This window comes from Nilaparvata lugens, chromosome 3 (assembly GCF_014356525.2).
Source record: "Nilaparvata lugens isolate BPH chromosome 3, ASM1435652v1, whole genome shotgun sequence".
In the NCBI taxonomy this organism is placed as follows: domain Eukaryota; kingdom Metazoa; phylum Arthropoda; class Insecta; order Hemiptera; family Delphacidae; genus Nilaparvata; species Nilaparvata lugens.
The window spans coordinates 80593679-81058678 of NC_052506.1; the positions used below are offsets into that span (position 1 = coordinate 80593679).

General features: G+C 34.4%; 9 protein-coding genes across 11 annotated transcripts in view; 8 read left to right on the plus strand and 1 right to left on the minus strand.

Annotated features, from left to right (window-relative positions):
• Positions 1-36015, plus strand: part of LOC111057079 (kinesin-related protein 8) — a 148310-nt gene extending 112295 nt beyond the window's left edge. Inside the window, 7 exon segments of the mRNA XM_039424754.1 lie at positions 18794-18911; positions 20347-20498; positions 21906-22070; positions 22072-22161; positions 28542-28653; positions 34550-34649; positions 35762-36015. Of these exon segments, the coding sequence (XP_039280688.1) occupies positions 18794-18911; positions 20347-20498; positions 21906-22070; positions 22072-22161; positions 28542-28653; positions 34550-34649; positions 35762-35864 (840 nt within the window). The 3' untranslated portion in view covers positions 35865-36015.
• An 8938-nt stretch (positions 36016-44953) lies between these two features.
• Positions 44954-131842, plus strand: LOC111054239 (C3 and PZP-like alpha-2-macroglobulin domain-containing protein 8). Of its 2 annotated transcripts, XM_039424755.1 has the most exons (24): positions 44954-45059; positions 61466-61664; positions 63861-64023; positions 71439-71509; positions 71842-71893; positions 72939-73069; positions 89611-89793; positions 91578-91802; positions 95836-96294; positions 100702-100896; positions 105225-105412; positions 107567-107727; positions 108910-109020; positions 109854-109912; positions 111137-111310; positions 112472-112702; positions 114330-114461; positions 117072-117240; positions 119650-119914; positions 123099-123282; positions 125386-125641; positions 127074-127309; positions 129842-130000; positions 131666-131842. In XM_039424755.1, the coding sequence occupies exons 1-24, from the start codon at positions 44983-44985 to the stop codon at positions 131807-131809; spliced, it is 4224 nt and encodes a 1407-aa protein (XP_039280689.1). In that variant the 5' UTR covers positions 44954-44982; the 3' UTR covers positions 131810-131842. The 2 variants fall into 2 exon arrangements, with proteins under 2 accessions (XP_039280689.1, XP_039280690.1); XM_039424756.1 differs by lacking the exons at positions 127074-127309; positions 129842-130000; positions 131666-131842 and having other exon boundaries at positions 123099-123307; positions 125386-125523.
• Positions 131843-133726: 1884 nt separating this feature from the next.
• Positions 133727-140098, plus strand: LOC120348824. Its single transcript, XM_039422912.1, has 4 exons — positions 133727-133809; positions 134309-134480; positions 137616-137721; positions 139896-140098. The coding sequence occupies exons 1-4, from the start codon at positions 133727-133729 to the stop codon at positions 140096-140098; spliced, it is 564 nt and encodes a 187-aa protein (XP_039278846.1).
• A 941-nt stretch (positions 140099-141039) lies between these two features.
• LOC111054236 (venom dipeptidyl peptidase 4) lies at positions 141040-173799 on the plus strand. The gene is made up of 15 exons (XM_039424757.1): positions 141040-141361; positions 142422-142513; positions 146403-146483; positions 148056-148108; positions 149725-149921; positions 152837-153009; positions 154617-154720; positions 157381-157504; positions 158199-158413; positions 159482-159680; positions 162349-162533; positions 165102-165299; positions 169978-170138; positions 171362-171567; positions 173340-173799. The coding sequence occupies exons 1-15, from the start codon at positions 141172-141174 to the stop codon at positions 173463-173465; spliced, it is 2304 nt and encodes a 767-aa protein (XP_039280691.1). The 5' UTR covers positions 141040-141171; the 3' UTR covers positions 173466-173799.
• Positions 173800-177000: 3201 nt separating this feature from the next.
• Positions 177001-316977, plus strand: LOC111054238 (venom dipeptidyl peptidase 4-like). Its single transcript, XM_039424759.1, has 15 exons — positions 177001-177291; positions 188206-188297; positions 195888-195965; positions 203208-203260; positions 204038-204234; positions 210925-211097; positions 213394-213497; positions 250524-250647; positions 255878-256092; positions 262773-262971; positions 267014-267198; positions 298903-299100; positions 302184-302344; positions 307636-307841; positions 316524-316977. The coding sequence occupies exons 1-15, from the start codon at positions 177150-177152 to the stop codon at positions 316647-316649; spliced, it is 2253 nt and encodes a 750-aa protein (XP_039280693.1). The 5' UTR covers positions 177001-177149; the 3' UTR covers positions 316650-316977.
• LOC120350593 lies at positions 220886-227788 on the minus strand. The gene is made up of 2 exons (XM_039424763.1): positions 227662-227788; positions 220886-226472 (listed from the first exon to the last, which is right to left on the minus strand). Exons 1-2 carry the CDS (start codon positions 227713-227715, stop codon positions 225588-225590), a joined length of 939 nt encoding a protein of 312 aa, XP_039280697.1. The 5' UTR covers positions 227716-227788; the 3' UTR covers positions 220886-225587.
• LOC120350594 lies at positions 228160-229283 on the plus strand. The gene is made up of 2 exons (XM_039424764.1): positions 228160-228230; positions 228838-229283. The coding sequence occupies exons 1-2, from the start codon at positions 228160-228162 to the stop codon at positions 229247-229249; spliced, it is 483 nt and encodes a 160-aa protein (XP_039280698.1). The 3' UTR covers positions 229250-229283.
• A 15660-nt stretch (positions 316978-332637) lies between the features above and the next one.
• LOC120350592 lies at positions 332638-337878 on the plus strand. Its single transcript, XM_039424762.1, has 2 exons — positions 332638-333010; positions 333688-337878. Exon 2 carries the CDS (start codon positions 335230-335232, stop codon positions 336979-336981), a length of 1752 nt encoding a protein of 583 aa, XP_039280696.1. The 5' UTR covers positions 332638-333010; positions 333688-335229; the 3' UTR covers positions 336982-337878.
• Positions 337879-354946: 17068 nt separating this feature from the next.
• Positions 354947-432072, plus strand: LOC111064044 (venom dipeptidyl peptidase 4). Of its 2 annotated transcripts, XM_039424760.1 has the most exons (13): positions 354949-355326; positions 356489-356541; positions 357310-357506; positions 360682-360854; positions 365303-365406; positions 368603-368726; positions 369404-369618; positions 374680-374878; positions 378018-378202; positions 379921-380118; positions 417265-417425; positions 418665-418870; positions 431620-432072. In XM_039424760.1, exons 1-13 carry the CDS (start codon positions 355183-355185, stop codon positions 431743-431745), a joined length of 2085 nt encoding a protein of 694 aa, XP_039280694.1. In that variant the 5' UTR covers positions 354949-355182; the 3' UTR covers positions 431746-432072. The 2 variants fall into 2 exon arrangements, with proteins under 2 accessions (XP_039280695.1, XP_039280694.1); XM_039424761.1 differs by lacking the exons at positions 369404-369618; positions 374680-374878 and having other exon boundaries at positions 354947-355326.
• The last annotated feature ends 32928 nt before the right edge of the window (positions 432073-465000 follow it).

Consider the following 465000-nt stretch of genomic DNA (forward strand, 5'->3'; position numbering starts at 1 on the left):
TAAAAAGTGTTTCTGAATGTGAGAAAGCTGAATCAATTTAATAACTGGAATAAAATGGAAGCTCTGACGAGTCAATTTGCTGGAAGCTTTGAGAAGTAAAAAATTACGGTCTTTGCTATCAACTGTAACTTTGATATGTATAGTTGGAAGATTTGAGAAAACATCAAATCATGAATTTCTGAAAATCATCTACTCGGCTCAATCAAAGCTGTCTATCAGTAATATTGACAATAATATAATTATTTATAAATTGGTGACAGTAATCGTGAGAATCCTACTTTTATTAGAATTACAACGAATAAGACTAGTTTTCTATAAAGTGAGAAGTTTTTAGCTCAAAAATTTCTAGTTTCATTCAAAATTTAGACTTTTTGAATAATTATTTAGTTTACTGTTCTAGATTTTTTTAATTTCAGATTCTAATAGTATCTATTAGATTCAAAATTTGCTCGTTTATCTGAGTATTGAAGAGTGTAAATTGTATTTTGAAAAGTGAAAGTGACATAACCAACATTTTGATTTGGACAGTATACAGTAGTATAAATTGGAAATGGGACAGTTTTGGGCATGAGCCTGTTGTGCCTTTCCTCATGTTAAGTATTTGTACACAATGTAAATAAATAACTAAATAAATAACTAAATTATTTCCAGGCTTTATTGAAACATATTCAAAAGTTCAATCATTAAACTGAGTTTTTTCATCTCTCTCACAAGAAATTTGTCCATAATAAATCATAAAGGAGTTGTAAAACTTAAAAGTCACAATAACTTGACACATATCTGCAGTGGAATATTAAATGAAAAAAACTAAGAAATTGTCAAAAAACCACAGATCTTTTGATACTTGGAAAGTCCGGTTTCGGTTATTACAATTTCTGATAATCAGTTTATCTAACAATTTCTTAGTCTTTTTCACTTAATATGAATAATTACCACAATATCAACTTCTCAACGGAGAAGTTTCACTGGAGCAGTGAAATAGTTGAGGAATAGAGAAAATTATCGAAACATTTATTGGTCATACTTGAGTTTCGAATCTGAACTAATCGAAAACTATTTGAATTTTGAATATAGAGTGCGAACTGAGATCCTGATATTTAATTGATTGACAGAAATTATAACAATGAATGGCAGAAATTATATAACTGACGAAATAACCAACTATTACAGAAATACCGGTCCACAGAATACCTCACACAGGAATTACAAAATTTCGTTACTCATTTTATATCACTTGTCTCATAATGAATGGTAGGTTGACGTTGAATAAGAAAGTAATCCAGTTAAGCGAGTTCTGCACCGTTGAAGAGCTCTGAAACTTTTTCGCTCTGATTAATAACCGCGTCCACTGGAGATCAATAAATTACGTACCGAGGAGACCGCAACACATCGTGAACTTGGCCAGATTTACACTACTCTATTCGGATAATTCACTTAGAAAGTACAAGGGAAATTACTTAATTACTGCTTGTTATAAAAACGCCCATCAATCCTGAAACTAAAATTCAACTTATTAACTTTAAGTGAAAATAGATTGGTCTTCAACCGTTTAATAAATTGTAATAATATCACTTTCAAATACAAGAATGCAAGATCTTCATTTGCCTTAGAATAAAAAAATCTGGTGTGGCGCACTCACACAACTTTCTTTGCCGTTATGAAAATTGATCACCTGACGCTAGTGTTCACGCGCATCTCAAGTCAAGTATTCAAAGATCCAAGCCAGCTGGTGACAGGATAACACTGGAGACACACGAAGTTTGCTATCTCTTCATAGTGAATGATCTAATAGAATCAACAGTTGCCAACAGTTTGCAATTGAAATAATAACATTTTCTCGAATTTCGAGCTTATTTTGAATCTTAGGTAAAATTTCTCTAAACATAAATTGTAGAGATCATGCTTAATCTTTTCCACTTGAAATTTTTTGTTTTAATTGCATCATCTGAAGCCTGATAATTGGAAATCTAAAATCGAACTTTGCATAGATGGGGCGGAGCTTCTGAAATCTTTACAGATATGGGACTTGTGGCAATTGATAGAGCTTATCAATGACTTTTTTAGGTATCAATTTGATCAAAATCGTTGAAGCCGTTTTCGAGAAAATCGCGAAAAACCCTGTTTTTGACAACATTTTCGCCATTTTAGCCGCCATCTTGAATCTCATTTGATCGAATTAGTTCGTGTCGGATCCTTATACTGTAAGGACCTTAAGTTCCAAATTTCAAGTTATTCCGTTAATTGGGAGATGAGATATCGTGTACACAGACGCACATACAGTCATATACACACACACACACACACACACACACACACACACACACACACACACACACCACACACACACACACACACACACACACATACAGACCAATACCCAAAAACCACTTTTTTGGACTCAGGGGACCTTGAAACGTATAGAAATTTGGAAATTGGGGTACCTTAATTTTTTTCGGAAAGTAATACTTTCCTTACCTATAGTAATAGGGCAAGGAAAGTAATAAATTGAGTCAATTTGTCACATTTATAAAATCATTACAATTTAGATACTCATCTGTTGATTGAAATCCTTTAACCTTAAGCCATTCTTTTGAAAATGGTCAGCTGCAACAATCTAATAGATAAAGGTAGCTTGTTAGACTTGAAGCTATTAGCACAGAATTAATATAGCATAATATAAAATATTAATATCGAAATAATATAATAATATTATAATAATAAAATATAATATAATATAATATTATATTATATTATATTATTATAGAAGATTTCTCTGCTATTAGCTTCTACTCACGTTTGTGGAGCGCTTTCGGACGCTGGGCCCTTCTTCAACACTTAGTACCAGTGTTAAAAAAAAGGAAAATGTGAGTAGAAGCTAACAGCTTCTAATCATGAAAATGAGACTGCTATGTCGTAATTTAAGTATTTAAAAGTGATTATTAAGAAGCAGCACGTGATGGAAAGAAACATTGAAGAATGAAATAATATATCATTGAATAAAGTACTTTCGCTATAAAATGAGAATGAAAATTAGAAAAAATAATACTCTTTATTAGGCGCTAGCCTTATCTACCAGTACCGTCAACCTTGAATAGGCCTACTACTCATGTCATACTTATTGCCTTGCCATACTATCTTACTATCAATAGTGTGATAATTATGTCTTTCTGTGTAGTGGAGAAGTTGATATTGTGGTAATTATTCATATTGAATGAAAACTCATAATTATCATTGAATGAAAAAGACTAAGAAATTGTCAAAAAACCACAGATTTATTGATACTTAGAAAAGACTTTTAAACAATTTCTTAGTCTTTTTCATTCAATGATAATTATGAGTTTTCTTGAGCTTCAGTAATAATATTACTGTATCAACCGCATTATTCTCTCAGAAAATGTAAAATTTTCCATCGTAACATTTTACATTTTAGAAAGTGACATTCCAGATCATCCACTATTTTCCCTAACTTCCATTATTCTATGATTCTGTTTCCTTTCCACTATTAAGCTGAATCATTTCACCGATATTGATTAGGATGGTGGTTGGTTAAGCAATCGTGCTAATCAATTGATTTAGATAATAATTGTAGAGTGCTTGTTCAGCATGACCGGTTGTCGTGAAGCAACTTTCAATTAGAATTCAATTCAATTGGAAATTATTTGCTTCCCCAATTTTAATTGAATAATTTCGAAATTAATTCCTGGTGGTTCGGAACCATCTCACAACTTAACTCGTTCTCTATTCATCGATACAATAAGTACATAATAAATGATAGGGAGATGAAAAATAAGGTAACCTTGTGCTATTCCTCTCCCAAATTTAGATAAGACATAGTCCGAAATAGGTTAAGTCTTGTACTAGTAGTTGTACTCTACTAGTACAACTAGTACTCTACTTGTAGAGTACTCTACTTGTAGTACTCTACTTGTAAAGTACAACTTGTACTCTACTAGTACTCAACTTTTTTTAGTAGTTCTCCAATTCACAAAATTTTCAGTCCTCAAGTATTTTCACAAAATAGATTTTCAAATTTAGATGCTTCAAAACTGAACATAGAAGAAATATTTCATATTATTATAACTAAAATAGGAAATATTAACATATTAAAAATATAGTTTTGAAGAATTACCGAAAAAAAACTAAATTGATCATTTTCCACTATCCTAGAGGGTATCTACAATTCTTTCCATTCATGTCTCAAAAAGTCAACATCATCTTTCCTATCAACCACGCACAAACCTTGGGTTGATTATGTGCATCATACTCCACAAAATGTAACTTATGACGTTACTAGCAATATTTAATCCATTAAATATGATATCGACATAAATATTAGCGAAAAGAAACTCTCAGCCTTCCAGCTGCACCTGTGAATCGAGATTAAATATTTACTTTCCTTTTCCTATTACCATAGGTAAGGAAAGTATTGCTTTCCGAAACAAATTAAGGTACCCCAATTTCTATACGTTTCAAGGTCCCCTGAGTTCAAAAAACTGGTTTTTGGGTATTGGTCTGTATGTGTGTGTGTGTGTGTGTGTGTGTGTGTGTGTATGAGTGTATGTGCGTCTGTGTACACGATATCTCATCTCCCAATTAACGGAATGACTTGAAATTTGAAACGTAAGGTCCTTACAATATAAGGATCCGACACGAACAATTTCGATCAAATTCAAGATGGTGGCTAAAATGGCGAAAATGTTGTCAAAAACAGGGTTTTTCGTGATTTTCTCGGAAACGGCTCCAACGATTTTGATCAAATTCATACCTAAAATAGTCATTGATAAGCTCTATCAACTGCCACAAGTCCCATATCTGTAAAAATTTCAGGAGCTCCACCCCCATCAATGCAGATAGATTCCCAATTATCAGGCTTCAGATATAATTGAAACAAAGAAAATCAAGTGAAGTAGATTGAGCATGAAAATCTCTACAATTAATGTTCAGTAACATTTTCACCTAAAATTGAAAATAAGCTTTAAATTCGAGAAAATGTGATTATTCAATTGCAAATTATTGTTGATTCTATTAAATCATTCACTATGAAGAGAAAGCAGACCTCATCTGTGTCTCCAGCGTTATTGCCCTGTCACCAGCTGGCTCAAATATTTGAATAGTAGACTTGAGATGCGCGGGAACACTAGCGTCAGTGATCAATTTTCATAACGGCAAGGAAAGTTGTGTGAGTGCGCCACACCAGATTTTTTCTAGTTAATTCGTTCTTGGGATGAATGAAAAACCCTTTCATCGCATTTTCAATGCTTCTTGCTCTTTCATAGTCAAGTATAGAAAAGTGAAAATAACGAATTAAACACGCAAATTACAATATTGGTTTCACGGATATTAAATTGATTCGATTGAACTGAATAGTAGAGACCCATTGAATAGAATTGGGCGCACTTCTTGATTACAGTAACCTCTCTCTTAACCGGACACCTTTTAACCGGACATCAGTTTAACCGGACTACACTCCACGGAAGTGACATCTCTTTAACCGGAAAATAATTATCAGCACATCGGTTCAACCGGACTGGATTGGCAGGAAATGGAAACTGCTGTTACAACTTTTCTCGTGGGAAAGATTGAGCTGAGATTCCTGACTTAAAAAAGAGGGGGCGGAAGGGGCATTTCCCAATGCAATGTACACTGTACAGTACAGTACTTCTGCATCTGCCACGAATCATAATGGCTGTTTGGTTTTAAATATTTCAAATGTAAAAAGGCTTAGCAACTAACTATTTTCTTGTGTTTTGTGTTCACAGATATAATAAAGCGTCTAGTTTTATTATTTTTACGTAAAAGTCATTATTGGCTTATAAACTACAAAATATGCGTACCAATTTAACGACTTTTAGGGAACGTCGGTTTAACCGGAAAAAACGTTATCCGGACTGGCCTCAGTCCCGATGAGTCCGGATAAGAGAGAGGCTACTGTAGTAATATTGCCAGCCTTGAAGATTTCGATTTCCAATCAGTAGCTTACAGTAGCTGTAGTAGTTTACTAAAACCCACTTCACACTGTCAGTATCACCTCAATTTGTATCTTCATTCTTTCCCAATCAGCCAATGCTGTCAAAATAGATCTCAGTTGATGTTGATAACGAGCCTACTCGTTATTGTAATTCAAGCTTGACTAATTCTAAATGTCTAAATAGGATTACCTCTCATTGTTTCGAGCAAGTGAACGCTTTGGATCCATTTCCTCGGTTACAATAACCTATTATCGCAAACGATCAGTCTTTACAGACTACTCTTTCAGTTGGGACATATTGATTGATCTAGTGGTTGTCCTTGCAAAAATGGAGTGTTCTAATTTTATATCATTGTTTTATTGTAGTATTTTATTATTTTCATCATGATTGTTGAACCTTTCCTCTTCCTTTTCCGTTCACATAGTACGTTTGTGATCATCTCACTCTCACACTTTTGCTTTACTTGAATCTCATAGTTTTTATTATAAGCTCATCATATACTTTCATTCTCCACTCTCCATTTTTTAAAATGATTTTTTTAATAGATGTTTTATTGTAGTAGCAAAAGAGAACATCAGAATGCATTACAACGTCAAATGGTAACAAAAGTAGACAAATAACAGATAAATAGAACTATTGGGTACTATAACTCACAATCGTACATAGATAGATCATTATTACTAATATTCTACACCCAGAAATTGTCCTCTGATCTCAATATAATAATCAAGTAATAAGGCTATTCCATTTCAAGATTTATTTCGAAAAATTCATCTATTGTATAAATAGTATAAATTTTAAATTGTATAAATTTTGCAACGGAATAAGAGTAGACCTATTTCCGCTTCTCTTGTGCCTCCGAACTCTACGCGGATAACTTGTGTAACATTTATGCGGCAAGTGACACCGTTATTTGCAAATTCATACATAGACCACGCGTGTGTGAAGCAGGATTCACTTCAAACTGTCAGTATTTGGTGGGTGGGTCTCACTACATTTACATGCCCAAACTTGACTGCAGCAACGGTGGTTGATCTGTTTAGAATTCGTGCGACGTCGCGTCGGTGTGACGCTCCATGATTGTAAACTATGGTTGGGAGTTGTGGGTGGAGGGGGTGTAGGGTGATTTTGGGGAGAGGGGTGTGTCAAATTGGGGTAACCCCTCTGCTTCACCTATTATTTATCCTCCTTCTTTGGTAGAGAGTTAATGGGAACGATATTTTCAATATTCTTTCCAAAGAATGGACATTGATATGTCCAAAGCTCCGCCAATTTATGTAGATGCATAACAATATTATCTATTTTATCTATAGTTATTCAAATTGCTTTTTTTCATATCATATACAGCTCAATAATTATTTTCTTGATTTGTATTTTGTAAATTCATCTATAATTTTGCTGTATTGTAAGCTAAATATATATATATATATATATATATATTTGCTGTATTGTAAGCTATTGTATATAAGTGTATAAGCCAGTATATATATATATATTATATATATATATATATATATATATATATATATATATATATTGTAATCTGCATGAATAAAGTACTCAATCAATCAATCATTATTTATCCTCCTTTGGTAGAGAATTAATGAGAAGGATATTTATTCTTTCCAAAGAATGGACATTGATAATTATGTCCAAAGCTCCGCCAATTTATGTAGATGCATTACAATATTATTATCTTATATTCCAAATTGCATTTTTTTCATATCATTGAACAGTTCAATAATTATTATCTCAGTTTATGTTTTGTAAATGAATTCATTCAAAACTTTGCTGTATTGTAAGCTATTGTATAAGTGTATAAGCCAGTATATATTGTAATCTACATGAATAAAGTACTCAATCAATCAATCAATCTTATCTCATCAACAATTGGGAGATATAGTAATATCAATCTCTTGTGTATGATAACACAAGATGAAGAAGAAGAGGATGGAGGAGGATTATGAGGAGGAGTGGGAGGAGGGGGTGAGGAGGATGAAAAGTAGAAGAAATTGGAAGTGAGAGGAGAGAAGATGCCAGAAGTGGAAGCTAGGAAAAGGAAGATTGAAATCAAGAATGATAAGAGAGAAATAAGACAGGAGAAAGGATGGAAGAGATAGAAATAGAACAGGACAGATAATAGAGAAGAAAAAATAGAACAGAACATAATTATAAAATCTGGTGTGGCGCACTCACACAACTTTCCTTGCTGTTATGAAAATTGATCACTGACGCTAGTGTTCCCGCGCATCTCAAGTCTACTATTCAAATATTTGAGCCAGCTGGTGACAGGGCAATAACGCTGGAGACACACAAGAGGTCTGCTATCTCTTCATAGTGAATGATTTAATAGAATCAACAATAATTTGCAATTGATTAATCACATTTTCTCGAATTTAAAGCTTATTTTCAATTTTAGGTGAAAATGTTACTGAACATTAATTGTAGAGATTCCCATGCTCAATCTACTCCACTTGATTTTTTTTGTTTCAATTGTATCTGAAGCCTGATAATTGGGAATCTATCCGCATTGATGGGGCGGAGCTCCTGAAATTTTTACAGACTTGTGGCAGTTGATAGAGCTTATCGATGACTATTTTAGGTATGAATTTGATCAAAATCGTTGGAGCCGTTTCCGAGAAAATCACGAAAAACCCTGTTTTTGACAACATTTTCGCCATTTTAGCCGCCATCTTGAATTGCATTTGATCGAAATTGTTCGTGTCGGATCCTTATAGTGAAAGGACCTTAAGTTCCAAATTTCAAGTCATTCCGTTAATTGGGAGATGAGATATCGTGTACACAGACGCACATACACTCATACACACACACACACACACACACACACACACACACACACACACACACAGACCAATACCCAAAAACCAGTTTTTTGGACTCAGGGGACCTTTAAACGTATAGAAATTTAGAAATTTGGGAACCTTAATTTTTTTCGGAAAGCAATACTTTCCTTAACTATGGTAATAGGGCAAAGAAAGTAAAAAGAGAAGAGAGGAAGAAAGAAGAGAAAAAGATGACTGGAGAAGAAGAAGAACAATAGAAGAAAGAGAGGAGGAGTAGAAGAATGAGAAGAAGAAGAAGAGAAGAAGAAGAAGAAGAAGAACATCAACAACAACAATAACAAGTAGAAGTGGAACTATATCAGTTGGTGATTAGTAACAATAAGTAATGAATGAGTTTAATTAATGAGGTTTGAAGTGAATCTCACTATTACTATAATAGTAAAATATTATCTTGATTCGTGAATGAATATTCTAAAATATAATGCAGCTCTTGAAGCATATTGATATGGATGGTAGCGTTTTGGTAGCAGGCTTTTATTCATGCAGTGAAACGGTTGCGTTGGCCTGTACTGTGCCTACTTCCCTTGGGATCACGTTATGTGGTTTCCGGCAAAACATATTCAGCTAATGCCAGTCAAACCTAGCTTGAACTGGAATGAGAAAATTGTTATTATGAGATTACAGAAGACTAGCTGTCGGGCTCGCTTCGCTCGCCATATCCGTCTAGCCAGGGGGCTCCGCCCCCTGGACCCCCGACTGGATCGTCCAAAATTGAGATAAGCAGGCTCGCTTCGCTCGCCTGCATTTTTCATTTGAGCATTTTTATCATATGTTAGGACAATCCAGTCGGGGGTCCAGACTAAACGTCTGGCTAAACGGATATGACGAGCGAAGCGAGCCTGACGGCTAGTAATATAATATTCGCAGGATTCAAGTAGCAGTGCCCAATCAATTTTTCCGCGATAAATGCATTTAAATCTTCAACTTGGTGCCAACCTAACAAAGTCAACTCAACTTAATGCCAACCTGACAAAATTATTAATTTAGTTGCCAGTTAACAACTGTTTCGAAGAGGTACTCTATCTAGATTATAGTTCTATAGTAACAAATGATATGGAAATTTCAATTATAATTAAGAGATTGGGAGAAGAAGAATATACATGCTAAAAGATGATCTTTAAACCCTTAAAAACAACCCTTAGAGTTAAAATATTGCCAAAAAATTTCTTAGTGCGCCTCAAAGGGCCAACTGAACATACCTACCAAATTTGAACGTTTTTGGTCCGGTAGATTTTTAGTTATGCGAGTGAGTGAGTGTGTCAGTCAGTCAGTCAGTCAGTCAGTCAGTCAGTGAGTGAGTGAGTGACATTTGTCTTTTATATATATAGAAGACTATAGTGAGGTCCACGTTATAATGACAGTATTTGATCAACTTTGGTTTTGTTATCCTTGTCTATCATTTGACAAAGCCGTTGGTACTATCCTTTTCTAGGTTCACAACGATGCCAATTATGTTTTCACAGTGTAGAAATATAATTAAGTAATGCAGAGAATCGGCATTGCTATTCTTCTATCTTTATCCACTGTAATTATAACGTGGACCTCACTACAGCCGTCAGGCTCGCCTCGCTTGCTATATCCGTCTAGCCCCCGACTGGATCGTACAAAAATGAGATCAGCGGGCTCGCTTCGCTCGCCTGCATTTTCCATGTGGGCATGATTCATGTGTACTGAAGTTTTTTAAATATATTCCCATCAATTATTGAAAAAGGTGAGAAAACGCAGAAAAAGCTGAGAAAAACGTTGATTTCTGGTGTATCTTTGATGAAGTATTAAAGTCATCACATCACAAAACTTTTAGACCCTCTGTACCAAATTTGACCCTTTAGACCTCTGTACCAAATTTGAACATTTTCTGTCTTTTACTTGATGGAAGAATTTAGGGCGTATCTTTGGCGTTATTTCATATTCCTTCTAACACAACATTGTTACACCCCAGCTGAGCTTCTGTAGTGGATTTGAACATTTCCTATTCATTCGTTCTCGATAAATCTGAGAAAGCACAAAAAAACGCTGAAAAATAGCACATTTTGGGCGTATCTTTGGCGTTATTTCAAATTCCTTCTAACACAACATTGATACACCCTAGCTTATAGCTTCTGTACTGAATTTGAACAATTTCTGTTCATGATAAATCTGAGAAAAAGCAAAAAACCGCTGGAAAAACGCAGGTTTTTGACGTATCTTTGGCGTTTTTTCATATTCCTTCTAACACAACATTATTACACCCCAGCTGAGCTTCTGTAGTAGATTTGAACATTTTCTGTTCATTATTTTGTTCTCGATAAAGCTGAGAAAACGCTGGAATAACAAACATTTTGGGCGTATCTTTGGCGTTATTCCACATTCCTTCCAACACAACATTATTAAACCCTAGCTTAGCTTCTGTACTAAATTTGAACATTTTCTATTTGTTTGTTCTCGATAGAGCTGAGAAAACGCTAAAAAAACGCTGGAAAACGCAGATTTTGGGCGTATCTTTGGAATTTTTGCCAAATCCGTTCTTAGAGCGCCTCTAAAGGGCCAACTGGACATACCTACCAAATTTGAACGTTTTTGGTCCGGTAGATTTTTAGTTCTGCGACTGAGTGAGTCAGTGAGTAAGTGAGTGAGTCAGTCAGTGAGTGAGTGCCATTTCACTTTTATATACTGTATAATATAGATAAAAATATCATTCTTACTAGTAGACTGTGTTAATTAATGAGTGATGTAATTAGTTGTGACTCCGTCATTTCTCTTTATGTTTCTTCAACATGCTTCTCATCCAGCTTCTTCTCCTTCTTCTTCTTCTTCTTCTTCTTCTTCTTCTTCTTCTTCTTCTTCTTCTTCTTCTTCTTCTTCTTTTTTGAAGATCATGCTGTGTCCGATAATAACTCTCCGGTAGTATTTATTAGTACATTAATAGAATATATATCTGAATATCAGAGTGTAGTAGAGTAGGCTATCAGTTCCCGCTGTAGATTGCAGTTTTTCAGCCGAGAAAAGTGTTCGCCTTGTGGACGATTATGGGCGCTTTTCATCGGGAAATACCGTCACAGTCACACAGACTCAGTCCTTGAGCCGATTCGCTTGCGAAATGTCAGCGGCTCCAGTTTATAGAGAGTGAGTCGACGATTGGCAAATGAGATAAACAAAGACGGTGAATCGATTCTCAAATGAAATAAACAAAGTGAGTGAGTCGATTGTCGAAAGAGATAATCAGAGAGAGATAGTCGATTTTGTGATAACCAAAGATCGATTGTCAAATGTAATAAACAAAGATAGCGAATCGATTGTCAAATGGAATAAACAAAGAGAGTCGATTCAAGAAATATCGATTGTCCTGGAATGTAATACTGCACTAAATTTGTTTCCATTTTGCATCCATCTGGCATGACTAATCTATAAATTGGGTTTTCATTTTCACGCTATATAACACTGTGTACGCAGATACAGTGTCTGAAAAATCATGAAACAGACAAATAGGCTCCATGAGATTCATTTTAATCTGAATAAAGCAAGTTGAGAGTTGGATAAAAACCACAAAATATCCGTGTTGCTAAATAGTGCGAAATTTAATTTTTTTAATGCAAGTTCCCATGTCTGGATATATTCGATAATTATGACAACACAGTTGGTGCAGAATTGTCTATTTGAATATTATGTTCAGTCATAAAGTCTTGCAAGCGAAAAAATTTGAATTTCAACAATTTGGCAACACGGATATTTTGTCCAGGGCTCAACTTGTTTCATTCTGTGTATCCAATGTATTTAATATATTATGTATCAATGTTATTCAATGCATTAGCCCAATAAATCGTGAAGTTTTAATTTAGTGTAGTAAATACGAAGCAGTGTGTGATTACATTACCTTATCTTTTGGACAACATTAACTTCTTATCAAAATTTTTGGATGGAAATAGTACAGGCTCAGCCTAGTTTTTCCTCCAATGTCCTAATATTGTATTATGATTATAGTATTTTATACAATGAATGAATAAATAACTAAATAAATAAATATAGTTACAAAGGTCTTACTTCCAGTTACACGTTCATCTATCAATAAATAAATCCAATGACGGTCAAGTGACGTCATCCAACGGAACCAATGCCACATTAAGTATCAATAAATTATTCGCACAAAGTCATTAATCTATGATCAATCATGGTTGAATTCAACTATGCTGTGAAAATTGCGTTTTACAGATACTTTATTGTGCTTGGAATGTAACATAATATTAACGTGATCCCACTAACGTTTCAGATAAGCTCTGAATTTGGATTTTGAATACAGTTCAAAGTTCACAACGATAGAGATTATCATAACCTTCACATAACAGATAGCAAGTCACATAACTCAGTTACTGCAGTATACAACATAACAGTACAAGTAGGCCTGAATATCACAGAAGAACATAATTGTATAGAATAATTGAATATTTTGTAGCAAAATAGGCTTTGAGAATTCGATTTCAAATATGAAAAGTCTGTCGAGGAAAATCTGAAAGAACAAATAATTGGTATGAAAAGATAGGTTGATTACCAGCTTACTAAAATTAGAACCAACCTTCTCAACACTAAACTTATCGAATCTAAAGGATTACAAGCTGAAGAAAAACATCATTTTCCAACTAGTTGTACTCTACATTATTATCATGTATATTAACTGTAATTTATTGCTCCTGATGTTGAAAAAAAAATTAGGATTCGAGATTCATGATGTGAATTGAAGAGGATTGTTAGATATGCGCCCAAAAAACAAATAATTGATATGGAAAGATAGGTTGATTACCAGCTTACTAAAATTAGAACCAACCTTCTCAACACTAAACTTATCGAATCTAAAGGATTACAAGCTGAAGAAAAGCATCATTCCACAACTAGTTGTACTCTACATAATTGGAAATAGTTGGAGATGTTTTACAGTGGTTTTAGAGGCCGTTTAATTTATGTTTAGCGCGTGTGTGTGGTACGTTCAATTCCATCTCGTGAAAATTATTCGGAAGCCTCAGAGCAGAGCAGAGCAGCTACCCGCTATAAAGACAGCATAATTGAGTTGTGTGGGCAACATTTTATTTCAGACTTTCATAGATCTTGAAGGAGAAGGTTAGAGAGAAAAAGAGAGAGGTAATAGGGGCGAAAGGAAAAAGTATGACTACCACAAAGTTGAAAAGGGTTTTTGATCCAATTACGAAAGTGTGTTATGTGGAAAACAGAGTGAGAGTGAGCGATAGGGAGTATGGGAGGAAGAAAGAGAGAGACCGAAGTCTACGAAGCAGTATATAAAGAGTTGTAGGAGGAGGAGTAGACGGTTGTGGGGAGGAGGAGTTGGAGAACGAGGGATAGAAAATCGAAGAACAAGGAGAAGGAGAAGAAGTGGGAGAATAGGAAAAAGAAGAAGAGGAAGAACAAGAAGTGGGAGAAGAAGAAAAGCAGGAGGAAAAAAGTGACGAAGGATTAGGAGGAGGAGATTGATTGATTGATTGATTGATTAGCTGCCTTTATTAAAAACCTAGGGAGGATTTATTGATTGATTGATTGAGTACTTTATTTATGTAGATTACAATTGGTTTGTTTTTCAGATTGATTTCTACACTGTTGCAGGTTGATGCCTAGTGCGATCGGACTCCCCATATATATATATATATAATATATATATATATATATTATATATATATATATATATATATATATATATATACTGGCTTATACACTTATATACAATAGCTTACAATACAGCAAAATTATAGATGAATTTACATAATATAGACTAAGAAAATGATTATTGAACTGTATATGATATGAAAAAAGCAATCTGTAATAACTGTAGATAATTATGTTGTTATGCATCTACATAAATTGGCGGAGCTTTGGACATATCAATGTCCATTCTTTGGAAACAATATTAAAAATATTCTCCCCACTAACTCTCTACCAAAAAAGAGAAGAGAGACAAGGAGGAGGAGGAGGAGTGAAAGCAGGAGATAGAACGATGACACTCTTGAAGAAAAATGGAGTACGGTATGATAGAAAAGGAATAAGAGAAAGAGGATGTAGAAGAGTGGTTGGAGGAGATGGAGGAGGAGGAGGAGGAGGAGGAGGAGGAGGAGGAGGAGGAGGAGGAGGAGGAAGAGGAGGAGGAGGAGGAGGAGGTGGATGATCTAGTGGAAAATGGTAATGAGAGTGTGTGGGACGAAGAAGATAGTTAGAAAGTGGATGATGAGAAAATAGGAGAATGTGAATGAAAAATATGAGAAGAGACAAGATAAGGAAGAAGAATTCAGTGAATAAATAAAAGTTAAAATAGTAGACAATAACTAAATAATCCATGGAGGAAATTGATGACGATAAGGCAAAAAAGGATGAATTGATAAAAAAGTGAATTGTGAGAAATAGATAATTCATTGTAGTTGATGATTTTATTCAGTAGAAGAGTTCAAGGATGTCTTTTCAAGAACAATATTCGGAAGAAGAACACATATTTACGATAGTAGAACATCCCTGTTCACGAATTAAGGAAGTAGAAGAAGAGAAGAATAGAGATGTGAATCTAATCACGATAACAACCTGGAGGTGAGGTGTGAGCCGACTACTACTACTCTCTTACAAATTTATTGCTGTTTCAGCCCCGCTCCGCTCGCCCAACCCCACTAATATCTTGGTGGTGAAATAGCAATTGCCTGAAATGCGTTGCGATTAAGTGTGTAGCTCCATCCCAAGTCTGCTGGGACTTCTGGCTGCCTCCACTCTAATTAATTATTGTGCACTGTTCAGCTTTTCATAGTTATCACTTTGGTTCATTCACCTGTTATCTTTACAGCTTGTGTTCAAATAGGAAGAATAGAGAGGTTGAATAATGGAATACTATGTTGTGATGAATTTGAGTAATGGAAAGTAAAATATTCCATTGTTGAGGTAATACTTTTCTATGTGTTTTTAGTAGTTTATAAACTTAAGAAGCAACATCTCGAAGCGCCGCGTGCTTTTTGTTTAAATTTAGCTTATGTAAAACCACGGAATGAAAAAGTACTCTTGTCTCTTCGGGATAAAGAAGTTATTCTTTAATTTGTGGTGCAATTCTTTTGCTGTTTATGATTCCCAGATGAGTTTTTGGTTTCAAAATGATGATACTATTGTTTGAGGTTTGTTGCAATCCTCCCAAATCTTCTGCTCTAGAACTCAACTCACTATAGGAATTTTCCATATCCTTTGTTCTCCTGTAACAAAGATTCCAAATTTTCAAGTTTGTAGCATTTCAAAGTAACAATATCTACATGAGGTGATTTTGAAGATAATAACTGGCTAATCAATAATAAGAGTTGGTTTGAAAAAATACATTTGAAAGAGAGTGTGTGTACTGTTAACTTGATCATTTTAGCAATGTACAGGTTTTTAGAGATTTATCTCTATCTAGTATAAGTTACAACGAAAATTAAAGGATTGAAGCAAAGTAATTCATCACGAAAATGATTTATAATCTGTGGTCGCATGGGTAAAGAGTGTACGAGAAAGATAAACTACATACCGGTACTACATTACCACCTAAAGAAAATTGTGTATTCAGTACACAATTTTGGATTGCATTGCATTTGAAAAGTGGAAAGCATAATATTCAATTTATAATATAGTGGAATTAATTACTTATCGGCCAGTTAATGAATTCTTATTTGGTAGAGTTGAACTGGAAAAAATCTTATACATTTTTGAGCGTGCATTTGATTTAAAAAATTTTCCCGCGTAATCCTAATTTGAATTTAAAACACGAATTGATTTGGATTTTTAATCAAAAGTTTCACGTAAACATTTCAAATTAAAGTCGACAATATTCAATGTTAGAACATTATTAAGTAAAAGTTTATTCAGAGGAAAGAGCATTCGATTGTTATTTTCAAGGATTGTTGGAGAGAATTTCTTTAATAAGGTTGGCACCCTGCAGCTGCTTTGGTGCTCTAGTTCTGTTAAGTTGGTAGCGATTCTCCTGGAAAGAGACCGACTGTGTTTTTGACAAGCAGAAAGCAATAATTATTTTGGTGTTGTGATTAGTTAGTGTTATTGAATAGTTTTTTGTTATTATTTAAAGTAATCGACAATCAAATTCAGATTTTGTCTAATTCAAAGCAATACCACCAAATAGATTTGTTGTTCATAGTGTTTCATGTAGTACTTGGAGTGTATTGATTACCATTTGGCCTCATCGTTGTATTAGGTTATGTGTGCAAGCTTTGTTCAACATTCTGCTCTGACCGGGATGAATTATAGAGTATTTAGCTCATTTATTTGAATGAATCGAATGGTCTTGAACCGTGCAATGAAAATACAAGTGTTCAACAACCATAACCTAACCTCCCTTTACCAGTCCCTGTTGTATCCATGCCGTCCTTTACCCAAAATTAACCTTTTACCTCACGATTTGAGTAATGTTTGACTTTGTATCAAGTTTCAAATTTCAAGAGAGAAAGTCCAATCCTTCAAGTTTGCCTCTTGAGACGGAGAAACAAAAACCCAAACGTTGGTCAGATACTTTTAGCAATATAAAAAGCTCCATAATTCACAAAACTAACAGTTTGTCTTCATATCTTGCACCAAGCTCAAATAATATAAGTAGCCCCAATACAACGAAGACCTCTCCTGATATTGATGGAGATTGTTTCTGCTATTATAATGAGGCAAACAGTGATTACGACATTGGCTATTGTACGATGCTGAATCTAAAATCGGACGGAACACCGAGCGATAGACAATATATCAACAATGGTGAAGTGGAAAGCGATATTATTGATAAATTTATACGAGTTGTAAACGTTGATGATGATTGTCCGGCTACTCCAAGATTCAATGTAAGTCAATACAATAGTAGGCTAATCTACACATGGTATAAGTTGTCATTGATACACAACTGTCATTCTCAATAAAGAATCAACTATAACTAGGTAGGCCCATTATAGGATCATATTTATAAATGAAATAACCTTCTCTCACTAGTCATTGAGAATTTCATGTGAAATAGTGTAAAAATAATCGAAAGAATACATCTATAGTGAGTTAATGGATTCAATCTATTTTCTTATGCTCCATCCATATGTTCATCATGTACTGACTATTATAGCCAGTTGAAAATGTTACTTATTATTATTAGCCGGCAGGCTCGCTTTGCTCAACTTATATGTCCAGCCAGAGGCCTCCACCCCCTGGATCCAGGGTTGAATCATACTGCAATAAAACCAGCAAACTCGCCTGCATTTTTTATTTGAAAAAAATGAGAGTACGCAGATGTCTTACGTATGCGCTATTTCAAAGCCCTCCCAAAATAACATTTGTACATCTGAAATGTACTTTTACCAAATTTTGAACATTTTATCTCATTTAGATATGTATTGAGAAAGCTCAAAAAACGCAGCAGAACGCTCAAATCTCTAGAAAACAGCTGATATTGGGCAGATCTTTGTCGTTATCCCAAAACTCCTCCAAAACAACATTTTTAGAACTCAGTCGAGCCTGTTTACCAATTCAAACATTTTTTGTCAATCAGTTCTCAAAAAAGCTAAGAAAACGCAGATTTTGCACGTGTCTAGGAAAATTTTCAAATCAGTTCTTAGTGCGTCTCTAGAAAGCCAAATGAATGTACCTGCTAAATAATACCAACGTATTTGATCTGGTAGATTTTGAGTTCTGTTGATTATTAATCACTAAAAGAGTGAGTGAATCAATCAGTGACATTTCGCTTTTATACGGTAACTAAAATTGTAAATGCCGTATTCGTGATTTTCGATTGTATTTGAATAAAATAAATGAAATCATCCATTTATTTCTCTCAATATTTTGATAATATCCTGAACTATGTATGTATTGCTCTCACAATTTGTAAGTTAAATGGATAAAAATCTTATCTCATTCTAATTGAACTGTATCGCTCTCATGATTTGTAAGTTAAATGGATAAAAATCTCATCTCAATCTAATAAACTAATTTTTTTTGTTTCAGCGCCGGAATGATCGTGAGGAAATCAGAAGGAGGCTGGCAACGGGTTGTGACACAGACGAATACTACGGCGGAGATAGACCCGGCAAAAAGCCCAGCTTGCAAGCTCGTCTCCAAAGTGGTCAGTACAAATATATATCCAATTATTCATGAGGATGATGCCAGCCTGAGCCCTTGCCTTGTGCTTGGTTTATAGCCTAGAAGTGATGCGTACGAACAATGCCATTCAACGGATCAGTTGTCATAGGAATCCGGTTGTCACTGGATGCCAGTACTGGAACGCCGACTGGCAGCGTGTAAATCAGTTATAGTCCTATTCGGCATTCAAAAAAATTGAAATTTATTAAACATAAGTTTTTAATTATTCAATTGCTACTGAATCCGTATTAAACAAAATTATAAGTAATATGCCATGAATTACGCTGAATAATTGTGTCTCGGATAGACTGATGCCTTTGGGAGGAGACGATAAGCCGTCGGTCCCTCTACCTAGAAAGTAGTCGTCATCTCTCATCATTATCCCTCTTACCCATTACCCACGCACAAGCCTAAAAGCTTATGTGGGCATCACCCTCAGTATTATTATTATTAATATTAGACATGTTAAATCGTCGGTCCCGGCTGCCTATAGTAAGGTCCACGTTATAATGACAGTGGATACAGATAGAAAAATAGCGATGCCGATTCTCTGAATTAATTAATTATATTTCTACACTGTCAAAAACATAATTGGCATCGTTGTGGACCTAGAAATGGATAGTACCACCGGCTTTGTCGAATGATAGACAAGGATATCAAAACCAAAGTTGATCAAATACTGTCATTATAACGTAGACCTCACTCACTATAGAAACAGTCTTGAGCTCATGTCAGAGGTCCTGAAATTGATCAGATGCGATCTGAAAACTCTGACACCAGACCTGAACTAGACAGATAGCATAACACGATATTATTCCAATATTTTTCAAATAAGCTTACGCTGAAGACTTTTGTCTCACCCACTCCCAAACTTTGTTGATTCAACTATGGATATTAATATAGATAGCGATTAGCTTCTACCATAGAGAAAAGATGGCATAAGAAGATATCCCATGAAATAGGTTTTTCATGTTCCAATTTTCTAGCCAATTCTGTGTTAACTCAAGCCGATTACTGTCTATCATTAGTGTTTTGTTGGGGTGGGAGTGTGAGAACGGTAATGTATGAGAGACAACCATCGTCACATAGCTTAAGAAAAATAACTACTAGGACTATCGGCTTGAGTTAACATTGAAAATTGGAACATAAACGCCCTATACCGTGGGATATCTTCTTGATCTATATTTTCTCTATGCATCTACCCACATTGTGGACGTCATGTCACTGAGTGTTGAAGATGGACATGGCATCCGAAAGCAACCCACAATGTGAGTAGGATTGAATAGCTATTTCTAATTCAAATCCAACAGCTATGTCGTAACTTGATTATTGAAAAAGTGATCATTATGATCATGAACAATCAGTTCTTAAAGAAAAATGAAATTGAAGAATATCATTGTGATTTCTTTGATTTCCAGGCATGAATCTGCAGATCTGCTTCATGAACGACACAATGTCGGACACTGAGTCGCCCGGCACCGAGACGCCTGAGTCTGCAAGCGTCACTCCGTCGCCCATCAAAGCCAAAACTAATCCTGAGCCACCGAGACCTACCAATCTGCCCAACAAGGTACCAACTTCAATCAGCTGGTTACCTAAACTTCTATCAAATCCAATCGTGATCAATTTTTTAAAACAAAAGTTCTTGGATGGCTTAGAGGTATTATGCCTGACTATCTAGAGACCTTATTCAATGTGATTTCTTAGTTAAAATACTCTGAAAATGGTGGCTATGCATTGGCTGAATGAGCTGGAATTGGAAAGTGAGCAAGGTTAGTGTGAATGTGTGAGTGATTGGTTGCTAATTTTTCTTTCTTTCTTCTTTTTATATTTTTCTACTTCTCTATAAATTCATAAATTATCAGATATTCATTCCTGCTCGCAGACGTAGAGTTTTGTACTCTCAGCAAGCAGTATTTTTCTATCCAAATTCACAAATTAGTCCTGGTTTAGCATGTTCGAATTCTTGTCTGATGTTATTGTTTAATAAATTAGACTTTTATGTACTTTATAAATTATTAACTTATTACTCTAATATTGTTAAGCTGTATTATTTTTTCTCATAATTTGTAAATATTGTGAATTGGATTGAATAAAATTTGAATTTGATGTCTTTTTAGGCTCGGGATATACCAAAAGAGCGAATTCTGAACAAAGATAAAAAATCTGGATGAAGCCAGTTTAAAAGCTCTTAAGACATGAGAACTAACACTTGCATTTTTACACTGTTGGAGACATATTTCCGTTGTCTGATTATTTCCTATTCTGGATTGTTAAATTCTATTTCTTCAATATTTGCATGCACGAAACGAAGCATTTTTTGGCAATGTTCTACACACTTTGAGAAGAGATTGATTGAATGCCTTTATTAAGGACTGAGTTAGGACTCCAGGTCCTCTCTGCCACTCAATCCTTAAGAAGAGATTAAGATACAATAATATTTGAATAGTTTAATACTGTCATGTCTGTATCTGCAGCTGAAAGTTTCATCAAAGTCCAAATAGCTAAGTGTGTAACAGGCTTAAGCGCCACAAACACACGCGTATTTCACTTTTCATCAGCTGATGCTACGCTTATTATATCTGAATTCTATTGTTTCTGTACAAATTCTGATATCATAAAATGATGAAAAGCGAAATGCACGTGTTCATGGTGCATAAGTATGTACGCACCTTTTGACGTGAGAGAAAACTGCTAGATCTGCCATCTCTAGATCTGAACCGTTATATTAGGTCTGTATACGACGAACGTCTAGATATCTTACACTATATTATGTCATGGTGTTGAATGAATATTATTATTATTGGAGATACTCTTATTATACTTGGTACTAATAGGATTTTTCTGAGCCACAAATACTTTGTAAAAAAGCAAGTTAAAAGTCAATTTTTAATATTCACCTTTCTTTTCATGTATTCTGCATGTAGAGCTGCTGTGTGTTGATTTTGAAAAACTGATAGAATTGTTGCTTTTCCAGTGTGTGAAGAGCAGTGTCGGCGCCAACCTGAGCCTGCCGCTGAGCAACGGGGGCGGCGGTGTTGGAGGTGGTGGCTTTCCGGCGGGGGCGGCGATGACGGCAGTCGACCTGTTGGCGTACCAGACGCGACTGCAGACGGAGGCGCGCGTCGCCCTGGCGCAGGCCCAAGGACATGGCGCGCATGCAGATGGAGGTCGAGCGACAACAGCGACTAGCCAGTCCCATCACCGAGATGATCCGGGTCAGCTTGAAGAAGGTGAGACGTTCATGTCATGTTAGATGGAAACCAACTCTCAATGTTAGCTTTAGAGTAACCCTTAACTGGAACCGTATTCAACCGATCCGTTTGACTGTTGGATCGGAAGAATCTGCCGACCTTTAATTCGGCCAAATATGGTCGTCCATTGGAACCGTTTATGTCAGTCTAGTTCAGTAGTTGACTGAACTATTGAATATTGAATTAACTACTATCATAGCCACCAAAATTTTTCATAAACGATGATTATACCGGGTGTCTATAAATGAATATAGGGGTTTTAACGCTTTATAAGATTTATTACATTATACTTACAGTTATTAATGATATGTCAAATGAAAGAGCAACTCAAACAGTTTTTGTTCGTTGGCACCAGTGCGCATGTGCGTGAAATGTTTCCACGGCGATCCGCTAGAATGCGGTATAGCAAAGATGGTTGAACGTAACTGTACCCCGACCGCTGGATTGGCCGCAAGGGGCCCAATGACAGAGCTTGCTATGCGTGGCCTCCACGGTCACCCGACCTAACGCCATGCGATTTTCACCTTTGGGGTTTCATCATGGATCGTGTGTATGTGTTTCCGTTACCAGCTGACCTCCTTGAATTACGAAAGAGGATTGAAGCAGCTGTTGCAACAATTACAGAAGACACACTACTCAACGTTTGGGAAGAACTCGGCTATAGACTTGATGTGTGCCGTGTGTCAAATGGTGCTCACATAGAACACTTGTAAGCTTGTATATAAAACTGTTTGAGTTGCTCTTTCATTTGACATATCATTAATAACTGTAAGTGTAATGTAATAAATCTTATGAAGAGTTAAAACCCCGATATTCATTTATAGACACCCAGTATTAAGATTTTGAAAATTGAATACACAAATATCCACTAAAATACTCACTTTTTTCTATAAAGTGAGAAGTTTTTAGCTCAAAAATTTCTAGTTTCATTCAAAATTTAGACTTTTTGAATAATTATTTAGTTACTGTTCTAGATTTTTTAATTTCAGATTCTAATAGTATCTATTAGATTCAAAATTTGCTCGTTTATCTTAGTATTGAAGAGTGTAAATTGTATTTTGAAAAGTGAAAGTGACATAGGTCTAACCAACATTTTGATTTGGACAGTATAGTATAAATTGGAAATGGGACAGTTTTGGGCATGAGCCTGTTGTGCCTTTCCTCATGTTAGGTATTTGTACACAATGTAAATAAATAAATAAATTAGTTATTCATTATAATAATCTTAGCTTCAGATCCTATTTGTTCAGTAATATTTGTCTACAGATTCCTTTGAACATCACGACGATGATATCTTTTGCCTCGCATATGGCATATCCCACAATGGAACATGCTCTCGAACCAAACTTATCAACTTTTCATTGTCCATAGTTACAACTTAACAGAACAAGTTCAAACAACAAAAACAGACAAGACTGTTAAAAAATTTTGAGGTTAGGATGATGTTATCTCAGCTCGACTTCGGCCAGATAGAGCCGGAAAATCCCATTAAATTCGGATCGAAATCTTGATCGGCCGGAAACGGCCGAACCTGTTGCAATGGACGAGCATCTATTTGTTGGGGGATCGTTCGGACGAATTCGATAGTTTTCAGCCGATGCTAGTTCGGACGAAATCGGTTCCAGTGGTCGGCTCACCTTCATCATGTCGGATTAGATGGAAATCAATTTCGAGGGCTAGCTTGAAAAGGTGACACGTAAATGTCTGATTAGATTATAAAGGTTGTTCAAGTGTTATCGAGATTCTGAGGGTTAGCTTGAAGAAGGTTAGACTTTCACGTCATGTTGGATGGAAATCAACTCTCAATGTTAGCTTTAATCACGTCGGGTTGAATGGGAATCAATTCTCAAGGTTAGCTTAAAAAGGTGAGACGTTAACGTCAGATTAGATGGAAAAGAAGGTTGTCGAAGTGTCATCGAGATGCTGAGGGTTAGCTTGAAGAAGGTGAGACTTTCATGTCATGTTAGATGGAAATCAACTCTCAATGTTAGCTTCAATCACATCGGATTAGATGGAAATAAATTCTCAGGGTTGGAAAGGTGAGACGTTCATGTCATGTTAGATGGGAATCAACTCTTAATATTGAATAGTGTCCGGTTTCCCATTAGGGAACTTTGGACTATATACGGCGACTTGGAACTACCCTTGGGTCTCCCCACCATTCAAAGCCATACGCTAATAATAATAATAATAATTAGTTTCAATCACGTCTGGTTGGATGGAAATCAATTCTCAGGGTTAGCTTGAAAAGGTGAGACGTTCATATCAAGGTGCGTACAGATATACGCGCCGCGAACATGAGCAATTCACTTTTAATCAGCTGATTAGGCCAATCTGACAGTGTAAGATATCTTGGTGTATTGTTAGATGAGAGGCTCACATGGACCCACCATATGCGTAATTTAAAAACATATCTTTTGATACTTTTAAGAAAATTCTACTTTCTTAGAAAACGTTTACCTCAACCGGTTTTAAGACAATTGTATTCTGCTCTTGTAGATTCTAAGTTGAACTACGGAATAACCTGTTGGGGCTCCACTTATAAAACACATATAAAGCCGTTAGTCACTATGCAAAAATCAATAGTCAGTGTTATGAAGGGTGTAAGGAGAACCGAGCACTCATTCCCAATTTTCCAAATGTACAATTGTTTACCTTTGCGCTACATCTATGTTTTTAAAGTATTATCATCTTTCTTTATGCAATCCGGGGATCGTAGTAGGCAAATGTATGAGGGTTATCATTTATATGCAACAAGAAGTGTAACAAACAATTTTTTAAGACCACCTAAAGCTTATAAAACTTTTTTTCAAAAATCTTTTGTCTTTCTGAGTCCAACATTTTTTAATAATGTACCTGATAACATAAAACAAATCAATAACATTCGTTCATTTAAGAAACAAATTATCAAATGGCTTATTTCTTCTCCACCTGAAAATATTGAGGGGTTGTTCACTGTCATTGGTTAACTTTATGGACTTCATCATGGTTGAAGTTGGATTGTACACACATGAATTATTATATTAGTGCGTGAATGGTGTGTGAATCTGTGTGTGAATGTAGCATCAAGAAAAACAATTTTTTTTTGTTATTGATACTCCTACTTGCGAGCGAATTTGTTTTAATTCAGCAAGTAGTATTTTTTATTTTGACTTTCTATTAGGCCTATTATTTTCGAGATTATCTCAAACAAATTGCAGTATTCATTCATTATTGTTAATTCAAACGTGTCTCATTTTATTTATTGTATGTATTATGCTATACTGTCAAAATAAAAATTATTTGATTTGATTTGATTATATCTGTATTTTTACAGAAACGGTAAGATACTGGTATAAAAAGCTTGTCATCAGCTGATTAAAAGTGAATTGCTCATGTTCGCGGCGCGTATATCTGTACGCAGCTTAAGATTAGATGGAAATAAAGGTTATCGAAGTGTTATCGAGATTCTGAGGGTTAGCTTGAAGAAGGTGAGATATTCTTGTCAGGTTGGATGGAAATCAACTCAAATTCTAATTCAAATTTTATTAAATCCAATTTACAATATTTACAAATTATGAGAAAAAAATCATACAGCTTAACAATATTAGAGTAATAAGTTAATAATTATAAAGTACATAAAAGTGTAATTATTAAACAATAACTTTAGACACTCAATAACTCCAAGACTTCAGACATAACTCTCAGGGGTTAGCTTGTAGAAGGTGAGACATTCTTGTCAGATCAGATGGAAATCAATTGTAACGCCTAGTCCACATTTTGGTCCAGTAAGCTGGCCCAGCCTGGTGACTCAACGTAGGCCAATGAAGGCCAGGCCAGTGCTGGCAAACCACCCATCCATACACTGGCGCTGGTCGTCATTGGCCTCCATTAGGCCAACATGTGGATGCGGCATCAGAGTTAGCTTGAGAAAAGAGAGAAATTCACGAAGGAATTAGATGGAATAGAATAGAATAGAATAGAAAAAACGTTTATTGAATAAATAAGCTACCTTAAGCGAACCTCAAAGAGGCTGCTTGACAAGGTACTATTATACAAAACATGTAAATTCAAATATAATTATACATACATCAGTGAACTTTATTTTTACTTAACAGTTAAATTCACTTATCAGTTTATTACACTGTCAAATTTACTTACAGAATTCACTTAACAGTTAAAATTATCATGATATCAATTAATTGTTGGCTCAGCTCTCAAAAATCTAAAGAGTGTTATAATATATAGTCAACCTGAACTTACATACAAAAAATAGAACAGAATGAATTACAACAATACAATACATTAATAATGAGTTACATTATGTTACATCTAAAGTGTAATTATTCAACCAAATCTTAAAATTTCTTTTCATAGGCGCATATTAACAAACTCAGCACAATTATCGGGTAAATCATTGAAAGTTCTTGGTACAATGTAGATGAAGGTGTTTCTGGCTAAATTATTCGAAGTAAATGGTACAACATACCTCTCATTCCTTAAATCATATCGATTAACTTTCATAACTAAATATTTTTTGCAGAAGTAGTTTTCTAAAATCAAAGTAAACAGAAATATACCTTTTATGTTCAAAACCTTGCATCTATTCAAAAGGTTCTCATATGAAATATCTCCCTGAGAATTGCTGACCAAACGTAAAATCTTCATCAGTACCGAAGATATTCTCCTAAGATAAACATTGCTAGCAAATCCCCACCCTTGCAATCCATATCTCATAACAGACTCTCCCAAGGCACTAAGAGAATGTCGGAAAACAACTCTCAGATAAGATGGAAGTCAAGGGTGTCGAGGTGTTGTTGAGATGCTCAGGTTTATTTATTTATTCATTCTTACAAAAATCTAGGAGTGCAACAGGCATTACAGCCCAAACGCACTCATGAATACAGGAAATACATCACTAAAAATTATTACAGAAAATAAATAAATACTATAGGCCTATTCTAATTACTATTTAGCTTGAAGAAGGTGAGAAATTCACTGCAGAAAAGATAGAAATCAACTCTTTGTGTTAGCTTGAAAAAGGTGAGACTGGCAGTCAGACTGGCAGCATTTGTTGAGAATTAGGGTAAAGCCACGTGAAGCGTTTTTGCACTGATTTGTCAAGAATTAGGGCCAAACCACATGACGCGTTTTGGCACTGGTGGCGGACGAGTCGTCAGGGCAGGAGATTGGGTTGGCGTTCGAGAGACAGCTGATAAACAGCCAATGGGAGAGCTTTCTGCCTTGCCAGAACCTCGTCCGACGCCAGTCCATATACGCTTCATGTGGCTTGGTCCAGAGGCAGTAGCAGTCGGTGGCCATATTGAATTGATCTCCCAAAAAACAATGATGTAGCAGTCAACCTCTACCTGCCTAGGAAATCATAATTTGTCAGTTACTTTTCTCTCTTTCTCCAGCACACTACATATTCACCAAATTGTATCTTCTATTATCTTTCTCTTATTGTAACTTCTAGTTTTTTCAAAGTTTGAATTTTCTAATTGATTGTGTTTGATTTAATTTGGTTTAGAAGTATTTTTTTAATTTAAAAATGATTTTTTTTGTGTGTTTTGAATTGTAAATTGAGTGTGTAATTGATAAATGTTAAGTGACACAACTAGCTACATTTGGACTGTTGTATAAATTATAATTGGAACCGTTTTGGGCTTATAAGCATGTGGTACTTTTCTATAAGTTGTGTCATTCTGAATGATTAAATAAATAATAATAAAAGACGACTGAATGCATTTACGCACAGATGTGGTCCTTGCAAGCTAAGATCATAATGTGTGGGAATCTCTTTTCCTGAGTTGTCAGAGAGCCCAGTCATGTAGTAAGCGTTCGAAATTGTTGTGCGTCCCCGGCATAGACACTCTCTCAACACTGGATGCATACCCACTAAACTACATAGTGCTCCTCAAAAGTAAATTGGCATCCTCACAGAGTAATAAATCTATTATTGTAACTGTTTTACTGGACTTGTTTTGTTTGCATACCCACTGAACTGTCTAGTGTTCCCCAAATGTAAACTGACATCCTCACAGAGAGATTTATATTTCATACTGTAACTGTTTTATTGTAATGTGCTTGTATTTTTGTTTAAATTGAGTTATTGGCATCAAAAATCCGACACACAATATTCATTGGGTTTAAAAAATATCAATTCATTAATAAAAACAATATAAAACTTGTAGTACCCTTTTTATTCAAAACATTTTAAAACTTCTCAACGAATAGTTTCGACCTACTTTTTTCAATAAAAGGGTACTACAAGCTTTATATTGTTTTTATTAATTTGAAATAAAGTAGTCCATATAAGTGAAGTGATTTTATCAATTCATTAGTATTTAAAAAACTAAATCGGTTGAATTTTGTTTCAGGTTGGTGTGAATTTCCCCGAGGAAAGGCGGAGACTGTCGCGTCAGATATTGACGGATATGAATGTGGCCCAGTTGCAGGTCATTGTCAACGACTTGCACACGCAGATCGAATGTAAGTCCCATCAAGTCTGTATCACTGAAATCATAAAACTTATCTTCTTCTATATATATAAAAGCGAAATGGCACTCACTCACTTTAAGATATTGAAAACCAAAACGCCTAAGTATCTGGCAGTGGAGTACCGTTACTTGGGTGATTTTGGCCGTGGAGGAACGCGGCATGGATCCCATCTGCTGGCTGTCCCAACACATAGGACTGTTATGTTCAATGAGTCGTTCCTTGTGACAGCCTGTAGTTTATGGAATTCTTTGCCTGCTGAGCTGAAGCTAGTTGAGGGACGTCGCCGGTTCGGCGCGGCTGTCTTGCGGTGGATTAGAGGTGTTGGACTCGGCTGGAATGCTCCCTAACCCGTAATTCAAGTCTGTATGTGTGTGTGTGTATGTGTGGTTCCTCTCTATCTTCCTTCTTTCTCTCTTCCTTTTTATTTTCTTTCTTTTCCCTTCTTCCCTTTCTTCTACCGGAATAATCTATGGATTTGAACTGAAAATTCTCAACTGTATTCACTTTTCTCTTCTTCCTTATGCATAACCCCCTTTACGTACTTAAATTCGAAAGGAGTTCAAGTTTTCTCTTTTTTTATTTTTATTATATTTATGTATAATTATAAAAATAATTATAATATAATAAAAAATCAAATATAATTATTATATTTATATATATTTTTTCTTGTTAATTTGTTTTCTAAGTTATTGTTTTCTTTTACTTTAGTTAATTGTTTATGATGTTGTTTTAGTTGTAAATTAGAATTGTATGGAGGGTTAAGTGTAAGAGAGGGCCGGCTGCGCCCTAACTTCGCCCTCCTAGGTTTTTAATAAAGGCAGCAATTCAATTCACTGACTGACTGACTGACTCACTCACTCACTCACTCACTCGCAGAACTAAAAATCTACCGGACCAAAAACGTTCAAATTTGGTAGGCATGTTCAGTTGGCCCTGAAGAGGCGTACTAAGAACGGATTTGGAAAAATTTTCAAAGATACGCCCAAAATCTGCGTTTTTCCAGCGTTTTCTCAGCTTTATCGAGAACAAATGAACTGAAAATGTTCAAATTTAGTACAGAAGCTAAGCTAGGGTGTAATAATGTTGTGTTTAGAAGGAATTTGAAATTATGCCAAAGATACGCCCAAAATCTGCATTTTTCCAACGTTTTTTAGAGTTTTCTCAGCTTTATCGAGAACAAATAAACAGAAATTTTACAAATTTAGTACAGAAGCTAAGCAAGCGTGTAATAATGTTATGTTAGGAGGAATTTGTAATAATGTCAAAGATACGCCCAAACTCTGCGTTATCCCAGCGTTTTTTACGCTTTCTCAGCTTTATCAAGAACAAATGAACAGAAAATATTCAAATTTACTACAGAAGCTCAGCTGGGGTGTTATAATGTTGTATTTGAAGGAATTTGAAATAACGCCAAAGATACGCCAAAAATTAGTGTTTTTCTCAGCATATCTGCGTTTTCTCACCTTTTTTAATAATATTGATGGAAATATATTTGAAAAAATCAGTAGGCTACACAGGTTTAGCTGAGGTGAAAGAATTTTGTTCGACAAAGATATGCCGATACAGTAACAGGTGCTTTCACCAGCGTTTTTCTACGTTTTCTCAAATTTTCAAGATCTTATTGACATAAAACGTTCAAATTCGGTACAGAGGTTCCGCTGAGGTCTACGAGCGAAGCGAGCCCGCTGATCTCATTTTTGGGGCGGAGCCCCCTGGCTAGACGGATATGGCGAGCGAAGCGAGCCTGACGGCTAGTAGGTTATATTAGGTACTCGAAACTAATGAGTACCGGCTTGAAGGTGGATTCCTACATATCAGTATCATTGAACGTGTCTGGTGGTGTGAGAATATGATTCCCATGCGTTCTAATGGGACTCTTTATACTCGTTCGTCTTGGCTGAGTGTGTATAGTCCCATTAGTTCTTATGGGAATCATATTTTTACTGCACCGGTAACTAACACAGATTCTGAAATGTGGGAATCCGCCCCTTAAATTGAAGATATCGTTTTATAGAATACTGTCCAGTTGATATACATTGAGATAAATTTGTGAAATTTGAAAAAGTAGCCTATAATTTGTGGATTTGAGTGAAATTTTTAATATTTTTCTGTGATTGTGAAGGAAGATTTTTGTTTGGATTTGTATTTTGAAATTAATTAATCGTATAGATTCAAAATTGTAGTAGATACATTTTGTGGACTCAAAATAGTGTGTGAATTGAGTTATCATTTACATAGCCTTTAAACTCTGTATTCAAAATTAAGGTTTAGAGCAGTTTTGGGCGAATGCCTGTTGTTTTTACCGTAATTGTATTTGTATATGAATAAATAAATAAATAATCCATCATATCACACTATCAATCGTATCATATCATATTATACAATCAGATACAAATAATTGGCAAATAATATTCCGACAAATAATTAGATATCTTTACTCTATGATACAATCTTTCGATCATACTATCACGATCGATGGATCGATACAATATAGTCTTTTAGACCTGTATCAACCTTTTATTTATCATGGAAGACAATAATGCAGTAGGTTTATGTTTCTCAAGACCATCTTCGTTTTACGTTTTCCATGCCTACTATGCATTACGTTGATTATGCATATCACAAAACAAATTCACAAGAATCCAATAATAGATTATTATTTTTTTAATACTTCAAAAGTCACTTGCTTCGAAATGTTCAATCTAATTCTAATATTAATTAAATCTAAACCATCTTCAAGTAATGAATAATAATAGATCAAGTTCATTTCCATAGAAATGCAAACAAGCAATCAAATTGAAAAATGTGCATAACATTTAAAATCTCTAACATTTAAAATCTCTATCTATAAAAGGCTAAGCCCCGACAGACTGAAATCACACCACATCTCTTTCTCTTCTTCTCTATATCTATAAAAGGCTAAGCCCCGACAGACTGAAATCACACCACAGCCCAAACTACTGAGCCTACAAACTTGAAATTTTGCACAATTGTTTATGATAGCCTCAAAAGATCCACTAAGAAAGGATTTTCAGAAATTTGCCCCCCTGAGGGAGCTGGGGTCACCCAAAAATTTTGTACTTTTTAACCGCTCATCGCACAGCAAAGTCATGAGGAACTTTTTTGTTCAGCTACGAAAAAAATTAGATCTATGCAGAAAAATTCCGATCAGGAGCACAGGGGGGTTCAGGAGAGGGCATTTTTCGAAAATTTTTATGTAAAATCACACTACAGCTCAAACTAATTGGCCTGCAGACTTAAAACTTTGCACAAATATTCTTTAAACATGCTAGACGCGCACTAAGAACGGATTTTGAGATATTTTGTCTCTAAGGATTTCAAAGGATGAAAAAGAATCCTATTAAGTAAGGTTATGAACATGGTAAGGTGAACGCCATATGGAACTGAGATAATTGACACATGATATTCTAACATATGTTGTAATCATTGGAAAGCTTAAAATAATTCTATCAATCAGCTGATCGAATTTAATTTTCCGTAAATCGAAAGCGCGAGCTTTCCACGTGTTTGTTCCATTGTTGTATGCTTTGCCAGTTCGGTTTGTGCCTTCTATCAGCTGTATATGGAGTCTCATACATTCCGATTAGAACAGAGCACAGAGATTTTCTTTGGTTAGGAGTTTGTTGATAATTCTTTTTTCAAATTCAAATTTTATTGCAAACAAAAATCACATTGAAAAATTTCTTAATAGACAAGATTACAAAAACAAGGTGTCAAACATAAACCTACATATTTATTTATAGCATGGCCAGAAAAAGACAAACTTGAGTACTAGCCATGAGTTCATTCAATATAACTTTTTTTATTTTTTGTTAATATTTTTTGATCAAAAAGTACGAGTTGATGAGAGATGTGAGTAATTTCTTGATCTTAATGGCTATTCATATTATAGTAGTCGGGGTCACTTCAATGAAAGTTTTTTCTTTTGTAGCTAATTTGTAGAAATTTTTTGTAGAAATTTTTCAGCGTTGACTATTAATAATAAAGCTTTATTTACAACTAGCTTACCCCGCGAACTTCGTACCGCCAAAAAGTCAACGTATCTCATGTCACACTTTACTTTATTTGGTGAATCATGAAATTTATCTGACAATCAATATTTTCATTTACATCTGAGAACGGACTTCCTATGTGCAGCATTCTTTATTCCCAGAACATATTCTTCTCAAACAATTGGTAGTAATATCTAACAGAAAAGTGTTGAATTGAAAAAATAGATAGGATAAATCAGTGTTTCAATGATGAATTCAATGTTTTCATAGTTGTTGATTGTCAATAGATGGACCAGGAAATATGCGATGTACGAATCACACAGAATTACATATTTAACTAAGCTAAATTAAAAAAAAGTACATTATTCTGCCATTAATGAATGCAATATGAACAACTCTCTTCCATGAGGTGAATAATTTTTTTCAAACATTTTCCGGTTACTCAATGATAGAGGAGTGATAATTATTTGTATAGGTCTTCTAAGGAACCATTATCTATCTACAGCTGGTACCAATCAACTATATTTCAACTCCAAACTGCCGTTGTAATACCAGTAGCCTACGCAATTTATCATAGGGTGACGTGTTTATTACAGCTGGTAACTTTAGTTGCTAAATCATATTATCTCAATATGATCTTGAATCATGATGATCTTTCCGTTCTTCGGTAGCCGCTAGGCTGACAATTTCGAAAACATAGGTCTGTAAAATAATAAATAATCATTATTAGCCACCCTATTAAAATTTCTGGCAGAAACCATCCCCAATATTCACACAACATATTATTCCCAAAGTTTCATGCCGTTATGTCAAATATTTTTCAAGTCATAGGGAACAAACACACAAACACATTTTTATATATCTATATAGAAGATTTCATTCGGCTCAAACAAAAGCCTCTCTAAATGGAGGTAGAATGATAAGGTTAACAACTTTCAGTTCTGTCTTTTTAACATTTTTTTCAAATCACTTTCAAAAAGTTCATTTAGTACCTACTATTGTGTTTGAGACACTTCTGGCGCTATGGTTCTAACAGTTTCACATCTATTCCGTTCCACACTCCTATCTCTTGCAGTCGTTAATCATATCTATAATAAAATAAAGAGTTGGCTTATACACGTACGGGATAGGAAAATTATGTTTGACACATCATCACGTCTGAACTACTGGACTAATTAACTTGATATTTTGCATATAGGCTAGATTCTTAATTAACCAAGGATTGTTATAGGCCTATTTTCAATTCTTCAAAATTTCATTACGTCAAGTTTTCAGATTATCATGTTTGAAAATAGATCCTTGCGAAGCACAGGTTCCTGCTAGTACAATATAAAATGATAAGACAATTTATTTTTTTGGAAATTAACCTACACATTTAACTATGGGGAACCCATGTACGGTACTAGAACAGTTGTTAGTAGCAGTAATGTATTTTGAGTGGAGGTGCGAATACATTGGATTAGTGAGCTCACATATTGTTCGAAACTATTTTTTCTGTATAATAACTTACAGTTGAGTCTAACGTGATCTCTAAACTCCAGGGTCAATTTGAGTCCCCGACCTCGTTAACGCTCTGACTCCAGAGTTTAAATTCAGTTAAAGTCTAGAACTTGGCTAAATCCCGCGCTCGGGAACCGGCCCTTACAGTTGTTATAATCCAGTTTTTAACAACGCTTTTGAATTTTCTCGAGTTTTCTGTTATCTTGATGTGAACAGGAAGTAAATTGTGGAGTTTCGGTGCGGTGCTAGGTGGGTGGAGTGTCGTTGGTCTTGGCAGGTGCATGTTTGCCTTTAACATGACACTGTCAAATTTTCTGTAAATATTTTGTAATTTTTTTCTATTTTGAGGTTTGAAAAGTCAATTTTTGTTCCAGATTTGAATGAAGGGTTGGTGAAGTTCCTGATGGAGAGAGATGACCTACATATGAGTCAAGATTCCATGTTGGTTGACATTGAAGACTTGACACGATACCTGTAAGTTGATAATTTTTTTATATAGGAAATTATCATTCATAGCTATAAAACATAGTCTAGATAATTCGATATAAAAGTTAAATTGAATTAATTAATTGATATTAAAAAATTAAATTATTCATTGAATTAATATAATTCAAATATAAATTACTCTCATTCAGTATAGTAAGTGCATAAAAATCACAAAATTGACTTGAAATAATTTGAACCATTTTAATTTTTCAAATTGATGGCTAATAACCTTGAGCCTTTTGTTTAATTCTTAGACTACCTTTTTATATATCACCCTATAGAATTAATCTAAGTTATATTGTAGATCCAAATATAACTATTACCAAATCAGCTCGGATAATATCAGCTTCGATTACAATCTCATAACAACCTCAATTACTTATTTGTCAATATAATCTACAATATCGGGGCACCGAGCTTCGCTCGTTATTTTTATTTATTGATTAACAGAACACAATTCTCTAAAATAATCGTGTTCATATTTCACAGCTGGCTATACGTAATGTTATGAATTTCGGGGATGCGATATTTTGATTTTTCACATACTCACTTTTTTACTATCCACAGCTGTTTCAGCCAAGGATGAATTATCCGTTTAATGTCGTTCAGCGAATTTTCTCAAGGATGAGACCTAGTGCAATCGAATCTTTATATCATAAACCTACTATGTTCCAAATTTCGTGAAAATCGTTAGAGCCGTTTTTGAGATCCGTTAAACATAAATAGTTAAACATAAAAAGATGAATTATCCTTTTAATGTCGTTCAGCGAGTTTTCTCAAGGATGAGACCTAGTGCAATCGAATCTTTATATCATAAACCTACTATGTTCCAAATTTTGTGAAAATCGTTAAAGCCGTTTTCGAGATCCGTTAGACATAAATAAACAGATATAAAAATAGCCATTTATAAAAATAACCAGATATATAAATACAGAAATTGCTCGCTTAATATAATAGGATACTACATATTAGTAACTTAGTTTGAAGTATGATGATCTGACATTTGAATCTTTTCTAAATCCCAATTTAGAAATTGGAATTTCTCTAACATTGTGACAATTTCTAAAAAATCTAATCCGAATTTTCTGTTTTTATTTCAGAGGAGCTAAAGAAAACACATTGAAGGAAGACATCAGCCAAAACAACAACGTTATAGCCCCCAATCCTAAAATCAACAGGATAGCCAACGGTGTGAAAAAGTGAAGTCTGAACTTCAGTTTGAATCAAAAGACAATATTCGTTTCAAAAGAGTGAGAAAGTGTAAATTTAGTGTAATTGGAAAGTGTGTGGCTGCTCCGCTTGGGTATCAAGCTTGTGCATTTATCCCTTGTGATTTTGACACTTTTCTCAGTCTGCCTAAAAAAACTGAAAACCATAAAGTACTGCTTGAAAATTACTACATGAAACTGCAACAAAATACGCTGTCGTTATTTGAAATTGATGTTTAAGGTAGCTGCGAGTTGGAACATTGGTTTCAAGGTACCCAATTATGAAAATGAAGTATTTAGAATGAGAATTTTGGACAAATCATGTTGAAATGACAATTCATTACTGAATATTCGGCTTTTAAAGTCATATTTCACCTGCCTTTATACTATTAACAGCTAATCAAGAACAATTATTGCTGCAACATAAGATAAACCAATTATAGAAATAAAAATAAAAATCTCAGTACCCTTTTTGAAATATTTAATCACAACATGTTTCGGACATTGATGCCATTTTCAAGTGATATCACTAATATCAAGTGATACCACTTACAAGTGATATCACTTGAAAATGGCATCAATGTCCGAAACATGTTGTGATTAAATATTTCAAAAAGGGTACTAAGATTTTTATTTTTCTTTCTATTTCTATAAAAGTAGCCCTATACAGAAAAGAGATAAACAAATTATGTTTTGTAAAAAAGATTTAATTATTGTGAAAATGTATTTTGTTATTGCAAAATAATCTGAATTACTTCTTGCCTTCTAGTAGAATTTTTAAATTCTATGAAATCATTTTAAATTATTTTCCTTGATTATCAAATTTATTCTGTTTAATCATTGATTTGTTCTATGTTTCATTATATTGGAATGATGATCTCGAAATTTTAACTGATATTTATTCATGGTTCAAGACCGTAATGATTGTATAATTTGGCAAGTTTCATTTATCTTCAATTTATTTATTTTTTATTGCAATACGATTTTTTTGTTTTATATAGCTACATGGATATGATGGTAGGCAATAAAAGTTTAGCTAAAATATTGTAGTTCAAACCATAACGCTATTTTCACATTAAGTGTGACTCCGAGTATTCGAACTCCCAGACTTCATTTGAAAGTTTTCTTTGAATTAAACTATTTTGTGAACATTTTTCTTAAATGTTGAGTCCATTAGCAAATATTCAATCTTCAAATTGGGAATGCTAGGAATTCAAAGCAGTTATATGTACTATATAGCTTTTATAGAGAGATAATTTTGCTAATAAAGGATCTCAAGCTTCATTGTATATATAGTTGGATTCACTTGAAACAGTCAGCATTTCTTGTAAATATAATTAATGCTTCCCATTTGAATGAGTTTGAAGTGAATTATATTATTCCAGATGCTATGTGCCTATCTTGTAAAAATAATCTGCTAGTAAACCGATCATTTACATTATAAGGAAAAGTATGAATAAAATAATAAAATTGCAACTATTAGAAGCATTCGTGTACATAGAAAACCATCTCATGCTTAACTTGCTTTAAAAAATACTGAAATAAAATTAAAAATATTTTTAATAATATATTTTCAATTATTCAGGCGTGAAATTATTATCAGAAATATATGAATAATGTGAACTAAATCACCATTCCTAGTGAACCACAAATAGGTAGACATATTGATAAACTAATGAGATTTAAGAACGTTCATTTATTACTTAAATTCCAGTAATTATTGTAAATATTTTTATTCAACGATCGTATTATTTTTGGTCTTCAGTTCTTCCCTTCCTCTCCTTCTCCCCCTCCCACTCCTCATCACTGATCTGTTACTTCAAATATGTTCATATTAGATTAATTTTATTTATTCTCCCAACTATACTTATTAATATATCATTATAGAATGTACAGAAGTTTTAGGACCGGTCGCACAAAGACCGGTCAAATTCTAATCGTGATTAATTTTACGAGAACCAATCAGAGAATGCTTTTCTGATTGGTTCTCGTGAAATTGATCACGATTGAAATTTAACCGGTGTTTGTGCAACCGGCACTTAGTGTTATTTTTAATTTGCCCCAACCAATTGAGACTGAATTAAAATCTGAAAATGCTTGTCCAGTTGTTGATAGATGTATAGGAGTTTATTTAAGAAGATAATGTGTGTGGAATGAGTGTCGTAAAGGCCTGAAATTATTTATTAATGGTGACATTATCAAACATTGTTAATTTATGAGGTGATTGTTTTGTATTATAGTTACGAAGGATTGGAAATTAACGTTCAGCTGTCTGAAAATTATTTGTTCCAAACAAACAATGAAGTGATTATGATTTTCAACAAACGTAAGCATAAACCATTATAAATAGTTGCTGTACCTTATATTTTAATAAAGTGAGAATATAAATAGGATTCAATTTTTACAAATCTAAGTTAATGATAAATTGCATACATTCATATGCTAATATTAATGTATAATTATTATTAAACGATAATCCAAATTAAATGCTGTAAGTCACCTCAAAGACTTCGGGGTGATTTACCGCATTTAATTTGGATTTCCGTTTAATATTAATTATTTAATTTTTCTATCAAGCGTGTTTGTTATCACATTATTTGTCATAAATTCTATTCTTATAGAATAACGTTCATTTCAAAATCTACTTGGTTGGATCAAATTAATGTATAATTAGACAAATAGAGTTCTCAGTTTCAATGTATCAGAGGAAGTTTTTTGAGAAGCGACTTGTGAAATTGAATGTTGATTTTATATATAAATTGATAGAGAATGTATTTTATTGTTAGTGAGTGAGTTGTAGTTTTTTATTTACAAATGCCATTTATTAGAAAAATATACAGAGTCACAGAATATGTTGATCTAGAAGTATTATGACTCAAAACCGCTATATCAATGTTTAGAATGTAATGTTGTCCTGAATTATTTGATAGTAAAAAGATCCAATGATACCAACGTTTTAAAAAATACAATTTCGAATGGTTGTGAAAGAATATCAATTTATTTATTCGTAGAGAAAGTGAATATGAAAATTGCAAAATTATGTAAAATAAATAACTATTAGTCTACTAGTGTTAGAAGTAGTGGACCCATGCATTTTATGAGCTTTTAACAATGACCAGGACAACAAAAATAATTAATCATGTGTACTTTTCAATGTCTGCATCCTATGTTCATAAATAAAACTGCACTCAGCACATTTTAATATTTGTTGTAATTTACCCAAATTCTCCTGCTTATTTTTCCCGAAAACAGATTGCAAAGCTACTGTTCCTAAGTAAAGTATTTGTTAAACGTTGCTTAAAAAATACTCGTCAATACTGTTTCAAATTCCTCTATGATCTTAGTCTGGTTTAGCAATTTGGGGTTCCTCCACGTTACAATGACTGTGGAGAAAGATACGTTGGCAACGTTGCGGATATAGAAAAGGATAGCGCTATCTGCTTTGTCGAATAATAGACAAGGATAGCAACATCATGTTAATCAAATACTATCATTGTAACGTGGACCTCACTATATAGTAATAATAATAATATCGTGTGACCTGGCTGGCTCAGGTCTGGTGTCTGGACAGGTCTGGAGTTTTCAGGTCGCGCAACTGATCAATTTCAGGACCTCTGACATGACCTAACGACTTTTTTAGGCAGCCGGGACCGACGGCCTAACGTGTCCATCCGAAACACGGATACTATATAGTGTTAGAGTGGACAATACTGTCCAAAATTCGTCACGTCAACAAATAAAAAATCATTCTATACTATAGAATAGAACTATATTCTATACTGAATTCTATTTCATAGTGCCGTATGCAAAATTATCACTATTCCAACACCTATCACTTTGTAGGTTACAGTACACTAAGCGAAAAAAATTATAGTGAAATTCACTTCTTATAGTCAGCATCTGATTAGCATTGGTTTGTTATCCTTGTCTGGCATAAGACAAAGCAGATAACTCCATCCTTTTCCACCTCCTCACCGTTGTCAAATTACCAGGAATTTTTGTAGGCTAAGTAGGAATAATATAATGAATAAAAGACTAGATATTGTGTCCAACCACAGATTAATTTATAATCGAGATACCGGTTCGGTTGTTACAATAGTATCATTCTGTGGTAAACTATAGATATTCGGTTTCGATGTTATATCATTATCAATCTGTGGTGAACTAGAGAGTGTAACAACCGAAATCGGCATCTCAATTTTAATAAATCTGGTTGAATAATACCTAGTATTTTTCAAAGGGATAAAAAGACTAGATATTGTGTCCAACCACAGATTAATTTATAATCGAGATACCGGTTCGGTTGTTACAACATGCAGTATCAATCTGTGGTAAACTATAGATATTCGGTTTCAATGTTATATCATTATCAATCTGTGGTAGACTACAGAGTGTAACAACTGGAACCGGTATCTCGATTTTAATAAATCTGTGGTTGAACAATACGGTACTTACCTAGTATTTTATTCATTATGGATACCATAACTACCAAAATAGGTATCACCACAACTTCTCATAAAAACCGTTATCTCGATTTTAATAAATCTGTGGTTGAACAATTAGGTACTTACCTAGTATTTTTATTAATAATATTGAGATTAAGGAGGTTAAAATTATAATTCTGGTGAGAATTATAAGGGTTTTAATTAATAAAACTTAACTAAAAGAGGGGGGAGACCTCTTAGGGATAACATATTTATGGTTATTTTGGTTTTTAAGGGTACAACATTTAATTGATTTAAATAATTTAAATAACTACCAAAATAGGTATCACCACAACTTCTCATAAAACTAACAGATTATTTGATCTCAATTTATCATCAATTCATGTTGTGATAAATAAAACTATTGACTAGACCGAGTAGGTACTTCAAGGGAATATCTTTTAGAAATTTCTAGGATAAAGCGAAAAGATCTACAAAGACGCTTGGAGATGCTTTACAATTTCACCTTTCATGAATAAAATCTATTTGAGATTTATTGATAATAATTAATTGATCATTGCAAGCAAAAATCAACAATTGGCTTACTGTAAACAATTTACTTCACAGCTCTCGCTACTATAAAAGATGATGGAGAAAGATACGTTGGCAACGTTGCGGATATAGAAAAGGATAGCGCTATCTGCTTTGTCGAATAATAGACAAGGATAGCAACATCATGTTAATCAAATACTATCATTGTAACGTGGACCTCACTATATAGTAATAATAATAATATCGTGTGACCTGGCTGGCTCAGGTCTGGTGTCTGGTCAGGTCTGGAGTTTTCAGGTCGCGCAACTGATCAATTTCAGGACCTCTGACATGACCTAACGACTTTTTTAGGCAGCCGGGACCGACGGCCTAACGTGTCCATCCGAAACACGGATACTATATAGTGTTAGAGTGGACAATACTGTCCAAAATTCGTCACGTCAACAAATAAAAAATCATTCTATACTATAGAATAGAACTATATTCTATACTGAATTCTATTTCATAGTGCCGTATGCAAAATTATCACTATTCCAACACCTATCACTTTGTAGGTTACAGTACACTAAGCGAAAAAAATTATAGTGAAATTCACTTCTTATAGTCAGCATCTGATTAGCATTGGTTTGTTATCCTTGTCTGGCATAAGACAAAGCAGATAACTCCATCCTTTTCCACCTCCTCACCGTTGTCAAATTACCAGGAATTTTTGTAGGCTAAGTAGGAATAATATAATGAATAAAAGACTAGATATTGTGTCCAACCACAGATTAATTTATAATCGAGATACCGGTTCGGTTGTTACAATAGTATCATTCTGTGGTAAACTATAGATATTCGGTTTCGATGTTATATCATTATCAATCTGTGGTGAACTAGAGAGTGTAACAACCGAAATCGGCATCTCAATTTTAATAAATCTGGTTGAATAATACCTAGTATTTTTCAAAGGGATAAAAAGACTAGATATTGTCCAATAACAGATTTATTAAAAATTGAGATACCGGTTTCGGTTGTTACAACATGCAGTATCAATCTGTGGTAAACTATAGATATTCGGTTTCAATGTTATATCATTATCAATCTGTGGTAGACTACAGAGTGTAACAACTGGAACCGGTATCTCGATTTTAATAAATCTGTGGTTGAACAATACGGTACTTACCTAGTATTTTATTCATTATGGATACCATAACTACCAAAATAGGTATCACCACAACTTCTCATAAAAACCGTTATCTCGATTTTAATAAATCTGTGGTTGAACAATTAGGTACTTACCTAGTATTTTTATTAATAATATTGAGATTAAGGAGGTTAAAATTATAATTCTGGTGAGAATTATAAGGGTTTTAATTAATAAAACTTAACTAAAAGAGGGGGGAGACCTCTTAGGGATAACATATTTATGGTTATTTTGGTTTTTAAGGGTACAACATTTAATTGATTTAAATAATTTAAATAACTAGGTACCAAAATAGGTATCACCACAACTTCTCATAAAACTAACAGATTATTTGATCTCAATTTATCATCAATTCATGTTGTGATAAATAAAACTATTGACTAGACCGAGTAGGTACTTCAAGGGAATATCTTTTAGAAATTTCTAGGATAAAGCGAAAAGATCTACAAAGACGCTTGGAGATGCTTTACAATTTCACCTTTCATGAATAAAATCTATTTGAGATTTATTGATAATAATTAATTGATCATTGCAAGCAAAAATCAACAATTGGCTTACTGTAAACAATTTACTTCACAGCTCTCGCTACTATAAAAGATGATGGAGAAGGAAACGTGACAAATATGAGGTCCTATATAATCCGAAAGTAAATCGTCGGCAAAAACGTCACACTTTTACAAGTGAGGCGCTTCATTGCAGGTATTTTACTACATATAATATTGATGGCAGGTATTTTACTGCATATATTGATGACATGTACTTTACTGATGCACATAATGAGCTGCAAATTATCTGCGCGTGTGAAACCATCAGAGACAGTTCTTAGTAAAGCTCATGCCAAACAAAAGATTTTTTCCTCCACCTACTGTCAAAAGTACTTACTTTACTCCCTGAAACATGATACTAAAGTGTCACTTTTTCGCTCTCGGTACTAAAAAACAGAAAAACTCCATAGGGAGTAAAAGTGACTTCATTTAAATAACATGGGAAGCATCTCTATTTTAAAAACGTACATTTGGAATAGGTCAGAAGGTCTAAGCTCAGATGAGGAAGCATAATAATAGAGTAGTCATTAAACCAACTAAATTCAATACCTCAACCAGACATTTGATCGATATATAAAATTTATGTTTGTATGCTGAAATTATTATTACAAACTTCATATCACTATACTAGAAAAAATTTATATTTTTTTTTCTTTTAATCCATGTTATTCAAAATACCATCCAACGAATATTACTTATTAACTAATCAGATTTGAAACGGGAACTTCATCATAGCTGTAGTTGTGGCTGTCATTTTTGTTACAACTTTAGCCGACAGATAGTGCTGTCGGAGGAGAACTGTGATTACAAGCCAGCTGTTTCTGTTTACTTTTCAGATTATGTTGTAACACATTGTTTGGTCACATACGTTTTTAAAAATTATTTTATTTGCAGTTTTTATAAAAATGTAGGTGGAGGAAAAATGTTGTGTAGCCTATATCACGAGTGAAAAATGTTTTTTCTCCCTCAGGAAAATTGTTGCCCTCGGCTTTGCCTCGGGCTTCAAACTTTTCCCTCAGGGAGAAAAACAGCACTTTTCACTCTAGATATACAAATAACTATTATCTTTATCCAACACAGCCCATTAATTAGGTACGGTACTGGTACATCACAATAGTTGAATATTGTCGAAAAACACATTGGTAAAAAATATTACTCAGGCCCGGTTGTACAAAAGCCTGTTAAATTTTAACCGTGATCAATAGGCTATGGCACCACTTGGACCAATCAGAAAAGGCCTTCTTGAGTATAATTTTTCCAAGAAAAGAAGTATTTTTGAAAGGAAGGAGAACCGTTAGGTTAAGAATAAAGGCTAAAAATAAACTTTCTACTCATGATATTTTTCAAAGTTTTTCGATTTGTATATCATCAAGCAATCAAAATTAAAATAGTTTTCTCAGGAAAACATTATTTTTTCTGATCATTACTTTTTGAATTAAGAGCGCCTAAAGTTTACATTTTTGGGACAGAACATTTGAAATTCGGTAAGAGATAAATCCATGAGATTTAGAGGATAGATTCTTCATGGTATTGTTGATCTAGTAAAACAAAATTTTTTTGAATAAATCAATTTTTGAGATAGTTATTCAATTTACTAAAAATAAACAAAAATAACTTTTAGTTGAGTTATTTTTGGTAAATTGAATAACTTTTTCAAAAATTTATATTTCTCATATCTTTTATATATTAATATCAATTCTCATATCTTATATCAATTTCTCAAAAATTGATATAAAATCTCATATCTTACCAAATTTGAAATGTTCTGTCCCAAAAATTCCAACTTCAGGCGCTCATATCTCAAAAAGTAATGATCGGAAAAAATGTTCTCCTGAGAAAACTTTTTCATTTTGATAGCTTGATGATACAAATCGAAAAACTTAGAAAAATATCACGAGTAGAAAGTTTATTTTTAGCCTTTGCACAGCCTTAAATACCACAAGAACCAATCAAAAAAGCCTTCTCTGATTTGTTATTGTTGCTTTTAATTATGATTAAAATTCAAAAGTTTTTTTTGTAACCGGGCCTATACGACGTATTTGGATCTCAAAGGAGCGCTTCAAGAATTTATCCAAGACAAGAAGTTTTTTAAAAGAAGGTCTTTTTGGCAGTGATTGTAATCATTCTTCAGTAAAGTAACGACGAATGTGTGAGATATAATGATAGATCATATATGATTATTGATTTTGCAACGAGAAACAATGAGAGAAGCCTTCTTCAAAATAAAAACTTTTTCTTTTTGGTTCTGCTGGCATTCAATCATGATTTAAATTTAACAGGCTTTTTTGCAACCGGGTATATAAGCAATAGGTGGGTGCGATAAGGAGGGCGGGAGGGGGTTGGAAGGAGTGCTTTGACCATCGATAACTTGGGAAGCGTCAGTCGTAGCTGAGACTCGAAGCCGGCATGAGCTCTCCCAATATTTTCCTCCTCGCCATTCTCATTTCTGTTTTCTCGTCAGTCGCTTCTACTCTATCAACACCGTGAGTATTCCATTATTTGATTTTGGTCATCTATAAAATGTTAGCTCCGTTGAATGGATTAGAATTATTCAGTAGGTCCACAGATGGAAATTACGTACTTGGATATATTGCAATTATTCAAATGCTACACAGTATAGAATTAATAATTATTATTAAACAAAAATCCAAACTGAATTTCCACCTATCTGTTTACCCTGTTGTCAATATTTGCAGTAGCAGAAGTCGGGGTGAATTACAGCATTTATAGTTTGGATTTTCGTCTAATTATAATTATTTATTCAGTAGGTGTTTTGTAAGTTTCTCAACCTATATGAGAGACAGTCACCGTGAGTTTTCATTTGATTTTGGTTATGAATTCTTAATTATTTCTTGAAACGGTAACTTCTTGAGATGGATTGGAATTCAGTTACAGTTTTCAATATTTATTGGTCAACCACCGTGAGATTTCAATTTGAATTGGTGATCTGTGAAATGCAAATTCATGATTTTAGCTAATTTTTTTTCTTTAGATAATAATAATAATATCGAGTGACCTGGCTGGCTCAGGTCTGGTGTCAGAGTTTTCAGGTCGCAACTGATCAATCTCAGGGCCTCTAACGACTGCTTTTTAGGCAGCCGGCACCGACGGTTTACCGTGTCCATCCGAAACACGGGAGTGGCCCGAGATAAATATCTTTCTTTAGATGGATTGAATTGGAACCTAATTAGTACCTATTTAATGAGCTATTTCAGTAGAATGAAACAGCATCTGAATAATATTAATCTTACAAAATATTATAACAATTTATTCATACTCAGACCTATTAAATATTATAAGTATATTGAACCAATTTTAGAATAATAGGACTGAAAGTCGATTTTATTTTATCGTAATTAATGAGATAGTAACAATGTTGAGTACAATATAAATCAAGCTTTTTGTGTACAGTAGTTGAGAAGTTAATACTGTGGTAATCATTCATATTAGATAAAAAGACTAAGAAATTGTCAAAATCCACAGATTTTATTGTATAACGATAGAATTCACAGAGAAACCACAATAAAATCTGTGGTTTTTGACAATTTCTTAGTCTTTTTATTGAATGTATCAAGATTATTAATGTGAAGTTAATAATTTATAGTCTTTCATAGTGAAGTAATAGAGTTAGTGACACAAGTTATCTCTCAATCAAATATTTGTTTAAAATGTGTATTTCTATCATTTATGCCACTCATACTATTCAAGTGTATAGTTTTGGAACACATTTGAATAATTGGGGTAGTTGAACATTCTTAAACAGATTAAGCTTTACATATGAATGATTGATATGAAAATTTTTATAACATTTCAACAGAAACGTTATTCATCGAGATAGTTAGGGGTGTATCCATGTCTCCAAAAACACATCTTGCTCACATTTCAACTGTCCCACATCGAATTCATTTTCCAAATTCAAATTTATTTCGTCAATCAAAACAATTTCAAATAAAATATAGTATACATCACAGAAAATATAATCAGAAAACTCCTTAATAAACAAAAAATTAAATAGAATTAATCATAAAAATAACATGAGCTTAGTTTATCAAGAATGTATACATAGGAATATATATATATGAATGTATACAATAATACTTATAATTTGAAAAATGATTTGACAAATTTTACTGAGCACAAAAAAAATTCGTTCGCTCTCAAGAGTTAAGATAAGTCTGATGAATGTATACAATAATACTTATAATTTAAAAAATGATTTGACAAATTTTACTGAGCACAAAAAAAAATTCGTTCGCTCTCAGGAGTTAAGATAAGTATGATGAATGTATACAATAATACTTATAATTTTAAAAATGATTTGACAAATTTTACTGAGCACAAAAAAAAAATCGTTCGCTCTCAGGAGTTAAGATAATTCTTTATGCAGTGTTATAAAGAGTGCCCATGCAGTGTTAAAATAAAATTCATTTTTCAAATTCAAATTTATTTTGTCAATCAAAATATATATATAAATGTATACAATAATACTTATAGTTTAAAAAATGATTTGAAAAAATTTACTGAGCGCAAAAAAGTCTTGAACATCACTACAGTATAATTTATGCTTCAAGAAAGTCTACCAAGTATAATCAGGTCATGCATTGTAATGACAGTTGTGATACATTGTACGGTATGTATTGAGTTGATATTACGTATGCGTTATAATTTAGGAACATTGAAAGTAATCATCTAGACTTTGAGAGATGTGTGGTCCATGAATTAGCATTATGAGAGTACGAAAATAGCATCGATCTGAATTACTTCCAGGAAAGAATCTTGTCCAAGGTATAATTTTGTACAGAACGATTCCACGCTCTAATTGATATCTCCTCCATTGAAATTATATGCCTTGAGTTAAAGAGATGAAAACCAAATTGATTATTATTCTGATTTCAGTAATACTGTCATGAAAATATACTTCTATTCTTTTCAAAACAACATATTGGCCTATATAATAAATAAATTAGGACAAAATTAATTATTTAAAAAGTATTTTCAGCAAGAAAGCGGTTATACAAAATGATTGATGAGTTATAAAGTGTACATTCATATAAAATTGATAATGATACACTCCTATAATTACTACGGTAGTAGTTCTGTTAACAGTAGACCTGGCGCTCAGTAAGTTACATTGACCTGTTGTTATGTTTTCTCGAAAATTAATAAATAATTTATCAATTTTAAATGTCTAGAAAAAATCCTGAATAAACATAGAGCTTTCTGTACTATCGTACCGTGACGTGTCGTCCCGGAATGTGAGTGTGAGCGCTGTTATCACGTCTGGCTGCAACGGTCTACAACGTTGATAGAAAGATACATTTTCAAGATGTTCTATGTTTTTGAACGGGTAGTATTATAGTCAACTGTCTACTAACGTTGATGGAGAGATACATTTTTTTAAGATGTTCGATGTTTTTGAACGGGTATTATATAGTCCACTTGACAGCTGATTTATGATGAATAATTTATTCTAAAATCTTATTTTTACGGTAATATTGGCGTTCAAAGAAGACTCCTTGTCCTTTTGTATTATCCTTAAAATGCAAAATTTCAAAAAACCGTATGTATACGTCGATGCGAAATTCAAAAAGGAACATATACTTGTCAAATTTCATGAAAATCTATTGCTGCGTTTCGCTGTAAATGCGTAACATAAATATACATAAACAAAAATATACTTAAACATTTTAACATATAAACATAAAGAGAAATGCAAAACCGTCGACTTGAATCTTAGACCTCACTTCGCTCGGTCAATAACTCTATAAATTATAACTATATAACTCTAATAAGTTATCGATATATTATTAAAATCCATATAGAGACACATTAAAGCATCAGATATGTAACGGACAAACTCTTGAATAACATGGAAGTTTAGATCTTGGAAGTTTTTATTTCCAATCCGACAATTTCAGCATGTCACATTTTATTTTACTATCCAAATGAATTAATCTTATATTGCAAGTGGAGAAGTCATTTTTATTCATTCATTACTCTACCTTCATTGTATTATCATTCATCTCATCATCATCACCTATAGGCTTGAAATACTTCTAGAAAGTCGCCTTTGTAAAATAATAAATAATAAATATATTATTTTCTTATCCCTACTTAATCAACTAGAATAGTACGTGAGCTTTCATGGAAAGTATTCTATTAATGGAACCTACTTAACTTTCATCAGAGATCACAGAAATAATATTTAGCCGACTTACTTTATGCTTCCATTAAAGTTGATAGAAGTATTCTATAAATGGCGGCATATCAAGGACATAAATGACAGGCTCAAGGATGAGACTGAAAGTTCCAGGAAAAAGTTAAGGACTGCAAACTGATCGATTGTCCTTCGCCTTGATAAAAAAAGATGAAAACTTGACCTACTGCTGGATATTTATTCACTTTCTAGGGGTACCGCGGTATATTCCATTCAATATATTTCCACTGAACGATTATATCTCATTCAATTTCAACATTTTTGATAAACAGCTTGTCACAAAATTTCCCGGAGTAAGACTCTCTTCAAATTGTCAGCATTTCTTATAAATAACACCAATGCGCACGATCCAATCAATACTGACAGTTCTATTGTGATTTCTGTAGTGATATTCCTTTCATATTTCGTCGGCATTCATTGCCGGTATAGACTAGCAGGTAACCCGTGCTCCGCAAGGATCCAATTGAAAACTTGAAAAACTGAAAAAGTGATGTAATGAAATCTTGAAGAATTGAAAAAATAGGTTTGTAACCATCCTTGGTAAATTAAGAATCTATATGCAAAATTTCAAGTTAATCAGTCCAGTAGTTCAGACGTGATGATGCGTCATTCGTGAATTTCCTATCCTATACGTGAATAAACCAGTTCTTTCCTTTATTATATTATATAGATAACAACAAAGATGCCCATTCTACCAATGCTTGAAATTTTGATAGGTAGTGTATAATGTGGAGAACCATTTTTTTGTGAAAAACATTTTACTCTTGTTTTATTCTCAGCTTTATGTTTATTTTAAATCTAATTTTTTGAATGAAGAATGTTGTAATGTTTCAAGGAAACATATAAGGGTTTAACCTGTTGTCTCCATGTATGTATTTATGTAAATAAATAAAATAAATAAATTTTCTAAATTTTTGAAGTTTTCGAAACTTTTGAAACGTTTGACGATAACTATAGTGAGGTCCACGTTATAATGGCAGTGTTTGATTACGGTAGCAATGGTATTACCATCCTTGTCTTCCATTCAACAAAGCGGATAGCGATATCTCTTTCTCACTTTGCTCGGTTGCCAGATCGTCTTTTAACAATGTAGAATTAATAATTAATTAACAAAATATTTTATTTCAATTATCTAAATTCATTATGAATTTATTGAAAAATATAATTGACCGAGCGAAGTGGGGTCTAAGATTCAAGTCGACGGTTTGGCATTTCTCTTAATGTTTAAATGTTTATAATGTTCATATGTTGCGCATTTACGGCGAAACGCGGTAATAGATTTTCATGAAATTTGACAGGTATGTTCCTTTTTTAACTGCGCGTCAACGTATATACAAAGTTTTTGGAAATTTTGCATTTCAAGGATAATATGAAAGGAAAAAGGAGCCTCCTTTATACGCCAATATTGGAGTAAAAATCAGACTATAGAATTATACATCATAAATCAGCTGACAAGTGATTACACAGATGTGTGGAGAAGCCAGTCTATTGCTGTATTTCCATTAGGTCTATAGTTTCAATCAGGTACTTGTGGATGAGAATACTGCGTGAGGTCTACTGTTCACAGAACTACTAGTTTATTGCTTGATGAAATATACCGTATTTGATTATTTTAAACAAGAATCAACAGTTAATTTTGAGGTACATCAATAAATCTGTATCAGCTACCGTCTATAGAAGGCATTGACAAGACAGAGGTTCGGCAACGTTGTTCTTTATCTTTCTCCACTGCCATTATAACGTGGACCTCACTATAGGATAGGCCTACTACAGATACTACAGACAGTCTACAGATAGGCCTAAAAGGGATAGAATCACTCTTTTCTTACAAATTCATTGGTCTCTCCATTACATACGTTTCTGACTGATAGTGGCCAAAGTCAAACTTGAACAGATGCAGGCCTCCTTTCAAATCAACATTAACTGACTCAGTGAATCCTCGGTTTATTCATGTTTTTTTGCAACAATATTAACTTGCATTCGAAATTGAAAAGTTTAAGAACTTACGGTTACTAATGCCTAGTTTTGGGTGTAGCTTAGTCTATAGCCTACAAGTGTTCTCCACTTTAATTGCTTGCTATCGTCGCTACAATATTATTCATTGGTCCTGGGCTATCAGTAATTTTCGGCATTGCATGCAGCTCAAAAAACGGTAAAACATTATTGATAGCTCGGTTTGTAAGCTGTGTCAATCAAATGCAAAGTAAAGATAGTCAAACTAGGAAAATGAAATATGTTGGCCGTTCATTTTGTAGTTTCACGCTTGAAAGGTTGAAAGTAATATTCCATTTTCAGATAGCATTATGACACCTATATACTGAGACTCAACACACACACTCTCAGCTTTCCCAATATAATAATACTCTCCAAATTATAAAACATTAATACCCTCCATTCAACCAATGTTAACAGTCTAAAGTAGTAGTGAATCTCAATATTGTTATATATATATATAAAACAGGCACATCCTGTTAAAAATTATTTGTCATCAAATGATTTTCGATATCAGTTAATTTTTGCTTAATTCAAAATCAATCTGTGATAGGAGCTTCTAATAAATTGAGGAAAGAAGGTTGATAGTACAGTACGGTACCTTTAAATAAAGTATCCTTACTCTGAACAATAATTCTATTCTAAAATAATTGTTTATCCTACCGTGATATTCTCTTTAAACTGTCAGTATTCCTTATAAATAGCATGAATGCTTCTCATTCAACTACGGTACTGCCAACAGCTTTAAGTGAATCTCATTATTATTTGAGAAATTATTGATTCAAGAATTCTATCATCATAAAATAAGAATATGATGGGATACTTTAAAGATGAATTGGTGCTTCAAATGAATATAATTATATCATGACTTGATAAAATATTTCTTGTAGTTGGATCTATATTGTTTTTCATCATTTTCATTTTCAATACCATATATAGGCTAACTATACAGACATAGTCTTACTTCAAATTAAACTATTGCATTTCAAAATTAGGCTAACAATGTGTGATTGAATGAACAATGTGATTGATAAGAATGCATTCAAAACAATATTGTTTCATACAATCATCAATCATCCAGGATTTTCTTGTATTTTGGATTTTCTATGCAATTGAGCATTATTATGGCAGAATACCATATCTTCTGAACTCATTGCCTCTGGAATTGCGAAATTTACAAAGAAGGGGTGAAGTTCGGACAAAATTGTAATTATTTTTCATTGCAATAATTTATATTGATGATTGACATAATTATGACATATGGTTGGATTTACAATAAAAAAGCAAGCTCACAATAGTTTCTCAGACTAGCGATCATTTAATAGTTATACGGGAAGGTTTTACATTTTATTATAAGTAATTATTTATGAATTTCTAATTTGCTTTGTTAATAAAATTCATTCAATATATTATATATTTATATTTGTTTATTATGTAAGTTATTGCAACATAGTAAATGTTTTTAGTATTTTTTTAATATTCCTCAAATAGCTTAAAGCTAGAGGGATTAAAAATATATATATATATATGAATTTTGTATTTAATGAGATGTGTATTGAAATTGAAATTGAAATTATTAATGGGCACAAATGGGTATTAAAAGTATTGTAATATATGTATATACGGTATGCTAATTGATCATCATATTATTAAAAAAAATTGTATTCAAAAATTATAATAAAGGATGCTAAATTATCATGATATTATTGTGATAGTGCTTTATTATTTTTTTAAAAGACGGCTTTGAAAATTCATCCATATTCTTGTGCATCCATTTCATGCTTTCTGCATAAATCTTTATCGCTATTCCACTCCTAAGGCCAATTCTTCGTTGATACAATCAACATCACAGTTGCATTTGCAATTTTTCATCACTCTAGCACTCTGTTGATTGAATCAACGCCTACACTTTTTTGCAACTGCTTACTTAATTCTTAAGTAACAATTGAACAATAATTGGCCAATTCACACCCTTTGCCACAATAACATGCTTTAGGACTAGAATTAGGACATTGAGTGCATCTACACCACAATGTGGTAGATTTACTAATACATTCTAGATATCTAAATTATTCTAAATGTCTAATTAATGATTGTAATCTAGATGTTCTATGAAATTGAGCATTATTATTAAAAAATACAATTGGGTACCATTGAAGATATTCAAATTTTATGTAAGGTGGAAGCCCAATCAAATAACTTTTCTATTGTAAATTATTACAGTTATCAATACTTTTAATATCAGCATAGATCAAAAAAACTAAATCCAATGTGCTTCTAACAGACCCTTGCAGACCACGGGTAACACCTGCCTCTATCTATATATATAAAAGCGAAATGGCACTGACTGACTGACTCACTCACTCACTCACTCGCATAACTAAAAATCTACCGAACCAAAAACTTTCAAATTTGGTACGTTCAGTTGGCCCTTTAGAGGCGCACTAAGAAATCTTTTGGCAATATTTTAACTCTAAGGGTTGTTTTTAAGGGTTTAAAGTTCGTCTTTTAGCATGTATATTCTTCTTCTCCCAATCTCTTAATCATAATTGAAATTTCCATATCATATGTTACCATAGAACTATAATCTAGAGTACCTCTTCGAAACAGTTGTTAACTGGCAACTAAATTAATAATTTAGTCAGGTTGGCATTAAGTTGAGTTGAATTTGTTAGGTTGGCACCAAGTTGAAGATTTAAATGCATTTATCGCGGAAAAATTTATTGGGCACTACTACTTCAATCCTGGGAATATTATATTACTAGCCGTCAGGCTCGATTCGCTCGCCTTATCCGTTTAGTCTGGACCCCCGACTGGATTGTCCCAACATGATAAAAATGCAGGCGAGCGAAGCGAGCCTGCTAATCTCATTCTTGAACGATCTAGTCGGGGGTCCAGGGGGCGGAGCCCCCTGGCTAGACGGATATGGCGAGCGAAGCGAGCTTGTACGGCTAGTTAAATAATAAATTCAAAAGAAAAGTGAATAGTAGGTACTGAACGAAAAACCCTTGGCTATTCTTTTAAATCTTTCACAGACAGTCATGTTACATTTTTTATTCATCGAGAGCTGTAAATGCGTTTAGCGTTCACCATTGATTCAAATTTTTGAAATTTTTGATTTTCTCAATCAATCTCTGAGAACCATAAATTCAACATTACAAATCCAGTTACGCCACAAGATTGATTGAGAAATCTGTGTTCTCCCTGCGATTTGATCAACTAACAAGGAAAGCTGGTCCTTGAGACAACAAATTGAGGAAGTTTTCTCATTATCTCCATCATTGTCTGGCCTTCTTATCACTATGGGAGTATCGCAGTTGAATTGAAGCTCAAATAATGTAGATTTCAACGGATAATCATCACACGTACCAGGTGAATTTTTTTGAAAAATAAATAGGTATATTTCTGACTGAATTCCATCAATTATACCACGTCTACAATCTTGCTATATCTATAGTGGAATTATCCTTCTAAAGTGCTGTCATCAATCCTTTATAAAGCATCATTATGCTTGCCATACAATCAATGCTGACAATTTGAAGTGAAAGTCTAGTACATTGCACAGCTCTTGCGATTCTTTATAACTGCTATATCATTACATGGAAACAAATAATGCAATTCCGATCTGTACAATATGACACTGTAGTATTATACTTATTTCAATTTTTACAGTATAGTGAGATTCACCTTAATTTGTCAGCATAATTATGATGAATGGGAAGCGGTGATGTAATTTATAAGGATAATGCTGACGGTTCAAAGTGAATATCACTACGGTATATAGAATTACAGCTGTATTTGAAGGCTGATAGTCATTTTTTTCCTCTGTACTTTCATAAGATACAACATTGTAAGTTAGTACTTTTTGTATTTTTTGTGCAATAAACAATTTGATTTGATGTTGCAATTTTTTGTGGAGATTCGATATGGTCATATACTCAGTACCTAATTTTGTTTTTCCCCATTTCAATTTTGATCCGCAATTTTTTCCTTGCAGTTATGCGAGACCTGTACTACAATTTTGCGATATGAGATCTGTACAATAAGAGATTGCAATAGATTTTTTATAGATTCCAGTTCCTACTTGCTGGCAAAGATTGGCCGCAATTTTATTCTCTCAGATGGGAATTTCTGTTCTATGAATTTTTACAGTGAATTACTGGTTTGTCAGTGTCAAAATTCATCATTATATTTGTTCATCAACATAAAACACCAGTCGGCTAGTAATTGACCAGACTGTCGGTGTATTATCTAATCACACTGATCAGAGATGTGCACTCGATATTTATTTATTTATTTATTTATCACATTGTATACAAATACTCAACTTGAGGAAAGGCACAACAGGCTCATGCCCAAAAATGTCCCATTTCCAATTTATAATATACTGTCCAAATCAAAATGTTGGTTATGTCACTTCCACTTTTCAAAATACAATTTACACTCTTCAATACTCAGATAAACAAGTAAATTTTGAATCAAATAGGTACTATTAAAGTCCAAAATCAAAAAATCTAGATCAGTAACTTATTAATTACCGTATTCAAAAAGTCTAATTTTTGAATGAAACTAGAAATTTTTGAACTAAAAACGTCACACTTTACAGATATAATGTGGTAAAAGAATGGAGAAATTCAACTTCTTTCAATTTAAAATATGAATGAGCATTTTCTACCCAACAGGCATATTTTTTTCAATAGGCCTACATGAAATGAAACTCCAGTCAGCACTACCTGTGTACCATGGCTGTAGGCCTACACATAGAAGGAACTGTGAGTATTTCACATATTGCACTACAAACAACACTTGTCTCTGAACAGTACATTGGAAAGCTACCTGATTATCATAAACTGAACAATTAGACTGGACAACATCGTAGGTTCAAACATCAGCTTATATATATAAGTAGTTTAGTTTTATCAGTATTCTGAAGCTTGTGTGTATAGTTAACAGTGAACCACTATGCCAAAATGCTAAATAGTAATAAACACGTTCCTGCTCTATAGCTACATAAAACTGAGTGATGTTTGTTTGTTGAATGAGATTGTAATACAAAATACAAGAATCTTAACATCCTGCCAGGAAAACTCTATCGTGTTTTCATGTTTGTAGCCTACCTATTGCGATAAGTCCAGTGGGTATATTTGGCAAGGTGGTTGACCTTTTCAGCATTAGATAAAATCATAGACTAAGTTCGGTAAACATCTACTAAATAACCTTAGTAGACTCAGGTTAGATCTGATTTGTTGGTCAGCAATTAAATTATGAGATGTATCAATATTTGAGAGATTATTGATTGAGGAAAATGAACAAGATAGCATATATAACTTATTATATTTATATTCTGGCAATAGTTTGATAAATGAACTGATTATTGAACACTTCACTTATTTCACATTCAGTTCATGATGTCCTGTCGTGTGTTTTGTATGTCGTGAGACTCGTGTGAATGTGTGTGAGGGTGAGTACGGTATATTTAATGAACGACTTTCTTCTCAGTATCCAGTGTATTCCAAGTCCAAACCTCTTAGAAGAGGTAAATTCTCTCTATTATCATCGGGTTTTAAATACAGTACAAAAATAGAAAAATATCCATGAATAGATCTAAACAAAAATAACTATGATCAGCCTTGCATTTGTTTGCATAGATTGTCATTTATTCTTTTTCAAATTACTTATTTAGAGAGCACCGTAATTGAAGTTACCTAATTATTCTTTTTTTCATCAAATATTGAATTAGAGGGAACTATACTTTCAAAAATTGGTATGGATCGACGGTACTAGAAAAATTTAACAGATTTTGAGTAGGCTAGGCTTTTTTCATTTTATATTTATCAGCATTTACCTTCCCAGAGGCAGAAATCAAATACGAAAATAGGCACTCACCACACTGCTCTCCAACATACAGAACTCACGGAGTGAGTACAGAGGGTGATCCGTCAGCAGGCTCCTCAGAGCCCCTCGAAACCGCACAGCAGGCAGATCCCTGGCCAACAGAGGCAGCCTATTATAGAGGCTGATAGACATATGAGCCAGACCAGTCCGAGTTCTGCTCAGCCTCTGGTAGGGTAAATCCAGCCTGAGTCTACCCCTAGTCTCATATGGATGGAAGCTCTGTCGGGTCATGAGCAACCCCACGTTCGCATGTGTTCTGCAAAGGGTATGGAGAACATAGAGGGAGAAGACGGTGAGGATCCTCTCTTTGATAAAGAGTGGGCGACAGTGGGCTAATCTACCAGCCCCACAAATAATCCTCAGGGCCTTCTTCTGGAGACGAAGGACTCGGGCGACATCTGTGGCTATACCCCAGAGGGGGAGGCCATATAAAATCACGCTCTGAAAAAAGCCAAAATAGCACATTTTAAGATAATGAGGTGGCACACTGTATTTGAGACCCCTCAGCAGGAAAACCACTCTGCTCAACCTGGCGCAAACTGTCTCAATGTGCTCGCCCCATGAGAGCTTCCTGTCAAGGGTAAACCCTAACAGTTTGACAGGCGCAAAATTGTATTCATTCCCATTCCTGAGACTGAACACAATAGACTGAGTTTTGTCTTCATTGAGGTGGAAGCGATTGGCAGAGAACCAGTCCGATGCAAATGCTCCAGTCTCCACCATAGCTGCCCTCAGTCCTCCCATCTCACGACCAGCATTGAAGAAGGTGGTGTCGTCCACATAACAGACAACACACCTGCCATCCACCTGAGCTATATCGTTAACTGAAATAAGAAACAACAGAGGCCCCAGGACAGAGCCCTGAGGCACTCCACAGTCAACACAATCCCTGATCTCAGAGAGAACTCCATTAGCCAGCACCGCCTGTCTGCGACCCCCCAGGTAGGCCTGAATCAGTTTGAGAGGAGACAGTCCCACACCATAATGCCTGTCCACGAGAATAGCATGATCCATTGTATCAAAGGCCTTGCTGAGATCACACAAGGTGAGCCCAGCAAGTCCACGTGCCTCAAAGCAATCAAATATCTTGGAAAGCAGGAAATCTACTGCATCAGTGGTGGATCTATTTTTCCTGAAACCAAACTGGGTGGTCGCAAACAGGCCGCACTGGTCACAATAAGCAAGGAGTTGCTCAGCAATAAGAATTTCAAAAATCTTCGATATAATAGGCAGGATGGAGATAGGCCTATAGTTAGTAGGATCATGCCTATCACCCTTCTTAAAGACAGGCACTGTCTTAGAAATTTTAAGTTGAGAAGGAAATACAGACTGCTAGAAACAGAGATTAATACAAACAGTCAGGGGAGAAGCAATAAGAGCTAATACATCCTTAATAGTAGCACTGGTCATACCATAAATGTCTTTACTAACCGAGTTGCTCAAACAGTTCACAACTCGAGTGACATCATCACAAGTAATACGGCGCCAGGTCAACAGCCGAAGAGCGGGGGGCCAAACCAAAGCCGAGAGCAGATCCGCCACCACCACAGGGGAAGCTCGGATCCCCTCGCAGATACCGCGAATGGAGCTGGTCCACGCGTTGTGAAGATCATCCACAGATACCAGAACAGCACCAGGAGCTGGTACACCCGCAGCGGCCCTGATGATACCCCAGGCAGCTTTGCACCTATTGGGTGCCTGGTCAATCAGCTCAGAGCTGTAGCGCATCCTGGCCGCACGAGCAGCCCGCTGGTATGATCTGTCCCATGTAGGTCCGTTTAGAGGACAGAAGTCGATCAGCCTGAAACCGCTCATACGCCATAAGAACCAGGTCTCTCAGGTCAAGAAGGTCGTCCGTAATCCACAGTGCACCACGTTTACCAGGCCTTCCAGAGAGGAAACGTTTTAGTGGAAAGCAGTTGTTGAAGCCAGTCAGGAGTCTATCAAAAAACGCCGTGAAATTAGGCTGTGCATCAGGATGATCCTTCAGAAAGCTCCAGTCAATCAGAGTCAGATAATGCAGAAAACGCTCTCGTCCACCCTGTGTGATGGGTCGTACCCAAGTGAATCGATCATGCCCTGCAGGTATAGAGGCAGGGTAGGTGGAAGTTGGCAATTCCACATTGCAGCCGAGTGCCAGGTGGTCACTGAGGAGAGGATTTACAATTGAACAACTAATGTTATTGCCAATGTTCAGATTTGTAATCACATTATCGAGGCAAGCATCCAATCTAGTGGGCTGCCAGTTAGCCACATAGAGGTCCAGAGATCTCAGCAGGTTAACAAACTCCCTTGTCCTGTGGTCAGCCTTCAACACGTCAATGTTGAAGTCACCGCCAACAATTATGTTAAAACCTGGATTTAAGTTACCTAGCTGAACAACAAGTCCCTCAAGTGAGTTGAAAAAATTTTGAAGGCAACCAGCTGGTGACCGATAGACTGTAATAATGTATAACTTCGCATGCAACAGGGATATACATGCGAATTCATGCTCTTTTTCAACACAGTGCATAGAAATGTCAATGCATGCAAAGTGAGCAATCACAGATGTGTCTATATAAATAGCAATTCCACCACACTGGAACTCACTTCGACAGAAGTAGGCTACCAACTTATATCCAGCAATTTTAAAAAGTTTCAGATCATCAAAGCACATCCAATGCTCAGACAGACACAGCAATTTAAATCTCATGTTTGTGCTAAGAAACAATTCAAGTTCATTCACTTTATTTTTAATGCATTGCACATTATAAAAAAGCATGTCAAAGAGCAGTTTATCACAAGGAAAATCATGCATGGAAACACAATCGTCAGAATTGATTAGTCTTTCAGTTGAGGAGCCAGTTTTGGACTGCCTAAAAAAACATTAGATTAGATTGCTTATTTTTCCTGTTTGCAGGGATGTATTTTTTAACTAAAGTCCCCTCCGTCCAAAATTCAGCAGACAGCACACGATCAAAGAACTTATCGGCTACAGCCAACTTAAAAGAGGAATAGGAGTCATACCTGGAATTCAATTTTTGGCAGTCAAAATCCGTGTGGCTATGCCAGACTGATTCAGATATGTGGTAACTTCAGACACCGTCACCCCGTCACTTCAGGACAAAGATACAAAGATTGATCTACGCTCATCAACCGTTTTCAGAGGCATAACACCACTCTCAACAGTCACAGTAGAAGAACTTTTTACTGAGCCAATAATATGTTTTGACTTTTTACCTACAGCAGCACTATAGTTCATACGCGACACTCGCGAAGTATCAGATTTCTTCTGATTGGAAACAGAAGCACTTTGTTTGTCACTAGAAGAAGATTTTGTTTCAAACGTTTTGACAAGTTCGTTAACACTAACAGCAGGAAGTTTATCGATTGTTTTAACCTGCAACTGCTTGTTAGGTTGTTGCGTCACAACAGGCAGCCCATTGCAATAATTGGGATTTGTCACGTTTTGAAATTTTTTGATGATACCGTAATAACGCAACTAACTTATCATAAAAGTATCAACTGAAAAATTTAAACTAAAGTTAATAAGCTGCGGTATTTACTAACGACATTATATAGGCCTACAGAAAAATTTCCATCATCCAAGGAATTTCCAATACTATAACAATGAAATTAATATTGTAGCTACAAATTACTTGTAATTTTATTGAATACATTTTCAAGGCTCTAATTGTGAATTTGGTGGATTTTTGGCCTACGTCTGAGCTTATTGCTAGTCCAAATCTAAAGTACCGTATTAGGGCCTATATCATGATGATAACAATGATTACGAGTGTTTACGAGTTTGTTTTGCTTGATTGGTTCCAAATTTTCTTAAATAACTCAATATTATTCGCTACAAGTGGTAATTGAGTGTAATATTTCTAATTAATTTATGAATTCAAGCCATCTAAATTCAAAATTTATAGTTATTATTTTTGTTTTGAACTGAAATTTTATCAAAATTGTACACGTGAAATTCTAACCTTATTTCGGACTTTTTCACCTATAAATTTGGAAGAAAAATAGCACAAGGAACATCTTATTATTTTATCTTTCAATGTTATTACATTAGTGTCATTTGCATTGTAAATAAATAAATGTAAATAAAAAAAAAATTGCATGGTTGCCTGTAAAGTCGGTATACGGGCAAAAGTTTTACGTTCCAACGACTTTCAGTGGTAAAATAATTTTAATGTGAGTATTCATTCTTATAGTAGGAAGAAGGATGAAATAATAGTAACAATTTAAAACATTTATTTATACAAAGAATTATATTTAAAACATTAATTTATACAAAGAATCTCGCACTGAATTTCATATTAACAAAATTTTATTTTTACCTTCACACATCCTCAACAAAATCACTCTGTCTCTCTCGCTCTTAGGCGGGCTAACTGTGCACGATTCAATTTTTTACATAGCAGCCTGGAAAGTAGTGGCGCAGTCGCAGATTGCTTGCGGCGCCTGCGCAGGTTGACTGCTCCGTTTCACTCTCTCTCCAGGTCTTCGGGCTGCTGCTGCGTTGCTCGCCACTGCTCCTATTCGTGCTCTTTCCAGACGACCGTGAACCGAAACGAACGCTCTCACTCGCTCTCATTGTGAGCTCATAACGTGGGAACGTAACGCAGTTTCTTGAAGTGTCACCCGGCAAACCAATTTATAAGACGTTGTCACGTCAAAATTTTATCATTTTATTTACTGTATTCTTCATATTCAAGGAAATGTTTGATAAGATAACCGTATATTTTATATTCATGGAACAATTTCAACCTCGCCTTAATTTTGGCTACTTTTTCACAGGCATTACCTTGTCCTGGCGCCTAGAACGATCTCTCCAAACTGCCTGTACAAGGCGGCAGTGGTCCTCTACGATTTGGAGTCGAATTCAGTCGGCGAAGTGTCGAAGCAGATTCGTGCTACAATCACCAGAAACAACCATCAAATCAGCGCCTCCAAGGTGGACATCACACCTCAACTTATTCAGCTGGTTCCTTTAAAGGTTAGAATTTTTTTAAAAATCACTACCTCCACTGTAGTGAGATCCACGTTATAATTGCGGTGGAAAAATATATTAGAAGAACAGCGCGTTGCCGTTTCCCTGCCTTGCACTGCCTTCTATGGAATATAGCTGATACCAGTATATCTGATGTGATACATAAAATCACTTCACATGCGTATGGCCTACTTTATTAACAATATAAAAACATGAAGTACCCTTCTATTTAAAACACTTCAAACAACTAATTTATAGTTAAACTATAGTTTATAAATAAAAGGGTACGTGTTATCGGATGCAGGCACGTTAAACTGTCGGTTCCGGCTGAAGTATGACAGTCGTAAGGCCCTTTGACGGCTTAAATTATATATTCAGGCGGTGGGACCTTCCCGCAAAAGGGACTCCCCACCAACAAAAGCCATACGAATTTACTTTTAATAAAAGGGTAATTCATGTTTGTATATTGTATTTAATAATTCTGATGTAACATATCAACTGTTTCATTCTTGTTAAAAATTTATTCATTTATCCAATGATACCCAAAACACAATAATTCAATTGTATTACACAAAATGATCATTTGTATTTTATTTCTCAAGAAAATATATTTTTCAATGATAAATAATGAATGTTCATAGGGTTGATATTAAATATTTCATTAATTAATATTTTTGGAATGTTCAAAAACGATCTGGCAACGATGCAGAGGTAGATAGATAGATAGACTTTATTCTACAATTGTTACTATAGGCTTGTCGCCTATGGTAACATAGTTACAATAATAATTACAGTTTTTCAAATCTTCTTAAATGATAACACGGCTAAATTACATCCAAGATATTTAACTCGGGCCACTCCCGTGTTTCGGATGGACACGTTAAGTCGTCGGTCCCGGCTGCCTAAAAAGCAGTCGTTAGATCATGTCAGAGGCCCTGAAATTGATCAGTTGCGACCTGAAAACTCTTACACCAGACCTGAGCCAGCCAGGTCACTCGATATTATTATTATTATTACATGATTTTATTACATTCTCATAATAATAATACTACATAATCATATATTATTCATAATAATATAGTAAAATGAAAAGGTAAAATAAAGAGGTAGAGGAGGATAGCGTTATCTGCTTTGTCGGATAAATAGACAAGGATAGCAATACCGATGTTAATCAAGTATTGCCACTATGACGTGGACCTCACTATAGACACATAAATCTACCCTGAATATATATTATTATACTGTAATGGATTTTTTCTTTAATGCTACTCTTGCATATAAAATAAAAATGTGTACCCTTTTTAAAATTGTTTAGTCTTGACTCGATAATGGCATCATATAGCCAAAACATGTTGTGAATAAACAATTTTAAAAGAGATAGTTAAGTTTTTATTTTTATATCTACTGCAACTGTTAAATTCAATGCAATATAATTGCAATATTGCAATACCATACATTGTATTTTACAATAAATATTGTACGAAATGTTATTAGATGTAGGTAACCTGATATTTTGCATTTCTCTCTTCTAGATTTTCTAAATCTATACAACTCGACATAATTTGGTCAGATGGAATATGAAATAGGTACTAAGCTAATTCAACTATGATACTACTAGTGAGTAGGCCTACCAATATTGGTGTAGTAGGTACCTACTGTATATTTTATTCGGTTTACATAAGAATTGAAAATCAATGAACCATTTTCTAACTTCATTTCAGGTATTAAATTATTTATTTATTTATTTGTGAACAGAATCACAAATCATATAAATGTGATTAGGAAGGAACAACAGGCTTGGCCCAAATCTATTCCATTCACAAATTTTGATAAATTAATAAAATGTCAAAAAAATAGGTTATGTTTCTACTGTAAAACGTTCAAGTTCAATTTTCGCCCAAAAATATATATAAGCTAAAAATTTTGATTAAGACAACTTTATTTAAGTAGAGTATAGGTACTATGATTTCCAATTTGTATTTAAATATAAGAGAAGCCCTTAACAAGAAAGCTAATATTTTTTATTCTGTTTTATATAATTGAAGGCAGATCACCCTATCAATTTTGCTCTTTGTATCAATTCCTGATATTTTATCGGCTACTGATTTATTCGATCTGTTCCTTTAAAACACGGTATTCTAGGAACAATTAAATTACATTATTTCATTACAAACATTACATTATTATTTATCTGTTATGTAGATCCCAGTGTCAATCCAAGCAGGTGATTACATGCTGACAGTAGAAGGCGTATCACAGAACGGATTTGTGCTGTTCAAAAATCAGACTGAGCTTCAGTTTGATCCAAAATTTCTCTCCATAACTGTACAGACCAGTAGACCAATTTACCGTGACGGACAAAAAGGTGAGCTACAAATTTATTTTAAGATTTATTACTGTATCTTACAATAGATTTTAACACAAAGTTTGTAAAAATTTTAATATAAATTTTAACAGAAGCTTATTCTATCAGAACAGTATTCACATAAAAGAAAAGAAGTGTACTTTAATTACAACTCCCTAGTAAGCTACTATAATCACAGAGAAAAGATAGTATAGGCCTAATGCTATATTTAGTCTATGATCTAATTCACTATAGGTGTACTAGTTTGTAGAAGTTTGTGTAAGAATTTGAATATAAATTTTAAACAGAAACTTATTTGATCAGAAATGTTCGCAAAAAAGAAAAGAAGTTTACTTCAAATTTCAAATTTTTATTTGTCCCAAAAACATAATTACAATGACAAAAATGGTTATAAATGGAAAAAGTAAAATACAATATAAAAAGAAAAAGAAAAATACCATTAATTGGATTATACATAACTATATTAAAAACGGGAAGTCCCTGCAAGGTTCGAGGAACCTGAGCGCAGAGGCCGAGTGTTCAATGCTTAACAGTACAAGAAAATAATAATGTAACTTTAATTACAACTGCAGAGTAAATTACTATAATCAGAGAGCAAAGATAGCACTCTAGGCCTATAAATTGGAAATGGGACAGTTTTGGGCATGAGCCTGTTATATGCCTTTCCTCATATGTTAAGTATTTGTACACATAATGTGATAAATAAATAAATAATATGCTATATTTTCTCTATGTTATAATTTACCAGGCACTATATAGTTAGATCATAGTAATTTCCAATAATTACTATCGCTGTGGAAAATGTCGATAAACATGTCGTCTGGATGACGAAAAACCATCGATATAGATTATCGATTCAACCGATATTGTTGATGTTCCACACACATTGAAAATCACACATTGAAATCTGTTGAAAATAAATTTCTATAACCTTCAATATGAATCATTTGTTCTCCTCAGTCAATAAACGGCGAAACTATAGAAATAATAAATTGATAATTCCTACCTGTCGTTTAAGTTACAAGATTTGAATGATTCTCGGAGTGATTCCAGGTTAGATCATTCAAACCGTTTTGGAGTTCTAGTAAGGAAGGTGGGTAGGCCTAAATTGGAAATGGGACAGTTCTGGACAACGGCCTGTTGTGCCTTTCCTCATATTAAGTATTTGTACACAATGTGATAAATAAATAAATAAATAATATGCTATATTTTCTCTACGTTATGATTTACCAGGTAGTTTATAGTTAGATCAATGAAACCCTTTTAGAGTTCCAGTAAGGTAGGGAGGTAGACCTACTAGCCTACAGCTAGCACATTTTTGTGCTAGCAAATATTTGTGATGCTCCTCGTGAGGGTGCCACAATTTTATGTGAGGAAATTGTTTGGAGTGATAGCCCCGCGTTGGTGAGTGAAATATTTGTGTGAGGGAATTTTGCCCTCAATTGATATAAAAAATATTATAACGAGTCCTTTGTATTGAGATCTAATATTTGAGAATTGATTCTTTTTATTGATTCCTACAATAAGTACATCATCAAAAATGATAGGGAGAGAAAAAATAAGGTAACCTTGTGCTATTCCTCTCCCAAATTTAGATAAGGTTACACATAGTCCGAATAAGGTTAAATCGTGTAGAATAAATATACAAAAAGATTGAAAACAAATTCAATATATAGCACATTTATGCGGGTATTAAAAATAAAATATACCAGTGGGGTAAACAAAAGTACACTTATTAATAAAGAAAATCCTGATGATCAAATGCTGTAAATCACCCTGAAGACTTCTGCTACTGCAAATACTGACAACAGGGTTAACAGCTAGATGAAAATTTGATGAGCGCAAATATCCAAAAATTATTTGCCTGCCCGGGAATCGAACCCGGTACCTCTCAAGTATGCTGGCATCTTATTGTAGTGTTATTCACTTAAAACTGTCAGCATCTATTATGACGAGTTAACGAAGCTTTCCATTGAAACAAAACTGACTGTTTGAAATGAGACTTGATATCCTATACCTTTATAGTAAAAGCATAGAGAAACAATAGCGTAAGTAGATATCCCATGGTATAGGGCGTTTATGCTGCAATTTTTACTGTTATCTCAAGCCGATTACTGTCGATTATTGTCGATTTTTACTTTTTTGTTTGGGGTGAGAGTGTATGAACGGCACAGTATGAGAGACTACGAGCGTCACACAGCTTCACAGGAAAGAACTACAGACTATAATTCAAGCCTAACAGTAAAAGGCTTGAATTAAGGCTTGAACTAACAGTAAAGGCTTGAGATAACAGTAAAAGTTGCGATATACGGTAAACGTCCTATACCATGGGATATCTACTCACGCTATTGTTTCTCTATGGTAAAAGGTATCAAAATCGTACCACTATTATATTTTATCCTAAGGTCCATTCAACCTGATGCCTGGTTACTGTACTATCATATTATTCAAATTAGACTTGCATAAATTACTGAAGTTATTGTTTCAAGCCAAGCCTACGATGGACCGCTCTATAAGTTGGATGATAGCATATATTATTGAGTTTTAAGAATAACAGACACACAGTTAGTTATTAGTCACTCTTTACTTCCATCATCATCCATTGTTATGGAAAACTTGGCATATGACTCAATTAAGGTTTCATTGAGTATCGTTGTTATGTAATACCAAATCAAATGATGGAATAAAAGAATGAATTAATGTTGAATGTAGGCTATAGTTTTGTTAATGCAATTTTGTTTTGATTAGGTATTCTACACTCTCCACTAAGAAATATTTTAGGCCCTCTTGAAAATACATACCTAAACTTACACATCTCACTCTGTACCTTTCATAAATTTAGCGCATTTTCTAATAAAATTCTTTCAAGAAGTTACGTTCTTTGTGGGTCTATTTATGTAGGCTATCATAAATTAATAATTTTCTTGAGTTTTTCTGTTTCAAAAAGACCCATCTTATAGTTAAAAACTCTTTGCTACATTCTTGAAATTGATTTTTTTTTTATCTTATAATTTCAAACTTCTTGTTTCATTCTCGAAATTGATATGTTGTTCAAAGTAATTGTAATAAGGAAGCTGTACATTGATAACAATTTTCATTCTCCACCACTTTAATTACTGATAATAATATTCTGATACTATTTAATAATATCATATTATATTTCAGAGGTAATAAATAAATTAATAATAGAACTACTGATATATTCATCAAACCCTAAGTTGAAGCAGTTTTCAGAGCCATATTTTCCAAATAAACGTTTGCATGATTCAATCATCAGTAGGCTGATTACATAATATACATAATATACTTATGTATCGTATAAAACGATTGACCATGACTTCAGTTGATTGATAAATAGTTGATATTACCGGTATACCCTCGGCGAAGACGAATTATTAAGGGCCGTTTACACCAAAGTTATTAACAAAATGTTTATTCTCCGTCCTTATAGATTCTATTGGAGATTGAACATAACTTATCATACACATGATGAACATATGTGTTTGTCAAGTTCCGTTCAATCAAATAGAATCTATTGACCTGATAGAAACGGAACTTGACAAACACATATATGTACATCATGTGTATGATAAGTTATATTCAATCTCTAATAGAATCTGTAAGGACGAAAAAATAAACATTTTGTTAATAACTGTGGTGTAAACGCAGCTCTACTGTCAACTTCTTGTCAAACAAATGAACAGGAGCTATTGAATATAGGCCTATTATGATAGTGAATATTTACTACAGAAGCTAGTATTCAATAATTGAATACTTATTATTAGAATTATTCCTTCAACTCTTTTCCTTCTTCAATGTTGTTTTCCATCACGAACTGCTTATTATTAAATCACTTTTTGCTATTAGAAAAAAGATTAATTCATGATTTATTGTAAAATATCTGACTGCTAGGTCTTCTCCTTCCTTCTATTTATAGCTTAATGCGCTATAATGGCAAAATCAATTTAGGCTTGAATATAGTAGCCTATATAGGTCCTAATTTACCTTCAGACGTAGATATGAGGTAGTATAATTTTTTCAAGAAATTGGGCCTTACACAACTCATATTAGGTCTTTATTGTCTTGGGATTTAATTAGGATTTTCGTTACTTTGTATATTTACTTATATATTTACTATATTTTTTACTTTGTTTATTCGGATTTTCGTGTACTTTTGTATACCCTACTGGTATATTTTATTTCAAGTACCCAGGTACTATAATTATATTTAATTTACCGTATTTCAATCTTTTTGAATATTCTACAAGACTTAACTTAATTCGGACTATGTGTAACCTCATCTAAATTTGGAAGAGGAATAGCACAAGGTCCTTATTGTATTGGTTTCCTAGGTTGTATTTCAAAGTAGAAAACCATCACTCTTATATGTAGAGCAGCATTGATGCGTCCCATGATAATGCGCCCTAACTCAACTTTTTTAAACATTCAGAGAACTTTTTACTCATGCAAGTGTTGCAGAAGTCAGTTCTTTGATGATACACAGCTTGAAGCTCTTCCACTTTGAGATCGGAAATCGCGTGATAAGAAAGTAGAAAAGTTATCATCATCTTTTTGCCTTTTATAAAGGCACGCCCTTTTTTCCTTCAGTAGATCATCAGCCAACTCACTGATTAGAGTGGAAATGTGTTGTGAGATTCAATTTATACTGTCAGTGAGCAATCTCCAGGTTTCTATCATGGAAATATAAGATAACATCAATGTTTCTTATTCAACTAATGCTGACAGTTTAAAAGTGGAACTCACTATACAGTCTGTTATAACTTGAATTAGTTCGTTATACATGTTGGGGTTGGGGTATCAAATTTTAAATCACCTTTTATCATTCACCTAGACATGTGCTAATCTAATGTTGATACAGAAATAAAGCTTGGAAAAATCTCATCTAAAAACCTTTACAGATCCTAAAAAATCTGGTGTGGCGCACTCACACAACTTTCCTTGCCGTTATGAAAATTTATCACCTGACGCTAGTGTACACGCGCATCTCAAGTCTACTATTCGAAGATCTGCCAGCTGGTGACAGGACAATAACGCTGGAGACACACGAAGTCTTCTATCTCTTCATAGTGAATGATTTAATAGAATCAACAGTTGCCAACAGTTTGCATTATTGAATAAACACATTTTCTCGAATTTCGAGCTTATTTCCAATTTTAGGTGAAAATGTCACTGAACATTAATTGTAGAGATTTTTATGCTCAATCTTTTCCACTTAAAAGTTTTTGTTTAAATTGTATCTGAAGCCTGATAATTGGGAATCTAAAATCACGCTTTGCATTGATGGGGCGGAGCTCCTGAAATTTTTAAGATATGGGACTTGTGTCAGTTGATATAGCTTATCAATGACTATTTCAGGTATAAATTTGATCAAAATCGTTGGAGCCGTTTTCGAGAAAATCGCGAAAACCCCTGTTTTTGACAACATTTTTGCCATTTTAGCCGCCATCTTTAATTGGATTTGTTCGAAATTGTTCGTGTCGGATCCTTATAGGGGAAGGACCTCAAGTTCCAAATTTCAAGTCATTCCGTTAATTGGGAGATGAGATATCGTGTACACAGACGCACATACACTCATACACACACACACACACACACACACCACACACACACACACACAACACACACACACACACACACACACCACACACACACACACACAACACACACACACACACACACACAACACACACACACACACACAACACACACACACACACACACACACACACACCACACACACACACACACACACACACACACCACACACACACACACACCACACACACACACACACACACACACACAACACACACACACACACACACACACACAACACACACACACACACACACACACACACACACACATACACATACAGACCAATACCCAAAAACCACTTTTTTGGACTCAGGGGACCTTGAAACGTATAGAAATTTAGAAATTGGGGTACCTTAATTTTTTTCGGAAAGCAATACTTTCCTTACCTATGGTAATAGGGCAAGGAAAGTAAAAAACTAGCCTACAGCCTATTATGAGATCCACTTTCAACTGTCAGCATATTCTTTGAAAGTACGGTTCCCGGTAACACAAATATTGCGTCCAATTCAATATTTGATAAATTTGAAGTTGATTTCACTAGTGTTAACTGCTCCTCTCCTTAATAAATTTAAAATTGAATTGATTTTTATTAAATTAAATTAATTAATTTGAAATTAATTACACTATAGTGTTAACTATTCCTCTCCTTAGTAGTACGGTAGCCTTTTATTCTTTCTCCAGTTATATATACACTGTTCTAAGTGAAATGGAGTTAGAATATTCACGACTTGACTTTTTCACAAGATAAATAAACGAAAACGGGATTTTTAGTGGAGGACCGGCGTAGCCTCTAGTGGTTTGCAGCGTCGCAACTTCGGTTTGCCAGCACTGCACCGTTCATGGGTTTGATCCCAATGTTCTGTCTGGCATTCCTCACCTCATTTCCCACGTACAATCGTTCTTAACTTATTTGAGAATTATCAGCAAAAATATTATTATGTAGCCTTTACTTATAAATAGAAATATCGGGGCACCGAGCTTCGCCACTACCTCCATAAACAAAGCCGTAGTGCATTCGTGTGACGTCAGCACAGTTAGGGATCCTACACCAATAAAAACACTAGCTGATATAGATCAGCTGAAATCAACGAATTTTTATTGGTGTAGGAGCCCTACCTGTGCTGACGTCACACGAATGCAATACGGCTTTATTCACGGAGGTAGTGGCTTCGCTCGTTATTTTTATTATTTATTGATAAACAGAACACAATTCTTCAAAATGATCGTGTTTATATTTTGGCTATACGTCAGCTTATGAATTTCGGGGATGAGATATTTTGATTTTCCACAGACCGAGTGCGCCTCACTCACTTTTTTTATCATCCACAGACGACGAAAGTCTCAGCTGTTTTTCTAAGGATGAATTAACTTTTTAATGTCGTTCAGCGAGTTTTCCCAGGGATGAGACCTCTAGTGCAATCGATTTTTTATATCATTAACCTTCTATGTTACAAATTTCGTGGAAATCGTTAGAGCCGTTTTCGAGATCCGTTGGACATAGATAACCATAAATTAATAAAAAACGAAAAATATGAAAAAATATACGGAAATTGCTCGTTTAATATCATAGGATTATAGTACCCTTTTTATAAATTACTGTAATAAAATAATAGAATGAAAATACAAATTATAAGTAGTCCTGAATTCATACATTTTAAGAATATATATGTAGCCTATATAAAAACTTGTAGGCTATATATTATGAATCCACTACTGACTAATAAAAATAATTATTATTGTGTTACATGTCAATACTCTTAAAATTTTATCGTTGCTAATTCTATTATACCTTTCAGTTCGATTTCGGATTTTGATTCTTCATAAAGACCTCACCCCATTCGATGATGCTATAGAAGTTCATATAACGGTAAGCCAATGCTTATTTTCCAAAATTTTATTTTTTATTATTATTGTCTAGTAGTTACTGTATAGGCTACTGTAGCCTATAGACTCTACTTACTTCTAACACATAAATTTCACGTTATATTTTTATATTTACTATCGGCCTCTTATTTGTATGAACAGTTTGAGCTTGATGTTATCTTGTCAAGTTGTTTCTTATTTAGCCTCTCTATTATTTCAAAATAATAAAGTATGTTGTTCCAGGCGAACAAAATAATTTAAACTGCGAACTGTTTGACATATTTTCTTCTAGGAATGTGTACACTTTTCCATTCAAATTGTCATATTTTCCAACAGGATTCCAGTGGATTGATAATGAAGAGATGGCTCTCAGTCTATACTAACAATGGTGAGCGATATAATTCATTTTTAAAATGAATGTATTTATTATTAAACTCAATAACATCAAAATTATTGAATATGAAAATATAATTAAACTCATGAGACCCAGAGTTGCACAAAGGTCCATCAACTTTTAATCCTAATTGGTCTATTTTAATCAATATAAGTGCTAATGGATGAATTTTGGTTGCAAGAAATTATCACATAATTTTGTTGAATAGCCCACTTCAATTAATCAACTGAATTATTATTATAATCATCATTATTTGGTGAGTTGGGATATCCTCCTATTGTTATTAATTTGATGAGATAATGCTTTTTTCCATCATCCACCATATAATAATTGAATATTCTTATTGATGTAAATCAATTTTCAATCGATATGATCATCAATGTAATTATTTTGTATTTGTTACATTATGGCCTCAATGAAATTGGATATTGTTGGCCAATCGAGATATTTGTATTTGTTTATTAATTTGAATATTTACAATTCCTATGAGGATCTATTCATTTATTGGTTCAATAATCTTTTATTGAAATCAATTGGACGGCTTTGTGCATAAAGGAACCAAGCGCCAGGTAACCCAAACTGAGAGTAAATTGACCTCAAAGTTTATGATGGGTCCTCAATTCTAATTATTATACATAAAAAGTTTGAAATGGATGCTACACGATGAATAAGATCATTTCACGTCTATTGATATAGTTTTTATTGACCACAGAATAAATTTAATAGTATTTTTAGCCAAGAATGGTGCATGGTTCCTTTAAGCTTAATAGTCAATGCTACCATAATTTTTCTTTTTCATCAAACCATAGTACGTGTACTAACTATAATTTACACATTTCAATCGTTCCATATATTTGTTTACAGTAGTAAACTAACTAGTAATAACAGTTAAAATAATGACTACATGTCACTATAGTGAATAAGAGTGGAAAATCAAAATACGGTATATTTATTATTCTTGTTATTTTTAGTACCAAAATGTGAAACTTTTGTTCGAATCACTTGCCATCTTTGAATCTTGAACTATTTTCATTCCTAGGTGTTGCTAGTCTTCAGTTCAGATTACCGAAATTGGTTAAAAATGGCGTCTGGAAAATTTGCATAAGAGCTTGGGAGCAGAAAGCTGAACATCCTATTATGGTTGAGAACTACTTTACTCCAGTATTTGAGGTGAATTTGAACAATTTATTTTATTTATATTTTTCACTAAGAAACACTGATTGGGAGAGAAAAACTAAGGATACTCCTTGTACTATTTCTCTCCCAAATTTAGATAACATTTTAAAAGTCCAAAATACGGTTATGATTTCACTTTACTAAAATTTAGTCCATTTTCACTCAAAAACAACGAAAACAAAGATTTTTAAATTTCGACGGTTGAAAACAGAATAAGAAACAAAAATATCATACTCAAATCACCATTAATTGGAAAATTTTTGAATAATTTTACAAAATTTAGAGCCAGAATAAACACAACTAACTATTCAGCACTAACTAATTATTCTCCTTATAAATCAAATCCGTATTGGAAGAACGATCTGAATGAAAAAGAAGTCTTCGCTTATATTCTATGTTAGGTCAGACCAATCTTACAAGAATTGAGTTCCACTTTAAACTGTCAGGATTGATTGAATGAAATAAGCGTTGGTGTTATTTATGAGGAAACTAACAGTTCGACGTGAATTTCATATGGATTTAATTCACCATAATGCACCTATGTAAAAAAATCTGGTGTGGTACACTCACACAACTTTCCTTGCTCATATTTGAAACTATGATCAGACTTCTGTATATGTGTATATATAATTATTTATTGTTTTCAGAGTCCTTTTTCTTTGTGTAAATTGTGTGAAACTCGATGATTTTTTTAGTCCTAATTTTTTTAAAGTCGTCAAAACAGCTGTTCTACAGATGAATTATCTTGACTATGACTGTGTACTTTTTATAAACTGCTCTACCTACCTACCTACCTCATGCACGAGATGGAGGTTACAAAGTCCATTTCTCAAGGATAGGGTGGACCCCCCATTAGTTTTCCAGGAAAAAGACTCATGCCAGTTGATAGATCTGATAAATAACTATACAGGGTATGAATTTGAAAAAAATCGTTAGAGCCGTTTTTGAGAAAATCGTGAAAAACATGGTTTTTAGTCATTATCCGCCATTTTTTTCAATAATATTACGGAGCTCCTGAAATTTTCTCGGAAATGAGACTCATGCCAGTTGATAGGGCTTATAGATAGCTATCTATGATATGAATTTGAAGAAAATCGTTAGAGCCGTTTTCGAGAAAACCGTGAAAAACATGGTTTTTTCGTCATTATCCGCCATTTTTCTCAAGAATATTACAGAGCTCCTGAAATTATCCCAGAAATGAGACTCATGCCAGTTGATAGGGCTTATAAATAGCTATCCATGGTATAAATTTGAAGAAAATCGTTAGAGCCGTTTTCGAGAAAACCGTGAAAAACATGGTTTTTTCGTCATTATCCGCCATTTTTCTCAAGAATATTACAGAGCTCCTGAAATTTTCCCAGTAATGAGACTCATGCCAGTTGATAGGGCTTATAAATAGCTATCCATGGTATGAATTTGAAGAAAATCGTTAAAGCCGTTTTCGAGAAAAACGTGAAAAACATGGTTTTTTAGTAATTATCCGCCATTTTTTCCGCCATCTTGAATTGAATTTTATTGAATTTCTTATTGTCGGATCCTCATGGTATAAGGACCTTAAGTGTAAAATTTCAAGTCAATCGGTTGATTAGGAATGGAGTTATCGTGTTCACAGACATACACACATACACACACACACACATACACACACACACACATACACACACACACACATACACACACACAGACCAACACCCAAAAATCATGTTTTTGGACTCAGGGGGACTTGAAACGTATAGAAAACTTGAAATCAGGGTACCTTAATTTTTTTTGGAAAGCAATACTTTCCTTATCTATGGTAATAGGGCAAGGAAAGTAAAAATATATCGACGTAAAAGTTATATTTAAAAGGAGAGTAATTGACCCAGTGGCGTATTCTCAAGATTTGGATTTTCTTTTGTCTATCTGTATTATTGTATGTAACGCAATTGCGGCCAAAGGCGTTGATAGAATTCTATGAGATTTGGCAGAAATATTCCTTTTTCAACTGCGCGTCTATGTATACTCAAGGTTTTTTGAAATTTTGCATTTTAAGGATATGAAAAGAAAAGGTATTCCTCCATACTCCGATATCACTTTCTAATATCATCTACTCTGAAGATAGAATTAATCAGACTATAGAATTATTCATAATCAATCAGCTGAGAAGTGATCACACAGATGTCTGGAGAAGGAGCCAGTCTATTTTTGTATCTCTATAAGATCTATCTATATAGTTTCAATCAAGTAGTATAAATTTGGCGGTTCTGGTGCACGAGTGCACCAGAACCGCCAAATTCTCAAGGTCATCCAGGTCAACCACCCCCAACCTCAAGGTCATCCAGGTCAACCACCCCCAACCTCAAGGTCATCCAGGTCAACCACCCTAACCTCAAGGTCATCCAGGTCAACCACCCTAACCTCAAGGTCATCCAGGTCAACCACCCTAACCTCAAGGTCATCTAGGTCAACCACACCCACCTCAAGGTCATCTAGGTCAACCACACCTACCTCAAGGTCATCCAGGTCAACCACACCCACCTCAAGGTCATCTAGGTCAACCAGACCTACCTCAAGGTCATCCAGGTCAACCACTCTAACCTCCAAAAAAAAAAAAAAAAAAAAATATATAAAAAATTAAAAAAAAAAAAAAATTAAAAAAAAAAATTGAAAAAAAAAAAAAATTAAAAAAAAAAATAAAAAAAAAAATTAAAAAAAAAAATTAAAAAAAAAAATAAAAAAAATAAAAAATAATAATAATTAAAAAAAAAAATTAAAAAAAAACAAAAAAAAAAAACACATGAAATCGGGAATAAATAAAAAAAAAAATGAACTCGGGGCTATGAACTCTGAACTTGGGGCTATGAACTCTGAACTTGGGGCACTGAACTCTCTGAACTTGGGGCTCTGAACTCTGAACTCTGGGCTCTGAACTCTCTGAACTTGGGGCTCTGAACTCGGGGCTCTGAACTCAGGACAAGTGGTGGTGGTGGTGGTGGGTGGTGATAACCTTCCTTGTCAAAAGGTGACAATGCCACCCCATCATGACTCACTTCTCAATTCTTTGTTAACATTAGTATGAAGAAGTATCATATTTCGTATAATTTAAGTCTTTAAACATAAATCCTCTATGGTGTAGTGGTTAGCAAGTCAGCTCCCCAAGTTGGAGGTTCTAGGCTCGAATCCAAGGTGGTAAAGGTGAGTATTAAATAAATAAATAAATAAATAATTTTATTCATGGAGGCAACAGGTAAAAACCCATTTTGCCTCCTTCACACATTACAATCATACACTATACAATCCAAAAATGTATTTTAAGAATTAAGTATGAAGAAATGTTAAAAAACAAGAAATGTAATGTAAGTGAAATAATAAGAAATGGAAATTGAATGAATCAAAAATACTAACAAAAGTATGTCAAATGAATGAGAATGAAATTAAATATAAGATTTTAACAATTTTAGAAAACTTGAAATCAATAATATTACTGTATTCAATTAATCAATTATCAATAAACTACAATAAATTAATCAATAGGCCTGAAAAATAATTATGCAATTGATCAATAATTATCAATAAATCACAACAAATAAATCAATATTCATAATGAGAAAATTGCAAAGGTAATTAATTAAACCCTGAACTTTTAAAACTTAATAAAGTCTGTTGATTCAAGTTTAGCCTACAATGAAAAGAAAAATAGAATGTCTGTGAATCACTACCACATAAAATTTATGAAAGAAAGAAATGCAAATCATGAAATGACAAATCACATAATATTATCGACTAGATCGATTAAAGGTCAGTATCAACAGAACCAGAGGATATATTTTTTGTATGTAGTGGGTAGACTGGCCCACCACTGCCAGTCACCCCGCCACCCGCCCGCCCGGCCGCCACCGGTCGCCCCGCCACTGGTCATCCGGCCGCCACCGATCGCCTGGCCGCTGGTTGCCTCTGCCACCGGTCGCCCAGCCGCCACCGGTCGCCCGGCCGCTGCCGGTCGCCCGCAGGTCGCCCCACCACTGGTCCCCCGGCCGCCACCAGTCACCCCACTGGTCGTCTGGCCGCCGCCAGTCGCCCCACGGTCGCCCCACCACCGGTTGTCCGGCCGCCGCCGCCGGTCGTCCGGCCGCCGCCGCCGGTCGTCTGGCTGCCGCCGCCGGTCGTCCAGCCGCCGCCGCCGGTCGCCCGGCCGCCACCGGTCGCCCGGCCACCGGTCGCCCTGCCGCTGGCAATTGTCCCGTCGGCTGGGCGACCGGTGGCGGCCGGGCGACCAGTGGCAGAGGCAACCGGCGGCCAGGCGATCGGTGGCGGCCGGATGACCAGTGGCGGGGCGACCGGTGGCGGCCAGGCGGGCGGGTGGCGGGGTGACTGGCAGTGGTGGGCCAGTCTACCCACTACATACAAAAAATATATCCTCTGGTTCTGTTGATACTGACCTTTAATACTTACCTTTACCGCCTTGGATTCGAGCCTAGAACCTCCAACTTGGGGAGCTGACTTGCTAACCACTACACCATAGAGGATTTATGTTTAAAGACTTTAATTATACGAAATATGATACTTCTTCATACTAATGTTAACAAAGAATTGAGAAGTGAGTCATGATGGGGTGGCATTGTCACCTTTTGACAAGGAAGGTTATCACCACCACCACCACCACCACCACTTGTCCTGAGTTCAGAGCCCCGAGTTCAGAGCCCCAAGTTCAGAGAGTTCAGAGCCCAGAGTTCAGAGTTCAGAGCCCCAAGTTCAGAGAGTTCAGTGCCCCAAGTTCAGAGTTCATAGCCCCAAGTTCAGAGTTCATAGCCCCGAGTTCATTTTTTTTTTATTTATTCCCGATTTCATGTGTTTTTTTTTTTAATTTTGTTTTTTTTTTAATTTTTTTTTTTCAATTTTTTTATTTAATTTTTTTTTTTTAATTTTTTTTTTTTTTATTTTTTTTTTTAATTTTTTTTTTTAATTTTTTTTTTTTTTAATTTTTTTTTTTTTTAATTTTTATTTTTTTTTTTAATTTTTATTTTTTTCTTTTTTTTTAATTTTTTTTTCTTTTTTTTTAATTTTTTTTTTTTTTTTTTTTTTTTTTTTTATTTTATTTTTTTTTTTTATTTTATTTTTTTTTTTTTGGAGGTTAGAGTGGTTGACCTGGATGACCTTGAGGTAGGTCTGGTTGACCTAGATGACCTTGAGGTGGGTGTGGTTGACCTGGATGACCTTGAGGTAGGTGTGGTTGACCTAGATGACCTTGAGGTGGGTGTGGTTGACCTAGATGACCTTGAGGTTAGGGTGGTTGACCTGGATGACCTTGAGGTTAGGGTGGTTGACCTGGATGACCTTGAGGTTAGGGTGGTTGACCTGGATGACCTTGAGGTTGGGGGTGGTTGACCTGGATGACCTTGAGGTTGGGGGTGGTTGACCTGGATGACCTTGAGAATTTGGCGGTTCTGGTGCACGAGTGCACCAGAACCGCCAAATTTATACTACTCAATCAAAGACCTCAAAGAGGTATGCATCTTTAAGGACTTTGTTTTCAATATTTTGTTTTGCAGTCATATGGAATTATTATGCGTGCCCATCAGTATCAAAATATTCTTACATTTGGAAAAACAAATTTAATAGGTGATTAAAAATAATCAAAACCAATTAGATAACAAACTAAACTCAGTAAACAACTTATTATTTCATGAAACAGTTATCATGTGATTAAGTAACATCACATGATATACAAACATCTTCCCCTTTTACTTTCTCAAACATTTCCTTTTTCAACCTTTCCTTTGATTTCATCGTCTTCTTAAAAACCTGTCATTTCTTCTTAATATTCTTCCACTATTGGACTTCACCACATAGGACCGTGGGGCATCAGCTTCATTAATAACTACTCCAGGCTCCCATAATTTTGTTCTCCAATCTTGGATATAAATGGGCTGATTTTCTTTGAAATAAGATACATGTTTCCGTGACTGCTTATCGTATGTTTCTTTCTGTTGAAATTTATGGTTCTTCATTTGCACTGCTATTTCTTCCCGAGGAAGTTGATGAAGTTTCAAACTATCTTGAGGATAAGGGAACTTTGTTCTTATCATTCGACCAAACATTAACTGAGCAGGAGAATAATTGAGACCCGCAACACAACTATTCCGATAGTTAAGCAAACTCAAGTTTAAATCGGTTTTGCTTTCAGCACACTTTCTTATCATAGTCTTTGCTATGTCCACCCCCTTTTCAGCTAAGCCGTTAGACTGAGTGACAGAATCCAAGGGCAGGGCAGTGGACTGTGAATGATAGTTGGTATAAATACCTACAAATAAATCTTTGAATTCTGTGCATAAAAATACTGATAGCTTGAAGTGTGGTAAGTACGCCAATAAAAGACTAAATGAATCAACAACATAAGATTTAATAATAATAAGATAATAATAGGCAGATGGCCACATACAAAAAACATTGAGTCAAATATCTTGGGATCAATAAAATAATAATAGGCAGATGGCCACATACAAAAACAATTGTAAGTAGATTAAGTCAAATATCTTGGGTAAATTACAACATGTGGAAAAACGTTAGAGAAATACAAAATTTAAATGAGATTAGGTCAATGATATTAATGACCATTGAAGTCTGACAATAAACGAAAAGGTAATATTAATGATACCTGAAATGAATATAAATTGAGTGCTATAATGAAAGTTATTGCTGTAAGGTTCAATATTAATGATTAATAAATGACAATAAGCTGTAAATAGTGCTCAACAAGTAGAATACATAAAAATAAATACGGCATAGGCCTTCAGTGATTTGAATGTCAAGATAGACATCAATAGTACAAAGGAATAATGAGCTGTAAATAGTGCTCAATAACAAATGACAATGAGCTGTAAATAGTGCTCAACAAGTAGAATACATAAAAATAAATGCGGCATAGGCCTTCAGTGATTTGAATGTCAAGATAGACATCAATAGTACAAAGGAATAATGAGCTGTAAATAGTGCTCAATAACAAATGACAATGAGCTGTAAATAGTGCTCAACAAGTAGAATACATAAAAATATATGCGGCATAGGCCTTCAGTGATTTGAATGTCAAGATAGACATCAATAGTACAAAGGAATAATGAGCTGTAAATAGTGCTCAATAAGTAAAATTCATAAAAATATATGCGGCATAGGCCTTCAGTGATTTGAATGTCAAGATAGACATCAATCGAACGATAATTAGGCGTCAGTGGCCTTATTGAATCACTTGTAGAGCCAAGGGTAGCTGTCAAATCCAATAAATTAATAGGCGTCAGTGGCCTCAGAAAATCACTTGTGAAGCCAAGGGTAGCTGTCAAATCCAATGAATTGATAGGCGTCGGTGGCCTTAGTGAATTGAATGTCAAGATAGACATTAATAAAACAATAAGTAGGCGTCAGTGGCTTCAGTGAATTGAATGTCAAGATAGACATTAATAAAACAATAAGTAGGCGTCAGTGGCCTCAGTGAAATGAATGTCAAGATAGACATTAATAAAACAATAAGTAGGCGTCAGTGGCCTCAGTGAATTGAATGTCAAGATAGACATCAATAAATCAGTTATGATACATACGTGAATGAAAATTGAATAGAACGATTTACATAACCTGAATGAAATTTTGAAGAGGAGATGCAGCCAGGCAGACAGGCAATGACTCCGCAATACCCACAGAAACAGGACATCAGCAAGCGATGATGTGATCTGGCCATGCGATGACAAGCATGGAAACGTCCACCACAGCAGGCGAATCCCCCAGTGGAAATGTAGGCTGGAGCATGTAGAATCCCAAATGAATAATCCGAGTTTCAAGTTGTGGAATTTTTAGAATGATTTCCAAATGGTAGAGATGATGAATTTGAAAGTTTGAGTTTCACGAGGTGAAGCCAATTGTAGAAGAATGGCAATTGAAGCCCACACGAAGTTGTAATTTGACAAAGTTTATCAGAGTAATATGCGAAGCAATCGATGAATAATTGAAGAATAGAATAAATGAATTAATTTGTAGAATAATTCACACTTTAAAAACGTTCTGTAGATCAAATAAATAGCGATGAACGCCCACATGAGGTCGTGAACTTAGCAAAGTTTATCAGAGCAAATATGCGAAGCAATCGATGGATAATTGAATCACAATTGAAGAATAGAATAAATGAATTAATTTGTAGAATAATTCACACTTTAAAAACGTTCTGTAGATCAAATAAATAGCGATGAACGCCCACACGAGGTCGTGAACTTAGCAAAGTTTATCAAAGCAAATATGCGAAGCAATCGATGAATAATTGAATCACAATTGAAGAATAGAACAAACGAATTAATTCGAAGAATAATTCACCTTTAAAAACGTTTCGTAGGTCCGATGAAAATGGATAAAAGGTTTAGACCAAAAGCGTAAATGCGCTCTTGACTAAGAACCATTGCAAAAGACAAAAAGACGCTACAATGTTCGATGAAAGAAGCAAGATGCCGGATGTGTTTGAAACGTAGGTAAAGCGTTTGCAACCGCATGGTGAAAAAGTAACAAATATCTAGAAAGTAAGATGCCTAAAGACAAGATTAAATTCCAAAAAAATTGAATAGCACAAATATTAAAATTGCAACGGCAAATAATCCGACGAAAAAATACGAATAGTAGTATGGAAAACCAACTTGACTAGAGCAGTGGCAAAGAACCACGACTGTGACGTCACTGGTCAGCGGGACAGACAAAATGACAACATGATGTCTACGTAGTAGCGGAACGAGTAACAATTGGAACCGTTCCAATAAACGCTTTGTCAGATTTTACATAAACTGGGCCCCTTGTGTCATACGGGGGTATGGCACAATAAGAAAAAGTAAGGAATATGTAAAATCTGGCAAGGCAATTGGAAATTGAAAACTGGGCCCCATGTGAGAACCAGGGGAAAAAACAATGAAACCTGAAAATACAACATGAACCATAAGAGCAAGGGGATTAACTAGAATCCTCATCAATGGGAAGAGGTGCTAAACTCGAAATAGCTCTCTTAAAAGTGCCAGAGGGAGTGAGAACAGTAACAACTCGAACCTTGTCGTCCTTACCGGGATGAACTTCAGTAATGTGCGCCAGCTTCCAAGTGGACTGCGCGGAACCAGGATCCTTCAAGATGACAACCATACCAACCTTCAAATTTTCATAATTGTTTAGCCATTTGCCTTTTTTCTGAAGAGTGGTGGAGAAATGGGTCTTTTTTCTGAAGAGTGGTGGAGAAAAAGTCCGAGATTTGGGGCTGCCTACACGAATGGAGATAGGACCGGCGTAATCCAAACCACAATTGTAAAAGGGAACATTAGCCTGAACGCGGGCCGCTGGTAAACTACCCATGATTTGCTCAGAACGAGGAGCCAAAAGGCGAAAACACATTATGCAATGTCGCAATACACTTTTGATGGTGCGACAGGTGGAGGGAAACCAAAATCATTGTCTCTTACTGGCCATGGTGGCCTGCACCCCAGCATGACTTAGACGATGATGGTGAGCAACAATCAATGCACGAGTGAATTTGTGATTGCTAGGCAACAATATTTGATGTTTGTAATCAAAGGAAGCATTTGCATTTTGCAAACGTCCACCAACTCTGAGCAGAGAATCTGAATGAATGAATGGTGACAAGGCTTTAATAGAACTATTAGGCAATAGCTCCTGATTTTGACGCAATGCTTTAAGTTCGGCAGAGAAAGCTTCTTCTTGAATAGATTTGAAGATACAATTTTCAGCTTCTGAAATTTCAGAGATAGTTAATTGACCAAAGCGCGGAGTGACTGAATTTTGTTTTCTACAATTATGAATGAACCGTAGAACATACGCTGTTGTACAAACAATTTTGTGATAAGTGGAGCAACTATTGATTATGCCTGAGATAACATCATTATGAGAAGAAGTGGTGGATAATACCTGAACTGATTGAGAACTGATTTCCTGAACTGATACCTGAACTGATTTCTCTAACTGATGAGAGACATAATTTGAAGTTAGAAAATTTGACATGACCCTACGGGGAGCGGCCACAGGTGAAGCGGGGAGGCACGAACGAGGTGCTGCAATAGGACGAATAGCTTTACAAGAACCAAATATGACCCAACCTAGACTGGTTTTCTGAAGGATGGGAGCGTTTTGAGCTAGATACAATTTACCAGGCTGAAGTATAGATGCAAATATACCAGCACCAAGTAACAAATCTACAGGCTTAGGCTGATCAAACAATGGATCCGCTAATTTGAGTTCAACAGGAATTGAAATTTTGGAAAGATCGATGTTCACACTAGGAACATTAGATGATATGCTATCAACTACAATACAATTTTCTTCAACCGACCACGAACGATCAGATGAAGACAAGCAAACTGAATGAGAAACAGATGATTTGGTCTTATTCTCACCTACACTATGAATCAAAGTGTCAGAATACAAAGTAACAAGTGACAATTTTTCAGCCAACCTAGTTGACATCAAATTACAATCAGAGCAAGAATCTAAAAGCGCGGTTGCTTTAATAAATTCCCCACTAGAAGATTGAACCAAAACTTCGGCAGTAGGTAACAAGGCGACAGTTGATTGCTGTTGCAAACACAGAGACGAAGTGGAGCTCATTGTGACATGAGAGTTCTTCTGAGGCTGTTCTGCATGAGAAACAGCTTGCTTAGTTGCTTCCGCATTCTGAACCATGACAGAATTCAAAACAGCATTCTTACCCTTGGAGGGAGCAAAGGATTGAGAATGAATAACATTTGAAGTTACCTTATCCTTAGAAGTAGGCTGAGTGTCTCGTGATTGAGGATACGCCCTATGAAGAACAGTGTGGTGACTCTTGCCAGAAAGTGTACACGATTTGTCCGAACAAACATGATTGGGTGCGAAAGGCTTGAGGCAATTATAACATAACCTTTTGTCATGGACAGCATTCCAACGATTAGTAACCTGCAACTCCAATAATTCATTACAACGATTTGGAAAATGACCAACAGAATTACAAAAACTACAAGGTGACATAGAAGAGGTAGTAACCTGCATCCTAGCTTGAACATTCGATTGATTTTGATTGATCTTCGGCTTGCTATGAGCACCAACCGAGTTGGATGTACTTTGCTGTACATTTCCTTGATGATGGTTAGCTGAGCTTGAAGCAACAGCTTCCATGATTTTGCATTGTGATTCCAAAAAATTCCAAAATTTATCAATGGTGGGAATGTCGTGTATACCAACACTTTTTTCCCATTCTCGAACAGTAGCAGTATCCAACTGCAACAACATTTTGTGCATGTACAATAAGTCCTTGATTTGGACTCCAAGTTGATGCGCTTCGAGCGCGGTAATGTGGGACTTGCAAAAGTCAATGAATGCCCGTAATGATTGCGGACAGTTACGCTTTATGGTAGGCGGAGATTCAATTGCCGTGACGTGCCTGGCAGCAATTAATCTCTTATTGTCATACCTCTCCCTTAAGAGGTTCCAAGCAAGCTGAAAACCATTTTCGTCAGCTTCAATGTGTTCCACTCTAGCAAGAGCTTCACCACTGAGTGATTGACGAAGATAGAAAAATTTCAATGAGTCATTAATATTATCTTGATTACCAATAATATTGGTAAAAGCACTTGAGAATGCTTGCCATTTTGAAAGCTCCCCATTGAAGCGTGGAAGCGGAATCTGAGGCAACTGAAAATTTGCCAAATGTGAGTTTTGAGATGTTGGCCGCTGGGAAGCACCAGCAGTGGCCTCATTGTTGCGTCGTCTGCTTTCAAAAGCAGTTAATGCAGCGTTTGCCTTAGAGGTAATGGAGATAAACTTATTAAGTATTTCAAAATGAGTTGAAATATCTTGTGTTTGCAACTCTGCATTCCATAACTGTTCATGAATCTTATCATACTTAATTCTAAGTGAACCTAGTTCGTTTTTGACAGTCAACAATTGATAATAAGTGGCTTCAGTGTCCACAACATAATCATTATAGCTGGTTATGAACCAATCTATTTCCTGGTGTAAATTGTCTCTTGCATTGAAAAGATCAGAAGGCTCAGGAAGTGAATCTTCCTCATGATCAGACATGCTTAAAAACTAACAGAAAAACCTGAGTGAACGAAACGATGCTGCACTGTAGCAATGCGATTGCTGCGCCAATAAGCAACTTTGGGCGCTGGTCCAGTACGCAGAGAGGCACACCTGTGCGTTTGAGGCAAGTTGTATCAAGCTTGCTGTGCGGCGAGTCAAGTAGCGAGCTCGCAAGGCGGTGTAGTTTGCCGTGTGTTGTTTTCTCAATGCGCAATAGCCGTCTGTGACCAGTTCAGTGCGGTTCAGTCTCTTAGGGTACAAGATAGTTGATAGCTGGTGCATACACGTCGCAGCGTGCTTTGAGTTGCAGCCAGTACTGAAAATTTGAAACAAGTGTGTGAATGCTTAATATTAAACAATATAAACATACAAAGGTACAATGGAATAAAATATACTCTAGAGTGGGACCTAAACATTGGCGTCAAGCTAGACTGTTAGGCACACGGTCACTGAAACCCTAAGGTTCAATGGACCAAGAAATGGGTAATAAAAATTAACAATTATCCTAGGTAAACTGGGTCAAAGATGACGGGCAGGAGGACCAATTTTTATCCAATTGGTCCCCAATTAACAATTATCCTAGGTAAACACTGGATCAAGGAATGAACGGGCCGGAGGACAAATTTTTACAATTGGTCCAATTAACAATCATCCCAGGTAAACACTGGATCAAGAAATCTGGCCCGGATGAACCAATTTTTATGACAGAATCCAAGGGCAGGGCAGTGGACTGTGAATGATAGTTGGTATAAATACCTACAAATAAATCTTTGAATTCTGTGCATAAAAATACTGATAGCTTGAAGTGTGGTAAGTACGCCAATAAAAGACTAAATGAATCAACAACATAAGATTTAATAATAATAAGATAATAATAGGCAGATGGCCACATACAAAAAACATTGAGTCAAATATTTTGGGATCAATAAAATAATAATAGGCAGATGGCCACATACAAAAACAATTGTAAGTAGATTAAGTCAAATATCTTGGGTAAATTACAACATGTGAAAAAACGTTAGAGAAATACAAAATTTAAATGAGATTAGGTCAATGATATTAATGACCATTGAAGTCTGACAATAAACGAAAAGGTAATATTAATGATACCTGAAATGAATATAAATTGAGTGCTATAATGAAAGTTATTGCTGTAAGGTTCAATATCAATGATTAATAAATGACAATAAGCTGTGAATAGTGCTCAACAAGTAGAATACATAAAAATAAATATGGCATAGGCCTTCAGTGATTTGAATGTCAAGATAGACATCAATAGTACAAAGGAATAATGAGCTGTAAATAGTGCTCAATAACAAATGACAATGAGCTGTAAATAGTGCTCAACAAGTAGAATACAAGAAAATATATGCGGCATAGGCCTTCAGTGATTTGAATGTCAAGATAGACATCAATAGTACAAAGGAATAATGAGCTGTAAATAGTGCTCAATAACAAATGACAATGAGCTGTAAATAGTGCTCAACAAGTAGAATACATAAAGATATATGCGGCATAGGCCTTCAGTGATTTGAATGTCAAGATAGACATCAATAGTACAAAGGAATAATGAGCTGTAAATAGTGCTCAATAAGTAAAATACATAAAAATATATGCGGCATGGGCCATCAGTGATTTGAATGTCAAGATAGACATCAATTGAACGATAATTAGGCGTCAGTGGCCTTATTGAATCACTTGTAAAGCCAAGGGTAGCTGTCAAATCCAATAAATTAATAGGCGTCAGTGGCCTCAGAAAATCACTTGTGAAGCCAAGGGTAGATGTCAAATCCAATGAATTAATAGGCATCGGTGGCCTTAGTGAATTGAATGTCAAGATAGACATTAATAAAACAATAAGTAGGCGTCAGTGGCCTCAGTGAATTGAATGTCAAGATAGACATTAATAAAACAATAAGTAGGCGTCAGTGGCCTCAGTGAAATGAATGTCAAGATAGACATTAATAAAACAATAAGTAGGCGTCAGTGGCCTCAGTGAATTGAATGTCAAGATAGACATTAATAAATCAATTATGATACATACGTAAATGAAAATTGAATAGAACGATTCACATAACCTGAATAAAATTTTGAAGAGGAGATGCAGCCAGGCAGACAGGCAATGACTCCGCAATACCCACAGAAACAGGACATCAGCAAGCGATGATGTGATCTGGCCATGTGATGACAAGCATGGAAACGTCCACCACAGCAGGCGAATCCCCCAGTGGAAATGTAGGCTGGAGCATGTAGAATCCCAAATGAATAATCTGAGTTTCAAGTTGTGGAATTTTTAGAATGATTTCCAAATGGTAGAGATGATGAATTTGAAAGTTTGAGTTTCACGAGGTGAAGCCAATTGTAGAAGAATGGCAATTGAAGCCCACACAAAGTTGTAATTTGACAAAGTTTATCAGAGTAATATGCGAAGCAATCGATGAATAATTGAAGAATAGAATAAATGAATTAATTTGTAGAATAATTCACACTTTAAAAACGTTCTGTAGATCAAATAAATAGCGATGAACGCCCACATGAGGTCGTGAACTTAGCAGAGTTTATCAGAGCAAATATGCAAAGCAATCGATGAATAATTGAATCACAATTGAAGAATAGAATAAGTGAATTAATTTGTAGAATAATTCACACTTTAAAAACGTTCTGTAGATCAAATAAATAGCGATGAACGCCCACACGAGGTCGTGAACTTAGCAAAGTTTATCAAAGCAAATATGCGAAGCAATCGATGAATAATTGAATCACAATTGAAGAATAGAACAAACGAATTAATTCGAAGAATAATTCACCTTTAAAAACGTTTTGTAGGTCCGATGAAAATGGATAAAAGGTTTAGACCAAAAGCGTAAATGCGCTCTTGACTAAGAACCATTGCAAAAGACAAAAAGACGCTACAATGTTCGATGAAAGAAGCAAGATGCCGGATGTGTTTGAAACGTAGGTAAAGCGTTTGCAACCGCATGGTGAAAAAGTAACAAATATCCAGAAAGTAAGATGCCTAAAGACAAGATTAAATTCCAAAAAAATCGAATAGCACAAATATTAAAATTGCAACGGCAAATAATCAGACGAAAAAATACGAATAGTGGTATAGAAAACCAACTTGACTAGAGCAGTGGCAAAGAACCGCGACTGTGACGTCACTGGTCAGCGGGACGGACAAAATGACGACATGATGTCTACGTAGTAGCGGAATGAGTAACAAGTGGAACCGTTCCAATAAATGCTTTGTCAGATTTTACACTGAGAATAACGAGGACTTATTGTAATAATTTTAAAATCCCACTCCTTTGCGAACTGTATCATTTCTTGGGAGCCTGGAGTAGTTATTAATGAAGCTGATGCCCCACGGTCCTATGTGGTGAAGTCCAATAGTGGAAGAATATTAAGAAGAAATGAGAGGTTTTTAAGAAGACGATGAAATCAAAGGAAAGGTTGAAAAAGGAAATGTTTGAGAAAGTAAAAGGGGAAGATGTTTGTATATCATGTGATGTTACTTAATCACATGATAACTGTTTGATAAAATAATAAGTTGTTTACTGAGTTTAGTTTGTTATCTACGTAAATAAAGATGGTTGCTTCAAATGGCTAAGAATTTATTAAGATATTTAAACACCCATTAGTATCAAAATATTCATACATTTGGAAAAACTAATTTAATAGGTGATTAAAAATAATCAAAATGAACTAGATAATGCTGAAGAAATTATAGGCCAATATTTTAGATTGTAAAAAAAATAATTCCCATCAGATGGAAAGATTATCACGGAACTGGATGAATTATATCATATGGAATAGAAATTCAAACGTGAACTGAGTTTGTCAAAGACCTTAAAGAGATATAGACCCACAATGCCTATGCCTTCCCAATGATAGCTCTTACTTGAAATTGAAGGCCGCCATTGGGTATTTCAGCACGAGATATTATATATTATATATTTTGTAATACTATAGATCACAAAGGCATTGGTGGCATTGGTATGTAATAATCTTATGGGTTGCCCCCTCAATGGCGGATTTCAATTCCAAGTACGACACTAGCGCTGCATGTGAGTCTATGCATCTTTAAGGTCTTTGGAGTTTTGTTAACATTTAAAACAGGTGACATCAGGTACTTGTGGATGAGAATACTGCGTGAGGTCTACTGTTCACATAACTACTAGTAAATACGCGGTGATATAATTGTGAAGAATTATCCTAAAAGAAACATAAATATCGACATAAAAATAAGATAGGGAACTTTTCAGAAATGTAGGCTTCAATCAACTAGAACTGAACTTGAATGAGGCCTCATTCAGATTGAAAAGGATTAAATAACAAACTGAATAAATAACGGTTGCATCACCACAATATGTCACTACTTACTTTTTTCATCCTCCGACTGTTTTCTCTATATGCACTCATCCTAAGGATAGAATGGATCAGCAATATATTGATTTCTTTGTTTCAAATAGGTTATCATCGGAACTCCCGCCTACAGACTTGCTAGCGAAGAAGATTTGACAGTGAGAATATCTGGCATGTTCCCATCTGAACAGTTTGTCAGAGGGAATGCAACTCTGAATTTATTTGGGAGGAGATTGGATGATGGTGACAAGTCTTCATTCGTTTTGATGAAAACTGATCACATTTTCATTGTAAGTATACTAACTTCATGAATATTGTAATTGATGTGACATAACAATAATTTGAAGGAAATTCAATACTTTGTATATATCTATATAATTATATAAAAGCGGAATGGCACTCACTCACTGACTTGACTGACTGACTCACTCACTCACTCGCAGAACTGAAAATCTACCGGACCAAAAACGTTCAAATTTGGTAGGTATGTTCAGTTGGCCCTTTAGAGGCGCACTAAGAAATCTTTTGGCAATATTTAAACTCTAAGGGTGGTTTTTAAGGGTTTGAAGTTCGTCTTTTAGAAAGTATATTCTTCTTATTTTCTCAATTATAATTGAAAAATGTCCATACCATATGTTAATATAGAACTATAATCTAGAGAGAGTACCTCTTCGAAACAGTTGTTAACTGGTAACTTAATTAATAATTTTGTCAGGTTGGCATTAAGTTGAGTTGACTTTGTTAGATTGGGACCAAGTTGAATATTGAAATGCATTTATCGCGGAAAAATTGATTGGGCACTGCTACTTCAATCAGAGCTATCCCTGGGAATATTATATATTACTAGCCGTCCGGCTCGCTTCGCTCGCCGTATCCGTTTAGTCTGGATCCCCGACTGGGGATGATATGATCCTAACATATGATAAAAATGCAGGCGAGCGAAGTGAGCCTGCTTATCTCATTCTTGGGCGATCCAGTCGGGGGTCCAGGGGGCGGAGCCCCCTGGCTAGACAGATATGGCGAGCGAAGCGAGCCTGACGGATAGTAATAATTATATATGCGCATGGGGAAGAAAACAAACATAAATAACATTATTTATACTGTATGAAGTGCTGTCATAAAAATAATATAATCAAACAATATTATGAGAATGAACACTTTGTCATGAACTACTAGATGATAATTATTAGTTCATATAGTTTTATTATAAATTATATACTCCAAGAATAAAATATGTTCAATTTTGTCAAGACATAATAATAATCTATCAATGATTTATTTGTTATGTCTCAATAATTGTTACATTCATTTATTCACAACGAGGCAACTCTCTATAAGTATTTTAAACCTATAGTAAGGTCCACGTTGTAATATGGCAGTGAAGAAATATATGGGAACAACGTTGCCGATACTCTGTCAATGCCTTCTATAACAGCTAGGTTTATTGATGTAATATTGACTCTGTTCATTCTCGTTTAAAATACCAATCAATTATATTTTGTTAAGCAAGAAATTATATTTTTCAATAATAATGAATTTTCATAATTGAGATGAAATATTTTATTAATCAATTATTAATTATACATTGTTAAAAGACGATCTGGCAACAGAGCAAAGCGAGAAAGAGATAGCGCTATCCGCTTTGGTGAATGATAGACAAGGATAGCAATACCATTGCTAAACAAACACTGTAATTATAACGTTGGATCTCGATATAGGTGATGATAAAGGGATAAATGATGCAAGCGTACAAACAAATTTAATTTATTATGATTCCATGAACAGAGAGAGATGAGAAGAAGGTTATGTGTAGCATTTGTCACATTGTTTGTTTATGTTACTATGCGCCACATTTTCAAAGATTTACAGTCTGAAGCAAAACAAGAAAAAAAATTTAATTTGAAAAATGAACACTGAATAATGTCTAAAATTGAAATATTCAGGCTAAAATCTTACTGTCAATTATTTTGCTATTTAATTATGCTCTTTGTTTGATCGTTAATTGTTTCATCTATTCATATTTCTACTCTATATGTTGGATTGTACATGAATGTATTGGTTCTCCTATTCACAGAAGTCCAAAGTTCACGTATACCAATTCCCTCTGGATTTGGCTAAAGAAACTCTTGGCCAAAAAGACAACTTGGAAGTAAAGATTGAGGTGTCTATGGAGGATTTCCTGTTGGGTGAAACTGTTTCTGGAGTTGGCTTGACCAGAGTTGTATCTGCTTCACTGAAAGTTCGCTTTTTGAGTTCTAGTCCAGCCATATTCAGACCTGGAATGCCTTTCTTCACTCAGGTATATTCTTGCTCACTCAAATGTTTTGTAGAATATTAGGGTACAATAGAAAAAGTTGAAGATGTCGATTTCCAATGTTATTTCCAAAGGGAATTTCATTCATCAGTTAACAGTCTTAAGATCTCGATTTCCAATGTTATTTTCAAAGGGTTTCATACATCAGGTAAAAAAAAAAAAAAATTCTTCAATGTTGTTTTTAAACACAAACTGCTTATTATCAAATCACTTTTTCTAATTTTCAAATAATTTATTGCTTTATTGTAAAAAAATTTGACTGCTAGTAATTTTTCTAATACCAAAAAGTGATAAATATATAAGAATATGAATCTGGGTACCCCTTTTAAATTATTTTGTCACAACATTTTATTTATTTATTTATTCATATACAAATACAATATTTAGGTAAAAACAACAGGTATTTTTCGGCTACTAATGCCATTATGAAGTCAAGGGTACTCAGATTCATATTTTTATTTATATTAGGTAACATATTATATCATCAGGTAGCCTACTATTTGATGAGATTAATTGTTTCACAGATTATATCTACGATGATAGTGATCTTAAATTAGCTGGAAGAATTCAAAATTTCTTTTGTTTCTTCATACAGATTGTTTTGGCATTTTTCTCATTTGATTCACATAATATAGGAATAATGGCCTATCTTCTTAAAATGTAAGAAGTAAGGTACCGTACCTAATTATCATTATCATTAGTAAAACGATAATTTGAAATTTTATTTTATAACCTGAAGATAGTGTGAACACTGAAAATAGTAGTTATAATTAAACTTTGTTGTAGTTCTGACACTGTGTTACTTGTAGATATTTGAAAAAAACACTTACCGTACTTTTGTTGGAGTATTGAGGAATGCATTTCACTCCTGAAGAGGAGCTTCATCAGCCTGATACCAGAGGCGCTTGCTCTTATGGGTTGGACTGTGTGGCCAAAATTTGGGAAAATATTACATTTGATTTGAAGTTTATTTGATCATTTACAGTATTAAATTGGATTTGTCATTTTTTAGGTGTTTAAAATTTCGTATTGTTCTAGTGTGTTGCGTCTGTGGCTTTTTTGAAGAATGTGTAGGATTTCAATATCTGTTTATATGCTTTCCTGAGTGTGTCCTGCATAATACCTCAAAAATTACAAATCCAATTTAATAAATTATCAAATAAACTTCGAATCGAATGTAATATCTTCCTACATTTTGATCACACAGTCCAAACCATGAGAGCAAGCGCCCCTGGTGTCAGGCTGATGAAGCTCCTCTTCAGGAGTAAAATGCATTCCTCAATACTCCAAGAAAAGTAAGTGTTTTTCAAATATTTACTAGTAACACAGTTTCAGAACTACAACAAAGTTATTATATAGTGTTTTGTCATGGAAAGCAACATAAAAGTTATGATTTGTATTCTCAACCTATTATTTTATTCATTTCAAAAAAGGGTACTATAATTCTATTCTATAAATAAAAGTGATATACAGTAGGTGGCTTAATTATTACAATGAGGGATTTGACAATCATTCATCTATTTCATATTATTTATTTTATGAGAGCTCGAGCTTGCTATTTTGGAAAAGTATCTAATGTAATGTACCTCTAGTTTCTAGTGTTTTATTTTGTATAATATAATTTAATCTCGTACTGCATTTTTATTGTCTACTTTATTGCTTTCTATTTTAACCTATGAGGAATAAAAGTAACATAATATTATCATATCATATAATATAGGCCTACCCTAGGACCTATTTTGGGTACCGTATGATAACTAGACAAAGTCTCTTGTAGAAGTCACATAATAATTTCGATAAAGGGAGTAAAATATTCAAAATAGCCTATTCGATGACATGCATTAACGCAAACTCCGTTGGCAAGGATATAAAAATGATTATCATGAAATGGAGCATTCTATTTTTCAATTCATTCAAGTGCATCATGTCTCAACTAAAATTTTGATCCTCTCTCGATTGTTTTTTTGGATCTCTATATACTTGATAATAGCTTGAACTGAAAAATGTTATTCAAAAAATGAGACGATTTGTGTATTTTATAGTAGCCCAAGGAATAAGAGTCCTACAGATGATAATTATGTGAATATTCTTACTAAGTCACAGTCAATCGTTTCACTCAAGTGCATCATGTCTCCACTATAAAATACAAAAATCTGGTGTGGCGCACTCACACAACTTTCCTTGCCGTTATGAAAATTCATCACCTGACGCTAGTGTTCCCGCGCATCTCAAGTCTACTATTCAAAGATTTGAGCCAGCTGGTGACAGGGCAATAACGCTGGAGACACACATGAGGTCTGCTATCTCTTCATAGTGAATGATTTAATAGAATCAACCATAATTTGCATTTGAATAATCACATTTTCTCGAATTTAAAGCTTATTTCCAATTTTAGGTGAAAATGTTACTGAACATTAATTGTAGAGATTTTCATGCTCAATCTACTCCACTTGATTTTTTTTGTTTCAATTGTATCGGAAGCCTGAAAATTGGGAATCTATCTGCATTGATGGGGCGGAGCTCCTGAGATTTTTACAGATATGGGACTTGTGGCAGTTGATAGAGCTTATCGATGACTATTTTAGGTATGAATTTGATCAAAATCGTTGGAGCCGTTTCCGAGAAAATCACGAAAAACCCTGTTTTTGACAACATTTTCGCCATTTTAGCCGCCATCTTGAATTGCATTTGATCGAAATTGTTCGTGTCGGATCCTTATAGTGGAAGGGCCTCAAGTTCCAAATTTCAAGTTATTCCGTTAATTGGGAGATGAGATATCGTGTACACAGACGCACATACACTCATACACATACACACACATACAGACCAATACCCAAAAACCACTTTTTTGGACTCAGGGGACCTTGAAACGTATAGAAATTTAGAAATTGGGGTACCTTAATTTTTTTCGGAAAGCAATACTTTCCTTACCTATGGTAATAGGGCAAGGAAAGTAAAAATCGTCTTATTTTTTCAATAATATTTTCCAGTTCACGCTATTACTACAATTATTGTTCCTCTCTCGATTGTTTTTTTCTTGTATCTCGATATACTTGAGAATAGCGTGAACTGGAAAATATTATTGAAAAAATAAGACAATTTTTGTATTTTATAGTAGCCCAAGGAATAAGAGTTCTACAGATGATAATTATGTGAATATTCTTACTAAGTCACATCAGTCAATCATTTCACTCAAGTGCATCATGTCTCCACTAAAATTTTGTTCCTCTCTCGATTGTTTTTTTCTTGTATCTCGATATACTTGATAATAGCGTGAGCTGAAAAATGTAATTCAAAAAATAAGACAAATTGTGTATTCTATAGTAGCTTAAGGAATAAGAGTCTTACACAGATGATAATTATGTGAATATTCTTACCAAGTCACAGTCAATCATTTCACTCAAGTGCATCATGTCTCCACTATAATTGTTCCTCTCACGATTTTTTTTCTTGTATCTCGATATACTTGATAATAGCTTGAACTGGAAAATATTATTGAAAAAATAAGACAATTTGTGTATTTTATAGTAGCCCAAGGAATAAGAGTTCTACAGATGATATTTATTCATTTATTTATTTATAAGGTTAGCAAAAAATACAAGAATCGGAAAAGAAAAAACAGGCTATTGCCTAAAACTTCTTCAATTTCCTAATTTAGTTTTAAATTGTCCAAATATTATAGGTTATGTCCATTCAAACTTCTACACCAAATCACAATCTAAAATATAAATTAGAATAAAACAAACAATTTTAAATTTGGATGGATTAATAATAAAAGTTTCTTAAAAACATGAAACAAACTATAGATTCACAAAATAAAGAATAAAAACACTTAAATTTTGAGCTCGAAATTATCACATTCACCATAGCTATATAACAGCTATATTATGTGAATATTCTTACTAAGTCACAGTCAATCGTTTCACTCAAGTGTATCATATTTCCACTCATGAATTGCTTATCTTTTATTATTACATAAATATTTTTTGTATCTTGATCAGAGCTCAACATTTTTCAGGTTGCTGTGTCCTATGAGGACAATGAACCCGTCCCCTCTGAAACTCTCCTCTCGTCAACACTATCTATCAGCGTAACTCTGTACTCACAAACCGGAGCCCAACTGAACATACCTATCATCTCTGCTGGAGCCGACTTTGACAACACATTTGAGTCCACCGATATTTCACCAAACAATGTGACAGTTTTCTTCAACAACCTGGATCATGATCTGTATTTGGAGCAGGGAGTTCTGTCGTTTGGATTCGACACGCTGACAGACACTGAACGAATTGCTGTGTCAGCTGAATTTGTTGACGAAAGAGGGGAGGTTTCGAGTGATACACTGGATGTTTTGAAACATTTTGGCGCGGAGGAGAAGTATGTGAGCGTTTGGACGGCTGAGTCGAATGCGGCGCCCAATCAGTTTGCTGTATTCCATGTGCGCGCGAATTTCGAAATGGGAGGTTATCAGTACTTAGTGAGTGAGTTTTTTTTAGCATCTGTCATTATTTATTGATACAGGATGATCATTTCAATTACAATCTTACAATTTTCATTACAATCTTAAAATGTATGGGGTTAAAGAAATGAGACGGGGCCGCCGAAAACAATGGATGGACAGGTAGAAGTTCTAGAGACCCTTCAATGGTAAGCTATTGTTATTGAATTTCGAGATTTTTGTAGTCTATTGTTAAGGTTTCCCCTCCGAGCAATATATTGATGGACCAGTGTGGTTACTTAAAGGCACTTTCAGCTGTAAACCAGTGGTAGCATACAGTGATTGGATGAACACACACATTACTATCGATGACAAGTACAAATTTAGTCAAACGTACGTAGTGTGTAAAGCCCACATCGATTTTTGGACGTACACTTGTTAGCCGACCTTATAAATTCTACGAGATTGAATCGGACTTGACAAACACATGATACACATCATATATGTTTGCGAAGTTTCGTTCAATCTAGAACAGGGGTCTCCAACCTTTTTCATCCAAGGGCCACATTGTTAGTTCTTGGGAGGCTTATAGAGGCCCAATAACAAGGATGTACGTGGATTTTGACTTGTGGTGACACACACGACAGGGGATTTGTATGGTGTAAAATTTTTATATTTCTATTTAAATAATATGAGGAGTTTCAAGTAGGTTTAATTAAAACACAGGAAAAAACAAACCAATTCATTTCATTTCAATGCAAAGTCCAATTTTTTGAGTGTAGAAAGGTCATAAGTTAATTGACAATGCATAAGATTAGCAAGTTAAACAAAATGATTATAATTTTTTTAATAGTAATAAGACAAATTGACAATACACGAATTTACAGAAAGTTAACTAGCTAAAAGAGAATACTTATTTCTAGTGAGAAGGTTGCATTTCTTTTCCACTTAGAATGTCCGCCCATTTAGGATCAAACTTTGTGGTTCCGCGATCATTAAAATTGTTTTCAAATGTTCATCTGACAAGGAAGATCTGGATTTGGATTTAACAAACTTCATTTTTTAAAATGTCTGCTCACACTACTTGTAGGTAGATCCAAAAAAGAGAAAACATAGCTCGAGCATGGTTTTTTATGTTTTTAGAGTCTTTTACTGGGAGAGACATGTACAGTCAGTGCAGACCATTTGCTAATATCTCACAATGGTTGATCGCTGCTTGTTTACAGCTAATATTTTACACTTATTAAGAAATGGAGTGGCTAGAAGAGTACTGAACTCACAGTTGTTGTCAAAAATGTGTATGGATATATATTTTTAAAAATCTGCAGCAATAACTCTCGGCGGGCCGGACAAAATCTATCAACGGGTCGGATGTGGCCCGCGGGCCGTAGGTTGGAGAGCCCTGATCTAGAAGATCTTGAAAGGATGCCAACAAATTGTAAGTTCAATAAGTATCGAATAAATTGTATGTAGCTGAAGTTAGTCTGTACCTATACAGCTTGTGAGCAAGTTGAGTGTCATCAAGTGAGCCATTGGGAAGAATACAATAATTACAAGTACTTGATCACTGATTATTTTCATTCAATAATTGCAAAAAATAAAAGGAACAGAAAATGTAGAAAAGAAGATAAGTTGGTTCTACCAGCTACAATTGCCTTGAAGAAAGCACACGGGGCCACTAATTGGGGTAATGGAGCGGAATTAGAGGACAACAAAGTATGCTAGTCGAGAGTTAGAGGATGCACCTTTTTGGAACAATAGCCCGGTGCACAGGTAGCGCAGCCCCGTCTCCTTTCTTTTACCCAATATAATATGAATTCAGGGCTACTCTATTTTAATTATAAAATAAAATTATGGTACCTTTTGAAAAAGGTACTTTTTGAAAACCTGACGATGGTGTGAACACTCAAACTAGCTGTTATAATCTATTATTTTATTAATTTCAAATGGTACTATTATTCTATTTGATGAATTATAATCAATAGAGGATAGAGCTCCATTATTATTGCACTCATAGGGATAAAATCATATCGGAACGGCAAGGGTATAGTGAGTATCACAGAAGGTACTTAAACCAGAGATAGTGTAGCTGAGAGTGTTGAAATAATGCAAATCTAAAAATCCATGTCTAAATGTAATATCTTGATGTCTACGCTCCCTTCTACCTTCATTAACTATATAACCACTGTACTTCTATCTACAGTAACCTACCTACATATATAATTATTACAGAACCATATTATAATCCTCTTATATTAAGCGAGCAATTTCTTTATTTTTATATCTGGTTATTTATGTTCAACGGATCTCAAAAACGGCTCTAAAGATTTTCACGAAATTAAGCGAGCAATTTCTCTATTTATATATCTGGTTATTTTTATATCTGGTTATTTTTATATCTGGTTATTTTTGTATCTGGTTATTTTTATATCTGGTTATTTATGTTTAACGGATCTCAAAAATGGCTCTAAAGATTTTCACGAAATTTGGAACATAGTAGGTTTATTATATAGAGATTCGATTGCACTAGGTCTCATCCTTGAGAAAACTCGCTGAACGACATTAAAGGGATAATTCATCCTTGGCTGAAACAGCTGTGGTTAGTAAAAAAGTGAGTATGTGAAAAATCAAATTATCGCATCCCCGAAATTCATAAGATGACGTATAGCCAGCTGTGAAATATAAACACGATCATTTTAGAGAATTGTGTTATGTTTTCAATAAATAAAAATAACGAGCGAAGCTCGGTGCCCCGATATTAATATATTATTATTATTATAACCATGGTTATATGGTTACTATATTCTTCTACCCTACCTTCACCACTCCCATTTAGGATCAAACTTTGTGGTTCCGCGATCATTAAAATTGTTTTCAAATGTTCATCTGACAAGGAAGATCTGGATTTGGATTTAACAAACTTCATTTTTTAAAATGTCTGCTCACACTACTTGTAGGTAGATCCAAAAAAGAGAAAACATAGCTCGAGCATGGTTTTTTATGTTTTTAGAGTCTTTTACTGGGAGAGACATGTACAGTCAGTGCAGACCATTTGCTAATATCTCACAATGGTTGATCGCTGCTTGTTTACAGCTAATATTTTACACTTATTAAGAAATGGAGTGGCTAGAAGAGTACTGAACTCACAGTTGTTGTCAAAAATGTGTATGGATATATATTTTTAAAAATCTGCAGCAATAACTCTCGGCGGGCCGGACAAAATCTATCCGCGGGTCGGATGTGGCCCGCGGGCCGTAGGTTGGAGAGCCCTGATCTAGAAGATCTTGAAAGGACGCCAACAAATCGTAAGTTCAATAAGTATCGAATAAATTGTATGTAACTGAAGTTAGTCTGTACCTATACAGCTTGTGAGCAAGTTGAGTGTCATCAAGTGAGCCATTGGGAAGAATACAATAATTACAAGTACTTGATCACAGATTATTTTCATTCAATGATTGCAAAATATAAGAGGAACAGAAAATGTGAGGAGCAAAGTAGATAAGTTGGTGCTACCAGCTACAATTGCCTTCAAGAAAGCACACGGGGTCACTAATTAGGGTAATGTAGCGGAATTAGAGGACAACAAAGTATGCTAGTCGAGAGTTAGAGGATGCACCTTTTTGGAACGATAGCCCAGTGCACAGGTAGCGCGGCCCCGTCTCTTTTCTTCTACCCAATATATGGATTCAGGGCTACTCTATTTTAATAATAAAATAGAAGTACAGTACCCTTTGAAAAAAGGTACGTTTTGAAAACCTGACGATTGTGTGAACACTCAAACTAGCTGTTATAATCTATTATTTTATTAATTTCAAAGGGTGCTATTATTCTATTTGATGAATTATAATCAATAGAGGATAGAGCTTCATCATTATTGCACTCATAGGGATAAAATCATATCGGAACGGCAAGGGTATAGTGAGTATCACAGAAGGTACTTAAAACAGAGATAGTGTAGCTGAGAGTGTTCAAATAATGCAAATCTAAAAATCCATGTCTAAAAAATGTAATATCTTGATGTCTACGCTCCCTTCTACCTTCATTAACTATATAAACACTGTACTTCAATCTACAGTAACCTATTGTAGGTATACAATAACCTACCTTCACCACTCCCCACTATGTTATGTGAAGTGAAGGAGTGTATTAGGAGTGAAGGCACATTTGGCAGTAATAATATATTATTATAATGAAGAAGAAGAAGAAGAAGAAGAAGAAGAAGAAGAAGAAGAAGAAGAAGAAGAAGAAGAAGAAGAAGAAGAAGAAGAAGAAGAAGAAGAAGAAGAAGAAGAAGAAGAAGAAGAAGAAGAAGAAGAAGAAGAAGAAGAAGAAGATGAAAAAGAAGAAGAAGAGAAAGAAGTAGAGTAAGTAGAAAATTATTCAGAATGACTTCAGAATGCTGAATTACAAGTTTTTCAATATTATTTTGATTTGAAAATATTGCAGATAATTGGCAAAGGTGAAGTGTTGTATGCGGGCGATGGGCCGGCTTTGCAATTGTCGTCTGTGGCCACTCTGGCCTTGCCGATCGCCAGAGACATGGCCCCCGGATTCCATCTGCTAGTCTTCACCAGAACAAGGCTGGGCGAAATTGTTCTCGGATCGTGTTTTACTCCGGTGGATGGATTCTCTGAATATGAGGTACGAAATGTTTCATGCGCATCAAACTCTAAACAAAACTGAAATAATAACTTTAACTATTCAGGTGAAATCAATACAAATTTGTCAGTTCCACATGATGTGATTGCATGTAGAAATATTTGAAAATATTTGTGTCTATAGTGTAATATGTAGTGTAGTGTATAGTGTAACTTATTATTATTCTTTAATTTCACTCTTCATTAAAAACTGAATAATGATCACTCTTTCATTGTTACGCTACTACTACAGGCTGATTATATTTATACTAGTAGTTCTGTGAACAGTAGACCTAGCGCTTAGTAAGTTTAATTGACCTGTTGTTATGTTTTTTAAAAAATTAATAAATAATTTATCAATTTAAATTGTCTAGAAAAAATCCTAAATAAACATAGAGCTTTCTGTCCTATCGTACCGTGACGTGTCATCCCGGAATGTGAGTGTGAGCGCTGTTATCAGGTCTGGCTGCAACTGTCTACAACGTTGATGGGAAGATACAATTTTCAAGATGTTCGATGTTTTTGAACGGGTAGTATAATATTCAACTGTCTACTAACGTTGATGGAAAGATAAATTTCTCAAGATGTTTGATGTTTTTGAACGGGTAGTATTATAGTCCACTAGACAGCTGATTTATGATGAATAATTAAATAGTCAGATTTTTACTCTAATATTGGCGTATGAAGGAGGCTCCTTCTTCCTTTTATAATTATTATCCTTGAAATGCAAAATTTCCAAAAACCTTGTATATACGTCGACGGGCAATTTAAAAGGGAGCATATACCTGTCAAATTTCATGAAAATCTATTACCGCGTTTCGCAGTAAATGCGCAACATATAAACATGTAAACATTTAAACATGAAGAGAAATGCCAAACCGTCGACTTGAATCTTAGACCTCACTTCACTCGGTCAATTTTATTTCAATGATTAACAGCTATCAGCTTTCACTCACATTATCAGCTTCACATTATTTTGTGAATCGCTTTGGGACGCCATGTCTATCTAATAGCTTTTATTGGAATCAAACTGCTTTGAAGTAATTTAATTATTGAAAAGTGACTTGAGATGTTCTTATCAAGTTTGTAGTCTTCTAAATGGAGAAAGGATTTAGAACATATTCTATGCTATCAATATTTATATTGTCTAGTAGGTAACTCGTGCTATGCATTGGGAGCATAGAAAACATTTTTTGTATTTTTTATGAAGGGCAACTGTTGAATATAAATCTGAGTATCCTTTTAAAAGGATCTGAGTATCCTTTATCCTTTATAGTTTGTTTCTTGTTGTTAAGAAACTTTTATTATCAATCTATCCAAATTTAAAATTGTTTGTTTTATTCTAATTTTATATTTTAGATTGTGATTTGGTGTAGAAATTTGAATGGACATAACCTATAATATTTGGACAATTTAAAACTAAATTAGGAAATTGAAGAAGTTTTAGGCAATAGCCTGTTTTTTCTTTTCCGATTCTTGTATTTTTTTTGCTAACCTTATAAATAAATAAATAAAATTGTTCAGTCACAACATGTTTGAGCTATATAATATGGGGTGCCATTATGAAGTCTTGATAATAATCTTGATAATGGCATTAAATAGCCGAAACATGTCGTGACTAAAAAATTTTAAAAGGGTACGGTACTCAGACTTATATTTTTTATTCATATAAAAAACATTGTTATCAATTATTATTGGCAAAATTACTTACATAATCTTCATTTAGAGTTGAAAATTTGCAGCAAGAGAAAAGAGTTTGATTGATGGTCTGGAACCCGCAACCTTTCATTTCATAAGCTGCGCATTCTACCAATTACTAATGAATGAATAAATAAAAAATACATAAATTACGCCAAGAAGTCACTTCGTGAAAGCTCTGTTTTTTGAGCGTTTATCAATAGTTGCGTGAACTTCAGAACATAAATTTAATTAATTTGTTTTAATTATTAAACTGGAACTGATTGATTATCAGCAATGAAGGAGAGGCAATATTCATCCTCGGTAAATAAAGAATCTTCATGTTGAATTGCAAGTTGATCAGCAGTTCATTAGTTTCATGAGTGATAATGCGCCAGTCAATCGTGTATTTCCAATCCCTAAAAGACAATTCCTTTTTTCATTAATATAGGGTTGGGCAGGAAGGTATGGATGATTTGAAATAACGATAGTCACACACTCATTTTCAAACGAAACTCAAAATTTATTTCCTAGTGTGTACCTTGGATGTTGCCAATATAGAAAATGAAGAGAAACAAATTAAAACATTGATTATGTACGAAAAATAACATCATTAATAAAATTAGTAGAATTTATGGTGATGTTGTGAAATCTCTCCATAATAAGAAAACAGATATATTGTCAAATTTCACTAAAAATTTTAGTGAAATTTGACAATATTTTTGTTTTCTTATTAAAAATGACATCTGTTGAATGCTGTCCGTTTTTGTCCATATTATACACTCTTCTGTAGACGATGCGAGAAGTTCTACATACACCTCTGAAGAATTGCACGCTTGTACCGCTCGAATTTCTTGTGTTATTGTTTCACTTAGGACTTCGAGGGTTCGTGGTTTGTTAATGGTAGCCATATAAAAAAATAGTAACAAAGTGGCAGGTCTGGTGACCGAGGAGGCCACTCCACATCTCCACGCAACGAGATGATGCGTCCAGGGAAAGTCTGCCTTACAAATTTCATAGCTGCTCTCGATGTAGGCCTATGGCATGTCGTTCCATCTTGTTGAGACCATACAGTATTGATGTTAATACGTGATTTTCTCAATTGTGGCAGAAAAAAATCACGCAGCATTGTTAGGTAACGATCCGTATTGACAGTAACGGTCAATAATTAGTTTTTTGAGGCTTCCTTTTAATGCACGTGTATTGTCATACATGACATCAAAACCTATTCAATTTTTGAAATATTATTTTGTGAATTGGAAATCTGGTCGCGGATTTAATTCTTAAATGTAATTGATAAAGCTAGAAGATCTCCAATGTACAAAGATGAAACGTGTGTTTTATCACGTTTCATGAAGGCAATATTATGGTTTTTAGCTCCATATGCTATACAAACAAGATTGAGTTGACATTTGGTCTGTGAATCAAGGTCAAAATCAATATTTGGTGGTGGCGCCGGGTAGATTACATATAGGAATATCACAGAAGCAAAGTATGTAAGGGTGGGAAAAAAGAAATGTTCGTTCAGGGCTTTAAAAATAACGAATCAATAAATTATTCATTACGAATTTGAATTAGAATTAGAATTTATTACGGAATAATAATCAGATGATAATTTAAAGGGCTACTCGCTTAGCTGATCTGTGGTCGTTCAGTTTTTGATAATAAAGAAAAATTACCATTTAGAATTATAGATCTGAAAAATTAAAAAATGTACAATTAACTATCATCTCACTTTACCTTAACAAGAGTCCCTTGGCCTGCTCCTCAAGGTCCAGTTAAAGCACTCCCGATTTTAATTAAAAAAATGTATGTAAGAAAACTCTGTCAGTTGATTGAATCAAATACACCAGCTTTCCCTACAAGATTCAAATTCTGAAAATAAAATAAATTATGTAGGTTTAAACTGCCCGGACTGCGACAGTCTATAATTGAATTCTCAAGACAGAATCCTTCAGTTAACCAATGTCTTAACTCAACAACTAAATTCACAAACGGTGAAAGGAATACGGGCCTCGAAAGAAATAAATTCATAATCTATTTATGTGAAAAACACATGCAGCCTTGATTCACAGACCAAAAGTCAACTCACTCTTGTTCATATAGCATGGAGCTAAAAACCATAATATTGCCTTCATGAAACGTGATAAAACACACGTTTCATCTTTGTACATTGGAGATCTTCTCGCTTTATCAATTACATTCAATAATTGAATTCGCGACCAGATTTACAATTCACAAAATAATATTTCAAAAATTTAACAGGTTTTGATGTAATGTATGACAGTATACATGAACAAACCACGAAACCCTGAAGACCTGAGTGGATCAATAACACAAGAAATTCGAGCGGTACCACGTGCAATATTCTTCAGGAGAGTATAGTTGCCCATACTCTCACAACGTCTGCAGGAGTGTATGGACAAAAACGAACAGTTTTTAACAGATGTTATTTTTCGTACATAATCAATGTTTTAATATGTTCCTCTTCAATTCTTATAATGGCAACACACTAGAAAAATAAATTTTGAGTTTATTGTAATAATGAGTGTGTACGGTAACTGTTATTTCAAATCATGCATACCTCCCTGCCCAACCCTGTATGATGATTATATTGCAGCCCCATTATATGATATATATGCTATTTCTTTACAGATGGAAGTAGAGATAAATATGGGCAAAGACTTGAAAGGTGAAAGGGTGGAAGTGAGGATGAGTGGGGATGAGGCGGCCTTCATTGGCGTCCATTCTGTGAGGGCGGTCGCCTATGAGATGCAAGCCGGCAACGAAATGACAAAATCCAGGGTGGTTGATAATCTGCTACAGTTTGAGACTTCCAGAAGGTAATCAAGTTGATTTGTACCTTAATATCAGCAATATTTTATTATGTATATACTGTATAATCTCATAATCTATTTGCATTAATTAGAGTTGAACAAATATAGTTGAAGCGACAAACAAATAGAATGAAGAAGAGTCAAACAAAACTTACGCTTATCCTTTCTCTATGGTTGAAGTGATCAATTCCACATCATGGTATTTGATAGTCTGCTATAATAATTTGAGTCTGTGAATTTGTAAAAAATGTTGGTGGATAAGGGTAATGAGAAAGTAAATTTATCTCAATAAAAGTAAATTTATGTGTCAATATTAACTACCTATTATATTTCATTGCTGCAACAAGTGTCAACTCAGCGGTTCCACGCCTTTAACAGAGGGGATAAAGATGGGCACTTTTGCTATGTTCACGTACCAACTAGTCCAAATTAAGCTGCAAAGTCAAAAATTGTGTCACAGACACAAATGTCGTTGTCAAACGATCAATGGTTGCAGCTATTAAAATTTCACCCCCTACAACAATGAATGGAACAAACTTGGAATGGTGAAATAATACCATCATTTCAAAGAGAATTCAATGCTCTACAAACCTACGACTTGAATTGGTTTTTATGATGCATTATTGGAGAGTTATAAGCCCTGAAAGAGCAAAACAGGTTTAATAAAAACCTGTTATTTTAACAATTACACAATTTCAAGAGCGAAGATCTCGGGAACTGTCGGGAATATCACAAAATTCCACTGAACAGAAAGTGTATAGAATTTATCAAGCTCTATTTTTAAATAGTTAGTTATGTCGGTTGAACGTATGATCATGATTTATGAGCGTCGAAGCAAAACGCCGAAAAATGCAACCTTTAAACCACCCTCATCCCCTTAGCACATGAGTTGGGAATGGGGACTTTTGATATATTCTCCTCCTATAACTAGTCTCAACAAAGCTGCAAAGTAAAAAATGTTGTTTAAAACATTCCCTCCAAAATTTTTTGTCAATTAGTCTATTGTTGCAAAAATGGAGATTTCACACTCAACACTAAAGCTGCTGAAAAAGGTGTAGGTAAATTCGTAAATGTGTGAAATTATACATAAAATTGAAGAGAATCCAATGCTCTATAAGCTCATAATCAGCAGCATGGATTCTTTCCGTCGATTTTTGGAAAGATATAAGAGCAAAAATAGAAAAAAATTGGTGGCAATCGTGTTTTTTTTTCAAAAATGTCACACCTTCAAGAGCGGATATCTGGAAACTAGAGGAGATATAAAAAAAGCTGTGGAATAGATATTGTAGGAAATTACGTAAGCTTTAATTTGTAAGTCCTTAGGATACATAGTTTTTGAGTTTTATGCGAGAAACCAAGACATGGTACCTTTAAACCACCCCCACCCCCTTAGCACATTGGGTAGGGGTTGGCACTTTTGATATGTTCACCTCCTTACTACCCTTAACAGAACTGCGGGGTCAAAAATTGTCTTCCAAACATTTCCCTCAATACCCTTTCTTGAGCATTCATTGCGTGGACTATAATGCGAGTTTATAATTTATTTGTGAGTTGAACGGGAATATTCAGTCAATCCTATACTATATTCTGGAGACTTCTGTTTTATAAGACTACACTATTATTTTATTTTAGCTGACAGAATTCTCCTTGTTCAAGGTAGAACAAAGCCCTTCGAGTTGGTGTAGTGCTAGTGAAGTGAAAAAAGTATGAATTAAATAAATGTGTAGCAAAAGAATTTAAAGTAGAGGAATTATAGATTAGAACTGTAGGCTTCACTGGAAGACTTTAACAATGAAAATTTATATTTTAGGATAAGAAATAAGAGAACAAAATTGGTGGTTAGTCCTAGTGACTAGTTTTAATAGAAAAAAAATTGTTCAAGGTATAAATATTTTCATACTCTGTTATAAAATATACATATAATACTTCAAAATAATAGACATGATCCATTATGAACTTAGGAATGAGCTATTCATCTCCAATGATTCAAAATTATTATCTTTTATCAATCTTTAGAGATTCAATTATTAATTTATTTGTTTCAAGTAACAGGTTACTTTGTTATAAAATATAATGAAATTTGCAATTAACTTCACTATGTTTGTTCAGCTTTTATAAAAATTTTTATCATCAATTTCAAATCTAGATTTTATTTTTCAGGTCACTACACACATTATTGAGACAATCCAGAGATGGGAAAATGGCTGATGAAAGTGTGTACTTTCCTTCCATGGATTATGGCATGGATGCAAGAAACACCATTGAGTTGAATGGATTGTTTGTAATGACCTCAGAGCTGATACCTCTGAAACCTACAGCAGGTATGTAGGCTAGTGTACATCTATTCGAATTCTATAGAATGAATTGAGAAAATTACATTCATAAAAGAGAAAAAAAAAACATGAATCATTTTACACTTTTTTCCAGAATAATTTTCGAATTAATTCCTTGTTAGGCTAGTGTACATCTCTTCAATTTTCATGTAATCAATTAAAAAAAATGGTATTCATTGGAGAGAAAAAAACATAAATCATTTTACATTTTTTCCAGAACTATGTTTGAATTCCTCGTTAGGCTAGTGTACATCTCATCAATTTTCATGAAATCAATTAAGAAAATGGCATTCATTGAAGAGAAAAACATGAATCATTTTACATTTTTTTTTAGAATTATTTTTGAATTAATTCCTTGTAAGGCTAGTGTATACATCTCTTCAATTTTCATGAAATCAATTAAAAAAAATGGTATTCATTGGAGAGAAAAAACATGAATCATTTTACATTTTTTCCAGAACTATGTTTGGATTCCTCGTTAGGCTAGTGTACATCTCATCAATTTTCATGAAATCAATTAAGAAAATGGCATTCATTGAAGAGAAAAACATGAATCATTTTACATTTTTTTATAATTATTTTTGAATTAATTCCTTGTAAGGCTAGTGTACATCTCATCAATTTTCATGAAATCAATTAAGAAAATGGCATTCATTGAAGAGAAAAACATGAATCATTTTACATTTTTTTCAGAACTATGTTTGAATTCCTCGTTAGGCTAGTGTACATCTCATCAATTTTCATGAAATCAATTAAAAAAATGGTATTCATTGGAGAGAAAAAACATGAATCATTTTACATTTTTTTTCAGAATTATTTTTGAATTAATTCCTTGTAAGGCTAGTGTACATCTCTTCAATTTTCATGAAATCAATTAAAAAAAATGGTATTCATTGGAGAGAAAAAACATGAATCATTTTACATTTTTTCCAGAACTATGTTTGAATTCCTCGTTAGGCTAGTGTACATCTCATCAATTTTCATGAAATCAATTAAGAAAATGGCATTCATTGAAGAGAAAAACATGAATCATTTTACATTTTTTTTAGAATTATTTTTGAATTAATTCCTCGTTAGGCTAGTGTACATCTCTTCAATTTTCATGAAATTAATGAAAAAAAATGGTATCCATTGAAAAGAAAAAACATTAATTATTTTACATTATTCCAGAATTATGTTTGAGTTCCTCTTTACTGCCTTGTGTGACTACTGGCTGTTTTTCTACTGAACAGAAGTGTGATGGAAAATTCGACTGTGCCGATAATTCTGATGAAATTGATTGTAAGTCAATGATAAATCATTATTTTTTCACATAAAATACAATAATATTGTCATCAATTTTTATTATTGTCATTAATTTCTTGCATTGTTCTCTTCAATTGAGATTTGTAAAATTCTATTTTTATTATGATTGATTATAGTTTTTAAATGGTATAATACTGTAATTATATACTCAAAAGGAATATAGTTTCAGTAATAGTATAGTTTTATAGTAAAACATAACCATTCCATTGAATTAGGTATTTGAAAACACAAAATGTTAACAACAGCAAAGTTGGAGTGTGTTTGGCAGAGCTCACAGTCGTCCATTATATAAGCTCACAGTCACACATAATAATGATGATAATGATAATAATGATAATAATGATAATAATAATAATAATAATAATAATAATAAAATAATAATAATAATAATAATAATAATAATAATAATAATAATAATGATAATAATAATCGTATAGCTTTTATTGGTGAGGAGCTCCTGTCGGAAGTTCCACCTCACCTAAATAGATCATTTGAGCCATCATAATTATAAAACCAGGCTATTGCAACAAAAGAAGAATCAAGATTTTCATTTGGAGTGAGTGTAGATTTATGGTTTAAGATTTAAGTGTAGGAAGGTTTTTTCTTTCAAGGAACTCTCAATCATGCGATTCCATGCTGCAAACACCGATTTTTATTGCTGAGAATAAATTAGCTTACTAATTATCCAAAAATAGGCTTTAATTTTTCATTTCGTATTCAATTTGAATTAACCGTTTGGTCTTTAAATATGTTCGAAATTGTTCCATTGATCAGTTATTTTTCAAAATGGTATTCTTATGATGTTGCAGGTCTGATTGATTCCAGTGCTGATAATATTTACAAGATTTCAAGAGTCAGTCGATATAGTGTAAGTAGTCACGTGTTTCTATCCATTATTTCAACTAAAATTTTGCATTCTTTCCATCTTTCTAGGCGGGAGCTTCAGAGTTTGATCATTCTTACCTAATCGCTCTCAAAAGTCTATATTTGTTTCTATTTATCTTTTTAATCATTTTGTGATTATGTTTTTGAGACAAATAATGATTTTATTTGATTTGTCACTCTGCTATATAATTATACTAGCCGTCAGGCTCGCCATATCCGTCTAGCCAAGGGGATCCGCCCCCTGGACCCCCGACTGGATCGTCCAAAAATGAAATCAGCAGGCGAGCGAATCATATGTTAGGACGATCCAGTCGGGGGTCCAGACTAAACGTCTGGCTAAACGGATATGGCGAGCGAAGCGAGCCTGACGGCTAGTAATATAATATTCCCAGGAATAGCTCTGATTAAAGTAGCAGTGCCCAATCAATTTTCCCGCGATAAATGCGATATATTTCAATCTTCAACTTGGTGCCAACCTAACAAAGTCAACTCAACTTAATGCCAACCTGACAAAATTATTAATTTAGTTACCAGTTAACAACTGTTTCGAAGAGGTACTCTCTCTAGATTATAGTTTTATATTAACATATGGTATGGACATTTTTCAATTATAATTAAGAGAATAAGAAGAATAAGAATACATGCTAAAAGACGAATTAAACCCTTAAGCTGCGTACACATAAACGCGCCTCCAACCCGCACCGAGCACGCTCCGCCCTCGTACCGCCCTCCTTCCTCCATTGAACCACATTGAATCTCCATTGTACCGCCCCCCACCCGTCATGAACGTTATTGAAGATGTTAGATCTTCTAGCGTTCCCCGGTCGAACCACTCCTGCTCCCCGGTCGATCATCAATCGCTCTACTGGAGTGACGTTCGGTTGCGGAGCAGAGCGAAAGTCTGTACGCACCTTTAAAAACCACCCTTAGAGTTGAAATATTGCCAAAAGATTTCTTAGTGCGCCTCTAAAGGGCCAACTGAACATACCTACCAAATTTGAACGTTTTTGGTCCGGTAGATTTTTAGTTCTGCGAGTGAGTGAGTGAGTGAGTCAGTCAGTCAGTGAGTGAGTGCTATTTCGCTTCTATTTATATAGATGCGAGTGAGTGAGTGCCATTTCGCTTTTATATATATATTTTTTTTGACGAAAAGTTCGGTGAAAAATATTCCAGCTTTGATTACTCACTAGATAACATGTGTTGTTAGTTTCTGTACGACGCGGATGATGGCGATTGGGCGTGGAGAGAGATAAAGAAGAACGACCACGTGGGCATTGAGTTCGAGCCGCTGTGGCCTCCCCGGATGGCTGACCTGTGGTACATCAATGGATTCACTGTCGGAGGCAGGACAGGGTTCAGTGTGCTCTCACAACCTGTCCAGGTAACATCATAACACCTATTCTGTCTATACTTATTCTATTCTATTCTGTCTATGAATAATTATACAATTATTTATTGCATTCTCCTTCTTCTATTTTTTCTCCTCCTTTTTCACCTTCTCCACCTACTCCTCCTTCTTCTCCGTCTCATCCTACTCTTCCCCGTCCTTTTCTTCTTCCTCCGTCTTCTTCTTTTCCTCCTACTTCTCCTTCTTATCCTCCTCTTTCTTGTCATCCATTTTCTTCTTCTTCTTATTCTTCTTCCTTCTCTATTTTTCCATCTACTTCTCCTTATCCTACTTCTACTTTTTATCCTCCTCTTCTATTTCTCCTACTTCTCCTTCTTCCCCTTCTACTTCTTCTCCACTACCTCCTTCACCGCCCTTCGTCCTTCATCCTCTCTTCGTTCATCTCCCCGTCATATTCCTTTTTCTTCTTCTTCTTTTTTTCTAGAAACCCTTTCAACAATCAATAAATAAATATATCAATATCAATAATGTCATTCAAATCAACAAAAGATACACAAAATAAATCAATAAACAAAACAACACAAACAAAATACAAATTAAAAAAAAAAACAAAATCAGGCTTCATGGTGGGGTGCGCTGAAAATTAAGAAAGGAGGAAAAATACCTAGCCAACTAAGGTTTCATTTGTAATAGGCTAGTAGAGAGTATTGAAGAAAGGAATGAAGAGTGAAGAGGAGCGAAAAGGGAAGAATGAGAGAAGAAGATAGGGAAAAATAGAGAATAAATATATGATCAGAATTTGTAAGAGAGTCCACTCATGAAAGCAAAGGAAACAAACCACTCACTTCGTGACAGTTCTTCAGTCTTGAATTTCTTCATCGATTACAAACTGCTATAATTAAGGTGCGTACAGATTCACGCGCCGCGAACATGATCAATTCACTTTTAATCAGCTGATTCCAAGCTTTTTATATCCATATCTTATACCGTTTCTGTAAAAATACAGATAAACTCAGCTGATTAAAAGTGAATTGCTCATGTTCGCGGCGCGTATATCTGTACACACCTTTATGTTTCATCAAGTTTTGACACTAGAATGACGACTTGCAGTTTCTTCTACTCTGGTTTATGGAGGTCTCTGCCATAAAATGAAACAAATTTTTTGAAATTTTTTTTTACTTTGATGTGTTGCAGTTCTCGACGAAGAAGCCGCTGACAATGCAGGTGTCAGGCCCCACCACGTGTCACCGTGGCGAGCAACTGGGGCTCGCCGTTCTGCTGCAGAACCACATGCTCGTCGAGGCACTCGTGCTGGTTACTCTGCTCGCCTCGCCTCGCCACAAGTTCGTGCACGTCGAGCCCAACGGAGTCGTCTCCAGCTACAATGCTCGCCTGTCCTCCGGCGATCATCAGGTGCTCGTTTACGTGAGTATGGCTTTCCCACCCATATTCAAATTTCTTTTTCAAATGTCATCAGTGGTCTAGTGGGTAGAGTGCTTGCGTAGCAGCCTAGAGATCCCAGGTTCAAACCCCGCTTATCACCAAAAGTTTTTGAACAGGTCATGCACTCCCTTGTTTTCGATCGGATGATAACGGGGAGTAGAGCTGGCAAAGACAGCGGAGCAATTTGAAAAAAGGGCCTTGTTTGTATGGGAGACACAAAATTATGAGGGTTCTAAATTCGAAGACCTCTCGAGCCAGATGGAATAAACAAGTGTTCTAATATCAAGCGAGCAATTTCTGTTTATATTTATATATTATTTGGTTATTTATATGGCTATCTATGTCCAACGGATATCGAAAACGGCTTTAACGATTTTCACGAAATTTGGAACATATTAGGTTTATGATATAAAAATTCGATTGCACCAGGTTTCATCCCTGGGAGAACTCGCTGAAGGACATAAAAAGGATAATAATTATTCATCCTTCGAAAAACACATGATAATTTCGTCGTCTGTTGATAACGAAAGATGCATGGGAGTGCATGTGTGAGAGAGACAGAATTATGTTCAGCTGTTAAACTATTTGCAATCAATCAGCTTATCCATTATAGCCATCTCTAATACAAGGCCCCAGCCTACGATATTGCAACGTCACAGTGTAGGCCTAGAATCTAATACATGATTGGTGACAAAGATTTTTAAAAATACCAGCTGATCTTTTACACCAATCAAAATAATCTGATTTGTTGACATGACATGGTAAATCATTCAAAATTGGAGTATAAATCATAATTTGATAATTAATTTACAGGTTTAAGTGATTAGTAAAGTGTTATTTTGTTATTCAATTTGGTTTGTAAACAATCTAAATTAGAACTTTTCTGTTTTCAAATGTTTGTACTGAAAATTGTACCTGATTTCAAGTGTATGGAACATAACCTACTTTTTAGACTATTTATAGTGTATAAATCGAAATTAATTAGGGGCGGAAGAAAGAGTCTTGAGATGTGTCTGTTAGTCCTTCCCCAATCATTCTGAAGAATTAATTGTGTTTTTTTTATCAATAAATAAATAATCAGCGAAGCTCAATGCCCCGATATTACTATAATGATATGGGAGTATAACAGATAAAAATATTGTAGATAGAAAGACGAGAAATGGATGAATTAACCGAGAGAGATGAAAGATGGGATATTAATATGCTAGAAACGGCTGAGAAATAAGCGGCTAGAGCTAGAATAAGGGAGAACTTTTCTCTCAATATAATCGTTGGGATAATTCTTGTGGATTCGAATGCAATTAATCAAATGCAATGCAAGTCATATCTTCAAAGTTTTAACAAGCTTTATGAAGAGCCTTCATGGATTGCGGTAGAAATATTGGAATTTAAGTGCAATTTGAAAAGTGTTATAAATTGTAAATCAATTTGAAATAGTGTAAATTTGAAATGTGTAGTGTGTTTTTTGTAGTGTAAATTTGAAAATGCATTGAAAAATGTGTAATTTCATGTACCGTACTTTAAATTTCATTTAGATTATTTGAAAATCATTCACAGCAATATTCATGGTTTGAAGAGTGCTTATCAGGCGATTTATGTTTTTTGGTAGCTAGCTCCAGAATGTCAGAAGCACATAGACATGCCAGTTGTTGCTAGCATTGAGCAAGGGGAGATCGAGATCCATGTCACGGCTTCAGGACAGGCTGGCCACGCCCACGCTATACACAAACTCAATGTTATCGTGAGTTAATTATATAATTAATCTGTTTATTCAATTATTTATCAAAAATAGTCATCTCTTTGAATAGTGAATTCTTTCATGAGTTCACTCATATTATTCATCTGTTTATTCAATTATTGAAAATAGTCATGTCTGTAAATTATTCCGTGAGTTCACTCATATTTTATCTGTTTATTCAATTATTTATTAAAAATAACTATCACTGTAAATTATTTTGTGAGTTCATTCATATGATTTATCTATTTATTCAATAATTTATCAAAATTACTCATTTCTGTAAATTCTTTTGTGAGCTCACTCATATTATTTATCTGTTTATTCAATTATTGAAAATAGTCATGTCTGTAAATTATTCCGTGAGTTCACTCATATTTTATCTGTTTATTCAATATTATTTATTGAAAATAACCATCTCTGTAAATTATTTTGTGAGTTCATTCATATGATTCATCTGTTTATTCAATCATTTATCAAAATTAGTCATCTCTGTAAATTCTTTCGTGAGTTCACTCATATTATTCATCTGTTATACTATCACTTATACTATCTATTTATTCTATTATTTATCCACTAGCAATATGTGTTAATTGTTTGTATATCATTGTAATAATTTTGAAAAACGAATGTAAGTTCACCTGGCCTTGGAATAAGCTTAATCTTGACGCGGACTTTGTGTCTAGACAAATCATATTTTTCCTAATCCTATGTGTGTGAAGGTGTTATTAGATATTTTGAAAACTCAATTAGGTTGTGGATAAAAGATTGGGAAAACTGCATTGGCTTTCTATATTAAATTTAAATTATCAGATTATATATTTGATTATTATGTTACATCTATCCAATTATTTACTGGTATTTGTGTGAGCAGGGGTGGGTGGAGGGGCGGTTTCGACGCAGACTTAGTCCTTAAAATTCCTAGGTGAGGGACACAAAATCGAATCTTGGGAAATCCCAAAAAGTCAGCAGTTTCAGTAGTGTAGTGTTTATAACGATTACTGACAATTTTTTTGTACTGGAGGAGTAGAGGCTGAATCTTTTATAAATTCTCAATCCTTGTTTTCATCTGATAGGCTACCGTAGAAAAATAGTATGTATTATCTAAAATGTTTATTTTTTATAATAATTATCATGGTAAATCTATTTATAGAGCGGAGCGGCCCTACTCCTCTCAGTATTTTCATTAGTTTTATTAGGAGTAGTACAGTATTTTAGTTCAATTACTGCATTATTATTTCAATATCCCAGAGAGGTCGCGCAAGTGAAAATCAAATGAGGGGTCGCGCTGGGTGGATTAGACCAGGTGCAGTAATATGTGACAGAGTACGATAAAATTTGAGATTTTATTGTTGGATTTTCTAGTCCTTCTTGTTCACTTACGTCTTTCCTCTTTTTTACACTTTCTAAAAGTCTCAAAACTAGTTCCTCTACCATTTCATTCATGTTTGAGAAGTAAATGTAGCACACACAAGGAGTCACGCTGGGTGGATTCGACCCATATGCGGAAAACGCGACAGGTTGCACTGGGTGGACTCGACCCATATGCGGAAAACGCGACAGGTTGCACTGGGTGGATTCGACCCATATGCGGAAAACGCGACAGGTTGCACTGGTGGATTCGACCCATATGCGGAAAACGCGACAGGTTGCACTGGGTGGATTCGACCCATATGCGGAAAACGCGACAGGTTGCACTGGGTGGATTCGACCCATATGCGGAAAACGCGACAGGTTGCACTGGGTGGATTCGACCCATATGCGGAAAACGCGACAGGTTGCACTGGGTGGATTCGACCCATATGCGGAAAACGCGACAGGTTGCACTGGGTGGATTCGACCCATATGCGGAAAACGCGACAGTTGCACTGGGTGGATTCGACCCATATGCGGAAAACGTGACAAGTCGCGCTGGGTGTATTCGACCAGTACTTGTTGAAAAGCGTGTGTGACAGTGACTGGGACAACGGAAATAAGGCGCCAACTGCATCACTGTATAGTGGGAGAGTCCATTTGAAGGTACTTAGGAGAGGGGATGCATACTTTTCATGAGTGCAAAGAAATGACCTTAATCAGTTATGACTGGGTGCAAAAGACCAGGCGTGACCCCTCCCGGGATATTATAGTTGATTTATACAATTATGCATGAGAATAATTTTTGACATTATTACGAACTAAATTCAGGAGGCAATTGTGGGTTTCGACCTGTTGTCTCCAAAGAGATATTGTAAATAAATAGATGGATAAATAAATAGATAAATTCACCCCACTCGGGCTTATACACTTCGGTTGTCCACTTTCATATCACATTTCTATATTTTACTTCGTTATTACGAGTATAAAATATAATGCTCGTTTATGAAATGCTTTATTGAATTCAGTTAAGGAGTTGAGTTCATGGACTTGAGGAGTGGTTACCCCTATGTGAGGGTAATTTGCGTAATTCAGGTGGATTAATTGCTTGCTTGATTGAATTCAGTAGGATGTGGTGTTGAGTTCATGTGCTTGAGGAGTGGTGGCCCCTATGTGAGAGTAACTTGCGTAATTCAGGTTTAATTTGCTTAACAAGGTAGGGTAGTATTAATTTATGTTTAACCAGGTTCTTTACTGTCACAGGGAGAAGGTGCCTTGATAAAACGACACACGTCAGCGTTTCTGGACTTGAAGAATCGAGCTTTGGCTCTGGACTACCTGGATATAATAGTAGAGGAGTCGCCCATCGTTCCCTATGAGGAATGGAGGAGATATGTGTTTGGCAGTCCATCAGCAAGCATAACGCTAACAAGTTGGTCAACATTCTATCTTTCAACTTCGGTTTCAGTCATTTCAAACTACAGTAGAACTCCAATTATCCGAACTCCAACTATCCGAATCTCCGATTATCCGAATTACTTTTAGAAAAAAATTTGTCCAAAAAAAGTCTAAGTGCCGGTTGCACAACAGCCGGATAAATTTTAACCGTGATTAATTCCACGAGAACCAATCAGAGAAGCCGTCTTTTCAAAAACGCCTTTTCTGATTGGTTCTCATAAAATTAATCACGGTTGAAATTTAACCGGCTGTTGTGCAACCGGGCCTAAGTGCGCTATCATTCTTCCCCCCGCGATGCCAGTGTTTGCGCGTTCGCTCACTATTGTCCTTCCATTGTAGACTACATATAAGTACATTTTATTTATATTTAAACCATGTGAAAATATCATGTTTCTTTCATTTAATTCAATAAAAAATAGTGCAATATCAAAACGTAGCTTTTTTTCTCTCCGATGACAATTAAAAAAAAAAAACTCCGAATATTTGATTATCCGAATGGGTCCCGATTCCCATTAACTCGGATAACTGGAGTTCTACTGTAATATAATTACGACAGTATCATTTATTATCAACCCCAGTTGCATAACAGAGTTAAAACTCCTGTAGTGAGGTCCTTGACGTTATAATAGCAGTGGAGAGAGATACGAGGACATCGTTGCCGATTCTCTGTCTCGCCATTACCCTCTATAGAGGATAGTAATTGTTTCCAGTGTAACTGATTTAATATTGACAGTTCATTCTTCTTTAGAATGATAAATTATATTTCGGCCCGGTTGCACTACAGCCGGTTAAATTTTAACCGTGATTAATTTCACGAGAACCAATCAGAGAAGGCGTTTTTGAAAAGACGGCTTCTCTGATTAGTCTTCGTGGAATTAATCACGGTTAAAATTTAACCGGCTGTTGTGCAACCGGCACTTCATTCGTCAAGAAATATATTAAATAAATAAATATAAAAACAATATAACAATAAATATATTTTTCAATGGTAAATTCATAATTTTCCAAACTAAGATAAATATCTATCTATACTCCGTACAAAATTACTTTTGACTTGGAGGTATATGCGGCGCAGGGAAAAGGAGGGAGATCAGCCAATTACAGTGATGGATAGAGACATAGGTAGAAGCACAGTTGCCAATTTGACGATTAGACTCAGTCGAGTCTGAATCCTTTCAGAGAGGAGACTTTGTAAGTTTAACATGAGCGCTTGAATACTCACTAGAAATTAGAGAACGCTGGCCGGTTCAGAACGGCGACATCGCTGCCACTGTATCCCTACCGCTGTATGCCTTTCTCTGCTGAGCATGTCCTTCTCAAGTCAAAAGTAACAAACATTGTACGGAGTATAATTAATTATATCTCTACCATCCTATATTTTTAAAAAACGATGTGGCCAAATTGCGGAACTGATAAAGTATAGCGCTATCTGCTTTGTCGAAAGATAGACAATATACCAGTGATATACATTGGTACTTAGCAATACCAATGCTAATCGAATACTGCCATTAAAACGTGAACCTTAGGCTACTATATACATTACTCTGCAGCTGATCAATATTGAACAATTTAATCTTCGAAAGAATAAGACTTTGATATTGTCAATATCACTTTTATTTATTCGAAAATTAATTTATAATTCAGAACCAGGTTTCATGGTAAAACCTACCACATCTTCAGCTGAGTATTCGAAAATTAATTTATAATTCAGAACCAGGTTTTGGTATTAAATAAATTAATTTTCGAATAAATAAAAGTGATATTGACAATATCAAAGTCTTATTCTTTCAATTATGGAAAAATATCACAACATCTCATACCATACAATCAAATCATTAATTTAATCTTCCATGTATCCAATGTAGACCTATCTTCAAATCAAATTTTATCTTCCATGATTTCAACTAGATATTATCTTGTATACTGTTACTTATCCAGAATATCAAATTTGTCCAAGCATCCAAGCTTCATTGATTTTCACACTTTTGCAAGTTTGCCATCGGTTTTTCAAAATATGCTATTTCAAATATTCATGATTTGAACATTCTTCAAATTGCAAAGAGTTAGTACCGGTAAAAAAAGTGAATAAGTAGTGTATAAATAAGTATACCGTAATCCGTGGTCTAGTGGATAGAGTTCTACTGGCGTAGCTGCCTACATATCCCGGGTTCATACCCACTTATCACCAAAAGTTTTCTAACCAGGACACTCCCGTGTTATCGGATGAGCACGTTAAATTGTCAGTCCTGGCTGAAGTATGACAATCGTAAGGCCCATTGAAGTTTTAAATTATTAAATTCAGGTGATGTGGGACTCCTCAGAAACAAAAGTCATACAAATTTACTTTATTTCAACTTGATTTATCAGTATTTCAATTTCTCAGGTGACCTAATCGGCCCCACATTTCCAACAATACCGTTAACAATTGAAAGTGTTCTGGAAAGGCATGGAAAAGGAGCTGAATCGTCATTGTTCGAATTCGGCGTGAATATTTGGGTGCTGCACTACATCCGTCTCACCAATCAATTGAATCCGCATACGTTCCATGAAATACTCAACGAAATCAATTCTTTGTATGGCCTTGTAATGCGTTATTACAATCCCGGTGGATGGTTCTCGGATTGGGATGGATCTGAGCCGAGTGTATGGTGAGTCTCGAGTGATCATAACTTGAAAATTCAATATCAATTTGAAATAATCACTCTTTTCTCACGTATATTTTCGAACTTCTGAATCGAGGTTTTTTAACTAAACTCCTTTAAAATTATCTTCTTCTATATATAGATAAAAGCGGAATGGCACTCACTCACTGACTGACTGACTGACTAACTGACTCACTCACTCGCAGATCTAAAAATCTACCGGACCAAAAACGTTCAAATATGGTAGGTATAATTATGTTCAGTTGGCCCTTTAGAGGCGCACTAAGAAATCTTTTGGCAATATTTTAACTCTAAGGGTGGTTTTTAAGGGTTTCAAGTTCGTCTTTTGTATATTCTTCTTATTCTCTTAATTATAATTTAAAAATGTCCATACCATATTTCAATATAGAACTATAATCTAGAGAGAGAGAGTACCTCTTCGAAACAGTTGTTAACTGGTTAATAATTTTGTCAGGTTGGCATTAAGTTGAGTTGACTTTGTTAGGTTGGCACCAAGTTGAAGATTGAAATGCATTTATCGCGGAAATATTGATTGGGCACTGCTACTTCAATCAGGGCTATTCCTGGGAATATTATATTACTAGCCGTCAGGCTCGCTTCGCTCGCCATAATTATCCGTTTAGCCAGATGTTTAGTCATAATTATGATAAAAATGCTCAAATGAAAAATGCAGGCGAGCGAAGCGAGCCTGCTGATCTCATTCTTGGATGATCCAGTCGGACGGATATGGCGAGTAGAAACATAAAATCATCAGATCGAAAGTATTACTCTCACCTAATAGGTGTGTTGCGCTGCAAACAAACTTCATGCGAACAGTTCGCAAGATGATCGCAGGTCGCGCGAGAACAGATCGCGAGCAGAGTGCGAGCTTGGATACACTACGCTCCGTTGTGTTTCAATATTGTCAACTACAATATTACAACTCCAATCAGTCTTAACAAGAAACATGAATGGGCAGAATATACCATTCCAAAGACTTTCAAAGTCAATAAATAGCTACAATATTATAGGACTGAAACTGTACAATAAGTTACCTCTGAGCTTTATAAATAAGTCCACAGATAGATTTAAAATGAAACTTTTCAACTGGTTAGTGAAAACACCAATGTATTCTATACAGGAGTTCTTCGATTCCGATATGATTATTGATATTTGATTCCTTGATTTTTTTTTGAACTTTTCTTCCTTATTTCAACCATGTTGACTTGCCCTTCTTTAGTACTGTGTTTGTATAGTGATGAATATTTGAGTTCTTCTAGGTTCACTTTAGTTTGTGTTATATATGTATATATATGTGTTATATATGTTCAGTTATGTTTGTGTTCATATATGTATACCATACATACTTTCAATTATTAAATTAACTCATATCCTTCTGACTTATATATGATGCCCAGTATTAGTTTTGACTTTGTCTATTGCCTATATTCCTCATCCGAAATCCTCAATCTTTATTCCTACCTTTCTTTGTCGATAATTGGTTTGATTTATTTTCCTTCAATTCAGGCCAGTCTTTTTCATTTTTCTCTCGATATTGACTTTCATAACGGTAACAGCTATTTTCACTATCTGAGGAGTGAGTAAACTCTCTCCATCAGAACTACCTTCCAAATTTTTTTGCGATTTTTCCTTCCTCCTCAAAGCATTGACTTCTCTTCTTCCAAAATTCTTTTTTGGGGTAACTTCCTTTCTATAATGTAAGGACATTCTCTGGCAAAATGCCCTTCTTCCTACACTCCCAACACTCGTTTCGTGCTAATTTCCCTTTCTATTTCCTTTCCCTTAGTAACCAATCCCTTTACATCAGTTCTCCATTCTGGTTCGATCTGTTACCATAAACAGGAGAGGTTCTACTATTAAGTGAATATCTTCTCTTATTCTCAACCACTCTCCAATTTGGTGTCTATGACTAGCTTCTTTCCAATAACTCCTCATCTTTGACAATTTGAATAGTCCTCTTCTAAAGACTGAGGTTTTGCAATTTTCACACTCGTACATACTCGCTCCGAAGCTGCTCTCAACAAAACTTCCATTGATAACTCTTCATAGATTTTATTTCTCCATACCCCTTCCTCTTTAGTATTACACGAATCTAAAACTTTCGATTTCAATTCTTTAACCAATTGCGATAACCGATTGCAAAACTACCAATTGACTCGCCAAATCACGATTCAATTCCAACACTCTCATTGCCATTGCAGAGAATGATTTCCTTGCACCTGCATAACGTTCTTTAAGGGCTTTTTTAACATCCTCCCAAGATGAACTGAACGATACTCCCAAATCAACCATTATTTTGATGTACTTATTCTAGACAAGAAAAACGAATGCAGCTTTGTAGTTGTTAATTCATCAAAATTGCTGTCAATAATTTGAGAATGGATGGCATCCATTCTCTCCAAGAATAGACTAAGTTCTTTTACCTCTCCTTGGAACTCCTGAATTGATCCGATCAAATTCATGAGACATTTCACGTCCATAAGTGGTGGTTCTTTCCCGGTAATTTCAATATTTGATGCAATTTCCTTCTTCCTCCTTGGCATTTTCAAAATCTATCCGAAAATTCCTATTAACTTCAACTAAAATACTAGATAATATTTGGTTCGGCACCAGTTAAGTAGATAGGAATAAAACGTCTCATTCAAACTCAGACAAAGAATGATGTTTATTTAATCAACATCATAATCTTAGCTGTCTCCATAGAGATAGTGAAAGACGTCAGCTGAGGCTTCCGTAACTTATATGTATATATATGTGTTATATATGTTCAGTTATGTTTGTGTTCATATATGTATACCATACATACTTTCAATTATTAAATTAACTCATATCCTTCTGACTTATATATGATGCCCAGTATTAGTTTTGACTTTGTCTATTGCCAATGTTGCTTAATGACAATAACAATTTATTTATTTATTCTATTTAGTCTGAAAAGAGTAGGCCTATTGGTTACGTAGGTTAGTAGGTAGGCAAGTTATCGTCGAATATACAAACAAGCTTACTAACTGACAACGACTTATCTCAAAAACAAGAACTCACTAACGCTCGTTCAGAAAAAAATGAACAAGACTCTTTATAAATGACTGACTTTGATGAGTGACTTTACTTTGACATGAGTGACTTTGATCTCATTCAAGTATATAATGTAAAACATTGTATTTTTCAGGTTGACAACTTGGGCAGTAAGAATATTCGGACACGCCTCATTCCCTGACTGGGAGAACTTCCTGTTTATCGACCCGGAAGTGTTCAGCCGAAGTGTGACTTGGATTTTGCAGTCTCAATCAAGTGACGGCAGCTTCTTCGAATCCACTTCGTCCAATTTCATTGATTCTAAATTAGTTGGCAATGTTAGTTGATCAGCGTACATAAAATGTAATTTAAGTTTCAATGTTCCTATAATATAATAATAGTAATAATATCGGCTGGCTCAGGTCAATTTTTTTTAAATATATCTATTTTGATGCTTGCCAGTGATTGTTTACTATTGTAAAACTGAGTCCCGTATTCAAGCAGCCGAAATGAGGTTCCTTCGAGCAGTCAGAGGTAACACTAGATCACATAAGAAACGACGTAATAAGAACCGAACTGAATGTAGAGTCTTTATTGCAAATATTGGAGAAAAGTAGAGAAGACTGGTCTAACCATCTACTTCGTATGCCAGCAAATAGACTTCCAATTCAAGGTTGGCACTACAAACCCGATTGGAGAAGAGGCGTCGGACGACAGATGAAGAAATGGATGCCGGAACAGGCCAACAGAGCCTAATCCTTGAATTATTATGATGATGATATATTTATTTACTCACTTTTATTTTGGGGCTCCTGTATTTATTTATAGATTTTCTTTCCATAAAGAAAAGGTAGCATAAGAAGTTTCCCATGGTATAGATCGTTTTTGTTCCAAATTTCAAGCCGATTTTTTGTCAACTCGACCCGTTTACTGCCGACTATTGTCTATTATTGGGTACTGTTTTGACCGGGTGAGAGTGTAAAAATGAAAAAAAAATGAATATAATTTTATTGCCGCTCAATATTACAATAGTTATGGACAACGTCAGAAATTATTGTTTAGCAAATATAGTCAACCCATATTATAACATGGATGTTTAATTTAAGAAACACCAGAACTGCTGTAGAACGGCTCAGTATGAGAGACTACCAGCGTCACAAGAACTATCGGTTAAAGTTAACAGTGAAATTTGGAACAGAAACGTCCTATACTATTGGATATCTTATTATGCTATCCTTTGTCTCTGTTAGTACTATGCACAGTTTTTATTCGATTTTTCTGATGGTTTTCTATTTTTTTTCAGGCCTCAGAAGTAGCAGTAAAAGTAGGCTTGATCAGTGCTATATTTGGAGTCTTAGGGCCGGGGCCCGTTACCGAGCTCGGGATTTAGCTGGAGTCAGAAAATCGACTTTAAGAGACGAGGCGAAGTCGTTGTCCTTGTTTAAATTAAAATTCGAAAAACTGGAAAATTGAAAATAAAATAAACAGAAAATAGTGTAACGTTTCAGCGATTATGAATTATTCAGTAATGTTTCATTTCGTCAATGAAAAATTTTTCCAATAATTATAGAAGAGAGAAAAAGAAGATTATCATAAAAACTGCGACTACACTCCGTTTTGGAAAGCCAATTTTCTGACTCCAGCTGTTTGAAGTCTAGAACTTGGTTAAATCCCGAACTCGGAAACCGGCCCTTAGAGGCTTAGTGTGGTACTAGTACCATGGAGAAAGATAATATAAGTACTATCTTATGTTTGTACTATTCACAGTTTTTATTCAATTTTTTATTCAAAAAAAGTACTTTTTCTTTTCATACATTCCATATGTTTCTTTTTTCTTTATCACCTATATTTTTTCTATTTTCGACTGAATCTCAAGCCACTAATTATAGCCGACTGATTACTCGTTGCCATCGCTCAAACTACTTAGTTTTGCTGGTAACGCCAATGATAATATTATAATCGATTTTTAAATGGAAAATATTTCAATTTTAAGTTTTTGTAATGTATTGTATATGAAAATTTTTATATTTTTCACATTTGTAAAGTTTGTTCAATGATTTCGGCAATAAATATTTCTTTCTTTCTTTCTTTCATTCTTTCATTCTTTCTTTCTTTCTTTCTTTCTTTCGTGGTTGGTTTTTCAGGCATCAGAAGCAGCACTAACGGCACATGTAGTGCGGACCGAAATAGTTGAGAAATTCTTATGCTATAAAGAAAAATGAAAATCTCAGTACACTTTATGAATTATTTAATCACTAATTATAATAAATGATTAAATAATTCATAAAGGGTACTGAGATTTTATTTTCCTTTCTATTTATATAAAAAGTAGTTCTATAACTTACAGAAAAGAGATAAATTCTTATACTATATTTTCTCTCTGTTAGTACTATACACAGTTTTTATTTGATTTTTCTGATGGTTTTTGATGTTTTTCGCAGGCCTCAGAGATAGCACTCACGGCACATGTAGTGATTACTCTGACCGAAATAGTTGAAAAAGGCCTGATCAGTGGTCGATTGAGAGGCGCGGCAGTGTCGGCCCTCCGTTTGGCGGTGCAATACCTGGAGAGGCAGTTTGCATCCATTTTGGATCCGTACCTGTTGACAGTCTGCACGTATGCCCTGTCGATCACTTCGAGTGGCGAGAAAGAGTTGGCCTTCTGGACTATGCAGAGAGCTAGTCGACAATCCGCGGGTTCGTATTTGTTGACTTCAACCACTCTAGAATGTGAAGTCCCACTTGAATACTATTCTACAGTGAGGTCCACGTTATAATGGCAGTGGTGAAAGATGGGAGAACGGGGTTGCCGATTCTTATTGAATAAAAATACTAAGAAATTGTCAAAAACCACAGATTTATTGATTCTTGGAAAGACCGATTTCAGAGATTGACAATGGTGTAACAACCGAAACCGGCCTTTCTAGATAAACTAGTTTATCAGAGATTGACAATGGTGTAACAACCAAAACCGGTCTTTCTAGTTAAACTAGTTTATCAGAGATTGACAATGGTGTAACAACCGAAACCGGTCTTTCCAGATAAACTAGTTTATCAGAGATTGACAATGGTGTATCAACCGAAACCGGTCTTTCTAGTTAAACTAGTTTATCAGAGATTGACAATGGTGTAACAACCGAAACCGGTCTTTCCAGATAAACTAGTTTATCACAGATTGACAATGGTGTAACAACCGAAACCGGTCTTTCTAGTTAAACTAGTTTATCAGAGATTGACAATGGTGTAACAACCGAAACCGGTCTTTCTAGTTAAACTAGTTTATCAGAGATTGACAATGGTGTAACAACCGAAACCGGTCTTTCTAGATAAACAAGTTCATCAGAGATTGACAATGGTGTAACAACCGAAACCGGTCTTTCTAGATAAACTAGTTTATCAGAGATTGACAATGGTGTAACAACAACCGAAACCGGTCTTTCTAAGTATCAATAAATCTGTGGTTTTTGGCAATTTCTTAGTATTTTCATTTAATGAATAATTATCACAATATCAATAACTTCTCAACTACACAAAAAGTTGCTGATTCTCTTTGTCTGATTCCATTTTGCCACTGAGTGTACTAAAACATATTAGCTGTAAGCCTAACTCAAATCATCCCATATAAGATTCGATTTAATATAATTTCTATCATCTTTGATAAAATAATCAAAATCATGTCAAATATACTACATTCATCAATAAAATATCCCTTTTCATAAATATTGTTCCAAAATTTTCATAACTGAGATCAGATCTTTATTCTCGCACACACCTGGAATCTCGGTAACTAATTTGAAAGCTTTGTTACAACAATCTGAGCTTCAAATCAACAGAAATAGAGTTATTCGGTAGGTAATCTATTTCAATTTCTCTTATAGTCTACTTTCTCCGCTAGCGGTGAAGCCTACTACCTCCGTAAACAAAGCCATGGTGCATTCTGGTGACGTCAGCACAGGTAGGGCTCCTACACCAATAAAAAACTAGCTGATATAGATCGGCTGAAATCAACGAATTTTTATTGGTGTAGGAGCCCTACCTGTGCTGACGTCATATGAATGCACTATGGCTTTGTTTACGGAGGTATAGTGTGAAGCCCCACAATGTTTAGTCGAAATGTCGAATGTTGCAGACGGCCTTGTGTACTGGTCCTCGGTTGCCATGGCAACGAACCCAGTGCGTCTGGAAAACCAGCGCCCATTCCGGCAGCCGCGTCTCTACCGCGACCAGGACTCGCGCGCCATGGAGGCCACCGCCTGGGGGCTGCTAGCCAACCTGCGTCGCGACGGAGTCACCCAAACTGCCGAGAGGATCGTGCAGTGGATCGTCACACAGCGCATGACCAAGTCTGGCTTCATCTCGACTATTGTAAGTCTCATTTCAAAGAAACAGTTTTAAAACATCTCTGACAGCAAATTATTTTCAATTTTCGTTAAATAATAATTAATTTATTAGAATCTGAATAAATGCAATATTACAGTAATTTCCATTTTTATTTTTGTTTTTTAATTATTCAGTCTGTTCTGTTGAATTTTCGTGTTCCCATTCCATAAAATCAGTTTCAATCAACATTTATAAGATAAGATAAGATAAGATATCAATTTATTCAACACAGTATATCATACATGTAACACAATAAACAGTTGAACATCGTCATAGAGATTATTTTGAAATAAGCTACAGAAAAAAAACATACAACAATGAAATATGAAAATTGGAGAAAATTATACCGATATGATTAATACAATGCGCTTATACTTGTATTTATACAATAATTTGTAAGTGCTAAAATACAACTTGTAAGTGCCAATATCTACTAGCTATCACAGAAATCTGTAGTAGGCCTTCGCAGAAAGAAAGCTGTATTAACTGATTTTGAAAATGCTTATCGACTTAGATTTCAACTCGGCAGGCAGTTTGTAGTTTAATTTTAGCACCAATATAAGAAGGTACTTTCTCATACAGTTTCAACCTATGCTGTCTTGAAGCTATATTGTTTCTACTTCTGGTGCTATGATCGTGTACTTCTGCATTAGTGACCAGTTTCGAGATATGTTTATGGGTGAAAATTAATAATTTGTATATGTGAATAAAAGGTAAGGTGAGAACATTCGAAGAAACAAATGCCTCTCTACAAGACTCATACTTAAGATCAGCCATGTATCGTACAGCTCTCTTTGACAGTTTAAAAATCTTTTGGAAATGAAAATCAGCGGTGCCTCCCCACAACTCTATACCATAAGCAACATGGGAGTAGAAAAGAGCATAATATACCATTTTTCAATTTCAATTTTATTGATGTCATGCATTGTTTAATAATACAATATTGACACACGTCAAATACATAGTCACATTGGTAAATTACATTGTAAAAAATATTAATATATTTAAATAACAAGAAATAATTCAATTCGCTGCCAAGATGACAAGAATCACATAATTTTAAAAATTTCTCAATTCAAAAAGTTCCATTATACTTATACTATATATAATTATACTTATACTATACAGTATCGATTTTGACACCGATAATGGCACAAATTTTACGATATTTCTTAAAAAAAATAGATCCTTACTCAGCCTAGTAACTGGTGCATCCACATGCTCATCCCACATAAGCTTGGAGTCAAAGTGTAAACCAAGCAATTTAACAGAGTCAGTATTGCTAACACATTCGTCACCTATATCAAATCAAATAAAAAAATCCAAATCTTTATTTTGCCAAAATACAAAAATACAAAATACAAAATCACTTGAAATACTTAAAATCATTAATACAATAATAACTGAAATAATCATCAAAATAAATAATATATTTCGATTGAATAAATAGAATTGGCACAGCTAGCAAAGCGAACTAGTGCGCTAGCTGTGAGTTCATTTTCGGTATATATAGGCTATTTTTTAACTCTCTTTCGAAATGATAAAACTACAAACAATAAGATTAGTATAAAGAAAATAAAAATATAATGGTAAAAACAAAAATAAGATATCCCATCCGGCTACAAACCAAAACAACAAAATGAACTATCAATAAAACGCCAATATTCTGACAAACAATCATTGCTCAATACCACGTGATATTATCAATGCCATAACTGATTGTCAACAGTATCGTCTGCTACATCTATGAGAATAAGTGTTCCATTGATATCTTTTCATTATAAATTATAACATTAAATTATTAGAATTTGGGAAGTGTTGAATAAATATTTTTCTCAGCCCATTCAGATATTTTTTCAAGAAGATTTTTAATTAATTCACTATTGATGAAATATATCGGAATTTTGTTAGAAAATATGTCACAAAAATAAAAAAACTGATGTCTACATACTTCCAGTCTTACTAAATCTATATTATAAACATATTTGAAACTGATGGGCGAGTCGGGTAGGGTGTATTCCTGGTTTCCAAATCACTCACATTTTTATTCAGATGCAAAATAATCTTCATTACATGAATTTGTCTGAGGGTGGGTACATCCAATTCTTCAAAAAGGGTCCGACTTGGGTATCTTCTTGGTCTACCCAATGCTGCCCTTAGAAGATGTTTTTTCAATGTGAACACTTTATTAAAATGACAGTCAAATGCACCGCCCCATGCTTCAATTGCATACTGAAATAAAGAATCGGCATAATATGCTAAGTAAATTGTTCTTATTATATTAGGTTCTTTGAGTTGATTATTTCTGTAAAAATTGTAAATTAGAAATTTAAGTTTAGAGGGCAGATAATTAATATCAGACTCAAAACCGTATATATAAATACGGTTCAACCGTATTGTGTATCAAACTAAAATTTACCAGTTTACTTGTTTAGAATTGACTGTCAGGAAAAGCGTGTTGAAGAACTTATAAAAATTAAGGTTTATCAAGTTTATTTTTTTTTCTTTAATTTCCAGGATACCATTATTGCTTTACAAGCTCTAACCGAATTCGCATTCAGAGCTCGAATTCTGGATGTAACCGATATAAATGTTTTGATGGAAATGCCCAATGGAAAACTGAGGAAAAACATTCACTTGGGAAATTCTTCATTTATGCAGCCAGAGACTATTCCTGTAAGTTTCTTAGTTTATTATTGATTGATGGAGATGTTTCTTATGAAAGTATTTCATTCTAATATAATGCTTAAGCTTTAATTGGCTATTCATTCGTTCAATCATTTTCTACTAATTTTCATTAATTTTAAAACTTTTACACTGTATGTACATTTTTGAACGGACCATGAATGAGTAGACATCGCATCCATTGACGCTGTCGTCGAAATTCGCAATTTCTGAAGACTCTGAAATAGCATTTATACAAGTTTAATAAACACAACAAAATCACTTAGAATAAAATACAACTATATTATCAAATAATTATTACAAGTATTTGGTCAATAGATAAGCATGATAAGCATGAGCATGGAAATAATATTTTGCACTATTTCCTAAACTCCATCATCGCGTCTTCCTTTTCATCTCCGTCAGCCTCTTTTCACTATATAATATATTTATGTTGATTGTAGTTTTCGAATTATTCTATTTGGACTAACTACAGGAAAAATAATATGTGGGATACAATCTCTTTCTTCTTCTTCTATATAATAAGAAAGAGTAGGGTTGTGTTTGTTCGAATCAAGACATGCCAACTTGTGGATTGCATACCGGAAAAACGGGAATGATTTAGATGTCCAAATTTTGCACATAGATTACAACAATATCAATTTTGTGCACCTCTAAGCCCAAATTTCAATTTTCCTTCTAGATTTTTTGAAAATAATTGTTCAAATTACATTCATGGGACATGAATAATATATATATATCATTGGAATATCCATAACATATGCTAAAAGAACTATTATCTAGAGAAAGTACCTTTCGGTTAATATTGGCAACAAAATTCATTTATTTCTTTAATCAATCAGAATTACACAAAAAATGTAAAAAATATCAAATACAATATATTGATTAATGTAGTCTAATTCTGTCAGGCTCGCATTGAGTTGAGGATGGTTTCTAATCAAGATTTGAGTTCTGTCATTTCATAAGGTTACCACTAGGTGGAATAACTTATTCAAAATACATTTATTGGAAAATAATTTGATTGGGCAATGATACTCCAATTAGATCTATCCTCGGAAATATAGATAGCTAGCTTACCCGGCGAACTTTGTACAAAGTTAATGTCACACTTGACTTTATTTGGTGAATCATGGAATTTATCTGACAATCAATATTTTCATTTAGTACATCTCAATAATGGACTGCCTATGTGCTTAAAACTACCGTTTCAATACCAGTAAACAATTTTATCAGAGTGACGTGTTTATTACAGCTGGTAAGTTCAGATGCTAAATCATATTATCACAACATGATCTTGAATCATGATGACCTTCCCGTTCTACGTTAGCCGCTCGGCCGACAATTTCGAAGACATAGGTCTGTGAAATGGATCAATATATAATTATCATTAGCCCCCCTATTTAAATTTCTGGCCAGAAACCATCCCCAATATTCGTACAACATATTCCCAAAGTTTCATGCCGTTTTGTCAAGTAGTTTTCGAATCTATAGGGAACAAACAAACTAACACACAGACATTCATTTTTATATATTATAGAGATATCGTAATGCTTGAAAAACAAAATTTTATGACGGGGTTATCTTTAGCAAAGCACGGGTGAGGATAATTGATATGAGTTTTCATCAGATGTGATTTCTCGCTCTTCAATGTGCCAGGTTTCGCCAGTATGGGGTCACGTTAACGTCAGAGCGAGAGGCTCAGGCCTGGCTCTGATTCAGTTGGATGTCAGCTATGGAATCGATCACGAGCCGCTGAAGGATCGTCCAGCGTTGCCGAGTTTCAAATTCGGTAAGAGATAAAAATTCATGAGATTTAGAGATAGATTCTTCATGGTATTGTTGATGTGGTAAAACAAAAATTATCTGAAAATATCAATTTTTAGTTATTTTTGGGTTTTTGGTAAATTGATAACTTTCTCAAAAATTGATATTTTCAGAAAATTTTTGTTTTACCACATCAACAATGAAGAATCTATCCTCTAAATCTCATGGATTTATCTCAAACCGAATTTGAAATGTTCTGTCCCAAGAATTCAAATTTTAGGCGCTCATATCTCAAAAAGTAATGATTAGAAAAAAAATTGTTTTCTTGAGAAATCTTTCTCATTTTGATAGCTTCATAATATACAAATCGAAAAGCTTTGGAAAATATCACGAGTAGAAAGTTTATTTTAAGCTTTTGCAGAGCCTTAAGTGTCGGGTTCCTTCAACCATTCTCTAAACTTTATAAGATCCTGTGCCATTCTCTTCACTTCATTCATTGTCTTTCCTCTTCCAGCAGCTATACTCTCTACATACTGATTCCATTCCAGTCATAGTCGTCCCCTGCCTCGTTTTCCTTCCGGTCTTGCCTCCATAACTTTCGTCTCACTCATCCGAGCTACATGGCCATTACCATCCTATAGTGAGGTCCACGTTATAATGGCAGCGAATGAAGATAGAAGAATAGCGATGCCGATTCTCTGCATTAATTATATTTATACACTGTCAAAAACATAATTGGCATCGTTGAGGACCTAGAAAAGGATAGTACCACCGGCTTTGTCGAATGATAGACAAAGATAGCAAAACCAAAGTTGATGGAATACTGTCATTATAACGTGGACCTCACTATGGGGTTTTTCGTTGAACAGTGGTAATCAGTTCCTCCTGTTTTAATGTTTCTCTGATCACCCTATTTCTCACTCTGTCTCTTTTAGTTTTTCCAACCACCCTCCTTAGGTATCTCATTTCTGAGGAGGTAATTCAACTCTTGTGATTTTCTATCATTGTGAGGCATTCTGTTCCATAGAGTAGAACTGGCTTGAATATTGACTCGTAGGCTACTACTATTCAAGCATCACTTGCAAATATTTGCTTATGAAATCTTTATAAATTTGGAATATAATTCCAATAGCTTTTTCTTCAATTCTGATAGAAGAAGAACCGATTTTATGATTTTGTCACCATTATGTTGAAGGGATTTCACTTATCCTAACTCTGCTCATGTCCTTCTTGAGATTCTATTATAAACTAGTCAAACAAACCAACAATATTGATTATTTAACTGTTCATTTTAGTTCTATACTAAAATATACCTTAATACATACATCAAGGTGATAGCATACACCTAATAAACATGATGTTCATTTAGTCAATGGTAGTAGGTATCAAAATATTAATTTCCGGTCATAACATACCATTTTCTCATACATTTTATAAAGCTACCTATGAGGGACAGAAGCCAATGTAACGATTTCATATCAATGCTGGGATGCTGGCGAACATTCATTTTTTTTATTTATTTATTCATAGACAATAGATGCAATGCTGGTAAAAACAACAGGCATTTGCCCAAAACTGCTTTAAACCTTAATTTGAAATACACGGTCTAGATGTTATGTAAATAATAACTTAATTCACACACTATTTTAAGTCCAAAAAATGTATGTGGGTACTACAATAATTTTGGATTTATCAGATTAATGAGGTTCAAAATACAAATCCAAACCAAAATCTTCCTCCACAATCACAAAAAATATTAAAAATTCCACTTAAATCCACAAATTATACTCATGTTAAAATTTTAAACATGTTAAAAAAATAATTATTATTCAGAACCAATGTGCACTCAATAAGATCAAGTGCACTTCAAAATATCCAAACTTCCAGTAAAATGGAAACATTTTGTATTTGACTGCAATTGTAGATCCTCAAAATGACCAAACATTTTATAAAATGAGGAAGTTTTGTAGATGTTCAAGATGCCCAGACATTGAACTAACTGAATTAAAGCACTGTCGGTTCACGACTCTTCCCTGGTGAGTTATGAATCTCAATCATGATTAAAATACTAGGATGAAGATTTTTCGAGGACCACTTTCTATTTGTTTCAGTTTCAATTATTTTTTGTGTTTTTTATTGTACGAAAATATTATTCTTATGTATGAGTTCTTGTAAGAGTATGTAGAACTGACAGCAGATTGTAAATCATATTGTTTTGTTTTTTATGAGGAATACAGAACTTTTGAATTGAATGGGATGCCCAAACTTTGAATATGCTTCTTCTTGTGGTTTCTATCCATTGCGGATATTGACAACCATCTTGGCAAGCCTAATACTAAATACTAAATCTTGGCTAGCTGAACGGAAAAACATAAGCTGAACTCTTCCGCATGGCTGTGGACAAAATTAGGCTTGCCAAGCTGACTTCCGTAACGGATAGGAACCACAAGAAGAATCATATTCAAAGTTTTGGCATCCTATTCAATGTTTGAGTCTGAATATGCTAAAATGGTGAAATATTCTGAAAAATTGTAGGTGGATACGGAAGTGGCCAGCCACCAGTGGCGCTGCAGTGTTGGAGGTGGATATTCCGACCGGATACAGTCTGGTGGAGTCGGAGGCAGAGCGGCTGTCTAAGAGTGGGGTGCATCCCTCCCTGAGAGACGCAAAAATTGTCGACGGAAAGACTGTGTGGTTTTTCGATCATGTGAGTCAATATTATACAGTACTACTTTGCCTATCGGCGGAGGGCCTACTTTGCCTATCGGCGGAGGGCCTACTTTGCCCATCGGCGGAGGGCCTACTTTGCCTATCGGCGGAGGGCCACTAGACTACAATACATAGAAACATCAAACATTTTTGAAAATGTATTTTTTCAAAAGCAACAGATGCTTTTTGTATCTTTTCAAAAGCAACGATCGTGGATCTGTTGCATCCAAAAAGATACACAAGGAGCTTCAATGTATCTTTTCATAAGCAGCAGATGATCTTTTGTATCTTCTCAAAAGCAACGTGTTGCATCCGAAAAGATACATTGTTTTTTAGAGTTAGTACCTTTTAGCACAACATTGCCTATCAGCACTAAGGCGTTGCACTCTTTGGTTGTGGGTTCGAATCCCGCTAGTAGGCATGGACTCTCGTCATCTCATTCCATGAACTATAAAAAAAGCTCATATGGGCATCATACACAGTTGAGGAAGATGATTGAGACTGAAAAATAGCTGACAAATTCCCGGGCTGACAATAGATAGCTTTTGAATAGTAGCGCTCCTCGAATATCCATCTAGCTGTGTCTACCCTGTTGTTAATATTTGCAGTAGCAGAAGTCTTCGGGGTGAATTACAACATTTAATTTGGATGTTCGTTTAATAATAATAATAATGAGAAGTAGCGTCATAATTCCAGTTTTATCATGTTATTATTTTAAATTATTTTCCAGGTGGATAGGAGAATGAGATGCTTCAATCACACCGTTAGACGCTGGTTTCCTGTAGCCAATATGACACTTCATCGCCAGGCTATCATCTATGAAATAACGGCAAGAGGTAGAAACCGTTCCCATTATTCAGTAGAAATAAGACATAACGTACCGTATTTTACCTAATTCAATTTACAGGCATCAATATTTCATATTAATAGCCTAAAAATTTACTTTTCACTAGTTTTAGTTAAGTTACTTCAAGTACCTAAATTTCATGTTGGCTGAAATATTGGAGATGGTCACTTTATAAAAGTTAGCCAGAAACGATATAGACTATTGAATGATTATGAATCAAGTCAACATCATGCAGAAAATAATAACTCAGCATAATTTTAATGCTCCATCTTTGCATTCATTTAGGGTGTGTGCACACAGAGGTCAAGAGTTCCGAGCTCCAGCGGTCTTAGAAGGGTATAGATGTACAAATTGATATCTAAACCTACTTTCTCTTGAGATCGTTCTCTGTGTGCACACACCCTTACACAATCCGTGAAATTCCTAATTCATTTGGATTTCTAATGAGCAAGCAATGTTTGGAGTTTCATCAGGGATTCCAAATCTGTTCAAACTTCAACTGTGTTTTACCGGTAGGCCTACTAATTTGTTTATAATACCAAAGAGAAACAATAGCGTAAAAAGTTATCCCATGGTATAGGGAATTTATGTCGCAACTTTTACTGTTATCTCAAGCCGATAACTGTCGATTATTGTCGATTCATACTGTTTTTCTGGGGTGATAGTGTATAAACGGCACAATTTGAGAGACTATCAGCGTCACACAGCTGCATAGGAAAGAGCTACGTGAACTATCGTCTTGGGATAACAGTAAAAGTTGCGACATAAACGCCCTATACCATGGGATATCTACTTACGCTATCGTTTCTGATATGTCGTTTATTTATGTTTATATTTCGTTTATGATAATACTCCATATGTATTTATTTGTTGGTCTGAAGCAAGGATCAATTCAACTCAAATTTTATGTCCTTAAAACAATAGAGTTTTCAACAATTATTCTTATTTATTAGTTTCAAACTAATATTTGGATCCAAGATTTTTTCTCACCAAAATCTTGCCTTGACCTAAATGAGCTTGTCCAGACCTGATTTATTCCAACAGTAGACCTAATTCTATTCAATTTCAGTTTCCATCACGGGATTATTATCAACGACTAGCAGGTAACCCGTGCTCCGCAAGGGTCCAATTAAAAACTCTGAAAACTTGAAGAATTGAAAATAGGTCTATAGCAATCAATCCTCGGTAAATAAATAATAATCTATATGCAAAATTTCAAGTTAATCAGTCCAGTAGTTCAGACGTGATGATGCGTCATTCGTGAATTTCATACCCGTATTTGTTAATGCAAGTTCTTTTATTCATTATAATACTACCTAGCTTACCCGGCGAACTTCGTACCGTCAAAAAGTCAATGTTTGAGTCTGAATATGCTAAAATGGTGAAATATTCTGAAAAATTGTAGGTGGATACGGAAGTGGCCAGCCACCAGTGGCGCTGCAGTGTTGGAGGTGGATATTCCGACCGGATACAGTCTGGTGGAGTCGGAGGCAGAGCGGCTGTCTAAGAGTGGGGTGCATCCCTCCCTTAGAGACGCAAAAATTGTCGACGGAAAGACTGTGTGGTTTTTCGATCATGTGAGTCAATATTATACAGTACTACTTTGCCTATCGGCGGAGGGCCTACTTTGCCTATCGGCGGAGGGCCTACTTTGCCCATCGGCGGAGGGCCTACTTTGCCAATCGGCGGAGGGCCTACTTTGCCTATCGGCGGAGGGCCACTAGACTACAATACATAGAAACATCAAACATTTTTGAAAATGTATTTTTTCAAAAGCAACAGATGCTTTTTTGTATCTTTTCAAAAGCAACGATCGTGGATCTGTTGCATTCAAAAAGATACACGAGGAGCTTCAATGTATCTTTTCATAAGCAGCATATGCTCTTTTGTATCTTCTCAAAAGCGACGTGTTGCATCCGAAAAGATACATTGTTTTTTAGAGTTAGTACCTTTTAGCACAACACTGCCTATCAGCACTAAGGCTTTGCACTCTTTGGTTGTGGGTTCGAATCCCGCTAGTAGGCATGGACTCTCGTCATCTCATTCCATGAAATATAAGAAAACTCATATGGGCATCATACACAGTTGAGAAAGATGATTGATACTGAAAAATAGCTGACAAATTCCCGGACTGACAATAAATAGCTTTTGAATAGTAGCGCTCCTCGAATATCCATCTAGCTGTCTACCCATACAGCATTTAATTTGGATGTTCGTTCGATAATAATAATAAAAAGTAGCGTCATAATTCCAGTTTTATCATGTTATTACTTTATTATTTTCCAGGTGGATAGGAGAATGAGATGCTTCAACCATACCGTTAGACGCTGGTTTCCTGTAGCCAATATGACGCTACATCGCCAGGCTATCATCTATGAAATAACGGCAAGAGGTAGAATCAGTTCCCATCATTTAGTAGAAATAAGACATAACGTACCGTATTTTACCTAATTCAATTTACAGGCATCAATATTTCACATTAAAAGCCTAAAAAGTTACTTTTCACTAGTTTCAGTTAAGTTACTTCAAGTACCTAAATTTCATGTTGGCTGAAATATTGGAGATATTCACTTATAAAAGTTAGCCAGAAACGATATAGACTATTGAATGATTATGAATTAAGTCAACATCATGCAGAAAATAATAACTCAGCATAATTTCAATGCTCCACCTTTGCATTCATTTGGGGTGTGTGCACACAGAGGGCGGTCAAGAGTTCCGAGCTCCAGCGGTCTTAGAAGGGTATAGATGTATACATTGATATCTAAACCTACTCTCTCTTGAGATCGTTCTCTGTGTGCACACACCCTTACACAATCCGTGAAATTCTTAATTCATTTGGATTTCTAATGAGCAAGCAATGTTTGGAGTTTCATCAGGGATTCCAAATCTGTTCAAACTTCAACTGTGTTTTACCGGTAGGCCTACTAATTTGTTTATAATACCATAGAGAAACAATAGCGTAAAAAGTTATCCCATGGTATAGGGAATTTATGTCGCAACTTTTACTGTTATCTCAAGCCGATAACTGTCGATTATTGTCGATTCTTACTGTTTTTCTGGGGTGATAGTGTATAAACGGCACAATTTGAGAGACTATCAGCGTCACACAGCTGCATAGGAAAGAGCTACGTGAACTATCGTCTTGGGATAACAGTAAAAGTTGCGAAATAAACGCCCTATACCATGGGATATCTACTTACGCTATCGTTTCTCTATGATAATACTCCATATGTATTTCTTTGTTGGTCTGAAGCAAGGATCAATTCAACTCAAATTTTATGTCCTTAAAACAATAGAGTTTTCAACAATTATTCTTATTTATTAATTTCAAACTAATATTTGTATCTAAGATTTTTTCTCACCAAAATCTTGCCTTGACCTAAATGAGCTTGTCCAGACCTGATTTATTCCAACAGTAGACCTAATCCTCTTCAATTTCAGTTTCCATCACGGAATACTTATCAACGACTAGCAGGTAACCCGTGCTCCGCAAGGGTCCAATTAAAAACTCTGAAAACTTGAAGAATTGAAAATAGGTCTATAGCAATCAATCCTCGGTAAATAAATAATAATCTATATGCAAAATTTCAAGTTAATCAGTCCAGTAGTTCAGACGCGTCATTCGTGAATTTCGTAACCCGTATTTGTTCAAGCCAGTTCTTTTATCCATCATAATACTACCTAGCTTACCCGGCGAACTTTGTACCGTCATTGTGAATCATGAAACTTATTTATTTACAATCAATATTTTCATTCACATCTCAATACGGACTTCCTATGTGCTCAAAACCACGGTATTAAGATGAAAACGGTAGGGGTCATGAAATGTGTGCGCAGTGGCCAGCCAGCTAGATTGCGTCATCGCCACCAATCGAGGTTTTTAACACCTACTGGCAATTTATGAAATGTATTTGTTTAAAACAGATGATTAGTTAATGACGTCAGCTACACCGGGAATATAGCACAACCATGCGCGTGACACCTACCTTCTTCTTCTATATACCGTGCTTAAAAGTACCGTTCACAATTTTATCACAGAGTGATGTGTTTATTACAGTTGGTAAGTTTAGATGTTGAATCATATTATCACAACATGATCTTGAATCATGGTGATCTTCTCGTTCAACGTTAGCCGCTCGGCCGACAATTTCGAAAACATAGGTCTGTAAAATTGATTAATATATAATAATTATTAGCCCCCCTATTAAAATTTCTGGTCAGAGACCATCCCCAATAATCACTCAACATATTCCCAAAGTTCCACGCCGTTCTGTCAAGTAGTTTTCGAGTCTATAGGGAACAAAGAAACTAACACACAAACAGACATTCATTTATATATATATATATATATATATATATATATATATATATTATATATATATATATATATATATATAGATTAGACTGCTATATGTCGTTTCAAAAGTATTGAGAGTGATTAACAGTAATATGTTGACTATATATTTGTTGACAAATATATACAAGTATATATTTGTTGACTAATATATTATGCCTGTAAAGTTACCAAATCTTGTATTTTCATAGCCATGTTTCGTTTTGCAGAAACATTCGAGCAAATTCTCGTCAACTCGACACCGCTGTACATTCTGAACATATGTGAGGTGTGTGGGTCCTACCAGTGTCCCTACTGCCCTTACTACAACAAATCCACGCTTCCAGCCCCACAATTAGCCATCATTCTGGCAGCAATGGTGCGGCAAATCTGTTGCTTTTTCATGACTGATAATAAATACATAATTCTATGATCTGTGTGTTTGGTAGTGATTGAGAAACCAGTGTTTCGTCCAATTTTGCTAGTTTCCTAAACAGTAGATTTCCAGACGTTGGAACTAAGAAGTGTGCTATTTTTTGGACGCAACTTCACACAGTAGAGACCTAGAGGTTTTAATAGAAATGAGCTTTCAAGCAACGTGATAGCTGTAGCCTCCTTGAATTCAATTATTCTACTTCTTATACACCTTCAAGCACTTTGGTAAGACCTAAAGTTGAAATATTATTCACCTACCAAATTCCTAATGCGCCATTTTGAGCACTCGACTTCACAATCAGTAGAGGCCTAAATGTTCTTATAGAAATGAGCTCTTAAGCTTCCATGTGCAGCCATTTTATTATCTGCTTGGCCAATGAACATGCAACAGTGATTGTGAAATATCCACCAGTTGATTGAAGTCGATTCTTCGTGAACTCACTCCTTCAGCAGTGATTTTTTCTCCAATGTATAAGCTTACATGTTTGAAGAATAACACATCGGACTTCAAAGTAAAAATTAACAATTTGCTCCAAGACAAGACTTAAATATAATATGAGTCATATCAGGATTTTAAGAAATCATGCCACGTCTGAGGAGGCAAACGACAATTTGAATGCAGCAAAAATTGGTTTGTGTTTTGTTTTTTGCCTCTTGTTTGTAAGATATACCATAGACTTTGTGTTTTTGGAAGATGGCACCATTGGTAAAGAATCATCTGAAACTTTTTAATAAATTCATGATATTTTTATTAAAAAATAGACAATATCATAGTGTTTTATAATTTTTGTTATTGGTGTTTGATAGGTGATAAACTTTGTGTAGCACAGTCAAAGATGGTATACAGTGAACACAATGAGATCGTTATCTATCTTATTGAACTATGCTGATTTTAATTGAAATTGGGCGTATTGTTACACTGTAAACTTGTACCTATTTCTACACATATGTAGACGGAGCATAGCTGTATGCTTGATTAGTGCGATTCGAATTCCATTAGCTGTTGAGGTGGAGAGGTGACATCACTCATAAACATAGTCGCTATTTCATATTCGTTGAATATTCTATTTGATGAAAACTAGAAATATTCGACTGCTATCGAATCCAGGAGAATTTTGCATGATGAACTTGTTAGGTTTCCTCACAATTTGGATAGTTTCAACTGAACTTTCAATGGTTGATGCAAAAAATCTGCTGAATTTAAGTGATCTTATTGACTCTCCATTAGGCGGCGCCAGCTATAACGGCTTCTGGAAGTCTGGTGAGTGTTAGCAAATTCTCAACCATTTTTATACTCAAACTAAAACTCATTTCATTCATCAAAAGCATATTCACAAAATAATAGTGCAACAATAACGAATGAATATGCGTGGATGATTTGTCCGTGTGCAGTGAGAAGTCGAAATAAATCAGTCAGTTAATAATGGTTTGAATAATGAAAAATATTAAAAATTATAAAGATGTTTTCAAATCAAGTAAAATGTGAAAGGAAAAAATGTATGATTACATTATAAACATAAAATTGACAATAATTTGAGCTCAACGGTGCATAGGTGTTTCACTTGGTGTTTCATAACTTTATTGTAATATTTAGTGGAGGAAAAAAATCACTATAATGGAGATGAATATTTGAAATGTAGTGCTGGTTGCATATACGGCCTTTACTAGGAGTTCTATTCATCGAGTGAATTCTTCTTTGCTTGAAATTTGATCATCAATCTAAAACGTTCATGGAATTACATTTCATACATAACAGTTTTCGAATATACTATGTATTTCAATATGTTAAATTTAACTCAAAATCATAGAGCTTCAGAAGAAGAGTGAACTATAAGCTGTTTGTAAGTCTGATTAGGCAATTTTTGTTAGTGAAATTATGATGATGAAGATGACTCTCATAGCGCCAGAGTTCACATAATTTTCTCGAATTCATTCTTGCAGTCATCATAGAATTTAAAAGTATGATGTTTTGTTTTCAAAGGTACTTTTAGAAAAAAACAAATCCTCTTATATCCATTTGTGATTTTTATTGTATAATTTAATATTGATTGAGGGTAAAGGTATGTAGATTTGTAGGTATGCTGTCAATGAATAAAAAATTATTTTTGACTTTTCAAAAATAAACCGTCATCCTGCAATGCGGCCGAAACACTTCCAAGCCACCCATCTCGAATGACAACAACGCCAAGCTGTAAGAAACCATCCTGCACTGCGGCGCTAGGTTTAGGATTGACTGAGCCACAGTCTTCATTATCGTGAAATTAGATATTAGTATTTTGCTGAGGGTGAACTACTCTTCTGCTTAATTCTTTGCGTTTCAGATGTTGATTTGGCCAAAATTTTACCGGGAAACGCTGTGGAAACGTTTAATGTAGTAACCAAAAAGAAAAGTACAGCACCTGGAGAATCTTATGTGAGTAAATTACAATGGTACTATTATCCTCATGATTTTGCCTCACTCTATCAGTGAGAATAGCTCTCTCTAGTGCTATTGGATTATGATAACTTCAGTTACATTCGTAGAAGAGGGATAAAAACGTTTCATAATAACGAAATGAGAACGGTATTAGAGTCGTTAATTGTATTCATTCTGTATTCTCAATTCTATTCTTTACTGTACACTATTCCAATAAACTTGAGTCATAGGATCATTGATTTGTCGCAATTCTGACATATTTAGTCTGCTCTTGAGGACCAGAAGTACTCAGCACCATTGAACTAGCGGTAGCGAAAAATATCTTATAGAGAAAATAACTGAGTCTGTCCAATCCTAGATCACTGCATGACAAATATTCGAATTCCCCTCCTTACCATTGTTCATTCCATTCATTCATCCATTTTCCGTATCTCCATTTTACATAATACATATTCATCATCTCATCTCAACATTACCTGTTCTTTAGTATTTATATCGTCAATATTACACAATCAATTTCTAAAATTTTTATTGAATCACATTCTATAACGTTTGTTCCATTTTTCCATTTTCAATAAATTATTAATGCAATATTGTATTCACTATTACTGATTCAAATATTATTCATTCCATAATTCTTGGATTCAAATCATCTAGTTATCAACTTATCAAGTGGAGTTTCTCATCTAAACATAACTTCAAGTTGCTTGAACTACTATTACAATATGTGTAGCCTATACAGAGAGGTCTGCTATCAAAAGGTGCGTACAGATTCACGCGCCGCGAACATGAGCAATTCACTTTTAATGAGCTGATGCCAAGACTTTTATATCTGTATCGTACCGTTTCTGTAAAAATACAGATATCAGCTGATTAAAAGTGAATTGCTCATGTTCGCAGTGCGTATATCTGTACGCACCTATAGACTTTAAGTATATCCATATTATTACATGAAACCATCATACGATTCTGTGACTCGAATTTATTGGTAAGTATTGATTTGTGTATTGGTGTGATATGATTTGTAATATTGTTTTGGCAGAATGAAACTGATTTGTATATTATTATAAAGAATTACTATCTGGAATTGGAGTTCTGAAGTACCTAACAATTTTAATTCTAAAACTTGACTAGATATAAAATTCTTTCAACGACGACATTCCTGGATAATTTTCAATTTTATTAATAATTTTGTACGGGAGCTGAATAATATCAGAGAGAAAAACAATCATAATTTAGTATGCTATCTCATAGCATACGCTTTCTATGCATGAACGCTATTCATGCCATCTATAGCTTACTGTATGCTATATTTTCTCTATCTTCTATCTTCTATATATAAAAGCGAAATGGCACTCACTCACTGACTCACTCACTCACTCGCAGAACTAAAAATCTACCGGACCAAAAACTTTCAAATATGGTAGGTTCAGTTGGCACTTTAGAGGCGCACAAAGAAATCTTTTGGCAATATTTTGACCCATAAGCCTGCTTTCCAATTTATCAAAGATTATGGAGAAGATAATAAAAAAAGAATAATAAGCTATTTGGAAAAATTTAAAATACTCCATAAAAATCAATATGGCTTTCAGGCTGGTAAAAACACTCAGGACGCCATATCACATTTAATATCAATAGTAACGGATAATTTTGTTAATAGAAAGAAAACACTCACTGTATTCCTAGACTTGTCCAAAGCATTCGACACAATACCACATAGAAAATTGTTGAAAAAGCTAGAAAATATAGGAATTCGAGACAGACAATTGCAATTATTTGAAAATTATCTAAAAAACAGAGCACAGGTCATTACTGTTGGAAATGAATCTCATCAAATTAGCTTAACAGATTATGGAGTACCACAGGGAACTGTACTTTCCCCAATATTATTTCTCATCTATGTCAATGATCTACTCAGGTTCAGCAATGAAGAGAGAACTCTAATTTCATTTGCAGATGATACCACAGTAACTTTTACGGGTGGGTCATGGAAGGAGGTGAATGACCTAGCAGTGGAGGGACTGAAGGTTATCAAATCCTGGTTAGATAATAACACCTTGACACTTAACTATAAAAAAAGTAATTTCATAACCTTCTCACCAAACATCAGTACTCAACCCACAAATATAAACCTACAAATACATGCCTCATCCTGTGTTTCGTCCACATCTACCCCATGCCGGTGTCCATTGCTGGGAGAAACTGACCATGCTAAATACCTTGGAGTTATAATTGATGCACATCTAAGATGGAACTATCACATTGATGATAAATGTAAGAAGTTGAAATACTTGATTTACAGATTCCATAGAATCAGTTTAATAAACAATAAGAGTATTGCAAAATTGCTATATACTGCATATGTTCAGTCCATCTTGCAGTATGGATTACTGGCTTGGGGTGGTGCGGCAAACTGTTACATAAATGGGTTATTTCTTGTGCAGAAGTATATAAAGTATATAATAAGAGCGGCTCTTGGAAAACAAAGACGTTTCCCGAGTGCTGAATTGTTCATAACATTTGATGTTTTGCAATTAAAAGAATTATACATTAAGAGTTTAATTCAACATGTAAAAAGGAAAAATATTGAAATTAATATTCGTGAAACTCCATATAATCTCAGATATCAGACAGTTGAACAGGACAGAATTGACCTAGAAATTTGTAGGCGTCAATTAAATTTTAGAGTAAATAAAATCTTACAAACAGTTCCTGATAATATTATTAAAATTAGCTGTGATAAACATAAGGCTGGTGAATTTCACGACTGGATAAAGGCTTATGAGCCCACTTGGTGAGCCCACTTGTGTGTGTTTGTCTATTGTCAAATCGTGTGTATAGAGTTTTTGAAATCTCCGTTAGTCTTTTTTTTTTCTTGTTTTGTTTCACTTGACTTTCATCTGTTTTTTCTGCAGTTTCATCTCCACATCCAAAATCATACGTCTAAAATCACACTGTTGTACGATAAAAAAGCAACTCGTATCCGCGCTCAGTTTTTTCTTTGCGGGTACTATATTGTTTCTGAAGTGTATTGATTTTTAGTTTAAAATGTTGAAAACATTATTTTTGTATTATATCATATTGTATCATGTTTTACTGCATACTGCTTGTTGTTTTGTACTTTTGGAAATAAATAAATTTCAATTTCAATTTCAATTTCAATAAAAAAAAAAAAAAAAAAAAAAAAAAATTAACTCTAAGGGTGGTTTTTAAGGGTTTAAAGTTCGTCTTTTGGAATGTATATTCTTCTTATTCCAATCTCTTAATTATAATATTGAAAAATGTCCATACCATATGTTAATATAGAACTTAAATCTAGAGAGAGTCCCTCTTCGAAACAGTTGTTAACTGGTAACTAAATTAATAATTTTGTCAGGTTGGCGTTAAGTTGAGTTGACTTTGTTAGGTTGGCACCAAGTTGAAGACTGAAATGCATTTATCGCGGAAAAATTGATTGGACACTGCTACTCCAATTAAAGCTATTCCTGGGAAAGTTATATTACTAGCCATCAGGCTCGCTTCGCTCGCCATATCCGTTTTGCCAGACGTTTAGTCTGGACACCCCACTGGATCGTCCTAACATATGATGAAAATGCTCAAATAAAAAATGCAGGCAAGCGAAGCGAGCCTGCTGATCTCATTCTTGGACGATCCAGTCGGGGGTCCAGGGGGCGGAGCCCCCTGGCTAGACGGATATGGCGAGCGAAGCGAGCCTGACGGCTAGTGATAAATAAAGTTATGGATGCAAGTTGTAGACTTGCAAGTGGAACAGGCCTGTTGATTTTTTTTTAATTTCCTGTGTACTGTTGCAAAGTGATGAGTTCATGACTGTATTTACTCTCATTGTACGACTACTGATTCAATTCATTGGTTTTCGTTGCTTCAGAGTAATTTCACAGGTTTTTTGGACTCGGCTTGGGATTCTGATGATCTACAATGGTCTTTAGTCCCACATAATTGCATTAAGGCAAGTTATAATAATTCATAGATAGTTTTAAGACTTGATAAATGATTTATAAAGTAGAGAACTTTAGTCAGTACTAGAGTATAAAGTCAGTATTATATAAATACTGATTCATTGTTGATGACACTGAATTCAAGTTCAGTACTACGATTAGCATTATGTGTTTTAGATGAACACGTTACCGTCGGTCCCGGCTACCTAAAAAGCAGTCGTTGGGTCATGTCAGAGGCCCTGAAATTGACTGGTTGCGACCCCGAAAACTCTGACACTAGACCTGAGCCAGCCATGTCACTCTATGCTATTATTTTATATAGCATTGTGATACACAGAACGCTTATATTATGCTCTATGATAAGTTTTCGTAGTAGAGATGATAAATTTTCATATGAGTAATACATGATTTTCGAATTTGACATGGTATCTCACACATCTGGAATACATTTTAAAGAGACAAAATTATTTAATATTCATGTTCCAAATCAGAGGCAACGGAAGTTTTTCAATAATATCATTTCATCATTCCTGCTCTGTTCACACGACACAAAATAGTGAATTGAACATTGTTCAATATCGTACATCTAGATATTGACAATTTCACTTTTTGGAGAGTTTAATTAGCAATATTCAAGTAATTTGGACAACATTAACATTTTATCAAAACTTTTGGAGAGAAATAGTACAGGCTCAGCCTAGTTTTTCCTTCAATGTCATAATTGTATTATGACTATAGTGTTTTATACAAATTATACAATAAAAATTAGAACAGTTTTGGGCTTAGGCCCATGGTACTTCTCTAGAAGTTGTGTTATGTTGAAGATTGATAAATAATAGATATTCATCTGTTTCTCTATGTATAAATTTATTATCGATTTCCAGGATATCAAGACATACCCTGCAAATATTTTTTGATTTTAGACTCTAATAGTATTCATTTGATTCAAAATTTCCTCGTTTATCCAAGTATTGTAGAGCGTGTATTGTATTTTGAAAAGTGGAAGTTACATAACCAACATTTTGATTCGGACAGTACAATATAAATTGGAAATGGGACAGTTTTGGGCATGAGCCAGTTGTGCCTTCTCTCATGTTAAGTATTTATGCACAATGTATCATTGAAAATATATCATCTTCTGAGAAAGTTATTCAATTTACTACAAATGACCAAAGATAACTTTTAGTTGAGTTATTTTCGGTCATTTTTGGTAAATTGAATGACTTTCTCAAAAATTGATATTTTCAGAAAAATTTTAGATCAAAAATACCATGAAGAATCTATCCTTGAAATCTCATGGTTTTATCTTTCACCGAACTTGAATTGTTCTGACAAAAAAAATTGAATTTTAGGCGCTCATATCTCAAAAAGTAATGATCGAAAAAAAATGTTTCCCTGAAAAAACTTTTTAATTTTGATAGCTTGATAGTATATAAATCGAAACACTACTCTGATAAATATCACCAGTGGGAAGTTTAATTTTAACCTTTGCACAGCCTTAACTCATGATAATTCTGAGCACACTCTGGAGTCAGAAATCATTTATTCTTCAGGATTATTTATTTTGCTGAATTATTTTTCAGGTATATACATATTCATTCTTATGTATTTACACTGTCATCGAAATCAAAACTGGGTGAGTCGCCATGATGCTTTTCTTGGTCCTCTTTTCGATGAGTCCCTAATGATTTTTTATCCTACATTTTAATGTGATAATAATCATCCTTCCAACTTGAATCCTACAAACTCCGAGCCGAGTTTTCTTTGCACGGTTTGTGAGAAAACTCTCGCTTTCCAACAGAGATACGAGTGAAATATAATAGTTGTTTGTTCGTAGTCCAATATGTGTACCGTACGTATAGGTGTTGGAATTAGAGTTGAAAGATGAATTCTGAATCAATGGATTTTGTAAGTTCATTTGAGTAGAAAGCTGAAAGTCACAAACTTTGGAAAGTTGAAATTTGGATGCCTGGAGGCTTTATCAGAGTTGTACTTTCAATTTACGCAACTTGGAATAACAAAGTTCACTTCTTAAAACCAAAACCCATGAGTAGTATTACATTCTTATAACTAGACATTTAATTGAAATTGATATTCAACTTACATTTCACTTTAACTTTATTTACGTGGTAGGTCCAGAAAGTAAGTTCCGTTTGGTAATAAAATTAAATTGTGTACAGATACAAAAAAGTTATTTATTGCACAAAATTCTACAACTCTTAAACTATTTTTCCACATACGGTAACTACCGAAATTTTTCAGACATCTGTCATAGAGTGGCACCAGTTTTTGTATACCTTCTTCATAGAAATTTGCCGCCTGTGTCTTCAACCAGTTGGAAACTACGTCCGTCATTGAACTGTCGGACCCATCTTCTCACCATTGAATCACTCATCGCACTTTGTCCATGAACATCGCAAATTTGCCGATAAATTTAACTTGGTTTCACTTTCCTTGCATTCAGAAAACGAACCACAGACCTGATTTCACAAGCGGCGGGATTTTCAATCAACACCGACAAGCACAACAAAGCGTATTGTCACAGAATAAGTACAGAATGGAAACTTGTAATAAATCGCCTATCTAACCAATGCTTTTTACATGACCCCAATACTAAACACGTCACGTGACCTTGGGAAGTTCCAATCCTGGTCTTCTGATTGGCTCGTAGCAGTGAACGAGATCAATTGATCCGGATCATTGAAGTGATCCGAACCTACCATCAATACTATTACAATGCGGCGCTTCCTAACAAGATGGCGGATTTTAGCGTCAGGGTACTAGCCAAGTTTCCGTACTGTATGTATACTGTGGTATTGTGGCTGACAGCGATCTCCAGCACCTTAAGTTTCTTCTCCTTGATACAGAGCGTCTACCGCGCATGTGCGGAACTGCGATCGCAGCGCTGCAGCGGATATAAATTGAAACGGAACTTACTTTCTGGACATGCTATCGTACATTCCTGGCTAGGTACCGGTACTTGGAATTGAAGTACTCCAAATACTTAGAATTGGAGTAATTCATTTGGAATTTATTCTCACAGCGAAATCCACTGAATTATTGCTATGAAATTTCCTTTTGACACAGGAAAATTACATAGTTTATGATGTGAAAATGATTTGATACCGTTTTTCCAGAATTCGTTTCCAGTGTTTATTCATCTTTGATCTTAATAATCAATTCTCAATATGCGTTTGGCAAGTGCACCTATCGATCAAACGGTTTTATAATTTAATGGAATATTTTTTCTAGTGCTCAGCACGTTCTCGCCGGTGGAGATCCTGTGCAAATTGCTCGGTTTGTAATCAATTCCCACGCAATCGTTTACGTGATTAATAATGATATGTACTATACAGAGCCGCCCTATTCTCCCGATACTGTGGTCAGGTTGACATTCACTGGGGTGCCAGGCATTATATTTAACGGAGTCTGCGACTGGGTTTACGAAGGTAATTGAAAATTAACCAACTTGCACAGTCAAGGGAATATTAATTAATAAATTGATTTATTTGATGAATATGTTTATGAAATTAATATAAATAAGAATAGAAATATAAGTATCCTTCTTAATCACTTGATAATGGCATCATATAGCCGAAACATGTTGTGATTGAACTATTTTAAAAAGGGTACTTAGATTTCTATTTTTATTAATATTTAAGAGTAGCCCTGAAAAAAAGACAGTTTGTGAAGTGTTATTCATTGATTTATTTTATTATTATATTGTAGTAGACTTCCATATTCAATGATAATGACTTGGAATTGTAATAGCCACTGATTCATCAAAATAATTTTAGAATTTGTAAAATGAGATGAATGGAGAGTTTATGATATCTCTCCAGGAGCTATAACATGACAATATAACTTGACTGATAACTCTACAAATAGCTCTGCAGATAACTTTACAAATACCTCTACTGAGAACTCCACAGATAAAGCTACACAGATATAGCATAGAGAAAAATTAGCGTAAAAATTAGTTTATGCTATCGTTTCTCCATGGATATAGCTACACAGGTAACTTTACAGATAACTCGACTATACACAATACAGATGACTCTCCGGGAGAGAGTCATGGACGACAGCTCCTTACCTTGGTCTTGTATGAGATAAAGTAGGTAGAAAACTGTGGGAAAATAGTTAAGATGTGGCTCCCAGAACAATGCCCATTTAAAAAATCTGGTGTGGCGCACTCACACAACTTTCCTTGCCGTTATGAAAATTTATCACCTGATGCTAGTGTTCACGCGCGCATCTCAAGTCTACTATTCAAAGATCCAAGCCAGCTGGTGACAGGACAATAAGGCTGGAGACACACGAAGTCTGCTATCTCTTCATAGTGAACTATTTGATAGAATCAACAGTTGCCAGCAGTTGTCAATTGAAATAATAACATTTCCTCGAATTTCGAGCTTATTTTAAATTTTAGGTGAAAAGGTTACTGAACATTAATTGTAGAGATTTTCATGCTCAATCTTTCCCATTTGAATTTTTTTGTTTAAATTGTATCTCAAGCCTGATAATTGTGGATCTAGAACCAAACTTTGCTTGAATTGGGCGGAGCTCCTGGAATTTCTACAGATATGGGACTTGTGGCATTTGATAGAGCTTATTAAATGACTATTTTAGGTATAAATTTGATCAAAATCGTTGGAGCTGTTTTCGAGAAAATCGCGAAAACACTGTTTTTGACAACATTTTCGTCATTTTAGCCGCCATATTTAATCGCATTAGATCGAAATTGTTCGTGTCGGATCCTTATAGTGAAAGACCTTAAGGTCCAAATTTCAATCATTCCGTTGATTGGTAGATGAGAAATCGTGTACACAGACACACACACTCATACACACACTCACATACAGACCAATACCCAAGAACCACTTTTTTGGACTCAGGGGACCTTGAAACATATAGAAATTTATAAATTGGGGTACCTTAATTTTTTCCGGAAAGCAATACGTCCCTTACCTATGGTAATAGGACAAGGGAACTAAAAACCACTTTTTTGGACTCAGGGGACCTTGATAACGTATAGAAATTTAGAAATTGGATACCTTAATTTTTTTCGGAAAGCAATACTTTCCTTACCTATGATAATAGGGCAAGGAAAGTGAAAAAGTATATCCAGCAGCTGTAGGGATATTATAATTGGTATCTGTAGAAGGAGTGGAGTTTATAAATTTGAATTGTTATGATTGTGATGGTAACGTGTATGAAGTCGAGCTGGGAGGAGTTTCAATTTTAGGATACGAGAAAAGAAGAACATTGAGAGAATCAAAAAGAGACTCAGATTTTGCTGAGAGTTTTTAATGAAAAATAACTTAAAATTTAAGGCTGAATACGATGTCGACTTTGGCAAGGAAAGCCAGCTAAGGCAGAGAGTGAGAGAATTAAAACCCGCTGAGAGAGATAGGGAATGCCATGACAAGAGCAAGATTCCAGGAAGAGATTAAATAAAACCAAAACATTCAAAAGAAATTCATTGAGAGAGAGAGAGAGAGAGAGAGAGTGTGTGAGGGGGGGAATATTATGACAAGAGCGATCGCGATGATTTATTAGAATAGATCATGAGAGTATTTATGGTACATCATAATAATCGCATTGCTTATAATATTATCCTGATGTCATAGAAGCTCTTATCTGATTATCGTAGCTACTATATATTATTATTATTTGATTAAGATATAGAATTATGTGACAAAACCACACATAGCCTTTAATAGTAGAGTGACAGTAGCTAATCAATTAATCATCAGCAGATCTGAAAGCTATCTGGTCAGAAACATTGAAGAGGATTCAATTTTTCAAGGACTGGATTATGAATTATTTCCATAAATGATTTGAAAATATCAAAAACCTTTCTAAAATATTCAAGATTCCTAGGAGTTTTCCAGGAATATTTGATCTCTAGTAAGGAATGAATGTCTTTATTGAATCTATTTTTCATTTTCTTGAGGATGAAGGAGATTCAGTGAATCGTGAGAATGAAAAACATTCAAAAGTGGGTCGCCAGAAATGAGTGGTTGGGAACCACTGATCTAAAAGGTTTTATCTTAAAATAAACATAGCGTATGCTTTCGCATGCTTTTTCTATGGTTTCAGCTCCAGATTCTTATATTAAGTAAATTTGTTTGCAGTATATCATAGTAAATTCAAATATTTTTCGTTCATTAGTTCTCAGAAAAGCCGAGAAAACGCAAAAAACCGTTGTAAAAACACAAATTTTGGATGGAACTGGAAATACCTACAGTACTGAATTTAAACATTTTTGCCCCATCATGAATATCATATTTCGTCATCTTTCCATGTTCCTCATTATGTCATTCTATATTCCTCTACACACATGTCTATGATTTGTTTTCAGATGAGATTTATGAAAAAACTAGAGCATTTTATTTTTCGAGTGATGGCGCTTTTATGAGCTACCTATCGTTTAATGATTCCAATGTACCAACAGAACACTATCCGAGTTATTCAGCATTTCTTAGTTTCACTATGTATCAATATGCGCAAGACGTGGCGACCAGAATTCCAAAGGTGAGGAACTAAGTTATTGTAACATTCTTTCAATCAAACTATTAGCATGGGGGGGGGGCGACAGTCGAGACCGACGACATTCGAGGCCTACGACCGTAGAGGACTGTTTTACAGTCCTCTACGGTCGTAAGCCTCGACTGTCGGGAGTGTACGAAAATTAGAGTGGCCTCAACTGTCGCCTAACGCAGGCAACATTTGAGGCCACTTTTTCAGGAGTCCTCTCCCGTCGTAGGTCTCGACTGTCGGGCTGTACAAAAATTAGAGTGGCCTCAACTGTCGCCTAACGCAGGCGACATTTGAGGCCTCTTTTTCAGGAGTCCTCTACCGTCGCTGGCCTCGAATGTCGCTGGTCTCGACTGTCGGGCCTGTACAAAAATTAGAGACTCGCTTGCAGCAAGAAAATGTAAAATGTGAATGTGTGAAATTGATAAAAGTTATTGATTTGTAACAGTAGGGATATTGATAGTAGAATAATATCCTACATCTATCATGAACTGAGAATTTGACATCAAAGTATCAAAAAGGTATTTACGAGTTTGAAAATTTCGTTTTTTATGATGAAGCAACTAAGGTTTATTTACAGTTGTAAAGTTGCAATACTTATTCATAATATGGAAGGAATAATGGGATATTATTCAATTGCTGGTAAATCCATACAAATTAAATGATAATATTCTTTTGGTGCTGTCTACCATTCTCGAGAGCCTAGCGCAGGCAACAGTTGAGGCCTCTTTTTCAGGAGTCCTCTGCCGTCGCAGGTCTCGACTGTCGGGGCTGTACAAGAATTAGAGTGGCCTCAACTGTCGCCTAACGCAGGCGACATTTGAGGCCACTTTTTCAGGAGTCCTCTAACGTCGCTGGCCTCGAATGTCGCCGGTCTCTACCGTCGCTGGTCTCGACTGTCGCAGGACTCTTCTGTCGTTTGCCTCGTTTGACATCGACTCATTAGCATTGGTTGAATAGGAACCATCGATATATAGCCTACACTTTTTATACTAATATTATTCTATCACTTGTGCATCATGACGCTTAGAGAGTCATTGAGAGATACTATTCATGAAGGATTGTTGTGGAATTCATATAAATTTCAACTCCACCAGCAAAATTTGAAAAAAATAATTTATAAGAAAAAAAAAACTATAATCAGTGAGTGATCTTGATGAAGATCAGCACCCTCAAAATTTGCAGGCAAAGGCCAATAACAGAGGCTCATAACAGGGTACCCATTGGCTCATAAAAGAGTACCCATTGGCTCATAACAGAGTAACCATTGGCTCATAACATTGTACCCATTGGCTCATAACAGAGTACCCATTGGTTCATAACAGAGTACCCATTGGCTCGTAACCATGTACCCATTGAATAGGTCTTCTCCAGATCTAAAATATATGTTATCTACTTCTTTGTTGAATTCCTGTTCTGCAATGGTATTAACTCTCGTTTCAAACTTCATGAAAATGTCAAAAAATTTTATTTTCATTGTGAAGTAACTCTGCATGGTTGATGAGAAACCGGAATCTTTTGTCAGCTAAAATATTTCTCCGATTTTCATTAAACTTTATTATTCTTCCTCATCATCATTTGGACATATTTGCATGTTTATTCAGCCAGGAACTCCTATCCCAGTGGCAAGTGTACATATAATCAATCTGAAGACTAAGAAGGAAATCGTCATAGATGGCTTACAAGCTCCTGTGGATCTTGTGACAAAGTATGTGAAAATTTATTTTATGTTTTATCAATATTTACCCATCAATATTCATTGATATATTTATTCCTCAATATTCCATCAAATCATCTACATTCAGAAAAGCTCAATGTGCTTTTGCCAGAATCTGTTTCACTTCCAATTCTTCACTAACCGTTGAAATCGAAATAATCTGCTGAACACAGAAAACCGCCATCTCATTTTCTACGACAGAGAATCTTCACTTATTCCATGATAATACTAGCATATTACTCCGATACTTAGTATAGTAGTTGATTCAGTTGATTCACAGGAAGGATGTTGAGAGCCCAAGGAGAACGTGATAGAGAGTAAATTCTCTAGATTTCATTCAATATTATTCAAAGCCAAGAAATACAGAAATAGATTTATAAATATTTGATTCACAATTATTGTTATTTGCGATGTAGAGTTAAGGTAGGCGCACACAGATCGTCATCAGACGGACGGCACGCATCGGATGGATCGGACGATTAGATTCGATGCATTGGAGTGCGCATACCTATCCGCATCATATAGGTATGCGCACTCTAATTGAAAACAATGCATCAAATCTAATCGTCCGATCCGTCCAATGCGTGCCGTCCGTCCGATGTCGATCTGTGTGCGCCTACCCTTAGCGTGATGATCAGACTTTGTCAGATTAGATCTCCAACAGAAGCACGGAATAAGAAAGGGAAGGGATGAGTGCATGCTGGGATATGATGCACTAAATAGAGCGAACATTCACAACATTAATAAAGGATGACGAATCCTTCCAGATATATAATCACGCGTTTTCATGCATACATAATGATGATAATAATAGTTGAAAATAATTCAATGATAAAAGTTTGGTGCAATTGGTTTTATTGATTTTCATTCATTTTCTGGTTTCACTCCTTTCAATGGTCATGTTATTCATACATTCATTCATGATCACTGCAATGTCTCTTGCTAATCTATGATGTAATTACTGTTTCAAGCAATGTCTTTGACACGAGAGATGATGAATAATGGTGTGCGTTCACAGAGAGCGTTCACGCTTTTCTAGTTGTATCAGAAGAATAATCTTCTATATAAATAAAAATCGAGCCTCAAATTTTGACTTTAAATAAATTTTTTATGTGTGCATTAAATTTGATGATTTTTTTAGTTGTGTTCGTTATGTTCAGGACCAGGTTTATGGCCTATCACATGTATAATCCGACCTCAGCACTCTTTCCTACGGTCCTTCAAAGTTTACATGTAGTCCTTATGGGAGAAGATTTGTGAGCTGGCCATACACAGAAATAAAAATCAGCTGTTATAATCATTGCTTCATACAACAGCCATCGGTAGATAGTACACAAGAGTGTGTGCTGCTCCATAACCGTCCATGTATTCTATTCTAAACGCCCCGACTAGAAACAAAATGACTGTTCTGTGTGTATCCAGCAGTGCGGCCTCAGGTTAAAGACTTACATGCTCTAAATACACTGCTTTGTTTCGAATAATTGTGCTGTCTTCGGTATTCAGAATTAATTGATTTTTGGTAAATCATTCATTTAGCAGTTGGAAAATTATCTATATAAATAAAATGCCGCATCGCGTCTCCTCAGGAAGTTTGTCATGAGATGCATTAAACTATTTGGCGGTACGAAGTTCGCCGGGCCAGCTAGTATGTTCATAATAATAATGTACCTACATCTAATGCCACCTGAGACCGCTGACTGTGTCTATACGCACCCTAATCGCGAAGCGGGTAGAGACAATAATTGGCATTAGCCCAAAATTGCTCAATGTCTAAAATAAAAATCTGGTGTGGCGCACTCACACAACTTTCCTTGCCGTTATGAAAATCACAATTGGATAATCACATTTTCTCGAATTTCGAGCTCATTTTCAATTTTTGCTGAAAATGTTACTGTACATTAACTGCAGAGATTCTCATGCTCAATCTTTCCCACTCGAAATTTTTTGTTTAAATTGTATTTGAAGCTTGATAATTAAGAATCTAAAATCAAACTTTGCATAGATGGGGCGGTGCTCCTGGAGTTTTTACATATATGGGGCAGTTGATAGAGCTTATCAATGACTATTCTAGGTATGAATTTAATCAAAATCGTTGGAGCCGTTTTCGAGAAAACCGCGAAAAACCCGGTTTTTGACAACATTTTTTCCATTTTAGCCGTGGTCTTTTATTGCATTTGATCGAAATTGTTCGTAATGGATCCTTATATTGTAAAATCCCGAATTTCAAGTCATTCCGTTAATTGGGAGATGAGATATCGTGTACACAGACGTACATACACACACACACACAACACACACACACACACACACACACACACACACACACACACACACACACACACACACACACACACACACACACACACACACACACACACACACAACACACACACACACACACACACACACACACACACACACACACACACACACACACACACACACATACAGACCAATACCCAAAAACCACTTTTTTAACTCAGGGGACCTTGAAATGTATAGAAATTTAGAAATTGTGGTACCTAAATTTTTCTTGGAAAGCAATACTTTCCTTACATATGGTAGGAGGGCAAGGAAAGTTGAAAGTCAAACATAAGAATAAAATTTGTTGAGGAAACTAATGAACTGTTTTTGCCTACCTTAAATTGTAGGGAGAACATTGCTGTACAGCTGGACTGGGTAGATGAAAAGAATGTGGTTGTTGCATGGGCCAATCGCATTCAGAACTATGTTGTTACTAATATGTGTGATGTCACGACCAGTAAATGTCAAAAGGTAACAGAAAATTCAGTTTCTATCACTATTAAGGTTGAATAATAGTTATTTATTTGTATATCTAGAGTGAAAAGTGTCATTTTTTCTTCCTGAGGGGAAAAGTTTGAAGCCCGAGGCGAAGCCGAGGGCAACAAATTCCCTGAGGGAGAAAAAAACATTTTCCACTCGTGATGTACACAACATTTTTCCTCCACCTACATTTTTTTATAGAAACTTTTATATGTTACAGCCTAGGCTAAGCATAGAAGCATAGATAAAATGGGATTATTCAGCCCCTGTAATTCAGTACAGATAAATTCTAAACTACAGTAGAACTCCAATTATTCGAACTCTGACTATCCGAATCGCCGATTATCCGAATCACTTTCAGAAGAAAAATTGTCCAAAGAAGTCTAAGTGCCTACTATTCTTCCCCCCGCGAAGCCAGTGTTTGCGCGTTCGCTCACTATTGTTTTTCCCTCCGCGAAGTAAGAGTAGTAAAACATGTGAAAATGTAATGTTTCTTTCATTTAATTCAATAAAAAAATAGTGCAATATCAAAACGTAGCTTTTTTTCTCTCCAATGGCAATTTTTCAAAAAAACTCCGATTATCCAAATATTTGATTATCCGAATGGGTCCCGGTCCCCATCAATTCGGATAATTGGAGTTCTACTGTACCTGACTAGCATAATACTTTCTTTCGACTTTTATAGATTCTCGAGACCAAACAACCTAATGGATGGATTCAAAACCCTACATATTATTTCAAAACGGCGTCATGTTTTGCAATCATTTTACCTCAACCCCAAGGTAAAGCTGGAACTTATCAGCATTTGACCATCGTAGAGAACGGAGTTCAAAAGCCGTTAACATCTGGATTGAGAACTGTTGATTCAATTGTTGTATATGATACTAAACGCTCCTTGATGTAAGTAAGCTCAAATTACATTCACAGTACCTAGGTATTCATTGAAATTTGGATTGGAAACTTACATTTTATTTTGTGGAGCTAGGACTTACAAGTCCTCTCCACCATTCAACCTCCAATAAAGTGATACCGAAGCATTGGGAAAACAGGAGCTTTGAATGTATATTTATCGATATTATTTTGTCTAGGCCTAATAGTTACTTACTCCTGGGGTGAGGTACTTCATTACCATTCAATTTCATTTTTTGCACTTTGAAGAGTGAAATTTGGGAAGGTATCCCTTCGAAAGCAATCGAAAGGTTTTCGGAAGCAATCTAATAGATCAGTAATTAATTCTTGACATAAGCTTAGGATTACTTACTCAACGAGCTGGAATCATTAATCAACTAGTAATATCAATGAATAGCAGTTCATTTATGGGTATCTTCAAAGTTAAATGTAACTCACGTTTACCACGAGATCTTTCGATCATCTTTTGGTTGTGATTCTTGGACTCCATCTCATTGTCACATACTCACATAAGACACATCACCTAGTCTAATAATACAATCAAAAAATAGCTTCCCAGGCGAGAAATATCTTTTTAAATGTAAGAAGCATATCCTTTGATGTTATATTCAAAGTGCTGAATAATAATTTCTGAAAAATGCCTAAACACTAATTAATATAATTATTAACACAGGGGTGTTGTACAGCCCTACTTGATTCTTATTATAACTCCTATAAATTTCGATAATTTCCAAAAATAGTTTCTACAGAACTTTTCTTTGTCCTAAAGTTCATATTCATAGAACATGAAGTTTCAACTGAAATTATGAGAGTTTTGAGAATTATTATTGGAACACTCATGCTTAATCATATTACATGAGAGAATGCAGTTATACCGATACTACATTATTATATGATTATTAGAGTTGCCATTCTTTGACGACGAACGAGATTATTGGTTGAAGCAAAATATACTAGAACTGTGATTGCAATAACAGTGGGAATGCTACAGTATTCAAATGATGTCAACAATATTGGTGATATTGAAAAATCCAAAATTATTTTGTTTCTTCATTCCAGCTACTATCTCGCTACTAATCTGACAAACGTGAACAGCCTTCATTTGTATGTGATCAAAGATGACGGATCGCAACCTGAAAAGTGTCTCTCCTGTGATATCTGTCCAGCATCTGTTGAAGTCTCTATGAGTAAAAATTACTCTTACTATATATTAACTTGTAAAGGACCTGGCCCTCCCACTTACAATGTGTACTCCAATGTGAGTGAACAACATAGTTTATTGCTTATAGTCCAGTCAAAAGGTCTTAGTGAGTTTCCAAAATTTTCAAAGAATCCTTGAAAAATCCTCTTTTTTTGAAAATGTTTAGCTCCAAAACCAGAGATCATGGAGTCCTGCTTGACGTTCGACTTATTGAAAATTTTATTTTCTTTAATTTTGTAGAGAATGATTCTTCAGTACTTTGGAAATCGTGCTTAAATTTGGTGGTTTTTGGGGATTTTAGGGGTGAAGCCGTCCTCTGGCGTGTCAGAAGATTGCAGATTCGAATTCAGCGCCCCAAAATACATACAAAACCGACGACAAAAATTATTTCGTGGCTGTCTCCTGAAATGGACCATTTGATTGGACTATAAAATAAATTAAGATAGATAATCTTTTGACGGGAGACAAACCTCCCCACTTGGAGAAGCAATACCTCTAAATAGCATTTTTGAGTTTGAATTGCTTACCTGGTGGTTTAGAACACTTCTAAAACATTTTACTCACCACTTAACATTAATTTCAATCATCTATGCACAAGCCTGGAGATAATGTATGTATCACCCTTGGAAAAAACTATGATATTGAAGTTTTCTCAAGGAATCTATAAGGAAAAAGTCATAGAAAATTTACTTATTATTACGTTCTCATTCATAAGTTCGTTGACTATGATTGATTTTGAGGATCTACTGTATTCGGATTTTCAATCTTGTTCCCACGATTTGTAATTTATTGGTTGAACACGTTATTCATGTTTATTGACCATACAAAACAACTTCTGACTTGGAGGGATATGCGGAGCAGAGAAAAGTTGGGATACAGCGGTGACGATGTTGTATTGCTACAGCAGACAGTGTTCTGTAGTCTTTAGAGAGTGTTCAACTGCTCATGACACGCGTTGGCCCTGATGGGATTGGGCTGGTGCTTGAGCTCTCATGGGTTGAGCTCTTTTGGGTTCGTTCTGGCTACCGTCTCAGGTAGTACTGGATCCACCAGTTGCTGGTGCTGGTTCTCATGGTGAAGGGAAAAGGCCAACCAGGGGGAACCATAACACACACAAGATGTAAGACTCCATCCCTGGAAGTAGCCTGGCTTATGGAAGTACGGCTGGGTGAAGGCTCCAGACTATGTAAGGTTCATGACTTGACCGAGTAACCAGAACTCTCTGTCTCTGGGAGTAGCTGGGCACAGTGGAGCATCTGGTGGAGTTTCTGGGTCGCCAGTGAGAGACCAGACTATGGGAACCTGGGTACCCTCGTCTCTGGGAGTAGCAAGCATGTGACACTCCCGGGAGGCCAGACCTTGAGACCCAGACTGTGGGAATCGGGTAACACCTCTGTCTCTGGAAGTAGCATCATAGCATGTCGAGAAATCCTCTCACTGGTCTCTCTTTCCGAATTCCAAAACACTCTCGCTCCTTTTTGGGTGCCCGTGTGGTGGACGTGCAAACGCCCGCCACGGAGACGTATACAATTGGGAGCCACAAGTATTTTTGCTCGTCTGTAGTTGAGTTATAGGATACATCCAAGCTTGCTTAGCCCATGTACTGCCGGAACTGTATAGTGGTGGTTCCACTCCTCCATAATTCTTGCCTACCGATTTGGCAGTGCCATTGCGTGATAGTTCATATGTCACACCTCACGGGATATGCACATAGCAGGTGCCCACTTGGAGGTGTGACGATAATGTATGGTGTCAAGGCCAGATCCATGCTCATGATACGCATACGTAGTTTCCTCTTCGAACGCACTGACTCAATCTGAGTCGATTGAGTCTGGTTGTCAAATTTGCAACTGTGATTCATTCTATGACTATTGATCACTGTGATAATTGACTGATATCCCTCCATTTCTCTGCTTCGTATGTATGTATTGTATGTACTACAAGATTGAACTTGATCTCTGAGGGTGTGTGCACACAGGAAGTGGTCAGGCGTTCCATTCCGACTTTCACATTCTTAGAAATTTTAGAAATTGAATGCATGAGAACTAGAGGTTTTTTTTAAGTTTCCACAAGGAAGAGATGCTTACCATATTTTTAAATTTATACTGAAGCAACAGATATCAGCTTTCTGTCTGATAGTAGACCAATATTGTTTTTCTTCAGATTATTTTCATTTGAGAAATAGCTATAAAATCATACTCTTATATATTTGACCGCTGACATCTGTCCATATAGATAACGCATGATCGCCCTCTGTGTGCACACACCTATTATAATCCAATTTCTCAGATAAAGCTGAAAAATATGGTTTAATGAAACAAGAGTTTCTATCTATATTGGTCATTTTTATATTCAAGAGTCATTATTAATTTTTGGCGTTCTCCTTATCAGCTATAGACTGGAGAGTTTGTCATGGAATTGTTAGATAACAAGGAAGCAAAAGATCTGCAGCAGCAGCTTCTTTTACCAACTTCATATAAGTATGATGTAACATTGGCCGATGGTGTGAGCAACGCATCTGTTTATCTCAGACTGCCTCCAAACCTTAACGAAGCCAAAAAATACCCATTACTGCTGCTTATGTGCTCCGAACGCATGACCACCCTCTGTGCCAAAAACCTATTATTATAATTCATTTTTTCAGATTGAGCTGAAAAATTTGTATTGATCATTTTTTTATTCAAGAGTCATTATTAATTTTTGACATTCTCCTTATCGGTTATAGACTGGAGAGTTTGTCATGGAATTGATAAACAACAATGGAACAAAAGAGCTGCTGCAGCAGCTTCTTTTACCAACTTCATATAAGTATGAAATAACTTTGGCTGACGGTGTGAACAATGCTTCTGTCTATCTCAAACTACCTCCAAACTTCAACGAAGCCAAAAAATACCCATTATTGCTGCAAATGTGAGTTGAGACTTCTCAAATACTGTGTATCAAAAATAAGAATACAGCTATCATATTCCTGTATATGTATCTGTCATAAGTATATGTCATATGTATCCTGTTCATCTATAGGTATTATTCATATAGTACTGTTGTTGACGATATTGGTTCAAGGTGGCTGTCATATAACAGCACTATATTATTCTGAATAAATCAATTCGAGGCTTGAGGAAAAAATCCAGGTTGCCAAAAATATAATTGTGTGATTTTGAAACCTTTCCGTGTGAGCCCATGTGGTTGAATATTAGTTATTTGTATATCTAGAGTGAAAAGTACGACTTTTTCTCCCTGAGGGAAAAAGTTTGAAGCCCGAGGCGAAGCCGAGGGCAACAATTTTCCTGAGAGAGAAAAAGTATTTTTCGCTCGTGATGTACACAACATTTTTCCTCCATCTACATTTTTTTATAGAAACTGCAAATTAAATCATTCTAATAACTTACGTATTGGTGACAATGTTTCCTAACAACATAACCTAAAAACTAAAACCTAAAAACCGGTAGTCTGATAGGCACTGCTGATTGCGCTATCTATCGGCCAAAGTTGTAACAATCATATCAGCTGAGCTACCAAAAATGGCTGACTCCAGATCACGCGGTTCAGATTTGAATTGCAGAATGCAGATCAAAAATATTTGTTGGCTGGTATTTTGAATAGAATAAAATATTTTAAAAATTGTATAAATTTTTATCGTCTACCAATATTAAGAATATAATATCATACAAACTTATATTTCATGATTTGTTCAAATTTCTGGTTGTGGTATTGAATTCAGTTGACTCAATGACAGACACCTCTATTACGCTTTCTCATCTGAGCTTAGACCTTCTAACCTATTACCATGTAAGTTTTTTAAATAGAGATGCTTCCCATGTTATTTAAATGGAGTCACTTTTACTCCCTAGGGAGGTTTTCTGTTTTTTACTACCTAGAGCGAAAAAGTGACACTTTAGTATTATGTTTCAGGGAGTAAAGTAAGTACTTTAGACAGTAGGTGGAGGAAAAATAAATTTCACTTTACAACACAGTCGATTGAGGATTATTGATCACTCTCTTGGACTTGTATGAAAAGTTTGCAACATTGAAAATTTGTTAACGTATATATTTTGTTCAAGTCACAAAAATTATTTTATTCCATAGTGTCACAATGCATTTCATAACTAGTAAAGAAAATTGCTTTTAGAGCTAGTTTTTCAATGCGTGATCTTTGTTGAAGATCTTATTGTCCAGCAAGCAGCTTAGGCACTTGACCACTGTTCATCGAAGCGTGCAGCCTTGTTTCATTTTGCTCCGGTTACAATGGGGGCTCTCTGATCAAAGCTGAGAGCCAGTTTGGTCTGAAGTTGTTGAATGGAGCAGAACACAGCTGAAGTAAACGCGACTTGTGATGCAGACATTCTACCTGCTTCTGCTACAACTTCAAGATACACCTTTCCTTTGCTGTAATCAAGGAAAGAGGTGTGTTGCATCAAAGTTCAGCGCTGGTGAAAAGGCTAGGTTCCAGCGACTTCATTTGCACTCTATGGCAGCTATCCAGCTTGTTGCAACTTGCAACAACAGATTAGATTTTGACAGAAATCTAACAGAGCTCAAAAATATTTCGAAGTGGATTGGAATAGGAGAAGAAAGGCATCTAGAGACCGGACCAATTTGTTCCATATCGATAGCTGTGTTTCTGACGACTCCAGAGAGCCAGTTACTTGTAAGAGAGTATCCAGTAAGGTGACTCATGGCGAAGTCGAGAGAAGTCCAACGACACCATTTCGAGGTGGCGGACACCACCCTTGTCCACGAGAGGGACCTGGTTACCAAACTGTTATTCATCCTGTCTCATCACGCCCAACCCTGTTAGGCAGTGCGAAAGCACGGCCCCTCTTACCTGAAAGGAGAAATCGTCTCAAGAAGGCATTCAATACCCAGAATAGTTGTATAGTATAATGCTTCAAAACTGTCACCTAAATAATAATAATATCGAGTGACCTGGCTGGCTCAGGTCTGGTGTCAGAGTTTTCAGGTCGCAACTGATCAATTTCAGGGCCTCTGACATGACCTAACGACTGCTTTTTAGGCAGCCGGGACCGACGGCTTAACGTGTCCATTCGAAACACGGGAGTGGCTCGAGATAAATATCTTGCCCGGGCCGTGATTTGAACCCGGGCCTCTGAATCATGAAGCCAGCATCTGATCCACTCGACTACGGTCACTCCTACCTTACCAATGTCTGTTATTTGCATTCCTCGCCTTCTATCTTGTGAATCAAATACATTAGTGTGATATTACCATCAAAACATGATTCAACTGAATATTTATGAATTATTCTGATGCTCTATCATATTCATCCACAGTATACAAACGATTTCCGACAGTGCGAAGTTGTAAAAGGATAGTGCTGTCTGCTTTGTCTAACATTGATGGCAAACCGAGTTGACTTTGAAACTTAAATCTCACTATTCCCTCCGGAACACAAACCTTATAATAAGACACGATCATCTCTGTATTTGATAACGATCTAGATTCAATTTTGAATTCCAGATGGTCATTCCCTGATCAGAAGGAGGTTGAAGATGAGTATGATGCTCCAGATTTCTATGATTATTTGGCAACAGCAATGGATGTGGTTGTGGTGTACCTTGATGTCAGAGGGAGCTCTAGGAGAGGAGATAGCTACACTTTTTCTATCTATAAGAAATCGGGTCAACTTGAAGTTGAGGACCACATTTTTGTGACCAAGTAAGTGAATCTTCGACCATTTTTATACACACACTAGTGAAACCTTAGAAGAATCTCTCGTTGTAATATGCAAATAACTTATGCATTCAGAGTTTCGAATTATGATGACAAGAGCATATTTCTCTCATTTGAAATGGATATAGCATGTCTACAAAAAATCTTCTACAGATTGAAAAGCTGCACTCCATTTAATGTTTCATTCTTGTACTTCATTTTGAAGACCCTTTTATGATCATTTCTCAAATTACCTATCCACTGCAATTATATGAATTATAACTGTTACCAAAATAAGAGCCTAAGCAATCAAACAATCAAATCAAATATTTTTATTGCAGAAGGATCTTGAGATCGTCAAGAGCATTACAATAGTTGAAATTCAACATCTATATACATAGTATATAGTCCATTATCCATTATAGTCCAATTTATAGTCCATTGAGTACCTCATAGTCATAGTGAAAAAATTATGCAATATCTTTTGTTTGTGATAAAGTTCAATGTCTAGTTCCTACTATAGTGATCTTTGAACTGTCAGCATAGGTTGAACGAGGAGTGTTGATGATAGGGAATGAATATTTGAAATGAATTTTCCTATGGAAAGCTGATGCAATGCTTTATAGAGGGGTCAAAAAATATAGTGGAGTGGCGAAGGAATAGGGTGGGGAAGAAAGTGGTTGAATTGATGCATGTCTCCGGTTCCTCCTACACTAGATACCTACGCCGCTCCGCTGAGTTTTGACAAAAAAATCTGGTGTAGCGCACTCACACAACTTTCCCTGCCGTTATGAAAATTGATCACCTGACGCTAGTGTTCACGCTAGTGTTCTGAAGCTGCGTACATATATACGCGCTTCCAACCCGCTCCGCGCACGCTCCGCCCCCGCGCTGTACTAGCACCGATCATCAACGTTACGGAAGATGTTAGCTCTTCTCGCGTTCCACTCTTGCTCCCCGGTCGATCATTAATCGCTCTGCTCGAGTGACGTTCGGTTGCGGAGCAGAGCGAAAGTCTGTATGCACCTTTAGATCTGAGCCAGCTGGTGACAGTACTATAACGCTGAAGACACACGAGCTCTGCTATCTCTTCATAGTGAATGATTTATTAGAATCAACAGTTTGCAATTGAATAATCACATTTTCTCGAATTTCGAGCTTATTTCCATTTCTGGGTGAATATGTTACTGAAATTAATTGTAGAGATTTTCATGCTAAAGCCTTTCCACTTGAAATTTTTTGTTTAAAATGTATCTGAATACTGATAATTGAGAATCTAAAATCAAACTTTGCATAGGTGGGGCGAAGCTCCTGAAATTTTTACAGATATGGGACTTGATGGTTGATAGAGCTTATCAATGACTATTTTAGGTATTGATTCAATCAAAATCGTTGGAGCCGTTTTCGAAAAAATCGCGAATAACCCTGTTTTTGACAACATTTCCGCCATTTTAGCCACAATCTTGAATCGCATTTGGTTGAAATTTTTCGTGTCGGATACTTATAGTGTGAGGACCTCAAGTTCCAAATTTCAAGTCATTCCGTTGATTAGGAGATGAGATATCGTGTACACAGACGCACATACACTCATATATACACACACACACACACACACACACACACACACACACACACACACACACACACCCATACAGACCAATAATCAAAAACCACTTTTTTGGACTCAGGGGTCCTTGAAACGCATTGAAATTTAGAAATTGGGGTACCTTAATTTTTTTCGGGAAGCAATACTTTCCTTACCTATGGTATTAGGGCAAGGAAAGTAATATCAAAGCATCAATCTTCATGCAACACTCTCCATAGTTGGATTGTAACCAACCCGCTTTATCCAGTTTATCTGTGCATTCGGTTACCTGTAACTGCCATATTGTTGAACGTGTAGAAGACTTCAGATACTTTGGTGTTATCTTATAATAGATTCAATTGGGTACCTCAAATCCAGAGACTAAATAATAAAATAAGAATGTTACTGTATGCATTCTGTCAGATTAGTCAGGTGTTGACTGAGGCTCAGTGCAGAACCCTATACAGGGTGTTTACGAACTCGCTACCAATGCTCTAGGGCATTGTTCCTGGGTAAAAAACATATCTGAATATCATATTTAAATTGCCCGGAAGTCTTCAGTTACTTACACAGCGGCCATTTCGCTTTTTTCACTTATAATTTTCTTTCAAAATAATGCTTAAACATACTAAATTGAAACTATGCACGATCATTTATGACAACTAGACAAAGCTACAAAAAATTTCGATAATTTTTCCAAGTCCTAAAACCCTCCGTCAGGCGCACCTATGGCCGAACCGAAATCGGGCGCACCCGGCCTGAGAGGCCACCTTCATATTCTAACCACCACTCCACACTAGATCAATTATAATTCAAAATACTAATAGGGTAATGATTGGTAGGATCTATTCTAAGTAAATATACCAAACATATTACAAAAAATTGATTTTTCCAACACTACTAGTATGGTTAAACTTAAAAATGAAAATTATCAATTGTAAAAGAAAAAATATTTTTTTTTTTAGAAATTTAGGCTATTTGTTGAAATTATTGGAACTAATCTTCAATAATTAGTCACTGTGATGTTGAGGCTCCCAAATTAGCTGCAGTCAAACAGGTTTGGCACAGTGGCCTAATTTGTCATCCTAATCTGTCATTTTTTCTAATTTGTCATTCTCCTGAATCCTGTTTCAGTCACACATACTCCACACTTTCTTCTTTTGGGAAGTATTGTTGGTCATTCAAGTTCATTGTTGTTTCAAGTTCATTGGGCAAAAACCTTTTCAAGCTAGTTTGCAATTGAATTGGCATTCCACTTGTATTGGGACTTCGCCGGGCTAATTGTCCCATCACAAGCTGATGAGACAAAGTTTTTAGATATATTCTCCTTTTCTGAGGTTCAAGTTGATTTCCAATCGAGATCACCTGTGCATTGATGCACAACATTCAACATTCAGGTAGGCATAAAAAATAAACATTGGCCAGCATCTTGTGTTTATGACATAATCAGGCGCATGTGGCCTGTGAAGCCATGTTGAAATAACACGAACTTTGCAAAAGTTGGCGACTGACTGAGGCTGGCATGTTGTGAGGTTGATAGATTTAGACGAAAAAATGGAGTGGTGGTGTGCTCGGCCGACTGTATGGAGTGAAGAGGGAAATTATATTGTTGGTTGGCCTCTGAGGCCGGCTGCGCCCGACGGAGGGTGAAACAAAAAGGAGGCCATTTAAAATTTTGTTTCTTAAATAACTCAGAAACCGTTGGTTTTACAAAAACTTTACAAAAATAACTGTTTTTAGTAAATTTAATTGCTTATCGATTGATACCAGATTTTTCAAAGATTAGACCAATTTTAACTGAGAAATGGCAGCTTTAGTGGTTTGTGACCCACCTTTAGAGGGTAAGGGGTAAGAGGGTAACGTTATTTTATTGTTTGTAATGTCCTACAATCGCTTACAATTAACATGCAATGCAAATAGAGATTGTCGCATCATTGCGGCGACTCTATCAGCATGATTTGGTTTGCATGATTTTGTATTTAATTCGAGCGGAAAGCTTCTTTATCGCTCTCGTCAAAATTACCACACTCCCCTACATGTCGCGTGGTAACCGTTTTGACTCGAACAATAATGTAACGTTTTACGCTCGTAATACATAAATAACTATTTCATCCATTCAATGTCAACAAATTATTATTAATGTCAACAAAAAATCAATATACAATTCATATTCACAAACATAAAATACAAATTCTTTATAAAATAATGAATATAAAATATCATATTCTAAATAATATTGTTGCATCCCTCTTTAAGCAGAGCTTGTGATGAGGGATGGTGTATCTCTAGAATGTTGGATAGCATAAGATACTAATATACATCGTAATATTAATAACATAATTAGATTTTATAATTTTACATTACAATATCAAGAAAAAAAGAAAAAAGAAAATTCCATTCTCTTGTGCTATTTTCATACAAATGTTGCTCTTGTAATCAGTATAGGCCTAATTGAGATTCAACTATATGTTCTACATCAAAGATAAAGATCACCAATATTTAAAAATAAAACAACAAATTCTCTTCTGCTCTGTTATACTAAGTAAGATATGTATTTTAAGAATAGAATTGAGATTTACAAACAGATTTGAGAAATAAATCAAAATTAGTCTTCATTTTGTCTCCCTAATAAGTAGTGTCGAAGATACTGTCTAAAAGTTTTGAAAGTGAAAGAATAATAACAAATTGGTATACATTGGGATGCTCCAGAAACTTCAAGCAACAGACGGTTTAAAAGTCTAGGACCATAATACGCTGCATGAGCACTGGCAGCCGCTGTTCTACAAGGTGGTTCTAGCAAAAATCTCTCAGATTGTCATGCATTGTTTCAAAGTAGATGAATTCTTATCTGATTAACCTTTTGTATTTTTACTCAAGCAATTATTTTTCTCAAGTCAAGTTCCAATCATTCATTATTTAATTCATCACCTTCCTCATATATGTTTCACGGAATGTTCTAAAGTTTTTCAGGAATGTTCAGTTTAGCTTATGTATTATTTCATCATTCTCATTCCTGTACTGATGTTCGACTGCTGTTATTCTACTTTTATATCATTCAGAAAAAACTAATATTTAATACTCGTCTCATGATATCGTTAGAGAGCTGATGAAGAAACACTCGTATATTGATCCACAACGCATTGCAGTTATGGGAGAGGACTATGGAGGCTGGGTTGCTACCATGATTCTAGCGAGAGACACCGAAAACGTTTTCAAATGTGGAATAGCCATGAATCCAATCACAAATTTCATGTATTATGGTAAGAGGACAAATTTTAGGCTACCGACACTCCGGTGAATAATCTAGTTCAATTGAACTATGATGATGATTATCATCCAAGAAACGAAATATTTAAAACATATATTGTTACACACATAATGCTGGCTGAATAGTGAAGTGTTGAATTAGAATTGATAGAGTGGAATTTCTCCATCATTGAAAAACAAAGTTTTTTTGTCACGAATCCACATGTATTAGACATTTATACAGGACTGCAGTTTTGTGTTGAAACCAACGCGTCTTCAGCTACATGCTGAACACACTACAGTACAGCTGAAGACGTGTCGTTGGTTTCAACACGAAACTGCAGTCCTGTATAAATGTCTAATAAATGTGGATGTGACAAAAATAAAACTGTGTTTCTTGAAATAGTGGAGTGGTAGAGTGTAAGTTAGATTATGAACATTATGATCATAACCTCTAGACTGCTCATATTATTACAAATTAGAGATAGAAACAGTTTTGGATGAATACCTGTTGGTTCATCCCGAATTATGAAATTAATTACTGCCAATGAATGGATAAACTACTGTCCAAACTTCTGTACGTCATCAAATAGAGAGATCATTCTACTCATATATTATTTGACTGAATAGTATCTTTCACGTAATTCCAACTTAGGTTGGTCGGAAATCATTGGAAATACAATAATGAACATCAGTCATTTTTCAATAGAGCTCAAGTAACTCATACAATCTAACTAGGCTATAATTTTCTCAAGGTTGAGAGTCGTTGATGATTAATATTTTGCTGTTCAGTTTATGGTAGAATCAGTATTGAAATTGAGAAATTGGTTGTTGATCATTGCAAGATCTCAAGTACAGTATCTGGTAGCTTGGAACTGCTATAAAACTCCATATCAATCAATCAATAATGTAATCAATAATCAATCAATATGAGCACTGTTGAACAAGAGTTGAATACTCACGTCTCCGCAGAGGAAAATGACAGAGGAGATAATAAGTTCGTAGTAAACTCCAATAAGTTCGATTTAAAATATGTTATCAACTTCAATTCCTCTCCCATTAATCAAAAATTAAAATCTCCCACAAATCGTTGTTCTCTCATACCTCTCTTTTCTTGATCTCTTCTTCTCTGTGAGACACCCGATATATCTATCCTACGTAGTTATAAGTTCGATTTACACTTTTTGTCAAATAATCGAATGTAATGAAGTGAATTGATGTTGATTTTCCTATCCAGATGCCTTTGTTACTGAAAAATTTTTGGGTCTGCTCGCGGATAATCCAGCAGGCTACAACTACACTGATGTTACACAGCTTTATGAAGGCTTTAGAGGGAAGAAGTTTCTGCTGATGGCAGGGACATTAGCTGCTGAATCTCTGTATCTGCACAGTGCGGCCCTTGCTAGGAGTTTGGAGATGAATCTTGTTCCTTTCCGATTCATGGTAAATACAAATATGTTCTCCACAAAAATGCACTCTCATTAAACAATACAAACACATTTATCCCATGGACAATATTCAATAACATCATAGCCTAGAATATTCAAATAATACATTTAGGCCCAGTTTCTAGGATTCAATGTATTAAATCTATGGTTCAATAGTCCATTAGATTCAAAAAGTGAGATCCTCGTTATAATGGTAGTAGAGGAAGAAAGGAGAACAGCGATGCCGATTCTCTGCCATGTCACTGCCTTCTATAGAGAAAAGCTGATACCAGTATATTTGATGTGATATCAACTGTTCATTGTTGTTTGAAATAGTAAATCATATTCTATTCATCATGAAAAAATATTTTTCCATAATTGAATACTAGATTCTCATAAAAAGGAGATTGGATATTTCCGGAACTAATAATATTTCTACATTGTTCATCTACCATTATGACGTGGACCTCACTATAGAATCCGAGTCTTATTTTTCTGGAAACAATGTCTAATTCATAGAAAATATTTTTATGATTTGAGGACATGCTGTTATGATTCACATCATATTCGGTCACATAGTTGATTCTCTCCAGTAGTGAGTCGAAATTATAGAGAATGATCCAATTGTCACTTAGTAGGCCTACGGACCCAGTGATGATAATTTTCAACTGGTTTTTACTTTTGAGTAGAAGTCAAGGAAATTTTGAGGTACGTTGAGTGGTAGAGAGGACTTATAAGTCCTAACTCCGCCCAATAGAGAATTTTTCATTCCATTTCCCGTACAATACACTATTATTTTTATGGGAACACTTATGCTGGAAATACGAATTATTTTCCTTATGCTCCTCTTTTCGTTCCAGTTTTGTTCGGTTTCATCTTCGGTAGGCTGGGTTCCATGCAGATAGTATAGAATGAAAAGTTCTATAATAATCATTTATAAAATGACATTCCATCTTCGATGTTTTGCTCTGGTTGGTCAATTATATTGTGTGATAATTGTTTAAATGAAAAAGACTAAGAAATTGTCAAAAAACCACAGATTTATTGATACTTAGAAAGACCGGTTTCGGTTATTACACCATTGTCAATCTCTGATAAACAATCCCAGTTTCTCAGTTTGTTTGTAAAACAATTCCAGTTTCTCAGAGATTGACAATGGTTTAATAACCGAAACCGGTCTCTCTAAGTATCAATGAATCTGTGTTTTTTTGACAATAATTTCTTAGTCTTTTTCATTCAATATGAATAGTTACCACAATATCAACTTCTCAACTACACAAAAAGTGATAATTGTTTCTCAGAGCAGAAGGTCGAGGGACAGACAAATCTGAGGATCTGGTAGGTCACACTACCCGTGAAATGATAAATTGTCTGATCTATTTATAAATTGCTATTTATTTTATTTAATGCTATACCGTAATGTTGCCGACAAAGACTATGAAACTTGTAGAGAACTGAATTTTCGCCTCAATAATGACACTAATTTCAAATGTATTAATTTTAGGAACTGGGGTTGCGTAGTGAACCAATATAAGCACTACACCTGCAGATTCATGATTGTTTCATGCACTCGTAATTACCTACTTCAAATTCCCATAGTTTTCACTTCCCAAATTGATAAAATAACTTTGTATTGTGAATGAGGTAATACTGCAGTGATCAATGATAATAATAATTAGTAAGTTGATTAGTATGCATTGATGAAAATCCCTACCACTGCCTATCTTATCGATAAAGAATAGTGTCACCTTTCACTCTATAATAAATATATCATTTGCTTTTTTGTAGCCTTTCATTGAAGAAAGATATCCTGACTCAAGTTGGTCAATTGCAAACATTGCAATCTTCTACTATATGGAAATAGTTCAATTCTTGTCGGAATTCTATGGAGTGGTACCAAAAACCAAAGCCTGAAAATGCAATGTCGGACATCAATCATTCAATACTATCATTACAATATTATCTATCTATTTTAGTCATAAGGGGTATTCACGATCCTGAGTTAGCTATCTAAGGAATATATGCACCATCTACATTGAACGCTAAACAGCAATTACTTACTGGTCACATTCATTCTGATTAGTTACATTTCAGGTTTAAATGATTTGATGATTTATCGCGGTTTGAACTGAGATGGTGCATATGGGCCTTAGTCGAGCTATTTCTCAATAATTGGAATCTGCTTTTTCTGTAATGTACTATATTATAAATCAATAAACTATACTATACTACGTTTTTGGAAAGGGTACATGGAGTTTTTTTTTCTTGATACCCATGGCATTGACTTGAATTGAATTGATTATGGAGACAACATTGAATTGATGATTACAGACAACAGCAGAACTTTTCACTTTTCAGCAGACAATTCACTCAGAACTTATTAGGCCTGAACCAATTATAACTAATAATAAGGCTAACTTGTTGTCTTGGAATTCACAGGGTCTTAATAAAATTAAAAAAATTAAATTAATAAAATTGACTATCTTGAAATAACTGCTGAAGAAAATAGGCTGGATATGATTGTAATCAGTGAGCATTGGATTTATGAAGAGGAAATGAATAATATTAGTATTGGAGACTTTAGAACAGGATTGTATTATTGTAGATCAAGTCACATCCGTGGTGGTACTGCTATTAATATAAAGAATTCATTTGTATTCAATGAACTGAAAAACATAAAAGATTTATCAGTTGAAATGGTTTGTGAGGCTTGTCCCCTCAAGATACCTCAAGAAATATTTGCGATTGTTTTGTCTGTCTATAGACCATATAGTAGGGATGTAAATAATTTAATAATTTTCTACTCATTCTAAATCAAATGTTGAGTTTCCTGTTTACTTTTAAAACAATTAATGTTATTCTTCGTGCAGATTTAAATGTTCAGTCTAGTCAAAGAGATGATCTGATTAATTTATTAATAAGTAGTATTAACTTGCATGTAACTACGCATGAGATTACAAGGCCTAATGATACAGGTGGGCTCATGCATTGATAATATTGTAACAGACATCCATTCTAGTAGATGGGAAATATTGTAGTTGATGGGGCATCACACCTCTCTTTGATGATCTTGGCTGGCTTGAACCAGAGAAAACTCTGAGATTAAACTGAGGGAGCGTCGAAAGTTCTTCATTCTCTGTCTGACTTTCAAGGTGTTAGTTCTGGATGAGGTACCAGGCTACCTTCGCGAATCTTTCACACTGATTTCAAGTGTTAATCCAGGACGAGCAACAAGATCACACCAATATAAGCTGCAAATTTCATTGCATCGAACAGCAATTTTCAATCATTCACAAGAATGGAATGAGTTGCCTGAAAATATTGTGGGCTACTATCCGGCTCATTGTCTAATTTCAAAAAAGGCTCTACCAACATCTCAGTACTTACCAAGCTTAGAGTGTAGGATTCGGAATTTATGTTTTGTATGTTTGTTCCTCATCTCCATTTTTTTGCGATTTTCATATAGAGTTTATGGATGGATTTGCAGCATTGTGAGCAGGTTTAGAGTGGTTATTACGTGGTAGGTCCAGAAAGTAAGTTCCTTTTGGTAATAAAATTAAATTGTGTACAGATACAGAAAAGTTATTTACTGCACAAAATTCTACAATTCTTAAACTACTTTCCACATAACTACCGAAATTTTGCAGACATTTGTCATAGCATTGCACAAGTTTTTGTATGCCTTCTTCATGGAAATTTGCCGCCTGTGTCTTCAACCAGTTGGGAACAGTTTCTTCCAGCTTGTCGAAATTTCAGTTTTCCGGTAACAATTTCATGCATTTGTGATCGTGAAATTTGGGGAAATTCTATAGCGAGAGCACTAATTGTAAACCTTCGGTTTTCATGGATCTTGTCATCAATCGCGTGAACCAGTTCTTCTGTAACCAAAGATGGACGCCCACTTCGTTCTTCAACAAGCACATCACACTTCGTTCTTCAACAAGCACTACGTCCGTCATTGAACTGACGGACCCATCTACTCACCATTGAATCACTCATCCCACTTTGTCCATAAACATCGCAAATTTGCCGATAAATTCCACTTGGGTTCACTTTCCTTGCATTCAGAAAACGAATCACAGACCTGATTTCACAAGCGGCGGGATTTTCAATCAACACTGATATTGTAAACAAGCACAACAAAACGTACGTGGCTGACAGCGATCTCCAAATGGCGCACGTTTCTACTCCTTGATACAGAGCGTTTACCGAATATGTGCGGAACTGCGATCGCAGCGCTGTAGCTGATATAAATTGAAACGGAACTTACTTTCTGGACGTGCTATCGTAAAATACCATCTGAATTTATTAAACCAATAATAGTTTGATTATGGGAACTTTTCTAACTTTTCTATCTTATACAATTATCTGTATAATTCCAGTACTCTTCTTCATCACCACTCTCTTTCACTTTTTTATTATTATTTTCTAAAATTTGTTTCAACAATGCTCTTCATTCTTCATCATATGTATCTAAATATTTTTCAATTGTAATGGGGTTATGCTTTTTTTGTCTTACTTCTATATTTTTCAATTATTTTACTTATTATTTTTTCTTTTGTACATTAAGAATTATATTTTTTATTTATTAATTTATTATCATTTTGTAATTCCGCAATGTTGTAATGTTATAAATGCAATAGGGTTTCCAAGACCTGGCATGTGATAAATAAATCAATCAATCAATCAACATCATGATTCCTGGTGAGTTTACTATCCACGAATATTCCCAGTAGTTGAACAGGCTGAAATAAATCTTAGTCCACATGTTCAGGTTCAGGTTCATGTTCAGGTGACACTGATTGTAAAGTGAAAAAATTAATTGCTCTGTTTCATTCCCATTAATAGTCTGCATATTAGCATCGAACCAAAATTTTGATTCCTGAAAGGCCCTATCAAGTTTATTTTCAACATTTTTCAAGACAACATCAGCGTGAACTAAGGTTGTGTTTTCTGTAGAGAATACAGAATTATGTATATGTTCTGTCAATAAACTCCTCTGGTTGCAATTCATTGGTAATCAGAGAAATTATTATTATTAAAGTTGGAGCTTTGATTTTTTCAGCATTGTTTTCAATTATGTATGTTAATGAAAATGAAAAATGACACAATTTATATTATCATTAGAAATGCCTTCTAATTCAACCTCTGTTTTATTTCAACTTCGTATATGACTAAAACAGTAATAATCCCTGGCATTTTTGTAAGTGGGTCGGTGATGGTCGATCATGAGGAGGGCGCCAAAAGTAACGCTTGCCCCCCCTAGAAAAATAGGTAGATCCGGCCCTGAATATCCGAATGTTTGTAGCACAATCAAAGATGGTATACAGTGAGCACAATGAGATCGTTATCTTTCTTGTTGAACTTTGCTGATTGTTATTAAAATTGGGTGTATTGTTACACAGTAAACTTGTACGTATTTCTACACGTATGTAGACGGAGAATAGCTGTATGTTCGACTAGTGCGACTCGAATTCCATTAGCTGTTGAGGTGGAAAGGTGACATCACTCACAAACATAGTCACTATATCATATTCGTTGAATATTCTAATAAAAACTAGAAATATTCGACTGCTATCGAATCCAGGAGAATTTTGCATGATGAATTTGTTAGGTTTCCTCACATTTTGGATAGTTTCAACTGAACTTTCAATGGTTAATGCAAAAAATCTGCTGAATTTAAGTGATCTAATTGACTCTCCATTAGGCGGCGACGTCTATAACGGCTTCTGGAAGTCTGGTGAGTGTTAGCAAATATCAACCATTTTTGTACTCAATTTAAAATTCATTTCATTCATTAAAAGCCTATTCACAAAATAATAGTGCAACTAATGAATAAATATGCGTGGATGTGCAAAGATAAGTCGAAATAAATCAGTCAGTTGATAATGGTTTGAATAATTGAAATTATGATATTGAAAGATATTTTTAAATCAAGTAAAATGTGAAAGGAAAAAAAATGTATGATTACAGTAAAACATAAAATTGACAATAGTTTGAGCTCAACGGTGCATGGGTGTTTCATAACTTCATTGTAATATTGTGTTGAGAACAAAAATCACAATAATAAAGATGAGTATGTGAAATGTAGTGCTGGTTGCATAGACGGCCATTACTAGGAGGTCTATTCATCAAGTAGATTCTTCTTTAAGCTTGAAATTTGATCATCAATCTAAAACGTTCATAGAGTTACATTTCATACATAACAGTAGGCCGTTTTCCTGGTGACAAATGATTTTGTCGGAGAAGGCTTAGTTGTTGAAATTGTGCTAGGCCCTGAGGTCTGCGGATTTTTATCTGATCAATAATGTGATACTAATTCTAGTGGTTTGAGGGTCTTAGAATTGAAAACATAGATATGCGGTTAACTGACTGCTCTTATAATAATGAGAATAATATAGAGAATATTACAAAATACATCTTTACATGGATAATCTAATAATCAATCTGTCTCTGAGAGACCAACACAACATGTCTTTAAGAGATCAAATACTATACGTCTTTAAGAGACCATATATACGGGGGCACATCTGATATTGTAGTCTTTAAGAGACCGAATATAAGAGACCATATATACGGGGGCACATCTGATATTGTAGTCTTTAAGAGACCGAATACTCATGTCTATAAGAGACCAAATACAATACGTCTTTAAGAACCAAATACAATACGTCTTTAAGAACCAGATACTCCTGTCTTCAAGAGACCGAATACACATGTCTTTAAGAGACCAAATACAATACGTCTTTAAGAGACCATATATACGGGGGCACATCTGATATTGTAGTGGGGGTATCAAGTACTTATGCTAAGATCTGTCGTCCTCGAGTCCAGTGTCCAAAGGGTGATGGATGATGATGAAGGGTGATGGCCTCCAGGCATCGGGCTAGTGGCGTAATGAATACAATACATACATACAAGTAGAATCATCAAATATGTATAATACAACAATACTATAAAATATTAATTACTCACCCTTAAATGGGTTTTCGACTGTCACTAATCCATAGCCTACAATAATAATAAAGTGCAGCAGTCAACCGCTCTGAATTAAATAAAATACTTCATGAATAAGTTATTGAAGAAAAGATGAGCGATTAAAAACTGATGGAATACATGATTCCCGATTATATAATTTTAGTCTCCAGGAGAGAACAAAAAACAAGACAAATATGTCATGATTAAATCAGTTCAGAGAATAATATCTGTACTCTAAAGAATCTAAAATCGGTCTCCTGTTCAGGTCTCCCAGTCGACCGAATCAGGCTCAAAAATAGGTATCAGGGCTGGCAATGTAGCCAGAAGAAAATTACCAATTTCAAAGGACGTGTTGGGGACAATAATACATTTCCCTCAATAGAACGAGAAAGAAATACATCTAACAAAGACAGAATACAGGAAAACTCCCTCAGTCAAAGTAGAAGACTCAGCAATAGAATGGACGTTCAACTGATTTTTCATGATGATTTTGCATCTACAACAATTCTAAGTACTCTAGGGAAACGTTGGATTCGCTTTCAAATACACTCTGTCACCAACTTTGAAAGGAATAGAACTTCTGCGCAAGTCATATTTTTCCTTCACTCTGCTGTGCGTTTTTAAGAGATTCTCATAAGCTTCCATAACTTCCTTGTTTCATCACTAAATTTCTTGGGTAGAATATCATCTATCATCCATATATTAGTTAAAGGATGAGTAGGTGTGTGGCGAAAAAGTAACTCATAGGGAGTATATTTACTACTCTCATGGTAAGCTGTGTTGAAACTTAGTGGAAGGAATTTGAGAGGTTCATCCCATTTAGTTTGGTCTTGGGCAGAGTAGGCAATTAGAGATGATTTCAAATTCCTGCGCACTCTCTCTACGGTATTAGATTGAGGGTGATATGGGGTGCAGGTGACGTGCAAAATACCCTTTTGAAAACAGAATTTGTTGAAAATATTGGACGTTAACTGAGGTCCATTATCCGAAACAATTATTTTGGGTACCCCAAAGTTGGTGAAAATTCTCAGAAGCTCAGTACACACGGTATTAGCGTTGGCTTCTCTAACTGATATCAACCAAAAGAATTTTGTGAAAGCATCTACACAAGTGAAAATCATAGTATTACCCTTTGTAGATCTAGGGAGTTTTCCGACAAAATCTACAAAGAATTTCTCCATCAGGTAAGTTGCTACACTGGATGCCATATAACCAAAATTTGATTTTTAAGCTGGTTTACTTAAACATATTTTACAGTTTTTTATGAACACACCTACATCTTTGGAAATTCCTTTCCATGTGAAAGTCTGTTTGATCCCATTAAGTGTTTTCAAGTATGCTAAATGAGCACCAAAATTTGATTCATGATAGTATTTACAAATCATTGACTTTAAGGATTGGGGAAGAATAATCTTTGGTTCAAGAGAATCTCGAACATGACATACTAATACTCCCTTTGACATTTTTTAGGGGTAGATATCGTTACCATTATTCCCTGAATCAATAATTCCCTTGATAAATTCATCGTGTTCTTGGTGAGTCGATAAATCCGTGAAAGATAGCGGGAAATCTACTAGATTTATACTGCACAAATTTTCTTCAATTACTTCAGGAGGCGAATCTTCGAACATACGACTTAAACAGTCACCCGTCTGATTATTCACACCTCTGACATGTTCAGTTTGAAATTGAAAGGCAGATAGTCTTAATACCCATCTACCAATCCTACCAAGTTGATTTGGATGGTTCAATACATATTGCAATGCATTGCAATCGGTTCTCAAAATGAACTTGGTATGTTCAAGAAAATATCGGAATTTTTCAACTCCGTACAGAGCAGCTAAAGCCTCTTTCTCATATGCAGAATATTTTTGTTCTAACGGGGATAAGGAATTGGAGCTAACACTCCATCTTGCATCTGTCCCAAAATATTGTTCATAGGTAAAAGTATGTAGGTTTGTAGGTATGCTGTCAATGAATAACAATTTATTTTTGATTTTTAAATTATCCTGAAATGCAAGACATTGCGTAATAGCCCTTCTGATTTATTCCTTGGATCTTATATTGTTTTCTTTCTTTGTCCTTAAGATGTTTCTTCAATTCTAACAAATCGTTTCTTCACTGAATTTAATCAACTTTCCATATCAAGCTCTATTGTGAATATTCATTAATTTCTTTTCAGTACCAAGTTATGTTTCATCAGAACTCTTTTCCCACAAACAGACTGTTGATTTCCCGCAAAATTTCCAAACAGGAAATTCACAAGTTTTGTACTGGTATATTCTTTGATCCTCTCCAAAAAAGAATTCTTCACTCATCCACCACTCCGACCCTATTGAGAACTCTGGTGTGGAAACTAAAATTTGTGTACCAATAAAATCCAACAAAATGTTATAAGTCAAGCTTCCAATAGGAAAATGTTCTCATATGAATATGAAACCCGCCTCCCATCGCAATACATAATGAGAGGAAGTATTAAAACACTTTGGTAAAAAAAGCGATGATATAGGCTTACATCAATGAAAAACCCGCCTCCCTTATCCCTCCATTTTGAGTTCACATTCTCCATGAAACTTTGAAAATGCACATCATAGGTTCAAAGGTGTTTGCTTACTTTCAATTTCTAGATCATAGTAACATTCTTAAACATTGTTTCATGAGTTCCTTTACTCATACAAGAATACAAAGAAATACTGGAAACCATGGACAAAGATTCTCTGAAAAGGGCGCCACGCCATTTAGCAGTAGCAAAATGTGAATCACTTTCAATTTTAACTACTTGGCTCACGACATTCACATTTGATAAAACATTAGATTCAAAAATGGCAACTTTCATCTTTCTGTTATTATTTAGACAGATCCAGAGATTAATTGATTTGAAATTTCAAATGTGAATAGTTTTAACATGTCACCAGCCCTTTTGGTTGTCCGAAATCTCAACTAATTACAGATTTTTCACATCAAGTGCTCAAAGTTGATCAACATTCGAAAATTTATGATAATATGAAAATTTCCCCAGTCTCCCCTAGTTATCTTATATTCTCCAAATTTTGTATCAAGTCCATTGATTCCATTTCTGGAAAAAAATAGAATTTTCGGGCCCCAAATGGTGGGTGACAGGGCAATTTTCAAAATAGCATTCAATTGCGGGCATTTACTTGATGAAAAGGACCTATATACCAAGTTTCATCAAGATATGTTGAATGGTTTCGCCATTAGCCCGTTTGAAATAAGAAAGACCGAAAATTAGTAGATTGTCAAAATACCCATTTATGGTACCAGCATGTATTTATATTGTAGAAACTTCATTCTGGTCTTAAATTAAATCGCTCAAAATTTTTTTTTCAAATAATTCCATCACATCTCCAAATTTTCACTACCTTCCGAGTGAATTGAGATGGCAGCATGTAAAAATCAATGAGAAGTTGGTTACTGTACAGAATGATACTATTATAATAGAATAATAGTGGTGTCAGTCTTTTCAATTATCTGATTTGCTTAGATAATCTGGTGTGGGACAGGTGATGGAACGAACGTTCCACTAGATGAGAAAAATAATTAAAATAAAAGATTTCCACTTTTCTAAAAAATACATCTCTTCTTATTGTTACTTCCTGCCCCAATTATTGTTGAAGCTTATAACAATACATTTTGGGTACTTGGCCAGTAACAAAAGTATTTAAGGTAAGTTAATTTATTCAAGGCCATTCACTGTTTTAGCCGTCTCTCAGCATAACACTGTTCAGTTACATCAGAAGGAAGATACAAGTATTGTCTGGTGGGAAGACATAGCGAATGTAAACCCATATCATCAAATTTGAAAAAATATGATAACAAATATGATTATGTAAATGAACACAGTACTATCAAGATAAATACTGATACTGCCTGAATTAAATCAAAAGTAACCTTCCCTCCACGTGCAACCAAAAGTACTTTTAATTCACTGGGCCAGGAGGAACCTGAAACACATCAGGAAATATTTTTAAATCATTTGTTTTCTTCCAAATTACAAGTTGAACAAGGCCACACGATAGAATAAATAGAATAAGGCTAAGATAATTACCTTAAAACATGAATATTCATGTGTTAGGTTATCCAAGTCAGAACGAAGCAGAAAATGTGACGTATATAAAAACGGAAATGGATGTACTGTACTCGACCAATGCCACACAAATCAAAAATCTGACAACATTGTTAATCAGCTGATATATAACAACAAGCTTTAAAATACTGAATATAATTGTATATTGTATTTATTCAGGGCCCATATATTCGTTAAATATCTTATGTATTTCTTATGTATTTACAAAACCCCCGAGTAAGTTGAGTTACCTGATGGCATTAGTCCAAAGAACCAACAACATTGGACATAACCAAAAATTGTATCTTTATTCTAGTCAATTATTATTAATCGCAAGTGAGACCTAAAAAGGATCACTAATATGTGTGCTCCCACCATGTTATTGAAAAATGTGTTTGAATAAAGAGTTTGTTGTAGTGGAGAACCAAGCATTAAGTAATACAAATTTGTGAAAGAGGTAGTTGGCATTACTGCCAAGTGGCAAGTTTGAAGAAATATTCTATTTGACATGTAATAAAGGAGATGAGATTAGTTACTATATTTATATTGTTATTTATTTGTAAGGAGGAAAAATGTTGTTGTTGAGATGAAGAATATGGGGCATATGCAGATCTCTATCTGCAAGTTATTATTGAAACTGTGATATTGTATTTGACAGTTGTTTTTATGTTATGTTTGTATGTTATGAGTTGAGACTTTGTATTGAAAACACTTTGATTCTCAAATATTTTGTATCCAAATTCGGGGGCATTCATATAACAACAAATTTGAGTACTTACCAAATCTATCTGTTGGAAGAATTTGTTAGGTCTCAGCACAAGAAGCTAGAAAATATTATCACCAGTTACAGTATCAATTGACTAGAGATAAGATAATAACGGCTCTCAAGGCTATGATTATCAACAGCCAAATGAAAATAAAATTCTTTTTGTAATTATTTAGTAATATAATAATAATAATAGTAATGTTTGAGTTTGGGTTCTTTGACAATCGCTTGTTGGTGACCTTAGTAATTGGTTGAGTCATATATTTGAAAATTATCCAGATACTTTATAGCAAAATAATTGTATCTAGGTAGCATTTATTAAGACGAGGACAAGAGGGTTTTGTAAACCAAGCATGCCAAATAAACGTCACGAAAAACGATTAAGAAAACACAAAAATATTTATTGTATCATATTGCATGAGCAAAAATTATAAAAACAAAACAAAAATATAAAGGAAATGGGATTTATTTTCATTGAGCGCATTAATACATATTACAATCTGAGGATGTACCAATCATGATACAGTATTTAGTAGGCACTGAAAATGTATATTTCAAAAAGCCACCACATGGTATTTATTGAATTTTATAAAAACTCATAATCAATGTAAAATGTGTATTTGAATGTAACTTGCATGAGGTCGGATTTGAGCCCAAAATTATTTTCTTCATAAAATAATACACCCTTGTATGGGGAACTACTTGTTGAGGTTAAAATTGTGTCATTGCGGATTTGTTGAAATCCACCAATAGGAGAATATATTCAAATTTCATGCAAATTGAAAAAGGAAGAAGTACCATCAAGGATTAAAAAGGGAGATCAATCTCACTTGCTTGCTGGAGGTCACCAGGGACACCCACCAATTATGAGAGCATTAGACTGAATCCCTTATAGTACATTAATTAATTTTTTGCCAAAGTTTAAGTTTCGATTCATGTAATTTGAAAATAAAATCATATAACTCAGTGATGTTGCTGTATGACATGAGTTATCAAATTGAATATCCTCACTGAAGAGGACGGTGGCAGCCCACCAGAAAAGGCTTAGGATACACAAGAGGAATCCAGGCCACCATAAAAAATTATGAAATATCTAAACGTGAGTTAATAATCATTTAAGAAGGCCCTCAGTGCTACGAATCAATAGCAATTACATAAAGCTAGCTTGTTGAAGATTTATTTTAAAATCAAACTTAATATCGAAATTTACGCAAATATTCGAAATTAAGGGAATGTCCTATAAAGAACTTTCTATGAGAATTTAATATTTAGGTATGCACAGAGTGAATATTTATTGATATTTGATTTATCATATATAGGCCTATGCTCACTCATTAATCTTCTTCATCAGTTATGTATAAGAATTCTCTGAAGCTCATGTTCATAAGATAAATTATATTATCTGAATCCCACCAGAGGCCGAACTCAAGCCCTAAGATATCTTAATATTTAATTTTTCATATTGTTAGAAGTAAGATTTATAAATTCCATTTGACAAGCAATAGCAGGTCGACAACTGAGCTATGGAACTAGACAGAATATTATGCTGATTAAAAAAGCACGAGATCCATTAATTGATGCTAATAAGCAAAGTGAAACATTTTTGTGAGCAATCTGTGATATTTTTGCAATATATATTTTCTCATATTATTCTTATATTTATCATTCCTATTTTTTATTATTGCTTGTTTGATATTTCCATGCATATTATATATTTTTATTTGTTGATGGTGTACCCTTCATTCATAATCCTGTCTTCATGCATGACGAATCTTGTTCTAGCCTATTTTAATTCTATTATTGACAAATCATTCAAATTATCAACCAACTATATTCTTCACCGAATAAGTTGGATGAATCGGCAATATACAGCATTGATTATTGAATCTTCAGAAATATTATGTTCTTAAGATTTATTAGAATAATTCAGAACCATCACAGCCGATTTGGAAGGAACCAAGGGTCATAGTATTAAGTTGCAGCAGCAATATAAATTAATAGAATTTATAAGGTATTCTGATAGATTGTCGTCTTTGATTCCTCTTGGTATCATCTCACACTGCTGACCCCTTTGTCAGATAGTAGGGAGTGGTGTTGGTGTCGATACCATATTATTGTCTAGTATGGAATTCAGAACCCTTATATCTATCTATATCTTCAACATAATATCTAATTATGTTTGAATGTTCAAATTTCTAAATGTTTAATTGTTTGAATGTTTAAATGTTTAAATGTTTGAATGTTTAAATGTTTAAATGTTTAAATGTTTAAATGTTTAAATGTTTAAATGTTTAAATGTTTAATGTTTAATGTTTAAATGTTTAATGTTTAAATGTTTAAATGTTTAAATGTTTAAATGTTAATGTTTAAATGTTTAAATGTTAAATGTTTAAATGTTTAAATGTTTAAATGTTTAAATGTTTAAATGTTTAAATGTTTAAATGTTTAAATGTTTAAATGTTTAAATGTTTAAATGTTTAAATGTTTAAATGTTTAAATGTTTAAATGTTTATTGTTTAAATGTTTAAATGTTTAAATGTTTAAATGTTTAAATGTTTAATGTTAAATGTTTAATGTTAAATGTTTAATTGTTTAAATGTTTAAATGTTAAATGTTTAAATGTTTAAATGTTTAATTGTTTAAATGTTTAATGTTTAAATGTTAAATGTTTAAATGTTTAATTGTTTAAATGTTTAAATGTTTAAATGTTTAAATGTTTAAATGTTTAAATGTTTAAATGTTTAAATGTTAAATGTTAAATGTTTAAATGTTTAAGTTTAAATGTTTAAATGTTTAAATGTTTAATGTTTAAATGTTAAATGTTTAAATGTTAAATGTTTAAATGTTTAAATGTTTTAAATGTTTAAATGTTTAAATGTTTAAATGTTTAAATGTTTAATTGTTTAAATGTTTAAATGTTTAAATGTTTAATGTTAAATGTTTAATTGTTTAAATGTTTAAATGTTTAAATGTTTAATGTTTAAATGTTTAAATGTTTAAATGTTTAAATGTTTAAATGTTTAAATGTTTAAATGTTTAAATGTTAAATGTTTAAATGTTAAATGTTTAAATGTTTAAATGTTTAAATGTTTAAATGTTTAATGTTTAAATGTTTTAAATGTTTAAATGTTTAATGTTTAAATGTTTAAATGTTTAATGTTTAAATGTTTAAATGTTTAAATGTTTAAATGTTTAAATGTTTAAATGTTTAAATGTTTAAATGTTTAAATGTTTAAATGTTTAAATGTTTAAATGTTTAAATGTTTAATGTTTAAATGTTTAAATGTTTAAATGTTTAAATGTTTAAATGTTTAAATGTTTAAATGTTTAAATGTTTAAATGTTTAAATGTTTAAATGTTTAAATGTTTAAATGTTTAAATGTTTAAATGTTTAAATGTTTAAATGTTTAAATGTTTAATGTTTAAATGTTTAAATGTTTAAATGTTTAAATGTTTAAATGTTTAAATGTTTAAATGTTTAAATGTTTAAATGTTTAAATGTTTAAATGTTTAAATGTTAAATGTTTAATGTTTAAATGTTTAAATGTTTAATGTTTAAATGTTTAAATGTTTAAATGTTAAATGTTTAAATGTTTAATGTTTAAATGTTTAAATGTTTAAATGTTTAAATGTTTAAATGTTAAATGTTTAAATGTTTAAATGTTTAAATGTTTAAATGTTTAAATGTTTAAATGTTTAAATGTTAAATGTTTAAATGTTTAAATGTTTAAATGTTAAATGTTTAAATGTTTAATGTTTAATGTTTAAATGATTAAATGTTTAAATGTTTGAATGTTAAATGTTTAAATGTTTAAATGTTTAAATGTTTAAATGTTTAAATGTTTAAATGTTTAAATGTTAAATGTTTAGATGTTTAAATGTTTAAATGTTTAAATGTTTAAATGTTTAAATGTTTAATGTTTAAATGTTTAAATGTTTAAATGTTTAAATGTTTAAATGTTTAAATGTTCAAATGTTTAAATGATTAATGTTTGAATGTTTAAATGTTTAAATGTTTAAATGTTTAGATGTTTAAATGTTCAAATGTTTTAATGTTTAAATGTTTGAATGTTCAAATGTTCAAATGTTTAAATGTTTTAATGTTTTTCAATTAATTTTTAATTTTTAATTAATTTTTCTCTCATTAATTTTTGAGAAACTATAACAACATGTAAATGTAACTTACTGATCGCGAGGTCTACTGTTCACAGAGCTACTAGTGTATACGTCGACGCGAAATTGAAAAAGGAACGTATCTGTGAAATTTCATGAGAATCTATTGCTGCGTTTCGCTGTAAATGCGCAACATATTAACACTTAAAACATAAAGAGAAATGCACAACTTGAATCTTGGTCCTCACTTCGCTCGGTCAATGAATAATTCTATAGTCTGATTGATACCATCTTCAAAGTAGATGATATAAATTGTAATATCAGAATATGAAGGAATTCCTTTTCTTTTCATATTATACTTAAATGCAAAATTTCAAAAAACCTTGTTTATACATCGACGCGCAGTTGAAAAAGGAATATACCTGCCAAATCTCATCGAATTCAATCAGTGCGTTTGGCCGTAATCGAGTTGCATACAGACAGACAAAAGCAAAGGCAATTCGAGTTGAAACATAGACCTCACTACGTTCGGTCAATTATTTAAACATCAATATTACAGCTCTATCATTCGATATAAATTAATAATCAAAACATCTATCCACATAATCAAAACTGTCAGTTGCATGCTAGCTAGAGTCTTCATTATCGTGAAATTAGATATTAGTATTTTGCTGAGAGTGAACTAATCTTCTGTTTAATTCTTTGCGTTTCAGATGTTGAATTGGGCGAAATTGTAGAGGGAAACACTGTAGAAATTTATAATGTTGTAACCAAAAAGAAAAGTACAGAACCTGCAGAATCTTATGTGAGTAAATTACAATGGTACTATTATCCTCATGCTTTTGTCTCACTCTATCAGTGAGAATAGCGCTCTCTAGTGCTATTGAATAATGATAATTTCAGTTTTATTCATAGAAGAGGGACAAACACATTTCAAAATGACCAAATGAGAACGGTATTAGAGTCATCAATTCTATTCATACTGTATTCTCAATTATATTCTTTACTGTATAAACTTTTTATATTCTTTTCCGATAAACTTGAGTCATGGGATCATTGATTTGTCGCAATTCTGACATATTTAGTCTGCTCTTGAGGACCAGAAGTACTCAGCACCATTGAACTAGCGGTAGCGAAAAATATCTTATAGAGAAGATAACTGAGTCTGTTTAATCGTAGAGCACTGCATGACAAATATATATTAGAATTCCCCTCCTTTCCATTATTCTATCCATTCATTCATTCATTTTCTGTATACTATCTCCATTTTACATAATACATATTCATCATCTCATCTCAACATTTTCTGTTCTTCAGTTTTTATATCGTCAATATTACACAATCAATTTCTAAAATTTTTATTAAGTCACACTCTAAAACGTTTGTTGCATTTTTCCATTTTCAATTATCAATGCAATATTGTTGGTAATCCCGTCCTGTCCCCAAACCTATGGATTGGGGTACAGTTAAGATTCAATTCACGAAAACGTCGACAGCCCCAAAAGTAAGTCCTCAATTTGCACTAACCTTGGAACTGGCGAGGAAGTGGACTGTATCTCGTGTGTAGAAGTTACTGCTGACGATATCCTGTCTTCATGCGTAGGCCTATATGATATTGTACATATATCACGAAACGAAACAAGGTAATTGCGTTCAGCTCGAACGCCACGGGAACAGGAGAAACGAAACGAAAACGATGTTGACTTCTCGAGCACGCTTCTTGAAGTGCTGGTTTGAAAGATAAACGGGGAGGATGAAGGAGGGGTGAGGGAGAGAGGCTATCTTGCCTCTTTGGGAGAGGGGGAAGGGGAGGAAAGTACAAACCAATCAACCCACAATCAAGGCTGCTGATCCTCCGTGAATCCACCATCTCCACCCGCCTTGGAATCCCCCATTTCCAAGAACATAAACTCAGGAAAAAACTAAAATTTAAAAGTAAAAGAAAAAACAGAACAACAAGCACTGAACGGTAGGAAAGGGAAAACTAAGGGAAAAAGGAATAGGAAAGGGGAACGGAAAACGTAGGGTGAGGGTTAAACTAATAGGGAAGTATGGGGGCAAGTTTCCTAACTGGCCTAACATACTCACCAGAGTTAGTTTTCACGTGAGCTGAGCGCACAACACCCTTAGCATCACTTATGATTTGGGTGACTCTACCTAACGGGTATGATAAGGGTGATGAATTGTCCTCTTTAATCCATACTAACTGCCCTACCTGAAGGTTTGTGTCACTCTCAAACCACTTATTCTTCTGTTGAAGAGTGTGGAGGTATTCACTCTCCCACCTCTTCCACAATCTCTGAGTGAAGTGATTAACCTTTTCCCAACGAGACAGTCTGTGCTCGTTGACATCACTCATGTCAATTTCAGGAACCGCCAACAGAGGGCGATGAACAAGGAAATGTCCGGGAGTCAGCACCTCGTACTCTTCGGATTGAAGACTTGTAAGCACCTCAATGTGACAAGCTTTTGTTGCCAGACAGACAAACAGTGCAAAGTATGCCTTGTATGTATGAGCTTTGGGCCGAATACTCTCTTTGACAGTGAAAGGACCAGCTAGATCGACCACAGCCTTCAGTAAGGGAGCACTGGAAACAACACGAGAGCTGGGAAGATCACCCATGATGGGAGCAACAGGGGTTGCATTGAATAAACGGCAACGAGTACAATTGAAAATCAAATTTCTGATATCACTGTGTGCTCCAACAATCCAAAAATAACGCTGAATAAGAGCACACACTATTCTTGGTCCAGCATGAAGATGAGAAATATGATAATACTCAATGAGGAGTTTAGTAAAATGACTATCTTTATGTATCAAACAAGGATGCTTGGCTTCATATCCTAAAGCACTATTTACCAATCTGCCACCAACACGAATCACACCATCACAATCCAAGAATACAGACAATTTTTGGAAACTCTTATCACAAGGTTTACCCTCTTCGAATAGGTCGAGTTCACGATTGAAATGACACTTTTGAACAATTTTAACACAATAAATTTGTACACATTTCAACTCTTGAACACTAAGTGCGCCTGATTTACGACAGACACCACTTATTGATTGATGCTTTACAGTTATTCAAGAAACGTAAAACATAAGCACAGGAACGTAACAATCTCATGTATGAGGAGAAACGTGTTATCTGAATAACAGCAGTCTCTTCAGTGATATTCAAAACAACACCTTTATTTTGTTTCACATCAGGCAGAATTTCAGTAGCAGGGTAAGTCATAGATGACAATGGCCAACATGACAACGAATTAGAACACCACGTTGGAGCATTGAACCAATCTTGCGAATTGCACAAGTTTTGGGGAGAAACACCTCTTGATCCAATGTCAGCAATATTGAAATCAGTACCAATGTGATTCCAATCTGAAATATTAGTCAACTCTAATATTCTTACAACACGATTTGCAAGAAACGTTTGCAACTTGTAAGGAGGTATATGCAACCAAAATAAAACAATAGTTGAATCACTGAACAGAAACGTAGATTGAAGATTGATTTTTTCCAGTGAAGGAAGGACTGAAACATACAATCGCGAAAGCAACAACGCAGCTTGAAGCTCTAATCGAGGAATAGACAGAGTTTTCAACGACACAACTTTAGTTTTAGCTTTCAACAGGAAGCATTTCATCATAGATTCTGACGTCACAACTCTCAAGAAGATACAAGCACAGATTCCTTTCTGCGATGCGTCGGAAAACCCAAGTATTTGACAAGAAAAAGCATTGCCATAAACGCATCGAGGAATTGAAATTGAACTTAGAGCAGGAAGCTCTCTCATCAGCTCGTTCCAGCATTCGTTGTAGTCAACAGGAATCGGCGTATCCCAATCGATGTCCAACTCCCACAGCTCTTGTAAAAAACATTTCATTTTGAATATTACTGGAGCTATAAAACCGAGAGGGTCATACAGACGCGCGATAACGGACAGAACAGTGCGCTTAGAGTTTTTCTTTTGAAACTCTGGAACAGAGACTTTAATATGAAAACAATCAGTAGTTGGGTTCCACATTATGCCAAGAACTTCCACATTTGAATTAGGCTCATCACTGATATGAAGTGGTACTTGAGTGTTTTCAGAACGATTCAAATCCAAGAACTCAGGAGAATTACTGCTCCATTTATTCAACTTGATAATGAGCACAGTTTGGAAGATTACAATGTTGTGATTTTATTTCACAGATTTCTTCCAACGAATTAGCACCTGTGAGAAAATCGTCGTGATATATATATCATCATGAATAGCTGCTGCTGCCAACTGAAATTTATCTCCTTCATCTTTCGCCAGTTGAATGAGAGCACGTTGAACAAGAAAACCAGACGGTTTCAAACCACATGTGATTGTTTTGAGCTCATAAACGACAATATTATCATCGGAAGGATCTTTACGAAACAATATGTGAAGGAAAGAACGATCTTCTTCATCAACGAGGATAGCACGATACATTTTCTTAACATCACACGTGAATACGAATGAGTGGAGTCTGAATCTAGTTAACACATCACATATGTCATTTAACAATTTTGGACCTGAATGAAGAACTTGATTCAACGAAATGTGACTCTTTCTAGCAGACCCATCAAATACAACACGAACCTTTGTTGTAGGTGATGATGGACTGAATACACAAAAATAAGGAATAAAATATTTACCTGGTTTTTTAGAAACTTCCATATGATCCAAAAGAACATACTCTTCCATAAATGATACACAATCAGATTTCAAACGAGCATCATGCAGCATACGACGCTCCAACGACAGAAAACGATTTGAAGCAACATCATGAGATTCATGAAACTTGAGTTGATTAGTGTCAACTTTGAAAGGAAGACGAACAACATATCTTCCTTCAGTATCACGCGTGTGAGTTTCAGCAAAATGTTTCTCACAAAACTCATCATCGGGACTAGGAAATTTATGATTAGGAATTTCTTCACTTTCCCAAAACTTATGAACCAAATTATTCAACGAGTTCTCAGAGGTGGGACACGTCATTAATGCAGTCAATGACTGATTAAGAAGACCGGAATGATTTGGAAATTCACCCAAAATAATGTCACCAAACACGGTAGGAATCACACAAAACGAACACTCTTCACTAGATGAGACTTGACTATGATGACGTAATATTTTGTTGAATAACTGACATCCCAATAGAAGATCAACGGAACGTTGTTCATAGAACACAGGATCAGCAAGGTTGAATTTTTTCAACTCATTTTGCACTTTCGAACTGAGATAAATAGGGGGCAATGAACCAACTATTTTATCAATCATGTAAGCCTCAGCTTCTAGTATCCAACGATTTCAAAATAAGGTACTAAGGAATATTGTTGACGCTCCTTGGTACATCAGAAATGCTGATCTTCATCGCGACCTTCAATTGGAGACAGTCACGAAAGTTATTGAGCACTTTGCGGCCAAGCATGAAGAGAGACTCCACCAGCACGACAATATAGAGGCAATCCAGCTGCTTGATGTTGATAGTCTGGTCAGGAGGCTCAAAAGAACAAAACCGCATGAGTTAGTGAAGTGAAATTTGTGTTGTGAATTGATGGCTTGAAGCTGGTGTTAGTGATAGTGAAATGTTCATCCCTTCAAACCAAACAAATTATTATTGGCCTACTAACTTGATTGTATGAAACTATTTTATAGGATACAAACTAGACTAAGTAATTGTAGTCAAAAACTAGACAAACTGAATCATAGGATGAGGTTTGAAAAAGTTCATTTAGTAAAATTAGGATAAAATAAATAGCTTATTAGTCTCAGACTAGGTGCTAATTTTAAATAAATAAAAAAAAAAAAAAAAAAAATACGACCACAATAACACAACGATTTAGACTTGCATTGGTTTACAGCGTGAAAATGGAGAAACAATTGAAACAGACTCTCAATGATTCAATAAATTCATTCCTAGCTTTTGGATCTCTTTTCAAGAAAGCAGGACATTTGAATAACGAATGATTCGTTGAGTTGCAAAATGAGCATTTTGTTTCAGCACTATCATTCAATTCACAAGTAACTAAGCTGCTTTTATTTTGAATGCTGTTATTAGCCTGAGTAGATAAGACAACCTTTTTCTGAAAAGACTTATTTTTCGGCTTTTCGATAGATTTTTGTTCATCAACAGATGGCACATCAGATGCAGATAATTGATAAGATCTAACTCTCTTATTCACGAAATCAATCAACTGTTGACAAGAAGGAAAGCTCCTATCAGCTACCTCGAGCTCAAACGATTCACGTGATACTTTGTCCAATAATAGCCAATGAGTACAAAATATGATCAGCCAAATCGGGAAATTTCAACGACTTCAGAGTGGTAATACTATCACCTACTTTAACAAGAAAATCTTGAAGCGATTGTAATGAAGGTTTAAATGGGATTGAACTAGTTTTCAAAATCTCATTTACGTAGTTGTTAGCTAGCACCCTATCACTTTCATAACGCTTGCATAGAGTATTCCATGCCAAATCAAAATCACTACTCATCTGAAAAGATTTCACTACTCTGGCTGCTTCGCCTTTCAACAAATTATGCAAAATATGAAATTTATGAACAGGAGAATAATATTTATCATCCACAATCAATGAAGAAAAGATATTTTTGAATCTAGGCCAGTCTGAAATATCAGAGCCATCAAACGGTATTATTTCAGTTGGAGGTAATATCATGTTCAAACGGGGAGAATGAGAGTTTGAAGTTGAGGGTTCACTTTTCTCCTTCGGTTTCTCATTTTTAATTTGATTCAATTTATCACGAGCATTTATTATTGCACAGGATAAATTATCAATAACGGTAAGTGATTGATATTCAGGTTCTTTAGTAGGTTCAATTTGAATAGATAGTTCATTGATTTCATCTAAGAGTGCAGAATATTCTTTCACAGTATTTTCAATAGATATGCTTCTTATCAAAAATTGAGATTGAATTTTAGGATCATTGATGTCCTTCAACAAGTCATAAGCTTGTTGAACACGGCTAAACAAAGTTTCTTTCTTCTTCACACGAATAGTAAGCAAGGCTTGTGGGCTTGCCATTGTAACAAAGTAACTGATTAGATAAACAAGGAGATTTGGAAAGGAACTTTGTAACTGGATTTAACATGGATATCAGTGCATGTATCAACAAGTAACTCTACTATTAACAAATTGAAAAATAAATCTTTTGGAAATAGAACATATCCGGCCCGGAGGACCATGTGGTAATCCTGTCCTGTCCCCAAACCTATGGATTGGTGTACAGTTAAGATTTAATTCACAAAAACGTCGACAGCCCCAAAAGTAAGTCTTTAATTTGCACTAACCTTGGAACTGGTGAGGAAGTGGACTGTATCTTGTGTGTAGAAGTTACTGCTGACGATATCCTGTCTTTATGCATAGGCCTATATGATATTGTACATATATCACGAAACGAAACAAGGTAATTGCATTCAGCTCGAACGCCACGGAAACAGGAGAAACGAAACGAAAACGATGTTGACTTCTCGAGCACGATTCTTGAAGTGCTGGTTTGAAAGATAAATGGGGAGGATGAAGGAGGGGTGAGGGAGAGAGGTTATCTTGCCTCTTTGGGAGAGGGGGAAGGGGAGGAAAGTACAAACTAATCAACCCACAATCAAGGCTGCCGATCCTCTGTGAATCCACCAATTGTATTCACTATTACTGATTCGAATATTATTCATCCCATAATTCTTAGATTCAAATCATCTAATTATCAACTTATTAAGTAGAGTTTCTCATTCAAACATAACTTCAAGTTGTTTGAACTACTATTACATGTGTAGCCTAAACAGAGAGGTCTGCTATCATAGACTATGAGAGTATATCTGTATTATTACATGAAACCATCAACATCATACGATCCTGTGACTCGAATTTATTGGTAAAGTATTGATTTGTGTATTGATGTAATATGATTTGTAATATTGTTTTGGCAAGATAAAACTGATTTGTATATTATTATAAAGAACTACTACCTAGAATTGGAGTTCTGAAGTACCTAACAATTTTGATTCTAAAACTTGACTAGATATAAAATTCTACTAACGTTGACATTCCTGGATAATTTCAAATATTATCAATAATTTTGTACCGGAGCTGAATAATAGCAGAGAGAGAAACAATCATAATTTAGTATGCTATCTCTCACGCTTTCTATGCATGAATGCTATTCATGCCATCTATAGCTCACTGTATGCTATCTTTTCTCTATGATAAATAAAGTTATGGATGCAAGTTGTAGACATGCAAGTGGAACAGGCCTGTTGATTTTATTTTTCTTGCATTTCCTGTTGCAAAGTGATGAGTTCATGACTGTATTTACCTCTCATTGTACGACTACTGATTCAATTCATTGGTTTCCGTTGCTTCAGAGTAATTTCACAGGTTTGGACTCGGCTTGGCATTCTGATGATCTACAATGGTCTTTAGTCTCACATGATTGCTTTATGGCAAGTTATAATAATTCATAGATAGTTTTAAGACTTGATTTATATTATTTATAATGTAAGAACTTTAGTCAGTACCAGGTCCGGCCACAGGGGTGGGCAGACCGGGCGACCGCCCTGGGTGGCAGATTTTGGGGGCGGCTGATTTTAAGGAACAGAAAATTTTGAAATACAAATAAATAATATATTCATAATATCAAATGTGAATAGTAAAATAATGTGAGAAGGTTTTCCAACCTCGAACCTATGAAGACTCTTCTACGATCAACAATGTACCAGTAACGTCTGAGTGGTTCAGCGAACATAAAATAACTCAGTCCCCAGATCTTGAAGAATTGGTGAAGGAATTTCCCCATGCAAAGGTCAGACAAGTTCTACTTAATTAAACAAGTGTGTTAAAATAACTTAGAAATTGTAGTTTTAATTACTTAGCAAGTCAAGTAGCCCTAATACTCCGTTGCAGTCTACGTCTTAAGACTGTGCAAAGGCTAAAAATAAACTTTCTATTAGTGATATTTCTCAACGTTTTTAGATTTGTATATCACTAGTAGTTCTGTGAACAGTAGACCTAGCGCTCAGTGAGTAACATTGAACTGTTTTCATGTTTTCTCAAAAATAATTTAATAATTTATCAATTTAAAATGTCTAGAAAAAATCTTCTATAAACATAGAGCTTTCTGTCCTATTGTACCGTGACTTGACGTCCCAGAATGTGAGTGTGAGCACTGTTATCAGGTCTGGCTGCCATCGATACGCCAATCCAATCAACCCATCAGAAAACAATCTGTGTTAAAATCGGAGTGTTAAAATTAACAAAATAAACTACCATTTCCTACAAACTTCATTTCTCACTTTTCATACCTGTCAAATTTCATGAAAATCTCTTGCTGCGTTTCGCTGTAAATGCGCAACATATAAGTTAAACATTTAAACATTTGAACATGAAGAGAAATGCCAAACCGTCGACTTCAATCTTAGACTCGCTCGGTCAATCAAGCTATCAAAATGAAACATTTTTTCCGATCATTACTTTTTGAGATATGAGCGCTTAAAGTTTAAATTTTTGGGACAGAACATTTCAAATTCGGTAAGAGATAAATCCATGAGATTTAAAGGATAAATTTTCATGGAATTGTTGATTGAATAAAACAAGAAAATTTAAAAAAAAAATTGAAAATAACAATTCTTGAGAAAGTTATTCAATTTACAAAAAAAAACTCAACTAAACGTTATTTTTGGTCATTTTTAGTAAATTGAATAACTTTTTCAAAAATTGATATTTTCAAATTTTTTTTGAAATTTTCTTGTTTTATTAATCGACAATATAATAAAGAATTTATTCTTCAAATATCATGTATTTATCTCTTACTGAATTTGCAATGTTCTGTCCCAAAAATTTAAACTTTAGGTGCTCATGTCTCAAAAAGTAATGATTGGAAAAAAATGTTTTCCTAAGAAAACTTTTTCATTTTGATAGTTTGATAATATACAAATCGAAAAACTTTGAAATATATCACCAGTAGAAAGTTTATTTTTAGCCTTTGCACACCCTGTTTTCTTATTGTGTACCTGTTTCAAACTTAAAAATAGTTTAATCAGATATTTTGTGATACAAATCCAGTCACTATTATACATTGGTGCTTGCAATTTACATTGTACGTAGTTCTGATTTTTTAATATTTTATTTGGATACATGAGATAAGTCCAGAACCAAATTCTTAAGCAAAATTCTCTTGTGCTATAAACAGTATTAAGATACCCTATTCCACCCCCTAGGTTATCTAATAATTGCTACAACGCGACTAGCTTCAGCCGGATATGGGTCGGGGTCAGTAGCCGTACTGACAGGTGGAGTTACCGGACCTACACTTCTCCCTCTATCCTGAATCTTTACCTTCTGCTTCTTTAGCGAGATTTTCAATTTAAGGGGAGGAGTATTTGCCCGTACCGTTACTGGCCGATTCGGCCCTCGGCCTTTGTAATACAGGTAGGGGGTTAAAAGAGATTAAGATAACCCTATATTAGGATACAGATCTGACTATCAGATCCCTACAAATAATTATATTTATAAAGGTAGTAAGCAATCTGAACCAACTGCGAGCTGACGGCGGGCAGACTGCATCTGCGAGCCTGGAAAAAGGTTTTACTACAGGATGAAGGTGAGGGCTATGGAGTGAAGGTATGACGGAACCATGGAGTTGTTAGTAGTATTCAAGATATAGTTAAATAAGGCACGGTATAGGGTGTAAGCTATAGAGAATTGGGTGCAGGGTATGAGGTATACGGTATAGGGTATTAGGAACAGAGAATCAATAATAAGATTATTATTCTCTACAACAAACAATATCTGTCCAATAATCCGCAATTTAACAATCGCGCTGTAGCTCTCAGCAAGCTGGAACTGCTAGCTAAATACAGGGTATAAATTTCAGCTATGTGGAAATTAAAGTTTAGAGTATAGGGTTTTGAGTATGGGATTTCTGAATCGCGAGCCTGTAGCTGCAAAAGGGTTTTCAGCAATTCTGAAACTGCTAAACAGGATTTCCGCGCCAGTCTAGCAACTGCGCGACGGTTATTAAGGGCTAATCTGTGACAGCCCTTAAGGGAATGGGAATCACTCTCAATCGTCCGAAATGCTTTTAAATTGATAGTCAGTATGTCGACTATTATGAGAGGATAGAGAAGGATTTACAAGGATTTTCCTATACCTCTCGCTGGTCTTAGGACCGTGACGGGGTCGATCTCCAATCTGTAACTGAGATCCTGCTCTAATCAAGGTTTCCTAAACCTCTTGCTGGTCTTAGGACCACGACGGGGTCGATCTCCAATCTGTAACTGAGATCCTGTTCTAAACAAGGTCTCCTAAACCTCTCGCTTGTCTGAGGACCGCGACGGGGTCGATCTCGAGTCTGTAACTGAGATCTTAATCTAAATAGGGTTTCCTACACCTCTCGCTGGTCCGAGGACCGCGACGGGGTCGATCTTCAATCTGTAACTGAGATCAAAATATAAATAGAGTGGGAAAAATTGAGAGAAAGGAAGAGAAAGGATGCCGCAGTCTAGGAGCTTCGACATGGAAGTTCTCAAGCTCTACCTGAGAACAAGAAGGATTTTAGAATAGGAGAACTTGAGAAAAAGGAAGAGAAAGGACGTCGGAGTCTACCAACTTCGACTGGGAAGTTCTCAAGCTGTACCTGGTAGCTGGAAGGATTTTAGAGTAGAAAAAGTTAAGAGAAAATATGATGAAGGATGTCAAAGTCTAGGAACTTCGACAAGAAAGTTCTCAAGATGTACCCGAGATCTAGACGGATTTTAGAATGGAGAAAGTTGAGAAAAAGAAAGAGAAAGGACATTTCAGTCTACCAACTTCAACTGGGAAGTTCTCAAGATGTACCTGAGAGCTGAAAGTATTTTAGAATAGGGAGAGTGAAGAAAAAGAAAGAGAAAGGATGTCGCAGTCTACCAACTTCGACAAGGAAGTTCTCAAGCTGTACCTGAGAGCTAGAAGGATTTAAGAATAGGGAGAGTTAAGAGAAAGTATGAAAAAGGATGTTGCAGTCTAGGAACTTCGACAAAGAATGTACCTGGGAGCTGGAAGGATTTTAGAGTAGAGAAAGTTAAGAGAAAGTATGAGGGAGGAAGTCGCAATCTAGGAACTTCGACTGGGAAGTTTTCAAGCTGTACCCGAGAGCTAGAAGGATTTTAGAATAGAAAAAGTTAAGAAAAAAAGAGGAAGGACGTTGCAGTCTACCGACTTCGACTGGGTATTTCTCAAGCTGTACCTGAGAGCTAGAAGGATTTTAGTACAGGAAAAGTTAAGAGGAAGTATGAGGAAGGATGACGCAGTCTAGGAAATTTGACAAGGAAGTTCTCAAGTTGAACCTGGGAGCTGGAAGGATCTTAGAGTAGAAAAAGTTGAGAGAAAGTATGAGGAAGGATGTCGCAGTCTAGGAACTTCGACAAGAAAGTTCTCAAGCTGAACCTGGGAGCTGGGAGGATTTTAGAGTAGAAAAAGTTGAGAGGAAGTATGAGGAGGGATGTCGCAGTCTAGGAACTTCGACAAGGAAGTTCTCAAGCTGTACCTGGGAGCTGGAAGGATTTCAGAATAGAAAAAGTTGAGAGAAAGTATGAGGAAGGATGTCACAGTCTGGGAACTTCGACGAGGAAGTTCTCAAGCTGTACCTGGGAGCTAGAAGGATCTTATAATAGAAAAAGTTAAAAAAAAAAAAGAAAGGACGTTGCAGTCCACCGACTTCGACTGGGTAGTTCTCAAGCTGTACCTGAGAGCTAGAAGGATATTAGTACAGGAAAAGTTGGGAGAAAGTATGAGGAAGGATGACGCAGTCTGAATGAATTCGACCAGGACAAACTCAAGCTGCACCTGAGTTATCTAGGAAAAGGATTGGAATTTTCCTACTAGGGATTACAGCAAGTCTGAATTTGCTAAGTAAAGTTAAAATACAGGACCACTCAATAGTATGAAAACTAAACAAGGAGAATTCACTCTTTAAAATTAAGGTCACCTTACTACAGAGGAGGAGATGTATACAAGTGACCAGTACTAACATACAGTTACCTGAATCACTGCAGATCCAAATACAGAGAATAGCAAACGAATTCCCACTTCCCATATTGAACTTAAAAATGTCAAAAAGTGACAGAGTCGAGACTTATAAATTGAGTATTAAAAAATAGTCCGCTAAAATCTGCGAATGATGCGGAACTCACTGTGATCGAACCAAAAAGAGCCTGGTTAAGTTTCCCACTTAACTGTTTCTAGTACAAACAAAAGATTCCTTCCAGGTTTTCAAAACCAAGGATAACTCGTTCATCCCCAGTGATACGAATCTAGGAGAAATAACCAACAAGAGAGAAAATCCCCAAGGAAGATTTATCTTTGAGTTGTTCAGAACTCGTCCTACACTATTCTATTATAATACACAAAATAGAATAATTCCCCTAGTAATAATCTAGTAAGTTTACCGAGAATATCGTAAGGAGAGGAGATTCGCGACCCGTTCACACACTCGACCACCAAACAACTGCACTATAAATGAAATCTACAAGGACAGAAAATCCCCCAGGACAACTAGAAAACCACTATTGGGAGCTCCACTTGGAACGTGGCCGTAAACAAACCTGATCACCAAACTACTGCCTCTCTCCCAGGTCTCCTCGAAGCAGTACAGGGTTGCTGAAAATTGGGAGGCCGGGGGAAAAGGGATTACTGACCAATAGGAGTCTCAGGAGATGATTACGCCACTGGTCATGTGACAGGGTATGATTCAGCTGATCTTGATGCTAAGGGTGCACACTTGATGACAATACTGCTTATTACTATAATAAATTAGGCCGATAAACAATCTTTCTATTCCAGAAATTCCATGAAGAACGATACTGACTCGACTCGGTAGTCACTTATCGTTTTGATGATACGGGTGCTGCTGCTGCAATACTAGATACTAAAACGCTCAGACTAGTGAACAAGATCTGGAAATTTCTGGTTCAGATGAATCCCCTGATGATTTGCAGGGTTGTTTTCAATGATGATGATTTATTCACTCGACTCTAAGCTTAACAAAATACATCTGACTGTCGACCCTATTTTCCTCTTAAATAAAGAGAATTATCCAAATCATATGCAAAATGATGCTTCTCCTTTTGTCACAAAATATACTTTGTGACAACAGAGTGGTGGTGTACAATATAAATTGCAAGAACACCCCCTTTTTTATGTCTATAGACCTATTGACTGGACTATACTGTTCACTAATATTATATTCATATTCGTCAAATATTTGTTTAAAGGTCAATAAATATTATAACTTGAACAGCTGATAACCTTCGGGTAAATTTTCAAGTCGGCTTATAAAAATATATCTGTAACCGGAAACATGAAACAGTCTATGAAACAAAAATAATTTTTAAATGTGCAATTTACACTTGGGACTCCTAGTACACTGTTATTTAGAGTTTACTCAGACTCTGTGGTGCGAATGACGCGATCGCATCACAGCGGAGACACAATAGTTAGGCGATCGCTCAATGAAGGGGTGGAACCCGGGATTAACAATTAGACGGGATACTTGTGAGGGGGGTGGCGGTTGCCGATCTCGGCCAGGGCGGCAAAGTCCCTAGGGCCGTGTCTGGTCAGTACTGAAGTTTAAAATCAGTATTATATAAATACCAATTGATGACTATGAATCCAAGTTCAGTACTACGATTAGCATAATGTGTTTTAGATGAACACGTTACCGTCGGTCCCGGCTACCTAGAAAGCAGTCGTTGGGTCATGTCAGAGGCCCTGAAATTGATTGGTTGCGACCCCGAAAACTCTGACACTAGACCTTAGCCAGCCATGTCACTCTATGCTATTATTCTATATAGCATTGTGATACTCAGAACGCTCATATAATATGATCTAGAAAAGGTTTTTGTAGTAGAGCTGATATAAGTAATACTTATATTTCATATAAGTAATACATGATTCTCGAATTTGACATGATATCTCACACATCTGGAATAAATTTTGAAGAGACAAAATTATTTTATATTCATGCTCCAAATTAGATGAAACGTAAGTTTTTTTAAAATGTGATTTGCAATGATAGTCAGTACGTCATTTCATCATTTTTGCTCTGTTAACACAACACAGAATAGTAAATTGAACATTGTTCAATACCGTACATCTATATATTGACAATTTCACTCTTTGAAGAGTTTAATTAGCAATATTCAAGTAATTGGAACAGTTTTGGGCTTAGGCCCATGGTACTTTTCTGGAAGTTGTGTTATGTTGAAGATTGATGAAAAATAGATATTCAACTGTTTCTCTATGTATAAATTTATTATGGATTTCTAGGATATCAAGACATATCCTGCAAATGAATGGAGGGAATCATAAATTCATTTCAAGTAAGGGAAAGTCGATGACTCGATCAGAGCAGAGATATGAGCGATCTACAAAACACCTGCAATTTGAACCGTTGAAGATGAATTGATTTGGAGGTTAGAAATAGGGATAGATGTGGGCCTCTGGGGCCTCTGCTGTAATAGGAATCTATGAGTGGAAACAAACACTTCATATGTTTCCCCTTGAAAACCTCGTTGATTGAATTTTAGAAGCGTTGATTCTCAATTCCTCTTGACATTGTCTATTAACTCCTGATAGTTCTGAGACACTGGAGGCAGAAATCACGTGAAATTATTCTCCATGATAATTTTTCTTGCCAAATTATTTTTCAGGTAGATGCAAATTCACACTTATGTACTGCCACTGTCATCGAAATCAAATCTGGGTGAGTTGCCATGATGCTTTTCTTGGTCCTCTTTTCGATTAGTTATGATTTTTTATTCTACATTTTAATGTGATAATAATCATCCTTCCAACTCAAATCCCACAAACTCTTTGCACGGTTTGCGAGAAAACTCTCGCTTTCCAACAGAGATATGAGTGAATTATAATATTAATATTATTGTTTAACTCATAGTCTAATATGTGTACCAAACCTATAAACAGGTGTTGGAATGAGAGTTGGAAGATGAATTCTGAATAATTGGACTTTGATAGTTCATTTGAGTAGAAATCTAAAAGTCCCAAACTTTAGAAAGTTGAAATTTGGATGCCCGGAGGCTTAATCATAGTTATATTTTCAATTTCGTCAACTTGGAATAACAAAGTTCAGTTCTTGTAACGAAACCCATGCATAATATCAAGTTCCTATAACTACACATATAATTGCATTTGATATTCAACTTACATTTCACTTAAACTTCATTTATATTCCTGGCTGGGAACCGGTACTTGGAATTGAAGTACTTCAAATACTTGGAATTAGAGTACTCCATTTGGAATTTATTCTCACAGCGAAATCCACTGAATTATTCCTATAGAATTTCCTATTGACACAGAAAAATTACATAGTCTATGAGGTGAAAAGGATTTTATACTATTACCCAGATTTTGTTTCCAGTGTTTATCCATCTCTAATCTTAATAATCAATTCTCAATATGTGTTTGGCAAGTGTACCTATCGATCAAACTGTTCTATAATTTAATGGAATATTTTTTCTAGTAAACAGTACACTCTCGCCGGTGGAGTTCCTGTGCAAATTGCTCGGTTTGTAACCAAATCCAACGCAGTTATTTACGTGATCAATAATGATATATACTATGCAGAGCCGCCCTATTCTCCCAATACTGTTGTCAGGTTGACATTTACTGGAGTGCCAGGCATTATATTCAACGGAGTCTGCGACTGGGTTTACGATGGTAATTGAAAATTAACCAACTTTCACAGTCAGGGGAATCGTAATCAATAAACTGATGTTAAATTTTATGAAATGAATATGAATGGAAATAGAAATCTAATTACCATTTTTTATCACTTGATAATGGAATCATATAGCCGAAACATGTTGTAATTAAACAATTTTAAAAAGAGTAGTGAGATTTCTATTTTTAATAATATTCAAGAGTAGCCCTAAAGGAGAAAAGACAGTTTGTGAAGTGTTATTCATTGATTTATTTTGTTATTATGATGGTGAAGTTGTAGTAGATTCACTTATTCAATGATAATTACTTGGAATTGTAATAGCCACGGATTCATCAGAATAATTTTAGAATTTGTAGAATAATTAAGATGAATGGAGAGTTTATGATATCTCTCCAGGAGCTGTAACATGACAACTTGACTGGTAACTCTACAAATAGCTCTGACGATAACTCTACAGATACCTCTACAGAGAACTCCACAGATTAAGCTACAAATATAGCTTCACAGGTAATTTTACAGATAACTCTATACAGATGACTCTCCAGGAGAGAGTCATGGACAAAAGTCTCTTACCTTGGTCTTGTAAGTCGATGGAAAACTGAGGGGAAATAGTTTTGATGTGGCTCCCAGAACAATGCCCATTAAAAAAAGTATTTTCAGCTGTGGGGATATAATAATTGATATCAGTAGAAAGAATGGAGTTTATAAATTGAATTGTGGTGAACGCGTATGAAGTCGAACTTTGAGGAGTTTTGATTCTAGGATACAAGAGAAGAAGAACATTGAGAGAATCAAAAAGAGACTCAAATTTTGCTGAGAGTTTTTAATGAAAAATAACTTGGAATTTAAGGCTGAATACAATGTCGACTGTAGCAAGGAAAGACAGCTAAGGCAGAGAGTAAGAGAATTGAAATCCACTGAGAGAGATGGGGAATGCCATGGCAAGAGCAAGATTCCAGTAAGAGATTAAATAAAACCCAACCAATCAAAAGAAATCCATTGCGAGAGGGGGAATGTAATGAAAAGAGCGATCAAGATAATTTATCATGAGAGTAGTTATGGTGCATCATAATAATCTCATTGCTGATATGATAACATCCTGAAGTTATACAAACTTATATCTGATAATCATAACTATAATATTATTATTTGATTAAGATATAGAATTATGTGACAAAACCATACATCAGTCAGCATTTGACCGTCGAAGCGGTAGGATGTATTTAGCATCGTAGTAGTTATAGAGTAGTGGTAGTATAGCGTTAGTGAAAATAGTTGAATCAGTGAAAAATTCATTTGGATGAATTCGTGAATACGGAATATTGGTAACGCGAGCGAACATTCGGGTGTGCGTGCGTGAGTGCGACGGTGTGCTATTCAGCCGGTCAATGGCCTCGGCACAATATTACGTGGTGTGCAAAGTGCTAAATAGACAGTTTCCATTCAATAGAAGATAATTTCTGTCAAAATTTCTCTCATTAAACTTTCAAAATTTTTGATTCCGGAACATGGAGAAGTTGAATCAGAAGAAGACAGCAGAGTAAATGAAGAATAAATGGATACCGGTAGCGTGATTAACGTTCGTCAAGCTACAAGAGAATCAACGCCAGAAAAGGTAATCGATCCCAATCATTTGAAGACTGCGACCGAACAAATATTATTTAATAGTTGGAAGGATGCCGAAGACAAATGTAGGATAGCCCTAATTGAAAATGAAGAACTTGAAAAGCAACTTCTGATGCTGAACAAGAGAATCTCTCTGTTGGAAGAGAGGGAGGCGAACAAGAAACAGCCCCGCTCTACAGATGGAGATGAGCTAATAAATAAAATTTGAACGGAACAGAGAGAGTTCAACATCAACCGAGAGTACTCGACAGATGAGAAAGAGTTAGCTAAGGAGACTGAGTGGGTACGTCAGTAATCCAGGAAATCAATGAAAAGGAGGATTAATACGTCACTTTCTCCCCCTCAACCATCAACAAGCACGTCAACTGTCAACGTAAAAAATGATGTCGAAGGGAAGAAAACTAAAGTATTACCCCCTCCGCCAATCATTGTGGATGCCGGACGCTATAAATAACTTGAATTCATTACTGAAAGACTTGAAAAGTGTTTCACCAGTCGACAATTTTCGAATCAAGCTTTAAAGTAATGAAACCTTTAAAAAAAACGTGTCAGATGTGGATACATACCGGAATGTCACAAAAAAATTGCTTGATGCCAGCTATAAGTGGCATTCCTACAAAAATAAGCAATCTCGACCAATCAGAGTAATGATAAAGAAACTTCACCACTCATGCAGTCCTGATTCTTCAAACAGAGGATTTGAAGAGACAAGGCTACAAGGTTCTGGACGTTGTAAACAAACTCAAGTGGAAGACAAAAGAGCCACTTGACATGATCCTCGTATCCTTCAACTGCGTGGGAGATGCCAGGAAAATTCTCGAACTAGAGACTGTCCTAGGCTGTAAAGTGGAAGTTGAAGCTATCAAGAAGGCAAAGCTGATAGCTCAATGTAAGCGATGCCAAGCCTATATGGACACACACAAAAGTAGGCCTACTGCAATATGGAACCAAGATGTGTCAAGTGAGCGGGAAAGCATCCTACAAAGGTTTGCAAAAAGCCCAATGATGCCTCACCAAAATGTGCTTATTGTGGAGAGCCTCATCCAGCGAATTACAGAGGGTGCACTGTGGCAATTGAGCTACAGAAAATTCGAGGCGAGGCTCAGAAAAATGATACTAATGTTCATAAGAGCTCAGTTAGTCAAAATCCAATTCCCAAACTCACTGGAAAGAATACAGAATGGAATCAGACTACAACTAATAGAACATATGCACAAACGGTCATCTACAATAATTATCGCTAACAAGTTGAAGAATAGCAGTCAAGAGGACGGAGTGCTGCAAACTCTACAGCCAATACTATCCAAGCTGGACAAGCAACAAGTACTACAGTCCTCTTTCGTAAAAAGGCTTCAAAAAATAGGAAGCAGCAGCAACCTGGCTGAGAATAGAAGAAAACAATGAATCACTCATTGAAAATCATGACATGTAATGCAAATGGCATCCTTCAAAAGCGGCAAGAGCTAGAGTTGATACTAAATAGTGAAAAAATAGATATTTTCCTCATATCAGAAACGCGTATATGACTAACAAGTCTTATATTAGAATCAGAGGTTATGAAAAATATGATACTCCACATCCCAATAACTCGGCAAGGGGCGGTAGTGAAGTAATTGTGAGAGATACTATAAAACATACTGATAAGAAGGAATATCAAACAAATTAAATTCAAGCTTCTGTCATATCATTGGAACTCAAAGGATACTAAGTGTCAATAGCAGCAATATACTGCCCTCCAAGACATCCACTGAATCATCAAGACTACACAGAATTCTTCAATCATCTAGGAAGAAATAGATATTTACAGAAAAATAAGACTAATGTTCATAAGAGCTCAGTTAGTCAAAATCCAATTCCCAAGCCCAATAGCAGCTTAGGATCTTAGGAGGAGACTTCAATGCTAAACATACTCATTGGGGCTCCAAATTAACCACTACAAAGGGTTGAGAACTGTTTAGTACAATCCAGCAATTACGATGTGAAGCAATTTCAAGTGGCAACCCAACATACTGGCCAATCGACTCGGGTAAAATTCCAGATGTGATAAATTCCTCCATCATTAGGAATATCTCCACAAACTACATCAAAATTGAAGACAACTTTGACTTAACATCGGATCACTCACCAATTATCCTCACATTGAGTGAGAGTGTGATAGAAAGAGAATCTAATCCATTTCTTTGCAATAGATATACAAACTGGAAACATTTTAGACTCTTATTGGAGGAGAGCATAGATCTCAATGTATCACTTAGAAGTAGAGATCAGCTTGAAGTGGAAATTGAAAAATTTGTGACCTTAATTCAGCAAGCAGCCTGGACATGTACACCTGAAATAAAAAGGAGAACACAAGGCAACAACTATCCTTCAGAAATGGAAAATCTGATTTCACAAAAAAGAGCAAGAAAGAAATGGTGAAACTCTAGAGATTCAAGAGACAAGACTGTGCTGAACAACTTATCTCAGCAGCTCATTAGAGAAATGAAAAATCTAAAGAACGAGACATTTTCCCATTATCTCAATGAGCTCCCTAATGATAAGAGAACTGACTACTCATTATGGAAAGCTATACATAATATGTTATTAAAAGAACTTCAAATTTAAATGTGCCTATTGAGAATGTGGATGGTAGATGGGTTAGGGACAGCAAACAAAAATCAGTTAGGTTTGCCAATCACCTGGAGAACATATTCAAATCTGATATCAGCTGTGATGAAGATGAACATCTGCCACATACTGTTCAGGAATCAGCAAGGATCACACCTGTAACTGTAATAGAAGTGGAAAATATGATCAGAAGTAGCATAAAAACCAGGAAGGCAACAGGTTTTGATCTCAGAACTGGAGATGTATTGAAACAGCTTCCAAGGTAGGCTCTTTTGATGCTTACCACTGCTTATAAATGCATCTTTCAGGCTGAGATTTATCCCTGACTACTGTAAAGTTGCAGAAGTCATCATGATTCAAAAGCCAGGAAAAACACCACATGACGTTACATCATACAGGCCAATCCTACCTGTAATATCAAATCTTCGTGAAAAGCTGCTATTGAAAAGATTCAAGCCAATCATAGAGATGAAGAAGCTGATTCCAAAACATCAATTGATTCAGAGAAAATCACACTACCATAGAGCAAGTCCACTGAGTCTCCAATATAATTGAAATGGCTCTTGAAGAGAAGAAAATCTGTAGTACAGTATTCCTGGATGTAGCTCAAGCATTTGATAACGTTTGTTGGTCAAATTAAGAGCTATGCTTCCAATTGAATACACTGAAATATTGGAGTCACATTTGGTGAGATGATATTTCAGAGTCAAACAGGAAGCCGCCTCTACTGAACTCAAAGAAATTGGAGCAGGAATACCTTTTGGTGGTGTTCTTGGGCCAATTCTATACCTACTGTATACCAGTGATCTACCTGAGTTGGAGAACAATACAGTGGCAACATTTGCTGATGACACAGCTATACTAACTCTAGGCAACAACAGTCAGGAATCCATGAGGAAACTTCAGGAAGCTGCTGATTAAATCTCCAGTTGGGCCAAACTCTGGGAAATCAAAATGAATGAGACTTTCCAAGTCAACTTCTTCAACAGAAAATTCAAACAAATTCCCTTATGCATCAATAGGAGACTTGTTCCATTCGCTAACGAGGCCAAATACCTAGGCATGACTCTGGATGCAAGGTTGCGTTGGAAAGTACATGTGAGAAAAAGAGAGAAGAATTAGGAATGAGGTATCTTATAGGAAAATCTACTGGTTAATAGGCCGAAATACAGTTCCTTCTACCTGCAACAAGATTCTCATCCACAGGCAGATCCTGAAACCCATATGGATGTATGGAATACAGCTCTAGGGCTGTGCCAGCAAGATCGATGTGGATGTGATTCAACGGTTCCAGAACAAGTTTTGAGGAACATTGTTTATGCTCCAAGATTCATCCGGTAATCCAAAATCCACAGAGATCTGGAGGTGGAGTTCGTCTCATCAGAAATTGGGCGGTTCGCACGCAAGCATGCAGACAGGATCTAACGGCATGAAAATGAAGAAGTCGATCAGCTACTGAACAACATACTTACTCTGCACAGATTGAAGCGGATCAAGCACTTCGAATTGTGTAGTGTTCTGGAGTGAAAGTGCCAAAAACAGAGCAGTGTTAATAGTGTAAATGTGTATATAATTATAATACATGATAATTTAGTTATATTTTTATTTTCAATATTCTTCAATTTTAATTAGAAGTAGTAGTCCTGATGAGAACTACCTATCCTTATAATAAACTCCTATTTATATTAGAAAGAATGGCTCATTAGTCTTTCTGGTCTAGATTACAATGTAGGCCTATAAGTTTAAAAAAACATACATAGCCTATAATAGTAAAAGTGACAGTAACTAATCAATTTATCATCAGCAGATCTGAGAGCTATCGGGTCAGAAACATTGAAAAAGATTCAATTTTTCAAGGACTGGAGTGAGAATTTCCATAAATAATTTGAACACTTCTAAAATTCAAGATTTCCAGGAATTTTTTATCTTTAGTACTGAATGAAAGTCTTTATGGAATCTATTTCTTTTTTTTTTTTGAGGATATTCAAGATTCAGTGAATCGTGAGAATGGAAAACATTCAAAAGTGGGTCGCAAAAATGAGAGGTTGGGAACCACTGATCTAGAAGGTTTAACCAGAGAAAACTCCTATAATATATATATAACTCCTATAATATATGCTATTATTAATTCTGTGGTTTAACCTTAAAATAAGCATAGCTGCTTTCGTTAATGCTCTTTCTATGGTTTCAGCTCCAGCTTCTTAGATTGAGGAAATTTGTATACAGTATATCATAGTGAATTCAAATATTTTTTCGTTCTTTAGTTCTCAGAAAAACCGAGAAACGCAAAAAACCGTTGTAAGAACACAAATTTTGGATGGAACTGAAAATACCTACAGTACTGAATTTAAACATTTTTGCCCCATCATGAATATCATATTTCGTCATCTTTTCATGTTCCTCATTATGTTATTCTACATTCTTCTACACACAAGTCTATGATTTGTTTTCAGATGAGATTTATGTACAAACTATAGCATTTTATTTTTCGACTGATGGTGCTTTTATGAGCTACCTTTCATTCAATGATTCTAATGTACCAACAGAACACTATCTGAGTTATTCGGCATTCGTTAGTGCAACTACTAATCAATATGCGCAAGACGGGGCGCCCAGAATTCCAAAGGTGAGTATCTATGTTATAGTGAGATTCTATCAATTGAAACTATTAGCTGGTGTATCATGACGTCATTGAGAGTAACTATATTCATGAAGGATTGTTGTGGAATTCATATAAGTTTCAACACCACCAATAAAATTTGAAAAAAATTTTTAAGAAAAAAAACAATAATCTTAACAGTGTGTGATCTTGACGAAGATTAGCATCCTCAAAATTTGCAGGCAAAGGCAAGGAGGTTTCCCATTGGCTCATAACAGTGTACCCATTGGATAGGTCCTCTCTAGATCTTAAATATGTAATCTACTTCTGTGTTAAATTCCTGTTCTACAATAGTTTTAAATCTCGTTTCAAACCTCATGAAAATGTTGTCGAAATTGTTCATTCTTATTCCAATGAAGTAGCACTGCATGATTGTTGGAAAACAAAAATCTTTTGTCAGCAAAAATATTTCTCCGATTTTCATTAAACTTTTATATTCTTCCTCATCATCATATGGTGGAGGCAGGCTTCGCCCGCCAATTGCCTTTTATGACTGTACAGCGTTGGGTGGCTGCCTCCGCGCTTCGCACTCCGGCTTGGAGGTGGACTTCGCCTGCCAATCGCTTTTTATGACTGTAGAGAGTTGGATAGCAGCCTCTGTGCTTTGCACTCCGGCTGGGAGGCGGGCTTCGCCCACCCAATTGCCTTTTACGGCTGTACGGGGGAGGACGGGTGAACTACATTAGGGGTGTTGGGGGGTGGGTTAGGTAAGGTATGTCAGGTAGGGTAAGTTTAGTAGGGTAGGTTAGGTAGTGAGGATTAGGTAGAGTAGGTTAGGTAGGGCTGGTTAGGTAGAGAAGGTTGGGTAGGGTTGGTTAGGTAGAGTGGAGTAGAATAGGGTAGAGTAGTAGAGATAGAGGTTGGGTGAACAGGATGTTTGAGTCCAAGCATTGTTAATAACCTAGCAACCCAGAATGATGAACATCATAGAAATATGATATTACTAAAAAAAATTCTAGGTGATTATTTTTGGAGATAACAAAATATTTGAGTACTGTAACCTCAACTTTCTAGAATAAATTCATTGTAATACCTCTCTCAGAAAATCATGTGTTGTTGCAACAGTACTGATGAAACAAAATTGCTCGAATCAAAAGTTGATTATTTGTCAGCTGTTTGAAGAGTAATCTATTAGATATTAGCTAAAAAACTAGGTATAATCTATCATTTTTAGGTGCAGACAGCTGGTTGGAAAATAGTCATCCATAATGAAACGGAGTGATTTTCTAATAACCATATAATAGGAGAAATCTCTGTGGGTCTCCACATTGTTGATTCTTGGACAGAGCAACTTTATGATTCTTTTACAAAAAAAAATTGTTTTTGGTTGTAGAAACAAAACTCAAAATTCTATGGAATCAGTCAGTCGAGTGAATTATTATAATATTCCAAAAAAATCTTGAAATTGATGATTGAAGTTTTTATTATAATTATAGGGAAACCAATAAGCAGGCAAACAAAGGCTAGTGACCCTCCTAAAGCTGTGAAGAATGCTAAACTTTACCAGTGTAAACGGTTGTATGCAGAAGCATATGTGCCATTACTATGGCTCTCCTCTGAAAATAGGACAGGTTCTATTTTCTGGCAAGATTTTTCTATCATCGTTGACAATCTGAAGATTTATATTTGAAAAGCACATGATTCATCTTTTTGGGAACTATCGGCCGACGTGAAAAACAACAGTGTGAAGCCAGCCTTTGGAACACTTCCAGGAGAAAGCTGGAGGAGAGTGTTGCGTTACTAAGATCACTCTCTCACACACACAGACACAAACACACAGACACACACACACACACACACACACACACACACAACACACACACACACACAAACACACACAAACACACACACAACGTTTTTGATGATAACTCCCTTTCACGGTTGACCATTTGGATTTGGTTGAAATTTAGCTATGGCTACACACTTATCTTGTTGAGATGAAGAAAAAATGTGTAATTAATTTTTTGTGGGAAAAAATTTTGAATGTATCCCAAATATTTGGGGGTGGTCAGGGGTGCCGGGGAGCAGAATTCGGAAGATCTGAAGGTTCTCTCGTAGCCTCCAGTGTAGTATGCAACAGATTTGGTTAATCAGTTTTCACAGCAAACTCATAGTTTTGGCTGAGAATTTCTCACATTTGGGAAAACTTCGAATTTTCGATGAAAACTCACTTTCCTGGATCGCCATTTGAATTCGGTTGAAATTTATATTCGATTTATATTCTTCCTCATCATCATATGGATATATTTGCATGTTTATTCAGCCAGGAACTCCTATCCCAGTGGCAAGTGTACATATAATTTGCCTGAAGACTAAAAAGGAAATCATCATAGATGGTTTACAACCTCCTGTGGATCTTGTGACAAAGTAAGTGTCAAATTATTCAATGTTGCATTAATTTATCCAACAATATTCATTTAATATATATTTATTTACCAATATTCCATTCAATCATGTACATTCAGGAATGCACAATGTGCTTTTGCCAGAATCTTTTTTACTTCCAATTTTTCACTAACCGTAAAAATCGAAATAATCTGCTGAACACAGAAAACCGCCATCTCATTTCCTACGACAGAGAATCTTCACTCATTCCATGATGATACTAGCATACTATTCTGATACTTCATATAGTAGTTGATTCACAGGAAGGATGATGAGAACCCAGGGTGAACATGATAGAGAGTAAATTTCCAGATTTTATTCAATATTATTGAAAGCCAAAAAAATACAGAAATAGATTCATAAATATTTGATTCACAATTGTAATGGGCGATGTAAGTGTGACGTAAGCCGTTGCTACGACGCCATCTTAGTCTCTAAACAAACCGTTGCTAAGGAGAGAGAGCATGTTATTCAAATGGGACTAAAACATCACCTTACATTTACGAGTATATCAATGAAATAATAGATTTCTAAGAGTTGAGAATATTTTTTTCAAGTTCTACACATTCAAATCATCAATTTCCAGTATTTATTCAGATCGAATAAATTTTTTTGGGACAGCCAAAGCAGAAAGTCTCAGGAAGTAGTGCATATTAGGCCTACTATGTATGTAGGCTGCTATGGTAAGCCTTGTTGAAGAGAAAGTTAAAGTGCCACATGAATTCTTACATGAAATTTTTAATTATTATTTTGTTTTCAATATAAGTTTACTTTCACAGCATATGCTGGAAGTTTTAGTCTGCTGTTTCACATTAGAAATGTTTACTTGAAAATACGGTATATACAGTCTGATTTCGATGACAAATGAAAATGGTTTGAAGCAAACGAACATTTTCTTTGTTCCTGACTGTAAACATTACAGTGAAAAGGCAGGCTACATACCATTTTTTTAGATTTCCTGAAAATCCCAAGGTCTAGCTCGCCTCTATAAGTTCTGTACTACATTTTTAGGTTATGTTATTGTTGATAAAAATCAAATTTATCTAGAATAACTACATTAGTGGAATTATTAATACAATAATTCAAATACAATTATGTTTACAGTGAATGTAGCACATAAAATACATAATTATTTGCTTTACTTTACATGTTCACTTACCCCTTTTAAATTCTTGTAAACATCATCACCGTTTAGTTAGAATGTAGGAAGTATACAACATGATTAGTGGTCACAGCATCTCCATCTTTTTACTGTGTTGAGTTCATTCAATATCTTACTATTTCACGTAAATTGAAAACAATTATATACTTCAGAAAACCTCAACACCAAACTTATAAGTAAGTACCTGAGCTAAACCAAAACACCTAACCTATATATTTAAGCTTTAGTCTACTCTAACAGTTACACTAAACAATAGGAAAACAGAATATATTCATATGAATTTTTAAATTATACAACTTTATAACAATCTAATGAAATTCTAGGTAATAATTCAAATTGCACTTCAACTTTCTCTACAGGTAGGTTTTCCATAGCAGACTACAGACATGGTACTATAAGCTCTACTACGTGAGACTTTCTGCTTTGGCTGTCCCAAAAAAATTTATTCGATCTGAATAAATACTGGAAATTGATTATTTGAGTGTGTAGAACTTGAAAAAAATATTCTCAACTCTTAGAAATCTATTATTTCATTGATATACTCGTAAATGCAAGGTGATGTTTTAGTCCCATTTGAATAACATGCTCTCTCTCCATAGCAACGGTTTGTTTAGAAACCAAAATGGCGGCGTAGCAACGGCTTACGTCATCACTTACATCGCCTATAGCATTGTCGTCTCTCCGATAGTTAATCCCCTACTAGAACGAGGGAGCTTGGTTTTCGGTGACAACAAAGCTCCTCACACACTCACAACAACTAAGCCCCCAACAAAAGATCCCCTGCTGGATATGAGGGGTCTGGTTGTACAGAGAAATAAGATCGAATAGGGTAAGATTGATAGGATGGTAAGAAGACAATGGTCCAACACTATTAATTAATGTATGCCAATCATGTAATAGGTGAAAAAAAATTCATTATTCCAATTCATAGCATATAACTAACTAAAGATTATGCAGATCAACATTGAATATGAATCATGTTGCATGAAAAATATCCAAAATTGTTGAGGAATGAGAATGAGATGAATGAAATTTAATTTAGGATGTATAACGGTGCATTTTGGCACAAATGAAACTTATTTATTGAAATGGATTATTAGGTCTCATTTAAAGAAACAAGAAACTTCTATCATCAGTTGTATCATCAGTCAACAATGAAGATTAGATAATAACAACTATGAAGTCTAAGATTATTTGCAACCATATGAAATGGAAGTAATTTTTCAATTATTCAATAAAAATAATTATATTGTATTTGAGGTTAGGTTCTTTGTAAATAGCGCTTTTCGGCAACATCAACAACGGTCAAGCTGTACCTGAAATTCAGTCAGATACTTTCTAGCAAAATAATTGCAAGTAAACAGTACTCAATAAAGCGAGGACAAAAAGGGTTTTGTAGATTCTAGCATGCTAAATAAAGGACATAAACGTTCAAAATTGTACCAATCAGAAACCAGTATTTGGTAGGTGCTAAAAGTATATATTTCAAGAAGTCACCTTGTGGTCTTTTTTAAAATCATGAAAATAAATAATTATTGTAGAATGCATGTGTATTTGTAACTAGCATGGGATCAAATTTAAGTGTGAATACATTCATATATAATTTATTACCAAGTCTTTGTATTGCAAACTATTTGACAGAATCAAATTACGTAATTGGGGATTTGTTGAGATCCACCAATAGCAGCAGCTACACAAATTTATGTAAATTTAGGAATAGGAAGTATCGCCGAAAAAGAATAAGGGAGTATCACCTGCCCACTTGCTTGCCAGAGATCGACCGGGATACCAACCAATATGAGTGCATTAGACTGAACCCCTTATGGTATTTAATTGTATTTTTTATCAAAGTTTAAATTTTATATGTTCCTACTGAATATCGACATAACTCGATGAAGTTGCTCTATGACATGAGTTATTAAAGTAATTATTTTCATTGGCGAAGATGACAGCAGCCCACCAGAAATAAGGCATAGGACACATGAGGCGAATCCAAGCCACATCTTTAAATTTGTGAAAAATCGGCGCACGTGAGTTGTAAAATATTTTAGAGGGTCCTCAGTGCAACAAATTCATAGAAATTTGATAAATCTAGCTCGTCGGAGGTTCACCTTTGGAAATCAAGTTTGATTTAGACTTATTTGCACAAGTAATTATGAATAAGGGAAAAGTCTTATTAAGAACATTGATGAGAATTAAATATTTAAGTGTCTATCACTATTTGAACTATTACATATGCTCTTTTGAATATCAGTATTATTTTAAAATAAATTACCAGAAGCTCACAGTTCCTAAGATAAGTTATTTTATCTAAATTCCACTGATGGCCGAACTCATACCCTGAGAATTGATATTTGAATTTTTATATTGTTGGAGTCTGGAATTATAAATTTTTTATTCGATAAGCGAAAGCAAGTCGAACGATTGAGTCATATGAATCTATAATATATGCTGATAGGACAAATACAAGAGCTATTTATCGATATTAGTAAGCATAATAAGAATTTTTAATTGAGCCATCTGTGATATTTTTCTTGCACATTTTCTCATATTGTTTTTATAGTCATTGTTTCATATTTCATTCTTGCTTGTTGATTCCATATGTAATTATATGTTGTATCCGTTGAATGGTGTACCTTTCATTTATAATCCTGTCCTCATGTATGACCAATCTTGTACTAGTATTTCTCATTTTTATTGACAAATTAATAACATTATCAACCAACTGTATTCTTCACCGAATTGGTTGTATAAAAATCAGCGATATATAGTATTGATCATTAAATCTTCAGAAATATTATGTTCTCAAGATTTATTCAAATGGTTCAACCTAATATTACTGAAGTTGGATTGACTGAAACACAGGGTCATAGAATTAAGCCGAAGCAGTTCTACAAGTCATAGAAAGATATAAGGACAAAGTTAGTAGACAGAAGGTTGGTCACTCATCTATAGTATTTTAGTTGAAATGCAATTGGAGTGGGGGAACTGCAGCCGTGACGTAGGCTGTAGTACAGAGTAGGCAGAATATCGCATTCTTGAAAATCATACGGTGACGTATAGTCAAATTATATAACACAAACATTTTCTGACATGCAAGATTTCTGTTTCTGCTATACAATAATTATCAAAACATTTGAATAATACAAGTATTTTGCCATATAAATTCAAAAACCCCACCTCCCAACCTTCCCTTTCAAACCCTTAAGGTTTTTTCATCTGTCGTGTTTATATTTTGTAGTTTGGCTATACATCAGCTTGTGAATTTCGGGGATGAGATATTTTGATTCTCGTAGAACATGAGTAGTGGTGTTTTGAGAGAGCTGCCTATCCAATAGAAATCGAGGGGTGTGGCCTCCGCCCTCCACCCCCCCAGTCACAGTCAGCCATTTTGGCCCCGCCCCCAGCCAATAGGAATCAAGGGGCGTGGCCACGCCCCCCTCCACCCCCCCTGCCACAGTCAGCCACTTTGACCCCGCCCCCCTCCACCCCACCTGCCCTAGTCAGCCATTTTTACCCTGCCCCCAGCCAATAGGAAGCAAGGGGCATGTTCAAAATGGCGTCCCCCTTCCCTAGTGTAATTTTGTCCCCCACCACCCTAACCAATAGGAAGAGGCGACGGCCATTGTAGCAGGTGTCCATCTGTCATCTCCCCAACCAAGAGGTTCCCCTACCCAGGAAGTGCCCCCGATGGCGGCGGCCATCTTTGTTGTAGCAGGTGTTCTGACATCTGCCCCAGTTAACACCTGCTCAATTTGCATATTAAAAATATCCCCACATTTAAAATCTTTGAACTCTCAAACTACACTACTAGAGCTAAACTCTCAAACTACACTACTAGCGCTAAACTCTCAAACTACACTACTAGCGTTCAAAGTTTGGTGCAAATTAAACTATGTTCCTTGTTTTCCTCCACCACAGGAAGAATGAAAAAAATTACATTTCATATTTGTTTGTATGAGATGTCATTTTCCCCACACTATGCTGTAAAAGGAATGGTGGCGCTTTTTTTAATGTGCTTTCCCCATATTGAGAAAACTCTAATTGAATGTTGCTATAATAGGATGTAGAATAGATAGGCTTATCTATTCTACATACTACTATAGTTATTCATTACAAAGTGTTAATCAACATTAGGCCTATTGCACAACAATATAGTGCATGTTCCTTTTTTCCACCACCACAGGAAGAATGAAAAAAATTACATTTCATGAGAATTGTTATTTTCCCACACTATGCTGTAAAAGGAATGGTGGCGCTTTTTTTAATGTGCTATCCCCATATTGAGAAAACTCTAATTGAATGTCACTTAGTTATTCAATAGAAAGTATTAATCAACATTAGGCCTATTGCACAATCAATGATGGGAATGGGTTTTTTTTTTTTTTTTTTTTTTTTTTTTTTTTTATTTTTTTCATATATTCCTTTCTTCTTCTAGAAGAACAAGAGGCGATTTACCTTCTCGCTGTACACACTTCAGATAGAGTTTTTGTTTGTTGAAATCCTCAAGTGTTTGAAGATTCAATACACTCAGAAATTTCTCAGGTAAGTAAACTTCGCAATAATAGTCACCATTGCTGTCATGATCGTATAACCTCATTATGATTCGCTGTCCCTGCTGTGTTCTCACCAATCTAGCGTGTACAACACAGTACCACGAATCATGGTCAAGATCTTTGAGTGAGACCGTTGGATATTCAGTTTTCGAAATATAATTGAATGACTTCATACTAAAAAGTCTATCATTTCCAGTGTTGCTTCTCTGCAGATGGTGATCCATAATAATAATAATAATAAAAGCTTATCGCGAGCGCGATCGAGTGCAAGAATAACAAAGCAGCTATATGCTTGCGTGGGTTGTCGGTTGAAGACTGAGCAAACCTGTTAAGCCGTCAGCCCCCCACAACCCATTCCGTCTCCTGTCAACTCCTTCCACATTCCTTCTGTTGACTCGTTCTCCCCTCCGCCTCCTCACACCTTTCCTTCTGTTGACTTCCCGCCATTCACCTTTACACGCACTCTCGCTTTCTACCTTCTTCTTCTTCTTCTTTACATGTAGCCGCATTCCTTTCTTCTCCCACCTCTTCTTTACAGCAGCTAGTCGCTTCTTCTTCTTCTTTACATGTAGGCGCATTCCTTTCTTCTCCCACCTCTTCTTTACAGCTAGTCGCCGCATCTTCTTCTCCTCCTCTGTTCACCTCTAGCGATCTTAAAATTTCTTCTTCAATTCTTATTAGCTTGTTTACATTCAAACTAAAGGGTCTGTAATAAGCTAAGTAATCACTGATATCGTTAATATTAACTGTATTTAGAAATATTGCTTTCAATTGTCTAGCAATACTACTGTTTTTTGTCTCTATTGCTTTTTGACACAAATCATACCATTCAATGTTGTTTTGTAATTTAATTTCTAAACATTCTGGCGCATAAGACCAAGTTTGTGGATTCATTATAGCTCTTCAATCTGCTGCTAGCGAAGGTAAACTAAATGAGTGGTACTAGAACAGTGAAATTTATTGCTTTTCGCTTCTCCCTTCCACCGCTACCTACATTTTCGCTACAGGTCAGACTGCATACTCTCGCTTTATGCGAAATCAAATCAAATCCACAATAAACACATAGTATGCTTTCCCCATCAAAATAAAAACCTTGTCGGGCATAGTTGCGTTTTCGTTGTTTAGTTAACAGCTTACAATGTTTCATACTTTCCATTCTATTATTTTCGCATGTATAATCGATATCAGCAGCATTACGATTCAATGAACTCATATTTTTTGTAGGCATTGAAGCAGCAGCAGCACTATTCTCCTTTGTTTGCTTGTTACACATCAGATTGTCAAATAATGATACGCACTGAACAGCGCACACCGCCCATTGGACGATTTGTTATGAATTTTGCATACACTAAAACACCAAGAATTTTCAAACATTGTATAGTCTGGTTTTTGAATATCCTCCGGCATAGTAAGCACATTGTCGTGTAACCTTTTCAAAAACTGTGTTTTTTCTCTTCCCTTTGTATAGATTGTGGTATAATTTTGCAAATATGAAGCAAGCAGCGCGTCAGTGTAAATTAAGTCACCTTGGTCCCATCTAATTTTATGATAGTTATGTTCAAGCCAGCTGACATCATGGTACATTTTTCTACTCAGTAATGTTTTCGGAAATGGTGATTTAAAGTGTAGCACAATATGTCGTAGTTTGTAATCGATTATGGCTACCACTTTAATAATGATAAAATTATCATCACTTTTGAAAAAATGAAACTCGACTACAGCAAAATCAATGTCATCATTTTTCCTGTCCCATTCTTCTTTACTCTTCTCCTCCTCCTCCTTAATTCTTGCTGCCTCCTTCTCCAATTCTTCTTCTTCTTTATCCAAGTCGCATTGTATGCCAAAGTCTCGAAATTTTGTTGATACTTGCTCATCATCGTCCATTTTCTGTTGTCCGTCGGTGCATGCACACATTCTATGTACAAATGCATCAAATTTTGCTTTTGTCAATGATGACAATGATGATGATAATGATGATAATGACGACGACGACGACGACGACTGAGGAATATCTATGTTATTATTCAAGCTATTAGAACACATTACAACTGAACACTGATGTAATTACTGTTTATACACGCACTTTTATATACCCCCCTCCTCCTTCTTTGTCATGCATAGCTTGCTCTTGCGTCAAATTACTGTACTTCACGAACTAATGCACTCAATGGTTTGTATTCTACTAATGTGTCACTTATCAAAATACAATATGCAGTCGTTAAATTTGGCACATTTTCTGTAAACTCCATTTCCAATCGAATGTCTGTTGATGATGTTAAATGATCAGCTTGATGTGAACAATCTAGTACAATTATTGGACAGCAATCAGTAAAAGTTTTATAATCTACAACTGTACCATAATCAGTATGAAGTCCTAAATTATAATAGCTGGGCGCAAATTCAATAAACATTTTGTACAAAAGTTGATTGTTTCCATTTATACGATCATACGGCAGATATTCACTATTCAGGAAAAGTTTAACATCGTGCAATTTGCACATATCAAATTTCGACATTGACTTTCCCATTACATTTTTCCTGTTTGTCTGAAATGCTAATATTACAAATCGCGGTGTATCAGCTTTTGAAGCCGTCTTTATAGTCCAAATCGTGCTAACACTGTTCGGCAGCTGAGGATATTCGTGGATATCCCATTTTCTGAATGCAATTTTCAATGGCCTATCCTGATCGACAATTTTCAGAAATTTCAATCTTAAATGATCATCTACATGAATATAGGGCACTTTCCAAAGCAATTTTGTTATTTCCAACGACATTGATGTTGCTTGCGACGACTCAATACAATTAATATCTGTTGCGGACCTCAAAAGCACAAGCTCTTGTCTCATATTCAAAATTACATGTTGAAAATCTTCGAAAAATGGCAGAAGTAATTTTAACGGTACGCAATAAGCAAAAGTATTATTAGTTAGTGTTGATGCACTATCAGTGAAACCTGCTAAATTATATGTATTTTTATCGTTTAGTTGTTTCACTAAATATGATTTAATAGTAGAAGTAATACCTACTAGTCGACTCTTTGCAACGACTGTACCTGCCAACTCAAATCGTATCTCATCAAACATATGTGCTACTGCATTTGAACTGAGCGTATATACAGCCTCGACCGGCGGATCATCAGGTTTGTCTTTTGCCGGCGGTTTTGTACATGTAATTTTCCCCTCAACAATAAGAAAAGATTTTGCAACTAATGAAATAAGGTCATGAGACGATTTCGACAAACGTATTTCATCATTGTTATTAAATTTCAAATTACCATACGGCGCATGCGTATGATAATCAAATTTTGTTATATCTGAATAATAGTGTATGTCTTGTTCAACATTTAGTATGTCACTAATTGCTGCCGCGTGTTTTGACGACATATTTCCAATTCACTTTAAAACCAAGCTTTTCTAAAAACCTTGCTCGATTATGTGTTATCAGTTTCACGGACTGATAAGTACTAACCGGTGTCGGTTGCTGCATGCTAAAAGCAGTCCTACCGCCACCACTCCACACCCTCCTCGCGCCTAGGTTGTTATACACAACAAAACCCATTCTGTAGCGCTTCTTGCTCTCTCGCTTGTGTTGTTTGCGTGACTAATGCTCACATCATTCTAACACATGCTTGATCCATCACCGCCTCTCTCTCTCTCTCTATTCCTTCTTTCTAATGTGTACTCTTATTGTTATACTATCGCCGCGGAAATCAACTAGTTTACCATTCTGATCAACTACTTGAATTACAATAGATTGAATTCTGTGCGTGTTTAATGGAAAGTAAATAATTGGCGATGGTGATTCATTTATTAGAAAACCAGGTGCAACCTTTGGTAGGAATTCAAAAATTGTATGAACCTCTTGCCCATTTCGATAACTGCCGCATGCAATATTACAAGTAACCTGGAACGATGTTATATTTGTAATGGATACTAAACGTTTAGAATAATGCCATTTATTTGCTGCAAGAATTTCTCTATCAAAACCGAGTATATCGGCTAGTGATGTGTTCATTGTTAAATCAACATCTTTATCCGCTTTCAATTCACATAGCATTGTCGTATTATTTCCTTGTATAATTAGATTTGAACTATCAACGTTCAATTTTCTCTTTATTTCATTTATTATACGATCAATTTCGTAGGAGCCTGTATCCAAATCAATCAAGCTATCACCATACTTAAAAGATGAGTTGACATTTTTAATTATATTCGGTACACTATTGTATGTCCATAAATTAATCAATCCAATTTCATATTGATAGCGTGCGTCTAGCTCTAGTACAGTGGGAAGTACTTCAATTAGACAACTGCTGCTGCTGCTACGGTCTTTAGATGATAATGTTATTACAACCATTGCGTACTACTACTGTTTTACCACCACCTTCTTTCATACACATCTACAAGTGAACTGTCTGCTATAACGCATCTGCAAGAAATAAAAGACAAAAATGACCGCATACATTACTATTTAGTGTTTGTAATTGATCATAATTGAAATAAATTTCAACATTTGGTTGTTGTTTGAAATAGTTTATCAATTGTATGGGCGGCTGTAAATTACCAATTGGATCAAAATAATATACTTTTTGTGCATGTTTTTTGTAAGCCACCCAGTGTGTTCCACTGTTCATGATCGAGTCTAAATTTATGATCGATTTTTCATTTAAATTAATTCTTTTTGGCAATGTATCAATCATATAAATACCACGCAATTTAATATCTAAAATATCAGCCCAATCTTGTAGATCATAATTTGACAGTGGTCCTTGTATATTAATCTTCATTTTCTCACTTTCTTTGGCGCTCTCCTCCTCGTCCTCTTCTTCTTCTTTGTTGTCCTTCTTCTTTGTGAAGGTGTTTCAATGATTCTACCGCCTTTATACAAGGGCGCATATGGTCTTAAATAAAAACCTTGACCAGCTATGTGCTTACTTAAATGTTTAATTGCTTTTTGTCGTAAATGTGCACTTCTTTGTTCTTGTAGTGATGAATTATTTTTCCAACCTTCTCTTCTATTATTCCGCCGCCGCCGCCTCCGTTGTACTCTACCCCCGCCAAAGGCAGCTTTAGCTTTGATCAAATTTGTAACTAAGTATGCGGCTGCTTTTTCAGTTAAACCTGTGTTTGGATTTTTAAAAACAGACCATGCTTTATCAGCCAAACGACGATCGGCCACATTTCGCGACGAATTATCACTATTCTTCGCATACGCTATATCATGCTCTTTACATGCTTCATCCAGACTATTTATTCCTTTGTCCCCCCTCCTTAATCTTTTATCTAATTTGGTGCCGGGTCCGCAAAAGCGGTAGGAGGGGATATGCAACTCCAGGGGTAATGTATCGACAATTTTATTAAGGGCGGTTGATGCAAATCCGCTAAGTTTCGATAAAATACCAGTACCAATTTTACGTCGCACTCGTCGACGACGACAAGTCTTTTTTGCTACCATCCTTTCAATAGCAATGTTGAAACCTGACTAAATAGAAATTAGTTAATCCCCTTAAGACCTGTCGGCTCCGGCTCACTATCAAAAATATTACAAAGTTGTAATGTTGTTATTAGTAGAAAATTCGAAATACTATCACCAGACGATGGGTTTATGTTTATACAACTGTTCAATGCTGTATAATTGTTAAAAAAATTACAAATAACCTTACGTTGATCATTCATATAAGCATACCATTTGTCTAGTCCATCATCAAATAATTTCGATGTTTTATAATTCATTTGAGATTGAACACATAGTTTTATATAAGATAATATATGTGCTTTATTATAAGCTTTTACGCTTAAATTGGCAGTACTGCTGCTGCTGCTGCTGTCTTTTACAGTTTGGTTTAATGATGAAAAATTTAACACATTTTCAACTCTAATATTGTGCAATGTACAAGTACTCAGAGTATAGTATAAGAGTAATATCATACTAATTGTGTATATTATGAATGTAACAAATACTATGATTATTTTCATTTCTTGTCCTATTGACTTGACTCCCATCGTGTCTGCTGGCAAACTAAGTTTGCAGTGACATGCAACTGAACGCATTCATGTATGACGCATGTGTGCAGCTATGCATGACCATGAGTCATTAACCTTTGACTATAAATAGTCATGCAGAACAATGTTTGTACATCAGTTGTGCACAGTTGTTGATCACGCACACACACAAGGTAAGTTAAATGAAGTGCAATAATCAACATATATATATATATATAATTTATTATATTTGAACAAGAAGAAAAAGAAACCTAATCCTTTAATTCAAATTGCCACAATTAAAAAAAAAAAAAAAAATTTAAAATTTTAAATATTATTAATTTAAAAATGTTCCTCTGATCAGCTGAATCTACGGCCGCTGTCGCGACCGTCGATTCAGCCTTATATCAGAGGAACGACCTTCATTATGTACAACTTGCATTATTAAATTGTGGCAACCTGAATTAAATGACTGTACATTCGCACGCGTAATCTTAGCAGTAAATCTATGCGGCATGAATGTTTCAATTTCGGCATCTTCGTTGCCCCGACGTCCTACATTTGCTACCCTAATGATAACAGCATCCTTGTTGTAGGAGCGCACAACACGCGCACCTAAAACAGGATACTGAAATGCATCGGATAAATGTTTTAACGCAATTGTACGACGTCGGGATGGATCTGAAAATCTTATCAGGCCATCGAAATCGAATTCATGACGCATAGAGTTAGATCCTAAGATTGCGCGTGGACGACTATAAGGATGAGCGGTGGAGGCAGCGGCGGCGGGGGGACAACCTTGTTGGTGTGATGTGAAGGCGGGGGGGATTCTTGTTGTGGTGGCGGGGGGTATCCGGACTTGTGATGTGACGGTGAAGGCGGGGGAGATTCTTGTTGTGGGGGCGGGGGGTATCCGGACTTGTTGGTGTGATGTGATGGTGAAGGCGGGGGGGATCGCAGCAGCTCGGGTGGCGGGTGGCGGCGATGTGTATATTACAAGCTGCTGGCAATGCGGCGATGAAGGGGGAGGGAGATCGGGGCTGGAAACCTGTTGCTGACGTCGATCCGTTTGATGAAGTGGTTGCCAGAGGTTTTGCTCCTTGAGTTGCTTTTCAGCTCTGGTCAACAGTTCCATTAATGAGTTTTCTTCATCAAACAGGTCGACGTCGGCAGGTGCAGCGTCGCTTCTCAATAGTTCAGCCTCCAGCATAGCCATTGCCCCGTCCTCGGACCACAACTCGTTAGTGTAAATGTCCTGTAGAAAAAATCAAGCAAAAATATATTATTTTTTTTTTTTGTTTTCAGTTGGTGATTGAAAATGTTGCCGCGAGCAAGAAAGCGTTGCATTCATTGTTCCAACAACAGTGACATCATCAACAGTGACAACAACGATAGTGATGAGAAGAAAGCGGTAAATTACTTTAAAGAAATCGATAGGCTTGACTCATTTTTTAAAGGTAATAAAACTATTTGGCCGCATCAATATCCAAAACCGAATCATTTAGCAGAGGCCGGCTTCTACTTTTTAAAAGTTTTCGATAGAACAAAATGTGTTTTTTGCAATGTAGTTTTGGAAAATTGGGAAGTGAGTGATTATGCTATTTTTGAACATAAAAAATGGTCACCGAAGTGCGGCTTCATAAACAATTATCTTGTTGGTAATATTCGTACAACGTCAACTTTTCAGAAAAACCCAGACTACAATGAACAATACGAACGTGAAAATTCATTTATGAAAATGGAATGTTTGCCGAAAAATTTCAAACAGTTAGCAAGTGAGGGATTTTATTATGGTATTGATTTTTCAAATTCGAATGGATTTGGTCTTATTTGCAGTGGTTGTCGTATGTGGGCAGACACATCGATCAATAAATACCAATTGAGGGATTTACACATTCAATCATCGCCAAATTGCGATTTTGTTAAAAAAAGTTGCGAAGCAGAAGAAGAAGAAGAAGAAGAAGAAGAAGAAGAAGAAGAAGAAGAAGAAGAAGAAGAAGATGATGATGATGATAAAGACATAACCTATTAGCAGTGTGTGTGCGTGTGTGATAAGTATTCCAGTTTTAATTAGCAGTTAAGTGTGAAGAACAATAAAGACATGCGCCTAGAGTGGGCTAATCAGTTTTAGGGGACATTAGAAGAACATTATTTGTATGATAGAAGTATTCAGTTGAAAAAACTGATAGGATGACAGTGTTTTAATTAGCAGTTAAGTGTGAAGAACAACAAAGACATCCACCTAGAGTGAGCTAATCAGTTTTAGGAGCACATTAGAAGAACTTTATTTGTATGATAGAAGTATTCAGTTGAAAAAGACTGATAACATTAGTTTGCTAAATTTGTATGAGAAGAAAACTGACAACAAACAGAAAACTACTGTTGGATTAGAAGAATGTATTTCAAGTGAGTTTGCTAGTTGAGTAAATGGAAAATAAACTTACATTGGTTCCGCTGTTGTTTGGCGCTGCCATAGGCGAGGATTGATCTGCTGACATCGTCGTAGTGTTGTTGGAGTTTCAAACTGATACTAACAGAAGGACGCAGTTTTTCGTCATTATATATTATCAACTTGATGAATATAGATGGTAAGAAGTTCAAAGAAAGTATATCTGTTTTGTGCATATGTTGTATGCGAAATTTAGTACAGATGTGCGGAACACTGATAAGGAAACGTTTGCAAATTTCTTAAGGAACGGTCAAAATGTGTGCACCTTGCATGTCTCTGTAACGGACTTAACATCTGCTAGCTGAGTGAAAGATATTAATTTATTCATTGTGCAGTGCACATGCATACTTATATAATTATTGCAACCCCCACATGTTCTGCGTGATAACAAACTGACAGTTGATGGTACCGAGCGGCTCAAAATTATAAAAGCATCGAGCGACATGATATTGCTTGCATTCGATTATAGTGTGACGTTTCATGCACAGTGCAAATGGACAAGCAACAATCCGATAAAGCAGCGGCTGCAACAAGCGAAGAAGCAGTAACACCAACAAACAACACGTAAGTATAATGAACTATTTTTTTAAATTAATTTACAAACTGTAAAAAAATTAGCAACAAGTTTTGCGAGTGTTTTCATCGGCTGATTGAAAAACAAATATGATTAAAATGTTATACTCTAACAATCAAACTGAAAAAGCGGCAGTAAACAATTTGACTACTTTAATTTCTATTTTGAAAACAATTGTCTAACAACTGCAAACAAATATGTCGGCTGAGGAGGAGGAGGAGGTAATAATTGTGCTTGAAGTAAACTGGAAAAATATACTATCTGATTTATGATCATTGTGCGATTGCAAATAAATGTAAATTTTGAAAACAATTGTCTAACAACTGCAAACAAATATGCCGGCTGAGGAGGAGGAGGTAATAATTGTGCTTGAAGTAAACTGGAAAAATATACTATCTGATTTATGATCATTGTGCGTTTGCAAATAAATGTATACACACACACACACACAACACACACACACACACACACACACACACACACACACACACACACAACACACACACACACACACACACACACACACACACACACACACACACACACACAGTCATTTTATTCTATACAATTATTTCATTCTATATGTTTGTTTTTCAGCCTGGTTGAGTCGATAGCGCACGACAAGGAGGTGGAGGTGGAAATGGCAAGTGAGGAATGGTGCGTGGTTGACAGCAGCGAATCGCCGCCGGCAAAACGTGTGCACTTTTCCACAGCGTGCGATACGCCAAAACGTGGCGGTCGGGGCCACGGCATTTATTTTGCCGATCAACGACGCGTCATCGCTCAGGGCAGAGGCCGCCAAATTGATGTGGCTGGTGTGAGCGCGGACTCATCATTGCAACAGTCCAGTCGCAATAGTGGTCAGCAAGCTGAAGCATCATCATCATCACTGATTCTGCTAGACGTGACAAACTCATCGCAACCGAGGATCGTGAACGCTACTGCTACTAACATCGACAACGAAGTTGAAAACATTGACCCGCAGGAAACAAGCTCTTCAAAGCGGTAAGACGGCAAAAACCTATTATTACTAATACTACTACTATTACTACTACTAGCAAAATCAAAAAACTATGGATTATACTATTGAACGAAGTACTAGCATAAATTCGAGTGCAGTTCGCTACAGATTTGTTTTTAGAAAAATATTCATTGATGTTGTTCAAACATTATTGCAAATTTTAAAGCCGAAAGTAATTGAATTAATTGTTGAAGAAAGTGATAATTTTGACAAAAATATTAAATGGTATTTTGTTACAACTGTTCAATTGAAAAAAGTAAATGTTGATAGCAGCAGCGATCAATCGCAACAAGAAGAAATCGTTGAAACTATGACAAACGCATCGTTTTACAGTTATACGTCATTGTTAATTAATGTTGATGAACAATTAGATATTTTGCAAGACCAATTTATTAATTTATTAGTGGTGTAGAGAAAATTGAATCAACGCTTGATAAATTTATTAGGTACGGCAGTGGTTGGTCTGTAGTTAGAATCATTTCATTTGATTTGAATATTACTCGTTACAATCCTTTAGCTGGCGGAAATAGTACATACATTGAAACACCTGATTTTATAAAAGCAAAAAGAGCCGTTATAAATGTAAAAAACACAAATGATAGTAAATGTTTTGTATGGAGTGTACTTAGCTATTTTCATTACAGACGTAGAAATATGAATGTTGACTATCTGATGCAATTTGAAAATAATCTAAATTTGACCGGTATTAAGTTTCCTACTACAGTGCATGACATTAAAAAATTTGAAGTGCAAAATTTAAACATTTCTATAACAGTGATTGCTTATGATGCTGCTAAAAAAAAGTTTTTCCCGTACCGTTGTTCAATTTATAGACAACGCGAACATAAAATCAATCTTCTACTATTGTCAAATGATACAACGCCGAAAAAATGGCATTATGTTCTGATAAACACGTGTCAAGGGTATAACGGATTGTCACGGCTACTGAGTCATCACTTGTCTTTGCATAATGGTCAAGTGTTCATTTGTCCATATTGTTTTAACAAATTTACAACTAACCGGCATGCAAATTGCGATGGAAAAACCAATCTAGAAAAACATATGGATTTGTGTTCAACATTTGCAATACAAAGAACAGTACTACCTAAACAGGGTGAAATGTTAAAGTTTAAAAATTTTTCGTACACACTAAAAAATAAGTACATTGCATTTGCCGATTTTGAAAGTTTTATTGTACCAACAAATAACGGTGAGCTCGATGACGATGAAAATGTTGATGATTTGCTCGGAACTGATATAGGAAATAGCTTTACAAGGAAAACACAAAAACATGTTGCTTGCGGCTATGCGTTTATTATTTTAGACGAATCAGGTGAAATATTCTACGGCCCACGCGTTTATAGAGCTACAAGTGTTGGCGAGAAAATTATTGAACAATTTCTTGATGAGATCATTGCCATAGGTCGAAACTGTTCCATTGATATGCAACAAGAAGTGCCCATGATTGAATTAAATGAAGAACAATTATTAGCTTTTAACAATAGTACAGTATGTTTCTTGTGCAACGATGAATTTAAAGCCAACGAAATTCGTATTAGGCACCATTCTCATACAACAGGGCATTTTCTCGGTGCAACGCACAAGTCATGTAATTTAAATGCAAAAGCACCAAAACTATTAAACTGTTTTTTTCATAATTTTCGCGGATATGATAGTCATTTCATTGTTAAGGCATTAGCAGGACGAAAGGAGAAAATTGATTGTATTGCAAACTCATCGGAAAAATTCCTCACAATTACAATAGATCGTGTACGTTTCCTTGACAGTTTTCAATTCTTAAGCTCAAGTCTACAGTCACTTGTTGCCAATCTTGCAAGTGATACAGAAAACATTGATACTAATTTCAAAGTAATGTGTAAAATATTCAACGATAAAAATCAACAAAAACTTTTACTACGTAAAGGTGTGTACCCGTATCAGTACATAACAGATGCTGAAAAATTTGAAGAACAGCAATTGCCGGCAATTGACTCATTTTACAGTACACTTAGTAATACAGCATTGCAAGTAGACGATTACGAGCATGCACAGAAAGTTTGGCGCGAATTTAACATAAACTCATTGGGTGAATATCATGATCTCTACCTTTTGTCAGATTGCTTACTGCTGGCAGATATTTTTCAAAATTTTAGGACTGTATTTTTTACAATTTACAAACTGGATGTATCACACTTTGTATCGTTACCGCATTTTTCGTTGAATGCAATGTTATATTTGACTAAAGTACGTTTAGAATTAATTAGCAATGCTGATATGAACTTGCTCATAGAATCTGGTTTACGCGGTGGTCTGTCAGTTATTCCCCACCGTCATGCAGTCGCAAACAATAAATATATGGGCGCAAATTATAACCCAGCTATTGAAAATAGTTTTTTGCTCTATCTTGATTGTACAAGCTTATACGCACATACAATGATTGCCTACAAGCTACCTGAATCAAATTTCAGATTTTTGTCACGAGATGAAATTACGGCTTTAGGCGATTTTACAAGCATACACGATGAAGCCGAGACTGGCTATATAATTGAAGCAGACCTGTCCTATCCAGTTAATTTACACGAATTACATAACAGCTTCCCCCTGGCACCATTAAAAGATCAGCCGCCTTACAACCTGTTCTCTCCATATCAAACAGACAACACTGTTGCTCTGCGCAGAGAAGCGGCCGCGCGCCGCCCGTCTCCCGACACAGCCGCCGCCGCCACCACGTCATCACGACTTTTAGCCACCCTTTATAATCGTAAACGATATGTACTCCACTATAGAAATTTGAAACTTTATTTAAGCTTGGGCATGAAATTGACTGCTGTACATAGAGTAATCGCTTTTCATCAGTCGTACTGGCTTAAACCGTTTATTGATTTGAATGCGCAACTGAGAAAGGAAGCAAAAAATTCATTTGAACGTACCCTCTTTAAATTTCTTTCAAATAGTCTGTTCGGAAAGTTGATGGAGAATAATAGGAAAAGAATAGATTTTAAGCTAATCACTTGTCAGAAAAAATTGGAAAGTTTGATTGCAAAACCAAGCTGTAAACGATGGATTGTGTTTGACAAAGACATTGTCGCTGTACAAATGTGTAAAACAGAAATAAAATTAGATCGTCCAATTTATGCTGGTTTTTCAATTCTTGATTTGAGTAAATTTACAATGTTCAATTTCCACTACAACATTTTCTTGAAAATGTTCGATCCAAGCTGTGTTAATTATGCATGAGCGATACAGACTCGTTGCTATATCATATCAAATCGGACGATATCTATGCAGTTATCAAACAAAATCTTCAACATTTTGACACAAGTGCTTATCCTGTCACACATTGTTGTTATAGTCAATTGAACCATGGTGTGCCTGGCACATTTAAAGATGAATTGAAATCTGGCATTATTACGGCTTTTTGCGGTCTTCGTGCAAAACTTTACAGTTTTGAATATGTACTAAGCAGTAGTGCTAGTAGCGGCAGTGACAGTAGTAGTAGTAGTAGTAATAATAGTAGTAGTATTAAGGATAGTTCTTATGAAAAATTTAGCAAGCACGCAGCTAAAGGCGTAGCAAGAACAATTATAAACAATAAACTAAGATATGACATGTACATGAAATGCCTGACAGATAGATTAGTTCAACGTGAATGCTTTTCACAATTACGCAGTTATTCACATGATATTTATCAAATATCGTGTGCCAAAGTTGCATTATCACCATTTGACACAAAAAGATACATTGAATCAAACGGTATAGATACGAAAGTGTGGGGTCATTATTTAATAGAAGAGAGAAGGAGAGAAGATATTGATAGCAGCAGCAGCAACACGGCTAGTGGGACTGCTGTTACGTCAGATTGATCGCAGCAGTGAGAGTGAAAGAGAGAGAGGGAGCGAGGAGCAAGAAGCTATTAATGAAACCAGTTCAACAAGCACCGCTCCGACACAGCTCAGTGTCGAACACGAAGAAGAAGAAGGCGGCAGAAACAACATCCGTCTAAAGAAGAAGAAGAAGAAGAAGACGAAGAAAGATCGCTGTTGAAGACATCGGAGCAGTGCTGCAGGTGTGACTGAACTCTAGCAAAAACAATCACACGCGCACGCGCACATTCGTGCAGGGGAGAACGAAACCGCAAATATGTCAGATTTGCAACAGAAAATTGCACAGGAATTGCACCGACCAGCGCGAAGAAAATTCAACAGACGTAAATATATATTAAAAGGAATAAAAGACCTCATTCAAATTGATTTAATTGAATTGCCAGAATTTGCTAGAGCAAACAACGGCTATCGTTATGTTTTGATTGCAATTAATTGTTTTTCACGTTATGCTTTTGCTGAACCATTAAAAACTAAAACAGGAAAAGAAGTTGAACGAAAATTAGCGCGAATATTAGTGTTAAATAAGGGTATAAAAAATGTGCAAAGCGATTTAGGTCGTGAATTTTACAATAAGGATGTTGAACAACTATTCGATAGGTTGAACATTAATCATTACAGTGTATTTTCTGAAATTAAGGCAGCTTTTGTTGAAAGATTGAACCGAACACTGAAATCACGTTTGTATGAACGACTAACTGCTAGCGGTATGCAAAAATGGTTAAACATTTTGCCGGACATTGTTTATCAATATAATAACACTATTCATTCAGCGATTGGCATGACACCGGCCAGTGTTAGACGACGTCATGAAAAGCATTTGATCATGTTACAGTTGAAAAAGACAAAACAATCGTCGCCGCCGCCATCGCGTACAGTTTATCGACCAAAGTTTGCATTAGGCGACGTAGTGCGAATAAGTAAGTTTCGTCAGGTTTTTGATAAAAGTTTTAGATTAAATTGGTCGCCAGAACTGTTTATAATTCACGGTGTTTTTCCCACACAACTGCCAACCTATGTAATTCGCGATCTTAACAATGAAATCATACAAGGTAGATTTTATAGTGAACAATTGATGAAAACAAACTTAACACCGACCGAACAAAATACATATTTAGTTGAACGAATAATACGAGAATCAAACAATAAATATCTTGTTAAATGGTTAGGCTTTGATAAAACTAGCTGGATAGATAAGAGTGATATTATTACTCCGTCTGTAAAACAGAAGAAGAAACTGCGTGCAACGCGCAAAAATCATTAAATTTATTTGCATATTGTTTCAGATATGATATAAACATAATGTCAATGGCTATGGATGCGCCACTGTTGTTCTATTTGCTGAATGGTAACAATGCGTGTAGTATTATTAAAAGAATAATTGATCTTTTGTGTACGCTTAAAGCGATGTGTGTAAAACGTGTTGATATTGAAAAATGCTTTCTAGTTGGCTTATGTAAAAAAACATTTTTCAGCGATGTTGTTGTTGTTGTTGATGATGATGATGATGATGATAGTAGGTTTCATTTGAGTATATGTTCATATAAAAATTTAAAAGATGCAAGCAGCGTATTTGATGTAGTAGATACTTGTATTTGTGCTCAATTTTCTATGCAACTAAACATACTTTACTCGCAAATTAAATCAATAGACTTTAATGTAGCTGATGTTGATGAAGATGATGATGATGATAAGAAGAAAGAAAAGATATAATTTATATTTTAGATTATTGCATGTCAATGGCTAATCTTAATTAATGCGTGTGACGCTGGTGCTATACTGTATTATGTGAAAGACACACGCTTTGTAATAATTTACAATTTTTTATAATATTAACACTGTCAACTTTGTCTATGTATTATCACTAGATTTGTCGCCACTTACCTTACTGCAGCTGCTGTCAACTTTGTATGTATATTTTCACCTTTTATGTATGCAGCTGTCAACTAATGTATGTATTTTCAACTTTTTATGTATTGTCAACTTTGTAAGATACGCTTGTTTTAGCTGCTGCTGCTGCTAAATTTGTATGTATCTAGTATTTTTAATAAACTGTGAACATTGTATGTGCGTGTTTTCTTCATTCATAAACCGCTTGTAGTATACACACACACACACACACACACACACACACACACACACATCGGATGTAGCGATGTTAACAGCATAGTTGAACTGTAGACACGCATGTGTAAACAGCAAGCGCGCGCGCGCGCAGCAAGAGTTATTATTATGACGACAGCAAAAGAGTCAATAGCAATAGTTAACTTTGATAATCTAATTGTAGATACAAAACAAGTGGGCAAAAATTGTCTAGATAGAAAAAAGCATGGTGAGTTTTTGCCAAGTTCAGCTAGAATTCTAATTTGCGGTGCATCAAATTGTGGAAAGACAAATGTACTGCTGAATTTAATATTCGATAAAAATGGATTAAAATTCAAAAACCTATACTTGTTCAGTAAGTCTTTGTATCAGGAAAAATATAAACTATTGGATGTTGTTTTTTCAAAACTCAAGTGTGTAAACTACTATAAATCTGACAATATTGAATGTATACCGCAACCGAATGATATCGACACTCATTCACTGATAATTTTTGACGATTTGAATGTTACACGTGTGCCGCAAATACGTAATTTTTTCACAATGGGCAGACACAAAAGCATGGATTGTGTGTACTTAATTCAAAGCTTAATTTCAAAACATCATATCAGAGACAATGCAAATATGCTGATTATTTTTAAAATGGATATGCACAATTTAAAACTAATATTTAGGGATTTTGTTGGAACTGATATGACATTTGTTGCATTCAGAAATCTATGTTCACATGTATGGCAAAGCGGCGGAAATCATAGTTTTATTTCAATTTTCACTGAGTGTAAATTCAGCAGAGTGGCAAAAGCAGAGTGGCGCAGTTGTGTGCCTAAGAAGATAGATAAGATAATTTTGAATAAAATTTAGAATTTAGAAATAGGCCGGCACATCTAGAAAATACCTGAGTCTATACCTAATTCATGCAGGTGAACGGGCTAGAGTCAAGAAAACTTCAATTAATCTTGCCATGCCTGATTTAATAGGTTTATACTATAGAATAACACTACAATTTGAAATAATAGAAAAATACAAACAGTTTCAATAAACATTGGCAGCTAAAATCGAACAACAGAAACAACAATTTCATGTTACTTTGTTGACATTCTTCATCTGATTCGGGGGCGCATTACTATCCCCGTTTAGATAGCAATACGTCACAAAACCAAACAAGATCAGTCATAAAATAACCAATCAATTTCAACATGAAATTACTCAAGAAAGAAAAAAACCCGTTGAACCCAAATTTTGTCGATAGTAACCCATATAACCCATTTCATAATAATTTTGAATCCCCACTTTTTATTGACATTCTCGAATGAACCTTTGTTTCACTACACTGCACTTTCGTTGGTTTGTACGTTGCTTTATCGTCGGGGTTACAGTACCTTGTTTTTGGCGGTGAGCTTTTACCGGTTGAATTTGGCTTGACGGCGATGTCCTCTTACGTCCCTAGACCTGTCGTCTGAACGGGTGTCTTGAAGCGGTTTTACATAAAGTTGCGGAACCAAAGGGGTGGTAGTACAAGAAGTTGGTTTGGGGACACACATGAACCGCTGTAAATAAATGTATTACAGCATTAATTTCTAACTCTTCCTACAATTCATCAAAAGCTAAAACAGGAGTTTATTCTGTTATTTAATTTGGATTTTATCTTGACGTTCTGATTTCCTTCTCAAAATTTAACAGATTTAAAACAAATTTACTTGCCAGAGTGTCATTAATCTACAATGCAACTTTATGAAAACACTCGTAATAAATTAATATAATGCTTTTAGAAAAATGAATACTTCATTAATTATGATGTTAACTTTTATGATATTTTTCGTTTGGTTTGCAAAATCAAATATAATTTTTCATATAGTAGCTCGGCTAGTATTGTTGGAAACTTGTGCGCTAGCCAACATTTATTTTATTTATTATTTATGAACTTTAGGACGCAATCCAAGTGTAAATAACGGGCATTCGCCCAAAACTGCTCAGAACCTTAATTAAAAATGAACATTCCAGAGTTTATGATTTGATTTACCCACAAATACAAGTCCAAAAACTAGTATCAACTGAAATTATGAATTATCACCTAATAAAACAAGACACTTTATAACACAATAAAAGAAAAAAATATTGAAAATTTCACTTTAAGGAAAGATAATGTTTGCCTTATAAGATTCACCTTTAATTAAATAAAATTAGTAGACACATAGAAAATAATTTAAATTGTATTAAAATTTGAACATTCATTAATATTAATTTCCTGGAAAAGAAAAACTTTCTTCTTCGTCTATTAAGATTTCTATCATAAAAAATTTACTAAATCATTCGACAGCCTTAATGACATAAGAAAACAGAGTCTGAAAAATATAAATTAAAAAATGTCATAAACTCAATATGAACATAATCTTAAAAGTTTCATTCCAATTTAAAGGCTATCTTCCTGACTTTCAGCAATACTCTACGATAATATATCTCCAGGAACAATAACTCAAATGTAACGTAACTGAAAACTTTCTATACTTCTGTAGAAAAAAATTATAAGTATCTTCCATCACTAATAAAATCAAAAGGATTATTCTCAATCAATATTATTAACTTGAAAAATAACAGGCTTTGTTGATAAAATCTTTTGATTGAAGTTTCACTTAATTAATTTCCCTAAATTATATTTTAACCTTAGTTTACGTACCTTAGCGGTTATTTGAAGAAACAATTATTCGTACATGATGAAGAAACACAATTAAACTTTTCAGGACATGGCACTACTAGAAAATTTAAACTTTAATAAAAATAAAACTAGCTCCTACATTAACTAAAAATGATATAAACTCATAAACTTGCCCAAAAAGGGCGAAACATAATGACTACATCTTTACTCTCGTAGTGCTCCTAGCAAAGTGTCCTCCGAAACGTAATCTGGTCTGTCGGCTGGGGAATCGCCCCACTACTGTATTTAGAAACAGGTCTCCTATTGGGCGAATGGAATCAATTTGACCAATCGTCGCGTGGCTTCTACAGCCTTTGGACCAAATAGTAACTGCAAAATCGGTAGTTTGTTATAATTTCAATGCTTGCTGTTTTCCAACTTATCGCATTTTATGTCGCGACAAGAAGGCTAAGTTTTAGAGATAATTCCATAATCTACATTCCTCGACGACTCGGAGCCACAATTTTTAAATATCTATCATGGGAAACTCGAAGTCATGGCCGTTCATAATAGAGAGAGAAAATAGTTTATTTCGCTAACTCACTTACAATAATGGCTCTAGTCTATTGCGTATTAAATTTACTATTATAACTTGGGAAAAGGCCTGAATTGAAGAGAGTGCCTGGCACACTCCCCTTCCTTCCGGTGTGAAACACGCAAAAAGAAATCTAATCAGGATATGTTACCATAGAGGCATTCTGTATGATTTGGAGAGTCGAATTTCTGGATTGATAGTAGGATCCAATTTGAAGCGGGCCCTCTTCAAAAGAAATCTCTTTAATCATTCCGAAATTCAGCAAAATGTATAACTAATTGAGATTTGTGGCAAGAGTCTTTAAAACTGTGGCAAGAGTCAGGACAAAACAATATGGACGTGTCCACCTTTTAAGTGGGTACTAAAGACGGACCGAGTATAATAATCTTTGAATACTTCAATCACTTTATTGAGTCCCTGGTTATTTTCTTGGCAAAATCTAACAAGGGAAAACGTTTAAGAGACATCATAGTTTTAATTGGTTCTATGTTACTCTGCTGTTGTAAAATATGAAGTACGTTTGATCATAATAGTAAAGGATGAAACTTTTTCACTCAGCTGAATGTATTGAAATCTAACTATCATTACTATAGAGTTGAGAATGCAATATATTTTTAACAATATAAAGCAATTCAGTAGGCAATACTATTCTACATAGACTACGATTCAAAGATAATAATGGTTGAAACTGCAACGCTAGCGAGTCATCGGAGAGCAATGACACACGCTTGATGTACATTCCGTAGCTATGAAACTTTTCTATCCATTATTGTATTCCAGCCGGAAATCTCTACCACTGAATTATATTAGTGAACTAAAATGGATTCAGTTGAACTGAATAAACCTAAGATAAGATTATAATTGTATTAATCATGGAAGGTAAACTAATAAAGAATAGGGATATCAACAAACTAATATGAAATATAAAGCGAATAGAATATAAAATATGAGGCCTTAGACATTATTCTTATTATTTTATGAATTGGAATATATATTATCTATATGTACTAACTCCTAACTATGTGAATGTATAATTCTTAAAACTATGAATGGATGAGTATTAAGCTATTGAAAATGGGTATAGTATAGAATATTATGATAAATCGTCTTATGCTAAATAACTTATTATTATTATTATTATTATTAGAGACATCATATACATACATAGTATTATGACTGTTGATGACTTCAAAAATTGATCATCACCCGATTTACCAAACAATCAATTATCTACTACCGTGAGAAAACTGTACAATTATTTACCAGGAGTATGCAGCCGATCAATGAAATAAAATTAAACCTAATTCACCTACCTAAATATATTTAATATTACGAAGTTAATAACATAATTTTAATGACTAATCTAGTTGCGCAAGTTATTTACATTCCGGAATTTCTTCTATATACATTATATTGTCACGTAACAAAATCTTTGACTAAACCCTTCATGAACCCGTAATGAATCCTTATAACAAATACGGTAAATATCTTTATCATAACTCTTTTTCTCCTTTCTCCTTCTCATTCATTAGGAATCATCTCGTTGAGTGTATAGGGACAAGGCTACAGAGTGGCGCCATACTCACAAATACTTATCCAATTATAACTCACGACAAAAATCTTGTCTTCAATAGACTGATCTGTTTCCTATTTTTTTCTGATCTGTTTCGGATATTTTTCAACATGACTCAAGCGTGATTTTGCATTATAATATTCCAGTAGGAAACCTTCACGACAGAACGCTAGTCAAAACAGAACTATGATATCGGGTGCCAGGCTTTAATCGACAATAATAATTCTGTATTTCGCTTCTCACTAGAGTACGTGACATTTTCTCTAAACACTGGAAGAGTAATTCTCAAGGCATGATTTAATAATAAGAAAATTCAACTGGAACAACTATCTTAGCATTGGACTGCAACTGCTTGACTTCTGATTATCAACATTATGAAATTTACCAATACATTAACACATTAATAGACTACTAATACACTATTACTGAATCTCAAGTTCACTGACATTTTCAACCTTACTGGAGCCTCACATAATTATTTCTCAACTATAGACTTCATATCCAACTAGTTTCAATTACTCTACTAGATCTCAAAATATCTCAACTTATTCACATGGAAAACTTGATTACAATTTCACTATTCATCATTAAAAAAATTTATCATTTCATTAAAGATTTTCCTATCTTTTTTTTATTTATTAATACTTTTTGACTACTTATCTCTAAAGGGTCCTACTACTGTTAATTACCTCAATTTAATTTTCCCAACAAAAATTCCATTTCCTTTTGACACGAATTTTCCTACCTATTTCTACTTTATATCCCCAATTAAATTTTTAGTCAACCTTTCAACTCTCAACTACAGAATAATTTAAACTCATGCTTAACTCAAGAGATTTTTCCTTTTTATTTCAAATTCAACTAGAAGAATTTCACTGTTAATTTTATTTTAATTTAACCCGTTCATTAGTGTTCCAATATTTATTTCTACTTTCACTGATAACCATTTTAACATTACCTAGGAACTCGAAAAACTTTCTCTGTTATTTTATTTGTATACCTTAACTAATCACTTTAAATATTCATTTTCTAAAACTTTCAATTTTCGTTACCATACCAAATTTCTAAGCAACTTTAAACTCAATAATATCCCCTTTTTTTTTACCAATTTTACTTGTGTTTTTGCGGCTGACTTTCCTACCAAACATTAACGAACCTTTTGACTGGGCTTCCCTAAACTGCATTACGCTGATTGTTTTCCTTACAATCACTACGGAGACTCACTAAATATTCTAGATTTCGGTTTACGTTATTCTACTGACGAGCCCCATAACTCTCGAATGAACCAGACCGTTTACTAGATACAAAAAAATCTTAGCTCACACCATCTTCGGTGCCTTTCGCTAAAATTATACAATTCCACCGTACAAATTTGCAAGGTTAGTCACAGCTAAATTCCTTGATTTGTTACATGGACAACTTTCGGGCAGTGCTCCGTTCTCTCTGGACACGGACCTACACTCGCGCCGATTACCTAAATTCAACAACAACACACACAGGCAGGACATCCCCTTGTCCTCCTCTAAATCTTGAGTCTCAACTAAACAAACAAAAAATTCCCCACAGTCTACAGGAAACGTTACCAACACAACGGATCTTTACACTATCACTACGCATGCCTACCGCAAAAATCACACCTAAAAAAAATATTTCCAATAATAAAACTGATTCACCTTTTCGAGAATAAACATTACTGATAAAGGGACTTAACAACCTCATCTGAATCAACTTATTTTCATACAAATTCCCAAGGATTTGATTATCGTTTCAACTTTAATCTACAATACCCAATTATTTAGTTTAAACATCTCAAGGCCAAAACTACTCATCAACTTTTCAAAACTACATATCAACAATAACTGATAAAACAGTTTCCTATTTATTCTCTGATTACCTTCGATCTACCTAAACCTATCAAAAAAATTTCCTATTTTCCTCAAACATTCTCCCATAATAATTTCCGAATTTTCCTAATTTATTTGGGTTGACCTTTAAAATCTCAATATTCACTTTCACTACTACTATAATGATATTCAACTACCAGACGTGAGACCAGAATACGTACGTTGACATTACAATAATTTCTATCATCATTCACGGAATTACAGAATACAAAAAATTCATTCAGCACTTAGAATCAGTTTTTTCTCACATGTCCTAGTTTCTTCTACTCATTTTTATTCTAACGTTAAACCTTTCAATATCAATGATCAATTTCAATATGAAGTTTCAGAATACTTTCAACTTAAGCATCAATGATACTTGACTTTATCTTTAAGCACTTCAAAAGATTATCATTTTAATGGTTTAACATAACTGAATAACTTTCCTGTTTCAACTACAATTATTTAAACTTCAGAAAAATTGGAGTAGCAACAATAAATTATTCATTCAACTCCAAACCTAAAATATTGACAGTTAACACGTTCACAGGATGAATTATTAAGTATAGACTCAGAAAAATTGATCTAGTATGATTAGAGTAAGTTATGAAAAATTTGATTTTTTAGAAAATTTGAATTCCAGAGATTTAAATATCTCACAACAGCAGAGTGGCGCAGTTGTGTGCCTAAGAAGACAATTTTGAATAAAATTTAGAATTTAGAAATAGGCCGGCACATCTAGAAAATACCTGAGTCTATACTTAATTCATGCAGGTGAACGGGCTAGAGTCAAGAAAACTTCAATTAATCTTGCCATGCCTGATTTAATAGGTTTATACTATAGAAAATCACTACAATTTGAAATAATTGAAAAATACAAACAGTTTCAATAAACATTGGCAATTAAAATCGAACAACAGAAACAACAATTTCATGTTACTTTGTTGACATTCTTCATCTGATTCGGGGGCGCATTACTATCCCCGTTTAGATAGCAATATGTCACAAAACCAAACAATATCAGTCATCAAATAACAAATAATCAACTTCAACATAAAATTACTCTAGAAAGAAAAGCCCGTTGAACCCAAGTTTCGTCGATAGTAACCCATATAACCCATTTCATAATAATTTTGAATCCCCACTTTTGATTGACATTCTCGAATGAACCTTTGTTTCACTACACTGCACTTTCGTTGGTTTGTACATTGCTTTATCGTCGGGGTTACAGTACCTTGTTTTTGGCGGTGAGCTTTTACCGGTTGAATTTGGCTTGACGGCGACGTCCTCTTACGTCCCTAGACCTGTCGTCTGAACGGGTGTCTTGAAGCGGTTTTACATAAAGTTGCGGAACCAAAGGGGTGGTAGTACAAGAAGTTGGTTTGGGGACACACATGAACCGCTGTAAATAAATGTATTACAGCATTAATTTCTAACTCTTCCTACAATTCATCAAAAGCTAAAACAGGAGTTTATTCTGTTATTTAATTTAGATTTTATCTTGACGTTCTGATTTCCTTCTCAAAATTAACAGATTTAAAACAAATTTACTTGCCAGAGTGTCATTAATCTACAATGCAACTTTATGAAAACACTCGTAATAAATTAATATAATGCTTTTAGAAAAATGAATACTTCATTAATTATGATGTTAACTTTTATGATATTTTTCGTTTGGTTTGCAAAATCAAATATAATTTTTCATATAGTAGCTCGGCTAGTATTGTTGGAAACTTGTGCGCTAGCCAACATTTATTTTATTTATTATTTATGAACTTTAGGACGCAATCCAAGTGTAAATAACGGGCATTCGCCCAAAACTGCTCAGAACCTTAATTAAAAATGAACATTCCAGAGTTTATGATTTGATTTACCTACAAATACAAGTCCAAAAACTAGTATCAACTGAAATTATGAATTTATCACCTAATAAAACAAGACACTTTATAACACAATAAAAGAAAAAAATATTGAAAATTTCACTTTAAGGAAAGATAATGTTTGCCTTATAAGATTCACCTTTAATTAAATAAAATTAGTAGACACATAGAAAATAATTTAAATTGTATTAAAATTTGAACATTCATTAATATTAATTTCCTGGAAAAGAAAAACTTTCTTCTTCGTCTATTAAGATTTCTATCATAAAAAATTTACTAAATCATTCGACAGCCTTAATGACATAAGAAAACAGAGTCTGAAAAATATAAATTAAAAAATGTCATAAACTCAATATGAACATAATCTTAAAAGTTTCATTCCAATTTAAAGGCTATCTTCCTGACTTTCAGCAATACTCTACGATAATATATCTCCAGGAACAATAACTCAAATGTAACGTAACTGAAAACTTTCTATACTTCTGTAGAAAAAAATTATAAGTATCTTCCATCACTAATAAAATCAAAAGGATTATTCTCAATCAATATTATTAACTTGAAAAATAACAGGCTTTGTTGATAAAATCTTTTGATTGAAGTTTCACTTAATTAATTTCCCTAAATTATATTTTAACCTTAGTTTATGTACCTTAGCGGTTATTTGAAGAAACAATTATTCGTACATGATGAAGAAACACAATTAAACTTTTCAGGACATGGCACTACTAGAAAATTTAAACTTTAATAAAAATAAAACTAGCTCCTACATTAACTAAAAATGATATAAACTCATAAACTTGCCCAAAAAGGGCGAAACATAATGACTACATCTTTACTCTCGTAGTGCTCCTAGCAGAGTGTCCTCCGAAACGTAATCTGGTCTGTCGGCTGGGGAATCGCCCCACTACTGTATTTAGAAACAGGTCTCCTATTGGGCGAAGAGAATCAATTTGACCAATCGTCGAGTGCCTTCTAGAGCCTTTGGACCAAATAGTAACTGCAAAATCGGTAGTTTGTTATAATTTCAATGCTTGCTGTTTTCCAACTTATTGCATTTTATGTCGCGACAAGAAGGCTAAGTTTTAGAGATAATTCCATAATCTACATTCCTCGACGACTCGGAGCCACAATTTTTAAATATCTATCATGGGAAACTCGAAGTCATGGCCGTTCATAATAGAGAGAGAAAATAGTTTATTTCGCTAACTCACTTACAATAATGGCTCTAGTCTATTGCATATTAAATTTACTATTATAACTTGGGAAAAGGCCTGAATTAAAGAGAGTGCCCGGCACAACCAGATGCTGGTAAATATCGTAATTGTCTTGGTAAGTATATTGATCCAAGTGTGTATAGCACCAATTGACATGTGTCAATTCTCATCATTTGTTGTTGAGCCAGTGTAGGTGAAAGAACTAATTATCGTTCTACTACTAGCAATATGCGTAAAATTAAATTAAAAAGAAAGAAACAAAGAGGAGGGCGGCGGCGAGGACGAAGACGAGGACTAGTGCAACGTGATCATCATCGTCATACTAGTAAAGTAATTGACAGGATAAAAGGTTTGCGTAAGTCAATTATTAATAAACATAGATCATTAACTAGTATGATTAGGGAAAATGATTCGATTAGACAAAAATCATTAGAACCAATTATCAATCCACTAAAACAATTGAAAGATACACTTGTACAACATGCACACACTAGTAGCAGACTTAAAGAAGAATCAGAGGACGATGAGGAGGAGGAGGAGGAGGAGGAGGAGGAGGAGGAGGAGGAGGAGGAGGAGGAGGAGGAGGAGGAGGAGGAGGAGAAAGATATGGGCAAGGAAATGGATGTGGATGAGGGTTTGAATAGATCTAATGTAAGTGATATTTTGAATAAAACACAATAACAGTGGATTTTATTGATGAGTATATACGTGAATTTCATAATGAAAAAATGAATAATTGTATATCTTATGGTATATGTTATGATAGTAAAGTAAATGAATACTATATGGGTGTAAAGGATATTAGTATTGCCAATGGTTATTTAATTATCGACAATAATAATAAGTATCGTTTAACAGTTGGTTTGTGTGAACTTCTATTTAAAAAACAGCCTGACCAGAAACTGTACACAGAACGTGATTTAAGAAAATATCGTAATATATTGCAGCTTACCGCTGCTCATTTAGATAGATGCGGTTATGTAAAGAGAAATACAGGCTATAAATCACAAATTATTCAATCTTTATTTCCATCGAGTAGTAGTAGGAAAAGAAAAAGATCTAGGATTGATGATGCAGCGGCTGTTAGTGGTATGGGTTTTATAAGAAATGAATCTACTAGTCGACAGTATGTCTACTGGGATAATCCAAATGAACTGATAGACAGATTAGATATTCTGCTTTCATCACAGCAGGCGGGAAATAGATCACATTCAGTTGAAATAGCTTCTATTATTGAAGAACTGAAAGAAAGTGGTATTATATTAGGTGGCAATGTTGCTTTTAGTCGTTAGTATGTGTTTAACACTTGACAAGAATAGAGATGTCGGGCAGTAGCGCCGCCACCACTGCAGTGAGTAGTACAATAGATCGATTTGGTAGGACACATCATGTGTTTAATACAACAGCACCATTAGTTTTAAACAGTGGTTGTGAATCAGCAGCAGCAGCAGCAGAAGCAACATCATCATTAGTGGCAGCAAGTAGAGAATATTTAGACAATAAACTACTTGAAATATCATCAAATATATTCAATAAACTTCAGTCTGATCCATTGTCACCGCTAGTTAACAGAGAATACTTGGATAGTAAATTAAAGGAAGTTTCAACTACCTGTAGTATAATACAAAAACTACAGTCTGATCAATCATCACCGCTAGTTAACAAAGAATACTTGGACAGTAAATTGCTTGAAATATCAACAAATATATTCACTAAATTGCAAACTGAATCATCTGATTTAGTGGATAGGAAATATTTAGACAGCAAATTACTTGCAATATCAACTAGTATATTCCAAAAACTACAGTCTGATTTAATTACTAAAAAAGTGTTTGAAAGTAAATTGCATTCAATGTCTGATATATTGAAGGAGATAGCACAACAAAAACAGTATTTCGATTCACAATTGAAAACATTGTCTAAATCAATTAGTGATGATATTGAGCTAAAGTATGTTAGTAGATCGTTGTTTGATCAGAAATCAGACGAATTGAAGACATTATGTGAACAACAAAGTAAAAACAATTGTTTAAAACATGTTGATACAGATTTGCTAGAAACTAAATTGAAAGAATTAAAAGACAATCTAATTGCACAAAATAAACTTAACTTTATTAACAGGCAAGATTATAATTTGAAAGTAGTTGATCTAGAATCAACATTCAATATTATGTTGGCTGAGGTGCAAAAGAAACTTGATGAAAAAAATTCAGCTTCTCACCAAAAGCTGAAAGATGACATTATGCAGATGATTATGAAAGGTGAAGATTTTCAGAAATATTTAAATGAACAGTTGTTCAACTTTTCATACTATTTGATTGCACAATATGTAAAAAAGAGGTACATCTTTGACATGAGTGAAGCTGTACAACATGATTTGAATTCTGATCAGGTGCAAGAGTTGTTTTTGAAAAGAATGTTCAGTGATAGGTGACCAAGTGATGCAGGAAAAAAAAGAAAAAAATATGACTGGGAAATAGATTAGTAGTAGTTTGAGAGTTTAAAGATTTTAAAGATTTTAAATGTGGGGATATTTTTAATATGCAAATTAAGCAGGTGTTAACTGGGGCAGATGTCAGAACACCTGCTACAACAAAGATGGCCGCCGCCGTCGGGGGCACTTCCTGGGTAGGGGAACCTCTTGGTTGGGGAGATGACAGATGGACACCTGCTACAATGGCCGTCGCCTCTTCCTATTGGTTGGGGTGGTGGGGGACAAAATTACACTAGGGAAGGGGGACGCCATTTTGAACATGCCCCTCGATTTCTATTGGATAGGCAGCTCTCTCAAAACACCACTACTAACATGTGCTCGATACCAGCATGTGTTCAGTGCATTTATATGAATGAAATTCTGCGGATTTATTGGGATCGGTTTATTGCAATGCATTGGTTTATCAAGATTTTTTATGGGTTAATCTGAAATTATAATAGTATAACGTTGTCTACTAACGCTTTTCCAGCTTATTAACTTTTTCGTGTCACGTTTTTAGATTCTTGAAAAACTTTCAACTTAACTTTATTCATACAAGTTGAATGAACTTGAAATATTTAACAACATCATTAGAATCAGTGATTCAATCGCTATAAGTATGGAGAATTTTCAAGTTCTAGGTCAATCTTGAGGCGGTTAAACGACGATATATTTGAAGATACAGTGAATAAACTGTATGCTCAGTGTGGTTACTCTATCACATTTTTACTACATGTGACGTCACGCTGGCATTCCCCAACACCACTTCGAATCTTACACCTGCGAGTGATCAACCTTCTGTCTACTAACGTTGATATGAGGAATTCTAACTAAATACCGTCTTTGATCACACTCTGCATTATCTCACACTGCTGTGCCCTTTGTCAGATGGTAGCGAGTTGGATTGGTGTCAGTACCATATTGTCTTGTGCAATATTTAGAACCTTTATATTTATCTACCTCTTCACCATCCATAATTGTGAAGTCAATCGGAGCAGCGGTAAGGATTGCCGATTGTTAAAGCAGCAGCAGTTTGCAGCAATTGATGGAAGAATTTTGTATAAGCTCCTTGAAGAGCTGGTGAGAACCATAAGGTTTTTTTATTTCAGCATTCGCAAAAACATAAAAAATATTTAAATCTCATTTGCTCCACCAACTTCTGCCAGCTGGGCGTATGTAAATCAAATACGGCTTTACAAATGTAACAATGATTTATATTTTTTGACACTGCAAATTCTCTAAACTTTCTTGAATGACAATGCAAAACACAAACAAAAACCAAGCTCCTTGCATGCTAGCATCAACTAGTCTCAGCAACAGCAAATTCCTTACTGGTTACTCATTGCTCAGGACAACTAAGTTCCCAGACAGTTAAGCTCCTTTCTCAGGAGCTCATTTGACGCCAACAGTAGATTCCCTCGGAAGTGGTTTCAAAAGGAGCTTTACTGATGGGGAGCTTTACTGTCGGGGAGCTTAGTTGGCATGTTCCCATATCATACAATGAGTATTTAATATTTGAGTTACAACCCCTCATTTCTTTGAAAACTAAAACTTCAATCAGCCGCCATTTTGGGTACAAGTATCATAGAAAATTTTGATTGATGTTATCTTCCTTGTTTTGAAAAGGCCTTTAGGATGATGTACCACACAATGGGTGTTTACATTTAAAATATTCGAGTTACAACCCCTTAATCACCCCCTTATGAGGGTTTGAAATTCAGTTGTATGTCAAAAAGTGGTGTATTTGACCAATAACTTATCCTGGAAGCGGCAGTATTATATCTACAGCATTCTTCAACTTATTGAGGGGTTCCCATACATATAACTCAACTCTGTATAATCACACGAATTTTGCATAGACAATGATAATAATAATAGTTGAAAAATAGTCTGGTGCAATTGGTTTTAATGATCTACATTCACTTTGGTTTCATTTCTTTCAATGATTATGTTATTCATTCATTCATTCATAATCACCAGTGGTGAAGCTAAAGGGAAATCTAAGAGTCTGAGACTCCCCAAAATCAAATATGATTGATGTGGTTATATTATTTTCTATTAGTACGCATATATTTCATTGCAAACTTGGATAAGAGCTGGCCAGACCGCCTTCCAAACTGTTTTGTGGCTCTCTGTCTGGCCGACAGCCGATGAGCCGACTGGCTATCTATTCATTCAACATGATGAGTCTCTTACTTATTAGACTCTCAATTCATTCATAATGGGCGTGGCGTATTGTATGGTTGCTATGACAACGTGACGTAGCACCATAGCTACAAAGTAGGACTTGGAGTCTAGGCTCTCAGCAGCTCTCTACAACTGTGTTCATAGTTCGAGTTTCGTCCGTATCGATGTCTAGATTTCGATGTATCCAACGGTCGACATCGAAGCAATCAACTTCAAACATCGATGCTTTTCAAAATTTGAAGATTTCAATATTTCAAATAAATCAGTTGGTTTGTGGCTCGTGTCTTTTTCTTAACCTACAACTCGGTTTTGGCGGTTTGCTTTGGTTTACTCAACAATAATGAAACCAAATCCTTTTTCAATTCCGGAATTTTATCTTTAATTTGTTGAACCTTTAGCAAAATTTCTTATTTCTTGATAACTATACAATGGATGAGTGTAATGATCTGTTGAATTATACAGCTCTGAAAGAAGTAAGCCGTAAGCTTTAGTGTTCCTAGACTCCCCTTTTAGTTATAGGTAGCTTCGCCACTGATAATCACTGCAATGTCTCTGTGCTAATCTATAATGTAATAACTGTTTCAATGACTCTGACACGAATAGTGTGTGTTCACAGAGAGCATTCAGGCTTTTCGAGTTGTATTAGAGTTACCTATAGGTAAAGATTTACCTATATCTATTGTCTCCTGAGACCACTGACTGTGTCTATACGCACCCTAATTGGGTAGAGACAACAGGCATTAGCCAAAAACTTCTCAATGCCTAGAATAAGAAGTCAAATACGAGAGAAAACATTGTTGAAAAGAAACTAATAAACTGTTTTTGCTCGCTAAAATTCTAGGGAGAACATTGCTGTACAGCTGACCTGGGCAGATGAAAAGAATGTGTTTGTTGCATGGGCCAATCGCATTCAGAACTATGCTGTTACTAATATGTGTGACGTCACAACCAGTAAATGTCAAAAGGTATCAGACAATTCAGTCTCTATCAATATTAACGTTAAATGGAGAGCTGAATTTCATTTGATGTAATGGTCATAAACTCTGATTATGTATGATGGAATCAGATAATGATTGGGCAATATTATTTCACAAAATACTTCACAATACCCATGTTGTACCTACTAGGGTACAATGCCTGTGTTATCGTTTATTGAATGAACAGTCAGAGCAGGATTCATAAGATCAGAATAAATCTTGCCAAAATGGAAAATTGGTTCGCCCGCAACAGTCTAAGGGTCAATGACACCAAAACTAAATTTATGCCAGTTGTAACAAGAAACCAGGCTGATCCTGGCCCAATAATTTTAAAAATGCACTCTTGTGGGAACGCAAGGATGCAGGATTGTGACTGCAGTACTATTAAATGAGTTGATAGTTACAGATACTTGGGTGTTATAATATTGATTACAAGTTGAGTTGGGGGCAACATGTTCAGTGTGTCAAATTTAGGCTCAGGAAATTATTATTTGCCCTCTCTGAGCTTAGCCAGGTGATGGGTGTGGATCAGTGTAGGAGTAGCTATTTGTGCAACTAGTGTGCAAAGTGACAGCTTGCTGCACCAAAAGAAACGTTTACGCCGGACCCCGGGCCGTAGGCTCGGGCAGAATGGTTTCTTGAGTGCAGCAGAGGAGCTTTGCTCACGTATTTCACATTAAACTTTTCCTACAGTCACTATTGGATATGAGAAATGGTTGATTATGGGTAAAATGATGACTGAAATCCATCAAATGTCTGTCTGTGTGATGCTGTTATTAATAACAACCTTAATTTATTCAAAAAATAATAATCAAATTGAAGTTGAAAATTCTCAGCCAAAGTTCTCATTTTTATTCATTCAAGAATCAGAAAAAATACAGATAGAACAAAAAATTTGCATTCAAAATACAACAGCTGATTGGAATGGCTGCAAGATGTCTGAACCGACAAGTGCGTGACCTAGTGGGAAGAATTGTACCTAAGTTTGTTTCATCCAGCTAAAAACTACAGAAACAGGATTCAGAAATTTAGACTTTTGCTCAAATTACCGAGAAAAATGCTCAAAGTAAACTGAAAAATATTTATAAAAATAACATAGACAACAGAGAATATTTATTGAGTATTCTTATGTTTTTTATTATTTTCATTTATATGGATATCGAACAGTAACCATTCAACCTCAAAATTCGAATTTTATAATGTACCTATATTTGCTACTTTATCTCATTGCTTGCTGTTGAAATAATAATTATCAATAGAAATGAACTATTATTTATCATTAAATGAAGAGAATTTGTGAATGATGATTATTTAATTATGATTTAGATGAACATTATTCTTGTTTTGGATTTCTAGATTGGGATTTTATCATAAATGTAGGCTAGCCATTGAAATGATTCTTATCTGAATCTAACCACAGTCATTGTTACCAACATTTTTGTTTTCGTGCAGTAATCCTTCATATAACCCACCAACTATTTTGTGTTGCCATTTTGGAAATCTGGAGTACACAAAGTAATACTTTGCACACTAGAGCAGAAAAGTGATTCTTTGCGTTCTGTGATTACAGAACGCAAAGAATCACTTTGTGCAGGAATGCAGGAATGCACTTTGTGAATCACAGTGCAGGAATGGTCACTTTTCAAGGTAACTGTAGGAAGAGTATATTTCACCTATGCTCAGTCGCTGATCCAGTATGGTATCTTGACCTGGGTGGGTGTTTCCTCTACACTCTTGGAACCACTGGCAGTCAAACAGAGAGCAATTATTAAAAAAATCTTTAAAAAAAGGTCATAAATATCTTGCTTATTTAAATAGCTTGCTTTTTTTCAGAATTCCCGGTTCTAAATATCAGACGGATCTTTATCAAAACATCATTAATTCACTTGAAAAAATATAAAACCCATGAACTCTCTGTCAACTTGCTCTTTAAGTAAAGTAACTCAAAATTTGAAAAATAATCAAATAAGGATTAATTAATTGAATTCAATAAATAATCTGCCAATATATATGGCTTCTTTTGGGCGCCACCCAGTCTTTTCGACTGGGAAATGAAAGTTCCTGGATAAACACCAGGAAAATGGTAAAATATAAATAAAATTAACCTGAAACTCTTACTCTGGGTCGTGAATTCGGGATTTGTTGAATAAAACAAAAGATCAATAAGTTTTTGCTGAATTATATTGAGAATTCAAATCAAACTGAATGAAATGAAAATGAAATACTGCTGAGAAGCCTTACAAATGGAATAAAATGGAATATGGAAATAGCTTCAAAAACTAAACTGGATCAAAAATATAATCAATTGATGAATTTGAATAAGTAAGATGAAATCTCAAAATTACTAGAATATTTTTTATTAAATGAATTAAAATCAATATATACAATTATCAATAAAGTTTATATATTTAAAGAAATGTTCAAAACTAAATTCAAAAGACTACTTCAAAATAAATTTGGAATCTAAAAATTGAATAAAGAACTGTCCCTCTGAAATTACTAATTGATTAAACCCTACTTTAAAAAGGACACTGGAAGGTTGTTGTTATTTCTGGCTAGTGGTGTCACAAATCAAAAATTGAAATTCTAGTATGTGTTGAAAATAAAACTGAGTATAAGACTTACTGTAGCTTGATCACATCACTCTCCTATGAATTGTGATATCTGATGCTGCTGTCTGCTAATCCCAGAGAATACCTGAACACAGGACACTTGACACCTCTCAATAACTGATTCTTCAAGACTGGCCTGGGACGTTCTCATTCCTCCATATATAGCCTAATGTGTCGACCTGTCTGTCGCTCATATGTGGGGTTCCTCTCCATAAGGGATCTGTGACTACCACCACTATTTGCCAATATTTCTCTTCCCAGTATTTAACAATTTTGGGGACTCTACTTCAAACTTTATTTCTTACAGTTCTCTTCCAGAGGAATAATAAATAATCTAGAGTTTGTAATAAAATGACTTTTTCTCCCTGACTCTCAGCTATGGAACTGATTCATGAACATGGCATACAATAATTAATACTTCTCTCTACTCTTTTTCATATTCAATAACATTTTTATGACATCAATGAGATGAAAAAATACATCAAAGCAACATACATCAATTACATCAAAGGCAATACAAAAATAAGAATAAATACATCAAATTAACAAGAGCTAAATACATAGTTTACATCAAAAGTAATACAAGAATAAGGATGAATACATCAAATCAAATTCAAATGTGACTTAGTAACATTATATTCATTGTCTTTTTATACATAATTATTTGTAGTGCACTACCCTAAACTATAAAAAGCAGCCTACCCAATACTCATAAGTATATGAACTACCGGTATACAAATACAATTTATATTAGGCCAACTAATACTAAATTACAAATTTTTAGTGATCTTTATTGAATGGAATAAGTGATGTAAGTGATTTAACCTATGATATCTTATTATTTATTTAATTACAAAAGCTTTTTGAATTTCAATTGAAATTTAAGTCATTGACCTCTGAACATTCTAGTTTTGTCACATGGTCGTCGAAATACTTAATTATTACCACATGTTCAACTTTCTAACATTCCTGGTTGAAAGAACCATGCTTGAAAATGCTAGTCATCATTCCACGAAACATGCCGTTCTACCACATGCCATTCAAACTACCCATTCACAATTATGCATGCATTCATGCATGCGTTCTAACAATGGGCCTGTCCTTTCTGATCCTCTGGTTGTCTATAATACCTGGAAATGCTAAATAGGTCTACTAAGAAATATTATAGGTACTCAAAATTGAGGAGAAAGCTTCGAAATTAATGACCACCCTGAGACTGAATGTTGGAGAGGTCATTCACCCACGGTAGGGTAGCATATTTGGTGCACCCAGATCTTCGGTGAAACAAATTTAAATTTCCAATATGAAACTCGCCACAGGTCCAACTATAATTTATGATGTTCAACAACTGACACATGGGTCAGAGCTGTCAAATTCATTTTACCTGGCACACATTTTATATAGAAACTTGCCAGATGAAATGAGAGGGGCGGAGGTGTATAGTCTAGCCGTATACTGGAGGGGTGTGGACAGATGGCTGTATCACATTGACTGGGAGGCAGCTGAAGCAATGCTCCACTCACATTATATCCAATAACTATCAAAAAGCTAGAACTATCAAAGGATTTAAAATATTGATTTTTCCCCCTCTATCATTTCATTACATTATAAAATAAATACAGGATGCAAACTCACAGCCTCCTCCATTCCCTGGGATTTCTAGGCCTGTACAAGAAATAAAATCAATCCCAAGTTTGGTTAATATTTTTCTTTTTGGATTTTATTTCTAAATAAGATATTTCTTATTATTCCTTATTTCACTATTATTTGAGTTTGTATTCAATCAATTATTATTATTATTATTCTATTCTGCAGTGTATCTTTTCTTTCATAATTATTCTATGTTGTGACTGCTTGTGTTGTCTATGGAACTCTCCTCCACATGCAGACGTTTAGTCTTTGTGGAGGAATTCTGTAATATTGAGTTTTTCACTGTGAATATATCACTGTATATACTTGAAGAAATAAAAAATATTTGAATTAGAAATGATAAGGGCATGCGAGAGTGTGTCAGAGAAAAGAGAATATGAGAGTGTTCAACTGATAGAGATGAATGCATGTATCTAAGTTATGTTGTCATTGTAATTGTCATCATCATCTTCATCGTCGTCATAGTAGTAGTAGTAGTAGTAGTAGTAGTGTCGTCGTTGTCATATTTGTCGTCGTCATCATCATTGTCGCCAACGTCGTCGTCATGTCATCGTTGTGGAGTCGTCATCGTCGTTGTCATTGTAGTAATAGTGGTAGTAGTAGTAGTGGTAGTAGTAGTAGTAGTAGTAGTAGTAGTAGTGGTAGTAGTAGTAGTAGTAGTAGTAGTAGTAGTAGTAGTAGTAGTAGTAGTAGTAGTAGTAGTAGTAGTAGTAGTAGTACTATAATATTCTTAGATTTTTGAAGGTCATCATCTCATTTGAAGACTATACATTTTAGCATCATAGATATAGCAATACAAAGAATATATATCATGTTACAGCATAGTTGATATGTAGCATAAATTGGTAGAAGCATTATGATGCCTTGAGAAAATAGGATTATTCAGCCCCTGTAATTCAGTACAGATACATCCTAGACTACCTGACTAGCATAATACTTTCTTTCGACTTTTATAGATTCTCGAGACCAAACAACCTAATGGATGGATTCATTACCCTACATATTATTTCAAAACGGCGTCATGTTTTGCAATTATTCTACCTCAACCCCAAGGTAAAGCTGGAACTTATCAGCATTTGACCATCGTAGAGAACGGAGTTCAAAAGCCGTTAACATCTGGATTGAGAACTGTTAATTCAATTGTTGTATATGATACTAAACGCTCCTTGATGTAAGTAAGCTCGAATTACATTCACTGTAACTAGTATGAGACTTTGGATTTGACCTAAGGGTCCCTTTCAACTAGTTTTCCATAAGGAACGGACTCACCGGTTTTAATTTAAGTATCGTCCCCAGACAGCAATCCTCCGGTAGAGCATTAGGTAGTCTTCCATCCGCCAGCCTTCTTTCACACGCGTATTCACTAAACCATTTAAATCACTTCGATTCTCCGCACACCTTTACGATTGCGAGTTCCGAGAAGTCTAGGAGAAGAGTGACGAAAACACAGGCGGAGTTCCTTCTCAGTTGCCGGGAGAGAGTCCCGTTACTCTAGCAGATAACGCTGATATTTCCCCAAAGTTATGGAGGTGGGGGTAAGCACCCTCAATTGTAAAAGAGAGAACTCTCAATGTAAGAGGAATAGATAATGAACATGGAGGTAGAGATAATTTGAAGAACACCCTTCCGAGAGAGAGTATACAATAATTATTAAAAATATAACTTGACATATATTGACAGCTATAATAAGGTACTGAAATAAATTTTTATTATAATTAAAGCTGTATGAACCGAAGTAATAGCAGGCTGGCATCTTATCTAATCGATATTGCTGCTCGCTACTATCAATTTGAGCTATGCCAGCCCGCTTATGAAATGTGATGTCACATAAAAGCCCCAAATTTGCAAGAGGTTGAGTCTCAAGGTCTTGCCAATTTCTCACCCATACAGCACATTTCAGCCCTCACATCGGGTCAACTGCAGCAAGACTAGCCAAGCATCTCCAACACTACACTGTTATATTTTAGGATTATGGTAGTACCCAATGGGAAACAATCAACCATCAGTACAAATAATGTAAGCCTGGGTCCAAGCCCTTCGACTTTACAAGTGGAATTCTCTCCACAGCAATTACAATAATTAGTGAAGTGGGCAACAAGCCCCACTCACCTAAAAAAAAAGAAAAGAAAATCCCAAATAATAATCTGGCCCGGAGGACCAAAGAAGATGCAATACTAAGTTTGCTGGCCCGCCATACTCCAATATCTCCAACATGACAACATCTGTGATGCCACATAAGATTGCAAATAGCAATTCCTACAAACTGAATACAATTAGAGCATTATGTCACATTTCTGACTCACTTAATTTGTCTTTGATTTCTCCAATTTCAATTATAACTGTTTGCAAATTTTATATCTGTGTTCATTATTCATTCCATAGACAACCTGGTCAATTAAATTGGGTACCTCTTACTTTCTCTTTCATGTGTTCACTTTGTGTTTGGTTCTATTCTTTCATTTTTCCCTCATGTTTCATCTCTCTAATTTGATTATCTCATTGGCCGGCTGTGCATTCACTCTGTGAATAATATTCTTTCAAATTGATTTTGGTTAATTAGCTGTGTTTATCTTCAAATCTAGTAACTTCCTCACTTTTCTTACAGTTAGGCATGCTGATAATAACAAATAATGTACATTTAAATAATATCTAACAAATATAATAATAATCTTAACAATGATGCTAATACTAATCTTAATGCTAATAACAATAATAATACTGAGTTAGTTTACAATATATCACAGACATTTTTCTTTGGTTAATTTTTTGTTAAAAATTTTTTTTTTTTGTTTTGTTATTTGATTTAATAACTTGATGTTTTGTTTTAACAGCACATTGCTGCTAGTGTTTTTTTTTTCTAACGTTTAATTTAAATTTAATTTTTTTTTGTCTGTGTTGATAATATTTTTCAATTAGTGTGAATACAAGATCAGCTAGTATCAAAATTGTCCTTTCATGCGACTATGTGCATTGCATGTTAATTTAACGTTTTGTGCAGTTATCCAATGCAAAACTGTATAGTTTAATTTGAAAATTCAAGTTCCGAATTTGGAATATAGCTTCAAAATATTTTGTCTTGAAGACCAGAAGGGCTACTCCTAACAGTGGAGCGCACTTAAGGTGCTGATAACTGCACTGGTACATGAAGAAAGACATATAATATTTTACATAAATGTTCACATTATCCTGCTGCACCATGATTAACATTTAAAGAACATAAAAATCGAGAATAGAGTACATTAAATAGGCTCTGCTTCAATTAAGAAAAATATTCTCGAATAGTGAATATTATGATATTCAAGTTCATGAAAAATATATCACAATTAATTAACGTGTTATACATTAAATGGGCAGCAGGAGACACAACACAACTTGACAATTTTCAAGTTGGTGACATAGAAATATAACATAAATTCGCCTTTGGGATACATTCACATATAGGCTTATAATATAATATGATAATTAAATATATGAATAATAACAATAATATGAGCATACTGCATACAAATTACTCTTTATTACTTGCATTCCATGTGAGTAGTAGGTTGATGATTCATGAAGTGAAGAGACTTTCGCGACGACGGTGATGAAGAGGCCTCTATGTCAAAGATTGCATTTCCGGTGGAGATCTCTCCAGGATAGAAGGTCTTCAAATGGCCAACTTATTTGAATTTTCACTCCGATTCTGGTAGGTCAATGATTCAGCAGCAATCTTGAAAGGAAACAGCCTCCTGTGGAGTAAGATCCTCCTGAAGTTAGACCAAGCGCCCACAGACATCACCCTGCAGATATCACCTTGGCTGGATGCTTGAGCAATGGTGTATGGCCCCGTGCGAAGATGAAAGAAACCCTTTTTCCATTTTTGAAGGGAATCGGAAGTAGGATGAAACTCGATCAACAATTCTTGTCCAAGTGCAATTTTTTCAAAAAATACCGAAGGATTGCTTTGCAGTTGGCTTATGAAGTTCAGCTGAAATACATCCCGACCTTTAGTAGAGATCTCCAACCTCGTAGATGCAGTTGAATCATCGTGTTTTAGCAACTCAACTTCCCTTTGGATTGAATCATCTTCCATAGTAGTGATTAGCTGTGTTGTTTCTATCTCTTCAACTTTCAAGTCGATAACTAGACTATGACTGGCTGTAGTTAAATCCACTCCAACCTCCACAGAGTTTGTAAGGGCGATATAGTTGTCATTTGTTTTTAAAGCTTGAGACTCTATTGACGCTTGAGTCAACTCCACTTGACTGACAATAACTTTTCCAATTTCCGCATTTTTTCCAATCACTTCCTTCTGTGAAACTTCAGCTAGGCTTATCACTTGTGAATGAAAGCTTTCCTGCATACGGTCCAATCGTGTATTCATGTCCACATGTGCTTCTCGAAATATTTTGGTCAGACTTCTTTCTAGATCCTCCTGATGCGCTCTCCGTTGATCGCGTATCTCATTCAAAAAGTCCAGCATACTATCTGCCATGGTTGGTGAAGTTGATTGATTCGATTGTTGAGCTCCTATCTCGGTAGTCTTGCGATGAGAAGATGGTTTATCATCAGGAGGCGCCAGTGTGACGTCCCTCTGTGGAGAAAAAGCTTCTGCAGCCGACAGTCTGGTGGGCGACGCTCCTTCCTGAAGTGCCACTGCCGCATCGAGATGAGTGGACGGCCAGCGTTGTTGGATCTCTTGCGTGGACGTCGGACTACTAGACCGTGGATGTCCGCCGGGTGAGTCGTCCGCGGCTGTGCTGACGTCAGTGGTCAATCCGTTCCCCATGTTTCTCAAATGACGATCACTTCAAATAATTGAACAATCCCAAAGATGAAGAATAATCAAAGTGAACAGCAAACAGCAAAGATTACAGCAAAGATAACAACGAAGAAGTCTCCAACTGAAGTGAAGTGGGATAGCTGATAAGATAAGTCAGTCAACCAGTCAACGATGATTGACGATGATTATACTAAGCGACGGAAATAAAACGGTTATTGCTCATTAATTAAAAGCTTGATTAGAATAGAAGATATTGCAAAAACTCCATCCCACATGAATGCAAGTAATATGCCCCACTTATAAAACAATAAAACATTAAACAAATAAACATTCCATAAAATATTATCAAGAACTCTGATAATATTATGATACCTCGTCATACACTAACAATACTAAGATTGAAGAACATTAACACGATTCGCAATATCTGGTTTTGTAATGTTTCCAAACTTGCTGTATTGAGGTTTTATAAAATAATATAATATTCAATGAAAGAACTTCTAATAAGATATTGAAATCAGTTTTGATAATATTCAACACTTCATAATAATATGCTGAAAATATTGGCATAAATAACAAACACATTACCATGATTTGCATATTGTGATACCATGATACTCATAAAATCAATCAATAAAATATTATTATCAATTTTGGCAATATAGTTAAATAACACCGGCATTAATAAATATTACCTTAAATTGCATTGTTTGTACGTTTGGCTGTTCAAAATCCCAACATGTAGTAGTATGCTCTTGTGAAATAACAACACAGTGAATGATAAAGCATTCAATGAAAATATACTATCATAAGCCTTGATAATAAATGTTATAATGCTTTATAGTATGCTAATGAAATTGGCATTGATAAACATTACTTGAATTATGATCTTCATCCAAATAAATAATCTTTGCATGATAGAAGTATGCACAACAAGTCATGATTGTTCATTAATATTGTCAATCAATTGATTATCACGACAAGGTCTATAATATCATATTACAATTGATAGATATTAGCATTGATCTCGATAAAACATGATATTCATCATTATATGTCAATAATATTATGAAGCCTCAATGAATAACAATACCTCAATTAGTAATATAGGGCTACTTAACATAAAATAAATAATTATCAAGGCTATTTATATAATAATGGCCTTATAATACTGAATTAGGATATATTATTTATAAAGTTTTCCAAGAAACTCTCCATAAACTTTCTAATGAATGATAAAAATCAATTATTTATATAAAGTCTGCTTAAAATAATTATTCTATTATAGACTTATCGCAGTTTGGTTCAATATTCCAATCGTAAATCCTTGGAATAGCCTTGAATCTATCACAACTATATTGCAAGCTCTTGCAGGACAAGATCGGCGATAATCATGTCTAATCATAGAACTACGATTTATTGATGATGAAAATAATATATTTTCCTTAGAATTTTAATACTAAATTCAATTCAATATGACTAGAATAGGTATTATGTTTTAATATTAACAACAGCAGGCTTTTTGTAGGATAGGACCTGCAATAATAATTTTTTTATTGATCGTAGAGCTCTGCTAGTCAATCATAATACTGTATAATCATCTTAATTGGATTAACATGAATATCACAGATATAGCCTACTTAATTTATCCCAAAGGCGTAAACTTCTCTCTCGGTAAGGTGTGCTCTATAAAAAATTCTAATAAATTCAATAATTTTTGGATGGTGAATTCTATCTCTGGTAACTTAATCTTTAATAAATCTAAATTAATACTGAATCATGGTAAATTAATATGCTGATAGTATTTCTAAATGGAAAATTTACTAAGAAAATACTGAAGGCTTTTTCAACAGGAGATTATTTATAATTAAAAATTATTCACAGTGAGCCCCTCCTAAAGTCCATGTTCGCGGGCCGCCATTTTGTGAGACTTTGGATTTTGACCTAAGGGTCCCTTTTAACTAGTTTTCCATAAGGAACGGACTCACCGGTTTTAATTTAAGTATCGTCCCCAGACAGCAATCCTCCGGTAGAGCATTAGGTAGTCTTCCGTCCGCCAGCCTTCTTTCACACGCGTATTCACTAAACCGTTTAAATCACTTCGATTCTCCGCACACCTTTACGATTGCGAGTTCCGAGAAGTCTAGGAGAAGAGTGACGAAAACACAGGCGGAGTTCCTTCTCAGTTGCCGGGAGAGAGTCCCGTTACTCTAGCAGATAACGCTGGTATTTCCCCAAAGTTATGGAGGTGGGGGTAAGCACCCTCAATTGTAAAAGAGAGAACTCTCAATGTAAGAGGAATAGATAATGAACATGGAGGTAGAGATAATTTGAAGAACACCCTTCCGAGAGAGAGTATACAATAATTATTAAAAATATAACTTGACATCTTTTTTGGATTACTTAACTAGCTGGAATTATAATAGTCATAGTAATAGATAATCAATGAATAGCAGTTTATTTCTATTATCATCACAGTCTAACTCACTTTCACAACGAGATCTTTCAGCTTGAAAATCATTTTTTGGTTGTGATTCTTGGACTCTATCTCATTGTCACATACCCATATTAGACACATCACCTAGTTTATTAATCACAACCAAAAAATGGCTTCCCAGGCGAGAAATATCTTTTTAAAAGTGAGTAGCACCCTTTGAATATAACACCTGAAATTATTATACACTAATTCAACACTGGGGTGTAGTACAGCCATACATGTTTCTTATCATAACTCCTATAAATTTTGATAATTTTTCAAAAATTGTTTCAACAAATGTTTTCTTTGTTACTAAAGTTCATATTTATTACATAGTTCCAATAAAAAGTTCATATTTTTCGATGAAAATTATTGGAACACTCATGCCTAATCATATTACATAAGAGAATGCACTATACTATACTATCAGAGTTGCCTCTCTTTGATGATGAACGAGATTATTGGTTGAAGCAAAATAATTAAAACTTGACAAAATAATTAATGTTTGATACTGTTTATTGCAATAACAGTGGGAATGCTTCAGTATTCAAATTATGTCAACAACTGATAATATTGGAAAATTGAAAAGTTTTTTGTTTCTTTATTCCAGCTACTATCTTGCTACTAATCTGACAAACGTGAACAGCCTTCATTTGTTTGTGATCAAAGATGACGGATCGCAACCTGAAAAGTGTCTCTCCTGTGATATCTGTCCAGCATCTGTTGAAGCATTAATGAGTACAAATTACTCCTACTATATATTAGCTTGTAAAGGACCTGGCCCTACTACTTACAATGTGTACTCCAATGTGAGAGAACAACATAGTTTATTGCTTATAGTCCAGTGAAAAGGTCTAAGTCAGTCTCCAGAATTTTCAAAAAAACCTTGAGAAATACCCCTTGTAAACTCTAAGGTTCAACTTTAAGAAATTTATATTGATTTTAAATTGGTAATCAATAATTTTGATGTAAAGTGGACTGTATTGAATAGAAAAGAAACAAGTGATATCTCTACAGAAACAAGTACATGCAATGAATATATAAAAGAACAACTCACCGAAAATCTGCAGAGTACCTACTGTAATATTTATATTATTGAGCTTACAACTCCCAGGTAAGGTATTCAGGTGTCCCCGAGGTAGGAGATGAATCAAGGATGATGAAAAGGCAAGCTTAATTGTCATCTACAGTTGGTAAATTCGGCTTCCATCATATAACGTTGCACATATATTTCTGACGAGATATTTACAATGTCTTTAAAGACTATAGATCGGTGAACTTTCCAATCGAAAAATAATTGTTTAAAACTTTCAACTAAAGGGAGTTTGGCAAACACTCTTCCAAACGTAGGTTTACGGTGTACGATTTAACATTAACGAAAAAATAATAAATTTGAAGAACGATTTTCTTCTGGGGAATGAGAGACGAAAATTACCAATTCCCGACTCGAGGCAAGCTATTTCAAAGCGAGACTGAACAGAAAGAAAAAATCTACCGGCTAGTGAGCGCGACGCACTCAAGTGAAAGAAATACGAACTGAACGAGGAGCGCGCGTCCAATTCAAAAACGAAAAATGAAAACTAGAGCTGGCTCCAACACCCCTCTTCTGAAAATGTTTAGTTCCAAAACCAGAGATCATGGAATCCTGTGCAACGATTCGACTTATTGAAAATTTTATTGTCTTCAATTTTGTAGAGAATGGTTTCTCAGCACTTTGGAAAGAGTGTTGAAATTTTGAGGTTTCAGGTGATTTTAGGGGTAAAGCCATCCTCTGGCGTGTCAGAAAATTGCAGATTCGAATTCAGCGCACCAAAATACTTATAAAACCGACAAGAAACAATATTTTTCGGCTGTTCCCTGAAACGGACCATTTGACTGGACTATAAGATAAATTAAGAGAAATGTAATCGTTTGATGGGAGACAAACCTCCTGACTTGGGGAAGCAATTCCTCCAAATAACATTTATGAGTTTTACAATTGCTTACCTGGTAGTTCAGAACTCTTCTATAGTTATTTGTGCAACTAGTGCGCAAAGTGACAGTTTGCTGCACCGAAAGAAACGTGGGCGGAATGGCTTCTTGAGTGCAGCAGAGGAACTTTGCTCATGTATTTCACATTGAACTTTTCCTACAGTTACCGTTGAATATGATGAGTGGTTGATTAAATGATTATGGGTAAAATGATGGCTGAAATCCATCAAAAGTTTGTGTGTGTGATGCTGTTATTAATAACAACCTTAATTCATTTAAAAATTAATAATCCAATTGGAGTTGAAATTTCTCAGCCAAAGTTCTCATTTTTATTCATTCAAGAATCAGAAAAAAAAAACAGAACAAAAAATTTGCATTCAAACTACATGCCAACAGCTGATTGGCTGAACCGATCTGCAAGATGGCGGAACACAACAAGATGGCTGAACCAACAAGCGTGCAACCTAGCGGGAAGAATTGTACCTAAGTTTGTTTCATCCAGCTAAAAACTACAGAAACAGGATTCAGAAATTTAGACTTTTGCTCAAATTACCGAGAAAAATGCTCAAAGTAAACTGAAAAATATTCATGAAAATAACATAGACAACAGAGAATATCTATTGTAGTATTCTTATGTTTTTTTATTTATATGGATATCGAACGGTAGTCATTTAACCTCAAAATTCGAATTTTATAATGTATATTTGCTACTTTTCTCATTGCTTGCAATTGAAATAATAATTATCAATAGAAAAGAACTATTATTTATTATTAAATGATGAGAATTTGTAAACAATGATTATTCAATTATGATTTAGATGAACATTATTCTTGTTTTGGATTTTTAGATTGGGATTTTATCAGAAATGTAGGGTGGCCATTGAAATTATTCTTATCTAAATCTAACCACAGTCATTGTTACCAACTTAATTTTTGTTTTTGTGTACTAATCCTCCATATAACCCACCAACTATTTTGTGTTGCTATGTTGCAAATCTGGAGTGCAGAAAATTTTTTTCCTGCACTAGAGTGGAAAAGTGATTCTTTGCATTCTGTGATCAGTGCAGGAATGGCCACTTCTCAAGGTAACTGTAGGAAAAAAACATTTTACTCACCACTCCATCATCAAACATCAATTTTAATCATTCATGCACAAGCCTGGAGATAATGTATGTATCACCCTTGGAAAAACTACCATGATATTGAAGTTTTTTCATGGAAATTATAAGGAAAAAAATAATAGAAAATTGACTTATTCTTACGTTTTCATTCATAAATTTGTTGACCATGATTGATTTTTAGGATCCACTGTATTCATATTTCCAATCTTGTTCCCTCGATTTGTCATTGATTAGTTGAAAATGTTATTCATGTTTATTGACCATACAAAACAACTTACAATTTGGAGGAAAATGTGTAGCAAATAGAAGTAGGGATCAGCAGCGGTGATGTTGTCTTGCTACAGTGGACCGCGTTCTGTGATTTTTAGAGAGTGTTCAACTGCTCATGACATGTGTTGACCCTGATGGGATCGGGATGATGCTGAGCCCTCACGGGCTGAGCTACTTTGGATTTGTCCTGGCTACCATCTCAGAAAGTACTGGATCCACCAGTTGCTGGCGCTGATTCTCATGGTGAAGGGAAAAAGGCCAACCAGGGGAAACTGTAGCACATGAATGACTGTGTGACTCCATCCCTGGAAGTGGCCTGGCTTATGGAAGTACGGCTGGGTTAAGGCTACAGACTCTGTAAGGTTCATGGTTTGACCGAGTCATCAGAACTCTCTGTCTCTGTGAGTAGCTGGGCACAGTGAAGCATCTGGTGGAGTTTCGGAGTTGCTAGTGAGAGACTAAACTATGGGAACCTGGGTACCCCTGTCTCTGGAAGTAGCAGGCATGTGACACTCCCGGGAAGCCAGACCTCGAGACCCAGACTGTGGGAATCGGGTAACCCCTCCATCTCTGGAAGTAGCATCATATCATGTCCAGAAATCCTCTCACTTGTCTTTCTTTCCCAATTCCGAAACGCTCATGTTCCCTTTTGGGCACCTATAGAGACTTATACAATTGGGAGCCATGAGTATTTTTCCTGGTCTATAGATTAGTTGGAGCTTGCCCAGCCCACATACCGCCTGAGCTGAATGGTGGTTGTTTCACTCCTCCATGATTCTTGCCTACCGATTTGGCAGTGCCATTTGGTTCTGGTTTGTGTGTCTCAAGGATATGTGCATAGCAGGTACCCACTTGAAGGTGTGTATGTGGTTCGCGGCCTGTTCCATGCTCATGATATGCATATGTAGTTTCCTCTCTGAAAGCATTGAGTCAATTGAGTCTGATTGACAAATTTGCAACTGTGCATGACTATATTGATCACTGTGATATTTGGCTGATCTCCCTCCATTTCTCCTCTCCGCATATTCCCCAAGTTGGAATTTGTTTTGTATGGACTACAAGTTTAAACATGATCTCTGAGGGTGAGTGCACAAAGACAGTGGTCAGGCGTTTTGTTCCTACTTTCAAATTCTTAGAAATTGTATGCATGACAACTGAAGTTTGTTTTGAAGTTTTCACAAGGGAGAGATGCTTACCATATTTTTAAATTTATACTGAAGCTACAGATATCAGCTTTCTGTCTGGTAGTAGGCCAATATTGTTTTTCTTCAGATTATTCTCAATCAAGAAATGACTAGAACATTGAACTATTTTATTTCTGATCGCTGCTATTCTGTCCATATAGAGAACTCCGAACGCATGACCACCCTCTGTGCCAAAAACCTATTATTATAATTCATTTTTTCAGATTGAGCTGAAAAATTTGTATTGATCATTTTTTTATTCAAGAGTCATTATTAATTTTTGACATTCTCCTTTTCGGTTATAGACTGGAGAGTTTGTCATGGAATTGATAAACAACAATGGAACAAAAGAGCTGCTGCAGCAGCTTCTTCTACCAACTTCATATAAGTATGAAATAACTTTGGCTGACGGTGTGAACAATGCTTCTGTCTATCTCAAACTACCTCCAAACTTCAACGAAGCCAAAAAATACCCATTACTGCTGCTTATGTGAGTTGAGACTTCTCAAATACTGTGTATCAAAAAGAAGAATACAGGTTACATATGATACATATGTTACAATAGAATACATATGTACATCTTATGTACATATTATGTACCCTGGTTTATCTATATCATTCATATGGTACAGTTGTTTAAAATATAGATTCAATGTGGCTGTCTTATAACAGCACCATACTCCAAATAAATCAATATGGAGGTTTGGGGGAAATCCAGGTTGCCAAAAATATAATTGTGTGATTTTAAAACCTTTTTGTGCAAGCCCATGTGGTTGAATATAATACATTTAATTGACAACATAGTTTATCAAGGATTATTGAATATTGTTTTGGACTTGTATGAAATTTTGCAACATTGCACAATCTGTTAACATAGATATTTTGTTCACTTGACCACTGCTCCACAAAGCCATGCAGCCTTGTATTATCTCACTCGACTGACAATGGAGGCACTCTGTTCAGAGCTGAGAGCCAGTTTGTTCAGTTGGTCTAGTGTTGTTGAACAGAGCAGAACACAGCCGAAGTGAACATGGCTTGTGAAGCATACATTCTACTTGCGTTTGCTACAACTTCAAGATACATCTCTTCTTGACCGTAATCGAGCACTGTAATTCAGTGCTGATGAAAAAGGCGAGGTTCGAGCAACTCCATTTGCACTTCGTAGCAGCTATCCAGCTTGCAATGACAGGTTGGATCTCGACAGGGATCTAACAGGGCTCGAGAATATCCCCAAGTGGATCGGAATAGGAGAAACAAGGCATCTAGAGACCGTATAAATTTGTTCTATCTCGATAGCTGTGTTTCTGACTACTCCAGAGAGCCGGTTACCATGAATATCCAGTTAGGAGTCTTATGGCGAAATCCTATTCTAGGACCTTTTTATCATTCTAACTCGAATTGGAATAGCAAGAGAAATTCCAGTAGGGTTCAGGAACACTTTTCTCGTCCCAGATATTGTGTTCCTGAAGGCTACAGACAGCTAGTCACCACACTAAGTTCAGACAGTGGGTCACCCTCATAAGTGGCATCAGAGTCGATCCTCAAGAGACTTTGAGAGAGGTCCAACAACACCATTTCAAGGTGGCGGACACCACCCTTGTCCATGAGAGGGGCCTGTTTACCATACTGTTCCTATTCCTGTCTCACCACGCTCAACCCTGTTAGGCAGTGTGAAAGCACGGCCTATCTCACCCAGAAGAGGAAATCGTCTCAAGAAGGCATTCAAAACCCTGTTTCAACCCCCGAAACGAGCCAGGATGGTTGACAGATACCACACAAAGCATCTCATCCCCTCTTGTAGCCCACCCCAGATGCCGACTGAGTCTAGCCCAGAGCTTTACTGGGATTTCTTGTAGAAGGCGTGTGATGCTACAATTTAGTGCACATATATAATATATGCCCCATGTTTGTTGTGACATATTATGCGATGTTGTTTTTTGCTTATTTTGATGATTATAATTCTATCATGCTCCACGTTATAGCGTTGTGGGTATAACATATGCGAGCTCTGATTACGTGTAAAAAATACAACCTTGATGGGCTCAGTATAGAGCTTAAAGTAATATCTACTAAGAGATATTATATTAACCTGTGCAGAATGTGTCTGCAGATTCTCACCACTGGTGTTGCTGCTACAATTTTTGTTGAGATAAGAATATATAAGGGTTTCCAGTATTGTAAAATACAAAGTGAACCCACCTTCAAAACAGTCCACTACCATTCAAAAAATTGGTCAGAGATGTCGAATCATACCAGAAAGGGTCAAAGATATAATAGATTAGGAAAAACCTTACAATTTCTATAATTCTTTGTGCTGGTTGCTGCTTTACTGTATACTAGTGACCTCAGAATAACTAGTAGTTCTGAGAACAGTGGACCTCGCTCATGAATATAACTTTAAAACCAATAAGAAGGGCCACTACAGTATACTGTGAAGATTGCAATCATTTTATCCATTGAAAGTGCTAGAGACACTGTTTTCAGGGACACCGGACTTATCAAGGATGTACCTTTATATTGTCTCCATATTTACAATATTAACATATATCACAAATTTTCTAATATTTAATCATAAGAAATCGGACAACTGATGAAAAAATGGATATGGCAATTTAGATGATGAGATGGAAAATGATTCTAAATAAGATAGGTTTGTTGGTGTAAATAACCGGAGGTTGCTGATGATGTTTCTCATGAAATGTAGATTCAATGTTATGGCTTGTTATGCCTATGCAGGATGTTAATGCTAATCTCATAATAAAAGGAAAACAAAAGACTTGATACTGTAGAAAGACACAAAAATGCACATTTTTAAAGGCGCATGCGCTACATCATCCACTCTTTCACAGAAAAGATAGAGGAGATTATCCTTCCACTTCGTGGCTCTTCCATGAGCTGTCTCATGGTCTCATAGATACAGTGCGAATTCGAGCAAGACTACTACTAAGAATTTCAATTCATTCATTCTGCATTCATAATCTGATGCACTTATGTGTTTATAGGGCATTCTCAAGGTTTTTCTCTTGAATGAATAAGTCTTTCACAATTCGAATAGGCTAATTGTATTATCTGGATGAAAAGAGCAGTGGACTTTGTTAATAAATCAATGAAACAACTAAGAGTGTTATTTCTGAATCTAACCCAATCACACATAAAGTTTTAAATGATTGTTGTACATTCAAAATTGATCAGGAGTTGAATGCAAAACAATCATTGAAGTTACTGGTAAGTAGATAGTATGATGAGAGAGCTAGAGCACTTGTGGAGTGGCTGATATGCTATTTTTCAAATCATTAAAATTAACTCATTTTTACTAATTTTCGATAAAATTCATTACATTCTAAGAGAGAATATCATTTTTTCAATGAATTATTCATAAATAACTCAAAATTTCATAATCAAAAATAAGTCAGTCAGCGGTTAGACACCGAAGTGGTAACATGTAGAGAGTGTTTAATAGTATTTCAGTAATAGTATACATAGTTATAGTAGTGTCGTTTAGTGTAGTTTAGTGTCGTTTACTATATTCAATAGAACAATAGGTTTGCCTACGCTGGAAAAATAGAGCCGGCTGTGAGTGGAGTAGAAGTAGTGGAAGTACGCATGTGCGCGCTCACGTCCGTACGTTCGCATTGCCTGCCGCGGTCGGTCACCTCGCGAAAAACCAACTGGCGAGAAAAAACTGCTGAGCCGTCGTAATAGTTATATTAATCAGAATAATGAATAGAAAGGAATGGAAACTAGTTAAACCTTCGACTTTCTTAATTCCAGAATTTGAAGAAGTTGAAGATAATAGCTGCAATTCATCACCACCACCATCAATTACCATGAATGAAGGAGATACATCACCAGAAAAATTCATTCAACCAGACCAGCTTAAAACTCCGGCAGAGCAAATACTATATAATGCATGGAAGGAAGCTGACAATAGGATGCGAGTAGCAGAAAGTAAAAACAACATGTTTGAAAAAAAACTGGAAGAACTTCAAATCAAGCTGTGTCAGTTAGAGAGCGCTAATTTCAACTCGGCCCCTGCAGCTTCCAACAATTTGAAAGTTGTAGAGAGTAGTAAGTCGGATCAACACCAATCAACAACAATTAAGAAAAATCAACCAAAAGGTGGAAAATCTGATAATGTTAAAAATGCATCACGTAGTACTGGTTACTGTACAGATGAGGAGGAACTTGCCAAGGAGACGGAGTGGGTGAGAGTGAAAAATGGGAGATCGAAGAAGAGGAAGCTGAATACTTCACTTTCGCCTCCATCACAAGAAAAATCACCTCCACTCTATTCAAGAAATAAGCGAAATGCTTCTTCAAATAAAGAGAATAAATCGAAAGATGACACTGGACATGAACAGTTTTCCACCATCAATCAACAGTCAAATAAAATTTTGAAACCACCACCCATCATATTATACAATATTCACAATTATCAAGTTATCTATAAGATTCTAAATAAAAAAATGGAGAAAAATTCTTACAAGGTGACTTTACTGAATAATGATAGTCTAAAACTCAATGTTAACACAGAAGAGGATTACAGATTAGCTACGGCAGTGCTGAACGAAGAAAATATGAATTGGTCTTCGTTTGAAAACAAACAAACTAGACCTATTAGAGTAATTGTTAAGAAATTGCATAGCACTTGCGATCCAGGTGATATAAAGGAAGAACTTCAAGAGAAAGGATTTAAAATTCTGGATGTTGTAAACATACTGCAGTGGAAGACTAAAGAACCACTTCCAATTTTCATGCTCACTTTTGATAATTCAGAGAATATAAATAAAATTTATGAAATCCATGCAATCATGGGCATGAAAATTGAGGTTGTGCCAATTAAGAAGCCGAAATTCCTACCCCAATGCAAAAATTGCCAAGCCTGGGGGCATACTAAAAAATATTGTAGGAAAGATCCCAGGAGTGTGAAATGTGCCGGTCCCCACCTTACCACCAGCTGTACAAAGCCAAAAGAAGAAAAAGCAAAGTGCTACAATTGTGGAATGGAACATCCAGCTAATTATAGAGGGTGTCTAGTGGCACAAGAACTGCAAGCACTTCGGAATAAGAAGAAACAACCAAAAACCAATGAGGGAAATAAAACTACTGTGCCTCAAAGGGTATTAAGAGATGCTTGAGTTATTGAGAATCAGTCTTATTCGGATAGAGTAGAACAAGTCCCAGTTAACAAAATGAATGAGAAAACCCAACTTATACCTCACCTCGCAGAGCTGAGGTGAAGATTTAGGATTGAATATAGCCTCTCAACTCCAATTAATTCTTGAAAAGCTAGTTAGGCAGGAGCAATTCAATAAAACAATCCTTTCCAGACTAGAAAAACTAGAAAATACTACAGTGAAAGAAAGCACTTACAAGAAATATGGAAGGTAGATTTAGAATAATGACATGGAACGCCAACGGTCTATTACAGCATAAAGATGATCTATTGGCAATTTTAATTGAACAAAAAATTGATGTTTCCCTAATTTCAGAAACACATTTCACAAAGCAATCATATCTGAAAATGAGAGGTTACAAAATATATCATGCAGTGCATCCCCAGAACAGTGCTCGTGGAGGAAGTGCGGTGATGGTTAAAGAAGAATTAATTCATCATGAGTATAAGAAAATAGAATTGCAAGAGTTCCAGTCGATTTCCGTAAAAGTGAAACTTACATGCCATTCGAGTGGAATGATAACGATCGCAGCTGTCTACTGCCCTCCTCGATTCAGCTTAAAGAAACCAGATTACTGTGACTTTTTAAGAAATTTCACAGGAAAATTCATCATCGGTGGAGACTTCAACTCGAAGAATACTAGATGGGGCTCGAGACTAACCACAACCAAAGGGAAGGAGTTACAACTGGCCGTTGATGAATACAACTGCGAAGTACATTTGACAAGGAAGCCAACTTACTGGCCAACAGATAGAGCTAAGATCCCAGACCTGTTAGACTTCTTCATTACAAAGTACATATCACCCAACACTATAGAGGTTGAGGAAGAATTTGATCTTAATTCCGATCATTCACCAATTGTCCTTACAATCCATAGCTCTGCTGTGAAAAAACCCGGAGCACCACAACTAATAAATAAATATACAGACATAGAATCATTAAAGCACATGATAGAAAATAAAATTGATTTAGACACATCTCTACAAATGACTGAAGAGCTGGAAAATGAAGTGCAAGAGTTTGTAACGAGCATTAAACAATCTGCATGGGAAAACACTCCCCCACTTCAGAGTAAAATCAAAGGTAATTGCTACCCTCAAGTAGTAAGAGAGCTGATAGCAGAAAGAAGAAGAACTAGAAGAATCTGGCAAACGACAAGAGATCCAAGAAGTAAAATAGAACTGAATGAAATTACACAGAACTTGAGAGGAGCAATACATGAAATAAAACAGCAAGAGATTAACACTTACCTGGAGGAACTAAGTAATGAGGCCAGTACCAACTACTCACTATGGAGAGCGACAAAGAAAATAAAGAGACCAGTGGAACAAGTGGCACCAATAAGAAAAGAAGATGGAACATGGGCTCACAGCAGTAAGGAAAAAGTGGTTTTGTTTGCAAACCATCTTGAGAAAACATTTACTCCTCATGATGATAGAGTGCTCAATGATGGAATAAATGTAATCATACAGCCAATACTTTTGGATAATATCCCTCCAACATTGCTAAGAGAAGTTAAAAAAGAAATAAATAATATGGCAAAGAAGAAATCACCCGGATGTGACCTCATAACAGGAGAAATACTTCAACATCTTCCTAGAAAAGCAATTGTGAAATTGAGTCATATTTTCAATGCAGCTTTCCGTTTAAAGTACGTGCCAAGTTTATGGAGAGTAGCCGAAGTAATAATGCTACCTAAGCCCGGAAAGTCACTAAATGAAGTAACCTCTTATAGACCAATATCACTCTTACCGGTACTATCAAAACGTTTTGAAAGATTACTGTTGGCAAGATTAAAACCAATTCTACAGGATAAACAACTTATACCTTCTCACCAGTTTGGATTCCATAGTAAACATTCAACAATTGATCAAGTACACAGAATAACAGATGTAATAGAAAGATGCCTTGAGGAGAAAAAGGTATGTTCTACTGTCTTCTTGGATATTGCCCAAGCATTCGACAAGGTTTGGCATGAAGGCTTGTGCCATGAATTAGAACAAGTCCTACCCGCAGCATATAGCCAATTATTGAAGTCCTAACTGGACGAGAGATATTTCAGAGTGAAGCTGGATGATGAATATTCTACACTAAGGCAAATTAAAGCTGGTGTACCCCAAGGAAGTGTGCTAGGGCCAGTTTTGTATACACTGTACACTAGTGACATTCCAAAGCCAGCAGGAGTCACTATAGCTACATTTGCAGATGATACTGCTATTCTTTTAGTCGCAGAAGATATTGAGGAATCTACAGAAAAGTTACAAAGAGCAGTTAATGAAGTGAACACATGGACAAATCATTGGCTAATTAAACTAAATGATACCAAGTCTGTACATGTGAATTTTACTAATAAGAGAATTCAATATATTCCAGTATATATAAATGAGAAAGTCATTTCACATGCTAATACTGCCAAATATTTGGGTATGACACTGGATGTCAAGCTCAAATGGAAAGCACACGTCAAGAAGAAAAGGGAAGAACTAGGAATTAAATTCAAAAAGATGTATTGGTTGCTGGGAAGAGGATCCAGGCTGTCCATATACAACAAAATTCTACTATATAAACAGCTACTGAAACCAGTATGGACTTATGGCATTCAACTTTGGGGCTGTACTAAACCATCCAATGTACAAATTATCCAACGATTTCAAAATAAGGTACTAAGAAATATTGTTGACGCTCCTTGGTACATCAGAAATGCTGATCTTCATCGCGACCTTCAATTGGAGACAGTCACGAAAGTTATTGAGCACTTTGCGGCCAAGCGTGAAGAGAGACTCCACCAGCACGACAATATAGAGGCAATCCAGCTGCTTGATGTTGATAATCTGGTCAGGAGGCTCAAAAGAACAAAACCGCATGAGTTAGTGAAGTGAAATTTGTGTTGTGAATTGATGGCTTGAAGCTGGTGTTAGTGATAGTGAAATGTTCATCCCTTTAAACCAAACAAATTATTATTGGCCTACTAACTTGATTGTATGAAACTATTTTATAGGATACAAACTAGACTAAGTAATTGTAGTCAAAAACTAGACAAACTGAATCATAGGATGAGGTTTGAAAAGTCTTTTTAGTAAAATTAGGATAAAATAAATAGCTTATTGGTCTTAGACTAGGTGCTAATTTTTATATAATAGAAAAAAAAAATAAGTCAAAAAAATCACTGTTAAGTATCAGAAAAATTTTTTGGAGTGACTTATTTTTCAACAAAAATTGGAAAATATCATTGAAATTTAATAATTGAGAATCATGATGAATTTTAAAAAATTATGAAAATTCTCTCATTTCTAATATAGGATATTTATCATCATCTTCTAAACCTAATAAAACTAATTTTATTTTAAGTTTATTAAATTCTTCAATAGATTTTTCATCAAACATTTCTAAATACTTTTTTGGTAAATATGTTATAAATTCTTCTAATTCAACTGACATGAAACATCCATTTTTTGTTTTGATTTTTTTAATATTTAAAATTTCATATTCTTTATTAATTTCTAACTCTTTTATTTTTTTAGTTATCTTAATTTTTCCATAATTATTGAATTGTTTTATTAATGAAGACATTTTCATATTTCTATTTATATGGAAAAAATTTTAAGATATTTTATATTTTTATAAATCATTATATTGATACTTGAATCTATTATAATATTCATTATTTATTGAAGATATATGTTTGAAAAGTTCAGTCCATCTATCTGTATCAAGAATAATTTTATCATTACCATTTTGTAAAACTATTTCAGTTTTTCCTCTAACTCCTTTCATAAATACTTGAAATGATTCTGTTAAATTGAATGTTTTAATTTGTTCCATTTATTAAAAAAAATTATTTAATAAAAAACATACATCCATCATCTTGAAAATTATGAAGTAATTTTTCAAGATGATGGATGTATTTTTCTTATTAAATAAATGGATGAGCTTATTCATTGTCATAAATGTAAAAAGAAAATTAAAAATAAGAATTCAGAAATAGTTCAAACTAGTAATGGATTATATAGAATAGCAGCTGAATGTTTGGTATGTAGAACTAATAAAAGTAAATTCATAAAATCACCAGTAACTAAAGAAATTATTGGAAATAATTTAACTAAGGAAGAAGGAAAAATTGAAGCTATTAAAATACATAAACCAGTTATAAAAAAATTTAATAGAAGAAAAATTTTAACATTAGGAATTGATGATTTATGGGCTATAGATCTTATGATATTTGATAAATATCATAAAGAAAATGATGGATATAAATATATTTTGAATGTTATAGATACATTTTCAAAGTATGTATGGGTTGAACCATTGAAAAAGAAAAATGGAATGGAAGTTTCAAAAGCATTTGAAAAAAATTTAAATAATACTAAAAAAGTTAATCATAAATCTCCAAATCTTATACATTCTGATAAAGGTCTTGAATTTGAAAATAAAGAATTTAATCAATTATTAAAAAAATATAAAATAAAATTATATCATACTGAAAATGAAGAAAAAAGTGCAATAATTGAAAGATTTAATAGAACATTAAATAATAAATTGAAAATTATTTTTGAAATGAATAAAAATTTTAGATGGATTGATGACTCACAAAATGTTATTATAAATTATAATAATACAAAACATAGTACTATAAAAATGAATCCTATAGATGTTGATGAGAATAAAGAAAATATATTATTGAATACTGTTTATAATTTCAAAACTTCAAATAATATTATTAAACCAAAATTTGAAATAGATGATAGAGTTAGAATTCCATCATTAAAAAAAATCATTTGAGAATAAATATAAAAATAATTGGACTAGAGAAATTTTTATTATTACTAAAATTATCTATACAGATCCTATAACATATAATTGAAAGATTTGAATAATGAAGATATAATTGGTAGTTTTTATGAAGATGAATTGAAGAAAACATTATTATAAAATATATAATTTTTTATATATAAATGGAAAATAAAAATCATATATGTTCAAGATGTAAAATAAATAATGAATACATGAAAACATGTTCAAAATGTGCAATAGATAAAACTCATGATAATTTTTATAAAAGTAAAACTTGTAAAAATAATATATCAAGTTGGTGTAAAGAATGTGATATTAAAAAAGTTAGAATTACTATTATAAAAATAAAGATGAAATTTTAGAAAAAGTTAGATGTGATGTATGTGATAAATTCATTACTAAAACATATATGAAAAAACATCAAGAAATGGAAAATCATATTTCAAATCTAAAAAAAATAATTTAAGTTTTATTTAAGAGTGAATTTATATGTTCAATTTCAGATTCAAAATCTTTTAATTAATCATTTATTTCATTTTTAAGATTATTATATGTATCCTGATTTCTATCTATACTACTTTTATTAAGTTTTTCATCTAAATTTTTCATAAAATTTTCAAAATAATCCATTGTTATAAACTCTTCATTAAGTTTTTTATCTAAATTTTTCATAAAATTTTCAAAATAATCCATTGTTATAAACTCTTTCATTATATTATCAATTTTATGTTTACATTCTTTTATAATATTTTGTAATTCATCAATTTCAAATTTTTGTTCTGATTTTATATCATCACCAAATTGATTAAATATCAATGAATGATAAGAAACCATATTTATTATTAAAAATTTCTTGTGAAATTATTTTTAAATTACATCCTTCTGAAAATAATTTCAAAGCATATAAACAAAAATGTCCACATATTGGTGGATCATAATCGTTTTGTATTTCATCTGTTGAAATAAAAATTTTATTATTCAATAAATATTTTTGTAATTCTAATGGTGGATTAGCATTTCCATAACTATCAAAATAAAGTACATTATTATTTTTTTCATATAACAAGTCCAATGTGTTCCTGTAGAAAACATACTATCTAAATTAATAATTCCACATTCAATATCATATGGTTTATCAATTGGGAGATTATCTCTCATAAAAATTCCTTTTAAATATTTTAATATTCTTGAATAATTTTCTAAATCACTAATAGATAATGGAGTTATTTTTTGTTTTTTTTAAGTAAATCAGAATATATTGAATCAATTTTTTTATTTATAGATGTTTTTTATCCTTTCCCATTTTGATCATTTTTTATTAAATCATCAAGTTCTTTATCAATTAAATCATGTAACCAAGGAACTATTTTTTCTTTAATTAGTGGAGCTACATTATTCCTAAAATAAGGTGTTACATTTTTAACTAGAGGTATATTATTTTCAACTTTTGTTAATAATTCAATAATCCACTACCAAATTGATTATATAATAATGTTAATCGTAAACCTTTTTTATTTTTTAAAGCTTTTTTTACATCATTATATTGTTTATTAGTTAACAAAATTTCATTTTAACCATTAGATAATTGATCATAAGTTAATCCAATTGTTATTGTTTTATGTTTTTTATTAGCTATTCTTATATATATTTTTTTGATTATTAGATAACTTTACTTTATGTTTTATTAAATCCATTTATTATAAAAAAGATTTAAATCAAATTAATACTATTTCTATCAATATCATATAGGAAGTGCATTTCAGAAAAAACAATAACATATGCAATTGTACCATTATTAGCATTTGGAGCTGTTACAGGATTTGAAAAATCAAGTTCTATTAATATATCACTTTTTATTTGTCCTAAATTTGTAGGGTGTAAATGTGTATCAATTACAACAATAGGATATTTGTTTATAAGATCATCATAATTTAAATATACTTCATCATCTCTAAACATTACTCTTCTAAAGTTCTGATACATATCATATAAAATAGCTGTTTTTTTATTAGTAAAATCAAAATTTTCCAATTCATTAGGATATCTTTCATCATTAATTTTTACAATAGCATTTTTTAATTGAACATTATCAAAAGTTGAAGGATCTTTCTTTTGATCATTTAATTTATCAGTTTGTAAACATATAACTATGAATTTTGGATTATAGATATTTCTAAATGAAGTTGTAATATCAAAACTAAATGTTGATCCAAATAAACCTTTTTATCTATACACTGCCATTGGAAGTAATCATATTTCAATTTTTTATCATCACTTATTGATTTTAATTTATTTATTATTTGAATTTTAGCTATTAAGAGAATTCAACTATTGGTACTCTTAAATTAAATGTTTCAATTATAATCTTACCTTCTTGTGGTTCAATTGCTCCTTGTGTTGTATCTTTCCATCAGAAGATAGCATCATGATCTTCAGCTCTAGTGAATATTATTTCAAAACCACCTTTATACATCGGATATCTTAGATGATCAAAAAATCCTAAACCTAATTGTCCTAATGTACATAGAACTTCAAATTTTCCACCAGTAAATTTTGAAATGAATCCAGTATTATTTAATGTTTGTTTATGCCCATTATTATAACTTATCAATCCTTTTATAGTACTAGTTATTCCTGGAAAATCAATAAAATCTATTAAAGTATTATGTTTTCTAAGTTCAATTCCTGAGAATAAAAATGGTAAAAAATTATCAATTAATCTAATTGTTGAATTATCTTCATAATCACCTCCTCCAGCTTTTTTAATTAATTTACCAGTTACATGAATTTGGAATTTTGAATTTTTTTAAAAACAATCACCATTATCAACTTTAAAAATAGTATGATTATTTGGTGAGTTAAAATTTAATTCACTAATAGGATTTATAGTCCTACATTCGCTTTTGATTATATCATCAAAGAATTCTTCGAAAACTTTATTCATTTATTATAAAAAATTTTTAGGATATTTCATTTTTTAAGTCCTAAATAAATAATATTATTTACATCAGGATTTACTATTAAATTATCATTTTGATCAGTAATTGAAATTACTATTTCTTGAATTTTATGTAAATTTTTTTTCAATGGAACAAATATTTTTTGATTTGGTTGAATTGAAATTTTAGATCCACGAATTGTATTATGAAAAAATTGATATAGTAACTCTTTCTCATTATGTTTATGTGAATGATTTTCATGATTACTAAGACTCTTTTCTACTAAATTACAATGTATTTCAATTACATCAACTGATCTTCAATTTTGAATTTTTTCATTATAGAATGTATCATGATAAATTATATCATTTTTTGTTAATCCTAATAAATTTTTCATTGATTCTGAAAATCCAAATAGATATTGAGATGTAATCAATTGAATTTTATTATCATCTCTACTAATAATAACATTATAATCTTCATTTTCCATATGAATATTTATGAGTGTTTGTATTCTTTCTAAAGTATAGTAATTTTTTGGAAAATTAATAGTTTTATTATTTTTTTCTATCTTCTCTTTATAATATATTTGACCATCTTCTCTTAAATTATAAATATTGTTATCAGAATAAAATCCTAATAATGTTGATTTATAATTATCTTCTTCATTGATATATATTGGATGCTCCAGATGCAATCTCAATTTAGAATTTGAACCACTTAGTTTCAATAACTTCATTCATAATAAAATAATTTTGAAATAAATAATGGATATAACAATTTTTTATGAAGAAAGAATTAGTAATTCACTATTACCACATCCACTTAGAGCTATTATAATTGGTAGTTCAGATAGTGGGAAAACTAATTTAGTACCAAATTTAATTTATAAACAACAAAGTGGTTTAAAATTTATATATCTTCATGTTTTTAGTAAATCATTAGAACAAAGATCATATACAGATTTACAAAAACATTATCAAAAAATTGAAAATAAGATAAAAACTCAAATAGCTTTTTTCTATAATTCTTGTGAAGATTTAATTTCAATAGATGAATGTAATGAAAATTCATTAATTAAATTTGATGATTGTCCAATGGAAGAACAAACAAAAATCAAAGAATATTTTATTGGAGGAAGACATAAAAATATCTCATGTATCTATTTAAGTCAAAGCTATAGTCATTTAGATTTGAGAGTTATAAGAAATAATGTGAATTTATTGTTTGTTTTTAAACAAAATAAATATTATACTAAACAAATTTATGATGATTATGTAGGATCAGAGATGAGTTACGATAAATTTCAAAATTTATGTAAAAAATGTTGGGATGAATCTTATGGATTTATTACAATTGATATGACTAAAAAATCAAATAATGGAAAATATAAACTAATGTTGAAAAATGATATATTAAATAAAAAACATACATTTGAAATTATAAAAAATTAACATTCAAAAACATTTAACATTATAAAAAATTAACGTTCAAAAACATACATTTAACATTTAGAAATGTACATTTAACGTTCAAAAACATACATTTAACATTATAAAAAATCAATGTTCAAGAACATACATTCAACATTATAAAAAATTAACATTTAAAAATGTACATTTAACGTTAAAAAAAGTTTAAAAACGTTTATTTAACTTTTTTTAAATAATAATAAATTTTTTATTTATAAATGAAGGATCTAAAAAATGAAGATTTGAAAAAGTTAAATCAAATTGAAAAAGATTTATTACAAAGATTCAAAGAAGGTGAAAAAGAACAAATAAAAGAAAGAGATAAAATTGAACAAAAGAGTAAACTTATTAAAAAAGATCCATATAATGGATTAGAATTTAATGAATCAATGATGAATAAGAAAAAAGATGAAATTACATTATCAGAAGCTAAACATGTTCATAATTTAGAAAAAAAACTCAAAGATGAATTTAAATCACATCATATTCGTGAAGGAATAGAATAAAAAGAAAGAGAAAAAAATATGAACCAATAGTTGAAGCTTTAAAAGAAAATAGAATTCATGAAGTTGAAAATTCAAAAGATGTTCAAATTTTTAATCCAAAAATAGTTAGTACTCCATTTGAAAAAAATCAATTTGAAGATGAAGATGAAAATGATTTTCATTATAATGAATCTACATCTACAATTGAAGATCCAATAACACCTGAAAAAGAAACTTTTAAAACTAATAAATCTTTGAAAAAAATCATGGAATCATCTATTATTAATATTGGATCAATTGCTTCAAAATTTTTACCAAGAGCAAATGATAAACAATTTGGTATTTGGTATGATGAAGATATTGAAGAATGGAAAATTGGTAATTATTCTATGACTGTTGATATAGATGATATTATAATAAAATATAATGAAAATGATGAACAATATAATGGCACAATAGGTTTGTGGAGACTTTTAACTGGAAATGATTATTTAGAACATAATATAATGTTTACAGATGATGATTGGGATAATTATAAAAAAATATGATTAAAACTAATTCTTTATTTAAAAATAATGATCCTACTAGTAGAAAACCAAAATCAAGTAAAGGTAGAAAATGGAAATTAGTTAAAACTATTTGGGAAGAACTGATTGATCAGAAAGGATCTGGAGTATTAGAATTTAATAATGAACCAATTGAATATAGATATGTAAATAATTTAAATGAATTAGTTAAAAGACTTAATTATATTTCAGCTCAAGAAAATGCTGGAAATAATAGTTTTTATAATGAAAAAATGTCTTTAGTTAAATTTATGAATGATAGACTTACAGAAATAATAGATACACCAAATAGTACCAAATATTCAATTAGATGTATGTCTTTATTACCTGAGAATGTTATAGGATCTGGTTTAGTTAATGATATTATAAATAATTTACCTTTAGAGTTACATTATCCAGGTGCAAATTTCTGTGGTCCAGGAACAAAACTTAAAGAAAGATTAGAAAGAGGTGATAAAGGAATTAATCCAACTGATGAATTATGTAAGGAACATGATATATTTTATTCAAATAATAGAACTCCAAAACAAAGATGGATAGCTGATAAAAAATTAGAAGATCAAGCTTTAAATCGTTTATTCTCAAAAGATGCTACTTTAAATGAAAGAGTTATGGATTTAGTTATTGCTCCTACAATGTGGGCTAGAAGAAAATTAGTATTTGGTTTAAATAGCTCTTCATTAATATATTCCGATGAATAAAATATTAAATTTTTTGAAAAAAATCATTTTATTAAAAAATTATTTTTTTAAAATTTATTCCTCCAAATTTTTTCAAAAATCATCTATTATTTTATATTTTTATGACCCCATGGTAAAGTATTTATTTTATCTTTTAATATGTATCTTTTTTCATCTTTTGAACTTAAAGCTAATTTATTCAAACTTATTGTGTATAATTCATGTTTATAACTTCTAATACAATTCATTTCTCTATACTCTTCTTTATCTTCAAATAAACATTTCTTAAAATTTTCCATTTTTATGTATCTATTTTTAGTATTTTCATCTAATTTTATATTTTTGTTCATTAATAAACATTTTTTAATACCTTTACATTTTACTTCATTTTTATTATTTGAAAACATATAACTATAGCATTTAGATCTTAATCCACAAAACTCTTCTAAAGGTATACCATTCAATTCATCTTTAAATTTTCCAATCACTTTCTTATTTTTATCATTATAACATTCATGATTCTTATCATAATCACTTGTATCAAATTCTTTTTGATTATTTTTTATTATTCCATAAGGATCTTTACTCATTTCTAAAAGAAACTATCTGTATCCATGTATAATAAATTAGCATCTAGATCATATTTTTTAATTTTATCATAATAAAATTGATATATTAATAATTTAGATAAATCTAAAACTGGAAATCCAATATAAATTGGTTTATCAAATTCAACCTTTTGTTTATGAAAATGTGTAGCAATACAATCATCATCAAATATTTTGAATCCTTTAAAATTAGATTTTTTAGAAAATTTGTATGACGATTCTTCATCACCTAATTTTATTTCTAATCTATTTCTTACATTCTCCATCGTCTTTCCAAATACACTGTTACACATAAGTTTATAAAAGTCCTTTTCAAAATCACTTTTACTTTTAGCTCTCATATTTGTATTAAAATTTATATATTTTTCCATAAAATTACTTTGTTTAAATTCTATAACTCTATTAATATTTTCTAAAATCATACCTTTCTCTAAATAATATTTTAAATTTCTAATGTGAACAACATAATTATTTTTATCATAAAGAGTTGTACATAATCTTTTATTATAATGTTCAGGAGCTAAAGGTAAATCTTTATGATTATCATGCAATTCTTCTGGATATTTTAAATCTACTTCAAAAATACATCCAACATCATCATTTTCATCATAATTTTTAATTATATCTTCCCATTCATCCAAATTTCTAATATCTGAATTAATAAATTGTAAATCTTTATATGGTAATTTTTGTGATAAGGCCCAACCATATAAATTGTTCGCAACTATATAAAATAAATAATTTTGTTTCTTATTTGGATTATAATTTTTTATATATTTAATATTTGATAATTATCTTCATTGATTTTAAAATCCTCTTCAATTTTTAATGATGCTTTTTCATTTAATCTATCATAATCATGAATATGATTCATTTCAGCCCATTTTCTTTAATTCTAAGAATTTTTATATTTTATAGATGAATTAACTTGATGCTTTTTAGATTTTAAATGTCTATTAAAATTATAATTAATTGTAAAATTAACATCACAAATTTTACAATAGATTTTATTTTGATCACTCATGATTTTCAGTTACTATTTATAAGAGAAAAATTCAAGGTATTTGAAAAAATTATTCTGTTATAATTTCTTGATAAATATTCTTTAAAAATGATAAATCTTAAGAATATTATTTGAATAATGTAAATTAATTTGCTACTTCCCTTCGATCACAAGCACTTGACATTAACACTGTTGAAAACGTGTTAAATCTAATTTAAATAAATCTAATTCATTTAACTCAAAAATAGGATCTAATTCATGAACTCAATTAATCTAATAATTTAATTCATTAATTTATGAAATAATATAATAGATCAACCTTATTCATGAATCTTAATTAATAATTAATAATAATTTATTCATGAATCTTAATTAATGAAAGAATTATATTATTAAAATATTTTAATAATTCAATTTATTATTTAATTTATTAATTTATAAAATAATAGATCAACCTTATTCATAAATCTTAATTAATTCATAATAAAGTAAGCTAAGATCAAGAATCAAATAGCATTGTTACTATGAGTCTCTGTGGTGTAGTGGATAGCATGTCTGATGGCATGCATGAGACTCTGGTTCAAATCCCGGAATGGACCAAATTTTTTTGATCAATGAAAATCATTTGAAACTTAACATTAAGAATTAAATTCAAATTTATAAAATGATCAAGTGGTCTAGTGGTTAGAATGCTTGACTAATGAATGGGAGACTCTGGTTCAAATCCAGATGTCTCCCATTAATTATTGAGGACATAGTAAATGTTGTGAAATTACTGAACTGTTATCCAATGGGCCCAACGGATATCTTAAGTAGGTATTTTCACTAAAAATCTATGAGACTACCTAGGAGTCGTTCCTCATGGGGGTTAAAAAAAAAAATAACCCTCAAAATTCCTTTCATCTCCTATATCCTTACTTCATGATCTGTATGCAAAAATTTCATCATGCCTGTAATTAAAGATCCATAGCTATAAACGCTAATATGTGATTGCATAAAAGGCCATGCGTACAGATCATGAAGTAAGGATAGGAGATGAAAGGAAAATATGATCATATTTTGTTTTTTTTATTTAAATCGTAATTTAATTATCAAATTTCTAATTCAATAAAATGGAGACTTTTGGTCTCCAAGTAAAATTCAATTTTCCTGATTTATTTAATAAATTAAATTAAATTAAATTGATTTTTTTTTGGAGACTATTGGTTGAAAATGTACTTATTTCTCTGCTTGAAACTGTGTCTCCAGTGAGTGGAATAGAATAAGAGTGAAAAATAAGTCACTCCAAAAAATTTTTCTGATACTTAACAGTGATTTTTTTGACTTATTTTTGATTATGAAATTTTGAATAATTTATGAATAATTCATTGAAAAAATGATATTTTCTCTTAGAATGTAATGAATTTTATCGAAAATTAGTAAAAATGAGTTAATTTTAATGATTTGAAAAATAGCATATCAGCCACTCCACAAGTGCTCTAGCTCTCTCATCATACTATCTACTCTAGGACAATAGGTTTATAATCATACAAGAATATATTCCAATAAATCAAAGATTGGTGCAAGATAAAATTTGAACATACAAAAGTTCTAGGAGAGCAAGTAAACATATACTGAGTCAAGAATTATTGACAATAATAATAATTCAATTGATGAAATTCAAATTTAATAAAATTGTGATGTTTTCTGAATGTGGACAATCACCATATCAATGTGATGCTGAAATTTCTTCATACTTCTGAGATGTAGTTAAAAGTAAGCAAAATTGCAAATAAAATAGATGAGACTATAGTATTAGAAAATATTAAAAAAGATCGAGTGTGAAAACCTTCTGATAAATTTGATATAAGTGATGTTACAGGAATGCAATTTCAACAAGAAATACAATACTGATAATTTAATCTTGAAAGTGACTTATAGTGCAGTTAATGAAAATATAATTGAATCAGATATAATTGCAAACTTGAAATAATCTTCAAAATTGAATAATATAAAATATTTGAATATTGAGATACTAAAGATAAGCAAAATGTTACAAAGACTCTTGTGAGTCCAGATTGGAGAATAGACTTAAGAACAAATTGATTGAGGCTGTTATAATTGAAATGATTGACTAGAGTTTGTAAAAAAGGCTTGAAATTGCTAAACGTTAACATTCATGATAAAAAGATTCTTACAAATCCAAACAAGAGGATGGAACTAAGAACAAAATAATTGAAGCTGATAATTATTATTGTAATCATAATTTAAATTGTGATAGCTTTGACTAGAATGGAAGATAATTATTGAAAAGATTCACAAAAATTTGGTGTACAAAATACATGATAATTCAGGTTTAAACCAGTGAATGGCAATGGGAAAAAAGTTGCTAAATTTCAAAAAGATACAATTTAATTGGCCTATGAATAAATGTTCATAAAATCTGATTTTTAGGTTAACTATTTTGAAAATCAAAAAACAGTAGGCAATATGTGTATGTAAAGAGGGAAGGTGAACTTAATACAAAATACTTAGCTCAATGTAAAGTTAGCAGCTTCAAAGTGTCAAGAGATAGGACATGCCCAGGCCAGGACATGTCAATGGGAAACTGCAGCAGAGGCAGGACTACCAGAGGAGCAAATGTTCTCTCAAATAAGAGAAACATAGAGTTTAGTGATGATCCAAAATGTTTAAGTCGTTCCAAGGGAAGAATAATGGCAACAATGTGACTATTCAGTGATGACCAGCTATGACACAGTAAAGTCACAGTGCAACATGATGCAGTAGTGAGAAAATCTTATGTGAATAGCTTGGACCACAACTCAAATTTGTAAAAAGTGAGTTAGAATCCCAGGATGAATGTTTGAGAGATGCAATTTGATTGAAATTCATTGAAACCTGAGTCCAAAGTAACTTGGAAAAAACACTTAAGTGGACATGAAACATGTAGTTGCAACAAACTGAATTGAAAGTTATGAAAATTTAAGACTTCAAAGTTTAAAACTCATGATTGATTGATTACTTGAATGTAGACACTTCATAACATTTTTTGGGCTACATAATCCCTTGACGTGAAGCTAGTGATGGAGCGAAAACAAATGAACAACCAAGTTTACGAGTGACAAAGAAGGGGGTAAAAGCAGTATTGTACGATGCAAAACAAAAAAAATCAAGCTTTAAAAGTTTAGAACTGAAAGCAACCTAACTAGTACAATCGACAAAAACCTTTGGAAAATATGCAATGTATTCTAAAGATATAAATGAAGGAAGAATGACAAAAAATAAGAACAAACAACAAGTCAGCTGATCAAAATAAAGTTGGCAGCGGAAGCATGCCAAGACTCAAACACTGCCAGAGTGACTACTACAAAGAAGCTTGTAAGTGAAGAATGGATGGTAGACAGAATCTAACATAGACTGAGCCCTGTTGGGAAATTCGTGAATTTTCCAACAAATTAAAAATAAAAAAATATGTTAGATGAGTGTGTTGTCCATTTCATCATCAAATGGAAGTGGAGCCACGCTAGAAATAGCGCATTCATAGACTCCTGACTCAGTGAACACGGAGTTCATCATTCTGACCTTCACAACATTTGTTATACGGCCAAGCCTCCAAGCGGCTGGGGGAGTGCCAGGGTCTTTCAACTGAACCAAAGTGCCAATTTTAATATTATCTGAGGAAGATGTCCATTTGTGTTTCTTCTGAAGAGTCACAAGGTACTCATGTGACCATCGTTCCCACAGTTGCTTGTTCATGTCATTAATTCTGTTCCAATGTTGAATATGATTAATATGTTTCGAGTTGATTGTTTTGACTGGAAGGGCATTGAGTGTTCAACCAATGAGAAAATGTCCAGGGGATAGATAGGCCAGATCATGGGGGTCTTCAGAAAGTGGAACAATGTGCCTTGAATTTAGAATAACTCCGATTTGAGCACTGAGAGTGTACATTTCCTCAAAATTGAGAATTTGTTCCAATGTTACAACTTTGAAAATATTTTTGAAGCTGCGAATAGAGCACTCCCACAGTCCACCAAAGTGTGGGGCATGGGGTGGGATGAAATTCACTGAATGCGTAAGTTGGAAGCAGATTGCTGAATAGAGTCTTGATTTTGAGAATCGGCAAGAAAATTGTAGAGCTGTTGTAGTTCACTGTTCGCTCCAATGAATGCAATGTCATTATCAGAGTAAATCGAGTTAGGAATACCTCTTATGGAAACAAACCTGGAAAGAGCAGTGAGGAAGGATTTTGTAGACAGCTCAGTTACCACTTCCAAGTGAACGGCGCAAGTTGCCATACAAATAAACTAAGCTATATGAGCTTTACAAAATGTGCATGATTTGGGGCCACCTAGATGAAGACTAAATGGACCCATAAAATCAACACCTACATTCAAAAATGAAGAACTGATATTCACATGAGTGGCAGGGAGTTGACCCATAATCTGCTCTGCTTTAATCTGTGAAAATCTGAAACATTTGATACAAGTATGGAGTGTATCCTTGATGACACGTCTTGTGGACAATATCCAGAAACATTGACGAATGGATGCCATGGTGACTTGTACACCAGCATGAGACAATTCTTCATGGATAGAAAAAATCAAAGCTTTAGTAAATCTATGCTCTTTGGGTAACAGTATTTGGTGTTGGAAATCAAATGGAGTATCTAAATGTAATAAACGGCCACCAACATGTAACAGACCATCACTATGTATAAATGGTGAAAGTGGATGATAATTACTTCTAGCATCCAACTCCAAGTTTTGACGCAAACGCTGAAGCCCATAACTGAATGCCTCTTTGTGTATAGCTTCAAGAAGCTGGATTTCAGCATCCTGAATCCCGGACACCAAAAGTTCACTAGAATGCTTATCACTGGGGTGGTTGCAATTATGGGCGAAGCACAGAATATATGCAACAACGCAAATCAGTTTATTGGGGTTAGAAATGCAACCAGTCAGATTAGATAATATAGAGTTAGATATACTATTAGCAAATACATTAAAAGGCTAGTGGAGACAATGAAGTTTGTGGAAAAGGAATCCGAGTGTGAATTTGGCTCAGACAACCAGGCCGGCCCATGCCACCTTAGGTTACTTTTGCAGAGCTCTGGAGGATCTGAGCCCTGTGAAATGATGTCCACAGGACTATCCTTTGATCTCACATGATTCCAGGTGAACTGTGCAGTTGTCTCCTGAATTTCAGCATTCTTGGACAGCTTGGTTACCAATGAATCAAAGCATTTTTTGGCTTCAAATTGGGATTGACCCAAATCAGAAAACTTGTCTTTTCGGGGCAATAATACAATAAATCGGCCATCATCACCATGAATAGTGGTTTCATCATAATGCTTTTCAACCCTGACCGTTTCAGGAGCTGGAGGAGCAGGTTGAGACAGTTCTTCAATCTGCCAGAATCGTTCCAATTGGTTGGAGATCTCACTACTAGAAATAAAGTGGAATTGACATGATTAGAACGAGGAACAGGTAATGGAAGTTGAAATGCACCAAAAACAATCCAACCCAACCGGGTGTTTTGAAGAATGGGTAATGAGGGATCCAGAGTGAGTTGGCCACAAGTAATGATTGTGGCAAACACTAATGCTCCTAATAGCAAATCTATCCCTTTAGACCAGAAGTGTGGATCAGCTAATCTAAGTTCAGTGGGGATGTTAAATTTACCAATATCATATGAAGGTAGACTTGCTATTTGGCTGACTACAAGACAATTGATAGCAGCAGCTGTTTTGATCGACAGATTTGACTGTGACTGAGTGTGCCACAGTGGCTTCAGTTACATCATTGGAAACAGTGTGAATGAAATTGTCACTTTGAATGGGAGGCAGAGCTAAGCAGCTTGCTAACTTCTTAGAAATTAGACAGGAATCACTTCCGGTATCTAACAGCGCACGACATAGCATGGGTTGACCATGAGAATTGATGACTATGACCTCAGCAGTTGGCATTATAGCAATTGACTTGCTTTGATTTTGCAATGATGAACTGGGAGAGGCATAGACTGCAACACAATTTGTGGTTGGAGTCCCAACCGACAGTAAAGATTGAGATGAACTAGGTTTTGACACAATTTCAGTGTTGGTGCATGGTTCAGCAGGAGCCCGAGCACTAGTGGATTTTAAAAAGTGCTCAATGGAGGCATCAGAGCTTGAACCTGGTCTTGAGTTTTGTGACAAGTTATGTGATTTAATACTATTATTAGAGACATTCCTACCATTGTTTAAGTGATTTTTGGATGAGTCATCATGAAGCACTGTGTTATGTGGTTTACCACAGCACTTGCAGGAACCAGAGCATTGATGCTCTTGACTGTATGGCCTCAAGCAATTGAAGCATAGGCGCTTCTGACGAACCGCATCTAATCTACCAGCAGAAGCAAGCTTTAGAAGACCAGAGCAGTTGAAGATATTGTGTGATGAATCCTTACAGAAGGGACATGAGAATGTTTTCTGGAAATTAGAAAATCTGTTAGACACATTTTGAGCATAACTAACTGGTTTAGTCTGTTGATTATTTACATGATTATTCTTACTGATTGAAGTCTGATGATTAGAAGTATGCAACTTATGAGTGGTTTGACTATTACCATTGAAATTGTATACAACGGCCTGAGCAATCTTATGCTGTGACTCCATGAAATTCCACAAATTCTCCAATGATGGCTTATCTTTGAGAGAATTGTATCTTTCCCAATCCCTGAGTGTGGCAGAATCAAACAGAGAGATGATAACATACATGTATAACAGATTCTTGATTTCAATGTTCAAATCAAGCAATTCCAAAGCATTGATATTCAACTTTTCATGATCAATGAAAGCTTGCCATGAGGCAGCCAGCTTAGAATTGATACTAGGTGGAGATAATATAGCAGCAAAATGGGTGTCAAGAAAGGATTGTCATACCTAGATTTCAAAAGTGACCAAGCCAACTGAAAATCATTGGCAGATACATTGGCTACCCTATGTAATGCTTCACCAGAAAGCACTTGTTTCAAGTATTGAAATTTTACATTGTCAGCAACAGACGTGTTGTCAGCTGGAGGAAAATGCTGATCTGAATTCCAGCCAGTGTTCGAATTCACCATTGAACCTAGGCAGGGGAATCTCTGGCAATTTGAAATGCTGAAATTGAAATGTTGATGAAGTGACCATCTGATAACTTGAATGAGGTTGAATTTGATTAGTATTATTTACATTGGGTGTCATTTGCACAATGTTAGGAATTTGTATATGCTGTTGATTAAGATTTATAGCTTGAGGAGCTGGGGATAGATATATATACTGTCTGATTGTTTGCAGAACTATCTTGAGATAATTCTTGATTGCAAAATGCTCGGTGCTGAAGCATTTGTTGTTGATTTTCAAAAGTTTCACAGATAATATTTAGTTTAGCCATCATAGATGTGAATTCATAATAGAAATGATTAACTAGAGTTTGTGAAAAAGGCTTTAAATTGCCAAACATTAACATTTATGATAAAAAGATTCTTACAAATCCAAATAAGAGAATGGAACTAAGAACAAAAAAATTGAAGCTGATAATTGTAATCATAATTTAAATTGTAATTGCTTTGACTAGAATGGAAGATAATTGAAAAGATTTACAAAAATGTGGTGTACAAAATAGATGATTTTGTATCATCTATTCACCAACATCACATCACCAACACATAACAGACCATCACTATATATAAATGGTGAAAGTGCATGAAATTCACTTCTAGCTACCAACTCCAAGTTTTGATGCAAATGCTGAAGCTCATAACTGAATGCCTCTTTTTGTATAGCTTTAAGAAGCTGGATTTCAGCATCCTGAATTTCGGACACCAAAAGTTCACCAGAATGCTTATCACTGGGGTGGTTGCAATTATGAATGAAGCGCAAAATATATGCAACAATGCAAATCAGTCTATTGGGGTTGGAAATGCGACCAGTCAGATTAGATAATAATATTATCTAATAATCTCTGGGTGTATATTATACACCCAGAGAGAAATTGTAGATGTAGGTGAGTCCACCCAGAAAAAATGTAGGTTTGGTTACCCAGACCAAGAACATTATTCAACTTTAATAAAATAAATTCATTTGAAAAATCTAAGCTCATATATATGGTGCAAATTTGACACTATATCATCACAGTCAGTATTTGAATATCTTGTGCTTTGAAAGAAGTTGATAAATCGAATAATAATATAAAATGCTTCAAAATTAAATTTGTAGAAAATGGTTGGAGATCATTCTATGGGAGAACAAGAACAATTCTACAAATTAATGATAATGTTTAGTAATCAATGGGATGATGCTGAAGGTAAAATATCGATACATTTGTAGATTGTGGAAGTGGTTGGGAGATTAATACTTTTGATTTGAATATAATCTAGTTTTCAACCCAATTTTTGTTATTTTATAGAAGATTTTTCCAAAATTATAATACTCTTTTTACTGTTCCACTCAGTGGAACTCATAATCATAGAGGATTAATAAGTAGGCACTGGTTTTTTCTGAGAAATTATTTGTTGTTTCCAATGTCAACTTTATGTTTATTGCACCAGATTTCAATAGTTTATTTTGCTTACTACAGTCTATAACAACCAATGGTGCATATTCATCAAATGTTTTATACTCAATTGATGTACTGCTGTTATAAGGATAGTATTAATTTTGGAATTCAGAGAACATGTGATACAATAAATGTTTATTACCAGCAATATTTTCATAGGGGAATGATTGAGCATTTAAATAGAGATTAACATTGTTCAGATTACAGAGATCAAAATGTGACCTGTTAGCACTTATAACATTTTTCCTATTCTTTTGAAATCCAAGAATAATGAATCTAGGTTTCAATATGTTTGAAGTTGTCTTAACTGTCCATTGAAAATTAGTAGTTTCAGGTAATTGTGGAAATTCAGGTAAATGTGGTTTAGTGCTGAGGTTGGTGTTTCTTGAGAAAGGGAGCTGTGCTAGGTCTCAACATGAGAGTATCATTGGAGATTCTGAGTGCTTGTTGCTGAGTTTCAGAGAAAGTTGAGTTAGATCCCTTGACAAATGGATTTACTGAAAAAAATTATTCTTGTAGCTTTTTAACGGTTTCTTAGTTATTCAAGAAATTGGATCTACTTTTTCCATAAGATCCTTATTCTCTGTTCAATCCTGACAAATAGGGTGTCAATGAATTCGTTATTAGATTTACTGGAGAAAAATATTCTTGTATTTTTTTTTAAATAACCGGTTTCTTAGTTATTAAAGAAATTGAAAGAACTGGATCTACTTTTCCCATGAGTGGGACTGATCCTTATTTCCTGTTCAATCTTGACAAATGGGGTGTCAATGGATTTGTAATTAGATTTACTAGAACAAGATATTCTTGTAATTTTTTTTTTGTAAAATTAACGGTTTCTTAGTTATTCAAGGATTAAAAAAAGCTGGATCTAGTTTTTTCTAAAAAAGTGGAATGAGGATCTTCATTTGAGGTTTATTGTGATTTTAGGGGTATGGCTAGGTTAAGTTAGTTCAGATTATATTGGATTGGGCAAGGTTAGAACCAAGAATCAGCTTTGGGGTAGATTTGAGCCAGCTTTGGGACAGCTTGTCTCCAGCTCTTCTTCAGAACTCTCACTTTACCCCTACTTTAATTATTGTACCTGATAAACTGAAAATTCAGTTGAAAATAATAGAAATAATAACTGATAGTTATGGATGGAAAAAGTTGGAGATTGAAGAAATTTTTATGATGTTGAATATTGTCTACAACTAAAATAGTTGTTGATTGATATTCTTATGATAAAAAAATTGTCCACAACTAAAATAGTTGAGTTATCTGTAACATAGACAATGATAGTTATTTATGTATTAAGAGCATAAAACTCGACTTCATCACTTTAATTACATACAAAAAGTTTTCTACAACTGCATTATTGGATTCCAATACAATAAAGTTTTTTTAATAATTTATCCAATTAATTTGAAAAATCAATTCAATAATAATGATATGATTCAATTCAGTTATTCTATCTGATCATAATAATCTATTTGATAATGATCCAATATTATTAGAATAAGATAAAACAATTAGTATAATCTGCAAAAAAAAACTGGTAGGAACGAGATTTAAACCTGGGTCCAACAGTGTGAGTGTCAATGATCCAGCTACCTACGACACCATGGGCTGGTGATATTGAAGGTGAAAAGTAGGAAGATGTATTGCTGTATCTTCAAAGATATGATGAAGTAACTTCAAAGATACAAAAGATACGTATCTTCAAAGATACGAAAAAGTAACTTTCTGGATGGAGGTTGGTCTGCGGTTTTTTAAATTACAAAAAAAACCGAAGGTCTTATAAAAAATCGTTACATATAATGTTTCTGCACCTTGTTTCAAAGAATTCGCATACCAAATTTCATCCCAATCGAACAATAACTGTGACTGTAACTACGGTACAAACAAAAAGCTGATCGAGTTGAAACTAAGACCTCAGCTTTGCATCAGTCAATAATGTTGATGGCTGAAGGCTTGATACCTCAAATGACCTTTGAAAATTCTTATTCCCAAGGTAGATTTAATCAGAGCTATATATTGCTGATTTGAATTGAATGTATTATTGGAGGTATCTCCCTTCAAATTATTCAGAGTCAGATCAATACTTAAATACAGAGTGATAGCATAAGGTTGGTTATGTATCATGAACAGGTTATAGCAAGGAAGAACAAAATTCAGATTATGAAATATGGTAATATTTATTACAATGTTTAAAATGGTTAAATTGGCCAATCTATATATATAAAAATCTGGTGTGGCGCACTCACACAACTTTCCTTTCCGTTATGAAAATTTATCACCTGATGCTAGTGTTCATGCGCATATCAAGTCTACTATTCAAAGGTCCAAGCCAGCTGGTGACAGTACAATAACACTAGAGACACACGAGGTCTGCTATCTCTTCATGATGAATGATTTAATAATCAACAGTTGCAAACAGATTGCAATTGAAATAATAACATTTTCTCGAATTTTGAGCTTATTTCCAATTCTAGGTGTGAATGTCACAAAACATTAATTATTGTAGAGATTTTCATGCTCAATCCTTCTCACTTGGAATTTGTTGTTTGAATTGTATCTGAAGCCTGATAATTGGCAATCTAGAATCACACTTTCATTAGATGAGGCGGATCTCCTGAAATTTTTACAGATATGGGAACTGTGGCAGTTAATAGAGCTCATCAATGACTATTTAAGATATAAATTTGATCAAAATCGTTGGAGCCGTTTCCGAGGAAATCGCGGAAAACCCTTTTTTCGACAACATTCTCGCCATTTTAGCCGTCATCTTGAATTGCATTAGATCGAAATTGTTCATGTCGGATCCTAATATTGTAACGACCTTGAGTTTCAAATTTCAAGTCATTCCGTTGATTGGACACACACACACACACACACACACACACACACACACACACACACACACACACACACACACCACACACCACACACACACACACAACACACACACACACACACACACACCACACACACACACACACACCACACACACACACACACACACACACACACACACACACACACACACACACTACACACACACTGTTTTGTCCACATGTGTCAATCGAGGAAGGTTTAGTCCAACATTAAAATTTTATTATGCAAAAACTATCAATATTCCAGGAAAACATTGTTGATTAATGATGTCTCTGATGTCTGATTAATCATGTGAAAAAAATCAATTCTCTACACTGGTTAATATTGTTTCAACAGTTTTCTGTAATTTGTGAGAAATCAGCTTTTGGTGACAAGATCTTTTTTGAATGCCAACCTCCTTAACTCTGTATGTCTACATTTTTCAACTGTTGTGTATTAAAAAATTCTATGCTGGGAGAGTTATAACTCATTCTAAGAGGAAGATTATACCTCATAATATCAGTGTTACCTCAAGTTATGAGTGATTATTCATAATAATTTCAATAACTCAATAACTTATAAGTTATAAGTGGAAAGTATACCTTTTTATAATATAAGTTCTCTAATCAGTATTATTCAGTGTCATTTTTAATCAGTATTTTAAAAAATGAATGAGCATATTATATTATTTCCAATATATTAAGCCGATCTCCTGGTGACAAATGATTTTGTCGGAGAAGTCTTAGTTGTTGAAATTGTGCTAGACCCTGAGATCTGCGGATTTTTATCTGATCAATAATGTGATCCTAATTCTAGTGGTTTGAGGGTCTTGGAATTAAAAACATAGATATGCGGTTGACTGACTGCTCTCATAATAATGAGAATAATATAGAGAATATTACAAAATACATCTTTACATGAATAATCTAATAATCAATCTGTTTTTAAGAGACCGAATACACATGTCTTTAAGAGACCAAATACAATATGTCTTTAAGAGACCGAATACTCATGTCTTTAAGAGACCAAATTTACGGGGCACATCTGATATTGTAGTGGGGGTATCAAGTACTTATCTAAGATCTGTCGTCCTCGAGTCCGGTGTCCAAAGGTTGATGGATGAGGATGAAGAGTGATGGCCTCCAGGCATCGGGCTAGTGGCGTCAGATCGAAGATCGTCTTTCAGCCCCACACGGCAAGGTCAGATGTCCAATATCACCGGCCATCTCGGTCGGCGAATTCGTGAGCCCTCGTTCGACAGCAAGGCATATTTACAGCACGATCCTCGAATGAGTATTCAAGAATACACACACACAAAAAAAACCTGCAACACAAGTCACAACTACTTAGTAATGCTAAAATGGATAACATACTAAATATTGTAATGATTGAATACAATGTAAATACCCGATGAATGATTTCTCAAGAAATCATCTAATGAATACAATACATACAGTTTACATTAAATATTGAAATTAGAGGAATATTATAGGTTTTAATTGTAGAATTTGAAATCTATAATGAATGGGATTATGAAAAGAAATTTAAAAGAATGATGAAAAGTTACAGAGTTACAGTTGATGTACAACCAGTAAGTATTCCAAACTTTACTCACAATTACAAAATTCCAGAGATATAAATGACTGTATCAATAGAATAAAGGATAGGAAGGATAGGAATATACTCCATTTGGTATAGCTTTCTTGTTTTATTTTTCTTTAGCACTACAGCCCAATATGAGCTTTGGCCGCCTCCACTACAGCTCTCCATGCTTCTCGGTCCTCTGTTAATTGTCTCCATCCTCTATATCCCATTTTTCGCAGATCGTCTCTCAATTCATCTTCCCATCTTATTCTCGGCCTTCCTATCTTTCTTCTTGAATGTAACCTCTCATTGAATATTATTATAGCTTTCTTGTACATTAGGATATCGTCATACATCTCAGATGTAAGACTACAAAATTGAGTGAAAAATTTATTTTATTGAATATTTTTATGAATCATTCTGGTGCTCTATCATATTTATTCACAGTATGCAAACGATTTGGCAACAGTGCGAAGTTGTAAGAGGATAGTGCTATCTGCTTTGTCTAATAACGTTGCCCCCTGTGGGTTGAGGGAGCTTTGAGTCGATCATCATACTCAAGAATGTGTTGAAAACCAGAATTCATACAAAATTGACAGTATTCATGCTTGTCGTAGGAGGCGACTAAAATGAACCTTAAGGCAACTCCAGAAGTTGCTTCGCCTTCAAACCCACAGGATCTGCCCCATCAGGGCAGAAAAAAACCAATAGACCAGAGATGGGCGAAACTCCAGGCACAAATGTGGGTCAAGAGGCTGAGTTGAGGGTGACTGGCACAGGGCACCCTAGAGGCAGTTTGGCGTCCCCTTTCTCAGTGGAAGGACCTACAAAAAGGCCATGAGTAGAACTCACGTAGGTCACGAGTTGTGGGTGAAGAGACCAAACCTCATCACTGCTCAAAGAAGGGTGACCATTTAGGCAAAACATTGTAAGAGAGGTGAGGCCTTTGATCCAAAAAGAAAAAACTCAAGATACTGGAGATGGGTGAAACTCTAGGCACAAATGTGGGTCAAGAGGCTGATTCAAGGGTGGCCGGGCGCCTTAGAGGAAACTTGGCCACCCCTTTCTCAGCGGAAGGACCTACAAAGAAGACCAGGAGTAGAACTCACATGTGTCATGAGGACTAATCAGTCCGAAGAGACTGCTAAGCATATCACACTGGATTGCGACAAGGATTGCAACCAGGTGATGAATGGAATGTAAGTATGGGAAAAAACTCCTGGTTCTTGTGAAGGACATAGGTATTGGTTTGCTCAACTAACATACTACTTGGGAACACAATAAGCTTCGGTTGATGTTTGGGGTTCTTTGAACCTTTGGATCTTTGAATCCGTCCCTTCAAAGCAATAAACATTTGTCTAATGACAGACATTGATGGCAAACTGAAGTTGACTTTGAAACTTAAATCTCACTATTCACTCCAGAACAAAAACTTATCTCTGTATTTGATAACAATCTTCAATTTTGAATTTCAGAGGGCCATGGCCTGATCAGAAGCAGATATTTGATGAGTATTCCCCTCCAGATTTCTATGATTATTTGGCAACAGCGATGGATGTGGTTGTGGTGAGCCTTGATGTCAGAGGGAGCTCTTGGAGAGGAGATAGCTACACTTTTTCTATCTATAAGAGAGCGGGTCAAGTTGAAGTTGAGGACCACATTTTTGTGACCAAGTAAGTGAATCTTTGACCATTTGTATACACACACCAGTAGAATCTTAGAATAATCTCTCGTAGTACTATTCAAATAGCTTTTGCATTATAGTTTGGAATATGATGACAAGAGCATATTTTTCTCATTTGAAATGGGTATAGCATAACTACAAAAAATCTTCTACAGATTGAAAAGCTGCACTTCATTCAATGTTTCATTCTTGTACTTCATTTTGAAGACTCTTTTAGGATCATTTTTCAAATTGTCCTGAAAATTCACTACAAATATATGGATTATAACTGTGACCAAAATAAAAACCTTAGTAATCAAACAATCAAATCAAATATTTTTATTGCAGAAGGATCTTGAGATTGTCAAGAGCATTACAATAGTCGAAATTGGACAACTATATACATAGTATATAGTCCATTATGCATTAAAGTCCAATTCATAGTCATCCTCTATATGACCTATATAATATAGTCAAAGTGGAAAAAGTGCAATATAGCTATCTTTTGATGGCGTATATTTTAATGTTTAGTTTTTTCCATAGTGATCTTTGAACTGTCAGCATAGGTTAACGAGAAGTGTTGATGATAGGAAATGAATATTTGAAATGAATTTTCCTATGGAAAGCTGATGGATTGCTATATAGTGGGGTCAAAGAATATAGTAGGGTGGCCAGGGTAGAGGGTGGTGGAGGAAGTTGTTGGAATTGATGAAAAGTAATGCATGAATCTGCATGTCTCTGGTTGCTTCTACCGCCTACACTACCTTCGCCGCTCTGCTAAGTTTGAGTTTTGACAAATACTAATACACGCATCAATCTTCATGCAACACTCTCCATGCATAGCTGGATTGTAACCAGCCCGCACTACTCAGTTTATCTGCGCGGTCGGTTACCTGTAACTGCAGTATTGTTGAACGTGTAGGAGAATTCGAATACTTGGGGGTTATCTTAAATGATAAATTCAATTAGGTACCTCAAATTCAGCAACTGAAATTACTGAAATTATTGTTAACTTGTAGTCCAGTCAACGGGAGATTATAGAGGGAAAAAAAGTTTGGAACACAATTTTCAACTTCACAGCTCTTTCAAGGATAGTAAGAGGATTAACATATCAAAAGTTCTCACCCCTTCCTAATGTACTAAAGGGGTGGGGGTGATTCGAAAGTAACATTTTTTCATTTTTTGCATATATCTCAGAAACTATACATCTTATGAACATTTGCAGCCTCTGCAGAATTGATGCTTACAGAATTACTTTTAAATTATTTGTCCTCTACATTTTCTCCATATCTCTTACAGTTTCTGAGATATCCACTCTTGAAGGTGAAGCATTTTTTGAAAAAACACTTCTGCCTCCAATTTTTTCATCTTCTCGGTCTTATAATTTTTGCACGATTGATGAAAAAAATTCGTGCTCATTATGATCTGATAGAGCATCAAATTATCTTCAATTTGATGTATATTAATTTTCACTATTCTACGCATATTCCTACAACTGTTGCAGCAGTTTTAGTGTTTATAGTGACATTTTCTGTTCAGCAACAATAAATCAGTTGACAATCAAATTTGGAGGGAATGTTCGGAACACAGTTTTTCACTTTGCAGCTCTGTTGAGACTAGTTCGAAGGTGAGCATATCAAAAACTCCCAACCCTCACATCATGTGCTGAAAGAACCAAGGTGGTTTGAAAGTTGCACTTTCCACTTATTACTTAAATGGTTATAATATCTTGGGAACAATGTGTTCTATTGACATAATCAGCTCCATAAAAATGAAGCTTAATAAATTTCCTACAAGTTTTCTCTGGTAGAGGTTTTCGATCAATCCGATACTTTTCAAGATATTTTTGTTCTAAAGTGATGCATCTTCAAAAACCCAGTTTCTCTTCCATTTTTTTTTGCTCTTTCAATTCTTATAACTTTTCAACAATTGATGAATCAAGAATGTACTAATAACGAGATTGTAGAGCATTGAATTATCTTCCATTTCATGTATAATTCGGCTATTCCACGCATTCTCATACGATTCTTGCAGCAGATTTAATTTTGAGTGTCTTTGTTTGGTAGGAAGATAAAAACAACCCCTGTGTTTAGTTCCACAGACGTTCCAATAGGTTCTCAATATGAATGTTCATACTAAAGCACACTGCCAATTTATGATGACAGAATAGTGTGATATTCGAAATAAGTTACTTGTTGCAATTCTTGAGATTTGACACTCAAAACGAAATCTGCTGCATTAGACGTATGGGAATGCGTGAAATAGTCGAATTATACATGAAATGTAAGATAATTCAATTTTCTACAATCTAGTGAATAGCAGATTCTTGTTAAATCAATTGTTCAAAAGTTATAAGATTTGAAAAGGCAAAAAATGTAAGAAAAACTGGGTTTTTGAAAATTCATCACTTTAGAACACAAATATCTCAAAAAGTATCAGATTTATAAAAAACCTCTACTAAACAAAACTTGTAGGGAATATATTAAGCTTCATTATTATGTCAATAGAACACATTGTTTTCAAGATATATCCATGTGAATTATAAGTGGAAAATGCAACTTTCAAACCACCCTCATTTTTTCAGCACATGATTTAGGGGTTGGGAGTTTTGATATACTCACCTCCGAACTAGTCACAACAAAGCGTTAAGTGTTATGCAAATTGACTTATATTGTACACGACCCTCCTCACATACAGACTCGTTCTAGGTAGTTAGTATGAACTAACTACTATTCTTTTAAATTATTGTGAAGTTCACATTTCAAATGTTTGTAACATGTTGCTTTTTGAGAAAAAATACTTTTTCTTTCATTTATTTTTGTTCCAATGTAGATTAATTCTTATCAGACTAATCTATTGTATTCTTTCTGGAGGAATTTTTTTTTCAAGTCGAGTTACAATCATTCATGTTTCAGTTTATTTTCTTCCCGATAATGTTTCACGGAATGTTCTAAAGTTTTTCAGGAATGTTCAGTTTAGCTTATGAATTATTTCATCATTCTCATTGCTGTACTGATGTTTGACTGCTGTTATTCTACTTTTATATCATTCAGAAAAAACTAATATTTAATACTCGTCTCATGATATTGTTAGAGAGCTGATGAAGAAATACAAGTACATTGATCCACAACGCATTGCCGTTATGGGAGAGGCCTATGGAGGATGGATTGCTACCAATCTTCTAGCGAGAGACACCGAAAACATATTCAAATGTGGAATAGCCATGAATCCAATTACAAATTTCATGTATTATGGTAAGAGGACAAATTTTAGGCTACCGACACTTCGGTGAATAGTCTAGTTCAATTCAACTATGATGATGATTATCATCCAAGAAACAAAATATTTAAAACATAGGCCAATATTGTTACACACATAACGGTGGCTGGATAGTGTAGTGTTGAATGAGAATTGATATATAGTGGGAATTTTCTATTATTGAAAAACAAAGTTTCATTTTTGTCACAAATCCACATTTATTGGACATTTTTACAGGACTACAGTTTCGTGTTGAAACTAATGCATCTTCAGCTAGATGCTGAACACACCAAAGTACAGCTGAAGACGTGTCGTTGGGTTCAACACAAAACTGTAGTCCTGTATAGTTGTTTCATAAATAATGTGAATGTGACAAAAATAAAACTGTGTCTTTTACTTTCCTTGCCCTATTACCATAGGTAAGAAAGTATTGCTTTCCTAAAAAAATTAAGGTACCGTACCCTAATTTTAAGTTTTCTATACGTTTCAAGGTCCCATGAGTCCAAAAAAATGATTTTTGGGTGTTGGTCTGTGTGTGTGTGTGTGTGTGTGTGTGTGTGTTGTGTGTGTGTGTGTGTGTGTGTGTGTGTGTGTGTGTGTGTGTGTGTGTGTGGTGTGTGTGTGTGTGTGGTGTTGTGTGTGTGTGTGTGTTGTGTGTGTGTGTGTGTGGTGTGTGTGTGTGTGTGTGTGTGTGTGTGTGTGTGTGTGTGTGTGTGTGTGTGTGTGTGTGTGTGTGTGTGTAGGTGTGTGTGTGTGGTGTGTGTGTGTGTGTGTGTGTGTGTGTGTGTGTGTGTGTGTGTGTGTGGTGTGTGTGTGTGTGTGGTGGTGTGTGTGTGTGTGTGTGTGTATGTGTGTGTGTGTGTGTTGTGTGTGTGTGTGAGTGAGAGTGTGTGTATGTGTGTGTGTATGTGTATATGTGTGATATGTGTATATGTATTCCTATTATGGAATTCTGTGTGTATGTCTGTGAACACGATAACTCCATTCCTAATTAACCGATTGTCTTGAAATTTTAAACTTGAGGTCCTTATACCATGAGGATCCGACAATGAGAAATTCAATGGAATTCAATTTAAGATGGCGGAAAAAACGGCGGATAGTTACTAAAAAACCATGTTTCTCGAAAACGGCTCTAACGATTATCTTCAAATTAATACCATGGATAGCTATTTATAAGCCCTATCAACTGACATGAGTCTCATTTCTGGGAAATTTGCAGGATCTCCGTAATATTCTTGAGAAAAATGGCAGATAATCACTAAAAAACCATGTTTTTCACGGTTTTCTCGAAAACGGCTCTAACGATTTTCTTCAATTTTATACCACGAATATTCATCATCCCTATCGACTGACATTAGTCTTATTTTTGGGAAAATTTCAGGAGCTCCGTAATATTCTTGAGAAAAATGTCGGACCATGTTTTTTCGATTTTCTCAAAAATGACTTGACCGATTTTCTCAAATTCATACCCTGTATAGTTATTTATCAGCTCTTTTAACTGGCATGAGTTTCCTTTCTGGGAAACAAATGGGGGGTCCACCCCATACTTGAGAAATGGACTTTGTGAACTCCTTTTCGTGCATGAGATAGGTAGGTAGAGCAGTTCGTAAAAATCTGGTGTGGCACACTCACACAACTTTCCTTGCTCATTGAACTGTCAGCCCCATTCTCAAAGGAGAATAATTCAGGGGAATAGCATAATGACGATTGGAGGCAACATATTTGGAACTACGATCAGACTACTGTATATGTGTATATATAATTGTCTTCATAGTACTTTTTCCTTTGTGTAAATTGTGAAATTCGATGATATTTTTTAAAAGTCGTCAAAACAGCTGTTCTACAGATGAGATATCTCGACTATGTGTTCTTTTTATGAACTGCTCTATACCTACCTACCTCATGCACGAGAAGGAAGTTACAAAGTCCATTTCTCAAGGATGGGGTGGACCCCCCATTAGTTTCTCGAAAAGAAGTCTCATGCCAGTTGATAGAGCTGATAAATAACTATACAGGGTATGAATTTGAAAAAAATCGGTCAAGTCATTTTTGAGAAAATCGTGAAAACACGGTCTTTTAGTAATTATCCGCCATTTTTCTCAAGAATATTACGGAGCTCCGGCAATTTTCCCAGAAATGAGACTCATGTCAGTCGATAGGGCTTAGCTATCCATAGTATAAATGTGGAGAAAATCGTTAGACCCGTTTTCGAGAAAACCGTGAAAAACATGGTTTTTCAGTGATTATCCGCCATTTTTCTCAAGAATATTACGGAGCTCCTGCAATTTTCCCAGAAATGAGACTCATGTCAGTTTGATAGGGCTTATAAATAGCTATCCATGGTATAAATTTGAAGAGAATCGTTAGGGCCGTTTTCGAGAAAACCGTGAAAAACATGGTTTTTCAGTGATTATCCGCCATTTTTCTCAAGAATATTACGGAGCTCCTGCAATTTTCCCAGAAATGAGACTCATGTCAGTTTGATAGGGCTTATAAATAGCCCTAGTTTAATAGGGCTTATTATTATATCCATGGTATAAATTTGAAGAAAATCGTTAGAGCCGTTTTCGAGAAAACCGTGAAAAACATGGTTCTTCAGTAATTATTCGCCATTTTTTCCGCCATCTTGAATTTAATTTCATTGAATTCCTCATTGTCGGATTCTCATGGTATAAGGACCTTAAGTTTGAAATTTCAAGTAAATCGGTTGATTAAGAATGGAGTTATCGTGTTCACAGACACACACACACACCACACACACACAGACCAACACCCAAAAATCATGTTTTTGGACTCAGGGGACCTTGAAACGTATAGAAAATATGAAATTTGGGTACCTTAATTTTTTTTGGAAAGCAATACTTTCCTTACCTATGGTAATAGGGCAAGGAAAGTAAAAAGAACGCATAGTCGAGATATTTCATCTGTAGAACAGCTGTTTTGACGACTTTTAAAAAATATTGAATTTCACAATTTACACGAAGGAGAAAGTACTCTGAAAACAATAATTTTATCTATACACAAATATGGTAGTCTGATCGTAGTTTCAAATATGTTGCTGCCAATCGTCATTATGTTATTCCTCTAAATTATTCTCCTCTATGAATGGGGCCTACAGTTCAATGAGCAAGGAAAGTTGTGTGAGTGCGCCACACCAGATTTTTGAAATAGTAGAGTTGTAGAGTGTGAGTTAGATTATAAACACTATGATCATAACCTTTAGACTGCTCATATTATTTCAAATTAGAGAATATAGGAACAGTTTGGGTTGAATACCTGTTGGTTCATCCCGAATTGTGAAATTGATTATTGCGAATGAATGAATGAATGAATTACTGAATGAATGAGTAAAGACAAAATTGATATTTGGGATGAAAGTGGGGTGTACAAACTTAAATTTGGTGATTGTAATGCTTGTTATGTGGGTCAAACCAATACCTTTGTTCAAACTGGTAGAAGCTTCAAAAGTAGAGTTAAAGAACACATCAGAGATTGGAATAAACAGAATGGGGAATCTAACTTTGCAGCACATTTGATAACAAATAATCACAAGTTCACAATTGAGGAGAATGTTGTGTTTCTGCATGTGTATTCAGTTTTAGTTTATCAGACATTGACAATGGTGTAATAACGGAAAACGGTCTTTCTATCTATATATAAAAGCAAAATGGCACTCACTCATTCTCAGAACTAAAAATCTACCGGCCCAAAAACGTTCAAATTTGGTAGGTATGTTCAGTTGGCCCTTGAGAGGCGCACTAAGAACGAATTTGGAAAAATTTCCAAAGACACGGCCTTAGCGTTTTCTTAGCTTTATCGAGAACAAATAAACAGAAAATGTTCAAATTTAGTACAGAAGCTCAGCTAGGATGTAACAATGTTGTGTTAGAAGGAATTTACAATAACGTCAAAGATTCGCCCAAAATTAGCGTTTTCCAGCGTTTTTTTTTTGCTTTTTCTCAAATTTATCGAGAACAAATGAGCAGAAAATGTTCAAATTCACTACAGAAGCTCAGCTGGGTGTAATAATGTTGTGTTAGAAGAAATTTCAAATAACGCCAAAGATACGCCCAAAATTAGCGTTTCCTCAGTTCCTTCATTAATAAGTAATAGCCAAAAAAAATTTTCAAATTTGGTACAGAGGTTTGGCTAGGGTCTAAAAATTTCGTGATGAGGTGACTTTGATATTTCATCAAAGATACGCCCAAAATCAGCGTTTTTACAACGTATTTCTCAGCTTTTTTTTCGTTTTCTCACCTTTTCCAATAATTGATGGAAAATTTTTTTTGAAAAATTCAGTACACAGGTTTAGCTGAGGTGGAAGAATTTTGTTCGCCAAAGATACGCCGATATAGTAACAGATCTTTTCACCAGCGTTTTTCTACGTTTCCTCAAATTTTCGAGATCGAATTGACATAAAACGTTCAAATTCTGTACAGAGGTTCCGCTGAGGTCTACATGCAGGCGAGCGAAGCGAGCCTTCTGTTCTCATTTTTGGACGATCCAGGGGGACGGATATGGCAAGCGAAGCGAGCCTGACGACAAGTGTGTCAATAAATCTGTGGTTTTTTGACAATTTCTTAGTCTCCTTCATTTAATATGAATAATTACCACAATATCAACTTCCCAACTACACAAAAAAAAAGAATTAAAATTACTGTCCTTACTTTTGCATGTCATCAAAAATAATAAAGAGATCATTCTACTCATATATTATTCGACTAAAAAGTATCTTCTACGTAATTCCAACTCAGGTTGGTCGGAAATGATTGGAAATTCAATAATATTCATTGGTCATTCTGCAATAGATCTCAGGTAACTCATACAATAATAATCATAATTTTGTCAAGGTTGAGAGCCGTTGATGAATTATATTCTGCTGTTTAGTTCATGGTAGAACCAGTATTGAAATTGAGAAATTGGTTGTTGATCATTGCAACATCTCAAGAACAGTAAGCTTATTTGGTAGCTTGGAACTGCTATAAAACTTCATACAAATCATTCAATAATATAATCGATGTAATCAATAAGCAATGTTGAACAAAAGTTGACTATTCACGTGTCCGCAGAGGAAAATGACGGAGGAGAAAAACTTGAATAAGTTCGATTTGAGAAAATGTGATCAACATCAATTGCTCTCCCATTATCAATAGTTGTTCTCTTTTCTTGATATATTTTTCTCTGTAAGACACCCGATATATCCTACGTAGCTATATAAGTTTGATTCACAGATTTCATACAACAATCTGAATTAATGATGCAAATTTATGTTAATTTTCCTGTCCAGATGCCTTTTTTGCTGAGATGATCTTGGGTTTGCTCGCGGATAATCCAGCAGGCTACAACTACACTGATGTTACACAGCTTTATGAGGGCTTTAGAGGGAAGAAGTTTTTGCTGATGGCAGGGACATTAGCTACTGAAACTCTGTATCTGCACAGTGCGGCACTTGCTAGGAGTTTGCAGACGAATCTTGTTCCTTTCCGATTCATGGTAAATCTAAATATGTCCTATACAAGAATCCACTCTAATCAGGGGTGCCCACTAGGGAGAGGGGCATAGCGAAATTTGCGCCATCAACATTTTCGGGGGGGCATGATTTTTTTTATATTTTATGTCAACATTTTGAATCATGGCTAAAAAATCAAAGTATTCAATAGAGATATCCTAATATAGTTAATTTTAATACTTTTTCCCACCTTTACAATGTTATATTTTGCTAAGTGTAACTCAATATAAACCATAAAAAATACAATTGATAATATTTTGTAAGCAGGAATTTTAGAAATTTTAAGCCTATGAGTTTAAAGGTAAATCTTTGACAAAAATAAATTATAACTTCATCATCCACTATTATTCTGATTTCCTTCACTTAATTTTAATTTTTAATGGTCCTGTGTTTGAGTTTCCATGCTGTTGCAATCTAATTTTCTTAAAAGCACAATGATAAGTTGAATTGTAATGTACATTTTAATGGAATAATTATTTCAATTTCGACGGTGTTTCATGATGATATTAATGTCTCTGAAATGAGAATGCAATTATAAACAACATCGCAAACTCTAGTGAATTTGACAGAAGAAAAAACTTCTCTTGTCAAAAATTTGTGAAAAATACTAAATAAAGCCAATTTCAATCTTTCAAATTTACACCCTATTCACCACACCTTAATCAAGTAATTATTGTAATGCTTCATTACTTTTTTCTGTTTTGTATAATAGTCCAGTCAAATAGTCGTTTTTCAGGAAACAGCCCGAAAGAATTTTTCGCGACGGTTCTATATGTATTTTGGGGCGCTGAATTCTAATCTGAAATTTGCTGACATGCCAGAGGGCAGCTTCACCCCCAAAACTCCCAAACAACTCAAAATTTCGGACTTTTTTCAAGTTTTCTATTTAATCTTGAGAACCTTCAACTTTTCGAGAAAAAGCATTCTCTAAAATATTAAAGATAATGAAATTTCCAACAAATTGAGTGGTCGCGCAGGACTCTACGATTTTTGGTTCCGGAGCTAAGAGTTTTCAAGAAAGGGCATTTTTAAGGGATTTTCGAAATTATGCAAACCTACCACTTCTACCCTATACAACTAGGATCTTTTTCTAGTAATAATAGGAAGCCACACATCACCTATTTTTGAATTTAATAGAGGTGGGAGGGAGAATTCACCCAGAAATGGAAAATCATGTCCTACAGCCAAAATTCAAATTCTCATTATAGTACCTTTTCATGGCCTTCCTAACAGAAAAGAAACATATTTTGGATGAAATCACCTTACGAGGGTTATGTTCTATGAGAATCAATTGTTAGATTTCAGTATTTCCTAGTGGGGGGCACACATAAAGCTGCGTACACATATTCGCGCTTCCAACCAGCACCGAGCACGCTCCTCCCTCGTACCGCCCTCGTACCGCCCTCGTACCACCATCGAACCACAGTCGCACCGCCCACGCACCCATCATGAACGTTATGGAAGATGTTAGATCTTCTCGCGTTCCCCGGTCGAACCACTGTTGCTCGCCGGTCGATCATCAATCGCTCTGCTGGAGTGACGTTCGGTTGCGGAGCAGAGCGACAGTCTGTACGCACCTTAAGGATACGTCCAGGATCAAAACTTTAATCACTTATAACTTTTGACTGAATGAACACATCTCCTCGTACTACAGCTCGTTCATATCAGCTCGTCAAGGCGGTTGAAAATCATGTATCATATCACTTAAATTTGTTAAAAAAATGGGACATTCCTCCTTTAATGTATTTTAGCCCATATTTCAATGCATAGAAAAATTACCGATTTCTATATTCAAAACTGTGTGTCTCGGTAACTCAAAATGATACTTGGTCTTGATTTGAGGGAAAGAATCTCCTCTTTTATGTGAGGTTAATGATTTTTGTAGAAATATAATCGTGATGATAATACGTTTGTTTAAAAAAAAAATCAAGAAATTTGCGATATTTTTCTCTTTTTCACAGTCTCGACAGTTTTTCGATATAAACAGTAGAGCAAGATCAATTTAAGGCAACTCAGCTTATAGAGCATAAAATTTTTCCTCATTTAAGACCAATCGCAAGTTTCTATCATGTATAGTACTCATTTAAGAGACTCTTTAATAACAGTAAAATCGCAAGAAAAATGAGAAAATAATGATCATCATTCAATTGGCTGTAACTTTTGGACGGTATTGAGAACAGAAATAATACATGGGAGTGAAAAGAGGAGGAAATTCATCACAACCTCGACTAATTTTTGGATTTTTTATGTGAAGTGTTACACAACGCTGCATTTGTGAGACTGTGAAAATGGGGGAAATATCACAAATTTCTCGCACATTCAAAGTTGCGTATCTTGTGGAACACTTCAGATAAAAAATCCAAAAAGTAGTCCTGCGCGACCACTCAATTCATTGGAAATTTTATTATTTTTAATTTTTAATATTATATAGAAAATGCTTTTTCTCGGAAAATTCAAGATTCTCGAGATTAAATGGAAAACTTAGAAAAAGTCCAAAATTTTGGGGCTTAAGTCGCCCTCTGGCGTGTCAGCAAATTTCAGATTATAGTTTGTGTAAAACGAGTAGAGATTTGACCCTCCATCAGAAGAAATTAGAGGGTTGCCAAATCGTGTAGAATAGCAACTTTCTCAAATTTCCAATTCAACAACAGAATTGGATGTATAATATCATCCCCGATATCCGAGTAGTGCTAAAAAAGTTTCAGGGTTGGAGGATTAAAAGAAAATTTAATTTTTATGATAAAATTGGAAACATCGCGAAGATTTGTTTTTCTTTTGAATATCACTTCTCTCAGAATCATGTAGCGTCGTTATAAGTAATAATTATATTGAGGAGACTGTCTCCTTTCTATTGATGTCTGGATCATTTTTATCCGACCCATAGTTATTTTTCAATTAATAATTATGTTCGTCAATGTCAAGACATTTCAAGCAGAAAACATGACATTTTCGACATGCCAATTTGACATGTAATTTGAAAGTTAGAAGAGTGGCTGCATGGTATGCATTATGTACCAAATTGTATGCTAAAGGCTGGCAATTTACAAGATTATTTGACTGAATTATTTCAAACGCTAGTAGCTGATTGCCTCTAGAAAGGCTGTAATGAAACACCGCTTGGATTATTCAAGGCGAGGTTGTCATTTTCACTATTATTATGATCATCTAGCTTGCAGTTGCTGAATTTTTACTTTCCCTGCCCTATTACCATAGGTAAAGAAAGTATCGCTTTCCAAAAAAAATTAAGGTACCCCAATTTCTGAATTTCTATATGTTTCTAGGTCCCCTGAGTCCAAAAAAAATGGTTTTTGGGTATTGGTCTGTATGTGTGTGTGTGTGTGTGTGTGTGTGTGTGTGTGTGTGTGTGTGTGTGTGTGTGTGTGTCTGTGAACACGATAACTCCATTCCTAATCAACCGATTTACTTGAAATTTCAAACTTAAGGTCCTTATACCATGAGAATCCGACAATGAGAAATTCAATAAAATTAAATTAAAGATGGCGGAAAAAATGGCGAATAATTACTAAAGAACCATGTTTTTCACGGTGAATAGCTACCACCATGGAATAGGTCACCATGAATAGCTATTTATAAGCCCTATCAAACTGACATAAGTCTAATTTCTGGGAAAATTGCAGGAGCTCCGTAATATTTTCGAGAAAAATGGCGGATAATCACTGAAAAACCATGTCTTTCACGGTTTTCTTGAAAACGGCTCGAACGATTTTCTTCACATTTATACCATGGATAGCTATTCATAAGCCCTATCGACTGACATGAGTCTCAGTTCTGGGAAAATTGCCGGAGCTCCGTAATATTCTTGAGAAAAATGGCGGATGACCGTGTTTTCACGATTTTCTCAAAAATGACTTGAACGATTTTTTTCAAATTCATACTCTGTATAGTTATTTATCAGCTCTATCAACTGGCATGAGACTTCTTTTTGAGAAACTAATGGGGGGTCCACCCCCCCCCCCAACATGCGTGTGTGTGTGTGTGTGTGTGTGTGTGTGTGTGTGTGTGTGTATGTGAGTCTGGGTAAACGATATATCATCTCCCAATCAACGAAATGACTTGAAATTTGGAACTTAAGGTCCTTCCCCTACAAGGATCTGACACGAACAATTTCAATCAAATTCAATTAAAGATGGCGGCCTTAATGACGAAAATGTTGTCAAAAACAGGGTTTTCGCGATTCTCTCAAAAACGGCTCCAACGATTCTGATCAAATTTATACCCAAAATAGTCATTGATAAGCTCTATCAACTGCCACAAGTCTTATATCTGTAAAAGTTCCAGGAGCTCCACCCCATCTATGCAAAGTTTGATTTTAGATTCTCAAGTATCAGGCTTCAGATACAATTTAAACAAAAAATTCTAAGTGGAAAAGATTAAGCATGAAAATCTCTACAATTAATTAATGTTCAGTAACGTTTTCACTTTAGCTCGAGATTCGAGAAAATGTTATTATTTCAATTGGCAACTGCTGGCAACCATAGATTTTATTAAATCATCCACTATGGAGAAATAGCAGACTTCGTGTGTCTCCAGTGTTATTGTCTTGTCACCAGCTGTCTTGGATCTTTGAGTAGTAGACTTTTATGCGCGGGAACACTAGCGTCAGGTGATAAATTTTCAGAACGACAAGGAAAGTTTTATGAGTGCGCCACACCAGATTTTTTCAATCGTTCTGTATTTAGAATTTGTTGATCTCAGCTATTGATAGCATATGGCGGCACACCATTCAGCCGCCATCCTTGACTTTGAAACTCCTGAGAGACCAAAATACGATCTTCCGACTACTTTTGACAATAATTGAAAAAACAATTCCAATTATTTCTGAGAAACTTTCTCGCTTTCACCACCCACTTATCTTTCGAAACAAAAAAGTTTCCAGCATGTCGAAAATTTCATGTTTTCTGCTCGAAATGTCTCGACATTGACGAACATAATCAATAATTAGAAAATATCTACGCATTACGGTGCTACATGATTCTGAGAGAAGTGATATTCAATAGTTAAATTTCTTCAATGTTGTTTTCCATCACGAACTGCTTATTATTAAATCACTTTTTGCTATTAGAAAAAACGACTAGCAGTCAGATATTTTACAATATCTTATCGATATCTTGTCATATTCTTGTCGACAACCAAGAAGATGGTGATCCTGCCGAAAGATCTCGTTGTCAAAGTGAGTGATTAATTCATTTATTGTAAAATATCTGACTGCTCGTCGTTTTTTCAAATAGCAAAAAGTGAGTTAAATTTCCTTTAATCCTTCAACCCTGAAACTTTTTTAGCACTACTAGGATATCGGGGATGATATTATACATCCAAATATGACGTTGAATTGGAAATTTGAGAAAGTTGCAATTTTACACGATTTGGCAACCCTGTAATTTCTTCGGATGGAGGGCCAAGTCTCAACTTGTTTTGGAATTCCTCACAAGACCAAAGTTGAATAATGTCCTTTGGAAGATTAGAATGTAAGATGTGAATTTTATTGTCATACACTGACTAATGTTAAAAAATCAAGGGTTGGGAATTGAGGTACTTTGGGGGGGGCATTACACTTGGATTGGGGGGGGGGCATGCGCCATTGCCCTTGGGGGGGCTGGGCACCCCTGACTCTAATCAAACAATATGAGCACATTCATCTCATGCACAATATACAATAACATCATAGCCTACAGTATTTTTAATGAACTATGAAACCATAGATTTGATACATTTAGGCCCAGTTTCTAGGAATCGATGTATCAAATCTATGGTTTCATAGTTCATTAGATTCGAAAAGTGAGATCCACGTTATAATGGTAGTGGAAGAAGATAGGAAAACAGCGATGCCGATTCTCTGTCATGTCACTGCCTTCTATAGAGGAAAGCTGATACCTGAATATTTGATATGATATTAACTGTTCATTCTTGTTTGAAATAGTAAATTATATCCTATTCATCATGAAAAAATATTTTTCCTACAGTTACGTTGAAAAGTGGCCATTGCTGCACTGATTACAGAACGCAAAGAATCACTTTTCCGCTCTAGTGCGGGAAAAAATTTTTCTGCACTCCAGATTTGCAACATGGCAACGCAAAATACTTAGTAGGTTATATAGAGCAGCAAAATGAAAATGAAGTTGATAACAGTGAGCAGAGGTGCAACGAAGCACAACGAGCACAGCATTAATTATATATTATAACCAAGGACAACGAGGACTTTAGGATTTTAGGATTAAGGTTTTTATCAATAATAAAATTACACAGGAAAACATTTGATGGATTTCAGGCAATTTTACCTATAATTACCTACTTTTCATATTCAATGGTAACTGTAGGAAAAATTTAATGTGAAATATGTGCGCAAAGTTCCTCCTCGCCTACGGCTCGGGCGTAAACGTTTCTTTCGGTGCAGCAAACTGTCACTTTGCGCACTAGTTGCACAAATAACTATTTCGATAATTGAATACTAGATTTTCATCATAGGAGATTGGATATTTCCTGAACTAATAATATTTCTAGATTGTTCATCTACCATTATGACGTGGACCTCACTATAGAATCCGAGTCTTATTTTTCTGGAAACAATGTCTAATTCATAGAAAAGATTTTCATGATTTCAGGACATGCTGTTATGATTCACATCAAATTCGGTCACATAGTTGATTCTCTCCAGTAGTAAGTCGAAATTATACAGAATGATCCAATTGTCACTTAGTAGGCATACGGACTAGGGATGTCAATCCCGGGATCCCGGTCAACTTCTGATACCTAACAATCCCGGGATTTCTTAGCGACAATCCCGGGATTTCCGGAATTAGAAAGCCTGAAATTGTAAATGGTATTTTTCCAAAAACAATTCAATATAGAATTCTACAGTGATGAATATGAGTTTCGAATGTCTAATTTATTGTTCTAAGTGTTTGAATAATTCATTCTACAGGCACAGCCTACACTCTTATTTACATAATATACTGTGCTCTGTACTGGCCAAATAGAATAATTGGCATTATCGGTTCGCATCATTCGCAGAATGGTTGTTATGCCTCTACGTTTGTTTCTGTTTACACAGCACCACAATTATCAGTCTAGACTAGTTTGTATAGAATTAAATAATTCTTTAAGAATTCTATTCTCTATTACATTCTCTATTCACTGGTCTAGACAGGGAAATATTTGCAAAAGTGCTGATTTCTTTTCCTTGAAATGCACTCAGAACTTGAAAAAGACTTTAGAAATCTGAAATAAACAAGCACTATCTATTCACTCTCTGTCTAATTATTTCTCATATCTTCTCTTTCTCTATCATAAGCAGAATATTCAGTTGATAAGAATATAGTTAGTTTTACAAAATTCCATTTAGTAGTGGTTCAGCTTTTGAAAAAAGTTACTCCTAATCTTTAAAACATTTATAGGAATAGAATGTTTCATTTTAATAGTATTCCTAAGTATTTCTCCATTTCAATAATATCCTCTCCCTCTATGAGCCCTTTTTCATCTCCACACACTGTTACTGAACATGTAATTGAGGAGAAACAATTGGTTAAAAGTGCATGAAACTTACTTTTGCCAATCCCGGGATCCCGGGATTGATATTGTATTAGACTATCCCGAAATACCGGGGTTGGAATTCAGTCCCGGGATTGACATCCCTACTACGGACCCAGTGATAATAATTTCTAAAAATTCAAGAAAATCGGAGTAACTTCGGTTTTATTTTTGAGTAAAAGTCAAGAAAATTTCGAGGTACGTTGAGTGGTAGAGAGGACTTGTAAGTCCTAACTCCGCCTAATAGAGATTTTTTTATTTAATTTCATTCCAATTTCATTAACAAATTATTCCAAAAAATGTTATCACTAAGATTCCCATACAATGCACTATTATTTTTATGGGAACACTTATGCTGGAAATACGAGCTATTTTCCTTGCGCTCCTCTTCTCGTTCCAGTTTCGTTTGGTTTCATCTTCGTTATGCTGGGTTTCATCCAGATAGTATAGAATGAAAAGTTCTTCAATAATCATTTATAAAATGACATTCTATACTCTCCATCTTCGATGTTTTGCTCTGGTTGGTCAATTATATTGTGTGATAATTGTTTGAATTAAAAAGACTAAGAAATTGTCAAAAAACCACCGATTTATTGATACTTAGAAAGACCGGTTTCGGTTATCACACCATTGTCAATCTCTGATAAACAATCCCAGTTTCTCAGAGATTGACAATGGTGTAATAACCGAAGCCGGTCTTTCTAAGTATCAATAAATCTGTGGTTTTTTGACTATTTCTTAGTCTTTTTCGTCCAATATGAATAATTACCACAATATCAACCTCTCAGTGAACTGAATTTCCGCCTCAATAATGACATTAATTGTAAATTAATGTATTAATTTTAGGAAATGGGGTTGCGTAGTACACCAATATAAGCACTACACCTGCAGATTCATGATTATGTCATGCACTCCTAATTACCTACTTCAAATTTCTATAGTTTTCACTTCCCAAATTGATAAAATAATAGTGTATTGTAAATGGTGTAATACTGCAGTGATCATCGATATGTAGAAAGTTGATTAGTATGCATGATGAAAATCCCTACCACTACCTATCTTATCAATAAAAAATAATGTTCTTCAACTCTATAATAAATATATCATTTGCTTTTTTGTAGCCTTTCATTGAAGAAAGATATCCTGACTCAGGTTGGTCAATTGCAAACCTTGAAATCTTCTACTACATGGAACAGGTTCAATTTTTGTCAGAATTCTATGGAGTGGTACCAAAAACCAAAGCCTGAAAATGCAATGTCGGACTTCAATCATTCAATACTATCATTATAATATTATTCATCTATTATAATCATAAGGGGTATTCACGATCCTGAGTTAGCTATCTAAGGACTATATGCACCATTTACATTGAACGCTAAACAGCAATTACTTACTGGTCACATTCATTCTGATTAGTTACATTCCAGGTTTAAATGATCTGATGATTTATCGCGGTTAGAACTGAGATGTTGCATATGGGCCTTAGTCGAGCTATTTCTCAATTGGAATCATCTTTTTCTGTAATGTACTATATTATAAATCAATAAACTATACTATACTACGTTTTTGGAAAGGGTACTTGGAGTTTTTTTTCTTGATACCCATAGCGCATTGACTTGACAAATAGCAGGAGTCCAACGTTTGAATCCAACATTGAATCCTTCATATTTATTTTTATATCCTATGTTATCAGAGGAGTTGTCCTTAAAATATAGGTCGATTTCTACGTGAAGAGCTCTGATTTCCATTGTTGAAGAATGTTTTCAAATCATGGGGAGTGATGACATGGACATCACTTGACGACACCTTCCGTATGCGTTCATCAATTCAATCAAATTTATTTATTTATTTATTTATTACATTTCCAACGGTATACACCAATTTCAAAAGAATACAATCGTAACAAGATCAACAAAAATAACAAGACAAATATGAGATACATAACATAGAGTCAAATAAGTAACTTAGCAATTCAGAAGTATAACAACTAATCACAGTAATATGAAATAAAATTTACACATATGCATTAGAAACTATCAGCATAAATCCAATGTCTAAAACAATAGCTAACAAAATATTTTTAGCAATAACAAAGGAAACACAGTAATTCAATAGCAGCAAGTGCAACAATAGAATAATAACTATAACAATAACACAATAACACTAACACTATAACCAAACACAGCCAACTAATACAAATGATAACAAAATAAGAAAAAAAAACAAAAAAACAATGAAACAAGCAAATGGAAAGAAATACAATGAAAGCAGCCAGAGAACAAGCCCTTAATACATTTTAGCTACATACATTTTAGAAAAACTATAGACCCAGCTGTAAAACCGCTCTCTTGAAAGCCATAGCAGACACACCAAAGAATTCTATCCCAGCTGCAGCAGCCTCACAGCCCGATCGTAATATCCCAGACAGTCCACTGTTATAGGCATAGGCGTATGTGTAAAATGGTCCTGGAACGGGTCCCTCGTGGAGCACAAATATCAATACCAGCCAGTAATTCAGGGCAGTCCAATGTCCCATTCACCAACTTAAAAAGAAGCACCAGATCATTGACTCTTCTCCTTCGAGCCAAAGGTAAGAGTCCGAAACGATTCTCCAATTCCATCACAGGAACATCAAAGTAGGCAAATCCCATCCTACAGCCAAGCATTCTTACAAATCGCCTCTGCACCCCATGCAGCTGATCTATCTGATACTGATGATAAGATGACCAGACAACCGATGCATACTCCAGGACAGGCAGATCCAGAGCCCTAAACAGGACCAAGAGGCTATAAGGAGATCTGAAATCTCTTGAGGACCTGAAAATGAAACCAAGCAAAGACTCAGCTCTAGACGTCATACCACACATATGTTCCAATGGACTAAGAGAAGGACTCATAACAACGCCCAAGTCCTTGAATTTCAACACTCTCTTCAATGGAGCACCCCTCAAAAAGTACTGGAAGTCAAGTACGTTAGATCCACGTCTAAAAGACATCATGACATTCTTGGCATCATTCAAGGCCATACCATTATTGAGGCACCATTCATCAATCCTGTATATTCCAAACACATTACACACATGAACCGCTATTTCTTTGCATCATTAGCCTTTACAAATCTAGCTCTTTGACAACGAAATTGACCCATTCCTTCGTCCTTTGCGATGATATAACAGGATAAAATTCAACGTTCAAGAAAAAACATTTGTAGTAATTTACTATTAAAAATAGTAATTCGTTGCCATGGGCAACAATGGTTTATTGAATGGAAGATAGAGTTTGATGAATTGAAAACAATTTCAACTTCGATTTGATCAGTGTACTGCCTTGTATGGGTTAGCACTTGGCACTACACTCAGTGCCAACCTCTGGAAATCTACTGTTTTGAAATCCAAACTAGCCAAATTGAACGAAACAATGCCTTTCTAAATCACTACCTAGTTACTCCAGATCTAATCAATTCAGTTTATCAACTTATATTGGCCCTTGTAACAGAACATAGCTAGTAGTTCTGTGAACAGTAGACCTCGCGCAGTTATAAACCCCAGCCTCCTCTAATACTGTCCATCAGAGTAAATTCTGTCCTATCCTGTCGTGTTGGCGAGATATCGGAGTGTGAACGACTAATGGCTGTTTGGGTTGTTGTATTGACAATGCTAATAATTTGTTTTGAACAACTTTATCATCAAAAGCTCACCGAATTGAGAGCAGAGAAAAATCGGAAGAAAATAATATGCTACTACCAGTTGCATGCCTCATTCCATGATTTATGATGAATAATATTGTAAATGTGTGAGTACAATTAAAGTGTATTTGTGTTAGTGTACGGAAGCGCAGAGCGGCGCAACCTCCTCTCTCACTCTTTCTCTCTCACTACCTCTTCCGTCGCAGTCACTGTCAGTTGGTGCTTACATCTATTGTTTGGATGGAGGAGCGCATCCTGACAGTGACCGGCGACTCTGTTGCAATACATTTTGATCGGCTAATTGAAATTACGATCTGAATAAATCGATCAGACGTAGTGCAGTGCCAGCCATGGCTAGTTCTATCTGGAGCCGTCTAACTCTTATAGCTTACTTTGGTGAGTAATTGCTCAATTCAAAAAAAAAAAATTCACTCATACTACCCCTATTCAAAATTCACAGATCTATTCATATTATCTCTTTCAAAGTCTATTTTCATGGTTTGTTCGAAATTACTGAGAGAGAGAAAGAGAGGAGAGAGAAATGGCAATTTTACATTTGATTTCTATAGAGGTTTAAGGAATGTTTGAACAAAGGATGGTGAGCATCGTCTTCTTTAGTTGATTATTCTTGAAGTGATTATTAATGAAATGATTATTACTTGATTTATGTTTGATTATGGCTTTGCTTAGAGTTTAATGTTAATGATTGATGCTCTGATTAAGTAGATGACTGCTTGAGGAATTTGATAAGTAGTTGATTAAAGTTTTGAATAAATTTGATTAATTATTGAAATAATTTTTAGTTATCGATAGGATTAAATTTTGATTCATGTTTGGAATAATTTTGTTTGATGCTCGGTTTAATGATGATTAATGTTTAGTTTAGGGAATAATAATTGTATTTGATGTTCTGATTCTGAATTTGATTGCTTAAGGGATTTGATTCGTGATTGATTAATGTTTTGTTTAGTTCACTGATAACGATTGATGATATGATTAAGAATTGGGTTCACCTTATTGAGAATTGAGGAAGTTGAATATTGTTATGTTAATGAAATTCCATTTGATGGAGCGCGTCCAGAATTGATTGGAAGGGGAAGACTGAGGATAACAGTCCTGTTAGGTTAATTGTTAATTTTCATGGTTTCCTTGTTTAAAAATATATTTGTTGAGTCAAAATACTGTTGTTTTATCGATATGAAAGTGATTCTATTATTTTAATTATTTACCGCTAGTAGTGTAATAATGGGGGTTCTAGGACCAGAGCTAGTAGTGTAATAATGGGGGTCTAGGACCAGAAGTTGATTGTTAATTTGTATGGTTAGAGTTTGTCATTCTCGAGTCTTTTGATTATTGTTATACTGGAATTATATATTCACTTATTTTATCAAGAATTGGAACTTATTCTGATGATGACTAATTTCAAGTGAACTTTTGTTAGAGGAGGTACCTAGTGAGGTCCTGAATAGTAATTATAGACTTTACAAGCTAGAAATATGAAAAGCAATTGAAATAAAGATTTTGATTTGAATTTGCAATTATGATGATTACTGTAGCGGATATCGAATAGATGTCAGTAGTGTTGCTAATAATTGGAACTTTTACATTTATGATGATTAATAAAATTTTATTTTTTTACCTGCATTTGTGTAATTTCTATTGATTTGGTAGTTGTAAGACCTTGATTGTAAGGGTAGCCTTGAAGGGTTCTGCGACGGTTACAATATTAGTCTTATTTTTATGGTATCGGCATATGGAGGAAATTCCTTTTCCTTTTATATCATGCTTAAAATAAAAATTCACAAAAACCTTGTATTCACTTCGACGGGCAATTTGAAAAGAAACATACCTTTCTAATTTCATTGAAATCTATTGCCGCATTTTGCCGTAAATTTGGAACATGAATATTAACATAAAGAGAAATGCAAACCCGTCGACTTGAATCCTAGCTACTTTTCACTTTGCTCGGTCAATTATTCAAGATATTGTTCATCTCATGCCATTTAAGGGCCGGTTTCCGAGCTCGGTATTCAGCTAAGTTCTATACTTTAAACAGCTGGAGTCAGAATATTGTGTAATCTGTGTACGGTACTCTATTTCAGAACAATTAGAACTAGTCCAGTCAAGGAATGGTTATAGAGGAAAAAGTGGGGAAGACAATTTCTGACCCTGCAGTTCTGTTTAGGGTAGTAGAGAGGTAAACATATCGAAAGAACTCACCCCCACCCCCTGTGCTGAGAGGGTGGGGGTTGTTCAAATGTACAATTTTTTTTGTTTCTCGAAAATTACTCGGGAACTGTTGAGAATATCACAAAACTTCACTGAACAAAAAGTAAAGAGAATTTATGAATCTTCATTTTTGAATAGTTAGTTATGTCGGTTGAATGCATTGTTCACAAGATATGAGCATGGAAGAAAATAGCTAAAAAAATGTGACTTTCAAACCACCCTCATCCCCTTAGAACATGAATTAGGAATGAGGACTTCCTCAAACTAATCCAGGAAACAAACTCCCCAGGAATCATAGTACATGACAAGAGGAAGAAAAATATGTCATCACATTGGCAAAACCCACTCCCATTCTTGTGTTGTGAGCATTCAAAGATGAGTGATTTTTCTGATCTTAGAGTGAAGGTAAGATTCAATGTTTCAGTGGATAAGTCACCCTGTATTGTAACGAAATGTCTCATACTATAGCACAACACTTGTTAGGTCAACCTCTATCCATAGCTCGAATATCAACCAAGTCTGAGAGATTTGCATTTTTCATGTAATCCATGAACAGAACATCATGGATTTTTGCAAAAATGAATCAGGAAAGTGAGGAACAATGATGTGCCATCATATTGGCGGAATTCATTCCTAAATATACGAGAAAGTCGCAGTTTTACACAATTTGGCAACACTGTTATTTTCTTGAATGAAGGGCCAAGTCTCAACTTATTCTATTCAAACTAGAAGTGCCATTTGCACAGTGACATTCTGAACTCAATAATTTCATTTTAAACTCTGCAAACCTTTGCAAACTTGAACTCAGGTACTTAAGCTCACAGATGATTTGAGTTGGTTTCCATCTAGTTCCACGGTCAGTTCCTCATCGCTTCCCAATGCCATGTACGGCATTTTGTCCGGCTTATCCTCATGCCTCTTTCCTCAAGCACTTTTCTCCAGCTTTCCAATCTCCCTTCCAACTGGTTTCTAGACGCTTTGTAGAGCACAATGTCATCTGCAAACAGCATGCACCATAGCGCTGGCCTCTTAGCCTCAGATCCTATGACATCAATAATATTAGGTCAAACAGGTATGGACTGAGTGCTGAGCCTTGGTGCAGACCGACTCGCACTTGGAACTCATCAGTTTTTCCCACACTGGTTATCACTTGTGTGATGATGGCTCCTCTGTTCATTTCCCCTCAATAGACGAATATACTTTTCAGGCACAAACCTTTCCCTAATACTTCGTCACAGCTCCTGGGTACCCTATTATAGGCCTTCTCAAATTCCACAAAAGCCAAGTGCAGGTCAGACCCTGTCTCTCTTGCCTTCTCCACCAGCTGCCTAAGCGCAAATATAGCATATGTGGTTCCTCTTCCAGGCATAAAGCCAAATTGACCCTCACTGATTACCATCTCCTGTTTCTAGCCTCCTTGAATATAATTGTGCATATTATAGGACACCTTCAACTGAAGTTTAAGTATCATTCACCAATAAGTATAAGTATCAAATTCCTAATTGTGTTCTTTTTCGGATGCAACTCCACACAGTAGAGACCTAGAGGTTTTAATAGGAATAAGCTTTCAAGCTTCGTGATAGCTGTAGCCTCCTCAAATTCAATTATTCTACTTCTAATACACCTTCAAGCACTATGGTGAGACCTGAAGTTGAAATATTATTTACCTACCAAATTCCTAATGCGCCATTTTTAACATGCGACTTCACAATCAGTAGATGCCTAAATGTTTTTATAGAAATGAGCTTTCTAGCTCCCATGTGCAGTCATTTTGTTATCTGTTTGGCCAATGAACATGCAACAGTGATTGTGAAATATCCACCAGTTAATTGGAGTTGATTCTTCGTAAACTCTCTCCTTCAGCAGAGCTTTTTTCCCCAATGTATAAGCTTACATGTTTGAAAAATAACACATTGGACTTCAAAGTGAAAATGAACAATTTGCTTCAAGACTTGAATCACAAAGGAAAGAAGCACTAGAGCGCCGGAAAATTCAACCCCCAAAGCCGAGAAGAGAGACTAAAGGATGCCGGGAGCAGAGGCCTGCTGTTGCTGCTGAACTACGAATGCGCACTAATATAGTGATTGAACACCGCACCAGTGGACAGAATCGAGTTGGAAAATTAAAAACATTCCACTTGTGACTTGGCAACAGGGCAGCTTGGCAACAGTGCACGTCTTGGCAAGCATCCAAGCATGCAATGATTGTACACAAAAGACCACTAATGTGCCAGAGTATGTGTTAGTGCTGAGGTGGTGGGAGTGTGTCAACTGTCTGCACCTGTATCATAATATTATGTGATCAAAATCTGAACACAAGCACGCTCTATCGAGAATCTTGAGAATCTAGCCATCATAATTCTGTGTATGCTTATTCCATGCTTAAATATAATATGAGTCATATCAGGATTTAAAGAAATCATGCATTGGACCTCAAATTAAAAATGAAGTTTGCTTCAAGACTTAAATATAATAAGTGTGAGGATAAATGTGCTGAAAAAAGCATATAAGGATTTTAAGAAATCATGCCACGTCTCAGGAGGCAAACGACAATTTGAATGCAGCGAAAATTGGTTTGTGTTTTGTTGTTTGCCTTGTAAGATATACAATAGACTTTGTGTTTTCGGAAGATGGCACCATTGGTGGAGAATATTCCGAAACTTTTTGATTTATTCGTGATATTTTTATAAAAAAATAGACAATATCCTAGTGTTTTATTATTTTTGTTATTGGTGTTTGGTAGGTGACAAACTTTGTGTAGCACAGTCAAAGATGGTATACAGTGAACACAATGAGATCGTTATCTATCTTATTGAACTTTGCTGATTTTAAATAAAATTGGGCATATTGTAACACAGTAAACTTGCACTTATTTCTACACGTATGTAGACGGAGCATATCTGTATGTTTGTGGCAAAATCAAAGATGGTATACAGTGAGCACAATGAGATCGTTATCTTTCTTGTTGAACAATGCTGATTTTAATTGAAATTGGGTGAATTGTTAGACAGTAAACTTGTACGTATGTAGATGGAGCATAACTGTATGTTTGTAGCACAATCAAAGATGGTATACAGTGAACACAATGAGATCGTTATCTATCTTATTGAACTATGCTGATTTTAATTAAAATTGGGCATATTGTTACATAGTAAACTTGTACGTATGTAGACGGAGCATAACTGTATGTTTGTAGCACAATCAAAGATGGTATACAGTGAACACAATGAGATCGTTATCTATCTTGTTGAACTATGCTGATTTCAATTTAAATTGGGTGTATTGTTACACAGTAGACTTGTACGTATATTGCTACACGTATGTAGATGGAGCATAGCTGTATGTTTGACTAGTGCGACTCGAATTCCATTAGCTGTTGAGGTGGAAAGGTAACTATCACTCACAAACATAGTCGCTATTCCATATCCATTGAATATTCTATTTGATAAAAACAAGGAATATTCTACTGTTATCGAATCCAGGAGTATCTTGCATGATGAACTTGTTAGGTTTCCTCACATTTTGGATGGTTTCAACTGAATTTTCAATGGTTAATGCAAAAAATCTGCTGCAATTCAGTGATCTAATTGACTCTCCATTTAACGGCGAAAGCTATAATGGCTTCTGGAAGTCTGGTGAGTGTTAGCAAATTCTCAACCATTTTTGTACTCGAATTAAAATTCATTTCATTCATCAAAAGCATATTCACAAAATAATAGTGCAACAATAATAAATGAATATGCGTGGATGATTTGTCCGTGTGCAGAGAGAAGTCGAAATAAATCAGCCAGTTAACAATGGTTTGAATAATGAAAATTATGATACTGAAAGATATTTTCAAATCGAGTTAAATATGAAAGCTAAAAATGTATGATTACAGTATAAACATAAAATTGTCAATAATCTAAGTTCAACGATGCATCTAGGTGTTTCACATGGTGTTTCATAACTTTTTTGTAATATTGTGTGGAGAAAAAAATCACAATAATAAAGATGAATATGTGAAATCTAGTGCTGGTTGCCCCTTGTGGGTTGGGGGAGCTTTGAGTCGATCATTGTACTCAAGCATATGTTGAAAATCAGAATTTACCCACAGTATCCATGATTGTCATGGGAGGTGACTAAAATGGACCTCAAAGCAAATCCAGAAGTAGCCTTGCCTTTAAACACACGGGATCTGCCACATCGGGGACCAGATGGGTGAAACTCCAGTCACAATTGTAGGTCAAGTGGCTAAGTCGAGGGTGACCAGGTGCCATAGAGGCAATTTGGCGAAACCCTCCTTTAGCAGAAGGATCTACAAAAAAGCCAGGAGTGGAACTCAAGTAGGTCACGAGTTTTGGGTGGAGTGACCAAACCTCACCACTGCTCAAAGAAGGACGGCCATCTAGGCAAAACGTCTTGGGAGAGGTGAGGCTTCTGACCCTGCGAAGTTTCGGAGGTGCAAAAAGAGAAAACCCAAGAGACCATAGATGGGTGAAACTCCAGGCACAAATATGAGTCAAGAGGCTGAGTCCAGGGTGGCCGGGTGCCCTAGAGGCAACTTGGCCACCCCTTCCTCAGCGGTAGGACCTTCAAAGTAGGCCAGGAGTGGAACTCACGTAGGTCACGAGGACTAATCAGTCTGAAGAGACTGCCAAGCATATCACACTGGATTGCAACAACAAGCAACCGAGTGATGAATGGAATGTTAGTATAGGGAAAATTCCTGGTTTTTGTAAAGAACACAGGTATTGGTTTGCCTTACTAACATACTACTTGGGAACACAATAAGCTTTGATTGATTTGTGGGGTTCTTTGAACCTTTGGATCCTTGAATCCGTCCCTTCAAAAACAATAAAAAATAGAATAAATAGAAATAAAAATAAAATAAATAGTGCTGGTTGCATAAACGGCCTTTACTAGGAGCTTTGGGTGTGGGTGTGGGTGTGGATGTGGGTGTTGGTGTGGGTGTGGGTGTGGGTGTGTGTGTGTATGAGTGTGTGTATGAGTGTGTGTATGAGTGTATGTGCGTCTGTGTACATGATTTCTCATCTCCCAATTAACGGAATGACTTGAAATTTGGAACTTAAGGTCCTTACGATATAAGGATCCGACATGAACAATTTCGATCAAATGCAATTCAAGATGGCGGCTAAAATGGAGAAAATGTTGACAAAAACAGGGTTTTTCTGCGATTTTCTCGAGAACGGCTCAAACGATTTTGATTAAATTAATACCTAAAATAGTCATTGATAAGCTCTATCAACTGCCACAAGTCCCATATCTGTAAAAATCAGGAGCTCCACCCTATCTATGCAAAGTTAGATTTTAGATTCTCAATTATCAGGCTTCAGATACAATTTGAACGAAAAATTCCAAATGGAAAAGATTGAGCATGAAAATCTCTACAAATTATGTTCGGTAACATTTACACCTAAAATTTGAAATAAGCTCGAAATTCGAGAAAATGTGATTATCCAATTTTTTATTGCAAACTGTTGGCAACTGTTGATTCTATAAAATGATTCACTATGAAGAGATAGCTGACCTCGTATGTCTCCAGCGTTATTGTTTTGTCACCAGCTGGCTCAGATCTTTGTTTATAAGTAGACTTGAGGTGCTCATGAACACTAGCGTCAGGTGAATAATTTTCATAACGGCAAGGAAAGTTGTGTGAGTGCGCCACACCAGATTTTTTTTGAATCTGAGTTCAATTTGAAATATGTAGATTATTGAAATTTATTCCAATATCATTGACTTTGAATAATCAATCAGTATAGCAGGATAAAACAAGTGAAAACGTGAAATCAATCTCATTATTAATTTCTGGCTGAAGATAATGAAGAAATTAGATAGATAAGTTACTCAATTCAACAATTTTTTACAAGATTTCAAAATTTTTCAATAAATTGCTAAGGTCAAATACATACTAAAAAACAACAAAAATGTCCTCCCATTGAGAGCACTCTGACAGCGAGGTCTTATTTTTCACATAACAAACAATATCGGGGAATCGAGCATTGCTCGTTATTTCTATTTATTGATAAACAGGACACAATTATCTAAAATCATCGTGTTTATATTTCACAGCGGGCTATAATTATGTCATCATATGAATTTCGGGGATGCGATGTTTTGATTTTTCACATACTCACTCGCTCACTCACTTTTTTACTATCCACAGCTGTTTCAGCCAAGGATGAATCCTTTTAATGTCGTTCAGCGAGTTTTCCCAAGGATGAGACCTAGTGCAATCGAATTTTTATATCATAAACCTATCATGTTCCAAATTTCGTGGCAATAAATAACCAGATATAAATAAATATACCAATCAGATTATAAGCATTCAGAAATTGCTCGCTTAATATAGTACGATTTATCAAACTATTTAACTTCCGTAGAACGGTTGCTAAGGAAACCAGCTACGATTGAGCTCACTGATTGAAAATGTTGAATTTAGCAGTAGCAAAATGTGAATCACTTTCAATGTTTAACCGCTGGGCTTGCGTCATTCACATTTGATAAAACTTTAGATTCAAAAATGGCATCTTTCATCTTTCTGTTATTATTATAGACAGACCAAAATCAGACATTGAATGGAATGAAATTTCAAATGTGAATAGTTTGAACATGTCTCCAAGCCCTTTTGGTAGTTCGAAATCTCAACTCATTACAGATTTTCCACATCAAGTGCTCAAAGTTGATCAACATTTAAAAATTCAGAATAATTTGAAAAATTTCCCAGTCTCTTCTAATTATCCAATATTCTCCAAATTTTATATACCTATACTATCAAGTCCATCGATTTCATTTCTGGAAAAAAATTCAAATTTTTCGGTCCCCAAATGGGGGGGTGATAGGGCAATTTTCAAAATGTTATTCAATTGCGGGCATCTACTCGATGAAAAGAACCTATATATACCAAGTTTCATTGTTTCATCGACCGTTCCACTAGATAAGAAAAAATGATTAAAATAATAGATTTCCACTTTTCTGAAAAATGCTTCTCATTTATTGTTACTTACTGCCCCAATTGTTGAAGCTCAAGCCTCTGGAATTAATCAAAAATTGAATTCAAATTTCAGCTTTGATGTGGAGATACAGCATGGAATAAATTGTGGATGGATGAACTGGAGGAAAATGAGTGGTGTTCTTTGTGATAAGAGAGTGAATTGTCAAATGAAGGAAGGGAAAAGTGTATAGATCAGTTGTGAGGCCAGCTATGCTGTATGGAACAGAAACATGGCCCATTTCAAAGAAACAGGAACAAAAGATGGAAGTGACTGAGATAAGAATGTTAAGATGGATGTGTGGGGTTACAAGAGGAGATAAAATAAGAAATTAATTGATCAGAGGCACTGTAAAAGTTGGACCACTGGGGAAGAAAATGCAGCAGACAAGGATGATGTGGTTTGGGCATGTACAGCGACGGGAGGAGGATTATGTTGGACGAAGAGTGCAGGATTTGGTTTTGGATGGTGTGAGAGGACGAGGGACGGGATAGCGGTTGACTTGTGGGAGAGTGGTTGGAGGAGAGAGGAAGCATTGGATAGGGATTTGTGGAGAGGTAGACTAAGAGGAAGGAATGCCGACCCCATTTAAATTGGATAAGGCACAGCTAAAGAAGAAGAAGAAGAAGAATTCAAATTTCAGCTTTTGAATTTTATGGGGGTGCGACAGTCGAGACCGACGACATTCGAGGCCTACGACTGTTTTACAGTCCTCTATGGTCGTAGGCCTCGGCGGTCGGGAGTGTACGAAAATTAGAGTGGCCTCAACTGTCGCCTAACGCAGGCGACATTTGAGGCCACTTTTTCAGGAGTCCTCTCCCATTGTAGGTCTCGACTGTCGGGGCTGTACAAAAATTAGAGTGGCCTCAACTGTCGCCTAACGCAGGCGACATTTGAGGCCTCTTTTTTAGGAGTCCTCTACCGTCGCTGGCCTCGAATGTCGCTGGTCTCGACTGTCGGGCCTGTTCAAAAATTAGAGACTCGCTTGCAGCAGGCGACAGTTGAGGACACATCCTACTCCGATTCCAAACAAAATACATTTTATAATGATTATAACTTCTGATTTGTTGAAAACTAAACAATGGAAACTTCCTTCATAAAAAAGCATATGAACTTTGAAGGTAGATAGTGCTTATCCTTGAAGGATTCTCAGAACAATCATCTTTGTGAAGAATTACAGCTTAATCAGTCAAGTATTTCAAGCATGATGAGCTCACATACAAACAGACAGAAAGACAGACACCATCTCGTCTTATAGATGGATAGAAGATAGATAAATATTTATATTTGTCAATGAAGGAGGCATAATGCAGTAGTAATGGATTCCCATCACTTAAAAATATGTTTAGGGACCATCATCCAAGTACTGGAATGTATATGACTTGACCACCTTTGTTGACGAAACTCAATTGGAGGAGTCCTCTTTTTCAGGAGTCCTCTGCCGTCGCAGGTCTCGACTGTCGGGGCTGTACAAAAATTAGAGTGGCCTCAACTGTCGCCTAACGCAGGCGACATTTAAGGCCACTTTTTCAGGAGTCCTCTGCCGTCGCAGGTCTCGACTGTCAGGGCTGTACAGAAATTAGAGTGGCCTCAACTGTCGCCTAACGCAGGTGACATTTGAGGCCACTTTTTCAGGTGTCCTCTACCGTTGCTGGCCTCGAATGTCGCCGGTCTCTACCATTGCTGGTCTCGACTGTCGCAGGACTCTTCTGTCATTTGCCTCGTTTGACATCGACCCGAATTTTATCATTGGTATTGTTTGCCATAACTTGTACTGTACAATTTCCGAGGTATTTGTACGTGTTGAAATCTTCACGTCCTCCTGCACAGACGATCTTACGAGTATTCTTATATACAATAACTTGAAAAATAAAGATGGTGAGCCTCTTAATTTCATTGTACATACTATAACTGAGCCTACACTGCATTAACTGTAGCAACTCGAAATTGTTCTTTGTTAGTATATGAACATTGAGTTGATTTGTCTATTGCATGCTCTACAACTGACGAAGTTTTTGATGAATCGACTTCAAATTTTGACACATCTCTGTGGCGCCTTTCTACAGACCATCTTTGCTCTTCACTATAAATATTCACAATTACCCAATTTTCACCTCGTATCATACTTTTGTGTTCAAAAATGGTTATTTTTCCCCAATTTAATAGGTACCGTATTCATAACTAGTAGTTCTGTGAACAGTAGACCTCACGCAGTTTTCTCATTCAAAAGTATCTGATGTCACCTGTTCTAGTTGAATCACAATTCACAGTTGAATCTACTCTTATTTGTTTTCTCCAAGATCAAAAACTCACTTATGTTAATAAACTCACTTATGTTCATTCAATAATTTTTAATTCTATTTTCAATCACCTATTAAATTTGTTTTTCAAATGTGAGACTATTGATAATGATGGGCACGCATCATAGAGAATATTGAAACTCTACCTTATAGAATAGACCCGGCCAGACAACTGTATAATGCATGCAATGAATTATCAGGTGATTAATTACTAGTAGATCTGTGAACAGTAGACCTCCCGTTCAGTAACTTACATTGACCTGTTCTTATGTTTTCTCAAAAACTAATAAATAATTTATCAATTTAAAATGTCCAGAAAAGATCCTAAATAAACATAGAGCTTTTTGTCCTATCGTACCATGACGTGTCGTCCCGGAATGTGAGTGTGAGCGCTGTTATCAGGTCTGGCTGCCATCGATACGACAATCCAATCAACCAATCAGAGAACATTCTGTGTTGTCGTGTTGGCAAGAAACCGGTGTATTGAGATTAACAAAATAAACTATCATAATGCTGATTTCCTACAAACTCCATTTCTCACTTTCAATGATTTTAGAAATCGATTTCTTTTCAACAATATTCGTTGCAATTTTAATCAGATTGAATAGGAAAAATGTATTCTATCAATAACTCCAAACTCCAATTTAGAATCATGGCCTCAACTTATGGAAAGACAAAGTTAGTAGACAAATACTTATGGAAAGACAAAGTTAGTAGACAACTGTCTACTATAATGTTGATGGAATGATACATTTTCAAGATGTTCGATGTTTTTGAACGGGTAGTATTATAGTCCACTAGACAGCTGATTTATGATGAATAATTTTATAGTCTGATTTTTATGGTAATATTGGTGATGGGAGGCAAATTGAATATGAATATGAATATGAATTTATTACCAAATACAAAAAATATTTTTACAAACAAAATATTCATTAAATTACAATAGTTTTTGGCGTGACTGGAAGAAGAAGCCTTGAGCTCCAGCCACGAGTTCTAAAAATATGAAATACATTTTTTAACTAATAACAGCAGTACAAATGATACAATTCTGTTGATATATGGTAAATAATCTATGGATGTTGAATTTTATCAATAGTCAAGTACTTGATAAACAAAATATAGATACACAGAAAAATAATATAAAAATTGTCAAGTTCTAATAATTTTTATACAATTAATATTCCAAAAATTGTTGATTTAGCCAACTCAATTCTCAATTTTAAAATAATAGTTCTGTTTTACCCAAGATCTTATTAATCTCAATTTGGTTTTTGTTATTTTATCCTTAATAAAGTCTTCCGGAATTTTATTTATTAGTTTATTACTCTGATATTCAAATTGGTGTTTACTAGATGTTAATGAAGTAAAGTTAATATTGAAAGCATTTACTACAGTTGGCCGTATATTATAAGGGATTGTGCGACGGGTAAATTGATGTGTATTTTTATTAATAAAAATAATTAAATTTGTCACATAAGTTTGACGCATCTTTGGTGGATTTACCTTCTTGAAAACCATACTGGTTACTCGAAATGAAATTGTTTTTCCTAAGAAAGTCCATCAATCTAACTTTTATAATTTTTTCCATAATTTTTGATAAATTGGTTAATAAGCTAATAGGTCTATAGTTTTGAGGATTTGCAAGGTCCTTGGATTTGTAACAATAAATATTGTTACAATTATGAGTGATGAGAATTATGCAAATTAGCCTGAGAAGTTAGCCTGTTATAAAAATGGATTTTGCTGTTCTGCTTTTCTGTGTTGTGTTGTGTTGACTCTGTAAGTGTGTGCGTAGAAGCTAGGATCCTAGGAATAACATCAATTTTCCTGGAGCAACAGTCTAGTTCATGAACCTTGCTTTTTGCGTTGTGTAGTGTCGACTCTATAGGTGTGTGTGTAGAAGTTGTGGGAAGATCAACGATTTTCCTAGAATATAAGTCTGGTTCACAACCTTATAAGGCAAGGAATTTATAGCTGCCTAGGAAAAATAGCTGTCACTTGGTGGGAGAATGTATCTTAAATTGTAGTTGTAACGTCCCTTTCTATTGGTGGAAATTTTTCTAGAGAATAGTAACTGCCAATCACAGTTGGTGTTGGTTAGGTCTATTTAGTATGGACGATCTCACAGCTGTCCACCTCAAGACGAGAAAAGCGTAGTGGACTCACTCAGCGTCTGTCGACTGTCATTAGCAGTACTAAATGTAGTCTGTTCAGAACTTTGTATTAATCATGGCTGCCATGCCAGCTTTAGGCTTTTTTTAGTATTTGGCTCTGGAACCTTTTGTTCCAGCAGCATTTTTAGTCTTTTGCCTCTGTAGTCGCTTTAATTGAGAAGAGAGAGAGAGAGTATCAAATTGTCACCTCACAATGGAGATTTTTCTCCTATAACCGCTACTAAAGGTACGTCATAGATTTATAATATAATTAAGGAAATTATCTTCAATGAAAGCTTCCATCAAAGTATTTATTGTAATGTACCGTAATTAAAGTGTAAAAATTGAGAATAGTCCTTTTGATTTGAATGGAAGATGGAAATGGTAATTCAAACTGAAAAATGTTGTAAGAAAATGAACGGTATATGTTTTGTAGAAATATAGAGTGCCTATTAGAAGGAATTAAGATATTTTTGGCTTGTATTATTTCTGAAGAGAAAGCTATTATTATTTATAAAAATAGATCTGTCAATTTGTGAGATTTTCAGAGACTGTATTTTATGATTAATTCTATTAGTAATTTTATCATCTTTATTTGTCATATTTGAAATCATTTCAATGATTTTGATTAGGGAGAAATCACCTAAATATCATATAATTTTTCAAGAGAATCTTTTTGATATTAAACAACTATACTCGAAAGTTGATATGGAAAGTTGTTCAATCAACTTGTGAATTATGTACTATGTAGGCCTATTATGGAATACTATGTACTCATCGCTTTGTGTATAGGGCGTAACCCTTATTACAAATAAATTCTATTCTTTTAAATCAAGAGATTGAAGTAGGTAATGCCTTGATTTTATTATATAACTGAAGTTAAGTTAATTTGTATTATCCTAGTTTATTTTTTTATTCTAACAGCGGTGTAAGTACGGGAACATCAAGTATGGGATCAACGTACGAATCCATCATTTCATGGGTTCATGAACGTGTGTCTTTAAGCCGCTGAGACGCCTCTGAATCGATGGCCGTCCTAGCTTGGGGTATGCTGTCTCCTGTCCATCTGGACGTGTAGAGCTCGATCACCGAGCCTAGATTCAATTTGAAGAAACAGCTATGAGGTAACAACTTTTTTCCAAATTAAACGAACGTCCCAGGAACTCCGGATGTGACAAAATGGGTTTTAGTGACGACAGACTTTCAATCAATTAAAACGTGCGGAATTAGACTTTTGTTAAATCATAATTTTGAGATATTATTGGGGATAGATAGATTATTAATTTTATTAATTTGGTTTGAGTAATAGATTTTCGGTTGTATCTTTACATTGAAAAGTGAGGCCATATTTTCTCTGTAAGGATCCAGCTGGGAATTTCAGTTTTCTTTAAATTTATAAATAATTATAATCTTCTAAACTACTAAAAGTTGAATGAGTACATGAATTTTTAAATGTCCCTTATTGATTAAATTAATGTTTTAAAATAATTCTCATCTTAAAGTTGTAAAGGATCAAATGAAGTTTCAAGGACCCTAACCTTTCCTAAATTTGTTTTGATGACATATATTTTTGAATAGTTTTTTTTAAGGTAGTATACCATGATGTGATACTTGAGGAATGTTTGTCCTTGCAGCGTTCATGATATAAAGATACTAAATAGTTATTATTGGGGGGGATCATTAATATTTGATAATGTTTTGATAGTGTTTTAAAGTTTCCAAGTGTGTTCAAAATTTAATGTTCTAAGAATTTTATGAATTTTATGTGGATCTTTTCTTAAAATATTTATTGTTATTTATGATTAACTTCTGAGACATATCGATGATAATTTTCAATAATTGCTCTTTTGAAATTAGAGTCCTTTAAGCTTTTATGATTCAATCTAAAACGTTTTAAAATGTAGAGCATACAGAGTAGGTTATTACCGAATTAAGTATATCAGAGATAACTTTCTAAATTTAGTAATTTTATTTTCGGTTTTCATGATTCTTCTTCTTGTTTTATTTGTTGTTTATTGATTTCTTTGTTTTATTAACTTCTTTGTTTTATTAATTGTTGAATTCACTGTAAGAGGTGACAATATAATTGATACCTTCTCTCTATTTCGTTGTCTCTCTTGTCATTTCTGGTTTCCCGTTCTCTAGCACTAGGTATGTTTATCAAGCATCCCTTTTATTAAGTTATATTGTGTGTGCTTCTAAATTCTAAATTCAAAATTAACTTTCTAAATTCAAAGCACGGCACAATTCGCTGCGCCACTCTGCTACTTTCTTGATTTTTTTAATGTATTGATCACGATTTATTCTTGAAAAGGCTTGATAACATACTTGTGGCCGGGGAATTCTCGATTCCAGTAATGAGTTTGCATCAGCAGACGGCTGCTGAGTTTTGATTTGATGTGAACTTGAAGCTAAAGTAACTTAGAATTTATTGTTTGAGACAAAGATTTTATCTATATTATTATCATGACTGACAACAATGTGTCAGTGACTGCTCAAAGTTCTGGACCGTCTGTCCAAGAGACCCAAACGCCCGGGACAACTGATCCGGCGCCAAGAGAATTATTCTGGATAGTCAAAAGTGAGGTTGAGTCACGTTTGTCTTCTAGTGGTCCACCTGGATTACTAGCTAGACCTTTAAATCCTAATCATTTGGTCAAGGGTGAATTATTTTTTGAGATAGAAACCTTGGGAACGCCAAGTAGTAATCTTAGTGATCTTAGTGTGGATGAGTTAAGAAAGAAATACAGGGAGTTACGAAAGGAAAACATTGAGAGTAATGGTAAAATATTCCGTGGAGTATTCAATCCTCAATCAGCTTTGGCCGAATTGGTGCCTATTAGTAAAATTATATCAAATCTTGATAGTTGGAGTACTCAAATTGCAGCTGCAGTTGAGGGTGATAGTCGAAAGGAGTTGTTCTATAAATGTCATTCAAATGTGTTGCATGCTGCAAATAGAATCATTCATTTGTTAACTTATGCCCGTGAATCCTCTAATGAAAATTTAATTTCAGAATTGAATCGATATTTGGACGCTTTGTGTGAGACAAATGCGCGCTTAATTGAGTGGCAGCATTGCATAGCAAGCCGGGGTGCATCGCCTATCCCATATTCGACTGCAATGTCGAGCCCTGCCGTTGGGGATGCCGAAGCTGGGACTTCTCGAACTGTCGTGGCACCGTTCGTCAGTGCTGGTAGGCCAAACACTTCCCAGGTTGGTACAGAGACTGGTGCATTGCCCCGTGCGCGCCACCCGAACTTAACCTTGACTATACCGCCACCAATGTCTCACAATTTTGTCCCGGTCGCTCAAAACCAAACTAGAGTCAATCAAAATTACTCAGCTATGGATTCACATGCCCACATGGAACCAAATTCATTTGCGAGAGACACGGTCCCATCATCATTTGGAACTCTGTATAACAAACTTCAAAATCCCATTGAGAGCCTGTTGAAGGATCTACCTGTAACGGATGGTCTGACGGTGGAAAAATTATTGAAATTCATTAGTGTTGCTTTAAAAATTCAGAATCAATTTGGTATAGGGGATAACCAATTATTTCAACTATTACAGCCTTTTGCACTCGGTCCCTTGTGCGACCGATTGAGTTTTGCAGTTAATTCTGGCAATACTTTCGACCAATTTCATGGAGACATTTTGAGATATTTTATTCCTCAGAGACTGCTTTCTGCTATTGAAAGACAGGAGTTTTATCGCCTCCAAAGATCCAAAGAGCCGTTGTCTAGTTACATTGTATCAGTAAGAGAGGCTGCTTGTCTGCTCAGACTCAATTTACAGGAGTCGGAGATAGTGCATACTATATGTTCAGGTTTGAATCCAGAGGAAAGGTCTCGCCTCATTTTTCTAGGTCGTCCCACAACTTTTCAGGAGTTAAATGCGATGAGTGTACAAGCTCAAAACTTGACTTTTGCCGACCAGGAGCGAGTCCACATTGAACGATCTAGAGTTAATAATCCCCATCAACAAGAAAATTCGAGAGGCTATAGTGATAAGAATTGTTTCAACTGTGGTAAGAGAGGTCATTTAGCTCGATATTGTAGGTCAAGACCAGTTAATCAGGAGACCCAAAATCGTAGCAATGTTGAAACTGCCAAGCCGAATCAGAATGTTTCCAACAGGAATGCAAATGTCAAATGTTTTACATGTAATCGTTTGGGTCACTACTCTCGAGATTGTAGGTCAAAGAAGACCTGACTAGTGAATTCATGTTCAAAATTTAAGCCCGGTAAAAATTGTAATGCAAGACGGATTTCCCGGAAAATAAATTCGAATGAATATGATTGTCATTCCAAAAGTAAGGTTATTTCATGTTTCTCCTCTTTCAATAAATGTAACACGAAATTTTCAAATAAGAGTCATCAAGCTCTGCACAAACGTCACCCAGCTAAACCCAAAGTCAAAGCTGCTACTGATGATGTTATGCCTATTATCAGATGTCAGTTGGGAGTATGTGGATATGACACACCTGCATTGATAGACTCAGGTGCGGTGAAATCAATTATTTCTAAATCTGTTCTGGATAAAATGCTTGCTAACGGTGCAAATATCAGTTATTTTGAGGAAAACTTTGTCTGTACTACGGCTAATCAAACCACTTTGCTTCTCAAGAAATCGGTGTATTTAAAGATTAAAATTGAAAATTTCACTTGGAAATTTAAATTTTTTTTGGCGGAAAATTTAGCAGTCCCCATTATCTTGGGATGTGATTTCATTCTTCATTCTCAATTGGTACTAAACCTTTTTAATAAATGTTATTTTTTTGGTTTCAAACCAAATTTCAAATTCATGTTTGTAAACAACTGGAAATCTCTAGTATCTTCACTGACTGCTTCGGTCGGAATCCCGGACATGAATGGCGACTTGTCTATAGAGGAGAAAGCTCGTTTGGATGAAATTCTTCACAACTTCAATGATGTTTTAACCAAGAGACTAGGCAAAACAAATCTCATGGAATATAAGATCCGGTTAACATCAACAGAGCCGGTGCGAAGACCTCCTTATCAGTTGAATCCAATAAAGAGAGAGATTGTTGATACTAAGGTTAGGAAAATGCTTCAAGAAGGTGTAATAGAAAGAGCTATTTCCAATTATTCTAGTCCTTGTTTTCTTGTTCCAAAAACAGGTAAAGATGAGACCGACAGTGATGCATGGCGTTTAGTGGTAGATTATCGGTTCTTGAACAAACGTATTTCCCTAGATTCAGTTCCTTTGCCCAATATTGAAGGCTGATTTCATTATTTTAACGGTGCCAAATTTTTCTCTATCTTAGACTTGAATCAAGCCTATTATCAAATTCCTTTGCATAAAGATAGTCGAGCTCTGACCACATTTTGCACTCCTAGGACCACATATCAATTTACAAGAGTTCCTTTCGGTCTTGCTGTTGGGTCACAGGCGTTGTCTGTTGTTCTAGATCAGCTATTCGAAGAGGAGAAGTACAAATTTATTTTTCATTACCTGGATGATATTGTCATTTATTCAAAAAATTTCGGTGAACATCTATCTCACATTAAGATAGTTCTTTCAAAATTGCGTGATGCTGGTTTTACTGTAAATCCAGAGAAGGCTAGTTTCGCCAAAAGACAAATTTCTTTTCTAGGACACATTGTCAATGAACATGGTGTATCGGTGGATCCGAATCGAACTAAGTGTATCCGCGAGTTTCCTGCGCCCAAAACTCAGAAAGGTGTCGCTCGTTTCATAGGAATGATAGCGTATTATCACAAATTCATTCCGAAGTTTGCTGAGATCGCCGCGCCTCTCAATGCGCTTAGAAAAAAGGACTCTAAGTTTGAATGGAGTGAGGTTCACAATGAAGCTTTTCTCAAGTTGAAAAAGGCTATTACCTGCCCGCCTGTTCTACGCACGGCAGATTTTTCTAAACAATTTGTGCTTCAATCGGATGCGAGTTCATCAGCCATCGCAGCCGTACTATCACAGGAAATAGATGGGGTACTCCAACCCATCGCTTATGCTTCAAAAAAATTGACACCAAACGAAACTCGATATAGTACTTATGAACTGGAATGTCTTGCCGCTCTTTTCGGAATGGAAAAGTTCAAAGTGTATTTGCAACACTCTAAATTTAAATTGCTGACAGATAATTCTGCTTTGTCGTGGGTTCTCAATAATCCAAAAGGTGGACGATTAGGTGGTCACTTGGGAATTTATAAGACCACTAACAAAATTCTAGAAAAATTTTTCTGGCCAGGCGTCAGAAAAGACATTGCTCTGATGGTGAAAACATGTAGATTATGTGAGAAAAGTAAACCCGCTCAACAACATAATTTCGGCTTTCTTTCTTCCAAGGTTATTACAAAACCTTTGGAACGTTTTTATTGTGATCTTGTAGGTCCATTAATAAGAACAACGGAGGGATATACTCAAATTTTTTCTTGTGTTGATGCATTTACAAAATTTTGTTGGTTGATACCGTTGAGGAAAGGAAATACTGAATCTGTCATCAAAGCTTTGAGAAGTATTTTTACGAATTTTTCAGTGCCTAAAAGTCTGGTTACTGATAACGCCTCTATTTTCACTTCAAATGTATTTAAGAACTTTTGCTTCCAGTTGGGTATTCAACATATTACTACGTCGCCCTATTATCCATCACCTAATATGTCTGAAAGGTTGAATAGAAATCTGAAAAGTGCTCTTATTGCATTTCATGCTGAAGCCCAAAATAAGTGGAGTAACAGTTTACATTGGTTAAGTTTGGCCTTTAATTTGGCAGAACATGAATCAAGCGGTTGTACTGCATTTTCTCTCATGTTTCGGTATGCTCCCAATCATCCGCTTGTGAATGCCTGGAAAATTGACGAAATTCTGCCTGAAAGAGTGGTCCCTAGTACCTTGCAATTGTGGAGAAAAGCACGGTATAATCTCGTAAAAGCTCATAGTAGAACCGCTAAGCAATATAATCGTAATCGAGTAGAAGTTCCTTTTAAAATCGGAGATTTGGTATTATTAAGAACACACGTCCAATCTAGTGGAGTGAATAAAATAATGAGTAAGTTGAGTTATCGTTATCGAGGTCCATTTGTCATCAAAAGGTGGTTGACCCCGGTGACGGCATCATTGTATGATTTGGAAACGGGTGCTTATGTACAGAAGGCCCATGTGTCCCAATTGAAGAGGTATACTGGTTGAATGTATATTTTCCCTCTGTATTTTCAAAGAATTTGGTAATTAATATAAATACTACTACTCAGTGATATGGTGGTTTCCCAAAAAAAAAGGTAAAGTCTAGTATTTTCCCATCGGAAAATTCGTGCCCCAACTTAGTGTCTTGCTGGTAATATTGGAATATCCGCGGTATTCTTTGCCACTACTAGGACCTGAGTTATTGTTCTCTAATGAAACGGAGAAGTTCCGCTATCAGTTTGGTTCTGTAGATTGAGAAAAGGTAACTATGTTGTCAACCAGTTTGTTCTGTTGTCCTTGAGAGCAGACTATCACAAGCTAGGTAAACAGTGTATGGAAATATAATGTGGTAGAATTGATAAAAAAAAAAAAAAAAAAAAAGGGATGGTCGTTGTTGGAAAAATAGAATAGTTAGAAAAGTTGTATCATCGAGTTTGATACGTGTATCAACTGCAGTGATACGCGTTGCTCATGAGTCGCCTACTTGTAACTAGTGACATTGAAAAGCGTCAATGTGATTGAACTTGTGGTGAACACCTTGTCCGGACTGTATATAGGCAATAATGATCATTATTATTACACTTATTGGTTTAGATTAAAATTGATATATATATATATAGTGTTGGTTAACTGCTTTTCTTAACCCCTTAATAAAATCGTGTTGGATGACTTTGGTCATCTGGTATCTAGTTATTACCCCTTACTATATAGATGTATATATTCATGTATATCTACCACTACTATATTGGCTATGCCAATACTATAACATACTATATATTATCGATAATTACCTTAATTACTTTAGCACTTATCCCTTCAAATGTGGTATTTTTTATCTTTGATTAATGTAATTGGTAGTATGATGTTTCTTGTAATTTTTTAAGTTTGTTTTTTTTTGTGGATCCACTTAGGTTAGTTATTAACTTTATCAGCTGAGTTTCTTAGGGAAGTTCTATTGAATTTTGTATTTGTCTTGTTTTATTTGGAAGTTGTTAGGACGATTATCTCACCTATGTTTAGTTAAAGTATGACCGGTAAATATGCGCTTATCTGGCTTATCATGGTTTAACTCCTAAAGTATCCATCTGAACTAAATTTTGTATTATCCTTCTGGTTTTTTAATAGTGGTTATCATTCCATATAGTTGTTTAGTTTTGATGTTTCGGAGGGCCCGCCTGAACACTGCGACTGACAACCTTTTGTTACATCTTTGATGATTATTGAATTTTGGGTTGGTTTTGATAATATTGGCTTTATCAGGTTGATGTGAATTCTCCCTGTTACACATATTTATTTATCTTGTTCTATAGGGATGAATACTTGGTCCAAAATTTATTTTAGAATTTGATTGACAATGAATTGGCTCTAAATTATTATGGTAATCCCTCATGGGTGAGATGTCTCCATTCTGGCTTCGGTAGGATACTATGTACTAGCGATATATACTTATAGTTGTTTGATGTAGGCATTGTTAATAATATTTAGTTACTTAGTTTTCTTGTTATTTTAAAGGGGAATAGCCAGGCTTTGGTTAATCCTGGATGACTCATCTGGTCAAGTATTTGCAGTGAGGCATTGTAGGTTGTCAATGGACAGTTGTTTCTGATTTCTGTGGTAAGCTATTAGTGTCCCATTTTGCTGTTTCTATCAATTTGTTTTTACGTCTGTGCGGTATGTTTGTTTTGTAACCCTATGGTTTTGCATGAGTAAGTGTTGATTTTGTTGGGCAAATTTATCTTTAGTATATTATTTGAAATTTTGAGGTGAATGGTTGCTTTTATTGTTATTAGTCTTATACAGGATGTTACCAAAATCATTGTCATGTTGTTTTCTGCCAAATTTTTTACGACTCAACCCGGTGTTCCACACTCAAGAAGGGGGAGTATTGTAACAATAAATATTGTTACAATTATGAGTGATGAGAATTATGCAAATTAGCCTGAGAAGTTAGCCTGTTATAAAAATGGATTTTGCTGTTCTGCTTTTCTGTGTTGTGTTGTGTTGACTCTGTAAGTGTGTGCGTAGAAGCTAGGATCCTAGGAATAACATCAATTTTCCTGGAGCAACAGTCTAGTTCATGAACCTTGCTTTTTGCGTTGTGTAGTGTCGACTCTATAGGTGTGTGTGTAGAAGTTGTGGGAAGATCAACGATTTTCCTAGAATATAAGTCTGGTTCACAACCTTATAAGGCAAGGAATTTATAGCTGCCTAGGAAAAATAGCTGTCACTTGGTGGGAGAATGTATCTTAAATTGTAGTTGTAACGTCCCTTTCTATTGGTGGAAATTTTTCTAGAGAATAGTAACTGCCAATCACAGTTGGTGTTGGTTAGGTCTATTTAGTATGGACGATCTCACAGCTGTCCACCTCAAGACGAGAAAAGCGTAGTGGACTCACTCAGCGTCTGTCGACTGTCATTAGCAGTACTAAATGTAGTCTGTTCAGAACTTTGTATTAATCATGGCTGCCATGCCAGCTTTAGGCTTTTTTTAGTATTTGGCTCTGGAACCTTTTGTTCCAGCAGCATTTTTAGTCTTTTGCCTCTGTAGTCGCTTTAATTGAGAAGAGAGAGAGAGAGTATCAAATTGTCACCTCACAATGGAGATTTTTCTCCTATAACCGCTACTAAAGGTACGTCATAGATTTATAATATAATTAAGGAAATTATCTTCAATGAAAGCTTCCATCAAAGTATTTATTGTAATGTACCGTAATTAAAGTGTAAAAATTGAGAATAGTCCTTTTGATTTGAATGGAAGATGGAAATGGTAATTCAAACTGAAAAATGTTGTAAGAAAATGAACGGTATATGTTTTGTAGAAATATAGAGTGCCTATTAGAAGGAATTAAGATATTTTTGGCTTGTATTATTTCTGAAGAGAAAGCTATTATTATTTATAAAAATAGATCTGTCAATTTGTGAGATTTTCAGAGACTGTATTTTATGATTAATTCTATTAGTAATTTTATCATCTTTATTTGTCATATTTGAAATCATTTCAATGATTTTGATTAGGGAGAAATCACCTAAATATCATATAATTTTTCAAGAGAATCTTTTTGATATTAAACAACTATACTCGAAAGTTGATATGGAAAGTTGTTCAATCAACTTGTGAATTATGTACTATGTAGGCCTATTATGGAATACTATGTACTCATCGCTTTGTGTATAGGGCGTAACCCTTATTACAAATAAATTCTATTCTTTTAAATCAAGAGATTGAAGTAGGTAATGCCTTGATTTTATTATATAACTGAAGTTAAGTTAATTTGTATTATCCTAGTTTATTTTTTTATTCTAACAGCGGTGTAAGTACGGGAACATCAAGTATGGGATCAACGTACGAATCTATCATTTCATGGGTTCATGAACGTGTGTCTTTAAGCCGCTGAGACGCCTCTGAATCGATGGCCGTCCTAGCTTGGGGTATGCTGTCTCCTGTCCATCTGGACGTGTAGAGCTCGATCACCGAGCCTAGATTCAATTTGAAGAAACAGCTATGAGGTAACAACTTTTTTCCAAATTAAACGAACGTCCCAGGAACTCCGGATGTGACAAAATGGGTTTTAGTGACGACAGACTTTCAATCAATTAAAACGTGCGGAATTAGACTTTTGTTAAATCATAATTTTGAGATATTATTGGGGATAGATAGATTATTAATTTTATTAATTTGGTTTGAGTAATAGATTTTCGGTTGTATCTTTACATTGAAAAGTGAGGCCATATTTTCTCTGTAAGGATCCAGCTGGGAATTTCAGTTTTCTTTAAATTTATAAATAATTATAATCTTCTAAACTACTAAAAGTTGAATGAGTACATGAATTTTTAAATGTCCCTTATTGATTAAATTAATGTTTTAAAATAATTCTCATCTTAAAGTTGTAAAGGATCAAATGAAGTTTCAAGGACCCTAACCTTTCCTAAATTTGTTTTGATGACATATATTTTTGAATAGTTTTTTTTAAGGTAGTATACCATGATGTGATACTTGAGGAATGTTTGTCCTTGCAGCGTTCATGATATAAAGATACTAAATAGTTATTATTGGGGGGGATCATTAATATTTGATAATGTTTTGATAGTGTTTTAAAGTTTCCAAGTGTGTTCTAAATTTAATGTTCTAAGAATTTTATGAATTTTATGTGGATCTTTTCTTAAAATATTTATTGTTATTTATGATTAACTTCTGAGACATATCTATGATAATTTTCAATAATTGCTCTTTTGAAATTAGAGTCCTTTAAGCTTTTATGATTCAATCTAAAACGTTTTCAAATGTAGAGCATACAGAGTAGGTTATTACCGAATTAAGTATATCAGAGATAACTTTCTAAATTTAGTAATTTTATTTTCGGTTTTCATGATTCTTCTTCTTGTTTTATTTGTTGTTTATTGATTTCTTTGTTTTATTAACTTCTTTGTTTTATTAATTGTTGAATTTAACTGTAAGAGGTGACAATATAGTTGATACCTTCTCTCTATTTCGTTGTCTCTCTTGTCATTTCTGGTTTCCCGTTCTCTAGCACTAGGTATGTTTATCAAGCATCCCTTTTATTAAGTTATATTGTGTGTGCTTCTAAATTCTAAATTCAAAATTAACTTTCTAAATTCAAAGCACGGCACAGCGGATATTCAGGTGAATGAAAAACAGTGCTCCTTAGAAACAAAGTTCATTAACAAGTTAACGCCAGCCGTCTGCCGAGTTATTCTAACCTAAATTTGAATCGTGTAGTTTATTTTAATTGTGAGAATTAATTAATTCCATAATGAGCGACAATAATTCTATTCTCAGTGCTATAGCCGATTTCAGGAAGGAGAACAAAATTAATTGGAACGCTAACAACAATAGGTGGGATACTAATGTACAGAAACTCAAACAAGTGCAAGAAGACATAAAAAAAACAAATCAGGAAATTTCACTTATTAAAGAACAGTTCGCGGCAGTTACAAGCAAGTGTGATAGTGTGTGTCAATCCGTCGATCTCTTGCGTCAGGATAACTCTAAACTTAGAAAGGAATTAGACGAAGCGAGAGGTGAAATAAATGACTTGCAGCAACATACACGCAAAAACAACATCCTAGTGTCAGGTGTACCACTAACGAAGGGGGAGAATATGTTCACCGTGTTGGATGCAGTCGCCAGAGCCATAAACGTTAGCTTCAACGAGTGGGACATATCTGCGGCTCACAGACTACCGAATAGGAATAGAGACGCCAATATGCCACCGTCAATAGTGGTTAACTTCACCTCACGCTTCACAAAATCGAGTTGGTTGACCGCCAGGCGACTTAAAGGTAGGCTTTCAGCTAGTGAACTTAATACCAATTTCCCTAATACCCCAGTCTACCTGAGCGAACATCTCACTCCCGTGACACGCTCTCTATTCAATGCGGCGAGGCAACTTTTGAAGGAAAAGAAACTAATTTCAGTGTGGACCAGGGACTGCAAAGTCATGACAAAGGCTGCCGCCGATCATCGAGCATTCCTGATTCGTGATTTGGAGCAAATTGCTGAGTTACGCCGAAAAGATAGCAAGCCTATTTCCGAGGATGAGGTTCAGTGAACACCCAATTACAACTTGTTGTTTCTCATCAAAATTCTGGTAAATTAGGAAACCAGTCAGAACACTATTATTTTTATTTTTTATTCATTTTTCAAAATTTTTTATTATATAGAATGAAAGTGAAATATTATTGTTTTCTTGATTCACTTTTTTAAGGCAACATTCGTGCAAGCGCCTGCTTTTTGCCTATCTCTAAAAAAAATCCATATAATCTAATAATATCGCCTGTTACTTCCCAAAATAGAGATATTAAGAATAACGCTACTTCATTTTAATTCAATTAACTCAAATATACCGAATTATTAGTGTTTCTTGAATATTATTAGCATTCAGAGTAGCCTACACTGTGTGTAGTTGCTGCACCTTAAATTTTAACTTGGACAAAGTATTATTTTTGACAGTGCACGACATTAAATTTCTTGATTTTATCTCAGATATTGCTTGTTACTTCCCAAAATAGAGGGTTAATAGGGAATAGTACTATTTCATTTTAATTCAATTTATCTAAATATAAAGAATAATTTGTGTTTCATAAATGATCATGAGTCTTCTGTGTACACTGTTTTGTAGCTACTGCACCTGAAATTATAAGTTGAACCAAGCCCCATTGACAGTGCATAGCAGTTCTTAGTATTATCATAGATCTTGATTATCTGGTGTTTGAGATTGAAGCAGTCTGCAAGATCACAGTAGAATTATTTACTCGAAAACAACAGAAGGGCATGATACCGGTACAGTTTGAAGAAAACAATAATAATATAATAATAATCGGCGATAAGATTACAGTAGCCTAATTACACTTCCATCCCGTCTCTCTCTATACCTACATTCATATCAGTAACTCAATATTCCAAATCAATAGTTCAGTAGATATTCTTTTACTCCACTATAAATTTTAATTCTGTAATAAATTTAATTGATAGATAGTTGGTTATTACTATAAACTTCATATATTACATTTTCAAATGAAAACGGTACTATTATAATTACAGTACTCGTATCATTTAGACCTCAGTAAGTGGTGTAAACCTTGCTATTCAATTCATAGTAGAATAAGTACTTCTACTATCTTGCTAGTTCTTTCATATCAATACCTATATTTATACTTTTTTAAATTCTAGATTTTTAATTTACATAATTAGCTCTATTCTTTATGTATTCTTTTATACATTAAGAATTAAATCTTTATAATATAAGATATAATTATAAAGATTATACTGAATAGTCTAGATTGTCTTTTTTTATCGGGATCTTCTTTCTTAACAGAATATTCAGTTCCCACTGTATGCACAAACATCGTTTTCAGACCAACTAATAATTGACATAATGATTATGAAACAGAATTTACTTATTGAATAAACTAACACTTAAAAAAACCTTGTTCTCTTGATTTATAGTAAGAGTAATGTGAACATTCATGGGCCACTAATAGTAATAATTAAAATCTAATTTCTTATTTCACAAAGATGAAAATGGTCCACAGAATCGTAAATTTAAATATAATTAGGGAAATGATACTATATACATTTATTCAGGCTTCTAATTCATTTTCTAGTTTGGCTAGTCATTGAGATGATCATGACTAGGTATATTTATCAATTAGAATTAAGCACGAATTTGTTTCCCGCTAAACGTATTTTTCCAATTTTTGATTTAGTTTTGTTTATTATTTATTTACGGTACTTGTATTCTTTTGTGCCCGGCAGGCGGCATGGCTTGTCTCATTGTATTTACAGTATAGAACAATGAGTGATCTGATGGAGCCAATTGATGCTTCACCAATTGAGTGCACTGAGTGCACGGATATTAATGATTTTTCTTTAAAATTTCCTATTTTAACTTCTTCCGGAAATAGGGACAAGACGGATTTCTCAGTAATTCACATGAACATAAGAAGTTACAAAAAAAACATAGATGAATTTTTAATAGTTTTAGAGAGTCTAAAGCATCGTTTTGGCTGTATTATTTTGACCGAGGCATGGCTGAATGACGATAGTGACCTGCTGGATATTGAGGGGTATAGGCTCTTTAGATCCTACAAAAGTCTGAATCAATGCGATGGTGTTGTAGTGTACATAAATAATGAGCTTTCAGTGTCTTGCAGGGAGCTTCAGCTGGGTGGTGTGGCCACCTGTCTATCAATTGAATTCGACTGGGAGGGGTCTCCCTGTGAACTTCTTGCAGTTTATAGAAGCCCAAACTCCAATATACATCAATTTTTGAATGCTCTTGACACCCATTTCAGATCCACATCAGGAAGCAATAGGAAAATTCAAATTCTAGCAGGGGATATTAACTGTGACATTCTTAATGTTGCTATAGGATCTATAGAGGAGCAATACATTGATGTACTGAACGATGCAGGATTAACGGCCTGTATAGATAAAATTACCAGGCCAGTTAGTGGAACTTGCATCGACCATTATTTTGTTAAACTTCCTCACTCATTTGATGTTTCAACCACTGTAGTCCAAACCTCTGTGACTGACCACTATGCCATATGCATGAATCTAGCAAAAAATTCTACAAAAATATCTTCACAAAATAACAACGAATATTTTTCCAAGATTGACTGGCATGGTATTAATAATGATATTTCTTCACAAAATTGGAGCTCTATCCTTGATGAAGGGGACGTGAGTGTGGCAACTCGTCTCTTCACAGATACACTCCAGAAAACAATAGAAGTGAACACAAAACTGATTAAAGTGACAGCAAAAAATAGTAAATTGAAGCCCTGGATTAGCTTGGGTTTAGTTCAATCAATCAGGCACCGGGATAACTTGAGAAAAAGATTAAATAGACAACCTTTTAATGCAACTCTAAAAAATGAATTTATTCAATACAGAAATAGGCTACACTCTCTTATTAAACAAACAAAATATAATTACTATAAGAATAAAATAACTGAAGTCTCAAATAATCCTAAGAAAATCTGGTCAACTGTGAATGAGGTCTCGGGGAGGCCTGCCAGGGTGCATGCATTTCCTGTCAATGTGTTCGCGCGGGATGGTCGGGCTCCTGCTCAAATCACTGCAACCGAGGTTAGCAATAATTTCAATGAGTTCTTTGCCTCTGTGGGAAAGCGCTTGGCTGATTCTTTAACCTCCCTTGGCGAGCCAGAAATAAACGATTCCGATCATGCTGTTGGTTCTGTGTTCGAGTTTCGACTTGTCACGCGAGAAGATCTCATGCAGGTGATCGGTAGCATGAGAGGTAATAGCGCCCCAGGCCATGATCGTATTCCAGCAAGAGTAATCAAGGACAATATTCAAACCCTAATTGATCCTATTCTTCACCTAATTAACTTAAGTATTCAGACAGGTATATTTCCAGACATGCTCAAAATCTCAAAGGTAATACCCATCTATAAGACAGGTTCAAAAAACGATTACACCAACTACCGTCCCATTTCTCTTCTGCCTATTACTTCTAAGATTCTTGAAAAATGTGTAAAGATCCAGTTAATGCAGTACTTGGTCCAAAATAATATTCTATCCTCATCACAGTATGGTTTCCAAAAATCTAAGAACTCTTCTGATGCTTTATTCGACCTATCAAAATATATAGCTGATAAAGTAAAAATAAGAAGTAAATTAATGATAACTTATCTTGATCTTGCTAAAGCCTTTGATTCTGTTGATAGGGAGAAGCTATTGCTCAAACTTGAAATGGTTGGGATCAATCAGACTGCTCTACAATGGTTTAAGAGCTTTTTACAGAACAGGACACAATATGTCCAGATCAATGACAGTAGAAGTGGTTTGGAAAAGGTTGATTACGGCGTTGTGCAGGGAAGTACCCTTGGGCCAATTCTCTTCCTAATCTATATTAACAATCTCCCATTGCTTAACATTAATAGTAAAATCTTTCTATTTGCTGATGATACAGCTGTAGTATCATCAGGAAGATGTATTCAAAAATGGTACTTCTGATTTGGCCAGAATAAAGAGCTGGTTCGACCATAACTCCTTAACCGTTAATATAGATAAGACCAAATACATGCCCATCACAACCCGTAACCAGCAAGATCCAGAGCCAAGAGACTTAATACTTCGTGCAGAGATCCAACATCAACTGTCTGTAATTGCTCAAAACTAGAAAGAGTAAATAAGTACAAGTACTTAGGTATTATAGTTGATAGTGGTTTGAGTTGGGGTCCGCATATCCAGTTTGTGAAGCAGAGACTTAGAAGGTTATTGTATGCATTCTCCCAGCTAGGCCATGTTTTGAGTGAGGCGCACTGTAAGACTGTATACTTCGCTTACGTCCAGTCAATCATCCAGTATGGCATTCTTGTCTGGGGGGGTCTGCACGCTACTCTCTTGGAGCCGCTTGCGGTGTCGCAAAGACAAATAATTAAAACAGTTTTGAAAAAGGAACAGCACTACCCAACAATTGAATTATTTACTGAATTTCCTGTTTTAAATATTAGACAACTTTACATAAAATCTCTACTGCTCTTTCTAAAAAAAAATAGATATAACATTCTACCCGAAATTCCTCACACCTACCCCACACGATTTAGAGTCAACCATGGATTTGCGACGCCGCGGGTGGCTCATGGACTGGAGTTGAGAACCCCTTTCTATCTTTCTCAACTTCTGTACAGGAATCTGCCGGCTGAGATAAGAATCAGTATGGAGGTATGCAGTGTGCCAGCATTCAAGCGTATGGTGGAGGGGTGGCTATACCGCCTTGGCACAGAAATGTCTGAAAGCCTGCTTCGGTCAATGTACTGGCATTAATCTATCATCCTCTACGATGCTTGGAATACACCCAGATATTTCCATTTCTCTTATTCATATCCCTTCATATATATATTTTTTTCTCAATTCCAAAATCTTACCTGAGGCTCCGCTTGTCCCTGCTCTATCATGTTCTATCATTTTTTTAATTTTTTTTCTTATCTATTTTTATTTATTTATTTTTTTTACTAGCATTCCATTTGAATGTTTCCATTAACTTTTCAAATTACTTCTATTTATATTTTAAGTAAATATAATTTCTTTGTAGTTAGTTATCTAACTCATTCATTATTTATTAACCAAATATTAATATTTATTTTTTCTCCTCACAATTTAATTTATTACTTTATTTAACTTAGCAGCCTGATATATTTCAGGCTACCCAGAACTCACCCCTACACACAGACGAATAGTCTTGTAGGGGTATTCCTGTATCTATGTAAAGTGTGTTCAATTTCCTGTAATGTATATTTTTGAGGAATAAAGCTAATTTGATTTGATTTGATTTGATTTGACTTAAAGTTGTTTGAACTACTATTACAATATGGGTAGACTATGCTCCATAGTTATGCATCAACGTTAGTAGACAGAAGGTTGATCACTCACAGGTGTAAGATTCGAAGTGGTGGGGGGAACGCCGGCGTGACGTCACGTGTAGTAAAAATATGATAGAGTAACTACACTGAGCATACAGTTTATTAACTGTATCTTCAAAAACATCGTCATTTAATCCCCTCAGGATTGATCTAAAACTGTGAAATTCTCCATATTTATAGCGAATGAATCACCGATTCTAATGATGCTGTTCAATATTTCAAGTTCATTCAACTTGTATAAATAAAATGAAGTTAAAAGTCTTTCAAGAATCTAAAAACGTGAAACGAAAAATTTAATAAGCTGGAAAAGCGTTATTGGACAACGTTATACTATTATAATTTCAGATTAAGCCATAAAAAATCCTACATAAAAATTTAAACCGATCCCGAAAAATCCGATAAATTTCATTCATATAAATGCACTGAACACATGCTGGTATCGAGCACATGTTCTACGAGAATCAAAATATCTCATCCCCGAAATTCACAAGCTGATGTATAGCCAAACTACAAATTAAAAATAAACACGACCGAGAAGATGAAAAAACCTTAAGGGTTTGAAAGGGAAGGTTAGGAGGTAGGGTTTTTGCTTTTATATGGCGAAATGCTTGTATTATTTAAATGTTTTGATAATTATTGTAAAGAAAGCTTTTATGTCAGAAAATGTTTGTGTTATATAATTTGACTATACATCACCGTATGATATTTCAAGAATGTGATATTTTGCCTACTTTGTACTACAGCCTACGTCACAACTACAGTTCCCCCACTCCAATTGCATTTTAACTAAAATACTATAGATGAGTGACCAACCTTCTGTCTACTAGCTTTGGTTATGCATAGTATTGTAACATCCTTTTGGGGTTGCATGTGCCCAGCTGGCAGTAGTCGGTAGAGCAAATGAGATTTGGATATGATTCATATTTATGCGCCTGCTTAAATAAAAATACCATATGGTTCTTACCAGCTCTTCAATGAGCTTTATATAAAATTCTGCTATCAATTGCTGCAGACTGCTGCCACTCTATCAATCTGCAATCTTTACCGCTGCTCTAATTGACTCAACAATTATAGTTGCTGAAGAGGTAGATAAATATAAGGGTTCTAAATATTGCACAAGACAATATGATAACAACAACAATCCAACTCACTACCATCTGACAAAGGGGTCAGCAGTGTGAAATAATACCAAGTGTGATCGAAGACGATATTTAGTTAGAATTCCTTATACCTTCTATGACTTGAAGAGCTGCTTCAGCTTCATTCTATGACCCTGTGTTTCAGTCAATTTGACTTCAGTAATCATGTTGAACCATTTAAATGAATCTTGAGAACATAATATTTCTGAAGATTCAACGATTCATACTGTATATTGCTCATTTATACAATACATTTGGTGGAATATAATAGTTGGTTGATAATTATATTAATTTGTCAATATAAAAAATACTAGTACAAGATTGGTCATGCATGAAGACAGGATTAAAAATGAAAGGTACACCATTCAACAAATAAAGTATATAATTGTACATAAATTTATATACAAAAAGCAATAATATAATATGAAACAATAAATATGAAAACAATATGAGAAAGTATGCAAGGAAGAATATCACAGATGGTTCAATAAAAAATTGTATTATGCCCACTAGTATTGATCAATAACTCTAGTAATTCTCCTATCAGCATATATCATATATTTAAAGGGTTCAATCGTTTGACTTTCTTTCACTTATCGAATAAAAATTTATAATTCCATATTCCAACAATATCAAAAGTTAAATATTAATTCTCAGGGTTTGAGTTAGGCTATCAGTGGAATTTAGATAAAATAGATTATCCTTGGAACTTTGAGCTTCTGTTAATTCTCTTGAATATTACTGATATTAAAATACATAGAATGAGCATATGTAATAAATTAAATAGTGATAGATACTTAAATATTCAATTCTCATCAATGTTCTTAATAAGACTTTACCTTATTTACATCTACTTGCATAAATAAGTCTGAATCAAGCTTGATTTTTAAATGCAACCGCCGACGAGCTAGCTTCATTTAATTTCTATAAATTCGTTGCACTGAGGGCCCTCTAAAATATTTTATAACCCACATGCGACAATTTTCCACAAATTTAAAGATGTGGCATGGATTTGCCTCGTGTGTCCTGTGCCTTATTTTTGGTGGGCTGCTGTCATCTTCTCCAATGAAAATAATTACTTTAATAACTCTTGTCATAGAGCAACTTCACTGAGTTATATCGATTGTACAATAGAAACATTAAAATTAAAACTTTGGTAAAATAAAATTAATATTATAAGGGGTTCAGTATCATATTGGTTGGTGTCCCGGTCGATCTCTGGCAAGCAAGTGGGCAGGTGATGCTCCCTTATTCTTCCTCGAGGATATTTCCTATTTCTAAATTTGCATAAATTTGCATAGCTGCTGCTATTGGTGGATTTCAACAAATCCCTAATGATGTAATTTGACTCTGTCGAATGGTTTGCAATACAAAGACATAGTAATTAATAATATATAAACATATTCACACTTAAATTTGGTCCCATGCTAGTTACAATTACACATGCATTTTACAATAATCGTATATTTTTATAATTTCAAAAAGACCATGTGGTGACTTTTTGGAATATATATTTTTAGCACCTACCAAATACTGGATTCTGATTGGTACATGACCAGTTTTTGTACAAAATGTGCTATAGTATTAATGCGCTTAATAAAAATAGATCCATTTCCTTTTCATTTTTATCATATTTCCATGATTTTCATTCTCTAGTATATACACAATAAATATTTATATATGTTTTCAAACGTTTATGTCCTTTATTTAGCATGCTAGAATCTATAGAACCCCATTGTCCTTGCTTTGTTGAGTACTGTTTATTTGCAATTATTTTGCTAGAAAGTATCTGACTGAATTTCAGATGTACAGCTTGACTGCTATTGATGTTACCGACAAGCTCTATTTCCAAAGAACCTAACCTCAAATACAATATTATTATTTTTATTGAATAATGATAAAATGTCTTCCATTTTGTATTGTTGCAAATAATCTTAGCCTTTATAGTCATTATTATCTTATCTCTATTGTCGACTGATAATACAACTGATAAGAATTTCCAGTTTCTTTAAATGAGACCTTATAATTCATTTCAACATATGAATTTTAAATGTGTGCCAAAATTCACCATTATACAAGCACCCCCAAATTTAAATTCAAAATATTTTAAAATCAAAGTGTTTTTAATACAAATTCTAATAATCTCTGAATAAATCTTCATATAAACTTCCATATAAAATATCACAATTTCACAATAACATACAGACTCTATCTGCATATGCCTCCATTCTTTCTTTCAATAACAACATTTTTCTCCTTGCAAATAATAATCAACAATGAATATGACATCAATTTCATCTCCTTTAACATAACACAACGATACTACAATTTTGAACTTGCAGCTTAGCAGTACTGCCAGCTAATTCTATTACTATTTGTACAACAGCTATCCATGACTCTCCACTACAATAAATCCGTCATTCTCTTCTTATTATGAGCTTCACATGTTAATAATAACACTTCTTAGGTCTCATATAATCGACGATTGATATGACTAGATTATAAATATGGTATTTCATTAGATAAAATATTGGTAGTTCTTTTTTTTTTATCTTATCTCTATTATTGACTGATAATACAACTGATGATAAAAGTTTCTGGTTTCTTTAAATGAGACCTTATAAAATTTCAACAAATGAATTTGATGTGTGCCAACATGCAACGTTATAGTATACAGAGAGGTCTGCTATCATAAACTACAAGTATATCTCTATTATTACATGAAACCATCAACATCATACGATCCTGTGACTCAAATTTATTGGTAAAGTATTGATTGGTGTATTGGTGTAATATGATTTGTAATATTGTTTTGGCAAAATGAAATTGGCTTAATTTCACTATTATTATAAAGAGCTACTATCTAGAATTGGAGTTCTGGAATAACAATTCTAATTCTAAAAATTGACTAGATATAAAATTCATTCAACATCATTATTCCTGGATAATTTCAAATATTATCAATAATTTTGTACCGGAGCTGAATAATAGCAGAGAGAAAAACAATCATAAGTTAGTATGCTATCTTATAGCATATGCTTTCTATGCATGGATGCTATTCATGCTATCTATAGCTTACTGATTGCTATCTTTTCTCTATGATAAATAAAGTTAAGGATGCAAGTTGTAGACTTGCAGGTGGGACAAGCCTGTTGATTTTTTTCAACTTTCCTGTGTACTGTTGCAAAGTTATGAGTTCATGACTGTATTTTCCTCTCATTGTATGACTACTGATTCAATTCATTGGTTTTCATTGCTTCAGAGTAATTTCACAGGTTTTTTTGACTTGGCTTGGGAATCTGATGATCATCAATGGACTCTAATCTCACATGATTGCATAAGGGCAAGTTATAATAATTCGTATATAGTTTTAAGACTCAATAAATGATTTATAAAGTGAGAACATTAGTCAGTACTAGAGTATAAAGTCAGTATTATATAAAACTGATTTATTGTTGATGACTGTGATTTCAAGTTCAGTTCCACGATTAGCATAATGTGTTTCGGATGAGCACGTTACCTTCGGTCCCGGCTACCTTGAAAGCAGTCGTTGGGTCATGTCAGAAGCCCTGAAATTGATTGGTTGCAACCCAAGAACTCTGACACCAGACCTTAGCCAGTCATGTCACTCTATGCTATTATTTTATATAATATTGTGATACACAGAACGCTCATATAATAATATGATCTATAATAGGTTTTTGTAGTAGAGCTGATATAAGTAATACTTATATTCCATATAAGTAATACATGATCTTTGAATTCGACATGATATCTCACACACCTGGAATAAATTTTGAAGAGACAAAATTATGTTATATTAGTTTTCCAAATCAGAGGAAACATGAGTTTTTTAATAATGTGATTTATAGTGATAGTCTGTATGTCATTTCATCATTCCTGCTCTATTCACACGACACAATATTATGGACTGAACATTGTTCAATACCATACACCTAGATATTGACAATTTCACTTCTTGGAGAGTTCAATTAGCAATATTCAAGTAATTGGAACAGTTTTGGGCTTAGGCTCATGGTACTTTTCTGGAAGTTGTGTTATGTTGAAGATTAATAAATAATAGATATTCAACTGCTTCTCAATGTATAAATTTATTATGGATTTCCAGGATATCAAAACATATCCTGTAAATGAATGGAGAGAGTCATAAATTCATTTTAAGTAAGGAGAAGTCAATGACTCGATCAGAGCAGAGATATGAACGATCTACAAAACACCTGGAATTTGAACCGTCAAAGATGAATTGATTTGAAGGTTAGAAATAGGGGTAGATGTGGGCCTCTGCTGTAATAGGAATGTATGAGTGGAAACAAAAACTTTATATGTTTCCCCCAAAGAACCTCGTTGATTGAATTTTAGAAGCGTTGATTTTCAATTCCTTTTGACATTGTCCATTAACTCCTGATAGTCCTGAGACACTGGAGGCAGAAATCACGTGAAATTATCCTCCATGATTATTTGTTTTTGCCAATTTTTTTTTTCAGGTATATGCAAATTCACACTTATGTATTGTCTCTCTCATCGAAATAAAATCTGGGTGAGTCGCCATGATGCTTTTCTTGGTCCTCTTTTTGATTAGTAATGATTTTTCATTCTACATTTTAATGTGATAATAATCATCCTTCCAACTCAAATTCCAGAAACTCCCAACCGAGTTTTCTTTGCACGGTTTGTGAGAAAACTCTTGCTTCCAAACAGAGATATGAGTGAAATATAATAATAATTGTTTGCTCATAGTCCAATATGTGTACCGTACTTATAAATAATTGTTGGAATAAGAGTTGGAAGATGAATTCTGAATAATCGGACTTTGAAAGTTCAATTGAGTAGAAATCTAAAAGTCCCAAACTTTAGAAAGTTGAAATTTGGATGCCCGGAGGCTTAATCGTAGTTGTATTTTCAATTTTGTCAACTTGGAATAACAAAGTTCAGTCCTTATATCGAAACCCATGCGTAATATCAAATTCCTATAACTACACATATAATTGCATTTGTTATTCAACTCACATTGCATTTGTTATTCAACTCACATTCCACTCAAACTTCATTTACATTCCTGGCTGGGAACCGGTACTTGGAATTGAAGTACTTCAAATACTTGGAATTAGAGTACTCAATTTGGAATTTATTCTCACAGCGAAATCCACTGAATTATTCCTATGGAATTTCCTATTGACACAGGAAAATTACATAGTCTATGAGGTGAAAATGATTTTATACTGTTTCCCAGAAATTGTTTCCAGTGTTTATACATCTCTAATCTTAATAATCAATTCTCAATATGTGTTATATCTATTTTTTCTAGTGTTGAGCACGTTCTCGCCGGTGGAGATCCTGTGCAAATTGCTCGGTTTGTACCTAATTCCCACGCAGTGATTTATGTGATCAAAAATGATATGTACTATACAGAGCCGCCCTATTCTCCCAATACTGTTGTCAGGTTGACATTCACTGGGTTGCCAGGCATTATTTTTAACGGAGTCTGCGACTGGGTTTATGAAGGTGATTGAAAATTAACCAACTTTCACAGTCAACGGAATTGTAATCGATAAATTGATTCATTTCATGTATATGTTTATGGAATTAATATGAATAAGAATAGAAATATAAGTAGGTACCCTTCTTAATCACTCGATAATGGCATCATACAGCCGAAAGATATTGTGATTTAACAATTTTGAAAAGGGTACTAAGATTTATAATTTTATCACTATTCAAGAGTAGCTCTAAAGGAAAAAAGACAGTTTTTGAAGTGTTATTCATTGATTTATTTTGTTATTATGAAGGTGAAGTTGTAGTAGATTTACTTATTCAATGATAATTACTTGGAATTGTAATAGCCACGGATTCATCAAAATAATTTTAGAATTTGTAGAATAAGATGAATGGAGAGTTTATGATATCTCTCCAGGAGCTATAACATGACAACTTGACAGATAACTTGACAATTTGACTGATAACTCTACAAATATCTCTGCAGATAACTTTACAGATACCTCTACTGAGAACTCCACACTCTACAGATAAAGCTACACAGATAACTTCACAGATAAGTCTATACAGGTGACTCTCCAGGAGAGAGTCATGGACGACAGCTTTTTACCTTTTACCTTGTATGAGATCAAGTAAGAAGGGTGAAAATGAGAGTACTGGCTCAAATCTGCCCCAAGGCTGCCTCAAAGCTGCCCCCAAATCTACCCCAAAGCTGATTCTTGGTTCTTACCTTGCCCAATCCAATTTAATCCAAACTAACTTAACCTAGCCATACCCCTGATCTCACAATAAACCTCAAATGAAGATCCCCACTTTTATTATTCCCACATTTTTGGAAAAAACAAGATCCAGCTTTTTTTTATTTCTTGAATAACTGAGAATCATTAAATTTTACAAAAAATACAGAAATAACTTTTTTCAGTAAATCTAATTACAAATCTATTGACACCCCATTTGTTAAGGTTGAACAGAAAATAGGGATCAGTCCCACTCTTATGGAAATACTAGATCCAGCTTTTTTTATTCCTCAAATAACTAAGAAACTATTAATTTTACAAAAAATTACAAGAATAACTTTTTTCAGTAAATCTAATAACAAATTCATTGACACCCCATTTGTTAAGATTGAACAGAGAATAAGGATCATTCTGACTTTTATGGAAAATTAGATCCAGCTTTTTTTTATTTCTTGAATAACTAAGAAACCATTAAATTTATCAAAAAGCTACAAGAATATTTTTTTCCAGTAAATTCAATAGCAAATCCATTTGTCAAGGGATCAGTCACCCTCTCTAACCTAACTCAACTTTTTCTGAAACTGAGCAACAAGCACTCAGAATCTCTAATGATATTTTTATGTTGAGACCTAGCACAGCACCCTTTCTTAAGGCTGTTAAGGAACACTAACCTCAGCACTAATCCCCCCACAGGGGGGGGGTGACCCTCTGTCTTTAACCAGCTAAGTTTTACCTACTTGAAAACTTACTTACTTGAAAAAAAAATATAATGAAAATATATAAGAAAGAAGTCAAGTCAGATATTTTACCTGTTGATCAGAGTGTATACATTTCTCATTGCTTGGAGTTGAAATAATTATTATAGTCAATAGAGAAGAAACATTATTTATTATTAAATGATGAGAAGTTATTATTAAATAATGATTCAGATAACCATTATTATTGTTTTGGATTTCTATATTGGGAGATTTTATCATAAATATGTAGCCATACAGCCATACATTGATGATTCTTATATAACTACAGACATTGTACCAACTTGATTTTGATTTTCCTGCACTGGTGCTCCATATAACCTACTAACTATTTTGCGTGGTCATGCTGCAAATCTGGAGTACGTAAAGTAATACTTTACACCCTAGAGAGAAAAAGTGATTCTTTGCAGCCTGCAATCATTGCAGAAATGGTCACTTTTCAAGGTATCTGTAGGATAAGAGTATTTCCAGCTGTAGGGATATTCTAATTGGTATCTGTAGAAAGAGTGGAGTTTATAAATTTTAATTGTTGTGATTGTGATGATAACGCGTATGAAGTTGAGCTGGGAGGAGTTTTGATTTTGGGATACAAGGAAAGAAGAACATTGAGGATTGAAAAGAGACTTAAATTTTGCTGAGAGTTTTTAATGAAAAATAACTTAAAATTTAAGGCTGAATATGTGGCAAAGGAAGTCAGCTGAGGCAGAGAGTGAGAGAATATTGAAACCCACTGAGAGAGATAGGGAATGCCATGACAAGAGCAAAATTTCAGGAAGAGATTAAATAAAGCCTAAACATTCAAAAGAAATCCATTGAGATAGAGGGGGTATATTATGACAAGAGCGATTGCGATAATTTATTAGAATAGATCATGAGAGTAGTTATGGTACATCATAATAATTGCATTGCTTATAATATGATATTATCCTGATGTCATAGAAGCTCTTATCTCATCATCGTATTGTAACTACTATATATTATTTGATTAAGATATAGAATTATGTAACAAAACCACACATAACCTTCAATAGTAAAGTGACAGTAGCTCATCAATTTATCATCAGCAGATCTGAAAGCTATCTGGTCAGAAACATTGAAGAGGATTCAATTTTTCAAGGACTGGATTATGAATTTTCATAAATGATTTGAAAATATCAAAAACCTTTCTAAAATTTTCAAGATTCCTACGAGTTTTCCAGGAATATTTGATCTCTAGTGAGGAATGAATGTCTTTATTAAATCTATTTTTCATTTTCTTGAGGATGAAGGTGATTTAGTGAATTGTGAGAATGAAAAACATTCAAAAGTGGGTCGCCAGAAAAGAGTGGTTGGAACCACTGATCTAGAAGGTTTTATCTTGAAATAAGCATAGCGTATGCTTTTGATAATGTTTTTTCTATGGTTGCAGCTCCAGATTCTTAGGTTAAAGAAATTTGTTTTCAGTATATCATAGTAAATACAAATTTTATTTGTTCATTAGATCTCAGAAAAGCCAAGAAAACTCAAAAAACCAAATTTGTGTGATAACACAAATTTTGGATGGAACTGAAAATACCTACCAAATTTGAACATTTTTGCCCCATCATGTATATCATGGAATGTCATAAATCATTATCATGTTCGCCATCTTCCCATGTTCCTCATCATGTCATTCTATATTCTTCCACACACATGTCTATGATTTGTTTTCAGATCAAATTTATGCAAAAACTAGAGCATTTTATTTTTCAACTGATGGCGCTTTTATGAGCTACCTCTCATTTAATGACTCCAATGTGCCAACAGAAAACTATCCTAGTTATTCGGCATTCATTAGTTTTACTATGTATCAATATGTGCAAGACGTGGCGACCAGAATTCCAAAGGTGAGGAACTAAGTTATTGTAACATTCTTTCAATCAAACTATTAGCATTGGTTGAATAGGAAGCATCGATAATAGCCTACACTTTTTATAGTAATATTATTCTATCAATCATGTATCATGACGCTTAGAGAGTCATTGAGATATTCATGAAGGATTGTTGTGGAATTCATATAAATTTCAACTCCACCAACAAAATATGAAAAAATAATTTATAAGAAAAAAAAATTATAATTATAATCAGAGAGTGATCTTGATGAAGATCAGCACCCTCAAAATTTGCAGGCAAAGGCAAGGAGGTTTCCTATTGGCCCCTAACAGAGTACCCATTGAATAGGTCTTCTCTAGATCTTAAATTCAAATTTCAAATTCTTTATTCAAAAAAAAAATTATACAATGAAATGCATTCCAAAAATCAAATACAATATTGTTTCCTAATTTCTAATATGTGTTCCCTATAGGCTACCCTGTGTGGGGACACTTGAATATATATAATAAAATATTTATATACAGGTTTAAATATTATATCATGAAGAACATAATAATTGAATATGGTATTATATTGAAATAAATCAATATGTCAATATTTATAATCATTCTTGCACACATTCATACGCACACACATTCACACATGCGCACACATTCATACGCACACACATTCACACATGCGCACAAACACACACACACACAAACACACTTACACAAAACTTAAAACTATGTACGGAGTGGTTGCTGTTTTTTTTTCAATTTTATTCATAGTTAACGTTTCGTTTTTTTTTCAAAGTGCTGATTTAATTATACCATAAATGAATGCGTTTTGAAGAAAGATACAGTGATTGAAATTTGATACTGTCTTACTGTTTACGCATACTGGACGGGATTTGTGAGTTCAATGATCTTTGATCATCTTCTCTCATCTGTTGAATATCGAAATTATTTTCAGCTAAATCCAGAAATGCTTTGAATAGAAAAGAATGTCTCACTGATAATATTGATAGTTCTCTGAAGAGCATCATTGAACTATATTGTTTAGGTTTATTACAAATTATTTTTAATATATGTTTCTGACCAGTAATCACAGGTTTAATATGAACATTGTATGCACTCCCATAGCATATTATTCCATAATTTATTTCAGAACCAATAATTGCATGGTATAATTGTAACAATACTTCTTTTGGACATAACTGTCTGAGGTAATAGAACTTCCTTATGTATTTTTATCAATTGCATCATATGCTTTAGATATATCAAGAAACAGAGCTGCACACTTATTATTAACACTAAAACTGTCATTTATTTTTGAAATGAGATTTTTAATTGCTGCTTCTGTACTTCTTCCTTCACGGAAACCATATTGGTTATCACTAAAAAAGTTATTATTTTTATAAAAGTTTTCAAGTCTAATCTTGAATATTTTTTCTAGAATCTTGGAAAAAACCGGTAAAAGTGAAATTGGGCGGAACTGATCAATGTTTTTACAATTTGGCTTTTTAGGAATAGGTATAACTACGCTGTGTCTGAACATGCTTGGGAATTTTCCTTTGGCAATACTCAGGTTAATTAGATTGGTTAATTTGTTCAAATAATTCATGTAAGTTTTTTTAATCATGCTTGTGCTTATCCCATCTACACCTGGCGAAGATTTATTTTCCAATTTTCTTATTGTACTTGCTACTTCCTCCGGATTTGTAGGGTGGAGAAAAATTGAATTTGTTGGAGAATTGTATGGAAACCTTATTTTTGATATTCTAGCAGACTCTTCCCTGGTTTGCAATGTGGTTTGTTTTAATTCATCATTCATTTTATTCACAACATTTAGAAAATAAGAATTAAACGAATTAGAAATTTTATTACTATCATGTATGCTATTTCCCTGCTCATCAACAATCAGTTTTAGTGGTTCTTTATTTTTTTTCAATCCTATTAACGCATCAATTGTTTTCCACGTCTTTCTAATGTTTCCCTGGCTTTCTCTAAACAGTTTTGAATATTAATATTGTTTTCTTTCTCTCAGTTCATTACGTAAGTTATTTTTGAATGTATTGTATATTTGTTTTAAGTCGTCATTATTAGGTTGTTTGATAACATTCTTGTATAACTCATTTCTTAAGTTTATTTGCTTGATCAGATAACTATTTATCCATGGCGACCTATATTTCTGTGTCAAGTTATTTTCTAAAAGGAGATTTTCTTGTGAATCTTTGATAGCGCTTTTTAAAATGTCAATGAAATTTTCCCATCCCTCATCAACTGATACTGCTGGTATTTCTCTATCCCAATCAATTGATGATAAAATATTATTCAACTTCCGGTAATTGATTAGGCATATATTTTTATAATTTGTATCTGCTTCTTCGTTGGATCTCTTCAATCCTTCAACTTTGAGGATGATTGTACTGTGATCAGTTATATCTAAATGTAGTATTTCTGGAATTAGATTAATTTTATTCAGTTTTGTTCTATTTTTGCCGGATTTTAAGTAAAGATGATCTATTAAAGAGTTGGAAAATCGGGACCTATGAGTGTAATCAGTATTGAGTGATTCAAATCCAAAACTATTCATTAAATATTTGTAATCGTCAATAATTCTGGTGTTCTGAATAAGATCTATATTTATATCTCCCGTGAAAAAGAAAGGGACCTCATTGTTTTCGTTAATATTAAATATTTCTTCTAAGTACAAGGTTAATTCGTTAAGAAATATTTTGGGTGAGTTTGATTGCAACCTGTAAGCAGCCAACAACTGAAATTCAAAATTATTATATGAACAAGATATATGTACACAGTCCGCTGAAATAAAAACTATTGTCTTTGTTTTGAACGTTATCTCACTGCTTATATAAACCAAAGTTCCTCCTGCTCTGTAGTTATGATTGAAATTACCATGTACGGAATAGCCCTCTATATGATATAAGTCTATTTCATTCTCTAGTATCCATATTTCTGTCAAGACTATTATTAGCGGGTTGTTTTCTAATTTCCTCATTTGCACTAAGAATAAATCGAAATTACTTCACAGACTGCGTATATTTTGATGAATAATTAGTGTTTCTCTGCTACTTATCTCTGATGACATTTTTATTTACGGTACTGACACTGTTATTTTCTTGGTTACCTGGCTGCTTAGATGCACTTATCACGCTCAACTTTTCCACTTGTTCACTGTTCTTGAGTTCAATAACTGGTGTTCCGTCTTCTTTCCTAGCTAGAATCTTCCCTTCCTTGATCCATAGGTATTTGATGTCGCCTCTTTTGAAGATCTCTCTCGCCATGGTGAAAATCCTTCTTCGCGTAGGTGCTAGACTTTCATTCACATAGACTGGATGGTCCGTTGTTTCTCCCATCTGCTTTGTAGAAAACTGCCTCGTAACTTTCCTTTTATCCAATATTACTTGTTTTTCTGTTCTACGAACGAACTTGACAACGATTGGTGGAGGTAGGTTTTCATTTCGTTGTTTAAGTCTGTGACAAATGTCGATTGCATCTGCTTTTATTTTGTGTCCTAATGCTTCGCTCATTCTACAAATGATTTCTGTTACATCTTTATCCTGTTTTTTGGGTATACCATTTATTTCCAGCATGTTCGATCTTGAGTATTGTTCCATATCCTCGACGCGTTCCTTCAGTTCTGCATTTTCTTTCCTGAGGCTAGCTACTTCTGTTGAAAGCTTATCGATGTTGATGAGGCATGTGCTAATTTGCTTGTTTTGTTCATCAAACTTCTTATTTATGTCGTTAATCGCCTGATGACATGATTCAATTGATTTCCCAAGCTCCAACTCCATTTTCTTAATATTCTCCTTCATCGACGTCTGATTTCCTGCAATTACCTCAAGAACTCCTGCGAGTTCTTGGAGAGTCACGTCCTTGTTTCCTGTTGTCGATTCACTCACCATACTTTTGCGACGTTTAGAGGAACAGCTGCTACATCTCCAAATTTGTTTGTTTCTCTTTATGTAGTCCGCATCGTCCTTGGTCATTTTCACACATCCTATATGAAAATTCGCTTCACAGTCGACACATGAAATCAGCTCACCTGAATTCCGAACGGATTTAGAGCAAATAAAACAAGACATTTTTAAATCTTCAAATAAAATATTCACTACAGCACGGTTCACTAGCACGAAATATTTTGTTACGGAACGTTTAAACTTTGCACAGCTGACTCAGCAACCACTCCGATACGACCGCTCTCGTCGAGCTCTCAAACATTACTGTTGAAATATATATATATATGTTATAAACTTCTTTGTTGAATTCCTGTTCTGCAATAGTTTCAACTCTCGTTTCAAACTTCACAGAAATGTCAATAGAAAGTATTTTCATTGTAACTCTGCAAGGTTGATGAAAAACCAAAATCTTTTGTCAGCTAAAATATTTCTCCGATTTTCATTGAACTTTTCTATTCTTCCTCATCATCATTTGGCCATATTTGCATGTTTATTCAGCCAGGAACTCCTATCCCAGTGGCAAGTGTACATATAATTAATCTGAAGACTAAAAAGGAAATCGTCATAGATGGCTTACAACCTCCTGTGGATCTTGTGACAAAGTATGTGACAATTTATTTAATGTTGTATCGATTTATCCATCAATATTCATTGATATTGACCAATATTCCATCAAATCATTTTCATTCAGGAATGCACAATGTGTTTTGCCAGAATCTTTTTCACTTCCAATTTTTCACTAACAGTACAAATCGAAATAATCTGCTGAACACAGAAAACCACCATCTCATTTTCTACGACAGAGAATCTTTACTCTTTCCATGATGATACTAGCATACTATCCTGATACTTCGTATAGTAGTTGATTCACAGGAAGGATGGTGAGAACCCAGGGAGAACGTGATAGAGACTGAATTTCCAGATTTTATCCAATATTATTCAAAGCCAAAAAATACAGAAATAAATTTATAAATATTCGATTCACATTTGTAATTTGCAGTGTAGAGTTAACGGGATGATCAGACTTTGTCAGATTAAATCTTTCTCTCCTTGATCTCCAATAGAAGCACAAAATAAGGAAGGGAAGGGATGAGTGCATGCTGGGATATGATGCACTAAATAGAGTGAAAATTCACAACATTAATAAAGGATGTCGAATCATTCCAGATATATACTCACACGTTTTCATGCATACATACGGATGATAATAATAGTTGAAAATAATTCAATGATACAGTTTGGTGCAATTGGTTTTATTGATTTACATTCACTTTGGATTCATTCCTTTCAATGATTATGTTATTCATACATTCATTCATTATCACTGCAATGTCTCTGTGCTAATCTATGATGTAATTACTATTTTAGAAATGTCTCTGACACGAAAGATGATGGATAATGGTGTGCGTTCACAGAGAGCGTTCACGCTTTTCGAGTTGTATTAGAAGAATGATATTTCTATAAATGTACCTACATCTAATGCCACCTGAGACCGCCGACTGTGTCAATACGCACCCTATTCATGAAGCGGGTAGAGACAACAGGCATTAGCCCAAACTTCTCTATTAGTCCAGGCAATGAATGCTCAAAAAAGGGTATGGAGGGAAATGTTTAGAAGACAATTTTTGACCCCGCAGTTCTGTTTAGGGTAGTAAGGAGGTAAACATATCAAAAGTCCCCACCCCGAACCTTTGTGCTAAGGAGGTGCGGTTGAAGGTACAATTTTTTTGGTTTCTCGCATAAAACTCAAAACCTATGTATCTTGAGGACTTGACTGTCAAATAACAAATAAAAGCTTACATAATTTCCTATAATATTCATCTTACAGCTTTTTCTATATTCCCTCTAGTTTTCGAGATATCTGCTCTTGAAAGTGTGACATATTTGGAAAAAACACGTTTGCCACCATTTTTCTATTTTTGCTTTCATAACTTTTTGAAAATCGATGGGAAAATTCCATATTGATTATGAGCTTCCAGAGCATTATATTCTCTCCAATTTGATGTATGATTTCACACTTTCACGAATTTCCCTACACTTTTTGCAGCAGCTTTGGTATTGAGTGTGACATTTTTGCATCAATAGACCAATTGACAAAGGAATTTGTAGGGAATGTTTTAAACAATTTTTTTGCTTTTGCAGCTTTGTTGAGACTGGATAGGAGGAGAATATATCAAAAGTCCTCATTCCTAACTCATGTGCTAAGGGGATGAAGGTGGTTTAAAAGTTTCATTTTTCAGCGTTTTGCTTCCATGCTCATTATCTTGAGAACAATGTGTTTAACCGTCCAAACAAACAGTTCAAAAATAATGAAGCTTGATAAATTCTCTACACTTTTTTTGCAGTGGAATTTTCTGATATCTCCAATCGTTCTCGAGATATTCGCTCTTGAAGGTGTGTAATTGTTAAAATAACAGGTTTTTATCCAAGGTTTTGCTCTTAAAGTGTTTATAACTCTCCCGAAATGCATAATAAAAAAAATCACTCATTGTAGGTTTGTAGAGCATTAAAAACTCTCTTAATTATGTATTTCTCCACTATTCCAAGTTTTCCTTTCATTGTTATAGCAGCTTCAATGTTGGGGGTGAAATTTTCATTGCTGCAACAAGTGTCAACTCAGCGGTTCCACACCTTCAACAGAGGGGATAAAGATGCACATTTTTGCTATGTCCACCTACTAACTAGTTCAAATCAAGCTGCAAAGTTAAAAATTTTGTCACAGACACCCCTTTCAAATGACCTTGTCAAACGATCAATTGTTGCAGCAATGAGAATTTAACCCCCTACATTGAAGCTGCTATAGCAATGAAAGAAAAACTTGGAATAGTGAAATAATACATCATTACAAAGAGAATTTGATGCCTACAAACTTCTGATGAGTAATTAGTTTTGCTGAAGAGTTATAAGCCCTTTAAGATCAAAACATTGGATGAAAACTGTTATTTAAACAATTACACTCCTTCAAGAGTGAATATCTCGGAAACTATTGGGGATATCACAAAATTTCACTGAACAAAAAATGTGAGCTTCATTTTTGAATTGTTATTTATGAGCGAAATGCTGAAAAATGAAACTTTTAAACGACCATCATCCCCTCTCCACATGAGTTAGGAATGGGGACATTAGATATATTCTCCTACTACCTAGCGTCAACAAAGCTGCCATCAAAAATTTTGTTTAAAAAATTCCCTTCAATTCCTTTGTCAACTAATCTATTGTTGCAATAATACAGATTTCACACTCAACACTAAAGCTGCTGCAAAAGGTGTAGGGAAATTTGTAAAAGTGTGAAATTATACATCAAATTGAAGAAAATTCAATGCTCTAAAAGCTCATAATCAATATGGTTTTTTAAAAAGTTATGAGAGCAAATATATAAAAAAATGGTGGCAAACGTGTTTTTTCCAAAAATGTCACACCTTCAAGAGCGGATATCTCGGGAACTAGAGGAGATTATAAAAAAAATCAAGAATGAATTTTGTAGGAAATAATGTCAGCTTTAATTTGTTGTATCACAGTCAAGTCCTCAAGATACATATGTTTTTATTTTTATGTGAGAAACCAAAAAATGGTACCTTTAAACCACCCTCACCCCCTGAACAGAGGTAGGGGTGAGGACTTTTGATATGTTTACCTCCTTACTACCCTAAACAGAACTGCAGGGTCATAAATTGACTTATCAACTTTCCCCTCTATAACCTTCCCTTGACTGGCTAAATTATAGAATAAAAAGTCAAATACAAGAATAAAATTTGTTGAGGAAACTAATGAACTGTTTTTGCCTACTTAAAATTGTAGGGAGAACATTGCTGTACAGCTGGACTGGGCAGATGAAAAGAATGTGGTTGTTGCTTGGGCCAATCGCATTCAGAACTATGTTGTTACTAATATGTGTGATGTCACAACCAGTAAATGTCAAAAGGTAACAGAAAATTCAGTTTCTATCACTATTAAGGTTAATTGTTATTTATTTGTATATCTACAGTGAAAAGTGCCATTTTTTCTTCCTGAGGGGAAAAGTTTGAAGCCCGAGGGCAACAAATTCCCTGAGGGAGGAAAAACATTTTTCACTTGTGATGTACACAACATTTTTCTTCACCTACATTTTTTTATAGAAACTGTTATATGTTACAGCATAGGCTAAGCATAGAAGCATAGATAAAATTGGATTATTCAGCCCCTGTAATTAAGTACAGATACATTCTAAACTACAGTAGAACTCCAATTATTCGAACTCTGACTATCCGAATCGCCGATTATCCGAATCACTTTCAGAAAAAAAATTGTCCAAAGAAGTCTAAGTGCCTACTATTCTTCCCCCCGCGAAGCCAGTGTTTGCGCGTTCGCTCACTATTGTTTTTCCCTCCGCGAAGTAAGAGTAGTAAAACATGTGAAAATGTCATGTTTCTTTCATTTAATTCAATAAGAAATAGTGCAATATCAAAACGTAGCTTTTTTTCTCTCCAATGGCAATTTTTTCAAAAAAACTCTGATTATCCAAATATTTGATTATCCGAATGGGTCCCGGTCCCCATTAATTCAGACAATTGGAGTTCTACTGTACCTGACTAGCATAATGCTTTCTTTCGACTTTTATAGATTCTCGAGACCAAACAACCTAATGGATGGATTCAATACCCTACATTTTATTTCAAAACGGCGTCATGTTTTGCAATCATTCTACCTCAACCACAAGGTAAAGCTGGAACTTATCAGCATTTGACCATCGTAGAGAATGGAGTTCAAAAGCCGTTAACATCTGGATTGAGAACTGTTGATTCAATTGTTGTATATGATACTAAACGCTCCTTGATGTAAGTAAGCTCAAATTACATTCACAGTACCACTCAACCTCCAATAAAGTGATACCAAAGCATTAAGAAAACAGGAGTTTTAAATGTAAGTTGAATCGACTGAGAAGGTGATTGGGTTTTTAAAAAAAAGATAGATCTTCAAGTTGCGAGAGCTTGATGTCAACTCCTCTCGACCATTCATTTATTGCAAGCTGCTCTACTATCTTATCTTAGAGATAGTAAGATGTAATAGGTGGGAAGCCGGCAGCTTGCCCAACTCCTCCCCCCCAGTCACTACTATCTCTAAAATACACAAAACAAAATAAATAAAATTACAAACAAGGATATGAAAAAGAGAAAAGAGGAAAAACAACAAAAAAATTATCTTCTGTGATTGTCATGTGATTGTTTTTTCAATCTCTTGATTTGCTGCATGTGAACTATTTCATGTCGTGATGACACATCATTCACCTTCTTCAACTTTAAACGATTTCGTGGTAGTAGAGCCTGGACCACATACGGACCCACAAATTGTTGATCGGTCTTTCTCCTTTTGTAGTGATTCTTTTTAAACACCTTGTCTCCAACTTGAATCTTCCTTTCAATTTCTTCTGCTTTTGTATTATAATGTGTGACTCTAACGAGTTTGTCATCACATATTTTCTGTCTGACTGGTTCCTGCACTTCCTGATGATCCTTCAATTCTAACGGTGTAACTCACGCACGTTGTCGAGTGTATGCTATTATTGTAGGCAAATATCGCTCTTGCCATGGCTTCCTTGCCTGCAATAAGCTTATCTGCTTCCAGGAGATGGAGATGTTCCATCAGCATACTGTGCAATCCTTCTATCATCCCTTGAGATCGCGGGTGTTCTGTTGTTTTGTAGTGACTCTCAATTCCATATTCTTGTACGGATTTTACATGGTTGTTGCAGAACTCTTTTCCGTGATCCATAACTAATTCTTGGGGAGTCTGATATAATTCAAAAAATCATATTGAATTCACAACTAGACAGTCAGCTGTCTTATTCTCGAGTGGCCAAGCAGTTGCCAATTAGGTGAATCGATCGATTGAAGTGAGATATTTCTCTTTATTATAATGGAATACGTCCACCTCTACAGTATGGAAAGGTCGTTATGGTGTTAGAGTTAACTGTAATGGTGTTTTGTAGGGTGTTAACTCGCTCATCATATTTAACTCGCTCACATGTCACACATCGACTTAGAATATCACTTACTGTTTTTATCATATTCAGCCAAAAGTATTGTCATTTAAGATGTTCAACTGTTTCCTTTACTCCTCGATGATTTGTTTTCCCTGTATGATATTGTCTGATAATATCATTTTGACATTCCTTATCCTCCACCATTTCTACCTTTTTGGTGCACATAATCATTTTGATATCTCTATTCCATTCAACACCCTTATAGAGCTCTTTGATCTTTTCCACAAATAGCTGGTCTTCTGAGTATATGTAATATATTTTCCCCTGTGTTGTCAATTGTCTGATTGCACTGCTAAGTTCATTATCTAATGTTTTCGGTGGAATACTAATAGTCGTCATCTAATAGGGCCGTACCTATTTGTGTTTCAATAATTCCTTCTTCTTTTTTATTTAGAATGAGTTGATTCCGCTTATTATTAATGATGTCATGTAATACCTCCATTTCATTCCGTTCATTCCTTTCGTCAGCATCCAATAATTCCAGGTCGAATGATGCTGGGCTCCACTCGTTTGTCTCGCCAGTTCTCTCAAATATTGGTCAATAACATTTTCTTCCTCTGAATCAACTGACAATGGGTTGATGTTTCTTGATAAACAATCTGCAACTACATTATCTATTCCTTTAATATGCCTGATTTTAAAATTATACACAGCTAATTTCTCCTTCCACTTTGTTATTCTTGCTGAAGTCTCTTCCAACTTCAGAGTAATGACAACCCAGAGTAATGACATGTGATCTGTTAGCAATTCGAACTCATTACCATACAGATAAGGACGAAAATTCTCTACACACCATACAATGCCCAGTAATTCTCTCTCAATATTACTATAACGTCTTTCAGCTACTAGCAAAGGCAACGGGTCTATCCCCCTGTGATGAAACTCCACTGATGGCCTCCTTGCTGGCGTCTGTTGTCAGTGTGAGAGGTTTCAGTAGATCAGGGAAATTGAGTACCGGAACTGTACAGATCGCTTCCTTACACTTTGCAACTGCATCCTTCACATCACCTGTTATTTCAAATTTGATTCCCCTTTTGAGTAGTTTTGTTTACGGTTCCATCATCTGGGCGAAATTGTGTTCTTTTATTATATTCCTAATTGCATGGGGATATCTGCAAGGTTTGACATATACCGGTACAGTTGAATTTTGTTCGATCAAATGTTGCACTCTCCCTGTAGTCATTAAGGGTTGGCCCTCTTCATATAATGTGTCTCCAAATTCACACAACACACATTCTGCAATATTGTCTCCTTCTTCTCAAATAACACATCCCATTGGATAATGTTCTTCCTTAGATAATTGTTCTGTGGTGTGATAGCTCTTCCTCCCTAACTTAATTATCCAACGTCCATTTTTATATGAAGGCAAGTTTTTCACTTTTTTCATTAGATCACAGCCGATTATCATATCATATTTATCACTCACAAACTTTGTCACATGCACACACATGGATGCTTTTATTCCTGTCAGTATGAATGAGTTCAATTCAGTTTCTCCACCCAGTGCTTGCTCTCCAGTTAAAGTTTTCATTTCTTTTCTTTGAGAGTGTTCATTCTGACAACCATAGCTGCTGTTTCCTCCATCCGATGAATAGTATGTCCATCCTCCGTCTGACTCAGACTCAGAATTCCTACTTCTCGCATGTCTTCTTATCGCGTTCACTTCCATTGGCTCTCCATACTAAGTGTAATTCCTCTCTGCCACTTCCCTGCGATAGATATATGGGCATTCTTGAGCAAAATATCCTTTCTCTTTGCATTCCCAACACTCCCGGCGAGGTCTTGCTGGTTTCCGATCCCGTTCCCACAGTGGCCTCCTCTCCTGTCCCGTTCCTCTCTCATTCCTCCTCTATTGGGAAACTGGCTGCGATTTCCTATGTTGTTGATTGTATTGATGTCCTCTCATAGGTGATCTGTGATGTTTCCTTTCTACTGTTTTCCAGTCTGAATATCTAGGACGACTATCCTCTCCATCAGCCTCCTCATCTTTGACCAAATTTACTGCTTCCTCTAAGGACTTTGGCTTCACAATTTTTACGGCAGTTCTCACTCTTTCTGGCAATGATTGTAGTAGTATTTCTGGAGCCAACTCGTCATCAATTTTCGTTCTCCATAGGCTTTCATCCTGGCTATCACTTGAGTCCAAAATTCGCGATCTAAGACTCATCATCGCATAAGCCAACCGTTTGGCAAATTCTGAGACTGACTCACTAGTTTCCCGTCGTAATTCTAATACTCTGAGTGCACTTGTAGTGATTGACTTCCACGCGCCTGCATAATGTTCCTTGAGAGCTTGACATACAACTGTCCAAGTTGAGATAAATGATGCTCCTATGTCTACTAGCACTGAAACGTTAATTCTTTACAAAAAGTATGCATGAATGTTGGAATTTGTTACCTCATCTATAGAGTTCGCAACTAGTTATGCATAGACTGCATTCATTCTTCCTGGGAAAAGTTCTAATTCTTTCACTTCACCATTGAACTGTAACTTTTTTACTTTCCTTGCCCTATTACCATTGGTAAGGAAAGTATTGCTTTGCAAAAAAAAAATAAGGTACCCCAATTTCTAAATTTCTATACGTTTCAAGGTCCCCTGAGTCCAAAAAAAGTGGTTTTGTGGTATTGTTGTGTATATGTGTGTGTGTGTGTGTGTGTGTGTGTGTGTGTATGTGTGTGTATGAGTGTATGTGCATCTGTATACACGATATCTCATCTCCCAATTAATGGAATGACTTTAAATTTGGAACTTGAGGTCCTTACACTATAAGGATCTGACATGAACAACTTCAATCAAATGCAATTCAAGATGGCAGCTAAAATGGCAAAAATGTTGTCAAAAGCAGGGTTTTTCGCGATTTTCTCGAAAATGGCTCCAACGATTTCGATCAAATTCATACCTAAAATATTCTTTGATAAGCTATATGAACTGCCATGAGTCCTATACCTGTAAAAATTTCAGGAGCTCTGCCCCATCTATGCAAAGACTAATTTTAGATTTCCAATTATCAGGTCTCAGATATAATTTAAACGAAAAATTTTGGGTGGAAAACATTGAGCATGAAAATCTTACAATCAATGTTCAGTAACATTTCCACCTAAAATTGAAAATAAGCTTGGAATTTGAGAAAATGTGATTATTCAATTGCAAACTGTCGGCAACTATTGAGTCTATTAACTCATTCATTATGAAGAGATAGCAGATCTTGTGTGTATCCAGCTTTATTGTCCTGTCACCAGCTGGCTCGGATCTTTGAATAGTAGACTTGAGATGCGCGGGAACACTAGCATCGGGTGATCAATTTTCATGTTGGCAAGGAAAGTTGTGTGAGTGCGCCACACCAGATTTTACTCTAATATTGGCATATGAAGGAGGCTTCTTTTCCCTTTTATATTATCCTTGAAATGCAAAATTTCCAAAAACCTTGTATATAGGTCGATGCGCAATTGAAAAAGGAACATACCTGTCAAATTTCATGGAAATTCATTATCACGTTCCACTGTAAATGCGCAACATATGAACATATAAACATTTAAACATTAAGAGAAATGCCAAACCGTCGACTTGAATCTTGGACCTCACTTCGTTTGGTCAATTATTTTGTCTAGGCCTAATAGTTACTCCTGGGGTGAGGTTAAAGTACTTCATCGCCATTCAATCTTATTTTTTGTCCTTTGAAAAGTGAAATTTGGGAAGGTATCCCTATAAAAGTTTTCGAAAGCAATCTAATAGTTCAGTAATTAATTCTTGACATCAGCTTTGGATTACTTACTTAACAAGCTGGTATTATTCAAATGATATCAACAATATTGGTGATATTTAAAAATCCAAAAGTATTTTGTTTCTTCATTCCAGCTACTATCTCGCTACTAACCTGACAAACCTGAACAGCCTTCATTTGTATGTGATCAAAGATGACGGATCACAACCTGAAAAGTGTCTCTCCTGTGATATCTGTCCAGCATCTGTTGAAGTCTCTATGAGTAGTAATAACTCCTACTATATATTAACTTGTAAAGGACCTGGCCCTCCCACATACAATGTGTACTCCAATGTGAGTGAACAACATAGTTTATTGCTTATAGTCCAGTCAAAAGGTCTCAGTGAGTTTCCAAAATTTTCAAAGAATCATTGAAAAATCCCTTTTTTTTTAAATGTTTGGCTCCAAAACCAGAGATCATGGAGGCCTGCGCAACAATTCAAATTATTGAAAATTTTATTTTCTTCAATTTTGTAGAGAATGATTTTTTCAGCACTTTGGAAAACGTGCTAAAATTGGGATGTCTTAGGGGATTTTAGGGGTGAAGCCGTCCTTTGGCGTGTCAGAGAATTGCAGATTCAAATTCAGCGCCCCAAAATACATACAAAACCGACAACAAAAATTATTTGGGGGCTGTTTCCTGAAATGGACCATTTGATTGGACTGTAAGATAAATTGAGAGAAAAAATCTTTTGACAGGAGACAAACCTCCCCACTTGGAGAAGCAATACCTCTAAATAGCATTTATGAATTTGAATTGCTTACTCGGTGGTTTAGAACACTTTAAAACATTTTACTCACCACTTAATTTCAATCATCTATGCACAAGCCTGGAGATAATTTATGTATCACCCTTGGAAAAATCTATGATATTGAAGTTTTTTCAAGGAATTTCTAAGGAGAAAATCATAGAAAATTTACTTATTGTTACGTTATTGTTTATTGACCATACAAAACAACTTCTGACTTGTAGGGATTTGCGGAGCAGAGAAAAGTAGGGATACAGCGGTGGCAATGTTGTCTTGCTACAGCAGACAGAGTTCTGTAGTATTTAGAAGGTGTTCAACTGCTCATGACACACGTTGGCCCTGATGGGATCGGGCTGGTGCTAAAGCCCTCACGGGCTGAGCTCTTTTGAGTTTGTTCTGGCTACCATCTCAGGTAGTACTGGATCCACCAGTTGCTGGTTCTCATGGTGAAGGGAAAAGGCCAACCTGGGGGAACCATAGCACACTCAAGACTAAGTGACTCCATCCCTGGAAGAGGCCTGGCTTATGGAAGTACGGCTGGGTGAAGACTCCAGACTATGTAAGGTTCATGACTTGACCGAGTAACCAGAGCTCCCTGTCTCTGGGAGTGGCTGGGCACAGTGAAGCATCTGGTGGAGTTTCTGGGTCACCAGTGAGAGACTATGGGAACCTGGGTTCCCCCCGTCTCTGGAAGTACCAAGCATGTGACACTCCTGGGAGGCCAGACCTCGAGACCCAGACTATGGGAATCGGGTAACACCTCTGTCTCTGGAAGTAGCATCATAGTATGTCGAGAAATCCTCTCACTGGTCCCTTTTTCCGAATTCCAAAACGCTCACATTCCTTTTTGGGCGCCTGTGTGGTAAACGTGCAAACGACCACCACAATTAGAAGCCACAAGTATTTTTGCTTGTCTGTAGTTGAGTTATAGGATACATCCAGGCTTGTGCCGCCGGAACTGTATAGTGGTGGTTCCACTCCTCCATGATTCTTGCCTACCAATTTAGCAGTGCCATTGCGTGGTAGTTCATATGTCACACCTAACGGGATATGCACATAGCAGGTGCCCACTTGGAGGTGTGACGATAATGTATGGTGTCATGGCCAGATCCATGCTCATGATACGCACATGTAGTTTCCTCTCTGAACACACTGACTCAATCTGAGTCGATTGAGTCTGATAGACAAATTTGCAACTGTGCTTCATTCTATGACTATTGATTACTGTAATAATCAACTGATTTTTCATTTTTGTTTGTTATATTTTCTATCATAAACTCCCTCCTTCTGGGAGTACTAGGACAAAGGAAAAAGGAAAAAAAATTATTTTAATTATTATTATTATTATTATTGTTGTTGTTATTCAAGGCGCTTAGTTGAGTATATGTGAGCTTCATTAAAACTCACACAACATGCCACCTGTCAATTACATACATTTTTCACTTACAAGATTGGATTTATTTAATACATTTTCCAATATATTAATTTTCTTAAAACCTATGAGTCTTAACTACCAGACAAGGACCTCATTCCCTCTTCAACACTATAGGGGCAACTCTTCAATGGTATATCACTCATTCTTCTTTTGAATACTTTCAAATTAGTCTCCATTTTGAAATCGTTTTTCAAAGAGTTCTATATTTTATGCCTGAATATGATGCTCCCTTCTCATAGATGGCAAGTCTGTGCTTGGGCAAATGAAGATTATTGTTACGCTGAGGAAACTTGTGAATGGGATGGTTGTCAGCAATTATCTCACTATTTCTTTTCATGTACATTGAAATGTCAACCATATATAGAGCCAGAAGGGTTAAAAGGTTGAGTCTGCAAAATATGGGCCTGCAAGAGTCTCTTCTCCCAGAGTGAGTTGAATTCCTAAGCATTCTTTTTTGGATTCTAAAAATGTTTAATGTGCCAGTGGAGGAGCCCCAAAAAATTATGCCATACCTTATAATCGAAAGAGAGTACCCATTGTATAATAAAAGCCTTGTCTTTAAATTTGTAATTGTTAAAACTGTACAAATGGCATAAATAGCATGACAGAGTCTTTGCTGTAATTTCTGTAGGTAGCCTTCCCACTCAAAATAATGTTGCACAAGCAAGCCAAGAAACTTAGCTGAGTCTACATTTTCAACCCAACACCCCCACCAGCGTGCACACCATCGCTATATCCTGATCTCCCTCCATTTCTCTGCACCGCATATTCCCTGAGTCGAAAGTTGTATTGTATGTACTACAAGTTTGAACTTGATCTCTGAGGGTGTGTGCACACAGAAAGCAGTCAGGCGTTCCATTCCGACTTTCACATTCTTAGAAATTGAATGCATGTGAACTGAAGTTTGTTTTGAAGTTTCCACGAGGAAGAGATGCTTACCATATTTTTAAATTTATACTGAAGCTACAGATATCAGCTTGCTGTCTGATAGTAGGCCAATATTGATTTTCTTCAGATTATTCTCATCTGAGAAATAACTAGAACATCATACTCTTATATATTTGACCGCTGACATCTGTCCATATAGAGACCGCATGATCGCCATCTGTGTGCACACACCTATTATAATCCAACTTTTCAGATTAAGCTGGAAAATATGAGTTAATGAAACAAGAGTTTCTGTCTATATTGGTCATTTTCATATTCAGGAGTCATTATTAATTTTTGACATTCTCCTCATCGGTTATAGACTGGAGAGTTTGTCATGGAATTGATAAACAACAACGGAACAAAAGATCAGCTGCAGCAGCTTTTTTTGCCAACTTTATATGAGTATGAAATAACTTTGGCTGACGGTGTGAGCAACGCTTCTGTTTATCTTAGACTACCTCCAAACTTCAACGAAGCCAAAAAATACCCATTAATGCTGCATATGTGAGTTGAGACTTCTCAAATACTGTGTATCAAAAAGAAGAATACAGGTATCATATACCTGTATATGTATCTGTCATAAGTATTATGTCATATGTATCCTATTTTATCTATAGGTATCATTTATATAGTTCTGTTGTTGACGATATTGGTTTAAGGTGACTGTCATATAACAGCACTATATTCTGAATAAAGCAATTTGAGGCTCTTGGGAGAAAAATCTAGGTTGCCAAAAATATAATTGTGTGATTTGGAAACCTTCTCGTGCAAGCCCATGTGGTTAAATATAATAAATTCTACTTTACAACACAGTTGATCGAGGATTATTGAACACTATCTAGGACTTGTATGAGAAGTTTGCAACATTGACAATTATTTTGTTAACGTAGATATTTTGTTCAAGTCACAAAAACTATTTTATTTCATAGTGTCATGATGCATTTCTTAACTAGTGAAGGAAATTGCTTTTAGAGCTAGTTTTTCAATTCGTGGTCTTTGTACAAGATCTTATTCTCCAACAAGCAGCTTAGGCACTTGACCGCTCTTCAGCAAAGCCGTGCAGCCTTGTCTCATCTTGCAGAGGTGACAATGGGGGCTCTCTGATCAGAGCTGAGAGCCAGTTTGGTCAGTTGGTCTGAAGTTGTTGAATGGAGCAGAACACAGCTGAAGTAAACGCGACTAGTGATGCAAACATTCTACCTGCTTCTGCTACAACTTCAAGATACACATTTTCTTTGCTGTAATCAAGAAAAGAGGTGTGTTGCATCAAAGTTCAGTGCTGGTGAATAGGCGAGGTTCCAGCGACTTCATTTGCACTTTATAGCAGCTATCCAGCTGGTTGCAACTTGCAACAACAGGTTACATTTTGACAGAAATCTAACGGAGCTAAAAATATTCCAAAGTGGATTGGAATAGGAAAAGAGAGGCATCTAGAGACTGTTCCATATTGATAGATTTGGACTATTTCTGACGACTCCAGAGAGCCAGTAACCATAAGTATCCAGTTAGGTTACTTATGGCGAAGTCGAGAGAGGTCCAATGACAACATTTCGAGGTGGCGAACACCACCCTTGTCCACAAGAGGGGTTTTGTTTATCAAACTGTTCCTATTCCTGTCTCACCATCACAACCCTGTTAGGCAGTGCAAAAGCACGGCCCCTCTTACCTAAAAGAGGAAATTGTATCAAGAAGGCATTTAATACCCTGTTTCAACCCCCGACACAAGCCATGGTGGTTTTTGGACACCATACAAAGCGCCCCATCCCCTATTGTGGCCCACTCCAGATGCCAACTGAGTCTAGTCGACCAAGAGCGACTCTGATTTTTCTTATAGAAGGCAGTGTGGGCAAAAATCTACTCAGAATAGTTGTAGCCTATAGTATAATGCTCCAAAGCTGTCACCTTACCAATGGCTGTTCTTTGCATTCCTCGCCCTCTATCTCGTGAATCAAAAACATTGATAGATAAATTTGTGTAACATTACCATCAAAACATGATTAAATTGAATATTTATGATTTATTCTGTTGCTATCATATTTATCCACAGTATACAAATGATTTGGCGACAGTGTGAAGTTGTAAAAGGTAGAAGGATAGTGCTATCTGGTTTGTCTAACATTGATGGCAAACCGAAGTTGACTTTGTTCCCAAACATAAACCTCATAATAAGATGTAATTATCTCTGTATTTGATAACAATCTAGATTCAATTTTGAATTCCAGATGGGCATACCCTGATCAGAAGCAGGTTGAAGATAAGTATTATGCTCCAGATTTCTATGATTATTTGGCAACAGCAATGGATGTGGTTGTGGGGTTCTTTGATGTCAGAGGGAGCTCTAAGAGAGGAGATAGCTACACTTTTTCTATCTATAAAAAAGCAGGTCAAGTTGAAGTAGAGGACCACATTTTTGTGACCAAGTGAGTGAATCTTTGATCATTTTTATACACACTCTAGTAGAATCTTAGAATAATATCTCGTAGTACTATTCAAATAACTTTTGCATTTACAGTTTGGAATTATGATGACAAGAGGATATTTCTCTCATTTGAAATGGGTATAGCATAACTACAAGAAATCTTCTACAGATTGAAAGGGCTGCACTTCATTTACTGTTTCATTCTTGTACTTCATTTTGGAGACTCTATCATGATCATTTTTCAAATTATCTATCCACTGAAAATATAAGAATCATAACTGTGATCAAAATAAGAATCTGAGTAAGTCAATGAAACAATCAAATCAAATAATTTTATTGCAGAAGGATCCTTAGATCGTCAAGAGCATTACAACAGTCAAAATTCAACAACTATATACATAGTATATAGTCCATTCTCCATTATAGTCTATTGAGTACCTATATAATATCATCATAGTGGAAAGATAGTGCAATAGAGCTTATCTTCTGTTTATAATATAGTTAATTGTCTAGTTCCTGCTATAGTGATCTTTGAACTGTCAGTATAGGTTAAACAAGGAGTGTTGATGATAGGGAATGAATATTTGAAATTAATTTTTCCATCGAAAGCTGATGCAATGCTATATACAGTATAAGTCAGCTGCATATAACCTGCCGATAATTGTCATGGATAATTTTCTAGTTTCATGCTGTGGTTATTGATTATTATAATAATTATTTTCCAACTAACCTGCAAGTATAATCCAAAAGTACACTTTGCACAACACTGCATCACTTCGCTTCTTAATAATTCACTACAAGATCATCAACCTTTTATATCCTTATTTATCCACTGATTTTCAACCAACTCCAATGGCTAACACAAAATAAAATCGAAGTCACTTCAAACGATGATATACCCTCACAAAGAAGCCTGCCATGCCCAGTACTCAGTAGTACATCAGTTAACTTTAATTTGGGGGCTGGAGAGGTTATTTCATCAGCCCAATTAGACAAAAGTCGACTACTTGATGCTCCTAGGCTAACAACTCCTGAAGCTGCCCTAGCCATCCTTCTAAATGCCATGAAAAAACAAAATGAAGATTTCAAGACCAACTTGAAGATGCAATTTTCTCAGATCAAGGGGGATGTAGTGGGTAGTATATGTTCTGAGATTAAACAACAAAAACCAGACATTAAAGCTGAATTTTCAGAATTGAAGCAGGAAGTGGAACAGATAATAGAGTCTATGGAAAAACAAGATGAAAGATTTACACTATCAGACATTAGGTTAGCTGAAGTTGGAAAGTTGCAAACTAAACATTCCTCCCAAATGAATCAACTGGAAGTAAGTTTTACTCTTACCAACAATGAAGATAGCAACTCTGACTCCATTTGTAAATTAAAAGGACATTCAACTCATCAAATGCCTTATAATACTACTAGTTGCAGTAATGGAAGGGCAAGAACCGTTAAGTTTAAAAAACACCACAAACCTTGAGAACAATCAACACAAAATAAATTGTCAGTAACCCCAATCAATACCCAAAAATGATAATAAAGGTATTTTTCAACAAATAAACTACAATAGTGATTTTTTTTCAACATATTATCAGAGCAACATACAAACCAGTTTCATCAAAACCAAAGGTAAACAGAAACAGTAACTCAATTTACAGTAAACAGTATACTCAGCATTCAGTAAACAGTATACTCAACAGCCTTCTGGTTCCACAACTTCAAAACAAACACAGCCTCCTGAATCAGAACGACTGCAGCACCGGCAACACTAGGAAGGGGAGTTGCTACAGACACCGCAGCCGTGCAATATCCCAGCCAGAATAGTGATGTCATCACAGTATACATACAGTATGGAAACTTGGCTATAGTGAGGTCCACGTTACAATGACAGTATTTGTTCAACTTTGGTTTTGCTATCCTTGTCTATCATTCAACAAAGCCGGTGGTACTATCCTTTTCTCGGTCCACAAAGATGACACTTATGTTTTTGACAGTGTAGAAATATAAATAATTAATGCAGAGAATCGACATCGCTATTCTCCTATCTTTATCCACTGCCATTATAACGTGGACCTCACTATAGTACCCTGATGCGAAAACCCGCCATTTTGTTAGGAAGCGCCGCATTGTAATATAGTGAGGTACAAGTTATAATGGCAGTGTAGGAAGATAGTAGGGGTAAAGTGAGACTTCTGTCTCAGAGCTGCCCCAAAGCTGGAGAAAAGCTGGAGAAAAGCTGGCTCAAATCTGTCCCAAATCTGATTCTTGGTTCTAACCTTGCCCAACCCAATGTAATCTGAACTAACCTAACCTAGCCATACCCCTAATCTCACAATAAACCTCAAATGAAGATTTCCCACTTTTTTGGAAAAAAACTAGATCCAGCTTTTTTTTATTTCTTGAATAACTAAGAAACCGTTGATTTCACAAAAAAAATTACAAGAATAACTTTTTCCAGTAAATCTAATAACGAATCCATTGACACCCCATTTGTCAAGATTGAACAAAAAATAAGGATCTCATGAGAAAACTAGATCCAGCTTTTTTCAATTTCTTCAATAACTAAGAAACCGTTGATTTTACAAAAACTCTACAGGAATAACTTTTTCTAGTGAATCTAAAAACAAATCCATTGACACCCCATTTGTCAAGATTGAACAAAAAATAAGGATCTCATGGGAAAACTAGATCCAATAACTAAGAAACCAAGAATAACTTTTTCCAGTAAATCCATTTGTCAAGATTGAGCAGAAAATAAGGAAAAAGTAGATCCAATTTCTTGAATAACCAAGAATATTTTTTTTCAGTAAATCCATTTGTCAAGGGATCCTAACTCTGATACTGTGCAATAAGCACACAATAATATTTTTATGTTGAGACCCTTTCTTAAACCTCAGCACTAAACCCCCACTCCCCCACGGAGGGGGGGGGGCTGGTCGGCTTGACCCTCTGTCTTTAACCAACTAAGTTTGAACTACTTGAAAACTCACCTCAGGTTGTATTAAACATTTATTATAAAAATAGATCATGAGTGTTGATAAATTTGGTCGATATTTGTATGATAAAGATAATAATAGTTATATTAATGTTGATATCAAAAATTTGATTCAGAATTTTTTCCATATTTTACAATGTATACCATTAGCAGCAACTTTCATACCAAACATCAATCTCAATAATGAAAAAGAATGGAAGTATATGACTGATCCAAACTTAATCCAACAATTCTCACTTTCTTCTGGAATCTCTTTTAAAGAATGGTATGGAAAAAATGTAATAAATATAGGTGAAAAATCTTAGGTTTTGGTGAGTACACCCAGAAAGAAATTGTAGATGTAGGTGAGTACACCCAGAAAAAAATGTAGGTTTGGTTACCCAGACCAAGAACATTATTCAACTTGAATGAAAAATCTAAGCTCATATGGATAGCACTATATCATCACAGTCAGTATTTTGCTTTGAAAGAAGCTGATAAATTGAATAATAATATAAAATGCTTTAAAATTGAATTTGAAGAAAATGGTTGGAGATCAAGACAAGAACAATTCTACAAAACAATGGGATGATACTGAAGGTAAAATATTGATACATTTTGTCACGTGGTACTTTAGTACCATCAAATATCTTGAAATGAACCAATGAATTCTAATAGAATTATAAAATGGGAAGAAGGTAAGACCTGGTCAAAGGATCAATCAACTTAAATCGAATATTATTGGTGATTAGGAGAAATAGTATTATCAAAAATGATAAGAAAACATGTATAATTGTGATTCAACAACTATAAGAATCCATTGGCAAGATTAAAAAATTATAAAGCGACTTACTTATTATTGGCGGATTATAAAAAATAAAAGTTTGCATGAACGTTGAGGTTAGAATTATTTGTTTACATTTTTGAAAAGAATCAGTCGATCTTGAATGAATTGATAATTATTGGAATCAATACTGGTGTATCAATAGTGGGGAAATCAATTAAAAGCGCTATTCAAATTAACTTAAATTAAAAGAAAAGTCACAACATGTTGAGTGATATCACATAGTTCATAAGAACATTTTATAAATTTATTTGATTTAAGTAGGAAACTTACTTCCATGCACGGCCCGAACTCATTAAAAAACCCTGAGATTTCATTTGTTCAATATCAATTTTATTCAGTATTATTTCTTGCTAATTGATCAAAGTAAGCCATATCGAATCTATAGACCAAACAGGTTTTTATTTGTATAATTTTGAATTGACTGGAAGTCCAAGCATCAGTATTAAATATAATGTGTTTATGAATTTGAAACTCACTATTGTGAAAGCTATTAAATCCTGTGATAATTGTTCAGATTTTAGAACGAATTTATTTAAGAAAATTATGGATATAAGAAAATTTTATATATATTGAAAAAGTACAGATATCAAATATTTTATATACACTTTTTTATGGGAATATATTTTGTGTTTTATGTCAGCATACAAATCATGGAAATTTATTTTATCCTAGTTCATCTCGTGATATACAGTTTGAGCTGTTTTAGTACCAATAAATATTCAGCAGCACATAAAATTATTGAATCAAGTAATATTGATCTTATTAAGAGCACTCAGTATTTATCATCCTTTGATGATAATCATATTAGTTTGCCAGAAAGAGTATATTGATAATTATATCAATAAGGTTCCAGTTATATCATATAAGGATCCAGAGAGCTTCAAGAACTGGCGTTGTAAGTTCTAAGGAATTTTGGAAGGATAAATTGGTGGATACCTGTATTCATGACGAGCGTTTTAAGAATCAACTAGAAACAACTATAGTTGATCCTTATCATTCTCTAGTGGTACATGGTTACTGACAATCAGTCATCAGATATTCTTTTAATTTCCTCACTGGTATTCTTCAAGAACTTCATAGAAGCAGCGGTAAGAATTATTAATCACCAGTCATTGAACCTTATGGTAATTAATTGTATTTGGAGAATTCATGTGTCTACCACTGAGCTAGAGCTGAGGTTTGAACCCGGTAATTTTGTGAGCCGGATGGCCTTAATTTTTTGTGAATTTATTCGCAAAAGAGGGAATTTAGTGACTGCTCTTATAAATATCAAGAACATCGTATCATCTGTAAAGGATTTGCAATTTACCACCTTACACAGTTATAGCTTCATAATGTGGGGCTCTATCATAAGAGATAACCCTCCAAGGAGCACAACCTCACACAATATGTCACCCAACCAGTGGGGCAAAGGTTTACGCCCTCACACAATATGGCACCACAAGCGTGAGGCGTGATGAAAGCTTACCTACTCAATCTCACTATTAATGATTCATAAAATTATTAATAAAACTGAAAGCTGCAAGAAGTATAATCTGAAGTTGATTCAACAAGATATATCTGATGATCTATTGTAAGTTTCTGGCTAAAATAATCGAGTTGCTCTTCAAATTGAAATTTTTCAAGCTGCATAAATACAGACAAACTGTATCACACGAGTTTGATAACATAATTCTCATAATAGAGAAAAAATTGGATGGAAATTTCCATAAAATTTTATAACCAAATTTTGATCTTGATCTTTGAATCTAGACATTGTATGCTGACCAGGGTTATAGGTTATTTGAAGCATTATAGCATTATTATTATTGTTGAGGAAGATAAAACCCTACCTGAAATTTTGAGAACTATATTAGTGTAATCTATCTATGTTGGAAGTCATACCTGTCACTTGATGTTCTTTTCGTAATATATGTACATGACACTTGAAAATTTTAACACCACACAATTTTATCCAGAATAGGCACTATCACTAAATCCATTTTAATATTCCTGTAATTTGGCAGTACACTTGGCAATTTATTCGAAGTATTCCATAATATCGTTACCATGAGCCAGTCGCCAGCTAACTCGCAAATTTCCTACTTCAGCGACCACCCCCAAAACTATGTAGCTACGACACCGGCCGACCAACAACCCCAGGACAACGCCGCGGGGACCCCACAGGAGAGAGAAGGAGGCAGTGTATGCTCCATCAATTTCGACCCGCAAAACCTGGCCCATTTTTCTTCCACTAAGATCGATAATGTCATCGAGGAAATAAATCCTGACGAGAATCCAGCTGGCAGAGATGAGAGAGTGAGGGCGTCCAACTCAGTGCCGGCGTCTTCGCAGATCGCTCCAAGCGTCACTGAGGGAATGGAGAGTGCCGCCACCCAATCGCCATCCGATATCGCCAGTCAACCGCCATCCGCAACCACCAATCTAGAAAAATGCAACATCACATTAAATTCTTCAGCCGGATGTACTACAAATCTCATAGCAAATGATTCCATAAATGAATTTAAACTTTTGCTCAGCCAAGCCTTGAAGGGAGTGACTAAAAAAATACAAGAGGATATCAATGAAAATACTAAAGCCATCCAGGATAAAGCGGAGGAAAATACCAAAATCCTACAAGAAGGTATCAAAACTATGGATGAAAAATTTTCCAGCTTCAGGGAGGAAGTGAGAAATATAATAGATACCAAAATAGATACACAATCTGCAGTCATCGAAAAGTTAGAAACTTTTAGATGATGTCACCTGTCAAATAAATGAGCGGTTGGATGACATACCAAAGGAAGTTGAAAAACAGGTGGACGTATTGGGTAAGGAGCTGGGCACCACTATCATGGGAACTGTCATGGAAAAGGTGTTAGAAAATAAGGGTGAGATAGAGACAAAAGTGGAGGAAAACAATAATAAAATAGCAAAAATAGTCAAGGAACAAAGTAACGTGCAGACATGTATAGCGAATTCAGCGGAGGAGGGGGCAAAATCACGAGAGAGATACGGCATGTAGGAGAATGCTATAGGCAGACAGCAGTTGGTGCTAACCGGATTGTATGATGAAGTGAATGCAAATAAGAAAATTATGAATGATAAATGGATCGCAAATGAAGAATGAGTCTCCAGAATAGAGACATGTATGGAAAGTATCCCAGTCAGTCGAATGTATTATACACCAAATGAAGTAGTAAACGGCACTCAACTTTTTCAAAGTCTTGGAAAATTTGATAACTCCCACCGTCATATGCAACACCGACCATTTATAGACCAAATAAAAGCCATTCAGGAATTGATACCCACCTCTTGGTTAGTATGGCGCTTCCAACTGTCCAGTCTATTACTCGGCGAGCTGCTGATGTTTTTTCAGAGCCGGATGCGAGATATCAATACCCTGGAGGACTTCATCTCCCAATTCCTGCAGCAGTATTGGAGCGAACGTAAACAGATGGACGCACTATCAGAGATTATATCATGCACATATGATAATAGAGGCAGACAGTCATATACTGAATTTGTGGCTAAGATGATGTGCAAGAATTCGCAACTAGACGAATCTTTGGCGGATGCATCACTAGCAAATATATTATCAAAAAAGCTTCCTTTCAATGTTCGCATGATACTAGCCGTATCCTCGATTGCCAGTTGCAAAGAATTAATGGAACATTTACACTGTATCCAATCCGTTACTTCTGAATCCAGTCAGGTAAACGATCGCACAGGAGACTCCAATCATTCTCTTCAACATAATAGCAATAGCTTCAGAAAAAATTATAATGGTGAGAATCAAATGTCAAATGCCGGAGTAAACACTCGATATCCAAAATACACTGAAAATATTAGCAGAGGTCAATCGTTTGAAAACAGTTCTAGAAATAGATCTCCATATTACAATAACAAACAACAGGATAGAGGAGCACATTATAACAGCAGACATCATTGGTATAGAAATAATAAACAGAAAATAACTTTCACCAATCAGGATGTAAATTTCACAAAACAGGTCGAAAATAAACAAAATAATAATAGAGTAGACACATCTTTCACAGTAGCACATACAACAAAGACAACCCAAAACCAACAACCAGAACAAACCCACCACCACAACAACTCGCCACCAAATAAAGAAGTCAAATATACATCAAATTCAGTCTGTAAAAAACAACCTATATTAAGTCCACTATTCCCTCCCGAAGAACTACCACTAGTAACCAGCCCACCACCGAAAAAACTTTACAGCATTGACACAGAAATGATTAAAGAATTGCCAATAACCAAGCCTAAAAATAATGAACCACAATCATGCACCAAACCTGTGTACCAGCATGCAATAACCCCACAACCTACCCGGTTTGAGCAGCCACCACCCAAGCATCGTTGGATCCACCCGCGGCACACTAGGTTCAAGGGGCAAACCACCACCAAGGCAAGCCGAAAGTGTGACCGGCAGGATGACGTTGGAGTGGACCCTAGAGTCCAACACCGGAAGGCCCACCGGAGAAAACAACAGGGAAGGCCACAGAAGAGAGGTTATCGCCCGCATGCTAAATTCAAGCACCGAAAAGGGTATATCAAGAAATCAGACAACCAGAAAAAGAAGGCAGCATGCAGAGAGGATAACTGGCACCAGGATGAGATGAATAATTGGACGAACATGCACCCGAAGCACACGCAGTTCAAGCAAGCAGCTTACTGTCGTGATTGCAACTACGGCATAAACAAATGGAACATGCTCAAAAACAAGGAAAAAGTAATAATGGATACAGATTTAGAAAATGGTAAAGAAAGAAATCATTATAGGAAGCTATTGGAAGATGAAAGGCAAGCGATAAATTTGAAAAGAATAGTGAATTGTTTATTGAAAATGGAATTGTATGATTGGTGTTTATGGAAAGGTTATGTTGGGAGAAATACAATGAATACATTGATTTATTTCGTGAATATTATCATTATTATGGCTGTGATAGCAACTAAAGAAAATATTATTAATGCAATGAGGAATGAGGGCGTATCTTATATTAAGAAGGTTGATTCAAAAATTTTCAAAACTAATCTGAAACTCAGAATGATTCAAAATAAACAAAGTAAATTCTCTAGGCTATCCAGGATAAGAGAGCTGATGGAGAACCGGTCGTCAAAACTGCCAGATTATTTACAGAATCAAAACCCAATACTCATGATCACAAGCTACATTTTCGAGACACTAAGCGATAAGGAAGTAAATAATAATATTTTGATGAAACATCATTGGCCTACCTGACGAGGTATACATACCAGATGAACACCAACCATACACTCAATTAGTAGACAAGTATCTACTCCGAATAACAACACCTGAAAATAAAGAAATAAAAAATTTAGAAACCACCTTTAATACCATCCTCACTAATAAAGCAAGAGAATAAATAACTTCCAATTTAAAAACCAACTTACCGTTTTATATCATGAAGAAGCATCAAAATGGCGACAGTTGATGAACAGAAGCCAACGAAAATCAGCCGTTAACTGCAAGAACCCAAGTATTCAATGCCTGATAAATCGCCTAAGTTGTTACCCCAAGAAAGGCTCAAGTGTCATATAAATGTGAATTGTATGTAAAGATATTATAAAAATATTATATTATTATCATTTATGTGTGAATCTAATTGAGAAAATAAATAAGATTATCTGCCAAATGATCAAACTGCATAGTTACCACCAGAAAGCATTAAGCCAAAGTTTCAATGTATCAAATGAATAAGAAGTTCTTGTTAATGAAATTTACCAAAGATTATCCTTTAAAGATATTCATTGTATAAAAGTAAAGCCCAAATTAAGTAAGAGATTGAAATCAAAATGTACAAGCCACTGTTCTATGTCGAGGGAGAAGAAATATTATATTCTGCAAGTCAGAGAATCATAATGTTGTTAGGTTGGCAATGATTTTGCACTAACGTTCGAATGTGCTTCCAGCCTGAGGGCGAAGCATGGACTGGAAAAAATGTTAATATTGTGTATGGAAGAGAAGATAATTTATACTTATGTATTGTGCATAGTAGGAGATTGGCTGATGTAAGGCGTATGTATTTGAATTGAATTTAGTTATTATTGTATATGTTGTTGAATTGTTAGGAGACAGGATTCTCAGTAGATTTATTAACAGGCTTTGTAACATGTGTGATTTCTGATCCAAAACCAACAGGATCATAAAATTATATTATATTCTCAAATTGTCGTTTTATATCAGAAATCAGAGGGCGTATTGTGTAACGTGGTACTTTAGTACCATCAAATATCTTGAAATGAACCAATGAATTTTAATAGAATTATAAAATGGAAAGAAGGTTAGACCTAGTCAAAGGATCAATCAACTTAAATCGAATATTATTGGCGATTAGGAGTAATAGTATTATCAAAAACGATAAGAAAACATGTATAATTGTGATTCAACAACTATGAGAATCCATTGGCAAGATTAAAAAATTATAAAGCAACTAACTTATTATTGGCGGATTATAAAAAATAAAAGTTTGCATGAACGTTGAGGTTAGAATTATTTGTTCACATTTTTGAAAAGAATCAGTCGATCTTGAATGAATCGATAATTATTGGAATCAATACTGAGCGAATCAGCTGATCATTCGATCAACCAGTATAATAGGTTGAATTATTTAAAATTTACTCACAAAGGATATATTATGTATACTAAAGGAGGTTGATGTGTAGAAATACAGACAACTATTATTTCTATATAAATATTTATTATAATCTAAAAAGAACGAAAATCCAGAGTATACAAAACTCATATAAAAAACTAAATGTATTATCTATTGAAATTGTATGTTATGATTTATTTATGAAATTAATTTAAGATAAACACTACATGTATTTATATAAAAACTCTTTATTTAATTTTTTTCTATTATAAAGTTGAAGAAGCCCTGATTCTGAGGCGACCAATTGTATGGAGTTTATTAAATTGAAGACCAATCAGAGAGAAGCTTACAAAATTGTTCTAGGAAGAGATAAATTTTTCTGAAAACCTCCTTCTTCTGGCTTATGATCTTGACCTGAGAGGATGCACATGGAGTTTAGGGTTCTTTCTTCCTTTTAAATTTTGAAATTATCAAGCCAAACCCTTTTTAAATGTGAAATATTTGTATTAAATGTTTAATTATCTGTGAACTCAGTGTTGTTGAAGAGTTCGTAATTTATAATCAATTCCCATAAGTATATCTTTAATTCGGAAAGAAATCTATAAGAATCTGGACCTCTAGCCCAGCAGAGACGAAAGGAGCCTGCCTAATTAATTATTGGAAATAATTAATTCAATCCACAAGACCGTTGAGAACTTCATGAATGTGAGTGATAAGTCAAACAAGCTCGTTTTAGGTTTTCTACGTATAGTGGGGAAATCAATCAAAAGCGCTATTCAAATTAACTTAAATTAAAAGAAAAGTCACAAAGTGTTGAGTGATATCACATAGTTCATAAGAACATTTTATAAATTTATTTGATATAAGTAGGAAGCTTACTTCCATGCATGGCCCGAACTCATTAAAAAACCCTGAGATTTTATTTGTTCAATATCAATTTTATCCAGTATTATTTTTTGCTAATTGATCAAAGTAAGCCATATCAAATCTATAGACCAAACAGGTTTTTATTTGTAGAATTTTGAATTGACTGGAAGTCCAAGCATCAGTATTAAATATAATGTGTTTATGAATTTGAAACTCACTATTGTGAAAGCTATTAAATCCTGTGATAATTGTTCAGATTTTAGAACGAATTTATTTAAGAAAATTATAGATATAAGAAAATTTTATATATATTGAAAAAGTACAGATATCGAATATTTTATATACACTTTTTTATGGGAATATATTTTGTGTTTTATGTCAGCATACAAATCATGGAAATTTATTTTATCCTAGTTCATCTCGTGATATACAGTTTGAGCTGTTTTAGTACCAATAAATATTCTAATATAAATAAGGATTTGCAATTTACCACCTTACACAGTTATAGCTTCATAATGTGGGGCTCTATCATAAGAGATAACCCTCCAAGGAGCACAACCTCACACAATATGTCACCCAACCAGTGGGGCAAAGGTTTACGCCCTCACAATTTGTAGATAATACTTTTGATTTGAATATTGTCTAGTTTTTGTAATTTTATAGAAGATTTATAATACTCTTTTTACTGTTCCACTCAGTGGTGTATATTCAAACTCATTATCATGGAGGATTAAACAGTAGGCACTGGTTTTTTCTGAGAAATTATTTGTTGTTTTCAATGTCAACTTCATGTCTATTGCACCAGATTTCAATAGTTCATTTTGCTTACTACAGTCTATAACAACCAATGGTGCATATTCATCGAATGTTTTATAATCAATTGATGTACTGCTGTTATAAGGATAGTATTCATTTTGGAATTCAGAGAACATGTGATACAATAAATGTTTATTACCAACAATATTTTCATAGGGGAATGATTGAGCATTTAAATAGAGATTAACATTGTTCAGATTACAGAAATTGAAATGTGACCTGTTAGCAGTTATAACATTTTTCCTATTCTTTTGTAATCCAAGAATAATGAATCTAGGTTTCAATATGTTTGAAGTTGTCTTAACTGTCTATTGAAGATTGGTAGTTTCAGGTAACTGTGGAAATCCATGCAATTCCCATGACCTGAATAGAATGGTAATTGGTATATCACCATGTGTTAAACTCAGCAGATCAAGACGAACAGTGTCAGAAGCATGTATGTAGGGTACTTTCCATTGTAGTTTTGTAATATCAATTTTCACCGATTTCGCTGTTTCTGATTCAATACAATTTAAGTCTGATGATGATCTTAATGGAACAATTTCCTGACAAACATTCAATAGAACTTTTCTATAGTCTTCCATTACACCTAACCACATATCCAAAGGAATGCAAAAGCAGAATTTATCTAAGTTTTTCCATCCAGTCAACTTCCATCCTGCATTCTCCATAATTTTTTCTTCGAGTTTTGATTGACGTAGATAGTTTTTCATGGTTGTTGTCAATCCTACATAATGTGTGCGATCAACTTCAACCCCTCCCAATTCATATCTGATTTCATCAAATAGGTATGCAACTCCATTATTGATAAGTCCTTGGTTTCAACATCATTCTTATCTTTCACTTTGATTCCACCTTCAATTATGAGAAAACTTCTACTTGGAAGTGTATAAATATCTTCTTGTTTCAAACTAATTCGAATTTCATCATTATAATTGAATGTCTGTTGAATATATGGTGTGTGAGTGATATACTCATATTTGCTAATACTTTCATCAAGATGTACTCTCTGATCAACAAGTAATATATCCGACTTGACTTCTTTCCTATACATTTTTATTATATATTTTTTCTTCTCAATACAACCTGAGGTGAGTTTTCAAGTAGTTCAAACTTAGTTGGTTGAAGACAGAGGGTCAAAACCCCCCAGCCCCCCCCCCCTGTGGGGGGGGGTTTAGTGCTGAGGTTTAAGAAAGGGTCTCAACATAAAAATATTATTGTGTGCTTGTTGCTCAGTTTCAGAGTTAGGATCCCTCGACAAATGGATTTACTGAAAGAAATTATTCTTGGTTTCAAGAAATTGGATCTACTTTTTCCATATTTTCTGTTCAATCTTGACAAATGGATTTACTGGAAAAAGTTATTCTTGGTTTCTTAGTTATTGGATCTAGTTTTCTCATGAGATCCTTATTTTTTGTTCAATCTTGACAAATGGGGTGTCAATGGATTCGTTATTAGATTTACTGGAAAAAGTTATTCATGTAGATTTCTTGTAAAATAAACGGTTTCTTAGTTATTGAAGAAATTGAAAAAAGCTGGATCTAGTTTTCTCATGAGATCCTTATTTTTTGTTCAATCTTGACAAATGGATTTACTGGAAAAAGTTATTCTTGGTTTCTTAGTTATTGGATCTAGTTTTCTCATGAGATCCTTATTTTTTGTTCAATCTTGACAAATGGGGTGTCAATGGATTCGTTATTAGATTTACTGGAAAAAGTTATTCGTGTAGATTTCTTGTAAAATTAACGGTTTCTTAGTTATTGAAGAAATTGAAAAAAGCTGGATCTAGTTTTCTCATGAGATCCTTATTTTTTGTTCAATCTTGACAAATGGGGTGTCAATGGATTCTTTATTAGATTTACTGGAAAAAGTAATTCCTGTAATTTTTTTGTAAAATTAACGGTTTCTCAGTTATTCAAGAAATAAAAAAAAGCTGGATCTAGTTTTTCTCCAAAAAAGTGGGAAATCTTCATTTGAGGTTTATTGTGAGATTAGGGGTATGGCTAGGTTAGGTTAGTTAAGGTTACATTGGGTTGGGCAAGGTTAGAACCAAGAATCAGATTTGGGGCAGATTTGAGCCAGCTTTTCTCCAGCTTTTCTCCAGCTTTGGGGCAGCTCTGAGACAGAAGTCTCACTTTACCCCTACTGAAGATAGGAGAAAAGGGTTGCCAGATCTCAGCCTTGCCACCCAAACAGCTGATACTGATATATCTGATGAATTTTATTGTTTATTATTGTTGAAAATAGTTAATTATATTTTATCTGTCAAGAAAATATATATTTTAGAGCTGTAATAATAAATTTTCATAATTGAGATAAAATATTTTGTCAATTAGTTGAATTTCTACATTGTTGATAAACGATGTGGCAACATCGCAAGGCATGAAAGAGATAGCACCATCTGCTTTGTTGAATGATAGGCAAGGATAGCAAAACCATTGCAAATCACACACTGCCATTATAGCTTGGACCTCACTATAGTATCGATGGTAGGTTTGGATGACTTAAATGATTGGGATAAATTGATGTTGTTAACTGCCACAAGCCAATCAGAAGACCAGGATTGGAACTTCCCAAGGTCACATGACGTGTCTAGTATTTGCATCATGTAAAAAGCATTGATGGAAAAGGCGTTTGATTACAAGTTTCCATTCTGTACCTATTCTGTGACGTCATGCTGCGACCGCGCCTTGGAGGGAACTCCACCACTGATCAACTTTGTTCCAACAGCCGCTTCTTTGCTTATCGCTTCCAAGTTGACTTGAAAATCTTCCATTGGTCAAGTTGACGGGAAATCGAATTCACCAACAACATCAGTAAATGAGCAGTCCACACTTCCCAGGAGCTGTAAATGTCACCCATGCAGATGTACAACCATGTCTACACTCAGTACCAACTCAACTGCTCACATGGATTTTTAGTTCAACCCAGAAGCAGAGACTTTTATCCCTGCTGAAGTTTCAAACATCCAGCTGATTGAATAAGATCAGTTGTTTTCATGGGGGCTAGTCAACAACAGATTCCAAGGATTTAAAGATGAATTATCACCTGTAAACAGTGGAAGGGAGAAGAAGAAATATGGGGAATGGACAATACTGAATGATGACCTGCCTTTATCACCCATTCACAGCTCCAACTCATCACCAGGAGAGGTGGAGACCACTACAACTTGTGATGTCATCCTACCAGCAACATCAGTAAAGGAAAATAAAGTTAAAAACCCAGCCATCCTAGATGCCTCAAGTTGCCTTTGCAGAGGAGGAGTAAGAAGAAGCCTCTCCACCACCAGCACAGAGTCAAGTCAGCCTGGAAGAAGAGAAAGAAGAAGAAGCCTCTCCACCACCAGCACAAAATCAGGTCATCCTGGAAGAAGAGGAAGGAGAAGAAATCCCTTCATCATCATCCTAGATGCCTTGAAGATCCCTGCAGAAGGAATGAGGAAAAGAAGAAGTTCTTCTTGCTGAAGCCTGGAAGGTACAAGCCACTGCTAAGGTGGAAGCTCCATCACCTGTGGCCTGATCGTTGGAAAACTTCTGCAGATGAATACATCCAGGACAACTCCACACCTAGCCAATTGAAAGGACCTCCCCATATTGAAAATTCAGCCTTATCAACATTCAATCTGAGTCAAGTCCTACACAGCATGAAACATTATTATTGTAATTTATTAATGTTAAGTGTTCAAATGTCTCATAAATTAGCATTCATTTGAACCAGTCATAGAATTATAATTTAATTATGATTATAATTATAATTATTTCAATCAATCCTGACTTTATCATAATTGTCTTTATATGAGTCCACAGACTAGAAAAAAAATTGAAAAACAACCCTTCATAAAACATCTACTGTGGTAAAAAAGACCCAAAGCAAACCAAACTTTCATAATTATCTAATTATTATTGAAAAAAAATTAAAAATGCCAAAGAAAATAAAATAGTCTGTGATATAAGTTGAGGATTAATAATTTAGGATAGTGCAATTTATCAAGAAAATATTATTGTTAATCTATTTATTTGTTATAAATGCTCTTGCTTATAAGCCATGCATATTATCCATGCCATTGCATCAATCAAAGCTTCAAACTCTATGAGGATCTTTTTGCAACTTTGAACCATTCCTAGAGCAATGTTCATGCAATTTCTATTATTGTAATTTGTGTCAAGCACATAATTATTGAAATGTTATGGAAGCATTAGAAATTTAATGAAACTTATTTGAGTTATTGTGATAATGAGTCAAGAATGGAATAGAAGGCGGGGAAAAAATAGGGATTGTAGAGAAAAAAATTGTATTCATGAGCAGTTAGTATCAGCAGTCAAGCATTATATAATTTGAAAATCAAGCATAAAACATGCTCATTGTTGAGCTCATCCTCCATGCATTAGGATGTTTCTGCAGCAATCAAAATGATAAAAATGAATAAATCATTATAATGGATGAAATAAAAAATGTAAGGAAAGATTGTCCCATATTTTTGATTAGTTCTACTACAAATTGATGATTATATCACTAATTTTTGAGACTCAAGGTAACTGCTTAGGCACCATATGAGTACTCTATGCTGATACATGCACATGCACATTTATCCTTATTTTCTGCATTTACTGGATAGAATATGCTCCTGTAGCAGATATTGATTGTTTCGTGATTTGATCCTTAGTCATAGTTTCAGTAAGTTATTTGTAGCACTCACACCTCAGACAAGAGGAAATTTGGAAAGCTTTATTGTAAACCATAAACCATTCCAAATTTGGGGGCTTTATTTAACCAAACAGCTTTGATAAGCAACTTTCTATAATAAGCTGAAAATTACGACTACCCACCTTTATTGACTGTTGAAATAACAACAAAATCTATGATATATTCATTTATTGAGATCCAGATCCACAAACAGTTGTAAATGGTTCCAAAAAACCTAAAACAGCATAATGAATGTTTGTTTACAATAAGGGTTAGTTTTCTCAATGCAAACTGAGCCGGCTACCTTATCAGTCAGCTGATAACTGTGTCTGTTTCTGATTGTTAACTGCTTGCTTTGATATTCAATTTCATTTTATTGTTTAATGTACACTCTGACCTGCTGAAAAATCTGCTCATTGTTACCCTATATTTGTTTTGGTTGTTTTCTCGTTTTTTCTTCTCTATATGGCTCACCTGAGCACATTTCTTTAGTGTAGCCATCCTATTGGTAAATTGGTTTTTTTGACCAGTGATTGGTCATTAACTGGTCATGTGACCTTTTCTTTCCCAAGCCTTGCTCCTCAATTTCTGAGAAGAAGGAAAAAACAGAGAGAGATTGACTGATCATTCCAATGGAGAGTCGTTTGTAACTCCTATTTGTTATTTTTTGTTGTTTCAAATGTTTCATTGTTAAAATTTATGTAAGAGTGCTAAATTCAATTAATGAAGGCTAGAGTTCCCATAACGTTAGAATTGAAGTTTGATTACCAAGTCTCAGTTAAAAAGTAGTTATTAATTATTAAAATCACGAGCCAAATTTATGAAGCTCATGATGCCATGCAGCCTGACAAAAAATGCCAGCCATGCAGTGAACAAATCTTCATGAGTGAGTGCGCCTATATTATGGGCCTATATAAATGTGAGTGATTATAATATTATTATCTCAAGATCTCTTTGACTCAATTTTCCATAGACAAACTGGTATATCGTTTATTATTAACAGAAAAATTCTGACGTTACCATACACTGTACAAACTTGAGTCGGGCAACCCTTGGGTGAAAGCACTACATGCTGATTCTTGATAAATTTATAAACTTCAAGAACTCTTTAAAATTCAAATTATATTGTTGAAGGGCTTAACCCTTCATTATCAACTTCATTCATTAATTATTGAATAAACAATATTCTTATATGATTTAGTAAATATAAATAAATGCAACTAGTGATCACATGTTGTTCCTTAGTGACCCTGTGTTCAACCTTGCTTATAGCTTATTCATTTGCTAATATCATATTCATTTCAGAGGTCAATAGTAACCTATCATCAAGTTACTTGATCTTGAGGAAATATAGTACAATTAATCCTCTGATTAATTGTCAGGAAAATAATTTAGTATACTCTAGACATTTTTTCCTATTTCGTGTGACAAGGTTACTTCCCAAAACAGGAGATAACTCTCAGATAAGTGCCGTCACTGACAGGAGACTGGTATTGAACACCACAGTACCTAAAATCCAGTGACTCAATATAAAAATAAGAATGTTACTGTACGCAGTCTGTCAGATTAGTCAGGTGTTGACTGATGCTCAGTGCAGAACCATATAAATTATGGGTGTGTTCAATCCCTCCTGGAATTATGGCATCCTAGCATGAGTGGTTGATCTTCAGCTGTGTTGATACCTCTTTCTGTCTTACAGAAGGCTATCATGAAAAAATCTTCAAAAAGAGTGCAAGATATCCCACAAACTTACTGGTTCAAAATTTCCCCGTTCTTAATATAAGGCACCTCCCCAGGAAAAGTCTTGCCGTTCATATATTAAGTAACAGGAATATGTTCACAAACATTGAACACAACTACCTGACTAGCGATAGATTACATAAATAATTAAGGGTATCCAGATTCCCAGACTCATTCATCACCTAGATTCATCCAACTCGTTTTACCTGGCTCATTGCCTCTACTGTAACCTTCCCCGGGATATGTTGCACTCCGAGGGGGCCAGAATTGCTGTCTTTGAGTGCGGGTTGGGGAGGTGGCTGCTCAGCATTGGACATGAGGCCAGCGGACAATTAGTATACCATATTTAATGTCAATAATAGTTTCTCTTCTACCTTATTCTGAAATTTACAAAACTCTCCTCTTATTCCCCTCTCCTGTGCTGCTAGATAACATATGGCATATAAGATGAGGTTCTTATAGAATATTATATACTTACCTGCTCACAATGTAATTCACCAACCCATAAGTTGTCACATAACATGATGTTGTAAAGTACTCTGGAATGTGATTATAGCCGAATAAGTAGTTATAATCTACTAGCTGGCCCGGCGAACTTCGTACCACAAAAAAGTTGATACATCTCATGACAAACTTTAGCTGGATGCACACCTGAGGAGGCGCAATGCGGCATTTTGCATCCAGGTGCTTTTTGCTTATTGGTTTGAATGGAAGAACTCACACCCACTGAATCGGGCATGGCGTGGAACGGTGTGATAAGGCGATCTCCATAATAAGATCAACACTTTGTATCACCAAGCCGCGCCTCCCCAGGTGTGCTTAGCCATAGCTCAATCTGATGCACTATATTTTTATGAAAATTATCCAACAATCAGTATTCACATTTATATCTCAATATGGACTCCTTATGTGCTTGGTTAGTTGTGCAGAAGTTTGTATTTTTAGTTATAATCGAATGCAGCTTGCTGGGGATTGAATGATATTTCCTTGCTGCTGATTTTCCCGTGCATATTCTAAATTTACAGCATTTCAAGTTCTACGACCCAAGTTTGGACGTCGTTCGTATCGCGGCATTATTCAGGATTAAAATTTTGTGAATCAGTAGAGAGAAAATTGAAAACAGATCTACCGTCGTCTGTTGGATGACAAAATGGTTATAACAGCTGATTTTCATCCCTGTATGTGGCCAGCTCACAAATCTTCTCCCATAAGGATTACATGTAAACTTTGAAGGACCTTAGGAAAGAATTCTGGAGTCGGATCATGAATTTGATAGGCCATTAACCTGCTCCTGAAGATAAAAAACACAATTAAAAATAAATCATCAAATTCGGTGCACACATCAGAAAGTTATTGAATGTCAAAATTTGAGTCTCGATTTTTATTTATATTGATAAACAGACATTTTTATCAAGTGTTAAGTGATACACAAATTGATTTATATTGTACACGACCCTCCTCACACACAGACTCGTTCTTGGTGATTACTACCCACTATTCTTTTAAATTATTGTAAAGTTTACATTTCAAATGTTTGTAACATTTATATGTTGCTTTTCGAGAATAAATACTTTTTCCTACAACCGCTTGTAAAGTTCTTCTTTAAGAACTGAAAACTCATCATAAAACAGAGTTGTTTTGTGGCTTGTGAAGTTCTTCTTTAAGAACTGGAAACTCATCATAAAACAGAGTTGTTTTGTGATTTTGTGAGGAGCGAGTGATAATCTACTTTTCGCCTCACTGCACAGAAAGCACCTGTTTTCCAGTCCCTACGTAGATCTGAAAGACCTTGTTTGCAGATGACGTCAGAAAAGGGGTTCTTTTCCGGTCTAGGCCAGAAAGTTGTCTCTTTCCAGCTGCTCATGGAAGTAGTTAATAAGTCATCCGCTTGATCGGGCAAGTGTCCACTTTCATCATCACCTGAAGTCGCCATGATTTCAGTTCCAGTTTTGAATCAAACTAATTTGCTTCGCAACCAGTTTTATTCAATTATTTATTGTTGACTAGTGCATTCCGAATTTTCAAAAATGCTTGAAGATGACTGTGGTATTCCAAGTGGAATTTTAAAAGAATCTGAAATCCTGACTGCAAATATTCTACCACTAAAATCAAGAGATAGGTACGATAGCTTAACGAGTTATCTTTATTTTGTATTCTTTATTTATTTTGTCAGCAATACCTGTAGTGTGGCGAAAAATATCGTTCGCCACGGGCAAAAATGTTTTTCCAGCTCTCAATCTTTTCTAGTCCTCAGCCTACGGCCTCAGACTTGAAAACCGATTTCGAGCTGGAAAAATCTCATTTTCTGCTCTAGGTGCGAAATATACTATTACACTCGCCAGCTGTTTTCTTTACTAAAAATACACTCGCTTACCGCAGCGCATGTGCAGTAGGCTACATTTTAGAAAAATTTAATTCCAATAAGTTGAAGGGCTTACTTTTTTGCCGCAACAGTCATAGTGTCAAAGTCTTGTAGAGCGTTGCCTCTCATGCTGAAGGTCCCAGGTTCAAATCACGATCCTAACAATTTTATTTGCAACTGATACTGATTGTTTCATCTTATTCTAATAATAAATCATTTTAAAATAGATTATTATGATTAGATGGAATAATTATTAAATTGTATCATTTTATTGTTATTACATTGATTTATCAAAATAATTGGATAAACTATTTTTTGTGCCATGCCATGAAAATTTAGAAAGTTAATTTAGAATTTAGAAGCACACACAATATAACTTAATACAAGGGATGCTTGATAAACATACCTAGTGCTAGAAACCAGAAATGACAAGAGAGACAACGAAATAGAGAGAAGATATCAACTATATTGTCACCTCTTACAGTTAAATTCAACAATCAATAAAACAAAATGAAGTTACATCATGAAAACCGAAAAATAAATTACTAAATTTAGAAAGTTATCTCTGATATAGATAACCTACTCTGTCTGCTTTACATTGGAAACGTTTTAGATTGAATCATTAGAAGCTTAAAGGACTCTAATTTCAGAAAGAATAATTGAAAGTTATCATAGATATTGCTCAGAAGTTAATCATAAATACCAATAGATATTTTAAGAAAAGATCCACATAAAATTCAGAAAACCCTGAGCACATTTAGAACACCCTTGGAAACTTTTCAAACACTATCAAAATACTACCTATCAAATGTTAATAATATCCATTCTGTATCTTTATAATTATTATGAGAGCAGCAAAGACAAAATATTCCCAAAAAATCACATCACAGAATTCTACCTTGGAGATTTATTCAAAAAATGTGTGATTCCAAAACAAATTTAGAAAAGGTTAGGGTCCTTGAAACTTCATTTGATCCTTTACAACTTTAAGATGAAAATTATTTTAAAACATTAATTTATCAATAAGGGACCTTTAAACATTTCATATACTGATTCAACATTTAGTAGTTTAGTAGATTATAAAATATAAATTTAAAGAAAACTGAAATTCCAAGCTTGATCCTTACAGAGAAAATATGGCCTCACATTTCAATGTAAAGATACAACCGAAAATCTATTACTCAAACAAAATTAATAAAATTAGTAATCTTTCTATTCCCAATTACGATTTAACACAAAAAAGACTCTAATTCAGCACGTATTAATTTATTAAAAAAAAAGGTTCACGTTTAATTGATTGAAAAAAAAGGTTCACGTTTAATACCCCTCCCTTTTTGAAAGTCTATGATTAGTAAAACCCATTCTGTCACATCCGGAGTTCCTGGGATGTTTGTTTGATTTGGAAAAAGTTGTTACCTCAAAGCTGTTTCTTCAAATTGAATCTAGGCTCGGTGATCGAGCTCTACACGTCCAGATGGACAGGAGACAGCATACCCCAAGCTTCTAGGACTGCCATCGATTCAGAAGCGTCTCAGCGGCTTAAAGACACGGCTTAGAGACAAAGTTCATGAGCCCGTAAATTGATGGACTCGTACATTGATGGACCCATACTTTGACCGCTGTTAGAATAAGAAAAAATAAACTGGGATAATACAAATTAACTCAACTTCAGTTATATAATAAAGTCAGTAGATGAATATATGACAGTTCAAAGACACTTTTGGAGACACAAATTTAAACAGATAAATCAGTACTTTTTTTTTTAATTTTTTACTGTAAGATACTCAATAATCAACTAATTAAGTTCAAATTGAAAAAATATCCAAAAATTTTTATTCAGAATATAATTTTTATTCAATATAATTTTTATTCAATATTTATTGAACTAATTTTCAATAAAGTTCATTCAGTGCAGTTCATTCAGTGCAGTTCATGAATAATTGTGTTGTGATTTTATATTAAGGGAGTATTTTCATTCAGCTTAATGAACAGAATTTTTTTTTGAAAAACTAAAAAAATAAAATACTATAAATTTTTTTCCAATAAATAGTGAAAATAAAATCATGAGTTCTCAAACTAAAATCATTTGTAAACTTTGTAATATTGAATTAGCAAATCAAAAAAATTATATTAAACATTTAAATTCTGAAAAACATATTTTAGATAATGTTTTGGATAGTGAAAAATTTAATGAATTGAGAGAATGGGGTAGATTGAATTTTATTCATAATTATGATAAAATGAGTAAAGATGAATTGGAAAAATTATGTAAAACTTTTAAAGGGATTATAGATGATAATTATAAACTTTTTAATATTGAAAGATTGAAAGAAATAGGTTCAAAATATTTTATAAAAAATGTAAATAATTTAACTAGAGATCAATTGATTAATAGATTGGAAAAAATTAATAATAAACCAAAAAAGTTAGGACTTAGAAATATGAATTATATTAAAGATTTAGCTACTAAAAATGATATTGAAATTGCTAATAAGACTAGAAAAAATTCAATTAAATAAATTCATGAGAAAACTGAAAATAATACTATCCCAAAAGATAATATAACAAATATTAATTTGAAAAAAACAAATGAAGATTTATTTAGAGAATATGTTTTGATAGATACTATTGAAACTAATAACATTGAAAAATATCTAGAAAGTCATAGGAAAGAATTAACAACATTAATAAATGAAATGTTAAAAAAACACAAAAGTGTTAAAGGTCAAATAACTATGACATGTATTTATAAAAGAAAATCTCCAAATGATAATACATATCAAGAATTAAAAATGCATTTTCCAGTAAAATCTGATTATATTTTAGATATTAATGAATTCATTAATAAACAATTTGATAGAATTATTTTAAGAGAAACAATACATCAACCAAATGCAGGATCTGGATGGTCATTACAATATAGTTTGAGTTTAAAATTGAACAAAAATAATTCATTAAATGCAGGATCTTATATTAAAGTACCAAGACAAATAATAGAAAAAAAAGCATGTATCAATTTTATAAATAAGGATAATCATTGTTTTATTTATTCAATTAGGTGTGCAATTGATATTTTTAATGAAAATAAATCACTTAAATCAAATAGAACTACACAATATGAGAAATACATAAATGATGACATTTTTAAGGGATTAGAAGTTCCAATATCATTAAAAGATATAAGAGTTTTCGAAAAAATAACTTTTAATAATTATCAAAATTATCCTAAAATGTCAATTAATGTTTATACAGTTGATACAGATAATGATAAAATCATACCATTACAAATTTCTGAAATTTATGTATATGAATTGGAAATTAATTTACTATACATAAAAAAAGATGATAATTCACATTATTGTTTGATAACTGATATGAGTAGATTATTAAGTAATCAAATATCAAAACATGATGGAAAGATTTTTATTTGTAGAAGATGTTTATCATACTTTAATTATAAAAAAAAATTAGATGAACATTTAGAAATCTGTAAAAATCATGAAGCTGTTAAACCTATAATGCCAAAAGTAGGATCTACAGTTTATTTTAAAAATCATAATAAACAAATTGAACATCCATTTGCTATATATTTAGATTTTGAAAGTATATTACAAAAAATTGATAATTGTAAAAATAATCCAAATAATTCTTCAACTACTAAAATTCAAAAACATATTCCATATTGCTTTACAATTTATTTAGTTAATAAAGTTGAAAATAAATTTTATGATCCAATATGTTTTAGAGCTAAAAATGAACAAGAATTAGAAAAGGTTCCAGAATATTTATTTGAAAATTTAGAAAAAATTGCTAAAATGATAGCTTTTGAATATAATTCCAATCAGATTCCAATTAAATTAACAGAAGAAGAAGAATTAGAATTTCAAAGAGCTACTAATTGTCATATTTGTGAAAAATCATTCAAGAATGAAATTTTAAATCAAGAATTAGATGGAGAATTTGATGATTTAAATGAAGAATTTAATGATTTAGATAAAGAATTTAATGTTTTGGATGAAGAATTTGATGATTTAAATGAAGAATTTAATGATTTAGATGAAGTATTTAATGTTTTAGATGATGATATGAATGAAAAATTTGAAAATAAAAAAGTTAGAGATCAGTGTCATATAAGTGGGAAATTAAGAGGTGCTGCACATGAAAAATGTAATTTAAATTTAAAACTTCCACAGAATATACCTGTGTATTGTCATAATATGAGTGGTTATGATACACATTTATACATGAAAGAATTAGCTAAAAAATATAAAAAAGTAAATCTTATAGCTAATACTGATGAAAAATATATTAATTATTCTATTAATTCAGGATATGGATATGAATTTGATAAAGATAATAAACCAAGAAAATTTTTTAAATTTTCATTTGTTGATACATTTAGATTCATGGCTTCATCAATTGAAAAATTAGCAAAATCATTGAAAAAAGAAGATTGTAAACATATAAATAATTCTATAAATAATGGAAAAGTTTTGAATAAAATAATTGAAAGAGAAGATCATGATGGAGATGAAATATTTAATATTTTAAGTGGTAAAGGAATATTTCCATATGAATTTATTGATGATTTTGATAAATTAGAATATGATAAAATTTTAAAACAAGATGATTTTTATAGTTGTTTAAATAATGAAGGAATAACATCAAAAGATTATTTACATTATAAAATGGTATGGAATAAATTAAAAATAAAAATTTAGGAATTTATTCTGATTTATATAATATTCAAGATGTATTATTATTAGCTGATATATTTGAGAATTTTAGAGATTGTTGTATGGAAAATTATAAATTAGATCCAGCACATTATTTAACAGCTCCATCATTAGCATGGGATGCTATGTTAAAACTTACAAAAATAGAGTTAGATTTAATTAGTGATTATAATATGTATTTAATGATTGAAAAAGGAATAAGAGGTGGTATTTCACAATGTGTTAAAAGGTATTCAAAAGCTAATAATAAATACATAAAAAACTATGATACAACTAAAGATGATAATTATCTATTATATATTGATGCTAATAATTTATATGGATGGGCTTTATCTCAAAAATTACCATATAAAGATTTACAATTTATAAATTCAAATATTAGAAGTTCAGAAGAATGGGAAGAAATTATAAAAAATTATGATGAAAATGATGATATTGGATATATTTTTGAAGTGGATCTTGAATATCCAGAAGAATTACATAATAAACATAAAGATTTACCTTTAGCTCCAGAACATGATAATAAAAGATTATGTACAACACTTTTTGATAAAACAAATTATGTTACACATGTGAGAAATTTAAAATATTATTTGGAAAGTGGAATGATTTTAAAAAATATAAATAGAATAATAGAGTTTAAACAAAGTGATTATATGAAAAAATATATTGATTTTAATACAAACATGAGAACTAAAAGTAAAAATGATTTTGAAAAAGATTTTTATAAATTAATGAATAATTCAGTATTTGGAAAAACTATGGAGAATATTAGAAACAGAATTGAAGTAAAATTAGGTGATGAAGAATCATCATACAAATTTTCTAAAAAATCTAATTTCAAAGGATTTAAAATATTTGATAAAGATTGTGTAGCAACACATTTTCATAAACAAAAAGTGAAATTTGATAAACCAATCTATGTAGGTTTTTCAGTTTTAGATTTATCAAAATTATTAATGTATCAATTTTATTATGATAAAATTAAAAAATATGATCCTGATTTAAATTTATTATACATGGATACTTATAGTTTCTTTTTAGAAATGAGAAAGGATCCTTATGAAATAATAAAAAATAATCCTAATGAGTTTGATACAAGTGATTATAATAAAGGTCATGAATGTTATAGTGATAAAAATAAAAAAGTAATTGGAAAATTCAAAGATGAGTTAAATGGTATACCTTTGGAAGAATTTTGTGGATTGAGATCTAAATGTTATAACTATACATTTTCAAATGATAAAAATGAAGTGGAGTGTAAAGGAATAAAAAAATCTTTATTAATGAATAAAAATATTAAATCAGAAGAATTGGATGAAAATACTAAAAACAGATATATAAAAATGGAAAATTTCAAAAAATGTTTATTTGGAAATAAAGATGAATATAGAGAAATGAATTGTATAAGAAGTTATAATCATGAATTATATACAATTAGTATTAATAAATTAGCATTAAATTCAAAAGATGAAAAAAGATGCATATTAAAAGATAAAATTAATACTTTACCATGGGGTCATAAAAATATAAAATAGTAAATAATTTAAAAAAATTTAGAGGAATAAATTTTAAAAAATCAGAGGAATAAATTTTTTCAAAAAATTTAATATTTTATTCATCTGAATATATAAATTTTTCAAAAAAATTAATATTTTATTCATCTGAATATATAAATGGAGAGCTATTTAAACCAAATCCTAATTTTCTTTTAGCCCACATTGTAGGAGCAATAACTAAATCCATAGCTCTTTCATTTAAAGTAGCATCTTTTGAAAATAAACAATTTGAAGCTTGATCTTCTTATTTTTTATCAGCTATCCATCTTTGTTCTGGAGTTCTATTATTTGAATAAAATATATCATGTTCCTTACAAAATTCATCAGTTGGATTAATTCCTTTATCACCTCTTTCTAATCTATCTTCAAGTTTTGTTCCTGGACCACAGAAATTTGCACCTGGATAATGTAACTCTAAAGGTAAATTATTTATAATATCATTAACTAAACCAGATCCTATAACATTTTCAGGTAATAAAGACATACATCTAATTAAATATTTAGTACTATTTGGTGTATCAATTATTTCTGTAAGTCCATCATTCATAAATTTAACAAGAGACATTTTTTCATTATGAAAACTATTATTACCAGCATTTTCTTGTGCTGGAATATAATTTAATCTTTTAATTAATTCATTTAAATTATTAACATATCTATATTCAATTGGTTGATGATTAAATTCTAATATCCCAAATCCAATTTTATCTTTTGAATAAAGATATTCTTCCCAAATACTTTTAACTAATTTCCATTTTCTACCTTTACTTTATTTTGTTTTCTACTTTTTGGATCATTATTTTGAAATAGAGAATAAGTTTTTATCATGATGTTCTTATAATTATTCCAATCATCATTTGTAAACATTTCACGTTCTAAATAATCATTTCTAGTTAAAAGTCTCCATAAACCTTCTGTACCTTTATATTTTTCTTCATTTTCATTATATTTTATTATAATATCATCTATATCAACAGTCATAGGATAATTACCAATTTTCCATTCTTCAATATCTTCATCATACCAAATACCAAATTGTTTATCATGTGCTCTTGGTAAAAATTTTGAAGCAATTGATCCAATATTAATAATAGATGATTCCATAATTTTTTTCAAAGATTTATTAGTTTTAAAAGTTTCTTTTTCAGGTGTTATTGGATCTTCAATTGTAGATATAGATTCATTATAATGAAAATCATTTTCATCTTCATCTTCAAATTGAATTTTTTTAAATGGAGTACTAACTATTTTTGGATTAAAAATTTGAACATCTTTTGAATTTTCAACTTCATGAATTCTATTTTCTTTTAAAGCTTTAACTATTGGTTCATATTTTTTTTCTCTTTCTTTTAATTCTATTCCTTCACGAATATGATGTGATTTAAATTCATCTTTAAGTTTTTTTTCTAAATTATGAACATGTTTAGCTTCTGATAATGTAATTTCATCTTTTTTCTTATTCATTATTGATTCATTAAATTCTAATCCATTATATGGATCTTTTTTAATAAGTTTACTCTTTTGTTCAATTTTATCTCTTTCTTTTATTTGTTCTTTTTCACCTTCTTTGAATCTTTGTAATAAATCTTTTTCAATTTGATTTAACTTTTTCAAATCTTCATTTTTTAGATCCTTCATTTATAAATAAAAAATTTATTATTATTTAAAAAAAGTTAAATAAACGTTTTTAAACTTTTTTAAATGTTAAATGTACATTTTTAAACGTTAATTTTCTATAATGTTAAATGTATGTTTTTATAATGTTAAATGTATGTTTTTAAACGTTAATTTTTTATAATGTTAAATGTATGTTTTTGAACGTTAAATGTATGTTTTTGAATGTTAAATGTACATTTCTAAAGGTTAAATGTATGTTTTTGAACGTTAATTTTTTATAATGTTAAATGTATGTTTTTGAACGTTAAATGTACATTTCTAAACGTTAAATGTATGTTTTTGAACATAATGTTAAATGTACGTTTTTTATTTTATATATCATTTTTCAACATTAGTTTATATTTTCCATCATTTGATTCTCTAGTCATATCTATTGTGATAAAACCATAAGGCTCATCCCAACATTTTTTACATAAAATTTGAAATTCATTAAAACTCATTTCTGATCCTACATGATCATCATAAATTCGTTTAGTATAATATTTATTTTGTCTAAAAATGAATAATAAATTTACATTATTTCTAATTACTCTATTTCTAATAAATCTAGATGACAATAACTTTGACTTAGATAGATACATGAAATATTTTTATGTCTTCTTCTTATAAAATATTCTTTGATTTTTGTTTGTTCTTCCATTAAACAATCATCAAATACAATTAATGAATTTTCATAACATTCATCTATTGAAATTAAATCATCACAAGAATTATAGAAAAAAGCTATTTTATTATTAATTTTATTTTCAATTTTTTGATAATGTTTTTGTAAATCTGTATATGATCTTTGTTCTAGTGATTTACTAAAAACATAAAGATATAAAAATTTTAAACCACTTTCTTTTTTATAAATTAAATTTAATAATAAATTAGTTTTTCCACTACCAGAACTACCAATAATAATAGCTCTCAATGGATGTGGTAATAATGAATTATTAATTTTTTCTTCATAGAAATTTATTATATCCATTATTTATTTAAAATTATTTTATTATAAATGAAATTATTAGAAATAAGTGGTTCAAATTCTAAATTAAGATTGCATCTGGAGCATCCAATATATATCAATGAAGAAGATAATTATAAATTAACATTATTAGGGTTTTATTCTGATAACAATATTTATAATTTAAGAGAAGATGGTCAAATATATTATAAAGAAAAGAAAGAAAAAAATTATAAAACTATTAATTTTCCAAAAAATTACTATACTTTAGAAAGAATACAAACACTCATAAATATTCATATGGAAAATGAAGATTATAATGTTATTATTAGTAGAGATGATAATGAAATTCAATTTATTACATCTCATTATCTATTTGGATTTTCAGAATCAATGAAAAATTTATTAGGATTAACAAAAAATGATATAATTTATCATGATACATTCTATAATGAAAAAATTCAAAATTTAAGATCAGTTGATGTAATTGAAATACATTGTAATTTAGTAGAGAAGAGTCTTAGTAATCATGAAAATCATTCACATAAACATAATGAGAAAGAGTTACTATATCAATTTTTTCATAATACAATTCGTGGATCTAAAATTTCAATTCAACCAAATCAAAAAATATTTGTTCCATTGAAAAAAAATTTACATAAAATTCAAGAAATAGTAATTTCAATTACTGATCAAAATAATAATTTAATAGTAAATCCTGATGTAAATAATATTATTTATTTAGGACTCAAAAAATGAAATATCCTAAAAAATTTTTATAATAAATGAATAAAGTTTTTGAAGAATTCTTTGATGATATAATCAAAAGCGAATATAGGACTATAAATCCTATTAGTGAATTAAATTTCAACTCACCAAATAATTATACTATTTTTAAAGTTGATAATGGTGATTGTTTTTATAATTCAAAATTCCAAATTCATGTAACTGGTAAATTAATTAAAAAAGCTGGAGGAGGTGATTATGAAGATAATTCAACAATTAGATTAATTGATAATTTTTTACCATTTTTATTCTCACGAATTGAACTTAGAAAACATAATACTTCAATAGATTTTATTGATTTTCCAGGAATAACTAGTACTATAAAAGGATTAATAAGTTATAATAATGGGCATAAAAAACATTAAATAATACTGGATCATTTCAAAATTTACTGGTGGAAAATTTGAAGTTCTATGTACATTAGGACAATTAGGTTTAGATATCCGATGTATAAAGGTGGTTTTGAAATAATATTCACTAGAGCTGAAGATCATGATGCTATCTTTAGATGGAAAGATACAACACAAGGAGCAATTGAACCACAAGAAGGTAAGATTATAATTGAAACATTTAATTTAAGAGTACCAATAGTTGAATTCTCTAATATAGCTAAAATTCAAATAATAAATGAATTAAAATCAATAAATGATGACAAAAAATTGAAATATGATTACTTTCAATGGCAGTGTATAGATAAAAAAGGTGTATTTGGATCAACATTTAGTTTTGATATTACAACTTGATTTAGAAATATCTATAATCCAAAATTCATAGTTATATGTTTACAAACTGATAAATTAAATGATCAAAAGAAAGATCCTTCAACTTTTGATAATGTTCAATTAAAAAATGCTATTGTAAAAATTAATGGTGAAAGATATCCTTATGAATTAGAAAATTTTGATTTTACTAATAAAAAAACAGCTTTTTTATATGATATGTATCAGAACTTTAGAAGAGTAATGTTTAGAGATGATGAAGTATATTCGAATTATGATGATCTTATAAACAAATATCCTATTGTTGTAATTGATACACATTTACACCCTACAAATTTAGGACAAATAAAAAGTGATATATTAATAGAACTTGATTTTTCAAATCCTGTAACAGCTCCAAATGCTAATAATGGTACAATTGCATATGTTATTGTTTTTTCTGAAATGCACTTCCTATATGATATTAATAGAAATAGTATTAATTTGATTTAAATTTTTTTATAATAAATGGATTTAATAAAACATAAAGTAAAGTTATCTAATAATCAAAAAAATACTATAAGAATAGCTAATAAAAAACATAAAACAATAACAATTGGATTAACTTATGATCAATTATCTAATGGTGAAAATGAAATTTTGTTAACTGATAAACAATATAATGATGTAAAAGAAGCTTTAAAAAATAAAAAAGGTTTACGATTAACATTATTATATAATCAATTTGGTAGTGGATTATTGAATGATTCACTAACAAAAGTTGAAAATAATATACCTCCAGTTGAAAATGTAACACCTTATTTTAGGAATAATGTAGCTCCACTAATTAAAGAAAAAATAGTTCCTTGGTTACATGATTTAATTGATAAAGAACTTGATGATTTAATACAAAATGATCAAAATGGAAAAGGATTAAAAACATCTATAAATAAAAAAATTGATTCAATATATTCTGATTTACTTAAAAAAAAACGAAAAATAACTTCATTATCTATTAGTGATTTAGAAAATTATTCAAGAAAATTAAAATATCTTAAAGGAATTTTTATGAGAGATAATCTCCCAATTGATAAACCATATGATATTGAATGTGGAATTATTAATTTAGATAGTATGTTTTCTACAGGAACACATTGGACTTGTTATATGAAAAAAAATAATAATGTACTTTATTTTGATAGTTATGGAAATGCTAATCCACCATTAGAATTACAAAAATATTTTTTGAATAATAAAATTTTTATTTCAACAGATGAAATACAAAACGATTATGATTCACCAATATGTGGACATCTTTGTTTATATGCTTTGAAATTATTTTCAGAAGGATGTAATTTAAAAATAATTTCACGAAAAATTTTTAATAATAAATATGGTTTCTTATCATTCATTGATATTTAATCAATTTGGTGATGATATAAAATCAGAACAAAAATTTGAAATTGATGAATTACAAAATATTATAAAAGAGTGTAAACATAAAATTGATAATATAATGAAAGAGTTTATAACAATGGATTATTTTAAAAATTTTATGAAAAATCTAGATGAAAAACTCAATGAAGAGTTTATAACAATGGATTATTTTAAAAATTTTATGAAAAATTTAGATGAAAAACTTAATAAAGCTATTCATATCTTATTTGAAAAACTTGATAAAAGTAGTATAGATAGAAATCAGGATACATATAATAATCTTAAAAATGGAATAAATGATAAATTAAAAGATTTTGAATCTAAAATTGAACATATAAATTCACTTTTAAATAAAACTTAAATTATTTTTTTCAGATTTGAAATATGTCTTTCCATTTCTTGATGTTTTTTCATATATGTTTTAGTAATGAATTTATCACATACATCACATCTAACTTTTTCTAAAATTTTTATTTCTATTATTATAATAGTGTCTAATAGATTTTTCATAATCACAATCTTTACACCAACTTGATATTTTATTTTTACAAGATTTGTTTTCATAATACTTATAAAGAGTTTTATCCTTATGACATTTTGAACAAGTTTTCATGTATTCATTGTTTATTTTACATCTTGAACATATATATTCATTTTCCATTTATATAGAAAAAATTTAAATAGAAAAAAATTAAATATTAGTTTTCTTTAATTCATTTTCATAAAAACTTCCAATTATATCTTCACCATTCAAATCTTTCAATTTATATGTTAAAGGATCTGTAAAAATAATTTTAGTAATAATGTAAATTTCTCTAGTCCAATTATTTTTATATTTATTCTCAAATGATTTTCTAAATGATGGTATTCTTACTCTATCATCTATTTCAAATTTTGGTTTAATAATATTATTAGAAGTTTTGAAATTATAAACTGTATTCAATAATATATTTTCTTCATTCTCATCAAATCTATAGGATTCATTTTTATAGTACTATGTTTTGTATTATTATAATTTATAATAATATTTTGTAAGTCATCAATCCATCTAAAATTTTTATTTATTTCAAAATTATTTTCAATTTATTATTTAATGTTCTATTAAATCTTTCAATTATTGCACTTTTTTCTTCATTTTCAGTATGATATAATTTTATTTTATATTTTTTTAATAATTGATTAAATTCTTTATTTTTAAATTCAAGACCTTTATCAGAATGTATAAGATTTGGAGATTTATGATTAACTTTTTTAGTATTATTTAAAATTTGTTCAAATGCTTTTGAAACTTCCATTCCATTTTTTTTTCAATGGTTCAACCCATACATACTTTGAAAATGTATCTATAACATTCAAAATATATTTATATCCATCATTTTCTTCATGATATTTATCAAATATCATAAGATCTATAGCCCATAAATCATCAATTCCTAATGTTAAAATTTTTCTTCTATTAAATTTTTTTATAACTGGTTTATGTATTTCAATAGCTTCAATTTTTTCTTCTTCCTTAGTTAAATAATTTTCAATAATTTCTTTAGTTACTGGTAATTTTATGAATTTACTCTTATTAGTTTTACATACCAAACATTTAGCTGCTATTCTATATAATCCATTACTAGTTTGAACTATTTCTGAATTCTTATTTTTAGTTTTCTTTTTACATTTATGACAATTAATAAACTCATCCATTTATTCAATAAGAAAAATATATCCATCATCTTGAAAAATTACTTCATAATTTTTAAGATGATGGATGTATGTTTTTTATTAAATAAATTTTTTTTAATAAATGGAACAAATTAAAACATTCAATTTAACAGAATCATTTCAAGTATTTGTAAAAGGTGCTAGAGAAAAATTGAAATAATCTTACAAATTAAATGATCTATGAATAAATTAAAAAATGAGACTTTTTATAAAACCTCTAAAAATTTTTATCTATTAAATAGATTAATAAAATGGATCCTTTATTTAAAGAGATTAAACAAATTGGTGTTTTCACAAGCAAAAATTATAAAAAAATAAAAGATTTAGAACTTAATAAACCATATAAAATAGTTCAAATGGAAAAAATTAACACTAAAAAATATGGACATCAAATTATAGTAGAGTTAGAAGAATATAAAGTATTTTTACCTAATCGGTTAAAAAAACAATTGGATGATAAAAAAAATGAAAGAATTGAATAAAAAAGATTCAAATTTAATATTTTTAGGTTTAAATAAAAAAGATTATCCAATTATTGATTTTTCTTTAAATTAAATTCTCTAAAATTATTCTTTAAAATTTTTATTCATATTCCAATTTAAGTTTATTTTTTTACTAATTTCTTTAGAATATGATTAATAAAATCTAATTTTTTTGAAAATTTTAAAAACTCTAAAATTAAAATCTAATTTCTTCAAAATTTTAAAGACTAAAGTCTTTAATCTGAAAATTTTTGGATATTTTTTCAATTTGAACTTAATTAGTTGATTATTGAGTATCTTCCAGTAAAAAACTTGCAGACATTTTAAAAAAAAAGTACTGATTTATCTGTTTAAATTTGTGTCTCCGAAAGTGTCTTTGAACTGTCATATATTCATCTACTAAAGTCAACCTACTTTAGGTTATATAAAACTCAAATCAATACTTATTACTTCAAAACACAAATAGACATTACCCACTTTAATATCTTGATTTAATAGAGAAGAATTTATTTGTAATCAGGGTCATGCCCTTCATACAAATAGATGAGTACATAGTATTCCATAATAGGCCTACATAATTCACAAGTTGATTGAACAACTTTTCATAACAAGGACCTTTGAGTATTGTTGTTAGTTTGTTCAGTCACTTCTCTTACATAAGTTACATATATAGTGTAATTCAAAAAAAAAAATAAATTACATGATAGGTGTTTCCTTAAGAATCAAGAAAGCTTTTCATTAGAATCAGCAAAACAAATAAAATCTATATCACTTAAATACTGTCATTTCAATTTAGGTTAATAGCTTCCTCTTCAAAAATAATTAAAAATTTCAATTCATTTTAATAGGTACTCTAAATTTCTACAAAACATATACCGTTCATTTTCTTCCAACATTTATCAGTTTGAATATACAAATACCACCTTCCATTACACAAGAAAATCAAAAGGACTATTCTCAATTATTATACTTTAATTACATCACAATAAATACTTTGATGGAAGCTTTAATCGATAATAATTTCCTTAATTATATTATAAATCTATGACGTAGCTTTAGTAGCGGTTATAGGAGGAAAATTTCCATTGTGAGGTGACAATTTTTGATACTCTCTCTTCTTTACTTTTGAAAAAACTTCTAAAACGCAAGCGAACTAAACATGCTACTACAACAGAAGGTTGCAGAGCCAATAAAAGGAAAGACTAAAGCCGGCCGAAAGCCATAATACATATCAAATCACTACATAAGTTCAAGCAAATTCTATTCAGAGACTACATCTTCAGTTCTGTCAGTAGCAATGGACAGACGCTGAATGAATGCACTACGCTTCTGTCGTCTTGCCATAGACAGTTGTAACCGGCCTCACTAGATGGAACCTAACCAACGTTAACTGTGATTGGCAGTTACTATTTTCTAGAAAAATTTCCGCCAATAGAAAGGAACAGTACAACAATAACTTAAGATACATTCTCCCACCAAGTGACAGCCATTTTCCAAATTCCTAACCAAATAAGGCATGATCGATAATCAATCAGACACAAACTCCTTGCCTTATAAGGTCATGAACCAGACTGATGCTACAGGAAAATCTTTGTTTTTCTTAGTACTATAACTTCCACTCACACACACTAACAAAGTCAACACAACACAACGCAGAAAAGCAAAACAAGTGAAACAAACTGTTATACAGACTGACTTCCCATGATAATCCACACAATTCTCATCGTTTACAATTGGAACAATGAATACTGCTACATTTTAAAAAAACTGTTTATTATATTGAAATCCAATACTGCAGTTGTAGAAAAAATTTTGTATGTAATTCGAGCGGAAAGCTTCGGTCCTATGGTACCTGTTTTGACTCGAGCGATAAAGTCGCGTTTTACGCTCTTAATACATATAAATAGCTATTTCATCCATTCATGCATTTTTTCAAAGTAGATGAATTCAATTATCTGACTAACCTTTTGTATTCTTTCTGAAGCAATTATTTTTCTCAAGTCAATTTCCAATCATTCATCATTCAATTCATTTCCTTTCTCATACATGTTTCACAGAATGCTCTCAAGTTTTTCAAGAATGTTCAGTTTAACTTGTGAATTCATCATTCTCATTCCTGTACTGATGTTTGACTGCTGTTATTCTACTTTTATATCATTAAGAAAAACTAATATTCAACACTCGTCTCATGATATTGTTAGAGCACTGATGAAGAAACACTCGTACATTGATCCGCAACGCATTGCAGTTATGGGAGAGTCCTATGGAGGATGGATTGCTACCAATCTTCTAGCGAGAGACACCGAAAACATTTTCAAATGTGGAATAGTCATGAATCCAATCACAAATTTCATGTATTATGGTAAGAGGACAAATTTTAGGCTACCGACACTCCGGTGAATAATCTAGAATTCAACTATGATGATGATTATCATTCAAGAAATAACATATTTAAAACGTTGGCCTATATTGTTACACACATAACGGTGGCTAAATAGTGAAGTGTTGAATTGGAATTTATGTAGTGGAATTTTTCCATTATTGAAAAACAAAGTTTTATTTTTGTCACGTATACACATTTATTGGACAGGACTACAGTTTCGTGTTGAAACCAATGCATTTTCAGCTACCTGTTGAACACACTACAGTACAGCTGATAACGTGATGGTTTCAACACGAAATTGATAAAAAGAACACAATCATTTAAAATGATCGTGTTCATACTTTACAGCTGGCTTTACGTCAGCTTATGAATTTCGGGAATGCGATATTTTGATTTTCCACAGATCGAGTGCGTCTCACTCACTTTTTTACTATCCACAGACGACGAAAGTCTCAGCTGTTTCTCCAAGGATGAATTTATTATCCTTTCAATGTCATTCTGTGAGTTTTCTCAGGGATGATACCTAGTGCAATCGAATTTTCATATCATAAACCCACTATGTTTCAAATTTCCTGAAAATCGTTTTCGAGATCTGTTGAACATAGATAACCAAATAATATAAAAATATATACAGAAATTGGCCGCTTAATATGATAGGATTGGAGATAGAAACTGTTTTGGTTGAATACTTGTTGGTTGATTGTGAAATATTGATTACTGCCAATGAATGAATAATCATATATTATTCGACTAAAAAGTATCTTTCACGTAATTCCAACTCAGGTTGGTCGAAAATCATTGGAAATTCAATAATATTCATCGGTTATTTTTCAATAGATCTCAAGTACCTAGCTCATACAATAATAACCATTACTTTTTCTAGGTTGAGAGCCGTTGATAATTAATAGTTTATTGTAATTGATAATATGGTATTGATAATTAGTTTAAATGGTAGATTCAATATTGAAATTGAGGAATTGTTTGTTGATCATTGCAACATCTCAAGTATAGTATTTGGTACTGAAACTGCTATCAAACTTCATACCAATCAATATAAGCAACGTTAAACAAGAGCTAAATAAGTTTTATTTGAGAAAATGTGATCAACATCAATTATTATTGCTCTCCCATTATCAATCGTTGTTCTTTCATACCTCTCTCCTCTTAATATATTTTTCTCTGTGAGTGATGCAAGTTTATGTTAATTTTCCTTTTCAGATGCCTTTTATACTGAGAAACTCATGGGTCTGCTCGCGGATAATCCAGCAGGCTACAACTACACTGATGTTACACAGCTTTATGAGGGCTTTAGAGGGAAGAAGTTTCTGCTGATGGCAGGGACATTAACTACTGAATCTCTATATCTACACAGTGCGGCCCTTGCTAGGAGTTTGCAGATGAATCTTGTTCCTTTCCGATTCATGGTAAATCTAAATATGTTCTCCACAAAATGCACTCTCATTTATCCCACGGACAATATACAATAACATCATAGCCTACAATATTCAAGTAATACATTTAGGCCCAGTTTCTAGGATTCAATGTATCAAATCTATGGTTCAATAGTCCATTAGATTCAAAAAGTGAGATCCACGTTAGAATGATAGTGGAGGAAGATAGGAGAACAGCAATGCCAAGTCTCTGTCATGTCACTGCCTTCTATAGAGGAAAGCTGATACCAGTATATTTGATATGATATTAACTGTTCATTCTTGTTTGAAATAGTAAATTATATTCTATTCATCATAATATTTTTCGATAATTGAATACTAGATTCTCTCAATAGGAGATTGGATATTTCCTGAACTAATGATATGTCTACATTGTTCATCTACCATTATGACGTGGACCTCACTATAGAATCCGAATCTTATTTTTCTGGAAACTGCGTTTAATTCATAGAAAATATTTTTATGATTTGAGGACATGCTGTTATGATTCACATCAAATTCGGTCACATACTTGATTCTCTCCATTAGTAAGTCGAAATTATACAGAATGGTACAATTGTCACTTAGTAGGTCTACGGACCCAGTGATAATAATTTTAAATTGGTTTTCACTTTTGAGTAAAAGTCAAGGAAATTTCGAGGTGCATTGAGTGGTAGAGAGGTGTAAAATCTGACAAAGCATTTATTGGAACGGTTCCACTTGTTACTCATTCCGCTACTACGTAGACATCAAGTCATCATTTTCCGTCTGCGCTGTCTGGTGACGTCACAGTCACGGTTCTACGGCACTGCTTTAATCAAGTTGGTTTCCTATATTATTCGTATTATTCGTCGTGTTATTTGTCATTTCAATTCTAATATTTGTACTATTCGATTTTTTGGAATTTAATTTGTCTTTAGGCATCTTACTTTCTAGATATTTGTTACTTTTTCACCAAACGTTTGTAAACGTTTTCGTACGTGGCTGACATTTCCGCTTTCCCTTTTTGTTGCTAGCGCATCTAGCTTGCTTCTTTTCTTTCAATGGAGTCTAGTCGGTGTGTGCACATCTCGCGCCCGGTCTAAACTTTTCATCCAAATTCATCTGATCTACAGAACATTTTTAAAAGTGAATTATTCTTTCAAATTAATTCGTTCATTCTATTCTTCAATTGTGATTCAATTATTCATCGATTTCTTCACTTATTTACTCTGATAAACTTTGTCAAAATTGCAACCTCTTGTGGGCGTTTATCGCTATTTATCTGATCTACGGAACGTTTTTAAAGTGTGAATTACTCCTTCAAATTAATTCGTTAATTCTATTCTTCAATTGTGATTCAATTATTCATCGATTTCTTCGCATATTTATGCTGATAAACTTTGTCAAGTTCACAACCTTGTGTGGGCGTCAATTGCCATTCTTCTAATGATTGGCTTCACCTCTTGAAACTCAAACTTTCAAGTTCATCTCTACCATTTGGAAATCAATCTAAAAATTCCACAACTTGAAGGTCGGATTATTCATTTGGAATTCTACATGCTCCTGCTTACATTTCCACTGGGGGATTTGCCTGCTGTGGTGGACGCTTCCATTCTTGTCATCGCATGGCCAGATCACATCGTCGCTTGCTGATGTCCTGTTCCTTGGGGTATTGTGGATTCATTGCCTGTCTGCCTGGCTGCATCTCCTCTTCAAAATTTTATTCAGGTTACGTAAATCGTTCTATTCAATTTTCATTTACGTATGTATTACATAATTGTTTTATTGATGTCTATCTTGACATTCAATTCACTGAGGCCACTGACGCCTATTAATGGTTCTATTGATGTCTATCTTGACATTCAATTCATTGAGGCCACCGACGCCCATTAATCGTTTTATTGATGTCTATCTTGACATTCAATTCACTAAGGCCACCGACGCCTATTAATTATTCTATTGATGTCTATCTTGACATTCAAATCACTGAAGGCCTATGCCGCCTATATAATTGTACTCAATATTAACAACTATTTTTATTGGATTTGACTGCTACCCTTGGCTTTACAAGTGATATTCTGAGGCCACTGATGCCTGTTAATTGTTTTGTTGATGTCTATCTTGACATTCAATTCACTGAGGCCACCATCGCCTATTAATTGTTCAACTAATGTCTAACTTGACATTTAATTTACTGAAGGCCTATGCCGCCTATATTTTAATGTATTCTATTTGTTGAGCACTATCTACAGCTCATTGTCATTTTTTATTATTCCTTTTGTACTATTGATGTCTGTCTTGACATTCAATTCACTGAGGCCACTGAAGCCTATTAATTGTTCAATTGATGTCTAACTTGACATTTAATTTACTGAAGGCCTATGCCACCTATATTTTACTGTATTCTATTTGTTGAGCACTTTCTACAGCTCATTGTCATTTGTTATTATTCCTTTTGTACTATTGATGTCTGTCTTGACATTCAATTCACTGAGGCCACTGACGCCTATTAATTGTTCAATTGATTTCGGCTCAATCTACCTTCAATTGTTTTTGTATGTGGCCATCTGCCTATTATTATTTTATTATTATTAAATCTTATCTTGTTGACTCATTTGGTCTTTTATTGGCGTACTTATCACACTTTAAGCTATCAGTATTTTTATGCACAGAATTCAAAGATTTATTTGTAGATATTAATACCAACTATCATTCACAGTCCACTGCCCTGACCTTGGATTCTGTCATAAAAATTGGTCCTCCGGGCCGGATTTTTTGATCCAGTGTTTACCTAGGATAATTGTCAATTTTTATTACCCATTTCTTGGTCCATTGAACCTTAGGGTTTCAGTGACCATGTGCCTAATAGTCTAGCTTGACGCCAATGATTAGGTCCCACTCTAGAGTATATTTTATTCCATTGTACCTTTGTATGTTTATATTGTTTAATATTAAGCATTCACACACTTGTTTCAAATTTTCAGTACTGGCTGCAACTCAAAGCATGCTGCGACGTGTATGCACCAGCTATCTACTATCTTGTACCCTGAGAGACTGAACCACACTGAACTGGTCACAGACGGCTATTGCGCATTGAGAAAACAACACACGGCAAACTACACCGCCATGCGAGCTCGCTACTTGACTTGCCGCACAGCAAGCTTGATACAACTTGCCTCAAACGCACAGGCGTGCCTCTCTGCATACTGGACCAGCGCCCAAAGTTGCTTGTTGGTGCAGCATTGCTACAGTGCAGCATCGTTTTGTTCACTCAGGTTTTTCTGTTAATTTTTAAGCATGTCCGATCATGAGGAAGATTCACTTCCTGAGCCTTCTGCTCTTTCCAATGCAAGAGACAATTTACACCACGAAATAGATTGGTTCATAACCAGCTATAGCGATTATGTTGTGGACACTGAAGCCACTTATTATCAATTGTTGACTGTCAAAAACGAACTAGGTTCACTTAGAATTAAGTATGATAAAGTCCATGAACAGTTATGGAATTCAGAGTTGCAAGCACAAGACACTTCAACTCATTTTGAAATACTTAATAAGTTTATCTCCATTACCTCTAAGGCAAACGCTGCATTAACTGCTTTTGAAAGCAGACAACGCAACAATGAGGCCACTGCTGATGCTTCCCAGCGGCCAACATCTCAAAACTCACATTTGGCAAATTTTCAGTTGCCTCAGATTCCGCTTCCACGCTTCAATGGGGAGCTTTCAAAATGGCAAGCATTCTCAAGTGCTTTTACCAATATTATTGGTAATCAGGATAATATAATTGACTCATTGAAATTTTTCTATCTTCGTCAATCACTCAGTGGTGAAGCTCTCGCTAGAGTGGAACACATTGAAGCTGACGAAAATGGTTTTCAGCTTGCATGGAACCTCTTAAGGGAGAGGTATGACAATAAGAGATTAATTGCTGCCAGGCACGTCACGGCAATTGAATCTCCTCCTACCATAAAATGTAACTGTCCGCAATCATTACGGGCATTCATTGACTTTTGCAAGTCCCACATCACCGCACTCGAAGCGCTTCAACTTGGAGTCCAAATCAAGGACTTATTGTACATGCACAAAATGTTGTTGCAGTTGGATACTGCTACTGTTCGAGAATGGGAAAAGAGTGTTGGTATACACGACATTCCCACCATTGATAAATTTTGGAATTTTTTGGAATCACAATGCAAAATCATGGAAGCTGTTGCTTCAAGCTCAGCTAACCATCATCAAGGAAATGTACAGCAAAGTACATCCAACTCGGTTGGTGCTCATAGCAAGCCGAAGTTCAATCAAAATCAATCGAATGTTCAAGCTAGGATGCAGGTTACTACCTCTTCTATGTCACCTTGTAGTTTTTGTAATTCTGTTGGTCATTTTCCAAATCGTTGTAATGAATTATTGAAATTGCAGGTTACTGATCGTTGGAATGCTGTCCGTGACAAAAGGTTATGTTATAATTGCCTCAAGCCTTTCACACCCAATCATGTTTGTTTGGACAAATCGTGTACACTTTGTGGCAAGAGTCACCACACTGTTCTTCATAGGTCGTATCCTCAATCACGAGACACTCAGCCTACTTCTAAGGATAAGGTAACTTCAAATGTTATTCACTCTCAATCTTTTGCTCCCTCCAAGGGTAAGAATGCTGGCTTGAATTCCGTCATGGTTCAGAATGCGGAAACAACTAAACAAGCTGTTCCTCATGCAGAACAGCCTCAGAAGAACTCTCATGTCACAATAAGCTCCACTTCGTCACTGTGTTTGCAACAGCAATCAACTGTCACCTTGTTACCTACTGCCGAAGTTTCGGTTCAATCTTCTAGTGGGGAATTTATTAAAGCAACTGTGCTTTTAGATTCTTGCTCTGATTGTAATTTGATGTCAACTAGGTTGGCTGAAAAATTGTCACTTGCTGCTTTGTATTCTGACACTTTGATTCATAGTGTAGGTGAGAATAAGACCAAATCATCTATTTCTCATTCAGTTTGCTTGTCTTCATCTGATCGTTCGTGGTCAGTTGAAGAAAATTGTATTGTAGTTGATAGCATATCATCTAATGTTCCTAGTGTGAACATCGATCTTTCCAAAATTAAAATTCCCGTTGAACTCAAATTAGCAGATCCATTGTTTGATCAATCTAAACCTGTAGATTTGTTACTTGGTGCTGGTATATTCGCATCTATACTTCAGCCTGGTGAATTGTATCTGGCTCAAAACGCTCCCATTCTTCAGAAAACCAGTCTAGGTTGGGTCATATTTGGTTCTTGTAAAACCATTCATCCTATTGCAGCACCTCGTTCGTGCCTCCCTGCTTCGCCTGTGGCCGCTCCCCGTAGGGTCATGTCGAATTTTCTAACTTCAAATGATGTCTCTCATCAGTTAGAGAAATTTTGGAAACTGGAAGAAATCTCTCCTCTGCTTCCTCCCTCGCCTGAGGTTTTGAAACTTGAAAAGCACTACAGAACCACTACCACGCGTCTTGAAGACAGACGGTTTATGGTCACTCTTCCCAAAAAGGATAGTTCCCACTCATTGGGTCATTCCCAATTTCAAGCATTGAACCGATTTCATTTATTAGAAAAACGGTTATCATCAAATGTTGAATTAAAAACTCAATACACAGCTTTCATGGAAGAATATCAACAGTTGAATCACATGTCACCAGTGCCTCCAGCACCGGATAATGAAAATGCTACTTCATTCCTCATCACCCGGTTTCTAAACCTGATTCGACCACTACAAAATTACGTGTAGTATTTGACGCTTCTGCTAAATCTACCACTGGAACATCGCTTGATGAAGTATTGTATGTTGGTCATACAGATCAGCCTGAACTGTTTGATATAGTTCTGTGCTTTCGCACATATCAAATAGCCTTCATTGCGGACATTACTAAAATGTACCGTCAAATCTTAGTTCATCCCTCTGACCGTAACCTTCAGAGAATATTTTGGAGATCTGATGCTACTCTACCCATTCAAGAATTCACCTTGAATACTGTAAGTTACAGCACTTCGCCGGCAGCCTTCTTAGCTACTCGTATGCTTCATCATTTGGCCAATCTTGATATGGCACCCAACTCTGCTGTAGCTAATGTTATTAAAAATCACTTTTACGTTGATTACCTTATTTCTGGTTCTTCGGTTACAGAAGCTAAACATTCAGTTCAACAATTGATTAGCACATTAGCTCAGGGTGGTTTCGAGCTTAGGAAATGGTTGTCTAACTCTCCTGAAGTTCTCGCTACTATTCCTTCTGATCTGCTTGAAGCAAACACTTCCAAACCGTTGTCTAATTTCAATGATAGTGTGGTCAAGGCACTAGGCCTCATTTGGAATTCCACTCTAGACGTCTAAACTATTTCCTCTAATGTTGCTGATGTATTACATAAAACATCTTTCACTAAAAGAGAGCTTCTCTCTTGCATTTCAAGCATGTTCGATCCATTAGGTTTGATTTCTCCTGTGGTCATTTCACCCAAAACACTTTTTCAAAAACTCTGGTTATTAAAGATTGATTGGGATCAAAAAATTCCGCAAGATCTGTTGGAAACTTGGTTGAAAATTCTGCATGAATTGCCGAACATTGTTAACATATCACTCCCGCGTTGTGTGTTATCAAAGGACTCTGATGCCTCTCTTGAATTGCATGGCTTCACCGATGCTAGTCTCACTGCTTACGGCGCCTGTATTTACGTCAGAAGGACCTCTCTCGGTAGCAGTGAAGCTCGGTTGCTCACTTCCAAGTCCTGCATTGCCTCTTTAAACCCAGTTCTCTCTGTTCCCAGATTAGAACTACAGGCAGCTCTGCTACTTTCACGTCTTGTGAATAAGGTTTTAAAGGCTTCGAATCTTACTTTTTCTAATGTGTATTTGTGGACTGACTCGAAAACAGTCTGTGACTGGTTAAGAGCCCCTCCTGATCGTTCTAATATTTTTGTAGCTGTACGCATTTCTGGAATTCAGAATTCAACTTTTAACTTTAATTGGAATCATGTTCGTACTAGTAACAATCCTGCTGATTTGATATCTCGAGGTTGTACACCCAATCAGCTGGCCGCTAGTCATCTGTGGTGGAATGGTCCTTCGTGGCTATCTATGCCGAGTAGTTCTTGGGATTCTTTCTCTAGCAATGTTACCATTTCTCGATCAGTCCAGGTATTAGCTACTACTTCTTCTCATAATGATGTTATCTCAGGCACAATCAATAGTTGCTCCACTTATCACAAAATTGTTCGTACAACAGCGTATGTTCTACGGTTCATTCATAATTGTAGGAAACAAAATTCAGTCGCTCCGTGCTTTGGTCAATTTGCTATCTCTGAAATTTCAGAAGCTGAAAATTGTATCTTCAAATCCATTCAAGAAGAGGCCTTCTCTGCTGAACTTAAAGCATTGCGTCAAAATCAGGAGCTATTGCCTAATAGCTCTATTAAAGCCTTGTCACCATTCATTCACTCAGATTCACTGCTCAGAGTTGGTGGACGTTTGCAAAATGCAAATGCCTCCTTCGATTATGAACATCAAATATTGTTGCCCAGCAATCATAAATTCACTCGTGCATTGATTGTTGCTCACCATCGTCGTCTAAGTCATGCTGGTGTGCAGGCCACCATGGCCAGTGTAAGACAACGATTTTGGTTTCCTTCCACCCGTCGCACCATCAAAAGTGTATTGCGGCATTGCATAATGTGTTTTTGCTTTTCGGCTCTTCGTTCTGAGCAAATCATGGGTAGTTTACCAGCGGCCCGCGTTCAGGCTAATTTTCCCTTTTATAATTGTGGTTTGGATTACGCCAGTCCTATTTCCATCCGTGTAGGTGGCCCCAAATCTCGTTCATTTTCTAAGGCATACTTGTCGCTGTTTGTGTGTATGGTAACTCGTGCCGTTCATATTGAAACTGTCTCGGAACTTACTTCCAAGGCATTTATTGCCGCTCTGATTCGGTTTTCTGCTCGTCGTGGCATTCCACATTCTATTTTTTCGGACAACGCCACAACTTTCGTTGGTGCCAACAATGAGCTACATGAGCTCCACGAATTTTTGTCCTCTGATCGTCTCAAATCAGATATTCATGACACTATGTATGTACTAAACATCCAATGGCACTTCATTCCCCCTCGGGCTCCGCACTTCGGTGGACTCTGGGAGAATGCGGTAAAAAACTTCAAACACATATTCCGTGTAGTTACATTCAACAAGGTATTTAACTCTGAAGAAACCTGTACTCTTGCTGCTCAGGTTGAAGCCATCTTGAATTCGCGCCCTCTTGTTCCCTTGTCGGAAAATCCACATGATCTTGCCTACTTGTCTCCAGGTCATTTTTTGATTGGACGTCCACTTACGTCATTACCCTTCTTACCGCCTAACACCAAACACATTGATCATTGTTCACGTTGGTATCAACTTGCTGTTTCTATCCAGGAGCTTTGGGATCGGTGGTCTCGTGAATATTTAACCACTCTTCAGAAAAAAGGCAAATGGCTAAACAATTGTGAAAATTTGAAGGTCGGTACGGTTGTCATCTTGAAGGATCCTGGTTCCGCGCAGTCCACTTGGAAGCTGGCGCGCATTACTGAAGTTCATCCCAGTAAGGATGACAAGGTTCGAGTTGTCACTGTTCTCACTCCCTCTGGCACCTTTTAGAGAGCTATTTCGAGTTTAGCACCTCTTCCCATTGATAAGGATTCTAGTTAATCCCCTTGCTCTTATGGTTCATTTTGTATTTTTAGGTTTCATTGTTTTTTCCCCTGGTTCTCACATGGGGCCCAGTTTTCAATTTCCAATTGCCTTGCCAGATTTTACATATTTCTTACTTTTTCTTATTGTGCCATACCCCCGTATGACACAAGGGGCCCAGTTTATGTAAAATCCGACAAAGCATTTATTGGAACGGTTCCACTTGTTACTCGCTCCGCTACTACGTAGACATCATGTCATCATTTTCCATCTGCACTGTCCGGTGACGTCACAGTCACGGTTCTATGGCACTGCTTTGATCAAGTTGGTTTCCTATATTATTCGTATTATTTGTCATGTTATTTGTCATTTCAATTTTAATATTTGTACTATTCGATTTTTTGGAATTTAATTTGTCTTTAGGCATCTTACTTTCTAGATATTTGTTACTTTTTCACCAAACGTTTGTAAACGTTTTCGTACGTGGCTGACATTTCCGCTTCCCCTTTTTGTTGCTAGCGCATCTAGCTTGCTTCTTTTCTTTCAATAGAGTCTAGTCGGTGTGTGCACATCTCACGCCCAGTCTAAACTTTTCATCCAAATTCATCTGATCTACGGAACGTTTTTAAAAGTGAATTATTCTTTCAAATTAATTCGTTTATTCTATTCTTCAATTGTGATTCAATTATTCATTGATTTCTTCACTTATTTACTCTGATAAACTTTGTCAAAATTGCAACCTCGTGTGGGCGTTTATCGCTATTTATCTGATCTACGGAACGTTTTTAAAGTGTGAATTACTCCTTCAAATTAATTCGTTTATTCTATTCTTCAATTGTGATTCAATTATTCATCGATTTCTTCGCATATTTACGCTGATAAACTTTGTCAAGTTCACAACCTCGTGTGGGCGTCAATTGCCATTCTTCTAACGATTGGCTTCACCTCTTGAAACTCAAACTTTCAAGTTCATCATCTCTACCGTTTGGAAATCAATCTAAAAATTCCACAACTTGAAGGTCTGATTATTCGTTTGGAATTCTACATGCTCCTGCTTACATTTCCACTGGGGGATTTGCCTGCTGTGGTGGACGCTTCCATTCTTGTCATTGCATTGCCTGATCACATCGTCGCTTGCTGATGTCCTGTTCCTTTGGGTATTGTGGATTCATTGCCTGTCTGCTTGGCTGCATCTCCTCTTCAAAATTTTATTCAGGTTATGTAAATCATTCTATTCAATTTTCATTTACGTATGTATTACATAATTGTTTTATTGATGTCTATCTTGACATTCAATTCACTGAGGCCACTGATGCCTATTAATGGTTCTATTGATGTCTATCTTGACATTCAATTCATTAAGGCCACCGACGCCTATTAATCGTTTTATTGATGTCTATCTTGACATTCAATTCACTAAGGCCACCGACGCCTATTAATTATTCTATTGATGTCTATCTTGACATTCAAATCACTGAAGGCCTATGCCGCCTATATAATTGTACTCAATATTAACAACTATTTTCATTGGATTTGACAGCTACCCTTGGCTTTACAAGTGATATTCTGAGGCCACTGACGCCTGTTAATTGTTTTGTTGATGTCTATCTTGACATTCAATTCACTGAGGCCACCGACGCCTATTAATTGTTCAACTGATGTCTAACTTGACATATTTTTTACTGAAGGCCTATGCCGCCTATATTTTAATGTATTCTATTTGTTGAGCACTATCTACAGCTCATTGTCATTTTTTATTATTCCTTTTGTACTATTGAAGTCTGTCTTGACATTCAATTCACTGAGGCCACTGACGCCTATTAATTGTTCAATTGATGTCTAACTTGACATTTAATTTACTGAAGGCCTATGCCGCCTATATTTTACTGTATTCTATTTGTTGAGCACTTTCTACAGCTCATTGTCATTTGTTATTATTCCTTTTGTACTTTTGATGTATGTCTTGACATTCAATTCACTGAGGCCACTGACGCCTATTAATTGTTCAATTGATGTCTAACTTGACATTTAATTTACTGAAGGCCTATGCCGCCTATATTTTAATGTATTCTATTTGTTGAGCACTATCTACAGCTTATTGTCACTTATTATTATTCCTTTTGTAAATCATTAAGATTGAAATTTGCAGCAATAACCTTTTCATTATAGCACTCAATTTATATTCGCAATTCAGGTATCATTAATATTACCTTTTCGATTATTGTCAGGCTTCAATGGTCATTGATGTCATTGACCTAATTTCATTTAAATTTTGTATTTCTCTAACGTTTTTCTATCACATGTTGTAATTATCCCAAGATTTTCGACTCAATCTACCTACAATTGTTTTTGTATGTGGCCATCTGCCTATTATTATCTTATTATTATTAAATCTTATCTTGTTGACTCATTTGGTCTTTTATTGGCGTACTTACCACACTTCAAGCTATCAGTATTTTTATGCACAGAATTCAAAGATTTATTTGTAGATATTAATACCAACTATCATTCACAGTCCACTGCCCTGACCTTGGATTCTGTCAGAGGACTTATAAGTCCTAACTCCGCCAAATAGAGGATTTTTCATTTCTTTTCATTCCAATTTCATTAACAAATTATTCCGAAAAATGTTGTCACTAAGATTCCCGTACAATACACTATTATTTTTATGGGAACACTTATGCTGGAGATACGAATAATTTTCTTATGCTCCTCTTTCCATTCCAGTTTTGTTCGGTTCCATCTTCGTTATGCTGGGTTTCATCCAGATAGTATAGAATGAGAAGTTCTATGATAATCATTTATAAAATGACATTCTATACTCTATGGTTCCATCTTCGATGTTTTGCTCTGTTTGGTCAATTATATTGTGTGATAATTGTTTAAATGAAAAAGACTGAGAAATTGTCAAAAAACCACAGATTTATTGATACTTGGGAAGACCAGTTTCGGTTATTACACCATTGCTGTCGATCTCTGATAAACAATCCCAGTTTCTCAGAGATTGACAATGGTGTAATAACCGAAACCGATCTTTCTAAGTATCAATAAATCTGTGGTTTTTTGATAATTTCTTGGTCATTTTCATTCAATATGAATAATTACCACAATAACAACTTCTCAACTACACAAAAAGTGATAATTGTTTCTCAGAGCAGAAGGTCGAGGGACAGACAAATCCGAGGATCTGGTAGGTCACACTACCCGTGAAATGATAATATTGTATTACCCAAAGATCTCCTGCAAAATCATTATTGTGTTTCCCTGTGTGCGATGTTGCACCATAGTGTTGCAGCCAGGAGTCACGTTCATCAAATTCTAGAAAATTTTCCATGATGTTCTGTTCATGAAAATTTCTGTTCATTCATGTAAAAAATTGGGCCTTCAAAATTATTCTCTTGCACATCATAGTAGCCAACATTAAACATCTAATCTCTCCGAACATAGAGGGGTTTCATGGGAAATGTAAGAGCTTTCTGAAATCCAAAATCTTTTTCTCTGGCTATTTACTCATCCATCCAGATGATATCACGTCAACATGACCCGAACACTATCAAAAAAGAAACTTAAAAATAATGTTGAGCAAGTTTCTTCCCCATTCAGGTTCATGAAGCTTCAGAGCTCTTGAAACTTTGTACAGGGGTATATTCTGGCATTATTACATACTATGTGGCCTACCTCACAAGATGCTTTACCGAAATATGTTGCCAACAAAGACAATGAGACTTGTAGAGAACTGAATTTCCGCCTCAATAATGGCATTAATTTCAAATGTACTAATTTTAGGAACTGGGGTTACATACTAAACCAACATAAGCACTACAGATGCAGATTCATAATTGTGTCATGCACTCGCAATTACCTACTTTATTTTCTATAGTTTTCACTTCCCAAATTGATAAAATAGCTTTGTATTGTGAATGGTGTAATACTGCAGTGATCAATAATGATAATAATAATTAAGTTGATTAGTATGCATTGATGGAAATTCCTACCACTACGTATCTTATATCGATAAAGAATAATGTCACCTTTCACTCTATAATAAATATATCATTTGCTTTTTTGTAGCCTTTCATTGAAGAAAGATATATTGACTCAAGTTGGTCAATTGCAAACTTTCCAATCTTCTACTTTATGGAACAAGTTCAATTCTTGTCGGAATTCTATGGAGTGGTACCAAAAACCAAAGCCTGAAAATGCAATGTCGGACTTCAATCATTCAATACTATCATTATAATATTATCTATCTATTATAGTCATAAGGGGTATTCATGATCCTGAGTTAGCTATCCAAGGACTATATGCACCATCTACATTAAACGCTAAACAACAATATTACTTACTGGTCACATTCATTCTGATTAGTTACATTCCAGGTTTAAATGATCTGATGATTTATCTCGGTTTAAACTGAGATGGTGCATATGGGCATATGTTCCTTATTCGAGCTATTTTTTAATTCGAATCAACTTTTTTCTGTAATATCCTGTATTACAAATCAATAAAGTAGATATAAACTGAGATTTAGGACTGACTTTTTTGCTCGAAATCCCCTCCCCCCTCTCACCCCTCGTCCATCCCACCTCCCCTTCCATCCCACTTCCCTTTGGGTGGGGGGTGTTCTAAAAATAGATTTTCCCTTCCCCTTGCCCAGTGGTGGTGAGGGGGATGAAAAGAGAGAGATATATCGTTCTCTCTCTCTCTCACTCCCCTTCCCCCTCCCCAGTATAGATGAGGGAAAAAATAATTTCCCTTTGAGGGGGAAAAATTCCCTTGCTGACAGATTGAAGTGAATCCTTCACTCTAATGCTATACTGACAGATTGAAGTGAATCCTTTTCTCTAATGCTATACTGACAGATTGAAGTGAATTGAGAAATTCCCTATCACTCTACATCTAATGCTATACTTTCAGATTAAAGTGAATCCTTTTCTCTATTGCTATGCTGACAGATTGAAGTGAATCCTTTTCTCTAATGCTATACTGTACTAGTGAATCCCTCTCTACATCTAATGCTATACTGTCAGATTGAAGTGAATTGAGAAATTCCCTATCACTCTACACCTAATGCTATAGTGTCAGATTAAAGTGAATCCTTTTCTCTATTGCTATGCTGACAGATTGAAGAGAATCCTTTTCTCTAATGCTATACTGTACTAGTGAATCCAGAGAGAGAGAGATGTCAATGATTCTCTCCCAATCGAAATAGTTAAACAGCATGTTAACATCTCAAGCGATTAGACTAAAGTGATGCGTGAGCCTGCTCGTGTGCGTGCTAGACTCCCTTGTCTAGACAAATGACACGTGCGCTCTGCTCCCTGTGAGGTCGGCTTCTAAGTCCGATAACTCCTGCACCGAAAACCGTTACATTCAATCATACACACATGAAAAAATGTCTAGATCGATTTATCATCTGTGACATGTGTTTAGCCGTTAAAGTTCATTATACTTAAAATTTCATTCTCTCTCATAATATGTCAAGTGTCATCCTTTTACAAGATTTTATGTTTTCGAAGTCAAACCGATACATTCAATCATAGTAACATGAAAAATGTCTAGTCTGATTTATTGTGTTGAAGCAGCATGTGTTCAAATTCATTATACTTCAAATTTCTCTCTCTCTCTCTCATAATATGTCAAGTGTTTACAAGATTTATGCAAAACCAAAACAATCAATCATAGTCACATGAAAAATGTCTAGTCTGATTTATCATCTGTGACATGTGTTTAACCGTTTAAATTCATTATACTTCAAATTTCATTTTCTCTCATAATATGTCAAGTGTCATCCTTTTACAAGATTTATGCAAAAACCGATACATTCAATCATAGTAACATGAAAAATGTCTAGTCTGATTTATCGTGTTGAAGCAGCATGTGTTTAAATTCATTATACTTCACTCTCTCTCATAATATGTCATCCCTTTACAAGATTTATGCAAAAACCGATACAATCAATCATAGTCACATGAAAAAATGTCTAGACTGATTTATCGTTTTGAAGCAGCATGTGTTTAAATTCATTATGCTTCACTCTCTCACGCAAGTGTTCACAAGATTTTATGTTTTCGGGGTCAATACGACCCCTTTGTACTGTGCTAACCCCATTTTTTCTGTAATTATTTCGGCTACCTGATTTTCTGTAACAACAACAATGACTTATCAGTAGAAGTGAAAAAGGTAGAGCCATATCCCACCAACTATGACGTTCCTTCACCAATACTTGAACCATCCATCCAGTCATCTAGTGGAGATTCTTCAAGCAGAAACCTTACACTGTCACAACCACAGAACATGCAAAAATCTTATCATCAACCTCATCACAATTGTCCTATCCAGCATCAATCAAGAAAGAACATTATGCCTCACTGCAAAAACAAAAGGAAGGAGCTGAAATTCCACCAGTGCAGCCCAGGCATACACAAGAAAGATTCTGGCAGTGATACCAGATCCAGGACAATGTCAAAACCAGATGTCAGCAAGCCACCACCGGATTGGGACCAAACCAAAGTAGAACAGCGACAAGGTGACCCACCCTGGCAGAGGATGATCACTACCATTTTGGCAATTATCATCCAACACATACTCATCATTTCAAGGTTGCAAAAACGAAGGCTGCAAGCTGGAGTGAAACTTGGATGGGGGGTGTCACCACCTGTGTCAATAAGATTTCAACATGTCAAATCCAGCAGGCTAAAGAATTCTCCATGGACTTACCCACTACGACCAGCTCTGATGAGTGGAGACAAATCCCTCTTGATCAAGCCAGGAAGGCATAATGATTGTTATTGATTATGTTTACACTTAGTTGAATTTATTATAATAGATAAGTTATGTCAGATCAAACTCTCATGTAGAGAGAAGTTGAGAGAAGTGCCATTGTAGACTAGAGATAAGCCATTATGGTATATCTGTAAAACATTTTGAAAACAACCCCTCTACCCTTTAGACTCCTTCACCCTTCCTTACAATCCTTTACTGGCATAATGATAAGCAAGAAAATGCAAGTGATGAACCAACAGTGATGAAAAAGAGACAGTGTGGTCCTGAAAGTTGCCGTGTCAAGCCGTATCGTGTCTAGCATCCCCTGTCGTGTCTCATGTCAGGTATTGTGCTGTAAAGACCATGTTTGTTGAAATATGTGAAGTTGGGCTAAGAGAAACGCGTGCGTAAGGGTAAGCATTCCTGACTAGCAATTGGGAGGTACCGGGTTTGATTCCCAGGCTGACAACTAATTTTTGGATAGTAGTTCTCTACGAATTTCCATCTAGCTGTTAACCCTGTTGTCAATGTCTGCAGTAGCAGAGGTCTTCGGGGTGATGTACAGCATTTATTTAGGGTTTTCGTTGAATAATAGTTATATATCAATTATTAGCTTTAGGATAAATGCATTCTCTATTTAATTCCATCTGTAAATAACTACCTACTTGAGCCAGACAATTATATTGATTTTATTGAATTGCATTTGAGTTGATTAAACAATATTTGAGTTGTGTTCCAATCAAGATCAGCAATCCTGTGTGGCAGTGATGTGGCTTGCTTCAACATATATTTTGAATAGGCGACATTTGAAAGTGAAAATCACAGTTGATAATTTCAAGTTGTTTGAACTGTTCAACGGTATATAAGAGAATTACACGTTTTTCATAGTGGAGCAGAATTTCAAAATGAATGAGCAAAAGAGCCCCACTGCAAACCAATCGTTCCACAATAAGTCATCAACTCGACAGAAAATTGAATTTTGAATTTCATTCTTAATATGCCAAGGAGTTGAACTCAATTCAATTCAACCAATCGTTGACCAGCCTCATGCTGGACAGATTACGTCAATAAAAAGTACTGTACAACAGTTTCGGTTTCCGAGCTCGGGATTCAGCTAAGTTCTAGACTTTTATCAGGTGGAGTCAGAAAATTGGCTTTCCGAAACGGGGCATAGTCATAGTAGTTTGTTGTTATGATAATCTTTATTTTCTCATTTCTATAATTGGGAACGTTTTTCCTTGATGAAATATAACATTGCTAGATAATTTAAAATAGCTGAAGCTTTACTCCATTTTCTATTCATTTTATTTTGTGTTCAATTTTCTAAATTTTCGAAATTTAATTTAAACGTGAACCAAGACTATGCCCCATTTTGGAAAGCTAATTTTCTGACTCCAGCTGTTTTAAGTCTAGAAGATAGCTAAATCCCGAGCTCGGAAACCGGCTCCATGTCATGAGATGAATAATATCTCGAATAATTGACCGAGCGAGGTGAGGTCTAAGATTCAAGTCGACGGTTTTGCATTTCTCTAATTGTTTATATTATTTATGTTTCACATTTACGGCGAAAACCGGCAATAGATCTTCATGAAACTTGACAGGTATGTTCCTTCTTCAATTGCCAATCAACATATATACAAGGTTTTTGGAAATTTTTATTTTGAGGATAATATAAAAGGAAAAGTAGCCTCCTTCATACGCCATTACCTTAAAAACCGGACTAATTATTCATCATGAATCAGCTGTCGAGTGGATTATTAATTGCATGCAATTGATTACTCATAGTAGCATAGTATTTTCTACTGATTTTTCTCTACTCTCAATTCGGTGAGCTTTTGATGATAGTAGTTGTTTACAACAAATTATTAGCATTGTCGATGCAACAACCCAAACAGCCAAACAGTCGTTCACACTCCGATATCTCGCCGACACGACAGGACCCGACAGAATTAGAGATTCATCAGAATTCTTATGGCTCAATAACAGGGTTTCGTGGGAAGTTCGTGAAGATGGAAACAGACCCAAATATTTTGATTCTTGATAGAAATAGATAGCCTGATGGATAGCAGGCGCGGATCCGTGAGGGGGGCGTCAGTGGTGGGGGGGCGATCAGGGTGATCGAAATTGATTCCTGAGTGTAGTTTAACCAGTATTTCATTCAATACATTTTCATGGGAAATGACCAATAATTCAGAGCTATGTATCTCGGTAACCCATTATTATAAAAAAGGACTTGATCGAGAATTTTAGAATTGAATTGATTTTTTTCTCCTCTTTTAGTTGCTGTAAATGGAAGAATATGATCGTAATGTGAGATTCAATAATTTTAAAATAATCAAGAAATCGAAGATACTTTCCTCATATTAACAATCTAGAAAGTTCTATATAGGAAACAGTGATTCAAAAAGAATTCAAGGCAATTGAACTCGTAGAGGATGGAATTGTCCAAAATTTGGAATCAATCATGAGTTCCGTTTCTATGATGATGTATCAGACTTGTATTTTAAAAACTCTTGATTAACAGAAATCGCGAAAAAAATTATAAACTGAAATCCCTATTTTTAAAATCGGCTGTAACTTTCTAATGATACTGGAATAGAAAGTATTCTTCATTGTAGTGGAAAAAATATATACTTTTCAACATCCAAATTTTGGCATTTTATCCGAAGTATTTCATAAGATACGCAGCTTTGAATATGGAAATTGGTCATTTTTCTGTGAATTGAAATAATACTGGTTAAAGTACACTCCAGGATGAATTGTCTATTTTCTAATCAAATCTCACTCATGATGAATGATTTTGAATCGCCTTGATGTGCCGAGAAGAATGAGCTGTGGTACATTGAGATCTGATCATTGTGTCAAAAGTTATGATTGTTTGAAATTTTGATTTTGTGGTGTCCTTATGCGCGCCTCTAAGAGCATCTTGAAGCAAGCGCCGCGAACATGAGCAATTCACTTTTAATCAGCTGACTATATTCTGTAACGGCTATAAAGGATGACTATATTCTGTACAGAAACGGTAAGATACAGATATAAAAAGCTTGGCATCAGCTGATTAAAATTGAATTGCTCATGTTCGCGGCGCGCATATCTGTATGCACCTTAACGGGTGATTCTCAAAGAACATGATCTAATGAACTTATATCATGGTGCGAAATCTGGAGATGATGACAATAGGGTTGCTGATGATGATTGAAACTAAAACTTGGATGTGTTCCAAAATACAAGGATAATTGTTGTCAGGTTTACCTGGGAATCCATATTAGGTAGAGCACTCTACCTGTAGAGCACAAAATTACGCTCGGAGGAATCTTGAATTATACATTTGAACAATCGGAAGGTATTGTAGATCAAAAACCCAAGAAATGTATGTAGGTATTGTAGATCAAGAAAAATCATAGAAATTGAAATCATAGAAATCAATTGATTTTTCTTGAAACTTTCTTTTTTTTTGAAAAATTGTATCTCAGTACTCATTGAAGATAAAAGGTTCCGAATGATCTCATTTTATTAGTAATTTCATAATCTAAATAAGAGGCAGGAGCAAATTTTTCTGATCGATCACAGGATTTGGCGGAAATAACTCAAAACTGAAAAATGAACCCAAAAAGTTGGCAGGACTGCCTGCAGTGAGAAGTTGGTGGTGAAATCATGGTGTTTTCCTTCGATAAATGTAATTTTCATGACTCCAAAAGGGTATTAGTGCTTTTATTCGAGTGTTATTTGGTAGTGTACTTTGACATTCTGATCCTGGTTAGTATTTTATCATATGTATACTTGATGTACCTTGATTGGAATTGGAGGTTAGACCTTTGAGCGGGTAAAAGGATTTTTGAAGACAGGTTGACCGATAGAAAGTTTTAAAATTTACCTTACTTATTATTGCTTTATCACTGTTTGTTTTTCGGAGGCGCCTTTGTCGCCTTGATAAGAATCGTTGAACGACTGGTTCTAATTGATATTGGTATTCCTCTTGCTGCATTTCTATTTGCTTTTCAATTATTATAACTTAAAACAAATACCTTACCGTCAAATTTATTCTAGAACATCATGCATTCCATAAATTATTTATTTTGCTAAACAATTCAATTCTTCACTACATTTTTATTATAAAAACGAGAATGAAAGTAATTGGAGTTAAAAAACGTTCAATAAATTTTCCTTTTAATAAATTGAGCTTCATATATTTTGTCTTTACTCAGAGCTCAGAGCTCAGAGTTGTTGACATGGGTATTACTTCGAGCCATTTCGATCTAGCATCTACAACGACTAACCACATTTTCCCTAAAAATGGTCTTGCGAAATCTATGTGGATTCTAGACCACACTTCTGTTGGAAGAGTCCATGAGAAAAGTGGCATCTCAACATCTCTGTTTCTGTTTTCTTGACATGCGGTGCAGTGTTTTACATGTTCCTCTAAATCTTTGTCCAGTCCAGGCCACCATACTTGGAATCGTGTTTTTCCTTTCATTGCTACAATTCCTGGATGACCTTCATGAAGAATTTGTAGTACTTTTGTTCTTAATCTTGTGGGTATGACTAAACGACCCGACCAGAGGAGTATGCCATTTTCAAATGATAGTTCTTCTCGTTTATTGTAATATGGTAGTAGTTCTTTGTTTACATTTGTATCTGTTGTCCAACCACTTCGGAGATAGTTTGTAACTTTTGCAAGTGTTGTGTCATGTTTTGTTGTTTCTTGTAAGCTCTTTGTTGATAATGGTATATCTTGAAATCGAAGGTGGAAAAGATGTGCTCTATTTTTTTCCCCTAACTTTTCGTTTTTTGACTTCAATACATTTTCCAAAGGAAACCTTGATAGCATATCCGCCGTTGCATTATCTGCACCTCTGTGATAATTTATTGAGTAGTCGTATAAGCTTAAAATTAAAGCCCATCTAGCAATACGGTTGGAAACAACTTTTGGAATAGAGTCATTTTCACCGAAAACTTTCACTAAAGCTTTATGATCAGTACGAATCTCAAAGTGTCTGCCATAGAGGAACTGTTCAAAACGTGTTACTCCGAGAATTGAACCCAATGCTTCTTTTTCAATCACACTGTACCGTTTTTCAGCTTTGTCAAGTCGTCTTGATGCGAACAAAATTGGCCTTTCAGTACCATCAGTATATCTGTGAAAAAGAGCTGCACCTAATCCGACTTCACTTGTGTCTGTGGCAAGAATTAGAGGAAGTGATTCATCATAATGAGCTAAAGTATCTGATGTTGTGAATAAATGTCTCAATTTTGTAGCGATTTGTCCATGTTTTTTATCCCAGTGCCAATTTGCTCCTTTTCGAAGTAATTTGTGTAACGGAACGCACAGTGATTGTAAATGTGGAACAAATTTACTGTAGTAGTTGATTGATCCCAAGAAGGATCTTAGTTCTTTGACATTTTTTGGTGATGGCATATCTTCTACAGCTTTGATGTGTTCAGTTGTGGGGTGTATACCTGTTTGATCTATTCTGTGTCCCAAATAGTTTACTGATTCCTCAAACCATTTACATTTTGTGGTTTGTACTCGAAGTCCATTGTTTTCAAAACGTTTTAACACTTCCCTGACTCTGTTAATGTGTTCTTCTCTTGTGGGAGCTGTTATTATTACATCGTCTAAAAGACATGCAACGCCTTCCAAGCCAGCCAAGATTTGATCCATTTTACACTGAAAAGCTGCTGTTGCTATTTTTATCCCAAAAGGAAGGCGTGAATATCTGAAAAATCCTTTATGAGTAGAAATAGTGAGATACTTTTGTACAGAAGTATCAACTTCCATTTGTAGATATGCATCCTTCAAATCAATAATTGTGAATTCTTTCCCTCCTGTAAGTTTTGAAGTGATTTCTTCAAACCTAGGTAGGGGATAGTTGTCTGGACTTATAAACTTGTTTATGGTGGTTTTAAAATCAGCACATATCCGGACTGCTCCTGTAGGTTTCACCACAATAACTATTGGTGAGGACCATGTGATAGGTTCTTCACTTGTGTTTACAGGTGATAGTACATTACTGTCTACTAAACGTTGTAGTTTACCATTTCTACTGATTTTCTTTTGCTTGTTGGTTTTAAAATGGGACTTCCAATTTTTTTCCATAATTTCTCGTTAATAACGCTGTAAGCGGCACCTGGATCATACAGCATTTTCACTGTGTTGTTGTTGAGTTTAACGTTCACCATTACTTTACAGCCTTTTTCCAGAGTTCTTATATGTTGAATATCGGAAAGTGACAGGTTGTCATCTTCTATTGATAAATTTTCGCGGACCTGATTTATCTGTTTGTCTTTTACAATTGTAGCGTTCCCTACTTTTAGACATGCTCTAGCAAAATGGTTCTTACCTTCGCAAGCTTTACAAAATTTGTTATTTGCAGTGCACATGACACCATCAGAATGTCGCCGGTTTCCACAACGGAGACAATGTGTATTTTTGTTCAATTTTAGAGTCGATTTCTTTTCATATTTTTCGTTGTACTTTTGAGGGTTTGATTCCATTGCCTGATGTTTATCAGAAATTTTTACTCTATTCAAATTTGTAGAACTGTTTTTAATTTCTTGCTGTTGAAGGTTAACGGTTTCTAGCAATTTTGCTGATTCTACTATTTTTGTAAAAGTTGTTTGTGTTGATGCATGCATTCTCAATAACTCAAGTTGCCAACTATCGTTGTTGATGCCCAATATGAACTGATCTCTTAAACGTTCATCCAGGTTATCACCAAAATTACAATTTCCTGCGAGAAACCTTAAATCTAGTTCAAATTGAGTTATGGTCTCACCTTCATTCCGGAATCGTCGAGAAAAACAAACTCTCTGGGATAGAGGTTGCTTGTGGTTTCGTGTAGTATTTGTTTAAGACTTCTATCGCATCATTAAATCCAATGTTGTTTATGGGGATCGGATGCATAGAATCGAAAACTATCTTGAATGGTTGCGGTCCCAGATTCTCAAGTAGTAAAGTCTCGTTTTTTTTCTTCGTTTTTGATGTTTCCATTTCGTAGGAAAATCTTGAACCTTTCGTGCCAATATATCCAATCTTCGGTTGTTCCGTAAATGTGATTTTTATTTACCGACTGCGCCATGTAGAATATTAGAAATAAATAAGTCTCAAAGATTAATACTCAACGTGTGTAATCTCTATTAAAACATGTCGGATAGAGTGAATTCCAATCAACGAACTATTATTATAACTGATTTATGTCATCTGTTTTGCATAACATCTGGTTTCTGGTATACTACAATTTGAATAGTAGACTTGAGATGCGCGGGAACACTAGCGTCAGTGATCAATTTTCATAACGGCAAGGAAAGTTGTGTGAGGGCGCCACACCAGATTTTAGATAATTTTTCTCGCGAGATACGGTAAGCTGTTTGAATGATTACACAGCTGATCTCCCACACAGGCACACGCATCTTCTGTTATCGACAGACGACGAAATCTGTTCTTCCAAGAATGAATTATCCTGTTAATGTCCTTCAGCGAGTTTTTCCAGGGATGAGAACTAGTGCAATCGAATCTTTATATTATAAACCTCCAATGTTCTGAATTTCGTAGGAATCGTTGAAGCCGTTTTCGAGATCCAGGGAAATACAAACATATAAACATCTAAACATTCAAACATCTAAACATATGAACAGAAATTGCTTGTTTAATAGTATAGGATGAACAATATATATTTCGAATTTAGATGGCTTGAATCAATCGGAAATATTTCACTCAATTACAACTTGGGCCGACAATCACAACAAAATATTGATCTACAAACAAATTCTAAAACCTGTCTGGACGTATGGAATTCAGCTTTGGGGCTGCTCAAGAACTTCAAACATTTCAAATCAAAGTACTGCGGAACATGATGAGTGCGCCCTGGTACATAAAGGTGCGTACAGATATACGCGCCGCGAATGTGAGCAATTCATTTTTAATCAGCTGATGCCAAGCTTTTTATATCTGTATCTTACCGTTTCTGTAAAAATACAGATATTTATAGTCAGCTGATAAAAAGTAAATTTGTCATGTTCGTGGCGCGTATATCTATACGCACCTTAGGAAACAGCGATTTTCACTGAGATCTGCACATCCCCTATGTGACCAGCGAGATAAGACGATTGGCAGCCCATCATGAGTCACGTCTCCATCAACACGACAACACCGAAGTCATCCAACTATTAGACAGCACTGAACTCACAAGGAGGTTGAAGAGAACAAAGCCCCTCAAGTTGTTGTAGAGTTAGTGGGGAAAAAGTACATTAAATTAATGTGTAGTGAATCAATTTAAAGTAGTGAAATTATAGATTGGAACGGTAGGCTTCACTGGAAGACTTTAGCAATAAAAATTAATATTTTAGGATAAGAAATAAGAGAACAAAATTAGTCCTAGTGAATAGTTTAATACAAATGATGAAAAATAATATCGGTTATTGAAGAAAATTTGGTTCCATGGAAGAGACACAAACTTCTAAATAATAAAGCTCGAACACTAAAGCGTGTATCAGTTTATTTAACTATATGGGAAACCGTAAAAAACGAGATAAAGATTGAGGAGGGAATACAATCATTTTTACTTTCCTTGCCCTATTACCATAGGTAAGGGAAGTATTGCTTTCCCAAAAAAATTAAGGTACCCTTATTTCAAGTTTTCAAGGTCTCCTGAGTCCAAATACATGATTTTTGGGTGTTGGTCTGTATGTGTGTGTGTGTGTGGTGTGTGTGTGTGTGTGTTGTGTGTGTGTGTGTGTGTGTGTGTGTGTGTGTGTGTGTGTGGTGTGTGGTGTGTGTTGTGTGTGTGTGTGTGTGTTGTGTGTGTGTGTGTGGTGTGTGTGTGTGTGTGTGTGTGTGTGTGTTGTGTGTGTGTGGTGTGTGTGTGGTGTGTGTGTGTGTGTGGTGTGTGTGTGTGTGGTGTGTGTGGTGTGTGTGTGTGTTGGAACAAGGTATAATACGGGGAGACAATCAAGTATACACAGCACATTAAGGGGAGGTGTGTACACTAAGGGGAGACCCCGTATTGTCACTGCTCAATTTTAGTAAAAATCACTTCTACATGCTCAAAACCATGTAAAAACGTAATAAAAAAGAATCTCCCCATTTTGTTAGTACTCTACCTAATTGGGATACACTCCAGTTCCCAAAATTGCCACCACGTTGTGCTACGATCGCTAATACACACTCACACAAAACTCTTTTACGGATTGAGCATACAATGCGGGGTACTCGCATATCCCTGCAAATCTCCATTGTCTCCTCCACTGTTCGAAGTAACTGGTTTGCTATGGGATTTTCCGTGAATTCATGAATCAGCAACTTATTTGCTGTTTTGTTCAGACTCATCGATTCACAGCTTAGCGAATTGATAGTTCATTTTTCTGTTCATTCACTTGTGACATGAGAAGGGAGCGAGGATACATGCTTGCAGAATGTATTGTAGTACTGATTTTTCAGTTATTTTGTTCAAATAGTCTGTAAATGATTCTACACAAAAATATCCTCTGCTAACCTCACAGTCTTTAAAAATACCTGGTTTTCTCCATATAACTCGAAAACCATTCATAGTGAAAAAATCCAGAAACGTTTCCAAGAGCATAAAGTCCTCTACAACTCAACGCAAAATTAGGTTCATCACAATCAATGGTGACTGAGACATGATTCTTGAAAACACAATTTCCCGAGAATTTCCCGCATTGAATTCGGTCTATTGCTAGAATGATGGGAATGATAGGTTTGTTAAGATTCAAGAATAGCACGTCAGTAAGTTTATATTCTCGAACAGGCTTCACTGAGAATTCACTTAACTGATTTACAGAAAAGTAAAAAGTTGGTAACCTAACATTGTATCTCAAGACCAGGATAGCCTATGATAAAATGAAATTTGTTTCTTTGTCTCTCTCCATATTGCCACTTCCTTCTGTGTCTGTCAATATCCTTGAAAAAGACTGTCTTGTGAACCTTAGATTGAATATTTTACTTGTGTCAACATGCTCACTTCGTGTGAAAAGACCTTGTTCCAGAGAAAAGATTCAGTAATCATACCCTGCTCAAAAAAATTGTAGTCACTAGTTCTCAGATGGGGAGGGTGACCGCGCGGGCTATTACTCAAAGAGTCTAGGCATTCCAAAATGATTTATCTTTGAGAAAATGAAGAATGAGAAATCAGAGCAGTGAGTCCTTCCAGTTCATATCATTAAATAATCCAATTTGGGTAGCTGAAAGTTTCTCAACAATACACCATAAAATGGAGTACGGTAATCTATCACTATCAGAAAGATATAGCAGTTTCGAAATCTCTATTTTTTCAAATAAGCACAAATAGCAAAAACGCAATGTAGACCAGGGGTTCCCAGGAAATAATGTTTCTACGGACTCCCTCACCTACCAGCAATGTCGAGGACCAACTCGCAATTTAGAGTTGGGAGGCACTGTGAATCCTGCACTTTCTTGAATCCCAGTACTGAGTAGCTTGTATCCATACGTGGAATGTTTATTTGAATGTTATAAATGTACCGTATTATTATGATAAGCCATATTATTAATTTAGAATGTTCAGTTTATGGATTGTTTCACCTATACTAGTCACAATCATAACCGACAATGAATTAGAATAAAAATAATTTATAAACGTGGGGAAGGATAGTGATTCCATCAATCCATGTTAAACTCGCGAAAGAAATTTATATGAACACTACATTTATATTAACTACTTATTTCTCAATCAGAAAAATAACTCATTTATCAATCAGGAGAGCGTTATAGATTACCAGTTTATTTATCCTAGCTTCAATATTAATCTTGAACAGAAATCAAGAAAAAGAAAATTATATGAATCCTGTCCTTGTCAAGATGAATAAAATAAGTTGGTGCATGTATCCAGGTTTTATTCAAATACTGTAGAAATGGTCAGTTTTAGTATTGTTTGGAAAACTGTAAGTGGGGTTGTATTATACATTGAATTATAAACAAGCACCTGTCAGGCAGCTCTGGTTTAGTACTTTGGCATTTCAAAACCTCAATTCAATCGATCTTGGCCAGAATAGAGTCTGTTCCACAATTAAAGGATTGGTTCGCAGCTTAACCAATGAGAGATTGGAAATGATAGACTATCATTTCCAAATATATCATTTAAGAATTAATGATAATGCATTATTTGTCTGGAACCAGGTATAATATAGTGCCACATGCGGGTAGGCTGAAAAGAGCATACCGACGACACAGATTGAGAGAAGTTAAGAAAAATGCTAATGCGCTATTCATATAGCAGAGGCTGCAAATCCATGTAGGGATGCTTGGATTTTCATCGATTTCCGTAGACGCAAATCAGGTGATTTGGACCAGAGTTTTGCAACTGCAGATGAGATTAGTCGGTTTTGTGTTGACTAGTTCAGTCATGATGATGGCTTTTCTGATGAGTTGACTGAATTCTCAGCTACTTTTTAGAGAACTCCACTTCTTGGGGAGCATTTCTAATGGATCATTATATGAATTATTATGAATGGATAATTATTCAAATAAGTCGTCTTTAATGGTTTATTATTGTGATAATTCCATAATATTGTACTATTGAAAACTAATTATCAAGGAGTTTATTCCTATTTATTAAAATATTGTTTTTATAGTTTAATAATTAAACTATAAAAACAATATTTGTGCATGATGTGAATCATTTCAAGATTCATTTGATTTGATTATGTGTTATTATATTGTTGATATTGATATGTGAGCTGACGTTGTTGTAATATTTTGCCAATGCTCTAACTATATAATTTATTTTGAATTGTGATTCACCTTGATGTGTGATGGGGTTAAATATTGAACAAAAGTAGACCACATGCAACGGATTACTCCTACCACAATTCTGATTGGAACATTCATTCGATTGAAACTACTTAATCAGTTTTGCCAGTTTGTACTTTAATTTTTATTTTTACATAGAACTGAAATAAATGTGAGATCCTTGTATGCATGATATCTTTGTGAGTTCTCAACCAATTTTGTTCTATAGATATGTGAATAAGATGTCAAGTTCAAAGTGTTGAAAAATCAACCATGAATATAAGTAGGCTAATAAAAGAACCAAATTTTGATCGTTTTATATTTATAGGAATATGATTCCACAATGCGGAGTTCACATTTCCAAGTCATGAATTTATTGATGAGCCTCCTTGATAATTACTGTTACATCTCTATCTTTTCAAGAAAGAAGCATAATTTATATTATTGAGTACTCAACTGAACAATATTATCTCTAATTGTGTACGTCTGTATGCAAGATATGTAACGAAAGGAAGGACGTACAATTTCGAAATATATAATAATAATATTGAGGGTGATGCCCACATAAGTTCTTAGGCTTGTGCGTGGGTATTGAGTGAAAGGGATGATGATGAGAGATGACGACTGGGCTACTTTTTAGGTAGTCGGGACCGACGGCTTATTGTCTCCTCCGAAAGATGGAGTGGCCGTATCCATGTGATTGTGCTGTGGTCAAAAACTTTTGCCCGGGTCGAGATTCGAACTCGAGTTCTCTTGATTGTCATACCGTTGCGTAATCACTTACTCCAGTGGTTCTCAAAGTGTGGGGCGCGACCCTAAAGGGAGGCGCGATGATTCTTCAGGAGGGGCGCGAAGCTTGGTTGAAAAATTATATGAATAATTTACTTCTAAAATAATTACTAGAAGCATCTTTCTTCTTTCATTCTTTTATTCTCTATTGATTGATACAATAAGTACATCATCAAAATTGAAGGGAGAGAAAAAATAATTACTTTCCCGAAGCCCCCCACCACTCTCCCACATACCAGTGAAAGCATTATTCAAATGATTGATACATTTTTGAAGGACATTGACATGTATTGGAGCAAATGTGTAGGAATTTGTAGAGATGGAGGTCGGGCTATGTCAGGAAAGTACACTGGACTTCGAGGGTTGATCAAAAAGGTAGCACCAGAAGCTAGATGGACACACTGTATAATTCATAGGGAGGCCACTTTAGCTGCAAAAGGTATGACTCTTGAACTTGATGGAGTTCTACATGTGGTCGTTGAAACAGTCAATCTCATTAAGGCTGTTCAGTACACTTTTTTTTATTACTCAAATTGGATAATATTTTTCAATAAATAATTGTTAAGATCATTATAAGAGTGAGAAAAACTGAAATTTTTAAGTGGTCCAATAAGCGAGTTATGGGTTGTTAAGATCATTATGAGATCTCAACAATTATATTGAAAAAGATTATCCAATTTAAATAATAATAAAAAGGTGTACCAAAAACATTAAAGGGCATGAAGTCATGAGTTTCTAGGATTCTCTGTGAAGACATGGGCTCAGAACACACAGCTCTACTGTTTCTTACTGAAGCTCGCTTGCTATCAAAAGGAAAGGCTTCAACTAGAATATTTGAGCTCATACATGAAGTCCTTATAATTTTGCTTGGGAAAAACCACCAAAACTGAAAGTTCTTCACCAACTCAGATTTATGCTGCAATTAGCATGCATGGTGGATATCTTTGAGAAAATATATGTCCTAGCCAAGTCTTTGCAGAGAAAAGATGCAAACATTCTGCAATGGACTGAAATGATGGAAAGCTTTGTGAAGAAGCTAAGTTTGTATGAGAGCGGTTTCAAAAATGACAACTTGGAGCTATATCCTAATCTAAAGCACAGATGAAAGAAACACTACTCATTGCTTATTCCGTGTATAACACACTGTATGCTTATTCCGTGTTTAAAGATTATTACTGAAGAAATGTATCCAAAATTTCATACAAATGTATCTAACTCCAGCCAATGAGAAGAAATACGTTTTTGAAAATTTAGAAATCCTCAAAAGTAGTTTCGGAGAATATTTGTATAAATATAAATATAGCTTGTTTATTTAATATAAATATAAACTTGAATGGTTTGGCATGGATTCAAAACCCATTTAAATTCTCAATCAATGAGTGAAGAAAACCTCATTGATCTCCAAGGTGACTCTGTGCTTAAAATGAAGTTTGAAGAATATTCTCTCACATCCTTCTGGATTGGTGTGCAAATGAAACACCAAATTTTGAGTGATAATGTATTGAGGATATTGACTCCATTTGCGACAGTTTATTCGTGTGAAACTGGGTTTACTGCTGTAACTTCCATGAAAAGTAAATATAGATGAAAACTGGTTGTGACCCAGGAACTTGGAGTATCGTTATCAGAGCTGACACCTCGTTTCAATAAACTATATGTGAAAAAACGAGCTCATCATTCACACTTAGGCTCTTTTTATTGTTCAATTGCAACAAAAATAACAACTATGTACGATAGTACCTGAATGAATGATAATTTATTGTATTTAAAGAATTAGTTGTTTTATTATGATTGAGACTATCGCCCCATTGGGTTATGTATATGTGCTAAACTCAACTAAATAAATATTGAGTGTAAAATATGTAGGTAATATACGTACGTATACGTATATGTACAACATGCACAGTAGTCTATGCTTATACATGTAGGGGGGCCCGGCTTACAGCTGAATCATGCAGGTGGGGCTCGAAAAAAAGTTTGAGAACCACTGACTTACTCCAACGAGCCACCCACGTTCCCTCTATTTATATATATATATATATATATAATATATATATATATATATATAATATATATATATATATATATATATATATATATTTATATATTTATATATATATATATAGAGGAAGAAGCCTATTGAGATTTGTAACATTGATGATAATTTATAACGAAATGAACTTCTCTCAAGGCCCACATTCACGACAGAGCCAAATCCACAGAACATATCCTCCAATTGGCTAAGAAACAGCTGTTGGTGCGAATCAGCCAATCGGAGGATATGTTCTGTGTATTTGGCTCCGTTGGCTCTGTCGTGGAAGGGGGCCTTAAGAGAAGTTCAGTGCTAATCTGAACAACTTCATTATTGTTATCTATGTTGCAGCTGATATTTAAAATAAGCCTTTTTCAGTCGATTCACTCGAGAATGGTTGGGATTAGAGTAGCGGTCGGTTTGTCGTCTTGGCTGTCGCGCGGAAATCTTCACATGAATAAAAAGTTCGGAGAGGGCTGGAAATGATCTTTCAATTGAGGCATCCTTGATAAGTCCATTATAATATAGGTTCAAAACGGTTTCTAAGTACAGCGAATTACAGAGTACCCAAAAAGAAGTCGAAATTTGATCTCCATTTCTAATCTATTGACATTTATGTCAAAACAAAGCCTCTGGCAAAATAAATAAATGAATTTTTGTGAATGATTAATAAATTTATTGAGAATGTGATGCCTTACCAAACAATTATGTTCAACAACTGTCTAATTATGATCTTTCAAAACAAAAAAGTATAATATCTCATTCCAATATTCTATCTTCAAGGATTACCGTGCTTTGTTTTTTGGTTATTGAAAGTAGAACTTATCTAGTCCCAAATTGTATAGACGAATCCTCTCCTTGATTTGCAATGAATATATTGTAATAATAAAAAATAGTATCTTGGTCATTGGTGTTAGCCTCTCATCAGCAAGGTAATCAAAAAGTATCAATTGATCGAATTCAAAAAAAAAAATCATTCATTTACAAATCTTTGAGTGTTGCCAGCGAGTATCAATAGAAATTTCCAATAAAAAAACGCCAATACAAAAATAAATAAATAAGATAAAAATTAATGATCTTTTAATAAATATTTATACTCGATCAACATGAAATTAATCAGTAGGCCTATGTATAATACCATATCATGTATTTTTTGCATACATTCATTCTTCTGAATAGGCTACATTATTTTTAATTTTCATGTGAATAGTATTTACAACAGTTTTGCATCACAATATTCTATTGTAATCAGTCATGATCCTTTTTTATTGTGTTATCTTTCCTTAGACTTTTTACTCACTTCCAAAATCTTGATGAATGGATGCACATTCGATAATTCCATTGAGTGTTCGATTTAATCTGAAGTAATAAAATCTTGAGCTTGGCATTCGAGGCTCAAAAATATCTCAACATATCCTTACAGCAGGCTACCCACAAAAGTTTTACATCATAACAACTTAGTCATTGTAATGAATAATAATTTTCATATCATATTTTAAACTTTTCACTCTATTCCACACTATTTTCCTCACTTCCAGTCTTCTGATAAATGGATACATTCATTCGATAATCCATTGATTGTTATCATCAATGAATTGACATGAGATTGGCATTCTAGGCTCAACAACAGCCAAACATAATATTATTTTTTGAATGCTCTAATCGTTGTATGTTTCGAGTGTTATGTGATGTTCTAAATTATTCTATTTGCAAAAGTATGAGACATTTTCTAAAACTCGTGAAACATGAATACAAATTTCTTGAGTTCTTTTAATCTATTGCAATACACCATTAATATTGAATTAGTTTTTTATTGTTGTACATAATTTCTTTACGGAAAGTAAGCATCATACAGCATATCTCTTGCAGTTATTGAAGGCTTGATTAAATCTTATTGATCTTTATTAGATAATCTTATTGATTATCTTGATGCAAATCTTAGCCTTGCAAGATGAGTGTTGCAGCCAAAACTTGTGTTAAGAACCGGTTTTCTCCCCACTTTGTAAGTTGAACTAAACACACAATTTCTCCTCGGATTGTGGGTTGGAAGTGTACACACCATTTCTCCCCGGTTTGTGCATTGAAAGTGTACACATATTTCTCCCCAGTTTGTGCAGTGAAAGTGTACACACATTTCTCCCCATTTTGTAGGTTTAATGCGTAATTTTTTTTTCAAGTTAACATAAAAAAAATGTTACAATTGTATTAAAAACACATTAATATACCTTCTAAAACAAAAACTGAATCTCTTACATGTGTGTAAATGTGTGTAAATCAGCCTCCCCGCATTGTATGTTCATTTCTCACCTCCCCGTTTGTGGCCTTGTTCCAGTATGTGTGTGTGTGTGTGTGTGTGTGTGTGTGTGTGTGTGTGTGTGTGTGTGTGTGTGTGTGTGTGTGTGTGTGTGTGTGTGTGTGTGTGTGGTGTGTGTGTGTGTGTGTGTGTGTGTGTGTGTGTGGTGTGTGTGTGTGTGTGTGTGTGGTGTTGTGTGTGTGTGTGTGTGTGTGTGTGTGTGTGTGTGTGGTGTGTGTGTGTGTGTGTGGTGTGTGTGTGTGTGTGTTGTGTGTGTGTTGTGTGTGTGTGGTGGTGTGTGTGTGTGTGTGGTGTGTGTGGTGTGTGTGTGTGTGGTGTGTGGTGTGTGTGTGTGTGTGTGTGTGTGTGTGTGTGTGTGTGGTGTGTGTGTGTGTGTGTGTGTGTGTGTGTGTGTGTGTGTGTGTGTGTTGGAACAAGGTATAATACGGGGAGACAATCAAGTATACACAGCACATTAAGGGGAGGTGTGTACACTAAGGGGAGACCCCGTAGTGTCACTGCTTTAGTAAAAATCACTTCTACATGCTTAAAACCAGGTAAAAACGTAATAAAAAAAAATCTCCCCATTTTGTTAGTACTCCACCTAATTGGGATACACTCCAGTTTCCAAAATTGCCACCACGTTGTGCTACGATCGCTAATACACACTTACACAAAACTCATTTACGGATTGAGCATACAATGCGGGGTACTTGCATATCCCTGCATATCTCCATTGTCTCCTTCACTGTTCGAAGTAACTGGTTTGCTATGGGGCTTGCCGTGAATTTATGAATCAGCAACTTATCTCCTTTCTCGTTCAGACTCATTGAGTCACAGCTTAGCGAATTCATAGTTTATTTTTCTGTTCATTCACTTGAGACATGAGAAGGGAGCGAGGAAACATGCTGCCAGAATGTATTGTGGTACTGATTTTTTAGTTATTTGGTACAAATAGTCTGAAAATGATTCTTCACAAAAAAATACCCTCTGCTAACCTTGCAGTGTTAAAAATACCTGTTTTTTTCTCCATATAACTCAAAAACCTTTCATAGTGAAAAAATCCAGAACTGTTTGCAAGAGAATAAAATCCTCTACAATTCAACGCCAAATTAGGTTCATCACAATCAATGGTGACTTGGTAACACAATTTCCCGAGAATTTTCCGCATTGAATTTGGGTTATTGCTAGAATGATGCGAATGGGAGGCTTGTTAAGATTCAAGAATAGCACGTCAGTAAGTTTATATTCTTGAACAGGCTTCACTGAGAATTCACTTACTGTTTTAGAGAAGCGGATGCCTCAAACTTTGCTAACCTAACATTGTATCTCAAGATCAGGATAGCCTATGATAAAATGAAATTTGTCTCTTAGTTTCTTTCCATATTGACATTTTCTTCTGTGTCTGCCAATCCTTGCAAAAACTCTCTTGTAAACCTTGGATTGAATATTTTACTTGTGTACGGCATGCTCACTTTTTGTGAAAAGACGTTGTTCCGGAGAAAAGATTTAGTAATCATACCCTGCTCAAAAAAAAAAAAAAAAAATAGTAGTCACAACACCTTTTCCAATTTTATTTGAGAAAGTAAAAAGTTAATTTGAGAAAGTATCAATTGTATTTGAGAATAGTCACTTGTAATTGAGAGAATGTCAGATGTAGCCTAAATGAGAATAGTCAATTGTATTTAGGAAGTCATCACACATGTAATTGAGAGTAGTGAATTGTATTTGAGAAATCGTCAAATGTAAATGAGAAGATATCATATCATGAGCAGACATTTGAAAATGAGAAAATTTTCCAATTGACATGTCGTGACTCTTCTGTAGCCTACAGTAAAGGTTTGATTTGAGCAGGAAAGGATACTGTACTACGTACACAGTATTCCATAGGCTTTGTATGTGTGAAATTATTATTTTCAATTGTGAAATAATTATTTCCCCTGTACTGTTCACGAATGATTAATGAGAATCATTTCTATGTATGTATTGGCAACACGACTTTTGTCTCCAAACATTTGAACTTGATGAAGATCAAATTCTCTATGTTCACGGCGCAATTGAACTTTATCATCAATCAATTGAATCTCTTGATCAAGCAATTCGGTAACTCTCCAATGGATTTTGGGGCTCAAAAATATTTTTTTATTTAAAAACTAAACGTTTCATTTGAATATAAAATATATTATCATATTATTTTTTATGAGTACAGTTATGGAAAATAAAAGTATTGGTTTTTTAAAATCATTCCCCAATTACAACTGACAACTTTTCGATTTCAAATCGTATGTTCTCAAATTAGGAGTTGATAGTGAGCTGTTGAACGGAGCGGTCGCAGAATTGTTTTGCTCTCTTATCTCAGTTGTTCGGTTATGTTCGGTTATGTCGAGTGAGTAAACGTGTGTCAGTTCGGCTCCGTCTTCTAACAGATATTTCGTAGGGTTATACAGTTCAATTCACTTCAAATTATACATCTAGTTATTCAGTTTCTCGAGCTTAATTCAATAGTGAAATTATATTTTTGATTAACTCACACTCTTTTTATTTATCTTGAAAAAACATTCCTAAATCTTCAGTTCACCTTCTCGCCTATAAAAGTGTAAATCCACCTAACGGTACACGATGGTTCGACCGAATAGAGGCACACCGAAGAATGAGGTCAATGCTCCGAAGCCAGCTATTTCTGGAGCATTGTCCGAAGAGACCCTCCTCATTATTCGACAGCAAATCGAAGAGTCTGTCCACAGTGCTGTATCAATGGCTGTGAAATCTATTTTCGAGGAACTTCAGGCATTGAAGGAGGAGAACAAACAGCTGCACGATAGAATTCGTGAGCTGGAGGTGTCTTGTCACCTGAAGGTCGACGACCTCGAGCAATATGGGCGCCGACATTCTATACGTATTTTTGGGATCCCGGAGAGTGACAAAGAAGACACGGACCTGCTGGCGCTCGATGTCTTAACAAGAAGCTGAACGTGCCCGTGACTTTGGCGGATGTCAACCGCTCGCATCGCGTTGGAAGGCGTCAACCACCTCAACAAGGGCAAGCTAAACCCAAGGACCGACCCATCATAGTTCGACTCTGCAGCTACCGGACCAGGAAGATGATCTTCGACGCTAAGAGGAAGCTGAAGGGTTCCGGCGTCACCATTCGCGAGGATCTGACTGCGGAGCGCCTCAAGATCCTCAACGCTGCGGCCGACCGTCATGGGCATAGGAATGTCTGGTCATCGGACGGGAGGATCAAGATCTCTATCGGCGAGGGAGGATCCAAGAGGGTCCACACAGTCGAGAGGATGACCGACCTTCAAAAAATAAAGGTAAATTAAATCATTTCAGGATTCGATTACTAAGGTGCCCTTCACTACAAAAATAGGAAATTCGTATTAAAACATTTCACAATAGATATACCTTGGCATTTTTCATGAGCTGGCTTTCTGTTCTATAAATGAATCTTTCCACTGCTATTTATGATTATGTATGAGGCAATTATTTCAAACTAAGGAGATCCACATTTGTTAATACTGATTAATAATTTATCTTGATATTAATTCCCAAAACTACGTTCAATGCATCAACTACTATACTCCAGAGGGTACTTAGAGAATCATTATCTCTATTCTTACTAATAATTATTACATCTCTTACCAAAATTATTTCCATAATTAATAATTTTCGAAATGCTGAATTTCAAATAAATTGGATGATTAACATACGTTATAGATATGGATGTAATCTATAGGTAAAGATAGTAATCTCTTCTATATTAGGTGTACATAATGATATCTCCTACTGTTGCCACAGCTCGAGCAATAGAAGCAAATGTGTGAAGAATTATTGATAGAACGGAGGGGTGGGTAGTCTGTTCATATGCTTATATAGGGGCTGTGTTTCATTTAATGTTATCTTAGACATTCATCACTAAAATATTACAGTTCTCAATTTACTACTTTTATTGTTATTGCAACTCCCAATAGTTAATTATACTTCTAATACTATATAATATTTTCACACTTCACCGTTCAATCCTATTTAAAACTCATCTAAAATAATCTAGCACTTTCTCCATCGTCTCCTCTACTTCTTATTTTTCTTTCTAATTTCTCTTCTTGATCTTATATTTATAATGATTACTTGAATATTGTTGTTTGCGATGATGATTATTATTCTTTTCTATTCTTCTTCTTCTTCGTCTTCTTCTTCTTCTTCTTCTTTTCTTCTTCTTCTTCTTTCTTCTTCTTTCTTCTTCTTTCTTCTTCTTCTTCTCTCCTTGATTAATTCAAGATCACAATACGATGTTCTATTTCTTATTCTATAGTTCAGTTTCATAAGTTCTTCTCAATTTGTGCACATTCCTTCTTTCTCTTCTTTTCTTCCCCATTGTTATCATTATTTTCCCTGTGATTTTTCACTAGCTATCCAGCATGTTCAAATGTTTATTTCTCTTTCTATATCTATTTATCTTCCTACCTTTTCTCTTTCTATCTGATTACCTTCTACTAGTATCCATATATTATATTATAATATCCATATATTTATCCATATAATATTCGATTCTTTCCCACATTGAATCATACTATTCCTCTTCAATTTTATGGGGATATTATTCATTATCAGTTGTATTATGTATCTTTTCTCAATTGATAACTTTCTTCAAAGATTTTTCGTTTTTCTGCTGGCTTTTTCTTCTCTTTTTCAGTTTTTACTGGATCCCATTTCGCTCTATCTCCACCATGAACACGATCTTCCACTACTGGATTCCATCTCTCTCTATCTCCACTTGGACTCGATTTTCCACCACTGGATTCCATCTCTCTCTGTCTCCACTTGGACTCGATCTTCCACTACTGGATTCCTTCTCGCTTACCTCCACTTGGACCCGATTCTTCCACTACTGGATACCTACTCGCTCTATCTCCACTTGGACCAGATCTCCCACTACCAGTTCTTCCTCAATCTTCGTCTTATTCACCATTAGGATTATTCATCACCGGAACTCCACACATCTACATCTTATTGTGTTTAGTGAATTTTGTTTTGAACTAGTGCTTTAAATAGTGAAGGGAGCCGAACTGTCAAGGCATGCTGAATGCACTCGAATCAAGAGACTTTTTCATTTAGGTTAAGTTTTATCAGTTTCATCCCCATTTTCCCGTCATGTGTTGTTCTGAGGTCGGTTCACGATTGGTCTGCTGCTTCCATGATGCCTCTCACTGACACGTCAGCTCGCTCGCCCTCAAGTAGGTATGATTATTTCAATAATAGTAATAATGACGCAGGTATGTTTCTAGCAAATAAGCTCCACTCTTTCAAAAAACTTTTCAAGGCTGCTCACCTTAACGTACAATCCCTCAGTTGCCACATTGATGAACTCAGAGCAATCTTCCGTTTTCAGGACTTCAATATAATCGGAATTTCCGAATCATTTTTGAAGCCTAGTATTTCATCAAATTTTGTTGCATTGCCTGGATATAATCTTTTCCGGAATGATAGATTAAATAAAGCTTGTGGGGGTGTAGCAATTTATGTGAAAGAAGGTATCAAAACAAAAGTTTTAATCACATCTAAACAAGAGTATTGTTCCAGACCAGAGTTTATGCTACTTGAATTATCCTTATCTAGTACTGATAAATTACTCGTTGGTATCTGTTATCGCCCACCAAAAATAGGTCATTTCACAGATTTCGAAAGTGCCTTGCTTTCTCTTATGCCTTGTTATAACCGTATACTAGTTATGGGGGATATGAACACCGACTTGAACATGACAAATCGTAACTTTGACTACTTTCAACTGACTACAATTTTCCAATGCCTAAACATGACTATTTTACCTCTCGATCCAACTCATCATACTAATGAATCAGACACACTCATTGACCTTCTCATTGTTAGTGATCCCAATGAGGTTGTTCAAGCAGGCCAAATCTCAGTCCCAGCTATTTCTAGACATGATTTGATCTACTGTGTACTTTCCCATAAGATACCCAAGCCAGAACAGAAAATTATCACTTATAGAGACTTCAAAAACTTTGATGAAGCCGCCTTCCTGACTGATGTGGCTCAGACTCCATGGCATCAAATTGAAGCATTACCCTCAGTTGATGACATGGTCAAGACTTTCGAGAATTGGACTTTGACTTTGTATGACAAACATGCACCTTATGTGACAAGGAGGATTAATAGAAAACGACGAGTACCGTGGATGACTGAAGACATACTTAAGATGATGGGACGTAGAGACAAAGCACATAGAAAATTTAAAAAGACATTTGACTTGGACAGTTTGATAGAGTATAGGAGCCTTAGAAATAGGGTTAAACAGGAATTACGGAACTCAAAGATTAGGTACTTGAATTCGTTTATGACAAACAATAGACAAGACTCTAAATCACTTTGGCAGGGAATAAAAGAATTCGGGCTTGGCAAAGAGAAATCGAATCCACAAATTGACTTACCATTGAATAATATAAATGACCATTTCGTTTCACACTCTAACCAACGCGACGAAGTTGTCATTGCTAATCACATTGATGATCTTGAAGAGCAGGTTACAAACTTAGATTTACCAATCACTGATCAATTTCATTTCCATCCAATCTCAGAAGAAGACACTTTCAGAGCAATTCAACGTATTCATAGTAATGCTATGGGTGTAGACAAAATTCCTATTAAATTTATCAAGAAGATGTTATTTGCTGTTTTACCAACCATTACATACATTTTCAACAAGTCACTTGAAGAAGGCATTTTCCCTGAAAACTGGAAGTTTGCTCTGGTTCGCCCTCTAAATAAAGTTCCATCACCCAATAAAGTTGAGGATTTTAGACCAATCAGTATTTTACCTGCATTGTCCAAAGTGCTAGAAAGACTCATTCATGCTCAAGTTGTAAAATTTCTAGACAACAATAGTAAGCTTCATAACTTTCAATCAGGCTTTAGAAAATTCCATTCAACTGAGACAGCTCTGCTTCGTGTCACTGATGATATAAGGTTAGCTATGGACCAAAGAAAATGCACCATCCTCACCCTATTTGATTTTTCTAAAGCATTCGATACTGTTGATCATACAGTCCTTCTGAATAAGTTGGCTATTCTTGGTTTCAGTCACAACTCGTTAGTTTGGTTTAAATCCTATCTATTAGGTAGGAAACAATGTGTATCTGTCGGTGACAAAAAGTCAACTTGGAAAAACGTTATGCATGGAGTACCACAAGGTTCAATTTTAGGCCCTCTCCTCTTCACTTTGTATGCTAATGACCTTTCTTCCATTATCAAATTCTCCAGTTTCCATACTTATGCAGACGACCTTCAAATCTATTTAAGCTGTCCCATAACAAAAATTAATGAAACAGTTGGAATAATGAATCAGGATATCAATTCGATAGTGGAATGGACAAAGAAAAATGGCCTTAAGCTTAATCCCATCAAAACACAACCCATTATAATTGGATATTCTCGTCTTATAAACAATATTGACCTTGAATCGATTCACAAAATTAGTGTAGACGGTAATGACATTCCTTACTGTAGCTCAGTTAAAAATTTAGGCATTATTATGAATAATACTCTTGACTGGTCAGAACAAGTGAACAAAACTTGTAAAAAGGTATTCTCAGCCATGCATGCATTGAAGAAAATGCACGATATCCTCCCTAGAAACATTAAATTATTATTGGTTCAATCTCTCATCTTCCCACATTTAATGTATTGTAATTCTGTTCTTAACGATATGCAAGTCACTCTGAATGATAAACTACAGCGTTGCCAAAATTATTGTCTACGTTTCGTCTACTCTCTCCAACGCCATGATCATATCACCCCAGCCCACATTGCTAGTTCAACATTAAAGCTTCCCGATCAGAGGCTTTTTCGAATAGTCAAGCTTGTTAGAGATATCTTGATATACGGTAATCCGAACTATTTTAAAGATGATTTCAAATTTGTCTCTGAAGGTAGGAGGATAGATGCTTCACATACTAGAACCGGAGAAAGTACTTTAAGGATACCCAATCATCGAACTACTATTTTCACAAAATCCTTCTTAGTCAGTGCCTGTCGTGCATGGAATGCACTTCCTGTTTCTATCAGGTCCATCGAGAGCCGAGCGAGCTTCATCCTAACTTTAAAAAAACATCTTTTGGAACAAATGACTGAAACTGTCCGGCCCTAGAACGATCACATGACATCCATCCCCCACCCATCCACAAATACAAACCTTTAAACCATGTTATAGAACGAATTGTATATATATATATATATTATATAAACTCATGTTATTTCAATTATCCACTGCATAATGCTGTATATTACTGAAAGTTGATAACCCTGATCTACTTTCAGCCTACTTCATTTTATTAATCAATTATTTGATCTTATCTACCTATATAATTATTTTACTCTATCAATTTTCTGTTTTTTTTCTCTTTAATATTCATATTGATTAAAACTTTTACAATATTTCCATTAATAAATAAATCCTTAGTTTAAATAACGAAATTAACGTTTTGGTAGAGAGTTAGTGGGGAGGATATTTTTAATATTGTTTCAAGTGAATCGAAATATTCAAAGTTTAAATTAATAAAAACAGTATCCACCAGACGGTAGTGCTAAAAAGAGACCTAGAGCTAAAAGTTCTTTCGTAATAAATTGAATTATCAATTTGTTTTTATTTGTGAAATTGTTCTCAAGTGAATCGAAATATTCGAAGCTGAATGAATAAGAACAGTATCTAACAATACTTTTCACCGGACGATAGTGCTAAGAAGAGTCCTCGTGCTAAAAGTTCGCCTGAGCTCGAAGAGATGGAACAGAAAAAGCGTGCTCCAGACCCAAGTGTTAAAGCTTCCGGTAATGTGAACTCAGACTTTATGAATCACTATTTGACCGTTTTGAAAAGCGGTTTAGTAAGGCTATGGATGAAAAACTCGCGCTGCTAGCTACAAAGGTGGATTTAAATGGTCTAATTGAAAAAGTGAATAAACTCTCTGTCGAGAATTAACAGTTAAGAAATCAAATTGTTGCTCAAAAAATTCAGAATAATCTCATAATCAGGAAGATGGAAAATTTTGAAACAGATCGAGAAGGAACAATATAATTTTTCGCGGGCTGAAATATGAATGTGCAACAGTGGATTACGTGAGAACTGTCAAAGACTTTTGTGTGAGTCATTTGGGGGCACGAGCAGGTACCTGGGTTAATCGAGCACATGCATTGGGCAAGAAAATAGATAACGGGCCAATCATTGCGCATTTTCCGGACGATCAGGACATCCATTTCATCACGAGAAACAGTAGGAAGCTGAAGGGTACACAGTTTGTGATTCATAAAGACTTTGCTTTCGACACAAGAAAACGACGATCAAAGCTTTTCCTGGTGCTTGGCGAGTTGAAGAAACAAGTTCCGGGAGTGAGAGGAGAGTATCGGTTGAAGTGGATCGTTTAATCGTGAATAGTCGGGTTTTCACGCTGGATGAGGAGAATGGACTGGTCTCGGAGGGAGAGGATGGGCTGCAGAAGATCGGGAGCATGTTCGATGAGAGTGTGATGCGGGCCGTGAGCGGGAGCATGTGTGATGAGGAGGAGCGAGGCGGCGAGGACGAAGACCGCAACCGCTGAGATAACGCCGTCAGTCCGTGTGAGAAGGGACAGTTGAGTATAGTAGCGTACAATGTGGCTGGATTAAGTGGTAAGATTGTTCAAGTATATAATTTTATTTGTAATTATGATGTTTTTGTACTATGGAGACGTTGTTGAAAGAGGAAGGCAATTGTATTTTGAAAACTGTTTTCCAGATTACAATTTATACTGGGAATTCGCAGTTGGAGAATCAAACTGAGGTAGAGCAAAGGGAGGAAAGTTAATAGAAATTAGTAAAAGAATAGAGAGTTTTTGTAAGGTAATCGATGCGCTTGAGAGGAAAGTTATTCACATGAATGCAGGACAACGGGATGAATATTATATAGTTCCAATTTACCTGAGTGGTGGAGGAGACATGGAATGGGAGAGAGAATTCAATACATTATGGGAGTTTATGATAGTGCAAGAGCATAATAGAAATAATATGATTTTAATGATTTTAATTGGAGATTTTAACGGTAGAATAGGAAATGGACAGGACATGTCGGAATTAACAGATGTAATAGAATTGGGAAATGCACTGAGTAATAAGCAAGAGTCAAAGGATGAGGTGATTAATATGAAAGGTAAGAAAATATTGGAGTTCTGTGAGGTTTTCAATTTCATCATTATGAATAGAAGGATAAGTGGAGATAGGTGGGGAGACTTTACTTTTATAGGCAGAGGGGCTTCCGTAATAGATCTATGTTGCATGGCTGTCGAATTAGCGCAAATAGTTGGAAAATTTTCTATTGTGCCAGAATTTTTATCTGATCATTTCCCAATTGAAGCTACGCTAATCACGGTTGATACTCTAGAAAGAGAGAGCACAATTTTACCACTCTTACCGGAGTTGAAATGGAAGGAAGCGAGGAAGAATGAATATATATCTAAACTCACCAATGCTTGTAGAGAAATAAATGGTCTTCCCGAGAGTAGTGAGGAGACTTATGAAGTATTAAATAATCTTGTATATAGAGCTGCAAATTATGTGCCCCAACCTGATAGAAGAGAGAAGGATGGAGAGAAAAGTGGTTCGACAAAGAGTGTGCGGTTATGAGGAAGCGAGTGTTCAGCCTATTGAATGTGTTTAGAAAATCAAATTCGGAGCAGGTGAGAGAAAATTATATGAAGGTAGTAAAGGAATACAAACTGCTATGTAAGAGTAAAAGGCAAGCGTATTACAGCGATATAAAAGAACAATTCAGAAGTGTCAAGGATTCCAGTGATTTGTGGGCTCTGATAGAGAAATTCAAGTGTAGAGAGTTCAAGATTTCGGGAACTGTGAGTGCTGATGATTGGGTTGAACACTTCAGACGAGTGTTTGGATCAGTTTGCGGGGTAGTCACATATTATGCGGCGAGGAATGTTGAAGATCAAACTCTTGACAAAGACATAGATATGAATGAATTGGAAAGTGCCTTCAAGACAATGCGCAACAATAAGGCTCCAGGTGATAACAGAGTTCCTGCTGAGTTTTACAAGAATGCGTCAAAAAATTACAAAGAGATTATTTTGACTTTTTCCAATGCCATCGTCAGAGGTGGACAGATACCAACAGGGTTTCCACGTTCAATTATATTTCCATTGCATAAAAAAGGTGATACTAATGAAGTAAATAATTATAGAGCCATATCTTTTATAAATGCTGTCGCTAAAGTATTTTCATTTATTTTACTGAGAAGGTTGCAGTTGTGGGAGGAAAGAGAAAAGATTATTAAAGAGAATCAGTGTGGCTTTCGGAGAGGTTATTCGGCTACTGATAATATTTTTGTTCTATTCAATATAGTAATGAAAACGTTGAATAGACCTATAAAGAAGTTGTACTGTTTCATTTTGGGCTACGATAGTATGGACATAGAGGCTTTATTTTTTAAACTGAGTGAATTGGGAGTGTCGACTAAATTTATTGCGATGTTGAGGAGTCTATATAGAAATACGAAGTCTCCTGTATGGCATGGCGTGGAGGGTAACTTAACAGAATACTTTGAAACCAGAAATGGATTAAAACAGGGATGCGTATTCTCCCCGTTGCTATTCACACTATTTTTGAATGATTTGAATGATGTTATTGGTGGAGGTATATTATGTTGGCAGAGGCTGATAAATTCGCTGTTATATTCTGATGACGTGGTATTGTTGTCTGAGAATCCTCGACATCTGCAGTCAATGATAAATAAGTTAAAGGGATATGCATAAGGTGGAATCTCACAGTGAACATGGCTAAATCCAAGATTGTAGTTTTCAGAAGAGGAGGACGATTGGGAGAAAGAGAGAAGTGGTACTATGGAAATGAAGTTATTGAAACAGTGAATGAGTACAGATACCTGCGAGTTGTTTTTTCATCAAGACTTGCCCTAACCGCACATTTTAAATGTAAGATAACAGCTGCCAGATTTGGGATTAATAGTGTATGGCGAAGACTTATTTTGAATGATGAAGGACCTCTGTCAATGAAATGAGGAATTTTTGATTCGATAAGTAAAGCAGTTGTAACATATGCAGCACAGGTATTGGGATATGCGGAGAGAGAAGAACTAGAAAAATTTCTGAGGTTGTTTGTCAAGAAAATATTTGGACTACCGTGTAATACGCCAAACTATATAGTATACTTAGTGATAGTAATCCTTTTTTAGGATTATTATTAGAGTTATTAGCTATAAAAGTAGTATTTTATCATAAACATGAGAAGCCGCAAGACTTTATGTATTATTAAGTAGTGCTTTGATCTATGCAGATGACTTAATTGATTGATTATTCTAAGATTTTTAAGAGGTTTTGTTTTACTTATTTATTCTTTCTCTCTTTTGTTTCTGTATATTATTTCTCTTTTTTAGATTACTGATGAATTAATTGAAAGTTGACTGTATTTTAATTCAATTTTATTTTTGTAGAGTACAAAGTAAGAGGTGACTCTATTTGAATTTCAAAGTTTTGGTTTTTTGTTCGTGAAGTTAATAATTATGTTGTTTGTATATTTTATAAGTCCAGCCACATTGACGCATACAAGGTCCCTTAAGAGGTGAATTTAAGAGTGTGAATTGCTTTTTAAAAGTTGAGTTACAATGTTTAGTTATGATAATACGAGAAATTAGTTAGGTATGAGAAGAAGGAGGAATTGGATAGGAATGATAGGGAGAAATAATTATTGAGTGAATTATGTAATCACAAGAACAATAATAATTATTCAATATGGTATAATGTATAATAAAGAAATCTATCTACTCGGCTGACGGCCTCGTCTAAGCCTAAAGAACTTTTATTTATGATGAAAAGAATGCTTGTTCAATTTATTTGTAAAATTTAGTTGAGTTTGAATTGAATTGGAGGTATATTTTCATTTTCTGTAATGTTGAAAGAAGTGCAAATAAAGTTCTGTTCTATTCTATTCAATTATTGTTCTCAAGTTAAAATGATACTTTCTCAGATAAAATTCACTATTCTCAACTACAAGTGATGACTTCTCAAATGCAATTGACTATTCTCATTTACATCTGACGTTTTCTCAAATACTAATGACTATTCTCAATTAATACTTTCTCAAATACAGTTGGAAAAGGTGTACTTCTCAGATAGGGAGGGTTGATAGGATAGGGTATCTTGGATAAGATAATGAATGAGGAATCAGAGTTGTGTGAGTAGTGAGTCCTTCCAGTTCATATTATTAAATAATCTAATTTGGGTAGCTGAAAGTTTCTCAACAATGCAACATAAAATGGAGTACGGTACTCTATCACTACCAGGAAGCTCATGGTATAGCAGTTCCGGAATCTCTATTTTTTTAAATAAGCACAAATAGCGAAAACGCAATGTAGACCAGGGGTTCCCAAAAAAATGTTTCTATGTACTCCCTCACCTACAAGAAATAATGTCGAGGACCACATCGGAATTTACAGTTGGGAGGCACTGTGAAACGTGTACTTTCTCGAATCCCAGTACTAATTAGCCTATATCCATACTTGGAATGTTTATTTGAATGTTAAATGATCAGTAGTAGAATTGGTAGGAAAACTGTAAGTGGAATATTGTATTATATATTAAATACCTGTCAGGCAGTTTAGGTTTATTACTTGGCATTTCAAAACCTTGATTCAATCCAGGCCAGAATAGAGTCTGTTTCTCAATTAAAGGATTGGTTCCAAGGAGAGATTGGATATGATAGACTATCATTTCCAATTATGTCATTTGAGAATCATTGATA

What these genes read in the sequence shown, in the direction of transcription:
- LOC111054239 (XM_039424755.1), top strand. Translation starts at nt 44,983, where the DNA reads ATGAGCTCTCCCAATATTTTCCTCCTCGCCATTCTCATTTCTGTTTTC. An exon ending in ACCTCTGAAACCTACAGCAG is followed by an intron (nt 107,728 to 108,909) that starts GTATGTAGGCTA and finishes ACATTATTCCAG; the next exon opens with AATTATGTTTGAGTTCCTCT. An exon ending in ATTCTAAATTAGTTGGCAAT is followed by an intron (nt 123,283 to 125,385) that starts GTTAGTTGATCA and finishes TGTTTTTCGCAG; the next exon opens with GCCTCAGAGATAGCACTCAC.
- LOC120348824 (XM_039422912.1), top strand. Translation starts at nt 133,727, where the DNA reads ATGAGGAAGTTTTGTAGATGTTCAAGATGCCCAGACATTGAACTAACT. An exon ending in CGGTTCACGACTCTTCCCTG is followed by an intron (nt 133,810 to 134,308) that starts GTGAGTTATGAA and finishes GAAAAATTGTAG; the next exon opens with GTGGATACGGAAGTGGCCAG. An exon ending in CTGTGTGGTTTTTCGATCAT is followed by an intron (nt 134,481 to 137,615) that starts GTGAGTCAATAT and finishes ATTATTTTCCAG; the next exon opens with GTGGATAGGAGAATGAGATG.
- LOC111054236 (XM_039424757.1), top strand. Translation starts at nt 141,172, where the DNA reads ATGAAAACTAGAAATATTCGACTGCTATCGAATCCAGGAGAATTTTGC. An exon ending in GATACTAAACGCTCCTTGAT is followed by an intron (nt 158,414 to 159,481) that starts GTAAGTAAGCTC and finishes TCTTCATTCCAG; the next exon opens with CTACTATCTCGCTACTAATC. An exon ending in CACAAATTTCATGTATTATG is followed by an intron (nt 170,139 to 171,361) that starts GTAAGAGGACAA and finishes TTTCCTATCCAG; the next exon opens with ATGCCTTTGTTACTGAAAAA.
- LOC111054238 (XM_039424759.1), top strand. Translation starts at nt 177,150, where the DNA reads ATGATGAATTTGTTAGGTTTCCTCACATTTTGGATAGTTTCAACTGAA. An exon ending in TCTCACATGATTGCTTTATG is followed by an intron (nt 195,966 to 203,207) that starts GCAAGTTATAAT and finishes ATTATTTTTCAG; the next exon opens with GTAGATGCAAATTCACACTT. An exon ending in TACCCATTACTGCTGCTTAT is followed by an intron (nt 267,199 to 298,902) that starts GTGAGTTGAGAC and finishes TTTGAATTTCAG; the next exon opens with AGGGCCATGGCCTGATCAGA.
- LOC120350593 (XM_039424763.1), bottom strand. Translation starts at nt 227,715, where the DNA reads ATGTCAGCAGATCAATCCTCGCCTATGGCAGCGCCAAACAACAGCGGA. An exon ending in CAAACAACAGCGGAACCAAT is followed by an intron (nt 226,473 to 227,661) that starts GTAAGTTTATTT and finishes TTTTTTCTACAG; the next exon opens with GACATTTACACTAACGAGTT.
- LOC120350594 (XM_039424764.1), top strand. Translation starts at nt 228,160, where the DNA reads ATGGACAAGCAACAATCCGATAAAGCAGCGGCTGCAACAAGCGAAGAA. An exon ending in GTAACACCAACAAACAACAC is followed by an intron (nt 228,231 to 228,837) that starts GTAAGTATAATG and finishes TTTGTTTTTCAG; the next exon opens with CCTGGTTGAGTCGATAGCGC.
- LOC120350592 (XM_039424762.1), top strand. Translation starts at nt 335,230, where the DNA reads ATGACTGACAACAATGTGTCAGTGACTGCTCAAAGTTCTGGACCGTCT.
- LOC111064044 (XM_039424760.1), top strand. Translation starts at nt 355,183, where the DNA reads ATGACTGTATTTTCCTCTCATTGTATGACTACTGATTCAATTCATTGG. An exon ending in TCTCACATGATTGCATAAGG is followed by an intron (nt 355,327 to 356,488) that starts GCAAGTTATAAT and finishes TTTTTTTTTCAG; the next exon opens with GTATATGCAAATTCACACTT. An exon ending in GATACTAAACGCTCCTTGAT is followed by an intron (nt 369,619 to 374,679) that starts GTAAGTAAGCTC and finishes TCTTCATTCCAG; the next exon opens with CTACTATCTCGCTACTAACC.